At 40.3% G+C, this 495,373-nt stretch overlaps 3 protein-coding genes across 5 annotated transcripts; 1 reads left to right on the top strand and 2 right to left on the bottom strand.

Annotated features, from left to right (window-relative positions):
• The first annotated feature begins 16,287 nt into the window (after window positions 1-16,287).
• LOC124613118 lies at window positions 16,288-128,321 on the top strand. Of its 2 annotated transcripts, XM_047141730.1 has the most exons (6): window positions 16,288-16,477; window positions 47,684-47,833; window positions 72,581-72,742; window positions 111,423-111,559; window positions 124,887-125,008; window positions 126,824-128,321. In XM_047141730.1, exons 1-6 carry the CDS (start codon window positions 16,328-16,330, stop codon window positions 127,045-127,047), a joined length of 945 nt encoding a protein of 314 aa, XP_046997686.1. In that variant the 5' UTR covers window positions 16,288-16,327; the 3' UTR covers window positions 127,048-128,321. The 2 variants fall into 2 exon arrangements, with proteins under 2 accessions (XP_046997686.1, XP_046997687.1); XM_047141731.1 differs by lacking the exon at window positions 72,581-72,742.
• A 21,549-nt stretch (window positions 128,322-149,870) lies between these two features.
• On the bottom strand, window positions 149,871-352,196 carry LOC124613088 (RNA polymerase II-associated protein 1). 2 transcript variants are annotated; one of them, XM_047141675.1, is made up of 25 exons: window positions 352,003-352,196; window positions 338,269-338,367; window positions 314,261-314,376; window positions 286,911-287,031; window positions 259,455-259,976; window positions 256,041-256,216; window positions 241,441-241,608; window positions 235,425-235,612; window positions 228,765-228,934; window positions 228,464-228,632; window positions 224,202-224,303; window positions 223,852-224,122; window positions 215,058-215,129; window positions 214,858-214,964; window positions 211,385-211,583; window positions 209,742-209,882; window positions 209,485-209,609; window positions 206,520-206,615; window positions 194,753-194,914; window positions 188,811-188,953; window positions 174,623-174,749; window positions 172,278-172,443; window positions 172,108-172,192; window positions 150,178-150,308; window positions 149,871-150,095 (listed from the first exon to the last, which is right to left on the bottom strand). In XM_047141675.1, the coding sequence occupies exons 1-25, from the start codon at window positions 352,142-352,144 to the stop codon at window positions 150,060-150,062; spliced, it is 3,834 nt and encodes a 1,277-aa protein (XP_046997631.1). In that variant the 5' UTR covers window positions 352,145-352,196; the 3' UTR covers window positions 149,871-150,059. The 2 variants fall into 2 exon arrangements, with proteins under 2 accessions (XP_046997631.1, XP_046997632.1); XM_047141676.1 differs by having other exon boundaries at window positions 149,871-150,092.
• Window positions 352,197-405,897: 53,701 nt separating this feature from the next.
• Window positions 405,898-467,033, bottom strand: LOC124612852 (transcription termination factor, mitochondrial). The gene is made up of 5 exons (XM_047141280.1): window positions 466,503-467,033; window positions 448,571-448,746; window positions 448,387-448,483; window positions 419,632-419,785; window positions 405,898-406,339 (listed from the first exon to the last, which is right to left on the bottom strand). Exons 1-5 carry the CDS (start codon window positions 466,915-466,917, stop codon window positions 405,976-405,978), a joined length of 1,206 nt encoding a protein of 401 aa, XP_046997236.1. The 5' UTR covers window positions 466,918-467,033; the 3' UTR covers window positions 405,898-405,975.
• Window positions 467,034-495,373: the final 28,340 nt, after the last annotated feature.

Genomic DNA, 495,373 nt, shown 5'->3' with positions numbered 1-495,373 from the left:
TGATAACGGCCCCATCACATACAGCAAAATGGCTCAGGGAAGCGACTGAGGCGTTCAGCTGGGATATACTAGAGCATGTGTCTTATTCTACAGACTTGGCTCCTTCTGGTTATCATCTGTCTGCATCGTTGGGACACACGCTCACTGAACAACACTTCATTTCATATGAAAATGGCCCGCTGACTGGCTCGCCCCAAAAGAAGAACCTTTTTTTTTTTTTTTTTTGTCTTGGTGTTTATAGCCTGCTGGAAAAGTGGAAGAAACGTGTAAATATCAATGGAGATTATTTTGAATAAAATGTTGTTTATCAGTGTCAAACAATAGATGTGTAATTATTGCAACCAAATTCTGGTTTCAAATTTTGTCAGGGTTTCCACGTTGCAATTTCACTTAACTTCCTGATCGCAAAACAAATCGAGCTGAGCTCATGGCATACAAAACTTATGTGCTCTGACTATGTCATTTTGTCATCTATGCAGCAACCCGCAAATCTCGCACTTTTCACATGTTCAAGTCTGTTGTCATTAATTTTTAATTCTAAGAACTTTTATTTCGTCTTGCTATTTTTAAAACAGATAAAACCGGTTTTCTTGTAACTTTATACTAATCTATAATTGCAAAACCATTTACTAAGATAACAAAGAACCATTTCAGCGTTTAGAGCACAGTTTTCTAAATTTGCACCCTTTATCACAATATTGGTACCATCAGCATAAAGGATGGTCTTTTTCTGGATGCCACTGAGAAGATCAGTTACATAAATCAAGCGGAGAAATGGCCGAAGCTCTCTTCCTTGTGGTACACCTTGAATAATTTTCTTTGTACCTGAGCAAAATTTACTTCCATTTTCATCTGATATTGCCACTTTCTGATACCTGTTTGTCAAATAGGATCTCAACAGGTCAAGCACAGTACCTCTGACCCATAGAATTCTAATTTCTCCAGAAGCAAATCATGATTTACTAGGTTTAATACATTAGGTACGTCGCAAAATATCCCTATTGTAGTTTCTTCCTTGTCAAAAGCATCCACAACATAGTCAGTGAGATGTTGTGCAGCAGCAGTGATGGACTTATTTTTCTGGTAAGCATGTTGATTTCTAGATAGTATTTTGTCTGTTGCGAAAAACCTCATCAACCTGTTGTGCAGAATACTTTCAAAGATTTTTGCTATTGTTGGTAAAATATTCACAAGTTTGCAATTGTTGGTTCTCTTACATCAGCCTTTTGAATAAAGGTATTAACCCCCTCTGCCAATGACTCATTAAATACTTTGGCCAGTGGCTTAACTATAAAGATAGAAGACATTTATATGAGCATATTTGATATCCCACAAACATTCTGTGTCTTAGTGTTTTTCAGGTTGTTTATAATTCTACACTACTGGCCATTAAAATTGTTACACCAAGAAGAAATGCAGATGATTAACGGGTATTCATTGGACAAATATATTGTACTAGGACTGACATGTGATTACGTTTTCACCCAATTTGGTTGCTTAGATCCTGAGAAATCAGTACCCATAACAACCACCTCTGGCCGTAATAACGGCATTGATACGCTTGGGCATTCAGTCAAACAGAGCTTGGATGGTGTGTACAGGTACAGCTGCCCATGCAGCTTCAACACGATACCACAGTTCATCAAGGTTAGTGACAGGCGTATGGTGAGGAGCCAGTTGCTCGGCCACCATTGACCAGACGTTTTCAACTAGTGAGAGATCTGGAGAATGTGCTGGCCAGGGCAGCGGTCTAACATTTTCTGAATCCAGAAAGGCCCGTAAGGACCTGCAACATGACGTCGTGCATTATCCTGCTGAAATGTAGGGTTTTGCAGGGATCGAATGAACGGTAGAGCCACGGGTCATAACACATCTGAAATGTAACGTCCACTGTTCAAAGTGCCGTCAATGCGAACAAGAGGTGACCAAGACGTGTAACCAATGGCACCCCATACCATCACGCCGGGTGATGCGGCAGTATAGCGATGACGAATACACGCTTCCACTGTGTGTTAACCGTGATGTCGCCAAACACGGATGTGATCATCATGATGCTGTAAACAGAACCTGGATTCATCAGAAAAAATGACGTTTTGCCATTCGTGCACTCAGGTATGTTGTTGAGTACACCATCGCTGGTGCTCCTGTCTGTGATGCAGCGTCCAGGGGAACCGCAGCCACGGTCTCCGAGCTGATAGTCCATGCTGCTGTAAATGTCGTCGAATGGTTCGTGCAGATGGTTGTTGTCTTTCAAACGTCCCCATCTGTTGACTCAGGGATCGAGACATGGCTGCACGATCCGTTACAGCCATGCGGATAAGATGCCTGTCATCTCGACTGCTAGTGATACGAAGCCGTTGGGATGCAGCACGGCATTCTATTTTACCCTCCTGAACCCACCGATTCCATATTCTGCTAACATTCATTGGATCTCGACCAACGCGACCAGCAATGTCGCGATACAATAAACCGCAATCACGATAGACTGCAATCCGTCCTTTATCGAAACGTGATGATACGCATTTCTCCTCCTTACACGGGGCATCACAACAACGTTTCACCAGGCAACGCCGGTCAACTGCTATTTGTGCATGCGAAATCGGCTGGAAACTTTCCTCATGTCAGCACGTTGTAGGTGTCGCCACTGGCGCCAACCTTGTGTGATGCTCTGAAAAGCTAATCATTTGCATATCACAGCATCTTCTTCCTGTCGGTTAAATTTCGCCTCTGTAACACGTCATCTTCGTGGTGTAGCAATTTTAGGGGCCAGTAGTGTAATTACTTCTCCTTCACTAGTACAAAACAATTAAATCGAATTACTTAATGGTTGTGTCTTGAGGTTTAACCCATTTAAAGCATTAGTTGTTGAGATAGTGATATTGTCTGTCATATGTTTGCAGATATTTATGAAGTGGGTATTATTCCACCTAATTTCTTTGGAACAGTCCCTTTTATTCCTTTTATGACCTGCTTCTTTATTTAAGATTTTCCATGGTGTCGTTGCCTTGTTTTCTGAAACGCTGATAGCCTTCTCAATAGCCTTTTTCTTAGAACATTTTATGACAGTGTGATATATTTTCTTATTTCTAGTATAATACATCTTGATATTTCTGCACTCTGTCCTCCACTTTACTAATCTACGCATCTGACACTCAAACATTCGGTGATGTAGTTGATTCAGATCCTGCAAAATGGCCTGACAAAATAGTTGATTTTGTTAGGACAAAGTTAATCGAAATGTGGCCTCCAGAACAGATAACACAATTTGTAAGTTGCCATAAGTATGATTCTGATCGTCGCTTTATCTCAAAAATTACAGTTACAGTTTTTGCAATAGTGAAATTGTTCAGTGGAAATGATTAGCTTGTTCAAAAAGTCCAAATGCTGTCTTTTGTTTCAGCTGTAAACTTATTTCGAACATTAAAATATGCTGGTTGTAATAACTGACAGCACATTTATGAGACATTAGCCAGTCACAGTAGATCCCAAGTGCACTTAGAATGGCATCAAAAGTGGGTGGAGCTCGACAGATGATTAAAATCTGGCGATACCATCGATGCAGGAAGCCGACAGATATTAAATGCAGAAATATGGAATTGGAAATATGTAATCGAACACATTATAGCAATTATTTAGTTTTAGACTCGATATTGTCTTCCCTTATGGTGAACGTCAGACAAACTGTTCACTCACAACAAAGGGAACTTCTTAGAACTGGTCGAATTATTTGGTAAATTTGATTCAATTCTCAGCAATCATATAAGGAGAACATCGCATGGTGAAAATAAGTCTCGTCTTTATCTGTGTAAAGCCACACAAAATGAAATAATGCACAGTCTCCATCAAAAAATTAAAAACAAAATATTGTATTTATTCAGCCTTGCTAAATATTATAATTTAATTTTGGACTGTACACCAGATATTCCTGGTGTTGAACAAATGACAACGATAGTGCATTTTGCGAATATGACTTCTACTGATCTTGACACTTGTGATGTAAATATTAGTGAACATTTTCTTGGATTTGCACCTGTAAGAGATACGCCTTGTTTGAGGCTTACAGAGGTAGACTTAAAACAGTTAGAAGAAATGAAGATAGCTTTGGAGAACATGACATGTCAGGGTTATGTTAATGGTTCTAACATGAAAGGCAAGAACACAGAAATGTAAAACAGGATTTTAGATCTAAATCCTAAGATATACTATGTTCTGTGCAGTAGTGACTCCTTGAATCTAGTATTAAATGATGCTGCAAAGTCATCAGAATACGCAGTTTCATTCTTTTGTTTGGTGAGAAAAATTTATGATTTATTTTCTGCGTCTACGGGACACGGGGTATTCTAGAATGATCATATATCTGTCCTAAATTGGAAGCCACTAAGTACGACAAGATGGGAAAGTAGGATCGATGCAATTGCTCCTCTCAACTATAACAAAGGGGAGGTCTATGATGCCCTAGTTGAAATAAGCGAAGACGAAAATACAGATAGAATGGCTGCACATGAGGCTTGCAGTTTGGCACACCTTATTCCTGATTTTACGTTTCTTTGTTCAGTGGTAATATGGTATGGTTTATTACTCCATATCAATGTTGTCAGCAAACACCGTCAAAATATTACCACAGATATATCGAAATTGTTGTAGTTTATGCAGATTAACGCAGCTAAATGACAGGTAACAACTATTTAAGGGACAAAATAAACTTATGCTTTATTTGCACAACACATATTAATCCATTTGACTACCGAAATGTATTACGTTGCCCCATCAACAAACACGGAACATGTATATTCCACAGAGTCTAATGCACTCTGCACATCGTATCTTGTGCTCCACTACACACACTGGAAAATGTTTGTTCATATATACCCAACACTCCCCCTTGAACAAATATTTTTAAGATAATCAACACTATACATCCGAGGTTAAACCATAATGTTTCATCAGCTTCTGAAATTTGTCCTTAATGGGTGCCTTGGTTAGGAGATGAGATAACATTTCTTCTGTGCATAGATAACTGAGGATTATATCCCCCTGTTCCACATGATGTATTATAAAGTGACGCCTTATGTCGATATGTTTGGATCTTACACTGGAGACATAATTTTTTGCAAGTTCAACAGCTCTCAAATTGTCACAAAATATCACAGTTGGCTTTAATGTTGGAGGAGATTCTATTCACTCATCAGTGTACAGATCCAAAGAGCTTCTTGGATTGTGTAGGACAAGGCCATATATTCAGCTTCTACAGTACTCGAAGTAACAGTTCTTTGTCTCTTACATGACCATGATATCATCACTTCCAGTGATGGAGTGTCTGCTTTGCAGCTCACATCCCCAGTCCGCATCACTGTATCCTTCCAAGTTTATGTTTCCAGTTTTAGAATATTTTAACTTATAATCAGAAGTTCAATTTAAGTATCTGAATATTCTCTTGGCTGCCAGCCAGTACTTTTCCCTTGGATCACTGCAAAACTTGTTTTACTGCATTTGTAGCAAAATGCAATGTCTGGTCTGGAAGTCTGTGCTAAGTACATTAAAATTCCTACAGCTTCCAAATAGGGTACACTTTCCTTACATTTCTTGTCATCATCACTTATTAGCAGTTTTGCTTTGTTTTCCGTAGGAGGAGAATTAGGTTTACAAATTTCCATATTGAACTTTTCTAACATCTTCCTTGTGTACAGAGATTGATCAATCCATAATTCTTCTCTGTTGGCACTTCTTAGAATCTTCATGCCCAAGTATTGATTAATTTCCCATAAATCATGCATATTAAATTCTGAACGAAACTGTTTTTTAAAGAAGTCCATCTGGCTTTCACTATTGGTTAAAATAAAAAATCATCTACCCATATGGCCATGACTGCAATTACTTCATTGCTCCTTTTATTATGTATACTGGGATCTGCCTTTGACTGTAACATGCCTAGTTTTATGAAGCTTTTATGCAAACATTTATTCCAGCAATGGCCACTTTGCTTTAATCCATATATGCCTTTCTTCAAATGCCAAATTCTCCTTTTTCCTTGATAAGGTCACTTAAATTTATCAAGTGGAATCACATATATTTATTCTTCCAGTCTTCCATTTAGGTAGGCTGTTTTCATATCCATTTGATGAATTAATAAGTCTTCCTTTACTAACAGAGCTAAAAGGTATCTTAATGATGAATACTTCATTACTGGTGAGAAAGTTTCATTGTAATCTATTCCTTCTTTCTGGGAATAGCCTTTAACTACCAATATGGCTTTGAATTTTGGAATTGCACTCTCAGGATTTTTAATACTAAACACTCATCTTGTTCTTAGTGGCTTTTTATTGTCAGGCATGTCAAACCATTCATATGTATCATTATCCACAAAAGATTGCAGCTCCTTTTCAATAGCCTTTTTCCAATCTTGAGTATTTGAACTTGCTAAAGCTTTATCAGCTGTGATTGGTTCATCGTGATTGTTTGGGCAGAATACATTTCACAATCTGGATATTCTTTTGGTTTTGCTATATGTGAAGACCGCCTTAAACTGACTTCCTCTGTTGAGTCTTCTTCCTCAATTTGATTCTCAGTTCCTCTTTATTCTCGTCGTCCTCTGTTTCAGTACTATCACACCTTATGCTTGGTTGCATTACTGTATCATTTTGACTACTTTATTTTAGGTCTATAATCCTCCAAAAATACTACATATCTACTGCTTATTATCTTCTTATTCACAGGATTATAAAATCTGTAGCCTTTTAAATCCTCACAGTAGCCAACAAAAATATATTTTTGAGGTTTTGCATCCCACTTTCCTCTTAATGATTTTGGAATCTGAACCATGGCTTCACATCCAAAGACTTTTAAGTGATTTAGATCCGGTTTCTTCCCAGTCCATACTTCATAAGGTGTCTTGTGTCTGACAGCTTTGGTAGGTGATCTGTTAATTAAATACACTGCTGTTGACACAGCCTCTGCTCAAAAAGACAGGTAGCTCAGCATCGCTTAACATACTGCTTCCCTTTTCTACAATGGTTCTGTTGGATCGTACTGCAACTCCATTCTGAGGACTGTAGTGAATGGTAGTCTAATGCCTAATGCCCATTTCATTCAACTGTTCCTTAAGCCATCTGTTCACATGTTCTGATCTATTGTCTGATCTAATAATTTCAATTTTCTTCCCAATCTGTCATTCGACAATTTTCAATAAACAACAAATACATCATTCACTTCATCCTTGCTACTTATAAAATAATCATGCATGTATCTAGAAAAATCATCTATGAATGTTACGAAATAGAAGCTACCTCCTAAGGATTTATTCTCCATAAATCCACAGACGAGTTGCAAGACTTCGGTAGATCTGCTATCCCACATTGAACATTATTCATTCCATAATTTTTCATCCCAGTTGCCATATTCTTCAGTAAAGTCATACGTTTTCTGTTCAAATGTCCAAGTCTCCTATGCCACAAGAAACCTTCTGCAGCATAAACAGAGTGATTTCCTGTTTTGAACTGTATTCACTTTGTAAATACGTCTTACATTACTTGCAGTAGCTACAATATCACCACAAGAGTCTATCACTTTGGCTGCCTCTATATCGAAGATAACTTTATTACCCTTATTTACTATTTCGCTTACTGACAACAAATTAGTGGCAATATTCTTTACATAATGTACATCATGAGCAGTAACAATTTCCTTTTCCCCCTTCACAAGCCAATTAAGATCCACTTTTCCTGCGAGTTCACACCTTAACTTAGATCTGTCAATTGTGGAAATTCCCATGTCAGCCCTTGACTGAACATCATACAAACCTGACGGAGCTTTGGTAACGTGCACAGACGCTCCTGAATCTAGGAACCATTCTGCATGATCGTCACTCGATTCATCAAAAGAGTAAAAAACAGAAAATGCCTTACCTTTATCGGTAGTCTTCTCTCAGGACTACTAGGATTAACATGATTCTTTTCTTTTATACTTAACTTTTCGTTACACTTTGAAGCAATATGTCCAATTTTCTGGCATCTGAAACATCTTATTGGCTTCTTTTTTTTTTGTACTTAGAGTACAAAGTCGACGCTGTTTCTTTTTCTGAAGCATTAGAATCTCGTTCATTCTTCATGTCCTGTAGAATCTTTACTTTGACACTGTCCGCTGTAATGGGTATGCCCGAAATTTCCAAACCCATCATCATTGGCGAATATTTCTCTAGTAGTCCAGCTGACAATAGAGTTCCAGTACTTTCATCCGCAATTTCAAAACCAATATTTCTCAGACGATTGGAGATTGAAATTATTTTATTCACATATTCATCCACACTTTTACACTTATTCAATCTTTTGGTTATCAGCTCACAAAGTAATCCTACTTTTCTGGTTAAACCACCATCTTCAAACGTGTTTTTCAGTTTGTCCCATACCTCCTTTGCTGACATAGCCCTTTCTATGTGAACATAATTCACTGGATCAGTCAAAAGGATTAGTTTTGATTTCGCCTTCCGATCCTTAGTAGCAGAAGTTGTAGGTGCCAGATACCGTTTACGACGCCTCATAAGTCATCCAAGTGTAAATACGCCTCAACGGCAAATTTCCAGGTCGCGTAATTTTCGCGCCCTAAAAGCCGCTCTATTTGCGGTTTCTGTGTTGTACTCATTTTACAGTAATTTTCTTCTTCGTATAGTGTACACAATCCAACTTTATATGAACTTCCACACACTTTTTGTGCAAATCACATCACCTTAAAGCTTATTATTTCGCTTTAATCCAGTACCTGGGCAACATAACCTGTAGTAGTTTATGCAGATTAACGCAGCTAGATAACAGGTAACAACTATTTAAGGGACAAAATAAACTTATGCTTTATTTGCACAACACATATTAATTCATTTGACTACCAAAATACTTTGACCCATCAACAAGCATGAAACATGTATATTCCACAGAGTCTAATGCACTCTGCACATCATATCTTGTACGCCACTATGCACGCTGGAAAACTTTTGTTCACATATCCCCAACAGAAATCTGTTAAAACTAAACTCCGTCCGAACAGGCCTTGGAAGGCACAACGGTACCGACCGGCCGCCGTGTCATCTTCAGCCCACAGGCTGATGGAGGGGCATTTGATCAGCACACCGCTCTCCCGGGCGTGTCAGACCGGAGCTGCTACTTCTTAATCAAGTAGCTCCTCAGTTTGCCGCACAAGGGCTGAGTACACCCCGCTTGCCAATAGTGCTCGGCAGACGGGATGGTCCCCCATCCAAGTGCTAGCCCAGCCAGACAGCGCTTAACTTCGATGATCTGACGGGAACCGTCGTTACCATTGCGGCAAGGCCGTTGATCTAAAGATGTTGACTTACTCGAAAACATAACAGAACGGTTCAAAAACTGCAGGGAGAACTCCAAATTCCAAGATTATCTGCTTCACTGTAAGAAACTAGCACCCAACTCGATATATAGAAAACCCGGTCGTAGGTGGTACAACGCAGATATGAAACCGAAGGAAGAAGAAACAGTTCCAATATGAGGGAGAAGATGAGAACATTGAAGATCCAGAATTGCAGTACAAATTAGATTTTTCTTTTAAAGTACTAGATGTTAAAATATGCACTCTCTGTGAGAGATTTCAACAGCTGAAAAGTCATAGTGAGCTTTTTGATTTTTTTTGTATGACATTAGTAAAATTAAGGACATGTCGCCTGACGTTCTAAGTGAAAAGTGTTCCAAGCTGTGCGACAGCTTTAGTCACGGACAGGCCAAGAACATCAGTCTTGTCGATTTTAAAGATGAACTTAAAGTAGAGTCAGCGTTGGTGAGGCCTGGTAGAACGCCAATAGAAACGTTGAAACTCATGCAAGAGCATGGCTTTGTGCCCAACGTAAGTGTAGCATTACGAATTTTGCTAACGCAACCAGTGACAGTGGCAAGTGAAGAACGAAGTTTTTCGAAGCTTAAACTGATGAAAATGTATCTGAGATCAACAATGGGCCAGGCACGACTGAGTGGGCTGGCAACGGTGTCATCTACATTTGACGTTAAGACTGCATTCTTGAATGGGGATTTGAAAGACGTTTACATGGAGCAACAAATAGGTTTTGTTATAGAAGGCCCAAATAATGTTTGCAAACTGAAGAACAGTGTATATGGACTCAAACAATCACCACATTGTTGGAATCAAAAATTTATACATTTTCGGACAATGTTTGACTTTGTGCAACTAAATGTAGACAAAGGTGTTTCCCATACATTAACAGATGCCACTGATGTTTACCTGGCACTTTATGTGAATGATGGCTTGCTTATCTGTAAATCTCCAAAAATACTGGAAAATATTTTGACAGCACTGGGATCAATGTTTGGTATTACTGTAGGTAATGGAAAAAACTTCTGTACATAGGAAATTGAACACAGCCCTTCTACAAAAGAAATCTATAGAGGCCAGCAAAGATACATCAGCTGTTTACTTCAGAAGTTCACCATGGACGATTCATAACCGAACTCCACGCCTTTTGATGTTAGAACCATGTTGCACAGTGGGCACTCTCCTGCAAACCAACATGAGGTGAAGGAGATGCAAAGCAAACCTTATCGGCACGCAGTAGGCAGCTTAATATTTGCAGCAACTGTCTCACAGCCAGACATCATGTTCACTGTGGGCATGGTGAGTAGGTTGTTACATAATCTTGGTCTCGATCGTTGGCATGCTTTACAAGGATTATGAAATATCTACATGGGACTAGGGATCTGACCATAAGGTACAAAGCTGACTCTACTGGACTGGTGGTCTACTCAGATGCCGACCTCGTTGGTGACTGTGTCACATGTGGGTCAACAGCAAGCTATGTGAGCTTGTTAGGAGGTGGGCCTGTGACATTGTGTTTACGTCAACAGAAATGTGTAAACAGATCAACAACGGAGGCCGAATACATAGCAGTTTCAGATGCTGCTACTGAAGTTGTTAGGTTGCATGGTTTTCTCAGTGAACTTGATTTTCAGTTAGACAAACCAACAACACTCAATGTTGACAATTAAAAACACAGACCATCACAAACACACGATGCACAATGACATTAAATACCATTATATATGTGAACATGTTGAAAATAATGCGGTTCAAGTCTATTATGTTTATTCGGATAAACAGTTGGCAGACTTATTCACAAAACCTTTAACTAGAGACGTATCAAACAGAAAAGCTCTGTGAATGATCTCAAAACAAACTCAATAAAACAATAGTGGGAGAGTTGACAGCAGTGATCTTCTTGTAATGCTGTTTTTTGTGGTTTAATTTTCAGATTTCGTCGTGTGAGTGCACCAGATATTCACGTTCATTCTGTGTGCGGCCGTGTTCCGTGACATTATAAAATTATATCTTTGTTTTTTTGGATTGTTGTTACGGTTATGGTGTAATTTTTGGTTGCAATAAAGAAAGGAGCAGTTAAGTTATTTTTACCCCAATATACCGTATTTCGCTCTGTGATTTTCTGGCAAACATAATTGAAGACATCATTCATCTTCGTATTTTCAATGTTGGCGGTTCTTTTAACAACTTTTTTTTAATAATATAAAACGCCAGACAAGTATTATCACAATACATACTTATTTATTTCGCACATTATGCGCTTTCCATCGTAAATTTTAATTTTTCTTATAAAGCTATTGCACTCGTAATTTTCATTCGGCGCTATCTTGACCATTCATTAATTTCCTAAAGGAAATTTTTATTTCTATACTTTATATTTTTCTTGTCTTACGCAATCTGCCTTCCTCGTTGCACATTCAAGCTGTAGATAATACGTTATTGCATTTTCCCTGAGACACAAATGTATGTAAATTAAAACAATTTAATCGTCAGCGACCGACCTAGCTGCGGACGAACAATTAAGTTTCTTTACTCGACACATTGTCTCTCGTCATGCCTATTGTTAAACGTTTGTGATTGTACCAAACATTTGTCACCAAGTATCTGTGATGTTTCGAAACAATATCTGTTGTTATTGAACTTGAAATAAAAACGCGGCTACGGCTTGAAAGTGAACATAAATGCTTGTATTAACGCGCACAGAACGAATGTAACACAAGGGTAGTCAAAACACAACCATGTTAGTAGGAACCTCTATAAAAGCGTCCGTAGCAACTGCAGCAAAGATAAATTTGTTGCAGAGGCATCGATTCTAAATTCCAACACCCCCACTAAAAGCGATATCTCTCAGTACTTCATTCTCGGAGTCCAAATTCTTGTGTTAGTTGCTGATGTCTGGTTCTTGGCAGTGGCTTTGTCATCATATCTGCAAGCATTCCATTTGTGGAAATTTCCCTGATGAAATGATGTCTGGTGTCAGTATGTTTAGTGCGACCTTTGTATCCACTTGTCTTTGACAGATCAATTGCACCTTTGTTGTCACAAAACAATCATATCGGGCTCTCTTTTGGGAAAGGGCAGCCGAAATGCTTCCTGGCATGCAGTAGTTAAAGCCATTATATTCTGCTTCTGTCGTCGAGAGAGCTACTGTTGGTTGTTTTTTACTATTCCATGAAATTCTGCACCTTGTGACATAAATAAAAAAACCAGTGGTTGATTTTATATCTCCTATATCCCTAGCCCAGTCAGCATCAGCGTAACCTGTGATGTCATGGTCTTCTTTGGAAAATTGTAGCTGAAGTCTTTAGTTCCCTTTATATACCTTCGCTTTACAGCTTGCCAGTGGGATATTCCAGGGTTATTATTAAACTGACTCACAACTCCAATTGCGTACGCTAGATCTGGTCTAGTATCTAGTTGTGTGTACATTAAGCTACCTATGGCTTCTTTATATGGGACTTTCACGGCATCTCTTTCTCTCTGTTTTTGAGCTCATTTCATGAGTTAATACTTGGTTACTGTCAAGCGGAGTGGATACTGGATTACAGTCTTCCATGTTATACTTTCGTAAAATCTGATTTATATAACTAGTCTGATCCAACCATAAAAGTCCAAGCTTATGATCTCTTGTCACTCGGATCCCTAGACAATTGGATATTTCTCTGAGGTCCTGTAGTTTAAGGTGTTCCTTTAGTTGTCCTTTAAATGCAATTTTCTGTTGCATATTGTTACAAAATATCAGCATGTCATCTACTTAAACAGCTACAATTAATATATCACTTCCTGGGTTTCTGTGATAAACACATGGATCAGTGGTGGGCCTGCTGAAATTTAAACTTAGTCCAGTTTGATATTCCAACAGCGACTTCCCTGTTTAAGTCCATACACTGCTTTCTTGAGTCTTTTAATACCTCCATATTTGACTGTTCTTGTCACATAGTCAACTGTGATAATTTTAACATAAATTTCTTCTTTTAAATCACCTTGCAAAAAAGCTGTCACCACATCACAGTGATCAATGTCCAAGTCGTATTTAGCAGCTAGACTAAGCAAATATCTGAGTGAATTATATCGTATTAGTGGTGAGTAGGTTTCTTCATAGTCTAAACCTTCAACTTGTGAACATCACTTAACTTCAAATCGAGCTTTATGGCGAATTATCTATCCTTGTAAGTCTCTGTTTACCTTAAAGACCCGCCTAGCAGGAATCACAGTTATGGCTTAGGGCAGGATAGCTGATTCCCAAGTTTTATTTTCCGCATGTGACTTCAGATCTTCTTCTATTGCTTGAAACTATTTCTCTGAATCCTTGGATAAGAAAGCTTCTTCCAAAGTTGGTGGCTCTGATTCTTGTGAATATTCTTAAGTACTATAGGTCACATAATCATCCATCTTCTTCAGTATGGGTATTCTGGAAGATCTTCTGAGCACTTGTTGAGGCGGTTCTGATTCTTCTTCTATTTCGACTGAGACTGTTTCTTCTGAAATGCTGTTATCTGATCTGTTGTCCCCTGAGTCATCTTTAATCGTAATGTTCTCCTCCTTATTTGTGAACAGAATAGATACCTGATTTCGTTCCAGCAAATGATCACATGTTCCTGACTTGTTATTATTCTCTTGAATTATTTCTTCTTTAAATATCACATCTCTGGATTTAATTATTCTTTGTTGAACCGGATGGAACAACCAGTATGGCTTGCTGTCTTCAGAGTATCCGACGAGTATGCACTGTACACATTTCTTGTCCCATTTGCGCCTAATGGTTTTTGGTATGTGTACAAATGCCTTACTGCCGAGTAATCTTAGATGTCGGAGGTCAGGTTTCTTTCCTGAGAAACCTTCCTCTGACGTTATGTTGTTCAAAGCTTTATTCAGTGATCTGTTAATGAGATAAACTGCGGTGGACACTGCTTCTCCCCAAAAATTCGTAGGTAATTTTGCTTCAAATAACATATATCTTGCCTTTTCCACGATTGTTCTATTGTACCTTTCTGCAACACCATTTTGTTCTGGGATGTAGGGAACCATGGTTTCATGTTTAACTCCTTCTTCCCTTAAAAATTTCGTCAGTCATTCGTTTATATATTCTTTTCCATTATCAGTTCGCAAGATACAAAGCCTTTCGCCTGTCTGATTCTCTAAAAACTATTTAAAATTGTGTATAATGCCAGGTACTTGATATTTATTGCTGACAGTATACAAAAAAAATCTTTCTAGAGAAATCATCAGAGTTAGAAAATATTTAGCTCCACCAATCGATGTGGTTTGCATTGGACCAACAAATCTGAATGCACTAATACCAAAATCCGTTTAGCTCTAGAAGTGGAATGAGGAAAGGAAAATCTAGTTTGCTTACCTTCTAGGCACGTAACGCATGGAGTGTCAACGGCTCCTTAATATTTGATACCATTACCCAAACCGTTACGTAATTCTTCCATCGCATCTGAGTGTAGGTGGCCTAATCTTCTGTGCCATAGGTTCGTATCAGTAGACAACGTTGCATATTTTGTTTCTGCACTGCAATCACTTGTTTGGTCCAGCCTATACATTCCTTTGATTAACGTAGCTGTAACTATTAATTTCTTCTCTGTATCTCGAATGCGACAGCCTCTGTTGTCAAAAATGTCTGAGTGACTCTGTTGCACTATTTTGCTTACGGAAAGTAAATTTGTACTCAGCTGAGGACCATAAAGTACATCCGTCACCTTAATATTTATTTTCTCTCGGCCTGTCACAGCTTCATTATGTATGCAACCTGTCCCTTTAACGGGCAAATTTTCGTTGTTGGCCACGACCACTTGTGAACTGAGAACTGACGCTACGAAATTTAAATCACATGGATGGTTTGACATGTGAGCTGACGCACCAGAATCCACAAATCAGTCTCTGTGTATATCTTTAGTTGACAGTAGCATCATGAAGAACGTCTTGTAACTGGTTTCTTTAATTACTGATTTTGCGCTTGCCTTGTTTTTACTGCGACAGTTTTTCGCTATGTGTCCATATTTGTTGCAGTTGTAACATCTCGGACCTCTGGGATTGTGGTGTGAGCTGATAAGCCTGTCTTTTTTATTTGCCTGGAGACCCACGTGGTTAACATACCAGTTGCCACACGCTTCATCCTTTACTTCCTGTAGTAATTTGTTTTTAATGGAATCGCCCGTTATCGGCGTGTTGGAGTTCTCTAAACCCATTATTATTGTTCGCGCTTATTAGGGTCCAACCCACTCGTCTTTCACTTCAAAGTCAAGATCATTCAATTTAATTGACGTTGAAATTATTCTCGACACATATTCTTCTTCGATAAAGTCCTGAATCCTCGTAAGTTTGTTTTAATTTATCCTACGCTTCTTTTGCAGATGACGTGCTCTGCAGATGCACATAAATAGCAGGACCAACTGATAAGATTATTTTGGCCCTTGCGGTGCATATCTTAACTTCATCTTTGATCTCGCCCGTTATACACTGCCACAATTGTTCATGCTGTAAATAAGTTTTCATTGCAAATTGCCGTGTATTGTAATTTTCTCTTCCTTTCAGTTTTTCAATTAACGGCAACGAATTAGCACTGACTGAGCTCATGATATCGGTGTTCTGTATCTGCGTCTTGGTGTGACGAAAAAAACGTAGTTTTTATTCACTTCAAATAAACCGCTGGGTGACTGTGCCTGGGCCCATAACCTGTTGTTATTGAACTTGAAATAAACACGTGGTCACGGTTTGAAAGTGAACATAAATGCTTTTATTAACACGCACAGAACGAATGTAACACAAGGGTAGGCAAAACACAACCATATTAATAGGAACGTCTATAAAAGCGTTCGTAGCAACTGCGGCAAAGATAAATATGTAGTAGAGGCATCGATTCTAAATTCCAACAATTTCTACCTGAGACAATTGAGTCACGAGATCAGCGAGAAAAATATTAGGCCTATGTGGTACCGATACTTTTAGTATACCAAAAGTGCGTTTAGAGATTGATAATATGAATGACCCGGCAAATGTACGATGTAACACAATTATGACGTGTCGCCTGTGTCTAAACCGGGATTCTTTCGCTTTAGATATATTTTCAAAGCTTGCAGAGAGTAAAGAAATTCATGATAAGATTCGTATTTGTATCCCAGGATTAAAGGTCCGTGTTCATGTTGCACGTTTTAAATATTTTTTTGTTTTTGTTTTAAGGAAATGATATCTACACAATTATTATTATTTGTATTCAGATATGTTTCATTGTTACATGCATTCTTGTGCGTGAGTGGATACACCACATTTAGTATCTAAAGAAAGAAGGATAAATGGGCGCATGGAGAGGATGTATCCATTGCTATACGTTTAGATTCTATTACGTCATTCGCGATAACAACGATCGTCGGAAAGCTCAGTTATTTTACAAAAACAGACGAACAGGCCGATGCTGCCTGCTACACAGGAAGAGTTTCACTTGGGATATTGCTCTCCAACTTGGAAGTCAGTTGTAATCGGCTGAAACCCTATTTGCAAAAGTTATTGACGATTTGATATGTAAAGCCTACAATAGATTCGGCACAGTAAATATTGATTTGTACACCGGTCACTATATTTTGCACCTACTTACGTGACCTGCGCGAGTAATTTCCGTCCTTTTCACTTTTCATTGGGGGTAAATATTCTCGTAACGCAGTTGATACATCCTGCAAATCTGAATAATAAAAATGTTAAATTTAGTTTTGCATAAGACATTACACAGGATTTTGAATTATTACGTAGTGCGAAAACATTTCTTATGTAATGAAATTGCGATATGACAGTTAATATGTGCGTACCGAAAAAGATGGACCATTCTTGGTTCGCCTCCTCCTTGCATGGTGACTGAAAATATGGAATATGTACCCGCCCCACTACGGCGCCGTGAGAAACCTTAAATAACTGAGAAAACCAGTTCTCTGGAAGGCAAGTGCCCCAGCTAACGAAAGGACAGTTCGAATTAACAGTCGTGTTAAAAGAGAGTTTAACTTAAATTAACTGTGTTACAACAGCCATAGTTGAAGACACAAGAATAATTGGTGTATTGTGTGGAGTTCAGAATGGAATTCTGCATTCTGATCCAAAATTTGTTGTACAACAGGGCTAGAAATTGGGGATCTCTAGGTTCTTAAAGGAAATCACAGCCATCCCTAACCTCTCAACTATGTATCCACTGTATTGGCATTTAGGCATTGAAATTTCCTGTTAGTAGTAAGATAGTTAATATAATGGTGTGTACTCCAACATATAAGAGAGATAATTCGTAGTCACTTTCCATATTTGTCTCACAGTCTGTGACTACAGAATCAGTGCCTTCCAGGGCATCCATTTAATAATTTATCTCCCTGGGACAGCACTCATGACTCTGTATCATTGTGTTGTGTTCTTTTCGGTCTTTCTCGTTCCCTTCTTCCATCAGATTCTCTCCTTTGTCTGTTCCCACTTCTTGCATCCATTGTAATTGCTGCCTGGCTATGGGATGTAAATGGTATCCCACAAATGTGACATACTTTAATGGGTTGTAAAGGGTGTCTTGAGGAACAAATTGGGGACAAAAACCTGTGTCCAGAAACATCATCCGATGATGCTGCCAAGCATCGAAGTTACATGTGGTGGCACTAGGCCAGCCTCTTGGCAGCAAATACGGCTTTGTACTTTTATGGACCATAGGTGGAACATCTCACAACATTGTTGCTATTCAGTGACCTTGACTGATTGCCACAATCGCCAGTGGAGAAATGGAGCTAGCTGCTGTGTAGACACGCATTGCCTCCTATGAATTCAGTGCTCTGTTGCCTTGGTAAATGATGGTTCAGATGTCAATTTCCATCTGCTGTTTATTTTTCTCCTTTATGCCGAAAATTATTGGAGATTTTAGTGGGGTCCAAAACTATTATTCACCAAGGCATTGCATTTATAGGAGACAAGCCTGTCTATATAGCAGCTAGCCCCATCTCCTCCACTGGCGTTCATGGCAATCAGTTGCGATCACTGAATAACAAACAACATTGCACGATGTTCCACCTATGGTCTGTCAAGGTATGAAGTCATGTTTACTGCTGAAGGGGTGGCCTATTGGCAGATGCCAGTGGCTATAACTGTGACATTCTGGAGCATTGTTGGAAGACATTTCTGGAAATTAATTTCTATCCTTGATTTGTGCCTTAAGATTTATGGTACAGCCCTTTGAAGTCTGTCGCAACTTTTCTGGGATATCCTGTATTGTTACGGAAGTCAAGATAAAATGGAGGGGTGAAGTTCTCTATCTCTTGAAGATTATTGCACTTCTCAAATTTTATTTCAATGCCAGCTTCATGTAAAAGCTACAGAAGAAGCACTGATAGGCGACCAATAAAGTGCCTCCTACAATTTGCTTCTATAAACTCAAGACCACAATTAAGTGAGTGGCTGAACTGCATTGTTAGGGGATTGTCTTTGGAAATTTGGACCCACGTAATATTCCTACATTGTATTTTATTTCCTCCATTGTCTGTAGGAATTTGATCTTTTCTATGACATCCTTAGTTTTAATTGAAAGAAAGTCTTCTATTTTCACTTCCACTGTGAAAAACTTTCTTCTGACCAACTTCATTGCTTCCATCCAGTCATGGGGAATAATGTGTAGTTCAAGTGTTTCCTTGCCTTTTCAGTGAGACCAAAATCTTGATCACATTCCATATATATTTGGCTACGTTCAAGGAACTTGTGATCAGTTGTGTTACTGTGTTGATTTTGCTTCAAGATGTACATCTAGTATTTCAAAATATGGCTGTTCTGTCTTGACCATTGCTTCTGTCACTGTATTCAATGATATGGGATGTTTCAGCTGTTAGTTGTTCTAAATATTTGACTAAGCTTGAAAGAATTACCTGTGAATGCCTCCCTGCAGTAGATCCATTTTGGCTTTTCCAGATGTTTAAGAACATGCACACCTAAATTGTTGGTCCACAATACTCTCAGAAATAATATTTTGTTCATAATCAAAAATAGTATCAGCGGAGTTTTTTGTATGTCAGATGCAAACTCTGCAGTAGGGTCAGGACAAGTGTTCTTATCCAATTGTTGTTGTCCATTGCCCTTTGCACCTTTCTTACATGAAGCTCTTTGTGCCTCTTGGCTTCACAAGCAAGGATCTGGTTGAGGAGGTCACATCAATCGTAAATTTGCCACACTTATTGTATGTGTCACTGTATGGATGATGAAAGCTTAGACTGAAGCCTCTGTTAAAAACATCAGAGTAATACTGTTTTTTAACTGGATCGATGTTTATTTCTATGCACTTCGATCAATAGAGTGCATATATCTTGCTTAGATTAAGCTCTGAACACAAATACTGTCTTGTGAAGAATGTCTGCTATGTTGCAATGAGTCCTGTGTTTTGGAAATGTGACAATGTAAAATTGTTACCTCTCCTATCTTCTCTGCTGGTATCTTTAGTGTTGTGACTCCTGATATGGCTCATCCTTTAATGTTGTGACTCTGAAATCCTGATGTGGTATGGCTCTTTCTGGCTTCTTTCTCAATTGTTCACTTCACATTGTATTAACACAAAATCACTACTACGCAAGCATCCATCGAAACATAGTACCATTTTACATATAAATTGTTTTTATGTGCCTTAAATATTACAATAAGCACTCTTAAAAGCATACACTTTAGGCTATCGCTGTATTTCAGAAAAATGCATACCAGTAATATCCTTTCATCCACAATTTTACTTGTACTAGTTGTATTCCAGAGCTTATAAGCTTAGAGCTTATAATGTATCATCGCAAAATGCGGCACTATGCAGGATTTCACATGTACTTCTTGTACTCAGGAGAGATCTGCACCTTAGCGTACCAAATGTGCCCTCAGATCATTTTATTGGGAAATGTAACTTCTCTCACATGTACTCTCAGTTATCAGTGTACTCATATGAATGTCACTAGCAGCAAGAAAGGTACATTAAGTGGGTGATAACTTAGAATGTAGCAGATATTTTTCCTTCCAATTTATCAGACTGTGTGTAAATTGCATCAGGTATTTATTTGTGGTACTTTATTTATTTGGCCCAGGAAATCATTTTGAGTACATTGAAACTTCCTGCCAGATTAAAACTGTGTGCCACACTGAGACTCAAACTCAGGACCTGTCCCTTTCGCGGGCAAGTGTTCTACCAACTAAGCTACCCAAGCATGACTTATGACCCGTTCTCACAGCTTCAGTTCTGCCAGTACCTCGTCTCCTACCTTACAAACCATTATTGGTATTGGTTTAATTGCATAAGTTCATACCTTTTTTTTCCCCATGTCAGTATTCATATTGCTGTGAATTTATTTATCAGTTGTCATTCCTTATTTGTAGTTCACTGTTGCTGTCCGAGTCTACATTTTGTCATTTGGAGATAGTGGGTGTAGTTGTGGATGCTAGAAAATGGAGTGCCAAGTGGAAAAATGAGAACATCTCTGGAATATTCTTCTGTTTGAGTTTAATAGAGGGATGATAGCAGCAAAGGCAGTCAGAAATATTTGAACCACATATGGGGTTAATGCCATTAGATAGAGCATGACAAGTAAATGATTTTCTCATTTTAAGTAGGATTGTTTTGACATTAGTGACACTCCACATTCTAGAAAATCTTTTGGGTTTGATGAAGATCGTTTAAGCGCATTAATCCACAATAATCCACATCAGTGTACCTGAGAACTGACAAATGTGATGAATTATGATCATTCCACAACTATTGCATGACATTTGCATGCAACGGGGAAGATTCAAAAATTGGTTGTATGTGTACTGCATGCTCTAAGCCAAAATCACAAAAATAAGCTGGTGGTCATATGTACATCACTGCCTGCTAGTCATCAGTTGGCTCATGAACATCACTGACCATTCCTGTCCTATAGCATTATTGGTAAGGAGAAATGGAGTCATTACACTAACACAGGGAAAAGAATAGAATGGTTGAGGTCTAAAAAAGCAATAATTCCCCACACCAAGACCTTCATGCATCAGATGATGCAAGAATTTCCTCCCTGAGGTGGAACCATCACTGCTGACATTTATTGCTAACGAGTGAGATGTCATGCAGATGCAATCCAAGAACAATGACCAGGAAGACTGTGTGAAGTGATGCTAGGAATTGTGTGGGGAAGTCAGTGCACATGCACATTATTCATCTGATCTTCCACCTACTGATTTTCATCTTTTCTGCTTCTGCTGAACATCCTTCAAGGAACTTACTTTCTGGATGATTAGAGATTAGATTAGATTAATACTAGTTCCATGGATCATGAATATGATACTTCGTAATGATGTGGAACAAGTCAAATTTTCCAATACATGACATACTTAAGTTAATATAACAACTTTTTCATTTTTTGTGTTTTTTTTATTTTTTTTATTTTTTTTTAAATTTATATCTAAAAATTCCTCTGTGGAGTAGAAGGAGTTGTCATTCAGAAATTCTTTTAATTTCTTCTTAAATACTTGTTGGTTATCTGTCAGACTTTTGATACTATTTGGTAAGTGACCAAAGACTTTAGTGCCAGTATAATTCACTCCTTTCTGTGCCAAAGTTAGATTTAATCTTGAATAGTGAAGATCATCCTTTCTCCTAGTATTGTAGTTATGCACACTGCTATTACTTTTGAATTGGGTTTGGTTGTTAATAACAAATTTCATAAGAGAGTATATATACTGAGAAGCTACTGTGAATATCCCTAGATCCTTAAATAAATGTCTGCAGGATGATCTTGGGTGGACTCGAGCTATTATTCTGATTACACGCTTTTGTACAATAAATACTTTATTCCTCAGTGATGAATTACCCCAAAATATGATTCCATATGAAAGCAACAAGTGAAAATAGGCGTAGTAAGCTAATTTACTAAGATGTTTATCACCAAAATTTGCAATGACCCTTATTGCGTAAGTAGCTGAACTCAAACGTTTCAGCAGATCATCAATGTGTTTCTTCCAATTTAATCTCTCATCAATGGACACACCTAAAAATTTGGAATATTCTACCTTAGCTATATGCTTCTGATTAAGGTCTATATTTATTAATGGCATCATACCATTCACTGTACTGAACTGTATGTACTGTGTCTTATCAAAATTCAGTGAGAGTCCTTTTACAAGGAACCACTTAGTAATTTTCTGAAAGACAGTATTGACCATTTCATCAGTTAATTCTTGTTTGTCAGGTGTGATTACTATGCTTCTATCATCAGCAAAGAGAACTAACTTTGCCTCTTCATGAATATAGAATGGCAAGTCAATAATATATATTAAGAACAACAAAGGACCCATGACTGACCCTTGTGGAACCCCATTCTTGATAGTTCCCCAGTTTGAGGAATGTGCTGATCTTTGCATATTATGAGAACTACTTATTTCAACTTTCTGCACTCTTCCAGTTAGGTACAAATTAAACCATTTGTGCACTGTCCCACTCATGCCACAAGACTTGAGCTTGTCTAGTAGAATTTCATGATTTACACAATCAAAAGCGTTTGAGAGATTACAAAAAATCCCAATGGGTGGTGTTCGGTTATTCAGATCATTCAAAATTTGATTGGTGAAAGCATATATGGCATTTTCTGTTGAAAAACCTTTCTGGAAACCAAACTGACATTTTGTTAATACTTCATTGTTACAGATATGTGAAGCTACTCTTGAATACATTACTTTCTCAAAAATTTTGGATAAAGCTGTTAGAAGGGAGATTGGATGGTAATTGTTGACATCAGATCTATCCCCCTTTTTATGCAAAGGTATAACAATAGCATATTTCAGTCTATCAGGGAAAATGCCCTGTTCCAGAGAGTTATTACACAGGTGGCTGAGAATCTTACTTATCTGTTGAGAACAAGCTTTTAGTATTTTGCTGGAAATGCCGTCAATTCCATGTGAGTTTTTGCTTTTAAGCAAGTTTATTATTTTCCTAATTTCAGAGGGAGAAGTGGGTGAGATTTCAATTGTATCAAATTGCATAGGTATGGCCTCTTCCATTAACAGCCTAGCATCTTCTAATGAACACCTGGATCCTACTATATCCACAACATTTAGAAAATGATTATTAAAAATATTTTCAACTTCTGACTTTTTGTTCATAAAGTTTCATTCAATTTGATGGTAACACTGTCTTCCTGTGCTCTTCGCTGACCTGTTTCTCTTTTAATAATATTCCAAATTGTTTTAATTTTATTATCAGAGTCGCTGATTTCAGACATGATACACATACTTCTGGATTTTTTAATAACTTTTCTTAATATAACACAGTAGTTTTTATAATGTTTGATAGTTTCTGGGTCACTACTCTTTCTTGCTGTAAGAAAATGCGTTCTGAACATAGCTCGACAAGTTATTCCTCTCAAAACTACATGATTTCCACAATTGGAGCATTGAAAAGTTACCCCACCATTGGCAGATTGTTGTTAATAGTGAAGAAGAATACATTACTACCATAGACTAGAAATGTTTTTCAAATTACTGGTTCATAAAAATTCATTTTTTTTAAAAATAATGCTTACACAAGATTTAATACAGTATTGTTTCGTGATTGTATAGAATACAACCTATAAATTAAGAAAAGACAGAAACAGAGAAAGGAAAATAAATTAATTAAGAACATTGGCAAAATTGCCATAAACATGATTTTTTGGTGTTTATTGATGCATTAAAATGTAAATAATTATTGATGGTTATCTGGGCAACCCTTATGTCAGTTAAAAGGTTCTGATGTCAGTAAAGCAGGTGATTCTCCACTATTCTGAATGTTTTTGTTTTTACACCTAAGATTGTGAAAAATTTAATTGAGCACTATTATTTCAAGTTCTAATTAAATTCTGTTCTTTTTTATATCAGTAAATGTAAGTTTAGAAAATAATAGAAATTTGTCTTTCATCTGCAAAAGTCTTAATTGAAAATGTTTTCTGTAGCAAATAAGGAGGGTCTTTTGAACAAATACAATTATAGCAAAAATTCTCAGTACGTTTGCATTATACGAATTGTATCATGTACTTATTTACTTGTACTTGAGCACTGTGTGTGTGCTAATGGTGTTATCATAGTTTTTACAAAGTAAGATTGAACAGTGGAAAAACATGTGGAGTGTCAAATCACGGTATATGATGTGGCGATCTGATGGCAGGGTGTAAGTATGGCGAATGCCTGGTGTACATCATCTACCAGCGTGCGTAGTGCCAACAGTAAAATTTGGAGGCGGTGGTGGTATGGTGTGGTGGTGTTTTTCATGGAGGGGGCTTGCACCCCTTGTTGTTTTGCATGGCACTATCACACAGCACAGGCCTACATTGATGTTTTAAGCACCTTCTGGCTTCACACTGCTGAAGAGCAATTCGGGGATGGCGATTGCATCTTTCAACATGATTGAGCACCTATTCATAATGCACGCTCTGTGGTGGAGTGGTTAAATGACAATAACATCCCTGTAATGGACTGACCTGCACAGAGTCCTGATGTGATTCCATAGAACACCTTTGGAATGTTTCTGAACGCAGACTTCGTACCAGGCCACACCGACTGACAGCGATACCTCTCCTCAGTGCAGCACTCCGTGAAAAATGGGCTGTTATTCCCCAAGAAACCTTCCAGCACCTGATTGAGCATATGCCTGCGAGAGTGGAAGCTGTCATCAAGGCTAAGGGTTGGCCAACACCATATTGAATTCCAGCATTACCAATGGAGGGTGCCACAAACTTGTTAGTCATTTTAAGCCAAGTGTCTGGATACTTTTGATCACATAGTATATCTAGCATGGTAGAAGATGGAGTATGTATACGAAGGAAGGAGCATCTACACCTGCATTACAGTATTGGGAGACAAGTTGGAGGATGTTGTATACACAAATACCACCTCAGAAGATAAAAGAAGGAAAATTAATTTAAAAGGGGACAGTGGTGTATCTGAGAAATGAGGTGAAAGTAGGACAATATAATTTCAATTGCAATGAAATATTTGATTTTTGAGACCCACTCCAATGTTGTGCAGAATAAAACTAGCTTGTAGCTGTAAAGTATGATCTGTACTTTCAAGAGGCAATTCTTATGGTGATTGCATAATCACAGATATTTCCAATAATGGATTTTAAAGTTCAAACAGAAAAAGGAAGGGTCTCACAATGAGAACTTACAAATATGCACAGAGGAAAAGAATGATTTGATACCCAGTAGGGCTGTATGAAAGGAAAAAATAAGATCCAGTATGATGAGATCAAAGAAGGAAAGAAGATAGCCCCAACGACAAAGGGTGGTAATTTGCTAGAGGGCTATAGGATATACAACACCAGCTCCACCCCCACAGCCTCCAAAGATTGGTTTAAGTAACCTGCTTTGTGAATTACACCCCCTCCTCAGTAATCATCTCGTGAAATTCTATCTCCACATTTGTAACATGTTTCTTTCTTTTTCAATACTGTCATCTGTTAGCAAAGCTGCAGTCCCAAGTAAACATGCCTCTGTAAGTTGAAACATAATGTCCAAAGCTACATGCCTCATTAATTTTTTTAGAAATATGTTTTACAGTTTTACACTAAAAGAAAAAGATGACAGAATACACTTGCAGAACATGAAGACAATTTCTTAGCTTGTAACGACTATACAAATGGAGTGGAGTAGGCTACCTTGAAGGTAAAGTACAAGATACTAAAGCAGGTGTAGCCTAAAACTGGTATCTCACTAAAGGCTAAAATCATCATGAACAGCTCCTCTTTGCAACCAAGGCTTTGTGCCAGGTGCTCTACAACAAGCACATGAGTAGATACTAAATAAATACCTTCTGAGATTTCCAAACAGTTGTCTATAGTTGACTATTTGGAACATACACACCAGCAACTGGCAACTACTAAAGATTAGTGGTACAGTCAGACAAAGGCCTGTGTAAGTACAAAGTTCGTTTCTCATCCTACTGATGACTTTGAGACTATAAGAAGCAGTATATTGAACAAACATGGCAATGGGTGCTTCAAGAAATTTAATGACATTACACTCTATTTACTTGCCAGAGGAGGTCACAACATTGAATTCAAGTTTTCCAGTAAACAATTCCTCTTTCATAGTCAGAATCATATTTCAGGGAAAGAATGCATACATTTGTACATTGTGAATAAATGAATCTGCCTAAGTTTGGCCCAGGTTTCATCCAATGTGGGGTGCATACAGGGATCTCAAAACTACTGACCATCAATCCTCTTTATCTAAATAATAATGAGTGAATAAATGAACTATGTTCCTGCTGTTGCTATCTAATAATCAGTGAAATCATTACCAAGAGATAATGGCAATGAAAGAAACTACGGAAGAGTCTACAGAATAATGAAGGGACAGGATCATTGTATGGAAAGTGAAATACAAAGAAATATAATGTCCAACCTGGAACCTTGTCGCTGTCGGCTGCATATTCTTAAAGCATGTGAATTCCCTGATATGATACATTAATCTGTGTGGTGGTATTTTGATTCTCTTAATTAATACATCTTGCAGTACCTTTTGCAATACAATTACAACCCCATAAACAATCCTATTTTTACATTTGTGACCACTCTCTCTTTGAATTCCACATTTAAATCAAATTCGCATAGCTTTTCAACAGAATTTCATTAGTAGCTCTTTCTATTAATGTTGCTATTAAATCACAGATTTTTCTATCAGAATCAAACATTTCCAACAAATCAACATCAAATACTACATGGCAACAAGTCATTTCTGTGATCTTAAACAGTTTATGAAATTCATTTACCTATTTCTCCCACCAGTCAAGCTGTAGTTAATAGAATTTAAATAACTTTCTCCCCTTAATGTTGAAAATTTTGCTTCTGTTTTCTCAGGGCCAGCTGGCAAATGAGGTGTAGTAACGGCCTTTTCCTGAACTTTCCGTTCAATAAAACCATGTTGTGAAAATGGAACCAGAGATAACTACTCTGTCTGAATCTTTACATTGTTCTAAAACATTTAACCTTAGGCTGCTGTATGAAATTTGTTTTTGCACTTCTGTAAATCCCCATCCAGAAGATTCTTTAATTTGTTTTAGGCCTGTATTTACTTCATTAAACTGTTCCTTTAACTCATTCCTAACTAAATCGTGTAACTTAATTAGTTCAGAATGTAATTTGTCTTTTAAATTCAATACCTATACCGTAATTGTCTTTAATTATAATATTTTGTGATTTATTTGATCGTGTTCTTGATATGATTCCACAATGTATTCCTGTAGCTTTTTGTCTTCACTGTCTATTTTAAAATATGTTACATATAATTTAATGTTCATTTATCATAAGCTTTAGCCTATCCATCAAGCTTTGAAGCCTGTTCATGAACTTTTTGAGTCCGTTCATCGATTGTTAAAACATGTTTGGCTATGTTTGCATTAATTTTATGCTTAGGCCAGTATTTAACTGTTCTGCTTTAGGTCAGAAATATGTCCTCAGAGTCTTTCACAGAGGCATATCTGAATAAAATCTTCTCGGTTTTCAACCTGCGTAAGTTTGGATAAAATTCTAAAGCTTCTGATGGCTATCTCCACCAGCATCATCAGGAGTAAAACCACTTATTGTCGGGGCTGGCGTGGTTTTCTGCTTATATAGTGCCAACTGCAGCCTCTGGTACCAATCAGAGAGGGCTGAAATGACAGAAGCAATGAAGGCGAGTTGGACAGCTCATAGCAGCTCCCGCTACGGGACTAAGTGATGTCAGGTGGCACATGGGGCTGGTGCCACATTTGAAACTGCTGCTCCCACTGCTCTACAAGCATCTGCTCCCACTGCTCTACAAGTGTCAAGCATTCATTGTTGCTTCCTTTCAACTTCCAAAGCCTGCCTCCATGCCCTGCTAAGTGCGTACCCCTGGTCTCTGTTAAAATTGTTGCTATTTGTTCTAATCTCAGCTGCCTCTTTTGTAATTGAATCCCAGTATGTCAATGCATGAGCAAAAACTCTCATGTTTTCAGACTGTACTTTGTGTCTGCTTTTCAGGCAATGCTCAGCTGTGGCCAACTTGTGTAGCTCTCTCTGTTTAATATGTCCCTTGTGCTCTGTACAACACTCTGTCTGACCTAAATAGATGCTGCTGCTGCACTCGCAAGGAACACCATATGCACCTGGCACACGAATTGCTATGTTGTTATCAGTTTTCCTTAGTATTCTTTATTTCCTTCACTCTTTGTGGTCTGTAAAATATTTCCTTCCAGAGTTTAAATATTTTATTCACTTCAAGCAATAAACATTTATCGCTTGATCATTGTCCTGCACTGAGGCGACACACCTGCGTGGTGTCAGCTTTCAGTGTGACATTGATCTTCTTTAAATTTGTGTGACCATTGTTATTTGTCAGACTTCGTCTCTGACTTTGTTCTGGTTGCTTTAAAATTCAGAATTGCTTCACCACATTGCTCTGAATAACTTGTGATGCTACTGTTGAGTTAACAATTTGTGTATTCTTTTCACTGTCGCATACACTAACTGTATTATGTGATTGCCTTCATTGTTCCATATTTCAAATAAAAGTAATCCGATAAAAATTCTGTTCTTACATCTCCCAACATGCGTTCATTGTTAATATAACTATACTTGGAAGTCTGTGCACTCCAAGGCAGGTCGTCAATCTAAGGAGCATGTATTTTCTCTAGCAAAATCACTGCAATCACTGGCCCATGCTGAAGACGTGTCATCCCTCAACATATAAAAAATAAAATTAAAATCTTTGCATAATGTCTGCACCTTTATATTTGATTGTTATTTTATAACTTTTAGTTCTGAGTGTCATTTGTCCTTTGGAGCGTTATATATCACCACACTATATTCTATTGCTTTATCCTTTGAACTGTTATGCCAATCTTCTCATCTACTTCAAGAAAGCAGTTATTAAGCATATTGGCTACCTAGCTGCTATCATTCATTTTTGGCTGTTTTCTTTAATAATAAAGTCCTTACGGTCCTTAATTTCCTGATTTATCTTTTAACTATTGCTGATATATATTTAACTTTATTGTCTGCAGTGATGATTTCAAACATTACACACAGATTTCCGTTGATGAATTTTCCTTAGTTCAGTTTCCTTAGTACAGTTAATTGTTCCAAACTGTTTGCATTTCCTTGCACATGATATTTTGGTTCCTGTTATAGTCCAGGGCATTTTTGGGGAAACAGCTGATAAGAATTGATACAAACTCATTTATAAATACATAAAATTTGAACTGATATCTGTCACATTATACAAAACCTTCTAGTCACCTTCCTAGATATTGCCTTGTAATTTTCTGTTGTCTGTTCATTAATTACTCTGTTTTCCATTATATCACTTCATTGTAATCAAATAAGCTGTTTAGTATGGCCAGTTGTGCTTCATAACCAACTTGGATAGTCGGGGCACCCATGTTAAAGCATCCATTTGTGGAAGACAGGGAGGCATGCCCGCCCCAGCTTGAATACGCCTCCTGAATTAATGATGGGGGCCAGTGTACCATCCATCCTGGATGTAGTTTTTAGACAGTTTTCCACATCCTTGGTCCAGCCTCTGTCTCAGATATGCAACACATAAACTCTTTAAAAAATGATGTTGCATTGATCATGAGATGTACACTAGATGCATGCAGAAGTTCCCCACTGGGGAGGAGGGGGTAGTTGGCAATAATGTTGAAATGCCTTTGGGATGCCCCATTGTGTGAATATCCTATGTAAAGGCATGGTTCTGTAGGGCACTGGTAAGGATAGATAAGCGAAGTTGAGTGTTGAGCTTCATTTTCAGAGCAGCTGCTCACTACTGAAAAAACATTTATGTAACTGGTAAAGTGTTCATATACAAAACTGTTACAATATATTTGTGTACTGCTTTCATGTGTAAGGCTGATAGGAAAATTAACAACAGAACACATTGCATTTTTGTCTGGATATTTTAGAAAATCCTTACTTAAATTGCCACAGAAATGGGCTACTATGGTCTGCATCAATTTCCTTATGACATCCTAGATCATGTAAATAGATGTTTTTTTGTTCTTTAGTCCTATAATATTCTGATTCTTAATGATATTATTCAAACAAGTTTCTTTTTTATAGGACAGTGCATCGCAATCCCTTCCTCCCTTCCCCACCCCTCTGCCCTTATATTTTCAGTTGTCAGTTCAGCTAATCTACCTTTCTCCTTTATGTTAATGTGCAGAGGCCATACCTTATGTCTCCCTATCTCCCAATAGCAGCAACTGGCATGACACCAATGTGAGCCCCATCTGAAGTCAGCAGGAACTCTTGTCAGTTCCAAGTTTACTCACCTGAAGGCAAGGCTTTGTTCATCCAGGGTTGGTTGCACCAATGATGCACAACTTCAATAAAGCTCACAGGTGTGTGTGCTGTAGCTCCATCTATCTTCTCTGTGTCACTGCTGGTACTACACTACATTCTCTATTCTTCACCAGGCTGTTGCCTTCTCTCACAACAGTAAATAATTGATCCACTTCACTCAGATCCACTGCTTCAATATTATGTAGCAGATGGCCAAGTATTTGTAAAATGGTGATTTCTACTTAGTGTAGTTTCTTATTGAGGATCTGCTGCAACCTACTCTCTTCTGCACCTGGATTAGGCTCCTCACCTTCAACAGATGACATTCTATATCTGTTCTGTAGCTCAGTGGCAGTAGGAATATCCAGACTATTCCCTTTTCATGCCTTTCCTATAATCTTTTCTCACTTCCCATTTTATTTTTCCCCCTTAACTGCTCTTATTCAGTTTTCAAGGACTCAGTCTCTGCCCGAAGGGCTCAAATCTTCTTCTGTGATCTTCCTGTGTTTTATACAGAACTTACAAATCTATAGGAGAGTCTCACCAGAAATCCCTTCCTCTGTCCCACTGCAAGTTACCTGATGAAAACCGAGCGAGGTGGCGCAGTGGTTAGACACTGGACTCGCATTGGGGAGGACGACGGTTCAATCCCGTGTCCGGCCATCCTGATTTAGGTTTTCCGTGATTTCCCTAAATCAGTCCAGGCAAATGCCGGGATGGTTCCTCTGAAAGGGCACGGCCGACTTCCTTCCTCATCCTTCCCTAATCTGATGAGACCGATGACCATGCAGTCTGGTCTCCTTCCCCAAACCAACCAACCAACCTGATGAAATCACAATTCACACACAACCTCCACACATCAATTCCAAACTATTAACCAACCTGTGACAGAATATACATTTTTTTTCCAGTAATTTTCGGGTCTGCAGCCGGATACCATCAACATTCTGCCACGACATTTAGTGTGTGCTGCCCTCAGTGGTGAAGTAAGAACAAATTAATTGCTGATTATCAACTGAGCATGTCGATTCCATTGTGACCGCATCATTTTAATAATAGGATTCCAATTTTTATCAAGGTGGAAGTTGTCACAGTTCATTAAATTATCAGCAGCACGTATTTCCATAGATTCTTTAATTACAGAGTCCCAGAAGCTGGAAACCAGTGCTAAAATTTTGGAATTATTGTATTCCATTGAATGTCCCATGGAAATGCAATGTTCTGCCACTGCTGATTTTATAGGTTTCTGCAGACGGGTGTGTCTTGCATGTTCTACACAGCTTGATAAAAATTGGAATCCTATTATTAAAATGATGCGGTCACAATGGAAACGACATGCTCAATCAATACTCAGCAGTTAGTTTGTTCTCACTTCACCACTGAGGGCAGCACACACGACTGTGCTGCCTCGCGCATGTCACCTCCTAACGCATGCGCCATAAACCGCCAGTATGATTTGCATGTGTGGAATTCGCTATAAATACCGTGACTGCATCAGGTCTCTTCAGTACTTTGTCTACTCACCTGAGGATGGCCGTACGTCTCTGGGCAGAAATACCGTGGCAGAATGTTGATGGGAGCCAGCTGCGAACCCAAAAATTACTGGAAGAAGAAATATGCTGGGAAAATTTCAGAAGTCACAGCATATACATTTCTTACTCATAATTGTACTATTATAAATAATTGTGATGTATGAGGTTTTAGCTCTCAGTGACTTGCTGTCGTATTTATACTCGCGGATACCTGCAAACAAATTAGGCCTAATGGTCACAACCTCTAACACTGAATAACATTATATAATCTGACCCAGAATCATACCTCCATTAATTCCCATTTACAAACACTAAATACTTTGATACTTAGCCTATTGTATAGAATAGAAATGCAAACAAAACAATCAAGACAAGGTTTATCGTATGTTTATTTTGAACAAATTCATACCTGGGCATTCAGTTTCCATTTTATAGATTCCTTCACTTTTATGGCTGCAAGCGAGAAACTTTATTATTATGAACTAGAGCAGATGCTAATACACATATTTTTCTTGATAATAAGCACCTCTTCATTAGTTATTTGATATACCCATCCTATCTTCAGCATTCTTCTGTAGCACCACATATCAAAAGCTTCAATTCTCTTCTTGTCTGAATTGTTTATAATTCACATTTTTCTCCAGTACAAGGCTGGTGTGGGCATGGAAATTTGGGCAAAGTACAAAGTGGATTTGGACGTTTGTGGCAGAACAACAGGGACACCAGGTGGTGTTGGTACTACGCCATATGGGATGCTGCACTGACACTGCAACCAGCTCCAGTTGTGGCCCTTGGTCAGCAGCGTGCTTTGTCACGGAGTCCACCATCTCCAGCATCACAGTTACTCAGGGCTCTCAGATGATAGCCACCTGGTACTTCCTTCCTGTGAGCTGTGGGATGTACTCATGGTGTCAATTCACCTTCACTGATGGCTAATCACTGACCTCGCCACCTCCATTTCCAGAAATATCTAGGCCTGTGCAAGAAACTCTATACCTAGTGCAAGTGTTGCTGGCAACCCCAGATGTCTCTCCAGAATCTTCCGCCTTGCCATTGCCCATTTCCCAGCCGCTTCTGCCAAGTGATCCTCTACTGCATCGGCTTGGTAGGTACTGGCCCTAAATGCTTGTTCGTGGCTGTGCAGCAGGATAATATAGACTATTGATATGTGTAATGTCTCGCTTGTCCTGTGAAGGCGCCTGGGGTGGGAATAAGACTGATATCGCAGGCCGGTCACCTGAGCATCTGTATGAGGCCAAAAGTAAGGCTATCTGACAGCCACCTCTGCATCAGTTTGACGTTATCCAGTTTTCCTCTTCCTTTGGACTTCGCAATGCGACAACTGTTTACTCTGTGTTTAGTGCTACAAATCATGAACTTATGATTTCCATCCCCAGTTGCCTATACAGGGTGTTACAAAAAGTTACGGCCAAACTTTCAGGAAACATTCCTCACACACAAATAAAGAAAAGATGTTATGTGGACATGTGTCCGGAAACGCTTAATTTCCATGTTAGAGCTCATTTTAGTTTCGTCAGTATGTACTGTACTTCCTCGATTCACCGCCAGTTGGCCCAATTGAAGGAAGATAATGTTGCAATTGTGCAATCACATCATCAACACAGATTTTCTGTGAACGTTTGAGCAGGCATTGTTGGTGATGTCTTGATTGGGCCCCATGTTCTTCCACCTACGCTCAATGGAGCACATTATCATGATTTCATACGGGATACTCTACCCGTGCTGCTGGAACATGTGCCTTTACAAGTCCGACACAACATGTGGTTCATGCACGATGGAGCTCCTGCACATTTCAGTCGAAGTGTTGGTACGCTTCTCAACAACAGATTCGGTGACTGATGGATTGGTAGAGGCGGACCAATTCCATGGCCTCCACGCTCTCCTGACCTCAACCCTCTTGACTTTCATTTATGGGGGCATTTGAAAGCTCTTGTCTACGCAACCCCAGTACCAAATATAGAGACTCTTTGTGCTCGTATTGTGGACGGCTGTGATACAATACGCCATTCTCCAGGGCTGCATCAGCGCATCAGGGATTCCATGCGGCGTAGGGTGGATGCATGTATCCTAGCTAACGGAGGACATTTTGAACATTTCCTGTAACAAAGTGTTTGAAGTCACGCTGGTATGTTCTGTTGCTGTGTGTTTCCATTCCATGATTAATGTGATTTGAAGAGAAATAATAAAATGAGCTCTAACATGGAAAGTAAGCATTTTCGGACACATGTCCACATAACATATTTTCTTTCTTTGTGTGTGAGGAATGTTTCCTGAAAGTTTGGGCGTACCTTTTTGTAACACCCTGTATAGAACTTTGATTATGGAATACACGTATCTGGCTAAGATGTACTTGGATTTTATTTTACTACTCTGGAACTGTCTCATAATAATTTCCATTTTGGCTCAGATGAATATTTCTTGTAGAGCTATTACTGTTTGAACATACAGTGTAGGCTCTCATGGGCAGTACTTGTGATATTGCTGATATTTGATTTATGAGCATAAGGCTGTGGGCCAAGGCATAATTTTCTGCCTAATGTTTTATCTTCCACTGCTGGAGACATCATCAGAGGATGGTGACATCATGAACTGACCATTGTGTGGATACGTATAAACAATTCAGCTTTCTGAGCTTGTTTTGAGTCTGCAGCAACTGTTTGAGTTGTTAAATTCTCTGGTGAATTCTCCAGCAATGGGAGATGAAACATTAGGTGGAGAATTATGTCTCGGACCGTGACCTTATGCCTGTAAATCTAATATCAGCAACATTAGTTTGGTTCACGTACCAGTTGCCAATTTTTGTTGTTGTTTCAGAAGTTATTTTATCTTCATTATATTGTGGCCTGAAGTGAAGACCACAACAGAATCGTTGTCTGATGTAAATGTACCTTCAGGCATGCCCAGGGAAGAGTATTTGGTCTGTACTGTTCATATTATACTTTTATGACCTGGCAGTCTTTTTGTGGATCTTGCTGTCTTCTACAGAGTGTATCTTAATTAATACTGAAAATGGGCACGAGCAAAAAAGTATACTGTAATAGAAGGAAATGCGTTTCAGGAAACATGGGTCCAAAAAGTTGCCATTCACAGGATAATTATGAATGTGTGGTTGTGAGCTGCCACTGAAATGTATTTGAAATGTAAAATTTTTGATTAAGTCTTTATCTGATTGGCCTCAAATTTCACTCCTGGCTTACCTCAACAAAAAACACAATAGGCCACTGCTTCAGTATCTTACATGTCACAAATTACTATACACTTGTGCCTGCTTAAAGGTGGTGGTCCATGTGCCATTCTTGTCCAGATTGTATGATTTGGTGCTCCAGATCTTCAACTGGGCAGCAGGAGTGCTGTACATTTCACTTTTGAGATAAACGCAGATAGAAAAACCCATAGGGTTGAGGTCAGGTAATCTTGCAGTTTGAGGTACAGTTCCTGCTTGATCTCTCTCTCTTGGACCACATTGGCATGTTAGATGTCATTATACATCAATAGCAAAATGTGTATGTGCCATTTCATGCATCTAACACGTTCCAGTTCATTGGTCATGGGTGAAATTTGAATCGAATTAGATGAAGAAATAATCAAAATGTTTATATTTTGAACAATGGGAAATCCAGGATGGAATAACAACAGTATTATGAAAAGGATAGACTGCTACTCACCTTACAGAGGAGGCGTTGAGTCACAGACAGGCGCAATAATAATAATAATGGTTTATTTGTCCATAATAACTTTTACAGTCATGGACATAGTCAGTCAGTACATACATGAACAATAATAATAGTTTAGTAGTAGAAATAAAGTATATACAACATTAAGAATCCTTGATGGAGTACAAACATTTAGCAATTAACAGCTGCTTTAATTTTATGTTAAATATGTTTCCTTTTAACATTTTTATGGTATTTGGCAGTCTGTTGTAAAAAAATCTTCCAGCAGAAAATGGATTATGATCGGTTGCTTTTTTATTTCTGAATTTTATGTGGTAATCCTCTTTTTTCCTTGTATTATAACTATGGATGTCACTATTTATTAAGCTGTACTCCATATTTTCTTTTACAAACAGTATAGTCCTTAGAGCATATAATGAATACACTGTTAGTATATTATACTTAATGAAGTATTCTCTACAGGATTGACGTTTACTAATATTCGCTGTTATCCTAATTGCTCTCTTCTGGGCTCGAAAAGCCCTATCCATGTATACTGTTGGTGCCCCGCCCCAAATCTCAATACCGTATTGTAGGTGGGAGTGTATAACACCAAAATAGATTTGTCTTAAGACTGGTGATGCTATTATGATAGAAAGGCGTTTTAGCAGGTAGGTATTACACGAGATTTTTTTACACATGTAGCCGATGAGCTCCTTCCATGTAAGATGTTCATCAACTATAATACCCAGGAATTTACGTGTATCAATTGTTTCTATTGATAACTCTGGCTCAGTATCCACTTGTCTTGATTTGTAATTTAGCATAAACTCCATTAGAATTGTCTTTTCCTTATTTAATGCCAATTTATTTTTAGCAATGAAAGGACTGTATTTCAGATACATTTGTACTAACTAGGAGAATATTTCATACTTAAGTTTTTGGCAGTTCACCTTCATACATTCAAAATTATCTCACTAATAGCTCATTTTTGCACCCATGTTTACTAGAATGCTTTTGTTTTTATTATAGTATACTTTCACTCACGTCAGTTTTCAATATTAATGATGGTACACTCATTATAATTGTTATGATGATGATGAACTAATCGTTGCCACTGTGAACGACTGGTGGCCAGTGCTAAATAGAAACATGCAAATCTCTTCTTGGTGTATACAGCAGGTTTGTCAGTGAAGTCGATAAGGAGGTGGCTGCATGGTCTGGGTCTGCAATGACTAAAATAATTAGAAGTTGTTGGTAAAACATAATATATTGTACTTAACTGGTAGTACAGGAGTCTTCATAGTCAGGATGAATATAATTACAAACAGAGAGCTATATAGGCATCACAGAGGCCATACTTTAACTAAGCATCCTGTTAGAGGTTGCTGCCTATCAGCTGAAGGCTATACTACTTTCCTACTTGACATCCCGAGCAAGAGTGGGCAAGCACATGCTAGAGACTTCTTGCAAGACGCGGAGCGGTGCTAGTCTCGACTCGCGGGTCCAGCGATACTAGTACGGACTGCGGTTGATAATTGCAGCCCCTAACAAGTGTGTTATTGAACGTTAATACCACAATAATGAAGTACTCTTTGAAAAAAACTGCACAAATATCTGTCATATCTTAACAAGATTTCAACTTTGAACAAATTAGCAACTGCTTCAAATGTTCAGAAATGTGAAAATGTGTAACTCTGAAAATGCAGTAATGTGGCATTGGATAATTACAATATCAGTGAGTCACCATTTGAACCAGGCAACTCATAAAAATATTGGTATGTAAAAAGTTGTAGGGATATCAAATAGAATGATTGTGCCTGCTCAGTCATCGGTAAAGCAGGTGCAGACTTCAGTTTATTCGTAAGAAACTGGGAAAAGCAGTCTGTCTTCAAAAGATACTGCTTAAAATCACTTGAATGTTCCTTCTTAAAACATTGTTCATCTATGCGAGATCCATACCAAATAGGACTAACAGAGATTATTGAATGTTTTCAAAGAATGGTGGCATAGGTGGTCACAGGTTTATTTGACTCAAGGGAGAGCATCAAGGGGATGGAGAAAAACCTGAAATGGCAGACATTTGAAGGTAGACATCAGCTATCCCATGAAAGCACACAAACAAAGTTTCAAGAATGACTGTTAGATGGGGTATCTAGGAGTATATTATAGACTCCAAATGTATTGTCCCATATGAACTTCAAAGGCAATATTAGACTTTTGGAGTGTCCTTAGGTATTCAGTCAGGTGGCAACATTTGGATAACACCACCACCCCACTGAATACCCAAGAACATTTTAAAGTCATTATATGCCTGGAAAGCTCAGAGTCACACATTAAAATTAGACTTATTACCACATGCACAGGGACATTTAAGCAATGGTTTTTTGCAAGCTCCATACTCAGTTGCGATAAGAAGAAATTGTAATATATCATATAATGGGAAGTACCCTCCACTCTGTGTTCGTAGTGGTGTGCAGAGTACAGTTGTAGATGTAGAGGGAACATCCACTCAGTGCATTAAGATTGGGAGATAACTATTTCATTAGTATACCTAGTTGCACAGCTTAATTAGGTGTTGTTCACCCTAACAACTTGGGAACAACAGACAACAACTTCTTCTTCTTTTTGAGATGTATATGGATCTTTGAGGCTGTTGGTGAGTATGGAGGGGTGAGGTGAGGGGTGTGACTGGGGGGGGGGGGGGGGGTGTATAAGCTTTGAAATGTAACTGCCTTGGAAGAAAACTGTTGAAGTAAATGCCACCTTGAGTCAATAATGCGCATGATACACATGTAAGAGATCTGTTCAAAATTTCTGGGACACTTGTAATTTCGCACCAATTGTGTGTTGGATTGAAATGCAGTTGGCATCCCTGCACACATCTGTGTTGTATGTGTAAGTGCCAGAAGTTTCATTGTTGTATGTTTGTTAGTTATTGTTCAGTGCTGTATTGAGTGGAACATTGTGTCACACAATTTACGAATTTCAAGATGGCAGAGTTAGAGAAGCAATGTGTCTGCATGAAACTCAAGAAAACATTTACAGAGACACGCCAAATGATGCAGGAACCCTACAGTGATGAGTGCTTAAGTCATACTTGTTGTTACAAGTGGTTCAATGGTAAAAAAGTGCCTGGACGGAAATTAAAGATGACCCTTGTTCAGGACACCATTCAGTGTCTATCGATGATGCTTATTTTAGGAATATCAATGAAATTGTGCATTCCAGTTGAAGACTGACTGTCCAAGAGACTGCAGAAGAATGTAACATTTCAGTTGGATCATGTCATGAAATCCTGATACAGCATCTTGGAAAGCATTTTGTTGCTGCCAAGTTCGTCCCATGGCTCATGGGTTAAGACCAGAAAGACTTTCACCTCAGAATGTGTGAAGAGCTTTTGGGCTGCGCAAATGAGAATGAGATGTTCCTTAAGAGATTCAAGGTGCTCAAAAAAAAAAAAAAAAAAAAACTCATGGAGCCAGGTCAGATGTCAAAGCCATGCTGATAGTTTTCTTTGGCTTTGAAGGATTAGTTCATTATGAATTTGTGCCACAGGGATAAACTGTTAATCGATGGTGCTGTCGCGACATGTTGCAATGCCTGTGAGAAAATGTGAGAAGGAAATGGCCTAAAATGTGGTGAGACAATTCACAGCTCTTGCATCATGATAACACAGTCACACACTCATCCCTGTTGGTGCATGACTGTTGCATAAAAAACGAAATCACTGTGGTGCCTCATCCTCATTTCTCTCTGGACCTGTCCCCTGTGGACTTTTTTTTTTATTTCCCAAGTTGAAAACCCCATTGAAACGATGAAGATTTGCAAAAAAAATGAGTTAAAATAAAGTTTGTAGATGGCGCTTCACGCAATCCAGCAAGACTGCTTCCGGAAGTGGAAATGACATTGGGAGCAGTTTATCAGTTGTGGAGAAGAGTATTTTGAAGGAGGCCATGTAATAAGTAAAAGATAAGTGTAGAAAAATTTTGTAGGCAAAGCTCCGGAATTTTTTGATGAGACCTTGTATTTTTTGAGGTATGGTTTGTTTTTCCAGGATTTGGTACACATTTGTGTAAATAGTTAACAATTTTTTATGCTAATGAGAGGCTTTTACTTTTGTTTGAAATTATTTTCTGTGTATATACAAGTCATTAATGACAGATAAGAATACACAAGTACGAGCTACTGTATTGTTTGTGTATATAAATTGGCAGTTTTTGTATAAATTGTAACTTATTTATAAGCAATTATTATAGTGTATTTGTACATTCCGTCCATGTTAACACTAGTAAATGGGACCACTACTCATTGAACTGATTGGTGTCCTTGGGATGTTGGCTTTCCTGTCTTGCCTATCTTCTTTGTCTTTTTACCTGAGTTGAGCTGCTCTCTGTCCTTTCCATGTTTATCTTTCATTCTAGCCAGTGCTGAAGTTTTCTGTTCAGCTTCATTGTCAGTTATCAACCCAATCTTCTCTTTCCCTTAATAACTCTTAAATAGTTTATCTCCAGCTTGGAGTAAATATATGTATCATGGTAAAGAAATATTTACAGTATTAATATTTATGAAAGGAATAAAGGTAACAAGTCACATATAGTTCAGACATTGCCTTGTCAATAAGGGCAGAAGCAAGGCTAAAAATGTTTTTTGAGCTGAGTGGTTGTGTCTTGGGCATTGTGCGGAATGAGTGGTGGAGATGGGGGGAGGGGGGGGGGGGGGGACGTAGGTACCTGCCCTGCTAACAGACTGTTATATTATCCAGGAAAATGTGAGCAAATACAAGATCCATAGTTGTCTCTTACTCTTGGGTGACTATTTCCACTGAAAGAGTTATACTTAGTAGTAGCAAGGTAGACTATGCCATGCAGGTAACAACTCTCCAAGGAGCATCTAAATTAGAACAGCCAAGTAGCCAGTAGTAAGCACAGTTCATTGAAAATACTGTAATTATTAGTGTAATCCTGACTAAGTTTTTGCTTATAAAAAAATACCAGCTTCTCTGTATTACACACTAAACCATGAGAAATACAAACATTGATTATAAAAATATATGCCATGCCAACTTACACGTTTAGCTGTCCATTTCCACATGTCATATATATCAACAAGAAGGCTTTAACATTGAAAATTCATTAAAGAATATTGTCAATTGTCTCACCAACCAAATTATCCTTCGTTATATCTCTAAACACATGTGCCTGTTACAACTAGTCATCAGCCACCTTGGCAACATAGGCATTAATCCTAAGTGCACACTGGTTGCTAATAGTTACAGTGCTTGTTGCTTTACAGTAATGAATTGTAAGTTCAGTTCAGTCAGGAATTGGAAATCACTCATAATAAAAAATAAAGTAATTGGAATATGCGGACTGAGGGACGTAGGCATTGGTTAATACTAATGTTCATATTAAATGTCTTTTATGTTGATATAGTGTGCTTGATGCTTGCTGGTTGCTTAAGATTGCTCATGAAGGAAATGATCCAACTGTTGGACACACTTCAAATACTATACTTTTCAGCCTTTGACTGTTGAATCTTATGATCCACCAGGTCAAAAGCTTTTGGTCAGTGGCCCCCAGGGGCTCAGCATTCATTTGCTGAGTACGGGCTTGGCGACCCCGGGGTCCTGAGCTGGGGTCTGGTCAGCGCCGCCAGTCTCCTGTCACCGTAACCCCCGGACATGCTTCAGCGACCACCGCATGGCGCGGCGGTGGAACGTTGTGTGCTGCAGGGAATGGTAATCTTGGCTTGACCGCCTGGATTGCGAGGAAGGTAAACCTCTATAAAAACCCCTCAATCTTACGGTGTGCTGCGCGCCTATAAGATGCATGGCTGTTGGGGTGGAACAGTCGCAAGCGGGCAACCTCTGGGGCACCTGCCGCGCCCCAGTTGCATAAGGCTTACCTAGGCACGCGGGGCTCTGTCTAGGTGGACTTCTAGTTCCCTAGCTGCTCATGGGACCGAGATGGAACCCTCGAACTTTTATTCTTCTCCTGCCAGCGGAAAGGGTGGACCGCTGGTGGGTTCTAACACCCAATCCAACAAGAGGGCTCGTGTAGCCAGTCCTCCTGATTCAGGTAGTAGTAACAGAATGCATGCTGCTTCGCAGAATGTGTTTTTCATAATTAAAAGAAAAGATGGGAGTTTTGAAAAAGTTTCGCCATTTTATATACAGAAGGGCTTAGAAGGTATTGCTGGCACATTAAAATCTGTAAAGCGCTTGCGAAATGGCACCTTGTTGGTTGAAACATCTAGCTTCCAGCAAGTCCAGAACCTTCAGAAGGCACAATTTCTTGGGGAGTTTGCGATAGAGACTGAATTTCACAACACCTTGAACTACAGCAAGGGTGTTGTGACTTGCAGAGATCTCGTTGACATTCCCCAAGACGAACTGAAGGCTGAATGGTCCCGGGAAGGAATTGTCGACATGCAACACATTATGAAACGGGTGGATGGTGCTCTCACAAAGACTGACTCATTTATACTTACATTTAACAGCACCAAATTGCCAGAGCATGTGAAGGCAGGTTTCCTACGTCTCAGTGTACAGCCTTATTACCCCAACCCCATGCGGTGTTTTAAATGCCAACACTTTGGACACACTACTCTCGGCTGTAGAGGGGAAGCCACTTGCGGGAATTGTGGTAAAGCCGCCCATGAGGGAGTTGGTTGCTCCTCTCCTCCCAAGTGTGTCAACTGCTCTGGGGATCACCCTGTGTGGAGTAGGGAATGCAGAGTTTTCCTTGAGGAACGGAAGATCCAGGAACTAAAAACTACAAAACGCATCCCGTATGGTGAGGCGAAGAAAATCTACAAGTCCATGCAGCCGCCCACGTTCGCTGCTTCCTTTTCTTCCGTTCTCAAACAACCAGTCTTGAAAACCGATGCCGCTACACAAACGGAGGTTGCTACTGTCAGCACTAGCACCTGCGCTTGTCAATGTATGTGTGCTGCTGCCGTTCCTGTGAAGCCTGCAGCTCCCCCCCGGCCTTCTGACCAGGCCGTGGTAGCTGACATCATGGAACTTCCTTCCCCTTCCCGGGTCCAGTTTTGTGCACCACCCAGCACTGCTACACCCCCTACTGCTTCTGAGGTTTTGGCTGCAATGCCACCTCAGGCCAGAACATTGAAGCCAAAGACAAAGATGAAGACTCGCCCACTAAAGGAGACTGCAGTTATACAGTCTCCTAATGTGGATGTCATTCCCTCTGACGTCTCTCTCGACTCCTCTTCTGCAGCGATGGAGGTTGATGTCAGACTGGGGCAATCATCTCGCCCCAAAACTGAGCCTCCACCTGTTGTGGGCTCTCCTCCCCAACAGAAAGTGAGAATGAAGGTACTCCCACCCTGATAGATGGCTCCCATTATACAGTGGAACATGAATGGATTCCGGGCACATGTGGAGGAACTGAACCTCCTAGCACGGCAACGCCCCCTGTGCTTGTGTTTACAGGAAACGCATTTAAAACCATCTGATGCTCCTGTACTAAGGGGCTATATGTCATATCGCAAAGATGACCTGACTGGAGAAAGGGCCAAAGGCGGAGTCGCTGTGTTTGTCAATAATGACCACCACTCCTCTGCTCTCCCCCTGGATACTGACCTGCAAGCAGTTGCAGTTGAAATTTCTTCACCTCGGAGGCTTACCGTTTGCTCCCTTTATTTACCCCCTCTGGATGCAATGACCTTAGACGCTCTCACAGATCTTATCGACCAACTCCCCCGCCCATTTCTTCTCCTGGGAGACTTCAATGCCCATCATGTCCTGTGGGGCTCCACTTCTCTTTGCGCTCGAGGTCGAATTTTGGAGAGCCTCCTAACATCTCAAGTGTTGTGCATCCTCAACACAGGTACTCCGACTCATTTCTCTACTGCTACAGGGTCATTCTCAGCCATTGACCTATCTTTCTGCCCTCCAACCCTCACCGACTCTGTTCACTGGGAGGTCATTGACGACCTTCATTCCAGCGATCACTTCCCTATCCGCATTCATCTCCTGGATGGTGTATTGCTGGAGCCGCGGCCACCATCGTGGATGATTGGCAGGGCTAACTGACCACTGTTCACTTGGTTGGCTGTCTTTGACTGCCACAATAACGTACAGGAATGGGTGGATCACATCACGCTTGTGGTCCATCATGCTGCTGACCTGTCCATACCACAGACTTCTGGCACTCCTAAGCGGCGCCTTGTGCCTTGGTGGACAGAAGAGTGCCATTCAGCCATCCGGGACAGGCGTGCGGCTCTTCGCCGATTCAAATGCCGCCCAGCAGCGGTCAATCTTACCGCCTTTCGAATCGCGAGAGCCAGGGCACGGCGTGTCATTAAAGAGAGCAAGAAAAGGTCATGGCAGGAGTTCCTGGACTCCATCAACCGTTCCACTTGTTCCACAAGAGTATGGGAAGCCATCCGGAGGATTTCTGGTAAACATAGCCGTTTACCAATAGCAGCAGTCCTCAACCAGGGATGCCTTCAAACGACACCCAGAGCCATTGCTCAGACACTGGCAGAGCATTTTGCACAAAGTACTGCCACTGCAAATCAGGATCCAGCGTTTCGTCGCTACCGTGCGACTATCGAAAGAGCGACCTTAGACTTTCGGTCGAACAGTTCTGAGGCCTACAATTCCCCTTTCTCCATGTGGGAACTTGAATCGGCACTTACTGAGACTTCTGACACTGCACCAGGTTACGACCGCATCCGGTACTCCATGCTTCGACATCTGCCAGCGGCGTCAAAGGAAATCCTCCTCGAATGTTTTAATCTCATATGGCAGACAGGAGTGTTCCCCACCTCGTGGAGGGAGGCAATTCTCATCCCTCTCCTCAAACCAGGAAAGGACCGCACATGTCCCGGTAGTTATCGTAGTATCGCCTTGACAAGCTGTGTCGGAAAGACCCTGGAACAGATGGTTAACCGGCGTCTGGTCTGGCTGCTAGAGACCAGACAGCTCCTTAGCCGCTTTCAGTGTGGATTCCGAAAATTTCGGTCCACGGTCGACAACCTGACCCTCCTAGAGGCGGCCATTCAGCAGGCTTTTCTCCATCAGCATCACTGTATCGGTATCTTCTTTGATATCAGTAAGGCATATGACACTACTTGGAGACACTGTATTCTTGCACAAATGCATCAATGGGGCTTTCGTGGCCGCCTCCCCATTTTCATTCGGTCTTTCCTGTCTCAGCGGTTTTTTCGGACCCGCGTTGGTAACACACTGTCTGATCGCTTTGAGCAAGAGAACGGTGTCCCCCAGGGCAGTGTTTTAAGCGTTACCCTCTTTGCCATAGCCATCAACAGTATAACGTCTACAGTGAGGAGTCCAGTACAGTGCTCCTTATTTGTGGACGACTTTGCTGTTTTCTGTTCCTCCTCCAGTGTTGCAACCGTGAGCCGTCAGTTGCAGCTAACAGTGCGGCGGTTAGAGGAGTGGGCTGCAAAGACGGGTTTTCAGTTTTCTGCCGAAAAGTGTGTTTGTGTTCATTTTAATCGTTCTTGTCATCTTTTTACTTTGCCTGCCTTGCATATGGGGGATACTGTACTACATTTTAGAGACACAGTGCGGTTTCTGGGCCTAATTTTTGACTCCAGGTTGTCATGGCTGCCACACCTACGTGACTTGAAAGCCAGAACGCTGAAGGCACTGAACATCCTCAAGTGCCTCAGCCACAGGTCTTGGGGCGCGGACAGGGCGCGTCTCCTACAGTTTTATGGAGCTTTTGTGCGTTCACGGCTGGACTATGGGTGCACAGTATATGGGTCAGCGAGGCCATCTTATTTGCGGATCCTTGACGCTGTTCACCATGCTGGGATCCGACTGGCCACAGGTGCTTATCGGACCAGTCCCGTACCCAGCCTCTGTGCTGAGTCTGGCGAACCGCCACTTACCATCCGGCGGTAGCTCCTGCTGGTGCGCCAGGCTTGTAAGTTTCTTGCAGCTCCCAGATCGCCTGCTCACCATCTTGTTGCCTATCCACCTCTGGACCGCCTTTTTTCCCGCCGTCCCCGGGCTACGTTGCCGTTTGGGATCCGTGTGCAACGTGTACTAGAGTCCCTCGGTGTGGAGTCTGTACAACCCCAAATCCAAGGTTTTAACCGCCTGCCACCCTGGTTACTGAAGAGGCCCAGAGTGATTTTAGATTTATTGCAGTACAAGAGAGATTGCACTCCTGCCACCGTTTTTAATGCAGCATTTTCTGCCATTTTATCTGAGCACCTCGACTATGTAGCTGTTTTTACGGATGGGTCTAAACAAGGGGATTCTGTTGGTTGCTCAGTTGTTTTTCCATATCGTGTCCTGAAGGTCCGACTGCCTCAGACTTTTACTGTCTTTGATGCAGAATTGTCTGCGATCTTGCGGGCAATGGAGCACATGAGACATTCTTCCTCTCCTAAATTTCTTGTCTGTTCGGATTCACTCAGTGCCCTTCACTCATTGCAACATTTGTATCCGGCAGACAAAATTGTCCAGACCATCCAGGATGCCCTCCTCCGACTACAGCGACTGGGGAAGGTTGTAGCTTTCTGCTGGGTTCCGGGGCATGTCGGCATTGCTGGGAATGAAAGGGCAGATCTCGCAGCCAAGGAGGCGTGCCTCGCCCCACAAGTATCTCAGTGTGCTATCCCCTTGCACGCACTCACGTCGCTGTTGAGCTCACGGGTCATGCGTCGGTGGGAGGATGAGTGGCTGGAAGTGACTGACAATAAGCTCCGTATAGTCAAGCCCACGACGCGTGTGTGGTGTACTTCCTTTCAGCCCCGTCGACGGGACGAGATTCTCCTCACTCGGCTTCGAATAGGCCACAGCCCTATGACGCATGGCTTCCTGCTCCGGCGAGAGGACCCTCCAATGTGTGGTGCTTGCGGCGTCCAGGTCACTGTGCGCCACGTTTTATTGGACTGCGTTTTATTTTCTGACCAGCGGGTCACGGCTGACTTGCCAGGGGACCTGCCATCTCTTTTAGGCAACACTCGGACGAATGTGGCTAAAGTTTTAAAGTTCTGTGCCCTGTCAAATGTTTTTACAAAGATTTTAGGGAGAAGATTTTAATTTTCTCACTGTGTGACTAGCTCGCCCATATTTTATGTAAGTGGCCAGCCAATAACAATTTCCTGTGACATTCTTGTTGCTATGTTTCCCCTTTCCGTAGGTTTTACTTTCTTAGGTAGCATTTTCCTTCTTTTCCTGATTTCTTTGAGTGAGTGCTTCAGTTTTATTAGGTCTGTCCACATTCGTTCCTTTTAATGTGTGTCAGGGCGCTGATGACCTCGTTGTTGAGTGCCCATAAGCCCCAAAACACCACCACCACCACTTTTGGTCAGTGAATACTCAGGTTGATTAATGTTTCTTGTCTGTCATGCTTATTGTACAACAAATGCACTCATTAATGGAATTTACTGTTCACCTCTTATTTCTGAATGTGTGTTGTTCGTTACACAGGATTTTCTTTTAATATACAAGTTCTCTAAGTTAGTCATACACAATATTTTGTAGCATTTTTTAAATGCAAGAGGAAATTGTAATGGACATGTGGTTATGTTGTTCCCAATACTTTATAATTAAGAGGGCTTGAAAAAGTAAATACGTCCACTGCAGCTAGTGTCATCATCATCCTCATATTATTGTTACAGTAGTTTATAGAGGTTTACAGTCCAACAGTGAGAAATTATATGAGTACATCAAATGTTTATAATAGTAATTGCAAACTGTAAAACTAGTAAATGGTGTTTGGTTATAAAGCAGGCTACTTCTCTCTGTTCTTATTTTCATAGTGTCAAATTTATTTCATAAGTACAAATAACTAGTTTACATTGAAGACATTGGCTTGAAGGTAGTGTGAAATTGCTTTCAGATTTTTGAAGATGACGCGCTGCCAAAACATGTATGTTTTCGATGTTTGTATAAGCTGGAGCAATCAAGTGACTTTATAAAACAATGCATAATGGCAGAAAGTGTGTTGACAAAAAATTCTCATCCACATGAAGGAGAACCACTGACTAAGGTCTTTTTGTATTTTTTTATTGATTATTTTGGTAGTACATGTTTGTGTATGCATGCATCTGTCTCAATGGAGAATGTGGGTGCGAGTTTCATTTTATTGCTTGTACATGATTATTCAGAAGTACGTCCAGTGTTTCAGAAAATGACTGCTCAAAAACTACAAGACATACAATAAATATACATACATCAGAGGACTGAGTATCTCTCCAAGCATTAATTCACATTACAGGTCTTCAATATAGGCACAGATGCGGCAAATGTCAGTACAATAGCCAACTCTCGCCGTATATATCCCAGCATGTTATAGTCAGTACCAGCAGCTGCATTAACTATCCTACCTTGCAATTTATAACTACCTTGAGTTATGTTTTCAGATCTGTCAAAATATACCAAGTTTGAATGTACTAGAATTTGACTTGACTTGCATTAAAAATAAAGGTGAGTGACAACTTATCTGTATCTATGCTGGGGTTGAAGTTTTTGTTATTGAGCTTGTTTCCCAAATGTTGAAATATAATTATAGCACTCTAACTACCAAATAACATACTAGAGACATTTGTTCCCCCCCTGTTGTTGCTGCCATATTGTTTTAAATAGATTTATGACAAAGCATATGTTATTTTACAATACTGGAAACATTAATAGGAAATAATTTAGTAATAAAGGAGACCATTCACTGAATAGCAGAAGCACTGAACCATCAATAGGCACACACTAAAGAAAATAAAAACTTGCTAGCTTTTGGAAGAAATCCATCGATAAGCATGGTGCTGGCTAGACACATTGCCAGGATTACAGTTCAGCAGATGGATTAAGGTGGCATGGGGGTTGTGTTGGATGGGGTGGGGATTGTATCATGTAGGGTGGTTAGAGGGAGAAAGATGGGAAGCAGGAAGAGGGGTTGGGGATGGGTGCCTAGTGGATCGGAGGACGGCAGCAGGTTCATTGGTTAGGAAAGTAGGAAAGAGGGTTGGCAGGTACACGGGCTAGGAATGTAATATAATACAGTTACTGGGGCTGATGAGGTGCAATACACAATGAAGATAATGTGGAGGATGGACTAGGATGGGATGACAGGACAGAGGAAAGGGAAAATATTGGGTAGAGTGTGTGGGGACATTGGGTTAGTGGAGATTGAGGCCAGGAGGATTACATAAGTGAAGGATGTGTTGCAAGGATATCTCCCATGTATGTTGTTCAGAAAAGCTAGTGCTGGAGGGAAGGATCCTGATGGCACTGGTTGTGGAGTGGCCAACAAACTTGAGCATGTTGTGCTCAGCAGCAGTGCTACTATGTGGTCAGCTTCTTTCTTGGTCACAGTTTCGGGGTGCTGTTCAATCTGGTGTACAGCAAGGCTGGTTCTCATACGAAAGTAAAAATCTGTGTTGTGGTTGCAGTATAGTTGTTATATGATATGGCTGTTTTCACAGGTGGCTGGGAGTGGGAGTGGCATTGGGATGGACCAGTATGTTGTATAAATTGGGTGGTTGATATATCTCTTTCGGAGGCGGTGGAAAGGATTTTTAGTAGGATTTCCCTCATTTTTGGGTAGGATGATAGATAATCAAAGCCCTGGCAAAAGGTATGGCACAGCTGCACCACTCCAAAGTGATATTGGGTCACAAGAGGGAGCATTCCTTTCTAAATGTTTCTCCCAGTTGGTGGGAGGATTGGAGTGTGTGATAATGTGGCACATTTATGAAAACATTCATTGATAGATTTACAAATAAAAACTGATGTGTTATGAAACATTATATCATGAGCTTCTGCAAATTTGATGGAATCTTCTGTTATTAATACAGTTTGTAATCTCTTATAACTTTTACGTGAAAATAGTTAATCTAACAATGGAAAATCCAGGATGGAATAATGACAATATGAGGGTCATTCACAAAGTAAGTTTCCTTTCTATTTCTATCCACAGCAGCACTATGATCGCAGTTCCGAGCATGCACGGCAGTTACTCTGACTCAAGGAGAAGACTTGTATGCCATTTTCAGATCGCTGCTGCCGGCTTGTGCTTTGTAGTGCTTCTTTATAATGTCAGCCATAATTGAAAATGCCGCCCGCGTGTGAAATCAGATCTTGATTCGTTTTCTAAATGCAAAGAAAGTTAAACCAAAGGAAATTCATCGGCAAATTGCGAGGTTTATGGACAAAATGCTATGAGTGATTCAGTGGTTAGAAGATGGGTCAGACTGTTCAATGAAGGACGTGATCAAGTGCACAATGAAGAATGAAGTGAACGCCCGTGTGTGGTTACTGATGAACTGATTCACACAACTGAAGAGAAGATTAAGCACAACCGTAAGTTTATACTTAGTGCCCTTGCTATGGAAGTACCGCAAATTCAAGAAATTGTCACTGAAAAACCGAAATTTTGAAAACTTTGCTCACATTGGGTACCCAAAATTCTTACTGAACAACACAAAAAACAACAGATGGGCAGTGCACTTCAGTTTTTGACACGCTACAATGAAGAAGGCGATGGTTTACTTTCTTGGATAGTCACGGGGGACGAAACTTGGGTATCGTATGACACCCCTGAAACAAAACGGCAATCAATGGAATGGAGGCACACTTCATCCCCAACGAAGGTTAAGCCTAAGCAAATCTTGACACCTCAAAAAGTCATGTGCACCATTTTTTGGACAGAAAAGGCATTTTTCTGATTGATTTCTTACCATGAGGCCAAACAATCACTGCACATGGTTACTGCGAGACCATTAAGAAATTGAGCCGCGCAATACAGAACAAGTGCCGAGGGTTACTGTCAGAGGGTGTTGTTTTTTTCCGACCTCACACGGCGTGTGACCAAACAACTCTTACGAGAATTTCACTGGGACGCATTTGATCATCCTCTGTACAGCCCAGACCTCACTCCTAGTGACATTCATCTCTTCTTACACCTAAAATCTGTCCTTGGTGGTCAACACTTCAACGATGATGATGAGCAGAAAGAACATGTTACCACACGGCTGAATACAAAGGCGGTAACCTTCTATGAAGAAGGCATACAAAAACTTGTGCCACGTTATGACAAGTGCCTACAGAATTTCGGATGTAGTTCAACAGTTGTAGATCTTTGTACAATAAATATTTTTTCTGTATATGTACACGTTTATATATATATATATAAAACCAAATGGAACTTACTTTGTGGATGACCCTTGTATTATGAAAAGGAAAGATTGCTACTCAGCATATAGTTAGTGGAGATGTTGAGTCGCAGACAGGCACAACAAGAAGACTTCTAAAAACATAAACTTTCATCCAGAAGGCCTTCTTCCACGATAGACAACACACACACACACACACACACACACACACACACATTCACGCAAATAGAAGTGGAGGTAATGGTTGGTATCTTTTATATAGAATGGGAGGTTACTGGTGATATGCTGAAGGTGTTGGTCTATGAGAGCAGAGATACTCTTACTGGGGGCCCAGTAAATGGTCACCATAACCTCCACTGACTCTCCACAGTCCTGGTCTTTTACCACACCGCTGCTCATCACTATTGATGCCACCTCCCTTTACACTTACATTCCTGATGCCCATGGCCTAGCCACTATTGAACACCACCTTTCCCAACATCCTATGGATTCCAAACCTACAGCCTCCTTCCTGGTCACCATGACCGTCTACATCCTCACCCACAATTACTTCTCCACTACAAACAAATCTGGAGTACGGCTATGGGCACCCACATGGCACCATCTTACGCCAACCTATCATGAGCCATCTACAGGAATCCCTCCTCGCCATCCAGAATCCAAAACTGCTTACCTGGTTCAGATTCACTGATGACATCTTCATAATGAGAACACTTTTATCTACTCCTTCTCCCCCATTTGCTTCACTTGGCCCTCCTCAACCAAACAAGCCACCTTCCTCAATGCTGACCTCCACCTCAAACATGGCTGCATCAGTACCTCTGTCCACATCAAACATACCAACCACCAGCAGTACCTCCACTTCGATATCTGCCACCTATTCCATACTAACAAGCACCATCCATACAGCCTAACCACCCTTTGCCACTGCATCTGTAGTTATGAGCAGTTTGTCTTGAAATATACCAAAAGTCTTATTAAGGCCTTCATATACTGTAATTGCCCCCCTAACCTTGTTTAGAAACAAATCTCCCATGCCTTATGTCTGCAGTTACGATTTACAAAAATCCCACTGTCCAGCCTCAGAGGAACATTTCCTCATGACCCAGAACTGGAGCAACTGAATCACATTCCCCACCAAGGTTTTGACTACCTCTTGTCGTATCCATTATCCTCCTTACTCTTCTCACAGTGGTATTCCACTGTCCACCGTACTTACACAGTATCCTCGTCCATCCCTCATGGTTCATATTCCTGTAGTAGACCTAGATTCAAGATCTGTCCCATATGTCCTCCCACCACCAGCTCTTCCAGCCTGGTCACAGGCATCACCTATGCCATCATTGAGCATGACAACTAACAAGCTGTCTGTCCGCATGAATGTCCACCAACAAACTGTGACCTAGAAACAGCTGGATCACACAATTCCTGAGCATGTTGTCCCTTACAGTTTTCTTCATTTTAATGACTGCTTCACAGACTGTGCCATCTGGATCCTTCCTAACAACACCAGCTTTTCTGAATTTCACAGATGGGAACTCTCCCTGCAACATATCCTATGTTCCCATGTCTCTCCTGGCCTCAACTTTAGTTAATCATTGTCCTTCACCCACCTATTCCCTTTCCTGTTCCCATTCCATAGCCTTATTCCATAAATGCACCCACAGACCTTCACTGCCCTCTTTTTCTGCACACTCCCCTGATCATCTAACCGTCCCCCATCTGAATATATATATATCTGTGTGCGTGTGTGTGAGTGTGTGCATGGGGAAGGTAGACCCAATGGAAAAAATTTAATTACTGCGAGAGAAGTGGCATACCAATTAGCATGTTACATGAGAAAATAATTATCTTAATTAACAATGTAAATAGAGTAGTACTAGTCATAATTACTTGATTTGTTCCACACACATGAAGATGGGATTTATCGAATTTTGTAAAAGGTGAGTTACACATGAAACTAGTGGGTACTCACCCCAGTTTATTCACGAGAAGAGATATATGAGGTGCTCTGAAATTCCCATTACAAAATGCTACGACGTGTAGAGGGGAGTGAGTATATAATATTTTGAGTAGGAACCCACGCCCAGAAATGTACCATTTCTGTTGTATGATAGTTTCAATTCACATGTTCAACTCATCCATTTCTGCTTAAGGAACTGAATTAGTTGTGATGCAATAGAATTATTAGGTAACAATTCGAAAGGAAACAAAGCAAAACATTCATTTATCACCTAAGCTTATTTGTTTGTGCTAACACTTAGACATTATGTGTTTATATTATTCCAAAATGAAAAAAGGAAACCAGCATACTGTACTTACAAATGGATTACAACAGCAGCTCGATGTGATAATCATCAACATTGTTACAGACATTGTATCTATGAAGCACATTCTTGTACACACTCTCTGTTCCACCTGATGTCTCTTCAGTGTCTAGTGCTGTGGCCAGAACTTGTGGCAGCAGGTATTTCTCTGTCTCTACAGAAGTCTTGTAAATTAAACTTTGCATACGACCCCACAAGAAGTAGTCCATAGAAGTTAAATCTGGCTATTGCAGCAGCCACGTGGTTGGACCACTCTCCAAATCACGTGAGAAGAGAGGTGGTGTGCCATCATGCTGAAACCATGTTTCCTGATGGACATTCAGTAGCAATACATATCATCCTGTCTACCCTATTGCATACTGAGACAAGCAACTCTGAAACTTTTCTGTTTCCCTCAGTAGATGTGGACACATTACACATCTGAACTGAAACCTTCATAGGGTGAAAATAGTAAATTTCGAGACATTAGCTCCTATTCAGAATATTATGTGATCACACCCCTTTAAAAGTCCTGGAAGTTTGTAAAAGGAATTTCTGACACCCTGCACAGAGGATTTTTCCTGGAAACATTGTAAGCTATCACAAGTTCATATTCCAAAACAAAGTCCATTTCATGCTGTGTCAAAGTTCTGCCTTTCACAAAAGTGGAAATATAAACACCTTAGCCAAATCAATGGCACACTCACTGCACACTCCACAGATTACACCTCAACTACCTCAGACAGGCTCTGATTATGTATGCAGGAGTGTGGCATGGTCTCGTCATAGTGCACTCCTGCTGACAAGTGCCATCTGGGTAATGGCAGCATGGTGGTCAACAGTAATGTTGCACCACCTACTTCATTTCCATAATGATATTAGGTGGTGCCAGTACGTGGAACACGATGTGTGAAGGAATCAAGATCACACTGCAGATTTAACACCAGAAGTGATTTTCTGTCAAATAAATCATGTTATGAGCTGAAACAACCTGAAGTAGTTTGTTTGCAATATAATTCCTTGCAGTGATTTGTAAAATTAACAGTTTATTCCAGATACTAAGAGTAAAGTTTATGTTTTTGTTGAAACATTGCAGTTTTTATATTTTTTGTGTACTGCTTTGGTGGAAATAAAAACTGTGGTGTATCATAAACCATTGAAATGAAGACAACCTTCTCTGTGAAGGTGTGTACCTATATTGCTTAGCTGCAAAAGATCGCTGGTTGTGAAAATGTGTTAGAGTTTATGGAGTTGTCATAGCAGGTAACTTGCTATGAAATCTCTAGCACACCAGCAGCTGTGCTTCAAAACTGACAGTCTGCTAACACAATGTTGGAGTCCTCCTCGGCCCTGCCCCCCAAAAAAAGTCAGTATACTAGTACTTTTGGGCCTGGTGGTACAGTGGTAAAGTGTGTACCTGGAAAATAAAAGGTCACAAGATTGAATCCTGATCAGACACTGGAATATTTCTTCCTTTAATTTAGCTACCTCTCAGTGATATGAAGATCCACCAGGAATGGCATGTAGTTTGAATTCCATGTTAAACTATAGTTCCCGTTTCCCTGAAGGATTTTTGAGGATGTTATGGATATGCAAGTAACCAATTTCTGATTCATAAATGCAAGAGTGTGACTTTTGTTGTCTCTATTAAATCCTATTTTCTGCATTGTCAAATGAGTTGACATTTTAATGAATAGATGTATGTAGTAGCAAGTGAACATTTGTGCCGGCCCTGAGTGGCTATAGACAGTAGCCATGTGTGCATTGCGTGTGTGTGTGTGTGTGTGTGTGCGTGTGTGTGTGTGTGCGCGCACTTTTTGCTTCTTCAGAAGCAAAAAGTTCAGTCTGTCTACAACTCATCACCTCCTCTACATGACAAGTAGCAATCTATCCTGTTCAGAATGTTTTTGATAAAAAAAATGAAGTATATTTTCTTTAAGAGGTAATAATATACTTGCCAAAAACATGTAAATGTGTAGTTCTATTCACAGAGGCATATGAGACAATTTTTAGGCTATTGTAGCCATGCATAATCAAACAAAAAGCATTTCACAACACTTATTTATATTGACCACAATAGTGCACTGAAGATGTGCAGCAGTCATATTTTACATAATACTTACATTATTTGATATAATTAATAATGTGTCCATTGACTGGTCCTACTAAGAAATTCGCCAATGGAATAGAAAGAGTTGGTCATCAATAAATCCTTTAGGTTCCTGATAGTAACAAAACTTTTTGTGGCTACTGGAAAGTTGTTGAAAATGGTGGTTCCTAGGCTGTGGACAACTTTCTGAACCAAAATAATTGACTTTAAATCTGTTACACACTGTGCTTTTGGCCAAATACTTCTTCAGAAAAGAAAGGAAAGCACACACACATTCGCACAAACAGGCACACCTCACGCACACATGACCACTATCTCCAGCCGGACTGGCCAGACTGTCCTCTGTGCATGATGTGTGGCTGTTTGTGTGAATATTTGTGTGTTTTCTTTTCTGAAGAAGGCTTTGGTTGAAAGTTCAGTGTATTTAATAGTTTTTGCTGGTGCTCGTAGACTGGCTTCAGTTGCCAGAGGCTGTGGTCATGTGTGTGTGAGTTGTATTTGTGTGTGTGTGTGTGTGTGTGTGTGTTTGTTGGCTACTTTTGACAAAGGCCTTGTTGGCGGAAAGCTTATTTTGTGACAGTCCTTTTGTTGTGTGTTTGCTGTATGACGAGTAGCAACTATCTTTTTTATAATGTTGTTACATGCCTTCTTGGATTTTCCATTCACACAAAGGGCATTCAAAAAGTTTTGCACAGTCCTCTCTAATTTTTTTAATTTTTTGCAGGAGGAGAATCAAATTTTTGGTGGACATACTTGGAACATTTCGCTATGCATTGAGCCTACTCATTGTGGCCTCCATCAGCTGTGATGCATCTAGCCCAACATTCTTTCCGTGATGTAAATGCACTTTGGTAAAATTCTGGGGATTGACTTGTACACCATCGCTTGACACAGGAAATAATGTCTTTCTCACTATCAAATGTTTTGCCGTGCAGGTGGGCCTTCAGACAACCAAAGAGGTAACAATCAGCTGGAGCCAAGTCTGGACTGCAGGGAGGATCAGGAACAATTTTCCTGATTTTTTCCTGTCTCATAAGGGCTGTATGGGGTTTGGCATTGTCAGGGTGTAGTCTGATGAGATGACCCTGAAGCTGTGGTCTTTGGGTCTTGATGGCAAGTCGCAGCTTGTCCAATGACAAACTGTAACACATCTGTCATTTTGGATGATTTGATCAACGGTCTCCTTATTCACACCACTCACTGCTGTCAATGGTCTACCACATCATGGATTGTCCAGTAGGGAGAAATCACCTTCTTTAAATCTCTGCAATCACCGCTGGGTACTGCTATGATCCACTGTGTCCTCCCCATAAACAGGGAGCAGCTTTTTGTGGATCGATGTGGCAGAGTCATCGCCAGTCTTGAAGAGGAACTCCATCACTGACCGTTGTTGCAACCTGACATCTACTTCACGGTCCATTATGACTAACGTGTAAATAAAAGAAAATACTTTAGCTAAATGTTCCAAGTATGTCCACAAAAAATTTCATTCTCCTCCTGCAAAAAATAAAAAAATTAGACGACTGTGCTAAACTTTTTGCACGTCCATAGGGTTCCATTTAAAAAAAACCAAAGATGGTATCATATCTCTGTAATAAAAAATAGCACAAACATGAAATGTGATGTATTCAAGTAGCCCCTGTCCCTGCAATTCACTGTCAAAACGGCATCTTTGTATCTAATACGAACGGCATCTTTGTATCTATTATGGTTGGGGTGATACAAGGGGTGTTATGACTTAGCTGCCTCACCCTGTGTGTGTGTGTGTGTGTGTGTACACAAAGATGCCGTTTGTAATAGATTCAAAGATGCCGTTTGGACAGTAAATTGCATGGTCAGGGGCTACTTGAATACATCACATTTCATGTTTGTGCTATTTTTTGTTACAGAGATATGATGCCATCCTTGGTTTTTTTTAAATGGAACCATATGTTAAATTTTAGCTTAACATGATGGGCTTAAAAAGACGGTTTCAAATATGTGTATATCATAATATTTAGGTGAATAGTTTTTGAGACACAGATATGTTCTCGTATTGTGTTCGTCCTTCAAAGCAGCGTTGTCCAGTGCTACCCTTCCTGTTGTGTAGAGTACATGGTAAACATTGAGTGTCCGTCCTTACACAAACATGTCCATTTACCCGACAATAGTAATACATACTGTGATATTTTGCACAAAAATTAACTGATGATGTCATGCAAATATTATTCAGTTATTTGACAACCGTGATACCAAAATAGTAGACAACATACGATATTAAAATACTACAAGATGTTAATAAATTTTAAGTAACAGAAATACAAATGTAAATGAGGAGGCCCTTATTGGTCACAATTATTTCATATGTATTTGTTTTGTATTTGAAAATATTTACTATTGATCACAATACGAAGCAAATATAGACAAAGATGCAAAATACATACTGTACATGATACAAAACTTTACTGAAGCATGTGCTCAAAATGCTTCTCCTCTGCTGCAATGCACATTTGTAGTCCAGTTCGAAAGATTTGTGAATGGCTGTGAAGGTGTCACATGAGATATCAGCGCATGTATCAACGATACATTGCTTCATATTGACTGACGTAGTTGGTATTTGAGCATACACTTTATGTTTGACTGCTCCCTACAGAAAAAATCAAGAGGGGTGATATCACGAGACCGGGCTGGCCACTTCACTTCAGCATGTCGTCCTATCCAACAATCTGGGAACTTTTCATTTAACAGCTCTGTAGTCACACGGGAAGAGTGAGCAGGACAGCCATCATATTGGAACCACATACACTGATGCGTAGTTAGTGGTACCTCTTCCAGCAAAATGGGCAGAACGTTTCGCAGGAACTGTTGCATAGTTATTGCCATTTAGTATACCCGGAATGACGTACAGACCCACAGTGATATTTCCAACAATGCTGCACCACACGTTAACACTCCACGGTTGCTGATGCTTTACCTGTCGAAACCAGTGAGGGCTCTCTATTGACTAGAAACACATGTTATGCAAATTCACATTACCCCGGTTGGTGAAAGTCACTTCATCAGTAAAAGCTCCCATTGAAAAAATGGTAGATCATCCTGTAGGTGCTGCAGAGCAAACCGGCAAAATTCCTGGCACCGTTCGAAATCCACACTGGAGAGTGCTTGATGTAATGAGAGGTGAAATGACTGAAATCTATGCCGGTACAATATACATAGAACACTTCTCTGACTTATACCACATTCCAAGGCAATACATCACGATGGAACAGTAGGCTCATTATGAGCCAACACTAGAATGCTTTCTTTATGCATGTACCTCGCCTGTTGCAGTTTTCTGCACGTGCAAGAAGCTGGCACATAGGATGCTCACAATCAGGATACAGCTCTCCATATTTCTTTATTGCCCTAACAGCATTTCTTCTGCTTTCACCATACGCTAGAAGCATATCTAACTTTTCTTTGTTGGTGCATTTACCTGCTCCAGGAAATTGTGATGGAAATGCGATGTCTCATTACCCCAGCAGCACATTTATACCCTTCTCTCCACCTACCTTGTGTGTCACCTTGCAGCATTATCAAGAAGCAGGAAAACAACGCTTTCCTTGTTAAGTTTCTTAGTGGACAACAGGAAAGGTCGCATTGGACAACGCCACTTTGAAGGACGAAGATGATACGACAATATATCTGTGTCTCAAAGACTATTCGCTTAAATATTATGATATACACATATTTGAAACCGTCTTTTTAAGCCCATCATGTTATGCTAAAATTTAACCTAGAGTTCCATTTTAAAAAACCAAAGATGGCTCCATATCTCTGTCATTAAAAATAGCACAAACATGAAATATGGTGTATTCAAGTAGCCCCTGTCCCTGCAATTCACTGTCCAAATGGCATCTTTGTATCTATTATGGTTGGGGAGATACATGGGGTTTGTGACTCAACTGCCTCACTCTGTGCGTATATATGATAGAGGGAAACTTCCACGTGGGAAAAAAATATATAAAAAACAAAGATGCTGTGACTTACCAAATGAGAAAGTGCTGGTAGATAGACACAATAAAAAACACACAAAGACACACAAATTTCAAGCTTTCGCAACCCAAGGTTACTTCATCAGGAAACGGGGAAGGAGAGGGAAAGACGAAAGGATGTGGGTTTTAAGGGAGATGGTAAGGAGTCATTCCAATCCCAGGAGTGGGAAGACTTACATTAGGGGGGAAAAAGGACAGGTGTACACTTGCACACACACACACACACACACACACACACACACACACACACACACACATCCATCCGCATGCAAAGAGGTTGGGCAGAGGTGTCAGTCGAGGCAGAAGTACAGAGGCAAAGACGTTGTTGAGTGGCAGGTGAGGTATGAGGGGCGGCAACTTGAAATTATTGGAGGTTGAGGCGTGGTGGGTAATGAGGAAGAGAGAATATATTGAAGGGCAAGTTCCCATCTCCGGAGTTCTGATAGGTTTGTGTCAGTGGGAAGTATCCAGATAACCCGGACGGTGTAACACTGTGCCAAGATGTGCTGGCTGTGCACCAAGGCATGTTTAGCCACAGGGTGATCCTCATTACCAACAAACACTGTCTGCCTGTGTCCATTCATGCTAATGGACAGTTTGTTGCTGGTCATTCCCACATAGAAGGCTTCACAGTGTAGGCAAGTCAGTTAGTAAATCACATGTGGCTCTGCCTTTGATTGTGTACACCTTCCGGGTTACAGGACTGGAGTAGGTGGTGGTGAGAGGGTGCATGGGACAGTATTTACACCAGGGGCAGTTACAAGGGTAGGAGCCAGAGGGTAGGGAAGGTGGTTTGGGGATTTCATAGGGATGAACCAAGAGGTTATGAAGGTTAGGTGGACGGCGGAAAGACACTCTTGGTGGAGTGGGGAGGATTTCATGAAGGATGGATCTCATTTCAGGGCAGGATTTGAGGAAGTTGTATCCCTGCTGGAGAGCCACATTCAGAGTCTGATCCAGTCCTGGAAAGTATCCTGTCACAAGTGGGGCACTTTTGGGATTCTTCTGTGAGAGGTTCTGAGTTTGAGGTGATGAGGAAGTGGCTCTAGCTATTTGCTTCTGTACCAGGTCGGCAGGGTAGATGCGGTAAGCGAAAGCTGTTTTCAGGTTATTGGTGTAATAGTTCAGGGATTCAGGACTGGAGCAGATTCGTTTGCCACGAAGACCTAAGCTGTAGGGAAGGGACCCTTTGATATGGATTGGGTGGCAGCTGTCATAATGGAGGTACTGTTGCATGTTAGTGGGTTTGATGTGGACAGATGTGTGAAGCTGGCCATTGGACATTTGGAGGTCAGTGTCAAGGAAAGTTGCATGGGATTTGGAGTAGGGCCAGGTGAATCTGATGGAACCAAAGGAGTTGAGGTTGGAGAGGAAATTCTGGAGTTCTTCTTCACATTGAGTCCAGATCATGAAGATGTCATCAATAAATCTGTACCAAACTTTGGGTTGGCAGGCTTGGGTAGCCAAGAAGGCTTCCTCTAAGCGACCCATAAATAGGTTGGCATACGAGGGGGCCATCCTGGTACCCATGACTGTTCCCTTTAATTGTTGGTATGTCTGGCCTTCAAAAGTGAAGAAAAATGGTTCAAATGGCTCTGAGCACTATGGGACTTAACTTCTGAGGTCATCAGTCCCCTAGAACTTAGAACTACTTAAACCTAACTAACCTAAGGACGTCACTCACATCCACGTCCGAGGCAGGATTCGAACCTGCGATCGTAGCGGTCGCGCAGTTCCAGACTGCAGCGCCTAGAACTGCTCAGCCACTTCGGCCGGCCAAAAGTGAAGAAGTTGTGGGTTAGGATGAAACTGGCTAAGGTAATGAGGAAAGAGGTTTTAGGTAGGGTAGCAGGTGATCGGCGTGAAAGGAAGTGCTCCATCGCAGCGAGGCCCTGGACGTGCGGGATATTTGTGTATAAGGAAGTGGCATCAGTGGTTACAACGATGGTTTCCGGGGGTAACAGATTGGGTAAGGATTCCAGGCATTCGAGAAAGTGGTTGGTGTCTTTGATGAAGGATGGGAGACTGCATATAATGGGTTGAAGGTGTTGATCTACGTAGGCAGAGAGACGTTCTGTGGGGGCTTGGTAACCAGCTACAATGGGGCGACCGAGATGTTTGGGTTTGTGAATTTTAGGAAGTAGGTAGAAGGTAGATTGCGGTGTGTTGGTGGGGTCAGGAGGTTGATGGAGTCAGGTGAAAGGTTTTGTAGGGGGCCTAAGGTTCTGAGAATTCCTTGGAGCTCCACCTGGACATCAGGAATGGGGTTACCTTGGCAAACTTTGTATGTAGTGTTGTCTGAAAGCTGATGCAGTCCCTCAGCCACATACTCCTGACAAAGAAGTACCACGGTTGTGGAACCCTTGTCAGCCGGAAGAATGACGATGGATCGGTCAGCCTTCAGATCACAGATAGCCTGGGCTTCAGCTGTGTGGATGTTGGGAGTAGGATTAAGAGTTTTCAAGAAAGATTGAGAGGCAAGGCTGGAATTGAGAAATTCCAGAAAGGTTTGATGAGGGTGATTTTGAGGAAGAGGAGGTGGGTCCCGCTGTGATGGAGGATGGAACTGTTGCAGGCAGGGTTCAATTTGGATAGTTTCTTGGGGAGTTGGATCATTAGGAGTATGATTAGGATTATTTTTCTTTGTAAATCACGTGGGTGCTTTCACACATGGCTCTGCCTTTGATCGTGTACATCTTCCAGGTTACAGGACTGGAGTAGGTGGTGGTGGGAGAGTGCATGGGACAGGTTTCACACTGGGGGCAGTTACAAGGGTAGGAGCCAGAGGGTAGGGAAGGTGGTTTGGGGATTTCATAGGGATGAACAAGAGGTTACAAAGGTTAGGTGGACGGTGGAAAGACACTCTTGGTGGAGTGGGGAGGATTACATGAAGGACGGATCTCATTTCAGGGCAGGATTTGAGGAAATCATATCCCTGCTGGAGAGCCACATTCAGAGTCTGATCCAGTCCCGGAAAGTATCCCGTCACAAGTGAGGCACTTTTGGGGTTCTTCTGTGAGAGGTTCTGGGTTTGAGGGGATGAGGAAGTGGCCCTAGCTATTTGCTTCTGTACCAGGTCGGGAGGGTATTTGCGGGATGTGAAAGCTATTTTCAGGTTATTGGTGTTATGGTTCAGGGATTCAGGACTGGAACAAATTTGATTCCCACAAAGACCTAAGCTGTTGAGTGTTACACCGTCCGGGTTATCTAGTTACTTCCCACTGACACCAACCTATCAGAACTCCGGAGATGGGATCTTGCCCAACAATATATTCTCTCATCCCATTACCCACCAGGCCTCAACCTGCGCTAATTTCAAGTTGCCGCCCCTCATACCTCACCGGTCATTCAACAACATCTTTGCCTCTATACTTTGGCCCCAACTGACATCTCTGCCCAAACTCTTTGCCTTTACAAATGTCTGCTTGTGTCTGTGTATGTGCGGATGGATATGTGCGTGTGTGCGAGTGTATACCTGTCCTTTTTTCCCCCTAAGGTAAGTCTTTCCGCTCCCGGGATTGGAATGACTCCTTACCCTCTCCCTTAAAACCCACATCCTTTCGTCTTTCCCTCTCCTGCCCTCTTTCCTGATGAAGCAACCGTTGGTTGCGAAAGCTAGAATTTTGTGTGTGTGTTTGTGTTTGTTTGTGTGTCTATCGACCTGCCAGCGCTTTTGTTTGGTAAGTCTCATCATCTTTGTTTTTACATATATTTTTCCCACGTGAAATGTTTCCCTCATATATATATATACACACACAAACACACACACACACACACACAAAAACAAAGATGAGGTGACTTACCGAACAAAAGCGCTGGCAGGTCGATAGACACACAAACAAAAACAAACATACACACAAAATTCAAGCTTTCGCAACAAACTGTTGCCTCATCAGGAAAGAGGGAAGGAGAGGGGAAGACGAAAGGAAGTGGGTTTTAAGGGAGAGGGTAAGGAGTCATTCCAATCCCGGGAGCGGAAAGACTTACCTTAGGGGGAAAAAAGGACAGGTATACACTCGCACACACGCACATATCCATCCACACATACAGACACAAGCAGACATATTTAAAGACAAAGAGTTTGGGCAGAGATGTCAGTCGAGGCAGAAGTGTAGAGGCAAAGAAGTTGTTGAAAGACAGGTGAGGTATGAGTGGCGGCAACTTGAAACTAGCGGAGATTGAGGCCTGGCGGATGACGAGAAGAGAGGATATACTGAAGGGCAAGTTCCCATCTCCGGAGTTCGGATAGGTTGGTGTTGGTGGGAAGTATCCAGATAACCCGGACAGTGTAACACTGTGCCAAGATGTGCTGGCTGTGCACCAAGGCATGTTTAGCCACAGGGTGATCCTCATTACCAACAAACACTGTCTGCCTGTGTCCATTCATGCGAATGGACAGTTTGTTGCTGGTCATTCCCACATAGAATGCATCACAGTGTAGGCAGGTCAGTTGGTAAATCACGTGGGTGCTTTCACACGTGGCTCTGCCTCTGATCGTGTACACCTTCCGGGTTACAGGACTGGAGTAGGTGGTGGTGGGAGGGTGCATGGGACAGGTTTTGCATCGGGGGCGGTTACAAGGATAGGAGCCAGAGGGTAGGGAAGGTGGTCTGGGGATTTCATAGGGATGAACTAACAGGTTACGAAGGTTAGGTGGACGGCGGAAAGACACTCTTGGCGGAGTCGGGAGGATTTCATGAAGGATGGATCTCATTTCATGGCAGGATTTGAGGAAGTCGTATCCCTGCTGGAGAGCCACATTCAGAGTCTGGTCCAGTCCCGGAAAGTATCCTGTCACAAGTGGGGCACTTTTGTGGTTCTTCTGTGGGGGATTCTGGGTTTGAGGGGACGAGGAAGTGGCTCTGGTTATTTGCTTCTGTACCAGGTCGGGAGGGTAGTTGCGGGATGCGAAAGCTGTTTTCAGGTTGTTGGTGTAATGATTCAGGGATTCCGGACTGGAGCAGATTCGTTTGCCACGAATACCTAGGCTGTAGGGAAGGGACCGTTTGATGTGGAATGGGTGGCAGCTGTCATAATGGAGGTACTGTTGCTTGTTGGTGGGTTTGATGTGGGCGGACGTGTGAATTTGGCCATTGGACAGGTGGAGGTCAACGTCAAGGAAAGTGGCATGGGATTTGGAGTAGGACCAGGTGAAACTGATGGAACCAAAGGAGTTGAGGTTGGAGAGGAAATTCTGGAGTTCTTCTTCACTGTGAGCCCAGATCATGAAGATGTCATCAATAAATCTGTACCAAACTTTGGGTTGGCAGACTTGGGTAACCAAGAAGGCTTCCTCTAAGCGACCCATGAATAGGTTGGCGTACGAGGGGGCCATCCTGGTACCCATGGCTGTTCCTTTTAATTGTTGGTATGTCTGGCCCTCAAAAGTGAAGAAGTTGTGGGTCAGGATGAAGCTGGCTAAGGTGATGAGGAAAGAGGTTTTAGGTAGGGTGGCAGGTGAACGGCGTGAAAGGAAATGCTCCATCGCAGCGAGGCCCTGGACGTGCGGAATATTTGTGTATAAGGAAGTGGCATCAATGGTTACAAGGATGGTTTCCGGGGGTAACAGATTGGGTAAGGATTCCAGGCGTTCGAGAAAGTGGTTGGTGTCCTTGATGAAGGATGGGAGACTGCATGTAATGGGTTGAAGGTGTTGATCTACGTAGGCAGAGATACGTTCTGTGGGGGCTTGGTAACCAGCTACAATGGGGCGGCCGGGATGATTGGGTTTGTGGATTTTAGGAAGAAGGTAGAAGGTAGGGGTGCGGGGTGTCGGTGGGGTCAGGAGGTTGATGGAGTCAGGTGAAAGGTTTTGCAGGGGGCCTAAGGTTCTGAGGATTCCTTGAAGCTCCGCCTGGACATCGGGAATGGGGTTACCTTGGCAAACTTTGTATGTGGTGTTGTCTGAAAGCTGACGCAGTCCCTCAGCCACATACTCCCGACGATCAAGTACCACGGTCGTGGAACCCTTGTCCGCCGGAAGAATGACGATGGATCGGTCAGCCTTCAGATCACGGATAGCCTGGGCTTCAGCAGTGGTGATGTTGGGTGTAGGATTAAGGTTTTTTAAGAAGGATTGAGATGCAAGGCTGGAAGTCAGAAATTCCTGGAAGGTTTGGAGAGGGTGATTTTGAGGAAGAGGAGGTGGGTCCCGCTGTGACGGAGGACGGAACTGTTCCAGGCAGGGTTCAATTTGGATGGTGTCTGGAATGAAAAAAGGCGAAAAGGTGTTAACGCCATTATTTCTTCGTCAGACAATTGTTAGCCTCATTTTCATAATCTGCCACCACAATACCACTCCTTTTAATATACTACACGCAGTTTTTTCGAAATTTTCCTGAATTTCTCCGTCCTTTAACGTGTTTTGGCGGCAACACAACCTCCTAACCTTTATGCACATCGTTGTCTACCAACCCAAGTCCAACATAGCCCAGCTGTAACCAACACCTTTTCGCCTTTTTTCATTCCAGATCTCCAGTTTCTTTCCGGTTCACCTTTATCTCTCCCCATATATTTTTATTTTCATTTTCATTTCACCTCATGTTACACTTTCCATCTTCTAATACCTCACAACACCCCCACAATGACCCCATTAAGTTTTATTTACATTCCCTCCGCAAACATGCCTTCGCCCTAGCCAGATTACGCTCGCATATTTTATTTTCTCAGGCTTGTCTGACATTTGGCATTACCCCCAAAGGCCTCACACTCAAAGTTCCCATCTCTGGCTGCAACCCTTCCTTCCATCAGTCCCTATACCAGTTCCAAACTGAACAATCCATTGCCCTCACCCACCTAATCCTTCACCTACACATCAACTCAGCCAATGAACACACCCGCAACTCCTATCCTTAATAAAAGTCCTTAATCTTTCCTCTCCCACATCCACACCGGCTGTTCAGAGCGTCCTCCGACAGGCCAACCGTAAATTAGAACAGCATGCCACCCTCCACCTCAAAAAACTATCCAATCTCCTGGTTTCCCACCTCCGGAAAGGCAACTCACTCACCCTTCACAACTTTTCCAGCAAACCTCAACCTCCTCTCATTGCACACAAACCCAGTCTCTCCCATCTACTCAATCTCCCACTTCCAGCTCCACTCCCTTCAAAACCTCAAAATTCCGATCAACACAATCTGGAACCACAACACCCTAATTCAGTAGTTAACCTTTCCTCCAAACCTCTCTCCCAATCCGAAACCTCTGTCCTATCCAAAGGCCTCACCTTCAGCCCCACTCCCAGATTCAACCAAACAGCCCTCGTCAAAGATTTACTGTCCTACACTCGTACTCTCTGCTGGAAGTATCACTTTGCCACGAAGAAAAATGATCCTAATCCTACTCCTAATGATCCGACTCCTCAAGACACCATCCAAATTGAACCCTGCCTGGAACAGTTCCGTCCTCCGTCACAGCGGGACCCACCTCCTCTTCCTCAAAATCACCCTCTCCAAACCTTCCAGGAATTTCTGACTTCCAGCCTTGCATCTCAATCCTTCTTAAAAAACCTTAATCCTACACCCAACATCACCACTCCTGAAGCCCAGGCTATCCGTGATCTGAAGGCTGACCGATCCATCGTCATTCTTCCGGCGGACAAGGGTTCCACGACCGTGGTACTTGATCGTTGGGAGTATGTGGCTGAGGGACTGCGTCAGCTTTCAGACAACACCACATACAAAGTTTGCCAAGGTAACCCCATTCCCGATGTCCAGGCGGAGCTTCAAGAAATCCTCAGAACCTTAGGCCCCCTGCAAAACCTTTCACCTGACTCCATCAACCTCCTGACCCCACCGACACCCCGCACCCCTACCTTCTACCTTCTTCCTAAAATCCACAAACCCAATCATCCCGGCCGCCCCATTGTAGCTGGTTACCAAGCCCCCACAGAACGTATCTCTGCCTACGTAGATCAACACCTTCAACCCATTACATGCAGTCTCCCATCCTTCATCAAGGACACCAACCGCTTCCTTGAACGCCTGGAATCCTTACCCAATCTGTTACCCCCGGAAACCATCCTTGTAACCATTGATGCCACGTCCTTATACACAAATATTCCGCACGTCCAGGGCCTCGCTGCGATGGAGCATTTCCTTTCACGCCGATCACCTGCCACCCTACCTAAAACCTCTTTCCTCATCACCTTAGCCAGCTTCATCCTGACCCACAACTTCTTCACTTTTGAGGGCCAGACATACCAACAATTAAAGGGAACAGCCATGGGCACCAGGATGGCCCCCTCGTACGCCAACCTATTCATGGGTCGCTTAGAGGAAGCCTTCTTGGTTACCCAAGTCTGCCAACCCAAAGTTTGGTACAGATTTATTGATGACATCTTCATGATCTGGACACACAGTGAAGAAGAACCCCAGAATTTCCTCTCCAACCTCAACTCCTTTGGTTCCATCAGTTTCACCTGGTCCTACTCCAAATCCCATGCCACTTTCCTTGACGTTGACCTCCACCTGTCCAATGGCCAACTTCACACGTCCGCCCACATCAAACCCACCAACAAGCAACAGTACCTCCATTATGACAGCTGCCACCCATTCCACATCAAACGGTCCCTTCCCTACAGCCTAGGTCTTCGTGGCAAACGAATCTGCTCCAGTCCGGAATCCCTGAATCATTACACCAACAACCTGAAAACAGCTTTCGCATCCCGGAACTACCCTCCCGACCTGGTACAGAAGCAAATAACCAGAACCACTTCCTCGTCCCCTCAAACCCAGAATCCCCCACAGAAGAACCACAAAAGTGCCCCACTTGTGACAGGATACTTTCCGGGACTGGACCAGACTCTGAATGTGGCTCTCCAGCAGGGATACGACTTCCTCAAATCCTGCCCTGAAATGAGATCCATCCTTCATGAAATCCTCCCCACTCCGCCAAGAGTGTCTTTCCGCCATCCACCTAACCTTCGTAACCTGTTAGTTCATCCCTATGAAATCCCCAGACCACCTTCCCTACCCTCTGGCTCCTATCCTTGTAACCGCCCCCGATGCAAAACCTGTCCCATGCACCCTCCCACCACCACCTACTCCAGTCCTGTAACCCGGAAGGTGTACACGATCAGAGGCAGAGCCACGTGTGAAAGCACCCACGTGATTTACCAACTGACCTGCCTACACTGTGATGCATTCTATGTGGGAATGACCAGCAACAAACTGTCCATTCGCATGAATGGACACAGGCAGACAGTGTTTGTTGGTAATGAGGATCACCCTGTGGCTAAACATGCCTTGGTGCACAGCCAGCACATCTTGGCACAGTGTTACACCGTCCAGGTTATCTGGATACTTCCCACCAACACCAACCTATCCGAACTCCGGAGATGGGAACTTGCCCTTCAGTATATCCTCTCTTCTCGTCATCCGCCAGGCCTCAATCTCCGCTAGTTTCAAGTTGCCGCCACTCATACCTCACCTGTCTTTCAACAACTTCTTTGCCTCTACACTTCTGCCTCGACTGACATCTCTGCCCAAACTCTTTGTCTTTAAATATGTCTGCTTGTGTCTGTATGTGTGGTTGGATATGTGCAAGTGTGCGAGTGTATACCTGTCCTATTTTTCCCCCTAAGGTAAGTCTTTCCGCTCCCGGGATTGGAATGACTCCTTACCTTCTCCCTTAAAACCCACTTCCTTTCGTCTTCCCCTCTCCTTCCCTCTTTCCTGATGAGGCAACAGTTTGTTGCGAAAGCTTGAATTTTGTTTGTATGTTTGTGTTTGTTTGTGTGTCTATCGACCTGCCAGCGCTTTTGTTCGGTAAAACACCTCATCTTTGTTTTTTTATATATATATATATATATATATATATATATATATATATATATATATATATATATATATATATATATATGTATATGTGTGTGTGTGTGTGTGTGTGTGTGTGACAATTTTCATTAGAAAATGAATATATTGAGAAGCAGTAGTAAATATTTCCAGTTCTTTGACAGGCCTGTGCATGGCATTCTTGAATTCATAGGAGTAATGGTTAATGATTTGTAGTACAAGGTTTTGGACTCTGAAACATTAGTTTGGATGATGATTTACCATGAAAAATATTCCCATATGACATTAAAAAGTAGATGAATAAGCATTTTTGATGTTTATGTTACTTATGTCAGACAATATCATCATTGAAAATAAAAATTTGTTTAGCTGCTGCAGTACTCTTTATTTGACTAATTTTGTTTGTGCACAATTTGTAGTGATGCTACTTCTTTTCAATCATAGAAGTAATTATCTATTTATTTTCTTCAAACGTGTGACAAAACATGCATGAGATCAACTCTTCCACTTGATTTTTTCCACCCTGTACTGTCCACTGCACTCATAATATTTGCACTGAAAATAACCTCTATTACATGTAATGAAATTATGCCAGGTCTAACTATAAACAAAACAATAAAGCAAATAATGCTTGACATCTCATATCTCATCCTTCATTTATGTATATCATCACCTAGGCCGTATATTTCTCCAAGGTTTGGTACTTTTCAAAGCACTGACCCAGATGGAGTCCTGATTTTCTGGAACTTGCTGCTGTAGTAAACAGTTTCCATTCTACTTCCTTTTGCCTTACTGCTACGGGAAACATCACAGTCCTTACTGTTATTCTTTCCATGGGAATAAATGTAGTATTGGCTTTTTTGACAGTCTCTCCTCATCAGCAGAAGTACATGGTCCTCCCCTCTTTCTTCCATTTGTGTACCATACATTTCCAACCAGAGCTTTTAGATATGCCACTCTGTATTTCTTGTGGCTTAACTTGGGTTACTGGTTGTAAGTAGTGTCCAGATTGTACAGAATGAAGCTGTTAACTATTGCTACTTCCAGCAGCCAGAAAAACATATTCCACCACCAGTTTTTAAATTTCCTGGTGAGGCTATAGGATGCGCAATACCAGTTGGATATCCACTCCACCCGTCTTTTTATTGTGGTCGCAAATGACTTTGGGTTTAAGGAATTCGTCCAACAATAGCCGTCTTTTTATTATGATCACAAATTACTTTGGGTTTAAGGAATTCGTCCAACAATAGCTCTTATGCATTCAACAAATGCATTTCCTGATTGTTATATCACTTGCAGACGTATGTCAGAACACTCCAGTACAAGAAATAAAGCAGAGCCCCAATATACAGTTATGGCGAATTGAAGTTAGTGTTGGGTGATGCCCAAAATGCGAGTCTATTGTGATATTTACATAGTCAGGGTTGCTCCACTGGGCAAGTGCTAAGGGTTAAAATTATAACATTGCACATATATTTATTTCATGCAAAAATTAGTATCACAAGGCTTTGGATGTAAAATATACTTACTCTTAAGTTACACAAGGACATTTAATGACGAAAGATCTAGTTTCACCACATTTGAGGTTTAATTTTATACAGCACCATGATTCAGTTCTGAGCCAGGTGGACATTCAGCTGCAAGCCATTTCTTGAGACCGCTCTTAAATTTTTTGTCCTCTAACTTTTTGAGCTTGCTGGGTGTAGAGTTATAGTACATGGTTCCTTTGAACTGGTTCCATTAGTATGAGTCTCCTGAAATCTAAGTGAAATTCATGCGTAGGTACTCCTCATACCATACCCATGAAATTCCACATTTCTGCTAGTAATTTTTCAATTCTGTATTACTTTTTTAATTGCTTGGAACATATACATTGCTTACACTTTCATAATATTAAAATTTATAACTGGCTCCTTACATGAGGTTTTTCCTTTTGATCCTAGCGACTATCCTCAATGCTTTCCTCTGTGGCACAAATCCTCTGTTCATGTGTTTATATGTTCCTCTCCACAGCACAACACCATACAATAGAAAAGAGTACAGATGTAAGTCCCAGCTGGCTGTAAAAGATCACAGACTAGACACATAAAATTATTCTTCTTAAAAGTGACTATTAAATTCCAAGCACTTTTGGTAAGAGGAAACATAATTTTTTAGCCTCTTAGAGCAGAATTTTACCAGATGACACATATTGGGAGGTTCAGATCAGGATTTTGATTTCATTACTTCTAAGTAAAGTCAGGCACTTTGGGTTTGTTTATTTCAGTGGGTCTAAGCTCTCAAATAAAATCAGTTTGAGAAACAAAGACTGCATTTTATTGGCAGAACATTTAGAAGATGCAACAGGTCTTCTAAAGAGACTGCCTACACTGTGCATGTCTGTCCTCTGCAAGAGTATTTTTTGTGTATTATGTGATCCTTACCACATAGCACTGATGGAGGACATGATGGAGGACATCAAAAAGTCCAAAGAGGGCAGTTCGTTTTGTAGTGTCACAAAATAGGGGAGAATGTGTCATATATATGATAAGTGATTTGGAATGGCAATCATTGAAAGAAAGACTTTTTCATTGTGGTGGGATTTTTTCATGAAATGTCAATCATGAACTATCTCCTCTGAATATGAAAATATATTATTGTCCCAAACCTATGTAGTGAGAAGTGATTATTCTAATAAAACAACAGAAATCAGAGCTTGTACAGAAAGATTTAAGTGTTCATTTTTCCCATGTGCTATTAGAGAGTGGAACAGTAGAAAAATAGCATGAAGGTGGTTCGAAGAACCCTCTGCCAGGTACTAAAATGTGAACTGTAGAGTATCATGTGGATGTAGATGTAAATCTGTCTGCAAATTGTGTAAACATTGTTCTGATTATTCTTGTGTTTTAACTGTTTGTGTATCATATTCTCTAAGGTGGAATTTGGGGACCAGTCGAGCATTTGCATAAATGAGTATGAGAAATAACCAAACCACCACACTCATGCACACTGGTGAACCAGTCCATGTCATTAATCCATTATGAGGGTTCAATATAGGTCTGGCTCACCTCATTCTCTAGCAAGTTAGCAAGCTTGCGTTACATTATTTGATTAGGTCAACAGTAGGCTGATTCATTTCTTTAAAAACTGATTAATGTAGAACATTCTTCAATATTTTAACATTGAATCACTGTTTCATCACTGTGATTATATAACACTTAACGATTAAGATTTTTATTCCTTTGTACATGTATATATGCTTTTCATTTCAGTAGCTTTTGTTGTTTAAGTTTTAAATTCTGTTGCTTTTTCTGGGAAGGATTTGAGTATTCACAATTGTAATGTAACAATTGTAATGTAATATTAATTAGAACTGGATGTTATCAATAAGAATGCAATCTCAGTGATTGTTTTAATTATGTGACAGACAAGAAAAACAAATGTATTTAGCAGCCTTAACTGTTCTGAACCAGATGCAAATGGAATTACACAAGCAGAATGTGATAATAGCTTTGACGATTTGGACATACGCTGTATTTCAAATGGCTTCAAAGAATCGCATTTGAATGGTAATAGAATAACCGCACAGGTATGGAAAAGATTTGTCTGATGTGTTTTTTAGTGTTAAGCCATGAGTGTAAGATTCTGTGGTAAGTTAAGCCTGTGTAAAAATTTATGGGAATGACATCATATGACAACTGTTTATGATATTTTGGCTGTTATTAGCCAGTTAGTTGGTTAGCCTATAGATATACAGCTGTACATTAACCATTTTCAGGTGTGACTATGTGTATTCACATTATTGTGGCCAACTATCAAAAATGTGAATATCCACCTTCTGCAGCACAGACCACTGCGAAACACGCAGGAAGAGAGTCAGTGAGGTTCTGAAAAGTACCGACAGCGATATGGAGCCATTCAAACTCCAGTATTGTGGCCAGCTGCACTAGGTTTCTCATTTAAGGATCTGTGGTGTGAACCGCCTGATTGAGATGGCCCCACAGATTCTCAATTGGGTTAATGGGTTAAACTCTGGGGAGTTTGGTGGCCAGGGGAGTATGGTAAATTCATCATGGTGCTCTTAGAACCACACATGTACACTTTGAAGCTACGGTGTCACAAATATAGTCATTTCGGAAATGCTTCCACCCTTAGCCTGAAAGCCAATGATTGTGCCCTTTTGGACATTATAAAAATCACTACATTTAGTCATAATAGAGGGAAACATTCCACGTGGGAAATATATATCTAAAAACAAAGATGATGTGACTTACCAAATGAAAGTGCTGGCAGGTCGACAGACACACAAACAAACACAAACATACACACAAAATTCAAGCTTTCGCAACAAACTGTTGCCTCATCAGGAAAGAGGGAAGGAGAGGGAAAGACGAAAGGAAGTGGGTTTTAAGGGAGAGGGTAAGGAGTCATTCCAATCCCGGGAGCGGAAAGACTTACCTTAGGGGGAAAAAAGGACGGGTATACACTCGCACACACACAAATATCCATCCACACATATACAGACACAAGCAGACATTTAGTCATTATGACAACAACTTAACTGTTTTCCTCATACCTGCAACACGCTTTTTATGCTATCCACTGCTAGTGCTGCCACCTGCTGTCTGTTAGTGGTTATTCTGTGTTGACATTGGACATTGATGGTGGTCACATTAATCTCACTGGACTGTGTATGTGTTACACATAATACACTAATGTTTGAGAAAACTGCGACATTCAGAAGAAATAATTCATTTGAAAGTTTAACGGGATACCAGGAGTTATTAACTAAGATTGTGAACGTATGTTTACCCATGGACCCACAAAGACTTTCTCTGGCCTTAGCGGAAATGTCAGTGTTATGCTAAGGTTAGTGAAGACTAAATAAAGTGAAAACATAAAAGCAAGTGTTAATATGACATGTTAATATCAGAAGGCATACCATCAGCATGTGAGTGAGTTAAAATGGCACAAAATAATCAGCATTTGGGGAAGTAGATTTATCATACCATGAGATACCAGCTCGTATAAGTCATGCTGCTTTGATAGTGATCCATGTGGTGAACCAATCAACAGAAGAGGGCCACACAAAGCAACAACTAAGTGTGGGTGACTCAGTGTTATCATAGTGGGTGTGACTACTGTCTTGTACATCTTAATATTTTCATGGTGCAATGATTTTCCGTAAAATTTCGGGAGTGCAGCAGCAGAAATTTCACTTCTTCTTCTTTTGATATTTTGTCTGTAAACCATCCAGCTATCTTCAGAGGGAGCCAGTTCACTAGATGGCTGGACAATATACTGCCAAAATATCAGAAGGAGAAGAAGAAGTGAAATTTCTGCGGCTGCATGCCATAAATTTTATGGAACAATTGCTATCTTGTCCTCAAGGCTGTGGACCTTACATTATATGTATATGTGTTGATTTGACATTGGAAGAATTGCAGTGGTTGTGAACTTATCACTGTCAATGATATAATGTCGTCTCTTGCATTGTGGAATGGTGATTTCATGCCATTACATATCAGCTTCTTTTCTCCAGAAACAACCCAACTGCTGGCATGCTGAGCTGCAGAACATAATATTTTCTAGGAGTGCTACTTCAGCTTCTACAGTGATGACCAAAGAAGTATTGGATACTAATTTTGTGATGTGGTGATCACAATCTAGTAGCCTGCATTGTGGAGCAGTATGGTAGTATCATGGGCATTCTGAGCAGGAGCTATTATATGAAGACAGTGGTAAACCTTAGGTATTGCCCATGCTTTGGGCAACTGTGTATGCCCCATTTCAGTAGGACGTTGCCTCAGCCCATGTGGTGTAACGTACTACCGTTCTTTGAGGAACAACTAGTATCACCATTTCCCTGGCCAGCCAGCCGTTGCCCTTTTGTTATAGTCCATATCTTTGACAAATCCAATCACAATATTCATAAAAGTTTCTCTCTAGATTTGCCTATACATTGTACAATAATATTTATATTATCTACAAAAAAAATTGTCATCTTTTCAAAATATAATGTAAGGTTATTAACATATAGTACCACTAATGTGAATAAATCCTGAGCTTCGTAAGTTTTGTGGTATTGACTATTATTCGCATATACAAGGCAAAGTGTTGGATCAATGATGAGCACACTTGTTTTAGTGGTTCATTTGGTAATATTTTACATCGTTAGTTCATGACACTAACAACGAATTTTGTTATCAAAATACTGTGACAGTCAGTCATTGCACCAGACTGTTTCCCATACAACTTTTCAAGCAATTGCAGTATAAATAAATAAAGCCATGTCCATACCAGCTGCACCAACCTGTGCCACATTGCGCAAAATCGAGGAAAGAGATTCAGTGCAGTTTGGCATCTCAAATGTGGATGTGAAATCGTGGTGCTGTGTGCATCAAAGAACTAGTTCTGTGCAATGCCAGTATATAAAAGGAAATGGTTTGTTCATGCGTGTTCTGTTTGTATGATATTTGTCATTATCCATTCTTATTGATGCACACACTGGAACATTGCTGCACACCTACGAACACTGTTTCATGCTTGCAGTTGTGTTCTGGTCTGTGTCATTCTGTGCCACGTGTCTGTGTGGTACAGATAGTCCAGTGCGGGCACAGTTTAATGAACAACAGATATTAACTTGTTTCTGTTCTTGGCGATAAATATATAATGTCACTGTCATTATTGAGGCACAGGCTACAGCAACATCAATATTTACTAGTTTTATGTGCAGAAAAATGTAATGAAGACTGCCTTGCAACACAAATGTACAGTGTGTCTCACAGCCTTCTTGTCTATATGTGTCAGCTTTCAGATTAATATTGTCGCAGAAGAAGCCAAGTAGCGGAGTCACCGTAGTGTAGTTGTTATGATACTAGATTGTTGCATTGAGGGTTGTGAGTTCAAAATTCATCTGGACTGAAACATTTTAATTTGTGTCTTTGGTTCGCGTACATTCTAGAAGTATTCACAGATGGCAAGAATCATTGTAGTGGAATGTTCTGTAGCTGTATATATACTGTATGTGTTCTGGCCGGAGGCAGTTCGCTCCATGCTCTTGTATGTGCAAGTGCTGAATAAACTTGTGTTAAGTGAAGTTAGTGTTTGTCATTCATCTAATTACACCTTCTTCTACATGACATTATTCTGGTGGAGGCACTAGGTATTGGAACCTGTGATAGCACAAATAACCAACGACAGTGGCTCCCATCAAGCCACAACAGAGCCACCGTTTACGTGGCAAGAAACCTGAGTTCGAGCCGTATTCAGCGGATTGCAATCTATCAAAGACAGAAGAAGAAGAGGACATCACAATGACAGCAACTGTGTGCCACCACATGAGACAACTTTATGGGTTCTCTGGTGATGGTGGCCAAGATCCAAACAAGTGGCTGAAGGTATATGAGTGTATATCCAAATTTAACAAATGGGATGATACCGTGTGTTTGTCCAACATATTTTTCTACTTGGAGGGCACTGCCAAGCAATGGGATGAGAACAACGAGGAGAAGTTCATGAACTGAGAAGTATTTCAGGTGGAACTGTGCAAGTATTTCAGCGACACACTATGACAGAAGTGCAAGGCTGAAGATAAATTAAAGTGCAGGGCACAGCGTCCAGGAGAAATGACAGCATCCTAAATTCAAGACATCTTGGAGCTGTGTAAATTAGTGGATCCCCCAATGAAGGAGGAAGATAAGGTTGCACATCTAATGAAGGGTGTTGCTGAGGACATTACTCCTGAAGTAGGTTTCAATAGCAGACGACTTCATAAAATGATGCCATTATATTGAGACAATGCATCAAAAAAGAACTACACGCAAGAAGTTTGAACAGCTTCCAAACATCATATCGATGTCTGTGATGCAGGAAAAAACTGATTTCACAAGTGTTCTTCGTCAGATAGTGAGAGAGGAAGTTCAGAAGGCACTTGGATTGCACGGCAAGCAAAAAACCGAGATGCTTCAAGAGGTCATAAGGACACTTCAAGAGGTCATAAGGGAGGGAGTGGAACAGACATTGAACCCAATCTCTCATTCTTCATTTCCCTTTAAAATGGTAAAAAAGCAGAGACCCAGGCAAAGTTCCTACAATGCCGCATGAGGAACCTGTTTGGGCACCAAAGAAGACTGATGTCTGGAGGACTAAGGATAACCAACCAGTATGTTTTCACTGCGGATGACCAGGACATGTGGTGTGCTATTGTTGAGAAAGGTGGTGGATATTTGATGATGCCCGCGCCACAATACAGCAGACCGTTCTTAGGCGATGCCAACTCTGGGACGACAAAGATGAACATGAAGATGTGGGTGCAAGACGACATAGGTCACCACCGCCACAAGCTAGCTGCTGGAGAGGACGCTCCCCAACACGCCGATCAAGGTCTCCATTGCCATTTAGAAGCTCCAGCTGATCACCTAGCCATTGCAACCTAGAAAACTAAAGGGTGCAAACTTCCTTGGAGGTGAGGCCACCAAAGAGAAGAATCCTCCGCTGTCAATCACTACAAAAATGGTAGGAAACTATGTCGATATCCTCATGGATGGCTGACCAGCCCAAGCTCTTGTGGACTCTGGATCATCATATTCAGTCTTTTCGGAGAAGTACCATTGCCAGTTGCAGAAAACCATATTCATCAACAACAAAACATCTCTGCTGAAAGTGCCCAATCAGAAATATGTAAAACCTGCAGGACGATGTGTCATTCGTGTGGGTATAAGTGGCCCTTAGAATTCATCGTCTTACAAGAATGTAGTCATGATGTTGTTCTCGGATGGGACTTTTTGAAAGCTTCTCAAGCAATTATAGATTGTGGTCGCTAAAAGAGTATGCTAGACAAGATAAGATGCTGTGGGCAGGAAGATGCGCATCCGAGTGTGTGGAAACTGTGTGGTGGATGAAGTGATCATTCCTACAGTCAGCATTAGAAAGGTAGCTGTTATGTGTCATGCCATGCATCAACCCATGGAATGTAAGAGAAACGTACCACTGGAGAATAACTTTGTCATCCCAGCCTCTGTTGTGTCATTTATGATTGGATTCGGTGAATTGTGGATAGTTAACTGTCACCGAGAACCGCATATCCTTCCAAGATCAAGTACATAGCAAATGCTGAACCGTTAAGTGCAGAACAGCTGAGCATCATAGAAACCTCCCATGCCGAGTTTGTGGGTGAAATTAGCACTACCACTATGAGACAAGATCTAGCTTGACTATCACCAGATCTCACTGAGGAACAACAGAAGAAGCTACTTGCCATTCTTCAAGAGTTCTTTGAATGGTTCAGTCCACAGGTGAAGAGCAAATTAGACAAATCGACAGTGAAGCACCAGATTAGCACTGGAGACCATCAACCAGTAAGCCAGAGAGCATACCATGTGTCAGCAATGGAACGTCGAATAATTTGTGACGAGGTAGAGAAAATGATGAAGAATGACATCATTCAGTCTTCACAGAGCCCATGGTCGTCACCAGTGGTTCTCGTCAGGAAGAAGGATGGCAGTTGGCACTTTTGTGTTGATTACAGGAAGCTTAGTAAGACAATTAAAAAGGACATTTACCTTCTTCCACGAATTGACAATACACTAGATTGTCTGGAGGGGGCTAAGATTTTCTCAACCATGGAGATGTACTCAGGATACTGGCAAATCGAAGTAGATGAGGTTGATTGTGAGAAAACTGCATTCATCACCCCTGAGGGCCTGTATGAGTTTAAGGTAACACTGTTTGGTTTGTGTAATGCACCAGCAAATTTTGAATGCATGATGGATAATCTTCTAAGTCACCTGAAGTGGACGATGTGTCTTTGTTATTTAGATGACATTATAGTGTTCTCAGAGACATTTGATGAACACACAAGTGTCTGCAACAAGCCAGACTGAAACTTAATATAAGGAAGTGTATCTTTGGAGCAAAAGAAATCAAAAGACTTGGGCACCTTGGTCAAATGAAGGTGTGTGACCAGACCCAGAAAAGGTGAGAGCTATAACAGAATTTCCTATTCCTGAAAGTATTAGAGATGTGATTGTGTTCTTAGTACCGTCGTTTTATCAAAGGCTTGTGTATCAAAGTCAAGCCACTCCAAGAGTTGTTAAAAGCCGATGCTAAATTTATCTGGGGTGGTGCTCAACAACATTCTTTCAATGTTCTGCGAAAAGCTCTGATGACTGACCCTACAGAACTACACACAGATGCCAGTGGGTATGGGATCAGTGCTGTTCTGGTGCAGATTTCAGATGGAAAAGAGAAGGTTATAGCCTATGCTTCTCGGATGCTTACAAAAGCCAAGAGAAACTACTCAACTACAGAAAGAGAATGTCTTGCTGTGATCTGGGCCATGTGGAAATTTTGACAGTATCTCTATGGAAGGTCATTCACAGTTGTTACAGAACATCATTCACTTTGTTGGTTGAAAGGTCTTAAGGATCTGACAGGACGTCTCACCAGGTGGGCACTATGTCTTCAAGAGTATGACATTATCATAGTATACAAAAGTGGAAGAAAGCACCAAGACACTGATTACCTCTCAAGAAACCCTGTGCAAGACCATCAAGGCTTTGATGAAGATAGTGACTGTCTCACTGCACTCCAGGATCTCTCTGCTGAGCAGAAGAAGGACACCAAGATATCTCAAATTATGCTTGCCTTAAATCAGTCAGAGGATGTGAAAGGACAATTTAAGGTAGTTAATGGATTACTCTGCAGGAAAAACTTTGATCAGTTTGGCAAGAGGTGGCTACCAGTGATTCCTAAACGCATGTGCTTAGATGTTCTACAGAAATTCCATGACACACCTGAGGCTGACCATTTAGGATTTATTAAGACATATCATAGGATCCACAAGAGATTTTTCTGGCCAAGTTTATTTAGGATGTCCATCACTATGTGTCTCACTGTTGAGAGTGTCAGAGGAGAAAGGCAGTTCCTCAGAAACCACCTGGGCAACTCATACCAATTCCACCATACAAAACGCCTTTCCACCTTGTTGGGATTGACCTCCTCGGATGATTTCCAACATCTACTAATGGCAATAGATGGATTATTGTTTGCACTAATTATCTGATGTGCTATGCCATTACAAAAGCTGTGAAAACAGCTGAAGGATTTGAGGTAGCCAAATTCATCAGAGAAGACATTGCATTAAAACACAGTGCCCCAAGGTCATTTATTACAGACTGAGGGAAAGTTTTTCAATCAAATCTTGTGACAGAGATAAACCATCGGTGCAACATTACTCATCAAATGATAACTGCCTACCATTCACAAACCAACGGACTTACTGAACACCTTAATAAGATCTTGGCCGACATGCTGTCAATGTTCGTCAATGTTGAGCAGAGCAACTGGGATGAGGTGCTACCTTTCGTGACGTTTGCCTACAACACTGCCAAACAAGACACCACAGGATTTACACCATTTTTCCTGGTGCATGGGCATGAGACGATGATGACGATGGACGCTGTGTTTCCGTTACATCCTGATGACATGGACGACGACTACATCTGCCAGGTGTGAACCAGAGCTGAGGAAGCTCAGCAGTTAGCTCAACTCCGCATGCTGCAGGCTCAAGAAAACGATCGCCCAAGGTATGACGCGAGCCACTGCCCTGTTGTCTACCAGCCTGGTGACCTCGTCTGGATCTTCACTCCTGTTCGGAAGGTTGGTCTCTCTGAGAAGCTCCTCATGCGCTACTTTGGACCTTATAAGGTTGTAAAACAGTTGTCTGATGTTACTTATGAAGTTGAAGATTTCGACCCCGACACAAGACTTCGAAAGATCAGCGATACGGTCCATGTCCTTCAAATGAAGCCCTATAAGGATCCTGCAACCCAGGGTAAATTTGAAGCTCCAGCAACAGGCAACAAGCAGAAAGATAACAAAGAACGCAGCAACAAGGGAAGTTCTAAGAAGATCACCGCCAGGGTGAACATCAGTCATCGGGAGTCGGAGTATGCATGACCAATGACTCGCTTCCGGAGTAGGAGAACATAACACCGAGACACTGTTCTCTTAAGGAGGGAGCAGTGTTGCAGAAGAAGCCAAGTAGTGGAGTCGCTTTAGTGTTGTGGTTATGATACTGCTTGTTGCACGGAGGGTTGTGAGTCCAAAATGCACCTGAACTGAAACGTTTTAATTTCTGTCTGTGGTTCCAGTACATTCTAGAAGTATCCACAAAGGGCTAGAATCATTGTACTAGAATGTTCTGTAGCTGTATATATACTGTATGTGTTCTGGCCAGAGGCAGTTTGCTCCGTGCTCTTGTATGTGCAAGCGCTGAATAAACCTTCGTTAAGTGAAGTTAGTGTTCATCATTCATCTGCTTACACCTTCATCTATGTGACATTATTGTTCTTCCTAGTTGCACTTTGCACCATTGTCCTTCAGTAGTTGTCATGTTTCATATTACAAATGTTCATCACCGTGTGCACCATATTTAGTTGAAATTAAATTGCAGCTGCTACTTAAATAAAATGGGTTGTGAGACTTCAGTCAGTCTAATGCAAATCACTAATTATTCGTCTCTATTTACAGTCATGAGATACAGATAGAAAGAGAGAGAGAGAGAGAGAGAGGATGTGTGTGTGTGTGTGTGTGTGTGTGTGTGTGTGTGTGTGTGTGTGCACGCGCGCTCTTGGGCATGCGCACATGCAGGTACATGTGTGTGCATATGCGTGTGTGTGCGTGCGCGCACGTGTGTGTGTGTGTGTGTGTGTGTGAGAGAGAGAGAGAGAGAGAGAGAGAGCACGCGCATCTGTGTGAGTGCTCACACACTTGCTAGTGTTTACATACATGTAGGTGTAAAAGAGAGCAAGAATAAACTTCTATGAGTGGTATATAAAAGATATTATATTTCAAAAATAAAAATATATTGCTTGGTATCACTGTTAAGTAGATGAGGAAATAAAGAATTGCATGCAGACAATACAGTTAAATTTAAAAGGGCAAGGTGAATCATTTTTAGTTTGGCAAAGTCATTTTGCTTTTATTGTATTGGCACATGTTGTATACTAATGGTAGTTTCAATGTCAGCATCATGTGTGGAACAGTTGGCAAAAAAGATTTCAATCACACAAAAGAAAAAGTTTACTGCAGGAGTGAATGTAGTATAATGGACCATGTACAAGACAGAGTGGTTAGTATGAATTACCATTTCTCCTAGAATTTACAGAGTTTGAGGATGCCTTTGCCCCAGTTTCAACAAAATCTGTACTAATAGCCTTGAGAAACAATAAATCAGTCTGTTAATATCCTGAATAATATATTCATCAGTGCTACTGGTTCTATTAAGCTTCATCAGAATAGTGATAAATTCAAAATTAAAAGATTAGTCAGGCAAGACAATATCTTATCACAAAATCTATTCTCATTAGATCTCCAGACAGGGTAAAAAATGAAGAATGAGTGCTAATGGAAAATACTTGCACCACTGTTATTTACTTGTGACATACTGTTCTCCTCTATTGCAGATAAAACTTATTAACTAATGAAGGAAGGCAAGTTTGGAAGTTGGTCTGAAAGTCAATTACAAATTGACAGATTTATTTTGAGTACTATTGTGGCGTCGATGAGGTCGACACCAGTATCGATCTGAGTATTGTCTTTGAACTAAGCTAAACATTATCTTTGTGTAGTTCTGCCATCCAGTTCTTTGTAAGCCTTACTTGTGTAAAGCGATGAATAAATGAACTCCTGATTATAAGGTGTTGTTTGGTGTAACTGACCCGAGCATCCACCTCCCTGGTGACCCCGAGTTGTAACATCTTCCGTTTTTGCCATTTTACTGTGTCCGCGGCCTCCGCATTGGTTATTTTCACGTGTATTACATCAGCACAACATTCGAACAATGGCTTCGGCCCAACGCCTAACCCCGGATTTTGTGATCGACATGCACCGTGTTGCGGGCGGTGTACACCCGCCAGGACTGCAACACGATGCCTCTCACTTGATGATTTATGCCGATTTTGCTGGATGTTTTCATGCCTGCAACAATAAGTGAGGTTGGGAGTGTGCATGACTCCAGCTTTCAGACGCCTTTGTTCCCACCACATGTGCCCTCCCTCATCGATGGTGCAGTTACCTCTTACGGATCTCCGTGCAGTGCACGATCAATGCCGATTTCTACAAATGCTTTGTTCTATGACCTACCACCACCAGGACAACAGTTTGCCATGCCGTAAACCGTACAGTACCATGCGGATTCCTGCCACATGGCCGGAACTGCTTTGTTCACTGGTCAACCGCCTCAGCATCCGACCACGCCTGTGCCTGCCTTGGTTCAGCATCAGCACATGCCTCCCTGCTTCAATACCTCGGTCTGCAACAGGAACAATAGCTTGTTATCTGTGCCTGACCTCCATCTGTGTCCTACTGCTACGCCTCAGTGTTGTCTGCCACGACATTCACCTTATCCACACACTGTTTAGAGTAAAGTGACTATGAACAGGGAACATTCACACATTCCGCCCGATGTTCGACATCATTTTCCTCACTGTGCTTCTGGACAGCCCGCACCTCTGCAGCCTCCCTGCAACACAGGTGGCTCCGACTCTGATCGTATGTTGAGTTTTCCATGGACTGGCACGCGTTGTCAAACTTTGAACTTTTTCTTACCTGTCGCCCCCGTGCCATCTCCAGTCGAGCTTCCGCTACCGTTCTCAGCGTATCTCGGTGCCTCATCCATGTCGGTCTTCCACGACACATCAATCCGAACACACCCACAACGTGTTGAACTTCCGCAACCGCAATTGACACATTACGGTGTCTCACCTGCATTGGCATTCCGTGTCATGGCGGATCGCGCTCAACCACAACACATCACCTTCACGCCGCCACCCGCCCAGCCGTTGTCACCACATAACCTGGAGACACACTCTCCTGGAATACTGCAACAACAGCAGCTCGTTTCAGGCAGTGCCCCGGCGAATTCAACTCAACATGTTCATCCGAACGTTCTACAACGTTTACCGACGTTGCTGCCATTCAATCCTGACAGGGCAACAACGTGGTTCAACATTGTGGACGAAGTGTTTGACCATTTCAAACTCGACGAATCCGCCAGATTTCTGTGCCTTATCACCCACCTGCACAACCACACGACCAGGAGGACTTGATTGCTGACCTGGTCGACACCCCAGACTCAACTACCCGGTACACTCTAGCCAAAAAGACAGTTCTACGTCGGCTTGTGTGCTCAACTGAGACAGCAATACAGCAAGTGCTCCATGTCGAGCAACTAGGCAACGACAAACCTTCACAACTCTGGAGACGGCTATGGGCCCTGGTCAGCGACAATCTACTCTCTGACACAGCTCTCCTTGCCGTCTGGTCAGATCCACTTTGCTCTGGCTCAGAGGTCTCCCGAACCCGTCAAGCAACGAATGACAATTGCTGACAAACTACATGATGCATCACTGCTCTATTTCACCAGCCACTGCCTACCTGGCAAGGCTCAAGCTCCTCGTCCCATGGCCGGATGCGGCCGGGGCTGCACTGTACCGAGTGTTCTGCTTGCTCCGGGACGCAGTAAACAAACAGCTGGGACGTCAACTGCTCCGCCCTCAGTCAGACCCCCTCCTGCAACCGAACCGGCTGCGGCCACCGAACCTCAACCACCGCCTCTGGCAACGAACTTTCTGCAGGAAATGCAATCGCACTACCCACACACGGTTTGGTGAGGCGGCATGGAACTGCAGACCACCCTGCTGCTTCCCAAATGCCAATCGCAGGTAGGTCCGGGTGCCGCCTCCTGCGCACAACATGACAGGCACCTCCCAGTGCTCCATTCTGTCCAGGGACAATCGGATAATTATGGACTACTTTATATTAAAGACATTTCGGCAGGATACTTTTTCCTAGTGGACACAGGCGCTGATAATTCGCTGCTACCTACGTCCTTAGTGTCGTTGAACATCCGCCCTCATCATACTTCACTGCAAGCTGTGAATTCAACTAAACTACAAAGCTCGGGTTCAACCTCCCACGTCATCTCTCTCTCCGCAAACTGCAAACTCGAATAGACTTTTTTAGTGTGCAAAATTGAGGAACCTATACTAGGCATTGACTTCTTGCGACACCACAAACTTTCACCGGACCTAGTGCGAAACACCGTGTTTCATCATCTGTCCAAAGCTCACTTCCCCTGTGCTCTGTCAAGCAAACCCCCCCGTGACACGTCGGTCCGGGCTCATCTCATCCGTACATGCTTGTCTCTGTCGATGATATTACAAGAAAAAACGCACAAGTGCCGTGTCAAGCTTGAAAACGTCGCTCGCCTATGCAAGGAAAACTTCGAGCTCTCCCTCCGGCTCCACCAAACTCAGCTCCAGCTCTCCAACACAGCAAAGGAATTACAGACACTGCGGCAAGGACAAAGCAAGGTCAGTAAGTGTGCCATATCTGCTTGTGGTCGCAGTAATAAAGCCTCCGTGTGCTTACCTCCCGCTGCACCTTGCAACTGTGCTATCAAGTCTACCATAATGTGTACTGACTGTTCCGCAGCCCCACATCCCCTAACACGGCAGCATTTGAAACTCACGAGTGCGCATACGCGACGAGCGTCACATGTTCCTGAACTGACAGTTCCCACCCCTCCCCTCGCGGACAGCACCTCAAACTAAGCAACTTCGGCTCCTGCGTGCCGCTGTGCGACCGCCACTGACAACACAAACAGTGCACTCGTGCCTAGCGCTTCGCCCGTGACCGTGCTGCCACAGGCTGTGCCCTCCGAAAATGGACTCACTAACGTTTCACGAGCTCTACCGGGCTCACCCGACTACGGTGCCACTGTTTCAGGCCGGTGGCCATCTTGTCAAGTTGACTCCTGGGATACTTCGCTGCCTCAGCTCCCGTCGGATCTGCCGAGTGGCTCTGAACACCACAAACTCGCCTTGCCTGCCCTGCCTGCCACATATTGTAAACAAACCGTCTCCCGTGCCACCGGCAACATTTCTGTCGGCACCAACGGCACGGTTCACAAGCTTCGCCTCATGATCTCCACTAAACCACGTCAACTTTGTCCCAAGCGCCTCTCCAACCTTAAAAAGCAGATTTCTGAACCTCTAAGCTCCAGCGTCATCGAACCCTCTGCCAGCAGCTGGTCTACGCCCATTCATATGACACCCAAGGAAGACGGGTCCTGGCGCATGTGCGGAGACTACTGTTGACTAAATGAACGAACAATTATGGACACCTACCCCAGACCCAACATTGCCGACTTTACCAGTTCCCTCGCAGGTGCGACCACATTCTCTGTCATTGATTGCAAACGGGCCTAGCACCAGGTCCCCATGGCTCCTGAAGACATCGAGAAGACAGCAATCACCACACCAATCGGGTTATTTCAGTTTCGATTCATGCCCTTCGGTCTGAAAAATGCAACCCAGACATGGCAACGCTTCATTAACGAGGTGCTATTCGAACTAAAATTCTGGTTTGCATATCTTGATGACATTCTTGTGTTCAGCTCCTCCGTCAAGGACAACATTTGTCATGTGCTAACTGTTATGAATACTCTCATGGCAGCAGGCATCGAGATCAACCAGGACAAATTGTAGCTACATCAACCTGCAGTCACGTTTCTTGGTTTTCGGGTCTCTGCCGACGGCATTTCACCACCTCCTGAGAAAGTACAAACAATACTAAACCTGAAACTTCCTGGCAGATTAAAACCGTGTGCCCGACCGAGACTCGAACTCGGGACCTTTGCCTTTCGCGGGCAAGTGCTCTACCACTGAGCTACCGAAGCACGACTCACGTCCGGTACCCACAGCTTTACTTCTGCCAGCATCTCGTCTCCTACCTTCCAAACTTTACAGAAGCTCTTCTGCGAACCAAGCAGAACTAGCACTCCTGAAAGAAAGGATATAGCGGAGACATGGCTTAGCCACAGCCTGGGGGATGTTTCCAGAATGAGATTTTCACTCTGCAGCGGAGTGTGCGCTGATATGAAACTTCCTGGCAGATTAAAACCGTGTGCCCGACCGAGACTCGAACTCGGGACCTTTGCCTTTCGCGGGCAAGTGCTCTACCACTGAGCTACCGAAGCACGACTCACGTCCGGTACCCACAGCTTTACTTCTGCCAGCATCTCGTCTCCTACCTTCCAAACTTTACAGAAGCTCTTCTGCGAACCAAGCAGAACTAGCACTCCTGAAAGAAAGGATATAGCGGAGACATGGCTTAGCCACAGCCTGGGGGATGTTTCCAGAATGAGATTTTCACTCTGCAGCGGAGTGTGCGCTGATATGAAACTTCCTGGCAGATTAAAACCGTGTGCCCGACCGAGACTCGAACTCGGGACCTTTGCCTTTCGCGGGCAAGTGCTCTACCACTGAGCTACCGAAGCACGACTCACGTCCGGTACCCACAGCTTTACTTCTGCCAGCATCTCGTCTCCTACCTTCCAAACTTTACAGAAGCTCTTCTGCGAACCAAGCAGAACTAGCACTCCTGAAAGAAAGGATATAGCGGAGACATGGCTTAGCCACAGCCTGGGGGATGTTTCCAGAATGAGATTTTCACTCTGCAGCGGAGTGTGCGCTGATATGAAACTTCCTGGCAGATTAAAACCGTGTGCCCGACCGAGACTCGAACTCGGGACCTTTGCCTTTCGCGGGCAAGTGCTCTACCACTGAGCTACCGAAGCACGACTCACGTCCGGTACCCACAGCTTTACTTCTGCCAGCATCTCGTCTCCTACCTTCCAAACTTTACAGAAGCTCTTCTGCGAACCAAGCAGAACTAGCACTCCTGAAAGAAAGGATATAGCGGAGACATGGCTTAGCCACAGCCTGGGGGATGTTTCCAGAATGAGATTTTCACTCTGCAGCGGAGTGTGCGCTGATATGAAACTTCCTGGCAGATTAAAACCGTGTGCCCGACCGAGACTCGAACTCGGGACCTTTGCCTTTCGCGGGCAAGTGCTCTACCACTGAGCTACCGAAGCACGACTCACGTCCGGTACCCACAGCTTTACTTCTGCCAGCATCTCGTCTCCTACCTTCCAAACTTTACAGAAGCTCTTCTGCGAACCAAGCAGAACTAGCACTCCTGAAAGAAAGGATATAGCGGAGACATGGCTTAGCCACAGCCTGGGGGATGTTTCCAGAATGAGATTTTCACTCTGCAGCGGAGTGTGCGCTGATATGAAACTTCCTGGCAGATTAAAACCGTGTGCCCGACCGAGACTCGAACTCGGGACCTTTGCCTTTCGCGGGCAAGTGCTCTACCACTGAGCTACCGAAGCACGACTCACGTCCGGTACCCACAGCTTTACTTCTGCCAGCATCTCGTCTCCTACCTTCCAAACTTTACAGAAGCTCTTCTGCGAACCAAGCAGAACTAGCACTCCTGAAAGAAAGGATATAGCGGAGACATGGCTTAGCCACAGCCTGGGGGATGTTTCCAGAATGAGATTTTCACTCTGCAGCGGAGTGTGCGCTGATATGAAACTTCCTGGCAGATTAAAACCGTGTGCCCGACCGAGACTCGAACTCGGGACCTTTGCCTTTCGCGGGCAAGTGCTCTACCACTGAGCTACCGAAGCACGACTCACGTCCGGTACCCACAGCTTTACTTCTGCCAGCATCTCGTCTCCTACCTTCCAAACTTTACAGAAGCTCTTCTGCGAACCAAGCAGAACTAGCACTCCTGAAAGAAAGGATATAGCGGAGACATGGCTTAGCCACAGCCTGGGGGATGTTTCCAGAATGAGATTTTCACTCTGCAGCGGAGTGTGCGCTGATATGAAACTTCCTGGCAGATTAAAACCGTGTGCCCGACCGAGACTCGAACTCGGGACCTTTGCCTTTCGCGGGCAAGTGCTCTACCACTGAGCTACCGAAGCACGACTCACGTCCGGTACCCACAGCTTTACTTCTGCCAGCATCTCGTCTCCTACCTTCCAAACTTTACAGAAGCTCTTCTGCGAACCAAGCAGAACTAGCACTCCTGAAAGAAAGGATATAGCGGAGACATGGCTTAGCCACAGCCTGGGGGATGTTTCCAGAATGAGATTTTCACTCTGCAGCGGAGTGTGCGCTGATATGAAACTTCCTGGCAGATTAAAACCGTGTGCCCGACCGAGACTCGAACTCGGGACCTTTGCCTTTCGCGGGCAAGTGCTCTACCACTGAGCTACCGAAGCACGACTCACGTCCGGTACCCACAGCTTTACTTCTGCCAGCATCTCGTCTCCTACCTTCCAAACTTTACAGAAGCTCTTCTGCGAACCAAGCAGAACTAGCACTCCTGAAAGAAAGGATATAGCGGAGACATGGCTTAGCCACAGCCTGGGGGATGTTTCCAGAATGAGATTTTCACTCTGCAGCGGAGTGTGCGCTGATATGAAACTTCCTGGCAGATTAAAACCGTGTGCCCGACCGAGACTCGAACTCGGGACCTTTGCCTTTCGCGGGCAAGTGCTCTACCACTGAGCTACCGAAGCACGACTCACGTCCGGTACCCACAGCTTTACTTCTGCCAGCATCTCGTCTCCTACCTTCCAAACTTTACAGAAGCTCTTCTGCGAACCAAGCAGAACTAGCACTCCTGAAAGAAAGGATATAGCGGAGACATGGCTTAGCCACAGCCTGGGGGATGTTTCCAGAATGAGATTTTCACTCTGCAGCGGAGTGTGCGCTGATATGAAACTTCCTGGCAGATTAAAACCGTGTGCCCGACCGAGACTCGAACTCGGGACCTTTGCCTTTCGCGGGCAAGTGCTCTACCACTGAGCTACCGAAGCACGACTCACGTCCGGTACCCACAGCTTTACTTCTGCCAGCATCTCGTCTCCTACCTTCCAAACTTTACAGAAGCTCTTCTGCGAACCAAGCAGAACTAGCACTCCTGAAAGAAAGGATATAGCGGAGACATGGCTTAGCCACAGCCTGGGGGATGTTTCCAGAATGAGATTTTCACTCTGCAGCGGAGTGTGCGCTGATATGAAACTTCCTGGCAGATTAAAACCGTGTGCCCGACCGAGACTCGAACTCGGGACCTTTGCCTTTCGCGGGCAAGTGCTCTACCACTGAGCTACCGAAGCACGACTCACGTCCGGTACCCACAGCTTTACTTCTGCCAGCATCTCGTCTCCTACCTTCCAAACTTTACAGAAGCTCTTCTGCGAACCAAGCAGAACTAGCACTCCTGAAAGAAAGGATATAGCGGAGACATGGCTTAGCCACAGCCTGGGGGATGTTTCCAGAATGAGATTTTCACTCTGCAGCGGAGTGTGCGCTGATATGAAACTTCCTGGCAGATTAAAACCGTGTGCCCGACCGAGACTCGAACTCGGGACCTTTGCCTTTCGCGGGCAAGTGCTCTACCACTGAGCTACCGAAGCACGACTCACGTCCGGTACCCACAGCTTTACTTCTGCCAGCATCTCGTCTCCTACCTTCCAAACTTTACAGAAGCTCTTCTGCGAACCAAGCAGAACTAGCACTCCTGAAAGAAAGGATATAGCGGAGACATGGCTTAGCCACAGCCTGGGGGATGTTTCCAGAATGAGATTTTCACTCTGCAGCGGAGTGTGCGCTGATATGAAACTTCCTGGCAGATTAAAACCGTGTGCCCGACCGAGACTCGAACTCGGGACCTTTGCCTTTCGCGGGCAAGTGCTCTACCACTGAGCTACCGAAGCACGACTCACGTCCGGTACCCACAGCTTTACTTCTGCCAGCATCTCGTCTCCTACCTTCCAAACTTTACAGAAGCTCTTCTGCGAACCAAGCAGAACTAGCACTCCTGAAAGAAAGGATATAGCGGAGACATGGCTTAGCCACAGCCTGGGGGATGTTTCCAGAATGAGATTTTCACTCTGCAGCGGAGTGTGCGCTGATATGAAACTTCCTGGCAGATTAAAACCGTGAGAGATGCTGGCAGAAGTAAAGCTGTGGGTACCGGACGTGAGTCGTGCTTCGGTAGCTCAGTGGTAGAGCACTTGCCCGCGAAAGGCAAAGGTCCCGAGTTCGAGTCTCGGTCGGGCACACGGTTTTAATCTGCCAGGAAGTTTCATATCAGCGCACACTCCGCTGCAGAGTGAAAATCTCATTCTGGAAACATCCCCCAGGCTGTGGCTAAGCCATGTCTCCGCTATATCCTTTCTTTCAGGAGTGCTAGTTCTGCTTGGTTCGCAGAAGAGCTTCTGTAAAGTTTGGAAGGTAGGAGACGAGATGCTGGCAGAAGTAAAGCTGTGGGTACCGGACGTGAGTCGTGCTTCGGTAGCTCAGTGGTAGAGCACTTGCCCGCGAAAGGCAAAGGTCCCGAGTTCGAGTCTCGGTCGGGCACACGGTTTTAATCTGCCAGGAAGTTTCATATCAGCGCACACTCCGCTGCAGAGTGAAAATCTCATTCTGGAAACATCCCCCAGGCTGTGGCTAAGCCATGTCTCCGCTATATCCTTTCTTTCAGGAGTGCTAGTTCTGCTTGGTTCGCAGAAGAGCTTCTGTAAAGTTTGGAAGGTAGGAGACGAGATGCTGGCAGAAGTAAAGCTGTGGGTACCGGACGTGAGTTGTGCTTCGGTAGCTCAGTGGTAGAGCACTTGCCCGCGAAAGGCAAAGGTCCCGAGTTCGAGTCTCGGTCGGGCACACGGTTTTAATCTGCCAGGAAGTTTCATATCAGCGCACACTCCGCTGCAGAGTGAAAATCTCATTCTGGAAACATCCCCCAGGCTGTGGCTAAGCCATGTCTCCGCTATATCCTTTCTTTCAGGAGTGCTAGTTCTGCTTGGTTCGCAGAAGAGCTTCTGTAAAGTTTGGAAGGTAGGAGACGAGATGCTGGCAGAAGTAAAGCTGTGGGTACCGGACGTGAGTCGTGCTTCGGTAGCTCAGTGGTAGAGCACTTGCCCGCGAAAGGCAAAGGTCCCGAGTTCGAGTCTCGGTCGGGCACACGGTTTTAATCTGCCAGGAAGTTTCATATCAGCGCACACTCCGCTGCAGAGTGAAAATCTCATTCTGGAAACATCCCCCAGGCTGTGGCTAAGCCATGTCTCCGCTATATCCTTTCTTTCAGGAGTGCTAGTTCTGCTTGGTTCGCAGAAGAGCTTCTGTAAAGTTTGGAAGGTAGGAGACGAGATGCTGGCAGAAGTAAAGCTGTGGGTACCGGACGTGAGTCGTGCTTCGGTAGCTCAGTGGTAGAGCACTTGCCCGCGAAAGGCAAAGGTCCCGAGTTCGAGTCTCGGTCGGGCACACGGTTTTAATCTGCCAGGAAGTTTCATATCAGCGCACACTCCGCTGCAGAGTGAAAATCTCATTCTGGAAACATCCCCCAGGCTGTGGCTAAGCCATGTCTCCGCTATATCCTTTCTTTCAGGAGTGCTAGTTCTGCTTGGTTCGCAGAAGAGCTTCTGTAAAGTTTGGAAGGTAGGAGACGAGATGCTGGCAGAAGTAAAGCTGTGGGTACCGGACGTGAGTCGTGCTTCGGTAGCTCAGTGGTAGAGCACTTGCCCGCGAAAGGCAAAGGTCCCGAGTTCGAGTCTCGGTCGGGCACACGGTTTTAATCTGCCAGGAAGTTTCATATCAGCGCACACTCCGCTGCAGAGTGAAAATCTCATTCTGGAAACATCCCCCAGGCTGTGGCTAAGCCATGTCTCCGCTATATCCTTTCTTTCAGGAGTGCTAGTTCTGCTTGGTTCGCAGAAGAGCTTCTGTAAAGTTTGGAAGGTAGGAGATGAGATGCTGGCAGAAGTAAAGCTGTGGGTACCGGACGTGAGTCGTGCTTCGGTAGCTCAGTGGTAGAGCACTTGCCCGCGAAAGGCAAAGGTCCCGAGTTCGAGTCTCGGTCGGGCACACGGTTTTAATCTGCCAGGAAGTTTCATATCAGCGCACACTCCGCTGCAGAGTGAAAATCTCATTCTGGAAACATCCCCCAGGCTGTGGCTAAGCCATGTCTCCGCTATATCCTTTCTTTCAGGAGTGCTAGTTCTGCTTGGTTCGCAGAAGAGCTTCTGTAAAGTTTGGAAGGTAGGAGACGAGATGCTGGCAGAAGTAAAGCTGTGGGTACCGGACGTGAGTCGTGCTTCGGTAGCTCAGTGGTAGAGCACTTGCCCGCGAAAGGCAAAGGTCCCGAGTTCGAGTCTCGGTCGGGCACACGGTTTTAATCTGCCAGGAAGTTTCATATCAGCGCACACTCCGCTGCAGAGTGAAAATCTCATTCTGGAAACATCCCCCAGGCTGTGGCTAAGCCATGTCTCCGCTATATCCTTTCTTTCAGGAGTGCTAGTTCTGCTTGGTTCGCAGAAGAGCTTCTGTAAAGTTTGGAAGGTAGGAGACGAGATGCTGGCAGAAGTAAAGCTGTGGGTACCGGACGTGAGTCGTGCTTCGGTAGCTCAGTGGTAGAGCACTTGCCCGCGAAAGGCAAAGGTCCCGAGTTCGAGTCTCGGTCGGGCACACGGTTTTAATCTGCCAGGAAGTTTCATATCAGCGCACACTCCGCTGCAGAGTGAAAATCTCATTCTGGAAACATCCCCCAGGCTGTGGCTAAGCCATGTCTCCGCTATATCCTTTCTTTCAGGAGTGCTAGTTCTGCTTGGTTCGCAGAAGAGCTTCTGTAAAGTTTGGAAGGTAGGAGACGAGATGCTGGCAGAAGTAAAGCTGTGGGTACCGGACGTGAGTCGTGCTTCGGTAGCTCAGTGGTAGAGCACTTGCCCGCGAAAGGCAAAGGTCCCGAGTTCGAGTCTCGGTCGGGCACACGGTTTTAATCTGCCAGGAAGTTTCATATCAGCGCACACTCCGCTGCAGAGTGAAAATCTCATTCTGGAAACATCCCCCAGGCTGTGGCTAAGCCATGTCTCCGCTATATCCTTTCTTTCAGGAGTGCTAGTTCTGCTTGGTTCGCAGAAGAGCTTCTGTAAAGTTTGGAAGGTAGGAGACGAGATGCTGGCAGAAGTAAAGCTGTGGGTACCGGACGTGAGTCGTGCTTCGGTAGCTCAGTGGTAGAGCACTTGCCCGCGAAAGGCAAAGGTCCCGAGTTCGAGTCTCGGTCGGGCACACGGTTTTAATCTGCCAGGAAGTTTCATATCAGCGCACACTCCGCTGCAGAGTGAAAATCTCATTCTGGAAACATCCCCCAGGCTGTGGCTAAGCCATGTCTCCGCTATATCCTTTCTTTCAGGAGTGCTAGTTCTGCTTGGTTCGCAGAAGAGCTTCTGTAAAGTTTGGAAGGTAGGAGACGAGATGCTGGCAGAAGTAAAGTTGTGGGTACCGGACGTGAGTCGTGCTTCGGTAGCTCAGTGGTAGAGCACTTGCCCGCGAAAGGCAAAGGTCCCGAGTTCGAGTCTCGGTCGGGCACACGGTTTTAATCTGCCAGGAAGTTTCATATCAGCGCACACTCCGCTGCAGAGTGAAAATCTCATTCTGGAAACATCCCCCAGGCTGTGGCTAAGCCATGTCTCCGCTATATCCTTTCTTTCAGGAGTGCTAGTTCTGCTTGGTTCGCAGAAGAGCTTCTGTAAAGTTTGGAAGGTAGGAGACGAGATGCTGGCAGAAGTAAAGCTGTGGGTACCGGACGTGAGTCGTGCTTCGGTAGCTCAGTGGTAGAGCACTTGCCCGCGAAAGGCAAAGGTCCCGAGTTCGAGTCTCGGTCGGGCACACGGTTTTAATCTGCCAGGAAGTTTCATATCAGCGCACACTCCGCTGCAGAGTGAAAATCTCATTCTGGAAACATCCCCCAGGCTGTGGCTAAGCCATGTCTCCGCTATATCCTTTCTTTCAGGAGTGCTAGTTCTGCTTGGTTCGCAGAAGAGCTTCTGTAAAGTTTGGAAGGTAGGAGACGAGATGCTGGCAGAAGTAAAGCTGTGGGTACCGGACGTGAGTCGTGCTTCGGTAGCTCAGTGGTAGAGCACTTGCCCGCGAAAGGCAAAGGTCCCGAGTTCGAGTCTCGGTCGGGCACACGGTTTTAATCTGCCAGGAAGTTTCATATCAGCGCACACTCCGCTGCAGAGTGAAAATCTCATTCTGAATACTAAACCTACCCAGAGCTTCGTCATTCAAAGGGCTCCGGCGCTTTCTGGGGATGGTTAATCATTACCGCCATTATCTACATCGGGTTGTGGAGATTCAGGCTCCACTGATGGACGCCTTGGCAGGCACCAAGACTTCTGGATCTCGCGGCCCGTTCCATGGACCCCTGCTATGACTGCCCTAAAAAATCTTCTTGCCAAGACCTGCACCATCGCGCATCCTCATCCCAATGCGCAGCTTTTCATCAACACAGACACGAACGATACTGCCATCGGCGCTGTCCTTAGCCAGACAGTCGACAGCCAAACCTCGCCTCTGCAGTTCTTCTCGTGCAAGCTCACCAGTGCACAACGGAAATATTCTGCATTTGACAGGGAGTTGCTCGCAGTCTACAAAGCGATCAAGCATTTTAAGACTGACGTTGAGGGGCGCCCTTTCTATGTTTTAACAGACCACAAACCCCTGGCTGCTGCCATTTCAAACCCGCCAGCTGACCGGCCTCCTCGCTGCTTCAGATACATGGACTTCACATCTCAGTTCACCACCGATGTCAGACACATAAAGGATAAAGGGTGCTGACAATATAGTTGCTGATTTCCTTTCACGAGTCGACGCCGTTCATTCACTGTTAGACCTCGCTGAACTGCCTAACCTCCAACTCATTGAAGAGGACACACAAAACCTGATTTCAGACTCTACCTCTTCACTACACTTCGTCCGCACCGCCTTCCCTGGCATTTCTGATGAGATCTGCTGTGATGACAGTACAGGCACGTTATGCCCCCCCATCCCAACCACGCTCCGTCGAGCTGTCTTCAACACACTGCATAATTTAGCCCACCCCAGTGTTTGTGCGTCCGCCCACCTCGTAGTGGAGCGCTTTGTGTAGAGAAATGTCAACAAGGACTGCCAGCAATGGGCATGCTCCTGCGTCACGTGCCAACGCTGCAAAGAACGTAAGCACACTTAACCCCCCCCCCCCCCCCGTCGTCTTTTCAATCCCTCCTGGGCATTTCCAGCATATTCATATTGACATTGTCGGCCCTCTCCCCCCCTCTAATGGCTTTCGTTATGTTCTCTCTATCGACCGAACAACTCGCTTGGCCGAGGCAGTCCCCCTCCCCAATATCACAGCTGAAACTGTTGCTCGAGCTTTGGTTGAGTCATGGGTATCGCGTTTCGGATGTCCAGCTATCATCACAACTGACCAGGGCACACAATTTGAGTCGGCCCTGTTCAACGAGATTTGTAACATTTGCAGCATCCGGTGCATCCATACCACAGTATATCACCCGCAAAGTAATGGGCTAGTTGAGCGCCGGCACCACACTTTCAAGGCGGCTCTTCAGTGCTACGACTCTCTATGGATGGAGCCCCTTCCCCTTGTGCTACTCGGCATTCGCGCGATCTATAAGGAAGACCTCAAAGGCACAATAGCCGAGTTCGTATACGGCCAGAACATTGTTCTCGCTGGTGAACTTGTGAGCCCTTCCGCTTCTCTCCCTCAGACTGACTTACCTTCCTTTGCAGACCGCATCAGACGCCACTTCATCAACCTCCACATCCCTCCACCCGCCAGCCATTCCCGCCCTAAGGTTCATATCCCAAAATCTCTGAATAATTGCGAGTATGTCATGCTCCGAGATGACACTGTCCGTGCTCCCCTACAACCTCCATATACCAGCCCGTACCGAGTTCTCCAGCACTCAGCCAACACCTATGACATCCAGATAAAAGATTCAGCTGTTACAGTCTCTCTCAACAGACTTAAGGTTGCTCATGTCGAGCCCGCTTCTACCCCCCTTCAGGCCACGACCACGCCCCTCACTGTCATGGCTCATGACGCTCCGACCACTCCCTCCACGTCGGACTTACACACTCAGTCGACTGACTTCCAGCTTCAATCATCGAGCTCTTCTCCAACCTCGCCCTCTACTCTTGTCCCACGCACTCCATTGAGTGATCACATGCTCCCCACGTTAAGCTTACCTACGATCACGCCCTCCCCGCCAGGCTCTTCTCCGGTCCCTTCGGCCTCTCCCCCATCGCCTGCCTCGCCCTGTTGAGGTTTGTCACCCCCCCCCCCCCCCCCCATCTTGAACGTGTCCTCGCTCGAGGTGTTTGTGCCTGTCCCCCCAGACATAATCCACGACTTCTCTATACTATGCGATGACACACTGTTCGTCATGTGTTTCCCTGCATCCAGTGCTCATGACACAACCTCTGCCATTCCCTGCCACCTGATGAAATGTGTTCCCCTCACACGCAACGTCTACCTGGACATGCTTCGGGTGTTCGCCACCCACACCGGAGACATCATCATCATCATCGTTGCTCCATTCCTCCCGCAAACTCCCAGCCTACCTGTCGCCGCACGACGCCTGGTGCACTTCAACGACTTCCAGGTTCGGTGGCCGTACCTTCCTTCACGACATCTACCCACACAGCTCCTCGACTACACTGTCGAGCTGACCATGGTCCGGCTCCTGTGGACCACCCCTGCCAACGCCATTGTCACTCCTCCCCCCCCCCCACCTCACCCCCCCTCAGCCTCTCAAGAGTACTCTGTATCGTGGGGGGGACGGGGGGGTGTATTGTCTTTAAACTAAGCTAAACATTACCTTTATGTAGTTCTGCCTTCCAGTTCTTTCTAAGCCTTGCTTGTGTAAAGAGGTGAATAAATGAACTCCTGATTATAAGGTGTTGTTTGGTGTAACTGACCCGAGCATCCACCTCACTATCATAGGCATATGACAATTATTTATTAGTATTCCTGTATTTCCTTTGGAATATTTAGTTTGTCTCGACTCCTGTATATATTACACATCCTTAACATGTGAAAAAAAAGTCCTGTTAACTGAATGTGCTGTTGTTTAACTGATATCTTATTTACATTGTATCTTTTATTGCATTTATGTAAGATATACTTCAACTGTGTACAATTTGACACGTTCCATATCACAAATATAGTACTCATCCTTAACATGTGAAACACAATTTTCTGTTAATTGATTGTGCTGTTGTTTAGTTGATGTTTATTTAATTTTATCGTTTTATTGTATTTATACAAGTTATATTTGAACTATGTAGAATCTGACATGTTCCATATCCTTGCGATTCACTCGCTACCAGGATCTACGGAACATGAAATGAAATAAATAAATAAATAATAAATAACAAAAATGAACTGATGAATTTTTGTGTTTATGGCAACTGAGAATGACTAGCTCAACAACAAAAGCCAGCATCTGGTGTGTCTAAAAAGGAAAACTCACTATCAGTTTGTATTTCCAATTACAGCATATGGCATTGATACATGAACTTTTAATAGAAGGTTTGTTCAAAATTGGACTGTTGCCCAGTGAGCAACGGGGAACTACAGATCAGAAGTTTCAATTAGAAAACAGACTGGACTGGAATATATCATTATTGGTTTAATTAAAATGAAGTGGAGGTGGTTGAGACATACTTTCAAGCAATTAAGTAGTAAATTTCTAAGATTGAAATTGACTTTTTTGGTGCTATTTAGAGGTCAGGATCATAATAGGAGGAGAGCAGATAGGTTATAGATTTGTGATCATACATTGTTTACACATGCAATGTAAGCTATACAGCAGATTGTAAAAGCTGCTTCAGTTTGTTCATGGAATCTGCATTCTTGATAGTTGTTCTTCTTGATGACGTATAAAGAACAAGAATGAAGAAGTTAGGTGTGTGTGTGTGTGTGTGTGTGTGTGTGTGTGTGCGTGCGAGTGAGTGAGTGCACATGCACATGTGTGTATGTGTGGGCAGGTGCGTGCATGTATGCATGTGTGTGTGCCTGCAAGACTACATTCACAAATGGCACAATCCCTGTTATTGAATGTTGTTGGTGATGTAGGGTCATCTCTCTATGTTAATCTGTTCTTTAACAAAGACATTATTGAGACAACATAAAGTACCTAAACTTGCAAAATCAAGAGGGAAAGAAAATATGGTGATCCACTGAATTATTATACAATTGAAAAATGAAGTAATTAATATTCTTGTCCTCTTAAACAAAATAGCAAGTAATAAAGAAAGAAAGAAGGACTCTACTATGCCTTTCTGAATGTCATTTAAAAACAGAAGCATTGAAGAGAAATGTAAAGGATTGTAAATCAACATTTGCTATCACAGAAGTATTGCACAAAGAGGTGAATTTGTGAGAAACAGTCATACATTTAAGATAATAGACCTAAGTAGTTTTGGCTAAAACATCAGTAGAAGCAAATATACCAGAAGTGTAAAGAGCTCTTTTTATACATTTACTGAATAGGAGCTGCGCGGTTAGAGGCGCCATGTCACACGGATTGCGTGGCCGCACCCGACGGAGGTTCGAGTCCTCCCTCGGGCATGGGTGTGTGTGTTGTTCTTAGCGTAAGTTAGAGTAAGTTAGTTTTAGTAGTGTGTAAGTCTAGGGACCGATGACCTCTGCAGTTTGGTCCCATAGCAATTCACACACATTTGAACTGAATAGGAACTTTTCTAGGAAAATTTAAAATACTATCATGCTTCAAATAGGGCTAAAAGAGGATTAGTGTCTGGTGGTATGGTGCACACAGAATAAACATGCTCCCAGGTAGACATAGAAAAATGGCCATAGAAAAATGGCTTTATTGTCACTGAACACTGAACATGACCAACAGATAAAATGAAAATCTATCTACATAGGAAAATGAGAGCCATTGCTTGATGACAAGAAAATAAGAGACATTGCTTGACGGTTCAATGTACATACCAACAACAGGAAGTTCTCACAGAGCTTACATTCGATCACAGGGATAGGAAGTTTCTCACAGTGTCTACAAACGCTTCATGTGACTTGAAGAATGTACAGCAAGCAGTGAGCGGCAACTGCACACAGCAATAGCATAGTGGTTTGTGGAGCATACAGAGAAGTAGAATCCAATGAGGCTGTTGTCAGTGGCAAGCAGTGACAGCGCAAGGTGACAGTGAAGTGACTTGGCACATCACCAGTGTCTGAAAATAGTTCTGTGTGGTGGCGCTGTCTGGGGTAACACTGGCACCTTGAGATTGTGCAGAACTTTCTGTAATTCTCTTTATGTTTACTGTTAGTGAATAGAGTGTCTTCCACTGATCCAGAGTTTATTGTTGGTGGTCAAGTTGTGGAGAGATGATTGCCAGTAGTCTGATTCTATTATGGTATAGCTGAGTTTCCAGGGGTGCCACATATTGATACCACAACCCTCCTCCCTTAAAGCAGAGATGGTGAAGCCATCTTGAGGCCTGAGAGACTAGAGGTGAGAAACATGTCCTGAAGGTGAGGCGTGCAATGTGTCTCTGGCGGGGGGCGGCTGAGGAGCGGGCAGCAGCACCACATGTGTGTGCAGCTGATAGGAGGCGATGCTTGACCAATGACAGCCACGCAGAATGTGACGATGCCAATGGGTCAGTGAGATATGCCAGACAATGCGGGGGGACAGCCGCAGGAAGGGGAAATATGTCTCAGAGGGCAATGGGGGTAACCACATGCAGTGAGAAATCCCACATATCACAAGGTTGATCAGAACTCAGAGGTGGCTGGAGAGGTCATCACCAGATGAAGAAAAGCAGATGGCAGTCTGTGTCATGCTGAGTCCTCATTCTGAAAACATTGCAAGGATATGAGACATGAGATATAAGTGACCAGCCAACACTGCATTCCTTGCAGGAACAAGCTCAAAAGCATGACAAAGAAAAGACTGGGCTGTGGGGAGTGACACTTTGCAGGCTCACTGAGATCCTGGCAGGACCTCGATGATGATGGTGCCAGGAAAACATTAGATGTTGGCGGCTGATGGGAACCAGGCTTTACCAGCAGCTTGTGCTGGTGAGATGATGTGAGGTGGTCCAGGGAGGTGAGGGGCTCAAGCAAGCTTGTAACGTGAGCTCCAGAAGGTGGGCGCAGTGGATATGCCTGGAACTGAGTGAAAGTGCAGTGTGCTGTGAGTGTGTTCAGAAGGTAGCAGGACCAGTACAGGAATGTCCACAATGATTGATTAGAAGGCATGAGTGCCGGATGTATGTGAAACACAGGAGACAGATGGGTAGGCCTTCGACTGGTTGGATGCGAGTGTGCAAAGTGCAATACATGCAGTAATACATACATACATACATTAATCCTTGTTCCATAGATCATGAATATGACATTTTGTAATTATGTGGAACATGTCACTTTAACATAAGTTTTCTTTACACAAAATAATTAATTAATTTATTTTTTTACAGTTACTACTTCACATCTAAAAATTCATCTATTGAGTAGAAGGAGTTGTCATTCAGAAGTGTTGTAGCCATGCACTTTGCTGTTATTTTTTAATTGGGATGGGTTATTAATGACAAATGTCATAAGTGAATATATGTATTGCGAAGGTACTGTGAATATCCTGAGTTCCTTAAATAAATGTCTGCAAGGTGATCTTGGGTGGGCTCCAGCTATTACTCTGATTACACACTTTTGTGCAATGAGTACTTTCTCTCTTAATGACTAATTGCCCCAAAATATGATGCCATATGAAAGCAGTGATTGAAAATAGGCATAGTAGGCTAATTTACTGATATGTTTATCACCAAAATTTGCAATAACCCTAATAGTATAAGTAGCTGAACCTAAATGTTTCAGCAGATAATCGATGTGTTTCTTCCAATTCAATTTCTCATCATTGCAATCACCCAGAAATTTTGAGTATTCCACCTTAGCAACAGACTTCTGTTCATAGTCTCTATTTATCAATGGTTTATGCCATTTACTCTACAGAATTGTATAAACTCTGTTTTCTCAAAATTTAGTGAGAGTGCATATGCAGAGAACCAGTTAATAATTTTCTGAAAGACATTATTTGCAATTTCCTCTGTTAATTCTTGCTTGTTGGGTGTGATTTTGTAGTTGTATCATCAGAAAAAGGCACTAGCTTTGCATCTTCATGAAAATAGAGTGGCAAGTTGTTAACATATATTAAGAACAATAAGGGACTCAAGATTGAATCCTGTGGGACACCATTTGTGATATCTCCCCAGTTAGAGGACTCTGCTGGCTTTTGCAGACTATCTGTACTATTAATTTCAACCCTCTGCTTTCTTCCAGTTAAGTATGAATTAAACCATTTGTGCACAGTTCCACTCATACCACAATATTTAAGTTTATCTAGAAGACTTTCATGATTCACAGAATCAAAAGCCTTTGAGAGATCACAAAATATTCGAATGGGTGATGTTCGGTTATTCAATGCATTTAATATTTGATCAGTGAAAGCATATATAGCATTTTCTGTTGGAAAGCCTTTCTGAAAGACATTTTGTTAGTACTTAATTTTTACAAATATGTGATGCTACTGTGGCGTTGATAGGTCACATCGACCATGTAAAGCATGATTTTTGAACTCTAACTGCTCTGACAAGCCGCCATGTTAATGTTCCAGTCAGCCTTTGTACCTTGTACAGTGTACACGTGTATCCTTCTTTGTGCTGAAATATATGTAAGTATAGACATTTATGGGAACAGTTTATTGTTCATATTCCTGTTTCCCATATTGGTGACCCCGAAGTTTCTACGACTTCCATGCCAGTTGTGTGGAATTGAACAGGTTTTACATTCGACGCCATGGCTGCCTCACCAAACTTTTTATACGAGGATTTGGAGGCTTCGCTACTACTACCAGGCCACTACAATCCCCTGCCAATGGTTGTTTCGCCACCAATGTACAGTGATTTGCGATCTCCAACGAAGTTAATCCTAAACTTTGCATCTCTACAATGGCCGAGTGTGACGCTGTTACCTCAAACAATGGACTCAGGTTTAGTATTGCCGGACTGTGCATGCCAACATGTGAAAGGTGAAGTGGACGATTTCCAGAATAGTGTAACGATCGATCACTCATTTAATGTTCAAAGGGACCCAAATTCACACACGTGCTTTGATACTCTACGCGCCGCAACATCGGATACAGTAGTGCCGTGAGCAACGTCTCCATTCATGCAAAACGCACACGTGGTCAACTGCTATCAAGCTCTGCCAGTTTTGCCTTCCTCACAATTTAATAACGGACATTTTTATACATCAAATTCGCCGGGCTCAAACACCACATCTGTTGCCCAGTTTCTCAACCACATGGGTTCGAGCACACCTGATGGCACTTCGCCATCCAGGAACGTTGTAATATGACAATGTGACCACCAGCAGGTTTCACCAGTGATTTATGGTCCTACCACATGGGGTGCATTTCTGATGTGCACAGAAAACACTCACTGTTGCCACACCAAGTACCAAACCACCCCCCTACAACCCCTCACTTACGGGGGCCCCGATTCTGACCATACAGCTGCTCGCTCCTTCTGCAGTACTGTCTGCGCCTGCCACGCCACCCTTCCAAGGTGGACAATTTAAGTACTGTGCCTTTAACCTCCGGTCCAGTTTACGGGCCTACCTCACGCGCTGCTCATCCATTCATTCCCACAGTACCAACCATGCCTGCCATGTCGTGCTTCCGCGACTCATCAGGAACATTGCAACTGGCCGTTGCTCAGGACTGTTTGCCAGTAACACACCCACACCAGTAGTGCTAGGTTACAGGACAGACTATCCTACCACAGGACAGCAGGACTTCCATGATACGCTGAAGCCAACCCCCCGTGCCATCCTCCCTCTGACCATATGCCAAAGCTACCTCCTTTATATGAGGACAACTCCGTTTCATGGTTCGCGCTTGTGGAGCACCTTTTCGAGTTACATCAGGTGACCGACGACAGTTCTAAATTTCTATGTCTCGTCACGCACCTCCATGACCACTCAGATTTAATTTGTGACCTCCTCCTTTTGCCACCGCCACCGCCAAAATACAAGTTCGCCAAGAAGACAATATTGGACCGACTCACCTGCTTGCCACAGGAATTAATAATCAAGATCCTGTACGAGGAACACCTAGGAGACTGCAATCCGTCACAACTCTGGCACCACCTTCAGCTACTTGTGAGTGATCAAACAATGCCGGACATTACCCTGTGGGCGGTATGGTCTGCCAAGTTACCTACCGATCTGCAGATACTCCTGCTACTACACTGTTTCGAGTCTATCGGTTCTCGCCTTTGCATCGCAGATCAGCTGTATGCACTTATGTGACAAAAACAACCAGCTCACCTCTCACCGCTGGTTGGCACTACGCCGCCTGTTTACCGGCCGTCTGCGGGCAGAGGCAGGGCTCGTTCCACCTCCATGCCATCTACACCACCGGGCAGTACTTGCTCGCTCTCTCCTCTTTCCAAGCACTCAAGAATCGCACAAGCACCATACGTCCTGGTTTACATTCCGGAACAGATCAATGAGGACAAACATCCTCTGCTGTCACAATCACCACCACCGCCACATCCGGCTCATCTGTACTGTTGGTACCACAAGATTTTCGGGGATGAGGTCAAGAAATGCAGATTATCTTGCCAGCATCCAAACGCTGACTGCAGGATCTAAAAGATGCCGAGTCCTGCGGGGAACTTCACAGGCGTCCTCAAATATTGCACTGCGTCCACTCTTCCTCTCGGCCGAGCGGTCATTTATACGTGACCGACATTTTGTCAAGCTTGTTTTCCTAGTTGACACAGGCGCTGACGTGTCCATCATACCTACATCATTGGCTCCTCCCGATTTTTCACCGATGAAGTCACTTCTACGCATTGTCAACCCATCAACATTACAAACTGTCAGCTCTGCTAAAGTTATGGTGCATCTGTCTCCTTCTCTACGTTTCCCATGGACTTTTCTACACAGCCGACATTGCCGCGCCAATTCTCGGTATGGATTTCTTGTCCCATTACAAACCCTCCCTGAACATAGTCCAAGGTTCAGTGCTACACCACCCTTCTGACACTCAGATACCGTGCTCAGGCACTTATGCTCGTCATTCTGTTTCTGTTGTGGCATGTGATTTGGTTCCACCCTCGTGGACAAAATTGTGAGCTGTGTCACTAATCTCCTGTCAGAGTACAATGCAGTGGCACAACTCTGTCGGCAAAACGATGAGTTGAAACAACACATTGCTCACACTTTCGATGAGCTCACCATGGCTCGTACCTCGCTGCTGCAACTGCAATCCACAGTTCCTTCACATTCATCAGCAGACACCAGCATGGACTCTCATCAGGCTAGTTCAAAAACATTCATTGCATGTGACAATTCGCGTTAAGTGATCTCTGCACCTGCCACATGCCCGTTAAATGAAGTGCCATGTGTTTCAAACAGTGCTTCTAATGACAGTCGCACACTCGATGCGAACATGCCCTCCCCACAATCAGCCACCCCATGTGTTGGTAAACATTCCCCCTCTCACGCACCAACCACGTGATTCGGCAGCCATCGCCATTCCCCGCATGATGCCAACGGCTCTCTTGCCCGTGCCGGTTACTCAAAGCAAAGCTAACAACAGACAGTCGCTGTGCGCCCTGATCTGCTCCATGCTGCATGCGCAGCTGACCTCTCCAAACAAGTGCATGCTGCGCTCACGTAGTAGGCATGTAACTTTTGTGCTGCCTTTTCCGACTTGCGCTAATGGCTACGCCTCATCGTGCCCCACTCGTCCCAAAACTTTACGCCAAGACGTTACTCAGCCTCATGTTCAGTTCTCAGTCTCTTCTGTCACTGACGGAACGACACACAAGATAATTACCACTGCCAGTCCTTTTATTAGGCATAAGGTTAGATACCTCAACCCGATTAAGTTGCGCGTGGCCCGGCAGCAAATTAACGAACTTGTGGAGGCAGGCATTTTACAGCCATCGGACTGCAATTGGTCTTCACCAATTCACCTCGTCACCAAACACGATGATTCTTTTTGAATGTGTGGTGATTACAGATGCTTAAACGCTTGTACCGTAATGGACAATTACCCAGTGCGAAACATAAATGATTTCATCCATATTTTCTCAGGCGCCACAATCTTCAGTGTGATTGACTGTAAACATGCCGATCACCAGATTTCCTTTGTGGTGGAAGACATTCCAAAGATTGCTATCATCACATCACTTGGTTTGTTACAATACAGCTTCATGCCATTCGGCTTAAAGAATGCGGCACAAACGTGGCAATGTTTCATTGACTCAGTCTTACGACAGTTTGAGTTCTGCTTTGCATACCTGGATGACATCCTCATTTTCAGTAAGTTGACTGAGGACGACGAAGATCATTTATCCCAGGTCCTCCAGAACTTGAACTCCAATGGTATTGAGGTCAAGAAAGATAAATTCCAATTGCGCCAGTCTTCTGTGACATTTTTGGGTTACACCGTCTCTGCAGACAGAATACAGCTTCCCAAATCCTGCGTGCAGGCTATCACATCATTGCCACCCCCAGCTACGTGCAAAGAACTCCGACATTTCCTGGGTACTACAAATTACTACCGCCGACATCTACCTTCTGCCGCCACCATGCAGGACCCGCTAACGGACTCGCTGTCAGGCAAACAGACATTGGGACTTAAGTCAGTCTGTTGGACTGAGCGTGTGCTAGAGGTCTTCAGGGCTCTAAAGACAGCATTAGCTCATGACGTTGTACTCGCCCACTCCAATCCGTCTGCCGAGTTGTTCGTCACTACAGACACCAGCGACATCGCAGTCAGGGCAGTATTACAGCAACGCAAAGGCGACACAGTTTCACCCATTCATTTCTTCTCTAAAAAACTGTCTACAGCACAGAAGAAATATTCTGCTTTTGATAGAGAACTTCTGGTGGTCTAAGAAGCCATCAAACACGTTCGCCCTGACACTGAGGGCCATTCTTTCTTCATCCTTACTGGCCACAAATCACTGGCGGATGCCTTCTGCAACCCTCCTGAGTACCTACCCTCTCAGCGTGTCCACCGCTTTGAACTGGTCTCTCAATTTACTACGGATGTACGCTACATCAAAGGCATGGAAAACATCCCCACTGATTTCTTTTCATGGATCAATGCTGTCTCATGCATCATCAATTTATCCGACCTCGCCATTCTCCAGGCCTCTGATGAGGAATCTCAAGCTCTCCTCACACATCCTCAGATATTGCTTGTGTTTACCAAAGCCAAGGTCCCCAGCATTTCGGACCAAGTGTAGTGCGACTCTTCTACCGCCACTCTGCGGCTGTTGCTCCCTTTCACATTGCGCCGACAAGCCTTCAACGCCTTGCTTAACCCCGCCCACCCTGGTGTCCGCACCACCACATGCCTCATCACAGAGCGTTTTGTTTGGAAAAATGTTAAGCAGGGCTGTCAAACCTGGGCACGCAGCTGCATTTCCTGCCAACGCAACAAAATTGGACACCACACCTCTCCCCAACTTGGCAAGTTTGACATTCCGCAAGGACATTTTCATCACGTACATATTGACCTTATCGGCCCTCTGCCTCCATCAGAGGGCCACAGATATATCCTCTCCACGATCGACCACGTCTCGTAGGGTGGAAGCTGTTCCTTTACCCAACATCACAGCAGAAACCGTGGCCAAGGGATTCGTCTCATCATGGATCGCCAGGTTCAGTTGCCCGTCCACCATCACCACTGACCAGGGTCGACAGTTCGAGTCTTCACTTTTCACTATTCTATGTAACCTTTGCGGTATCAGAAATATTCATACAACAGCCTACCACTCACAAAGCAACGCTTTAGTGGAATGATGGCACCACACCCTTAAAACAGCACTCAGGAGCCATGACTGCCTCTGGTCTGAGGCGCTTCCTTGGGTGTTACTTGGTCTCCATTTGACCTTTAAACCTGACTTACAGGGAACCATCTACAAATTCATTTTCAGCAAGAACCTGGTTCTACCTGTGAAACTTATCCTGCCTCAAGCACCCGAGCATTTCCCCACCTCTCCAGACTTTATTAGTAGAATGTACACCCACTTTAGACATGCACAGCTACACCCGCCTGTCAGTCATTCCCCGCCGGACACTTACGTGCTAACCACACTCAACACATGCTCCCATGTTATGCTCAGGGACGATTCCGTTAAATAACCCCTGCAACCCTCATACCTCAGCCCCTTTGAAGTATTCCGGAGGGGCGAGACAACGTTCGACATTATGGTTAAAGATTGCCCGCAGACCGTTTTGCTACACAGGCTCCAGCCTGCTTTCATGGACTCCGACGCCCCTCTGCTGTCCCAGTTGGACCATCCGGACGAATTTTCCATTGCGCAGCCTGATAATGGGTTAGCTCATCCCATGGTAGGGTCTTCTCCTTCTGATGATTCATCACCGCAGTTAGCGGGTTTCCCAAGCACGTTGTCATCAACCCCATGCACAGGTTTTGATGATGTTTCATCTACTGAAGAGACTTGCTTCCCGACTTTCAACTTGCACTGCAATGTACCACCTAACCACGTCGACGACGTGTCGATTGTCGCTTTTGATGACCGTGTGCTCATGCTCCTTACAGACACTGCAGACTCAACACTCAATGAGGAACTAGATGTCAAGATAATGCATAGCCTCCCTCCTTCAAGAGTGCGATCTATCAAGAGTTCGTGTGTTCATCTCCTCGGATGGCTCGATCTGTATTAGGAGCAGGCACCCTCGCATGCCGCACCCCTCCCCACACCTCTACTCCCGGGCCAGCCGATGCATCATCTGCCTCCGCTGGCTGTCTGATTACAATGTGGACCTGCAGCCCGTCACAATGCCTTCATTCGCCGCCCTGACTGTGATGTAGCTTCCAGTCGTGTGCCTGCTGCCTTGCACTACTCAGTCCGACACTGACGCCCACATGACCTCCCCTCAGGCCTTACAAGCCGTACTCGCTACTGTGGGAGGGGGGGGGGGGGGGGGCTGTGTGGTGTCGATAGGCCCACATCAACCATGTAAAGCATGATCTTTGAACTCTTTAACTGCTCTGACGAGCCGCCATGTTAATGTTCCAGTCAGCCTTTGTACCTTGTACAGTGTACACATGTATCTTTCTTTGTGCTGAAATATATGTATGTATAGACATTTATGGGATTAGTTTATTGTGCATACAATTATCCGTATTCCCGTTTCCCATACTACTCTTGAATACATTACTTTTTCAGTAATTTTGGATACAGATGCCAGAAGTGAGATTGGGCAGTAGTTGTTAGCATCAGATCTATCACCTTTTTTATGCAGTGGTTTAACAATAACATATTTCAGTCTATCTGGAAAAATGCCCTGTTTCACTGAGCTACTACATATGTGGCTGAGAATCTTACTTATTTGTCGGGAACAAGCTTTTAGTACTCTATTGGAAATGCCATCAATTCCATGTTAGCTTTTACTTTTGAGTGAATTTATTATTTTCCTAATTTAAGTAGGAGAGGTGGGTTGAATTTCAGTTTTATCAAATTGCATAGGTACTGCCTCTTCCATATATTGCCTTGCATTTTCTAATGAGTAACTGGATCCTATTTTCTCTACAACACTTAAAAAAATTATTTTTAAAAATGCTTTCTACTTCTGACATCTTGTTCACAAACTTTTCATTGTGTCTGATAGAAATACAGTGTTGCTGTGCTCTTGGTTGCCCTGTTTCCCTTTTAACAATATTCGAAATTGTTTTAATTTTATTAGCAGATGTGTTAACATAATGCTCACTTGTAGGCGAGGTTCTAACCTAACCTAACCTCATGCTTTTGGACTTTTTAATAACTTTTCTTAATACAATGCAGTAGTTTTTATAATGATTTACTGTTTCGGGATCATTACTCCTCCTAGCTATAAGATACATTTCCCTTTTCTGTTTACAAGATATTTTTATCCCTGTAGTTTCTTACAATTATATTTCACTGTTTTCTTAGGGAAACTGTTTACAAATATATTCACAAAGTTATCATGAAATAGGTTAAATTTTAAATTAGCATCATGTCCCCTGTACGCCTCGTCCCAGTCTAATTGTTGCAAGCTTTTGCTAAAATTTTGAATTCTTAAATCGTTAATTGAATGCACTATTTTGGAGGACTGTTTTGCAGTACTGTATGTAGCTATATTATATACTGTAACTATCTGTGCATCATGATCAGACAGACCATTCTTAATAGGAAAAGTTTTTATTTATTAAATTTATCTTGGTCTATGAAAATATTATCTATCAGTGTGCTGCTTACAAAATATAGTAAGAAGTGCACACTTCCATGTTGTGTGGGAAGAGAGCCAGAGGTGCTCATGTTATGTACCCAGTGGCATTGCATACGATCGCAATATGTACTGGGCCTGTGTGATGATGGCAAATGGAGTCTAACCTTATTCATTCTCCTCAGTCTCCACACATGGATATGTCCATTGTAATGTTGTATGCAGAAATGGGGCTCATCTGAAAAGATTACATAATGCCATTTGTACGTCCACTGCTGTCCTTGGGTGCACTATTGTCACTATGCTTCTACTGCAACGTCAAGAGAAGCTGTAACAATCATTGCCATGCTGACGTCCAGTGTGTTCCAAAGTACCTCCATTATCTGTGTTGATTCTTGTCTTGCTGCAGACAAGTCCATTTTATGACTCTTGGTACATCAAAAAGCTGTATGGTACTGCATAGTTGAGCTAACAATTTGTGTGTCCTTGCTGGCATTAGTTGCCTGTAGCCATTGAGATCCAGCATAAAATTGTGTATGGCCGCTTAAGGCATCAGTCTCATATTTCCAATGACCAATGTGAACAGCAATATTGGGGAATAATAACCTGCAGTCTTAAGAGTTTATGATACTTTTACTGTCGAAGTCTGACACCAGCTGATTATAGTTTCTCTCTGTTGCATAAGATGTAACATTATTTTCTCACAAACATCCAAATTCAAATGTGAGTTATGAATGAGAAACAGACTGAATAATCTTTCCTTATGTACAGAATCTAGATGGAGCTTCTCCTCCCTACTTTGTGCAGTTGCACTGAAATGCCAGTCATTTGTATAGCAAACAATTTGTATACTTCATGCCAATTTGGCTGTTCTTGCATGCCACAGCTTTAATGACTAGCACTGTATAATTAACAAATAAGATATGAGAATACCAAAGTGAATCTCAAAAGCAAATAATCATAACTGAAGTGCAGATTGTTTTGGGTGTATCTGAATTGCTGTAATCTGACATGGGACAAAGAGATACTACTGTTTTTGGAACATGAAATGTATGCCATCTGTGAATGGGAAGGTATTATTAGTGAGATTTTTATTTGTATTTATACAACTTTTCTCATAGTTGATACTGCTTGCTGTAAGATATTCCTCTGAAATTGTAGATCTTGTACTTATGGCTGCTACTGTAAATGGTTGTTACTGTTTTATTAGTTACAACAGCAGCCAAAAACTATTTTAACAGGCACACACTCACAAGACACAGGACAGAAGTACTTCATTTGGCTTTAATGGAACAACAGAACAGTGTGACAGAAGGATTCCAGATCGGAGCAAAAGTAACCAACGCAACTGGAAAGATGAAGGCACTCATTACAAGAGGTATGTCAATAATAATGAATAAGGCAGTAATTTGACTCCCATTGTATATAAATCATCAGTTTTGCTGCACATGTAGACTTCATCCTTTGATTTTCTTAGGGGATATACATGTTGCAACTGATCAAAGAAATTTCTTGTCAGATGAGCATATAGTTGAGTTTTCTTCTTGTTCTTGATTCAGAACAATCATACTTCCCTTTGTAATAATGTTGTTGGGAATCCATCAGTCCATGTGATGTTTAGGAATGTGGTTTTTGACTGGAAGTTATGTTTCTTCTGGACTATTAGATTAAATTGTGCAGGAGGTTGAGGGCCAGGACTTATCAGCTGGCTGTCCAGGTAGATTTTTAAAGAGAACAGAAAAACTTGTCAAATGGGTCTATATTTCAATGTACAGGGTACTTAGAGCTCCACTGGGGAAAGTAGCCAGGGGCAGCCTGGAGGATAATGTTTTGATAATGGAGCGAGGAGAGGGAACATGTTACCACTTGAAGGCCGCAAGCAGAGAGAGACTCATTCTTCATTCCACGACGTGCCCGCAACCTGTGCAATTCACGGCATGTCCTTCCACACCTCTTATTGGTGACTGCTATAGGTAAGCCAAAAGGCTTGCTTTGCCATCATTACAAGTCAGTGTGGACTGCAAGGACAGCTTTTTGCTCGAAAGAAAATGTGTAATAAATTATTCCAATATTTGTGTGAAGGGGTGGCCACCTGTATAACATATAACAAAGTGTGACTCATTAGTGCTAGTCCATCTCATTTATGTTATGATAAAAGGTAAATGCCAAGTGGATGACATAAATAATTACTGTAGTCAGCATTAACATGATGTTGGATTTAATTATAATGTATGCTTTTGTAACTCACTGATGACACATTTATGATATTCCATTCATTACAAATTGAAGCAAATTATTGAGGAAACATATGTGAAACGATACAGAAAGATAACTAGTGTGTCATAATAAGGAAAGATAGATTGCTACTTACCATAAGAATGACACCAATAAATTGTGGCCAGTTCACGTCTGCCCCTGGAAATGTCTTACAATTAAAAGTCTAGTTCCAAAATTTCTGTTGTACCATTACGTAATCAATCTGAAACCTTCAAGTGTCTCCAGGTCTCTTCCACATATAAATTTTCTTTCATGATTCTTAATCCAAATGTTAGCTATAACGAAATTATGCTCCATGCAAAATGCTACCAGGCGACTTCCCCTCTCATTCCTTTCCCCCAGTCCATACTCACCTAGAAGTTTTCCTTCTCTTCCTTTTCCTACTAATGAATTCTAGTTTCCCATCACAATTAAATTTTCATCTGCCATAAATATCTGAATATTTTCTTTTATCTCATCATACATTTCTTCAATCTCTTCATCATTTGCAGAGCTAGCTGGCATATAAATGTGTGCTTTTGTTATGGGTGTGGCTTTGTGTCTATATTGGCTGCAGTGATGCGTTCACTGCTGTATGCTATTCATAGTAGCTTACCTGCATTCCTATGTTTTTCTATCCATTACTAAACCTATGCCGGCATTACCCCTATTTCATAACAATGTGACACATCTTAATGGAAATGAGGTCAAGGAATGGGAAGGGTCACAAAGTAAGTCTGTATGCCTTGGATATTCTTCCAGCATATTGAAGTGGCCAGTAGCAGTCATTAAAAATACTTTTTGTATAACATGCCTGCCACCAAGTTCTGAAATAATTGTTGCTTTTTCTAATGACAGCCAGAAAACATGGAACAAGCTCATCTTGTTTAGGGAATTTCTGCAGTCTCTCATTCTGTAAAATACAGCCTTATAAATGAGCATGCCATTCTAGTTTTGAGACAGGTGGAAGGCTTGTGCCAGACACTGCACATACTCTAGTGATCTAGTTTGTTATTTTTCAAAAGTTTACCATAATATTTAGGGTTAAAGAGTACTCTTGAATGGCACACATGTGCCTTATATACCATAGGTGTGGTTGAATACTATTTCAACAGGTTTACATTCCACAGACTGATATCAAGAATTGAGGCTAAGAAAGCAGCTGTGATCAACCCACAACATAGTAACACTGAGGCAAATGAAACGGTGTTAACTGCCATTATGAACTTATTTTCTCCCTTTCGGTATATAACAATTCTTAGTTTTTACAGTAACAATATATTCTATGTGAACTTAGTTTCTGTATATATTATTTTTGTTTTAAATGTGGTATCAGTAAAGAAAGATTGGCCTGCCCAGTATTTCAATGTAATAGGAACAGACAATGTTGTAGGATGGTCCATTTTCCTTCTGAGAATATGTGCTTTATGTGTGTATCAAGTCTATCCCTCTCTCTGTTGTTTAGGTCACTCATTTAAAAAAAAATTCTTCTTGTATTTTAATGTGTACATCCAATTGTCACATATTCTATCAGTTACAAACAAAAAGTGTATGGATATTCAGTTTCCAGATATTCTGACAAAGAATACTGATAATACAAGATGGGGAAAAGGACGAATGGCAGATGAACAGTCCTGTTTTTCTCAGAAAAAATTTGTTCTCTGATCAAAGTAGGGATCTTATTTACTTGAGAGAATAAAGTTCTTTTGGAGAGAAACATCCAGTTTTGTCAGTAATATTAGAATTCTTATATACTACAGAAAAAGAACTTAATTGACCAGACTGGATTAATAGAAACTCAGCTTTTAATTTTTCAGTTGACACTTTTCCTTTGGTGATTGCCTCTCCCAATTGCTCTGAGGTAAAGCGCTCCCACTTCTGATACTGAGTAACGTAAACAGCATTCTTGCTCTTTTTTTTTAATCTTAACCCAGTCACTAGGAACACACACATATGGTAAATAATTTTTATCTTGTGTATGAGTTGAAAGGCATGGTATAAGTGGTGGATTATTGACGAGGAAAGTGTTCTAGTTTCCGCATGTCTTCTTACATATGAATCATTGGATTATGGATTAAGTCACGGTTGTACACATAGAAGTGGCTGTGTTTGATTTTGCCAATAGTGCTCATGTCACCCTCTATTATTATCGATAGATACTAAAAAATTTCAAATAAGTCAAGGAATTTCTTACAGCTCCATTAAATGCAGTAAATGAAGAAAATTGAAAAAAATGTGAGTTGGTCCAGTGGTTCAATTCAGCTTGATATTCTGATTTTGACAGAAGTGGGAGGCTTGAATCAGAGTCCATGAATTTTCCAGCAAGCCTGGTTTTAACTTTTTATAAATTTTCTACAAGACTGAAAACTGTAGTGTCCTTGTAATAGGCCCTAGAATATACTACGTACCAAGTAACTACAGGGCTGGTTTCAGAACATTTTGCCACACATGTGGCTTACCATTTTGTGCCACCCTTTCCCCCCTTTTCCTTCTTATGCTTTCATCCATGACAGTTTTCAAAAATAGTTCTGATACGCACTGTATACAAATCTTGCACTTGCACGCTCGATGCCCTCGGCAGTCCTCTCAGCTCGATACACCGAGCGGCCGCTACTAATTATGAGACACGGTCCAGTTATATTAAAGTGATCACCACCTATGTAAGATGTCAACATGCATTAATCACTCAAAGACAGCAGGTGATGCCCCTAACAGTGGAGGGTATATAAAACATGCCGGAGGGAGGAAGGGGGGAGCAGCGGGGAGGGGGGACACCAAAAACAGTGCAGTCATTGTTGTAATGTGGAAATGGAGCAATTTATCTGATGTCTAAAAGAGCCTGATCATGGCTTGTGGGCCAAGGGTGGAAGCATCTCCGAAGTAGCAAAGTCTGTAAGCTGTTTGCATGCCACCATGGTTAAAGTATACTGTGCATGGCAAAATGGTGCTGATCAAAACCGGTGGCAAGGCAGCTGTGGTGCACCGTGGGCCATACGTGACAGAGGTGTATGATGGGTGTATAGATGTATATGGGGAATAGACAGGCCACTGTTGAGCAACTGACTGCCCAGAGGAACCAACAGGTTACCAACAGTGTCTCCTCAGTGACTGTTCAGCAAATGTTGCTGCATAAGGGCCTGTGCAGTAGGTGCCTGGTTCACGCACCCAAGCTTACTGTTAGTGATAAGCAATGAAGGGTGGAATTTGCACACGACTACCTCAATTGGATGTCCACCGAGTGGCGACAGGTGGCCTTTTCGGATGAATCACATTTTATGCTACATCCGACATGGCTGTTGGCGTATATGTTGTGAAACATCAGGAATCAAACACCCTCTGACCAAGAGTGATTGTTATAGACCTAGGAATGTTTTTGTGTCATTCCCTGGATGATTTCATCATTTTGAAAGGCACAATGGTTCAAGAAAAGTATGCATCTATCTTTGGGGACCGTGTCCACTTGTACATGCAATTTGTTTTCCCTCAGCCCGATAGTGCTGCCAGTAGGACAGTGCAACATGTCCAGCGTGCAGTGTATGTGTGTGGTTTGAAGTGCAACAGGATGAGTTTACCATACTCCTCTGGCCACCAGACTCCCTGGATTTAAACACAATCAAGACTCTGTGAGGAGACCACCTCGATCGGGCTGTTCGTGTCGTGGATCCTTTAAACTGTGGCTTGTGTCATTGAGTCCTTAGACCAGCCTTGTATAACTGACTGTTCAAAAGTAAATAATTTCTAAACATTAAGCATAATCTGCACAAGGAAAGCTGAAAGAGAGAAGGCAAGCAAACACTTTTATTGACTATCGAGATTTCCTCACCAATCAGAATTCTGCAATATATTTGTATAGAAAAAGAATGATCATTGCTCCAAATAGGGGGATTCAAAAACAGCAGAAAGAAATGTACCAGCCCATAATATCTTTTTGTGGAAATGCCTATTCTAGATATAAAGATAAGAGAAGCTACAGGTAAGCAAAGTAAATTGGTAAAATCTCAAGTACTTTTAACTTTCATTTAGAAGACAAGACCTTTGAACATGGATGTATAGTGACCCCTAGTTTGGAAGAAAATATATTCTATGTTTGCAGATTCATACAACTACATAATTGTGTTGTTTGTCAGGGATGTAATATGTAAGATCATGTTATCTCTCAAGTTCTGTCTTGTTGCCATGAATGTAGTATGTAAGATGATGTGCTTTCTAAAGTTCTTTCTTATCTATTGACTGTGTTTAAATCTGTGACACACTATATTTAAAGTTCATACAACTATAGAATTATGTTTTGTTATAGATTTGTGCTTTAGAATTTGATACATTTATGCTATGAGTCTGAATGAGTAGCTCCTTTTACAATTTTGAGGTGGGACAATGCCATTAAATAACTAGTAATAAATTTTCATATTTTGTACTGTAAGAATTAGGAATAGTATCTTAGTATATCTATGTGTATCACCTTACTAGTTCATTTTTTCGTTACATTTAGCTCTATTTATTGAAGTTTCATATGTGAACACCTTTTAATCCAGTCTGACGAAAACCCTGTATACTTTTCTTTTTGTCAATATACATATATGCAGAGCATATGTCATGTAATGTGAGGGTGGTATTGAACAGCATACTTAGTACACAAAACAGTGTTTCAGGATTTGATGTGAATGTTAGACAGGAAGTAACCTAGCCATTGGAGTGTATGATAACTGTAGGGAGGAAACTGAGAGATGTGGGTGGATCCACTTCAAATTGGTGTGTGGCTGTACCCTTGCTGGTGCAGTTGAGTTACAAGAGGTCATGGGTGTTGGGAAATGTACACAAGCATCTGTCAACTATGTGAATTGTTAGACAAGAAATTATCCTATAATAAGAATTCATGGAACTGTTTGCTTAAAAACTGGCATGGACAGTGATATTCCACACAAATGTATGTTTTCTCAAGTAGGGGGATTAACCTCCAAATACCTTGCATAACTTTAAATCAGTGTGTATTTTTTTATCAATTGTAAATGAATCTTCTAGGCCTCTATGTACGTAGGTTAGTTTGTATGAACAATTAGCAAATAGTGTGGAAGAGTGTATACAGTATAACAAGGTGTATACATTTCTGATTTTACACACTGATTTTGGTCCTGAAGCTACTCCATTGTGTCATCACTCAAAGATAATTTTGACTCTGATGGCCTGTATTTATCCTGAGTAATATTGTATCTCATTGGAACTAGAGTAGTGGGCAAACTCATGCTTAACTTTGTTTTGGGTACCCCTGGTCATGACGACTGTGTGTGTGTACTGAAGGAGAGTGTGCAACTATCGCTCGAGGCTTGATGCTTCCTATAACAACTCTTTACATGTGATTGAACTTAATGATGTGATTGTGAACTTTATTCATTTTGTTATGTCGAAAAATTTTTGCTGGTGTGTACCCGGTTGGTTTGGATTCATGGGCCGGTCCCCACATCATAACTGTTGTGACTTGGCGAGACAGCCAAGTCACTAGGAGAGGAAGCCGAAAGGCACGCGTTTAGCTCACGCAGGCTGGCGTGATGTCTGGAACAGGTCAAGGTCTTATAGTAGCAAAAATAGTACATGATTTCTGGAACACTTAACTTTAATCCATAATTGGTGAACATCGGTCTGACGGTACATGCATCACAGGATAAATAGCAAATGATAATGGCGCCTTGCTAGGTCGTAGCAAATGACGTAGCTGAAGGCTATGCTAACTATCGTCTCGCAAATGAGAGCGTAATTTGTCAGTGAACCATCGCTAGCAAAGTCGGCTGTACAACTGGGGCAAGTGCTAGGAAGTCTCTCGAGACCTGCCGTGTGGCGGCGCTCGGTCTGCAATCACTGACAGTGGCAACACGCGGGTCCGACATATACCAACGGACCGCAGCCAATTTAAAGGCTACCACCTAGCAAGTGTGGTGTCTGGCGGTGACACCACAATAACCTTACGCCTGATTGTTTTTCATTATTTTCTCCTTTTGTGAATCAGCATACCCTTACATACTCTGGTTTAAGTGGCTGATAGATTTTGTATTATATTCCTACTGATGACTGAATACATTCTTCTGGTCTGTACCTGATCTCATGAGTTTTTCGAGTCAGCTCAATCATCATACACTTAGGTGCGGAATTTTTTCTCTTCTCTTTTGAAGAGTTTGAAGGTGTAACTTTATAGATGTAAACTTGCAATTTGTAATTCTAATAATTTACATTGTCACTGTGCTTATTTTTATAGTTTAGTGTTGTACAGTTGTAGTTTTGACTTTGTATCATTTGTCTTGTGACAGAATGTTCCACGGATCTTAAAATCTGAATGCCACGTCCTGCTATATGTATAAATTATGACTTGTATAGTAGATATTTTTCTTACGTTTTCTGTAACATGTATCAGATACTTAATATACATCTGTATTCTATCTTTTGGCATCATTTTGTACACTGTTTGGAAAACTTGATAGTAGGTCACAAAATTGTAAACAAGTTGTTTCCAAATTTTGTGAGGCGGATATTGTAAAGGGACTCCCTCCTGTAGGATTACTTTTACTCAACAGAAGTAGTCGATACCAGAACTAATTTTTGAATTTTGGACAGGTCAATATTGCCTCAGCTATTTTTCTAAAAAATTTCATGATTTTGTACACAATGTGTTATATTACAAGATAAAATCTATTAAAAAAGATTACTTTATTTTCTTTGTTACAATCTGTATAGCAGTATATTGCTCCCTCCTACATATATCTCGCGAAGAGAGCACGAGGATAAAATCAGAGAGATTAGAGCCCACACAGAGGCATACCGACAATCTTTCTTTTCACGAACAATACGAGACTGGAATAGAAGGGAGAGCTGATAGAGGTTCTCAGGGTACCCTCCGCCCCACACCGTCAGGTGGCTTGCGGAGTATAGATGTAGATGTATATGCACTAGCTCTGATTGTTCAGTTAAAATTTTTTTTTTTTTAGTAACATTTGAAATTATGAGATATTTGGCACACTTAACATTTCTGTTATGAATTATGCAATTTGGTGCTATTTATTATGTTTATTTCTAGATTTATTTATAAAATAATAATATAAATTAACAGAAATTCATTTGTCAAGAAACTTTGTAAACTTTTTGGAATATTGTTATTACTGCAGATGAAGTAGTAGTGGGCATGCCTCTGATGCGATCGGACGGGCTTTTGTATTTTAGGAAGAACAATGTAATTTTGGCTTAATTCAAAAGACTCTGATATAGAAAACTGTGAGAGAATAAATTAACAACAAAACAAAAAATTTGCACAGGCATTCTTCAAAGTTAATTACGTCAGTTGGAGCCATGAGAACCTAAAATGTCAAAAATTTCAGTTTCATGACTCAGCCCCTAGACATGAAGAACTGAAGCCACTTACAAGAAAAGAAGATTACTAAAAAGTATATTGTAAATAGTAGTGACATCAACAAATTGAGGGAGGGGTAGATCACAAGTTTCCATTTATCTCAGGTAAAAATTTCAATAATGCCTTGCTCCATGGCAGTAATCAGGCTTATAAGTTGGATGCAAGAAAATTCGCAGTTATTTCCTCACATTTTGGATAAATGTCCATCAGGTGAGATGGAGCGTAGTCCAGGAATAGAAGAGCTTTCTATAGCAGCCACATAGATATGTTACATTTTTTTAACTTTAAAAAATAATAATGAGCTATGGACAATGATGCACTTTGATGACTTTTGTGGTACACAGGAACATTTTTCTGCCACAAATTTTTTCAGATTTCTTGGTCATCTGTATTTACTAATAACTGTAGGTGTTAAGTAGTGAGAGCCTGAAGCATTAGAACATATCATTAAATTTTATAGTGCTAATGTTTGGTGGATAATATTGTAAAATTTAAGTGTAGCTCTTCAGCACTATACCACTGATCAAGAGTATAACCCTCTTTTTCAACAAAATCTTGAAATTTTTTTCACTAAAGAAAAAGTGCTGTGTCATACAGTAACAACATTTCTCTTGGCAGTTTTGACTACCATACTCTGCAGCTTTTTTCCACCTATTTAGCGAGGTTCACTGCCAACATTGTTTTTCATCACTTAACTTTCCAAACAGTATCCCACATTAGCTGTAATTAAGTGATCTGAAATGCACACTCCTTTGCTATACTGAAGATGAAATCAGGCTTCAGTGATCCGATCAGTTCTTGGGAAATTCAGCTGCTTCATAATTTTTTAATCAGCAAGAATGGATATGGATTGTAAATTTATTAATTTTTTAATTCTACTCCTTCTCCAGTAACAAACAGTTTGAACTGATACACAACAGTCATTAACAAGTGAACCCAATTTTTCAGTATAATCAGTACTGAAGAGGATGGCAAGTGTTCTCTTTTGGAGGATGGTGCAACAAACTGAGTCACAGACTACCCAATGAGAGGAGAATCAGAATCCCTTAGTTACTTCTCAATAGTTCGTATTACAAGCTGAAGCCCACATCTGGTGCAGCACTGGAAGGCTGGTCTTGACGCACAGACCCTGGCAATGATGCATTGCCATGAAGATGGTGGCAGCTGCTAAACTCAGCACAGCCCAGGCACAGCATTACCTTGTTAGGTGTACAATCCCAGTTGTTGGGCTAGCTACACCAGAAACTGGTACGGCAGTCCGGTACAGCTGGCCGAGTTTGGGACAGCTAGTCTCCTGTCACAGCTGTGGCAAGTGACCGGGAGAAGACGCTCAGGGAGCAAACCCCTGTTTGGAAAGTAGCTGGTTGCGACTGGAGCTGGCTAGGAGGGCCTCAGTTTGGCCCTCAGCCCTTCCAGTGGTGGCTGGACTGCCCTGGCAGGCAATCCTGTCAGGATGACAGTGGAGCAGTAGCGAATTCGCAGTAGAGGCTGACGGTATGACTTGCTGACTCGCTAGTTCTGTGACATGCCTTGCTGGACAGCCAGTATTTATATGCACCAAAGCAGATTGTGATGTTGCTGCCACAAATACCATGTATGCCACATCCCAATATGTCCCTGGTTTCATAAGTAATGGACAGTGATGGGCAGGTGGGTAACGGTGCCCAACAGGTGCCGCAGCGTAATTCTGTGCCAGAATGTAACTGCAAATGTACTTTTTTTACAGCAACGAGTGCTCTTGCCTAGGGTTGATCTGTTACACTCTTTTGCTCTTTGAAAAATTCAGCCCTCCAAATTCTCTCTGTTACTGTACCTAGAACTATAATTCAGTTAGTCAAAGATTCACATCATTCTTAGAAGTCCTTTTTACAGCTCTTCTGTGGCTAAAACATATTCCCTGATACATATAAAATATGTCCACATTTTATATGATTCCAGTCACTGGCCGCCCTGTGAACAAATACTGGGATACTTTGAAATGTTATCACACTTTGCTTTTTGTCCACTACATACGTGCTTCTGTCCACTTTACACAATTCACTCGCTGCTCTCTGCTGTATTCTCCAAGCTGAGTTTTCTATAACACATTTACAGTCCAAAGACTGTGACTTGTCCATTCAGCAGTGTCAAACTATCTTGTAGGGCTAGCGGTTTTGGGATTCTGTGAAGTGTCCTAGAACAGTACTCTTGCCTGATGTTACCGAAATAGGTATTTGTTCTTTTCCATAAATTATCTCCCTTAAACTCATGCCTAGCTTCATCAATGTATCACTCATATTCATCAAACTAGTTGTCTAACCCCCATATTACACATTACCCTAATAGTCTATTACATCTTATTACTATTTTGAGGAACAAGCATAAAAGTTTGCAACAAGAACTTAACACAAATTATTTATAAAAAAAGGAATCTGTAATAAAGTCACTGTAGTCAGACTTCTGATGGTAGCATCTGGAGAACTATGCTTAAATTCTAAAACTTCACCTCTCATCTCCAAGAGACCATTGAGCGTATCGTGCTTCATTACATTTATGATACCACTAATGTATTTATTTAACCACAGGTGCAATACCAGCTATAAACTATGCCACTTAAATCAACTCCTATAACACAGTAACATTTCTCCTCGTCATGTTTCCATGAACCTTGAAATGCTCTTCTGTTCTTCCTTACACTGATTGTGACAGTTACCTTAGCAGACTCTCAGCTGTCATACTGAATGAACTTCAGTGGACTATGAGTGATATAACAATGATGTCACGGGTAATGACCTATCTTGCATCTGTGGTTTCTCAGAACATTGTTATGCTTTTTGAAGTCAGTGTCACATGATAAAAAGACAAAAATCAAAACCATAAGATACTGTTGTGACATTGCTCCATGTTTTATCTTATTAGCTCAGTTCAATAGCATACAACTACCCTACTACAGAATAGAATCGCAAATGGAGCAGGAGTAGGGCAGTGTAGAAATGGATGGGAAAAAGAAATGTTCTACATGCGACCCAGGCAATCTCTCCACATAAACTACATATCTATAAGCAAAGACAATTGGAGAACTCCTAAACTTGTAACTTACGTGAAACACTCTTTACAATAAACTACACCTTCAGTTGCTTACTTCCTACATTTGCCTAAACTTCCCTGGTACCTGTGGTCCTATGCTTACCTGGTGTAATTCCCTCTTTGTCGCCGTATGGAGTATGTGACTCAATGCATGAAGCTACATGACCTGGTAGGTCACACTGCATACATACCACTGGTTTCAGTGGCTCATCTCTTGGGGCCCTTCCCAGGCACCACCACCAAAACTATTCCTGACATAGTCATAGGACAGTGGAAAAGAACAAATCTGGGAACAATAGACACAAGTATCCTATTAGTGGTTACGGATTGCACATGCTGTCCTCGAAGTAACCGATTTGTAACTGTTCATTATGTCACTGTGGTTCCAACTGCTGCTCAAATTGCTGTTGCAGATGCAGTACAATACACCAGAGCCATAGCCCAAATGTGATGATCTTCCCTCTTGGTAGTGCCATGTGGCTGTCTGGAGCCAGATCTTCTTATGACTGTACGTTCTCATGACCACCCCTACCAGGATCATGTTCAGTGGCTACATTCCTGCCAAGTCTTTCTGCAGTATCGTGGAAGGAACATCCAGCTTCCTGTAGCTCTATTACATGACCTCGTTGAAACTCAGTAAGGTGCTGATAATGGTGTCTTTGTTGCCTTGAAGGCATTCTTGATTAACATCAACCCGCCATGTCCAATCTAAATGCTAACGAACACTCTTACAGTGTGTATTTAAAGCAAACGTAATTTGCATCCTCATAGTGGTACTACTTGTGCCGCTCTTATGTGACTAGCACGAAATTTTATAAACATGGTCTTTCTCGATCTTGATTAAACATGCCTACCAACTTTTGTTTATGTCACACAACTACTCCTTGGTGCTGCAATTCATTTTTCTCTGTCAGTGTATATTTTAGATAATATATTTTAAATACACCAAATTCTTAATACTGATTTCCTTTACACAGTTTTAAACATTCAAGACCTATAATGGAGGCAGTACACAAATTTGATTGATAAATTATAACTTTATGGGTGCTAATGACATAGATCATCGAACACTTTCAGAACAAATCAGCTGTACTGTGAACATTATTGCTTGCCCTTAAAGATAGCATTAAATTCCTATTTCACTTAAGAGCTGGAACATCTCTGCTATACAAAATTCTCTATTGTGTTACATTTCAACTACATAAATCAATATTATCTTACCATAACTAACATCATTTGTCTCCATCGCTTGCAACAATTACTAAGACAGGTCTGTACACTTATCCTCTTGAAACATGTTTTTCAGTCAAATCTTTAAAGCAAGTAACTCCATCAAGTGTAAAATGCCGTGGAACAAAATGTAAGTGTGATTCAACATATACATCTGCCTTGATACTGGAGGTTTTGCTGCTAATTTAATTTCATTTGTTTAATTTTTTTACAGCTAAAAGAAAGATTTTTATTTGTATCATGTTGCAGATATGAAGATATGCTGCAAGCCATAATTGTGTTTCCAACCAGAACATAAAAGATTTCTACAAAGAAAACACAAATATCTTAATTTATGAGAAATTTTTTTCAAGTAAAAATCTTCATTAACATATTTTGCGAATAGAGAAACTTTCATTTGGACTATCACAGTGCTTACTTTTGGCCATGTCACAGTATCTTTTGAATAAATGAACATCATTTTTCTGGCTGCACTGTTCAGCTGATTAATATTTCACTGACTGTTTTGAATTTCTCATTTGTACATGCACATTTCCACTTGTGATGTGAATTGTGGCTTGTCCCTTCTACTGTTGTGCATCTCTTTGTTTGATGTGTTCCTATTTCATTTTTCAGAGTTTATACCTTCAGGTACTTGTTTTGGATTTAATGAGTGAAGCATTCATAAAGTATTTTTAGTAGCTGAAAAGATAGAGTATCTTAAGTAATTATACTACAGTTGTCATGGTCACACAAATGTTTATGATGTTGTTTATATATGCAGGGCACCCTCTGCTACTACATATGGTGAGAGCTGTTCAACATCTCAGTTGCCTCGAGAGTTTCTGCACAGCAGCTATTTTAAAAATGATACATCAAAAAATATCCAGACACACAAACACAAAGGTAACTTTTAATATCCACAAACACATATGCATATTATATATTATTTAAAACAGGCCCCACTAACTGAAGTTCCAGCAACTATTTATTACAAGAATAAGATATAATAAAGTAAACATTTCTTTCTGAGGGTAAGGAAGATTAATAGAGAGGATTGGTCTCTTAATAGTGGTAGAGTGGTGATGAGGCTACCACCATGACACAAGAGTTCATTTCCACTCAGTCAAATGTAAAATTGTTCATGCTGTGTTGTTTGAGCCTTCCTTGATATAACAACTGCTTAAAAGGGTATCAGGCATTGCTTCAGACAGTGTTGTGAAAACTACACAATGTATCAACGAGGCAGCTAATCACCTTCAAATTCAACTGTGGGGAGCTGTAGTGGATCATAAATTTATATGCTGGTCTGCTAGAAAAGCGCAGGCATGAGGAGCCAGAGCTATAACATCATCACTGGGAACACTGACATCCAGAGCCTGATGTGGAGAAATGAGCTACAGAAGCAGCACACATAACACAAGATAGCCCGGCTGCAATACAATGGACCTCAGTGTATGCATTCAGGCACGGTGTTTATATTTTGTCTACTATCCTGGCTCTGAACCCTAGTCAGTGTGATCTCATTGAATTGTTTACCTGTGGTCGATGATGCCTAAGTGGTACAAATTCTGGTTCACGTACTTTGCTAAACTGAAATCATGTTTCTTCTGTTGAGTAAATAATTTGCTATGCTTATTTCTACTGCTTCTTTAATTATGGAAACCTAATAGGTGAAGGCAGATAAGATTTTGGTCTCTACATAGTTAATGCCATGTTCCATATCAAGACGTAGCTCAGCACCAGCAGATATTTTTGGCTTACATAGTATGGTATGTCATCTATGTTTATCATATCTGTCTTTAACAATGCAACATAAAGACCAAAGTGTGATTTCTCACACAGTATTTTCCTGGCGCACTTAGACATAGGTCATCGTTTATGAAACCCCGCATTGTATGCACTCACAGTGGAGGATGGACATTGCATTTCATCCACTGTTTCTTGAAGAGCTTGCTGATACTGAAGGACACATTGCCAATATAAGGCAGGAAAATCGTCCTGCTGGAGTTCTCTGTATCTTCTGGTTGCTCTTGATATTTGATGTGTGTTTGTTGAAATGCACAGTGGATCTGCTTATTGTACTACCCGTTCTGGAAAAAAATAGGGTGGAGATGGCTAAGTTCAGATGACAAACTTTCTGGATCTGAGGTAACTCAATCTCTGTGAGCAATTGTGAGCCATGTTTTTTTTGTTTTTTCTTACAAAGTATGACATTCAGAAAACAGAGGTATCCATTTTTCTCTTCTGCTATGGTGCAACAAATGCTAAGGTGAACAGAGTTTAAATGTTCTAAAACGAAGAAAGTGTTGCAGCCCCATATGTCCATACCACAAAGATGTCATCTACATATCTCCAAAATCATTTGGATTTCAGCATCTTTGATCAAAGCTGCCAGTTTATCTGAAATATTGATTATTGAATAAAAAGTAGGATGATGAAGAGAGGTAAGATGTCATTTTTCAGCTTAGTTTCTATGAGATGCAAACAATCCACTAAAGACCCAAGTGTGAATAAGAGATTGCATCAAAACCTACTGCAGGAAAAAATATAGTGAGACTCCATGTAAAGATGTATTTATTAGATTTTATGTGAATTAATTAATTTTAGTTAAATTTATGTAGGGTATATTTTCTGTGGGTGATTTTTTCATACTGGAAAATTCATAATTTATATATCCTAAATGTGTATGACTTTTGCTATAATCTTTCATTTTTTCAGAGTATCTCAATTTGGGAGAAAACAAACAAAATTTTTTAAAGGATGCTGCACAGAAGTCTTCCCCATTACGAAAACAGAAGATTGCATCTCCAATGAGTTTTATCCATCAATTACCATCAGGTAGCATCAAGCAAGTGGATATTCAGACTGATAATGACAGTGATGAAGAAATAAATCAGCATATAAAAATACTTAACAGTTTGAGAAACAAATGTCCCTTATAGAGCTACTGTGAAATTACTGGTATAGAAAATAACACTAAAACTATTATGTTGTCTAAGGCTTTCCTGGTGTAAAAGCACTCAGAAGTCACAGCTGATGGTTTCTCTTCCAAGCTAAGCAATACTTTGGAAATCACATGCTGCTTACCTTGACGCAATAATGTTGACTATCTGTTTATGTTTTGGTGAACTAATGCCTGACTCCTGGATAAAATTGCTTTGTGTTGAAATGCAATGAAGATGGGTCATAATGTGGGCTGAAAAACCCTAATTTGAAAAGCAGTGGCTCTTGTGTTTATCTTGCTCATTGTCTTCCATGGACAATATGATTCATAGCCTGACACAGATCACATGCCCTGCTGGAATAATATTTTGTGCATCTATTTAATTAAATTATCAGCTATAAATGCAAGGGCAGTTTTTTTATAGCAGTATTACAGAACAATGAAGCACCAGAAAGGATTGTGGTGGTGATGTAATGTATCTTATGTCCTGTATGTACCTAGCACACAGTGGCTCCTGAGTTTTCCAGTTTTCTTACCTGTTGCTGTATCATGAAGAATAAATAAAATTGCTATACATGGTGAGGGCAGTCACAAAAGTTAATAGCTGGTGAACAATAAAAGAGAGCTGGCCACATTGAAATCATGTTGATTATAAAGGACAGTGTCACAAATGGACTAGGTGGTCTAGGACTTTTTAATTCGAGAATTTGACAACCCACTCAATGGCCATTTTTCATATCTTTTTCAATAAAGTACACTGTTATTTAGGTATGGCTGCTGATAATCATTTCTCATTACTTCCATTGTTTCTTGTTTTCTTATACACTACTCCATGACATACAGACGCTGTCCACAAGTTTCCCACCAAAATATTAGTGTCAATGGCCAAAGATGACAGATGAGTACTACATCAAAACACACTATAATTTGAGGGAGGGAGACCATGTGAGGAAAACTTTCACAAACCCACACAATGCCCAATAGGTTCAGTAACCTTAATATATCCACTGTATTTGGTTAGAATGTATATGATGAAGTGTTTTTATTGTTTCAACTACCATAGGATTGTATAAAATGATAAATGTCATGGGATAACTTTTATCTCTGTGTCTTTAGAGATCCAAGTCAAGACAAATAATTTCTTCTTATAAGTTTGTGTCAAACAGGACATATTGCTTTGTGCTAATCATGTTGATTGTTATTTTGATGCAATAATCACAGTGAATGTTTCTTCTACTCTGTATGAGTAGATTAAAAGATATCAGAAGTGAATCCATGTATTACTTAATTTCCTTGTTGCATTTTAAAGGATGATAATGGAAATCAAAGTTAACGAGAAATGAACCAGTCTATATCATCCAACCCACTTCCGTGACTGATCATGCAAATCTGGTATATGACTTTAAATAATTTCGTAGTGCACTTATGCTATATGCAAGTGGCACCAACCTTTTGTTGAATCCCATCACACATAGTAATGAGAATCTTATTTTTCTATTCATATATTTTCAGTCATCTGAAACCCATTCTTTTCAGCTACTACAAAGCAGTTTGTTTGCACTGGTGGAGATTCTTGTAGTGGTTAATAAAAAATAAAATAAAATGAGAAGAAAGGAAAAAGAAAAGGTTAAAAATGTGGGAAGAAATGGTGAATAAAAAAGGGGTTTTATAATCGTAAATGACCGTGAAAAAGGGGAAAAATGAAAAGCAAATCGGACTTCGTATTACAGAAAAGCTATAGTTGGGGTGGTCCTTGTGGCGTCTTTGAGCAAAAGTTAAACCAATTTCCACTACAAAACTTACTGAAAAGAAACAGAGAATAACAAAATGTAACTGACGGGGGGAAGTGGCGTAGCTAAATCATCCTTTACCAGGTTAACTTTTCTTCTTTCGTGCGGCGTCCAGGTCTTCAAAAATCTCCTTCATTTCTGCGTGAAAGGTCGGCTCCGAAATCTTGCAATAAGTTTCATTGTCCAGGAATTTCTAATGTACACAAAACCGTCTTGATATTAAATGCAATTTATTTTACGTTGCTCCTCCTCCAAATTTCATAACAACTTCCTCAATGTGTCTACACATTAAAATCAGATCAAGACTAGCTATTAAGTTTTTTACTTCAGCATCAGATCACGTTTGCCTTAAGCTTCGGCTATCAAGAGAGAATTGAAAACGGATAGAAAACAAAAAAAGTTACAATTTTGGTATTTTCTCTGCCGTCGAGCGCTCATACCGCTGCGACGGGATATTTTTATCTGACGGAACGAGTGTAGCGCGGCGAAATTCAAAGTCCCGCTACATCGCCCCCTCGACTGTCACGCTAAAATATTTAGCGTGGCAGGCTAGCAAACAATAGAATAGATATACCTAAATGTCTATTATACATATTTTCATAGGAAACGCCACGTGCATACTTAGGGGATTATCTTTGTCGATACTTACTTTCTAAATCTATATACTACATACAATTGTTACAGTTTTGATCCTTTTTACACAATTAATATATATTTACATACAGTTTGTTTGAACAAGCTGTTCGCCAGCGCAGTTAATGTTGTGCGCTTCCAGCGTTGGTTTCCCAATGCATCTCTGGCAGCACTTAGTCTTTGCGCATGCGCAATAGCATCACTGAATTTCGCGTGCGGCAGTTTCAAAATTGCTGTGTTATGACAGTCTTGAACAGTATTCACTTTCACATAGTGTTCATTACAAGTTGTTATTCCAGCATAAATGGCGTGTTAAGTCCGGTGACACCATAAGATTGAGCGTGTGCGTGATCTGAAGCAAAGTCCATGTCTTCTGTTACGACACAACACTCCAGGTCCTTGTGCGTTTTCATGACTATTGTTCCCGGGGCATATATGGTCGATGTAGTTTTTAGCCTCCACATCGCCTACGACAGGTGCTGAGTTTATTTTCTCCAAAGCATCTGAAGGCCGGCCAGGAACAACGGCGCCGATGTTCGCAAAGGTAGGTGTATCATCACGTTGTTTACACTCGCCAACAAACGTTCAATTGCAGTGTGAACATCCTCATTATCGTCGAAGTAAATTACAGTTTATATCGATTTACAAACAGTTATTTGGTTTATGCACCATAAGTTTCACAAATAACACAAAATTCGTCGTTTATAACGTTCACAGTTTAACACAGTTTGTAAAATTTTTGTTGCCATATTTACATTTTAACAAAGTTCACGGTGTCCCAGCATGTTTACATAGTTAATTATGAAAGCTTACATTTCGTGGTCACATTTCAAAATATGTTGACAATATGCAAAGTTTTAATACATATACAAATACATATAAATTTACGAGAATCTGCATGTGAAATATTTACACTAAAAAATTATACTATTGGCTTTCTTTTATTGGGGAATTAATTTTTTTTTTTTTAATCAGGTTTGGGCGTGCCCAGGGATATCAGACTTAATACTTAAAGCAGGGGCTTTCCTTCATTAATTATTTCTTTCTTTCTTTCTTTTGGTTCCATATCTTTGGCAAGTGGTTGACCAGGCTTGTAATGCCATCAATATTCATGTCCTTTTATTCATACCTGAAAGTTTAGGTCACACAATATATTCTTACATTCCACAAACAAACAATACCCAGCTGCAGGAGGTGGTAGGATAATGGAGAAAGAAAGAAAGATAGACTGGAAGAAACTATTCATTACCTAAAAACTACCAAATCCTGCAGCTACTACATACAAAGAGAACATAATACATTATAACATTTGCATCACCTTCAAGGGGTGTATGAAAGGAGGTGCTTACCATTTACCAAATCATAGGTAAATGTAAGTGTCCTTACGTCAAGTCTGCGTAGTGTTACATCATGACAGATTCTCTGTTTGTGTTGTGATTGTTCATATGACTTAGTGTATTATACCTTAACAAATCGTTGCATGAGTGAATTGCATATCTGCTCAGTACTTCCTCAACATCTCCACTTCTTGTGGATACCGTCTATACAAATGGAAAATGTATCTCAGAGATTGTCTCTCTCATAATGTGTATTATATGATAACATATCAAATTTCCTCTCAAGAGTTCAACCATGAACTTTCTTCTACTTTAGTGAAGGTTAAACACCATGTATGTGGTGTATATATATCATTTCTTTCTATAAATCATAAATGAAGAACATAGTATTATAATTGACAGTAAAATGTCTCTTTCTCAGTGTCCGTTGCTCGACGTCGGCTGCACAGATGGTCACTGCTCCTTTGCACTTACCTTGCATAGCCTGAAAAGTCAAATGTCTTCAACGTAGATGTAATTTTGTCATCTGTTCGCTTAAGTGGAGGTGTTGTACGAATCACAAAACGGCCTTAATAACTCTCCTATCTTTTGTTTCCTCATGGTTTTCTGTGGTGTGTGTAATAAAGGCTAACATGGCACTAATTTCACTTTCGTAAAAAAAATTTTTATACAAATGTTTTCAGATGAGGGCTGTTTAAAAACAATATTTCAACTTAAGTTCCTTAAAATATCATTCTCCTGTCTGAACACGAAATATAAATGTTTTCTTCCACACAATGGCTTAACAAAACTTAACGAAAGGTTACTAAGTTACACTTCAGAAATAAATTAAGGCTAATGTGTTTCCAAGGTACATTCTTATTACATTTCTGTCAACAGCTGTAATCATCATTATGTTCACTCTGCTTTTCTTGCATTTGTTCATTTTCAAGAGCACTGAAAATAGATTCACATTTAACGTGTTGTACTCACGTGTTCTAGCTCGTCACAAATGTTTTCTTTCAAACTGAAATCCTTATGTAATCAAAAGATGTAGACTATTTACTCACTTCTCTAGGTAGCACAATATTACTAAAACATTCTCACTTATTCTTTACTCATATATTCATCATAATATATATATCCTTATACATTAAACATATTCCTCATCAAACATTAATATATCACATACGTGGGGCACTTCCATTCTCATAAACTTTCAATAATATTTTCCTCAAATAATCTCTCGTCTCCATCAACTACTTCACAGTAACTTACCTTCTTATAATAACCTAAATATTAACTCATTCATACTGACCATTCAGTCTTACGTCCTCATTCATTCTGCTACATACATATGTCATTACTGATCTCAATAGCATTTATTTCCTCTCTTTGTAGTGCCTTGAAATAACTAACTAGTTGTTGATTCACCTTATAATTTACAATTAACAACCAATGTAACCTGCATAGGTCTCATTCCTATATGAATATCTTTTCTCATTCAGTAAGTGTACTCACCTGGGTTTACCTTCTCTTCATAATTATGTGTACAAGTGTAACTGCAGTATATAATTTCCATAAATGAATGTTTGTGTTCTTAGGCTGTATAACTTAATGTTCGTGTATTGCATAAAAAGGGGGATAGATCTGATGTTAACAATTACCGTCCAATCTCCCTTCTAACAGCTTTATCCAAAATTTTTGAGAAAGTAATGTATTCAAGAGTAGCTTCACATATCTGTAAAAATGAAATACTAACAAAATGTCAGTTTGGTTTCCAGAAAGGTTTTTCAACAGAAAATGCCATATATGCTTTCACCAGTCAAATTTTGAATGTTCTGAATCACCGAACACCTGCCATTGGGATTTTTTGTGATCGCTCAAAGGCTTTTGATTGTGTAAATCATGAAATTCTGCTAGACAAGCTCAAGTATTGTGGCATGAGTGGGACAGTGCACAAATGGTTTAATTCGTACCTAACTGGAAGAGTGCAGAAAGTTGAAATAAGTAGTTCTCGTAACATGCAAAGATCAGCACATTCCTCAAACTGGGGAACTATCAAGAATGGGGTTCCACAAGGGTCAGTCATGGGTCCTTTGTTGTACTTATTATATATTAATGACTTGCCATTCTATATTCATGAAGAGGCAAAGTTAGTTCTCTTTGCTGATGATACAAGTATAGTAATCACACCTGAGAAACAAGAATTAACTCATGAAATTGTCAATACTGTCTTTCAGAAAATTACTAAGTGGTTCCTTGTAAACGGACTCTCACTGAATTTTGATAAGACACACTACATACAGTTCCGTACAGTGAATGGTATGACGCCATGAATAAATATAGACCTTAATCAGAAGCATATAGCTAAGGTAGAATATTCCAAATTTTTAGGTATGTCCATTGATGAGAGATTAAATTGGAAGAAACACATTGATGATCTGCTGAAACGTTTGAGTTCAGCTACTTATGCAATAAGGGTCATTGCAAATTTTGGTGATAAACATCTTAGTAAATTAGCTTACTACGCATATTTTCACTCATTGCTTTCATATGGCATCATATTTTGGGGTAATTCATCACTGAGGAATAAAGTATTTATTGCACAGAAGCGTGTAATCAGAATAATAGCTGGAGTCCACCCAAGATCATCCTGCAGACATTTATTTAAGGATCTAGGGATATTCACAGTAGCTTCTCAGTATATATACTCTCTTATGAAATTTGTTATTAACAAGCAAACCCAATTCAAAAGTAATAGCAGTGTGCATAACTACAATACTAGGAGAAAGGACGATCTTCACTATTCAAGATTAAATCTAACTTTGGCACAGAAAGGGGTGAATTATACTGGCACTAAAGTCTTTGGTCACTTACCAAATAGTATCAAAAGTCTGACAGATAACCAACAAGTATTTAAGAAGAAATTAAAAGAATTTCTGAATGACAACTCCTTCTACTCCATAGAGGAATTTTTAGATATAAATTAAGAAAAAAAATATTAAAAAATAAAAAAAATAAAAAAATAAAAATAAAAAAACACAAAAAAAGTAGTTATATTAACTTAAGTATGTGGTTAAATTAACCTAATTATGTCATGTATTGGAAAATTCGACTCGTTCCACATCATTACGAAATATCGTATTCATGATCCATGGAACTAGTATTAGTCTAATCTAATCTAATCAATACAAATATTTATGATCTCGTTTTCACAGCAACTTGCTCATGTTCAACTTAGTTATCATTATATTATGTTGTTTTAGTGCACAAAGGGTTTCAAATGTCTGTGGGGATGCAGCCCCCTCGGCTTGTGAGATAACGGGTATTCTAGGGAGTAACAACCTGGGTGAGGTATGCTTGCTATTCTGAAAGGACCTGAATATAATAGCTGCCATTTTCTGTTCACTTGTTTTAACTTTGTAGACTTGGGATGTGAACGCAAAAGAACAAGGTCATCAACCTGATAGGTTTGTGTATTTGTAACGTGTTTGTCATACTTCTCTTTCCTGATCTTGGCTTTATTGCACAACGTAGTGTATGCCTGTCTTACTTTCTCTTCCAAAGGTGTATGTGTTGTGGATGCGGTTAGCTTTGGAATGGGCATAGCCCACTTGTTCTGTTCAGGTTTGTTTAATAATAATTCCTGTGGTGGGTATCCTGTCGAGGCATGAGGCAAATTGTTTACTATCTGCTCAATGGGTGCTAAAAATTCGATCCACTTTGTGTGTTTGTGAGGTGAATGTATTCTCATGAATTGACCAAGCTCTCTAAAAATCCTTTCTACGGGGTTCCCTTCCGGGTGAAATGCTGATGTAAGAATATGTTTGATGTTATGTGTGGCAACAAAAGATTTCCATTTTCTTCCCGTAAAATAGGGTGCGTTATCCGTGATAATGCTGTGGGGTTTGCCAAACCTTGTAAAGTAACTGTTAGTCAAACGTCTAGCAATAGCAGATGCGTTGACAGTGCGGATAGCAAACAATTTTAAGTATTTTGAGAAGACATCAAATACAGCAACGATGTATTTCACACATCCACGAGCTCTGGGATAAGGTCCGGCGATATCCAACGATACTATCTCCAAAGGTCGGGTTGGTACAATAGGATGTAATTCATTCAAAGATGATCGGTTGGAAAATTTTGCTTTTTGGCAGATGATACATTTACGAACAATTTGCAACACTCTCCGACGCAGATTGGGAAAATAACAGTACTGTACTATTTTATCAGTGCATTTGGTGACTCCGTAGTGTCCCCAAGTTTTGTGTGTGAACAGAATAAAATCGTCAACATGCGCGTCGGGTAGACAAACACACCAATGGTGCGAGTCTGGGGTACGCCTATGAAAAAGTACATGTTTGTGTATTGTGTAATATTTTCGTAAATGTGAAGAAGGATCTGTACGTAATTTCTTTTTGATATTTGACCACCTGGGGTCACTGTCCTGAAGTGAAGCAAAGTTCTTGCACATATTGCGGTAGTATGGGGCGTATGTACCATCATACATAAGTAAGATGTTAAAGTCTGATGTTTGCTCTGAAAGTTCCGAAAAATCCTGTATGCCTTGGGGCAAACGGGACAGGGCATCGGCTACTACGTTTGATTTACCTTTAATGTAAATAATTTCGAAGCTGTATTCTTGCAGTGAAAGGCACCACCGGGTGAGCCGTGAATGAAGCAATTTGCATGATAGCAAGAAAGAAAGGGCTTGGTGGTCTGTGTATATGCGAGTATGTTTACCCCAAAGAAAGTAGCGAAACTTACGGAATGCCCAAATAATGGCAAAAGCCTCCCGTTCCGTCACCGAGTACGACCTCTCGCACTCAGTGAGCGTGCGGCTCGCAAAACTTATCGGTTTGATGACAGATAGTCTTGATTCGGATTGAATTTGAAATAGAAAAGCTCCAAGGCCGTATGATGACGAATCCGTGGCTAGGCAAAAATCTGACGTCATGTCGGGGTGGCAGAGGAGGGGTGCGTTCACCAATGCATCTTTAATAGCCTGAAAATCAGCTTGGCAAAACTCTGTCCATCTCCAAATTGCGTTCTTTTTCAGTAAAGTTAGCAGGTGAGAGCTGTTCAGAAGCTGTTTTGAAACAAACTTCCGAAAGAAAGAAGATAAACCTAAGAATGCTTTCAACTGTTTGCGGTTTTGTGGAGGAGGGAAATTACGAATAGCATCAATCTTCTTAGAATCGGGACGAATACCTTCCGGCGAGACAATATGGCCTAAAAACTTGATTTCACGCCTTCCTACTTTGGACTTCGAAAGATTTACTGTGACTCCAGCTTGTGAAAATTTAAATAAAATTTGCTGTAACAGATCAATATGTTCCTCCCACGTATTTGTTGCCACGACAATATCATCGACGTACGCCGTGACGCGTGACAACAAACACGGACCGAGAACGGCGTCAAGCGCTTCGATGAACACGCCCGCGCTTACGCGCAAACCAAAAGGCAACACACAAAACTGATAACTGCGTCCTTCACAAAGGAAAGCAGTGTATTTACGACTGTCATTGTGAAGGGACACCTGCCAGTATGATAAGCGGAGGTCAATATTCGTTAGGTATTGTACATTATAAAATTTTAGCAACTGTTCATCCAAGTTGACGGGTCTTGTGTTAACTGGTATAATAATTTTGTTGATTTCACGTGCGTCTAGCACCAATCTGACATTGCCATCTTGCTTGCCTACCGCCAGGATAGGACTGCAATAAGGAGAATGTGATTTTTCTATGACACCCCAGGTCAACATACGCTCGATTTCACGTAAAACTGTAGGTTTCTTCGCCCATGGAATATTATAATGTGTCCTACAATAAGTCTTATGTGGCTTAACATCTATTTTGTAGCTATAACCTCTGATTACACCAGGCCTCTCACTGAAAACTTGTGCATAATCACATAATAATTTGTACAATTCTTCTTGCTGTTGTTTCGTTAAATAGTCAGATTCGACACATTTCTGATACAATAAATCCTGCTCAGTCTCTTGATAGTCTGAATCTTCAGGTGTTAAATTACATACACTAACTATGGTAGGATATACCAATTGAAATTGACTTACTTCGTAATGTTTTTGTCGTGGTTCAATCGTCTTGTTAAGTTCAACATTAATTAGTTGTTCTCCTACGGATAACTGACGTATGCCATTACTTAAATATATGATTGCTTTGTGTTCATTCAAAAAATCCATCCCTAGGATGCAGCGTACGATAAGCTTGTCTACAACCAGAAAATTACACTTGAACTGTGTATTGGAAAATGTGAAGTTAACAAGGGCTTGCATGCGTATATTCTTAGATTTAGTACCTGTGGCACTAACCACGTGGCAATTCTGTACAGGTAGTGTAGGTATGTTCATAATTTGTTTCAATTCATTATAGAATGCGGTTGACATCACACTTGCAGCAGCACCAGTGTCGAATAAAATTTGTACATCATAATCGTTAAACTTAACCCATGCCGTAGCTTGTATGAATTCTCTAACACGACTGTCTGATTTAATGTTTATCTCGTCGGTTAATTCCTGTTCTGCTGTCATTTTGTCATCGTACCTGAGGAAACAAACCGTCTCAGCCGTTGCGCTCTTACAACACCTCACGACCGAAGCACGAGCGCTTAGCTCGGTCGTCGACTGTTTTCCGTCGTCTGCTGTGTTTGGCCGGGTTCATTGACCAGCTACACTATGTTTACATTCCGGCCGGTTGGCGCCCACGCGTCAGCTGATGGCGCGCCGCAATTGTTATTGCTACTTCGTGGCGGGGAGTGCATCACTGTACTGGGGAACGGGGGCGGATTCCGTGGAGGGTTATGATTTGTCATGCGTGAATTTTGTGTGTTCCACATATTCTGTCGGTGATTGTTGGGATTGTTATTGTTTTGGTGGTAATTATGTCTGTTATATGTCATGTTCCTGTCAAAGTAGCCCGGGTTGTACCGGTTATTCTCACGTCTCCTATTGTTGTTGTTGTTGTACTGTCTGTAACTTTCATTTTGCTTGTAGTTACCATTTTGATATGGATTCCGTGGAGGGTTATGATTTGTCATGCGTGAATTTTGTGTGTTCCACATATTCTGTCGGTGATTGTTGGGATTGTTATTGTTTTGGTGGTAATTATGTCTGTTATATGTCATGTTCCTGTCAAAGTAGCCCGGGTTGTACCGGTTATTCTCACGTCTCCTATTGTTGTTGTTGTTGTACTGTCTGTAACTTTCATTTTGCTTGTAGTTACCATTTTGATATGGGTGATAATTATTGTTGTTATTATTATTCCACGAATTTCTGCGGTTGTTCCTGCTGTCATACACGTTTCCATTTGAATATGTTTCGCGCGCAGGCATCGTATTGTGTCGCGGCGCGGACGGATGATTCCACCAACCACCGTCACTACGGGTCCTTTGGGGTGGGTGCTGATTTTGGTTACTAATATGAGTAAAATTTGAATGGCGTGAATCGCCTCTGTAAACTACGTCCATTTGATCTAAGAAGTTTAAGAAAGTCTTAACGTTATTCTCCGGTACTCCTATTAATCTGTCTCGGTATGGAAAGGGTAAGTGGCTCTTTAAAGTGTCAATTATCGCTGGCAAGTCGGCTGGTTTGGACCAGTACAGTGTCTTGTCTAGGTACCTCTCAAAGTATTGTCTTAATGTCTCTTTTTTAGGGTCATAGGTCTCGGGGTTGCACACTTCTCTCCTTAGACTCTGTTGCTCATTCTCGGACCAGAATTCGTCCAAGAAGGCTTGTTCGAACTGATCAAACGTAAGGCACCGCCGTTTCATAGCGGCACCCCACTTAGCTGCTCGTCCTCTCATGAGATTGGTGACGTATCTGATTTTATCGACTTCTGACCAACTACGTGGAAAAACACCGTCAAATGATCTAATAAACACAGTAGGGTGGACTTTGTGCTTGTCCTCACTGGAAAATGTCTGGAAATACCCATGTCTTACAAACGTGTCATTGTCCATGCCGGTTGGCATAACTGGATTGATGTGATTTAGGTCACTTGCTACTCTAGGTGTCGTACCGTAATATTGCTCGTTTGGTGGAAAAGAAAGCTCCACATTGTAATTTTGATTGGAAATAGGTGATTCCACAATAGGTGGTGTTCTGTCTGTGTCATTAGCCATGGTTTTAGCTGTTTTGTCGTTTCCTAGCGATGCGTTTGCACAAATCGCCAAACACGGCACAACATTGTCTCGTAATTTTGTCACTTCGTCTTCTATGTGTTTTGTCTCGTCTTTAACATGTGTCTTGGTTTTTGAAAGTATGTCCTGTGTAATTGTTTCAAGTTTTTTGTCCAGATAGTCGTCACACAATCTACATTCATGTACGATTCTTTCGGCCATGTTGGTGTCGTTGTTTAGTGACGCGAGGTCCGCTCGGTCTTCTAATTTTTCTATCTTTTCTTTGAGGTAGGTTTGTTCAAGAACTACCATTGTGAGTTGTTGGGTAATATTCCCCACTTCTTCAGTCAGGTTTTCTTGGGTGGAGCTAGCTGAAGTGTGGGCCTGAGCTAACTCTTCCACACGAGTGTTCACTTCCTGCTGCACATTAACTATTTGAGTTAACTGATTCTCACATCGGGTGATATTGTTTTTTGTTTCGTGTGTGAATGTAACCAAAGTTTCTTCCTGTTTAGTGACTCGATCGGACAATGTCTCAAATCGCTGGCTGAGCTGTTGAGTGGTGTTATTTAATTCTGTCATCTGTTTTGCCGTCCGTTCAAAATTTTCGGTCATAGTATGGTTTAATATGTCAATTTTCTGACTAACGTCTCGTTTCATGTCTGCAAATAACTCTAATAGTCGGTCCAGTTTGTCAGTTTCCTGTGTCCGATTTGTGTCACATTGCTGAATTTGTCTCATATTCGGTTCTGACATTGATGTTAACAATGGCGCTGACGGTCTAGTCTCGCGTCCATTCCACATTTCGTCATTTAAAGTCGCCATCTGTGTATTATCACAAATGTTGCGAGTTTGAGGCAAAATCATTGCATTGATCTGTGAACTCGTCCATGGAGGGAAACGCGGACTTTCTTGTTGGTTGAAAGATGAATCTACTTCACTTAACTCATCTGCCGAAACTATCTCTACCTTACCGCGTTCCATTGTAAAACGATGTATAATCGTAAGTCGAAAAGGGAATAATATAAGTCTGACTAAGAAAGATTTGACTCAAATTTAGGTTGAAATATTTTCTCGTCAATGTAAATGATTGGTCTATTGCAAACAATGGTTGAGAAAGATGCAGCAGGGCGGACAAAATTTTTCGTAACAAATGACTGCTTGGCGGTCAAATTCACGATCTTCATATGCAGCTACAACAATACTACAATTACCACAAACTACAATAGAGATAGATAATTTTGGAAAAATCTAGAAGAAAACTACAGGATGTGTGGGAAGGGAAAAATAGATTCTGCAGTTGGCTATTGAATGCTTGAGTGAAACGTAATTGTGTGACTCACCATTAAATTTTCTGTCCTGCAGCGGCTGGTCAATCACTTCTGCGTAAATCTTATTCGTCAAAATATGGATTTTCTTAATACGTCTCCATCGGATAATCACCAAAAGGTCTCAAAATAACAGTTTTGCATCAATATATGCCCTGAAAAGAAAACAGATTGAATTAGTTACAAAAATTCTTTAAAATATTGTTGTATAATCATTTGCTTGGATACAATAAAGTTAGTGTTTTCGTTACCCTTTAAACTTCAGGATTTTTAGTTAATCTCTGTTGGGAAAAAATACAAATTAAAGTTTCAAATTTACTCAAAAACGACACATCCGAAAATTGCGTCCTGTCACGGGAGCAAGTTGTAGTGTTTAATAAAAAAGAAAAGAGAGAAGAAAAGAAAAAGAAAAAAAAGGTTGAAAAATGTGGGAAGAAATGGTGAATAAAAAAGGGGTTTTATAATCGTAAATGACCGTGAAAAAGGGGAAAAATGAAAAGCATATCGGACTTCGTATTACAGAAAAGCTATAGTTGGGGTGGTCCTTGTGGCGTTTTTGAGCAAAAGTTAAACCAATTTCCACTACAAAACTTACTGAAAAGAAACAGAGAATAACAAAATGTAACTGACAGGGGGAACTGGCGTAGATAAATCATCCTTTACCAGGTTAACTTTTCTTCTTTCGTGCGGCGTCCAGGTCTTCAAAAATCTCCTTCATTTCTGCGTGAAAGGTCGGCTCCGAAATCTTGCAATTAGTTTCATTGTCCAGGAATTTCTAATGTACACAAAACCGTCTTGATATTAAATGCAATTTATTTTACGTTGCTTCCCTCCTCCAAATTTCATAACAACTTCCTCAATGTGTCTACACATTAAAATTAGATCAAGACTAGCTATTAAGTTTTTTACTTCAGCATCAGATCACGTCTGCCTTAAGCTTCGGCTATCAAGAGAGAATTGAAAACGGATAGAAAACAAAAAAAGTTACAATTTTGGTATTTTCTCTGCCGTCGAGCGCTCATACCACTGCGACGGGATATTTTTATCTGAGGGAACGAGTGTAGCGCGGCGAAATTCAAAGTCCCGCTATATTCTCCCAGAGCCACAGCAGTTAATGGCACTTTTATCTAAAACAGTTATCTGTAGTAAGTTTATCCAATGTGATTCCTACATCATATTAGATAATACTGTAACACAAGAATCTAGCCATTTCATGGTAAAAAGGATTTTCAGCATATGAAGAAAATTCTTGAACAAACCAGAAATGTACATTGAAGATTACAACATATGGAAATGGTAATGAAGCCCCATGCTTCTTAAAAGAGTTAAGGGAATGATGTGGGAGACCCGCACCGCCGTACTAGGCAAGGTCCTAATGGAGGTAATTTGCCGTTGCGTTCCTCCGATCGTAATGGGGATGAACGATGATGATGATGAAGACGACACAACACCCAGTCATCCCAGGGCAGGTGAAAATCCCTGACACGCTGGGAATTGAACTCGGGACCCTGTGCTCGGGAAGTGAGAACGCTACCGCGAGACCATGAGCTGCAGACTTACAACATATACCAGAACCAAAAATGGCATTCATTACTTTAAATTAAAATTCACTGGGAAGGAGGAATGTTGCTACTAAATCTTTTATTATATACCTGACAGCAGCAATGCCTTCAGGGTAACTCCCCCTATTCTACATCGTCATTCCGGTCTTCAGTCTAAAGACTGGTGTGATGCAGTTCCCCATGCTAGTCTATTCTGTGCAAGCATCTTCACTCCCGAATAACTACTGCAACCTACAATAAATTTAAATGTGATTACTCTACTCGATTCTTGGTCCCCCTTTACAATTTCTACCCTCACACTTCCTTCCATTCAAAATTTACTGTTCCTATGCTCCAGGATGTGCCCCATCATCTGATAATTTCTTTTAATCTAGTACTGCCCTTCATACACTCCTGGAAATTGAAATAAGAACACCGTGAATTCATTGTCCCAGGAAGGGGAAACTTTATTGACACATTCCTGGGGTCAGATACATCACATGATCACACTGACGGAACCACAGGCACATAGACACAGGCAACAGAGCATGCACAATGTCGGCACTAGTACAGTGTATATCCACCTTTCGCAGCAATGCAGGCTGCTATTCTCCCATGGAGACGATCGTAGAGATGCTGGATGTAGTCCTGTGGAACGGCTTGCCATGCCATTTCCACCTGGCGCCTCAGTTGGACCAGCGTTCGTGCTGGACATGCAGACCGCGTGAGACGACGCTTCATCCAGTCCCAAACATGCTCAATGGGGGACAGATCCGGAGATCTTGCTGGCCAGGGTAGTTGACTTACACCTTCTAGAGCACGTTGGGTGGCACGGGATACATGCGGACGTGCATTGTCCTGTTGGAACAGCAAGTTCCCTTGCCGGTCTAGGAATGGTAGAACGATGGGTTCGATGACGGTTTGGATGTACCGTGCACTATTCAGTGTCCCCTCGACGATCACCAGTGGTGTACGGCCAGTGTAGGAGATCGCTTCCCACACCATGATGCCGGGTGTTGGCCCTGTGTGCCTCGGTCGTATGCAGTCCTGATTGTGGCGCTCACCTGCACGGCGCCAAACACGCATACGATCATCATTGGCAACAAGGCAGAAGCGACTCGCATCGCTGAAGACGACACGTCTCCATTCGTCCCTCCATTCACGCCTGTCGCGACACCACTGGAGGCGGGCTGCACGATGTTGGGGCGTGAGCGGAAGACGGCCTAACGGTGTGCGGGACCGTAGCCCAGCTTCATGGAGACGGTTGCGAATGGTCCTCGCCGATACCCCAGGAGCAACAGTGTCCCTAATTTGCTGGGAAGTGGCGGTGCGGTCCCCTACGGCACTGCGTAGGATCCTACGGTCTTGGCGTGCATCCGTGCGTCGCTGCGGTCCGGTCCCAGGTCGACGGGCACGTGCACCTTCCGCCGACCACTGGCGACAACATCGATGTACTGTGGAGACCTCACGCCCCACGTGTTGAGCAATTCGGCGGTACGTCCACCCGGCCTCCCGCATGCCCACTATACGCCCTCGCTCAAAGTCCGTCAACTGCACATACGGTTCACGTCCACGCTGTCGCGGCATGCTACCATGCGATGGAGCTCCGTATGCCACGGCAAACTGGCTGACACTGACGGCGGCGGTGCACAAATGCTGCGCAGCTAGCGCCATTCGACGGTCAACACCGCGGTTCCTGGTGTGTCCGCTGTGCCGTGCGTGTGATCATTGCTTGTACAGCCCTCTCGCAGTGTCCGGAGCAAGTATGGTGGGTCTGACACACCGGTGTCAATGTGTTCTTTTTTCCATTTCCAGGAGTGTATGTGAATTCAAGAGGACATACTAAAAAGTACATTCTGCCATGTATTGTACAGTGCATTCATGTAGAGGTCTGCACAGTCACAGATATATGCAAAAATAATTAGAAAAATGGAATATGTTATTCACCATGTACACTAATACAGTATAATGTTATGAATGACGTAGTCAGATGCCATAGAATAATCACAGAATATGTCAGTTGACGGTTAAATATCTCATTATTGCACAGGTGAGTAACAACCAGTGAGTGCATTACCTTAACAGAAGTGGGACACATTGCTGACTGACTATATAGAAGATAGCTTGTACTTTCTTCGTCCCATTCCCCCCCCCCCCCCCCCCCCATCCAAATCACAGACAAGGAGGTGAAATGACATAAAAAAATAAATATAGTAGTACTTCTGTCTCCCTGCGTGTGCATGCATTTTTGTGGTCATTAGTGCCCTTGCCGGATATGAATATACACATCTCATGGCTTCAATGATGTTTATCTCACAAGTAAAAATTTCTGTGACAATTCCCTAGGAAAACATATTAATGGTTTTTTCAGACTGTCTCATTATGTCTTTATGTCCATGTCCAGTGCAAAAGCATAAAACATAAACAGAACAATGATTATCATAAGCTGCTCACTGAATGTAAACCATTAGTGAAAACAAGACAGTTCAGAAACTAATTGAGTAATTTGTGAAAACTGCACACTGCATTTTTGTCCATCCCCAGAGTTGCAGTGATATTATAATAATCAAAGAACTTCATGTGGCATGGTACAGTAGTATAATGTGAGCAGCCCCCTTAGGTTGATTGCAGGTGACGCTGTAATTTACCATCTAGTAAAATCATCAGACGATCAATTCCAATTACAAAACGATCTAGAAAGAAGTTCTGTATGGTGCGAAAAGTGGCAATTGGCACTAAACAAAGAAAAGTGAGAGGTCATCAACAAGGGTACTAAAAGAAATGCGATAAATTTTGGGTATACGATAAATGGCACAAATCTAAGGGCGGTCAATTCGACTAAATACCTAGGAATTATAATTCTGAGCAACTAAAATGGGAAAGACTACATAGATAATATTGTGGGGTAGGCGAAACAAATACTGCGCTTTGTTGGCAGAACACTTAGAAGATGCGACAAACCCACTAAAGAGACAGCCTACATTACACTTGTCCGTCCTCTGCTGGAATATTGCTGCGCGGCATGGGATCCTTACCAGGCAGGATTGATGGAGGACATCAAATAAGTGCAAAGAAGGGCAGCTCGTTTCATGTTATCGCGCAATAGGGGTGAGAGTGTCACTGATATGATACGCGAGTTGGGGTGGCAGTCACTGAAACAAAGGCAGTTTTCTTTGCGGTGAGACCTATTTATGAAATTTCAATCACCAACTTTCTCTTCCGAATGCGTAAATATTTTGTTGATACCCACCTGTTAAGGGAGAAATGATCATCATAACAAAGTACGAAAAATCAGAGTCCAAATGGAAAGATTTATTTGTTCCTTTTTCCCACGCGCCATTCGAAAGTGTAATGGTAGAGGAGTAGTATAAAAATGGTTTGATGAACCCTCTGCCAGGCACTTAAGTGTGAATTGCAGAGTAACCATGTAGATGTAGGTGTAGATGTAGGAGAGTGGCTCGCTGGCTGCCCTATCCCTGAGCGAGATGCATGGCCTACAGGTGGCTAGTGAGGTGGCTAGTGGCAAATTTCAGGTTTTCATGTTGGGGATTTTCCACATTTTTTCAGTCACAGGTGACTGTCGTAGCCAGATGCAGTGCCTCTGCATCTCTGTCAATACCTGCTGTAGGTGGAGCACTAAAATCGAGACAAAAATATGTGGTTGATCAGTGATAAAATTAATTTATCAGTTTCTTTGTTATGTATTAAAATCCCTCAGCTGTTTGTAAAAATGTCCTTTAACACTCACTTAAAATAACTGACTTTCTCTTCCCTTGGTGGGTGGTTAATTAGTGGTGAGTTTGGGGTAGCTTGTAGATAGCTGCATTACTAAAACCCATAAAATTTTCTTGAAAATTGGGTAAAGATACTTAAAAAGTTACTTATCTCTCTACAAAATAGAGTATATTGGAAAAATTTCATGCAAGTGTTAGTGTCTCTGTAGTTGAATAAAACTGAACTGATCCTAACTTGGCATCCTATGTAAGGTAAGGAACAAGAATCAGTTGAATAAAAATGCTAAATCTGCCTGTTTTGTATTCCATTGTGTAGGTGACGCATGTTACAAAAAGAGATATATGTCCAGGTAACATAACAATAGAACTTTACAATTAACACAGAGAATACACAATAACTGAATAGCAAGTGACCAGCTTCCAAATGAATGCAACTGAAAGATTGTCTCGGTCTGATGAGAAACTGGACTAATTGAAAACAGTTCTTGAAGATACAGTTTGAGTACATAATCTGTCACAGTAAGGAAACACTGCCATAGGCAAAGATTTATTTGCTTCACTGTCAACATTTTAGTTCCGACTGGCATGAACTGCACTTTGATGAATAAAACTCGTTAATTGTTGATGTCAGACACACACACTCGAAGACTGACTGGCATGCTGCTGGGTGGTGTAGGAGTACTGAGAAGTAGTACTTGTATTGCAGGGCTCCAGTAGGCGAGCTAGTGGCAGAGAGTAATGCCATCAGGTACCAAAGTGGCTGCCACAGGCATAATGAGCTGTGGCTGAGCTGTAGGCATCTCAGCAGGGTGACAAACCACAGCTCTCTGCTGTGCAGTTGGTGGATAAGTTGTAAGTTGCCAACCAGGGATACTGTGGTATGTAGTATGTGAATTGCTGACTAGTTATTAAAATCTAGGGCTGAGCTTTCCACTCAGGCTGACATCCTGCATCCAACACTTTGGGTAGGACGACTTAAAATTCACAAAACATTGAAGTCTGTGTTACACCGTTGTCATTGCCAGCTAGGATGGTGGATGGGTATACAACCAAGCTGCTCTTATGTTAGTTCATGAAAGAAATGTAGATAAAATATGTTTTACTGAAAGTGGTACCCCACAAGCTTCACATATTGGAGGATTGTCCTGCTGAATGAGGAAAGTTATGTGTCAGTGGACAGTACCCTATTCGTAACATTGTAAGCATCAGTTCCTTCCATCGATGTAGCTGGCATGAGGTCTGCCAAGGCTGTGCAGTCAATTTGATAGGGCACAGTTCCTTATTTACCACTTCCAACCACTTGTCTTCCCATAGCTCACAATGCCTTCATTACAATGTTTCCTTGGCTGCTTTGTCGCCTGCATCATTTCCCAATATCCTGACGTGTCCTGCAGCCCAGCAAAATGCTACCTCCTTACTGGTTTTGATACTGCCGTAAGGCACCTTAGGGAGTATGAGTCCTTTTTGTGTGAGATGCATTTGCTGCATACATTGTAATGCACTGAGAGAGTAAATGGATGAGACACTTTCTATTTTAATGGCTTCTTACCTGTTCCATTACCTTCAGGACTCCGCACACCTCAGCATAACAATTTGTTAGTTGTTCCAGGAGTCAAACTTTGTTAGTTGTTCCAGGAGTCAAACTTTGAAGGTACTATGAGAGAAAACAGCTGAACAGCAGAGTTTATTCCGCTTCATAAGCTTATAAACCTGTGAAACAGTCTTAAGATTGAAGAAAATGCTCTTATAAAAATTTAACCCGGATTATAAGATTTCTTGCACTCTGTCGATTCTAATATCACTTTGCATATATGGAGAGATCAAGTTGGCTGTTTGTTCCATTCCAGCCTCCTTATCCACAGGTCTAATAATCCAAACCTATGATCCAGTTTTTAGGAAAGATCTCAAATGGCTTGGTCATTTGCGACCAGTTTCTGTTCAAAATTAGGACTATCCACCACACTAAATGCTAATGACAGAGGCATTGCTAATGTTCTCAGGATGTTTTTCTGGGAGGAGACACCATATTTGGATTGTTAGTTCACACACATACTCAAAACTGGCTGATCTGGATAGGATCCTGTTAAAAAAAAAAAGACTGGTACTCTAGTGGTGGACAAAATCTAGGATCTTGAAATTGGAGTCTCATGTTGATCCATGAATAAACGCTGCTCAGAGTTATACAGATGCTCTGTATACAGTGGGTATTACATGACGATCCACGATGAATGGTACTGGTTTAGTGTGACAGCCATCTAGCGGTAGAACAGGTAAAAATACGAAAATTAGCAGGCACATTATCTGCACGCCAGAATAAACAGCAGTTCTAAACTGCCTTCAATCTGCGCGTGCACACTAGGCAGCAATAACTCGTGCATGTGCAGAAGGGGGTACTGCAGTGCCTTCTGCTTGTTATTTGATTATTGTTAGGTAGCTAGTGGCAAATTTCAGGTTTTCATGTTGGGGATTTTCCACACTTTTTCAGTAAGTATGTTTTCATAAATGCACAAAAAGCTTTCTTTCCCAGTCGGCAATCGTTTCTTTCTGAGTAATATGCATCTAATGTTATATGGTGATTTCCGATATGTATCATAATGCCTTAGCTTATGTTAAGTTCATGTTTGATTTGTTTGCATCTCTTGTTTTATTTCAGCATGGCAGAAAAGAGAAACTTGCAGTGATAGGCAAGAAAGTTCCTGCAGTTTGGCCCAGTGCGATAGATGAGGACTGCAAAACCCTCAGTAGCACATATAATTTTCCCAAACTTTGAAAAATAACACAAGTGCACCTTTAAGTATTGGTCCTTTGAAGTGTTGCAAATTGGAGTGCATACATCCACAACTTCTGAAATGGTGGACTGTGCTATTCTGTGGCTAAAATCCAGACTCATACAAGATTCCCAAGTCACCAGGAATGTTACAACCTGCCTGCATCATAACAGGGCACTTACTGGTATTTTACTCATGATCTAAGATGGTATGACCACAAAACGTATAAACATATGATTTAATTCTTACTTTTGAGAATGTGAGACATCCTCTTCTATGACTGTGTCATACATGCTAATCCCACCTTCTATCATAGACAGCAGCCTCTCGAAATAGGCCATGTCCATCCTCATGAAGCTTCGAAATTCTTGCGGATCTTTGGGCCTCAGTTCTTTCTTAAGCGGTGTATATAATCCGCTGCCTTCATCCCTTCTTTTCAGCCAAGGTCAAACTCAACAACGTTTGGCTTTTTGTTTTCATCGTCGTTCTGCCCTAATCCGAAGATTTACTGCCAGGGCAATAGCTACAAAAAAAAGTGGGTCCCCCATGCGCAAAATGCTGTATAAATGTAAATTTAGATATACCCTTAAGTGCCATAATAGAAAACTAACTGTTGAGTCTGTAATTCAGAACAGTAATAACCTACATAAGAGAATACCAATTAACTAACAAATAATGATAAAAAACAATTTCTTATTAAACTGGACCCTTGAGCTCACATAAATAATTTGAATGGTTGACGTTCCAATATGTCACATGGTCCCCCTTGTGTTTCTCGCAGAAGAACAAATGATTTTACAAGAGACCAGACAGTCCTATTTGCATTTCGTGCATTATTACTGTCTACTGTGCATGTGCGAGGGGTATGTCATGGGTTGATGGTGTAATAGGTCTTTGTGAACCAGTCCGTAGTTACAGACAGGCACACTTGGGGCGCTGGTGCATAGGTGTACAATTTATGCACTGAAGATATGACCTGTCTGGACTCTCACTTCTTTCTGCTGAGGCATTCCAAAATTTTCAATGATTTTATCCTCTTTATTATTGGGTCTTTCAGGGGCAGTTCCCAGGAAGGTTTTGTCAAGTATCGAGCCCAGGAGCAAAACCTTGTCTCCCTTTTTGAGCCCTTAATAGTTAAAACAGCAATTTGAAAGCAAAAATTCACACTAACACTGTTCTCTGATGAGAACCTAAAACAGTTGTACTACCTCATGTTTCCATTCTTCTGGATGATCAGCTGTAATTGCTGCATGGTGGTTTTAAGATCAGATGCAGAATAAAAAATGACAAATAATACACAAACAATGAAATTTTAATGGAGTTCCTGATATCTATTGCAAACTATGCTACACTTGTCATACTCCAGTCTCTCGAATAAAGTTGTCTGACAGGGCATCACCAACATGGTGGTGCTGGTAGCTCTCCACAAGGATGGAGCCAATAAGAACTGGAAGGTGAAGTTGGTGAAGGATGTTTTATGTATATGGTCTTTCTGGTATTGTCATTAAGTATCAGCCAGGATTTCCGGCAAAAAAGGTAACACTTGTTGCAATATACTTCACTTCTTCATTCCAGTTTCATCTGCACTGATTGTATTTAGCAAAAATAAAAATTCAATGACCACTGTCAGTATAAACATTTACAATATATACAGTTATCAATAATTACAAATCAGAGGTTACATAGTTAAAAACAATCTCATAGGAAATTGTGCTCATTAAACCAAATGGCCAAGAAGTAATACCCTCCAGTTTCACTTCATGTTCCATAATTCAGAAGTACTGACTGAAGCTGCTGTAATAAAATGAAGAATATTAAAACAAATTTAAAAAGGGGTACACAAAAATAAACAGCCTCAGATCAATGAAATACTTACTTTGTTTCCAAGTTTCAAAATTTTTTCATTCAATTGATGGGCCAAAATGTTGTCATTCTGTTTTAAATATGTAGAAACATGATGAACAGCCACTCTGTATAGTACAGGACTCCACTTTTCTTGCACAACTCCTGCAGGAAGACAAACTGATTGTGATATGCCACACTCAAGCTCCTGCCATAATGAATTGTTACTCAATTTTCAAGGTGAAAACATAAATACATATACTAAATGTCACACTATTCAGCCTGGTTCAACGTTCCAAAAGTAAAGTTCTCCAACAGTATGAAGTTGCGAGGTTTCATTCTTAACTATCGAGAGAAGTTCTTCAGCACTGATGGCAAATTGTATTTTGTGAATTACGTGAAGTTAAAGTTAGTGCAGAAAAATGCTTCAGTATGCAAAAACATTGTAATACTGTCAAACACAGCTGTTGTTTGAAGAGAAATGCTGAAAACCATGGCAGACAAATGCTGTTATCTGAGCAGGCAGGTCCACCTTGAACTGAGCAATCATTCTTCAAGGACTTGTGAGAAATGATCCCACATCCCACTGGAGAAGCCCATGAATCCAAGCTTCAGACAGTTTTTGGAGAAGTACAACACACATCCAGTTCTAGATGAATTTATATTGATAACTATTTATTTGTTTCCTACAAGGAGGTGCTCAACAAACTACGAATTAGTGTTGCTGACCAAAATGTCTTGAGTGCCCTTAGATGAAACCACTTATGTAGGTTGGCATATGTTGCAAATGCTGTTGTTAATGTTCTAAATGTTGACAATCCTGGAGAAATGTTCTTCCTAATATGTGAAGCTCTCAAGAGAGTAAACAACTCAACAACAGCCACTTCATTTCACAACTCTATGGAGCGAGTGTGGCGTGAGGGTATGGACGGAGACAACGTTTCGTTGTTTGTAACAGATGGCCATGCAGGTGTAATCCAGGAGGGGGTTTTAATAATGAATATGAAAATAGGAATTTGGGTAAGCTACTATGAACAGCATAGTGATAGCTTTGGGAGAGCCAGCCATGACAAAACTCTTCCATCCAGTGTGCAATATGTAGGAGACAGGTGAAATATCTTCATACTTCAAGAAGCATGTAATAATTGCAATTACAGAGAAAGCAGTTGCTGACAGGTGTGAAAATTACGGAACTATCAGTGTAATAAGTAATGGTTGCAAAGTACTACCACAAATTCTTTACAGAAGAATGGAAAAACTGGTAGAAGCTGACCTTGGGGAGATCAGTTTGAATTTCAAAGAAATGTAGAAACACACCAGGCAATACTGACCCTACGACTTATCTTAGAAGATAGGTTAAGAGTTATAGAAAACTTTTGGCAATGTTGATTGGAATAATCTCTTTGAGATTCTGAATGTAGTAGTAGGGGTAAAATAGGGAGCAAAAGACTATTTACAACTTGTACAGAAATGAAGACAGCAGTTATAAGTGTTAAGGAGCATGAAAGAAAAGAAGCAGTAAAGGAAACAAAAGAAAAATTTGGAGCAGGCATTAAAGTTCAGGGAGAAGAAATAAAAATTTTGAGGCTTGACAACGATGCTCTAACTCTGTCGAGAAAGCAAAGGACCTGGAAGAGCAGTTGAATGGAATGGACAGTGTCTTGAAAGGAAGATACAAATGCAAAACAAGGATATTGGAATGTAGAGGGGCACCAAGAAAGGAAAGCAGTAAGCAGATTCAGAAGGATGTAGGTTGGAATAGTTATTCAGAAATGAAGAGGCTAGCATGGGAGAGAGTAGCATGGAAACCAGTCTTCAAACCAGTCTTCAGACTGAAGATCATCACAACAACAACAACAACACCAGATGGTGCTTCACACAAGGCTGAAGTAGACACAGGGCTTCAGACTCTCTACCCCTGAATGGAGCACACCATTTGCCTAGTACATGTATTGCACAAGGTTGCAGAAAAGGTGCGATCAAATTACCCTGATGTGAAAAAATTAATTTCCTTTGGCAGAAAAATCTATGTGAAAGCTCCAATACAGGTGCAGAAATTCAGGACTAAGCTCCTTCACTGCCTCTCCTCCCTCGGCCTGTTCTTACATGTGGGATTCTTGGCTTAGTGTTGCTTAGTACACAGAATTAAAGACAATCTTTTGTGAGACTTATAGCAATGAATCAAGCGCTATCGATACTGTGAAAGAAGTCTTTACAGATACCTTGTCTTGAGACTTGGCATACAACAATGACAATTTTTCAGTGGTAAGCCATCACATGACTGTAAGCTGCTGGTACTGGATATTGTGCAACATGCACAGAGAGAGTTGTGTTGAGCTCATTGTCAATGTGGCTGACAAAGTGAACAACAAATTACAAACTGTTCTGTAGAAGTAGTAGTAGTAGTAGTAGTAGTAGTAGCAGCAGCAGCTTTATTCATCCATAGATCTCTTTTTAAAGGATATAGGACATGTCAAAGTATTTACAAGTTTAGACCAATTTAAAATAAGCTAATTCGATATACACATATTACAGACTTCTAGTTAGACATAATCATTAGATTATTCTACAATGTGCAAAATTAATGACAGTCTTTCTGGGAATGCCACCACATTTGAAGACAATGAACCAAAGCTGGCCTGTAGTAACCTCGCCATCTCCAAATATGCTCCTGTGACACCATGTGATGATGTGTACAGGAGCTTTACCTCGTACAAAACTATCCTTGGCAACAATTTTAGGTCTTTTAAATGGAAACCAGAAAATGCACCATATGATCCAGTGCAACTATGCAGCAACAAAATTGACAGGCTGCATTAACTAATTTGTAACACGTTAGTAGTAGTTGTTCAAAAATACTGCAAAAATTAAATATTATTGTCACAATTTGTTCAGAAGTGAATTCTGTATTATATGGTATATTCAAAAATCAAAAAGAATGTTTTTAAATAAATTTGTATACAGTCATGTTTTATAAAATGTGGGCAATGTGTCAGCTAAAGATTCAAGGACACACAGTAAGTATTGCAAAGGAAACTAAAGAGAACACTTAAATGCTTTCAGATGGTAAAACTGGAATAAACAGAGGCCAAGTCACAGATCCATTAAAAATGTATGAGGAGCATGAAAGCCACAATTTGTCTTGCCCAACTGAAAGATGCATTGAATCTGAAATAAGTATTCAGAAATATAATCCGAACCAAACAATCTAAAGGGGAATTTATAACAGTTCATGTATCTGGTGCTGTCAGTAGTTTTCAGTTAGTGGCAAAAGATCTTCCAATTACTCCAGAACTCCTGGGAACTCTACTGCTTAGTATTTTTAGTAGATGAAATATAGTTTATGACATTGACATCCCCCATTAACCACAGATGGGCAGAAGGAATGTAGAAATAATACATTCAAATGGTATGAGTTGTCGAAGCAACATCCATGAGCATAGAAAGTTTATGAGGAATTGAAAACCAAAATTTTGTGTCTATGAGAGCTTCAGAAAGCCACACACTGGACAGGTCATCAAAAAGAGCAAAAATAATGACTGTGGTCGTCAACTTCAGTAAATATAACTCAGATTTAAAAGTGCACAATACTGTAGCGAACTTTTGAAGCTGTATAATTGTAATAATGTACTTCCAGTTCACCTGCATCACAGGTGAGTAATTACATAAATTTTATGATGCTAGTCACCCTGGTCAAAGGAAAGTGCTATTTGTGCAATGGATGCAAATGTGGTCTCCACTATGGCACAGTATAGTACAAGGAAAAACCCAGATACTACTGCTGGATGTCATAATAGAGTTTAAAATGAGGTGTTCAACACAGGCAGAACCATATTCAAAGGCAGAACCATATTCAAAGGCAGAGCAGGTGCACAGTTGGAGATAGTCATCATAAGAGTAATTAAACATGCAGCTGAATTGATTGAGATTTGGACACTGAAGAGGGGTTTACTACATACGGTCATAACTGATTACTCTGAAAGTTGCAGAATTGTGGGTATAAGAAGATACAAAGGAAAAAATACAGTATTATACAAGAAATACTGGCTGGAACCAATTGAGAAATGATATTTTCTGATAGGGCCTGTAGACATTAGTTACAATATTGACACAAAAGCGAAAGACCGAGTCAGAACACAATACAAGCAATATTGGCAGTCAGGCACACTTAATCGGCAAAATTATTAAGGCTTTCACAACTACTTGTTGACAAATTGCCTGTTGGCTTCTGCCTTGAGTTCTTTGGCCGATGTTTGTTTGATAATTATTCTAATGTTTCACGACCACAAGGGGATGGCATTGTCAAAGCTTCACCCTCCATTACTAGTGATGTAGCTGATGATGGAGCTTTGACAATATCAGCAAAACGTCAGAAAAATTATCAAACAAATCTTGGCCAAGGAACCTGAGACAGAAACCAACAGGCCATTTGTCATACTTGATTGAGCTGGCTAACTTCATGGAACGCAGGTCTCCAGAGATTAACAAAAGAGGTCTGACGAACAAAAAGATTTTATCAAAACAAGCTGCACTATGGAAGAAAAAGCTTACAGTAGGAATGGTACAGGAATCTGAGGCAATAATTTAAAGAGAGTTTGCGGCAAGTAAGAATGGATAACAAGAAGAAGTGTGTAGCACAGAATCTTCACTTTGGTCTGTGGAACATAATATGTATAGAAAGAAAACTTAATCCTGAATGTGACTTAACATCAAGATGGTGGAATAGTGTGTCCATTTGTAGAGGAAGAAAATCAGAAGCAGCACTGAAACTAAAGGCTATGAAATTTCTGTGTCCAGATCGCATTCCTGCAGAAGTTCTACAAGCTGCTCATGTGCAAATTAGTCCATATTTCAGTCAATTTATCAATGCATGTCTCCTGCAGCACAGAACACCAACATTATGGGAGATAGCAAACAAGATTATTTTGAAGAAGAAAGTTGTAAGTCCTACAGGCCAAACTTCTTTTCCTAAAGTTTTGGAGAAATTGTTATGTAGCAGCCAGTAGGAGCAAAGACCACTGTATTGAACCAGTCATCATTTTTTTTCTATTTACCATGTTCCGTAGAGTAAGTAGTATCTCACTCCCATAGTTTTCAAAGAACTTAATGGATCTCGAGACCCACTGAATCTGACCCATCATTTTTTGTTGTCTTTTTTTTCAGCTAGAGATTAATTATTTTACTTTACTGGTTTATTTTCTGTGCTGCTGTTTCATTTCAGAGACAATAAACTGATAAGAATATAAAACATTATAGACAAAATATCTAACACTTTTGTAGTGACTTAATGTAAGAGGAAGCAGCCATTTCCAAGAACAGGCAATTACGATTTTCGAAATTAAGCAAGTCAATTGGATGAGCAAATCTTGTGTGTATTAGCTTTCCCATTTTAGTTCATAAACTCAAACTCTTACTGTTATCACTGAGTAATGAAATATTTCACATTCTGTTGTCAAATAAAAGAGAGTGGTTTGTCTTAGATGAGCTACAGATTTAAAAATTCATGCAGGAATGTGAAATCTGGTAACACATGATTTAAATGACTTGTATACATGCAACTATCAGATTATTTTTTTTTTTTTACTTTTTTAAAATTATAGAAATTTCTTAAAAGTGAACTAATATCTGTGAAGTTTTATCTTACATGTAAACTGCATAGGACTCAGACTAAATTAATAGGACAAAAATATGGAATGTGTTGAGTGGAAAAAACCAGGTTCATGAAAAATGCAACTGGTAAGAGGTATGAAACACATGCAACCTGAACAATTTCTTTAGAACTGTTTATTTAGTAGCAACCAAATGCAAAAAGCGTTCTTGCAAATTTTCTGATTTTATGCTTAGCATGTAAGAACATAGCATTAGTTCATCATTTTCAGCAATTGTGGTTTACGGAATCAGCCACTTTGTTGACATCAAAAACTGATTGCGACATACGGCATTATAGCTTGCTTCTGTGCATTTAATTTAAATTGTGTGTTTCGAGCGTTACATTTTTTTAAAAATAAAGTTTTTAAGAGAAAACAGAATATGATTAATCATTTGTAAAAATCACAGACATTGCTAAAACTCAATTGGTGGTAAAAGTGAACAACAAACTACAGAAACTCAATTCATGCAGACGAAGGGCAATACGATTGAAGCACAAATAGAAATGTTAATTAAGATAACTGTACTAGTACAAGATAAAAACCATCAAAAAGTTCAGAAAAGGTAGGATAGGCAGAAAAAATTTTGGCTATTCCCGGGAAGAGTATAAAGAGCAATGAAGGACCATCTGTGTGGAATTGCTTGTGTGTCACAAGGCTGATCATGAAAATTTTTATCGCTGCAGCAAGATGTTGCCTCTGACGTCGACCAGTAGAGTGGTACCATGCAGACCTACAGGCCCTACCAGTAAAGTGACATGAGATCGTCACATTCAGCAGAGATTATGTTGAAAAATAGGGTTTTATAGCCAAAAGAATGGGGAACAACATGGTGTAGTGGAATCACGAACAAAACTTGCCTGCTTTCAGAAAAAAAATGTATTGCATTATTTACTGAACGTTTCTCATAGATAATTTAGCACAAAATGGAGGATAGGATGTTTCTCTACTGACTTCTACACATACATACCAGGGAAGAAGGATACAGATCCTGTTGTATTTATTCGATCATTTGAGAATACTACTCCAAAGCTGGACAGAGCATCAGTAATTAATTTTTCCAGTGGATACATACAAAAAGAGATTAAGCCCTTGCAGGTTAGAAGTATTAGACCAGAATGAAGATTTCAGAAAGTTTTCCTCAAGTAGTGCTCTTACAAGCACACACAGGAAAACTTAAGGAAGGAGATGTTAAATCCAGAACCATTTAACTTGAGAGTGAGCAATGCGAGGGTGCATTTCAGAAAAATATTTAAACAAAGGTAAATATTAGGAATAAGAAATGATGCAGATAGAAATACTCTGGATTCTAAAAGAAAATCTATGATTAGAGATTAGAGAAAAATTATTATCCATGCTGGACCAGGACTTGCTTGAGGAAGATTGAAGGGCAAACGTGGCACATTATTCACAAATCTTAAGGCATGTAATAGAGTAGTACAGTTCCACAGTGCACATGTATAACGGCATACTGCACATAAAAAATGATCAATCACAGCAATTACCATGCCAACATGAGAGTCATGGCGATGGCTGCAGTAGACTTGGTTGTGGGAACAGATGCTTGAAGTCTCTTCAGGTTTGCTGCACGATCCTAAAATCAACTCGATTTGATATTTCGACAATCCAACTGCTCACCATCTTCAGAAGATGCTGAATTCTCAGTTCTCAGCAGGACTCATCAACAGAAGCAGCATTTTCCTGAAGATGGCAAACAGTTGGATTGCCGAAATATCGAACTGAGTTGATTTTAAGATCTGGCAGCAAAAGCCAGACAGACTTTCAAGACTTATTAAGCCAGGAAAGCCTATGAAGAACGGATGCTACTGGACTACCAGAGAAACTAATTTCCTGATGGTCAAAGAAGAAGACAGTGTGAATACAAACAGCAACATCTGAGATGTGGTTATCTGATGAACAAACCACAAAAAGGATGAGTAAGAAAGATCATGAAAACTAAAATTGACCAGTAACAGTCCCTTTAACTTGGCTGAGAGAACATGAGTAAGCAACGAATACAAAGTACAGCTGTTATGGTAAATTCATGGAGAATTAATGGCAGAAGCATGTTATACAGAGCAGACAGAGTATACACATAAGATAGGCAGGCTGCAATAAATTTATGAGATCATGAAATTATGATAAAAGGTTTCTTCATGAATGCAATACAAAGATAGATTTTATATTAGGAAAATTTGTGCTCTGTGCAGAAGATTGAAAGATAGATTGACATGGTAGAATCTCTTTCAAGGCATGAACAATTTTACGAACATATGCAATCAAAAGTTGTATGTACTGTTACTGGTCCACCACGGAATGTAACTTCAGCATTCTGAATCGATCTGTGTAATGTTTTGGTGCATTTTGCCAATATATTTGAGAAAAAGCTAGAAGACATCACAGATTATGAATGCAAACTGGAAGTCAGATCACATGAACCATTAAAATTACATACTTCTGAAGAGAGCAGTAGGTCAACAAGGACATATGAAACGTGATAAACCAGAAGTCGTAAGAGAAATGAGACTGTTGTATTCTGGAGCATACATTATTATGATAAACCTTCATTACGGAGTGTAGAATGTATGATCAAGAAGTAAAGGGAATGTTTGTTTTCCTGAAAGAGACCTTATTCCTTCATCAACATCAACTTTGTCCCCTTTTGTTAGGGTGTTAAGTTCTTTCAGTGATCTGTTTTTATTATCTCATCAATAAAGGCAATACAATGTCCTTTAAATGTTCCCATCAGCCTCAGGAATAAAAACAAGGGTCAGGGAGACATGTTGAACGAAGATGGTGGCTGAGGCAACATTATGTCTTCTTTTTGCCAAAATATCACAAATAAACACTGAAGCGTGAGCAGGAGCATTATCGTGATGCCATTTTCATGAGTGGTTCTGCCACAATTCTGATCATTTACTTCAGATTGCTCCACACAAATGTTGTATAACTTCTTCCAGGTTGTATTCTTTATTGACCATAAGGCAGGTATTCATAATGCACTATCCCATTGTAATCAAAGGAAATGGTAAGAAGGAGGTTCACATGTGATCGAACTCATCAATTTTTTTTTCAGTCTTGGCTCTTTAGGTGGTTTTCGTTGGGAAGGCAGTCCCCATTGGTACAATTGGGCGTCAGGTTTGACATCATACCCATACGCTGACATTGTGTCACCTGTTATAATCTTCTTTAGACTTTCTGGATCATTGTCAGCTTCATTCAGCAATTCCTGAGCGATATCTACACAACATCATTTTTGGTTGAAATTCAACAGTTTCGTAACAAACTTTTCTGCTACACATTTTGAGCCCGAAACATCTGGGAAAAAAAAGATAAATGCGAATTAGCCAAAGGATATCCTGACATCTTCAGCAACCTCTCTGTCGGTGATTCGGCAATTTTCCAGAACTGTGTTCTTTATTTCTTCCACATTGTCTTCAGTAATTGATGTGCTAGAGTGTTCATGATGGTTGTTGTCTTCAGTGTCTTCTCGACCCTCTTTCAAGCATTTATATCGCTCATAAACTCTTTTGTCTTACTCGTAGTAGATTTGCCAATAGCCACAGTCAACATTTTGTATGTAGTGCTGCATTTTACTCCATTTATCAAGCAAAATTTAATGCAAATTCTTTGATCCATCTTTTTCATTGAGCACTCAAAAACTTGCATAACCTTCTCGACTATCAACAATAAACTAAAAAAATTCAAAAAGCCGAAAATTCAAACATGTATCAAGAATATGTGTGCCAAACAAGATCAGATGTATAAAGCCCACTAAATTAAAAAATTCACATTACTTTTTGATCACATCTCATACCTGTTATGTTTTCTAAACTCTAAGAGCATTACAGGTTTATATTGCTACAAAGACCTCCATCAAAATTTCATGGTTAACTTATACATATGCAGAAAATGACAGTAATACTATGCATCATACTAACAGTAACACATAATCTTTGGGTCATTCATAAAACTGAAATCATAAAGCTTACGAGGGCTATGGCAATGCAAGTGAGTGAAGTACATTCAAATGAGTGGCTTGCATTTATTGCAAAACAGTAGAATGACAGCAATATTTTGGAAAGCATTGTGAATATCAAATGAAAATGACAATCACTGATACATTTAGTGTGTGCACATAATTTGTCTGAGAGATGGTGATTTTATTATAACCATTATCATGTATGAAGGTACAGGAGTTATTATGGTTTTTCATTTGTATATTGTGTCTTCACATTTACTGATGCTAGCATAAAGTTTCTCCATAGTGCAGCATGCCTGCAGGGACTTCAGGTGGTAAACACTGTAACATTGCAACTAAGAAGGTGTATGATTTAATTTATATATTAGTAACTTACCTAAAACCGAATGGACTAGTATGGATAAGTCCTGTTTTGTCATGAGCAGCTGGACTAATTTCAAACAACTATCCTTGTATTTATTTATCTGCCATATAAGTGTTTAGATGTAACTGTTTTGGCAAATAATGTTAAATGACAAAAGTATGGCCTTGTAAGTGAAGTATTACCAAGTTTATTATTATTCATGGCCATGGTTACATATGTGTCCAAATTAACCAAAAAAGACATTGGTGTTTATTGCTTCCATGTACACAAATTTACTGAGGAGATGTGAATGACTGTTCTTAAATGGGTGGTCACTTGCAACTTTACAGAGACGTCATGCAGGATACAAATTCCAAAATGTGCAGTGCTGCAGAATTCTTACCTCGTACAAATGATTATATTCAATGTGCAAGAGGTGATAGGATGTAAATAGAGCTAGGAGAAGCATTGCAAAACAGTTGGCAACAGTAAATGCAGTGGGCACAAGCACTGTAAACACATAGTACAATAGAGATTGTGTGCAACTCAACTAATGAAATGATAGACCTGCTGTTATATGAAATATGCATTGTTGAGTCAGACTGTAGTTGAACAGCATATGTACAATACCAAAAGATGCAATGATTATCACTGTGGTTTCACAGGTAAACAGCAGAGAATGACTCATATCATAATGGTGTAACATGGACCAAATCAATTGAAATTTGTACTCGAATGAATGATGTTCCGCATGTTTCATGCTAGGAAGTGCTACCTAACATACGTCTTAAGAAAGCAAATAATGTCAGAAGATGTAAACAAAAATTTTAAGATGTTGTTCGGAGGCTTAAATTATTTTAAACCACCCTGAGCAGAGGACATGCTGCAGTATTCATGTTTGGCACACTAGTGTAAAAGGCGACACAAAACAGGCTAGGTGCAAAATCCATGCAATTTGCACATTGTTTACTTATATTTATGTACACAACCCACATACTGGTATTTCCTTTGTGTCTAAGTAAAATAATATGTGTCAGATAAAACTGCCTCAAAAACTTAGCTCTAAACAATTGATATAAATTTAAACTTCTGTTACATTTTGATTGTACCAAACCCATATTTGTGTCATGATGTGTTGTATATTTTCATTTATGACAAGCCACAAAAATGTATTTTGAGCTACAGTATCAGATGAGATCAACATTTGTGATTTATACAATTTTAGCAATAGTATCATCATTCAAAGAATCAGTCTCCCTGAATTTCAGCGTACATATGTGGAAATAAACATAGATTTTTGAGAGCTTTTGTATGTTATGAATGTTGTTTTACGAAACTTACAAAAGTACTTTTTCAAGAATCTTTGTAAGTTATGAGTGTTGTGCTAAACCTCTTTTGTAGGAAATTGGCATTTATAATTTACAGTTACTGTAAATAACTAACATATCATGTCATGTTAGTCTTCTCTTTTAACAGTGATGTATACTGAAGAGCCAAAGAAACAGATACACCTGCCAAATATCGTGTAGGACCCCCGTGAGGGAGCAAGCAGAGGTGCCGTAACACAATGTGGCATGGACTCGACTAATGTCTGAAGTGGTTCTGGAGGGAACTGACACCATGAATCCTGCAGGGCTGTCCATAAATCAATAAGAGTATGAGGGGGTGGAGATCTCTTCTAAACAGCACGAGGCAAGGCATCCCAGAATGCTCAATAACGTTCATGTCTGGGAAGTTTGATGGGCAGCAGAAGCGTTTAAACTCAGAAGAGTTCAAATGGCTCTGAGCACTATGCGACTTAACTTCTGAGGTCATTAGTTGCCTAGAACTTAGAACTAATTAAACCTAACTAACCTAAGGACATCACACACATCCATGCCCAAGGCAGGATTCGAACCTGCGACCGTAGCGGTCTCGCGGTTCCAAACTGTAGTGCCTAGAAACACGGCGACTCCGGCCGGCCTCAGAAGAGTGTTCCTGGAGCCACCTTGTAGCAATTCTGGATGTGTGGGGTGTTGCATTGTCATGCTGGAATTGCTCAAGTCCATCGGATTGCATGATGGACATGAATAGATGCAGGTGATCAGGCAAGTTACTTACATACGTGTCACCTGTCAGAGTCATATCTAGATGTATCATGGGTCCCATATAGCGCCAACTGCACATACTCCATACCATTACAAAGCCTCCACCAGCTTGAACTATCCCCTGCTGACATGCAGGGTCCATGGATTCATGAAGTTGTCTCCGTACCTGTACACATCCATCTGCTCGATATAATTTGAAACAAGACTCGTTTGACCAGGCCACGTGTTTCCAGTCATCAACAGTCAAATGTTGGTGTCGATGGGCCCAGGCAAGCCATAAAGCTTTGTGTCGTACAGTCATCAAGAGTACACAAGTGGGCCTTCGGCCCACAAAGCCAATATTAATAATGTTTCGTTGAATGGTTCACAAGCTGACTCTTGTTGATGACCTAGCGTTGAAATCTGCAGCAATTTGCAGAAGGGTTGCACTTCCATCACGTTGAATGATTCTCTTCAGTCATCATTGCTCTCGTTCTTGCAGAATCTTTTTCTGGCTGCAATGATGTCAGAGATTTGATGTTATTCCTGATATTCACGGTCCACTCATGAAATGATCGTATGGGAAAATCCCCACTTCATTGCTACCTTGGAGATGCTATGTCCCATTCATCATGTGCCGACTATACCACCACATTCAAATTCATTTAAATCTTGATAACCTGCCATTGTAGCAGCAATAACTGATCTGACTACTTCCATAGTGAAGTAGCTTTGGCTTGCATAGTCCTTCTTTCACATCCCCTTATCAGTTTTTACATCATTAGCTGCTCTCAGACAAACGATTCTCTCTTAATTCACAACAGAGTGTGAAATATTTTGTCCTCATTGGCAGGCTATAACATATTAGGTTTAATTGTATGAATTAAAATGAAAATGCTCACACACATAAGATTCATTCACCTACCAACCACAGTGCCATATTCTGCCTGTTTACATGTCTCTGTGTTTGAATATGCATGCCTATACCAGTTTCTTTGACACTTCGGTGTAAATTGTCTGCATTCATCATGTGTTTATTATTGAATTTATTAGTGATGATAAGCTGAAAAACGTTTCTGAAACAGTAAATTTTGTACTAAATTTTTTAGTTATTGTAATGCATTTTTACTGATCTGTAAAATACTGCATCAGTCGCCATGCATCCTCACTGTGTATGCTGTTCTCAGGCATGGGATGAGTTAAATGCTGTTCGTATATAACTGGAAATTGTCCTGACTACTGCCAAATGATTGGAAGCTGTGGAGCTGAGTATGTTGAGAGGGCTACTGAGAGTTATGTACTAGAGATACTAATAGTAGTTCAAGTACTGTGCTCTTCTGTGGATACTGTCACTTCTACAGGAAATACATGATCTATCACTATTTGCCCACTTGCCTGTGAGTGGTGTGTCAATGGTAGAACTCAGGGAGAACTCAGGAAGATACACCCATCCCCAAAAACTAACAAGTTCGAAGTGCTGATTTCCACTGAAACTGAGACAGTGAGACTCAATTCACATGTTGGAAAACGTAATGTGTCCCTTTTCAAGGTGAAGCAAATACAGACTGATAATGTCTATTACTCAACAGCAGTTCAAACATCCAGTGAATAATGGTACTCCTTATGGAAACGGCAGAAAGTGATAGGAAGGAACACCATGTGCAGGCAGTGTGTATCCCTGGGACATCATTCTTCATTGTAAACAGGCTATTCTGGCAGAGCTAGTTAGGGAACAGGATGTAGCCAATGGCAGATTGTGGAGCACATGGACAAACGATGCCTGTCATCAGGGCTCTGCTGTCATACTTGAATTATTCCAGTGACTGGCAGAGAAGGTTGAAAATACCAGCTTAACAAAGCTCACAATCTGTAGCTTTGCCACCAGAACAGACCTTGGCGCACTGGTTCTGTGTCAAGTGGAAGACCTGAACAAGAGACCATGTTTTTTGACACCTGGGTGGTGACTTCCCGGACTTGTGCCACAGGGTTGAGAACTGTAAGGATACTCTAAATTGGTCATCTGTGTATCACATATTAGAGACAGTTACCCAGGTAGCTGATTTTGTGTATATGTGAATGTGTGTGTGTGTGTGTGTGTGTGTGTGTGTGTGTGTGTGTGCACAATGATCTTTTAGATTAGGTGACAGTCCGTCCAGTCCAGATAACACAGGTTGTAGGAGACCCATAGTATCCGTATAAGATCCAAGGAAACATCCCCCACAGGCAAGAGTATTAAAATTGTAGTGGCCTACTGTCAAAGCATTTGCAACGAAGTGCCTGAGTTAGAAATGGTCCTAAAAAGCTGTGAAACTCACATTATATTAGACACAGAAAGCTGGTTAAAACCTGAAGCTGACAGAAGTGAGATTTTTGGTGAAAATTTAAATGCATGTCAAAAGAATAGGCTAACAGGGAATGGAGAAAGTGTATTTGTCACAGTACACAAGCAACTCAAATCCACCAAGATAATTTATAATTTTTAAAATTAAATTGATAAGGTAGGTCAATGAATCTTATATGTGTGAGCACTTTCATTCTAACTCATAAAATTAAACCCGATATGTAATAGCCTGCCAATGAGGACAAAATATTTCACATTCTGTTGTGAAATAAGAGAGAATGGTTTGTCTGAGAGCACCTAATGATGTAACAACTGACCAGGAGATGTGAAAGAAGGACTATGCAAGCCAAAGCTACTTCATCATGGAAGGAACCAGTAGGCTTACAGTGTTTACAGAATACTGATTTAAATTTAAAAAAATACATAAACAAGTTGAAACACACACAAAAAGAGAGTACAAGGACAAATAACACATTAGTGAAAAAAGTTCGTAACCATTATGAGGCACTTCTGTACAGAACTTCTGTATGGGAGTGTGCCACAAGGCAACTTTGCAATTTGGATTTGAACACTTGGAATTTATCACTCAGTTTTTTTCAGTTCTGATGGAAGCTTACTGAAATTGAAACCTGCTAAATAGTGCATGCCATTCTATGCATTAGATAAGGATGTATTATTCCTGTGCAAATCATTTTTCCACCTACCATTCACTGAATGAATGTTGCACTATCTTTGGAATAAGTCAATCTTGTCAACAATAAACCTATGGTGGAGGATATGTACAGGAATGGCAGAGTTAGGATGCTATATTATCTGAACCATGGTCTACTTGCTGTCTACCAATGGACACCAACATATGTTTGACTACCCTTTTACGGGCTAATAATATTGGTTTTAGAAAACAGAAGTCAACAGAGGATGCTGTAAGCAAAGCAATAACTTTAGCAAGAAACATAGCTGAGATGTTTGACAGTCTTTGGTGACAAGAGCTTTTTGACTAAATGAAGGAGTTGGATTGACCTGCAGCACTGTTCATCAATCTGAAAAACCACTGACAGAAAAGAGAAGGAATTGGCACATTCCCAGGTCAACATTTTAAAAAAGAGATCTTCACAGGTGGCCTGTGATTCTGTGTTGTGGGATTTGATGTTGGATTTATACCTAAGAAAGCTGTAAGATAATTAGTAAGTCTTAGCTCTAGCAGTATAATTATGCCAATGATGTTATGATCACCTTGAAGGGTAGCTTGAGAAGCAGTCTGGAAACAGGTCATAACATAGTTCTTCAACAATTGCATGTGTTGGTGCCAAAGAATATTCCTATAAATATTCCCCCAAAATTGATATGAGGCACTGAGAACCATAAGGGCCTAATGCGCACTTTCGCTGAGCCCATATTTAAGAAAATATGAGAGAAACCAGTGAGACAGTTTTTGTGAATGTTCATACAGACAAAGTGGGCCAACAGCACAGATAAATCTGACTCACCTGAAGATCAACAGATATCAGAAGCATGAATAGATGCTACAATATCACAATTGATGGTGATGATTCTCAGTGCATCATATATCCACAAAATGAGAATGAAAGGGCAGCACTGCCATGCAAACTGAAAGAAGGTACGGTGCATAACTCTCAAATGCAGCTAAGGGATAAGAAGTGGTGAAGTTGTCAAATCACAACAAGATTTCCATACTTTAATACCAGTACATACAGCTGTGTAGTCAGAATACCTACAGTTTTTAGTGCTGTAACAATTTCATAATTTGATTTCTTTATATCAAAATCCTTCTGCCATAAATGTATTCAACCTTATTAAATCTGATGCTTCTTTGCTTGACATTGATTTTTGGCTCCTAAACTTTCTGCAAGTGTTATGAAAAATTTACTGGAATGTTGTATAACAGTTTTGTCCAGCTATTATCTGCGTCACTTTTAAGTATATTTTAGTGACAGAAATGGAAATACTATGTATATAACTGATTTCAATAACTTACAATTTAATAAGGCTTGAAATGGGATTTTTCTCTTTCTTCTAATTTTGGCCAACTGTGGATCACAGATAGGCCTACATGAATCCCTTGAACTTTTTTCTGTTCTGTTCAGAATTATTTTACTTTTTCATGTTTTACTTTAACCTACTTTACAGATGTTAAGATATTGTCAGTTCTGGCATATTCTGTTGATATATTCAGCTATTTTCACTTATGGTTTGAAATTCCAAGTATTTTGAATCATTCATGTGGCGAGTAACTCTTTTGCGCATTCTGTGTATTGTGACTCGCTGAAGTTTCAAAGTGCCACCGTGCAGTTATGCGCATCATCTACATGCGGCGCTGTCTGCCAGCCATGCAGCAGCAGTGCCACCTAAGCGGCCAGCCAGCCAGCCAGCGGCCGCTAGACTCGGACTCAGTTATGATTTGACTGTTAAAGCGTACACATATCTTACTCTGTTTACTTGATCTGTGACTTTCATGTATTGCGTCTTCCTTGAAATATATTTGTTCAACTTGAAGTTCTAACAATTGGGGATGAGGATGGAATTTTCCTTTTCCATCGTTGACCCACATGTTTCCATGGCTACTTTAGAGCAACTATTGCAAGGTCTCATAGAACAGCAAACGCTTCTCACAAACGCGACTTGTGATTTTGCCGCAGCATCAAATGCGGGGGCGTCTCTCGTCGTTGCCTCTACCTCCTTTTCCTCCTTACGACGAGACGGCGGAAGACTGGTCCGATTACGAAAAATGTCTTCGACAGCACTTCTTGGCATTTCATGTCGCGGACGAACAAACATGTAAGTCTCTGTTCCTTTCATGGATTTCACCTCAAATGTATCAATTGTTGTCGCAATGGGCTCCTTTGAAAGATCCTGCGTCTTTGTTCTTTGCTGAAATGTGCTCACTTCTGTTTGTCTATTTTCAAAAGCAAACGCATGTGGTAGCCTCTCATATTGCCGTTTATCGTTGTCAAAAACAACCGAATCAATCATATCGCGCTTGGGCTGCTGAACTTCACGGCCTCTGTAGAAAGTGTCAATTTGTTACTAACGTTCACAAAGAAACCTACACCGATTCCATGGTACGGGATGCTATTATCTGGTCGGCGCCCGACAAAGAAGTTAGGCAATGTGGCCTTCAGTTGGCAAATCTGACTTTAGATGAAGTCCTATCCATCGCTCAGTCTTTTGAAATTTCTCGAGCCGCTGGAGCGCAAATAGAGGCATGGGGCGACATCAGGGGAATACAACCTCTGTGCAATGTTGACGAAGCGTGTGGCACGTCCCCGCCAGCCGACGTGGCCGCAGTACGCTCCCAAGTGCAGCCTCGGCCTAACCGTAAACAAACCTCTAAGAAACTGCAGCAAAACCCACGGCAACTTCCTTCATGTCCGCGGTGTTTTACGAAACATTCACGAGAAGATTGTCCACAACGTTGGGCCATTTGTCACAAATGCAAAAAAAAAAGGGTTATGTGTCATCCGTTTGCAAATCCGACAGCACACATGATGTTCATGAACATGACACTGATTCTGATTCTGTGTTGTCTGTCAGTTGTGCTTCTTCCCTTTCAGGGAAGTTATTCCTCACTGTCCAAATACTTGGTCGAGATGTTCGCATGCAGGTGGATACTGGTTCTGCTGCCACTATCATTAATTCTCAGACATATCTTCAGTTGGGTTCTCCAATCCTGTCACCTGTCACTAGGCAATTAACGACTTACAATAAACAGAAGATTTCTCTCTTGGGACAATTTGATGCTGAGGTATCTTACAAATCTGTTGTTCGCACTGTTCCCATATTTGTGGTCGACCATAGTAATGCGGAGAATCTTTTTGGTTTTGATGTCTTTTGCGTTTTTGGGTTCTCCATAGATGACTCTGTCAATATTGTCTCTGATGCTATTCCTTATGCTCAATTGGATTCCCTGTCGACAACATTTTCATTCCTTTTTTTCTCCTGGGTTAGGCTGTGCAAACGACTTTGAAGCTCATATCACACTCAAACCCACTGCTCGGCCTAAGTTTTTTCGGGCTCAGCCCATTCCTGTGGCCCTTTGTGATCAGGTCAAACGGGAGCTGGATCATCTTACTGCTTCAGGGGTCTTGCTTCCTGTCACTTCCAGTGAGTGGTCCTCTCCTGTCGTTGTCATTGCTAAGCCAAATGGTGATATTTGTCTTTGTGACTATTTCAAAGCCACTGTAAATGCTCAATGCCTTATCGACACTTACCCTATGCTTCGACCTGAAGAATTGTTCACTAAACTTGCTGGAGGCCAGAATTTTTCTAAACTTGACCAGTCAGAAGCTTATCATCAACTTCCTCTCGACACTGCTTCCCGGCAGTTTCTGGTCCTTAACACATTTCGGCCTCTATCAATACCAACGATTGCCATTCGGTGTTACCAGGACGACATTGTTGTCACTGGCTCTACCACTGACAAATATCTTCAAAATCTCCACACACTTTTTCATGTCTTACAGACTGCCGGTCTTAAGTGTAATCTCCAGAAATCAAAATTTTTTCAGGCATCTATCACATACTTGGGGTTTCAACTCTCTCAGGATGGTATTCATCCGCTTCAGCAAACTGTCGCTGCGATCGATGCCCTTCCTCGCCCTACATTTGTTAAGGAACTGCAGGCCTTCTTGGGGAAAATAGCATACTATCACAAGTTTTTACCGTCTGCTGCTTCGGTGGCTCAGCCGTTGCATCGCCTGTTGCATAAAAACGTGCCCTTTCACTGGTCCGTGTCATGCGATACGGCTTTCCAGAAATTCAAGACTATGCTGGAACAGGCCCCGTGCCTGGCTACTTATCGACCTGGCCAACATCTTGTTCTTGCCACGGACGCCTCACAATACGGGGTCGGTGCAGTCCTTGCACACCATTTTTCTCACGGTTCTGAACAGCCCATTGCTTATGCAACGCTCACGGATGACCAAATTGAAAAAGAAGCTTTGGCCATTATTTATGCTCTTCATAAGTTTGGTATTTTTCTCTATGGATCCAAATTTCATCTTGTTACTGATCACAAATCACTTGTTTCCTTGTTTCATCCATCAACATCACTTCTCGACAAGGCTGCACACCGCCTCCAGTGTTGGGCTCTTTACTTGTCTCGTTTCAATTATGAGATTCATTTCTGGCCGAGGGCTCAACATGCGAATGCTGATGCACTGTCTCGCCTTCCCATGGGTCCTGATCTGACATTCGATATGGACAAACTTTTGTGTTTCCACCTGGATGTTGCCGAGCAGCGGGTTGTGGACGGGTTCCCCATCACCGGGGACAGGTTGGAGGCTGCTACAGTTTCTGACCCTACCCTCTCCCAGGTTTTACACTGTATTCAGTAGGGTTGGCCAGATCGTTCGTCCGCTAAGACTTCTGATCCGTTGCGGAACTACTACGCTTTGCGTTACCGCCTCACGGCTAGGGATGGTGTTATCCTCCTTTCCACCGAAAATGCTTTGCCGCGTGTTGTGGTACCTGTGTCTTTGCGTGCTTCATTCTTGCGCCTCCTTCACCAAGGGCACTGGGGTGTCTCTTGCACAAAATCTCTGGCGCGCCGTCATGTGTACTGGCCCGGCATCGACTCTGAAATCGCACACATGGTCGCATCACAGGCCGTCACCCCGAAGTCAGCTTTGTCACCGCGGCGCTCGCCTGAGAAGCCCTCGGAGCGTATTCATGCTGACTTCACGGGACCTTTTTTAGGTACTTAATGGCTTCTCGTTATTGACGCCTACTCTAACTTTCCTTTCATTGTCCGTTTCACATCGCCTACCACCGCGGCAACCACCAATGCTCTTTGGAAGGCCTTCCCTCTACTCTTGTACTCTGCAATTTGCCTCTTCCGATTTTGCGGATTTTTGTGCCCGTCACGGTGTCATGCATGTCACGGCCCCTCCATTCCATCCACAGTCAAATGGTGAGGCTGAATGACTGGTCCGCACATTTAAGGCTCAGATGAGGAAACTCCTGACTTCTTCTGCTGCTGATGATGCGCTTCTCCAATTTCTGGCTTCTTACCGTTTCACCCCCATGGGCGACCACAGCCCGGCTGAGCTCTTACATGGCCGACAGCCCTGCACGCTACTTCATCTTCTGCAGCCTTCCACCTCACGGCCGTGGGTGCCTTCGCTTGGCCGGTTCACTGCCGACGACCTTGTATGGGTACGGGGATATGGCAGGCGGACAAAACGGAGTCCTGGCCGCATCTTACGACACCGTGGCCAATGCCTGTATGAAATCCAGATGGACACGGGTGTTGCAGTGTGTCATTTGGACCAGCTTCGGCCTCGTGCGCCGGCAACGCCTATTCCGTATGCCGCTACACCACCTTCAGCTCTACCTGACGCTCAGGGTACTGGAATCTCTCATTACTCAAAACGCAGTCCTCTCACCATCATATCGGTGCCAGCACAAGAACTGACACCACCAGGAGACGTGCCCATGCAGGAACCAGATGACCATCATCTGTCGGAGCAACTCTACTCGCCACCTTCTCCTACGGACGTGGACACATCGCCCATGTCTCCTGTTATAACAACCGGACTTGCCACAACGGGCAGATTGGTGCACGAAGCCCAGCAGATTCGACCCCCACGTCTCCTGTCATCTCGACCCGTTATCATCTGGGACACTTCCGTCCGTACGGGAAGCCTCCTCCTCGAGACTTTACGGCCAGTCAAACAACACCTATGGACGTTGGCAATCTACAGGCCACCTCCATCAAGACCTGTGCAAAAACTTCAAAGGGGGGAAAGTGTTGTGACTCGCCAATCTTTCAAAGTGCCGCCGCACAGTTACGCGTGTCCTCTACATGCGGCGCTGTCTGCCAGCCATGCAGCAGCAGCGTCACCTAAGCGGCCAGCAAGCCAGCGGCCACTAGACTCGGACTCAGTTATGATTCGACTGTTGAAGTGTACACACGTCTTACTCTGTTTACTTTATCTGTGAATTTCATGTATTGTGTCTTACTTGAAATATATTTGTTCAACGTGAAGTTATAACACTGTGTAACTCTTTTGCTCATTCACCTATTTCATAGTTACCCTTAATCCCACAATGCCACTTGGTTTGTGCACCTTCACACTACAAATTTATAGAACTCAGACTTATATTTCCAGAGTCTATATTCTTTTAAGTGTCATTATAGAAGTTCTCTTGTTTCCATGTCCTACTTATAGTTTTATATTACCATACTATTTATTGTCCTAATTTATTCTTTGTGTTTAGAATTTTTTGTGCATAGTGCATGCTATTTGCCTTTTTTGTGAAAAAGCTCAGCACCTTAGAATACAGTTAATGATTTAGTTTTCACTTTTAATTACAAATAGACCAGTGCATTATATAAAGAGTACTCTTGTCAGTATAAAATCCTTTGTTCTCACGCTTATTTCTCTCTTTCTTTCTGAATCCTCATCTGACTTTTAATATAAACCCTCAGAAAAAAAGAGAGGGAGAAATTTTATTTGTAACAGAATAATGCACCCTAGATGCTCACACCTGTGTCTGATCGCAGTTATCTGTGCATTCACCAAGTACTTTAAACACTTTTGGATAAGAAAACAAACCTCGTACCTGTGGCTAAACTTTGCAAATAAATATCCAGAAGAGAAGGATCCACTTCACAAGGTTCAAGCAGTTCCTCCAGTGGAATCATTAGCTGAAAAATTAATTTATTGTGAGATCAATACATGGTGGGCTAGTAAATTTTGGTACACTATTTCATCTGTTATGTCATAGCAGACCTGGTCAATTGGAATTCCTAGAACACGCAGAACAGCAACATGTTCACTCCACAGAAGCCTCTTCAAGCTACTTCCATGCCGCTGTTGTAAAGGTATAATAATAAACTGCCCAAAAATCTTATTTCCATAAGATACTGCAGCATATTGTTCCAGAAGATCATTATACCTGGAAGAGTTTTTAACAGTAATCATTACTAAAATCAAACAATGGATTGAGTAAAGACAACCAGTCACCATAAGTTGTAGACACTGACCAGCTGATAGGCACACAACTATGAAGTTAAACATCAAGAGTGATGTAAGGATAGCTCAGAGTACTTGCTAAATAAAAATCCCTCACTGAAACTCTGTACAATTTCTAGCAAAAAGGGTCAGCAATCCATCGTTATTTACATGCCTTACTTAGTGGGGGTAGAGAACCAGCAAATAAAAGTTATCCGAGCTCAACAATTGTTTCCCAAAAGTTTCCAGAAAGTCACTGGTTCCCAAAGATACTGCTAAAATAGGTTGCTTTTTCACAAGTCAAAGTTTACTTTATACAATGAATAAATACACGTAAAAAACAGTTTTACTAAAAGTAACCACAAAGAATATCATTTTTGATAAAGAGGATAAACAAAAATAAAATGCATCTATAACCCTTCTATGTATCCTGTAAATTCCCTCCTAGCGTAATATTAAAGGTGTTCTAATAGTAGCAGTTAAAAAAATATGATACTTTGGTAGAAAAAATCCAGGAAATTGAACATAATGGAACTGGAATAACATGGAAAAATAAAATTTTGTACAAAGATTAATCCATACAATTTTAGTTCTCTTCAGTACATCAATAACTTTCTGACATCTCTGAATATTCTAGTAATAAATTAAGTAACTATGCCACTGATTCAAGAGCTCTGACTGGTGACACAGGCTAATGACAATATTATTATTTGATTCAAAAATAATATATTTCAAAGGAAATTTGATAACACTTCTAAGTTATCAAACAAATGTACAGGAAAAATAAAAAACGAAAATCATAATATTCAAATGTTAAAAAATAAAATTATTTAACTCTGAAGGTGTCGAATTAATTAATTCAGTAGTTCACATGATGTTCTGTAAATACTATCATGAAGGACAGCCTTCACCAATGTACAAAAAGTCAAGTTATAAATCAACACAAAAAAGTATTGCAGGCTACTACTGTACACCAAAAACAAATTAAAAGCTACTGCCAATCTAATCTGATTGTTAATTATGGCACCTACTTTTAGATAATGTTTTAATGCATTACAAAATAATAGGGATAACGTGTATGTTATTAAAATTGTTCAGTGTACAATACATGTCCAAGTGTTTATATCGAATGATGAATAAATACATATATTGGAGAGAAAACGAGAACTGTTGTTCCTACAAAATCAAAAGCAATTTAAAAAAATTTCATTAGCCACTATAAGTATAGACTATCTGATGATCTAGAGTCAAGGTTTATAAACTTCTGTTAGCAGAACTGCAAGAAACAATTTTTATTGTAGAAAAAGGTTACCATTATTACAGCACTTCAATAATTATCATAGTTTTCAAATAAATAGGCTTTGGATAACTGAACGAATGAACAAATAACATCTTCACATTATCGTGAAGAGTAATACGTTGTGTAACTGCTATTTACCCATTTTATATCTGTCTTCTCTATGAGAGAAATATTTAGAGGTCTGGAGAATATTCACATATTTTGCCCTGTAAGTTTGTTCTTGAATTCTATGCAGGTTTTCGCAAGATTAAAGGCACCTATTTTTGAGTATCTCGAAGTTCAGATTCTCCTTCATTTTTGTTAAGCAATGTTACATGCCAAACAAGCATGACGACAAACCAGGTCCCAACTGCATTGTGCTTCTCATATATACAAGTCTGGTGGACTGAAGTAGTCTCCAATAAGTTTGTCTACTATGAGTGTTTTATGTAAACAACTGTGCATGTAGTGTTCGCTGAACTCTGCATTGCTCCTTGGCAGTAGCGATGATGATGACAATGATGATGGTGATGTAATAATAATGACAAAACCGCTTTCTTTACACATTCCAAGAATACCCCATCTCTAACACCACAAGATATCAACTTCTACTCCCATGTAAACAGAAACCCTCTGGTGATAATTGCCCAATGTTGAAACAGCTATTGTTTAAGTGATAATTAAATGATAGATCTATTATGGAGCTTGCAGCTGATTTTCAATTATTTTATTTTATTTTTTATTTTACAACAGTTGTCATCTCTCAACATATCATGCTCTGACTAAATAAATAGAAAGGATAAACTCTTCTTATACCATAAACACAGCAAGCAAGTTTACTTACAGATCATAAAATGATGATACACCTGGTATACAGCTCTTGAAGTCTATTTCAGAATTATGTTGCAACATCTCTCGTAATATGGATTCAAGTAAAATACTAATTCTTGGTTCTAGAAAAAGGTCACTTGCTGAAAGACAAAGAAAAATCTTCAGCTGATGAAGCAATACTCACTGATGAATATTCCAAATATTTGATACTGAAAAACAGCACACTATGCAATAATATTAATGTAAAATATAACTTCAACAATGACAAGCAGAAGATTAAATAACGGAAGGAATAATGGTAACAACTCACTTAACACAATCATTCATCCGAGACTAGCTGCAATGATGGCACAATGTAGTGAGCTGGGACAACAAAGCAATACTTCTGTACATGTGTGTATTTGCTAGTTCTGAAGAAGTATTCATCCAATAGCTAGCAACATTATCAGTCTTGTTTGTGAGCCTTTTGATGATTCTATGCCACAACTGCATGGTGACTTGTTACCTTTACTCCTTTGGAAAATTATATATGAGGGTCATTCCATATATCATGGCGGTTTTATATATTGCAAATGGTGTGCCAATATGGGAATTCCAAAATATGCGTTGAACTGGTAAGGCAGTGTGTATCTGAATGCCAACATAAAATAGGGTTCCAATACAGGAGATCAAGGCAAATATTAAAATGAAACACACATTGGAAAAATGTGTAAATGTATTGTGCGTTAGTACAAATGGTACAAAAATGAATCAAAATCAACTACTGCCCTTCAAAAAAGCCCCCCCCCCCCACCCCACCCCCCGTGCATCCACATAGGTGTAGAATGCCACTGGCATTGCCATTGATGTGAGCCACTTGTTGCTGAAATGCCGTGAGGATATTCATGCTGTCTGTAAAGGTGCCCCCCCCCCACACACACACACGCAATGGCTTCTTCAGTTGTGTAATGAGGCCAAAGTTACATAGACTGAGGTCTGGTGACTAGGGTGGGCGGGAGAGGATTTCCTACCTCCACCACTGTAAACAATTGATGATGGTCCAGCACTGTGGGCTGTAGTGTTATCATGGAGTATGATTGCATTATCCAAAAGTGGCAAACGATTTTGCTGCAGCTACACTGCAGATGGTACAGGTGAAAGTTGTGGTAGAATTGAGCATTGACAGTGCAGCAATCCCTACCAGGGTGACACTCCAGAGTACTGCGGCTGTCATATGCCACAATGAACATGGCATTCAGGCTGATTGTAGTTCTGCATCACACAGTAGCATTTCTGCCAGAGAGAAAGGCAATTTTCATATATGCTTGCTGTTCCACTCTGCTTGTAGCACAGCCAAGCTCATGCTTAATGTTTCAGATGCTGATACTGAGCCATCCTCACATGCAGTCGCAATCTGTTGGTTGATTTTGGTTCTGTTTCCACAGGCTTTTGAATGTATTTACTGTGATTATGGTGATGCCACATTTTTGCACAATATACCATAGTTGCCACAACTTATGGGATGACCCTCATCTAAATTCGCACACACAGATTTGTGTGAGTGTTTCATAGTTACATAATTGGTTTCAACTAACCAGTGACTTCAGTAGAGGACACTGGCAATGTTGTTGTTTTCAGTCCAAAGACTGGTTTGATGCAGCTCTTCATACTAGTCTATCTTGTACAAGCCTCTTTATCACTGAACAACCACTGTAACCTACATACATTTGAACCTGTTTGCTTCATTCATACCTAGGTTTCCTCTACAATTTTTATATTTTTTTATATTTATTCCTCAATCACTGATCATGTACATAATACGGGTTTTGATACGTATACAATAATAAAAATTTGCATTAAAAATTAGACATTGAATTTATATTTTACATTAAATTAAAAGTTAAATGTTTGCTTCGGGGTAAGGCGCTATTATAGAATTCTTGTACTTCATAAACACAGCTGTAAATTAACAGTTTCTGTACATACCTGTCAAAGGAACTGTATGGTAGGTCTCTAACTTCAAGGTATCGTTATTATACAGCTTTATGCCAGTATATTTTGGAGTTACTTAATCTAGTAGGTTCTAAGTCTATATTATTTCTGGTCCTTGTTCCATAATTTTTTTTTTTTTAAGAGGAGAGAGGCTTTAATATAGGGGGTCGGTACAGTTAATATTTTTAATTCTTTGAAATGTGGCTGGCATGGTTGTGTTTGAAATGCCTCAAATTGTTATCACTACTGCCTGTTTTTGTCACATAAACACTATTTTTGGACCAAAATAGTTGCCCCCACAGAATATTCCCATGAGTGGATGAAAGCATAATATGAACACTGAAGCTGTTTCTTATTGGCACCGGTTTTTAATTTGCAGGGTAAATGAATCACACAAGACAGTTTAATGCACAATTGGTTTGTGTGTGCATCACATTTCAGTTGTGGATCCAAATGAATTCCTAGTAGTCTGGCAGATTCACACTCATTTACCTTTACACTTAGTTTGTGGATACAGAAGTATATTAGTTTTCTTTGTTTTTATTTTGCATTAGTTCATTTTTTGTTGCTACTATGTAGAAACATCAACCATTTTCAGTCATCATTATAAGGGTTGTATGATCAGCATATACTATTGTCTTGTAGGACAAAGAACTAGGTAGATCATTCACGCAAATAAAACAATTTTCTGTGTCAGTCACTTATTTATAGATAGCAAAATTAAAATACTCCAGGGAAAGAAAGGCTCGTTAAATATACATTATACAACAGTCATCTAGCACTAGCAAATGAAATATTATGCTTTACCTTGAACTATGTGTTCCACAAAATCAACGACAGTGTTAACAAAGAGTACATCAGTGCCCTAAACAGACGCAAAGAAATGATTTTGAAGCTTAAAATGAGCTGAGGGGTGGCATGTGATACAGAGAGCTAAAAGATGTGGTAATTGTGTATTAATGAAACTGGGGTACAGCTGCATTATAGCATGCTGCTAGCATTATGTGACTAAGGTGGGAAACTAAGTGAGAATGTTCTGGGTATTGTTGTTGTTGTTGTGGTCTTCAGTCCTGAGACTGGTTTGATGCAGCTCTCCATGCTACTCTATCCTGTGCAAGCTTCTTCATCTCCCAGTACCTACTGCAACCTACATCCTTCTGTATCTGCTTAGTGTATTGATCTCTTGGTCTCCCTCTACGATTTTTACCCTCCACGCTGCCCTCCAATGCTAAATTTGTGATCCCTTGATGCCTCAAAACATGTCCTACCAACCGATCCCTTCTTCTAGTCAAGTTGTGCCACAAACTTCTCTTTTCCCCAATCCTATTCAATACCTCCTCATTAGTTACGTGATCTACCCACCTTATCTTCAGCATTCTTCTGTAGCACCACATTTCGAAAGCTTCTATTCTCTTCTTATCTAAGCTATTAAACGTCCACGTTTCACTCCCATACACGGCTACACTCCATACAAACACTTTCAGAAACGATTTCCTGGCATTTAAATCTATACACGATGTTAACAAATTTTTCTTCTTCAGAAACGCTTTCCTTGCCATTGCCAGCCTACATTTTATATCCTCTCTACTTCGACCATCATCAGTTATTTTGCTCCCCAAATAACAAAACTCCTTTACTACTTTAAGTGTCTCATTTCCTAATCTAATTCCCGCAGCATCACCCGACTTAATTCAACTACATTCCATTATCCACGTTTTGCTTTTGTTGATGTTCATCTTATATCCTCCTTTCAAGACACTGTCCATTCCGTTCAACTGCTCTTCCAAGTCCTTTGCTGTCTCTGACAGAATTACAATGTCATTGGCGAACCTCAAAGTTTTTATTTCTTCTCCATGGATTTTAATACCTACTCCGAACTTTTCTTTTGTTTCCTTTATTGCTTGCTCAATATACAGATTGAATAACATCGAGGATAGGCTACAACCCTGTCTCACTCCCTTCCCAACCACTGCTTCCCTTTCGTGTCCCTCGACTCTTATAGCTGCCATCTGCTTCCTGTACAAATTGTAAATAGCCTTTCGCTCTCTGTATTTTACCTCTGCCACCTTCAGAATTTGAAAGAGAGTATTTCAATCACCATTGTCAAAAGCTTTCTCTAAGTCTACAAATGCTAGAAACGTAGGTTTGCCTTTCCTTAATCTTTCTTCTAAGATAAGTTATAGGGTCAGTATTGCCTCACGTGTTCCAACATTTCTACAGAATCCAAACTGATCTTCCCCGAGGTCCGCTTCTACTAGTTTTTCCATTCGTCTGTAAAGAATTCGCGTTAGTATTTTGCAGCTGTGACTTATTAAACTGATAGTTCGGTAATTTTCACATCTGTCAACACCTGCTTTCTTTGGGATTGGAATTATTATATTCTTCTTGAAGTCTGTGGGTATTTTGCCTGTCTCATACATCTTGCTCACCAGATGGTAGAGTTTTGTCATGACTGGCTCTCCCAAGGCCATCATTAGTTCTAATGGAATGTTGTCTACTCCCGGGGCCTTGTTTCGACTCAGGTCTTTCAGTGCTCTGTCAAACTCTTCACGCAGTATCGTATCTCCCATTTCATCTTCATCTACATCCTCTTCCATTTCCATAATATTGTCCTCAAGTACATCGCCCTTGTATAAACCCTCTATATACTCCTTCCACCTTTCTGCCTTCCCTTCTTTGCTTAGAAATGGGTTGCCATCTGAGCTCTTGATATTCATACAAGTGGTTCTCTTCTCTCCAAAGGTCTCTTTAATTTTCCTGTAGGCAGTATCTATCTTACCCCTAGTGAGACAAGCCTCTACATCCTTACATTTGTCCTCTAGCCATCCCTGCTTAGCCATTTTGCACTTCCTGTCGATCTCATTTTTGAGACGTTTGTATTCCTTTTTGCCTGCTTCATTTACTGCATTTTTATATTTTCTCCTTTCATCAATTAAATTCAATATTTCTTCCGTTACCCAAGGATTTCTATTAGCCCTCGTCTTTTTACCTACTTGATCCTCTGCTGCCTTCGCTAATTCATCCCTCAGAGCTACCCATTCTTCTTCTACTGTATTTCTTTCCCCCATTCCTGTCAATTGTTCCCTTATGCTCTCCCTGAAACTCTCTACAACCTCTGGTTCTTTCAGTTTATCCAGGTCCCATCTCCTTAAATTCCCACCTTTTTGCAGTTTCTTCAGTTTTAATCTGCAGTTCATAACCAATATATTGTGGTCAGAATCCACATCTGCCCCTGGAAATGTCTTACAATTTAAAACCTGGTTCCTAAATCTCTGTCTTACCATTATATAATCTATCTGATACCTTTTAGTATCTCCAGGATTCTTCCAGGTATACAACCTTCTTTTATGATTCTTGAACCAAGTGTTAGCTATGATTAAGTCATGCTCTGTGCAAAATTCTACAAGGCGGCTTCCTCTTTCATTTCTTCCCCCCAATCCATATTCACCTACTATGTTTCCTTCTCTCCCTTTTCCTACTGACGAATTCCAGTCACCCATGACTATTAAATTTTCGTCTCCCTTCACTACCTGAATAATTTCTTTTATCTCGTCATACATTTCATCAATTTCTTCATCATCTGCAGAGCTAGTTGGCATATAAACTTGTACTACTGTAGTAGGCATGGGCTTTGTGTCTATCTTGGCCACAATAATGCGTTCACTATGCTGTTTGTAGTAGCTAACCCGCACTCCTATTTTTTTATTCATTATTAAACCTACTCCTGCATTACCCCTATTTGATTTTGTATTTATAACCCTGTAATCACCTGACCAAAAGTCTTGTTCCTCCTGCCACCGAACTTCACTAATTCCCACTATATCTAACTTTAACCTATCCATTTCCCTTTTTAAATTTTCTAACCTACTTGCCCGATTAAGGGATCTGACATTCCACGCTCCGATCCGTAGAATGCCAGTTTTCTTTCTCCTGATAACGAAGTCCTCTTGAGTAGTCCCCGCCCGGAGATCCGAATGGGGGACTATTTTACCTCCGGAATATTTTACCCAAGAGGACACCATCATCATTTAATCATACAGTAAAGCTACATGCCCTCGGGAAAAATTACGGCTGTAGTTTCCCCTTGCTTTCAGCCGTTTGCAGTACCAGCACAGCAAGGCCGTTTTGGTTAATGTTACAAGGCCAGATCAGTCAATCATCCAGACTGTTGCCCCTGCAACTACTGAAAAGGCTGCTGCCCCTCTTCAGGAACCACATGTTTGTCTGGCCTCTCAACAGATACCCCTCCGTTGTGGTTGCACCTACGGTACGGCCATCTGTATCGCTGAGGCACGCAAGCCTCCCCACCAACGGCAAGGTCCATGGTTCATGGGGGGGTTCTGGGTATTAGTTCAAAAAATATGTGAGTAATTGGCAAATTTGGAAAGAATAATGTGAGTACCAACTCGTTATGACCCATACAGTGAGTTCAGTGATGAGTGTGATTGTTAATCAAGTGAGGAGAGCAAAGTATTCTCTCACAACAGATGTCTCCTCAGTTAGTACTGGAATGTAAGAAGGGTATTTTTGGGGACAATTCTGGGTCTTCTAATTTGGAGAGACCTTCAGATTAATGGTTTTGCAACAGCCATCCACTATCAGAGTCATGTTTGTTACTACTCCATCAAGTTCTTAAGCTCTTCAATTTTTTAATTTCTTTATATTCAGCTGTTTGTCTCTATAAGTGGTAGTGGATGGACGTATGATGAGTTCCGCCGAGTTAATATTGTTAAAAAAAATGGGTATTCAAATTGCACATTAAAAGGTTTTATAGAAAGTATTCGAGATAGCAAAGTTTATTTGTACATTCATGACAACCATACTTGTCTGTTCATCATTCCATGATGTGCCGAGAATCCTGTCATTCCATGACGTGTCGAGAATCCTGCATAAAGAGGATCGAAGCAGACAAGAATAATTTGCATGAGTAGAAGAGGGGCGATCCAGAACCAGCATTGTCAGGCCAAGCTCTATGCACAATGGCGGTAACAAGAAAAAGAAGTACATAAATTTAAATGCTGAATATATGTACTGAATATTGAGGGTCTGTTGATATTAATGTCAGTTCAAGTTCACTTCAGATATGTGTACCTTCCAATTTTTTTTGATATGGTTATAATAGAGGGAAACATTCCACGTAGGAAATATATATCTAAAAACAAAGATGATGTGACTTACCAAATGAAAGTGCTGGCAGGTCGACAGACACACAAACAAACACAAACATACACACAAAATTCAAGCTTTCGCAACAAACTGTTGCCTCATCAGGAAAGAGGGAAGGAGAGGGGAAGACGAAAGGAAGTGGGTTTTAAAGGAGAGGGTAAGGAGTCATTCCAATCCCGGGAGCGGAAAGACTTACCTTAGGGGGAAAAAAGGACAGGTATACACTCGCACACACGCACATATCCATCCACACATACAGACACAAGCAGACATATTTAAAGACAAAGAGTTTGGGCAGAGATGTCAGTCGAGGCAGAAGTGTAGAGGCAAAGAAGTTGTTGAAAGACAGGTGAGGTATGAGTGGCGGCAACTTGAAATTAGCGGAGATTGAGGCCTGGCGGATGACGAGAAGAGAGGATATACTGAAGGGCAAGTTCCCATCTCCGGAGTTCGGATAGGTTGGTGTTGGTGGGAAGTATCCAGATAACCCGGACGGTGTAACACTGTGCCAAGATGTGCTGGCCGTGCACCAAGGCATGTTTAGCCACAGGGTGATCCTCATTACCAACAAACACTGTCTGCCTGTGTCCATTCATGCGAATGGACAGTTTGTTGCTGGTCATTCCCACATAGAATGCGTCACAGTGTAGGCAGGTCAGTTGGTAGATCACGTGGGTGCTTTCACACGTGGCTCTGCCTTTGATCGTGTACACCTTCCGGGTTACAGGACTGGAGTAGGTGGTGGTGGGAGGGTGCATGGGACAGGTTTTACACCGGGGGCGGTTACAAGGGTAGGAGCCAGAGGGTAGGGAAGGTGGTTTGGGGATTTCATAGGGATGAACTAAGAGGTTACGAAGGTTAGGTGGACGGCGGAAAGACACTCTTGGTGGAGTGGGGAGGATTTCATGAAGGATGTCCTTCATCAAAGACACCAACCACTTTCTCGAACGCCTGGAATCCTTACCCAATCCGTTACCCCCAGAAACCATCCTTGTAACCATTGATGCCACTTCCTTATACACAAATATCCCGCACGTCCAGGGCCTCGCTGCAATGGAGCACTTCCTTTCACGCCGATCACCTGCCACCCTACCCAAAACCTCTTTCCTCATTACCTTAGCCAGCTTCATCCTGACCCACAACTTCTTCACTTTTGAAGGCCAGACATACCAGCAATTAAAGGGAACAGCCATGGGTACCAGGATGGCCCCTTCGTACGCCAACCTATTCATGGGTCGCTTAGAGGAAGCCTTCTTGGTTACCCAGGCCTGCCAACCCAAAGTTTGGTACAGATTTATTGATGACATCTTCATGATCTGGACTCACAGTGAAGAAGAACTCCAGAATTTCCTCTCCAACCTCAACTCCTTTGGTTCCATCAGATTCACCTGGTCCTACTCCAAATCCCATGCCACTTTCCTTGATGTTGACCTCCACCTGTCCAATGGCCAGCTTCACACGTCCGTCCACATCAAACCCACCAACAAGCAACAGTACCTCCATTACGACAGCTGCCACCCATTCCACATCAAACGGTCCCTTCCCTACAGCCTAGGTCTTCGTGGCAAACGAATCTGCTCCAGTCCGGAATCCCTGAAGCATTACACCAACAACCTGACAACAGCTTTCGCATCCCGCAACTACCCTCCCGACCTGGTACAGAAGCAAATAACCAGAGCAACTTCCTCATCCTCTCAAACCCAGAACCTCCCACAGAAGAACCACAAAAGTGCCCCACTTGTGACAGGATACTTTCCGGGACTGGATCAGATTTTGAATGTGGCTCTCCAGCAGGGATACGACTTCCTAAAATCCTGCCCAGAAATGAGATCCATCCTTCATGAAATCCTCCCCACTCCACCAAGAGTGTCTTTCCGCCGTCCACCTAACCTTCGTAACCTCTTAGTTCATCCCTATGAAATCCCCAAACCACCTTCCCTACCCTCTGGCTCCTACCCTTGTAACCGCCCCCGGTGTAAAACCTGTCCCATGCACCCTCCCACCACCACCTACTCCAGTCCTGTAACCCGGAAGGTGTACACGATCAAAGGCAGAGCCACGTGTGAAAGCACCCACGTGATCTACCAACTGACCTGCCTACACTGTGACGCATTCTATGTGGGAATGACCAGCAACAAACTGTCCATTCGCATGAATGGACACAGGCAGACAGTGTTTGTTGGTAATGAGGATCACCCTGTGGCTAAACATGCCTTGGTGCACGGCCAGCACATCTTGGCACAGTGTTACACCGTCCGGGTTATCTGGATACTTCCCACCAACACCAACCTATCCGAACTCCGGAGATGGGAACTTGCCCTTCAGTATATCCTCTCTTCTCGTCATCCGCCAGGCCTCAATCTCCGCTAATTTCAAGTTGCCGCCACTCATACCTCACCTGTCTTTCAACAACTTCTTTGCCTCTACACTTCTGCCTCGACTGACATCTCTGCCCAAACTCTTTGTCTTTAAATATGTCTGCTTGTGTCTGTATGTGTGGATGGATATGTGCGTGTGTGCGAGTGTATACCTGTCCTTTTTTCCCCCTAAGGTAAGTCTTTCCGCTCCCGGGATTGGAATGACTCCTTACCCTCTCCTTTAAAACCCACTTCCTTTCGTCTTCCCCTCTCCTTCCCTCTTTCCTGATGAGGCAACAGTTTGTTGCGAAAGCTTGAATTTTGTGTGTATGTTTGTGTTTGTTTGTGTGTCTGTCGACCTGCCAGCACTTTCATTTGGTAAGTCACATCATCTTTGTTTTTAGATATATATTTCCAATTTTTTTTCAATTATTCTTTCAAAATTTCTTTTTTTAATTATTTAAGCAGCAATTATTAATCAGTTTCCATTATATATTACATTTTATTCCCACTGCCACAATGCAGGCTCTAACTTTTGGTGTGAAATGATACAAAAAATGATCAAAATGTAAAGCACTACAATTATTATATGTTTTGGGGGTAAGGAATTTCTACTCTTTTCAAGTAGTTAAAAATGTCTGCGCAATTTGAAAGTTGGTGGTAGTAATATATGCTCTACATCCTCAGCGAAGATCGGATTTCGGAATTTAGTGAGCCGCCCTTCCATTTTGCACGTCGTCTATCTGCAAGTGTGTCCCACTTCAAACTTTCTATGAAATTGTAACGCTCTCGCGATGGCTAAATGTACCAGTCATGAATCTTGCCGTTCTTCTTTGGACCTTCTCAATCTCTTGAATCAGACCCAACTGGTAAGGGTCCCATACAGACGAACAATACTCAAAGACTGGACGAACTAACGTATTGTAAGCAATTTCCTTTGTTGAAGGAATGCATCGCTTCAGGATTCTACCAATAAACCGCAACCTAGAGTTCACCTTGCCTGTTACTTGTGTAATCCGATCATTCCGTTTGAGATCATTTCAAATAGTCATACTCAGGTACTTGACGGATGTTACTGCTTCCAAAGACTGGGCATTTATTTTGTACTCATACATTAATGGGGATTTTCACCTTGTTAAACGCACTAGGTTACACTTACTAATATTGAGAGATAACTGCCAGTCATTACACCACACATTTATTGTCTGCAAATCCTCATTGATTTGTTCACAACTTTCGTGTGATACTACTTTTCTGTAAACTACAGCATCATCGGCAAACAGTCTAATGCCACTGTCAATACCATCGACAAGATCGTTTATGTAAATCGCAACAAACCTATTATGCTGCCCTGGGGCACATCTGAAGTTACGCTTGTTTCTGTTGAAGTCACCCCATTCAGGACGACATACAGGGTGTCCACAATGGGACTCCAACATTTTAATATCCTATATCTTTCTCATTTCAGATGGTGGACCTGTGAATCCTGAAGGGGCAGACAGAGCAACTCAACAAGTTTGTAGTGTGCAAATTTGATACACCAAGTGGCCGTAGTGGAGCTGCGATCAATTGTTTTAGCAAAATGGAGGATATGAAGGAGCACGCACAACTGGTCTGGTAGTGTGCAGAGACAAAATCGGCGACCCACGTGCAAAGAAACTTTCGTCGAGTTTACAACAAAGCGCCCCTGTCGTTCAAGACTATAAAGAAGTGGTGTGATCAGTTTTTGGCTACTGGGAGTGTTGCGAAAGGGCATGGTGGTGGTAAGCCTGGGATCAGCGAACATCATGTGGAACAAGTGCGGCGGTCATTCGAACAAAGTCCACAGAAGTCAGTGCGACAGGCAGCACGAGAACTTCATATGAAATGTTCAACAGTGCACAAAGTGCTTCATCAGCGATTACGTTTGTACGCATATAAAGTGCAGGTTGTGCAAGAAATCAAGTCTGATGATCGACCAAAGCAAGCAAAGTGAGAAGAATTTGCATGCGTCATGTTAGATCGCATTGCCACGGACGAGACATTTTTATCACGCGTGATGTTTACTGATGAGACAACCTTTCACGCGTCAGGGGCTGTCAATCATCACAAAGTGCGCATCTGGGGGTCCGAAAATCCACATGCACCTAGGGAACACATGCGCAACATTCCAAATGTTAATGGGTGGTGTGGTTTGATGATAAATTGCATTGTTGGGCCGTTTTTCTTTCAGGAGCCAACTGTGGATGAAGCCCTCTACCTGGACATGTTGGAACAATTTGCCGTGCCACAGATAACAGACCTGCAGCCAAATGTGATGTTTCAACAGGATGGTGCACCACCCCATTGGAGCCTTGTTGTCCAAAAATTTTTAAATGACACATTCCCACAACGATGGATTGGCTGTGGAGGTCCAATTCCTTGGCTGCCACATTCGCCCGACATAACCCCCCTCAATTTTTTCTTGTGGGGTTATGTGAAAGACCTGGTATATGCTACACCAGCAAAGGACCTCCAAGACTTGAAACAGTGCATAAGAATTATCATCAACTCTGTCACAGAACAGATGCTCCACAGCACATGGCACGAAATCGATTATAGACTTTATATTCTTCACGCTACCCGTGGCGCCCATGTTCAAGTGCACTGAACCGTCCACCTGTGTACAAAAACTTGATGAGCTGCTATATGATTTCTCTGTATTTGTTCATCAATAAATTGTGTTTCCTCTCAGATTTTATGAGTTCAAATGTTGGAGTCTCATTGTGGACGCCCTGTATTGCTCTCTGTCTGTTAGAAAACTTTCTATCCAACCGCATATGTCATCGGATAGATTGTAAGCATGCTTTCTGGAGCAAGCGACAGTGCGGAACTGAGTTGAAGCCTTTTGAAAGTCGAGAAATATGGCATCAACCTGGGAGTCAGTATCTAGAGCCTGTTGTATATCATGCATAAAGAGGGCCAATTGTGTCTCGCATGACCACTGTTTCCTAAAACCGTGCAGTTTCTGCAGATGAGCTTCTCAGAGTCTAGAAGGGTCATTATGTCTGAATATGTTCCATGATTGTACAACAAACTGATGTCAGTGAAATTGGCCAGTAATTATGTACATCCAATTTTCTATCCCTTTTATAGATTTCTATGACCTGGGCCTTTTTCTAGTCCTGTGGAACTTATCGCTATTCCAATGTTCTCTATAGAGATCTGTCATGAACAATGACAAGATTACTCAGTTATAGGGGCAACAGACCTAAGGGTACAGAATTATTTTATAATTTTGGAATAGATAAGTGGAATACCTGTACTCCTGTTGTTTTAAATACCTGATTAATTGTGTTCAGTGACAGATAGGATTTGTTAGAATGAATTAGTTACATATTTCATACTATTCTGCATTTAGTTTTTGCATTCTTTTATGTTCGAGGTGCTCCACGGACATTGTTCAGCAATGTAAGACTGCCACCCGATGTCACGAATGGTCACTTGTAAGGTTGACAGTTTGATGTGCATGAGTTTTCCGTTCATAAATTATTTGTTAACTTGTGCATCATTTATTAACAAAACGCAGAAGTAGGCTACATTTACAGTAGTAGCAATATCTACATTTATTACCTGGGGTAAGTAAGAACTTCAACGAATACTAAACACAGTCAGATTTTAAATAAATATATACCTTTGTTTCACAATTCCTTGGGATATTTGGTCTTGCCTACCACACTGTATTGTATTGAACTTGGGGACCTAGAAATGATGGAGAGGCTCTGTCCCCACCATAGCCCTCAGTGGTTCACAACCCCACAACAGGCTACAGCAGTCCACTCACCCCACCACTGCCACACACTGAACCCCCCAGGGTTATTGTGCAGCTCAGCTCCCAGTGAACAAATCCCCCCCTTCGGAACGTCTCACACGAGATGAGTGTAACCCCAAATGTTTGCGTGGTAGAGTAATTATGGTGTACGCGTACATGAAGACAGTGTTTGGACAGCAATCGCCAACATAGTGTAACTGAGGCGGAATAAGTGGAACCAGCACGCATTCACCGAGGCAGGTGGAAAACTGCCGTAAAAAACCATCCACAGACTGGTTGGCACTCTGGACCTCAACATTAATCTGCTGGGCGGACTCGTGCTGGGGACTGGCATGCCTTCCTGCCTGGAAAGCAGTGCATTAGACCGCACGGCTAACTGGATGTGCTTGCCTAAAACACTAGGAGACTTTCTTCCTGTTTCTCACATTTCATTAATATTGTCTCTGTTACTTTTAAAGATGTGACTACTTTTAAGGAAACATAAAGAGGAGGAAAGTGATCCTTGTGTCCCTGAATCTGAAGTTAATTCACTGTAAATATCTGAACACCTGCATACAGTAGAGCAATGCTGACATTCTTCTTCCAGCAGTGGCAGGCTTTTCTTAAAACACTGCTCCTCTCCCCTATTGCGACACCTCGACATTGGTCGATGCCAAACTGATCTGCTGTTATGATAAAATTGTATGTGAAAATATAACACTTGGCAGCAGTGAATGTGTAGTTAGATGGAAATTTGTAAATAAGTAAATGTTTCACTCTCCAACCTATAGACTCACATTGCATAACTTTACTAGGGTGTTTTTATAACTTCAAAAATACATTAGTCAAATAACATAATAATTCAAGCAAGTAAGAAAGAACATAGCTGTTTTTTAAATATTCTTTAAATATATATTTCAGACTCAAATCCACAGTACCTGACATGAATATTTTAGCGAGATGACAATATCTTGTAGTGATGTTTATTGAAGTCAATACAGAGGGACGCAAATATTCAAGAATCAAAATCCATTCCAGGCAAGCTGTGGCTATGTGGACTACACTGTTATTGGCAGGGTTACTGGAATGAGAGGTTTCAAAAATTAACTATTTAATGAAAATTATGATAAAACAAAGACTACATTATAATGCAAAGATAATGACTATCTCACAATCATATCTTCTGTTCACAATTATCTTACATATTTCTTTAAATGTAAAGGAATATAGTTTTCTCTAATCATGTTAATGACACCATTAAGTTAAATCATTATTTATGATCAGGTAATTTGTAGATGAAGAATCAAATTATTTAACTACTAATTACTCATTCTTTGCTTATTGACAAGCATTATCACAGGACATTTTTATAATGAGGTGAATGGTTTCACCTTGTTTTGTAAGTCATGTCATGATACTGTAACTTATAATGAATGAGGTTACATGATGGTTAACACGCTGGATTCATATTTGGGTTTAATCCCCATCTGACCATCCAGATTTCAGTTTTCCACCATGTTCTTAAAAAGCTTAGGAGAAATGCTGGGATGATTCCTTTAAAAATGATACACACCATTCCTTGTCCTGTCAGACATTGTGCTCCATCTCTAATGATCATGTGATTGAAAGGGCCATTAAATTCTAAATTTTTCTGTTATAATTTGTAGTAGCCGCCAAGATGCTGCATGATTAATTTTATTGTTATGAGTGTTGAAGACAGATGATCCAGTGAATTAATGATCAAATAATTATAAAAAAGGCCATGAATAATCAGATAACTATAAAAATGTTATGAATGCAACTTATCCTACAATAGAATGCACAGTCAGTGTAATCTAATAGATAAAGCATTGCCATGTTATCCATACTATTTATCCATTAATCTTGAGGATCACAGGGACATGCATCAAGCATAACTCTCAAATTAGATTCTTACAGAAGGCCATATTGGTGGGAAGGATGCCACCACCCTGTTCATACACAAATCACAGCTTATCAGCTTTTAGCAAAACTGCATACAGTATGATCTCCCTCCACCTCCTGGCTTCACACATAAAATTGCCAGATGGGTTCAAAATCGCTCTAAGCACTATAGGATTATCAGATGGGTTATTTATAATTGTGTCACTTTATTGTTCACTAAGATCACTCACATCAATGATTTTTAGCAGAATTTTTTTTCCCCCCACAGATCCATGTACCATATTTAATTTTCAGCAACTTTTTTCTACATGCTACAGCATGGAGCTGCCAGACAAACCTGAAGGTTTAGAAATTCTTTCACTAATAGAAGATCAGAACTTAGTATTGTTAAATGATCTTTTGCCCAAAATGGAACCTTCACCTTATTAAACAACTGCTGCTTCAATCTCTTCTCCAATCTCTCTCTCTCTGATTCACAACTGTGAAGTATTGAAAGGCCCACAGGGTCATTATCCCATTCTGATCATTTTGATAACAAACTCATCTCTCTCAACTCCTATGCTTAAGATAATTAGATAAGGCAAATAGAATTGTGACAGAGCAGGCTGGGAAGGTTATTCAAAATGTTATAAATAGAAAATTAACAATTTTTGTCCCAACCTTGTTGGAATGGTTCATAGACTCCCAAGAGAGAGCAGCTTCTACAATCCTTTCAAGTAACATTGTTTTTCACACCTGAATAAGCAGCCTACTATCACAGAACCCCAGAATACTCTCAGCCTATTGCTTTAACAGATGCAGCATCATGTGAATTTAGTCATTAGTTTGCACAGGAAAGGTATAGTAACTTTTAAAAAAGAAATATAGGTAGCAGGATCAACGGATTTTTGAAACAAAGATAAAGAGATGCATGGAAGTCATTGTGTGCCTTGTTCATCTATAGTGCTCACTGACAGAGTGTTGATAAGTTTAGGAAAAAAGAAAGGAAGTTTAGGGTTCAATGCCCTATAAAAAATGAGGTCATTAGAGATGGAGCACTTGCTCGAATTGTTTTTAGCGATGGAAAAGAAATCAGACATACCCTTTCAAAAGAACCAACCCAGCATTTGCCTGGGGCAATTTGAAGAAACCTCAGGAAAACCCGAATCTGGATGGCCGGAGATGCATTTGAACCATTGACCTCCTAAATGTGAATCCAGTGAGCTAACCACTGTGCCACCTTGCTGAGTAAGAGGTTTAGAAACAGGAAAATTCAAGTGGTTGGTCTAAGAATGTGCTAAACCACATTTTCGTGAGTATTAGACTACTGATATTATCTGTTGTGTTTTCAAAAATACAATATGCTGGCAAAAAGTAGTTCCACATGTATCCCTCGAATGCACTATGTACTACAGAAATGTGTCCGTCTTACTATATTTATGTTCCACATTACTTGTTATATTTCAAAATATATATTCTATATAATAGAGGGAAACATTCCACGCGGGAAAAATATATTTAAACACAAAGATGATGTGACTTACCATACGAAAGCGCTGGCAGGTCGATAGAAACACAAACAGACACATACATACACACAAAATTCAAGCTTTTGCAACAAACTGTTGCCTCATCAGGAAAGAGGGAAGGAGAGGAAAAGACGAAAGGAAGTGGGTTTTAAGGGAGAGGGTAAGGAGTCATTCCAATCCTGGGAGCGGAAAGACTTACCTTAGGGGGAAAAAAGGACAGGTATACACTCGCACACACACACACATATCCATCCACACATATGCAGACAAAAGCAGACATATTTAAAGACAAAGAGTTTGGGCAGAGATGTCAGTCGAGGTGGAAGTGCAGAGGCAAAGATGATGTTGAATGGCAGATGAGGTATGAGTGGCGGCAACTTGAAATTAGCGGAGATTGAGGCCTGGTGGGTAACGGGAAGAGAGGATATATTGAAGAGCAAGTTCCCATCTCCGGAGTTCGGATAGGCTGGTGTTGGTGGGAAGTATCGAGATAACCCGGACGGTGTAACACTGTGCCAAGATGTGCTGGCCGTGCACCAAGGCATGTTTAGCCACAGGGTGATCCTCATTACCAACAAACACTGTCTGCCTGTGTCCATTCATGCGAATGGACAGTTTGTTGCTGGTCATTCCCACATAGAATGCATCACAGTGTAGGCAGGTCAGTTGGTAAATCATGTGGGTGCTTTCACATGTGGCTCTGCCTTTGATCGTGTACACCTTCCGGGTTACAGGACTGGAGTGGGTGGTGGTGGGAGGGTGCATGGGACAGGTTTTACACCGGGGGTGGTTACAAGGATAGGAGCCAGAGGGTAGGGAAGGAGATTTGGGGATTTCATAGGGATGAACTAACAGGTTACGAAGGTTAGGTGGACGGCGGAGAGACAATCTTGGTGGAGTGGGGAGGATTTCATGAAGGATGGATCTCATTTCAGGGCAGGATTTGAGGAAGTCGTATCCCTGCTGGAGAGCCACATTCAGAGTCTGGTCCAGTCCGGGAAACTATCCTGTCACAAGTGGGGCACTTTTGTGGTTCTTCTGTGGGGGATTCTGGGTTTGAGGGGATGAGGAAATGGCTCTGGTTATTTGCTTCTGTACCAGGTGGGGAGGGTAGTTGCGGGATGCGAAAGCTGTTGTCAGGTTGTTGGTGTAATGGTTCAGGGATTCCGGACTGGAGCAGATTCGTTTGCCACGAAGACCTAGGCTGTAGGGAAGGGACCGTTTGATGTGGAATGGGTGCAGCTGTCATAATGGAGGTACTGTTGCTTGTTGGTGGGTTTGATGTGAACGGACGTGTGAAGCTGGCCATTGGACAGGTGGAGGTCAACGTCAAGGAAAGTGGCATGGGATTTGGAGTAGGACCAGGTGAATCTGATGGAACCAAAGGAGTTGAGGTTGGAGAGGAAATTCTGGAGTTCTTCTTCACTGTGAGTCCAGGTCATGAAGATGTCATCAATAAATCTGTACCACACTTTGGGCTGGCAGGCCTGGGTAACCAAGAAGGCTTCCTCTAAGCAACCCATGAATAGGTTGGCGTACGAGGGGGCCATCCTGGTACCCATGGCTGTTCCCTTTAATTGTTGGTATGTCTGGCCTTCAAAAGTGAAGAAGTGGGTCAGGATGAAGCTGGCTAAGGTGATGAGGAAAGAGGTTTTAGGTAGGCTCGCAGGTGATCCGCGTGAAAGGAAATGCTCCATTGCAGCGAGGCCCTGGACGTGCGGAATATTTGTGTATAAGGAAGTGGCATCAATGGTTACAAGGATGGTTTCCGGGGGTAACACATTGGGTAAGGATTGCATTCTATGTGGGAATGACCAGCAACAAACTGTCCATTCGCATGAATGGACACAGGCAGACAGTGTTTGTTGGTAATGAGGATCACCCTGTGGCTAAACATGCCTTGGTGCATGGCCAGCACATCTTGGCACAGTGTTACACCGTCCGGGTTATCGCGATACTTCCCACCAACACCAGCCTATCCGAACTCCGGAGATGGGAACTTGCTCTTCAATATATCCTCTCTTCCCGTTACCCACCAGGCCTCAATCTCCGCTAATTTCAAGTTGCCGCCACTCATACCTCACCTGTCACTCAACATCATCTTTGCCTCTGCACTTCCGCCTCGACTGACATCTCTGCCCAAACTCTTTGTCTTTAAATATGTCTGCTTGTGTCTGCATATGTGTGGATGGATATGTGTGTGTGTGTGTGTGTGTGTGTGCGCGAGTGTATACTCGTCCTTTTTTCCCCCTAAGGTAAGTCTTTCCGCTCCCGGGATTGGAATGACTCCTTACCCTCTCCCTTAAAACCCACTTCCTTTCGTCTTTCCCTCTCCTTCCCTCTTTCCTGATGAGGCAACAGTTTGTTGCGAAAGCTTGAATTTTGTGTGTATGTATGTGTCTGTTTGTGTTTCTATCGACCTGCCAGCGCTTTCGTATGGTAAGTCACATCATCTTTGTTTTTAAATATAAAATATATATTCTTGTGGGCTAGCACTTTATACCACCAATCCCTTCAACTGTCATGGCATATGAGACAGAGAAGATTTTGTGGACACAATCGAGCAACAAGCAATTTCATCTGATCTCACACTTTAGGTTAACTATCTATGCTCCCCATTACTATGAGGGAACTTCAATTGGCAATCAAGCAAACCTCTGACATCACCACAAGACTGACACACTTGTTACTTAACAATTTAACATTTGCCAGCAATGGTGTTATATCTGTTATGCACCATCAATGAAATGTGGCCTAGAGGGTACCTACAGTGATGTGGCAGCACAAATCACTGTGCCCATACCGAAATAGGGAAAAGAGCCCTGTCACACTCAGGCAAGGAGGTCAATTTCACTACACATCTGCAGCAGTAAAACTCTGGAACAGATCATTGAAATACAACTGGAATCATTACTGGAACACAACAACTTACTGCTTAAACACAACAACTTACTGCTTCTCAGAAAGAGGTCCAACGACAATCAGATAATATTCAATAAGGATATCTTGGCTATGTTCACCAGACACAGTATGCTAAACTCAATATATGTAATTTCATTTCATGAAGATGTATCACTGGCACAAAGCTTCAATAGAACATAAAGGAGAATAGAATGTATCATGTTAATTCAAACTGTTGGCACTGATGGGATAAATCATTTGTAACATGAATCATGTTCATTTCACCTACATTTGGATCAAAATTATATAACATTAAATATAATAAAGACTACTAAACAAGTCTAATTCACAAGTATCTGAAAGAGTAATAGTGATCCAGTCACATTTTACATGAAATACAAAGGGTAAGAAACAAGAGTGATAATGACACGAAAAAGCTATGAGCAAGATAGAAGATAGGCAATTTCACAACAAACAACACTGCACTAAGTTAAACAGTTAATTTCTTTTCTTAAGTACTGCATGTTCAGTATTAGTATCTGACATACCCACTTGATCCTGATTCATTCAGTCTGATTATTGGAGCGTACATCCAGTCATCAGAAAGTGATCGTTCTCCATTTGATGTTAAACTCATAACATTCAGTATGTCCTCAGTTACTGACACAATCCCAAAGGCTTCCTCATAGCAATGGTATATGCTCTCTAGACTGCAATATAGAAACAATATAACAATATTAATATAAAATTTCTATTAGGAAAATACAATTTCACATTACGTAAGTTCAAAATGTTAATAAATGAAAAGCACCAGTTTGCTGGTGTTGTTCTACCAAGAACCGACAGAAGATTCTGTTAACATGTCAAAATGTTAAGTTAATAGAATGATAAACTCATAAAGGATCAGGAAGATTAGATGTGGATACATAAAAATATAATGTTAATAGAAATTTCAGACATAGAAATTTCAGACTGTCATTCAGGCACTTTGATAACTGATTATTTGACATACCCACAACAGAATTTTGCACTGTATTGCAGCATAGTTCCTAAACTACTCAACAATGTGTTTCCATATGTGATTCTGCATGTAATCAGATAGGAAATGTCTGTGACAGTGAAACATAGCTAGTGGAACAGCTCCACTTGTTCTTTTACCACTCACATTATAAATACTATTATGTACCCATTGTAAATATGTAGTATGTATGGCAAACATCAAGATTCTGTTAAAAATCTATATTTTTAAAATCTTTTTACCTGGAATGTAATTTGGACTTGGCTGACAGCAATGGTATAAATATTTTGTGTAGAAATATTTTATTTAAGGAATTATTCAAAATTTAAAATTCCAAGAAACCACATGCATTTGAAAGTCTCACCTTCATAATAATAGTTTGTTTTCAGTTTGACACATCTCTTTTCAAAAGCAAATGTATTTGCTAAGCAAATGACATTTTGTCTTTTTCTGAATATTGTAATTCAGGAAATATTACTACTAGAAATTGTTATCATATAATAATCCACATTTTAAATTGCAAACCCTTTAAAAACCAGTATTGCTATCTTTTATCCAAACATGTAAACAATTTCACAGTTATGTCTAGTTCAAATGTATGAAACATTCATTAAGTTTTCAATGAGTGATGTTCCATGAAGTGAGGCTGATATATTTAAATCGCTGGAATAGTTAACATAAATTTTTATTCATGTATGATGATAATCATTAATGCACTTTTGAAATTAAATAGGCATTGACACAAATCTAAACATCAACAGAGTCATCTTGGTCTGTTCCAAGCACATATTGTTCAACATTACAACAAGACAAAAGAAATATTACGAGGGATCCCAGGTCAGCAATATTACAGCACTTTAGAATATAGTCGATATCTGAGAGTGTGTGGGAGATGTCTTGCTTCTGGGGCATGTGTATACAAATGACACCTGAGTTGTACGATTGGGGTCATGAATGGCATTGAAATTGTCTTATTTATTGGTTAGGTTATGTTGGCAATGGACTACCACTTTGAAGAGGAAGAAGGGGAGAATGGGAGGGAGGGGGGGAGGGGATTACTCACTCACACATCGTGTTCTGTCATCCCATCATGAATGAGTCAAGTTGTACATTAACAAGCTGAAGCAATGACTTGTGGCTGCTTCCGCAAAGTGTACTAACAACAAATTTTTACTGGGACTAACCTACTTAAACTGATAATTGTGCTAATTCCTTGTAAATTATTTTATACACTGCCCTAAAAAAAGTGAAGCTCCCAGAAACAGACAAGGAAATAAAATGAAACTTCACAGGTTGAGAGGGTACGTAATGTTATGTCAGTGATTACAATAATGAATCAGATTTATAAAGAATTTGGCAGTACGAGCCCACTTATCTGGCCTGGGTGCAATCACTGGTTGGGTTGGGAAGGGTGTCATAAAGCTGTTGTATTCTCTCCTGAGGCAAGATGTCCCACAACTGTTGTAACCGGTCCTTGTTATCGTGGATACTGGCACTGAAATGGAGATGACACTAATCTGGTGACACACATGTTCTATTACAGACAATTCTGGGGATCTTGATGGCCACAGGAGTACTTTAACATCATGCTGAAGTTCACGGAATCACAAGCCCATTGTGGACAAGCATTGTCCTGTTGAAACATGGCACCAAGACACTGTCGCATGAGGGTCAACACACAAGAATGCAGGATGTCCATGAAGTACTGTTGTGCCATTAGAGTTCCCTCAATCACTAGCAGCTGAGCCCTGTAGTTGTACCCGATAGCTCCCCACATCATGGCACCAGGGGTAAAATCACTGTTCCTTTTCAAAAATGGGATCACTTCACAGGATGCTGCAATATCCATCACTCGCCAGGATGCCACAATATTCACAGACAGCCGTCATCCACTCCAGCGCAGTACCGCAATTCATTGCTGAGCACTATGTGCCACCATTCATCAGCAGTCCATTCTTTTTGGTCATGGCACTACTCCAAATGTGCCTGTTTATGTCGTATCGTTAACTGTAGTCTATTAACTTGTCCTGCTGCTGCTAGTCTCCCACCAACAGAGCAGGATGACACGGAATGTTGTAGGAAGTACATTCCTTGTTCTCGGATGGCCAATGCAAATGTGAAGGGGTGCTTGACGCACAATATAGTGAATCCTTCCTTGTGGTGATCACAGGTGACAGACCATAACCCCGTTGATGATTATGTCTGTCCTCACACTCCTCATATTGGGCCACTGTCAAATCTTAATGCCCCACAAATCTAGATGCTGCACAATTTGACCAGCTGGCCAAACGGAAACACACAAAGAGGCCCTCTTCAAACTCTAACAGACGGTGATAACACTGCCTCACGTGAATACCCGATATCTCCGTCTCCTTCAAGTGATCACTCATCTGATTCTCTTCATACCCTTGATATGCCTTATCAGCTTGTAAGACCACTAAACATAAACAACAGTAATGCAAATAAATTTAAATTTTGACAGGTTCCGCCATGAGCAAACACCAATTTTCTTATTTTCTCCCCGGATACATTTTGCTGAATTTACATCATCAATGGTGTTATTTTTTTTCTTTTTTTTTCTATTAAATAACCAGAAAAGTTACCTTTTATACATAGACAAATACAGTTTTCAATTAGGGTATTTAAAAATTTGAAAACAGAAAAAAATTTGATACACCTTGTCAACAAATATTGACTCTGTGGTTTTCTGTACTTTGCATTATAGCTGTTTTTCTTTTACAATCTGCAACCACAGAGAACTTAATACAGAAAAATTATTATTTACATTACGAATTTACAAGTGGAAATGTTAGAGAGTTGTGGTTAACATTATTTTTTTCTGTCTGAATGTCTGTCTCTCTCTCTCTCTCTCTCTCTCTCTCTCTCTCTCTCTCTCTCTCTCTCTCACTCACTCACACAAACACACACACACACACACACACACACACACACACACACACACAGAATAAATGTTAACCATAACAGTCTACCGCTCCTCCCAGTCACAGATTTTCACTATAAATAATAATACAGAAAACCACAGAAATCAAAACATGTTAAAAATGCATATGCAATTTTTTTCTGTTTTCAAATTTGTGAATACTTTACTAAAAGACTGATTTCTATATGTACGGATAGTGCCAACAAGCATGGCTGGGGACAGGTTGAGATGGATAGAGGAGGGGATGGACAGAGTGACTGAGAGCAGGAAATAGACAGAGAGAGGGGTGGAGGGGGAGATGCTTGAGGCAGGTGGCATGTGTACAGGGGTAGTGGGCAGTTGGAAAAGGAAGAGGGGGGGATGGGGACACAAAGGGTGCAGGGGGCAGGCATAGATGTGGTCAATATATTGGTTGAATGCATATACAAGGGAAGCCATGAGAAAATGGCTGGTAAGGGGCCAAAAAAAGAAAGAAAAAACGATGATACTGTAACTGGGCAGAAAAGAAGAAAAAATATGTTTTCTCAAGGAGGAACCTATCTTTTTTTTTAATTATTATTATTAAGTGAACTTGGACACAAGAGTGAACTTATCTATGCATAACCCCCCCCCCCCCTTTTTAAACCAACCAACCAACTTATGTATGCAAATGAAGTTACGTGGACATCTAACCATTTCTTGTCGAATATTTACTTTTTTTTTTTTTGTTGGACAGTGTTTACCACATATAAGTTAAGAGAAGAACAGGCTCTGCTCCTTCTATTCAGCTGCTGTTATTATCTAATACTTCAAGAAGTAATTCTACCCAAGTGACACCGAGAGGTAAGGGGAGTATTGATGGTGGTTGATTAGCAGTTGCCACTGTTGCTGTTTTAGTTAGGGCTGCAACAGCATTATCATTAGCACCCATACACAATCACACACAAAAAACTACATATCCAAAAGAAAAATCATAACTAATAAAAATCAGAATTTAACTAGACATAAAAAACTTATTATTAGAGTTTGACTGTTGGAAATTATCTCCAGTTTCTTTCATTCCCTCAAACTTCCAACACTGTATAACATATCAAGCATCATGTTGTTGAAGTCTGTAGTTCAGATTGATGCAGCTCTTCACACTAGTCTATCTTGTGCATGTTTCTTCATCTCTGCTTATCTGCTGCAACCTACCTCAATTTGAATCTACTTACTTTGCTCAGGCCCTAGCCTCTCTCCACACTTTTTGCATCCGTACATTCCTCCATTACTAATTTTACTACTCCTTCATACCCCAGGAAGAGTTCTATCAATCTATTCCTTCTTTTAGTCTTGTTGCGCCATGAAGTTCTTTTCTCCCCAATTCAGTGCACTAGATCTTCATTAGCAGCTCAATCTATCCATTGAATCTTGAGCATTGTTCTGTAGCATCACATTTAAAATCTTCTATTATTATTTTCTCTGCACTGTTTATTATCCATGTTTCACTTCTGTATCAGGCTACTCTCACAGAAATACTTCTTAGTACTAAAATTTATATTCATTGTTAACACATTTACCTTTTTCAAAAATGTGTTTCTTGCTGTTGTAGGCCGGGTTTTTACACCCTCTTAGCTTCAGTTATTTTGCTACTGAAATAGTGAAACTCAACCACTCATTTTAATGTCACATTTCTCATCTTCTCAGCACTTTTCTGTAGCTGACAGAATTTCAAGGTTTTTGGCAAACTTTAACATTTTGCAAATACATTTCCTGAGTTTGCTGTCGGACCGTATTGTGTAAATCACACAATATTTCATCGATGCAACTGCTCGACATCATCAGATGGTGGTAGCTACTGCTGTCACTGCTGCAAGGTGTGACTAATGATAATCGTGTGGTGGTATCGAAATTTATGAGGCTGGAAGCAGGCAATATGCCTGTGTGGGAAGACGCCCGCAGCTGAAAAAAGCAGCGCTCCTGGTGCCCCCTGCTCAGAGCCGCAAAAGAGGCTTTCCGTGCATGTGCTGTGGGCAATGAATGTGCTGTGTTTCTATTTGTTCTCCTTGAACTGTAATTCCTTTTTCGAGTACCTCACTGGTTTCTCTGGCTGGTTGCTATATGTATGTGGAGGACAGACTGAAAACTTTCCCCACACCTCCTAACAACAGGCCTCCCTTTCAAGTCCTTGAACTCTTATAACTGCAGTCTGGTTTCTGTCGAGTTGTAGATAGCCTTTCATTCCGTGCACTTTATATCTGGTAACTTCAGAACTTGAAAATGTATTTCCAGTCAATACTGTCAAAAGCTTTTTTCAAAAATCAGCATGTGTTTCTTGAACCTATCTACGACAATAAATTGCAGGTTCAATATTTCTGAACGTGTTCCTACGGTTCTACATTTTACTATCATATAAAACATCACATAATACTTCTCATTTTTAGTGCTGTCACCAAATAGAATTTACACCCCTTCTACATCATGAGCTGCCTTCTTATGTGCACTCTTTCAGAATGTGGCGTTCAGGTGTTGATACCAGTAAGCCACAAGCACCACATGTGTGTGTTCTCCTGTCAAGATAGAGCTGCAAATGTGTAATCTGAAGAGGGCTGAGAAGCAGTTCAGCTTGATCCAATATCTGTAAGAAGTACACTATGGCAAGGCAGTTAATTTCACTGACTACAGCCTGTTATTACTCAATTCTAGTAAACAATTTTTCCAGTGGACCATGACCCCACACATCAACAAGGGCATTACATATACACGGGAACCAAGTAATGAGCCACAGTGGAGCTGTTTCAAGCCTCCTTGAGCGCTGCAGTTGTTTATTACTTGCCTTTATTCTCTTATGCCCTGGTAGCCTCCAGAATGTTACCTCCTTTCATGAGCTACTACAGGCACAGGAAGGAGTTCTAAATTGACAACATCAGTTTATGAAATAATTTCTATGGCTTTGGCCATGTTTTACTACACACTATTTATTACAGTGACATGTTTCAACAGCATGCTGCCATCTTTAGGTGCACTAAAATTACATGTACAGTATATTACACTAGTCTGAAGTATGGTGAAGTTTATTTGCTGAATTTAATCTTGGATAGAAAGATGCATTTATTTTAGTGTGCACCTGAAGAGAGTTATGTATTTAAAACATTTCATTAGTGTATTTACTTACTTTTTAGCCAAAAATTTATTTGTCTGTCACACAGAGAACAATAATACGCACATCATCATCACTTAACACATTCAGATGTTTATATCATTCCACCGACTATTAACTGCTAAAATAAATGTATTTTGACTGTTAAGAAAGTACAGTCAGCGATGATACAAGCTTTTCTATGCATGCATATTTATGTCATGGCACACATGAAATAGTATTGATACCTTTTTAACTCTTTATATTATTAGCATGACACATTTTGGCAGCATCTGGTCATCATCCGTTGCACTGCACTTATGTACATGGAAATTTTGTAAATTTATAGACTTCAAACAATTATATAAATTTATGTAGGATTACATTATATTCTCTGTTGGGTATTGTAAAATGTCATTTTCACTTTTTATGGTTGTAAGGCTCCCTCGTGTGTTTTGTTTGCTCCAGCCATAGTCAACATTAAAAAAATTATGCACAAAACTTGGGTAATGTTTAGTGTTTAAATAAATATGTCAGTCTTTGGTTATTTTGGGTTACATGAGCTACAATGCATAAAGCTTAGGCAATGTTTACCATTCACATCATACATCATTATTTGGTTATCTTGTGTTGCATAAAGCATAATACTGAGAACAGAGCTGCACATGAGAGAACATATCATGACAGGCTCTGGGGCAGTGAAGATGAGGACTGTGATACTGGGTCAGCCACACAGTTACGCCAATCTGGGAGCTCTAGAGAATCCTAATAATACAACTGGCCACTAAAAGAGTACTGTACATGCATATGCCACAATGTAAAGGAAAAACAAGCACAGTTCCTTTTCTTGTATAATGAAACTATGAGTTGGCTTTTGTCTATTGGCCAGGACAGATGCTCATTCAGAGAGAAGATGCATTTTAATGGTGTTGCGGTAAAGTATAGCCTAGGATCTGAGACATTTCATTTGGAGAAAGAGTTGTGTAGCTTTGAAATGAGAACCAAGTACACAGATCACAGCACCTTCAATACAAAAAGGCATTTTCTTTCTTTTATTATTCCTTTGTATGGAATTATCAAGGCAAAGGGTGTTTGTGGATTAAACGAAAATTTTATTTCAATTTAGGAACTCAGAGCACTATGCCACAAGTTAAAAAAATGGCTCTGAGCACTATGGGACTTAACTTCTGAGGTCATCAGTCCCCTAGAACTTAGAACTACTTAAACCTAACTAACCTAAGGACATCACACACATCCATGCCCGAGGCAGGATTCGAACCTGCGACCGTAGCGGTCACGCGGCTCCTGGCTGAAGCGCCTAGAACCACTCAGCCATAAATACTCAAAATAAATCTTCCACTCTGTAGTAGAGTGTGCATTGTTATGAAACTTCCAGGCAGATTAAAACTGTGCCTCAGATGGCTACTTGAATTTGGAATCTTGTCTTTCATGGGAAGCTTCCAGGTTTGAGTTCTGGTCCAGGACAGTTTTTATCCACCATGAAGTTTCATTTACAAATTTTAGTTGGAGGAAAATCTTGTGTTGCAAATGTACTTACAAATATCAATGGATTAATATTGAGATATAAATATTTTAAAAAAATGAGCTCGAATATCTGAAAAATGTGCTAGGTAAATGTTCAGTTTGTGACTGAAGGTACTATGATTTTTTTAAAAAGTTCACAACCAGCCTAGCTGATAGTACAGCTATCTCCTAGGTTAGAATTTTCTAACTGCAAAATCAGTTTTACTGTGCATAATTGAAAGTTTTTGTAATAGTTTACTTCTGCAAAATTCAGTCAAATACACTATTTTCAGTTTCCAGAAGGTTTACACAAGTAAGTTTATTTTACTGGGAAAGTGAGGGTTAGCATTGCCAGCTTAACATTATGAAACAAAAAAGTAGTGAATAGTAATAGTATTAACAGCTGGCTCAGCGCCAGTAAATAACTGGTTTGAGGTATATCTATTCTGCATTACCTGTTACAACCGCCAAGAAAGCCAGAAGACAGAATAAATAATAGCAGCAGTTAGATTCCTTGAGATTATTCCTGTTAATTCTAAAGGTAATATTGGTACAGCAGTGATGTTTTGTTATAAGTGGCCATCTGTCTATCACCGTAGATCCACACAGCTTAACCATCATGGTGTATTGGGTTGCTAACCATCATGGTGTATTGGGTTGCTATTGCACAAAAAGTAGGTGGAATCCAGCAGTATGTACAGTGTATGACTTGTCATGCTCATAGTGTGTCAGAACAGATGAAGCATTTTATAGTGCAGGTCCAGTACTCTAAAGAAAACATGTAGCTCTGCATCGTAGATGGTGAATTCGTTTGGTTAGTGTCCCCCAAGAGAACAATTGTTAGAAACATCATAGCAACCAAAGTTGTCCCCCTTCTTACAAGGGAAACTCCCCATCGCAACCCCCCCCCCCCCCCCCCCCCCCCCAGATTTAGTGGTCAGTTGGCCTTTTGGATAGGCCATCAAACACTGAACACAAATCGAACATGAAAACAGGAAGAAGGTGTACTGAACTGTGGAAAAAGGAGAAAAATAGAAAAAGTTAATGTTACAAATTGAATACGTGTAGTATTGAGCAACATTAACGAGACTTGGGTCATGGTCAATTGGTCATAGTGTTAACTGCGAAGAGGCAGATCCGGGTTCAAGTCTACCTCATGCCTAACACTTTTTTTTTTTCACAAAATTACAAACTGTCCACCCAGCCATCAGTGTGTCTGTTCGCTGTATTTAAATTTGTGTCCGTGTTGTGACATAAGTCTGTTTGCAACAGCAACATGTAAAGAAGGGACTTCCAGACACGTTATGCCCCTTGCGTTCCGTTTTAGAAGTTTTTACTCTTGAATTCCACTGTTGTAGCATAGTTCACACCTGTTTATTTATTGTTTTCATTTCTGCGAGAGGTCTATGTGGCATCTAACCTGCTCACACTACTCATTACATTTACTCGCAACAGTAGTATATTCTTATCAAGTGACTCATATTCTGTGATGAATGGTGAGAGTAGTCGAGATGCCGCACAGATCTCTCACAGAAATGAAAACAACAGGTAAACAGGTCTGAAATATGTTACAATGGTGGAATTCAAGAGCCAACGCTTCTAAAACAGAATGCAAGAGGCATAACATGTGGTACCTATGTGGAAGAAACAGGAGGTATGTACATCTGGAGGTCCCTTTGTTACATGTTGCTGTTGCAAACGGATATAGTGCCACAACCCATCCATAAATTTGAATACAGCAGACACATCAATGACCGAATGGACAGTTCGTAATTTTGTGAAAAAACTGTTGGGCACAAGGTAGATTTGAACCTGGATCTCCCCCTGTGCAGTGTAACACCGTGACCCAGATCTTGTTAATGTCGCTCAGTATTGCATATGTTAAATTTGTAATATTCACTGTTTCTGTTTTTCTTCTTTTCTCCTTTTCATATTTCATCTGTGTTTAGTTTTTGATGGGCTGTCCAATGGGCCAACTGACCACTAAATCTGAGGGTGGTGCAATGAGGAGTTTCCCTCATTAGACCTATTTTTGGTAGTCACACAGGTTTAATTTGTCACCTCAAAAACATAAACTGATTTAATTAATCTTTTTGTTTGTCAGCAGGTGGATGTCTGCAGTTATGGTACACATTGAAATACCTGTATCACAGCACATTGCCAGAGAAGCCGAAACATTATGGCACAGTCAAGCTCTACTTTGTCAATGGGCTGTCCCATTTTGGTTGCCTTCTCTAGCAGCATGCTGTGCTACTGTGGAGGAGGGATTTTAATATGTAGCATGACTGCAGGCATCCACCTGATAACAAACAAAAAGATTAATTATGTAATTTAATTTTTTTGAGGTGATAATTAAAACTGTATGACTACTTGTATCAATGTGTGAGATTTGGATATAAGCACGGTTGACTGAATATGACCTAAAATAATATTTTAATGATCTGGAGTACACCCTCTTGTACGTTAGTACTCAAAGTGATTTTGGTCTTTACCTTGAACAATGATACAGACTTTCGTGGTCCCTTACTAAGGGCCAAAGTTAGTACGCCCATCATGACAAATAAGCAGCACTGAAACTGGCTCTTTATTTTAATCACTACAGTGTTCGTTTTGATTGCATGTGTCATAACACTCAATTTGCTCCCTTGAAGATCTCACTTTTTCAACTCAATCCTGTCTCTTAGTATGGTCCTGACTCAATATCTGAAGTAGCAAAAAGAGAGGAAGGATTGTATTACAATGGGTAGTATCATCTCCAGAACTCAAAATATATGTGACTTAACAGTTGTCTGGTTTCAAGAACACAGACTTAGGAAGGTATGAAGGTTAAGGTTTAACACCCCCTCATCAATGGAAGTGAAACTCAAGCAGAGATTGCTCAACGACAGGGAAGGAGCAAGGACAGGGAAGGAAACTGGCCATTCTTCTCCTATAAATTCAATCTGACGGGCATTCATTGAATACCAAATCTTGATGACTGGTTGAGCATTTGTGCAGTGTATTGCTGGTGGCTTGATCCACCCACATACTACACAACATAGTCCTGTGAATGCTGCTCTGTCAGATGCAAACAGCACATGACTCCAGCAAACTTCCTAGTATTCATATGCTGAACAGCCTTCACATGACCTGCTCCTGCGGCTCCTGACCACTGCGAAAGGAGCCTCTACTGTAAAGAGTCTCCAAGAATAGCATATCAGACCAAGACAATGATAGTGTAAACCAATCTTGAACCTACTTAGGGCAGTGCTACCAATTGTAACAGACTCAGTGCACTCTTTTGCACCCTCGAGGAACCATAACATATATGTGACATTTCTTGTAATACACCAGAACAATTTACATTCTTTTGGCTGAGAAATTTTTTATATTGTCATGTTCTTGCTTGTCTCTTGTAGAAATAAACTTCTATTATTCATTGCTACCTCGGAACCTTCGTGCTTTCTGCATGCACCATCCCACAGCAGGATACTTTAAGTTGGACCTATGTCTCTTGAATGTTGCAACCACACTGAGATGGTGGTTACCTATTCTCTCCAAGGTCTATCCTAAGTAGATGCCGAGGGAAACACTACAAGAGCCGCCATCGGGGGTACAATTTGCACGTACAACTAAAGCACATATATGATTAAAAAAGAGTAAAATTTTAACTTCACATTTTAAACACTTTTAAAATTTTCATTTCCACTAACTTACTCAATGGAATTTTTTATATGAATGTGTCAATGTACTCACTTGTTAATACACTCTTGCAGTAGCTGAGAAATTGGGGATATGGTTTTGACAGCATCTAGAGTAACATTCTTAATACCATATGACACCAATGCATCTCTGTAAAGAAATCAATGTAATTCATCAAAAAATACCCAAACAGTTAACAAAATGTCACATTTACATAAGTATTAACAAATAAGAAACTCTATCACTCATTTTTCTTTACTGATAGGACTCATACATAATTTCTACCCAGCACTTAGCAAAATAAATCTTTCAAACTCATCATATAAGTAATTAATTTGTTGCAAAGTCATGACCTAAAACATTCAGTTCAGTAAGGAAGTGTACACATATTTCATGGACCTCATTAGAAGCAACTAGTATAGAATTATGAGAACACTGTGGTAACGAGTCATAAGCTGTTTAAATTTAAATGAGTATATTTTCCCCAAATCTCTCGATTACTTGGCAATATATATGCTCAAGAAGTTAAAGGAAATCAAAAGGCTGGCAGTTTTAATGAACACACTCTATCAAGTGGTAAGTAAAGAGGCAAATGGCTCATTGCAATAAATGGTGTTCTGATACTTTATTGTGGGATGTATATTTAAGCTATGTTTGTATTACGCAATAACTGTGCACTAAAATGTCTGTCATTTATACATTAAATAAAAGTTCACAATGAAACTTCAACCACATAAAATAAAATAAATAACAATGTTTAAATATCGGTCTAGAAAGTGGTATAAACTAAAAGCTTGAAATTATATTTGTTTAAATATTTCATTTAGAAGAGTGGGAAAAGGGAGAACAAAAGACTGGAGTCATCGAGTGTGCTTAGCTGATCGTACATGAGACAACTAGGTATGAAAGTCAATTTCATTTTCATATTAAAATGTTGCATGTAGATGAAGGTGCCACATATAGTTAATACCTGTGCAAGATAGATGTCAAATTAAAAATAAACTGAAAATTACTTTTGCCACATTTACAGTAACTTCAGAGAAAGTGCACTCTTTGAAACAGTTGAGACAAACTCTTTTCATATTGTGTGCTTCACATCTCTAGCAGAAAGTTGAATGATTTAGGCTTTACTTTACTACTATTACAGTTTGCTATAATCGAAATCACTCTAATTTTAACTCAAATTTGAGGAACTTAATGCATTTGAAATTCAGAGATCACACTTGTTCGGCTGTACATACTTACTAGGCCAATGTGAAGTCTCAACTTTAACTAACATGCAAGTTTTGGAAATAGTTTTGTCTAATTAATGCTGTTCTAAGGAGTTTTTGGGCTCATCAAAATATTATACTGTAAGTAAGGTCATTTGTGGAAACAGTTTGACGTACGGCAATTTTACTGCAAACATGCAGAAGCTTTCTATGTGGGCATCACAGTGAATGATCCATTGACCTGCATGAATGGTCACTGTTGTGCCGTAAATCTTCACTACCCAGTTGCAGAGCACACTGCTTGCAATGTAATCCAGTTCAAATAGCTGCTAGATAACCCATGCTGTCTGAACCCTCTCCCTGAAACACTAAGTACTCGAAATTGAGCAAGGAGAAACTGTCTTTAACAGACAACCACTAATCCTATAACCTATCCGGCTTCAATCCTTGCAAGGATTTATGCTCCACCTGTCTGACCATTTATAGTTTCCTTGGGACTCCAATGTCTCCCACACTGTGTTTTCAGTGTCTTCCTCTATCCTGTCCTTCCCTCACATGTGTGCAAATAAATCATTAATTCCGCTTGTACTCTTGAAAGCTGTTGTTGCTCACATATTCATACTTTCCTCTACTACTTTCCCATTGAGAGAGAGAAAGAGAGAGAGAGAGAGAGAGAGAGAGAGAGAGAGAGAGAATGTGATGTGCATGTAAAAAAAAAAGGTTAAAATTTCAGAGAAATTGGATGACTTATTCAAGAGAAAGAGATTCGAGATTCACAAAGTTGAAAAAATGAGTAACATGCCAGTCCAACTCTGGCCCTTATGCAAGCAGTTATTGAGATTGGCATTGCTGCCAGATGTTCTCCTGAGCGATACTGTACCAAATATGTCCAAATCGTATGCTAGATCATAAAACATTCTCAACTGCAGAGGAATCTGGCACCTAGCTGGCCAAGGTAGAATTAGGCACACATGATGAAAAGCAGCAGAAACTCTCGCTATGCGTGGATGGGCATTATTTTGCTGAAATTTTGTCCAGGATGGCTTGCCATAAAGGGCAACAAAATGGGGCATAGGATATTGTCGATGTACCACTGTGCTATAAGGGCAGCATGAATGACAGCCAAAGGGGTTCTTCTACGGAAAGAAACTGCAGCCCAGACCATCACTCCTGGATGTCAGGCCATGTGGCTGGTGAGTCAGGTTGCTATCCCACCACTGTCCAGTGCAACTCCAGACACATTTTAGGTGGCCATCAGGACTCAGTTTGAAGGGGACTCGTTACTGAAGACAATTATACTCCAATTAATGAGATTTCAGGCTGAAGATGTGTCTGGAGATGCCCCGCACACAGCGAGAGATTCTACTGCTTGCCTTCTAGTTTATTGTTGTAGTTAACATAAAGGAACTCAATCTAACATAATTTTATTTTATCAAATAATCCACACTTGAGCGGTCTCTCATGTTTCATCAGAATGACCAATTAATGATGTGCTTCCAGATATTCTGTCGAGCTGTTGTTTCCACCTTATGCAAAATATTTTAAAGACTGACCCAGCCATCTTTTTCAGAGGCTGCAAGTTTTGCTGTTATTTGCACTCACTGCCTGGACTCCAACCAGAACTCGCAGCATCTGGAATAGAGGGCTCTTGATAGTTGTCAAAATACTGTGGATAAAATGGAAACAACAACTTGGCAGAACACTTGGAAACACACCATTAGACACTCAAGTAGTTTCAGAAACAAGGAATTGGTTTTTATTATACTTAAATATAGCTCAAAATTTATTCAGTGCTGTCAAAATTTTACCTGAAATAATGTGGATTGAAAACAATCTTTTTCAATAATTGTTTCATCAGCAATTTGTCATTGGTAGGGATTAAGCTCACCACCTTAACTGATAAATTATGCAGTAAAGAAGAAAAATTTGTATCCTGAAAGAAACAAGTGTATCATTTTTAGAGTAAGGCAACAAAAACATATATCACAACTTCATACATCAAAATGCATTCAATGAAAAAATTTACTTGTCCCCTAACATTTGTGAATTCTCAGTTATTACATACCTTGTTGTGAAATAAGAATAACAAATCACATAAGAAGAAGATTTCTATCCTGGTAAACCAGTGATTTACGAAGTTCAGTTTCTGTGTTACCAGATCACTGAGATAGTTTACCATATTTTCATTGATAAATGATGTGCATATCTGAAATAAAGCAATGGAAAAATGTTTATAATATGTTCCTATAACATACACTATTTTTTACATCAGCACTGACTGGTCACCCATGATATAAATTTTCTCTTCCCATATACTTCTGGATTTTTATTTTACTTTATCCTTTTTGCGTCATGAAGTCAGATAAACCATTGTTTTTGGAGCCAAGGCAAATGGATGACTGTAGGGGGCAAGCTGTGCATACCACATGTCAGTGAATGGCATACTCAATGATCTAAAGACATCTGTGAGTGAACAGGTGCATCAATTAGCCAGTTACTCATACAGAAAGAACTGGATCAGGACTCATACAGACAACTTTTAATAAAACAGTAGAATCCTTATTTTGAAATTTTCTACAATTCAGCTTGTAGGATCAAACTGGAAAACAGAAAAAGTAAGGGAAGAACAGTCAGCCCAAATCCTGGACTGAGATGGCAATAAGGTACAGGAATAATTAGAACCCTGAACTAAAAGCCCTGATGCAAATTCCAGAGTATTCCTAGTAATGAACTGTATAAGGCTGACACAAAAAAAACGATTGGTAGATAGTTACATAAACAAAAATTGAAACATGGAATGCCAACTTACCTACATCAGTGCTTTTTCAGAGTGCGTGAAAGTGCGTGCACTCACACACAGAACTGTACACAAAAACTTTGGCCAAATTGTTGGAACAATGCAGGTGTGTGTGTGTGTGTGTGTGTGTGTGTGTGTGTGTGTGTGTGTGTGTGTGTGTGTGTGTTCCAAACAAGAATACACATATAAATGTGTGATCATGTTCCAGTTCTTATTTATGTGCTTATCTGTTGGACAATACCTTCACTATATAGTGAGTGGCCATTTATGCTCATTTCGTAGTTTGTTTCCACTAAATATTATCCAGCACCACATTGACAAGATATTAAAAAAAGGAAAGGAATGGAATAATATGCAAACAATGAGGTGACAAGTAATGGATGCAGGAGGATGAGTAAAAAAACAGGACAGAAGTTAGATGCCAGACACAAAGAAAACACAAAAAAATGGTAATAATAAAACCCCACAGGCCAAAATGAAGTATGCAATTAAAAGTGAGTGGATGACAAAAACTGTAGATTCTGTCTGTCAATGCCCATTGTTTCTATATCCAACGAATGGGGACTGTCTCCAACACATACTGTACGTGTACGCACATACTCTTTTTTTCTTTAAATTTTTCTTTTAATTTTCTGAGTCATGATTTCAATGATACTGTCTTTCGATTCATACAATCATGAACAAATGAAATGACATATGACATAATTTGAACACAATTTATACTTCTAAGTGCAAAGCAAAATGTATCAAAGGGTAAAAACACTATCCAACAGCATGTTGTCACTTGTGACTTACTATGGGAAAGCTGGTAGAATTTTTAGTAATGTCCAACTGACAATGATTTGTTGAATGATTGATTCTGCTACAACCTGCTATGCCAATATCACTGTCTTTTTATTTAATAAACTCACCTTTGCGCATAGTCCTTTATGGATACTAAATGCATCCCTTAACAAACATGTCAAACCTCCGAAGAATGGGAAGAGAGATGAGGCTTGCAGGATAGGAGTAACTTTTTGTCCACCCCACAAAAGACCTCCTAATGAAGGCAAAGCTTCAGGATCACGTCGCGTGCCAGAAAAGCCCTTGTACAGCAAACATGAGGTCCGTCTAGGCAAAACATTAAAAGACAGACATAAAAAATCTCTAACTAAATTAAAATATGATTTAAAATTCTGATGTGTAACAAGAAATCGTACACTGTGGTTACCCTGAGTTTGAAACATGTTTTGCAACAATGTTTGCAGCATTGTTTGCAGCCACTAGAACATGTTGCACACATGGAAATAGCTATATGTGGCAGTGTCAGTGTGGATGATAGGAGACACTGTTTCCAGCCTGCTACCGCTGAATGTGAACTGTATGTCACTAATGCTATGACTTATTTCTGCTAGCTTATAGAAATTGTGTTGTTTCAAAGAGCGTGATAAGTCTAAATATCTGGTGTCATGTGAAGACAATATACATTTGATGTTATCGTACTCTACGACATAGAGCCCTGTGAAATGTGTGAAATGCAGACTATAACAATTCAAAGTTAATACAGAATTCAACAGAGGTAATTGCTGGTGTGCTCAACGTCAGCAGCAGTGATATATAAAATAAAGTGAGATCTCTGTCAAGACAGAGAAGAAAAATTGTATCAGATCCTCTCTGAAACTGCAGGTGGTAAGTGAACATTTCAGTATACATAATTACAATATTATGAAAAGGATAGTTACATAAAATGTAATTGGAGTGTCTCTGAATAGCCCTTGAACCCATGCTTCACAAACTGCAGGAACTATCTGAGATATGGGTGGGTGGCTTTAAATATGGAATAAATGTGCAGAGCTTTGAAATGAATATATTATTGCCGATAACCAAATATTAACAGCAATTGTCTGTTTCAAGGGAATCGCTTTTCTGAAACTTGTATCTTTCTTTGAAACAAATGATTATATCAGATTTGTTAGATTTTAAAATTGGCAGTGACATCCTAGTGAAATTACAAAAAAAAAAACAGCACTTTTTTCCACATTTGTTCAACATATTATTCCCACCACATCCTCTATAGTATATTTTTGTCCAGCACAATGACCACACCTTTGTCTTCATCTGTTTATATTGCTAAGTATTCATAATGCAGTACCACATTAATTAATTTATGCTTTATGCTGGGCATAGTGTAGTACACAACAAATATATACAATGTGAATACACATACAGAACTATTTATTACTAGCATGGGTGGGGACATGAACAAGATATATAGCTGCAGACATTTTTTGGACTTGATCGTAAGTACTGTTGCAAACAGAAACATGTTTTCAAATTTAGGGTAAATGTGGTTTTACATATTTAGTCTTGGTTCTTACAAAAAACTGAAAGAATTGGATCACAATTTTGTCAATTCTGTGTCTTACTCAAACATTCAATCCCACAGAAGTGCTCCACTTCATTCTAAATCTTTGATTAACAATAAACAAAACAAATATATCGCAAGCAAGAGAAACAATCAGCTGCAGATATAAAGCAGAAGATATTTCAAGGAATATGAGCTTGTTTCGATACTTTTCTAAAGTTGGAGTTAGAGAGAGAGAGAGAGAGAGAGAGAGAGAGAGAGAGAGAGAGAGAGAGAGAGAGAGAGACCAATGCAACTGTAGCACTGAGAAAAGCTACTACATCCAGCATTAATTGTACCCTTTTTGCAAGCAATAGTTACTGTAAAATTTATTGGGCAAGGTGTGATTTATCTCCAAAATTCAACCATTTATATTCATGCAGGTAATGCTCTTTGGATACTGCTCATTTTACCTTTTTATTCATTTTTCTTGATTTTCTTGCTCAAGTCTCTCCAGTTCACATGTTATAAGTTTTGGTTCATTACTTTGGTATCAACAACAAATAACAGCTGATTCAAAAAGAAGGATGAATTTCAGTTGTTTATTACAAACTATAAAAGATAGATACATATTATGCATGTCACAGGATAGAGGAAGGTTCAAAGTTTTGACAAATTTGCACTGCTTTTTGTTTGTAGCAACATGGTGACTACACCCCAAGACAATTCATTTACATACAAATTTGTGCAAAGAAAATTCATTTTTCAACTGCAACACGGATACCCCCATCAGTTCAACAAGAAGCTGCCTCTGCACATGCAGACTGGCATGCAACAGTCTAACAAGCTGGTTGCATTTGCAAAGGGAAGAGCACTTATCAGCCATGCACATCCGATGAAAATGTCAAGCATATCTGAGATGTGTTCCCATTGAGTATTCAGAAGTCCCCAAGATGGGTGGGTCAGGGACTTCAATTACCTCAAACAACAGTGTAGCATCTTCTAAAATGCTGCTTGCATATAAAGCCTTACAAGTTGCAGTTAGTGCAGCAATTGCATCCTGGCAAACATAATGAAACACACAAATTTTGCATTTCAATTCTCCAGGTTATGGCAGAGGACATTTTTTTCCATGTGACTCATCTTTTTGGACAAATCGACATTTCATCTATTGGGTAAAGTAAACCACCATAATGTAAGAATTTGAGGGGTCACAAAATCCTGGCTTTGTCATCAAACATAACAGAGAGACACAGAAACTGAATGTGTTTTGTGCTGTTTCTGTTCACTAAGTTTATGGACCTTTCTTTTTTGCGGAGGAAACTGTGACAGGAATGTCACATCTTTACACATGATGGTACCCTGCATCACTTTCAGCTTGAGGTGGCACATTATCTTAACAACACTATCCCACAACAATGGATTGGAAGAGGTGGACAACAAGAGCTTGTTCATTACTTCTGGCCTCCCAGGTCACCAGTCCACACACCTAATGATTTTTTTTTTTTCTGTAGGGGTACTAAAAGAGAGTCTTTGTCCCACCTATAGCAGCTACTCTTCAAGAGCTGAGAAACCAAATTGTTGAAGCTGTTGATTCAATAAACAGGAACATGCTGATTTGTGTGCCAAATGAAATGGACTACCATTTTGATGTTGAGTGTATAGTATAGAGTGTGTGTGAACACAAAACTTTGAACCTTCCTCTGCCCAGTGACATGCACAATATGTTTCTGTCTTTCATAGTTGCTCTGTAATAAATAAATGAAATCTGTTCTCTCTATCTTTATAAATCACTCTGTATGTTCATAATTTTATATAACGCCTACAGTGGTACCATATTTAATATTTCACTTTGTTATTCAGTACTCAGATTATCAACAGGTGACTATTTGCAGCATTTTAACATTTCATACTATGCTGTTTGTAACCTAAATATTTACAAAATCAGTGATTTTTTCATTCATTATTCTGTGTTGTACAGAGAAACTTCATACAAAGTTTCACAGTCTGTGACCTATTTAATTTTATACATAAATTTCAAAAAAATTACAGAGCACTCACTTTATGTCTTTTGTAAGGTTTCCATAGTTGACGCTTTGTAGAAACGATGCAATCTTACTGCCTACAAGTTTTTCAATTTGTTCCAGTTGTGACACCATATCATTTGCCTTTGTGATGAGAATAAAAACATAGTTTAGTAAGAATCACAAATCCATTTGTTTGAAGAAAGTAGTGTTATCATTCTTGGACAGAAACCTTACCATATTTTGACAGCAGGAGTACATGTTTGCTAGGCAGCAGAAGTTAGCTGATAACAATTTAAAACCTGAAAACTATGAAGAAAACTTTTATTGCTTTGTTGTTTATATATTCATTTCATTAGGAAAGCACACATATCATCCATTTCAACAAAAAAAGACACACAGTTGTTTAATGTGTTTTATAAGCAAAAATTTTGTGTAATAAAACTTCCAAAAATAATTGCTACAAACTGAACATAAAGTACAAATTTAACTTGCAACGATTATTAATTTAATAACTACAAGCAGCCTCTCACAAATGATTACTTGTTCCAGCAGTGCTGATTCTCATTCTTCTGAGCATCTCTTTTTTTATTATTATAAGTTACATTGCATTTCACTTGTCCCAAATTCTTGTAAATAATCACAAGCATTTCATTTGTCTTGATTCTTGTTAACTAACTTTACAATGAAAATCAGAATTCCTATTTTTATGATTCTCTAACAACTGGACCTTAACACGTGATTTGGTTCAGTTTCTTTAGAGGAACCAACAAAGATGTATTCGAGTATTTCTTCTTCTGTTTACAACTTCTGAATGTGAAAATGAGCACTGCTCCAAAATAATTTGAGATGACAAATATTTTACTTCCTTCTAGATTATGCTTCTTCCAGGGTCATTTCATGCAAAGTCCTGTAAGATGGAGGAGAGAAACAGCTTTCCACATTGTTCTTCATTTAAACATCATGGGTGAGTAAGTTTAAAAGAGAAACTAGTGAATCTATGAACAATTGTTCTCACAATTAGTTATGTACTCCATTTTTGGAGTATGAAGTATGGTTGTCTGATGTTTCACTTCTGCATAAAATTTTCATGTATAAAACACCTTTCATTCTTGGCAGACAATATGCAAATATTCTGTACAGTCCAAATGTCCAAACAATATGTAGCAAGTTGGTTCTTATTAAAAAAGAATAAAAAATGTTATTTTTTTTTTAAACATCAGTCAATGAAGTCTACACTAGTCCGCAGATATATGAGTGCATTAGTAAAAACTTCAGTCAGTGAGAGAAGTAGGGTTTTAAAGGAAGTTTGGATCGGTTACCTTCCACACATTGCACAGGTATTAAGTTTTTATGTAGAGTATACAAGCATCAGACTGCACAACTGAGATGGTTATCACACTAGACTCGCACTTGGGAGATGGAGGGTCTGTATGGTTCCCCTTTCTTGATTGCAGTTAACAACAGAATGCTTCCTCTAAAAAGGACAAAATCCATGTTTGTGCCAATTTCAATCTAACGGACATTCACCAATTTAATATTTCCCTTTATATACCTCACAAGAATATCAAAATGAGGGTCTGCAGTACCTTCTACTAGAGTACTTAATATTTTAAATACAATTCACTAGCACAATTTGACAAATGTGGAGATGCATCAGGATACATGTACTGTGCTGTAACTTCCAGCATTACCTGCTGCTGTTATTAAGAGAAATAATGCTTTTGTCAATAGTTAATTGTTTTGATTTTACTCTGATTGTTCTTTCCTTAATGAGCAAGTTTATTATATTTATAATACCTTGGGCATTTGGGACTGTGGTACACATTTTTCACAGTGATATTTTCTTTAAGTTAATTATGAACATTGCCAGACAATGATTTACAGCAAATCCTTCCAGTCCTACAATTATTTTTTCCTCATCTAATAAGTGTATTCAAATTATCAAATCCATTGCCATCAGCTTGGACTCAATAACTGCTCCATTCATCTCTTACAATGAAACAGTTATATAAAAATTTTGAAGAGATTAGAACAACAACTTGTTCTTGAGAGTTCACAATTTCTCACACCCTTGTCTCAGCTTATTCCATGACCCTTACATTTGTTTCATTTTCAGAACGCACAGTCACTGATAAATAAATTAATATAATTACTTTCATTATTAATCGATATTGTGATGTCATTCATAAATATTTTCAGACTGACGGTAAGTCATCAGAATGAACAGCCATCTGCATCATTTTCTCTGCACTGAGGTTTTTCAATCACTAGCAGCTTGTTGATACTGGGATGTGACATATCAGCATTTGAATCACAAAGTTTTGATGATTTTATATGTAGACATAGGTTGGATTGAGCAGGATTACCTATTCTTCAACTTGATGGAAAATTTTAAAATTTACTGAATAGTCTCTCAACAGAGTAGTAACAAATATCTATATTTGTAAGATGGCTTCAATAACAACACAGTCAAGTAGCAATATCATTAGTTACAATCAGTTATTTGTCATTGTTTGTTTTATTACCACCATTTTATACCTAATTCATAAAACCAACTACAAGCCAGAAATCAGTTTTTTCCCCTTTTTTGCATAGTTAACTTCTAAAATACTGGCAATTGCTAGCACAGTCAGAAAACACGTGTATGCACTTACTTCTGAATGACATCACTTCTGGATGACATAACCTTCATTCACTGAAGAACAAAAATGCTTAAAATAATTTAGGAGTAGAGAAGACCACTCAAAAAAAGGAGAGAGAGAAGCGTTGAGCCACTGGTAGGCATATGAGAAAGAATGAAAACTTTGCTATCATTGTAAAAAGTCTTTTGACAAGCTAGAGTAAAAGTGTACACACACACACACACACACACACACACACACACACACACACACACCTAACTGTACCATCTGGACACAATGCCAGAACTGCATGTCGGCAGGTGGATTGGGGTGATGGTTGTGTCAGATGGGGTCGGTAGAGGGAAAAAGAGGATGGAAGCTGGATGAAGGTGGATGGTGGCTTGGTTGGAAGCACCAGATCTGCAGGACAAGAATGCAGGAGAAAGTGGTGTCAGCTGCAAGGGCTGGGTGTGCGATGCACAGCCACTGCTGCCATAGAGGTGTGGCACATGATGGAGATGATATGGAGGTGTGGATTGGGAGGGGGTGACAGGACAGAGGAAGTGGGGAACCATTGCATACAAGGTGTAGGGACATTAGCTTAGCAGGATTTAAGCCAGAAGTACTATGGTACACAAGGATGCAATGCAAGGGTAACTCCCATCTACGTAGTTCAGAAAAGCTGGTGTTGCAGGGAAGGATCCACATGGCATGGGTTGTGAAGCAGCCATTGAGTTTGGGCACATTCTGCTCAGCAGTATATTGTTTCACTATGTGATAAATTGTGTTTATGACCACATTTTGGTAGAGGCCATTCAGTCTGGTTGACAGCTAGTTGGTGATTACTCTCACATAAAATGCCGTGCAGAAATTGCAGCAGAGCTGCTATATGACAAAGCAGCTTTCACAGTGTACTGTAATGGCAATTTGGAGCATACTGCTGTCTTTCTCTGCTGAATGACATAAGGGTACATATTTCTATTAAGGAAAATTTTACTTATTATGATGTTTTAAAAATTACTTCATGAGTGTGTCTGGTATATTTTGCATGTTCATACATGGGGGTCAGAGCAACACTGCGACGTGTACTTCACCGGAAGAGGACTAGATCCTAGCTGGTCAGAGAAACACCATTGCTCACTGGCCAAAGATGTGTAGAAGAACCCGCCATTTTATTCAAGTCCCTATGTCAATTTTTTTTTCCTAATTGTAAAAACAAAAATAGCTACATAAGGACGTCATGCATCTTTCTGTCCTATTCCATTCTGTTCATGTTTAGTCATGCTTGCTGATACTTGAATGAGATTAAAGTTTCATTGTGGTGAATACTGTATGCTATTATACGGGATGACAATTATTGAACTATATGAAGAAAAAACATAAATTAGTAACAAACTATGGCACGTACACACTTTATTCAAAATGTAAACATCACTACAGATATTTGGATTTTGGTTATGACATGTTCAATATACCTGCCATCATTGGCAATGATGTACCACAAACGAATAAAGAAATTCTGCATGACCCACTGAAGTGTTGGAACATCAATGCTATCAATGACTTCCTGAATGGCTGTTTTCAGTTCAGCAATGGTTTTGGGATTATTGCTGTATACCTTGTCTTCAATATAGCCTCACAAAAAGGAATCACATGTGTTCAGATCCGGAGAACATGGTGACCATCCAATGCCCATGCCAGTGGCCTCTAGGTACCCCAGAGCCAGAATACGGTCCCCACATTGCTCCTCCAGGACATCAAATACTCTCCTGCTTCAATGGGGTCAAGTTCCATCTTGCATGAACCGCATCTTGTCAAAATCAATGTCACTCAGAATAATGGGCATGAAATCAACTTTCAAAACCTTCACGTATTGTTTGGTAGTCATTGTGCCATCACAGAATATAACACCAATTATTCTGTGACTGCAAAATGCACACTACACAGTCGCCCACTGAGGGTAAAGAGACTTCTTGATCATGAAATGAGGGTTCTCAGTCTCCCAAATGCGTCAATTTTGCTTATTGATGAACCTATCCAAATGGAAGTGGGCTTTGTCTCTAAACCATGCAACATGCACATGCTAATTCCCATCATGCCCCACAGCCAACCACGCAAACCATCCAGAAGTTACGATGTTTTTATTTCATACAGTTCAATAATTGTCAAAACCAACGGGAACTTATTGTGTGGTGATAAGTATTTTAAGTGTTGAATTTCATGAAAGTAAATATCATCCTGCACCTTTTAATTTCAAATAACTATTCTGCATCATAATGGTGATCTCAGGGATTTTACAGAAAGATAAGTGATCAAAATTTTGACTGCTGCAGAAAAGATAAAGATAACAAGATCTTTGGTCACTGCATACTTGAATGAAACAAGTTACAAAGAAAATATGAAATAATTAATATTTATGAAAAGAATTATGCTGTATGTGATACAGTCTGGAGAAGTTTAATACCTACAAATTGTGCTTGTGCAATTCATATATATAAATTTTAACCTACTGGAGAATTATTCGTCTGACTCTGTAAAAACACTAATGGCTGAACATTAGTGCTGAATCTCTGGTCAACACTGCTGTAAAAAAACCAATAATATTTGGAATCAGATAATTTCTATCATCCATGTAATGGACACTTTCTGGATACTTATTAATACATAGTCTCACAGTGGACTTGTTGACAAAGTGGGAGTATTTATATAAGCACATGTCTGACTGTGGATAATATGTAATTTCATTATTTTTTTTAAATTGATTATTTTCATTGATACAATAACTTGGACATACGCAAACAAATTAATATGTTCATGATGCACCAGCATACGGTCGTTTAAAGTACAGCATATCACAGCAACAGGCTAGAACCCAAATAAACCAAACCAAGTTCCAGTCCTATTCAAAAGCCTCACCTTCAGCCCAACAAGTTTAACAATGCCAGGCTCGTTACAGACCAATTCTTCATCTCCCAATCCCTACAGTGGAAACATTGCTTTGTTACCAATCCCTTCAATGAAAGCCAACATAATCCCAACATTGATTCTTGCCTTTCCAGTTCGTACTACCAGTCAACTGTGACCCTCCTTCTCCCCCACCCACCCATCATCTGGTCACCTTCCATGGAATCCTTACCCCCAGTCTGGCCTCACCATACTTCCCTAGGTCCCTTCCCAAGAACATAAAACTCTCAACAGAAGAAAGTGCTGACATTTGCAACCTCAAAAAAGAACCCAAATTAATCTTCCTCCCTGGAAATGAAGGCTCTACCATTATCATGCTGAATCACAGTGACTACCTGACAGAAGGCATCCACCAACTGCCTGATGTCTCCAACTCCAGGCTCTGGCATATAGATCCCACCCCAGAAGTCCAAAGTGCCCTCCAATCCTTAGTGAAATCCTTAGGGTATGTTTAAGCAGCAGCCTCATTGCTGCCACCTCATTCTTGCTTCTGGCGCATCACACCTTGCTCTTCACTGGGTGCCTTGTTACAATTACTCTGCAGCCTTACTGCTAGCCAGGAGTAATTACCATGCAGCTGTTCACAGAACTGGCAGAGAGATAGCAAAGATAACCATGGCACTGCTGAAGTGACTTCAAAGAATGATCATGGTGAAAACACAAACCAGTTTGATAGCATCATCTGGTGCCAATCATAGTGAGCAGCAATAGTAAAGGTTAAACAGGCAGGTAGGACTCAGTGGACTTGTTTCATCATCACCAGTCCACGGTAGTGAGCAGTGAGGTGGAAGCATAAATGCACTCTTAAGCCCACTCCAGAATCTCTCCCTTGAGTCCATTTTCCTCCTCACCTCAATTACTCCCCATACACCCACTTCCTTCTTGCTTTCCAAAATCCACAAACTCAACAATCCTGGATGCCCGATTGTAGCTGGATACTATATGCACAACGAAAGAAGTACCATCCTTGTTGATCAACACCAGCGACTAATTGTGCACAGCCAAGCCTCTCAGATCAAAGATACAAACATCTTCCTTCACCAACTCTTGATCATTTCCATCCCATTACCACCTGGATTCTACTCGTCACTGTTGATGTCACCGTACCTGCGACCTTGCCATTGTCGACCACCCCCTCTTCTAATGTACTTCTGATCCAAACCCACTGTCTCATTCATTACATATCTTGTCAATGATGTCCACACACACAACTACAACAAATCCACAGCATAGCCATGACCATCTTCATGGCACTCTCCCATGCCAACCTCTTTATTGGCCACCTAGGAGAAACCTTCCCAGCCTCCCAAAACCCCAAATCCCTTGTCTGGTGCTTCCTTCACTGACTCTCCACCATCCCTACTTCTTTATCTTCTGGATTCCTACTCACCACTGTTGACACCATTTCCTTATAGACCAACATCCCTCATGCCCATGGTCTTGCCAGTAGTGAACACTACCTCTCCCAACATCTTTCAGACACCAAACCCACTACCTCATTCCTCATACACCTTAATAACTTTATCCTAACATACAACTACTTCTCCTTTGAGGGGAAAGTATACAAATAAATCCAAGGCACAGCCATGGGCACCTGCATGGTACCCTTCTTTGCACACCTGTTTATAGCCGTTGTAAAAGACACCTTCCTAGCCACCCACAACCGCAAACCTCTAGTCTGGTTCATGGTCACTGATGATATCTTCATGATTAAAATACAGAGCCAAGACACCCTATCCGATTCCTCCACAACCTCGACACCTTCTCTCTCATTTCTCTACCAAACATGCCATCTTCCTGGGTGTTGACATCCACCTCTGTGGCTGCCTCATCCATGCCTCTGTCTATATTAAGCCCATTAATCACCAAGAGTACATGCATTTCAACAAATGTAACCCATTCCAATGAAAAATCACACCCATATAGTTTGTGCACCCATGAGCAGCATACCTACAGTGGCAAGAATTCCCATGCCCAATATGCTGGCGGCCTCAAAAAGGGCTCCAGACTTCAAAGATGAAATATGCCCCCCCCCCCCCAAACCTAGTCCACAAACAGATTTCCTTTGCCATATTCTCAGATACCCCTAATGTTGAAACTGTTCCCAAAAATCAGCTGAATAGGGTACCCACTCGCCATCCAGTATCAATCCTGGCTGGAGAAACGAACCATATTATTCACCAAGGCTTGATTATCTATCTTCATGCCCAGAAATGAGGAACAGTATTCCACTGCCCACCCAATCTACTCAATATCCATGTCCATCCTTATGTGAATCGCATTCCCAACCTCTTGTTGCAGGCCTCATATCCCTGCAGCAGAAAACCCTACTGCAAGACTCCCATTTACTCACACAGCACATACCACCCCAATCCAGTCATGGGCTTATCCTACCCCACCTCAAGCAGGGCCACCTGTGAAATCAGCTATATCTCTACTAGCTCTGCTGCAATTTCTGCACAACATTTTATGTGAACATGACCACCACCCAGCTTTCCATTACAATAAATGGCCAACAACATAGTTGACCACCTGCTGCTGACCACAACCACCTGCTGGAATGGGTGTGCTCTAGCTCGTCAAAGGATTTCTTCCAAAAGCTAGCATGCTTATCAATGAAGAGTCAATAGCTGCTTCACAATCCATGCTATCTGGATCCTTCCCTCCAGCATCAGCTTTTCTGAACTATGTAGATTGGAATTATCCTTGCAACACATCCTTTGCTTCTGTACTCTTCAGCTGAATCTCCATTAATCCATTGACCCCACACCATCTACCCAACCATCCCCTTCCTATATCCTGTCACTCCCTCCCAATCCACGCCTCCATGTCATCTTCTTCATGTGTTGCACTCCACTGGCTCCAGTGCCTTAGTGTCACATGCCTAACCCACACACTTGCCACCTTCCTCTCCCACATTAAAGGATTTCTTTATCAAAGTTCTTATTCTTCCTTGCATGTCTGTTGACAACTCAATGCTTTTGCTATTTGGTGATTTGTCTCCTTTACTCCTAAATTATTTTCATTCTGGCAGAACATTCCTTACTATAAAAAAGGTTAAAAATTGGACATAGTTGTAGTACACAACACTACGTCTCTTCAAATAGAACGATATTAATGATCTACACATCACCTTCCAAAATTTGAAATTCATGAAAATTTATTATTACTGTAATCTGAAAAATGGTTAATTTTAACTGCATCCCTGAGGTAATGCATATCCCTATCTTGTTTGTTCTGATCTTTTTAATGAAGGACTTTTAAAATAAATTGTGGAAATTAAAATTTAAATATTTTTTTAAAAGTTCTTTCTACCTCTTTTTCTAGCTCTTCTTTTTTAGCACTTCATTTGTCAAAAATATTATTATTCATTTGTTGCTTTGTTGAAAATATTATTAGTCATTTGTTGCTTCTACTTTGAAAAATATGAACTCAATACTTACAGTAAATTTGTCTGTCTGCATCAGCTGACTCAACCATTTTTCTGCACACATTTCTGCTGGAGTGATATAACTAGAAAAATGCTCAACAGGAAGTGTTATAGAACTCCTTGTTTGATGGACAATTCTTTGGTGCTTTGCAATTATTATAGCTTGGTTAATTAATGAAAATAGTGCTGCACCGTGTTCATGAGCAAAGGTTGATATTTCATCTGAAGCAGAAGTGCAATGCAGATGAAACTGTAACAACCTCATAAGCACTGGATACATGTCCCTGAAAATGTACACCAATTAGTATCAAATAGATTAAATAACACAGAAATACTTGAGTTATACACACATGATGTACTTGCATGAAAGTCTGTGTTGCTAGATTGTAGGCCAAAAGTGTCTGCCACAAGTACAGACTTTGCAGACTCAGTCGCAATGCTTCACTTTGAGGCAAAGCACACTCCCTGCAATATAAATGAAAAGTCTGTATACAGATATCACGTGGAAACAAATTGTTTCAAAAGAGTATGAAGTTTTTGCCTTATAATGATAAAGCCTTAACCAAATGCATCTGCTGTTGAATACAAAGCTTCACATGACGAAGTCATCTGGTGAAGTGCAAGTTATACACTGTGAAACTGTAGTTCAGAAACTGTTACATGGCCAAACGTGTTTTATAAAACTGTAGTGATTAAAGAAAATGTGTAAAGTATGTAATCAGACAGGGAAAAATGAAAATTATAACATTGTTTTTATATTCAATATATGTATTTAGAATCTATTTTAGGAATAATGTCCACTGACTGTCAGAATTTCAATTTTTTTAGGTTCTTACTTTCTATAAATGTTTCAGAGGAAAAATCTTGAACATCAGAGTTTTGAGTGATGACTTAAGGCTTCTTGTCATGACCTGATGAAATGGTCACAGGTTGAGCCTCACCCGAGTCTTTGAATGCCTGACAATGGAGCTTTCACTTTGAAATATTCAGAGTGTTTGACTATGCAGGTAGCAACAAAAATAGTGGATAGAGGACAATGAAACAAGCAATAATACTAATAAATGTAGGATCAAAAACCCATGATTTCATCAATATGGCATATGCATAAGTCAAGTTATACCAATGTTACAACACTGTCAATGTGTAAAGCTACATTTTATTTTGAAATATTGCTAGTGAGCCATAGATTACAAAGTGGTAAACTGCAATTGCTTGATTTTATCATTATTCATAATACCTAAGGACTTGTAGATAGCATTTCGACAATAAGAGTTCCGGTCATGGCTCACCAACACCATGACTCCCATGTCCCCCTGACATGAACCTGCTGTTCTTTTTGTGTGGGGATATTTAAAAGCTTGGTGTATTCCAGCCCTGTTGTTAATGCCAGTGGTCTCTGGTAATGCACTGTGGATGGTTATCAATGCAGTCAGAACACCACTGGGATTTTTGAACATGTACAGGCATCAGTGGGGGGACATGCTGAAGCCTGTTTTCACATGAACATGAAACACTTATTATAATACGTTTGTCCTCAAGAGCATATCTGCAGTTCAGTTCCTCAGGGACTCTGTTAGAAGATGTTCATGAACTTTGTCATAATAAGTCACATTTTGGTTTCCAGACCTATTACTTGCCTGTTTCTCTGTCCTCTACTCGCCTCTTTTGTTTGAACCCGTAATAGTCATATTCTCAGTATGTAGAAAATAAAAATTTTAATAAACAATACAAAATGATTAGAATGCAGACAATAAATTGACTTTTATTTGTAAAATATATTAAAAACAAAAACACATATTACTAATGTATCACACTAATATGTACTATATATTTGGTTGTGAGCCAAAAAGGCGATCATCAGACAACTTAGGTCTGAACAGATAGTTCTCACATCATCACTGAGAGCTTCTAGCTGTATGACCACTGTTATTTCCAAAAATATGTGTCGATTTGAAGATTATGCATCTACATCAAAAACACAAATGAGAGTGCTTCAATGTGATGTGTCTACAAAACAATAAATATTATATAGTCATGTACTGAATATTACACACTCTACAGATATGAGTATAAATCCTTAAATGAACTTACTAACTGATCCACCACATGGTAATTCACAAGTTATCAAGATAGTAGTAAAAGTTCTAAACCATACACAAACTGATAATCTGTTATTAGCATTTTCAAATACACAAAAAAGCAGGTATGTACAAATAAACCTTATACTACCTTGTACTCAAAGATTAAAATCATTTGAATATAAAGGCCAAAACAGAATGCCTACTGGTTACTAGCACTGATTAATCTGTTTGTATATGTCTTAGAGACTTTCTAATACCTGTTTACTTCTGGAATTCAGTACTGTTTAGGTCAATCAATCAGTGGGTTTAGGAACTTACACTCAAATCTTAAAAGACTACAAGAGATTTATTGTTTTGTACCAATGTCAAATTGAAGAATTGCTATTTGTGTTTTTTGTATAAAAGCATAATGTTCAAATCATCTCATATGTTTGGACATAATAGTCTTTCACAACTAGAATCTCTCACTAGTGTTGTGTGGACTGTCTGTTCAGTCTTTATCTGAGATGGCCTAGAAAACCGAAGTTGTTTACAACAAAATATAAAATTATTATTATTGTGGGACATTAATACTAAGTGGTGCACCTTTAATGTGTATATGTTCCTCCAGGTATTGATGGAATATTCCATAATTGTCATAAAATATATATTTTTGACTGTCTCTGTGGACATATGAAACTATTATGGATTCGTTAAAAAATTTTAAAAAATTAATGTAATATTATACTATCTCTGTTGGCTTGAGCTATACACATCTACAAAACATAGGGCTTAGTTGACATTGAAAGTGAGCAAATAGATTAATTTCACTGGGAACAAGAAATATTTGTCATACATTGACCTACCAACTCACTCCCTCCTCTCCTTCTCTGTCTCACTTTTACCCTACCACTCACCCCCTCCCCATCCAAACACAAATGTAATTTTCTGTAAATACAATTATAAACGGGTATATCCCTGGAAATGGAAACTTCAAGACGTAGAGAATCTCAGACATGCAGCTACAACAAACTGAGTCTCTACAGTACAATATCAAAGAACAACCACTATCGCTCGACTGCTTTATGTTTTTAATACGGACAAAAGCTAGTTTACTAGGTATACTGTTTACATTCTTTTATCACCCAATTTACATTGATTCATGTCATTTGACACCTACTCAAGGAAACCATTTATCTACACTGATAAAAACAATGATGGAACAATTCAAAATATCACAATATACCCAACAGAATAAGGGAATATACTGTGTTGGGACAACCTGGAATTACTGAAGTGTCTCAGCAAAACCATTAACTGGATGATGACCTATTGGTATAACACAAGCTGGTTAGGCACAGCACAAGGTATCAACTGGTAATGGAGTGGCATAAAGTGCAAATTCATGACTTTGGGCTCACTTCAAAAATGTAACATATTCAAAGAATCCCACATTTACATTCAGAACAAACATTATGTCTTGTTCACAGATGGGCAGTTTAGGTGGCTCCAGGCACCTCATCTGCAATAATACTTGCAGAATTGCTACCCAAATAGCCCACATCATTTGCCTAAAGGTGATTACTATGAAAATAGGCCCACACTATCAGTCTCATTAACAACACAAAACTTTACTACCCAAAGGTACTGGAAAGAGAAATCCTATCATTGAGGGCATAACAAATGAAACCTTACGTTGTCCTCAAACACAATGCATTTTAACACTGAATGCAACAAGTAAAACTGGCACTGAAGCAAGCACAAATCATGAAACAATCCCATATTTTCAGATGAAACACATTAACATCAAAAAAGTTGACTGGTGGTTTGCAAGAATATCAGTATTGGTTGATGCAAAGCACTCTATACCAGTTAAAACTTCTCTTTGATGTTTCAAACCTGCAGGAGCAAGATTCTCTGACCATTCTGCATTGTGCTTGTTTAATTACAGAATTTCTTCTTGTTGTGAGCAACAATAATCATCACCACTGAATTCCATTGGAGGGGAACTGAAATGCTACTTCCAGCTTTCACAGTGATTGTACCTCTTGGATGTATTGCAGCTCTAAAAAAAAAAACTTGTTCTTGAAGAATTACAAAACAGTTACGCAAAGTTTTGAAGGGAATAATGGACTTTTTTTGCCATTCTGTGGGGTTCAGTCAGATAGTCGCAACTGTTGTATTGTGGAAGAAGTGGCACGAGCACCCTTATTACCCCTTGTCCGAGAAATGCATCTTCTGAACTGAGACCAACAGGTTATTTCTGCAACATCTGGTTGAAAAGCAGCAATTTGATTTTGAAGTGTTAGTTTTAATCATAAAATTAATGAAAAGTGTGACCCAACTAAAAAGATAATGTTGTAAAAGGTGTAGATTTATAATGTGATGTGAAGCCAAGCAACAGAATCAATTTTTGACATTGGTTACAACATCAGTAATAAGTACATGGAGACTTTAAAGTAAACTCCTATTTAATTAAATTTAATTTCCAAATCTTAAATAAAATACTGAATTACCATAAAAGGAATGTTACAGAATACTAATCAAATTATCACTAGAACATACCTAGGATCTATGCTTATGTAGCTGATCAAAACATCATGCATTTGGTATACAGAACATAAATCACTGGCGGCATTACGTGATCCAGATGCTAAAACTCTTACAAATTTGAGAGCTTCTACAAGTGGAACTCCATAAACAGATGTCATATCCTGTGGTTTTGTTCCACCAACTGCAAGAAGAATTTCCTTCAGTGTAAGAACAAAATTTTCCAATTACTTTAAAAGTATACAGAACGGTTAAGATAAACATCTCAAAAACACTGTCAAATATAAAGACAATAAAAAGCCCAATCTGTCAATACCAATTAATCTCCAATCCTTTGGAAGGAAGTTCTTAACAATGATAGATATTAGCCTTGGGCATGACGCTATGGCCAACACCGACTCGTGGGAATGTCTTGCTATTCTTGTCAAAATTTCCAAAGCAGCAATTACAGCTTTTGGACCTGGCTTCAAAGTCTCTAAAATATATCTGAAATATTACAAATAAATATACAATCTTTCTGTTACATGCTATTGAACTCAATGAAACAAACAAGATTTAAATGCTGTTATTGACATGTTTCAGCTACAATACATGTTCATGAAATGATATAACACAATTAATAAGCCAAGGTAGTCTTGAAATAAAAATTAATGAACATTTGAGAAAGAACAGTAGCATCTTATCCGCAAAGGTAAAATGTGACAGCAATGACTCTAAGTATTATCCAGTTTTCTTGCAGGCAGATACATTTATCATGACTTATAAGAGCATCCCTCATTGCATTAACCCATATATCTTCCTTCATTGAATGAAAAAAGTCATAGCAAATAACATAATTCAGAGAAAAGACTTATAAAAATGAAAATAATCAATTTTTGACAATATACTGTAACTGGATAGATAAAAATATCCACTCACCAAGTGGTGGAAGGAGAAAACACATATAAAAAAGGTTTATGTATGCAAGCTTTTGGAGCCTGTGGCTGCTTCTTCTGGCAGAAAGGTTGAAGAGGAAGGAAGATGGGTGAAGGAAAAAGCCTGGAGAGGTTTAAGAAAAGGGATAGAGTTTGGAAAAGTCACCCTGAACCCCAGGTCAGGGGAGATTTATCAGATGGGATGAGAAGGAAATTCCATCTGGTAAGTCTCCCCTGACCTGGGGTTCCGAGTGACTTTTCTGATCTCTACCCAATCTGTTTCCTTCAGTCCTCTCTCCTTCCCCTTCAACTGTTTTGCCAGGAGGCACCACTGGCTCCAAAAGCTTGCATATGTAAAACTTGTTTTATATGTGTGCTCTCCTACCACTGCTTGGTGAGCAGATTTTTTATCTATCCAATTACAGGATGCACTTAAATTGATATGAATTTCAGCAAATTGTGAGGATTTGCTAACAACACTTACACTAATCCTAAATAAAGGAATAATGATCTTTTGTGTTCACCATCTCCCTTAATGGTGAAATTTGCAATGATTATTTTTATTTCTTTATTATTATGTATTGCAGCTCATGTCACATATAAGGTGTCATTCCTGGTTTTGACTTATTACTAAGTCATTATCAGATGATTTCAATACATTACACAGTTACTCATCAACTGAAGAGGCCCAGAGAGGTGCACTCAATGTGAATGTACCTGCATTCTGTTATTAGTAGCCTACATGATGAATATTGTTTCCATGACTTAAAATTACACAATAATTGTACAAGTTTTACTTTATCTACTGTGGACATTTATGCACAAAATATTTTGTTTGACTCCCTACAAAGGATAAAAGTTGCAATGCTACACAGTTTTCCTGTTTTAGTCAAACTGACTTCTCTTTTATTATGGAAATCACTTACTGTATTTTTTACAGAACATAGCAGTAGGATAGCCACAGTGATGTTTTGCAATGCAGTACAGCATGTGTCAAACTTTTCTAGGCCAGGTTGCAATCATCATAAGGAGAGAGGCTCTCCATATGCACTGATAAAGAACACACATTCTGTAGCTGAACAACAACATGTCTATGTACCTATCACAGCTACACACTTCTTTCACACAGCTGATTTCCCTAAACCCAAATCAACAAAGATTTTCTATCATCATATTAAATACTGTAAAGGAATTAACATAAAGATGAACCACAAAACATCACGCACTGAGGCTAACATGCTCTCATCAGAGATATGCACTACCAATGTAGTTTCCACCTACTTCTCCACTTGTCAGCATTAATTTTCTTTGTGGGCCTTTAGCTTGTTGCTTGGTGGTGTAAGAAAGACAAATCATCAAAAGCAGTTAAGCTGCAGAATCAATTCATTTCTAAAGTGACAATATCTGTCAACATGAAATGAAAGTGGAGATGATATGATAGTATAAAAAAATGATAGGGAGAAATCACAAGACGAGCAACAAAAACTGATATAAATTTTATGAAGTAATCTGAGCAATAAACCACCCAAGTCTATAAAGTAATTTAATTTCAGTGACTTGAGCAGGGATAGTGTTATTACCATGTAACATGATGCTGTGCAAAAGACTACAACAAATAATAAAATATGGGCAAAATGACATTCCATTACAAATACACTAAACATTCTTGACATCATAAAAATTAGTTTGTTTGCTTCATATAATTTAGAAAATACAAGTACTGTACCAAAGATATTCAGTCACACTCCAGTTTTTGGTGATGAGGTTATTTTGTTTCTGCATATGTTCCATGAGTACGATGGATTCGGTGTTGGTTCAGTTACAACAACAACAACAACAACAGCAGCAGTCTGAGCAGCAACAATGACAGTCTGAGCAACTACATCACCAGTTAGATTTGTTTCATCAGTTGATTACAAATTCTCACAGGCCATGGCCCCTCCGCCACTACCCTTTGCACATCCAACTGCTCCCCCAGCTTTTCCACAGTTCCAAGAAGAAAAAGAAGATTGGGACTTGTAGATGTGATGTTTGCAGTTACTTTCACAGAATTTCAGTTAGAGGACTTGCCAGCAAAAAATATTTTGGTTATCTTTTTTCCATTGAATTGAGCACGAAACATTTAATCTTCTTCAGAAACTTGTTCCATTGAAGAATCCACTGGCACTGTCATTTTCTGAACTGTATGAGTTGCTCAGCACCTGTTATCTTCAGCAAACCGACATTGTTGCTTCCCGTATGGAGTTTCACCAGCAACAAAATAAAGTGGGCCACTGCCATCAAGCACCGGTGACCAACCTCTGCAGTTAAAGTAAGCAATGTAAATTTACTTGTGCTCTTTGTAATCAGTCCTATGTCAACTCTCTGACACATGATGTCCGTTCTACTCCAGACAGGGTGGTACATTGCGCAGCTTTGCTTTTAGAAGATCCTAGAGTAGAAATGGTTCTGGCTATCGCTCAGGTGTTTAAGTTGTCTCGAGCTACCGTGAAACAGTTTTAGGACATTACAGACATTGCGTCAGTGCTTGCATTTCCACAGAAAAGGCATCATACACCAACACCGTCATCTTACTCAATGGGTTCACATTGTTCGCTGTTGGATGGTGCCCTCTTCCGATGCATGTTCCCTTCGTATCCTGATTGTTTCCGTGTGCACACCCATAGTTGCTGTCCACACTGGCAGGCACAGTGTACAGCTTGTCATAAACACAGCCGGATGGCAGCTGTTTGCCATGGCTTCCTATGGCCAGTACTTGGTTATGGACATGGAGTTTACGTAAGTCCATAGCGTTACACCAGTGCACAACTGGAAGCTCAGCATTCCCAGCAACATCTACATTATGTTTCACATTCATCTACAGCTGTTGAATCTTGAAACCTATCATTGCTTGGGTTGCCCAGCTTTTTCCTCGGAAGATCATTTGGTTGGTTATGATAAGCAGCCCATTCCTGTCTGTGGTCAGTTAAAGACTGATGTTGCGAATCAGCATGTCATGAGGGAACTCACATTTTTGGTGTTTGACAGTGACAAGTCAGAAAAGATTTTCGGTTTTGGAGCATTCAGGGTTTTTTAAGTTCACACTCAGGATTCTGTGTTTCTTGTTTCTGACTGTATTCCATTACAGAAACTGGATGGGCTCTGTTTTCACCTGGATGGGGTGTTCCACAGGACTATGAACCTCACATCACCCTTAAACCAACAGACATTCCCAAGTTTTGTTGTGCTCAGCCTATTACTGTTGCTCTGTTACTGCCACTCCAGGATGAATTAGACAGGTTGCAAGACCTAGGTATCATTAAGCCAGTTCTTTCTATATAGTGGGGTAAACCTATGGTAGTTATTTGTATGCCTATGAGGAAGCTTAGTTTGTGCAGCCATAAGAACTAGCTACACCCTCACTGAGGTGCTGAACCACATCTTCCACAGCTATAGCAGCTAACAGCATGGAGCCCTTCCACAAACGCTGACGGCACAGCTTCTCATTGTCACCACATGCCAGGTCATTACCACACCCGTATAACCATCGTCTGGGACATTTCAGCTGTATGCCCTGCCGGACGCACAGCACCAACACTTCTTCAAGTAATTGTGAACCAATGGAGGTGAACACCAAACAACCACAAGCTGCCATCACACTGCTGCTGCTGTAGCCACTGCCAGAGGTGCCAGCACTGGATGAGTGTTACCTGTGGCACACCACAAGCATGGCCTTGCTCCCTTGTGCTTTAGCTGTGCTAGGTGAAGATTCACTGACTATATTTGAAAGTTACATGTTATTGTAGGATGAACACTGGACTGGTAGTGTATTCTTCAATTAATGTTCTCTTATCTTGTGTATTTCTGGTGCTCAGCTCACCACCATTGTGTATATTTGTGTGCTATTGTTCTTGTTGCTGGTTTTGTTAGATATTACAGTTATTTTACTTTCAAGTCGTTTAATGAGTAAGCTGTTCATACAATTTAAGGATTAAAGGCAATAAATCACCATATAGCTGAGATACTAAGTTGCCGATACACAAAGAAACAAGACAGAGAACTCTGCTGCCTTTTGAACCAATCCTCCTTTGATCTTCATTCCTCCACAGCCTTACCATCTTCTCCCCCATCCACTTTTCCCACTCAACCTCTGCCCAGCATGCACCTTCCTTGATGTTCACCACCATATCTCTGATGGCTCCAGCCAAACATTTATCCGTATAAAGCTCACTAACAATCAACAGTACTTGAATTATGATAAATGCCATCCCTTCCACAGCAAAATGTAACTTCCATATAGTCTGCCTATCCACTGACAGTGCATCTGCAGCTCCCAATTTCTTGGTTAGTATGCTGGAGGCCTTACTAAGGTCTTCACCGAAACACATTGGTTGTCAAAACCTGGCTTGCAGATAGAGTTCTTGTGCCATATTCACACATGCCACTAAACCTCCCGTCACCACCAGGAACCAGTCACAAAGTAACACCCCTCTCTTCACCTAATATCATCCCAGACTAGAATAACTGAAGCATAAACTTCACCAGGGTTTCAACTATTTATCAATGTACCCAGAAATGAGGAATATCCTATCGACAAACCTTCCCACCCCTCCCAAAGTTGTATACCACCACCCACACAATCAAACAAATATCCTACTCCACCCACATGTCACACCCATTTCTAACACTTTGCCACATGGATCTTACCCCTCTCCAAGATCTGTCCAATAGCCTTTACCGAGAAAATCTTTCTGCAGTCCTGTCACAGGCTAATCCTGTACCATCAGTGATAGGACCACCTGTAAAAGCAGTCTTATACACAGGTTCTTCTGTAATTTCTGCACATCATTTTATGTAAGAATGGCCATCAGACAGATGTCCACCTAAATTAATGGGCACTGCCAAACTGCGACCATGAGCAGAGTTGACCACCCAATAGCAGAACACACTGCTGAGCACAAAATGCACAATTTCAGTGGATGTTTCACAATCCATGCCACCTGGAGCCTTACTCTGACACAAGATTCTTTGAATTATGTAAATGGGAGTCGTCCTCGCAACACTTCCTTTGACCCTGGTCTCAAACTCCACTAGCCCATCTCACCACCACCTCCATCTCTGTCCTGTGATCCTACTTCTGCAGTCTCCCTCTGCTTCTGTTCTCTCTCCCCCTCCCATTCCACTCCTCCATAATGTTGTGCACTGTCAAAAACTCTCCCTCCCCCGCCCCTCCTCTCTCTCTCTCTCTCTCTCTCTCTCTCTCTCTATCTATCTATCTATCTCTGAGGCCAGAACAAGCTCAATGGTATCACAGTCCTGTACTCTACAGCTCTGAAGAAGGATTCACCAAAAAATTAGTAACATTCCCAATCTTTTGTATGCACTTTTTCTCTCAATTACCATTATAATATGAGTAAGCTGTATGGGCCTTGTAAAGGAATAGAGTTTTTCATGTTCAGATTTACTGGGTGCCCCACACAATGTCAGACATAATTACAGGCTCTGCAGAAATTTATCTTGCATATTTATTTACGTCAATGATGATAAGAAAAGCAAGAAACTTGGGGAATTAATTCTTAGTAAACTTATCTAATTTTGAGTTAGCATTTGGAGGTGGGAGCTGTTGAAATCACATATTCCAAGCACCAAAAGTAATGGTACAGTTACAGAAGTGAGATTCCAGTATGAGGGAATACTGAGTGGAATCAAGCTGTTACGAAGGGTTACTGTTGAACCTGAAACATAGATAAGGACTTTATGGCTACATAAAGGAAATGAGATTCTTAAGTCAGATGTTGGTGGGTATTGTGTAAACTAAGGAACAAGCAGAGGGCTCAGTCCCTTAAAGGAGAAGGCTCAGAAACTGTATGTGATGATAAGGCCCAAACTCAAGTATGTATTTCTTACGTACCTCACTGATTAGACAAAGAAGGGATACCTGTATACAATTATGGTCTGCAAAAGCAGGTAATCATAGAAAACCAGTAACATTAAAAACAATTAGCAAACTTTTGGAGTAAATGCATACATGAAAGTCATAATGTTGAACAAAATGAATACCTCTTTACAAATCATTCACAAACCTTAATCTCAAAATAATGTCAGTTCTTAATGCACCCTTTATTGTATCAACGCGAGCAATTTCATAATCTTTCAGTTCTTTTTCTTCATCTTTTAATTCCTCCTTTTTCTCAGGCTTTACTTCTATCTTAACTTCAATTGTAGGCTGCTCTATTGCTCTTTTACAACCTAGAATCCGATCAAGGCAAACCTGGAAGTAAATGTAATTTCATGATACAAAAAGAAGTAGGTATATCAGACACTTAACTTATTCTCTTAAAGTGGATCGTAAAACTATGAAGACATAAGGGGATTTATATCAGTTCAACAGAGTAATAGTGCTTCATGTACATGATATCTGTTCATGTCCTGATAATACTCCTTCGAACAGGAAAAGCAAAATAAAATACACACTCTCACTGGCACTATAGTATTATCTTTAATTTATTGACAAAGTCATTTCAGCTGGATTAGTTTAAACTACTACAATTCATTTGATTTTGATCATCGTTGCTGTGACTGTATTGCTGTTGTAAAAATGAAAACAAATCACATTCAGTCACTAGTTGTGCTTTTTATTTCAGTGAAAAATGCATTTAAAGCTCTGGGTGTTAATCATTCAGTGCCTGAGTCCCCAAGGTTTAAAATGCATCACACACTAAAGTAAAATCATCATCAGTGACAAGGTATTCTGTGTTCTTTTAATGAAAGTAATACAATCACAGCAATAACATTGACAACACTGGACAAAATTAAGTTATATTTGCCAAGCCAGGCAATCAAGACAGTGTACTGATTTAAAAATGCTAAACTTAAGCTAATAAAACTGACCTGCAACATCAAATTTAACAAAAATTATCCCTCTTGTGATATACTTAAAAACTGCATTAACATCACAAAAACATGTTATTTACAAGCATCCAAAATAGTTAAGACAAAATTTGAGAAGGCAAGTACAAAAAGAACAGTTGAAATTATTACCAAAAATCTCATTAAACACACTATCTTTGACCTCCTATTCTCTGTGATGCCCCTCCCTTCATCTAAGTAATAGAGCTTTCTATTTTTATGTGTGTCTATCAGCCGTATGTGAAAAATCACAAGAAGGTAGGTACTGGCCAGCCATTGTGTGTTCTTGCAAGTTTACATTTAAAAGCAAGTCACACATAACCTATTGGGTTCCAGCAGGATTGTCAAATGTAAAAAAAAGTCCTGAATAAACCAGAACCATTGTGTCTGGATAGCTACGTTGGCAGTGCATTTTTCCATGAATGGCAAACATTCTGGGTCTGCATGTCAGTCTGGCACACAGCTTCAATCTGCCCAGAAGTTGTAAAAAATATGTTTGAAATTGACCTCTTCGTACCATGATTTATCAGAATAAATCCTCATATCCACTGCCACTCTTTCACATAACTGTCTTAAGGGGATGGAACAGTGCATTATATTATTTTTCCTATTGCAAAATTACATAATATTTTTAAAAAAATGTGAGCTCTGACTGAAACCACAAAAACTGTAGTAAAGATGGTCAACAAAATTAGGTCTCTCTCTTCAGAGACTTTTTAAAGGTTTAGCAGATGAACTGGAACTGCGAAATACGGAAATTTACTTCTCCATATTAAAGTGTGTTGGCTCAATAAGGGAAACGTACTTCAAAGTTTCCACAATCTTTTACTACTATCCAACTGTTTAAGCAAGAACTAGACAAGAATAATCTGTTAGATGAGGATAGTCTCCAATTTAAGAATTTTACTTTCTTAATCAACATAACAGAAAAACTTGTTGTTGTTGTTGTTGTTGTTGTTGTGGTCTTCAGTCCAGAGACTGGTTTGATACAGCTCTCCATGCTACTCTATTCTGTGTAACATCTCCAAATAACTACTGCAACCTACATCCATCTGAACCTGCTTAGCGTCTTCATCTCTAGGTCTCTCTCTACGATTTTTACCCTCCACACTGCCCTCCAATACTAAATTGGTGATGCCTTGATGCCTCAGAATATGTCCTACCAACCAATCCCTTCTTCTAGTCAAGTTGTGCCACAAATTCCTCTTCTTCCTAATTCTGTTCAGTACCTCCTTAATTAGTTAAGTGATCCACCCACCTAATCTTCAGCATTCTTCTGTAGCACCACATTTCAAAATCTTCTATTCTCTTCTTGTCTAAACCATCTATTGTCCAAGTTTCACTTCCATACATGGCTACACTCCATGCAAATACTATCAGAAAAGACTTCCTGACACTTAAATCTATACATGATGTTAACAAATTTCTCTTCTTCAGAAATGCTTTCCTTGCGATTGCCAGTCTACATTTTATAACCTCTCTCCGACCGTCATCAGTTATTTTGCTTCCCAAATAGCAAAACTCGCTTACTACTTTAAGGGTCTCATTTCCTAATCTAATTTCCTCAGCATCACTTGATTCATTTTGGCTACATTCCATTATCCTCATTTGGCTTTTGTTGATGTTCATCTTATATCCTCTTTTCAAGACACTGTCCATTCCATTCAACTGCTCTTCCATGTCCTTTGCTGTCTCCGACAGAATTACAACGTCATTGGCAAACCTCAAAGTTTCTATTTCTTCTCCATGGATTTTAATTCCTACTCCAAATTTTTCTTTTGTTTCCTTTACTGCTTGCTCAATATACAGATTGAATAACATCGGGGATAGGCTACAACCCTATCCTACTCCCTTCCCAACCACTGCTTCCCTTTCATGCCCCTCAACTCTTACTCTTACAACTGCCATCTGGTTTCTGTACAAATTGTAAATAGCCTTTGCCTTCATATATTTTGCCCTGCAACCTTCAGAATTTGAAAGAGAGTATTTGCTGTCAACAATGTCAAAAGCTTTCTCTAAGCCTACAAATGCCAGAAACATAGGTTTGCCTTTCCTTAATCTATGTTCAAAGATAATTCGTAGGGTCAGTATTGCCTCCTGTGTTCCATTATTTCCATGGAATCCAAACTGATCTTCCCCAAGGTCGGTTTCTACCAGTTTTTCCATTCATCTGTAAAGAATTCGTGTTAATATTTTGCAGCCGTGACTTATTAAACTGACAGTTTGGTAATTTTCACACCTGGCAACACTTGTTTTCTTTGGGGTTGGAATTATTATATTCTTCTTGAAGTCTGAGGGTATTTCAGCTGTCTCATACATCTTGCTCACCAGATGGTAGAGTTTTGTCAGGGCTGGCTCTCCCAAGGCTATCAGCAGTTCTAATGGAAAGTTGTCTACTCCCAGTGCCTTGTTTCTTAATAAGCTAAATTTCAAATGTCAATGTAATAACAAAGATATTGCATATACAATAACTGAAGTAAATTCTTTTACTGACAAGCTGTGTTTATGAGAGTGCTGTCTTTACAGAGGTGATTAAGACACTTTCCAACTCTGAAAAGCCAAATAGAACAAAGTTACATACATTATAATGGTGACTGTCACACAGCAATGATGTATAATTTGAAGGATGATTTTAATGACTGGTTTTCAGATTTGAAAAAGATTTCAGTGGTAACCCAGTTTGTATCTCTCCCCTGGGCTAACCTTGATCTACTGAATAATCTTCATCCATTTAAAATGTTTTTGAGACAGATATGGCAGCTGTTGAACTCAAAATAATATATTTAAAAATTTTATGTATCTTGAAAGTGTTGCGAAACACAAAACTGCTGGCCTCTAGTTCCTCAGGAGAAATAACCTGAAGTAGTTAATGTACCACTTATGATAAAGGCCTTCTTTGCTTCTAGTTACTTTGTGAATCATTATTTTCAAATATGAATTTTACTAAAAATGAGCTGTGAATAAAGCTAACTATGAACATCTAGACTCCTGTATTTGACTAAGTGTAACAAGTTAGACCACAAATATTAAAGAAATTGTGAACAGAACATCTACTCAAGTTTCACATTAAATGTAAGATAATCCTTGTGTTATGTCTACAAGAATATATTTGTAAAATATTATGAAATAAAGTTCTTATGTTTTGAACAAATGGTAAAGATGTCAAGCTAAATAGTTGTTTTACAGTATTCAAAAATGAAATATGTAGCAATTATTGTGCTTTTAAAAGAAGCAGATCAGTTTGTTGGAATGGAATAGTAGTTCGAGATGACTATAGTTGCCTACCCGTGGTGAATATAATTGTTTTTAAGCTAAGGTTGACAGTTGCTGGAAAAAAAAAAATCTGTCCCAGCCTGAAGAGATCCGATTTCTATCAATTCTCCTTATTCCCCATGAGAAAAGCCATATAGTATGGGAGTCCAGGCACCCATTTATAATGAGAACCATTTGTAATTGACATTGAAATGTACAACTTATCTCCCACTATCTGAGATAGCACAGGAACATGTTTTTTTCTATGGCAAAAATTGTGGTTTGGCTTCAGTTATGAAGTTAATAATATCATACACAGACCAGTTATGTTCACATCATAAAAGAAAAGTAATTATAATAGAATCAAGGAGAGAAATACAGCCACCACAAAAAATTATAAATAGACAAATTGCATTAATTGTCATTAACTTTTATCAATGATATTTTCTTTGAATAGGTACTGATAAATAAAGATTAGGGATTCACTTCCAGTCAGTGAAGAGGCCATTAGAGATGGACTACTTGTCGCTAATGCCACGATGAAGAAGGCAATTGGTCTGTTCATAGGAACCATCGTGGCTTTTGTCTCAATCAGTTTAGGAATATTAAGAGGCAGACAAAGTGGCTAGTATTATCAGTCTTGTATGTACATGTACACTGGCAACCAAAATACATAGCTGAATACAGGGTGATTCACAACTTTAAACTAGACAGAGAATATCCAGAATGAGATTTTCACTCTGCAGCAGAGTGTGCGCTCATATGAAAGTTCCTGGCAGAGTAAAACTGTGTGTCGGACCGAGACTCGAACTTGGGACCTTTGCCTTTCACGGGCAAGTACTCTACCAACTGAGCTACCCAAAAACGAATTATGCCCTGTCCTCACAACTTTAATTCTGCCAGTACCTCGTCTCCTACCTTCCAAACTTTACAGAAGCTCTCCAGCGAACCTGTGAAAGCTGTGAGGATGTGGCTTAAGTCGTGCTTGGGTAGCTCAGTTGGAAGAGCACTTTCCCGCAAAAGGCAAAGGTCTGAAGTTTGAGTCTCGGTCCGGCACACAGTTTTAATCTGCCAGGAAGTTTCTCAGAGAATATCCTTCTTGTGGAAATCTTAAGAATACAGACACAACCACATCTGTAACTGGGTCATTGCAAAAATATCTTCATTAATGTATTTTTGATATTGCATAGGTGGACATAATACACTGTTACACTTTGTTAACAGGTTCTGCCTACAGCCACTTTTATCAAGATCACAGCTGCTACACTACTGCCGACCAGATAATCAAACTCAACAGTTTTATAACTGTGCAGTCTCACGTTTCATATAAATTCTACTAAGTATAAATGTCAGCTTCATTATATGTGCTATCTCTACTAATGAGAACACTTGACAACTGATAAAATTTGAACTAATTACAGCACACTTGCCAAGTGAGGAATTGGCAATGGAGATTATATCATAGATTAGCTCCAGTTTAGGTGGTTTTCCTTGAATGAATTCCAAATCCTAAAGTTCCAAGCTGATTCGATAGGTGCAACATTCTCCTCTGCCAAGGAAAAAACTTTCCAAGCAGATGGAAGAAAATTTTCTTAATATTACATTTCCCATTAGTGATTCTCGCCTCCTTCCCCATATGAAAATGTTCTTTATATACATTGTTGTACATAAGAAGGCCTATGTCAGTGGAAATGAGACCCTTCATACTGACAAAGGGTGGGTCCCTCTAAACCAGGGATACGAATGACCTGCTAACCTTCCTCAACCGAACTCCTTTTCCTCTCTGAGGAGGGAAAATATGAGTTACAACAACTGGGCTTAGTATTTTCTACTTTTAACTGTTTATACCAGCACTAACAGGAATTTTTCATCCTATTGCGTACATGTGTAATAGAATACCCTATAATACAGATGCCATAATACTTCCTTTTTACTTACCTCATCAGGAAAATTCCACAACAAATTCCTCAGTGCCAGCAATGATGCTGTGACCATAGTTTCCATGTTGTCATCTAAGGAGAAGCGAAGGAGAAGCAGTATATCTGAGTCCAACATCACTTTAAGAAGAGGTTCCTCCATACATTTATCATAATAACCAGATTTTGTCTGAAAATAAATCCAGAGTCTGGCTGTAAACATGGCTGACATGGAGAAAATGAATAGTTACTCCTTATATACCAAAGAGTGCACATTAAATGCCACCTATAATCTAGTGATCGCTCGCATACTGACTCACAGTATTTAAAAGTTTCTTTGGCCATAAATGCTACAGTATGGATTCTAACACTAGAAAACAATCTCAGAGCTTCAATTTTCAGTGTGTTACCTTATGACAATGAAACTTTTTGGAAAACTCTTAGACAGAGTACACATCATTAGATGATAAAACTGCTCAAAATGGGTTGATGTTCACCGATAGGACATAAACTTCAGATATGTGAATCAACATTTATAAGGGAACAGGAAGTCTTGGGTGGAATACAAATAATGGAAGGAGTAAAGATAGCCACTCACCTTACAGTTAAGGTAAAATGTGGTAGACAGACAAAATAAGAAGAGTGAAAAGGTCACTGAGCTCTTGGCCAATGTCCTTTTCCAGAACTAACTAATACAATCCACCACACACACACACACACACACACACACACACACACACACACACAAGGGTACATTGTCCCATTGCTACAACTCGAATGGAGTGAGATGTCAGGAGGATTGGATCAGAGGAGAAAAGAGGCTACTGTAGTTGGCCCCTAAGCAGACAACTAAAACCACCAACATTACACCAGCATCCAGGGGTTGTCTTGTGGCTAGGCCACAGGCACAGACACTATCTTCCCACTACGCTGCATGTGCACCACCGATAGTGGTGCTGTCATTTCGGAACCATTTTCTTCATCTGTGGTCATGTCACTACACATATCTGCACACACACCACCCATAGTGGTGCTGCAATCACAGTCACGTGATTACATGCAATCCTACCTTTATAGGCCATGATGCAGTTGCCAGCAGCCAGATAGTTTTCCTGCTCTGGACAATTAGCTGGCCACCCTGGCGGCCCACCAATCAGAGTTTTATTGTCCTTCTCACCAGCTTGTCAGCATTGGTACATCTCTGGGGGCTGCCATTGAGTGCCAACTGCCAACTCCCATCAGCCCTGACATGGTCACTGACTCATGGTCTCTACAACATAGCACTTCACAGGTTGTAGGCATTGTCATGTCCTGGAAGGCCTTACTGGTCAAAAATCACGTCCCAGCTGAGCTACATCTGATACCTACAAACACCATAGTCACACAACACCACAGTCACACAGAGCAAAATCGCCCTTATAGGCCTGCCAGTATCACTGCGTCTCAGGCAGTCACCACTGGTCAAATGCTACCTCCCAGCAGCTGCTGTCACCAACTCATCAGGTTATTGATGCTGCCAGTCTCACAAGGTGCCAGTCACACCATCACCGAAAGCCAACCGCACTGTACTCCGCCGTGTCAATTGCTTCCCTGCCACTGCACCGTGCTGGGTGCAGGCCAGTACCCGGAAGAGCTTTCCATATTCTAATACTGTATGTTGTGTTGTTGTTAAGGTTGTGCAATAAACCATTGCAGGTGTCACTGGGAACCACTGTTTACTTCCTGTGCCATTGCCACCGTGCAAGAACGCTAAAGAGGCACAGCTGGTATACAACATGACTGCTTTCACAAGTTGTCCTGCTTCTGATAGGGTAGGATATGCCAGTAAGAGGACTACAACAGGACACGCTTTTGGTTCTGCCTATTCCACAGGCATATGGGCCATGAGCAAGGAGTTTGGAGTAGGTATGGAATAAGGATGGACCAAAATGTTTCATAGATTGGGTGGGCCATGGAATACCTGACAGAACATATCTGCAAGTTGTCTGACTCTTTCACCTACAATCCTTGCCCATAGTGATTTCACCCTAGAAGTGAGCAAAACCTCTTCCTACTCAAATTCCTATGCCTCTCCATAACCCTTTCACCAAATCCATCTTCCTCCTCACCCCAACTACCTCCCACACAACCATCTTCTAATGCTATCTCTAAAAGCTATAAATCTCACCACCCTGGATGTCCCTTTGTAGATGATTAAATGCTCCTATAGGAGAATCTCAGTTCTCAATCAACACCTTCAACCTGCCACATGCAGCCTAGCTTCCCCTATTAAGGACACAAACCATTGTTTTGGTACCTTTCAATCACCCCCATACGTCTACCACTTGGATTCATGTTTACAGCTATTAAGTCATCTTCCTACACAGCAAAATCCCCCACACTCATTGGCTTGCTACCATCATACACTACCTCTCTCAATATCTTCGACTCCAGATTTGCCACTTGCTCCTTATACACCTGACCAACTATTTATTCGCCCATACTTACTTCCCCATTGATGGGAAGATATACAACTACATCCATGCAATGGCAACGGGAGCCTACATGGCACCCTCATATTCTAACCTGTTTATGGTCTATTCATCCAAGATTCTAAATACCTTGTCTGGTTCATGTTCACTAAAGATATCTTGAAGATGTGAGTCCAGGGCAAAGACACTGCCCTCATTCCTCCACAGCTTCAACACTTCCTTTCCCATTTGTCACACCTGGTCTTCATTCCAGAGTGCCACCTTCCTGGACAGTGACCTCCATCTCTCCGACTGCCCCTAACTAACCTCTCCCCATATCAATCACCCAGCATCAACAACACATGCGTTTTGATACCTGTCATCTGTTTCATACAACAATGTCTCTTGGTTACAGTAGTCACCCATAAACAACATATCTGCAGTGATGAATATTCCTTCTCCCAGTAATGTGTATGTTTTACTAAGGCCTTCACAGATAGACACTACCTTTCCGACCTAGCATACAAACATATTTCCTGTAATATATCCTCAAGTGTCCCTAATCCTACAACAACTACCAACAAAAAAACATCTGCAAAGATTGATCCCTCTCATTACCCAATACCAGAATAACTCCACTACATTCTTCACTAGGGCTATGAATACCTATCATTATGCCTGTAAATGAGGAACATACTACCCGAAATACTTTCCACCTCTCCCAAAGTGATATTCCACTGCTCACCCACTCTACAAAAGTATCTTGGTATGTCTTTATGTCACACGTAATCCCCTTGCTACCTAGGTCAGATCCTTGTGGAAGAAGTACAATCTGTCCTATGAAACCATCCACCACATTCTAGTCCAGTCCCATTACAGATACACCACAGGACATCAGAGGCAGGGTCACTCGTGAAAGTGGTAAAAACATATAACAATGCAACTGTCATTTTTTGCACAGCTTCTTATGTGATCATGACCAACAACCAAATGTCCCCCTGAATGTATGGCCACTCTAAAACTTTGGCCAAAAACAGAGTTGACTGCTCAGCTACAATGGCTGTTTCACAATCTGTGCCATCTGAATTCTGCCCCCCCCCCACCCCCCCCCCTTACCCTCCCCATACACACAAAAACCACCTCTTATACCATCTTCTCTGAATTCCAGAAATGTGAATTATTCTGATAACTGCATACACAAGACAAAAACAAAAAATATTCTTGTAGAACTTTCTTCACCCCTACTAGTTTCAGTCTTTTCTAACCCCTGCTCCACACCCACCACCACTCTTCCCAAAGCCCCTCTTTATTCCATCAATCAACATTCACACTGTCCTTTCCACAGACTCCCTCTTCCTCCTCCGAATACATTCATCCACTTAAGTGTGTGCCACACAAAACTCAACTTGTCTGTGCCAAACCAAGCTCACTAATGCCACATTCTGGTCATATTATCATGCAGCCTCTCCCACCTGGTCAGGATAATTTGCAGTGACAAGTCTTCCTTGTTACGTGTTTTTTACTTCATTCTATTGTTTCCTTTGTGATTGATTGTGTTTTCAGCTCATGGAACAAGTTGTTTTGAATTCAATGTGGCTGCCTGAATTAAAAGAAATTATTATTTTCCTAGTTGCTGACAATTTTCTGTACATGTCTGACTGTATTCCCACTGTTTCACATTCACTGCTGTTTTCTTTCATTTGTTTGAACACAACTGTAACTCAATGAATTGCGCTCTCTGTCAATTCCTTGTGTCTGTTATGGAAATAGGATTTGGTATGTTAACAGTTTCTTCCTGTTAGATACACTACATCCTTACCTTTGCAGATGTGACCAGACAGTGGCTATTTGAGTTCACTGAATTCAGTCACAGTGTCAGCACATTATTTTCTTCATTGAGAGGTCACAGTTTGGACATAATGTATGATACAGCATACAAAATATCAAGCTAATTGAAAGCAGCATCTGTGCTCAAAGAAGTATCGCAAAAATATGAGACTTTGTGCAAAAGTAAATACAAAGAGTTCCCATGATCAGTTGCCAATACACTATAGTATGACAAACTGTCTGATAAATGTGTGTTTTATTGTTACAGCCCTTGAGTATATTTTAGTTGTCAAATTTGCAAACTATATATTTTATTAATAAATATGAGTTTTCAAACTGAGAGTTTAAGTAAATCCCAAAATCCGCACCAGAATTTCCAATGACAACAGGGACTTAAAAAGGTTTTACAGCATTTCACAATTATTCCTAGTATTTGTGATAATTCAAAAACACTAAATTACTGCTGGCACGAATTTTAGATACATCCTTTCAACACCTATTAGTTTTGTTCATCTATTTGGATCATTCAATCCATAACACACAGTGCTTCTTCCTCTGGGAGCAGATCCAAAATGAAATTTGAAGTCATTCAGGAAATTGTTTGCATTCATTTTCTCCAGCAGATTTAGTCCTTACAGTGTACCAGATAGTTCTTCAGCTGTCAATTCTGACAGCACAATTTACTGTAAATAATTTTCGTAAACACAAACATTAACAAAACTGTGATTAAAAAGTGAAGTTCCTATGTAAAAGTTTACCTGCTAGCTGACTTCTACATTCAATTGAATTCTACTTTTTATTCTCTATGTTATACAACTAAAAAGTATCGTTCGATGGGGTAAGGAAACATCTCTTTTTTGTGTAACAAATTTAAGCTCCAAAACTAAAATAATTTATGCAAAACTATGTAAAAATCACTACTTTTGTATTAATTCCATGTATTGTCTTTCAGTTGTGTTATATTGCAAAACAGTAATTAATTCTTAAATGTGAGAGAACATACAGATGTTAAAATTAGCAAAAGACAGCAACTGTATTTTTTAATTGGCAAATAATGCATCAGATGCAAAGCAAGTGGCTTCAACATTCAAATGTTATGCAATCAGCTAGGAAAACTAAAGACTGCTGACATGTCATTTTCTGGCCACTGCCGAACATCATTGATGTTCAAATTTGTAGCAGCCACTCACGCATCTGTTAAGGCAATCTGTAAATGCAGTTTCAGGGCAGCACTTCTGTGCATAACACTTAATATTAATGATTGGCAAATGGCGAAAAAACAATATGAGAGATCATCCACTCCACGGTATCAAAGCAGGTTAGACAAAATTTTGGATTAATAATTTTCTTTCTCTTAGTGGTAAATTCATATCTGTGCAATGTGATAATTTAAACATCATTTTTAATTGGCTTCTTCTTTTAATTAATGGAACTACAGTTAATTTCCTCTTATCAAATTTTATTTTTCAGTTACCACTAAAGAGTGCCACACAAAGTAGAGAGAAAACTTTCTTTTTCGAAAATAATACAAAAGCAAACTGGTGCTTTTCATTTATTATTATAATGTTGTTCTACCAAGAACCGACGGAAGATTCTGTTAATATAATAATAATTCAGCCTGAATAACCATATTTTGCAACGTGAACAGCTGTGAGATGTCCAGCAAGAGGGTCAACAAGGTTGTGGAAGATACCAAAAGGGGTGTGGAGCGATGCCCACTCCAGTGCTGTGGCCGGCTGCACTAGGTTTCTCAGGTTGTCCCACAGATTCTTAATTAAGTTTAAATCTGGGGAGTTTGTTGGTCAGGAGAGTACAGTAGATTCATCCTGTCCTCTTTGAACCATACACATACACTGCGAGCTGAATGACATGTTTCATTGTCCTACTGGTAGATGCCATTGTGCTGTGGAAAAAACAAATGGCATATAGGGGTGGACATGGTTCACAAGGATAGTTGCAAAGCTTTGTTGATCTTCTGTGCCTTGCAGAATGAGAAGAACACTCAGGGAATGCAATGAAAACATTCCCCAGAACATAATGCACCCTCCTCCATCCTGGAGGGTATTTACTTTCACACATTTCACACTGTACGTGCAAACAGCCATCTTTCCGATGCTGCATAAAATATGCTCACCTGGAAAGGCCACCTGTCATCACCCAGAGGATGTCCAGTTGTGTTATTGGTGTACAAATTACAGCCTTCATCTGCGATGAACAGCAGTCAGCATGGGTGCGTGAACAAAAATGTTTGGTGAACAGTCATTAAGGAGACAGTGTAGGTAGCCCCTTGGTTCATCTGGATTTTCAGTTGCTCAGCAGTTGATGTCTGTTTACATCTCCACAGCCATCACTCAACCCTTTCATCCATGGCCCGTGGTGCACCACAGTTATCTTACTGCCAGTTTCAGATTGTGACATTTTTCCACGCACGGTGTATTTCAACCATAGTGGCACATGGGATAGTTTACAAACTTAGCCATTCCAGAAATGCTTCCACCCTTGGCCTAAACGCCAATGACCATGCTCTTTTGGACATCAGATAATCGCACTATTTTCGCATTATGATGACTACATTGTTTTCCATGTCCCCTCAACATGCTTTATATACCCTCTGCCGTTAGTGCTTCCACCTGCCACCTATGAGGCGTTACGGCACACTGGCACTGAACATAGCTGTAGACCACATTAATTTGACGACTGTGTATGTGTCCAGTTGTTATCATTTAGATGGTATAGCACCTGACGATTATTTTGCAGTATGAACTGTAACCACTTTAGACAAATTATAGGGTTCCACTTTATCTAAATGTTTAAGGACGAATCAATACAACCATATTTTTTTGAACAAATAACTTGGCATTTCAAAGTTTTGGCATAAGTACAGGGCTATTACAAATGATTGAAGTGATTTCATAAATTCACTGTAGCTCCATTCATTGACATATGGTCACGACACACTACAGATACGTAGAAAAACTCATAAAGTTTTGTTCGGCTGAAGCCGCACTTCAGGTTTCTGCCGCCAGAGTGCTCGAGAGCGCAGTGAGACAAAACTTGTTTTCAGTGATGAAGCAACATTTTTTCTTAATGGTGAAGTGAACAGACACAATGTGCGAATCTGGGCGGTAGAGAATCCTCACGCATTCGTGCAGCAAATTCGCAATTCACCAAAAGTTAACGTGTTTTGTGCAATCTCACGGTTTAAAGTTTACGGCCCCTTTTTCTTCTGCGAAAAAAACGTTACAGGACACGTGTATCTGGACATGCTGGAAAATTGGCTCATGCCACAACTGGAGACCAACAGCGCCGACTTCATCTTTCAACAGGATGGTGCTCCACCGGACTTCCATCATGATGTTCGGCATTTCTTAAACAGGAGATTGGAAAACCGATGGATCGGTCGTGGTGGAGATCATGATCAGCAATTCATGTCATGGCCTCCACGCTCTCCCGACCTAACCCCATGCGATTTCTTTCTGTGGGGTTATGTGAAAGATTCAGTGTTTCAACCTCCTCTACCAAGAAACGTGCCAGAACTGCGAGCTTGCATCAACGATGTTTTCGAACTCATTGATGGGGACATGCTGCGCCAAGTGTGGGAGGAACTTGATTATCGGCTTGATGTCTGCCGAATCACTAAAGGGGCACATATCGAACATTTGTGAATGCCTAAAAAAACTTTTTGAGTTTTTGTATGTGTGTGCAAAGCATTGTGAAAATATCTCAAATAATAAAGTTATTGTAGACCTGTGAAATCGCTTCAATCATTTGTAATAACCCTGTACATGATTCTCAGTAGAGAATTAACACTTTTTGTTACTAATTTGATAGTTTTGTTTCATTATGAAGTTAAAATCTGTAGTTGGTGAAACTAATAATGTCTCATAAAAATAAGTAAACTCCAAGTAATTTAGTTTTCGAAAGAATGTAAAATCTTGATTTCTCCTATAAAAATGAGGCAAACAATAAAAAACCAAATTATTTATGATTGTGTTCAATGAATAATTGCTGAATATAAGTTGATGTTTGACAAATCTCAAGATAAGAAAGAAATTTTATTAAAGAAAAGGAATATATATGTCACCCTGTTTGTATTATTGAAGTCAAATTTGTAAAAGAATGTAAAGCTAGCAATTTTAGATGAAAATAATAAATAATTTGTAGCAAGAAATCTCTCATAAAATTGTCTGAGTATGACAGAAGTAATTTTAATGCCATTTTCAACTAAGTAAGAAATTTATTAACTGTTGATATTCTGTGATGGTTAGAAGAAAATAAGGAAGTAGCATTTAAAGTGGTTCCATCATGCTGGAAGACCACGTCTATCCTTGTAGCCAAAACAACCTCTTCAAATAATGCTAGGAGCTCGATTTCAAGGTAGTTTAGATAATGGGGCCAGCAAGGCAATACAGGAACACAACAGGCCCAATCACTGACTGTCTACCACACCACACCACACATCTAACAAGGAGCTTTCTTGAAAGTACGTCTATTGAAAGGCCTGGGGTTTTCATCAGTATTAATGAGATTAGTCAGCAATATACAATTAGCCAATGACAATTCAAACTATCTATCTTCATCTCTTTGTCAAAGGTATTGAATTCACTGTAAATGAGAATGATACAGGTTGTACATATGTAATGTCAACCATATTCTTGTGTATGGAACAGTATGTTTAGAAACTCTGCATGTCTTTGTTGAAGGACTATGCTTCACCAACTGAATAATGTCTTCTACTTCATCCACATTCTCTTTATTTGCACATTCAGATGAGCTATGACTACTGGGCACTGCAACAATTTTACACAGTTTGCTGAATGTATGGGTAAGCACTGTTCTATCTGGTACTCTGCAATTAAGAAATTATGTACTGTATTCTCTACAAGCAGCATCACCATTTTGATTCCAAAACCCATATAGAAATACCATATCAGCATACTTGGCATTTGTAAATATGGGTGGCACGCTCAAACGACAGAATAGAATTGACCAACAAATCACAATCACAATCACAGTTGAAAAATTCAGCTGTGAAAACTCGAGCAATACTTCAAAGCCTGAGCCTCAAAATAAAAATGACAATTTATACAAAAATATTGTCAATCCTGTATTTTCCATTAGGCCTAATGACAATTTATGCAAATTCTAAAACTTTAAAACTGTCACGTTCCTCTGAACGAGCTAATCTCCTACAGTTATAGAAACATTTTCATGGGGTTTTCACGCATAACTTGAACATAGCTTGGGGTAACATACATGCTTTATTTAATCAAAATTGAATGATGGAAAAAAGATACTGTAATTTACAGTTTTATCAAAAGTCATCATGTCTGCCTGTTTGAAGTAACTTGAGCACAGCACAGCAACATATAGGCTTTACTTCATCAAAATTGGATCATGGGAAAAAATAGGTATCATGATCTAAAGTTTTATCTAAAACTATTGTGCCTACCTGAAAAAAGATATCATAATGCAAAAGTGTGCTTGTCTATTATCTTTTCACATCTAAACCAATGAACCGGTTTTGATGAAATTTGGTATGGAGATGGCCTGAATGCTGAGGAAGAACGCAGGCTACTTCATAAACTGTTTAGTACAAGACATTTATTGATTTGAAGAATCATGGAGGTAAAAAAGGAGATGGTGCTATAAACTTTCACTATATGTTATTTTGGAACCATGGTGGGCAGGGCCTGCCACCATGTCAAATGGCCCAAAACATTAGCCAACTACTGTTTACGATTGATTCTTGTTCATTATTTCTGTCATTTGCACACAACAACCGTTTTAAATACTAAAAACTACAATGCTTCTGAAGTGCCAGGAAGGGAATTTCAGATTTTTTTTTTTGTTCTTGAAAGTGTATTGCTCTAATAATGATACACAATTGGAGCCATTAATGTGACTTGTTTTTCATTTAATTATGTTGAAAACCAGGGAGGGAAAGAAGTGATATGAAAAGCGTGCTTTTGTAAACCCATTAATTCCAATTTTACCGTATTTGTATCAATAGCAAATGAAGCTACTCTAAAAACAATGTTTGTTTGCTTACTGGTATTGTTTCTTGTTCATTAATTTTCAGCTTTCAACTTACATGCACAGTATTTTTAATGTTCATGTGTGCAAAAAAAAAACTTTTCTACAAGTTCTTTGCTAACCCATAAATGCATGCAATGAGGCAAGAAGAAAGGCATGCTATCATATTTTATGCATGTCGATAAAGTGAACAATTATTGAAATTTCAAAGAAACAGAACTGCATAGTGGTACATCTCCATGCAGAATAGAGTTCTTATGACAGTCAGTGCATTAGTTTCACTGTAGTTTAGGTATCTTCTTACTCTGAAATTTTAGCTATGATGCATCATTCATTGTTTGGCCTATAATTGCAGTTTACATGTTCCATGTATCATTTGCACAATAGATTGAAATGATGTAGAGTGGGTCATTTATATTAACATCACTTTTTGTTTATATGTTCCTATGCTGATCACTTATTAGTTATTTTTTGTTTTTAGTTAAAGACAGACAGATGTTCATCACTAATTCCTGCCCATCACCATTCACACATTACAATAATAGATAGTCTTACGTGGAATACAAGGAGCTGCCAAAGAGATTCGTTTCTAGTTTAGTTTCAAATTTCATTTTGCTGTCACACACACAAACACACATACAGAGGCACATGTGCACACAAGCCCACAGTGTCTCTGGCTGTTCTAAGCAGAATTTTTTGTTTTAAACAGAGAGGAAATGCGAACAATGAATAATTAATGGCAGGTGGAATTTAGGGTGTGAGATGGTGCACCAACCATCAGTCAGTCACATAGCCATGTGTTATGTGGGGATGAGATGTGGATACAGTGTTGGAGTATTTGCAGTTTGGAAGGCAATGAAAAGCACAGGAAAGAATAAAAGTAAAGAGCACAACCACAATTCATGCATACAAAGTAAAATATTGCTTGAATGGCTCCATTTATGAATAAAATGAGATTCCTTTGAACTTTTAGATTACACTGGCAGTTTTGATGAACCAACAACTTCCTCCACACAATCAAAGAATCAGATGCTACTTGGTATACTATCACAAAAGTTGACAGAGATCCCCAACAGTTGGAAATGGGCATGGGTATGTCAGAGTAATGTCACGGGGCAAGTATCGCCATGGTGAACCATGGAGGTATAAATCCGGTGAACCTAATGTTTTGGACTCAATAAGATGGCAGACGTCAGCTTCAAATTTGGCATGTAATGACAATTCCCTTATTTATTTACTTCTATATCAAGAATATTACATGAGTTAGAAAAACAGTTTTACTCTTTGAAACAGCTATTTATTCTTTGACTTTTGAACTTTATCATATTTATGAAAATACTTTTATTGATTGTTATGCTCTACATAAGATGATTCTACATAATCAACACAATGCTTCTACAATACTCAAAGTGTATAATCCACGTTTTCATGCTGCAACGTAATGTGTGTGGATGGAAGTATGTGCATTACATTTTCACAGCTACACCAACCAGCCAATTTCAATGAATTTTGATATGGAGATAGCCTGAACCCTGAGGAAGAAGACAGGCTATTTAAAAAAAGAAAGAAAGAAAAATAAAAGTCAACATCTGGAAGTCCGAAGTAGGGGATGGAACATCTTTTTTTCCATCGGCGAACATAAATCATGTTAAAAATTATTAAATTTGCTGCGTAATGTACATGCTGTGTAATGTATAGCTACTTCAGTAGTACAATTCGTAGACATGAGCTCCTGCCCACACTCGTCTGCATGCACCACTTGGCAGCAACACTGTGTTTGTGCCATGTCATATGTCATCGTGGGTTGGGGTAGTTGGAGGAAAGGGAAAATGGGGGGGGGGGGGGGGGGGGGCTGGGGTCACACATGAAAAGCTACAATTATCCAAACAGACAGACAATGGCTGGCAGTGTGGTTCTGAAGTCCCTTGTCTAAGTCATATGGTCTCCTTTTGTAATTATTCAATCCACTCCATTAAGTTATGTCATTCAGCTGTCAAAAACAGTACTTTACTCTTTAGTTCATATCCTTTTGCTGCAATTATTTTAAAAAAGTTGTATTTCATTGTCTGTTAATATTGTAATCTTCTTGAAGTGGTATGCCAGCTGTGTTCTAGTACCATCTGAATTCAACATTATTATGAAAAGAATAGATTGCTACTCACCATATAGAGGAGATGCTGAATCTCAGACAGGCACAATGAAAAGACTGCTGTATGTTTTAGTGTTTGGTCAAAAGGCCTTCTTCTGAAATAGAGAACACACACACGCAAAGCACAAATCACACACACATGATCACTGTCTCCGGCTGTCTCTGGCTGCCAGAGACAGTGGTCGTGTGTGTGTGTGTGTGTGTGTGTGTGTGTGTGTGTGTGTGTGTGTGTGTGCTTTTGTTTTGTGCTTGTGTGAATCACGTGTGTTTTTTGCTTCAGAAGAAGGCCTTTCGGCTGAGAGCTAAAATGTATAGCAGTCATTTTGCTGAGACTGTCTGTGGCTTAGCGTCTCCTCTATAAGGTGAGAAGAAATCTATCCTTTTCATAATATTGCCGTTATCCCATCACAGACTTTCTGGTGTCATGTGATTGCATCATGTCCTCTTCACATGTTATCAGAGTTAATTTGTTCACTAACGACACTTACCACATTTTCCTGATTCATGAATGAGTATACTGCACTATAACTGAGTGTCCATATGCTGATTTATTGGGAGATGTGTCTGGACTGACTGACTGTACACCCTCCACCACCCCATCTCATGTTTTCAGCAGTATGTGTGGTGTGACTGCTGGTACTGATGATGGTCAATGTAAAACGGAGTTCCCTAAGCCAAGGCAGTTGGATGTGGCACGGTCTGCCGATAACTGCAGGCTTTTTCAAGGAGAAAAAGTCACATGTACTCTCTTAACAACTGTCAAATTTCCTCATACATTTAATCCCACTGAAGGAATGGTGACAGAACGAGCAGGAAACAGAATGGGGTGCTAAGCAGGCTTGATCTGGCTAACAAATTCAGACATTTCATGCACACTTGTAAAGCTTGTGTGATTAATGCGTAACCTATTGCATAATGGAGGTATACAGACGGCTATTCTTCCTTCACTCTACTTGCAAGTGGAACAGAAAAGCAAATGACTAATAGTGGTACAAGGTACCCTCCATCATGCATCATACAATGGTTTGCAGAGTATGTATGTAGATGTAGATTTACATCTTGCATGTCTTCTTAGAGTTGTTATTATGTTTTCTCTCAATAATAAAACTAGTAATTCCAAAATTCATGATCAACCTTATTCATGCTTTTATCATCCTTGGTCTAGATGTAGCTGACTTGTAGTGGCAAGTAGAAGCTCATGTTTAATCATAAATATCTCAAGTATTTTCAGTTCTCAGAATTACAAGTCTCTATCGCTCAAAAAGCAGCCATCAATGTTTTTTGCTGACATTAACTGAACAGCACAGAACAATACATCTCAATTTTTCTTGTATTTGTATGCTGACTTTAACATTTTTATGACCAAACACATATGGTTTACAATTACAAACAATTTAAGTTGGAGTAATCACAGAGAAAATGTTGTTGGTTACATGAACCAAAAACTGCATTTTACTGGTAAAATGCTTAGAAGAAGCAAAAAATCTACTAAACAGGTTGACTACACTACACCTGCCCATCCTCTTCTGGAGTACTGCACACAGTGTGGGATCTTTCCCAGATAAGACTGATGAAGGACATACAAAAATTTCAGAGAGTGTAGCTCATTTTCTATTACCACGAAATAAGGGGGAGACTGTCACAGATATGATAAAGTGAGTTCGGGCAGCAATCATTAAAGTAAAGGCTTTTTTCACTGTGGTACGATATTTCTACAAAATTAAATCACCAACTTCCTACTCTGGATGCAAAAATATTTTGTTGACTTCCACCTAATTAGGGAGAAATGACCTTCATGATAAAAAAAAAAAGAGAAATCATGATTGCATGGAGAGATATTTCTCACATGCAACTCCCAAATGGAATCATAGAGAAATTGTTGACAGGGATTCTATGAAACCTTTACCAAATACTTAAGTGTGAATTATAGAGTAATTACAGAGTCTGGTCTTAGTGTCCAGAGACAAGAGTGGCCTCGTGTATGTGACTTATGTGCTTTTGCGCGAGTGGGAGGGGGGGGGGGGGGCAGAGAGGGTGGGGCAGCAACACCTCCTCTATGTGTTGAGTTGCACTCTATACATTCCATATGGTAATTATAGAGTAATCATATAAATGTAGATGCTGATGTAGAATGCATGATAAGGCTTATAATTTCCTTACCTTCTCAAGAATATTTGCAATAGTTGTTATAGAGAGTACTCGCTGCTGTAAAACTGAACTTCTTGTCAACTGGAACAGTTCTTGTAAGGTGTAGCCAGGTCTGCCTGGTTCCTCTCCATGATGATGGAGACCTTTATTTACATCTAATGACTCATCAGCATATGGCAGTAACATACCTGTGCAGAATGGAAAAAATATTAAGTTATAAACAGTTTGGAAAGTTTGTGTGCCTAAAAAACTAGAAAATATGCAAAAGATGGATAACAAGGAGTGCCTAAGGAATGGAGGAATAGACGATGAGTAAACATGCTTAAGAACAATAATACCTGATTTGCAATCATCACTATTGGTACACCAAGTTCTGAGAGTGATTTAATTCCTGTTGTAAAAGCTACATCAGCACAGCTTGAGCTAACTACTGTCACTATCTCACATGTATTTCACCACTCAATTGTGAGGAGACAACATTACGCAGTAGATGTGTGATTGCTGTGTGTCAAAGATGTTGTGTTACAAATTGCAATGGAGTAATATCTCTAAATCAAGTGTTCAAGACATTCTCCAGAATGCTTTGAAGATGAGAAAAGTGTATGCAAGTGTACAAAAAAAATGCACAAACACACACACACAAGTTTCAAGCTTTCGCAACCCAAGGTTGCTTCATCAGGAAAGAGGGAAGGAGAGGGAAAGACGAAAGGATGTGGGTTTTAAGGAAGAGGGTAAGGAGTTATTCCAATCCCGGGAGCGGAAAGACTTACCATAGGGGGAAAAAAGGACAGGTATACACTCGCACGCACACACGTATCCATCCGCACATATACAGATATGTAAAGGCAAAGAGGTTGGGCAGAGATGTCAGTCGAGGCGGAAGTACAGAGGCAAAGATGTTGTTGAATGACAAGTGATGTATGAGGGGCGGCAACTTGAAATTGGCGGAGATTGAGGCCTGGTGAGTAACGAGAAGAGAGAATATATTGAAAGGCAACTTCCCATCTCGGGAGATCTGATAGGTTGGTGTCAGTGGGAAGTCATATACAGACACCAGTCTGTATATGTGCGGATGGATATGTGTGTGTGTGTGTGTGTGTGTGTGTGTGTGTGTGTGCGAGTGTATACCTGTCCTTTTTTCCCCTAAGGTAAGTCTTTCCACTCCCGGGATTGGAATGACTCCTTACCCTCTCCCTTAAAACCCACATCCTTTCGTCTTTCCCTCTCCTTCCCTCTTTCTGATGAAGCAATCGTGGGTTGCGAAAGCTTGAATTTTGTGTGTGTGTTTGTGTTTATTTGTGTGTCTATCAACATACCAACGTTTTCGTTTGGTAAGTTACATCATCATCTTGACTCCCAAATAAAAACAATGATGCATGGCTGTCTGCCATAAACAATTCTTTTCTGGCAAAAAGTTATCCTAGGTGATGGGACTTGATTTTATCAACATGAATGTACAACAAAATGAGAAAGTGCATAAATTCACATGGAGAGTCAGCACTTTGATTGAATAATCAACATTCAAAACATCGTGGGGTGTAAGTTTAACGACATATCAAAGAAGACCATTTTTGGCAGTTTCACATGTTGTATGAATGTTGCACATACTCATGTGGATGGGAGGTCTATTTTTGGACTGATAGGATATATTAGCTGTAGCTTGGCACTTCATTAGTCATGAAATATATGAAACACTATATGTAATGTCACTATTACCCAATTAGGCACAATGCAATTGTCAGAGATAGTAATGATGGCTGATGAAGTGGTACCTTTTTTTAAAATTTTGTTAATTATTAGAAGCATGTCAGCATTTGCCTGGAGTGATTTGGGAAAATCATGGAGAACAAAAACTGGGTTGTCTAGATCTGGTAAATTATCCTGTACTCTCTTTACATAAACAGATTTCATGCTTTACCAACTAATCTTAGTGATTTATAAATATTATATTACCCAACAGTGAACGTGATGGCAGTGTAGGAATCCATATTTTCTTGGATATAGGTGGCTGTATGTAGCTTCTGGAGAAGCTTACACAAGAAATTAGCATGTATCATCATCACCCCCCCCCCCCCCGCCCCCCCCCCCCCCCAAAAAGTTCTTTCTGCTCCACTAATAATACCAAACTGTAACATAGTTCTCCTGTCATATGATGGGATCAGCTTACAAAATCGTTACTTAGAATGAGAAGTGATTACATCAAAGATAGAAGATCTCTGTAGAACAATTAGGTCAATCACCTTTTTTGATATTTTATGATGGCAGCCACAATGGCAGTACTACAATTTGAGGTGATCTTCACAAAATAATTAGCTTACTCAGTCTCTTTGACAGTCTACAACAGCAGCAAGTTATACAGAACTCAGACAAATAAATGTTTTGGGAAATGAATCCACTATGCTATTACAATGCAACTGTGTTTGTGTGACAATAATGAGTAGCCTTTTTACTTATAATAATTCTGTTACAAACCGTTTCGAAGCCATTAACTTTGCTTGGTGATCAAGGGAACTAAACTGTACTAGATGCTGAAACTTTTAAATGACTGAAAGGAAAGCTACAACACATAAGAAGTTTTATGCATATACTGAGACAGATGAAGAGGATTACAATGGTGCACTTTCCAAGAACTATCATTGCTTATCAGTGAACAAATCAAGAAGCAAAAACAGAAATTACTTCCCCTTAAACACCCTCCTCTCTCTGTCACACACACACACACACACACACACACACACACACACACACACACACACACACACACACACAAACAGACTGACTGACTGACATCATGAGTGTGAGTGTGTGTGTGTGTGTGTGTGTGTGTGTGTGTTGTCAATTTTTGACAAACGCCTTTTTGGTGTGTGTGTGTGTGTGTGTGTGTGTGTGTGTGTGTGTGTGTGTTGTCAATTTTTGACAAACGCCTTTTTGGCGAAAAGTTTATTGTGTGACACTCTTTATGTTGTGCCTACCTGCGATTCAGTACCTCTGCTGTATGGTGAGTAGCAACTTTTCGTTTCATAATATTGTTACAATGTAAAGAACAGACAGATTGCTACTTACTGTAAAGGGGACACACAAAGTTGCAGACCAGCACAATTACAAGACACTTTCACATTCTGCTCTGAGCTGCTGGAGATGGCAGCAATGTGGGCATGAGATGTGCTTGCTTGTGTGAATAAATGTGTGTTTCTGTTTCTTTTTCTCATGAAGGCTTTTGCCAAAAGATAACACGGAAGTGACTTTTAATTGTGTCTGCCAGCAATTTAATGTGGAGTTTCCATTGTTTGATTTTGTGATCTGGTACTGTTCAGAAAAAAGGACAGCCATTAGCAGATAGTCGAAAAAGGTCAAAGCATTTAAGGAGAGTGTCAAAATAGCTTTTAGGACCTCCATCAGGACAACATAATGAAAGGGAAAAATTACCTTGAAAATCAAACCTAGCAGCATATGCTTTGTCTGAAGGCAAGGGTGGTGGTTCAGGTATTTCTGACATCCACTTAAGCTTTTCTACTTCTACTACATCCATGTGCAGCCATTTATTATTGGACTCTGAGACTAATGGAACTGCATGTAATATATCAGTATCTGCTGTTGTGGTATGAGCTGTGAAGGCTTCCTCTGTCTCCATTTCAGAATTTAACTGAGATGAAGGCTGCATCTCTGTCAACAGTGTATTTATAGTTTCAGTCTCTTCTGTTTCCATTTGGGATTCATCACATTCTTCATGGATTCCTGTCATATTTTCATCCCCTTTTGTGTCCACAGAAGCATTTTTGGAAGGATTCCTTCTTGAGAGGATAAACTGAAGAACTTTTGGGTCTAATGAAGACATCAGCTTCTGCTGTTCTGACATGATTTCTTCATGTGACATTCTGCTCAAACGGATAAGATTTTCTTCATGAACTACATCTGCTTCTGTTCCAGAGACTATGAAGCTCTGATCTCCTGAAAATAAATGAAGAATGTAGTTACAGTCTGCTGATACAAAATAAGTTTTTTAAATATTTTTGTCTTCAAGCTCTATGATAACAGTTTCACAAGATGGTGGTCCTACAAGAAGTCTTTTAATAATGCTAAACTTGCTATAATTATTATAATAAAAAATAATAAATATGCAAAGTGCTGCTGGCAATGGTAAAATTTAGAGGGCTGGATGCAAAGAAACAAGACATTTCAAAATTATACCAAAAACACTTAATTATGGCACACTTTAATGTGCAAACTGAGAATAAAAAATCTATTTCTGAACATTTCATAGAATGCTGCTTCAGAGCATTAACAATACGGAGAGATACACTAACTGATATGGCACCATAGCAGGGCTTACTTACATTTTCTCTACTGGACACTGTGGCAGTCAGTCAAGATCAATAAATAAAATTACAAAACAAACAAAACAAGTTTGGAGGAGTTTGCATTATTATTAAAGGTAAAGCTAAAAGACAAAAAATAATGTTACAGAAAATGTTACATCTGCACTTTCAGCAACAAATATTCCTGACATCTATCAACCAGTCCTAAAACATGGCTAATGTTGTGAGGATAGTTCCATGTGCTATTACATATCCTCTCAACAACAATGCAACTGAGTCCACAAAAATGTAGTATGAACCCAATGTCCTCAGAGAAAAAAGTCCAGCAGATTTGAGTTGGGTGAATTACGTGCGGTACAGTATTCCTCATGTTCTGTATTACCACTGGAAGCGACTTACAGCATCTTTTGTTTGTCTTTCCATGCACATTCTACAATACAGCAACGTTTTTCAGTTTACTTTTGAAGCATTCTTCAGAATTATGAAATTACTAAGGAAAACTCACAGGAAGTGAAAGATTATCTGCAACTTTCACAGAAACCAGACTGCAATTATAAGAGTCAAAGGACTTGAAACAAAGGACGTAAATAAGAAAAAAGTGACACAGAGCTTTAGCCTGTCTCCCATGTTATCCAGCCCTGTAGACTGAGAAAGCAGTAAAGGAAAAATTTGGAAAGGTAATTAAAGTTCAGGAAGAAAAAACAGAAATTTTAAGGTTTGCCAACGACACTGTAACTTCCAGAGATAATAAGGACTTGGATAATCAGTTGAAGGAATGGCTAGGATCTTGAAAAGAGGTTATAAAAAGAATAAACAAAAGTAAATGGAGTCGAATTAAGTCAGATGGTGACGAGGGAATGGTATGAATAGATACAACAGTGGAAAGAAACAAACTGGACTTTACGTATAAAAGTAAAAGCCAACCACTACTTAGATCAAAGAACTAACATCTCCTCCATACAGGAAAAAATATTTATAGGTTGGTAAAGGTTAAAAAGGGAGGGCAAGTCACTCAAACCCCAGTAAGAATGGGACCTGCCTGTAGTGAGGACATTAATAAGAAACACACTAGTCAATAATAAAGATGAAATTCAAAAAGTAATTCCAGACTGATAGAGGTATGAAGGAAGCAAAATACTTAATGAATGTAAAAAATTCTTTACAGAAAATCTGTAGAGGAAAATAAATTTCTAATACTAGAACAAGGAAGTGATTGTTTAACTCCACAAGACTGGGGACAAACAAGACAGAGTAAGCTATCAACTGTCAGCCCTTCCCCCACTCTTTACATCTTCGTGGTTACTCCGCAATTCACACTTAAGACCCTGGCAGAGGGTTTATCGAACAATTTTCGTACTACTTCTCTACCATTCCACTCTCGAATGGCACATGGGAAAAAGGAACACCTAAATCTTTCGGTTTGAGCTCTGATTTCTCTTATTTTAGTATTCTGATCATTTCTCCCTACGTATGTGGGTGTCAACAATATATTTTCGCATTTGGAAGAGAAAGTTAGTAATTGAAATTTCATAAATAGATCTCGTCACAAAGAAAACCGCCTTTGTTTCAGTGACTGCCACCCCAACTCGCGTATCATATCAGTGACACTCTCACCCCTATTGTGCAATAACACGAAACGAGCTGCCATTCTTTGCACTTTTTCGACGCCCTCCGTCAATCCTACCTGGTAAAGATTACACACTGCGCAGCAATATTCCAGCAGAGGATGGACAAGTGTCATGTAGGCTGTCTCGCTAGTAGGTTTGTCACATCTTCCAAGTGTTCTGCCAACAAAGTGCAGTCTTTGTTTCTGTAGTGTTGACAGATTGCCAACACTACGCACATTATTTAAGGGAGGCGGCCATTAAGCAAGCAGGCGGACTTGATGGTCTGAAACAGGATACTGCATAAATGCGATAAAGAAAAGTACGTAGCTGCTGGAATACTTAACTTTAATCCACCATTTGTATACAGCGCTCTTGATGAGACATTTCATACGATGATTATCAATGGCTATGTAAGGCTAATGGCGCCTTGCTAGGTCATAGCCATGGACTTAGCTGAAGGCTATTCTAACTATCTGCTCGGCTAATGAGCGATGCTTCGTCAGTGTAGTCGCTAGCAATGTTGTCCGTACAACTGGGGCGAGTGCTATTCTGTATCTCGAGATCTGCCTTGTGGTGGCGCTCGGTCTGCGATCACACAGTGGCAACACGCGGGTCCGACATGTACTAAATGGACCGCGGCCGATTTAAAGCTACCACCTAGCAAGTGTGGTGTCCGGCGGTGACACCACAGTTTCGCCTTCCCCACAATATTATCTATGTGGTCTTTCCAATTTAAGTTGCTTGTAATTGCAATTCCTAGGTATTTAGTCAAATTGACAGTCCTTAGATTTGTGCAATTTATCATATACCCAAAATTTATCGGATTTCTTTTAGTACCCATGTGGATGACCTCGCACTTTTCTTTGTTAAGTGCCAATTGCCACTTTTTGCATCATACAGAAATTCTCTCTAGATCATTTTGTAATTGGAATTGATCATCTCATGATTTTACTAGATGGTAAATCACAGTGTCATCTGCAAACAATCTAAGGGGGCTGCTCAGGTTATCACCTAGATCATTTATGTAAATCAGGAACAGCAGAGGGCCTATGACACTACCTTGTGGAACGCCAGATATCACTTTTGTTCTACTCGATGATTTACTGTCTATCACTACCAACTGTGACATCTCTGAGAGGAAATCAAAAATCCAGACACACAGCTGAGACGATACTCCATATGCACGCAATTTGATTAATCGTCGTTTGTGAGGAACGGTATCAAAAGCCTTCTGGAATTCTAGGAATATGGAATTGATCTGAGATCCCTTGTCGACAGCACTCATTACTTCATGGGAATAAAGAGCTAGCTGTGTTGCACAAGAACGATATTTTGTGAATCCGAGTTGGTTATGTATCAATAAGTCATTTTCTTCAAGGTGATGCTCCAAAATCCTACTGCAAATTGAGGTCAGTGATATGGGTCTGTAATTCAATGGGTTACTCCTATTTTCTTTCTTGAATATTGGTGTGACCTGTGCTACTTTCCAGTCTTTAGGAACAGACCTTTTGTCAAGTGAGTGGTTGTACATGATTGTTAAGAAAGGCACTATTGTGTCTGTATACTCTGAAAGAAGCCTGATTGGTATACCATCTGGACCGGAAGACTTCCCTTTCTTACGTGATTTGAGTTGTTTCGCAACACCTAAGATATCTACTTTTATGTCACTCATAATAACAGCTGTCATTGTTTCAAATTCTGGAATATTTACTGTTATATCCTAGCCAGTAATGCCACCCGAGCCCACTGCCAAAAAGGTTGGCAGCATCAAAGTCCGGACGCCGTCCGCATAAGCAGCGCCAGCGAGATAGGAAATCGCCACAAGTCTGTGTGCGCCACCGCTGGCTTCTGGCTTCTTAAGCGCTGGAGTCGCGAGCGCTAGGATAGTTCTGTATTCGCCGCTCAGTTGTATACTCGCCACCGAATTGTGTACTTGCTAGTCAGTTGTGTGTTCATCGCAGCAGAGTTGTTGTTTGTCGTCAGCCGACGCTGACCTAGCCGCTCCGACTCGAACTAGACAGAGTTCTGTAGACACGAAGTTCACTACTGTGTTACTGTATCTTCGTTAATAAAGATAAGTACCGACTTTTATTTAATCAGAGTGTTTGGGTTTTCATCTTTCTGTTCACTGTTCCAGCGGACCGGTCGGCCCGCTATTAAAAGTGTGGCGGTGACTTCGTAAGCCGTTTCTACAGGGAATTGCTTGTCGCTACGAACGCTGCCACAAAACTGGCAACGAGGACTTCCGAACTCGTGTGCAGGGCTGGTTCAACTTGTTTCTGGTTATACTAATTATAGCGATAAAATTTTGGGGGCTGGTTTAATTTGTGTTCACTATGTCTGCCGAATTACAACAGTTGATCTTGTTACAGAGTCAGCAAGTACAAAGTCTGGTGGAAGCAATCGCCAAACAAGCGGCTACTCCTCCAACACAAAAGGAACAAGCACAGGCAGCACCACCTTTCCATACTTTTGATGCATCAAGAGAAGAATGGCGAGAATATTTCGCGCAGTTGCAGGCGCACATGACAGTCTACAAAATCACAGGTACTGAGCGGCAGCTTTATTTAATTTCCACTGCAGGCGTGGAAATCTATCGACTACTTTGTAAGTTGTTCCCGGAATCCCAGCCAGAAGCTTTAGACTATGACGTTGTTGTTAACAAGCTTGCTGAGTATTTCGAGTCGCGAGTTCATGTGGCAGCAGCCAGATTCAAGTTCTTCAGATTAAAGAAACTGCCACATCAATCTAATAAACAGTGGTTAACAGATTTACGGGGCCTCACCCGTCAGTGCCGATTTAATTGTGTGTGTGGAGCTTCCTACAGTGATGTCATGTTACGAGACGCTATTACTCAAAACATTGCAGATTCTCGTATTCGTGCTGCTATCTTAAAGTTGCCTGACCCGTCATTAGAGACTGTGATGAACATCATTGAAGCCCAAGATACTTTTGACTATGCTGAGTGTGAGTTAGATCAGCCATGTATTTCTCAAATTGCCTGTGCTAAGCAAGTTATGTCACGCCCGTGGCCCCACCAGCAGAGTCAGACTGTAAACACTAGCCGGCCGCGTCATGTTAAACACATTCGTCAGCCGCGTGTGCAAAATGATAGAGTTAAGTCTTGCCCTAAGTGTGTTCTTGCTCATCCTCGTGAACGTTGCCCGTTGAGAAACGCGGTTTGTCACTTTTGTCAAAGGAAAGGACACATCCAGACTGTTTGTTTGCGTAAACGCAAGAACAATTCTAGTGCTGCCCAGCCCATGGGTATTCATGTTCTTCAAAGCCAGCCCGCCCAGAAGGTCGCGTTTAAAGACTCTTCCACGGTTCGTGTGGGTAATAAACTTGTTCGCAATAAGCCACCCACCCAGCCCTCTGCTATGCGACCCAAGCGTAATTCAAACGCTGTAAAACGTAATGTGAAGACTGCAAGTGAAGCGGGAGTTGTTGTTCCACCCGTCCAACCCACGAGTTGTCGTAAGCAGCGAACACGCGCTAAACGCGCTGATTTTGTGTCTTCCGCCTCCACTGCACCGATCCAGAGACAGTGTAATAAACTATTTGTGAAGCTACGCATCCAGGATAAGACCTTCAATTTTCAATTAGACACTGGTGCGTCTGTGACTCTCATAAATAGTGCTATGTATGCGGCTATCGGCCGCCCTAAACTTTCAGCGGCAAAACATTCTTTGGCTACTTATAGTGGAGAACAAATTCCTGTGTTAGGTGTATGTAGCGTGCCAGCCACATTCCGTGGCAATACAAAAACAGTTTGATTCACAGTGCTCCGCGCTACAGACAGTGTAAACATTTTTGGATTAGACTGTTTTGACTTGTTTGGCCTGTCTACCCAAGACAATGTTTTGCAAATTAATTCTGTTGTTGTTCCTCAAGACAGCATAACCGATTTATGTAAACGATACAGTGACATATTTAAAGACGAACTAGGTTGTGCTGCGAACTTTGCTGCTCATATTACGTTAAAAGATAATGCTCAGCCTCGATTTTTTCGTGCTCGTCCAGTGCCTCACGCCCTCCGGGCACCTGTAGAAGATGAACTTCGTCGTTGGCAAAACAACGGTGTTATTCAACCCGTTTCAGCGAGCCAGTGGGCTTCTCCCTTAGTTATTGTAAAGAAACCGTCTGGCAAGTTACGTTTGTGTGCTGATTTTAAGTCGACAGTTAATCCTCAGACTGTCATTGATTCTTTTCCTTTGCCTAGACCGGACGAGCTGATGGATAAGTTAGGGGAAGCTCGTTTCTTTTCCAAAATTGATCTCCGTGAAGCATATTTGCAATTGCCCCTCGACGAGCAATCACAACAGTATTTTGTCATAAACACGTCGTTGGGGTTGTTCCGTTTTCTGCGTTTGCCTTTTGGTTGTGCGTCAGCTCCAGCTGTTTTTCAGCGTTTTTTGTCACAACTTCTGGCTAATGTGCCATCGTGTTGCAACTATTTAGACGATATTGTTGTGTCCGGTCGGACGCCTGCTGAACATTCCCGTAATTTGGAGTGTTTGTTTAAAGTGTTGTCTCAGGCAGGCCTACATTGCAACATCGATAAATGTTCATTTTTCCTTACGGAGTTGGAGTATCTGGGACATGTTATTAATGCTCAAGGCATCCATCCCTCCCAGTCACATTTAGCAGCTATTCGTGATTTGCCCGCCCCTCGCAATCTGCATGAATTGCAAGCAGTTCTTGGCAAATTGACATATTATATTAGGTTTATACCTAATGCATCACAGATTGCTGCACCGTTGCATCGTCTCCGCCGTAAGAATGTTCCGTTTGTGTGGTCAGCTGATTGCCAATCAGCCTTTCAGCAGCTTAAAGAGGCTTTATTGAATGATCGTTGTCTGGTCCATTACGGCCCTAACAAGTCTCTGGTGTTAGTTTGTGATGCCTCTTCTTTCGGCCTCGGTGCTGTGTTGTCTCACCGAGTCGGTAACACCGAACGTCCTATTGCGTTCGCATCTAAATTGCTCAACAAAGCTCAGTGTAATTATAGCCAATTGGACAAGGAAGCGTTGGCTATTGTGTTCGGTGTCACAAAATTCCATCACTACCTCTATGGTAGACCATTCTATTTAGTAACAGATCACAAGCCCCTGACGTCACTGTTTCATCCGTCTAAACCAGTTCCTCAGCGGACAGCTCAGAGACTACAACGTTGGGCTCTTTTGTTATCACAATACCAGTATGAGATACTGTATCGCCCTACAGCTCAGCATGCAAATGCTGCCGCGCTTTCTAGATTGCCGATTGCTGCGGATGATGTCTTCGATTCCTCTGACGACTCTTGCCATCAGATAGACGCTGATGCGCATCAATCCCTCCGGGATTTTCCGATTGATTATCGTCAGGTGGCACGTGAGACAGCTACGGATCCTCATCTGAGTTTACTATTACGTTTTGTTCAACGTGGTTGGCCGTCCAAGGCAAAGGACATATCGGATCCTGTGGTTCGTCGCTATTATCCGCAACGTCATCTGTTGTCTGTTTCGCACGGAGTTTTGCTGTTACGCACCGAGAATGACCAGCTTCGTGTAGTGGTTCCCCAAGTGCTCCAATCCAAGGTCCTCGACTTGTTGCATCAAGGTCACTGGGGCGTGGTCCGCACCAAGCAGCTTGCCCGCCGTCATTGTACATGGATCGGCATTGATAAGCAGATTACGCAGATGTCTACAGATTGTTCGACATGTGCCGAACACCAAGCTGCTCCGCCTCAACGCTATTTTGAGTGGGCACGCCCTGCCGGTCCCTGGCAGCGAGTACATATTGATTTCGCTGGTCCATATTGGAATTCTCGTTGGCTCATCGTGATAGATGCATTTAGTAATTTTCCGTTTGTTGTGCCCATGCAGTCTACAACGTCTGCACAAACTATACAGGCGTTGACTTCAATTTTTTGTATTGAGGGTCTTCAAGAAGTTTTAGTGTCTGACAATGGTCCACAATTTACCTCTGCTGAATTTGAAAGTTTTTGTTCTGCCAATGGCATTCGCCATGTTCTTACTCCGCCGTTCCACCCTCAATCGAATGGTGCAGCGGAACGTTTTGTACGCACATTCAAGGATCATATGGACCGCCTTCGTGCTACGCACTCTCGTCAGCAGGCCCTCATCACGTTCCTGTCGTCGTACCGGACCACGCCACGCGACGGCCCTTCGCCTGCGGAGCTTCTCCACGGCCGTCGTCATCGCACCCTACTACGGTTGTTGCACCCCCCGGATCGACCCGCCGCTTCTGAGCATCGCACGCGTTTTCAGCGCAACGACGTCGTTTTTTTCAGAGTTTATCACGGTCACCGTCATTGGGAATGTGGTACCGTGATAAGTGTCCAGGGTCGCGGTTTTTATACTGTTCAAGGTGCTGCTGGGGTGCAGAGGAGGCATCAGAACCAGTTGCGCCGTGCTGGCCGCCCGGATTCTGCCGCTCGTTCTTTGTCCACAGATTTGGTCCGCGGCGGGTTCCAGCCGCGCCTTCCGGTCCCGTTGATGCCTCCCGCGCAGCTTCATCCGGGAGCGGCCCAGGTGGTCGCTCCGGCGCCTGCGGTCCCTCTTCAGTCGCCACCGCCTTCGGAGCTGATGGACGTCGACCCCTCAGCTGGGCCGCCTTCCCAAGCGGTGGCTGTGCAGCCTGTCCTGCAGCCGCTTTCCTTGGGCACCCCCAAGGAGTCTGACACCGCAGCGCCTTGTCCGGCGCCCACTCAGCAGCCGTCAGCGCAGCATCAGGAGACGTTGCCTCTCTTCGTGGGTCCCGACGCCCCGTCGCGTCCAGTACCAGAAGCTGCGCCCGTGGTCACAGGCGTGCACCCTGACCTCGGTTTTCGGTCGGTGTTTCCCGAGGCCCCGCGCAGCCAATGCTGGGGTGCGGACCGGGGACTGCCACCGACAACAGTCTCCGCCCCAGTCTCTTCTGCTACGCCTGCGGCCAGACCCCTCCCCCGCCGTCGACGCTCGCCACGTCATTACTCAACGATGGTGCGGCGATTTGGGGGGGAGGAGTGTTATATCCTAGCCAGTAATGCCACCCGAGCCCGCTGCCAAAAAGGTTGGCAGCATCAAAGTCCGGACACCGTCCGCATAAGCAGCGCCAGCGAGACAGGAAATCGCCACAAGTCTGCGCGCGCCACCGCTGGCTTCTGGCTTCTTAAGCGCTGGAGTCGCGAGCGCTAGGACAGTTCTGTATTCGCCGCTCAGTTGTATACTCGCCACCGAATTGTGTACTTGCTAGTCAGTTGTGTGTTCATCGCAGCAGAGTTGTTGTTTGTCGTCAGCCGACGCTGACCTAGCCGCTCCGACTCGAACTAGACAGAGTTCTGTAGACACGAAGTTCACCACTGTGTTACTGTATCTTCGTTAATCAAGATAAGTACCAACTTTTATTTAATCAGAGTGTTTGGGTTTTCATCTTTCTGTTCACTGTTCCAGCGGACCGGTCGGCCCGCTATTAAAAGTGTGGCGGTGACTTCGTAAGCCGTTTCTACAGGGAATTGCTTGTCGCTACGAACGCCGCCACAAAATTTACTTCATCTTCTTTCATGAAGGAATTACGGAAAACTGTATGTAGTAACTCCGCTTTAGTGGCACCATCATTGGTAACATTTCCATCGCTATCGTGCAGTGATGGTATTGACTGTTTTTTGCCACTGGTGTACTTTACATATGACCAGAATCTCTTTGTGTTTTCTACCATATTTTGAGACAATGTTTCATGGAAACTATTAAAAGCATCTCGCACTGACGTCCCCACTAAATTTCAAGCTTCAGTGAAACTTAGCCAGTCTTGGGGATTTTGCGTTCTTCTGAATTTGGCATGTTTTTTTTATTGCTTCTGCAACAGTGTTCTGTTGTGTATCATGGTGGATCAGTCCCGTCTCTTATTAACTTATGCGGTATTAATCTACCGATTGCTGTTGATACTGTATGTTTGAATTTGAGCCATATCTGGTCTACAATTACATAATTAGCTTGGAAGGAATGCAGACTCTCTCTTAGGAAGGCATTGAGTGAATTTTTATCTGCTATTTTAAATAGATATATTTTGCATTTATTTTTGCTGGGTTTTGTTAATATGGTTTTGAGCCTCGCTAAAATGACCTTGTGTTCACTAATCCCTGTATCAGTCATGAAGCTCTCTATTAGATCAGGATTATTTGTGGCTAAGAGATTCATTAACATTATCAACAACTTAAAAGCAAAAATTTAAATTTTAATCAACCAAAGGATCAAGGTAGCTTTGTGGACCATAAGCAAGTCACAAATGTAATTACAGAATGGAGCAATGAGTATGAATTACCACTATGCATGAGATGCTTAGATTGTGAGAAAGTTTTCAACTGTTTTAACAAAGACTGCACCAAAGCCCCACAGAAACATTTATGTAAATTCACAAGATGCAACATATTTGCAAATGGTTTTACAGTGATCCAGAAAAAAAATTTGTTTTCTTATAAATGTTGTAATAGATCATAAGTGTATTGATCATGAAAGTAATTTCAGCCAACAATGACTATCTTCAGACCTAAGATAATAAACATACAAAGGTCACTTGATGCACAATGTCTCCAAATTATATAAAATGCAAGATCAGAAATCATTATTAGCAATCACAGCACTATCTCCGTATCTAAGTGAACCCAGTATACTACGTAATTCGTGACATTGCGCACATAGATGGTACAGCCATATTAATCAGTCGTACAAGCTTTGTCACAAAATAAAAATAGTTTTGAGAACTGTAGACACCATTTTACCAGACAAGTTGATATGTGAACAACAAAACGTATACTGCCACGTAATGACAAATGATGTGCATGCACTCTGGCACACTAGAAGATGTAACAGCTGTATGTCAGTTCACATAACTTCAAAGAAATAATCTTTTAATTTATTGCATTAAATCTTTCCCGCAGAATTTAGTGCAAATAAATCTCAAAATGCATAGGACTATGATTATTTATTATGTAATAAAATGTAACAAGGAAAGAGGTCTCATTAAAATTAATACTAGCGGTATTACAAAATTACATAGCATTACTGCACAATGTAATCAATGATTAAAACTAAATATCAATTTCTATGTTAGCAGGCCATTTTATATTTTACAGCACACCTATGTATTTTGACTGTTGCCTTTGCTTATAACTGATCTGTGATTTATGACTATATACTCAACAGTACAGACAATATACATACTGAAATTTTGACTGATTCTTGTTTAGGTGCAGTTTGTGTCTTATATCAGATATGTTAATCGTCTCAATTTACAGTTATTCAGTTGCATCTGTGGCTCATACTGTTGGACAAATGTAGGGCTTTAGTGCTGACTATGCCCAGTGACATTTATTTTCCACAGCAGTCTGTATTATTGTAAGCCAGTTTTCTATGTTCCTGATTGATGGGGTGAATTCTGTGGGCACACCCTGTCCAAAGAAAAAACTTTGGTCTACTTCAACAGCAAATTGCAGACTTGGTGTTTGCATCAACAATTGTATTGTACTGTTAATTATGTAACATAAATTAGTATTGTATTTAATAAAGTCTCCTTCCTCATTACAATTTATTGGTGTAGTTCACATGAAATAAATGGTAAGTGTAATAAATACACTGATTATATCCAATGACAATTATTTCTACATTTTGCTGCATATAACTGAGCTGGCTTATGTGCTCCCCTCTGTTTTATTGGTGAGCTCCACACATGTTATTTAATGATTTGAATGCATAGTATAATGGTACTGCATATTTTTGTAATATAATGTAATTTTTTTGACCTTTCTTACAATTTGTTTTAATTGTAGTTCATCTGTAAATACGGTAGGAAAACAGTGCTGAGTGACATTCTGTTGGTTTCTTTGCATTTGGTGAGAGCTGGTTTGTTGGGTTACATTTGGTGGATGGATGGTGTTGGTCTGTTTCATTAGTAAGCTGCAGATTTTGGTTTAATGGTCAATTTCATTGTATAATGATGCTCTGTAATTCTGTATCACAGCCAGTATTATTTTTAATAAAGCCTCTTTCCTCATTACATTTTATTACATAACAAATAAGCATAATCATAAGAGTTTCATGGTTTATTTGTGTTAAATTCTGTGGGAAAGATTTTTAAAATCAGTTAAAAAGGGGGCGTCTTTGAAGTTAAGTGAGGTGACATGCAGCAGTGACATTTATCGTGCCAGAGTGCAGGCATGTTATTCATCACCGCATGGCATGGCACGATAACTGTCACTTGCTGCATGTCACCTCACTTAACTTCAAAGACGCCCCGGTTTTAATTGATTTTAAAAATCTTTCCCACAGAATTTAGCACAAATAAACCACAAAACTCATATGATTATGCTTATTTATTATGTAATAAAATGTAATGAGGAAAAAGGCAGTATGCTTTGTGTGTCTTCATTGTCATCATATCTGACATAATGATGTTTATGGCACTAAAAAAATAAAAAATAAAAAAAAATTGATTTTGTGATGATGTTTGTATGGCTGATTACTGTGACTGTACCATCTACAAATGCAAGGAAACAAATTATGGAGTATGCTGGATTTACTTACATACAGAAATGCTGTCATATTTGCTAACAATCAATTCTGATTCTGCATATTATGTAATATGGAGACATGTACAACATGAAGCTAGCTTTGTATGTTTTATTATTTTAGCTCTGAAGATGGTTGAATGAAATTAATTACCTGATCAATAAACTGTGATCTGTGACTGGACTTATAACAAAACAAATACATGCAAATGTTACAACTTTCAATAAATATCATTAAGACCCTGAGAAATTCAGGATAAAAGAAAGGTCAGCCAAGGAGATCCCACATCACCTACTATTCTCAGCAGCCCTTCAAAAAGTCTTCAGATTCTTGCTCAGTAAAAACAAATATGCAATACATGTTAATGGGACGTGTCAGTATCAACTTTATTTTGCTGGTGATGTTCAGAACATGGAGGAGGAGGCCTTTGTTCAGCAGCAGATGACAAATTTCTCCAAACTTACTGCAACAACTTTGTCACTCAGGTACGACCTGCCTCACTGATATTAATAGATATATTATACAAATTAAAGTATTTTTAAATATTTATTACACCAACTAAAATATTTAAATTTTTAAAATATTAATATATTTAACACAAATTAGAATATTTTAAATCAGATGCAAAGTTATTAGACACCAGTAGTTAAGAAAGGAGCTGTTTCACCTGACATGATACACACCTGAATCAGCACAACAAGAGGGAACTTGCCACTAACATAAATAATGCTCTTGAGGAAATTCTCCATGAAAACAAAACCACAAGCAAGTCTGTAATTGTAGTAGGTGCTCCATCACAGGGGAATTATTAAAATATGTCAATACTACTGGATTTGGTCAAAAACCACCACAAATTGCATCCAGAGAACAAACACAAAAAGTTCAGAATTTAAACCAAAAGAAGTGGGAAATACAAAGAAAAATCTCACACTTTACTTAATAAAACTGATGAATTTAAAGTTTAGAACATAATGAACTTAGAGATATGTCAGTCATTTGCATGTCAGAACAGTGGCTTAATTCAGATGTAATTTAATGTGTGTCATCACCAAATTTCAAACAATGTGATCATTATTCTAGAGCTAAACACAAACATAGTGGAGCAGTAATACTGTATTTAGCAAACTTAAAATAGAATTTGTTATTTTAATTAATCACAGTTACTTAAGTGTTGAAACATTTGAGCTAGCTGTCATAAAGGTTATCAAAAAATTCTTATAGTCACAACACTCTATCATCCTCCGATCGATTGTTTTAAAACGTTCATAAATTAACATAAGCTGTTCCTAAATAAAATAACACATACAAAGTGTGATACACTAATCTGTGGGAACTTTATCATTGTATTTCGTCTCCAAAAGTGGGTACAGGTAAGCATTTCGAAATCTCATGAAATATACAATCTCTAAAACAAAGTAACAACCTTCAATTAGATTACCTTCCTAGTCAAGGACAGCCTTGCAACAGGTTATTGTAAATGAGACCATACATTCCACAGCCCCGCATTTATGCAGTGTGGTATACAATGACCACATAATGTTAACTAACTACTACTAATACCCTAAGGAAAGTTGTGGTGGAATGAAAATAATTTAGGAGTAAAGAAGACCACTCACTGAATAGCTGAACCACTGATTCTGCGACAGGCACACACAAAAGAGAATGAAAACTTTGCTAACTTTTGGAGCAAATCCTTGACAAGCTACTGTATACACACACACACACACACACACACACACACACACACACACACACACACACACACACACACACACACACATACACACACCTATGTAGCATCAATGTGCTGGCTGGAAACACAATCTACCAATGATCAACGTAAATACCAATACACCAAATAATGGCTATATACCAAATAACACTGCAACACAAACTGACCGCATTTTTCAGTACGAGAATTTTAACTCTTTCAACTACCTACTAAGTAGAGAGAAAAGTGGACAAATATTTATAAGATATTAAAAAAAAAATTACTGTATTCATAGATACTTTACACCACTGCTTCCAAATTGATTTCCCCTGAAAACTATAAGTACTAAAGGCAACACCAGGCTCAATAACTGGATCATAAAGGCAATATGAAACTCCCATTTGAAAGTAGGCTTGTACACAAAACATACAAACAGACCAATACAATGCCAGAGTTACATGATTACTTCAGAATATACACCAAAATACTTAACAAAGTGATAACACCTGCCAAAAGAATACATAACAGTGATTACAAAAATAATGTATCAAACAAAGTAAAAGCCTTGTGAAAGAATACAAAAAAAGGAAACAATGAAAGTAATTATACAGGTCGTAACATCACATTCACTCACTAGGAAAAAAGGTGTGTAATCCCACAGAAGTGGCAAACATATTCAGTAAGTTCATTGCAATCATTGCAGGAGATATGATAAAATTGCATTTTTAATTGAAAGCTGCACCTATCAAATTCAAAATAGAAACTTGTTTGAGGTCAATGCTTATTAACACTGTCACTAGAGACAAGGTCATGATAAAAAAATTCTTATTCAGAGACAAGGTCATGATAAAAAAATTCTTATTCAGCTTGAATTAATGGTATTCCCATGATGATTCTGAAGAAATATAACCATAATAACCATAACAAACTTATAAACATTAAATTATTTATATAACTCCTCTCTCCTATTAGCCCCTTTTCCAGAGACTTTGGAAATATGCTAGGTCATTCCTGTGTACAAGTAAGGGGGAAAATGACATGCACAACTATATGCTAACTGCCATTTTATCTGGTACAACAAACCATGTAGAGAAAATCATGTACAAAAAACTGATTTCATTTACAAATAAAAGTGATATATTATCTGTATCTCAGCATGGATTCATAAAATCAAAACCAAGACAATGTCTTGATTGAACAATAAATCTAATAGACAGCAAACAATTAATAACTGGGATATTTTTTGATCTATCCAAAGCATTTGACATGCTAAATCATAAAATCTTGCTTACCAAAATAGAATACCATAACATATGGTTGTTTCAAACCCTCCTGGAAATTCATAAACAAATGATCTCACTGAGGTAAGATGATCAAAAGGCAAAGTAGCCGCTGAAGTACTGTCAAATGTGGGTACAATCAAACATGGTGCACCCCAAAGCTCGGTTATCAGGCCCTTTCTCTACCTACTCTATAGTAACAATCTGACAGGGGGAGGCCACAATGTTGGGATCATGGATTTCTTCTAACTTTCTACACCTTTAATAGCCCGTTAAAACAACACAATGTGCAAGTAGTGAGGCGCACTACTCTGGCAATTCCAAAAAAATTGCAAGAGAAGTTTTACGTGTCCATTATGTAACTCGCGTATCTGTGTGACGGTGCTGGTCGTGAGAGGTCAATGTGGTTCAACGGTTAATGTTCGTGCTCTGCAAGAGGATCGTCAACAAGGCGACATTTCAAATGCAGAAAACACTTACTTTTTAATTGATGTCTTTTTCATCACTGTTTACTTTATTTAATTTACATGACATGAAGAAAAAAAAAACATGTGCATTTTCATTTAGTTGTAGTGAGTTTCATATGTTATTTAACTATTTACTATTTGTAATTAAATTTTCAAGGACGAGGGACAGGCTACAGAATATAATATGTCACAATGTGCCAGACCATGAGAGTAATCTACAATTACTTGTCAGATGTGCTCTCGATATCACACATTGCAGGATGAGATTTGTCATAGACATTGAAATATATATTAAAACTTCATGCAAACACATGTGGTTTTTTGCGTTATATTACCTCTCAAATGTCACATAAATTAAATAATATAACCAGTGAAGAAAAAAATAGATCAGTGATTAAGTTGGAGCAGGAGTAGGATCATCTCATGTTCATCTTACGAAGTTCAAATGCTGATCACTTGACCACTAGGAACTCTAATGTCTGGTACCCACTCACAGATACATAAGCAACATAACAGACACGTAAAACTTCTCTTGTGATTTTCTCGGAATTGCAAATGTAGTACACCTTACTACTTGCATGTCACATCGTTTTAATGGCCTACTAAAGGTGTACCAAGTTTGAAGTAAATTTGTGATCTCAACATCATGGCCCCCTTGTGAGTATAACTGTAGATACATACAAAATTGTCTAATCTGATGACAATATGATGCTTCTTCTAAAAAATGAGAACAGCAAGTAACTTTAACAACATGTAAATTGAAACTTCCTGGCAGATTAAAACTGTGTGCCCAACCGAGACTCAAACTTGGGACCTTTGCCTTTTGCGGGCAAGTGCTCTTCCAACTGAGCTACCCAAGCACGACTTACGCCACATCCTCACAGCTTTCACAGGTTCACAGGAGAGCTTCTGTAAAATTTGGAAGGTAGGAGACGAGGTACTGGCAGAAGTAAAGTTGTGAGGCCAGGGCGTAATTCGTTTTTGGGTAGCTCAGTTGGTAGAGCACTTGCCCGCGAAAGGCAAAGGTCCCAAGTTCGAGTCTCGGTCGGGCACACAGTTTTAATCTGCCAGGAAGTTTCATATCAGCGCACACTCCGCTGCAGAGTGAAAATCTCATTCTGGAAACATCCCCCAGGCTGTGGCTAAGCCATGTCTCCGCTATATCCTTTCTTTCAGGAGTGCTAGTTCTGCAAGGTTCGCAGGAGAGCTTCTGTAAAGTTTGGAAGGTAGGAGACGAGATACTGGCAGAAGTAAAGCTGTGAGTACCGGGCGTGAGTCGTGCTTCGGTAGCTCAGTTGGTAGAGCACTTGCCCGCGAAAGGCAAAGGTCCCGAGTTCGAGTCTCGGTCGGGCACACAGTTTTAATCTGCCAGGAAGTTTCATATCAGCGCACACTCCGCTGCAGAGTGAAAATCTCATTCTGGAAACATGTAAATTGTGCCATGAAGCAAATTTGCAGTTGGGGAAACCAGAACAAGTTAATTATCAATAACAATAAAACAGTTCTTATCAAACAAAATAAGAACCCATATAAGCCCTGCATTTTCCTTAAGAATGATGAAGTGCAAAGCAGCTCTGTAATAAATTTCCTTGGTGCTTGGCTGCAAGACAGTCTGAAATGGATTACATACTGTATAATGAGTGTGTTAATGGTAAATTAAGTCAAGGGCGTTATGTCCTGAAAGCTCTGTAGCAAGACACCAACATGGAAACTGTTAAGAGTGCTTACTATGCTTATATCTAGTCGCATCTAAACCATGGAGTGACATTCTGGGGAAACTATGGTACCATTCAGTGCATTTAAAATTCAAAAGAAAGCCATTAGAATGATAGAGAGAAGTAAAATAAAGGCTTCATGCAAAATTGCCTTGAGAGCACTTAACATGCTACTACTGTCATGCATTCATATAAGAGAAACCATTTCTTTTTCATTTTTAAAACAAATGTAATAAATAATGACAACAGTCTGCAGAGGAACTGTGACATTTATGATCATAACAGTAGACTACGCAAATACCTTCAGACAACCCATACAAATACTAGAAAGTGTTGGAAAAGTCCATTCTACATACATTTGAAACTTTTTAATAAACTCTTCACAAAAATACATTCTTTTCAGAACACAGAGTCCTTTAAACAATCCATACAGTTGTATTTACAGTGTCATTGTTTGTACTCAGTGAGTAAACACATGCTATTGTCACCTCTGGGCACCAAGGCATGACTGTGACTGTGTCTGAAATGAGAAGTGATGTTTGCTTGGGTAAGTAGTGGGGGTACAGGAAAGGTGTTGGGCAGGGATCGAGTGGGATGGGGGGAGGGGGGTAGAAGATGTTACAGCTGCCAATGGGCATGTGCAGTGACATGATGGGGACTTGATAGTGGGCTGCTATATACAGTGGCAGGGGGCTGTGCTGGGAGGAGGCACAGGAGGGGCTAAGGGGAGGAAGGGAGGGGCAAAGGTGGCAGGAGAGAAATAGATAAGAGGAAAGAACTATGCAAGTTTGCTGGCAGGATAGAAGACATACATAGGGCTGGAGTAGGAGTGAGGAAGGGGGTAGGCAGGTACAGGACAGGTGCTAGTGAAGATTGAGGTCAGGGAGGTATGGCAATGGAGGACATAGTGCAGAGAGAGTTCCCACTTCCACAATTCAGAAAAGCTGCTGTTGGTGGTGGTAAGAATTCAGATGGCACAGGTTGTGAAGCATTCACTGAAGTCAAGCACGTCACATTGAGCTGCATTCTCAGCAATTGGGTTGTCCAGATTCAGATTCTTCATGATCTGAACTGAGGTTGAAGATACGCTATCAACATTCCTCCAGAACTTCAACATCACTCTCCAGCAGGATCACTGCTCAGCTCAGAAGCAGTCACAGTCACAGTCTGGCCATAGTGCCCAGAGATGACAGTGGCCATGTGTGTGAGTGTTGTTTTGTGTTGTCCATGTCTGAAGGAGGACTCAGTCCAATAGTTACTATCTAGCAGTCTGTTTTCAATGTACCTGTCTGCCACTCAATAATTTCTCTGTGTGGTAATTAGCAATCTATCCTTTTCATATTGGTCTTATTGCATCCCAAGTTTTCCATTCTTATATAACACACATTCAATTTAATGATACGAATATAATAGAGGGAAACATTCCACGTGTGAAAAATATATCTAAAAACAAAGATGATGTGACTTACCAAACGAAAGTGCTGGCAGGTCGATAGACACACAAACAAACACAAACATACACACAAAATTCAAGCTTTCGCAACAAACGGTTGCTTCATCAGGAAAGAGGGAAGGAGAGGGAAAGACGAAAGGACGTGGGTTTTAAGGAAGAGGGTAAGGAGTCATTCCAATCCCGGGAGCGGAAAGACTTACCTTAGGGGGAAAAAAGGACAGGTATACACTCGCGCACACGCACACACATATCCATCCACACATACACAGACACACACACATCGGGATTTGGCCAGCAAAGATACTAACTGGTGTAATCAGACACCAACAGTCCATATCATGGCAGTTAAGCCTAACCAGAGACCAATGCCACTGCGCACCGGGAAACTTGAACCAGTCAAGGTAGGCCCCTGTCCTGTGCCCTTGAGGGAGAATGGGAGCACGAGCTTGATCCACACTTGCTTTATCAGATATGATCAAGGTAGTGATTTGAAAGATCATCTGTATCAAAGTAATAAGGATACACAGAAAAAACTGACAGAGAGCAAGGTACATACTGCTATTTTACAGCCAAAATATTTGACCGTGTTGTACCCATTGTGATTGACACAGGTGCTACAACTAATTTGATGTCACAGAAATTTTTTCAAAAACTAAAGGTAGCAATACTTCATGTAACATGAATTTTCTGTGCTCAATAATGTTGTAAAAGTGGCAAGAAACTTACCTCGTCGACGGATGTCAGATGTACGGTTGGTGTCGACACTGAATAAGTAAGAGCAGCAAGGTGAAATAAATTCCTCGGGCCACTGATATGGAAACCAGTTGTCACTGCATCGAAGATTTCACAAAGGATCGTGCCACTGAACAAGAGCTTCACAATTTTGTGCAGTGAAAGCTACTGTAAATGCACGACATGGACACTCTGACCTTGTACTAAACATGTGAGTGCAAGCTGAGACAATAATGGACGTTGTGCTGTGCGTGCATGCTTCGCAAGCCAAACACTGTGCAGATGCTGGCTGACAACAATAGGACTGTGTGGTTACAGCAAGCACTTTGTTCGGAGGGAAAACTTAGGTATTTAAGTGTTAAAAGAAGCTGACATGCCCATATAAATTGATAACCATACAGGATAACTCCAATGGCCAAAAATAAAGGCTATGTCCATAATGGCCATGGTTATCACCATACTGGCCAAGGTTATCAACTCTCAAAAAGGGAAATAAGCTCAGACACTGTGCATCCCCTTATGATGGCAGTGCACAATGGGAGGCAATTGTAATGGATCATGTTATTTTTTCTTTCTTCGTTCTTTTTCTTTCATACTTGTAAGCTATATATACACAAAGCCAAAGGTAAATTAACTAGTCACTTTGTGGCACAGATGATGTTTTGATACATAAAAAGAGAAGAGATATACTCTTCAACTGATTTATTTCTGTATCTTCAATTGTTTGTTTCTATAAGTGGTAGCAGGTAGATGTATGACGAGATCCGTCACACCAGTATTGTTTAAAAATGTGTATTTCAAGCGTATATTAAAAATGTTAGAAAAGGTTATTACGAAAGAAAAGCTTTATCCATCGACCACTCCTGTCTGTTCATCACATCACCCGCGCCGAGAATCCTGCATCGGGAGTTTCAGAGCAAACAAGAGGAATTTGAGTGAGCAGCGGAGGAGCAATACTGCATCTGCACTGTTATATTCAGGTCTAAACACAATGGAATTAATATGAAGAAGTATGAAACTTAAATGATGAATAGTGATCTTAAATATATTGACATTGAAGGTATGTTGATATTAGTACCATTTAAAGTTCACCCAAGATATGTGTACCTCCCGAGTTCTTTAAATTATTCTTTCCAATTAATTTTTTTAATTATTCAAGCAGCAATTATTAGTCAGTTTCCATTATTTATCTGCCCACCTACATGCCACTATTCACCATTACTTGCTTTGCTCCTTTTGATACACTCACCATTCATCCACAGTGATTAGGTGACTAAAGAAGTAATCTGGATTGGGCTGACATTTTCTTTGGCTGCCTCAGTTTGGTGTGTGTTTTGAATGGGTGTGAAGCGTCATGAATCCAGAGGGCAACAACCTTTATCATGTTCAAAATGCTGTTGAGGGCAATTGAGAGTTTTATAAAAAGTAAATTTAAACAAGATGGAACAGGTCATTCATGGTACAGGACACCGTTGCAGAAGCAATGGAAAAAGTATGCCAGATTTAAAGGAATGCAAGGACTCCATGAATGGTAAAGCATTATAGATGCTTTAAACTTGGTGTGGACATAAATGGGAAATGCTTTTAATGGTTTTCACAATCAAACCCTATCTCAAAATCTGGCAGAAAATTCAAAGAGGCTCTGGTTATATGCACAGAGTAACAATGGCAAGAAACACTCATACCTCCAGATTTCTGCTAACGTGAGTAATTTGGGACTAAATACCTACAATGCATGGAAGAAGCTAACAGGGTGTCCAACAACAGAATCACTGATTTTAACGTACAATGACATGAAGACAATGATTGATAGAAGATTGCAACAAATGGTAGGGTTATTGTCAAAGCTGTAAGAATTTTATATAAAAGTTTCAAAATAGTAGTTACAAAAACTGCTACAAGACAGCACTGTACTCTTTACAGAGCGTATCAGTAACCATTAAATAAACTCATCTTCTGGAAGCAGTCTTTACAATCACATCACAATCTTTTCAAAATATTCACTGCCCACAGTAGAGATACAGCAGCACAAATGAACAATGAACTTTGCCATCATGTCTTGCAGTTTCTCGATGGAAATGGGTTCAGCTGTGATGCAGATCAATGATTCAAGCACGTCCAGCATGTTGGGATAATTCTGGTAGATGCGCCCCACAAAAGATAGTCACAATGAGTCACATGAGATGAACATGAAAATCCAACCATGCCTTTGCCAATAAATTTGGGATAATTCAACACAATGACACTATCCCTGAAATGTCAGTCAAGAAAGCAAAGCACTTTTTTGTTGTGATGTGGTCGGGCCAGTTGTTGCATGAACCACTAGGTCAATCCTTCAATATGGGCTGTGAGATGATAAACTGTTTCAAAATTGCAATGTGACATTCACTAGTTATCAATTCTCACATGAAAAAAAGAGCTGATAATCCCTCCACTACATGCTGCAGTCCGAACAGTAACCTTGAGAGAATGCATTGGCATCACCCTATAGGGAGAATGCAATGGTGTCACCTTACACAAATGGGGATTGTCAGAACGCCAAAATTACCAGTTTTGTTTATTGTCAATACATTCAGGTGGAAGTGTGCTTCATCTGTTTCCTTCATTACAAATCACTGCGAGAATCTTGTTCACAATGTCAGCCCATAGTAGCACAGTGAGTACTGGTGACTGGTTTTCGAATGGAAACATGCAGACTGTTTTTCATTACTGTATGCGTTGTGGGACACTTCAAACAAGTTTCTGCTGCTGTTAGACTGATTCCCTTCAGTGTTTCTGAATAGATCCAAAAACTGCGGCAACATTTTCAGGAGGGACTAGAGTTGCCCTAGGGCCAACATTTCCCACCAGGTCATCAACTTTGCTGGCTGTTCATTGAAATTTGGTGAAGAGCTTGAAAATAGTTCTCACATCTGATCCTTTTGGAACATTAAATTGTGTTTGAAAATTGTGCCTTTTAGCCATAATACCATCTTCTAATCTGTAGTACTCAAATATCAGAAACACAAGTTGTTCAAAGGCATACCCGATTTCAACCTGTTCCCTCGATACTCTAACTCTTTCTACATTCCAACAGCAGAGCTGATCACTCCAGACTTAAGAATACTATTTACAGTCATTATGTATTGTGATTACACTGCCATCAGTTACAGTAAAACTTGCTCAAATTGGCACATGTATAATTCAGAAATCTGGCCAAACTGTACAAGTATTACAGTCCCAATGCATTCAGTTAACTTTTATATGCTGATTTTTTGTATAAAGCAGAATATGCCTAACACAGAAACGGAAAGCAAATCTTAGAACATACTTAAAAATTCATTGTATAATGCGTAAAAGAGCCTATACAGTACTGCTGTATTAAAGTTCATTAGTTATTCACGACTCTACAAGGGCATTGCTTTTAACACCTCTGTTAAGCGGCTCAAAACCAAGAAAAGAGGTCCAGTGCAGTGTGGTGCTGCTGGTGTGAGCCCAAAACTGTGCTGCTCTGTGCAACACTCAATAAGTTATGCTGAGTGTCGGTACAGTACATCAGAGGAAACGGTTCATTCATCAACACTCTGTTTGTCGGCTTTCTTGTTTACCTCATTATTGATGCAAAGCGGCACATACAGGAACATTGTTGCATATCTAACAACACTCTGCTGCAATGTGCACAGTGAAAGAGGTGGATATTGTTATGTTACACAGTGGTTTTACCTGGCAAGGTTATTATTTTCAGATGACTAGTAGCACTTTAAGAGATACAAACAGTATGTATCATTAACACTTACACTTTCTTTCAAAAAGATTAATGTAATCGAGTCAAGTGAGAAGGACAAAACACAAAATTATCAGACTTTAAGAAACAAGGATAAGATTCGGGATGAATGGATGAAAGGGAGCGAGCAGATGAAAAGAAAGGCGAAGAAGACTGGAAATGAAGAAATTAACGAAATGGTGTGGGAATTGTTCATAAGTGCGCGGACAAAAAACTTACTTTTATCTGGACCCATGTTGCAAAGTGAGGCTCTGAAAGTCACTAAAAAACTTGGAGTTACAGAGTTTAAGGCATGCACAGGATGGGTAGTCAGTTTCAAAGCTAGGCACAACATTGTGTGGAATGAAGTGTGTGGGGAAGCTAAGGATGTGCCGGAATGTGTAGCAATAGAATGGAAGACAATACTGTGCAACTTAATTGTGAATTATGACCCAAAAGACGTGTTCAATGCCGATGAAATGGGACTGCTTTATTGTGCGGTGTCTTCAAAATTTCTGGCAATGCGAGGTGAAAAGTGCACCAGAGGAAAAATGTTCAAGGAAAGACTCACTGTACTGCTGTTCAGAAACATGTTAGGTGAAATGGAGAAGCCACTGGTAATTGGAAAGACGTTGAACTATGTTATTTCAAAAACATAGACGTCAGTAAGCTTCCAGTCACATGGCAAAGCAATAAAAGGGTGTGGATGATGAGTGGTCTTATGGAAGAATGACTGGGCTCTTTCAATGCCAAAACGAAAAAAGAAAATCAACACGTTCTCTTTTTCCTAGACAATGCAACCTGCAATCCAAAAGTAACGTTATCAAATGTGAAATTGGCTTGGTTCCCTCCAGGTTCAACCATCCTCGCACAACCCATGGGCTAGGGGTTATTTACACTTTCAAGTGTCATTACAGGCGATTACTGATGCAATCTCTTATTCTTAGTGTTGAAGAAGCCGAAAGTGCGTTTGCTCCTGCATGGTCAGTTTCTGTCCTGGATGCAGTAAATTGGATTGGCTTGGCAGTAAAAAAAATAAAACACGAGACTGTCACGAAGTGCTTCACTAAAGTGGGGTTTGGGGGTCAAGAACAAGATGCTTCTGTGGTCATCGAAGTACAAGAAAATGCAGCAGCAATTGCTGAATTAATGAAAATGCAAAACATTTCATGTAATGCAGATGATTACATTCAAAGATTTAATAGAAATCCGCAACACAGAAGATGATGAAGGAGAAACAAAGGAAGAAGAAGAGGAGCAAAATAGATCCCTAGAAAAATTAATACATTTGAAGAAGCCATTCCATGCATAAATGATGTTATGAAATTTGCAGCACACACAAATTCTCCCTAATTGTTGGAACTATTGTATGGTGCAAAAAAATGCCTGGAAAAAACAATTTTGAACAGGAAATTAAAATAAGTTTCCTTCCTTGATATGTGGCGAAAAAAATGAAAAGTACAGCAAATAAACATGGGAATAATATGTACGTACATACAATAATAAACAAATTTAAAGTCCAAGTAAAAATATAGAAATGCTGTATTATTTATTAATTAGTGTAATAGTCCAGTATTCTATTGTTCAATATACAGTAACTGAACATCTACTGTGCTGGAGTGAAGGTACATAAACACAGTATATGCACAATTAAAATTTTTTATTATACTTTTGTGCATGGTAACTGACAAAATTTACGTAGCCCAGTCAGTTTTGTGTAATTCGGAAACTTGTCCAATTTGGAGAATTATTTTAGTCCCAGGCAATTCTGTTTTGAGCAAGTTTTACTGTAGCAGCTTTTGTAACTACTATCTTGAAACTTCATATAAAATTCTTACAGCTTTCACAATGAATGTACTGTTTGTTGCCTTCTTCAATCACTCTTTAAGTTCATGTTATTTAATGTCACAATCAGTAAGTCCTTTATTAGGCACTGTGAGTCACTTAATAAATGCAAGTCTTCCAGTCTAGGTTTTATACCAATTAGGTTCCTTTAAGAGTATGCTGATGAAATGGTTTCATTTTTAGCAATCATATAAAACTGCTCCCTTGCTAAAAGATCAGAACCTAAAGCCTGGCAAGTTGTAAGAGTCACACCAATGCACAAGAAGGAAAACAAAAGCAACCTGCTGAATTGTAGATCCATATCACCTTTTCCACAGTCCACGGGTCACATCCTATGGAAGATCTGTGCGAAAGAGCAGTCACCTATAATCACTCATTACCTCCTATTCTAGCCTATGAAAGCAACTTACCAACTTTTCTGGAATAATATCACAATGTTCTACGTGGAAACTACTACCTATCCACTCAGATAAATGGCAACTGAAACTGAAGCCAATGATAATTCATGCTGTTCAATATCATACTGATAAATTCAATGGGCACTTCAGACCATGTACCATACAGGATCCTTCCCTCCTGCCATCAGCTTTTCTGAAATGCACAAACAGGAACTCTCCCTGCAACACCCTAACAGTGTGTTGTACTCTGCTTGCTTCCCCCCATTCAGCTGTTCCCACACCATTCTGCAACCCTACAGCCCCCAGACTGCCCACCCCAAGGCAGCTCCATATTCTGTCTGTTACATTTATATTTTGCCCTAGCTCGTGCATTTTACCCATTCCTTATTTCTTTCCAATACCGAGATCCTCCAACTTCCCCTTACACTTTCTTTCCTCAGAATTTTCTTACAGCACCCCACCCCTTCATGAAGGCACCTCCCATCTTTCTTGTATGTACCTAAATGTGCTGAATAAGCTTCAATCATTCTTACACACCTCCCATTCTGTTACTTCTCTTTTCCATTCACACAGCCAGAATCCCAGTTAGGATGAAGCATCAGGAGAAAATAGTGGCTGTGTGTGTGTGTGTGTGTGTGTGTGTGTGTGTGTGTGGGCGCGCGTGCGCGCGCATGTGCGAGAGAGAGAGAGAGAGAGAGAGAGAGAGAGAGAGAGAGAGAGAGAGAGAGAGAGAGAGAGATAGCTCTGGAGAACATTTTGTGAAAGCTATACAATGTATCATTCTTTACTGCACACTTTTCTATGTTCAACATCTCTTCCAATTGACGGTAATGATCAGTTCATACACATATATTATATTTCATTCCATGTTTTCATCAGTGCTCCAAATTTTAAATGTTCATTCATTTCCATCAAAATAGGATGATATTTCCACACTAAGTGGCATATAAATAAAGAATATGAAATTACACTGACTACAAAATTACATTAATGTGAAAGCCACCCTCAAATGAAGGCATAAATAACTGGAGAACTAAAAATAAAATGAAAGTTGACTGTCCCAGCTTACCGAAGATTTGCCTTGAATCAGAAAGTTTGTTAACTTTCTCAGGTTCAGATTTGTCCGTTTTGATGGACCCCTCAAGTTTTGCAACTTGTTGTGAAAATATGCTCTTCCCTCTTGGTTTTAGCTGAAAATTGAGGTACAAAGTTTAACAACTGAAACATCATTATCACTAGTATCTATCTTTTTCATTGTTGTAAAAAGGTTTATGTGAAAGATACCATCATACTAAGAAATGTACTTTCTTTACTGATGAATTTTTTACAAGATGCACAACAGTAGTGTGAGGAAGTAATTTCACCATGATAGATACTTTGTTTCAGACTAATTTGACCTTCACTCCTTAAAAAAAAAAAAAAAAAACTCTGCTAAACTATAATTATGTAATTATGTTGGTGAGCTTTCTTATATCTGTGTAAATGTATGTGGGCTAAATTCAGAACATTCAGTACATGAACACACAGTAGGTCACAGATTTCCAATTGCAGGAGAAACAATAGACACAGAAAATGATTCAGAGGTAGCAGTGCTACACTTTTTTCAAAAATTTACATGTGCCCTAATCAACCACAAAAAATGTAACACAGCTCATGTGTTAAGACCTTTGGTAAATGGAGAGGAAATCATGGAGAGTATTAACTCAAAAATTATACCTAGAAAGGAGAGTTCAATCGTCTTGAGGAAGTTTCATACCAATGAAACTTTTAATCTGGCTGCCTCCGTAAAAATGAATACATACACTTGCTAAGACTGTTTAAACCTCATTGTTTTAAGGCAAAACTAAAACTTCTTATTGATGATGATGAATATACACATTCATGGAGATTTGATGGTCAGAGTAAATGTTCCACTGAAGTCAGTTCACTGCTGGGGCATTTATAGTAAGGTAAATGCATAAATATCAATAGTATACTGCAGATACTACTAGAAACAGAAACACAGTGAAGACTAGGCATGAGTAATGGGAAATGTTTTAGCTCCAAACAAGTGGGAGGAAGGTTATATTTAATGCCTCATTGAAGATTAGGCATTGAGAACACATTTTTAGGTTAGAGGGAAGGAAAGGAGGTTGGGTTTAGTTATTCAACCAATGATGATCTCCTCATTGTGGATCCATGGAAAAAATCTAAGCAAAGAGTTCATTTGAGACAGAGCATAAGGGCAAGGGAAAATTTTTCCGTGATCTTGTTTGAGGAAGCATATCAAATCAGCATTCATCCCAAGTTATTTAAGAGACTCAGTGATAGAAGTCCAGTGTCTCACCTATTGCACCTTTTGCAACCTGGTTTGGCAGTTCCAAATTGCAAACAAAAATAAAAGTTTAACCAATTGCTAATGGAGGAAGACCAAAACCAAAAACATGTTTGTAATTGTTTTAATTTTTCATTTATCTGTTCTCCAGTGAGCTTTATGTGAACATGATGGGAAAAAAATTATATGAAGGGGAATAACTGAAGAGTTTAAAAAACAGTCCTTGTAATTTTTCTGGGGTTTCAGTACAATCTAGTAGCAAAATCTGAAACTCATCATGACAAAAACAATCTGGTCCTGAATTATTGCCACTTAGAGATACGTGGTTCTATAAAAACAACCCTTGCCAAAAATGTTTCTGACAGAAGCAGACTCTGTTATCTCCCATGGACTATTTTTGTGTGAAAATTGGCAATAATGCAATCTCAATAGTTATTAATGTCTTCCTAGTAACTTTTGGGACCTTTGTAACTAGCCTTAGCCAGTTTAAGGTCTGTTGTTTCTTGTTCTGTAATGAATTCTGAAGACAGTGATCCAGCTGGTTACAAATCAGACACGCCAAAAAAGACAGTAAAAAAAACTGTAAATAAGAAAAATCTGATCGGGCGAGTAACACATAAGCTCTGTTGGCAGAAAATGTTCCACAAATGTCTTGAAGGTGATTGGATGTAGTCACTGCTTCCATTCTTTCCTTCTCTCCACCAGCAAAATTTTCCATCTGCTTTACTTGACAGGAACATAAGTATGTGAACTGATTGAGCATTTACTGCAGATGCATAAGATTGTGACGCTTTCAGCCAACAACTGAACAAATGGAACACCTTTTTGTAGAGAATGGAATTAATGAAGTCAAAAACTGTTCAAGCCTCACATTTGGATAGCCTTATTACAGTTGCTAGTGTGAAACCCCATAGGTCATGCAAAATTGTGCATGGAGAAGGAGCAAGTGGTGGTGATTGTGAAAGTTCACTGTCTGGTACCGTTTTGTACATGAGCCCTGTCTTTATCACAAAGTCTGAGTAGCTGCTGACGCTACTACAACAGAGCTACCTGTACACTGAGAGCCATTCATGCCTTCCCATGCAGTCTCTCAATGTTGACTATGCACTATACAGCAGCATTGGATCTCACAAGTTCTCCAAAATATGTGAGAGGGAAACACAATAACAAGCCTTGTGCAGTTCCTTGGGCACTCAAAGATCTTACTGAAGATTTTTAACATATCCTTATTTAAACCAAGGGTTTCTCATTATTCATTTTTCTGAATGTGTATCAAAATACAGTTCTCTTTGAACTGTAACATCCTACACCTTTCATGATCTGCCAGGTACAGCAGTCATTGATACTAAACATGAAAAAAAGCTATTGATCATTACTTCAAACCATCTGTGTAGACAAAGAGTTAACCTGAAAGGATTAAAGATGGATAAAATAGAGGCATCCAAGAGCTACAGTTTTTGTGGTACAATCATACAGGATCTTGGTATATGGCTGCAATTTGAAACACAGTGAAGATTTCACATGAGATGGCTTTCAGTCAACTTTACAACTGTGTAATCAAGCTTAAAAACTCCAAAGCTCATTATATCAAGATCTGGTTTCCTTTCTTGACGAGTTGTTGTTGTTGTATCAGGAGCCTACTTCAGCTACTGCCAGGTCTGTGTTGTTAATACGGATTTATGGCAACGTTAGTCATGGAGGGTGGCCGGATGCCCTTCCAGTCGCCATCCTTTCTTGATAAGCAAGCACCAAAGAAATCATTGGTTGCTTTTGGAGAGGAAGAAGATACATTGAATTTGGTTGTAGCTGAATCTGAGAACAGTAGTAGAAAGGACCACTGAAAGTTTGATTTGCTCAGTTCTATGCATCTTTAATGTAATTTAATCATTTATGCAGTAAAACATTAGCATACCATGGGATTAATAAATTATATCTAAGGCAGCTATCACATCATTCCTTCTTGCACCATCTACCTTTTCTGGCAAAAACAGTGCGTGTCAGATAGGTCTGTACTTCAAAAACAAATTTTTGTACTTATGCTAAAATGCAAATTAGTTCAATGTGATAAGAATGTTTTCATATGCCTGGGAAGTAGGGTAACAAATATAACTGAGAACAAGACAATATACAATGATTTACAATGTTTTGTTATTTTCCTGAAAAGTGCAAATTTTTGACAAAAGCTCTTTTGTAATCAGCTCTTCAATTTCTCTTGCCAAGTGCTGTGTTTGACATATGTACATGAGCTGATAATAATTGTAGAAATTTCAGACAGCTGATACAGGAAGAATGCTCAGCCTTAATTTCTGTGCTTCCAAATAACTAATAAAGGAGGCAGGTGCCACTGGGCTTTGGTACACCAAAGGTTGGTGATCAGAATAACAAAATAAAAAACATCTTTGTCAATAATATGAAAACACTGTATGTACCATTTATTCCGGGCAAGAGTGTGTCACATAGATTGAGTTAAAATTTGGATAAAATAATCTCAGTTTTCAAGCTATGTCAACTGATTTATAATTCTTGAGCTTTTGAAAACTATCACTGTCATTATCTTCAGAAGTTACACATTACTGACTGCCAGGAATGGTGAGGTATCCTACTTATATACACAAAGCAGCAGAAACCTTAGTCTTTCAGACATTCAGTACTCATGCTCACAGACAGCAGGACACATTATGCTTTACCTACTGTACATAGGGTCACTGGTCAGCTGAGTGTCTTGGAAACCTAGTGGCACAGCAGTACTATGCACCAATAAGGAGGACAATGAGGGTATTTGAAACTGAAGGATGAGGTGAAATATTATTTACTGCTCATATTATGAATTAACTAAGGTGATGTAAAATTTCAAGTGGATATCTATGTTGCCGTGCCACTGATTAACTCAGACACTGACTGGCACACTATCTGCATTTAGCACAATATTGAGTGGTCACTCATAACTTCCAAGATTGCTGGCCACGTAACTATTATAAATAAGTGTAATACTTGTAGAAGACAAAGTTTTCTCACAGTATTGGCCCCTCCAACTATTAACATATCTGGTTGAAATGCTTTTACCTTATCCATTTTCAGATTTAAGATTCTGTTAATGTACGTTACGTAAAAACTATAATTTATCACAAGCACAAAAAATGCCATTCCCTTTGCACAAAATGGTTTAAATTGAATAAGATACGCTACATGACTTGGGGATCATTACACCCATTTCCTTCAGCCCGTGGGTAGAACAATGTTAATTGGTAGGGACTTCAAGGCTACCAGCCACTCATGGATTACTGGACAAAATATCCAGAGCTGAAATAGTTTCAAAAATCAGTTTTGCCTATGCACATCCAAAATTTCCAGTTGATGCAGAAATGTGCCATAAAAGGTGTTCATTTTAACTGAAGACACTGAAATGTCTTGAAAGTTACACATAAGATAAAAAAAGTTTATGATTCCAATTTGTTTGTTTTGGAGGGGGACATCCAATGATACCAGCCTCAATCCCCCTACCCCAACCCATGCGTGGGTGGCATCATGAAACTTCCAAATCTTCAATGGGAACCCCGATTTTTTATTCCATATTACAATTCTATGGCAAAATCTACATATGTGTTGTTTGAAGCATTTTCTTCGTTTTGTCAAAGATGGCACTGTAATCGAAGGAATAGAAATGAGCACAAAATCGTAATTTACGACATGCTACCTAATGGCCCTTGAGTATCCAATGGCACATGGGAGCCCACCTATGTGTTGAGAGGGTAGGACGGGATAGTATTTCATAACTCCTAATTGGAAATCCCACTTGCAATGTTTTATTCCTCTGACATAGCAAACAGGGGACTATCTGACCCGCCAATGTGGCTGTAACTCGACGCAATCACTACTCTATTTTTCCAATTAGAGTAAGAGTTCCAATGTAGTACCATCAACTTCAATACACTTAGTGATCTGCTTTTCAAACGACTGTACACAGGACACAGGCATTTGTGATGCAGTCGACCACATCTTCACAGCCTTTTGGCACTTTCTGGTACACCTTATCTTTTAAATATCCCCACAGAATGAAATCCAGTACCGTAGCAGACCAATTAATAAGGCCGTCCCAGGTGATCCACTTGTGACGAAGCAAGATGGGATAATTTTAATTCCCCTCTTGTTTTGCCATCTGCCTCCTTAGATTCGTTTCTTCCCTTTTTACAATTTACCATTAATATACATGAATATAATCTGTATTTTCGTAAAAGAGAAAGGTTGGAACTCAGTTCTAAAGGATTTAACAACAGAGCTGATTTTGTGCTTGGGCTTATGTATGTATTTGATTTTCTAATTTATTTTGGCTATTCCTAGTTAGTAACTTTCATTATATGGCGAAATCAGTAATTGTTTCATAACTTAAATTCTATCATTGACATATAAACAAATATAAATTCTGTACTAATTATAAACATTTGGGAGATGAAACAATAGCAATCTCAAAGTATTTAATCGCCTCTATTCAAAAACATGTTAGTGAAACCAGCCCTTCATTAATTCCAAAGTAATTAACAGTTTTGTCAAAAGTAATGTTTGCATAACTATATTTGTTAATTTCAAGATTTAAACAAACAATTATGCCTAAATCTTGTAGTAGAAGGAACTGTTAAGAGGATGCAATTTTTCGATGTATTCAGTTAATTGAGTGAGTTAAGTTTTAATTGCAATGTCTGTAAATTTAGCTTTCAACAATGTGTAGTTTCAGCACCTATTATTGTGATGATATATAAAGCCCCGATTTTTGGTCACAAGACAGTCAGTCCACGCCCGATTTAAAATTGAAATTTAAAACAGTCTTGATCGCAATCTTGTTAAAATATTTTTTTATTGGAGTGAGTGACCGGTTTCGACTCTAATAAAGAGTCATCTTCAGACTCCAGTTCAGTGGATGGACACTGCTAGATGAGTTCCGTCGACCCTCAATGCTCGTTACACGAGTTATGGAGTCTGAAGATGACTGTTCCATTAAGTCGAAACCGGTCACTCACCCCAATAAAAAAATATTTTAACAAGGTTGCAATCAAGACTCTTTTAGATTTCAATTTTAACTACTTTTAAGATCGCTGACTATGTTTTCAAAAATTTCAAAAATCTCACAGCCGATTTTCTGATGAGTAACCTGCGCTGGTTAGAACAACAATCATGCTTCAAATTAATTGTGGAATAAGTGTTAAACAATTAGGCCATGTGTAAAAACAGTGACAGTGTATGCTCTATACGTATATGATTATTCTTCAAGAAATATGAAATTTGTGGTTAGGTTGTACTGCTTGTAGTTGTTCAACAAGAAATAGTTGTAGCAGTATGTGGAGTTTCACCTGCTAACTATTAATGAGGCTTATCAAAAGTTACACAGTGCACTGGCCATATAACTGTATAATATTGGGGGTTGTGCAAAGGGAAAATTACAGTACTGTGAAACGCAAATGTGCACCCATCGGCTACATGATTTACAGTAGTGTGGGTCAGAATCCACAACCCATTTTTCAGTCAGTGTAGCAATGGAGTGCATCAACACCGAGGACAATCAACAAATGAAGAAATAAAAGTAGGTGGAACCACCACACACTGACCAGTGTAAACGTGGTCTAATACTTACCGTGCTTCAATTGCATAATGTGCCGCGAACAGTCATGCTGAAACCACATACATTGTCAAACGTCCAGGGCAACATACTGCACTGGCAGAAGTAGTTCCTGTTCCAAAAATGTTCATTATTTGCATCCATTCAACATGCCAATGAGAAAATGCCACACCATACGTTAACCCACCATGGACGTTGACGATCAACTTTCTGTAACCAGTGGGGATTGCCTACACTCCAGTAATGCGTGTTATGCTGGTTAACACTACCACGGTTTGTGAACATGGACTCACTGGAAAATAGTACCTCGGCAATGAATGTGAGGATCGTTTACATTTGTTGACATGCCCATTCACAAAACACTACCCAGTTATGGAAATTGGCACCATGAAGTTCTTGACGCAGTGAAATGTATTATGGATGATAATTATGATGATGTAGTATTGTGACAATACTACCTATAGACAAATGGGAATCATGATGTAATTGCTGGGTACTTACCCGTAGGTTGTGGTGCACTGTAACTAGTACAGCTATTTCATTAGCTTCTCTTATAACATGTTGGCTTCATTTCCTTTTGCCGGTCTGTATGCTGCCATCAGACTAAATGCATTGGCAACCTTGTAAAATAATGAATGAGAGTGAGCTTTCTCAGGACAACGCTTGGCATACAAGGCAACGGCAGCTTCAACATTTCTCCTACATTCTCTGCAAATCAGGGTCATTTCAATTTTTTCCTCTCTAGTTGCAACACTCATCATCCACTTGTATGTCTGGTCTTCAAATGATAGATAGGTGTGCAAGCAATAAACATTGTGCAACTATATAATGTTTAGACCTGCTATCTGTTCAATGTCTGCATGAGACATGAGCTCTGGTCACAATGTACTGCCAGTTACAATACATCGTAGTTCGCTACATGGTCACAGTGGCACATCAACTTGTCTTCTGTTCGATATGTCAGAGGAATACAATACTGCTAATGGGGTTTACAATTACAAGTTATGGAGAACTGGCCTGTCCTACCCTTGCATCATGGAGATGAGGTCCCACATGCCATTGGAAATTCAAAAGCTATTGAGTATCAAGTCATAAATTACGATTGTGTACCCACTTCTATTCCTCTGATTACAGTGCCATCTGTGGCGAAATGCAGAAAGTGCTTCAGACAAAACATACGTAGATTTTGCTGTAGAATCATAATCTGCAATAAAAAATGAGGGTACCTATTGAAATTGAAGATTTCTAAGTTGCCCCCCCCCCCCCCCTCACCCACACATGGTATGGGGTGGCAAGTTGAGTGTCGTACCATTGGATGTTCCCCTCTGAGACAACTTTTTTTGATCCAATGTGTAGTTTCTGAGGTAACTTAATGTCTTCAGTTAAAATGAATACCTTGTATATTAGATACAAACATAACAGCTGTTCAGTGTCAACAGCATTGCCGCTATATTTTGCACACAAGGAAAATAACTAATTGAGGACAACATGCAGTGTGCAGAGTACCTGGATGACATTATAATAGATACCATGTAGTATCAACACTGAAGCAACTTAGCAATGTTATTTGACGGAGTCAGACAATCTGTGCTGTAAATTGGACAAATTTATTTCTCTGAACAAAAATGTGCCTTTCTTCGGACACCTACTAAGTAAGCAAGCAAGCCACAAGCTCGCATTAGTTAACAAAACAACCGATAATCAACTGGTAGAGATGACTCTAAAATAAGTGCAACCTGTCCTACATAAAATCTACTACTACAGCAAATGTAGCCATACTGCTGTCCAAATTCCGTACCCTCCAAATTGCTCTGAAAGGAGGCCACCAAATTTGATTGGTCTCCTAAACTCAAAAAGTTGTACAAAATCACATTCTTTTCTGTTTACTTTTACACCAGGTAAGCAATTTACACTTGCGACCTCTCAGTATGGCTTTGATACCAGACTCTCACACAAGACCTCAACAGCATGTAATGACCAATTGCCTTAAGTTCAAAAACTCTAATTTCATTCTTTAAAACTCAATATAAACTTTAAAAAAATGCTGGAATCTACCTATATATGATCATTAGGATAAGTATGACATGAAATGTTGGTCTCAGGTGTCGGGCTGCCACATTTAAAGGCTTATAGAAATTTTGTAACAATCTTATTTCTTTTTTCTGATCATTTTAAAGCTAAGTTTATTATACTGTCATTAATTTCATTAGACCTTTGCTCTGGTTTGACTGTTACCATTCAATACTTGAATTCCAGAATACCTTTCACAAGAAGTGAAACTAGCTTCTTATTAGTATCTGTGTAAAGAAAATATTCACATGTTGATAACATTTTCAAATTAATAATCTTCATGATAGCAATTTTATAAAAAGCACTGTTATCGAAAACATTTCATGAATTTTCATACTGAAAACTAAGAACCAAGTAAAGCTTATTGTCGCAGCATACGAGGAGCAACTTAATATTTAATTTTGTAATGTCAGTCTATACACATCAACAAGTTTTTGACTGTAATCCATAAATTTTCTGTCTGTTATACTGGATTACTTAACCAGTGAATGACTAAACAATATACAAGCAGTGGAGAATCAGCCATCAGGGTCTCAGTTTTAAAGCAATTTTTGTGTGCCAGTTTTTGGGAGCTGGTTCTGTTACAGTTTTGTATCCATTTTGCACAATAAATGTGTATTTCTGAAAATGAAACTTGGTGTCCAATTGTTTACTTAAAATTTCTCTTGGCATAACAAATCATTTACTACACAGTGAACAGCTCCAGAAGTTGCAGCAAATTTGGTGGTGCAATACTCATAATTCTTTTAGAGCCAAAACAGCATCAAAGATCACTGAAAACCAAAGATGAGGATTCTTCTTCTAACTGTTACACTCAAGAAAGCACCATTATATTTCAATTGTGGTGGTGGTTCCTTGGATTACAGCTGCCCTGCTGATGAAGTTTTGCTAACAGAATTTTGAGTTTCAGGTTGATTTATGCAATAATGGATACTGATACAACAGAAAATTTAAAAGAAAACACTGGCTTATAAATCCGAAATGGACTGATGCAAAAGGAGAAGAGATGTTAACCACAAAGAGGGGAGAAAAAAGTGTGTGGTATGGAACTACATCATTGCAGACAATTGAGATAAATACATTTATAGTTTATTCCCTTTATTTGTTTGTAGTTAAATGTCATGTAAAGACTAAAATTTTAGTGTAAAGACTGAAATTGTCATTCCAAGTTTATTTATCAATACGGCGAGTAATAGTAAGCAAAACAGTGTACCAGTAGAAAATCAGGAACAGGTAGTAGTAGACAATGCTGCTAATTTACATGGCAGTATTACCAGTAATGAAAGTGAAGCCAAAGTCAACAGTGAGGTAGTACAGCATGAGATTTATCACAATGAGACCATAGGCAATGTTAATATAAGAGCTTGTTCACCATTCCATAGTTTTGATTAAACTGAAGCTGTAGGCTTGAACAGTGAAATTGTAGAATTACTGTCACGGTTATTAATTGAAAAAGCTAATACTTTAGCTAGTACTTTAGGTGGGAGTATTACCAAAACAGCAAATAGCCTTGGTGGCAGAATTACCAAAACAGCCAACATTTTAACTAGCGGCTTAGGTGGCCAAATTGCTGAACTAAAAAGTACTTCGAAAGACGTTAAAACATAATCGGAAAATAGTAACACAAGAATAATGAAAAACAAAGAGGAAGTAACAAAGCTTAAAAATGAGGTGGAAGCAGACTGGAAACGAGGTGATGCTAGAGTTGGTTCTGTGGAAACGAAAGCTGGAACTCTCAAAACAGAACTCAGTGCGAAAATTGCTCATAGTAAACACAACTTCAAGGTTGTTCGCAAAAATGTAGTAGATAGTTGTTACTTTATTATGAAAAGGATAGTTTGGAAATTTTGAGTCACAGACAAGCACAACAAAAACACTGCTAAACAACTAAGCATTTGGCCAAAATGCATTCTTCTGAATTAGACAACACAAGGGCGCACGCGTACACACACACACACACACACACACACACACACACACACAAATGCAACTCACACGCACACAAGACCAATGTCTCTGGCTGCTGAGGCCAGACTGCGAGTAACTGCACATGATGGGAGAAGCAATGTGGGTGTTGGGGGTAAGGAGGAGGCTGGGAGGCATAGGGATAGCATGATAGGGGTGGGGACAGTAAAGTGCTGCTTGTGGGAGCATACAAGGACAAGGTGGAAAGAAGATAGGGTAGGTAGGTGCAGTCTGGCACTTAGACAAAGGGCAGGTGGGGGGGGGGGGGGGGGGAAGTGGAAAAGGAGACAAGTAAAAAGACTGTGGGTGCACTGGTGGAATAGAACACCTGTATTTCTGGAATGGGAACAGGGAAGGTGATTTATGGGTAAAGGACAATGAATAATGAAGGTTGAGGCCAGGAGGTTAGATATACTGCAGGGAGAGTTCCCACCTGTGCAATTCAGAAAAGCTGGTGTTGGCAGGAAGGATACAGATGACACAGACGAAGAATGTTGTACTGGGCAGCATGTTCAGCAACTGGGTGGTCCATCTGTTTCTTGGCCACAGTTTGTCTGTGGTCATTCATGCAGACAGACACCTTGTTGGTTCTCACGCTCACATAGAATGCAGTACAGTGGTTGCAACTTAGTTCAGCTTAGTTCATAGATCACATGACTGGTTCCACAGGTAGCCTTGCCTTTGATGGGATAGGTGATTGCTTGTGACCAGACTGGAGCAGGTAGAGGTGAGAGGATGTATGGGATGAGTTCCTCTAGGGACCCACCACTGTTCCATTTGATTCTGTAATTTAGCCTTCTAACGGTGCAGTTATTCTCTATCTATTCTTTTACTTTATCCTTGTTACTGCTGTCTGAGCTGTAAATGTCAATTATCTGTGACTTTGTAGGCTTTCCTGGTGTAATAAACCTTGAAAGTCTCTTCAAGTTTGCTGCTAGATCCTAAAATCAACTCGGTTCAGTAAATCGGCAATCCAACTGTTCGCTGTCTTCAGGAGAACACTGCTTCTGCTGGTGAGTCCCGTTGAAAACTGATGCCAGGCTGAAAATTGACATCCTATATATGCCTCTGTACTGTACATGGCGTATGCGCCGCCCATCACAGTTTCTGCCCTCCAAGGCTTTCCCTTAATAGAACACCGGCATCAACAATATGTTGCACTCAGAGACGAGTTTTGAACACTCGGATTGGCCGCACCAAAGAACGTTGATGCGGGATAGTACAGGATTAGATGTTCTGCTAAGAGGAAACCCACTGTCTCTACTAATTAAATTATCTGCCCACCTAATTTCAGTTGCCTCTTTATAGACACTGTTCCAAAAACCAGAAGTGCTGGCAACTACCACAGTTTCGTCAAATTTTGAACCATGTCCCTCATTTAAGCAATGTTATTCTACTGCCAATTTTTCCAATTATTGTACCCACTTATGATGGCAATGTTCCACGCACCTGTCATGAACTGTGTAAATGTAAGCCTTCCCACATTGGTACAGAATTTTGTACATGTTAAGCCCCAAATCATCTTTCAAAGAGCTGAGTAGTCCCCTAATCTTGGAAGGTGGACGGAACAAACTCTTAACATTAAAACTTGTTAAAATTCTTCTGCTCTTAAATGATACACCTGAAGCATAAGGAATAAAGGCTATCGATCTATGCTCCTCTTCATGTACCTCCGGTGATGGTTCAAATTCCATAACCTGACAAATCTGCTTCTCAAACTATCCATTCTCCTTAAAAACTGTCATCAAATGCGCAAGGTCTTGAGTTAAACTGGCTGCGTCGGAAATGGCATATGCTATGCGTACCAGAGACCTAAGAATACCAATGGATGGGTATGGTGGTTGATAACTCTTAGAATGCAGATACCGATCTTTGTGTGCCAGCTTTTGGTGAACACTATGTCCCACAGTACCATCTCGTTTTTTGTAAACCATAATGTCCAAGAATGAAAGCATTGCATCACTTTCAACCTCCATGGCAAATTTAACACTGGGATGAAGACAGTTGAAGTGCTCCAAAAATCTGTTGAGAGCATCACATCCATGTGACCAGACGAAAAAGATATCATCCACATACTTCCAGAAGCATGTTGGTTGCAAAGTTGAAGTCCTGAGTGCCGTATCCTTGAAGTCCTTCATAAATAAACTGGTAACAACAGTTGATAAAGGACTACCCACAGCCGCTCCATCATTCTGTTCAAAAATGTTGCCATTAAAAAAAAAAGAAAAAACATGGGAGGTCAGCACATGAGAACAAAGCTTCATCAGCTCTTCATCCAGTTTTTCACTGATCAAACTAAGGGACTCATCGAGAGGAACTCATGTAAACAGAGATACCACATCAAAACTCGCTAATAAATCTGAAAGACCAAGCCTCAAATATTTCAATCGTCAAATAAAATCCACCAAATCAGAGATATAGTGTTCACACTTGCCAACATATGGACTGAGAACAGACGTTAAGTACTATGCCAGGTTGAAAGTGGATGCACCCAAAATACTAACAATATGGCATTACAACCACGGTATTCCCTTGTCAGCTGGTGAAACTACTGCTTCATCAACATTCCTAAGGGAACAATGACTACTCTCTCTATGGAAGAGATGTTATCTGGCAGTCAATTACCATTTTACTAATGCTGTGGAATTATGCTCATTTTGCATATTTGCAAGAAAAAAGTTTGAGTTGCATAGAATAGTTACACTGTAACAAAAATGAAATGTTAACCTCATAAAGAATCTCAGTTTGCCTGCTGGAACTTGATACGCTTTCTGTATTACTTTCTTCTTATTTGCACTCAGTGAATTTATCAACTACACAATTACATACTGAAAGTTATGTAACAGGTAATATTACAAATGACACACATATTTTGCTCGGCACTAGCAGAGGTTTTTGAACGAGTGGATTGTACATCTCTCTCTCTCTCTCTCTCTCTCTCTCTCTCTCTCTCTCTCTCACACACACACACACACACACACACACACACACACACACACATGCGGAGTTTACAACTAAACTGTGCTGTTTTGAAGTGATACTTAATTTTGTACACAGAAGTTTATACATGAAATCAGTCAGTTGTACCAACAATCTTAAGAAAGAAGCCACACACATGAATGACTATTGATACTGAAATCAAACAATGGAAAATCCAGGATGGATACCAGAGAAGGGAAGTTGCTACTCACCATATAGCAGAGATGCTGAGTTGCTATAGGTACAATAAAAAGATTCACACAATCATAGCTTTCGCCCATTAAGGCCTTTGTCAGCAGTAGACACACACACAAACGCGCGCGCGTGCGCGCCCACACACACGCACGGACACACACACACACACACACACACACACACACACACACACACAACTTGCACACAATGTCTGCAGTCTTAGAGAGCTGAAACTACACTACAGTGTACTGACATGATCAGTCATCATCTCCAAATTGTTGTTGTACTGTACTACAAAATGCTGTAAAATGTGTTCATATCCTTCCACTGTCAGCATTCTTCGAGTGCAATAAGGGAATCGCATACTAGCCATGAAAAATACCCCAATGTCATAACAATACACCCTCCACACTTCACTGTTGGTACTACACATCATGGAAAGGAATGTTCTCCAGACATTCGCCAAACCCTTATGTCATATTGCCATAGGGTATAGTATGAATTCATCACACCAAATCACTTGTTTCTAGTCACCAGTCATCCATGAGCAAGTTGATCATCGTAACCCTGTCTTTTTAACTCCCTATGCACAGTCATTGTGACAGCTGGACTGCTGGCAGCTCTGTGGAGCTGACAAGTGACTCCTCCTCCTGATTTTGTACGATTTTTTTACACTGACCTGCGCAATATTCAACAGTCCCTGTCCATCAGTAAATGAGGTCTACTTGGTCTTGGTTTAGCTATAGTGGTTCCTCCAAATTTCCGCTCCACAGTCACATCACCAACAGACAACTCGGGTAGCTTTAGAAACGCTAAAATGTCCCTCATGGATTTGTTGGGTGACATACAATGAATAGTCCACATTAAAAGTAACTGATCTCTCTTGACCAGCCTATTCAGCTGTTACTGCTTCTCTTCTGACAACACAGTACTCCCAGTGTTCAATTCTATGTTATATAGAGGTGACCAGATATTTTCAATCAGATAATGTATGTGTTTACCAGCAATAGTACACATTTTGATTCCTAAAGGTAAGTATTGGCAAGCAATTCTGTCTCATAATGATGAAGTCTGATACAGTGTAGTGTACAGTCGGCAGTTCAGAGTGGTTGGGCTGAAGCACCTGCCGAAACAGACAGATCCAGTAGTCCATATTTATTTCTCATTGTTCCCTAGTTCACTGAAAGCAACAGGGATTTTTATCGGGTCCTCATTCTGGATCCACTTTCCACCAGAGTTTTTTAGTTGCTTCGTGAATCATATTTGGAGATGACACTAAAGGAAATGTTGCAATGGTGTCACATTTATTGGAAAGGGATCAGGATGTGCAAAGTGTGCACCCAGAACTGCATAGCCCCAGCTCAGCATTTCTCACATTAGTTTTAGCAGGAGCAACCTGGTGAAACATTGCACACTGACTTTCTGGGAAAATTAGAGGAAGCAATGTGGCTGTCGACAATGAACGATTTTGTCGGTTTCTCTTATGTTGTTCACATGTCCACAATCACCACACATGCCACAATTTGGCCACCATTTGTGCTGTTGGGGGAGCAGTATTATCCCCTGAAAGGCCAAAGAGGGTCACCGAAAGCTACACGTTCAGATCATTGAACAACATTTGCCCTCCCCTACATCCACCATTATGACCTCTGGCTTCAGCAAAAAAGTATCTACGCAACAAGCAGCAGCAGACACAGGCCGTAGATAGCAATGTATATACTGTATAGAACTCCTTGGGAATGTGACAGTATTTACAAGAGAAAAACCAGTGGCACCATTGTCAAGTGTGCTGTCAAACACACATGCCACATAAAACAAAAGGTGCTAACTAAAGTCAGCTACGGCCTATCATTGTCTAGAGAAAGACAACAAAACATTATAAAATTGTTAAGGTTTCATGGTGACTTGTTGACAAATTGCCTGTTGGCTTTTTCTCTGGTTCTCTGGCCTACATTTCTTTGGCGATTTTTCTGACATTTCACCAGTCCACCACCAGCACAGGAAGGTGAAGCTTTCACAAGGCCAGGCACTCAAGCTAGTGAAATGACACAAAAGTCACCAAACAAATGTTGGCCAAAGAAGCCACAGAAAGAACAGAAGCCAACAGACAATTTGTCAGCAGGTGACCACAAAAGCCTTAACAGTTTTGTACCACACTTCTGCGGGGAGGAGACCAACATCTTGAGCAAAGATGGAAGAAGAAAGCGTGACTGCCACCCTTTCTCACCTTTCTGTCACAGTGCCATGATGAAGGGAACATACCAAAGTTCCTGAAATGTAAGTGCCGAATCATCAACACCCAAGCACATCATATCTATGAGCTTTCCTTTGTGAGCAAATTCATGCAACATGGAGAGCCTTGGCAAGAATGGCATGAGGAACTTTTGGACATTTTTTTATTAACAAAGAGGTAGTGTGCTTCGAGACAACTGGGATACGATCAACAGCATCAGTCATGGGAGCACACAGAACTGCACCTAGCAAAACCATTAGCTTGTAATGTGAAGAAAGAAGAGTTACAGGCTACAAAGAGCCTTAACAATGACAAGAGCATATTGGTGGTGGTGGTTGTTGTTGTTGTTGTTGTTGTTGTGGTCTTCAGTCCTGAGACTGGTTTGATGCAGCTCTCCATGCTACTCTATCCTGTGCACGCATCTTCATCTCCTAGTACTTACTGCAACCTACATCCTTCTGAATCTGCTTAGTGTATTCATCCCTTGGTCTCCCTCTACAATTTCTACCCTCCACGCCGAAGTGGCGTCAAATTGAAAGACCTGCACCAGGCGCACGGTCTACCCGACGGGAGGCCCTAGCCACACGACATTTCCATTTATCCCTTGGTCTCCCTCTACGATTTTTACCCTCCACGCTCCCCTCCAATGCTAAATTTGTGATCTCTTGATGCCTCAGAACATGTCCTACCAACCGGTCCCTTCTTCTTGTCAAGTTGTGCCACAAACTCCTCTTCTCCCCAATTCTATTCAATACCTCCTCATTACGTATGTGATCTACCCATCTAATCTTCAGCATTCTTCTGTAGCACCACATTTCAAAAGCTTCTATTCTCTTCTTGTCTAAACTATTAATCGTCCACATTTCACTTCCATACATGGCTACACTCCATACATATACTTTCAGAAACGACTTCCTGATACTTAAATCTATACTCGATGTTACCAAATTTCTCTTCTTCAGAAACGCTTTCCTTGCCATTGCCAGTCTACATTTTATATCCTCTCTACTTCGACCATCATCAGTTATTTCGCTCCCTAAATAGCAGAACTCCTTTACTACTTTAAGTATCTCATTACCTAATCTAATTCCCTCAGCATCACCCGACTTAATTCGACTACATTCCATTATCCTTGTTTTGCTTTTGTTGATGTTCATCTTATATCCTCCTTTCAAGGCTCTAACCATTCCGTTCAACTGCTCTTCCAAGTCCTTTGCTGTCTCTGACAGAATTACAATGTCATCGGCAAACCTCAAAGTTTTTATTTCTCCTCCCTGGATTTTAATTCCAACTCCGAATTTATCTTTTGTTTCCTTTACTGCTTGCTCAATATACAGATCGAATAACATCGGGGAGAGGCTACAACCCTGTCTCACTCCCTTCCCAACCACTGCTTCCCTTTCATGCCCCTCGACTCTTATAACTGCCATCTGCTTTCTGTACAAATTGTAAATAGCCTTTTGCTCCCTGTATTTTACCCCTGCCACCTTTAGAATTTGAAAGAGAGTATTCCAGTCAACATTGTCAAAAGCTTTCTCTAAGTCTACAAATGCTAGAAATGTGGGTTTGCCTTTCCTTAATCTTTCTTCTATGATAAGTCGTAAGGTCAGTATTGCCTCACGTCTTCCAACATTTCTACGGAATCCAAACTGATCTTCCCCAAGGTCGGCTTCTACCAGTTTTTCCATTCATCTGTAAAGAATTCGCATTAGCATTTTGTAGCTGTGACTTATTAAACTGATCGTTTGGTAATTTTCACATCTGTCAACACCTGCTTTCTTTGGGATTGGAATTATTATATTCTTCTTGAAGTCTGAGGGTATTTCGCCTGTCTCATACATCGTGCTCACCAGATGGTAGAGTTTTGTCAGGACTGGCTCTCCCTAGGCCGTCAGTAGTTCTAATGGAATGTTGTCTACTCCCGGGGCCTTGTTTTGACTTAGGTCTTTCAGTGCTCTATCAAACTCTTCATGCAGTATCGTATCTCCCATTTCATCTTCATCTACATCCTCTTCCATTTCCATAATATTGTCCTCAAATACATCACCCTTGTATAGACCCTCTATATACTCCTTCCACCTTTCTGCTTTCCCTTCTTTGCTTAGAACTGGGTTTCCATCTGAGCTCCTGATATTCATACAAGTGACTCTCTTTTCTCCAAAGGTCTCTTTAATTTTCCTGTAGGCAGTATCTATCTTACTCCTTGTGAGATAAGCCTCTACATCCTTACATTTGTCCTCTAGCCATCCCTGCTTAGCCATTTTGCACTTCCTGTCGATCTCATTTTTGAGACTTTGTATTCCTTTTTGCCTGCTTCATTTACTGCATTTTTATATTTTCTCCTTTCATCAATTAAATTCAATATTTCTTCTGTTACCCAAGGATTTCTACTAGCCCTTATCTTTTTACCTACTTCATCCTCTGCTGCCTTCACTACTTCATCCCTCAGAGCTACTCATTCTTCTTCTACTGTATTTCTTTCCCCCATTCCTGTCAATTGTTCCCTTATGCTCTCCCTGAAACTCTGTACAACCTCTGGTTTAGTCAGCTTATCCAGATCCCATCTCCTTAAATTCCCACCTTTTTGCAGTTTCTTCAGTTTTAATCTACAGTTCATAGCCAATAGATTGTGGTCGGAGTTCACATCTGCCCCTGGAAATGTCTTACAATTTAAAACCTGGTTCCTAAATCTCTGTCTTACCATTATATAATCTATCTGATACCTTCTAGTATCTCCAGGATGCTTCCATATTGGTACTGCCTGTCAACAAGGGAAATGTGACTACTGTAATGAAGACCATTATGTGAGCAGAAGATTTGGGACCTATTAGATCCGACAACGTACCAACCACAGACCTGATGCAGTGGATCACATGGAATAAAAATCAGTTAATCAAGGTAACACAAACATCATGTTCAACTAAGATCAATTCTCTACTTAATCTATCCTCTACTTAACCTATCTTTGGCACAGAAAGGAGTAAAATATGCTGCTGTAAAATTTTTCGATAAATTACCAGATGAAATAAAATGTCTGACAGGCAGCAGCAATAGTTTCAAAAAAAAAAAAAAAAAAAAAAAAAAAAAGAAGAAGAAGAAGAAGAAGAAAGAAATCATATCTCCTTGACAGCTCCTTCTATGCCACAGATGAATTCATGAACACAATAAATATATCCTCCCCATGAACTGTGGACCTTGCCTCAGCTATACAGATAGCCGTACCAGCAATACAGATAGCTGTACCGTAGGTGCAACCACAACGGAGGGATATCTGTTGAGACACCAGACCAGACAAATGAATGGTTCCTGAAGAGGGGCAGCAGCCTTTTCAGTAGTTGCAGGGGCGACAGTCTGGATGATTGATTGATCTGGCCTTGTAACATCAACCAAAACTGCCTTGCTGTTCTGTTACTGTGAACAGCTGAAAGGAAGGGAAAACTACAACCCTGATTTTTCCTGAGGGCATGCAGCTCTATTGTATGGTTAAATGATGAGGGTATGATCTTGGGAAAAATAAAAATATTTCGGAGGTAAAATAGTCCCCCATTCGGATCTCCGGGCAGGGACTACACAGGACAAAGACGTTATCAGGAGAAACAAAAATGGCATCCTACGGATAAGAGTGTGGAATGTCAAATCCCTTAATCGAGCATACAGGTTAGAAAATTTAAGAAGAGAAACGTATAGGTTAAATTTAGATATAGTGGGAATTAGCGAAGTTCAGTGGCAGCAGGAACAGGACTTATGGTGAGGTGAATATAGGATTATAAATACAAAATCAAATAGGGGTAATGCCGGAGTAGGTTTAATAATGAGTAAGAAAATAGGAATGCAGATAAGCTACTATGAATAGCATAGTAAGCGCATCATTGTAGTCAAGATAGACACAAAGCCCACACCCATCACAGTGGTACAAGTTTATACGCCAAATATCTTCACAGATGAGGAGAAAATTAAGGAAAAGTATGATGAAATAAAAGACATTATTCAGATAGCTAAGGGAGCCAAAAATTTAGTAGTCCTGGGGAACTGGAATTCGGTAGTAGGGAAAGGAAGAGATAGAAAAATAGTAGGTTAATATGGACTGGGGAAGGAATGAAAGAGAAAGCTGCCTTGTAGAATTTTGCACAGAGCATAACTTAGACACAGCTAACACTTGGTTTAAGAATCATGAGAGAAGGTTGTACATGTGGAAGAGAGCTGGAGACACCGGAAGGTTTCAGATTGCTTATCTAACGGTTAGACAGATGGTGCAGATGTGGACTCTGACCATAATTTATTGGCTATGAACTGTATAAATATCAAGAACTCAGTTGGAAAACCAGTCCTAAGCAAAGAAGGAAAAGCAGAAAGGTTGGTTGGTTTGTTGTTTGGGGAAGGAGACCAGACAGTGTGGTCATCGGTCTCATCGAATTAGGGAAGGATGGGGAAGGAAGTCGGCCGTGCCCTTTCAGAGGAACCATCCTGGCATTTGCCTGGAGTAATTTAGGGAAATCACGGAAAACCTAAATCAGGATGGCCGGACACGGGATTGAACCGTCGTCCTCCCGAATGCGAGTCCAGTGAAGCAGAAAGGTGGAAGGAGTATAGAGAGGGTGTATACAAGGACGATGTACTTGAGAGCAATATTGTGGAAATGGAAGAGGATGTAGAGGAAGGTGAAAAGGGAAATATGATAATGCATGAAGAATTTGACAAAGCACTGAAAGACTTAAGTTGAAACAAGGCCCTGGGAGTAGACAACATTCCGTTAGAGCTACTGGTAGCCTTGGGAGAGCCAGTCATGACAAAACTCATCCATCTGGTGAGCAAAATGTATGAGAGAGGCGAAATACTAGCAGACTTCAAGAAGAATATAATAATCCAGATTCCAATGAAAGCAGATGCTGACAGGTGTGAAAATTACCGAACTGCCAGCTTAATAAGTCACGGCTGCAAAATACTAACAGTAATCCTTTACAGAAGACTGGAAAAACTGTTAGAAGCCGACCTTGGGGAAAATCAGTTTGGATTCAGGAGAAATATAGGAACACGCATGGCAATACCGACCCATGACCTCTCATAAAAAATAGGTTAAGGAAAGGCAAACCTACATTTCTAGCATTTGTAGACTTGGAGAAAGCTTTTGACAATGTTGATGTCTTTCAAATTCTAATGGCAGCAGGGAGTGAAAGGCTATTTACAATTTGTACAGGAACCAGACGACAGTTGTAAGTGTCAAGGGGCACAAAAGGGAAGCAGTGGTTGAGAACGGAGTGAGGCAGGATGATAGCCTATCCCCTATGTTATTCAATATGAATACTAAATAAGCAGTAAAGGAAACAAAAGAAAAATTTGGAATTAAAGTCCAGGGAGAAGAAATGAAAACTTTGAGGTTTGCCGATGACATTGTAATTCTATCAGAGACAGCAAAGGACTTGGAGGAGCAGTTGAACGGAATGGAAAGTGTCTTGAAAGGACAATATAAGATGAACACCAAAAAAGCAAAATGAAGATAATGGAATTTAGTTGAATTAAATCAGGTGATGCTGAGGGAATTAGATTAGGAAATGAGACACTTAAAGTAGTAAATGAGTTTTGCTATTTGGGAAGCAAAATAACAGATGATGGTTGAAGTAGGGAGGATATAAAATGAAGACTGGCAATGACAAGAAAAGCGTTTCTGAAGAAGAGAAATTTCTTAACATCAAGTATAGATTTCAGTGTCAGGAAGACCTTTCTGAAAGTATTTGTATGGAGTATAGCCATGTAAAACATGAATGGTAAACAGTTTAGACAAGAAGAGAATAGCTTTTGAAATGTGGTGTTACAGAAGAATTCTGAAGATTAGATGGGCAGATCATATAACTAATGAAGAGGTACTGAATAGAACTGGGGAGAAGAGAAATTTGTGGTACAACCTGACTAGGAAGGGATTGGTTGGTAGGACACATTCTGAGGCATTGAGGGATCACCAATTTAGTACTGGAGGGAAGCTTGAGGGGTAAAAATCGTAGAGGGAGACCAAGAGATGAAGACAGTAAGCAGATTCAGAAGGATGTAGCTTACAGTAGTTACTCAGAGATGAAGATATTTGCACAGGATAGAGTAGCATGGAGAGCTGCATCAAACCAGTCTTTGGACTCAAGATCACAACAACACAACACAGGTATAATATATGTGCTTTGTGCCATTTAAGACTCTTGATTAGTGTGTGAATTTCTTATGCTCTTGGCATGTTCCACATCATAATGGTTACCGTGAGAGTGATCAATGGAACACATAACTAACTAACTAATCATAAGCGCTCCTGGTCAGCTCTGATGTTGTTGTTCTTTTACCAAAGTGCCACTTGATAATTCTGCAGAGTATATTAGTTCCATTTTCCCACAAGACACCACTAATCTCTTTCATGCATGTCTTGCCACAAGCTATTTCATGTGGAATGGCAGCTTCTACGAACAGCTTGAAAGCGTCTCCATGGGTAGCCCACTTATCCAGTGGTGGCCAACTTCTTCATGGAACATTCTGAAACACAGGTGCTGGATTTGACACCTTGTAAACCAAAGGTGTTGTACAGGTACATCAGTGACACCTTTGTTGTGCGGAACTGTAATGAGGAACAATTTGGTGACTTCCTAAGGTATCTGAACAGTCTCCATGCCAACATAAAATTTACTACGGACCAACTTCTGCTCTTTCCAGATATGCTGGCTACAAGGGACAGTGAGAACCTGGGACACAGCGTGCATCTAAAATCAAAACACAAGCCAACACATCCACAAACTTTCACATAATCACTTGAGTCAGAAGACAGAGATGATTAATATACTTGTAATGAAAAGGAAAGTTGCTACTCACCATATAGCAGAGATGCTGAGTCACAGATAGGTGACTCAGCATCTCCCCTATATGGTGACTAGCAACTTTCCTTTTGGTTATATTGTTATATTCCATCCTGGATTTTCCACTGTTTGATTTAATATGCTTGTAACACACACAAGACAAATATCTGTGCTGCAGCAACTAGCTTGTGAAATGCAGCACCTGGAAAGCAATTTGAGGAGCCATTCTGCCATAAAGGATATTTACAAATCAACAAAAATGATCAATGAGTGCTGCAGACTGGCAAAGGAAAAAGGAGCCAATTTGCAATGTTGGGAATATACCATATGTGCTGTGCATGTGGAAAAGTCTATGTTGGAATGACTGGATAATCAGTCAGCACCAAGATCACTGAACAGAAGCAGTATTGCAAGATGGGGCACGTGGAGAAATCAGCTGTGGCAGAGCATTTGCTATAATAAAATTCGCTGACATCGAAGTTCTCACTGTGGAGAAGAGGTACCATGCCCACTTGTTCAGAGATGCCATAGAACTCCAAAAACATGCCAATAGCTTTAACAAGAAACAAGAAAGTCTCAAGGTGAACAGATCCTGGATTTCAGTGCTGCAGCCAATGACCACTGCATGTAGCAAGAGGAGAACCATGGTGGTAATGACCACAGAAAAGCCCTCAAAGCTTTGAGAATGCCATTCACCTACAATGGTGAAACATGAGAAAAATCGTCGAACAAATGCCAGTTGAAGAACCCGAGACAAAAGCCAACAGGCAATTTGCCAATAAAATATTGTTGGAAAAAGATAAGAATATTATCACTTATGACAACTTATTGAGAATCAATTACAAAAAATGGTATTCATAATTTGTTTATTGCAAATGAATTTCATTGGTACATACAGAACAGGGCATCGAGGCAGATGACATGAAATTATTAGCTGTTGAACGTGTTCCTTCTGTCAGAAGAGAGAAAGTAGTTGGAGGAACAAAGTAGTATACTACAAGTATACTACTTTGTATATCATCCATGAATCTAAGTCAAGTAAGAAATTTGGAATACCATTCTTGCAAATGGGGGTCTATTGTGCTATCACTTGTCTCACTTCATTTAGATCTTCAGCAGCTCACCATCTGCCTGAGAATATGTGATAATCAGTGTAATGACATTACATGTATTAACAGTCAAATAAAAAAAATCTTAATTTTAACTTCATACTTTTTAACACATAAAAGACCCACTTTTAACTGCATTTTTGAGAAATTTCAGAAACAGTGTCTAGCTCTTCATAAGAAATTTCTGCAAATGCTATCAGAGGAAACTGAAAACACCAAAACAGTTGAAAACTTCTAGTATGAGAAAAGAAAAAAATTACATCACTTATGTGCATTATATCACCTATAATTGAGTGTGACCTGTTTAAGTAGGAAAGGAAGCACGTTATTCCTGATGTGTATGTTAATTTGTATGAGGACTGGTATTTGTTTGTTACTACTTTTATTTCAGAGTCTTGTAGACTGTGGAAGATGGCAATGCACAACTGGAAGCAAGTTCCAATCACATCAAAATGTATATAGGAGTGCACTAAAATAGCATGCAGAGCAGTCTTTGGGCTGGAAGTTATGCCACAGCTGTCATACAATTGTAATTATGTGACTTTCACTTGTTCACAAAGATATAGGAATACTTGAGTTTAAAAACTCTTGCAGCTAACGGCAGTTCTCTGGGACAGGGCTAAAAATGTTGAGATAGCAGTTCGAAGATTTATACAGTATCATAATAGAAACCTCATAGCAACATACACTAAATGAAATGATATCTGTAGTGTTCAAACAAAAAATAACTACAAGTGAATGATAAATACGCATAAATTTAATGCAAAGATTTATTGAATTAGAAATAATTTCTATATTTCTTTTTATAATCCTCATATGTTTGGCAAAAAAAGCAGAAACTTCATATTCTGTAATATACAGGGTGTTACAAAAAGGTACAGCCAAACTTTCAGGAAACATTCCTCACACACAAACAAATAAAATATGTTATGTGGACATGTGTCCGGAAACGCTTAATTTCCATGTTAGAGATCATTTCAGTTTCGTCAGTATGTACTGTACTTCCTCGATTCACTGTCAGTTGGCCCAATTGGAGGAAGGTTATGTTGACTTCGGTGCTTGTGTTGACATGCGACTCATTGCTCTACAGTACTAGCATCAAGCACATCAGTACGTAGCATCAACAGGTTAGTGTTCATCACGAATGTGGTTTTGCAGTCAGTGCAATGTTTACAAATGCGGAGTTGGCAGATGCCCATTTGATGTATGGATTAGCACGGGGCGATAGCCATGGCGCGGTACGTTTGTATTGAGACAGATTTCCAGAACGAAGGTGTCCCGACAGGAAGACCTTCGAAGCAATTGATCGGAACATTCCAGCCTATGACTCGTGACTGGGGAAGACCTCGAACGACGAGGACACCTGCAATGGATGAGGCAATTCTTCGTGCAGTTAACGATAGCCCTAATGTCAGCGTAAGAGAAGTTGCTGCTGTACAAGGTAACGTTGACCACGTCACTGTATGGAGAGTGCTACGGGAGAACCAGTTGTTTCCGTACCATGTACAGCGTGTGTAGGCACTATCAGCAGCTGACTGGCCTCCACGGGTACACTTCTGCGAATGGTTCATCCAACAAAGTGTCAATCCTCATTTCAGTGCAAATGTTCTCTTTACAGATGAGGCTTCATTCCAATGTGATCAAATTGTAAATTTTCACAATCAACATGTGTGGGCTGACGAGAATCTGCACGCAATTGTGCAATCACGTCATTAACACAGATTTTCCGTGAACGTTTGGGCAGGCATTGTTGGTAATGTCTTGATTGGGCCCCATGTTCTTCCACCTACGCTCAAGGGAGCACATTATCATGATTTCATATGGGATACTCTACCTGTGCTGCTAGAACATGTGCCATTACAAGTACGACACAACATGTGGTTCATGCACGTGGAGCTCCTGCACATTTCAGTCGAAGTGTTCGTATGCTTCTCAACAACAGATTCGGTGACCGATGGATTGGTAGAGGCAGACCAATTCCATGGCCTCCACGCTCTCCTGATCTCAACTCTCTTGACTTTCATTTATGGGGTCATTTGAAAGCTCTTGTCTACGCAACCCCGGTACCAAATGTAGAGACTCTTCGTGCTCGTATTGTGGACGGCTGTGATACAATACGCCATTCTCCAGGGCTGCATCAGTGCATCAGGGATTCTATGTGATGGAGGGTGGATGCATGTATCCTCACTAACGGAGGACATTTTGACATTTCCTGTAACAAAGTGTTTGAAGTCACGCTGGGACGTTCTGTTGCTGTGTGTCTCCATTCCATGATTAATGTAATTTGAAGAGAAGTAATAAAATGAGCTCTAACATGGAAAGTAAGCGTTTCCGGACACATGTCCACATAACATATTTTCTTTCTTTGTGTGTGAGGAATGTTTCCTGAAAGTTTGGCCGTGCCTTTTTGTAACACCCTGTATAAGTTCAATATTTTTCTTTTTTTGTGGGTAGGAAGTTTGCAGTTCAACTGAGCAGCTATTGCAGTTATTTATTTTTTACATTAATTGTTTTTATAATGCATCACCATAAATTCAAAACAAATGAGTTTGTTCAAGTTGTGGGAAAGTGTTAACAAAGATGAAAAGAAAAGCATTGTTGACACAATGAACTGAACATTTTTCTCAAAACAATAGCCATAACCAAATGATATAATTTGTATGTTATTACATACCATATGAAGATGGAAATCAAGCACTTACTTTTAGAAAACACAAATTACAGTGTTTAAGAGCACAAGAAGAAACAATGGCAGACTCTCAGATGTTGTAAATACAGATTTATAATGCTAGACTTTAAAGACAAGCAGAGGACCCAGGTGACATTCTGGATGACTGCTAAAAGTAAGATCAAAGCAAATATGTCAATTTGCCAGCCTGAACATAATGAGCCTAACAAATGACTAGTCAAGAATGATACATCACATACAGTGCTTCACATAGTTTGCTATGTCAGTCTTACTTCTGTTATCTCCTCAAAGATTTCCTTTTCAATATTCTGCTCAACATCCACTCTCCTACGATTCCAGATTTTCTGTGAATAGTGTCTGCTACTTTCATCAGCTGTCTGTACATTTTTAATTTTAGCATCCATTCTTACCTAATATCAAATTGCAGACTTACTGTTTTATCCCTGTAGAAAACTTGTGGAAAGCCACTCTGTGATGTTGCTGTAGGTTGGACAATAGGAAAGTGTCCAACATTTTTTTCCTTTATTTCACCAAGCACAGATAGACTACCTGTAAGTAATAATCAAAGAATGACATAAGGAAGTACCATATCAATCAATTATTTTATGAACAACCTGTGCAAGCCATCCAAAAGATATTCAAACAATTTCAGTATACTATCTATGATTCATTGTAAATATTAACAGTTTGCATTTACCACACATCTGAAGACAGGTGACACCTGTGACATTCCTTTTCTCAATGAAGACATAAATTGATTAACAATTTTAGTTCAAAAATTTGTAACATTCTCACTGTATTACTGAGGTTTCTCAACCAATAAAAGGTTTTGGAGCAGGAAGCAATATATTAATGCTCAAATACATATAATGATGAATTGGAGGTGATGATAATTGTTGTTTATATTAATACATCTTTCTTGTTCACTGTAGAAGAACTGTGGTTAGCTTTGGATTATTCTATATTATTATGTGATTGTAAGCATCTTACTTTACAAATAATCTTCTGAAAACTAATTTCCACAACATTCTTCATTTATCGGTATTTTTTCACTTTCACAAATCAACATGACTCTAACTTCAGCAACTGTCTAATAACAACCAACTCACTTTTAACAACTGAACTCTATGACATAATCTCAGCTCTTATATAGTTTTCTGACAATGCATGGAATTTTCAGTATTATTACAATTATTACTTCAAGTCAATTACAGGGAAAGAAGATTTTTGTAAATAATTTAACATATAACATCATGTTCAGCATAAAATAAGTGTTTAGTGAATTGCATGATTTTCTACACTAAATTTCATAAAATAAATCTGTTTAATAATTAATATTTAAAAATTTCAATTTTCATTAAAAATAAATTAATATTCTAAGTCCCTACAATAGTGGTAATTCCACAGCTAAAGCTTTATCATTTTACAAAAAAACAATGTTTCCACACATACCGGATATCAGTACCGTGAAAACCATTTATATCTTGATCATATAGTTCCATCATCTTATAACAGCTATTAAATTATTTTCTTGTGTATGTTAATTATTGTTCAAATGTTGTTATACAATGATTAGTCTAAGTTGAGACTTGAACATATATATGTATGTGTTTATGTATCAAAACTTCAGTGGATCAAGACATTTACCGAGGGGTTGTATTGTATATTACTAAATATCTATTACATTGCACATCACATTTCTTGATTGTAATAGTGCTAGGTAGGAGAAACCACTGAACTAAATAATGAAGCGTTTACAGTATCATATCACCAAATTTTGTCAGTCTGAAACAGAAGCAATATCAAAGATGGCTGCTTAGCTGTGGGCATGCAATGATTTTGAATAAGTTTTTATACAAGTCAAAAAAACACGGTAACTGAAATTCATGTCATGTTGAACTTGTGTTACTGACATATTTCTACAATACCCAATTCTTATATGTTTCATACAAAATAAGGATCAAGCAGGAATTGTGCCAACTATTTTCTCTTACATACAAATTATATAATCACAGTGTGATCCTGCATTCTAAAGAATATGCCATCTGGAGCACATAACAATATATCAATAATAGTAGAACAAGATATGGCTACTGAGATGGGACATCTCTGGTAAGTTAGTAACCATACATTCTTCTTCTCTTCTCCTTTAGCACCACAGCCCTTAATGTGCCTTGTCCTCCTCAACAACCTGCCTCAATACATTTGTGTTCTCTGCTTTTTTCTCCTCCATTCTCAGATCTCCTTCTTAGCAAGAGCTTCCAATACAATGTCCATCCATCTCATTCTTAGCTGGCCCTTCCTTCTGGTGGAATAAAATCTTTGTTTGATAATTTTTTTGGAGTGTCCAGTCCTCTGCCATTAGTTCCCTGTGTCATACCCAGCATATTCTCTATAATTTGACAAACTTAACTTTATCTTAACTTGTGTAAGTTACTGCAGTTCATTGTCATATTGCACTCTCCAATACTCTGTCTGTCTCATAGATTTTTCATTCAAATGGTTTTTGGTTGTTCATGTCCACCTTTGCCATCATCCGCATTTCTGATCCATACGTAACAACTGATCATACAAGGATAAATCATACTTTTAACTTTGTTGTTTTTGTCTTCAAAGTCCATAAGTTGGCAAAACAGGCTTTATATACTAGTTCTATACTTTCTCTGACATAGTGCCTCAAATCATTTTCGGTGGTTAAAAGGACACCAAGATAACTGAAGCGGCTCCCATTTTTAAAATGTTTGTTGGAGACCTTCAGGTCATGTAATGTTTTCCTGGCCCTACAGTGGGACACTATTAGATATTCTGCCTTGTTTTCACCTACAGTGAATCTATTTTTTGCTCCTTCTTCTCCCATTGCTTCATACATTTCTTTAAGGATGTTTACGTCTCTTGCCATGATTGAATATCAGCTACATATAATCATATCCGACTGGATTACATTATTATTGTCTCTCTCTTGCCTATTTTTACTATCACACTACACAGCATGAAGTTAAACAAAACTGAATAGAGATCATCACACTGCTTCACTTCACCTGTGAAATTTAACCTGTTACCTATAAACAGAATGTTTCACCGACAACAAATGTAATATTGGTATTGTATCACCTATTTGCAATACTTATCCCATATTTCAAGAGGAGTGACTGATCAAAAGCTAGTGCACTTTCCTTTCCTGATCTATTAAATGCATTCATTCATCACATACTGTAGAACCTCCTAGGATGTGGCTCAAGCCAAGATATACATTTATAAAACCTAAGGATACCACAGAAACTTAACCAGTACACTGTATTAATTACAAACTGCCATGTACGTGCTTATTACTATTTGTGCTAACAAGTCTACATCCACAATCAGCAAATCACTGTTAAGTGTGTGGCAGAAGATACCTCTCCTTGCACAGTTATTAGGGCTTCCTAGTGTTTCATGTATGACACATGGGAATAATGATTGATTGAATGCCTCTGTGCACACTGTAATTAATCTTATCACATCCCCATGATCCCTATGGAAGCTATACAAAAGGATCGTAACATACTTCAAAATTTATCTTTTAAAGTTGATTCTCGAAACTCTGTAAGTAGGCTATCTTGAGATAGATTGTGTCTATTTTCAGGTGTCTATCAGTTCAGTTTCTTCAGCATCTCTGTGACACTCTTCTATGGATCAAATAAACCAGTGACCATTTGGGCTGCCCTCTTCTGCATATATTCAATATCCCCTATTAGTGACCATTTGGGCTGCCCTCTTCTGCATATATTCAATATCCCCTATTAGTCCTACTTGATATGGGTCCCATATACTTGAGCAACATTCTAAGATGGTTTGCACAAGCATTTTGTAAGCAATATCCTTTGTAAATTGATTGCACTTACCTAGCATTCTGCTAATAAACCGAAGTCTGCCACCTGCTTTATCTAAAAATGAATCTACTGGGATGTTCCCTGGTGTACTGGATGAGTAGTATTCAAAGGGGGATTCCATGTATTAATTCTAATGCTGATGTGTACTAGTCTGCAATTACTATCTTGCTGATCTGGACTATATCTCCACTCTCCTTATCTTCTTGTTCGTTCTAGGAACTTCATTTCCTGTGCAGTTTGGTCTGTGCTGGAAATGGAATTGTACTTATCTGTTCCCAATAAGCTACCAAATAAAAGAAGTCACTCTTTGAAGGCATATATATATTCTTCCAGCTCATACAATGTTGAAACATCCCATAAAATAACTGTGTGCCATTGTATATGGTAATTACATCAATTAATACAAACTGATAGACATTTCAATGCCAACTATCTATCAGACTGACTCTCTTCTCTTTCTTTCATGATGCAGTCCATTCTAAAGGTGTGCAGTATTCTACTGAGTGCAGCATGTCTTCAAGGCAGGTCGTAGCTACACCGAGTAATTGCCAAACCAGCAGGTGCCACAAAAACGCGTGACTACACTGCCAGTATTTCCCCATCTTGCAGAAATGCTCCTTCCTTCTACACTCAGTTACATGCACAAATAATACAAAATCTCCACACAACACATGTCTTAAACTTACTGAACCAACTAACAAAAATAACTGCTTGCTTGGCAATCATTATTCATTGATACTATAAACAATGTACACTACACCACTTTGCTAAAGTGGTATGTCACACGAATGATGGCACCTTGAACAGGTAACATTTACAACAGAATAACAATACTATAGCCAAAAACTCTATGCAGAATTACAAGTTAAACATTAATCCCTTATTCCTACTAGACATTCATTTCTTTACAGCTCAACAAATAACACTTTAAATCATGAACATAATCCATTTGTACTAACAAGGGAACCTCCCCATCGCACCCCCCTCAGATTTGTTTATAAGTTGGTACAGTGGATAGGCCTTGAAAAACTGAACACAGATCAATCGAGAAAACAGGAAAAAGTTGTGTGGAACTATGAAAAAAATAAGCAAAATATACAAACTGAGTTGTCATGCGAAACATATGCAACATCAAGGAGCGTGTGAGTTCAGGAGCGCCGTGGTCCCGTGGTTAGCGTGAGCAGCTGTGGAACGAGAGGTCCTAGGTTCAAGTCTTTTCCTCAACTGAAAAGTTTACTTACTTTACTTTCGCAAAGTTATGATCTGTCCGTTTGTTCATTGATGTATCTGTTCACTGCTGTGACCGCACCGCAAAATCGTGTGATTAGTAGACGAAAGGACGTGCCTGTCCAATGGGAACCGAAAACATTTGATGGCACGGTCATACGTCAACCGATTCCTCCACAGGAAAACATGTCTGATACATTCTACACGACACTGGTGACGGCATGTGCGTCACATGACAGGAATATGTTGTCGACCCACCTAACTTGTACACTTGGTGAATAGGTAAAAAGATTCTTCTACCTTGTCCGATTTAGGTTTTCTTGTGGATATGGTAATCACTCCCAAAAAAGTGATGAAAACATAAGAGTTTGTGACATAAACTGCAACAAATGAATGCAACAGTTTCACAGTCACACAGTTTTCCCTGTGCTCTGTCAAAACATATGTTTTTAACGTTTTCAAATTTTTCCGTGTGTAGACCGTCAAATCCTGCATATGTCCAAACAAATCTGAACATGTCCTGGAATTTTGGACAGCGAAGTTGATTATGCGTGGGTGCCCGAACTTTGATAATTATCTGAAAATAAAAAATTAAACTTTTCACTCGAGGGAAGACTTGAACCAAGGACCTCTCATTCCGCAGCTGCTCACACTAACCACAGGACCACGGCACTCATGCACTCACAGTGTCCTTGATGTTGCATATATTTCACATGAACCACTCAGTTTGTATATTTTGCTTATTTTTTTCATAGTTCCACACAACTTCTTCCTGTTTTGTCGATTGATCTGTGTTCAGTTTTTCAAGGCCTATCCACTGTGCCAACTTATAACTAAATCTGAGGGGGGTGCGATGGAGAGGTTCCCTTGTAAGTACCAATTCAGATAAATTCATTTCAGATCTTTTCCTTGTACAGGGTGTTTATAAATGAATATCGGGGTTTTAATGCTTTATAATATTTATTATATTAAACTTACAGTTATAAATGATATGTCATATGAAAGAGCAACTCAAACATTTTTACCAAGAACCTTATAAATGTTCAATGTGAGTGTGAAGTGCGCGATTGGTTGAACTTCACTGTACCCAAGCGATAGATAGGCCGCAAGGGGCCCATTGACAGGGCTTGCTTTGCATGGCCTCCATGTGTACCTGACCCAACACCATGCGATTTCTTCCTTTGGGGTTTCATCAAAGATCATGTGTACATGCCTCCACTACCAGCAGACCTCCCTGAATTAAGAAACCAGATTGAAGCAGCTGTTGCTACAATCACTGAAGACACACTTATCAACATTTGGGAAGAACTCGGCTATAGACTTGATGTGTGCCGTGTGACAAATGGTGCTCACATTGAACATTTATAAGGTTCTTGGTAAAAATGTTTGAGTTACTCTTTTATTTGACATATCATTTATAATTGTAAGTTTAATATAATAAATATTATAAAGTGTTAAAACCCCGATATTCATTTATAAACACCCTGTATTTCGAATTATGAATGCCAACGCTCCAAGTTATCTGATTCTAATTATACAGTTTATATCCCACACTCATAAAAGCTTGCTATACCACTGTCACTGGGCTCTTTGGTTACAATCAATATCAGTACTTTTATCAAATGTTCATATTTTTAAAATCACTACAATTTGTTACTTAAATTAAATTGTTGCAATGACTTCAACTTGCATCAATTGCATACAGTTTATATATTTTGATATGTGGTGAAACAAAGTATAGCAAGAATGGGCAAACCAGTTGCTTTTCTAACTGCATAGAGTTGTCATTAACTTTCATGTTAAGTCAACCTCCTTCGGTAATCACAGGAGCAGGTGCTACACCTCTGGCAATACTACGAACACAGGGTTTGGTGTAGGGATTAGAAGAGGGTTTGCTGTGATGGAAATTACTGATTATACAAAAGTGAGAGGATTGGCTTGGTGCTCCAAGTGGAGAAGAAAGAAGGAAAACGAAGTCTAGGGATATTAAAACATGAGAAAGAAAGAAGACAGGCCCCAAAGACAGATACCCACCCCACCCAAAGGATCACACCAAGGGAAGATCTACACCAGCGGGTCAGAGAATGAAAATGACTGCCAATTCTACAGAGTGAACTCCATCGGCTTCTCCCCACCAGGCCTCAAAAAGCAGTTTCTAGCACTGTAGTGTCGACACTTAGTGGAAAGGGTAGTGTCATGATACAGTAATCACCATTTGATCATTAAACTAAACTGTAGTATATCGGCAATAGGCAGCATACGTCTGCTGCCAGCCCAATGTTTTTACCAAGCAGAGATGCCTGCTCGCCGCCCATAAGTAAGTGTCTCTCCTTCGAAGACTGTGTATTCGTAGAAGACAGGCACCACATGCTGTGACACTGTGCTGTGTACTAACAGTATGTTTATCCACTGCTTGTTCCAGGTTTCACAAGGGGCACTAGCTATGCTTTGAGGTAGCATGTATGCCAGGAAAATGGTGGCACTGCTACCAAAGAACAAACACCAACCACACTTCACATGGGTGGAAACATACTTCTGCCTGCTGGGTACAGCACCCCCTGCAGGCCAATTCAAGTTCAGGTTCCAGTTCGAGTGCAGTCTGAGTTCCAATAGTGCAGTGCAATTGCCAAGACAAGCCAGAACACTCCATTCTGCTTTGCTGCATTGTCACGCCTACACTACTCCACGGTGAGCAGACCCTCATTGAACACTGCCCTACAGTAATACGGGATGACGCTTCTCACAGATCTGTTATCACGCAAATAAACCTTGAGTTTGTTTTTTCATGGGTTCATGAATGAACTTTCAGTTGCAGTTTTCGAGACAAGTCATTGTGAATCTGTACAGTTAACAAAATGTCCTGTATTACAACTTGAGAATGATCTTTTAACACAGCTAGTTGTTAGTTTGTTTGCTGAAGAAGCATTCTGTTTTTCTCACTGGTTGAGAGGTTTTCAAACAAATGGATTTTCCCTTATGTGTCACTTTGTTTTGGTGGAGCAGAGCATTCCTGTTTTTGGTGCTGTCACAGTCTTTATTCAGTGGTGTTAATCACATTCTGTGAATCTTCCAATGGTATCTGTGTGTCACACTGGCTGTCTTCCATCCATATTTTGTTACCAAAGATATTTTAAAGTTGATGTTGTCGCTCTGTATTGTTTTCAGTGGTTATTTAGTGCCTTTTTCGTACTTCTGTGACAGTTCAAGTCCTAAGACTAGCAATGTATTTTGCCTTCAGTTTTGAGTGTCCTTTTACATTATCAAGTCTGTCCCATTGCCAGAGATGTCTTTATCTCACATCGTTTAGTTACAGGAGCAACAAATTCAGAAACTGCATTTTGTCTAATACATCTGTGTCTCAGTGTGCGGCGCCCACATCTGTGCTGAATTTTTTATGTGTTTGATGGTCAGAAAGAAGACTGTTACCTGTATCGTCAACCGTTGGAGTTGCATTTTACAGCCTATGGCATCAAAGGTCCACAACAAACTGCTAATTTTCTCGCCAGTGCTGGTGCACCAATTTTTTTCACCTATGTTGCAAATTTTGCCATGACTCGCACCCAGTGGAAACTGACTATGAACTGCTAGTGGAATGGTTCAACGTGCATTTTCATTTTGTCAGTCGCCTTCGGCCAAGCAATACACATACTATGTCCTTGGCTAATGTCAGTCTTTCTCACAGTATTTGAGTGAGATTGTCTCTGAACAGAGTACAGACAGAGCATCCAGGTTTTGTGGGTGTGTGGCAAGTTGGACCCCCTTCAGTCAGTTTGTTTATATTGTTGTTGTCACGCCATGCGACACTCCGTGTCTTATTCTCAGAGGCCTATGGCAGTACCGCCACTCTCCGTGCAGCCCTTGCCTGTGACGCCACTGGACACCGACTCTCTTGGCAGTGGTTGCGACAGTCCAGTTGACACTGACCCCGTCATGGCCGGCCCTCACAGTGTCACTCCTGTCAATGGCAGCCCTGTTACAGCCAGACTTCCTGTCAGCGTCAGGCATATCTGTGATGACACCAGCCCTGTCGTCAGTCTGCATTTCTTCAGTCCTGTCACGGCTGGCCCTAATGTCCTCGTCAAGCCTGTCAGCAATGGCAACAACCTTGTTGTCAGTTCATCTGTTGGTGGCCCTGTCCTCTGGCTGGTCCTCATGTTGTTGACCATTCTGTCAACACTGCTGCCAGCCACCTCGTCCATCCTGTTGCCGATGGCCAACCCCAGCTGGCTTTGCTGTCATCACCAAGTCTGTCTACGATGACGTCAGTCCTGTTGTTCATCTGCCACCATCTCTGTCCCGACCAACTCTCATGCCATTGCCAGCCCGGTTCCTGCTGGCCCCCTGCAGTTGTCTGCCCTGTTGGGGCTGACACCAACTGTTTTGTCAGCTTGTTCATTGTCAGTCTTGCTGTGGGGTCCTCTCACAGCCACTGCTGCTGCTGCCACCACCACCACCACCACCACCACCACCACCACCACCACTGCTGCCATCCTTGCGGCCTGCCCAGTCATTCCCGAGTATCACCATGGCCACTCCTGTTGTTATTGTTATTGTTGCTGCTGGTGCTGCTGCCACCCCTGCCACCAGTTTCATGACTTTCACTGGTGTCGCTGATCCTGTGATGCATTCTGCCAGGCCCTGGGTTATGCCTTCTTGGAAGTTTCACCGCAAGAGCCACTGACGTCCAGCCCTTCCCTGTCATGGCCTGTGAAGGACACCCGTTCCCCTACACGTAAATGACATGCTTGTTTATAGGATCATTTTTCTGATTTTAATTGATGGTTCAGTTCTGTATTTTATGCAAATAGTGTTGTGCTATTTGATGTTGTTCTGCAATGTTTATGCACTTGTTACATTCTTGTGTACCAGATGTCACAGTCCTACACCCCTTGCTCACTAGTCTTCTTCATTGTGTCTTGTACTCTGTCAAGTTAAGAATTATAGTTTTGTATATTGCTTTTGGTTCTGTTCAATGCTTTGGACTTGGTTACCAGTTGTTTATCATTTATTTGTAGTGTTTCTGGAGATTGCTGCTGGTGGCGAAACAAGGTCTTGGGAGATGGTTCGTCACTAATGTCAGGCTGTGTGGCGGAACAATGTCAAGGGAGATAGCTGCTGATAGCTGCTGTCACATGCTCACATGACTTGCCTAATCCTGCACCTATTTGTCAGGTTCCATTGCCTCATCTGGCTCCTGTGCCTTCAATGGATCTTGCGCCATCTCCCGTTTGAGTCCACTCACTGCAACTCAAAGTGCCTTCACAACACAGTCATCCTGCCCAGCCATTCATGCCCCCTCTCATACGCTGCACCCTATGCAGCTGCATCACAACATAGTAGCTTCACCATCTCTTTCACAAGAGGGAAAGGTTGTTTTACATTAGCAGTAGGCTGCATATGTCAGTAGCCAGCCTGTCATTTCTAATGTGCAGAATTGCTTACTCATCAGTTACAAGTGTCTCTCTCCCGACAACTGTGTATACATACAAGACGGGCACCATATCTCATGACACTGCACTGTATAGAAACAGTATGCTTATAGGGCATTTCTTCCAGTCTCAACCCGAGAGCACCAGCTACGCTTCGGAGGAGCACGCACACCAGGAAACCAGTACCAGGAACACAGTCCGCACATCATGTGGATGGAAATATACTTCGCCTGCTGGGTACATAAGACCAGACACTGCCCCCACCAGTCCAGTATGAGTTGGGATTCCAGTTCAAATACAGTCCAACTTCCAGTGCAGTGCATTGCAATCACCGAAACAATCCAGTACGTTCCCTGTGCTTCACTTTGTCACTGTGCCTACGCTAATCCATGCTGCACGGTCCCTCGTAGGATGCTGCCTTGTAGTCATACGATATCATGCCAGTAAACTTTGTGTTTTTTATTTCAAGAAATCATGAATGATCTTTCAATTGCAGTTTTCAGGATAATTCATTGTGAATTTGTGCAGTTAATAAACTGTTATGTATTGCAACTCGAGGATCATTTATTAACATAGCAAGCAATCAATTATAAAGTGAAGGAGAGAAAATAAATAGTTAAATGAAACAATTACATGATCTAATTTAACCGAACCTCCCCTAAAAATGCTTATAAGCCCAATCATGTAATTCCACATATCCATAAAAGATACAAATGTCATCTGTATCAAACATTTGACCCAACAAAACTGTGAAAGAAACTTTCCACAGCTATGATCAAAAACCTGGTTACCCTTTTGTTGTTGAACCCAACTTTTTCAGGAAAGTTCCAGGATACAGAACAGCATGCAATGGTAATTTTGCTGTATGGCTCAGCCATTTAATTACAGGAGTCACATGTTCAGAACAACTTGCAACTCTTTTGTTCCTGTAAACCTTTCAATTATTTACTTAATGTTCTTTGCACATTGTTATTTACAACTCTCAGACACTTGTTCTTGTTATTCAAAATCATGAAAATTATCTGGAAATTGGGCTACACATTCAGGCAAGTTTTTCTACCTTACAACTTTGGAGTAAGCCTCAATTTCAAGAGCATCCTTCCACTAAAAAAACTGTCCAATATACCTCACACCACAGAAAGGTAACTCCCCAATAATAATTTACTCTGAATATCCCTATTTATTTTAGCACCAGATATAGGCTGGACGTTAGCTGGTCTCTTATATCTATATAAGAGCCTCTACCCATCTCTTCCCCCATCAAACATACAAGGGTAACATTTAGCAGCATTAAAAATTCTCTTATGCTGGTTTTCAGCTTGTATGCTTAGCAATGCTTGTTCTAAAGTCTCCGATTGTAATGCTTTTTGAAAGTGTAGGAAGGTTGCAGAACAATTGTGAAAAAGTAGCTTCAGCTGGTGAGAAATTTGTTCTTGGCCAGCTGTTTTGTTTTAATAATTTGTACCAGTTGGTCTCCGAGACAGTATAGACTCATATGTACATTGAAGTATCTCAACATTACAATTGTGTTATTCTCTAGGTGGGTTGCAGTTGGCATTTTATTTGTATATTTAGTCCATGCAAATCAGCTGTGACAAAGCATTCGCATTGGTAACACATCTGTTTCAACAGTGCCCCCCCCCCCTCCTCTCTCTCTCTCTCTCTCTCTCTCTCTCTTTCTCTTTCTCTTTTTCTCTCTCTCTTTTTTTGTTGGGTACTTCAACTGACTGTACTAATATAGTTATATTATTTCTTCCTTTATCAAAATTAAAATCTATATTATTTGTACACTTGGCACATATTACCTTATATGCTTGTACCTACCTTTGTTGTAATCCCCGCACGATGAGTAATAGCTTTATAGCCTCTGCTTGTGTTAATAAAAAGAAATTCTCTTGATGTTTCAATCATTCATTTAAGACTTTTAAGTGGTCTTTGCAAATTAATTTTCTCTATGATAGTAAAAGGTATGCATAACTTAAGAGAAACTGTCTTATCTACAATGTATTTTGCCAAACACTTATTTGTATGGCTAATAATGAGAGCAGACATTTCTGTTATCATATCTGTTCTACAGTGCCTTTTCTTTTCCATCAGACAGGTCTACCAGAAAGACTGCTTTGGGGTGCTGGTGTACCAACTACTTTACACAGCCCTCACATCGATGAAAGAATTTACTAGTCTTCCTCTTTCTATCTGAACTTGGTTGGTATGCTTGTACTAACACCGTAGGTTAAAATTCAGTGCTATAACTTTTTCATCAAGTTCTTGCATGCTGTGTCAGGTTCGCTTTCTCAACTACTCGTCGCCACACTGCTTTATGTTGTCCTTGTCTAGTCTTTTTCCTTCCTCCCAAGTGAAAAACTTTAATGAACATTTTATTTTATACTTCCATTGGTGACAACGCCATGGACAAGGGTGTTAATTCATTTAAAACAATTTTAAATTCTGCTACTAACAGAGCCCAGGTGGTATAATAATATGTTCAGCATGACCTGCCAATCTCTTTCATCATCCTTTCCAAGCAGGTTGGACTGAGGGTGGTATTTTGAAATAGTGACATGTCTTATATCCTCCCACACTAAACATTCTTCAAAGTCATAACTTACAAATTGAATATCCTCCTAAGAAATGGATATGGTGAGAGTGTGATGGTGAGTGTGTTGGATGACTTTATTGGACATAGCTCCACACATTTTGACTATCATTCTAATAAAACCAGTCTACATCCAACTCCACACCTATCCTTTGGCAAAGGCCCAAGAAAATCTGCAGCCACTAAATCATGTAATGTTTTAGATATAACTGGGTACAACTTATATGCTACATGATTACTGTCTTCACCTTTCTGGTTTAAGTTACACATCTGCAAGAACCTCTTAGCGACGTGGCCTAAGTTTTTACAATAATAAAATTATTTAATCATATGTATAAGGCACTTCCGTACACCGATGTGGTCATATCCCTTATGTACAAAACAAATTAGATCTTTCACAGCAGTCCACAGAATAAATAATTCCAATACTCTAAATCATCCCTCAATCTCCAAAACACATCTTGATATCACATAGTTGTACTTAAACTTTTGCTAGTTGAGCCAGTGTAGACAAAAAACTATTTAACTTATTGGTACCCAACTTTATACGAATGATGTTCCAACTGTACGCTGCAGGATTTGCGTCGTTAGTAGTTTTGGCATCATGACTTTCGATTAGGTGCAGGTAATAATAATATGGTGATGTAAAGTTGAAACACAAGTATCAGTGTAGATTACAGTTGCACACAGTCAACATGGGTCTCACAAGGTGAGCAGGGATTTTACTAGCAAATCTATTTTATCAACAACAATAGTGCTGCTGCTCTTCATGAGTATCAACCAGTAAATAACTGGCACTTTGGAAAAGTAAATCACAGATTGGTCATCCACTGCTATTGCCTTCACTAATAAATGAATATGAGATAGCTGCTGTAATTCAGGTTTAAAAGAGAGTGCACAATTCTTAAATTACAGTTTATAAGATTTAATGTGTTCCCACAATACTGTTTTCATATTAAAATCCAAAGAAGCTTTACAGTTCAATAACCAATACAATCCAGGAATATGTCTAATTCTAAATTAGACATCACTAATAAAGTTTGATTTAGTGTACAACTGTTAATTATTATTGGCAATCATTTTTCCCTCTCTCATACTCCCTGTGATACCTGCTACTTACACGTCCTTTACAGGAAGTCTAGGACACATATCCTTACATTGTGGTATCAATATTAACTCGTGTGATTACTTTCCAAATCTAAATGAATTTCTACTTCTGTTTCAAAAACTCCCCCAAGAACTATAGATTTAACTAGTTCCTTCTGCTCTAATAGTCCTCCTCCAACAACCATTCTCACATAAAAACTGGGTACATTACTGCTACCAGCTTCTCAGTGTGTGGGCATCTGCTTGCACTGTCATGTCCTGAAGCTTGGCTCCTGCTCCAGAATGATCGTTGTTTACCATTGGCTGTACTGGAACTGGTCTAGCCTTTTGCTTGCTTCTGCATATCCTGATTGTTTACATTAGATGGAAGAAACACTTGTGACTGATTCTTTCTCTGGTCATTTATGCTATTAGTATTTTGCTTTCTTACCTTACCGAGTTTACTTTCAATCATCCACTGAAGTCAGGAAGGTCCCTTCCTGACTATCAGATGAATGATTTTTCCCTTGTCAGTAATCCATAATTTCTTTTTCAGAATAAAATTCAGTTGTAAGTTGAAAATATATTTTTATTATGGTTGAAATCTGATACATCAGTACCAAGTAAGTCTGTGTATTATACTTCTTATACTTCACATAAATGTATAGCAAATTTTGTAGGCTTTGAAGATGACAAACTAATTTGTCAAAACCGGTAAAGTGCAAATAAAAGTGTATATATTTGCAACTGCCAATTGAATTTTATTCTGAAAAATATATACTACAGTTGCTGAAAATTACAGCTATGAATAAAATAATATATCATTTCTTTGTTAAGCATATCCAGTCCCTCAACAAATGTTAAACCGTATCCCATTTCTCATCTGGTACAGTAACCTTCTTACTAACACCATGACTAGTTATTCTACTTTAGGGTATTGCTGAAATAATTTAATCTTGTCAAATGCCACTCAATATATTTTTTGTAGCTGCCCAACCTGTTGTTATAATATTTTGGGTCTAATAGTCTGAGTGTTAATTTCTCCTGAGTACTGGATGAGAAGTATTTCTTCTTGATTTTAACCTGAAAATCATTCTGGGAAGAAAATTTCTCTGAATGAGCTACCCCTATTCAGTGGCACCACTTTCCAAATAGCTTACAACAAAATCAATTCTCTTAGAGTCACCCAAGTGCTTCGGTAATGATTTTTAAAACAAACCATCAGGCTTAAATTTAGGAAACTGCCTCAATGCATTGTTCCAACTTCTAGATGCAATTCTTCAGCAGAACCTGCTGGTAACACATCATTCTCATAAGATCTCTTCTTATTAAATTCCTGTTTCATTTTGGTAAGTTCCCCCAAAGTTTCTGAAATTCTCCTTCGGTTCGACTTATCTGTGCTGTGGATTGAAATGTACTGATAGATGACTTGATTATGTCCTGTACTTTCTATTATATTAAGTCACAAAACTTTCTTCCAAAGTTGCAAGACTGGATATTGTAATATCAGTCATGTCAGACTCCTTAATATGCTCTAAAACATCTACAATGACTTGAGTATTTCAGATTTTCTAATGTATGTCAGCCAATTTTTGTTCAGCTAAGTCTATAACTTGTTTCTAATAGTCATTTGCTTCACCAAATTGTCTGCAAACCAAATCACACAGATTGGATTAACTACTCTCTTGGAGCAGATAGTGTTGCTTCAAACTGTGACACTTTGTTGTTAACTTCTAGTTTTTGCTGCTCATGATTAGAGTTTAATTCAGTTACTCCGATACATAGCACAGTATTTAAATCAGTTTTAGCTGCCTTTAACTCAGTCTATACAGCTTTATTTGCACTTAGTTTACTGTTTTAATTTTCACTGAAAAGTGTAATCCCTGAGGGTATATAGGTGTCCACGCTTCTCATGACAATTGTCATCAGATGATAAAGAACATTACTTATAACTACCGTAGTCTAGATCAACTATTACTATTACAGTACCAAACATCACTCAGGAACCTTAATAAATAGATTGTCAAATTTCCTGTAATGCCCACACAGTACACAACATAATTTCCACACAAAGAATGACTACAATTACTATAGGCACAGCTCGCTGAAATGCTTATGTAGGTCTCAGTGTTTCAATGGCAACATGTACCAATGACAATGTGCTAGGCGAACTTGTTACTGAAAGTTGGTACGTGGATGCAATGTCCAATGCTGGACAGGATGAGCCAGAAATGGAACAACAGTTGGCCCTCCAATGTATCTGTAAAGTAGTGCTGATGATTTCGCAACTCTCGGTGGCCACTAGCAACTGTCTTCCGACTCTTGGAATTTTAAAAATTCTTCTTCATTGCAAATGGGGTTGATCAGTTTAGTAAAGGCTCCCCAACCTATTAACTCTTCTTATTTTCTTCAACGGCACTACTAATATTACCTTAAACACTGCCAGAAAGATGGTTGTTGATTTGGTTGACCAGGACAACCACCCTCTATTTCACAAAATTTTTTTCAATGAAAATTTTAATTTCTTTTTATTATTTCTTGGCATTTCTCTCCCCAACACAGAAATGTCTCGTTTCCTTTCAATAGGCCACCAAAATGGGATGTTACTTGACACATTGGATGGGTGGTCAGAGGAGGGATTTTGTGAATTTATTCTGATACTGATGTGTGCTGATCTGTAATTACTGATTTGCTTATCTGGAGTATATCTCCCCTCTAGATATCTTCTTCTTTCTAGGTACTTCATCTCCTGTGAAGTTTGGCCTGTGCTGGAAAAGGAATTGTGCTTATCTATTTCCAATCCGCTACTAAATGGCAGGAGTCACGCTCCGAAGACGTACATATATTGTTTCAGCTCATACAATCTCATAACATTCCATACAATAATGGTCGTATCATAAAAGAAAGAGAAGAGAGTCAGTCTGTTCTGAAGTATGATAGAGAGTTTACTCTGAACTGTACATCAGTTTGTATTAATTGATGTAATCACCAAATTGTAGTAGCATAAAATAACTGTTTGTCACTATGATTTGGTTATTACATTGATTAATACAAACTGACAGACAGTAAACTCTCTGTCATACTTCATAGCAAACTGAATCCCTTCTCTTTCTTTCAAGACATAGACTATTGTCATGGTGTGCGCTATTCCATGGAGCACAGCATATCTCCAAGATAGGAGAGCAGCTGCAGGGGTAACTGGCAAACCAGCAGGTGCCACAGAGTGTAAGCAAACTGCCAGCATCACCCCGTCTTGCAAGAATGTTGCGTCCGTCTACACTTGGTTATATGCACAGATAATATGAAATCTCCACACAACTTGTGTGTCAAAACTTACTAAACCAACTAACAAAAATTAATGGCATGTTTGGTGATGATTAGTTGTCAGTACTGTATAGATTGTATGACACATCACTTCATAGAAGTGATATGATACACTTCACAATGTGATCACTCTATTTCATATCACTACAAACTGTTATACCCAGGTATTTATATGAGTTGACTGATTGCAAGTGTGACTCACTGATATTGGAGTCACAGGATACTGCAGTTTTTTTTTTTTTTGTTTTTTTTTGAAATGCTCAATTTTATATTTTTAGCATTTAAAGCAAGTTGCCAATCTCTGCACAACTTTAAAATTTTGTCAAGATCCAGCTGAATATCTGTGCAGGTTTTTTCACACAGTACTTCATTGTACATGTAGGTAAAAGCATTAGCTCTGAAATGTCAAGGTTACATTATCTTCAAAGTCTTTAATAAAAAGCATGAAGAGCAAGGGTTTTAGAATGTCATGTGGAAAAACTGCAAGCTAAGTTTCACACGTTCAGTGTTGTCAAAATCTATGCTGATTGGCACAGAGGAGGTAATTTTGTTCAAGATACCTCACTATGTTCAGCTCAGAATATGTTCTAAGATCCAAGAGCAAATGGAATATGACTTTCTGCTTTCTATTATAAGTAAAATACTTCATCCATGTAAGAGGGATATCATTAAAGCAATAACAATTTCATACGTGAAGTAAAATTTTGTGATTAATTTTACTAATATCCAATATATAGATAAGACAATGACATATACATGTCCTTTTTTTTTAACATGTGCTGATGCACAAAATTTTCCCTGTTCTCTCCTTGAAAATGGTCAGATGGCAAAAACTACAACAGTTGATTTCATGAATAAATCGTTTCGACAAAGTAGCGATGATTTCTTTCACAAATATAAATCTGTGGATCACGTAATCAACAGCTTTGGCTAGGTTAAAAAATGCACAGAATATCAAGTAGATTTGTTCATACCTCACAAGTACATTCTGGCAACTATAATGTGTGGAAATGAGAGTAAACATGATAGGCCACAATATTTATCAGACAATGTATACAAGTCTCTAAAATAGATGTAAGTTCATACTCCTCAGAATGAAATAGTATAAGGTTGATAGACCAAAATATTGTAATTGTTAGCTTGTGTAGATCTCCTAATAGTGATGTTAACTTATTTTTTGAGAAATTTGAACAGATGATGAGAAAAATCTTAAAACCCAAAACAAATGTAGCAATATGTGGTGATATCAACATTGACTTGCTAGACACAGAGAAACTCAACACAAAAACATTCTTGAACCTACTCAGATAACTAAATCTATATTATACTAACAATAGCCCGACATGTGGAAATGCCTGTTTGGACAAAATTATAGTTAATTTTTCAAGAGAACTATATAGTGTAAGCATTGCAGATGAATGTTTTGCAGATCATGATGATCTACTCATAACATGCCAGTATACACAGTCAGATAAGAATTATAAGGTTGCAAATAAGAAACCAAGCATGACATGGGTTACAGGTCAGAAAGAGGAGTACGTTAAGTAACAACATTGTGAGAAGGAAAGTTGCTACTCACCATATAGCAAAGATGCTGAGTCGCAGATGGACACAACAAAAAGATTTTAACACTTCAAGCTTTCGGCCAATGGCCTTTGTCAATATTAGACACACATACACACTCACGCACTCACTCAAATGCAACACACACACACACACAACTGCAGTCTCAGGCAACTGGGTGTGGTTTCAGTTGCCTGAGACTGCAGTCGTGTGTGTGAATTGCGTTTGCATGAGTGTGCGAGTGTGTATGTGTGTCTACTGTTGACAAAGCCCACTGGCCGAAAGCTTTAAGTGTGAAAATCTTTTTGTTGTGCCCATCTGCGACTCAGCATCTCCGCTATATGGTGAGTAGCAACTTTCCTTCTCATAATATTGTTACATTCCATCCTGGATTTTCCACTGGAATATGTAAAGTTACTCACAGACTCCCTCAGACAGGTAAACTGGGACTTTATTTATGAATAAGACACAGATCAATCAACTGTTGAAACTCTGTTTAATAATTTCCTTAAGACATATACTGACTTATGGTACTCTTGTCACCAATGAAAAGAAACAGTACTAAACCAAAAAGAAAGGTAAAAAGCTTAAATGGTACACTGATGACCTTGCCAGTACCTGGGAAACGATGCTTTTGCTGTACAAAACATATAAAAACAATGGCAAACATGGGACAGAACAAAATGATACTTATTACAAAGACAACCTGAAATGTAAAAAACATTACAAAGCCAACCTTAAACTTGCCAAACAAGCTGCCTATATAAATGAGCTACCACTTGCTGTTGATGTTCATTCAGTCTTATTTCCTGATGATGCATCAGTTCTAATTGAAAATGAGGTATCTGAAAATATTCCAGAAAAAGCATAAAATATTTAAGAAAAATTTGAATCTTGGTTCCATCTAAACGAACAAAAACTAAATTTAACTAAAACCAAAATGATGCAATTTGAAGCTAAATCAATAGAAAGGACTAAAATAAGGATAACTTGCAATGATCAGGATATTACAGAAGCAAACCACGTGAAGTTTTTAGGCCTAAATCTAAAATTTAAATTGGAAGGTACACACAGATTACTTAGCAAATAAACTGAACAGCTTGGCATTTGCAATGTGTATTTTGTCAGGTGCCACAAACATGGACAACAGAAAGATAGTTTATCAGTGCTACTTTGAGTCAGTCATTCATTATGGCATAATCTTCTGGGGAAATTCAGCAAATGTCACTAGGCTCCTAGTATTACAAAATAAAGTAATTAGAAACATGTGTGTTGGAAAAAAAAGAAAAAAAAACCGGAATGCTGTTGACCACTGTTAAAAAATTTAAAAATACTATATATCCCCTCACTTTACATATATGAGGTGGTGTTGTTCTTATATAAAAATCAGCATACACTAGACACTTTCCATTTTGACCTCAACTACAGCATTCACACAGAAATAATTTCAAACTTCCAACACATTGTTTAAAACTTTATGCCCAAATGCCAGAGTATATGGGGTTACAAATTATCAATAAAGTAGAAGGCAGTAATACATTTAAGATGGAGCTTGGTTCACTGAAAAGATTGCCCTTTACTCTTCTGGTGGAAAAGTATTATTATTCTGTCGAAGAATTCATTGAGGACAGCTTCACAGTCTGAACACAGGGATTATATTACGTGTATTATTTTATGTACTTGTGCAGCTGTAACTTAGAAATGTAAAATATAATGTAAACTTTTGTATTTCTCTTAAAAAAGAGAAAAGAGTTTCTTTTGTAAACCTTGAAATGTCTCCTGTACATCAAATCCAATGATTTGAAAATTGTACCTAGGCTGTAGGGAAGGGACCGTTTGATGTGGAATGGGTGGCAGCTGTCATAATGGAGGTACTGTTGCTTGTTGGTGGGTTTGATGTGGACGGACGTGTGAAGCCTAGGTCTTCGTGGCAAACGAATCTGCTCCAGTCCGGAATCCCTGAATCATTACACCAACAACCTGACAACAGCTTTCGCATCCCGCAACTACCCTCCCGACCTGGTACAGAAGCAAATAACCAGAGCCATTTCCTCATCCCCTCAAACCCAGAATCCCCCACAGAAGAACCACAAAAGTGCCCCACTTGTGACAGGATACTTTCCCGGACTGGACCAGACTCTGAATGTGGCTCTCCAGCAGGGATACGACTTCCTCAAATCCTGCCCTGAAATGAGATCCATCCTTCATGAAATCCTACCCACTCCGCCAAGAGTGTCTTTCCGCCGCCCACCTAACCTTCGTAACCTGTTAGTTCATCCCTATGAAATCCCCAAACCACCTTCCCTACCCTCTGGCTCCTATCCTTGTAACCGCCCCCGATGCAAAACCTGTCCCATGCACCCTCCCACCACCACCTACTCCAGTCCTGTAACCCGGAAGGTGTACACGATCAAAGGCAGAGCCACGTGTGAAAGCACCCACGTGATTTACCAACTGACCTGCCTACACTGTGATGCATTCTATGTGGGAATGACCAGCAACAAACTGTCCATTCGCATGAATGGACACAGGCAGACAGTGTTTGTTGGTAATGAGGATCACCCTGTGGCTAAACATGCCTTGGTGCACAGCCAGCACATCTTGGCACAGTGTTACACCGTCCGGGTTATCTGGATACTTCCCACCAACACCAACCTATCCGAACTCTGGAGATGGGAACTTGCCCTTCAGTATATCCTCTCTTCTCGTTATCCGCCAGAGCTCAATCTCCGCTAATTTCAAGTTGCCGCCGCTCATACCTCACTTGTCTTTCAAAAACTTCTTTGCCTCTATACTTCTGCCTCGACTGACATCTCTGCCCAAACTCTTTGCCTTTACAAATGTCTGGTTGTGTCTGTGTATGTGCGGATGGATGTGTGTGTGTGTGTGTGTGTGTGTGTGTGTGTGTGTGTGTGTGTGTGTGTGTGTGTGTGTGTGTGCGCGAGTGTATACCTGTCCCTTTTTCGCCCTAAGGTAAGTCTTTCCGCTCCCGGGATTGGAATGACTCCTTACCCTCTCCCTTAAAACCCACATCCTTTCGTCTTTCCCTCTCCTTCCCTCTTTCCTGATGAGGCAACAGTTTGTTGCGAAAGCTTGAATTTCGTGTGTATGTTTGTGTTTGTTTGTGTGTCTATCGACCTGCCAGCGCTTTCGTTCGGTAAGTCACCTCATCTTTGTTTTTATGTAAATATACTAATATTTTTATAAGCTAAAAACTAAAACATAGCCTACATTGGATTATGTCACTGCAACATAATTGATCATTGTAACACATATTATTGACTAGATACTGGTATGCTAATCTTTCCACAGTCATAAATGCACTAAACCTTCATAACTACAAAACTGTAAATAGCAGTTTCTAAACTATTAACTTAGCTAATATGGACAGTATGGCAATGACATGGTGTACATTCCAGTAGAACAACCATCACATTTAACTGCCATCAATCATTCATCTGCAAGTGTGCAGCTTTCTTTCATTTTATTTTTGGTCTTAGAATTTCCATGTATTATATCAGAGTACATTACAAGTTTATCTTTGGATAATGTGTGTGATCACATCGATTCCGAAGTGTTTTGATTAATGTATGAGGTCTGTTCATAAACTATTGCACTTTCTTCTTCCCCAAGTAAACCAACAAAGCTCAGGAGACTTTCCTCACTGGAGATGTAGTGGGGGATATTCACATGCACTCATGAATTTCTTCCTACAAGCAGAAAGCATCAGTCGCATCCAGTTGGCCTATGAGTGAGGACGAGTAGTGGGCATTCACTGGATTTCAGCAAGTTGTACAATAGCACAAAAAGTTTATCAGTGATGCTGAATCAAATTTTGCCAAAAGCTTGGTGATACCAAAGTGGAAACCATTTGCAACATCAATGGGCTATCTGAGTCAATGCCATGAGCAACTCACAGATAAAGGAGCAGTATGATGTCTTCAAAGATGGTCGCAGATGAGTAGATAGGAAAATGCGCACAGGCGGACCCTCAACAACCCAAAATGACAATGACATCAAGCAAGTACAAACTTTGGTCATGGAAGACTGTCATATCACAGTGTGAGAACTTCCAAATAACACTGAGGTAAGCACTTTATCAATACATTCAAATTTGAAAAACAATTTGTGTATGAGCAGTGTTTCCGAATTAATGATAATGCACCCCTGTTTGGCACATCAGATCCAGATTTTCCTCACCAAATGCAACATTCCCATTGTTAGTAAGGCTCTATGTGACTTTTGGCTATTTCCCAAGTTGAAAATTCCCTGGAAAGGAACACAGTTTTAGTCAAGAGAAGGCACCTTGAGGAATGAAATAGCCTGTCTGATCACCATTCCAAAAGGCACAGTCTAGAAAGGTTTCCAACATTGGTGGGATTAGTACGGATGTGTGTGCACTACCAAGGAGATTACTTTGAAGGGGTTATGGTTTTGAGCCTCCAAATCAATGAACGTATTTGTGGCAACCAATGGTGCAATACTGTGTATATATAAAAGAACAGGCACAAGGGTGGAGTGAGATTTGTGTGGAGAGGCCAAGAACAAGGTAAGGAACAGTAACAAGTGTGAATATAAATTACTTCATGAGAAACAGGGGGGGGGGGGATGAGGGGGGAAAGAGGAAGGGAAGGAGAGGGAGAGGGAGAAGGAGAATGGCATAACGTAGTGTTGCCTCGGTTAATGAGGTACACTCAGCTGACTCAGAAGGTAGTATATGTTGAAAAAAGCAGGAACTCACCTGCACAAAGTTTTTACCTGCCATGAATGCACATTATAGTGCACAGTTCTCATCTAAAAGAATTTATTCTGGATTTAAGCCTTTCTCAGTAATAATTTTTTCCTACTGGATTCTTTCAGTAGTGTTACTTAAGAAGATTAGCAAGAGAATCTCTGGAAAACTGTAATGTGACAGAGAGGCAATGTAGGCTTTAAGCTTTTTGATTGTAAAGGAGGGTAATATTTCTGATTAAAAAATCAGTTCAAGTAACAAAACTTAATAGGAAAGCAATTCTTTCACACATTAAAGAATTTAATTCACTGGTGTGTTATATACATTATAATGACTACCAGGAAAGAACCAACATTTCATAACATAGACACTTGCACAACAATTAAGCAGGACCCTATTTTTTCTGATGTATTAATGAAAGCACAGCTCAAATCACTCACACTATGACAAGTTATATGCGATCAACCATTCTTACATCATTGACTCAAAGTAACCCAAAAAAGGAACAACTGGAGTGAAATTTGCGTGGAGAGGCCAGGAACAAGGTAATGAACAGTAAAAGCGTAAAGATCAGTTACTTCACTAGAAACAAGTACACATGCAGTGAAAACATACCAGAGCTCACAGTGGAACCTGTGGTATTTACAGTCTTTCTTGACAATGCATATTTTGATCGATTTTTCTTAAATGAGTCACTCTGGCTGCCACTTCCATCTGAAAAAGAACAGTATGATGATATAAAAAAAAAGAAAGCAATTATTGTGAGCCAAATCAAGGGCTTAATGCTGTCATTTTTACTATTCGAATGATATCTGAAATGAGTGATCTTTTGACACAAAAATTAGTCTACTTTCCTTATTTTCATTCACTTATGTCATATGGTATTATATTCTGGGGTAGCTCTTCCCATTCTAAAAGGATATTTTTGGCTCAGAAATGGGCAGTTCAGGCAATAAGTTGTTCGGACAAATCATTTATATAAATATGGAACAGGAGTGGCCCCAACACCGATCCCTGGGTCACCCCCCACTTGACTGTACCCCACTCACAGCCATTCCCAACACTGTGAATAGCTGTTTGTTGCTAAAGTAAGAGGTGAACCAATTGCGAGGAACTCCCCGTACTCTGTAATGGTCTAACTTCTGGAACAATATTTTGTGATCAACAAAATCAAACGTCTTAGTTAAAGCAAAAAATATGCCTATCATTCAAAATCTTTTGTTTAACCAATTCAGTAACTCACAGAGAAAAGAGAATATAGCATTTTCAGTTGTTAAATGACTTCTAAAGTGGAACTGTACATTTGATAGCAAATCATGTGATTTAAAATGAACAACTATCCTTACATACACAGCCTTTTCAATAACTTTAGCAAACACTGATGGCATAGAAACAGGTGTAAAATTGTCTACATTATCCTTTTCTCCGTTTTTATAAAGCAGCTTTACTACTGAGTACTTTAATCGTTCAGGAAACTGATCATTCCTAAAGGAAAAATTACAAATATGGCTAAATACAGGTCTAACATGTGCAGCACAGTACTTTTATATTCTGCTAGGCACTCCATGATATCCATGAGAGTACTTAGCTTCAGTGGTTTAATTATTGACCCAATCTCCCCCCTTGTCTGTATCACAGAGGAGTATTTCAGACATCAATCTTGGAAAGCCATTTGCCAAGAAAGTCATATGATTCCCTGAAGAAACTAAATTTTTATGTAATTCACCAGCATTGCTCCGAAAATGATTGTTAAATACTGTACATACATCTGATTTATCAGTAACAGAAATATTCTTCTTACAAACTGACTTTATATCACTGAACTTGGGCTGCTGACCAGATACTTCCTTCACAACTGACCATACGGTTTAATTTTATCCTGTGAATTAGTTACTCTATTTGCATACCACATACTCTTTGCCCTCCTAATAACATTTTTAAGCACCTTACAACACTGTTTGTAATGGGTTACTGTAGCTTGATTGTGACTCCTCCTAACATTTTGATATAATTTCCGCTTTTTTATACATGATATCCTCATCCCACCAGTCAGCCACCCAGTCTGCCTATTACAGCTAGTACTCTGTTTAGAACATTCTAATGGAAAGCAACTCTCAAAGAGCATGAGAAATGTGTTAAGGAAAGCATTATATTCATCTTCTATGTTATTGGAACTATGAACATCCTGCCACTCTTGTTGCTTCACAAGGTTTAAAAAATTCTCTATTGCTGTGGGTTAACTTTCCTACATAGTTTGTAGTTTCCTACATATGTGACATTTGTTTGAGTACAAAAGCCTTTTAGTGTTAAAATTTGTGCATCTTGGTCTGAAAGTCCATTCAGCCTTTTATTAAAAGGATGCCCATCTAGTAATGAAGAATGAATAAAAATAGTGTCTATGGCTGTGCTACTGTTCCCCTGCATCCTAGTTGGAAAAAACACAGTCTGCATCAGATCATATGGATTTAGGAGATCTACCAAATCCTTTTTCTTGTACCATCATATACAAAACTGATATTGAAGTCACCACATATCACTAATTTCTGGTACTTCCTACAAAGTGAATCAAGAACCCTCTCTAGCTTGAGCAGAAATGCTCTGAAGTCAGAGTTAGGGGTCGTATAAATAACAACAATTAGAAGTTTAATTTCACTAAATTCAACTGCCCCTGCACAACATTCAAATATCTGTTCAGTGCAGTGCCGTGATGCATCTACGGGCTCAAATGGAATACTGTTTTTTACGTACATAGCCACTCCCCCACCCCACAAGGAACTCCTTGAAAAACAGCCAGCTACTCTGTATCCTGGTAAAGGAAGCCTCTGAATTGTCAAATTATTTAAGTGGTGCTCTGATATACCAATAGTACCTCTTATATTTTGATGAAATATGCTAATTCCTTCCCTACTTGGAAACATGACAGCCTCTGAAGGTGCGTCCTTAGTTAGAGAGATTTCCTTTAAGCAGGTATATCTATCAGCTGACTTCAATCTAAAAAAAGGTGCAGCTCTAACACCAACTACTACAAGAATTTCTCTATGAGTGATCCCACCACCACCCACTACACTGTCACCTATAAGCTTTGCCAGCCTCTCTTTCCCATATCTATTGAGGTGCAAGCCATGCCTAGTGAAACCCAATCTACTGATAGACCCAACTGGCACCACTGAAATGTGACCCACGCCCTCTGCCATCAACGCCCTCTCCAGCCCAAGTTAACGCATCTAATAGGCGCATTAAGATGAGGCCGATCATGATGCTGAAACAGTTGCACAAAATGCACATTAGTGCCACCAGTCTGAGTAGCTGTCTTTACCAGGTCACCACCTACATCACATTCCCCGTCCCTATCAAGACTGTTCCCTTCTCCACCCACTATCATGACCTGATCCTCCTTTATAAAATTCCTACATAACTCCCCTATGCTGTCAGTCACTCGAGCCAACCCTGCACTAGGCTTCACAAGGCTGATGACCTGATACTCACTCACCAACACTTCCTGTAACTGCTGGCCCACACCTTGACCGTGCAAACTACCTAGCAGCAAACCTTCTTCTTTCTGTTGGACTTTACAACTGACCAAGGCCTCCTAACTGCTGAGTACTGCTCCATGTTCCCTACATCTACAGCTACAAGAGGTCCTCTCCACTGAACTCTGACAGTTGGTCAAATCTATTGCATATACACAAAGTATAACTGTCTGAATACTTCCTCCTCCTAGCTGCCTTCTTGCCAGTTAATACTTGGCAGAAATCAAACCTGCATTTGGATCAGGCTTCCTTAGCTCTTGTGCAGAAAGGTGTGCAGTATATCGCTGCATCCATTTTCAATAAGCTACTGCTCGAATTATAAAATCTCAGTAGTAATCCATGTGCTTTCAAATCGAAACTGAAGAGTTTCCTCATGAGTTACTCCTTCTATTCTGTCGAGGAGTTCCTTGAAAAATTAAGCTGATTCTTGTTGTATTGTTGATTGCGTTTACTTAAACTAATGGATTGAATTTTTTGGATTCATACACATTTTATTTTTATCTGTTATTACTTGCATGTTGTAATTTCCTGTACCAACATGTTCCATGACCTTGGAGATTTGCTCCTCAACTTGGTCCTACAGAACTTGATGTATAAAAAAATAAATAAATTACAGTTTAATGTTCCTTCAACAATAATATCATTAGAAATGGAGTACAGACTGTATAACAACCAAAGTAGGAAATTAGTCACGGCCCTTTTAAGTGATTCTGACCTGGTTTTTGGGTGTTCTTCATAAATGTTACTCACTGTTCTATAAATTAATATACGACAGAGATGAAGCACAGACCGTACAGCAATGAAAATAGGACATTACTCAAGACCTCTTCCAGGTGATCTGGACAAACCACAGAAAACCTTCTGATCTGATTTTTGGGTATCCTTCATAAATATTAGTATTGTTCCATAAACTACCATATGAGGCATCACCACCATAATATCCATCAATGCTGATTTTATTAAAGGTGGAATGCTAGCTTAGCTAGCTAAAATTTGGGGTAAGGGTAGTGGCTGTTGGATTTTAAAATCTCACTTAAGGATCTGTCTGAAGTTGTTCAGGGGTATCACTGGACGCCTGTATCATGAAGACTACATGAGAATTTGAAATGCACCCCTCTGGAATAACAGTCCACAGTTATTATTAGTGAGCCACCTAACTTGGTTCCATTAATTGTGACCCCTACATGTATCTTCATTTTTGTGTATAATCTGTGATCTTTCTGTTCAGAAGCAAAATTAGTTTCTCAGTCTTTCTACTTTCTTCTAAATATCTCATTTCTGCCTACAGCTGTGTAAGAAGAACCTGTGTTCTTTGGTCAATTTTTGTTAGTGTCACAATAATGGTCATTCATTCTGAGTACTAGCAGTAAAACAAGTCAATCATAAAAAGCAAGTAGTTAAACAATAATAAGAAGGTGCTACACATGGTAAACATGCATTTAACAAAGCTTTTCAGAGATGATATTGGTGCTTGCATTTACAATCAGACTGATCACATGAAACTCTACACAACTCTACATAAAAAACTGGAGCTACATGTCCATATGAGCTATCTCTGTAATTAGTGACGTTATTTTTGCTACAGAAACCACAATACTGACATAAAAATTACATTTGGCACACTGTAAACATTCACAGTTTAATTAATTAATTTTATCCAATGTATTCTAAGGCGTAATATAAGCACACACAACAAAAAATTAGTCATCCCCAGGAGACGTCATGCTAAAACTGTGTAGCACTGCCTTTAGCCCAGGCAATGTCGACAATTTGGCAAGAAAGATAGTTCAGGTATGCCATATTCAGCTGGTGGCACAAACTGATTACTAGATCCCACACAGCTACCAAATAGTGCAGATGTTGACTGTTATGTATCATTCGCTGTTCCAAACAGTCCAAGAACTTTCCAATTAATAATTTAATCTGCAAAGCCTGGTGGGTGTAATTCAGGACAGAGGAGGTTCCGTAATGTTTCAGGTGTGCTTTTCATGCTATGACTTGGGCCCACCCATTCAGATTACCATGAACTTGAACCAGGATGCTCATTTCAACATTCTCCGTGACCAAGTGTTCCCCTTTCTTCTACATCTTCTTGGTGGGTATGCTGTAAATGGTCCCCTCTTCCAGGATAACAACAGCCTTATTCACAGTGAGCAATTTGTTAAAATAGTTCAACCCCCCCCCCCCCCCCCACCTACTCCCTGCTTCACACCTGGTGAATCATAGGAAGTTTTACTTATTTTAAGCACATTAACTGAAGACAAGGATTCCAATGTTATGTTGTGATTGGCTAATTATTTTGTGTTTATTGATGTTATTTCTGTTTGGGGGTACCACTCCTTGGAATTTGTGTTAGCTATGCTCCAAGTGCCCTGTTAGTTACAAAACTATTCAATTTAACTGTAAACCAAGAAAACATGGTTAATCATGACTCATTGGTACACACTGCACCTTCTAGTCAGTTACTCTCCAGTTTTTGTGTTAAAGACATGCACCTTTATTTGCTGCTACAAGCAGCTTCCAAAAGAAAGCGAAAGAATATCGGATAGTTGCTACTCACCAAATAGCGGGAATGCTCAGTCATAGATAAGCAAAACAAAAAGACTGTCACAAAATAAGGTTTTGACCAATGAGGCCTTTGTCAAAAATAGACAAAAAACACACACACACCCATCCACCCCCCCCCCCCCCCACACACACACACACACAAGCACAACTCACTCACACATGAAGCACCATAATTGCAGCTTAGCTTGTAGATCACATGACTGGTTTCACAGGTAGCCCTGCCTTTGATGGGATGGGTGATGTCTGTGACTGGACTGGAGTAGGTGATGGTGGGAAAATGTATGGGACAGATCTTGCATCTAGGTCTATTACAGGGATATGAGTCATGAAGCAAGGGGTTCGGGGGCAAGGGTTGGGTAGGACTGGACGAGGATATTGTGCAGGTTCGGTGGACCGCAGAATACCACTATGTGGAGGGGGGGGGGGGGCGGTGGAAAGGATACTGGGCAGGACATTTTTCATTTCAGGGCACAATGAGAGGTAGTTGAAACTCTGGCAGAGAATGTAATTCAGTTGCTCCAGTGGTACTGAGTTATGAAGGGAATGCTCTTCTATGGCCAGACGGTGGGACCTTGGGAGCTGATGGGTGATGAAAGGTAAGCCATGGGGCACTTGTTTTTATACAAGCTTGGGAGGCTAATTACGTTCTGTAAAAGCCACCGTGAGACCCTCGGTATATTTTGAGAGGGACTGCTCATCATTGTAGATGTGACAGGCTGTATGGAAGGGACTTCTTGGTATGGAACAGGTGGCAGCTGCTGGTGATTGGTATGTTTGATATGGGCACAGGTAATGATGTAGCCACCTCTGAGGTACAGGTCAACATCTAGGAAGGCGGCTTGCTGGGTTGAGTAGGACGAGGTGAAGCAAATGGGGAAGAAGGTGTTGAGGTTCAGGAGGAATGTGGATAGGGTGTCCTCACCTTCAATCCAGATCATGAATATGCTATCAATGAATCTGAACCAGGTGAGGGGTTTGGGATTCTGGATGTTTAGGAAGGATTTCTCTAAATCGTCATGAATGTGGTGAAATTGGATGGTGACATGCATGTGCTCATAGCCATACCCTGGATTGTTTGTAACTAATGCCTTCAAAGGAGAAGTAACTGTGGGTGAGGATATAGTTGGTCACAGCGACTGGGAAGGAGGTTGTTGATTTGGCATCCATTGGACATTGGGAAAGGTGGGCCATGGGCATTACGGATGTTAGTGTAAAGGGAGGTGGTATCAAAAGTGATGAGCAGGGCACCATGTGATAAAGGCACGGGAATTATGGAGAGTCAGTGCAGGAAATACTTGATATCTTTTATATTGGAGGGTAGGTTGCAGGTAATAGGCCGGAGCTGTTGGTCTATGAGAGCTGAGATTCTTTCTGGGGGGAGGGGGGCGCACATAAACGGCCACAATGGGGTGTCCTAGGTGGTTAGTTTTATGGACTTAAGGAAGCGTGTGGAAGGTAGAAGTGTGGGGAGTGGTAGGGGTGAGGTGAGAGAAAGACTCTGGGGAGAGGTTCTGGGTTGGGCCTAAGGATTTGAGGTGAGATTGGAGATCATTCTGGATTTCAGGAATGGGTCACTGTGGAAGGGTTTGTAGGTGTACATATCTGACAGCTGGCAGAGTCCTTCTGCCAAGTACTTGTTGCAGTTCAAAACAACAATTGTGAAGCCTTTGTCAGCAGGTAGGATTATAAGGCTGTTATCAGTTTTTAGATGGTGGACTGCGGTGCTTTCTGTGGATGTAACAGTAGTTTGCATGTTGAATGATTTGGAGAATGATGGTGAGGCAAGGTTTGTGGTTAAGAAATTCTAGAAAGTTAACAGAGGTAATTTTGGGGCGGTGGGATGGATCACGGTTGGATGGTAGAGTGAACTGAGTTAGGCAGGGTTCAGCATTGGTCTTTGGTTGAGTCTGATTGATTGGGTTAGTGAGTTAAAGTGTTTCCACTGTAGGGACTGGTAGAAGGAGAGAAGGTCTTTAAGAAGTCCAGCATGACTGAATTTGGCAGTGGGGCAAAAGGTGAGGCCGTTGGAAAGGGCTGATATTTTTGCGGACCTTAGGCTTTTGGAGGAAAGGTCCACAACCATGTTTTGGGGCTGTTTAGGTTCTAGATTATGTGAGGTGGTGGGAGGGAGTTTTGGAGGGTGTGGTAAATGTAGTAGGTCTGCGAGACAAGGTTCGTCAGCTGTGAGGGGATGTGGGGAAGGTTTGGAGGTTGTTGTAGAGGCAGTGGACAGTGGTACTCCAAGGCGGGAGTAGGAAGTCAGCAGGGTGGAGAATTTTTGGTGGTAGCATTGTGAATGTTGCTCTAGTTCCTGGAGGGCAAGAATTCAATGTGTGTTGTGGGTTCTAGGAATTTGGGATTGTATAGAAGGATGGAGAGAAGGTACTGCAAGGAGGTTTGGGCTCGATTGTCACGGTTTTGCACGGCATGTTCGTGAGGGCTAAGGACTGGCAGAATCTGAAAAGGTGGAGGCCATTGTGGAAGGGAGATTGACAGCTGGAGACAGGTAATTTGACGGTAAGGCCATTTTGGGTGGATTTCAAGAGCTAAGCAACAATGCAGGAATAGTATGTGGGACTGGGTTCTGGCTAGGGATAAGAAAATTTTTCTGAATTGACGCAGATGGTAGAAGCAAGCCGTTTTCCTTTGTTCCTATTTTCTAAAGCATTACTATAATCAATGTCCATCTTCCTGTGTTCGTCTTGTGGCCTTACAAACCGCACTGCACTCTCTACTTACGAGCCCCTCTGTATCAACTGTACAACAGACGACTACAAGACCCTGCTAATTGTTGGTGCATCATCTTATGTCCCACACTATTCTTGTCAATATCATTAATCCTACACCTTCAAATGAATCACTCTCCCGTATTTTCATGTGTTATTTCCAGCACCTTCCTCTTCCATACAATATTGTATCTCGTCCTACCACCCCCTACCCTCTCTCCAACCTTTCTCTGTTCTATCCCAGTTCGAACCTACTAATTTCACCTCATCCAATCACATCTGCCATACCCCTTCTCCACACTTACCCACTCTCAGACCTGCAACCCACAGAAAAATATATATTTTTTAATTTTTTCTTTATCTCACTGTGACTACACACCAATTTCAGTTGGTTTTCATCTTCCACTATCTACGTACTCCCTCAGATTTCATCTTGTTTCCTCTTATTTCATCATTTTTGTGATTTTTCCCACATATTTGGGTGTACTTTTGCAAAAATTTTGGATGTAATTCTACATTATCTACATATTTTTTCGCATTTTTTCCGCCACCATGGATCCTTGCTCCTTCCATCTGTGTCAATACAGAAAATTTTCCTTATCCCTAGCCAGAACCCAGTCCCACATACTGTTCCTACATTGTTGCTTGGTTCATGAAATCCCCCCAAATGGTCTTACCATCAAATTACCTGTATCCGGCTCTCACCCTCCCTTCCACAATGACCAGCATCTGTTCAGAGTCTGCCAATCGTTAGCCCTCACCAACATGCCATGCAAAACCATATCAATCAAGCCCAAGCCTCCTTGAAATACCAGCTCTCCATCCTGTTATGCAATCCCAAATTCTTGGAACCCACAACACATACTTAAACCCTTGCCCTCCAGGAAATAGAGCAACATTCACAATACCATCTCCAAAAATTCTCCACCCTGCTCACTTCCTACTCCCCCGTCAGAGTACCACTGTCCACCGCCTTTATGAAAACCTCCATACCTTCCCCACATCCCCTTACAGCTGACAAACCCTGTCTCACAGATCCACAAAAACTCCTTCCCCCCACCACACATAATCCAGAACCTAAACAGACCTGAAACACAGTCGTGAACCTTTCCTCCAAAAACCTAAGTCCCGCAGAAACATCATCCCTTTCCAAGGGCCTCACTTTTTGTCCCATTCCAAAATTCAGTCATGCAGGACTTTGTAAAGACCTTCTCTCGTTTTCCTGGTCGCTACAGTGGTACACTTTTTCTCCACCAACCCTATCAATCAGACTCAACCAAAGACCAATTCCGAAACCTGCCTGACTCATTTCACCCCTCCATCCAACCGCGATCCACCCCCACTGCCCCCAAATCACCCACTGTTAACTTTCCAGAATATCTTAACCTCAAACCTTGCCAACCATCATTCTCCGAATTACTCAACATGCAGACTAACGTTACACCTACAGAAGGACTCGTTGTCCAACTCCTAAAAACTGATCCCAATCTTATAAACCTACCGCCTGACAAAAGCTCCACCAATGCTGTTTTGAACCCCAAGAAGTACTTGGCAGAAGGACTCTGCCAGCTGTCAGATCATACACCTACATACCCTGCCACAATGACCCCATTTCAGAAATCCAGCTGGATCTCCAGGCTCTCCTAAAATCCTTAGGCCCATCCCAGAACCTCCCCCAGAGTCAACCTTCCTCCTTATTCCTACCACTTCCCACACTCCTATCTCCTTCATGCTTCCTCAAGTCTATAAACCCAACTACCCAGGACACCCCATTGTGGCCGGTTACTGTGCCCCCCACAGAGGAGAATCTCTGCTCTCAAAGACCATCAGCTTAAACGTATTACCCACTACCTACCCTACTGTATAAAAGATACCAACCACTTCCTCCACTGACTCATCACAGTCCCTGTTCCTTCACCACACGGTGCCCTGCTCTTCACTTTTGTTGCCACCTCCCTTTACACTAACATCCTAATGCCTATGGCCTTTCTCCTATTGAACACTGCCTTCCCCAACGACCATCAGATTCCAAACCAACAACCTTGACGACGAGCAGTCCCTCTCAAAATATACCAAAAGTCTCACTGAGACCTCTACAGACCATAATTACCCTCCCAACCTTGTATAAAAACAAATGTTCCATGGCTTATCTTTCCAGTCACCACCACCTTCCAAGGTCCCAGCGTCCAGCCACAGAGGAGCATTCCCTTCGTAACTCAGTACCACCCAGGACTGGGGCAGCTGAATTACATTCTCCACCAGGGTTTCTACTACCTTTCATCGTGCCCTGAAATGAAAAATGTCCTGCCAACTATCCATCCCAGCCCTCCTACAGTGGTATTCCGCCGTCCACTGAACCTACACAATATACTTGTCCATCCTTACACAACCCCTGTTCTCAATCTTTTACCTCATGGCTCATACCCTTGTAATAGACGCAGATGTAAGACCTGTCCCATACATCCTCCCACCCCTCTCCCCCCCTCCACACACTGCTATTCCACTGTCCACCAAACCTACACAATCACTGCCCCCAAGTCTTTGCCTCATGGCTCATATCCCTGTAATAGACCTAGATACAAGACCTGTCCTATACATCCTCCCACCACCACCAACTCCAGTCTGGTCACAAACATCACCTATCCCATTAAAGGCAGGGCTACCTGTGAAACCAGTCATGTGATCTACGAGATAAGTTGCAATTACGGAGAGGCATTCCACACAGACATGACAACCAACAAGCTTCCAGAATGAAATTTTCACTCTGCAGTGAACCGTGCGATGAGCCAAGGTACAGTCAGAAATATAATTGTGAGAATGAGTTGCGAGTTGTGTTTGGGTAGCTCAGTTGGTAGAGCACTTGCCCATAAAAGGCATATGTCCGAAGTTCGAGTCTTGGTCCCGTACACAGTTTTCATCTGCCAGGAGGTTTCAACCAACTAGTTGTCTGTCTGTATGAATGGCCACCGACAAACTCTGGCCAAGAAACGAATGGACCACCCTGTTGCTGAGCCGCCCAACACAATGTTCTTCATTTAAATGACTGCTTCACTGCCTGTGCCATGTGGATCCTTCCCACCAACACCAGCTTTTCTGAACTGCGCAGGTGGGAACTCTCCCTGCAATATATCCTACATTCCCTTACCCCTTCATTAGTCATTGTCCTCACCCATCTAACTCTTTCCCTGTTCCCAGTCTAGCGCTACACAGCCCTCTATTCCACCAATGCACCTAGCAACTCTACCCTCTTTCCACCTCATTCCTGTATGCTCTCCAGCAGCACTTTACCTTCCCCCACCCCTGCATGCGAACATCAGTATTTTTTACATCCTCCTTCCACAGAACCCATGTTGTCCAGGCTGTCCTTGATGATAATGCTCCACGTTATCATCACATGTAATGATAGCAGTTGGGAAATTAGACTGTATTGTGCAGGGATTACATTTTTTGTTGTTTCTGATTGCCCTGCCACTTAGGTTAGACCACAGTATTGCATACTTGCAACTATACTGATGAGTCAAATTGTGCACCATGTATTATGGGAACAAATAAAGTTTAAATCAATGTCACTGGACACCACTCATATTAAACACATTTTGGATTTGCCTGCATATATACTGCTGATAGTGTTCTGGGTGAAGTTACATACATGGACAGTTTCAAGCATTGGATAAAAAGAGCATCTGAGTAGTAGAAAGAGTAGCACATTTTGCATTATTGAGAAATTAAGGAGAGAGTGTCACGGACATGACGCAGGATTTGAGGTGGGCATCATTAAAACAAAGGCGTTTCTCATTGCAGTGGGATCTCCTCACAAAATTTCAGTCATCAAGTTTCTCCCCCAAATATGAAAATATTTTGTTGACAATGACCTACATAGGGAGAAATGATTACCATTATAAAATAAGGGAATTCAGAGTTCGCACGGAAAGACATGTGTGTTCATCTTTTCTAATGCACTTTTTAAGAATGGAATAATAGATAATTAAAACTGCAGCACCAGAAAGAACAGGAAATAATGAAACTTCTCTCGTTGCCTCTTTACATTTTTTAGTAATTTAGGGAGTATACAGAGTGCAAAATTTAGTACACACAGCTGCCACACCTGACAATAGGAATAGATGTAACCCATCTTGCATCACGTAAAACTGAGCTTGGATTACCAACATGGGTACATCATTCCATATGGCTTCAGTTCTACTCCAGAGTTCACCAAATATAGATATTGGTGCATGGGGGCAACCAGTCTCTCTGAAAACTGTGATCAGATGAGTGAAAGATCTGGTGAACCCACTGGCAACAATTCTCCTTGGAGCCTCCACACTTAGACACGTCCATTGTGCGGCTGTATGCAGGAACAGGACTTATCTGGAAAGATATCTTGGTGATACCTCAAAGCCCAGAATTGTCATTCTGCTGTCATGTCAAGGTAAGCCACAGGAATGGTTGGCTTAATAATAGACTTCATGAGACAATGAAATTAATATGATTCAAAGAAATGTCATACTAGTTTCCTGGAGCAATTTAGAGAAAAGGAAAGAAAACTTAAATTACTGCACTCTGTCACTCAATCCAGGGATAGTATCGACAGACAAGACCCATACCGCATGGTATGATCATGTAAAAGCTAGCCTTTACTGCTTTCTGTTACAGTGTTTGCATGTCTTTCCAATGAGATGTTGGCGAGGTATTTGTCACCAGAACACAACCAGTAGTTGACTTGTTTTACTGTGCTTTCTGGACAGTGTGGATGATATAATATTGCTTACAATAAGCTAAATGTATTTATCTTCAGTGGTCTATTGCTGACACATTATTTAAGCTACAGTAATACAACCATATTGACTAAAAACAGACCTGGACAGAACAGATATTTTCTCATAAATGGGAAAAACAACACAAAAAAAAGGTAGAAATGCTCTGGCCAACATAACATATTTGTAAAGCATCAAACACAAAGCAATACATAAGGCAAGCTAATCTAAAATTAACTCAGGAAGTATTCAAAAGCAACAGGATTAGAAATTTCTTACCATATACATGAGTGGTAAAAAATAAAACACTTTACTGACCATACAAAAAAATTTCCTTACTACGGATGTTTGTAAACAAATTGTTCCCCAGCTGCAGAACCAAACTGTCCACAATTCCAACTCTTACGAAAGATTCGGAATAGACATCCATAACATTGATTTCGTTGTCTGACATTTCCTCACTTAGCCAATAAGTCACACTTGTATTACACATAAAAAAAGGGTTCGGAAATTCTGCTTACACAAACTTCTCATAAGTGAAAGTACGTCGTGTCTCGTACTAAAACTGTGTACTACGATACTACTATCAATCTGCATAAACCACTCAACATTCTCACAAAACTTTAGTGAAATCGTTTCTTTCAATTGCTGGAAGTATGTTTAATTTGATTGATTGGTGTTAACAATCTCAGACGGTAAAAAGCGAATTAATACAAGCTGCATGTCTTACCCACAAACCAAAATGTCAGTCTACTGGTACTTCAGACTTACCTTCACTACCGTCATTGTCAACCCCTTTCCGCTTGTTAACAAGTTTGGCAGATGAAGAAACATTTTTGTTTCTTAAAAATTCTTCTTCTTGCCGTAATAGATCAGCTTCACACTCCCCTAACTTTGGCCGGGACAACTTCATTCTTTTCTCTTTCTTCACATGTCATCAACACTGTATGTTTACAAACACTAACTTCATGCTTCGCAGGAAAGATATACTAGAATAGAGCAAGGAGTTTACAATTGGTATATAGCTCAGTGTGTTTTATCTACGTGACCGTGCTTTGTTAGCGGTCGATCAACAAGCTAGTGATACCATCTAGAGATACTATCTAGAGAAAGCGATATTTGTGAAAATATTGAAGAGTTAAGTATATCAAATTTGTCTCTGTATCGACATAGAAGTCAAGACACTCCGTTTCTTCTTTGTCATCCATTGCGATAGCAGAAGGCGAAGTGGCCAAAAAGGTACACTTGTGAATATGTTCATATCTTTTATTGCCGTTGACCTTATACAGCAGAATAGGCTTCTCCAGTAGTAGCAAGTTACAGTTCCAATCAAAGCATTATAATTAATATGCATATTACTTGTACAAATCAAGTATCTCATGTGAGCTATAATCTTAAATATTAATATCAGCTTTATCCATATCGTAAACTCTTCTATAATGTTGTTGGAATTGTGTGAACAATATATTTCGTGTGAAACAACGGCTAAGTGCATTATGTGGAATATAATAGACCTCTCTAGTGCTATTGTTCGCTCTGAGTTTTACGTATGTAATAAAATGTTCCTTGGTTGTTGCGTTCAATGTATTTTACCTGGAAGTGCAAATTAACAAAATCAGCTACTACTATTCAGGATATGAAAATGTGAAATATGGTGTCCCTCGAGGATCAGTATTAGGACCCATTCTCTTTCTCCTCTATGTCAATGATCTTATGTACAACAAATATTGCCAAACCACCCTCCCATTTGCAGACGATACAAGCTTCCTTATTAGTGGTAAAACAGAAGAAAAACTAAAAGACTCCGCTATCCAAACAATGAACAGTGTAGAACAGTGGTTCAGCTACAACAAGATAATTATAAACAAAGAAAAGACAGTAGCACTGAATTTCTATAATGTAAAAGGAAGACACCACCCAAACATGGAAATAGAACTTAGGGACAGAGATCTTGAAAGTGTTGACAGCACTAAATTTCTGGGACTCTGGCTTCAGAACAACACAAAATTGGAGGTACATATTCAATATCTGCAAAGAAAACTAAGCAAAACCTGTTACATGATATGGATCTTAAAAACTTGTTGCAGCGAAGCCAGCCTGTTAAATGTATACTACTCCTATGTGCATTCTGTAATTAAATATGGCATAATCTTCTGGGGCAATACAACAACAAATATTAAACTTTTCGGGATGCAAAAGAGAAAACTAAGAATTATTGAAGGGGTAAACAATACGAAATCGTGCAGACCCATATTCAAAAAACTGTCAGTTCTTCCTCTTCCTTGCACTTTTATCTATGAAACACCAGTTTTCATCAAACAATATATCGATAGACACCCAGATATCTTATTAAAAATGAAGATATACATGCACACAATACAAGGCAAAAATCTGACCTTCATGTGAAACAGGTGAGAACATCATTGTGCCAAAAAGGCTCACTACATACTGTGATAAAGATTTTCAATAATCTACCTAAACATATTAAATCAATAGGTAAAGTCTGTAGTTTTAAGGCTGAAGTAAAGGCATATTTAATTGATCATTGCTTTTACAGTCTGACAGAATATATAAAAGCCAAACAACAAAAATAAAGATGCATTATTAATATTCTACTTTGTATGTTGCCTGTAATGTTTGTTGTATTTATGAATCTGTGCTAAATTACTTCAATATCTAGTCCTTAGGATTGCAATACAAACTGTATTTTATCTTGTAAATACCTAACCATGTCCAATATCCTCACATATATTCTATACATATGGGATTTGAAGGACTAAATAAATAAATAAATAGTTACTGGCACTAAATGTGTTTCACTTACTATTACTTATTCACCTGTGTCGACTCCAACAGGTTATGGGCCCAGCATTGCATTTGGAATAAGTATATACATATGATAATAGTAGGTATTGGAAAAGTTCCAAACAGTGCACTTGCGTGAAGTACAAGTTATCATTACAAGACGAACGCAAATCTTTTATATTATTCTTCGGTATTATTCTTTTCGTCAAGGAAGATCAAAGTTACCATTAAAATGAGCGTGGCATAAATTCTACAGATTGAAAGACTTACGGGTCGCGAAAAACTATGCAACACGGAAATTTGCAGTAGAAGTGTATTTACATTTAGACGAAGTATGGGATGTGGTGGATGGGACAATGAAATCCAGAGAGCAGAATTGTTCAAGTAAATATATAAAAGCGAGATCAAAGTTGATATTACTAGATGACCCAGTGAATTATGTCCACATTGAACAGGCTGCAACGGCGAAAGTAGTCTGGGACACATTATGAAGTGCATTTGAGGATGAAGGTCTTACAAGGAAAGTGGAATTATTACGTTAGTTAATTACCACTCAGCTGGACAAATGCAAGAGTGTAGACGAATACGTCAACAAAATAACAGCCACGTCGAACCGAATGAGAAACATTGGGTTTGAGATCGCTGACGAATGGATAGGGACACTACTGTTGGCAGCACTGCCCAAAAGGTGTGCGCCTACGATCTTGGGGATCATGGGGCTGGAAAGCTCAGATATACCGATCATGGATGACAATGTTAAAGTGAAAATCCTACAGGATGTAAAGAGTACTTCAAGCTGTCATGTATTGGAGAAAGAAGCTGCATCCGCTCTTTATTCAAAAAAAAGAAGAAGAAGAAGAAATCAGTGAGGTGCTATAGACGTCAGAAGAAGGGGCATATTGCATCTCAGTGTAGAGAAACAATAAACCCAAGTTCAGACTCGCAGCAAAAGAGGTATGTTGCTGATGGTCCAGAGAGAGGGACAAATAATAAAGGTAAGGCACTCTCATGTTTTTATTCTTTTGGAGATGTGGGTAATCGTCAACTGGAATGGATTTTCGACTCAGGTGCATCTGTGCATATTGTTAAAGACAAATCTCTACTTAATGATGTTAAAGATAAGACTCATATGGCAATATCTACTGTTGACAGCAGCAAGTTTCAATGTCATTTGGCTGGGAAACTCGACCTACATGTAAGTGTGAATGGTGAACCCGATATGGTTATAGCACATGATGTTTATTATGTAAAAAATGTTGGACCTTACCTACTGTCTTTAGGGGAAATTGTCAAGAAGGGAAATACAGTCATTTTTGACATCCATGGAGCAAGAGTAATCAACGAAAATGGTGAAGTTATAACTACAGCAAGTAACGAAAGGGGTATTTTTAAATTGGATTCTGTTGGCAGTAATTATAGAAATGTTAGTCATTCAGTATACTCAACGGAAGGTTTTCTATGGCACTGCAGACTTGGACACCTAAATAGAAACAGTATGTCTTTAATGAGGGATATGATGAAGGAAATACAGAGTTATAGTTTAACCAAGGACCCTTGTGAGATATGCATAAAAAGAAAACAAGCGAGAATACCTTTTAAGACTAGTAAATGTAAATCTACAGATGTCTTACAGTTAATCCATGCAGATGTATGTGGCCCAATGGATTGCAAAGCCATACGTGGGAGCCCTTATTTTCTTTTGTTTATTGATGATTATTCATGATATGCTTATGTTAATTTTCTTAGTTCCAAGGACCAACTTAGTGATATTTTTGAGGAATATTGTAATACGGTCGAAAGGTGGATGGGAAAGAAGATTAAGATCATCAGGTCTGATAATGGGAGAGAATATATTAACCAAAAATTGAAGACATTTCTGGCAAAAATGGGAATCGGGCTTTAAACTACCATAAGGAACACCCCATCTCAAAATGGGATTGCTGAGAGGGCTAATAGGACCATTGTCGAAAAAGCACGGAACATGATAGCTGATGCTGGATTATTAAAACATTTTTGGGCAGAGGCTGTATTAGTGGCCGTATACTTGAACAATAGATCACCTACAAAAGCATTAAGAAATAAAACTCCCTATGAGATATAGGTAGGAAGGAAACCTGACCTAAGCAATATAAAGGTTTTTAGGTGTGATGAAACGGCGCACATTCCAAAACAATCAAGAGGAAAATGAGACCTGAAAACTGTAAAGTATATTTTTGTGGGCTATTGTGAGAATTCAGAGGGCTACCGACTAATGGATCCATTGAATAAAAGGATTGTTACAAGAATAGATGTAGTATTCTTTGAAAATGTAAAGGACTCTGAAGAGGACAAGACTACTAAGTTAACTGCACCTAGTTCCAAGAGTGAAACCTTAAGTGAAGAAAGAAAAAGTGAAGAACAGGAAGAGGACAGTCAAATGTAAATGGAGACTATTTATGATGACAATGAGTCTCAGGACGAACAAAATGAAGAGAACATTGTAAGGCGTTCTTCTCGCGTGCCAAAACTGAAAGAATAACTGGATTTTGAAATGTGTGCAGCCCAGTCCTTTAATGATGAGCCAGCAACAGCAGAAAAAGCAATGAGCGGCCTGAACTCTCAGAACGAAACCTTTTAATGGGTAAACATGCCAGCAGATAAGAAGCCATTGCAGGCAAGGCGGCTATTCAGTTTGAAGAGCTCCGAAAATTCATCACCAATATATAAAGCACGACTTGTAATAAAAGGATATTCGCAAAAACATGGGGTAGATTACAAAGAAACTTTTTCATCCGTAGTGAAGTATGCCTCATTGAGACATGTTTTAGGCTTGCAGCAAAACAAAATTTAACTATTCATCACATGGATGTAAAAACGGCATATTTCAATGGGAAATTGGAGGAGGAGATATATGTCATTCCACCAAGAGAAGCTATGAAAACCAGATCCGAAAGGGAAAAGATCTGACGTTTGCAAAAAGGTATTTATGGACTTACATAGAATGGACCTTACTGGAATCGGTGTCTACATAAAACTCTAATAAACTTGAATATGAAGCAATCTAAACAGATCCCAGTATTTACTATAAGTGAAAGAGAAGGGGTAATAATAATGACAATATTGGTGGACGACTTCTTTATCCTGGCTGAAAACGAAAGTCAAATGAGAATTTTTAAGAAACAGCTGCAAACCAAGTTTAAGACGCATGATTTGGGAGAAATTAAACGTTACTTAGTTATGCAGATTACTAAGGACGAAGAGAGACACGTATTGCGAATAAATCAATCATCATATACAGAAAACATCTAAAAGAAATTTGGCATGAGTGATTGTAATCCCATAACTACTTCAATGGAAGTAGGAGTGAAGTTAAATATAAATGAGACAGATGTGGAATGTGATACGAATGTTCCATATTTAGAAACAGTAGGGAGTCTTTTATATTTGTCTCGAATGTCATGACCTGACATTGCTTTTGCCACTAATGCAGTGAGCAGATATTGCAGAGACCCAAAGGAAAAGCACTGGAAAGCTGTGAAAAGGATACTCTGACACCTAAGAGGAACTTAAAACAACGAATTAAGATACCATAGAGAAGGTAATGCAAAACTAAAAGGCTACAGTGATGCAGACTCTGGGAGTGAATTGGGAGATAGGCACCCCACTACTGGCTACTGCTTTAAATTAATAGGAAGCCTCATTTCATGGTCCTGTCAAAAGCAAAAAACTGTTGCATTGAGTAGTGTAGAGGCAGAGTACATGGCGCTGTCTTACACTACACAAGAAGCATTGTGGCTAAGAACATTAATATGTGAAATGGAACCCAATTTAATAGTGGAACACATAACTATGTTCTGTGACAATAAAAGAGCCATTAACCTAGCTAAAAATGATGTCACTACTGCTAGAATAAAATATATTGATATAAGGCACCATTTCAATTGGGAACACGTAGAGCGACAGAACATCGCCGTGGAATACCTGCGCACAGAAGACATGTTGGCTGACCTTCTGACAAAGTCCATGGACAAAGAGAAGTTTGAAAAGATTGTGAGACTATTTGGTTTACGTTTGAAGGCAAGACGCGAAATATATTTTCAAAGGGGGGAGGGGGCTGTTGGAATTATGTGAACAATAAATTTCGTGTGAAACTGCGGCAAAGTATATCATGTGGAATATAATAGACCTTTCGGGTGCTATTGTACACTCTGAGTTTTATGTATGTAATAAAATGTTCCTTGGTTGTTGTGTTCAATATATTTTACCTGGAAGTGCAAATATAATTACTGGCACTAATGTGTTTCGCTCACTATTACTTATTCATCTGTGTCATCATCATCATCATCATTTAAGACTGATTATGCCTTTCAGCGTTCAGTCTGGAGCATAGTCCCCCTTATAAAATTCCTCCATGATGCCCTATTCAGTGCTAACATTGATGCCTCTTCTGATGTTAAGCCTATTACTTCAAAATCATTCTTAACCGAATCCAGGTACCTTCTTCTTGGTCTGCCCCGACTCCTCCTACCCTCTACTGCTGAACCCATGAGTCTCTTGGGTAACCTTGCTTCTCCCATGCATGTAACATGCCCCCACCATCTATGCCTGTTTGCCCTGACTGCTATATCGATAGAGTTTATTCCCAGTTTTTCTTTGATTTCCTCATTGTGGACACCCTCCTGCCATTGTTCCCATCTACTAGTACCTGCAATCATCCTAGCTACTTTCATATCCGTAACCTCAACCTTATTGATAAGGTAACCTGAATCCACCCAGCTTTCGCTCCCATACAACAAAGTTGGTCGAAAGATTGAATGGTGCACAGATAACTTAGTCTTGGTACTGACTTCCTTCTTGCAGAAGAGAGTAGATCGTAGCTGAGGGCTCACTGCATTAGCTTTGCTACAACTCACTTCCAGTTCTTTCACTATGTTGCCATCCTGTGAGAATATGCATCCTAAGTACTTGAAACTGTCCACCTGTTCTAACTTCGTTCCTCCTATTTGGCACTCAAACCGTTTATTTCTCTTTCCCACTGCCATTACTTTCGTTTTGGAGATGTTAATCTTCATACCATAGTCCTTACATTTCTGATCTAGCTCTGAAATATTACTTTGTAAACTTTCAATACAATCTGCCATCACAACTAAGTCATCTGCATATGCGAGACTGCTTATTTTGTGTTCACATATCTTAATCCCACCCAGCCAGTTTATTGTTTTCAACATATGATCCATAAATAATATGAACAACAGTGGAGAAAGGCTGCAGCCTTGTCTTACCCCTGAAACTACTCTGAACCATGAACTCAATTTACCGTCAACTCTAACTGCTGCCTGACTATCTATGTAAAGACCTTTAATTGCTTGCAAAAGTTTGCCTCCTATTCGCTAATCTCGTAGAACAGACAATAACTTCCTTCTAGGAACCCAGTCATATGCCTTTTCTAGATCTATAAAGCATAGATACAATTCCCTGTTCCACTCATAACACTTCTCCATTATTTACCGTAAGCTAAAGATCTGGTCCTGACAACCTCTAAGAGGCCTAAACACACACTGATTTTCATCCAATTTGTCCTCAGCTAATACTCGCACTTTCCTTTCAACAATACCTGAGAAGATTTTACCCACAATGCTGATTAAAGAGATACCTCTGTAGTTGTTACAATCTTTTCTGTTTCCATGTTTAAAGATTGGTGTGATTACTGCTTTCGTCCAGTCTGATGGAACCTGTCCCGACTCCCACGCCATTTGAATTATCCTGTGTAGCCATTTAAGACCTGACATTCCACTGTGTTTGATGAGTTCCGACTTAATTTCATCCACCCCAGCCGCTTTATTGCACTGCAACATATTGACCATTTTCTCCACTTCCTCAAATATGATCCCATTTCCATCATCATTCCTATCCCATTGTACATCGACATCTGAAACATTACTGATCGTATTTTCACCTACATTGAGCAACTCTTCAAAATATTCCCTCCATCTGCCCAAGGCATCAACAGGATTCACCAGCAGTTTTCCTGACCTGTCCATAATACTTGTCATTTCCTTCTTACCTCCCTTTCGAAGACTCATAATTACACTCCAGAATGGTTTTCCAGAAGTCTCCAACCTGTTTCCAAAGTCTTCCCAAGATTTCTTCTTGGCTGCTGCAATTATCTGTTTGGTTTTTTTTCTTTCTTCAACATAACTTTCTCTGTCTACCTGAGTTCTAGTATGTAGCCATTTTTGATACGCCATCTTTTTCCTTTTACAGGCTGCCTTGACTGTGTCATTCCACCAAGCTGTTTGCTTCATCCTACCTTTACACACTACTGTTCCAAGACATTCTTTAGCCATTTCTAGTACTGTGTCCCTGTACCTTGTCCATTCCTTTTCAAATGACTGTAATTGACTATCATCAACTAACTGGTACCTTTCTAAGATCACAGTTATGTACTTGTGCCTGATTTCCTTATCCTGAAGTTTCTCCACTCTTATCCTCCTACATATGGACCTGATCTGCTGCACTTTCGGCCTCACAATACCGATTTCACTGCAGATTAAATAGTGATCAGTGTCATCAAAGAATCCCCTGAATACACGTGTATCCCTCACAGCCTTTCTGAATTCCTGATCTGTTATTATGTAATAAATGACAGATCTGGTTCCCCTGCCTTCCCAAGTACACCGGTGAATGTTCTTATGTTTAAAAAAGGTGTTTGTGATTACTAAGCCCATACTGGCACAGAAATCCAAGAGTTGTTTCCCGTTCCTGTTAGTCTCCATATCCTCTCCAAATTTACCCATAGCCATTTCATACACTTCTGTTCGATTTCCAATCCTGGCAGTAAAATCACCCATGAGCAGAACACTGTCCTTGTCCTTTACTCCAACAACTATATCACTGGGTGCGTCGTAAAAACTATCTATCTTATCTTGATCTGTCCTTTCACAATGCGAATATACTGACACAATCCTAATTTTCTTCTTAGACACTGTCAAATCTATCCACATCAGTCGTTCGTTTATGTACCTTATTGCAACTACGCTTGATTCCATTTCTTTCCTGATGTAAAGCCCTACACCCCATTGTGCTATTCCTGCTTTGACTCCTGACAGGTAAACCTTGTATTCTCCCACTTCCTCTTCTTTCTCACCCCTTACCCGAATGTCACTAACAGCTAAAACGACCAACCCCATCTTACTTGCAGTCTCTGCCAACTCTACCTTCTTCCCAGAGTAGCCCTCATTGATATTAATAGCTCCCCATCTCGTTACCATTCGTTTGCCGAGTCGTATCTTAGGAGTCCCTGGTTTGTCAATTAGAGGTGGGACTCCGTCACCTCCAAAAGTCCGAGGCATTTTGCTCTTATTGTTGCCAACATCATATTTAAAGTACCAGGGAAGCAGGTTGCTAGCCTTACTTGCCCCGGGTCCCATTGGGTTTTACCCCTAACGGTTGAGGGACTAACCGGTGGATTTGGTAGTCTTTGCCGTCTGAGCACAAATGAGACCACAACTCAGAATATGTCCGAGATGCCCAGCCTTATTCCAAAGTAACTGGTATAATGACTGTCAGGACCACTTACTTGGCCACTCATACGTTGCCCATGGGTCATGAACTAGGACATAACAACAGGAACCCACAACACCATGAACCACGTGTCGACTCTAACAATAGTAAATCGATTTTTTGCCAGCCAGTCATATAGCTTATAGCTTAAATGTGAATAGAATGTCCCCAAATGAATAGGCCATATGATACACGTGACTGAAAGAATGAGAAATATGGCTGTTGTAAATTATTAATTCCGAATAATAAAGTTTTACATATGAACGGTATATTTTTTCAGGATATAGCTTCACTTACTTACTAAAAATCGTAGCGGTCGTTGCACAACATTTCCCATGAACATGACGTCATTTAGGTATGTCCACATGATGCCTCTTTCGTTGTGCACAGTCGCAGATACACGGGGATAAAAAAAAGGGCATGCACAAAAATTTGTGGAAAGAACGCATGTACGCATTGGCGTTCTCATGTTGCCTCATTGCGCAAGCAGTTTGCTATGTATCCCCTGAATTTCTTGGAAGTTTGCGTTGCGTTTGTTTTGATGAAAATGCGACAGAAAAAGGAAACGTAAATGTGGCTGTAGGTAAAGAAGTATATAAGGAACAGAAGTACGAGGGATACGAAGTGATGAGAACATTTTGTCCGAAAATTTCAGTAGGAGGCCACAACGAGATTTTAGATTTTCTGTTTGGTAAACTGCTGCGATAAGGCTGTCAATAAAATTTTGTTAGCTAGTAAACGGCGACTTATATACTCGTTTGAATTATTTATTCCTCATTTCAAAAATTATATTTAAATCCCATCAAATACGCAACTAGCAGTGTGGAATAATTGGAAATTATTATTTTATTGCTTCATACCTTCATTGCAGTGAAGGAAACAAAAGAAAAATTCGGAGTATGTATTAAAATCCATGGAGAAGAAATAAAAACCTTGAGGTTCGCCGATGACATTGTAATTCTGTCAGACACAGCAAAGGACTTGGAAGAGCCGTTGGAATGAATGGATAGTGTCTTGAAAGGAGGATATAAGATGAACATCAACAAAAGCAAAACGAGGATAATGGAATGTAGTCGAATTAAGTCGGGTGATGCTGAGGGAATTAGATCAGGAAATGAGACACTTAAAGTAGTAAAGGAGTTTTGCTATTTGGGGAGCAAAATAACTGATGATGGTCGAAGTAGAGAGGATATAAAATGTAGACTGGCAATGGCAAGGAAAGCATTTCTGAAAAAGAGTAATTTGTTAACATCGAGTATAGGTTTAAGTGTCAGGAAGTCGTTTCTGAAAGTATTTGTATAGAGTGTAGCCATGTATGGAAGTGAAACATGGACGATAAATAGTTTGGACAAGAAGAGAATAGAAGCTTTCGAAATGTGGTGCTACAGAAGAATGCTGAAGATTAGATGGGTAGATCACATAACTAATGAGGAAGTATTGAATAGGATTGGGGAGAAGAGAAGTTTATGGCACAACTTGACTAGAAGATGTGATCGGTTGGTAGGACATGTTCTGAGGCATCAAGAGATCACCAGCTTAGTATTAGAGGGCAGCATGGAGGGTAAAAATCGTAGAGGGAGACCAAGAGATGAATACACTAAGCAGATTCAGAAGGATGTAGGTTGCAGTAGGTACCGGGAGATGAAGAAGCTTGCACAGGATAGAGTAGCATGGAGAGCTGCATCAAACCGGTCTCAGGACTGAAGACCACAACAACAACAACCTCTTTTCGCTGTAGGAAATTGCTGAGCTTGTAATTACTAGCTTATTTTGTACCTTGTGATATTATTGGATTTCAGACATTTTGCATATGAGAAAAGGACAGCCATCGAGCTGTAGTTTGTAATGATACTAAGCATGATAACGGGAGAGTAAAGAAACGAAATTTGTTTATAACGTGCGCCTATACCAAGACGCGCGGCCAGCGCTTAAAAGGTACTTTTAAACACTATGACTCGCTGGGCGCAGATATTTAAAATCATTGCCGCAGCGCTTGATAGCAAGAAGCTGCGAAACAGAAGAAAGAACAATTTATCATTTGTTAGGAAAATTCTAGAGTCTTTATAGTTAGTTGTACTTCTGGTCGCCGACATGTTAACATGTACTTCATTACTTTTGATGTTTGGTCGCCGACTTGTTAAGGCGTGTTGTGTAGCACCGCTACAAGTTATATTTATTTTAGTGTGAAAAACCACGTTATCACCAAGAAAAAGAAAAACGCTTTTGTAAACTTTGTGACGATAAAAAATACTTACGCGCACGCCAGGACATTTAATTTTTACAAAATATCACACATACAAAAGCAGCGATTGTTGGACTGCTCCATGTATGAGAAAAACATAAAAATGTAAGTTTTGTATACATTGTAAATTTGTTAATGTTTATAGTTTAACGCCTTTGTTCTTTAAGAATATGTTGATGCTTCACTGTACAGAAAATCTATACTTATTTTTTTCTTTAAATTAACCACAAATAATGTTTATGTTTAAGTGAACTTTGTTACAGGTTCGCTCTTTATCGCGGTGTCTCGATTGTATTTGGGAGACCGTTAATGTGTTCAGTTTCCGATCTGACAACTTTTTTTTTACAAAATTTCACTGTTTTGCATTTCTTTTATTATTCAAATAGGTCCCTTAGGTAATTTCATTGAAGAGTCTGATTGCGTGAAAGCAATCCGGGTTAAGAGGTCATTTGAGAAACTATTTTCACGCAATCAATCTGTACGTCTCCCGAACACAATCGAGAACCGACGCATCGTCGATCATTCATTAATTTTTCTCTCTTTCCAAGTCGTACAAAAAAAAAAAAAAAAAAAAAAAAAACGGCCAAGGAGAACTGCCGTGAGTACGCAATCTAGTGTTAAAAGGTTGCATTCTTTATCTTGTCGGCAAACATTGCCATAAATTATCATCATCAATGTTATATTTGGTTAAATACGAAAAGCAAAAACCTTTTAACGCTAGAACCTATACAGTATTACAATTTGTGTCTATTAGCATCCATAGGTACTGTTGCATATCCATGTAATTCTCTTCTATACTGAATCAAAAGAACATGAACAAGTAAATAGAAATGAAAGTGATTATTCCTGAAATGAGAAATGCTTAAGGATGGTTATTAGTATTTATGTGAAGGTTAATCTATTTTCAACGCATCATTTGTCTTTAATCATGAGATACAATACGTAGATTAACATCCTCAGATTAAAAAAATTTGGAGATTTCATAGATACCAGAATCCACTAGAATGGAGGTTGTGTTTTTCAGTTATGTGTTTTTTGCAACATCATTGTGTTTCATGTCTATTTTTAGTAGTTTGTGGAAGAGCTACATAAACCCATCACTTCCTTTGCTCAGATGTCAGGCTCCTCAGTTGTGCCTTTATGTAGGCACAGCATGAACATTCATCCACAGATTTCATTACGCTTTTGATAAATTTTTGGCTTATTCTTCTAAATTTTCCTACTTCGAAACTTACGCTATCTTACTCTTTACAGAAAGATGATGGGAGACATTCATCTAATACGTAACGTCCAGCGCAACACATCTTGTACTTTTATTTAAAAATCTCTAGAATAGGCATTCCACACAACGTTTTTGTCTGTAATCATCTATAAACTTAAGCATGCTTCCTTTGGAGTCACGTAAATCGCTTTACAGCATAACGTCAACACTCTACATAAACGCATATGAGCAGCAGCTACCTGTCGTCTGCTAAGAAGTCCCATCGCAGGCGGGTAGCGAAGCGCTGTACGCACTGCCTCCATTTCTAGGCTATTATGCATGCACAAACGCGTATGCGTAATTGCGCTGTTGGAAATTAATGCGCACGTGCAATGTTGAACGCAATAGGTTCGTTTAAACAGCTACTTTCATGCGCTAAAAAACAGGCTTTAGTGTAAATGCGCAGTTTCGACGACGTAGAAATCCGTGTTTGATCTTTGCACTGCTTAGACGTTTCTCGTCCCATTTATGGTTAGATTACTGCGCATAGTGATGGATTAACATCTGATTTGCTTACTTTACTATTAACAATGAAGTGTAAACGTGGAATAGGTGAACGCGGGACCTGCAGTAGCTTCGAAACGACTGGAAAACGCGCCATAATCAAAAAAGGAGTCTTGTGAAGTGTACCCCCACTTTCAGTCAGACAGCTATGCGCATGCGCGAATCTGGCAGTTTGGTAGCATCAGAAAAATTTCCCGGGTAGATTATGGCTGCTCTCACTGCTTATACATCAGACATCCACACTCCAAGTAGCCAGAGGCGGGAAGAGGCGCTCCTTATACGCAATTTCAGCTCTGGGCTTGCGCGTCAAGCTGTCCGGCAGCCGCTTAAACGAACCTAACACATTTTGGGTATTAATAACAGCTTCAGCCGTATTCGGTCCTTTATTACGGTATCACTGCCGGTTTCGTGGGGCGAAAAGCCACCTGAAGATGTGACTTTTAGCGCCACGAAACCGGTAGTGATACAGTAATAAAGGACCAAATACAGCTGAATTCGGTCCTTTATTACGGTATCACTGCCGGTTTCGTGGCGCTAAAAGCCACCTGAAGATGTGACTTTTAGCGCCACGAAACCGGTAGTGATACAGTAATAAAGGACCAAATACAGCTGAATCGGATATTAATAGTCATAGCTGTGGTTGCCCCCCCCCCCCCCCCCCCCCCTACAAGGTTTGCAGAAACTAATAAAGGCATCGTGTGGACACACCCATGGGCACACCTTTCTGACGTCATACAGAACCGCACGATCGACTTTCGTTAGCATTCGATATGAGACTCTCACAAGATTTCATGTCCGATAACCGGAGATAAGAACACGTCCTTCTTGGAATGATCTATTATAATTATTTGCTATAATCGGTATATATAATATTATCAGTGGTTGATGGCTTCATACAAGAGTGCCCACTTAGGAGTGAGTTATTATCGTCAATAATTTACAAATTAAGAATGAAACAAACTTGTTTTATAATTTGCAGTATGCCGTTTCAGTGCCGTAATTTACGCAGACACATAACGATTATCATTAAGTGTCACTTAATAATGCACCAACGATACAAGTCTTCAAGATAGAATATTATAACCAAGACCGAAGTTAAACATCACATGGTTAAATGCAGTGTAATGAATAATGTCGTGATTTCTGGAGTTGAAAATTGTTGGTTTGCATTCCGTTGCATGCAATTTTTATTCATGTTAGCGTTGTTAACGTGTTCTGTTACTTTCTTATGAATGTAATACAAGTATGTTCTTCAGTATTGTATGTTATTTGCATTTAGTCTGATCTGAGAAGGAAGTATGAAATAAATATTTAGCGCTATCCGAATATGTGGTTAGTCTGGAGCCTAAGAGAACAGCTTAAACTTCTGCGACTGAAACGAGCAAAATAAAATTCATATTCTTCTTCTCACAAATATTTGTCTCTTTATTTCCGGATACGTGCCGCCTTTCTCGTGTGTGGTTAGGCAGCAATCTAATAGGACAGTTTATATTGTTGCGAGTGAAACGAGAAGCATTAACATTCATATTCGTTCTAGTCACAAATATTTCGCTGTTTATTTGCGAATGTGTGGCGTTTTCCGAGGGTGTGGTTAGGCAGTAACCTACAAGTACAGCTTTAAATCCTGCGACTGAAACGAGCAGCAATAAAATTCATATTCTGCCTTTTGAGTAACATTTGGATCTTTATTTCCGAATGCGTAGCGATTTCCGAGTGTGTGGTGAGGCTGAAACCTGAGACTACAGTTTTGAATGCTAAAACAAAAACGAGCTACAGTAAAATTTGTATCTTTTCTTCTCAAAAATATTTGTCTCTTTACTTCCTAATATTTAAATACTTCTGAACGTGTGTTTAGGCAGGAACCTAAGAGGACAGCTTAAATCGCTGCGAGAAAAACTAGGATCAATAATATTCGCTTTCTTCCTTATAAAAAAGTCGATAGCCGATCACGTCACGTTTGCGCTCTATTGGATACAGATCTTTCCTCATAGACTAAGTTGATAGAATCAAGTACTGACAAAAAATATTCAGTGTCATAACTAATTTTTCTCTAATATGCGATGGTAAAGGACTTTTCAAAACTTTTAAGACGTCTACCTGTGATATTGGGTTCGTCCAGTAGGGTGTCTTGTTCAAGTTTTTTTCAAAGTATCCACGTAGACTACCGTATTTGCCATTGAATGGTGCAGGGTTGAAAACCTCGCGTCTGAGTCTTTCTTCCACTGCCTCACACCAGTATTTGTCGAGGAAAGCTCGTTAAAATGGGATATAAGTGCTGCAACGTTCGGCTACTTCGGTTGCCCATAAAAGCACCTCACCTTGGGTATATCACACGACAAATCTGATTTTCTGCGCTTCCGTCCAGTTGCGTGGAAATACATGACGAAAAGCACTACTAAATACTAGGGGATTCATTCTTTTACCTTCGGTAGTAAATGAAGGAGATTGTCGATGTCTCAGCAAACCTGTCGATGTCTCAGCAAACCTTCGTCTGCAAAAATAGTTGATAGACTCGTGGCATTTTCGATCGTATTTATGTTGTTATTGTATTTACCTGTAATTCCGGCTGGTAATTTTTCAGGTGTTAGAGTTGTGAGTATGTTTACATTTTGCAATCTACAACTGTCACTAGTACCTACTGTGGGATTCGTTAACAATTTGTGACTAGATACCAACAGGTTGTGGTTTGTTTACTGTAGCCTGCGTATAATTTGCAAAGTAAGCTCTTCTACAGCTAGGGGTGCACATTCAGAGTCTTTATTTCGTTTGTTAACGGCAATGGTTACCTTTTTTACTGTCGAAACCAACGGCTTTTGTGTAGCATCAATGTTTGTGATGGGTCTGTGATTTTCTTTATCTGTTGCTCTACTCGATCATGATGGTCATTAAAAGAATCTACCTTCTGCTTTACCTCCGTAATGTTACTGTTAACTTCAGAAAGTTAACATCCCTTACTTTTGTTTTCATATCATTCAATTTTTCGTCGATTTCAGTGCGGAAATTTTTGGTTAAGTCATCGAATTTCTGTGAGACTGTGTCTTGCAAATCCTTGAATACTTGTTTTTCTTCTTGCTTCATTGCATTTAGGTCTTGTGTAACAGCGTTTTGTTGGTGTTTTACCACATTCATATCTTGTGTCAAATTACTGAAACTGGTGTTTATATTGTGTTTCACATCACCAAATTTCGTATTTATGTGAGATATAACTGCCATAGCAGTGCTTCAATTGTACAACTGTGGTTGCTGTCAGCTGTACTTCCCAAGTGAATGTTTGTGTTGTGACCAAGTGGTGTTTGTAACGCATTGCCAAACTTCATGTTTGGATCGATCTCCAATGTTTCCTTCAAGAGCGGTATGTCGCTCTGGGAGATGTGGACATTGTCTCATCAACTGTGAAGATTGTGTCGTCAAGGTTGTTCTTCTGTGGGGTCTTGCTATCATTTGTCACTCCTGCAACACTTATCTCTGATCTACTTAAACTTTCTGCTGTAGGTATGCATGGCATCTGAACTTCAATTTTTCGATCACGCAATTCTAAGCCATCTTGGCTGACTGCGTTTAAGCTATTGTTATCAACAATGGAGATATATTTTTCTGCCATGTTATATGAATGAGCAAAAACTAGAAATTTCACAAAAATGTTAAAAAATTCATAAACTAATTATTATACTTGATAAATTTAATCCATGTGACGTCAAAGACTGTTTTACATCTATTATAATGTGCAAACTATTGTGTTTTACTGTTAATGTGTATCACACTGAAAAATTTCTGTAAACCTGTCGGCTGTAGGAAAATATCTAGTGCTGCGAGGAGTATATACAGTGCTGTCTGTCTTCGCGGTATATGTATGAGTATCTGGTGGTCGATAGCTATACGAATTATGTAAAAGAGGCGATTTTTGTATGGTGTAGGATACGAATTGTATGTTTACTACATTGATACGGTATGTGTTGATATATTTCTGGGTTGGAGATCGGTTTCACGCTCTAATATTCAATGTCCTGTCCTCAGTGGCAGAGCAGTGTAATTGAGTAAGAGTCTTTCTATATTTGACGATCTGTAGGCCATTTTGCAAGGCTTAATTGTCGGTGCAATATGGTGATCTGTGCAAAATAGTTTTTTGCCTCTGAAAGTCTCGTCTGCAGAAGGAAAAAAAGAAAGGTGGATGGTGCTTCCACACCAGTGGCATAAATAAGTGGGCAGGTAAATTCAATAACAACCAATCATAATGCTCCATTCATTTCACAAGACATCCTTTATGTCGGGATCTAGGAGCCTCTACATAGCGGTGAGAACGTTTGCGTTTCGGAAATATTTGTTGAAAGCAGGACTTAACGATTTCCGGAAAGGGTAACACGTGATGGGCGGGGTGTCACGTTAGGACGATCAGGAGACATCATAAAAGATCCTACAAAAGCGGCCGTTAACTATTTCTGAGACACTATATAATTTCCGAGAGGTTGACTTGGCTCTTTTTTTACATCATTATAACACTGAGAACCTTTTAGATGGTGGTCGTTTCACGACGGTGTGTCAGCCACGCGTGTATGACTAGATGTGTCTTGCATCTCCTGTTAGGATCGTGACAGAGAGAAAGCGGTCGAATAGATTTTGTATACCACGAGCTGTGATGTCAGAATGCACAGGTTTAGCATCAGCAACGGTAAACACATGCGTGCGGCCCAGAGGATGACTTGGCCGTTATTTAGATAAACATGTGATGGCAGTATAACATTTGAAGAACTCTAACTGTAGACATGACGTTCACCTGCTTGCTGTAGGTAGCAGTGGTGTGAGAGTGATGGCTCGTGCTGGCTTGTATCCGGTGGTGGCTCATAGTGATGTCCATGTACGCGCACCTCCGCAGCCTCTGATACGTTGATGATAGTTTGAAAGCATTTTTACGTGGAATCAGTGTTTGTGCACTACATTACTTCCGGCTGTTTAAGCATTGTGAGAGTGTTGGCATAGCGTTACATAGCATTATTTCAGTAATTTACGAGTAGTTTGCAGGTCTGCACATCAGTGTACCGCATTATCTCAGTGATTTACGAGTAGTTTGCAGGTCTGTATGCTGTGTACTGCATTATTTTGACATTTTATGAGATGATTTTGTGTCTGCGCATCAGTGTAGTGCTTTATTTACGAGTAGTTAGCATTTCTGTGTGCTGTATAGTGCATTATTTCGGTAATGTGGGAGTTGTTTGTATGTCTGTAGAGCATTTAAGATGTGTTATTTCTGTAATTTAAGAGTAGTTTGCAAGTCTGTAGGCTGTGTGGCGTGACCCCAAGAATGTAAGAGCACATGTTTTGTATCAGTGTAATAAATAAATTGCTGGAAAATAAATAAACGACACTCCTTCCTCTCTCCAGCAGCCCAGCACAGACTGAGTCATTTTCCCGCCATTTTCCCCACCCCCAGACCGCCATCTAGGATTACATCATGAGAGGGACGACAGCGCCCTCTTGTGGCAGAACTGTGTACTAGGTCAGTTGGACTACAGACATCATGGTGGACACACTGGATTGAGGTACTGCCTCAAATTGTTTAAATAAAGACTGCCTGCAAAATAAAGACTTACATCCATCCTATCCAGCACGGGCTGAGTCCTTTTCTGGCCATTTTCCCCCACCCCGAACCACCATCTCGGATTATGTCACAGGAGGGATAACAGTGCCTTCTGGTGGCAGTACTGTGTACTAGGTCAGTTGGACCCCGGAACCCTTGATGAACATACTTTATGGTGGTACAGTCTCTAATTTTTTAAATAAAGACTGCATGCAAAATAGACTTACATCCAGCACTGGCTGAGTGCTTTTCCCCTCCAGTTCCTAGGAGGAGGTGGCGCTCGGATGACTTAGGTTAGTGGAGGTACAACAAGTGCCCTTTCTTTCCCACCATTTTCTTAATTTAGTGGAGGTTGCCATGTTGCATTGTCCTGATGTAATTTGAACTTCCCGCCATTTTCTGGGGGAGGGGTGGGGGTTAGGTTAGTGGGAGTAACCCAATTGGCCCATCTTTCCGCTAAAATTCAAACTTCCTGCCAAAAGCCGCCTTCTTGGATGAAGGTTCTTGCTTCAACAACTGATGTCACAGTCACCATCTTGGATGATGTCACGCACTGTTGCTAAAGTCTACAGGCCGCCCTCTTGGATACATCTGGCAACAATGGAGAGTGGGGTGGCACGAAGGTTGTCCCACTTTTGGTTACCTGCATTATACTAACAGCTGTTGCAGCACAACACAGCTAGGAGGTGCTGTAAGCAGACCACAGAGCATATACATGCAACAGGACAAACGCCAATTGCAGCCAGAAAAGGTGAGTAAAGCAGATGCAGACACAGTTAATGCTCCACATACGAATCCTAGCAGAATCCACTTTATCAAAATCCGATGTGTTCTATTCTTTCAGGGTTCAGTATGCTGTAAAGTGTCTTCTCTATTGAAAATGATTTTTTCAGTTAATGGACTAGAGTGGTTGCATGAATACGCAGTTACAAAGTCAATTTGTCAAATAGTGTTCAATTTCGAAAGGAAACTAGTTGAAGGAATTTAGTCCATAACTTAAAGATAAAAACAAAATAAAACTAAATTATTTAACATTGTTGTTGTTGTTGTGGTCTTCAGTCCTGAGACTGGTTTGATGCAGCTCTCCATGCTACTCTATCCTGTGCAAGCTTCTTCATCTCCCAGTACCTACTGCAACCTACATCCTTCTGAATCTGCTTAGTGTATTCATCTCTTGGTCTCCCCCTATGATTTTTACCCTCCACGCTGCCCTCCAATACTAAATTGGTGATCCCTTGATGCCTCAGAACATGTCCTACCAACCGATCCCTTCTACTGGTCAAGTTGTGCCACAAACTCCTCTTCTCCCCAATCCTATTCAATACTTCCTCATTAGTTATGTGATCTACCCATCTAATCTTCAGCATTCTTCTGTAGCACCACATTTCAAAAGCTTCTATTCTCTTCTTGTCCAAACTATTTACCGTCCATGTTTCACTTCCATACATGGCTACACTCCATACAAATACTTTCAGAAATAACTTCCTGTCACTTAAATCTATACTCGATGTTAACAAATTTCTCTTCTTCAGAAACGCTTTCCTTGCCATTGCCAGTCTACATTTTATATCCTCTCTACTTCGTCCATCATCAGTTATTTTGCTCCCCAAATAGCAAAACTCCTTTACTACTTTAAGTGTCTCATTTCCTAATCTAATACCCTCAGCATCACCCGACTTAACTCGACTACATTCCATTATCCTCGTTTTGCTTTTGTTGATGTTCATCTTATATCCTCCCTTCAAGACACCATCCATTCCGTTCAACTGCTCTTCCAAGTCCTTTGCTGTCTCTGCCAGAATTACAATGTCATCGGCGAACCTCAAAGTTTTCATTTCTTCTCCATGGATTTTAATACCTACTCCAAATTTTTCTTTTGTTTCCTTTACTGCTTGCTCAATATAGAGACTGAATAACATCGGGGAGAGGCTACAACCCTGTCTTACTCCCTTCCCAACCACTGCTTCCCTTTCATGTCCCTCAACTCTTATAACTGCCATCTGGTTTCTGTACAAGTTGTAAATAGCCTTTCGCTCCCTGTATTTTACCCCTGCCATCTTTAGAATTTGAAAGAGAGTATTCCAGTCAACATTGTCAAAAGCTTTCTCTAAGTCTACAAATGCTAGAAACGTAGGTTTGCCTTTCCTTAATCTTTCTTCTAAGATAAGTCGTAAGGTCATTATTGCCTCACGTGTTCCAGTATTTCTACGGAATCCAAACTGATCTTCCCCGAGGTCGGCTTCTACTAGTTTTTCCATTCGTCTGTAAAGAATTCGTGTTAGTACTTTGCAGCTGTGGCTTATTAAACTGATTGTTCGGTAATTTTCACATCTGTCAACACCTGCTTTCTTTGGGATTGGAATTATTATGTTCTTCTTGAAGTCTGAGGGTATTTCGCCTGTTTCATACATCTTGCTCACCAGATGGTAGAGTTTTGTCAGGACTGGCTCTCCCAAGGCCGTCAGTAGTTCCAATGGAATGTTGTCTACTCCGGGGGCCTTGTTTCGACTCAGGTCTTTCAGTGCTCTGTCAAACTCTTCACGCAGTATCGTATCTCCCATTTCATCTTCATCTACATCCTCTTCCATTTCCATAATATTGTCCTCAAGTGCATCGCCCTTGTATAGACCCTCTATATACTCCTTCCACCTTTCTGCTTTCCCTTCTTTGCTTAGAACTGGGTTTCAATAACTGCCATATCCTCAGTTCTTGTCTACAGCACAGATGCTGTCCACGCAACGAGATAGCTCTGCCATGTCCTCCGTAGGGTTCAAATGGTTCAAATGTCTCTGAGCACTATGGGACTTAACACCTGTGGTCATCAGTCCCCTAGAACTTAGAACTACTTAAACCTAACTAACCTAAGGACATCACACACATCAATGCCCGAGGCAGGATTCGAACCTGCGACCGTAGCAGTCCCGCGGTTCCGGACTGAGCGCCTGAACCGCTAGACCACCGTGGCCGGCCCTCCGTAGGGAAGAGGACTGTTGCGTGTAGCTGGCACCTTAAAATCTACACATACACCACACAAAAGAGTGCCACAGGTTGCTACCCTGTGAAGGTGCCTGCAATTCGGTCGCAGGCCATTCTGCCTGCGACAGCTGCTGCACTGTTTGGGAGACTGCAGTGCTAGCTTGCCTCTACGAGCTGCACGATACTAGCATATTTTGCCAGTATTCCTCCTCTGGTCAGCCTTACAGGACAACACCTAGCACGGCACCAGCCAGTGCGAATTCCAGTCTCATCCTTGACATCTCGACTCCCAATGAAAGTGCAACCAGTCTACTCAAAACCAGTAGTACCTAGGACATCGCCAGTGCTGCACATCCAGACTTCGCCTAGAGCAGTGTTTCTTGATAGTGATCAACAGTGTACCTCTGCTGAAACCTCAAGAGCTGTAACCGTGTTAGTGACAGACCTTCATCACATCAGGACAATCTTTACATTGCCTTTACTTAGTAGTGGTTTTCTGTTATTATCCAGAACCAATCATTATTGTGTACATTCTGTGTCCATGATTACGTTCAACTGTTCTTGGCTACCTGAGCACATTTCTCACCCACAATGGGATGCTACATGGCAATGAGAGTAAACTTTTCATACCTCTTTTGTCTCCAGATCATTTTTCTCACCGCCTTGTACTCAACCAGGTAGACTTTGCCTCTGCATGTGCCCTCTGTTTGGTGTTTTCGTGGTTCTGATCCACTATCAACTGATGTTTTTGTAGTTTCTGTTGGCTTGATTCCATTGTCTGCACAGACTTTTCCACATTCACTTTCCCTGTCTCTCTGCCTTCTCCTTCCTTTTTCTCCCCTTGTTTCTGTCCCACGCTAATGCATCTTTATTCCTTGCGCTGTTTCTCTTTTTCTGTCTGCTTCACTTCTTCCTGTCAATGATGGACCCTCTTCTTTTTGTCATTGGTCTCACCTGCCCATCTGCCATCATTACTTCCATGCTGGAACTATTGTTTCTACAATTTCCCATTATGGAGTCACCATTTGCTTCATTTGATAGTGAATATCACTTGCTTGACCCACCACCATTTGGTGGCAAAGCCCCTACACGCAATAGTTTGGGCAGTGCAGGTTCCACATAGGTGCCCTCGCTTCCCTCAGATTTCGACAACATTTTGGAGTCAGGGCCTGCACTGAACCACCTCAATCACATTACCACTCTTCCTGTTGTTTCTCTGCTGACCAACTCCAGCCCCCAGCCTCTCTGCCTCTTGTATGCTCATCTCTAGTGCTGCCACCACCTCCTCTGGTGCCTTCTGCTCTGGCACATCCTGCTCTGGCTCAATCTGACCTGCTCTGCCCTATCTGGCACCTCTCAGTCCAACTCCTCGCGATTCAGCACTTTCCAGCAAGACACTCCCTGGATCGATGCCTCCTGATTTAGTGCTTCTTGGCCCACCACACCACAGTCTTTTGCCTCCCACTGCAGCCCCTCCAGCTGCAACACCTGCTCTGCTGCACCACCAGCTCTGATAGGGTCTAATCCTGTGTCGCTGGTGCACACTCCGGCACCCCATGCACCTCCTCTGGCTCCAGTAAAGCTGGCTCTAGCGGCGCCTGCTCCAGCACTGCTGGCTACAGTGCAGCAGCTCTGCAGCCGGCCCCTCAGCTCACTCTTTGTCGTCAGCCAACAGACCACCAGTTTACACACCATCACCCTACAGGTCTCCGGCATACATGTATCCAGTTCATGAATTACCAGCCTGTATGCAGAAAGCCTCCTTGCTATAATGTGCCATTGGTCCCTCCTTGGTATTTCCTGTGCAATTAGCTCCAGCCTCATTTGTGCCATCACCTGCTTGGTCTGATGGTGGGATGACTCCACCCTGTGCTGGCCTGATGACCACTCTTTGTTCTTTCCAGGTGCACAGCTCTTTATTCTGTCATCCTTCCTGCCAGCCGTCAGCATTTTGCCCATGCCCTCAGGGTCCTGCTTCCTACACCAGATTTCTTCTCTGCTGAGTGTGCATCTCAGATATCTAAGATGTCTAATAGACTGGGATTCCTCTCCAAGAGGCACCTTTGTGGCACATGAAATGTATTAGATTCATGACCTATCTTCCTTGCTGCACTGAACTATCTACACATTTCCACTCTTCCCAAAGTTTCTCTCCTGGTGGCCTCCAGCCCTAGGCCTCCACCCGCTCCACTTCTCATGCACTTGCCACCAGTAGTGCCACCTCTGACACTAATCCAGTTTACTTGATCTGTTGCCATCTGCTCCCATGTCTCCTGGTCCAGCACCTCCTGCTCTGGTGCCTCCTGCTATAGCACCTCTTGCTTTGGCGACTCCTGCACTAGTGCCTCCTGATCTAGCGTTCCTTGCTCTGGCAGCTCCTGCTCTGGCTCTGTGCGATCCTGCTCCTCCATCCAATCTAGTTTCTTCCAATTTGGAGCCTCGAAATCCAGCACCTTCTGATCCAGCATCTGGATCATTGACTCCAACATGGCGTCTTCCATCCTGGCAAATCCTGGTCTGGTACCTCCCACAGCAGCGCCTCTTGCTGTAATGCCTCTCGCTGCTGCAACACTGGCTCCAGCAGTGTCTACCCCTGCTCCAATGCAGCCAGCCCCTCTGCAACCAGCAACACTGTAGCCAGCCACGCTGCAGCTGGCCCCTCTGCAACTCACCTGGTTGATGCACCTCTCCATCAGACCCTCTCCTGTACTTCTTGTACCCATGGTATCAAACCACTCCACAACCTTTCCTTTCTGCATCCGATGGTGGTGTCGCTTGTATCTTTTCCATTTCCACTGACCTGGCGATACCATCTCCTGATGAATCTATATCATTCCACCCTCCTTTCCGACTTTCGCCTGTACTTTACACCCACCTCCACTTTCTTCTTTGTCAGGGCCCTCTATGGTATACAGTCCACTTTCTGATCGACCCTGTCAGGCACCATCCACCCTCGTCACTGCCCCTGGACATCTGTCTTCATGGTTGCCTCATGGGACCCTAAAGACTTCCTTGCACCTCCAGTTGTCTGGTCTTGGAATTTTCACCATAAGATCTGACCACACCCTATCTTGATGCTTTCAGTGGTCTGGTCATCCTGCATGTCTCTTGTGTTTCCACTGTTCACCTCTTCTGCCTCTCTCTCTGCCCAGCAGCTGCACTCCACCAGACATGACGGATGCTGTTCATGCATTCTGCAGGATCCTGTATCCATGACTGACCTTCCTCCTGAGGGTGGCTCAACACCATGGGCTGCTCCGGCCCTGGTGACTTCTCACCTTGTGAGTCTCACATACCTCATGCACAGGGTTTCTTATCCAACAGTCACCTTCGTGACACTCAACACACCTCGTTCTGGATCCTGCTCTGCACCTTTCTGCCCTGGCTGCGGGTCCCAGGCATCTCTAATAATGGTCATCTCGTCCAGTCTCCAGGGTCTTCTGCTCTCCATGGAGAGCCAGCCTCTTCTCTTTGGGGCACCCTTTCCAAGCCTTCGGTTGGCCTTCATTGTACTTGTTTTCTGATCCTCGATGTTTCACCACAAGCCTGGCCTTGCCTTCTGCAGCTTGGTCACTTTCTCCAATGATGGCACTGCTGATTTCTGTTTTTTCTCAGGTCCACTTCTCCCTGAAGGCTCCAACATCTCCACTTTTGGGACAAGGTGTGCCACATCTTCAGCTGTCATCTCTGTTGCAGATACCGCCTACACAGTCAGATGCTGCCACCATCTCCTCCATAGGGAAGATGTATGCCATATCATCGGCTGTCATGTGCAGCCACCATCTCCTCCATATGGAAGAGGGCTGGGACATCTGCCTGGCACCTTATTATCCACATACATGCCAAGTAACAGAGAGTTACAGGTTGCTGCCCTATCAATATACCTGCTACTCAATCGCGGCCCATTCTGCTGCGGCAGCTGCTCCAGTATTTGGGGGCACCACTGTGCTGCCACTAGCTCGCCTCCATAAGTCACTTGATACTAATATAGTTTCTCAGCATACCTCCACCAGACAGCCTTATAGGATGGTGCCCAACAGCTCGCCAGCCAGTGTGAATTCCAATCTCGCCTATAATGTCTCACCTTACTACTGGAACTGTAGCGAGTCTACGCATCAGCAGTGGTACCTAAGACTTCGCGAATGCTTCATATCCAGACTTTGTCTACAACAGTGTTTCTTGATAGCGACCGACAGTGTACCCAGCCTGAACCTCCAGAACTGCAATCATGTTAGTGACAGACCAGGACGATCATTACAGTGCCTTTACAGGGAACTGGTTTTCTGTTGTTATTCAGAAACAATCAATATTGTGTACATTCAGTGTCCATAACAAAGTTCTATTGTTCTTGGCTACCTGGGCACATTTCTCTTCTTGTGGGTGCACCCAAAATAGAATACCACAGTAACTTCTTAAAATATACACCACTGGAAAAAAATGCAAGACCCTCAAGGACTGTATTTAGTTACTATGTTCCACGGCACAAGGGGATAGTACACTGATGGCAAAAAAAATCGCCGTGGCCAGAAGGAGTTATGCGACATGAACGAAAGTTGGTAGGCGTGTTTCTACAACTGAAAGATGATGTGTATTTCACGCCACTCACATAAGAGCAGCGCTAGTAGCTCCACTATGAGAAAACATATCAGGTTTGCTTTAAATACATGCTGTAACGGTCATGAGCGTTATTTACCTTTAAGATTGGACGTGGTGAGTTTATAGTAGCCAAGAATGTCTTTCAGGCCACAAGGAGGCCATTATCAACACCTCGTTGAGTTTCAAAGAGTTCACGTAATAGGGCTACAGGAAGCTGGATGTTTCTTGTGCAATATTGCAGAAAGATTTGACAGGAATGTAGCCACTGTACATGATTGCTGGCAGCAGTGCTTTGTATGGTATCTGCAATTGAGCAGCAGTGCCCACCAAAATGAGACAACTATCTGTTACAAAGTGGTTACTTCAAGGACATCTAAGAGACAAATGCCTGGTAGCGTGCGTTTCACTAACCCCAAACCACCGCCATTTGGGACTTCAGTGGTGTCAAGCAAGAACCCATTGTAGGGCAGGTTGGAGGTCTCTTTCCCGGTTAAAGCTGATTCTGCCTTGGTGCCACTGAAGGCCTTGTGATGCTTAGGAGGAGCCCAGTTGAGGACTTGCAACCAACGTGTCTACCTACTAGACACACTGTATCTACACCTAAAAATTATGGTCTGGGGTGCCATTTCGTATGGCAGCAGAAACACATTCGTGGTTGCTCCACGTACCTTGACCGTAAAATTGTACGTCAGTCTGGTGATAAGACCTGTTGTGCTGTCATTCTTGAAAAGCTTTCCAGGTCGTGTTTTACAACCTGTTGTATCTCAACATGCACTACAGAGTGTCAACATGTTACCTTAGCCTGCTGGATTGCCAGATCACACTCCAATCAATCAAATATAGGACGTAATCAGATGATGACTCTAGCATCATCCACAAACTGCATTATTGTATTGACTGACCAAGTGCAACAGGCATGGAACTCCATCTCACATACTGACATCTGGCACCTGTACAATACTTTGCATGTTTATTTTTATTTATTTATTTCATTCGTGTTCTGTAGACCCATTAACGATAAATCGCTTGGGTGTAGAACGTGTCATTTACATAGATTTGAGACATTTGTTTATATTAATAGGTTGTACAATGAATAATATATTACATAGAAAAAATGTTTGCAAGAATTGTTTTTTGTAAAAAGTTACAAATTACATTGAACAGACTTACAATAGATCAAAATCAATTCACATATTCTCATACATAAATCCGTCCAGTGAGTAAATGGTTTTAATTAGAAGACACTGTTTAAGTTGATCTTTAAAAGTAGGTGGATCAGTAACTGACATTTTTATTGCCTGAGGGAGAGCATCAAATATTTTTATGCAAGAGTCGTGTACTCCTTTTTGCACCATACTTAGATTCTTTTGCTCAAGATGTAGATCATTTTTTACCCTAGTGTCATGGTTACGATACATGCTGTTCATTTCAAAAAGGGAATGATTTTTACACAAGAAACACATGAGAGAGAAAATGTACTGAGATACTGTTGTGAGTATTCTCAGTTCTCGGAAGAGTTTCCTGCAGGGATGTCTGTCATTGACACCACACAGAATCCTAATGACTCTTTTCTGGGCTATGAGGATTTTGTTTGCTTTTGGTTGGTTTCCCAAGAATATAATTCCGTAGGCCATCAGGACATAAAAACAACCAAAATAGGCAGCTTTCAAAGTATTTAAGCCACTGAAGGAAGCAATCGCATGAATAGCGTATATTGCTGAGCTTAGTTTTTTATATAGGTAAGGAATGTGTATGGACCAGTTTAGATTGCCATTAACAAGTAGACCCAGGAACTTTGTTGACTCCACTCTTGCTAAATTCCCATCATTGTATTTAACATTAATCTCACCTTCAATATTTTGGCTTGTATGGAATTGAATCAATTGAGTTTTTTCAAAATTTAGTGATAATCCATTAGAGGTAAACCAGTTAAAGGTCTCCTGAAAAATTGCATTTACAGTGATTTCAAGATTAGTATTTGTTGAATTGTATACCAGAATCATTGTGTCATCGGCAAAGAAAGTAAATTTTATCTTAGCCCTTGTACACATTGGAAGGTCATTTATGAAAATAAGGAAAAGTAGAGGATCCAGAATAGAGCCCTGTGGGACTCCACAGTTTATTGTGCCCCAAGAAGAGGACACAAGTTCCCCATTAGTGTCATTTACCATTACTTTCTGTTTCCAGTTAACCCTTAAAATTCTGCCTTTCTCAGAAAAATCTCATGGTTCACGCAATCCAACATCTCAGAAAGGTCACAAAAATTCTGTGTTTTCATTCTACATTCTGGCGGTTACACCCATTATTAATGTACTAGCATTTCACATTTGCAATGGTGTATCTCCCGCTTATATTAACCTGTTATCCTGCAACATTAATCACTTAAATACACTCCTGGAAATTGAAATAAGAACACCGTGAATTCATTGTCCCAGGAAGGGCAAACTTTATTGACACATTCCTGGGGTCAGATACATCACATGATCACACTGACAGAACCACAGGCACATAGACACAGGCAACAGAGCATGCACAATGTCGGCACTAGTACAGTGTATATCCACCTTTCGCAGCAATGCAGGCTGCTATTCTCCCATGGAGACGATCGTAGAGATGCTGGATGTAGTCCTGTGGAACGGCTTGCCATGCCATTTCCACCTGGCGCCTCAGTTGGACCAGCGTTCGTGCTGGACGTGCAGACCGCGTGAGACGACGCTTCATCCAGTCCCAAACATGCTCAATGGGGGACAGATCCGGAGATCTTGCTGGCCAGGGTAGTTGACTTACACCTTCTAGAGCACGTTGGGTGGCACGGGATACATGCGGACGTGCATTGTCCTGTTGGAACAGCAAGTTCCCTTGCCGGTCTAGGAATGGTAGAACGATGGGTTCGATGACGGTTTGGATGTACCGTGCACTATTCAGTGTCCCCTCGACGATCACCAGTGGTGTACGGCCAGTGTAGGAGATCGCTCCCCACACCATGATGCCGGGTGTTGGCCCTGTGTGCCTCGGTCGTATGCAGTCCTGATTGTGGCGCTCACCTGCACGGCGCCAAACACGCATACGACCATCATTGGCACCAAGGCAGAAGCGACTCTCATCGCTGAAGACGACACGTCTCCATTCGTCCCTCCATTCACGCCTGTCGCGACACCACTGGAGGCGGGCTGCACGATGTTGGGGCGTGAGCGGAAGACGGCCTAACGGTGTGCGGGACCGTAGCCCAGCTTCATGGAGACGGTTGCGAATGGTCCTCGCCGATACCCCAGGAGCAACAGTGTCCCTAATTTGCTGGGAAGTGGCGGTGCGGTCCCCTACGGCACTGCGTAGGATCCTGCGGTCTTGGCGTGCATCCGTGCGTCGCTGCGGTCCGGTTCCAGGTCGACGGGCACGTGCACCTTCCGCCGACCACTGGCGACAACATCGATGTACTGTGGAGACCTCACGCCCCACGTGTTGAGCAATTCGGCGGTACGTCCACCCGGCCTCCCGCATGCTCACTATACGCCCTCGCTCAAAGTCCGTCAACTGCACATACGGTTAACGTCCACGCTGTCGCGGCATGCTACCAGTGTTAAAGACTGCGATGGAGCTCCGTATGCCACAGCAAACTGGCTGACACTGACGGCGGCGGTGCACAAATGCTGCGCAGCTAGCGCCATTCGACGGCCAACACCGCGGTTCCTGGTGTGTCCGCTGTGCCATGCGTGTGATCATTGCTTGTACAGCCCTCTCGCAGTGCCCGGAGCAAGTATGGTGGGTCTGACACACCGGTGTCAATGTGTTCTTTTTTCCATTTCCAGGAGTGTATATTACTTAGGTAAATGTATTCCCGAAATTTAATTATTGTACCTTTTTTTGGTGTTGTGATTTTTTCCATCTGAGTATGTGCATACTGTGGGGTTGTAGTGTTAATTTTAGGATGTAGTGTTTTTCAAGGTTACCAACAATCAGATGGCAATCAGAGGGCCTGTCTATGGGCCCTCTGTTTTGACTCTGTAGGCAGTAACCGTGCTGAGTGAAGAGATAAGCAGTGTTTGCAATATTCATCCTAGTGTACAAACAACCAAAGACAAGAATGAACAGCTTGAGCTATTTGAACAGGGTAGCATTATTGGCCTGTGAGAAGCTGGAAGTACATATAGGTGAATTGCAGAACTTGTTGGGCATAGTGTATGGGTGGTGTGCGGCTGTTTTCTGCGGGACATTCCCACACCTGTAGACCAGGTCCTGGATGTCTGCATAATAAAGGTGCAGTCGAGATTGATGCATTGTGTGAACAGCAGAGCCCAACCAACCACAATCCAAGGATGAAATTATGAAATTTGGGTTCATGTTGCAGCAGGGCCATTGGGAACCACCTGTTTGCACCAGGATTAAGAGTAAGTGTGCCTCTGACCAGGCTTCCACTGACGCTACCTGAAAAAGCATGGCTAATCTGGTGTCGCAAAAGATTTGACTGGAGTGTGGAAAGGCACTTTGTGTTTTACAGCAATAAGAGTAGCACCTGTCTGTTTGCAAGAGATGGATGTACAGGTTTATGGTGTAGACCTTCTGCGCTGCCTATTCCAGATTGCATTTGGCCATGACACACAGGTCCCTTCACAGGCTTCATGGTATGGGGCACGTCAGTTACAACTCAGTCACATTGGGTTTGCTGCAGGGTAAAGTAATCAGTGCCTGCTACTTTGCACAGCTTGTTATCCCTGTGTTAGTGCCATCTCTTCAACAGGAAGGTGCTGTGCGTTTTCAGCAGAACAGTACACATCTACTTATAGCTGTTGTGACGCAACATGCTCTTCGTGGTGTACACCAACTGGCCTGACCAGCAAGATCACCAGATCCTTCATCAATTGAACACTTGCACACTTTTGGCCAACACCAATACGTCTTTACTACTTTCCTACCAGTGGGTAATTGGCCAAGGAAGTCTGCAGCTGTTAAATCATGCAAACCTTTTGGAAGTATTGGATATAGTTTATAGCTCACATGACTATTATCCTCTTTAACAAGTTGGCAGATCATACATAATCTCAACACAGTAACCATCGTCTGACTCATATTCCTGAAATAATTAATTTGCACATGTATTTAACATGATTCCTTATTCTAAAATGATGGTATCCTTTCTGTGGAAACCAGGTTTGTTTCTACTCTACATGGAATACATAGTCTCCAACTTCACTGATCTGATGGTGCTTCCCAAAATAACACATCTTTTACTATCATACATTCAGAATTTTCCCACTGTGGTAATGATAGTTCTTTACAGCTCTTACATCCATCAATCTATCACTAAGGTAAGGATCCTCTTTCAAGTCTTGTTTTATCCTTAAGGCAGGAGTCCTTGCGTCATTGTTCTTGTAGCTTAGTCCCAAAAAATTGATGGAAAAAATCACTCCTGGTCCTTCAGTTCATTTAATATTACTCAAACCTAATGATAATTGTGATAATACCTCGGGAACTATACTCTGTGATCTTTTTATATAGTTAATTTTTAGTCGATATTCTTCCAGAAACACAGCCTAATGCATCAGACTTTGATGAAATAACCTGCTTTCCATAAAAAATGACAATGCTTGATGGACCGTTAGACAATAATCTGTGATCCCCATATTAGGGTTTGGAATTTTTTAGTATTCTACACTATTGACAACAGTTCTTTCTCTTTTGCTGTATAATTCATTTCATTATTTGTTAAACTTCTGCTAGCAAAGGCTATCGTTCTCTGTTCCCCTACTTAGGCATTCCATTCCCCTTGGAACAATACCATCGCTATTCCGTACACTGATGCATCTGTGACCAGCTTAAATGGCTCATTTGTTACAGGATTACTGAGTATAGGTGTATCTACCAGCACCTGTTTACTATTTGTAAATGCTTCTGTTGCACCCTCATCCCATGACCAAACAGATTAAAATGGTTCAAATGGCTCTGAGCACTATGGGACTCAACTGCTGAGGTCATTAGTCCCCTAGAACTTAGAACTAGGTAAACCTAACTAACCTAAGGACATCACAAACATCCATGCCCGAGGCAGGATTCGAACCTGCGACCGTAGCGGTCCTGCGGTTCCAGACTGCAGCGCCTTTAACCGCACGGCCACTTCGGCCGGCGACCAAACAGACTGTTGCTTTAAAAGATGTAATAACTGTGGATCATTCAGTACTTGTACCTGAACATATCGACGTCTAAATCCCGCTAATCCTAAAAAAAGAACGCAACTGTTTTAGATTTTGAGGTTCTGGACTCTCCTGTATATCTCTTATTCTGTCTGCGTCTTGTGTTATGTCCTTAACCTTAACTAAATATCAATTCCTCCATTGAAAAATGTGTTTTTTGACAATTTTTATCATACTCCCCTTTTCATTGAACCTTTGCAAAGTTTTCAGGAGTAAATGACAATGATCTTCTCAACTTTTTGATACTAGCAAAATCTACATAAATAATGAATTCTTGTAACAGATCTTCACCTAATGCTTCATTGAACACTCATATGAAAATCGATGCTGACATATCTAACACAAATGGTAATACTCTACACTGGTAAGATTTTTTATCAAATGACTTTTTTAGAATCATTGTGTGGCTTGATCTGTCAATAACCACTTGTGACTCCATGGAGGTGAAATATTTGGCCTGTTCGAATTTTTGTTGATAATTCCTCTATGATAATAGACTCATCCCTTTAGGTTTCCATATGCTTATTTAATCTAAGAGCATCCAGCACCAAATGAACACCTCCGGTAGCCTTTTCACCACAAGTATTGGATTATGATATACGTTAAAACTTTATTTGATGATTTTGTTATTTAACATTTTGTTGATTTCCTCTTGAACTGCAGCTCTTATACTAATAGGTACTGGGTATGGTTAACAAAAGAAGGGATTTGAATCCTTCACCTTAAATTTACACATATAATTTCTTATAATGCCTAGTTTCTCAGAAAAAACATTACCATATTTAGTCATATATCTAAAAACACAGATGATGTGACTTACCGAACGAAAGTGCTGGCAGGTCGATAGACACACAAACAAACACAAACATACACACGAAATTCAAGCTTTCGCAACAAACTGTTGCCTCATCAGGAAAGAGGGAAGGAGAGGGAAAGACGAAAGGATGTGGGTTTTAAGGGAGAGTGTAAGGAGTCATTCCAATCCCGGGAGCGGGAAGACTTACCTTAGGGCGAAAAAGGGACAGGTATACACTCGCACACACACACACACACATATCCATCCGCACATACACAGACACAACCAGACATTTGTAAAGGCAAAGAGTTTGGGCAGAGATGTCAGTCGGGTGGAAGTAAAGAGGCAAAGATGTTGTTGAAAGACAGGTGAGGTATGAGCGGCGGCAAATTGAAATTAGCGGAGATTGAGGCCTGGCGGATAACGAGAAGAGAGGATATACTGAAGGGCAAGTTCCCATCTCCGGAGTTCTGACAGGTTGGTGTTAGTGGGAAGTATCCAGATAATCCGGACGGTGTAACACTGTGCCAAGATGTGCTGGCCGTGCACCAAGGTATGTTTAGCCACAGGGTGATCCTCATTACCAACAAACACTGTCTGCCTGTGTCCATTCATGCGAATGGACAGTTTGTTGCTGGTCATTCCCACATAGAAAGCTTCACAGTGTAGGCAGGTCAGTTGATAAATCACGTGGGTGCTTTCACACGTGCCTCTGCCTTTTATCGTGTACACCTTCCGGGTTACAGGACTGGAGTAGGTGGTGGTGGGAGAGTGCATGGGACAGGTTTTACATCGGGGGCGGTTACAAGGGTAGGAGCCAGAGGGTAGGGAAGGTGGTTTGGGGATTTCATAGGGATGAACTAAGAGGCTACGCAGGTTAGGTGGACGGCGGAAAGACACTCTTGGTGGAGTGGGGAGGATTTCATGAAGGATGGATCTCATTTCAGGGCAGGATTTGAGGAAGTCGTATCCCCACTGGAGAGCCACATTCAAAGTCTGATCCAGTCCCGGAAAGTATCCTGTCACAAGTGGGGTACTTTTGTGGTTCTTCTGTGGGAGTTTCTGGGTTTGAGAGGATGAGGAAGTGGCTCTGGTTATTTGCTTCTGTACCAGGATGGGAGGGTAGTTGCTGGATGTGGAAGCTGTTTTCAGGTTGTTGGTGTAATGGTTCAGGGATTCCGGACTGGAGCAGATTCGTTTGCCACGAAGACCTAGGCTGTAGGGAAGGGACCGTTTGATGTGGAATGGGTGGCAGCTGTCATAATGGAGGTACTATTGCTTGTTGGTGGGTTTGATGTGGACGGACGTGTGAAGCTGGCCATTGGACAGGTGGAGGTCACCGTCAAGGAAAGTGGCATGGGATTTTGAGTAGGACCAGGTGAATCTGATGGAACCAAAGGAGTTGAGGTTGAAGAGGAAATTCTGGAGTTCTTCTTCACTGTGAGTCCAGATCATGAAGATGTCATCAATAAATCTGTACCAAACTTTGGGTTGGCAGGCCTGGGTAACCAAGAAGGCTTCCTCTAAGCGACCCATGAATAGGTTGGCGTACCAGGGGGCCATCCTGGTGCCCATGGCTGTTCCCTTTAATTGTTGGTATGTCTGGCCTTCGAAAGTGAAGAAGTTGTGGGTCAGGATGAAGCTGGCTAAGGTAATGAGGAAAGAGGGTTTTGGTAGGGTGACAGGTGATCGCCGTGAAAGGAAGTGCTCCATCACAGCAAGGCCCTGGACGTGCGGAATATTTGTGTATAAGGAAGTGGCATCAATGGTTACAAGGATGGTTTCCAGGGGTAACAGACTGGGTAGGGATTCCAGGAGTTCGAGAAAGTGGTTGGTGTCTTTGATGAAGGATGGGAGACTGCATGTGATGGGTTGAAGGTGTTGATCTACGTAGGCAGAGATACGTCCTGTGGGGGCTTGGTAGCCAGCTACAATGGGACGGCCGGGATGATTGGGTTTGTGAATTTTAGGAAGAAGGTAGGGGCGCGGGATGTGGGTGGGGTCAGGAGGTTGATGGAGTCAGGTGAAAGGTTTTGTAGGGGGCCTAAGGTTCTGAGGATTCCTTGAAGCTCCGCCAGGACATCAGGAATGGGATTACCTTGGCAAACTTTGTATGTAGTGTTATCTGAAAGCTGACGCAGTCCCTACCCAGTCTGTTACCCCCGGAAACCATCCTTGTAACCATTGATGCCACTTCCTTATACACAAATATTCCGCACGTCCAGGGCCTTGCTGCAATGGAGCACTTCCTTTCACGGCGATCACCTGTCACCCTACCAAAAACCTCTTTCCTCATTACCTTAGCCAGCTTCATCCTGACCCACAACTTCTTCACTTTCGAAGGCCAGACATACCAACAATTAAAGGGAACAGCCATGGGCACCAGGATGGCCCCCTGGTACGCCAACCTATTCATGGGTCGCTTAGAGGAAGCCTTCTTGGTTACCCAGGCCTGCCAACCCAAAGTTTGGTACAGATTTATTGATGACATCTTCATGATCTGGACTCACAGTGAAGAAGAACTCCAGAATTTCCTCTTCAACCTCAACTCCTTTGGTTCCATCAGATTCACCTGGTCCTACTCAAAATCCCATGCCACTTTCCTTGACGTTGACCTCCACCTGTCCAATGGCCAGCTTCACACGTCCGTCCACATCAAACCCACCAACAAGCAACAGTACCTCCATTATGACAGCTGCCACCCATTCCACATCAAACGGTCCCTTCCCTACAGCCTAGGTCTTCATGGCAAACGAATCTGCTCCAGTCCAGAATCCCTGAACCATTACACCAACAACCTGAAAACAGCTTTCGCATCCCGCAACTACCCTCCCGATCTGGTACAGAAGCAAATAACCAGAGCCACTTCCTCATCTCCCCAAACCAAGAATCTCGGACAGAAGAGCCCCAAAAGTGCCCCACTTGTGACAGGATACTTTCCGGTACTGGATCAGACTCTGAATGTGGCTCTCCAGCGGGGATACGACTTTCTCAAATCCTGCCCTGAAATGAGATCCATCCTTCATGAAATCCAACCCATTCCACCAAGAGTGTCTTTCCGCCGTCCACCTAACCTGCGTAGCCTCTGAGTTCATCCCTATGAAATCCCCAAACCACCTTCCCTACCCTCTGGCTCCTACCCTTGTAACCGCCCCCGATGTAAAACCTGTCCCATGCACCCTCCCACCACCACCTACTCCAGTCCTGTAACCCGGAAGGTGTACACGATAAAAGGCAGAGCCACGTGTGAAAGCACCCACGTGATTTACCAACTGATCTGCCTACACTGTGAAGCTTTCTATGTGGGAATGACCAGCAACAAACTGTCCATTCGCATGAATGGACACAGGCAGACAGTGTTTGTTGGTAATGAGGATCACCCTGTGGCTTAACATACCTTGGTGCACGGCCAGCACATCTTGGCACAGTGTTACATCGTCCGGATTATCTGGATACTTCCCACTAACACCAACCTGTCAGAACTCCGGAGATGGGAACTTGCCCTTCAGTATATCCTCTCTTCTCGTTATCCGCCAGGCCTCAATCTCCGCTAATATCAATTTGCCGCCGCTCATACCTCACCTGTCTTTCAACAACATCTTTGCCGCTTTACTTCCGCCCGACTGACATCTCTGCCCAAACTCTTTGCCTTTACAAATGACTGCTTGTGTCTGTGTATGTGCGGATGGATATGCGTGTGTGTGCGAGTGTATACCTGTCCTTTTTTCCCCCCTAAGGTAAGTCTTTCCACTCCCGGGATTGGAATGACTCCTTACCCTCTCCCTTAAAACCCACTTCCTTTCGTCTTTCCCTCTCCTTCCCTCTTTCCTGATGAGGCAACAGTTTGTTGCGAAAGCTTGAATTTCGTGTGTATGTTTGTGTTTGTTTGCGTGTCTATCGACCTGCCAGCACTTTCGTTCGGTAAGTCACAACATCTGTGTTTTTAGATATATTTTTCCCACGTGGAATGTTTCCCTCTATTATATTCAACTATATTTAGTCAGAATTTTATATAACTCTTGCTTTTGCTGTGTAGTTAAATATTGTAATTCATAAGCTTTGTTAAAAAAAAGTCTTTCATTAGTTAGTATGTCATTTGCCATTTCAACTTGCAAAACTAACTGAGCAGTTGCAGTCAAACATATTTTCGTGTTTAAGATAAGGGTTGGATTTATCTCAGCATCTAACTTAAATGGTATTTCACTACTGCTTCCATTGAAATTACAAAATAAGCTATTGGTTCCAAAATTTACAACTAGGCCTACTTTGTAATTTAACGACCAATACATACCAAGTAACAGGTAAACTTATATTCACCACTATTAATAAAGTTTGCCAAAATTCATATTATCCAATGGTGATAGGTATTCTCGTTTCATGCTTCACAGGCATGTGAAGCATGAATATAATAGTTCTTATGTATATCGTAGTTCTTTTGAAACCAAAGAAATTTCACATTCTTGAATCGACATAAATATCTATGGATCTTCCATAAATTGTCCAAATTACCATGGGTTTTGGTTGAATATCCCCGTTTTCTCTTTCTTCTTCTTTTAATAACCATTCTCCTGCAAGTATCCTATGGGTAAAGGAAACTAAATTTTCTATTTATGGGTCTAATAATTGTTCATCACTTTGTGGGTTGTTGCCCTTGTTCCAGGACGTTCTCCATTTTCCAAGATAGGGTAAAGTGTCGCAATCACTGTATTCTCTGTTCCTCTTTGATTTCCCTGTGTTCTGTTGTCCTCACTACTAGTTACCACTTTAGAGCACAAATACTTATGAAGATCTATTGCTGTTTTGATACAGTTTATTGTGTTGGGAGTAGGAAATGTTTTGCCCATTTGTAGGTGTATTCCCATTTTTGTTTTCTCTTTGCTCTTGGCAAAGATTATTATTTTCTTTCTTAAGGAACTTGTTTGGGAATCATTTATTATTCATGCTATTACTTCACCTGCTATCATCTGGCATATGTTCTACATCTACATCCATACTCCGCAAGCCACCTGACGGTGTGTGGCGGAGGGTACTTTGAGTACCTCTATCGGTTCTCCCTTCTATTCCAGTCTAGTATTTTTCAGTGTTCTTTATGTGCTGAGCAGGTGCCCAGCAGGACCCAAGGGAGGGCCTTTCCCTTCTACATCTACATCTACATCTACATCTACATGACTACGCTGCAATTCACATTTAAGTGCCTGGCAGAGGGTTCATCGAACCGCAATCATACTATCTCTCTACCATTCCACTCCCGAACAGCGCGCGGGAAAAACGAACACCTAAACCTTTCTGTTCAAGCTCTGATTTCTCTTATTTTATTTTGATGATCATTCCTACCTATGTAGGTTGGGCTCAACAAAATATTTTCACATTCTGAAGAGAAAGTTGGTGACTGAAATTTCGTAAATAGACCTCGCCGCAATGAAAAACGTCTTTGCTTTAATGACTTCTATCCCAACTCGCGTATCATATCTGCCACACTCTCTCCCATATTACGTGATAATACAAAACGAGCTGCCCTTTTTTGTACCCTTTTGATGTCCTCCGTCAATCCCACCTGGTAAGGATCCCACACCGCACAGCAATATTCTAACAGAGGACGAACGAGTGTAATCTAAGCTGTGTCTTTAGTGGACTTGTTGCATCTTCCAAGTGTCCTGCCAATGAAACGCAACCTATGGCTCGCCTTCCCCACAATATTATCTATGTGGTCTTTCCAACAGAAGTTGCTCGTAGTTTTAACACCCAGGTACTTAGTTTTGAATCGACAGCCTTGAGAATTGTACTATTTATCGAGTAATCGAATTCCAACGGATTTCTTTTGGAACCCATGTGGATCACCTCACACTTTTCGTTATTTAGCGTCAACTGCCATCTGCCACACCATACAGCAATCTTTTCTAAATCGCTTTGCAACTGATACTGGTCTTCGGTTGACCTTACTAGACGGTAAATTACAGCATCATCTGTGAACAACCTAAGAGAACTGCTCAGATTGTCACCCAGGTCATTTATATAGATCAGGAACAGCAGAGGTCCCAGGACGCTTCCCTGGGGAACACCTGATATCACTTCAGTTTTACTCGATGATTTGCCATCTATTACTACGCACTGCGACCTTCCTGACAGGAAATCACGAATCCAGTCGCACAACTGAGACGATACCCCATAGGCCCACAGCTCGATTAGAAGTCGCTTGCGAGGAACCGTGTCAAAAGTCCTCCGGAAATCCAGAAATACGGAATCAACCTGAGATCCCCTGTCGATAGTGGCCATTACTTCGTGCGAATAAAGAGCTAGCTGCGTTGCACAAGAACGATGTTTTCTGAAACCATGCTGATTACGTATCACTAGATCGTTCCCTTCGAGGTGATTCATAATGTTTGAATACAGTATATGCTCCAAAACCCTACTTGTTCAGTGTATCTAATCCCTCAACAAAAGTTAATAAGTCATTAACTGTTGTCCAGTCTCTGTGGCACACTTCCTTTCATACATAATATGGTAACATTCGTACCAATATTTTGATTAAATGGGACTCCTCTACAGGCTTATCTAAATATTTAGAACGAGTCATATGCCATTTTTATACTACTTAATGGCCCCAAGAGTTATTATAGTATTTCGCGTCTAATAACTCTACTGTCACTTTCTCTTGTATGCTAGTAGACCAAGATTTTCTCCTAATTTCTCCTTAAAATCCTCCCAAGATAAAAAAAATCCTCAGAATGAGTAGTACCCCATTCTGGTGCATCACCTATCAAATAACTCAAGGGAATATCTATCTTTGTGCTCTCCTATCAGGTTTTTGGTAAAGATCTAGAAAATACGGTACTCTAAAACAAAATAGGTGAGGTGAACTTGTCCACCAGGTCTGAATTTCAGAAATTGGTTTGATAAATTTGTGATTATCATGTAATGGTGATTGGTAACAACATACTTTAAATATTGTAAATGAATTTATTAGACATGAAGCAAGAAGAACAAAACATGGCAGCACACAAGTTGGGCACAGAGAGAGACGTAGAACAAAGCAGATCAAAGAGATCAGAGTCATAGATAGGGTGCTCTGCACCAGAGACGCCACAGACCCCCCCCCCCCCCCCCCCCCAGTAGAGCACGGTGGAGGTAAGCTTCATCACTTGAAATCATAGTTGTCATGCCAACGCAGCAGTTGTAGATGGCAGCTGGCATGAGAAGTAGGTGCATCGAAGACTGCGCAGCAAGAGTCCCGTGCCACTAAATGCTGTGTAGGCAGAGAGACGACGGTCGAAGGCAGGTCGGCGGCATCGGGAGGCGGAGCGGCAACGATGGAAGGCAGATCGGAAGCGTCAGAAGGCAGATCAGAGAGTGACCACGCTGGTTTCAGGCGATTAAGAGACACAGTCTGTGGTCATCAATGTAGATGATTTATGAATGTGCTCACACCTCGACGTAACACTTGGTGAGGGCCCAAATAAGGTGGTTGCAAGGCCACTCGCACGGAGTCATTGTGCAGCATCACAAATTCACAAGATGCAAAGTCCTTGTGGACGAACACTGGCAGGGTGGAATGAGGACGCGGCAGGAGGGTGGGGAGGTGTGTGACATGCACACAAACTCGCTCTCCCAGAGCCGGAAGGTCCATAGTATCGGCCGATGGCGAGTCCTCCACGAATTCTGCTGGAAGGTGGAGGGGCTCACCGTACAGAATCTCAGCGAGCGATGTGTTTCAGTCTTCTTTATGTGCTGAGCACCTGCCCATCAGGACCCAAGGGAGGGCCTTGGGCCATAATCCGCTGTGGCACATAAGTGTGGCCGTGAGAGTCTGGCGCCACCGTTTGTCCAAGCCTTTCATTTTTGGGTGGTAGGCTGTGGTGTGAAATTTAGCAACACTGCAGACAATGCACAGCCATGATAAGAGGATGGACTCGAACTGTTGTCCCTTGTCAGTTGTGAGGGAAAGGAATAACTGAATCGTGTGACCCATGCAGATACGAAAGAGCAAGCGATGGTCTTGGCTGTGATGTCGACAAGAGGGACTGCCTCGGCCCAGCGGGTTATGCGGTCAATGATTGATAAGATGTAACTGTACCCCTTGTAAGAGGGGAGGCGGCTAACAATGTCGATATGGACGTGCCGAAGGCAACCTCTTGGAACGTCAAACTTTCCTAAAGGAGGCTGAGCGTGCCTGCCGACCTCGATATGCTGACAAGGTACACACGTGCACGTCCAAGTGTGGCACTCATGCTTTACGCCAGGCCAGACGAAGCACTCAGTAACCAGCCTCGTCATGGCCTGTGTTCAAGCTGTGCAAAGCAGTATGCCGAAGAGCAGTAGGGACCAGGGGGCAGGGAGTGGCTGTAGAGATGTCACAAAGGACCGGGGTCGTCGACCACTGTAGGATACGGGGTTGGACAGATAACGATGACTCATTGTCCAAAATTAATCGCTGAACATCGTCGTCTTCAGCCTCAAGTTGGGCGAGCTCTTCCAGGTTCAACAGTGCAGTTAGCACGCATATGCAGCATAGGTAGTCTGCCACAACATTCCCCGTGCCGCGGATATAGGATGGGCCAGAAGAGTCCTGACAGATGTAGGCCATATGACGGAAACGCCTCAGCAGAAGGTCCTTAACCAGATTACGAACAGTGTCCACGAGAGGCTTGTGATCTGAGTAGATCGTGAAAGGTCACCCCTTGAGGTCATTACGGGAGTGTTTAATCGCCTCGTACACAGTGAGAAGCTCATGATCGAATGCCGACCACTTACACTAGCTCTTAAGTCAGTTTCTTGGAAAAGAAGCGGAGCAGTGGGTTGAGTCGGCAGTGTGCTGTTGTAAAACAGCGCCCACAGTTGAGTCACTGGCATCAGTCTTGATCAAAGCATGGGGCTCAGGATCTGGGTGGGCGAGTGTAACGGTTTTGGCGAGGGCAGTTTTAAGGTTACTAAAAGCATATAAATTATAGGGTGCAGCAATCAGTCGTCCATTTTTAGATTTTATAACGCAAATCCAGATTTCGGCTAGCAGCTAGCCATTCTCAACGCACTAGTTTCTGTTCTCTATGCATGTAAGTCCCTGTTGTTCAGGCGTCAGTCACAGTTCTTTGAATACTAGTACTGTGCCAGAGACGCCACAAATTCATACGATTCCCAGTTGTAATTGCCCTAATGCACTAATCAATGACCCGCGTTATTTACACCTGCCTTCCTACGGATTTCCTGCTTAGAGTTCTCAATAGGCTCCCATCGTATCGTTAACTCTTTTAACTGTTCTTCAGCATCTGCCTTACAAAGAGTATTAGTATTAAGCGATTCTACTTTCTCTTCTACAGTAAAATGTAGAAAATCGTGTAATCGTTTCCACCGAATTAGATGGTGTTTCAGGTGTGTTAACTATTTCTCTGAATTCTTTGCAGTGTTCTAAAACAGTTACACCTACTTTCGCCTCTGAGATTTGCTCTTTAACCTTCTTGAGCTCTCCAATGGTAAACTGGCCTACTTTGTTAACTTTACCATCTAATTCCATGAACTGCTCTTTTACTTCCTAGCGACTTAAATCACATTGGCTATTGATCTCATTCAACTACTGAGGCAGTTTCCTGTTTGACGTGTTCTGTTACCTCTAATTTTGGTTCTTCTTTCGTATTTTCTACCTTGAGAGACAGTTTATTACTTTTATACTCGACTTCGTCAGATAGTTCCTTGATATTAGAATCTACTTTGCCACATAATTCCTTCCTAGTGTCAGACAGTTTCTTATTTATTGAATCTACTTCGTCAGATAATTTCTTAAAATTATAATTCATTTCCTCAGACATTCGTTATAATAAACCTTCAAACCACTCTGGAGCTTCTGCGGCCGTTTTTCTAGTAATTACGGGCATACAACGCAAATATCATCTGTCATGTACCCTCCATTATGCTAATAAATGGTTACTGCATAGTTTTCTTGAACGCGATAACACTACAGCACTGTGTTACTACTTAGACAAAAAAAAGTTTTCAAAGTGGTTTTCCGTATTTTCTAAACAGCCTACCCCTTCCGTCGAACCACAGTCTAACATGTCGAATTGCACTCTTTCGTCGTATAGCCGATGCAAACACATGTATGTGGCAGTAGAAATGGAAATAAGCGTTTGGCGTCATTGGCAGGGAGGCCCTTTGCGGAGCAGGTCCGGCCGCCTTGGTGCAGGTCTTATTACATTCAACGCCACCTTGGGTGACCTGCGCGACAACATCCGTTCAGGTTCGTTGTTGATCCTTTCGCTCAGTTTTTTTTATTACAGACGCCAACCAGCTCTCTGACCGAACACGCTGAGCTACCGTGCCGGCACTATCGGGGCGGACGTGTATGTGATGATGTACCATGATGATTTGCACCGCCCGGCGCAGCCGATGTCTCGAACACAGCGATAGGTAGACTGCACTGTGTCGTTCAGCTGGACCGAGAACAGAAATGACACAGGCCACAGGGCTTTGCACTGTCAGCTGCTGCGTGCGTCCCCGCCGATGTCAGGATTCGAAATCTTCGCCGAACCCGCCGAAAAATTCTTCTCTTCCAAACTCTCCGAGAAATTAGTCCGTCATAGTTAAAACATTATATTATTCGCATATCGGCGTTGTTTGATCGACACATAAATTTAAGTTGCCGGAGTACTTATGCCACAATTGTGTAAGTACGGTTTGTCTTCAGATTTCGTGAATTGTTCGAATAGTCCTTTCCGCATTCTTCTGAACGAATCGTTAACAATTTTAGACAATATAATTACATCTGTTCACTTATAGTTTCTCCTTTTGTTTAGTCCGTGTTGTTTTCAAAAAAGCCGTTATTTATCACGTTGAATTTCAAGTTTTTGTAAATTTATAGTTTTTATTTTCTTCCTTTTGCACCAATGCACCACGTCCTGTACGCTGGGACTCAAATGAAGTGCTTTTCTTGATAGTTTAGGGTTTTATGTAGCCGCTGGCTCGCTCCTTGTAGTTGAAGCTGAGTCGGAAAACTTAATGAGATCTGTTACCCGACGTAATATCTGAATTATTCGCCCTTTTTATTATTATTTTAAAAAATCTGGTCGCTGTAGTTGATTCTCTTGAAGTAGAGGGCCTGCTAATCAGTGCTCCTGAAATCCCGCGTATAGCTGAAGAAGGGCTTGATGTCTTCACGTTCTGCAGCTGTTATGAGAGCAAAAGAAGATAACTTACACCATGAAAAAGCACGTCCACTACTTTCCTTTTATAAGTATATATTTCGTTCAGTGAGTGTACAGATCATCAGAATGTCTTGTGAATTAGTGTTACTAAGCATATATCACAAATAATTTAATAGTCAGTGACAAAACAGATACTAGAAAGAAACAAAAAAAGGAAATGCAGCCATGTTCCTCTTCAATCTAGGTCTGTGGAACAACTCCAGTGGAAATCAACTGCGTTGCATCAACTCTTAAGAAAATATCATCAGGGATTGATGGTATTCCTGATTGCATCATAAAACAAAGTATTAGAAACATTTCACTGCCTCTTGCAGATAAGGTCAGTTCATCTTTCTACAGGCACATTTCTAGACTGTTTAAAAATTGCTAAAGTGGTCCCAATTCATAAGAAAGGAGGCAAATGAAATAAAGAAAACTATAGACCAGATGCCTTATGATCAGGCTTTAGTAAAATCATAGAAAAAGTAATATATAAGAGGCTAATGAAATTTTTAGAGAAACACAAAATTCTCACTGATACTCAGCATAGATTTAGGAAAAATAAATTAGCAACTATTGCCATCTACACCGAAGCACTACAGAAAGTAGTATAGGCAAGCGTATTCAAATACAGGGATATGTAAACAGGCAGAATAAGGCACTGCAGTCAGCAAAGCCTATATAAGACAAGTGTCTGGTTCAGTTGTTAAATCGGTTACTGTTGCTACAATGGCAGGTTATCAAGATTTAAGTGAGTCTGAATGCAGTGTTACAGTTGGTGCATGAGCAATGAGACACAGCATTTCCGAGGTAGCAATGAAGTGGGGATTTTCCTATACAACCATTTCATGAACGTACCGTGAATATCAGGAATCCAATAAAACATCCAATCTCTGACATCACTGGTTGGGAAAAGATCCTGGAAGAAAGGGACCAACAATGACTGAAGAGAATCGTTCTATGTGAGAGAAATGCAACCCTTCCGCAAATTACTGCAGATTTCAATGCTGGGCCATCAACAAATGTCAGCGTGTGGACCATTCAAAAAAACATCATCGAAATGGGCTTTCGGAACCGAAGGCCCACTCAGGTACCATTGATGAGTGCACGACATGAAGCCATACAACTTTCCTTGGCCCGTCAACACTGATATTGGACTGTTGATGACTGGAAATATATTGCCTGGTCAGATAAGTCACATTTCATACGGGATAGACACACTCTCGTGAATCCATGGACCCTGCACGTCAGCAGGGGATTGTTCAAGCTGGTGAAAGCTCTGTAATGGTGTGGGGCATGTGTAGTTGGAGTGATATGCGACCACTGATACGTCAACTCTGACATGTGACACATACATAATCGTCCTGACCGATTACCTGCATCCATTCATTTCCATTGTGCATTCTGACAGACTTGTGCAATTCCAGCAGGACAATGCGACACCCCAAATGTCCAGAATTGTTACAGAGTGGCTCCAGGAACACTCTTCTGAGTTTAAACACTTCTGCTGGCCAAAAAACTCCCCGGACGTGAACATTATTGAGGATTTCTGGGATGCCTTGCATGGCGCTGTTCAGAAGAGATCCCCACCCCCTTGTACTCTTACAGATTTATGGACAGCCATGCAGGATTCATGACATCAATTTCCTCGAGCACTACTTCAGACATTCGTTGAGTCCATTCCACATCATGTTGCGGCACTTCTGCGTGCTCGCGGGGGCCCTACACAATATTATGTGGATGTACCAGTTTCTTTGGCTCTTCAGTGTGTGATTTTATACACAATGCCCTGCAAACAATGGACAAAAAAAACAAAGTTCCACTGGCATCTTTTTAGACTTAAGTAAAGCCTTTGACATACTGGAGCACAACATACTGTTGGACAAACTCCAAGTATTTTGCACTAGAGGCGTTGCACTAAAATGGTTCATATTGTACTTGACAAACAGGAAACAGAAAATCCATATAAAACTTGAACTAAAGGAAAGTCGTAGGATATGTTTCTCAGAAGCAGAAATTTAAAAAAAAGGTGTCCTTCAGGAATCCTTTCTTGGGCCAGTCCTCTTTCTCTTCTATACAAATGATTTAGACCTACACATTAGCAGATGACACAAGCATCCCTATTACAGGAAACACCTCAAGCTGGCTACAAGCAGCTGTAAATAAAACTACAGCACAACTAAACAGATGGTTTGAAGAGAATAAACTACTGATAAACACAAAAAAGCAACATCCCTACATTTCTGCTTAAATGATGATGCATACACCAGTGTGACAATAAATTAGAACAAAATTTAATCTTCTCTGGAAACAAATTTTTTAGGCATATGGCTTCAGAATAACTTACAATTGCATGCATGCACATGTACACAAAGTAATTGGAACACTAAATAAAGTATGTTATAATCTATGGTTACTCTCTGTTAAAGCAAGTTTTAGCACTATCCGAATTGCCTACTTTGCTCAATTTCATAGCATTCTGCTGTACGGAATTATATTCTGGAGTAGTAAAATACCTAGTTCACTCATTTTCCTAACCCAGAAAAGAACTAAGAGCAATGGAACATGCTCGACAAACCGATTCTTGCAAACCCATCTTTCAAAAGTTGTCATTCCTCCCACTTCCCTACATACTAAAATAGTTTAGACAAGAAGAGAATAGAAGCTTTCGAAATGTGGTGCTCCAGAAGTATGCTGAAGATAAAATGGGTAGATCACATAACTAATGAGGAGGTATTGAACAGAACTGGGGAGAAGAGGAATTTGTGGCACAACTTGACTAGAAGAAGGGATTGGTTGGTAGAACATATTCTGAGGCATCAAGGGATCACCAATTTAGTATTGGAGGGCAATATGGAGGGTCAAAATTGTGGAGGGAGACCAAGAGATGAATACACTAAACAGATTCAGAAGGATGTAGGTTGCAGTAGGTACTGGGAGATGAAGCAGCTTTCACAGGATAGAGTAGCATGGAGAGCTACATCAAACCAGTCTCTGGATGAAGACCACAACAACAACAACAAATGAATGTATAAATAAATTATTCTGCATTAGAACACAACTTTCATACAACACATACGCCCCCAAGGCTTAACATGACATCCAAGATTACAATATGTTAGCTTTGTTACAAAACCATCTTGTCTTTTGTTTTCATTCTTGGAGAGAGTGGTCGCTCCTTGACAGTTTAGCCACCACCAAGCCGCAATGCCAAAATGTAAAAGATGTTGCCCACAGCAGGTGAAGCCATTTACTTATCGTCACACCTTGCTGTTTTCTTGTATTTCACACCTCCTGTTTAATGTCTGCACATACAAACACAGTTTATGTTCCATGACTTATTCCCAATTTAATATTATTCTGTCATGATCGTCTTTCCTTGTACTACACAAGGAGTGTGAAATGTTGATTGCCTAAACAGACATAACACTTCAAGCCCACTTTCTTTCCTTGCTGCAGGGAAATGCCAGTTTATTGGTAATTACCATGGTCTTTGTACACTGTGCAGATACACAATACTTTCCCAGCTATAGATAAATACTGCTTTTCTGATTGGGATTTACCCAGATTACAGAGTCCTGCAGATATGGTAATGCTAATAGTAGCTGAACTACTGGAGAAAACAGAACATTCTATAAGAGTGTTACACTATGACAGACATGCTATAATTAATGCCAGTTTTTGTGTTTACCCAAGAAAATTTTGGATGAATATTTAATGTGATATGGTGTGCTATATTTTGTAATGGGTTTTGTAGTTTTCACTTATTAAGTGATCAAATCTGGTGAGGGCTTACATGATTTTCTACTGGGTGGTAATAACAATTTTTGGTTTTGTACAAGGGAGCTTGTATTGTTTTGAATTTACTGAATGCTCTTGTTATTTAGATATTTCTTGTAAATGGAGGTTAGCTTAACTTATTATAGTAGTCAAGACAATTACTAGCCCTGAATTGTCAAAAGAGAGGTTCAACTGGATAATCAGCTCCCTTTGTGGTTAGTCCGTATACTGCACAGGAAGCATGAGCAATTTCTGGACAAAGGATACTAGCATCTGAGCACAAAAAAGGAATTTATGTTTGTGTGAAATTACTTAAAAGCAATGATATACACAAGACGGATTCTGCCAATATATTGTATTGTATTGTATTTTTATTGATCCAGGCAATCATAGTATTGTACAGCTGTACATATGATATTGGATAGGTCAAGAGAGCTATTTACAGTAATTTTTACAAATTGATGTTTACATTATTTTGTAGCAAGGAAATTATCTTTCTTCAACAAATACTATGGACAAAGACCAATAGAATCTGCCATTATAATAAATAAAAGATTGTAATAGATCAGATAAATATTATTACATTAACTGAACTGGTTAAATCAACAGAGCAGTTTTATTGAGGACCACGCTCAAGTTTAACCATGTTGTACTTGTAAAAGACCAACTTTCCTTAGCCCGATCCCTACACTGGAAACACTTCTTTGCCACCAATCCCTCCAAGCACTGCCATTCAAACCCCACACTGGATGTTGCCTCTCCCAGTTCATACCACAATCCAATCATGACCTTCCACCTAATCACACCATGTCCCCTGGTCAGTTTCCAAGAATTCGTTACCTCCAACTTGGCCTCACCATCTTTCCCTGGGTCCTTTAAGAACACAAGCCTCTCAGCAGAAGAGAGGAGGACAGCCATTCTCAATCTGTAAACTCATCCTGATTTAACAGTCTTATCTTCAAACAAAGGCTCCACCATTCACCATTGTCATGGTGAGTCACATCGGCTGCCTGACAGAAGACTTTCACCTACTGTCTGACTCCTCCAACTACACGCGCTGGCATAGTTATCCCATCTCAGAATTCCAAAATAACCTCCAGTCCCTACTGAAATTCTTAGGCCCATCCCACAAGCTCTCCCCTGAGGCCATCTCCCTTCTTACTCAATGACACCATGCACGAGCAACTTCTATAAGTTCCTGGAAATTCACAAACCCAACAATTCTGGACATCTTATTGTAGCTGGTATTTGGACTCTTACTGAAAGAATTTCCACCTTTGTTGAGTAACACCTCCAACAAGTTGCCCAAAGGCTAGCCTCTCACATCAAAAATACTGACCACTTCCTCTGCCAACTCTCCAACCCCCCCTCCCCCCTTCTTTCTCACCTGGATCCCTACTTGTCACTGCTGATACCACCTTCCTATACACCAACATCCCCCATGACCATGGCCTTGCCACAATAGAACACTACCTCTCCCAGTGTCCAAATTCACAACCTCATTCCTCACACACCTTACCAACTTTATACTCTCACGCAAGTACTTCAACTTTAAGGAGAGTATATAAACAAGTCTGTAGCTCAGCAGTAGGCACCCGCATGGTGCCTGCCTATCCCAACCGTTTTATGGTCATCTGGAAACCTTCCTTGCTTCCCAAAACCACAAACCCCTTTCTGATGATATCTTCATGATATGTACTCAAGGCCAAGACACACATCCTCCTTTCTCCACAACCTTAACACCTCACTTATCTGCTTCACCTGGTCATCCTCAACCAGCATGCTGCCTTCCTGATGGTTGACATCCACCTCTCTCATGACTCCATCCACACCTTTGTCCACAAAGACCACCAACCAACAACAGTACCTGCATTTCAAAAGCCGTCACCCCTTCCACACCAAAAACTTGTTTCTGTTCAGCCTGACCACTTGTGGACAGTGTACACACAGTGACAAGAATTCCCTGGACCAGTATGCTGAAAGTCTCACAAGGGCCTTCACATACAGGCAATGTCCTCTAAACTTAGTTTGTAAACAGGTTCCCCATGTGATATCTTCACACACTCCTAATCCTCCCACCACCCCTGCACTGGAAGAACTGGGCTTTTATTATTTATCATGAGGTCTGGAAATGAGGGTCATCCTACCCATCCTAAAGAGGTGTTCCATTACCCACTCAATCTACACATCCTGGTCCATTCCTATGCCACTTCCATTCCCAACCTCTTGCCCCAGAGACCTAAGTGCGTGACCAGTCCACTCCCCCTACCCTGCATTTCCTACTCCAGCCTTGTAAAATGTGTATCCGCCCATTACAAGTTAACTTGTAGAAAACGAGTTTCTGTATAAAGTCAGATATGAAAACATTCGTAGCAAATATGCATGATTTACAGGTCTCGAGTGTCAGGGACAGGTACAGTAAATTATCTGGATGTGCTAGAACAGAATTTTTATTTTCACACTTGGAATAAACTAACAGAAAAGTGCATTCAAATATTTTAACTTTAGATGTAAAATGTATACTTTGTGTTGCTAATGGTAATGAAAACACAGTTTTATTTTATTTTAATTGACAATATGTTCTGATGCATTTTTCCATGCAAAGAACTGGTTTTTCTTCAGAAGTGGGACAAAAATACTATAATTCATGGCATTCCTTTTTTTACAGGCATACTCTGCATGGCTATGTTGGCCACACTTTTTTCTCAGTGGAAGATATTGCTTCCAAATAATGAAAGCTGCCATCTGTCATGATTTTCTTCTGGGTGTCTGTCATCTTATCCTCAATCTGAATAATTTTTTCTCTAAAACCTATAGACTTGATTCTCCTTCCTGCTGTTTGATTATAAATCTGGTGGACATTGTGCAGATAAATTTTTATTACGTATAGAGCAAGCTTTTTCTGCCATCTAACAGTTTTTTACAATCCTGAATAATATGAGAGTATTTGATCCAACTGATCAATGCCTGCCATGTCATTGTTGTAGTTTGTAAACAGGTTCCCTATGGTTTCAAGGCAACTTTGCCATTTTCATCAAGAACTTTTTCCGTATTAGAAATGATCAGGACATCCCATTTGTCCTTCCATTTGCAAACAACGACACTGTCATTTCTTTTGCACACCATCTGATCATTCTTCACTTTAATAGTAACAATTCTGGGTTCTCCTTTCTGTTGTTATGCAATGTTCCACACACATAATTTTTGTAAGTTGACAACAGTTTTAAAGGTGAGAATCATAAAAATTGTCCATTTGAAGCATATATCCTTCATTCAAGAAAGCTTCCATTGGGTGTAAAACAACTTCGGATGCATGACGCATCTCAGCCTTCTCCTATGACTTGCCACAGTAGATTTTTATATTGAGAACCACACCATTTGATTCACAGATTTCATGAAGTTTTACACCATACTCTTGTTTCTTGTTCTTGATATACTGCCTCTGAGAAACAGACAGCCGTGTCACAAAACCATTGATTTGTCAGTGCAGAGACTCTTGTCCAGGACATAATTATTGTTTATAATGCTATTGAAATGGTAAAAAACTGGTCTAATTTTGCAGAGCCAGTCACTGGATTGCAATGAGTTGTCTGAGAAATGTAACATCTCAATAAAACCTGAAATCTGTTTCTACTCATGATAGATATCCTGAATATGACACTGTGAAAAGGACTTGTACTATCAATGGAATACAACAAGGTCCCATGTGCAGCAACAGCCCCAGAAATACTTTCATTTCCACAACATCTGTATCTCCCACCTCGAGACCCTGGTCGGTCTTCTCCTCCTACACTTTTCTCCTTCATGGCTTGCATATAGGTTAATTTGTTCACATAATGGCATTAGAAACTCTTCAGAAAAAAAGTCAACAAGTGCATTGATGCCAAAATTTTGTAGGTCTAATTTCAATACCACATTCTCACTGAACACAAATACTGATGAGTCTTGAGGAATGTCACTCCACTCATCACTGTTATTTGTAGTGCCTGCTGTTGGACCAACCTGTTCATCTTCTTCATTGAATTCACTGTTGTCAGCATCTAAACCCTCACTTGAATGCTCAGGTGAAGATGGTTCATAGAGACTTCCACCATTCAAGAAAATGTCAATAAACTCATCCCATCCCAATTCTTTAACAGAAGCTGGCTGTTCAAGTTCTACCTGACTATTTCCTCTTATTACTAGCCATTTTACAAGGAAAATTGAACACCAGTAATGATACATATCATTATCATGTCTGAACAACTACTAATGCAGTTACAACAAAGATGTGAATCATATTATTGAACATGCTTTGAAATATGCAAGATAATTGTTGATGAGTTATCTTGTAGTTGGCATCTGAGCTGAACTTCCTTCTCTGTTCACCAACTGTAAAATAACTTGTAGACTCCATTTTCCCGCCAAGCAACATTTTTTTAAAGTTTCGATGATACAGATGGACTATAGATGAAATAATGAATCAAACTCTATGTACTGCTTCATATGGCTTCTGGGAGCGGTTTACTCATTTAGGCTATGGCAGTCAGCCTGTTAAGAATGTTAGACAAATGACAGGAAACCTAAATCTAGACGCTTAAGTGAGGATATGAGGTTTGCTTCTCCTGAATGGAAGTTTAGTGTGCCACCTTGCTTGTGTGTAGGACTGCTGAACAGTATTAGTCTCTGAACATAAATCGGTAGAAGTGTGCAAAGTTGGTTCTCATTGTTTGGTCACCAAAATCAGCAATAATATGCAGCACAAAAGATAAAATGTACATTATGCTTCGTAGTCTCTTTTGTGATAGTGTTCTTGTTTCTGGAATTAGCAATTCTCTTTCACGCCCTCTTGTCTCTATTGGTAACTTTAGTTTTTTCCCACTAGTCTTTTAAATATACTAAGTGTTCCCATGAACACAGTGCAGCAGCTATGCATAGCCCTAGAGGATCCGTGGATGTTGTCTGGTATCCATCTACTAAGCAAACACTGATAATTTGTGCTTCTTGGAAAAGAGAGTCACCTTTCATGACAGCAGATCAACACATCACAAGGATCACAGATGTACTGACAGATAAAACCAATGTCTTAACTTCATGTTATGTCATGATTTCTACAACTGTAAGAGCAAACGATTAAGAAATAGGAATTCTAACTAGTTATTTATATAGAGAGCCATGGCCTTATCAGATCCTGAACTAGCAAAATCCCAATGTTTTAGGTAAAAACAAACAAACAAACAAACAAAACAAAACAAAAAAATTTCAGGAAAATTTGTGTATTTCATAAAAAAAAATCTCACAACTGATATGCAATATCATTATACAAATATAAATTATGTCAGCACTTCTGCAACAATTTATTTACAAAACTGTTATATATTCGTTTACTTTTGCAAAGAACAGTAAGAGATGATGGATTGTATCCCAACATTCTTAACTCCTTCAAGCGGATTTTTACAGTCTCAGGACTATGACACAAAACTCGTGGAATCTGACGTATCTGTTCTGCTGAGAATCCTTCCGCATAAAGGAAATCTATCATTTTCTTCAATTTTGAAATATGCGTTCGCTGCAATGCTGGAGCTCTCTTCATTATGTAAGAAGCATGTTCAGGAGTACACTCCAGGCGCTCACTAAGGTAGTCGATAACTGTAGAGTGAGGTGCTAGGAGGATGCGATGCTGTACATGACGCCTCAGTGTCCTGTAAGGAGAAGAAAGATTTATCGTTACTATCTCAGCACATAAATACACATTCCTGCTAAAATACTGTGTCATACCATTGCAGTGATCAGTTTCATATTGTGAATCTGTACCCCTGTGACTGTTCATAGTTTTCAGATGGAAATGCCGTGTGGCGCTAGGGCCTCCCGTCGGGTAGACCGTTCACCTGGTGCAAGTTTTTTGAGTTGATGCCACTTCAGAGAGACTTGTGTGTTGATGGGGATGAAATAATGATGATAAGGACAACACAACACCAAATCCCTGAGCGGAGAAAATCTCCGACCCAACCGGGAATCGAACCTGGGCCGTTAGGCATGACATTCTGTCGTGCTGACCATTCAGCTACCATGGGCGGACAGTTTTCAGATGAATGTTTATAACGACAATAAAATTACAAAATATTAACGTGTCAGTAACAATAACAACAGGTCTATCAAGTCCATATCTCTCAACTTATTACAGAAAACATATATGTTTAACACGCGGTAACAAGTGTCTTGTCTTCCATCCCTGTTTCTCAAACACTTTAGTAATGGACTGTTTGCATGAGGAAACTTCACTCATGAATAGTCTGAATGATATACCATTTGTCAAAAAATTGAAGATTAAACTAGATTTAGTGACAACTACAAAATCTTGACTGTTGCACCACCAAATATAACCATTACTATAACAAGAGATTGTTACTGTAGTAGCTTACTACCAATTGAAGAACATCTTTCTGTATTTTATCTGTTCTAAGTAATATAATAATAATGGCACTTGGGGAAATAACAATATCGCACCATCAAGAACAATGTTCCATTCCATATACTGGATGACCTGCATATAGTCTCAAAGATGATCCATTATTACATAAGCTTGTATTTTGTTAACTTAATGACAGTACAAAACTTTACTGAATACTTTTTCAAATAGACAAGAACATGGCATCAATATGGCCACAAATAGATGGAGCCAAGTTTTACAAAATCACTGTTTGCAGAATCCATGTTGATTCCTATAGACGAGATTTTTGTTCTCCAAAATGGGTATAATTTTCCAGAATAAAAGGTGTTCCAAAATGCTCCAAGAAACTGATTTCAGTACATAATATGCACCTTTTAGTGACCCTTGTGCTGGCATAAGCTGCCGCCAGCACACCGGTCGGCAAAGAGGTTGCAAGAAGATCGATAATAGGCACTGAATCAAGTGCACCTATCAGGAGAGAGCTGAAAGATAGACTCACATGCAACGCGCCACCAATGCCCTCTTAACTGCCAGTATTTAGATCACCACAGCAGACCGGAGGGCCAGTCAGTCAGTCAGAGACAGTCACTCAGTAAGTCGCAGTCGGAGATGCAGTCGCAGTCAGTCAGTCAGTCTCAGTCTCTAGCTCACAGTCAGTCAGTACCTAGCGACCAGAGTAGTGTGCATAGTGGGACTTGTACTTCACCAGTGGTGAGGCTAACCTGGACTAAAGTGCACGTCATTTATGACGGCGGCCGAGTTTAGGTTCGTTCTGCGCATCTGACGTCACAAAACACAGTCAGCCAACGAACAGAGAACGACGTTGCCAGAGCTCGATTGCAGTGCAGAGCACGGACGAGTGTCTTCAGTTTTAGAAACGTTCAATCATAAATAATGTAATTGAACAAAAGCAATGTCTTGATAGCAGACTTTCTTTTATAGACAGTTTGGGAAAAGCATTCTTTATACCAATTGCTCCATATTCTATTAATTAATTAAACCAAACAAGCAATAAGCCCCCTAATTTAGGCGATAGCAAGGAAAGGTGTTTGTATCATTCTCACTAACTGCTTTTTCGCAATAAAGATCAACGGTAATTGTTTATTTCCTATTGTAATTCGACGAAACGTGAATAATTCATAATCATACCAACAGTGTTTGTCGGTATTTTGCGTGATGTTTTAAAGTCCTCTGAGAGATTCATTGAATGACGAGCTGCGTTAGCGTAATGGTTAAAGTGTATGGCTACTAAGTGGTAGGTTCTGAGTTCAAACCTTGATCAGTGCTTAATATTTTCTTTATTTTAAAAACAATATCGAAGTATCTTACTTCATGAATTTTATTCGTTCAAATGTAATTTTTTGAAATTTCTAGTGGCAACTAACATCGACCATACGGAAAGTATACGCTATGGACTTTTACCTCTGTAAACTCTTCAAAATTTCGTGCAATGGTTTACTACATCTAATGCTGCACAATAACTGCGTTGAACATCGAAACAAAATTAAGTCATTTATGGGGGGAAGGTATCAGTCAAGATGGTGTGTAAAAAAAAAATTTTGGGCCAAATAGTTTTTGTGAAATCAAATGATAAAGTGTGTCAAAGCAGTCAAAACACCATGTGTCTGCACAGGCGAACAGTGCAATGATGACAAAATCGCGCACATCGCGGAATGCGTGGAGCACGTCTCTGTAGCAGCGAAAGAGTTAATGCGGACGTGGTGGCTTTACTTCATAAACTGCGCGCTCCCCTCTAAACGTGAGTTTGCGAACTATACTATGGCGCTGCTCCTCTTGGCGCGTACAACTGGCAACGCAGCAATCTCCCGCGTCTGGGCGGGCATGCGCGAACCGCCAAGATAAAAGAATTGAACTATAGTACAGAAGAGTTTGTACCACAACACATGGATTAGATTAAAGATAAGTAGCTTTCTGTTCTGGTAAAGGCAGACTGCTGTTAATACATGTGTGCAGTTCGTGTTGTACAAAGAGAACATCAGCCACCAAACAGCATCCTCTCCCTTGCTTTCCATGGTACAAGATACCACAGTGTCAATGACGACACAAAAATGACTTTGAAAACTTAGTTATTGTCCTGTGCTAATTGATTTGCTAATTGTCAATCACAAAGGTATTTTAATCGAGCTACAATTGCACTTTCAAATAGTGATGTTAACATTGGCACTGTTTGCAGTTCCCTGTGTGTTTTTGATCTTGTAAACTGTGCACAATTTTTTTAAATTGGTAGTCTAAATTGCTTACTCCTCTGTAATTGCTTGGTTTGGTTTTAACACATTTTTACAGTAATGGGTGGGTTATTCCTGTGGTCCAGCACACTGGAATTTTCTCTATGATCCACATTTTGACTAGATGATGGTGAAGATTTATGCATGCCAGTTTTCCTGCACTTTACACATTTCTGCACAAATTAGGTCTTTGTCATGTGCCTTGTAATTTTTTAATTCTCTAATTGAGCCCTGTCTCATTAATGGTTGAAGAATCTATTAGATCAACGGGGATTTGTTGGAGTAGGATAAGCGGTCACATTATATACATTAATATTTACTGAGAGGAAAACTACATCCTCCATGAAAGCATAGCAACTTTTCACTTGTTTAACTCTTAAGATGGTTAAAATGAATGTGCACATATCTACTGGCAACATTTCCAGTGAGTCATTCCAATTTAAAGGTTCATTAAATAATTCTGTGAAGATCTCTGATTTTCTTGCTTACTGTATGCTACCTCGCCTGCCTGGTTGAGTGGGAAGCAGCGCCTGGTCCCCAGCACGAATCTGCCAGGCAGACTTGTGTCGAGGTCCGGTGGATGGTTTTTAGGCGGTTTTCCATCTATCTTGGAGAATGTGGGCTGGTTCCCCTTATTCCGCCTCAGCTGCACTATGCCGGTGATTGCTGCACAAACAAGTTCTCCACATACGCGTACACCACCAAAACTCTACCACGCAAACATCGGGGTTACACTTGTCTGGTGTGAGATGTTCCCTGTGGGGGTCCACCAGGGGCCAAACCGCATAATAACCCTGAAAGAGTGGTTCAGTGGGGGGCAGCAGAGGGGTGAAGTGAATTGTGGTAGTCGTCCTGGGGTTGTGGACCACTGTGGCTGCGGCGGGGACGGAGCTTCTCCGTCGTTTCTAGGCCCCCCAGTTAACAAATAATACAACGTGCTACCTTCCTGATCAATCAGCATTAATGCTGAGGGTTCATATTTTTGAGATATCTCTGAAAGTTGGGTCCACCGAGAGCCAAACCGTGCAATAACCCTGAAAGAGTGGTTCGGTGTGGGGCAGCAGAAGGGTGAAGTGGACTGCGGTAGTCATCATGGGATTGTGGACAACTACGTCTGCAGTGGGGATGGAGCCTCTCTGTTGTTTCTATGCCCCCGGTTAACATACAATACAATGTGCTACCTTCCTGATTAATCAGCATTAATGCTAAGGGCTCATATTTTTAAGATAGCTCTGAAAATTTTGTAATGAGCTTGCAACTTTATTTTCTTGCACCTCACAGTTGTATGGGCAGAAGTAGAATACTGTAGTTAAAAAGGTGTGTGTGTGTGTGTGTGTGTGTGTGTGTGTGTGTGTGTGTGTGCGGGGGGGGGGGGGGGGGAGGTGTTAACATATATGAACTATAGCAATTGTCTAAGTTCTGTGACTAATTTTAGATGGTGGTTTCATATAAACTAAAGTATGCAGTTGGCAATCTTGTCGTTTTCAGTACTTGGTGAATTACTGTAAAAGACATTGGTACAACAAAGCAGAATATGCAAGCTCATTGTACATATTTAACATTACAGTTCTAGATCAACTATAAAAGTATAAGTGTAAGAGATGTCACTAGTAACATTGTTAGTTTCATCTGCACAACCCTTTGCACTAGGGGATATGAAATGCATGTTGTGTGACATCCCTGCCTGCATTTGAGAAACTAATCTGTGGTCTGAAAAATTTAGAGGCTACTTTGTCGTGCAGTGTTTCAGTATTCTAAATATAAGGAGACAGGAAGTTCAGTTTACATTTGTGCCAATAAACTACCCCTCCATTCTAACTACCTTAAAGTTTCATCCCCTGTTTTATGTCCTATTCTTTTCTTTCTCTTGGTATTTTTTGTAGCCCCTCTCCATCCACTGACACGTCCCAACTTACGCTTTGAAGTATTTCTTCTGAAAAGTGCTGGTCTGTTTGGCTGTTCAATAAAGACTGAGACTATTTTCTAAAAGTATTGTATTGTATTGTATGTTAACCGGGGGCCTATAAACGACGGAGAGGCTCCGTCCCTGCCACAGCCACAGTGGTCCGCAACCCCACGACGACTACCACAGTCCACGTCACCCCTCCGCCGCCCCGCACCGAACCCAGGGTTATTAAGCAGTTCGGCCTCCGGTTGACCCCCCCCCCCCCCCCCCCCGCAGACGAGTGGAGTGTAACCCCTATGTTTGCGTGGTAGAGTAATGGTGGTGTACGCGTACATGGAAAACTTGTTTGTGCAGCAATTGCCGACATAGTGTAGCTGAGACAGAATAAGGGTAACCAGCCTGCATTCGCTGTGGCAGATGGAAAACTGCCTAAAAACCATCCACAGACTGGCCGGCTCACCGGACCTTGACACAAGTCCGCCAGGCGGATTCGTGCCGGGCCCCTTCAGAAGGCGCCCCTTCCCGCCCGGAAAGCCGTGCGTTAGACCGCATGGCCAACTGGGTGGGCTTTTACAAAAGTACTCAATAATATTACCAGTCTGACATCATATGAGGTGTACAAGAAAAGTAATGAGACTGATTTTTTTATCTACCAAAGTTTTTATTTTTTTTTCAAATAATGATATTATTCCATTAAAAGTAGTTCCTTTTGGTGGCTATACAACAGCAGACTCATTGTTCCCAGTCTTGGTAACAGTGCTGAAAGACTTCAGCTGGTAGGGCCTTTAACATGTTCGTCACATTCTTTCAAATGTTCCCCATAACCCCAAAATGACGTTCTTTTATGACATTTTTCAATTTTGGGAAAAGAAAAAACTACAAAGTTTCAGATCAGGTGAGCATGGGGCTGTGACACAACAGGACTGCCTTTTGAGGTCAAAAAATCCGTGATGGATGTGGCTATGTGACATGGGGCACTGTCACGATGCAGCACCCACTTCTATGCAATGTCCGGTCTCACTTGAGTTATCATTTTCTGGAGCTTTTCAAAGACATCTTTGTAAAACGCTTGGTTGACACTTTGCCCTGGAGGAATGGTCTAACAAGAGCACACACATTCGACATTTTTGTCACCTTCTGAAGGTGAAGATTTTCTTGAGCAAGGTTCATCTTCAACATGTTTTACGCCTCCCAAAACTGATCTGTGCCAGCGAAAAACTTGTGCTCTTGATAAGGAATGTTTCCCATTGGCCTGTTTCAGTGGTCACACTCATGGAGTCCCATTGTTTAACGCAAAACATGGTGACATAAAGTTGCTCTAAATTATGCTGTGCTGTTCCATTTTCATAACACAACTTCACTGATGACACTCTCAAAAATCACATGATGGCTGCATGGAACCGAAACTCTGCTGTGCATCTGGAAGGGATGAACATAGCTGTCTGCACAAGCAGAGCAACATAGTATTGCCAGATTGCTTGCATTGTGGTCAATCTCATTACTTTCTCACACACCTCGTATATCAGATACTTTATAAAGCACTCGCAATTGCTATCAGTCAGCAGATCTGTCAACATTGTCTGGAATAATGTTATACCTCAACATACTTCTATAGTTTAAGATTACAGAAACAGAGTCACTTTATGTGATCAAGTTTTGTATTCTACTAAACTGATTTAGAATAATTTCTAAACAAAGAGCACATAGAAAATCTTCAATGGCTAATTCTGTAGCTGCCAATGGCATTGACTCTTAAAAGGTAAGAGGACAGAACTGACCTATGATGAGTGAATGCAGGATTCACTACTATTCCTATCAAGATCACTGCCATACTACAGCTGCAATCATGCAACAATTCCTAAATATTGATACAGAAGTTACAAAAATTGCTACATAGCACAAGTGCACAGTGTGTGTGTGTGTGTGTGTGTGTGTGTGTGTGTGTGTGTGCACACTGAAACTTGGCTTGTCCTGTCACTAATCAGTACGTCTGGATTTGCTCAGTCCTTCTTGGAAGTATTTGTTACACTAAAACATTTCAAAAATACTTCCAAGGTCAGAGATAAGAGAACCACTTGTATGAATATCAAGAGCTCAGATGGAAACCCAGTTCTAAGCAAAGAAGGGAAAGCAGAAAGGTGGAAGGAGTATATAGAGGGTCTATACAAGGGCGATGTACTTGAGGACAATATTATGGAAATGGAAGAGGATGTAGATGAAGATGAAATGGGAGATACGATACTGCGTGAAGAGTTTGACAGAGCACTGAAAGACCTGAGTCGAAACAAGGCCCCGGGAGTAGACAACATTCCATTGGAACTACTGATGGCCTTGGGAGAGCCAGTCCTGACAAAACTCCACCATCTGGTGAGCAAGATGTATGAAACAGGTGAAATACCCTCAGACTTCAAGAAGAATATAATAATTCCAATCCCAAAGAAAGCAGGTGTTGACAGATGTGAAAATTACCGAACAATCAGTTTAATAAGCCACAGCTGCAAAATACTAACACAAATTCTTTACAGACGAATGGAAAAACTGGTAGAAGCCGACCTCGGGGAAGATCAGTTTGGATTCCGTAGAAACACTGGAACACGTGAGGCAATACTGACCTTACGACTTATCTTAGAAGAAAGGTTAAGGAAAGGCAAACCTACGTTTCTAGCATTTGTAGACTTAGAGAAAGCGTTTGACAATGTTGACTGGAATACTCTCTTTCAAATTCTAAAGGTGGCAGGGGTAAAATACAGGGAGCGAAAGGCTATTTACAATTTGTACAGAAACCAGATGGCAGTTATAAGAGTCGAGGGACATGAAAGGGAAGCAGTGGTTGGGAAGGGAGTAAGTCAGGGTTGTAGCCTCTCCCTGATGTTGTTCAATCTGTATATTGAGCAAGCAGTAAAGGAAACAAAAGAAAAATTCGGAGTAGGTATTAAAATCCATGGAGAAGAAATAAAAACTTTGAGGTTCGCCGATGACATTGTAATTCTGTCAGAGACAGCAAAGGACTTGGAAGAGCAGTTGAATGGAATGGACAGTGTCTTGAAAGGAGGATATAAGATGAACATCAACAAAAGCAAAACGAGGATAATGGAATGCAGTCGAATTAAGTCGGGTGATGCTGAGGGAATTAGATTAGGAAATGAGACACTTAAAGTAGTAAAGGAGTTTTGCTATTTGGGGAGCAAAATAACTGATGATGTCGAAGTAGAGAGGATATAAAATGTAGACTGGCAATGGCAAGGAAAGCGTTTCTCAAGAAGAGAAATTTGTTAACATCGAGTATAGAGTTAAGTGTCAGGAAGTCATTTATGAAAGTGTTTGTATGGAGTGTAGCCATGTATGGAAGTGAAACATGGACGATAAATAGTTTGGACAAGAAGAGAATAGAAGCTTTCAAAATGTGGTGCTACAGAAGAATGCTGAAGATTAGATGGGTAGATCACATAACTAATGAGGAAGTATTGAATAGGATTGGGGAGAAGAGAAGTTTGTGGCACAACTTAACCAGAAGAAGGGATCGGCTGGTAGGACATGTTCTGAGGCATCAAGGGATCACCAATTTAGTATTGGAGGGCAGCGTGGAGGGTAAAAATCGTAGAGGGAGACCAAGAGATGAATACACTAAGCAGGTTCAGAAGGATGTAGGTTGCAGTAGGTACTGGGAGATGAAGAGGCTTGCACAGGATAGAGTAGCATGGAGAGCTGCATCAAACCAGTCTCAGGACTGAAGACCACAACAACAACAACAAGACATTTCATTCAGCAATGTGATGTGACCCTGTTTCTCCTGGCACTTCGTGCAGCATATGTTAGTCGGGATGACATTCCTTAGTTTGGCACAATCATGGTGTCAGCACTGTTCTTCCTTCACTATTTGCTCATAGTATAAAGAAACTTTACAGGCTCAATGATTCTTTGCACAAAAAGAGGCAATCTACTGATCTCTCATCACAAGCTTTTAAAAATGAATTGGAATCACAGAAGAGAACGAAGAGAATTCTCAATATCTCTTTAGGTAGTGGGGAGTGGGCATGGTAATTACGACGATAAATAATCACTTACTCTCCCATCACTTACTATGAATACTTTTATTCTCACAGTGTATACACAATGCGTGTAGCATAGATTGCATACTACAGATAACTGACCAGGCAAAGATAGATACACAGTTGTTCAGTTGTTCTTGCTGCGATAGTGCAGCGATATTATTGGGGGGGGGGGGGGGGTGTAGAGCCAGTGGTTCTTTGTCCCCCACATCTATTATGCAATCACATAACTGATGCGTACCACAAACAGCATTACAACACCTTGCAGAAAGAGTTTAAAGAGTTAGTTCATGAGGAAAGCTCAAAAAAAATTTTCCGTGATTGACAGATGATTTGTATGGGATTAATTGTTTTGTACATCAATAAGCACTTTTGTGCCCTATTTATAGGGGGGGAGCACCTGATTGGTGGTAAGAACAGTAAAGTTTCTGAAGTTGCACATACTATTATATCACCATCTGTAACAGTTATTGATGGAACTGAATGAAGAACATTGAGTCGTTATACACTACTGTGAAGTACATTAGCTATGTCAAAGGGGTATGCCAGGAATAACCTACTACTGTTGAATTTCTCAAGGAAAAATGAAGCATGAAAAAAGCATGAAAATTAGAAGATCCAGAATAGATTGCAGACATCATATTTTAAATAGAGTTGAGTGCAGACTGTTCTCAGTAAGACACTGCAAGGTGAGAAGCAACTAATTTACGATTTGGTGGGGAAAATGGATGCATTTTAAAAAAAATTGCATTGTGGGAGAAACAACTTCTGACAAGGAATACCGTCCATTTACCTAAACTGACTGGTGTTAAAGAAAACTTGAATTCTGAAGAATTCATTGTGTCGTTGAAAGACTTACAGGAACAGTTTCCTAAAGATTTTTTGGACATTGCCAGTCTTACATCTGTTTTTGAGCTGCTTTTGGGACCATTTATCATTTCACTTGAAAATTCCCCTGTGCATGTCCGTAAGGAACTGATCAATCTGCAATGTAGTTCCCATTTAAAAGACAAATTCTTTTATGTTAAAACTGAATAAGAGTTCTACTTGGGTATTCTTGTTTCAGTCTAATTTCAGTAGGCAATTTTCCAACTTGTGTGCATCAAGAAGTAGGCTCCTGACTGATAACATAGTTATAGACTGTACTCAAGCTGAAACAATTAACATATACTTAATTGTTAACAGACTCTCTGATCATGATGCACAATTAATGGAAATAAACAATATAGCACCTTACAACACTGAGGCAGGTTCATACAAAGCAGTTAGGCTTAATAAGGGGAACAACATACAGCGTTTCATGAGTAACTTAAAAGAGATGCTGTGGGATGAGGTATATATACAAAGAGACAATAATTTCCAAGTCAGTTTATTCCATGGTGAGTTTGTGTCAATATATGAAAGTAGCTTTCCTAAAAAGCTATCCAGAACCCCCATTAAAAAAAAAGCAAGTAAGCCTGGATAACTGAAGGAATTAAAATATCAAGTAAGAAGGGGAGAGAAATTTATATAAAGGCCAGAATAAGTCAAGAACCGAAATTAATTGCAAATTACAAAAAGTGTAATATTTTAATGATAGTCATTAAAATGTCAAAGAAGTGAACATGTTCTGTCAGAAGTAAATCATGCAGATAATACGATTAAAACTATAATGGATACTGTCAAATGGGAGACATAATAGCCAGTCAGTGTACAAAATACCCAAACAATTAAGCTAAATTAGTATGTTGTGACCGATCATTCACTAGTTATGAGTACTTTTACCAATCACTTTCTAAATATAGCAGCAAGAATAAGATTAAATGGTGTGAGTCCACAAAATTTTAGGGGACTAGAAGTAGCACAAACTCATTTCAGTAAAATTAATAGAATTCTAAAAAATAAAAGCTCATTTGGTGTTTGTGGAATTTTAAACAGAATTCTGAAAAATTAGCAATTGGCAATGTTCTCAGTGATACATGTAGTCCATCACTGGCACAGGGAAATTATCCAAATGGATTAAAGTGCATAATTGTTAAGTCTCTTTATAAGAATGGTGACAAAAAGACTTAAACAATTGTTGTCCAGTTTACCTGATGCTATATTTTTCCAAAATATCCGAAAAAGTAATGTACACAAGAGTAATCTCACATTTCAAAAGGAAAAATTCACTTAGCAAATCACAGTTTGGAGCCCAGAAGGGCTCAAGTTAGAGCACTATTTATACATTCATCTACCAAATATTACAGGCCTTAAATAACAAAATACTGCCAGTAGGTATGTGTTGTGATCTTTCCAAGGTGTTTGTGCAGATCATGTTTCACTCTTGAAAAAAATTAAGTTTTTATAGAATTGATGGATTTGCCCATAACTGGTTTAAATCATACTTAACAAACAGAATGCAAAAAGTTGTGCTAAATAATTCAAACCATATTGAACAGGAAGAAAATTTTGATGACTAGAGATATATCATAAACAGAAACCCACAGGATTCAATTACGACTATATGTGATTGACCTTCCACTTAACATCCAACAAGTAGAATTGATACTTTTTGCACGCAATACTAGCATTATAACAAATCCCATAAGACAGAAAGCAACAGACGAGATTGTTAGCGATGTTTATCAAAGAATTATTAAGTGGCTCTCTGAAAATGGGCTCTCCCTTGAATTTAAGAAGATACACTTTATTCAGTTCTGTACAACAAGTAGAATTATACCAACAATCAATGTAGAACATGAATAGGAGTCAGTAAACAGGGTGCAATGCTCTAGATTACAATTAAGTTCAGTTACTTTTGTTCTTCATGTAATTACTAGTCTTGGAAACAAATGAATCAGCCTCCTGCTAGATTTTGTACATTTCCACTCAATAATGTCTTATGGAGTAATTTTCTAGGGTAACTCATCACTAAGAAAGGAAGTACTGATTGCACAAAAGTGAGCAATAAGAATAATAATATATGGTGGTCATCCCCAGTCATCATGTAGCCACATCTTCAGTGAGTTAGCTGTACCACCACACGACACGTAGTCACTAATGAAATTTGTCATAAATAATCCATTACAATTCAAGAAGAATAATGATTCCAAACTTATAACACTAGAGCAAAAAATGACCTTTATTAGCCATTATTACAGCTGTCGGTAGTGCAGAAAAAGAGTTCAGTATGGAGCAATAAAAATTTTTGATCATTTGCCCAATAGCATAAAATACCTGACAGGCAAAGCAAGTTTTAAATCTAACCTAAAATCATTTCTCATGAGTAACTCAACAGCATAGTTGCATGAGTAGGACTAGAAATTAATGTATTCATTAATTTTAACACTAAAATGTATATACATCCTGTAAACTGACCCGTTAAACATCATTTCGATAAAAGAATTATTCAAATGATCTATGGAACATGTAACTAACTAACTAACTAAATAACTAACCAACATTGTTTTTACCAGGAAAAGTTATCATGTTTTCATAACGAGGTTGCAAACTTGATATTAACATTTCGATCAATGTACACACCTGAAAGGCTTTCTTTTAATTATTATTATTATTATTATTATTATTATTATTATTATTAATATGTAACAGTCTCAGTGAAAAAAAATCTGCAAAACTGTCTGCATCTGTCTGTGTGCTGACAGTTTGTGCCAGATATAAAGTTTATTATGTCTCCAACTAGACAAAATTTATTGAATAGTAGTGAAAAATTGGTCTGTTTGTGATCTACGTTGTTGAGAAATATGAAATATCAAACCAAGCCCCGTGCAAACTGTTCAATTTTGCACTACCATCTAATGCGACACTTTCACAGTCTTCCCATCTTCCCACTCCAACAGCATGGCATACTGGTGGGGAAAGTGCACAGTCATGTGAGAGAAATCCGCACACGTTCAAATTTTTGCAGATCTCTTACTGGTGACCATACTGAAGGAGAAGACAATAATTTTACACGATAAAAAAGTTTTTACAGTCTTGGTCATTATCAGGTAACAAATTACATTAAGCACATTATTAAATATCCTAAATTTTGAATCCTGTTTGCTACATTCCAAATTTACTTCATATATCTGCAATGTGTACAGCTTGTCTGTTGATTTAGAACTACAGCTCTCCAAAATCGCACTTTCCTAGAGCTTCTCTGTTTCACTAAAGCTTTGCTTTAGCTCAAGAAAACTTTTTGTGATATAAATGAGTTGTCATCAGTAAATATTTTACATTGTTTTTGTCTTCTGTCTGACATTTTAATTTTGGCAGTTATTGAGTAATAGTGCTTTATACATATAACACAGTTTACAATAATAAAGAAGATTGTTGCTATAGCTAATGGCCAGAATCTATAAAAATTAAAAATAGTTACACTTGAAATGTCTGGGGCACACAACGTGCCATCCATGGTTTGATTTTTGGAACTTCTGCTGTTTTTGCTTGGCTCAGTCGATTTTTTATTGCAGTTATACTGTGTCGAAAAATCCACAGATCTTTCAAAATATCTTCAGGCTGGATCCCTGCATCTGTAAGGTAAAGAAGACAATAAAGAGAAACACATTATTTTCCATAAACAATTTTATGCAGTGATTTCAACAGCTGACAACATAACATTACTGTGGCCTTGGCAGCTGGAAATAATAATTTAATAAACCAATGGAAAATCCAGGATGGAATTTAACAATATTATGAAAAGGAAAATTGCTACTCACCATATAGTGGAGATGCTGATTTGCAGATAGGCACAACAAGAAGACTGTCACAATATAAGCTTCCGGCCATGAAGGCCTTTGTTGAAAATAGACGAAAGACACACACACACACACACACACACACACACACACACACACACACACACACACATGCAAATGCAACTCACACACACATGACTGCAGCCTCTGATAGCTGAAGCCACACTCTGAGCAACAGCAGCAGTTCATGATGGGAGTGGCAACTGAGTGGGGGTAAGGAGGAGACTGGGGCAGGGAGGGAGAGGGAGTGCGTGGTAGGGGTGGGGGATGGTGAAGTGCTGCTTCCTGGGGAGCGCATGTCGTGGGCATGACAACCAACCAACAAGCTGTCTGTCCACATGAATGGCCACCGGCAAACTGTGGCCAAGAAACAAGTGGACCACCCTGTAGCTGAGCACGCTGCCTAACACGACGTCCTTCATTTCAATGACTGCTTCACAGCCTGTACCATATGGATCCTTCCCACCGACACCAGCTTTTCTGAACAGTGCAAGAGAGAATTCTCCCTCCAATATATCCTATGTTCCCATAACCCTCCTGGCATCAATCTTCATTAGTCATTTCTCTCAACCATCCAGTCCCTTCCCTGTTCCCATTCCAGCACTACACAACCCTCATTCCACTAATGGAGCCAGTCTTTTTACTTCTCTCCTTTTCCGCAATCCCCCCCCCCCCCCCCCCCCCCCCCCCAGCTTTCCCCCACCACCCTTCTAACCTCCCAACTGTACCTAGCTGCCCTACCCTCTTTCCACCTTGTTTTTGTGCACTCCCAAGCAGCACTTCCCTGGTCCCGTCCCTACCCTTCTATTCCTCCCCCTCCCCACCCCAGCCTCCTCCTTAACCCCACCCAATTGCCACTCTCATCATGCACTGCTGCTGTTGCTCGCAGTGTGGCTTCAGCTGCCAGAGGCTGCAATCACATGGATGAGTTGCGTTTGTGTGTGTGTGTGTGTGTGTGTGTGTGTGTGTGTGTGTGTGTGTCTGTCTGTTTTCTATTTTTGACAAAGGCCTTGATGGCTGAAAGCTTATACTGTGACACAACAATTGTGCCTATCTGCGATTCAACATCTATGCTATATGATGTGTAGCAACTTTCCTTTTCACAATATTGTTACAATTTAAGAAAAGGACAGAAAAATTTACATTTAATGCCCTATTGATGATGAGTTTGTTAGAGGCAGAACACAAGTTCAGATCGATCAAGGATGGTAAAGGAGATTAGCTGTGTATTTTCTAAAGAAATAGCCAGGACATTCAACGTATGGAATCTAGGAAATAGAATGTGTTATGCACTTTGCTGACACATATAGTGCAGCCTGACTTTTAAACAGCTCTTCCAGGTTACAGTACATTATACATCAATTCAGGGCAGGTCTTGGTTCTGACAACAATCACAGAGGTATGTCAGTAAATTCCATCAGACAAAACCTGCAGCATCATTGCTATTGCATCTTGTGGTGGCAAGTGAAATCAATTCACATCCTGAATTGAAAAAGGTTGATGTTGTTAAGAACAATAGGAATAAAGTGACTGTGATGAGAGACAGTGAAGCATAGTGAGCAAGTAAAATAGAAACGAAGATTTGTGTGGTGAAATACTTTCGCTACAAGCTGATGCTGCCAGCAGACATCAATCACATGACAGCAGAAGTGCACACCAGAACACAGCAGGCGCAGCAGATTTATCAGCTGAGCAGCTAGCTAATTGAAGGGAGACTGGAGGACAGCTTCTGCAGCAAACAGTGGCCTGCATCCTGATACTGCTCAGTACCCCCTACAGGCATGCACTTCAACATGACCGATCTGCCACAAACAATGAAAGATACGTTCAGTTTATTTTGTTTGGTGCTTGCCGGTGTTAAAAAATTGTCAGTAATTCAGCGATGGTAAAGGGTCAATGATGTGGTACATTAAAGTAGCAGTTCAGAACTATGACATGGTGTACGTACAGGAAGTAATGGTGTTTCAGTTGCAAATGTTAATCAATGATTTCCAGTTGAGGGATTGAAGTTGGAATAGAAACTCATTAGTAGGTGAAATTATGGGGCACAGTTTTACTCTTGACAAACCAGTGATCTAATGATTTTAATTGTTTTAATTTAGCATCCATAAATTAGAGTGAAGTAAATAACAAAGAAACAATGGAGGCTAATGTTTAGTTGCCACTGTTCCCTGAAAAAGAAAAACAAAACAGGAAGTGGTACATGAGGAAAATGACCCAGAAAGCATTAAGGAAATGTCTGCAAAACTAATTATCACAATGAGACAACAGTATGACAACATAAGTAATTTGGCTAACAATCTCATCAATAAAATTGATCAATGATCTAGTAACATCAATCAGGAAACTGACCAACAATCTGATGACATAAGTTGTTGGGCTAATGAACGCTAAAGCTTCGAACATGAAGTTAGCAAAAAGTTAGAACATGAAGCTTCTGATTTAAAGGAAATTTGGGAAAAAGGTTTGCAGCTGTTTGGCAATCAAACTGAGGAAACAGTTTCTCAAGTTGATACAAAGTAAAATGTCCTCAGAAGATGTAAAAAGTGAATTAAAAGAAGGTATTAAATAGGTAGCTCATTAAAGGAAACTGAAAGGAGTGATATTAAGTGGTGATGTACATGAAGTGGAGCAGAAAGTTACTGCTGCTGAGTTACTATGTAAAAATAAGCATGATATTCTTCATTGTAAAATAGCTGCTGAAAGAAACAAATGTGAATATTTTGAAAAAAAAAATGGTTGGTTCATGAGGATGTTGTTGAAACTAATGCAGCTGACTTGTCAAGTGAATACTGTACACAGCAGTTTGCATGTACATGATAGCAAGCTATCTAATGCAAAGAAGAATATTGGAATAGGTACTAACGATATTGAATGTAAATTTGTAACTGAGTCATCTGAAGTGGCTTATATTAATAAACAGACTATTTTTGACATTTGGCCACGCTGGTAATGTTCATACAAATGAGTTTTTGGAATGATTTTGAAAACCTTTTGCCTAGATTATGGACTTACTGACAAAAGGTGGGTTTTAGTACTTTATAATTTTTGGGACCAAGAACTTGAAGAATTACTGTTATTGAACAGTGTGAAACTTTGGAAGAGTTTAAGGGTGCATTTTTCAATGAATTTACTGGGGTAATGAAAAGTAAATGGAGTTGCAGAACAGTTTCTGTGTTGGAGCCCAATTGAATCCTCAGAGGGAAAAATGTAAAGAAATTTGCTTTGAAGTAGGTAACAAATCTGTCTTATTTAATTATTAAATTGGAGTCAGGGCAAATTGTAAGAGGTTTAGACAGGAAATTACCATTTAATTTGAGACAGAAAATTATTGCAGCTTCCAGAGATGATGTGAGAAAGTTTATTAATTATTTACAAGGAGCACAAAAACTGGTACAGGAAGAGTAATGGGCAAATTGTCATTCTAGTAGGTGCAGAACTGTAGGAAACAGGCAAAACATCAATGGCAACAGGATGAGAGTATATTGAATTAATAACAATGGAAAAAGGGGGGGGGGGGGGGGGATGGCAAGAAGTTAGTGCAATGTTTCACCACCTGGGCAAAATGGCAGATGTCAAGGAACTATAGCTGTGAATTGCTCTCACCATTATGTGACAATGTGGATCTACATTCTATGCACCATGAGACGATTAGAGTTGAAAACAGTACAGGCTCACAGAATACAGGTAAATAAGTACCCTTTGTAGGTTGCTAGCATCTTCAGAATGGGAGGAGAAGTTTGTATCTGCTTTCTGAATGTAGGAACAATGAAGAAATGAAATCTAAAAACAAAGGAGGGAATGATATAAATAAGGAAAAACATATACATGAAATGGAAAGGTGACACGGGGTGGGGCAATTCTAATATGAGAGAATTAAATATACATCTTAATACACTACCATCAGTAGAAGGGGTCAATGAACAAAGTAATGAGGAAGATAGTATACGCACAATGAAACAGAGGAGGAATCTGATTACGAAGGCAGGAAAAGCAGACGAAGTGGAGGATTGCAGAACTTAGAGAAAAAGAATTTAGAAGTCGTATTGAAGGAGGTAGAAGGCGGGTTATTTATACATAAACATTATGTGAAAGAGGATAAAGGTGCTGAGGGTCAGTTGCTATATGGAGATAGTGAAGACGATGGTGTAAAATGAAAAGTGAGGAAGAAGTTCTGGAGATTCAGAATGAAAGAGAGATGTCAGATTTATTTTGATTTGTCCTTGTAGGACATAATGACTAAGTTTTGTACAAAACAGAATGGAAACAATCTTACAAATATGTGTGTTAAATCCACGGATGGAGAACAATTTGATAGATGGAAAATTCTGTTTGAGTGAAAGGTGAAGATGAAAAGGTAGGACAAACTATAATAAATATTAGGGCTGTTCAACAAGTGTCTGACCTTATTTTTATTAATGAAACTAACAATGGTATCGGGGCATACACATTCTCTATGTTTACATCCCTAATTTTTTACATGATTGCAGAAACCAGTCGCTGGCTAACTGTTGACAAGTGAACACTTGTAAATAGTAGCCACTGGATTTTGTGCTGTGGACAAAATTACAGAAAAAGTGGAATGATGTTATTGCATCAAATTTTGTTTTAAGCTGATTGATTCTCAAGTTGAAACAATCCTCAACATCCAACACCTGTTTGGGGATGAAGCAAGGGGTACCACCAGATAAAGGAGTGGTACAACCACCTCAAAGATGGCTGCTCATCAGTGAAGAGTGAAGCACATTCAGACAGGTCCTCAGCATCCACTAATGAGGTTTTTATAGATCACATAAGGACCCTAGTGATGCAAGATAGATGAATCAAGATCAGAGAGCTTGCAGATGAGGATAAAATTAGTATTGGATCCATTCATTCCATGTTCATGGGACATTTGGACCTCTGTAGGTTCTCATCAAAACCTGTGCCAAAGCTGCTAACAATGGAGGCGAAGCAATTTCATTCAGAGGTTATACAGGACGTGCCAGATACTGTGAAAAGTAATCCCAACTTTCTCAACACAGTCATCACTGGTGATGAGTCCTGGAATTATGGGTATGACCCAGAAACAAAGTTCCAGTCATTGCAATGGAAGCATCCATCATCCCCAAGTCCCAAAAACGCGAGTCAGATCCACAGCAATGTTAAAGTAATGTCCATCTTTTTTTACTGCAATGACATGGTCCATCAAGAGCATGCTGCAGAATGTACTAATATCAATAAGTACTGCCAAACGTTCTGTGTTGCCTTCATGAAGCAGTGAGACACAAATGGTTGCACTTATGGGCAGCAGGCACTTAGCACCTTCACATCGATAATGCACCCACTCACTGCTCTCTATTAATTCAGAGTTTTTTGACCAAACACAACACAGCTGTGGTTTTACAGCCTTCCTATCCCACTGAACTAGCACCAAATGATTTATGGCTTTTCCCTCGACTGTAAAAAACTGTGAAAGGAACCAGACTTCAGAATAGATGAAGACATTATGCAGAATTCACTACAGCAGCTGCACACCATACCAAAAGAAGCTTTCCAGATATGCTTCCAGCAGTAGCAGCAGTGTTGGGAGAGGTGTGTAGAAATTGAAGGGGAATACTTTGAAGGTGATTAGTGTCAAACAACTGTATCTAAATAAAGATAGGTTTTATACATAAATGTCAGATACTTTATGAATAGTGTGTTAGTGCAAAGTGAGGAAACACTTTCCTTACTGTATAATAGCAGTGATCGGAGTGTGGTAACACAAAAATACGTAAATGCTTTCCCCGAAAAGAAATCTATGGTCATTATGCCTGTATCTGGAGTGCAAATAATGGTCGCCTGATGGAAAGTGAAAAAAAAAGGACCGTGAATTATTAAGTAATTTTACCAATCAAAATAAATGTCAGCTGTACCACAATTTTCTGATAATTCAAAGTTTAACTCTTAACATGCAAGTACGTGTAAATTTCTTTAATAAATATAAAGGAATATTGGATTTCAACACAATTTTGTAATTTTGAAGATAGATGGAAAGAAAGTGACTATACCATTTTTGGGTGGAAAGAAACTAACACAGGAGGAAAGGCATGGCATACTAGTAAGATATTGCAGGAAAAAGCAAATATTTGTGGATGCTGAATAAACTAGACGGAAGAAGTATATGCACCAGGAATAGAAGCTGGGGTAAGGGTCTCAGGAGACATGCATCCTTTACAATGTCAGGTGACTGACACTCTCCAGATGCTCAAGTTATTATAAATACTACACTTTCTGTTCATGTTGTCAGTCTTCTTCTTCTATCATTCTGAACTGCACCTGTCATCTTTAATATCCTTCACTGTTGGGGGATATGTTGATGGGAAATGAGCAACAGAGCATAATTTATAACCAGATGTGGATTTTGTCAAAAGAGTAACGGATATGTTTCGAGAGAAAAGTTATCAGGGCGGAAATAAATATGCAAAAGAAACCTGGCAAAGAGATTTGTAATGGTTTATAGGTAATATGTAGTGGTTCTTGACACCTAAACAAATGAGTAAAGAGTATGCAGAAAACAGAATGTGGTATTTTGAGACATATACTGTGATGTTTTTGAGAATATATGTTGAAGAATCTGTTAAAAGAGTAACCAGTGTTGTTGTAAAGCGCATAGTGGTGCAGGAAGAATGTGACAATGGGAGAATATTACATGCTGATTATAAGATGTTGACTTAAGGAATTCTGGGAGAAAGTAAGATAGATAACGTAAGTTTTTACTTTATTAACATGATCTGCATGAGTGAAAATGAAGAAGAGATAGAACATAGTGAGAAATTTTGTAAATAATGTTTATGTTTTTTATGTATAATACAGTTCTCTCCTAGCTGGAAACTTATAAATGGGAAGATGTTTGAGGGGCAATATTGCTTGTCCACCATGTATGTGAATGTACATAAAGATACTGAAATGAACAGGTAGCCTTTGCTAATAATGTTGTGTTTCATTTAAGTAAATCTATGATTTTCTGCGATTTAATTTTTGTGTAAAATTGCATAAAAAAGTGTAAAGTGGACTTCATAAGCTATTTAAGTAAGACTAAAAAATGGTTGCACTAGCAACCTAATTTTTGCAGAAGTTATTTGTATTCTCACTTTGAGAGTAATAATTCCGATTTAACATGCCATTTGGGAGCACTAGCACATTAAATTCTCCATTCATTCAAATCTCTTTAGAGAGAGGAAAAAAGTAGTTGTAATTTGTAAATTTCAGAAACTACAACAGAAGTTTCAGAAAAAGAATATACAGTAACTTTTACTTTGCAGGTTAGATAGTAATAAATTGTAGACTTAGAAGGTATTGTCTTTGCAAGACAAATATATACAAAAACAAGTGCTTTGATTGTCAACGAAACACAAGATAACATGTTATGGGTGCCTTACAAACTAAATGTGCCACAAAAAATATAATCAAGATAGAAACTGGCTACAGTGTAAAAGCCAAGGAATATTTTAGATGCCAAACAGTAAATAATGTGTTTAGAGTTCAAAAAGACATGATAGAAGTGTCTCTTAACAAGTAGGACTTAAAGTCATAAAGTAAACAGTGTTTGGACACCCATTATATCTACATCTATAATCTTTAAACAACTGTGGAGTGCATGGCAGAGGGCTCAAGTGATTGTACCAGTTATTAAGTTTCTTCCCATTCTATTCACACATGGAACACGCGAAGAAGAAGAAGAAGAAGAAGAAGAAGAAGAAGGAGAAGGAGGAGGAGGAGGAGGAGGAGGAGGATGAGAATGAGAATGCATCAGGGCATGCTGTAATTAATCTAATCTTGTATTCATGATTCCTACATGAGCAATATGTACAGATTTGTAGTATATTATTACAGTCATCATTTAAAGATGGTTCTTGAAACTTTGTGGGTAGGCTTTCTCAGGATACTTTACATCTATCTTCAAGAGTTTGCCAGTTCAGTTTCTTCAGCATCTCTATGACACTCTCCCACAGGTCAGACAAACCTGTGATCACTAAGGTTGCCCTCCACTGTACACATTCAATATCCCATATCAGTCCCATATGGTATGGACCCCACACACTTGAGCAGTATCCTAGAATGGGTCCCACAATTGATCTGTAAGCAATCTTCTTTGTAGACTGATTGCCTTTCCCCAGTATTTCCACCATTTGCATTACAGATGCATGTGTGATCATTCCATTTCATAATCTTACAGGGTGTTACATCCAGCTATTTGTATGAGTTGGCCTATTCCAGTTGTGGCACACTGATATTGTTGTTATAGGATACTATGTTTTTCTGTTTTGTGAAGTGCACAATTTTATATTTCTGAATATTTACAGCAAGTTGCCAGTTTTTGCACCACTTTGAAATCTTATCAATATCTAACTGAATACTTATGCACCTTCTTCCAGACAGGACCTCATTACAGATAACAGTATCATCTGTAAAAAGTCTGAAGTTACTATTAACATTGTCCACAAGGACGTTCATATGAACAGCAAGGGTCCCAACACATCTCCCTGGGGCACACCTGTAGTCACTTCTACATCTGATGATGATACTCCATCCAAGTTACGATGCTGTGTCCTCCATATCATAAAGTCCTCAACACATTCACAAATTGCACCTGATACCCCATAGGATTGTACTTTAGACAATAAGCACAAATGTGACACTGAGTCAAATGCTTTTCATAAATCAAGAAATACTGCATGTACCTAACTGCTTTGGTCCAGAGCTTTTAGTAGTATGTCATGTGAGAAAAGTGAATGCTGGGTTTCAGATCATTGATGTTTTCAGAATCCATAATATTTGGCATAGAGGAGGTCATTCTGTTTCAGATATATTATTATGTTTGAGCTCAGAATATGTTATAACAGTATAGAACAAATCAATGTCAAGCATGCTGCATGCTAGTTTTGTGGATCAATTCTACCACTCTTCTTTAGATGAGGGTGACCTGTGCTTCCTTCCAACTACTGGGCAGCGTTTTCTGTTTGAGTGATCTACATCAGATTATCGTTAGAAGAGGGGCTAGCTCAGCCACAAACTCAATATAGAATCTGGTAGGAATTCCGTCGGGTCCTGAAACTTTGTTCAGTTTCAACGATTTCAGCTTTTTCTCAAGACTACTGACACTAACACTTGCTTCACACATCTTTTCAGTGGGACGAGGATTAAATTGTATTAATTCTCCTGATTTCCTTTTGTAAAGGAACATTTGAAAATGGAGTTAAACATTTCAGTTTTTGCTTTGCCACCCTCAATTTCAGTTCCTGTCTCATTCGCTAGGGACTGGACACTAGCTTTGGTGCCACTATCAGCCTTTACATATGACCAGAATTTCTTAGGGTTCTGTGGAAGATCACCTAAAAATATTCTGCTATGGTAGTCTTTGAAAGCATCTCGCATTGCTCTCTTGACAACCAAATGTGTTTCATTCAGCATCTCTCTATCTATAGCCCTATGCATTGTTTTGTACCCATTATGCAGTAATCTCTGTTTCTTTAGAAGTTTCTTTGCAGTGACTGTATACCATGGAGGTTCCGCCCCATTATGAACTGTTCTGCTGGTTACATATCTATCCAGTGCATGGTAAACTACTCTTTTAAACTTGAGCCATAGTACCCTACATGCTCTTGCCCTGTGCTGAAAGTTTTCAAGTTCCTCTTTAAGATATAACACTACTGATCTTCTATCTAGTTTACTGAACATATATATTTTTGCTAGGTTTTGTTGTACTTTGTACTTTGGCAATCATTGTTGCCACAACAGTGCCACAGTCACTAATACCAGTTTCAATATGGATGTCCTCAAAGAGGTCAGGTCTGTTTTTTGCCATTAGATCCAATATATTTTGATCATTAGTGGGGCTCCTAACGATCTGTGTAGTTTTCAGAGAAGGCATTAAGTAATGTTTCACAGGATGTCTTATCAGGCCCACCACAAACAAAAATGTACTTCTCCCAATTAATTGTTGGGTGATTAAAGTCTCCACCAATGATTACAATAAGATTAGGGAACTTACATACAAGTGAACTGAGGTTTTATCTAAAGTTTTTGGTTACATGACGAGACGAGTCTGTTGGGCAACATAACGATCCAATTATCATCTTATGCCCACCTCTGATTCTGAGTCTTGCCCAGACAATCTCACATGCAGCTTTAATTTCTACCTTGGTGGATTTGAGTTTCTTGTCAACTGCGACCTCCATTTCCCATTTGCCTATTCTTTCGATATATTACTTAAATTTTCCCCAAAAATCTCAATACTGTCAATTTTAGGTTTCAACCAGCTTTCTCTATCTAGTGTTATGTGAGCTTCACTGATTTTCTGGAGTGCTTTAAACTCTGGCACTCTGATGCGAATGCTTCGGCAGTTAACTACTATGATTTTAATACTCTTGCCTGTAGGGGGAATTCTTTAGGACCTTACACTTACACTTCTTGGTCTCCTACAGCTGTCATTATCTGGACTGGAGATCAGAGACTAGGGGTATCAGTACTTGAGTTAATAAGGAACAAAACTTCATTGAAACCTGATGAGGGAAAATCAATTTAAACTTAATACTTTGAACTCAGCAGTGTATTAATGTGCTGATGGGAAATTAAATTGTATTTAAATAACAATGATTTTTGTAAAAAAATGTAACTAGTTCAAAAATAACTGTCAATTTTTGAAAGGCTCTAAGAAAAATCTATAGCATATGACATGTTTGGGTTATACAGCTATCAAGCCCAGATGTATAGATTCTGGGTTGAAACAATATTTATTTTTATGTATGATTTTTGTGGTTTGAAAGCTTCAATGTTCTGCTTCATTTATGTAATTATTAAAATTTGCTATTCAAATTTAAGATTCACAGCTGGTGTGTGGCACAGCAAGATGCAGTCAGATTCATCTCAATGGCTATGATGTATTGCTACAGGTGTTCTCAGGTGGGAGAGAGTGCCATTTCTCATATCTGTACTCACTTGCTGACTGCAGGTCTAGTTAAGTATATATGCTTCACAGGTCATCTAAGAGCTCTGAGAGCAAGGAGCGTGCATTCTGTTGTTGGTGGTGTGGTGTAACATATCACTTTGGTGAAGTGCTTTGTTACCCAATGCCTACATAACCGACAGATGATAATCACAACAGTGAAAGTATTTTCATTAGTTAATGAGTTTAGCATTGCAAACTGTTTGGAATTTTTGGTACTGTTCAGACAGGTGAACTGGTATGGATGGGCTCCATGCCTCTTCAAGGTGGGGCAGCTTTGCTACGCATTGTGGTATCTGCTGGCTTGGCAGTTATTCAGTGCTGCAGTGGCCAAGCCTGTAAAAGAGGGATGTCATCGAATAAAAGTGCAAGCTGTGACAAAGGTGCTGAGGTCATGGGAAACATATTATGCATAGTTACCAATTAATTGGTACAGAACTGTCATTACTCACTGTGAGATAGAGTTCATGTGAGGTTATATTTAATGTATGACCACTAATCATATATGTACAGTTGCTTTCTATTATTAAAAAAATTATCAAAGGTTCCAGTTTCCAGCACACAGCTGCTATGGAGAAGAAGTCCACATTAATATGATCTACACACTTTATGGTTCAAAATGGCTCTGAGCACTATGGGACTTAATCTACGCACTTTATCTGAAGATTTATTCCAGATGCAGCAGTTCAAAAATTGAGAGCAGCAACACTCCCAACCTGAACACACACACATTTCTCAAACTGGATGAATCATTTCAGTAACCCTTGCACACAGTCAAAGTCTATGAGTTCAATAAATGAGTTCTGTCCAAGTCACACTTATATTCAACCTGTCACAAATATTCAAATATTTAACAGTTATTACTTTAAAAACTGTACTGGAACATCAGAAGCCATGGCAGATTTCATGAGGATAAACTGCCAGAATAACCATGTGTTGTCACCGAGCAGCAGCTGAAGAAGAAGAAGAAGAAGAAGAAATAGAAGAAGAAGCAGAAGCAGTCCACACCAGGAAGTAGGAAACCTAGCAAGCTGCAGCACTGTCCACATGGCACCAGCAATTGTCACAGCAGCACACTGGCTCTATACATCTCGTGGGGAACAGGATGACTCCGAAAGATAGGTATGAATGGCACAAAATTAAGTGTCCTGTGCAGCACTGTGGTTTTAGGACTTGCACTGGTTACAAGACTTCAGACAGTATCTGTGTTAACAAATAAACTAGAGGTATCTTGAACAGAATGACCCAACCGTTGTGGATTTCAAAAACATCGACCATGTGAAACCCAACTCACACTATTCTCACACAACAAACTGAAAACTTTGAGTCAAGGCAACCAGATAGAAGCAGTATTCATAGATTTCCGAAAAGCATTTGACTCAGTGCCACATCTGCGCTTATTGTCAAAAGTACAATTATATGAGGTATCAAGTGAAATTTGTGACTGGATTTAGGAATTTTTGGTAGGGAGAACACAGCATGTTATCTTGGATGGAACGTCATCACCCTTGCTGTTCATATTGTATATTAATGACCTTGCAGACAATATTAATAGTAAAATAAGGCTCTCTGCAGATGATGCAGTTATCTGTAACGAAGTACTATCAGAAAGAAGCTGCATAAATATTCAGTTGGATCTTGATAAGAATTCAATGTGGAGCAGAGACTGGCAACTTGCTCCAAACGTTTAGAAATGTAAAATTGTGCACTTCACAAAATGAAAAAATGTAGTATCCCATGACTATAATATCAGTGAGTCACTGTTGAAATCCGCCAGCTCGTACAAATATCTGGGTGTAACACTCAATAGGAATGTGAAATGGAATGATCACAAAAGTTCAGTTGTGGGTAAAGCAGGTTGTAGACATTGGTTTATTGGTAGAATACTGGGAAAGTGCAATCAGTCTACAAAAGAGATAGCTTACAAATCACTCATGTGACTGGTTCTAGAATATTGCTCAAGTGTTTGGGACCCATACCAGGTTGGACTAAAAGGGGATATTGAATGTATACAGATAAGGGTAGCATGAACCGTCACAGTTTTGTTTAATCTGTGAGGGAGTGTTAGAGATACTGAAGGAACTCAACCAGTATACTTATTTTACTATTACTTTAAATATGTCTGCTTGTGTCTGTATATGTGTGGATGGATATGTGTGTGTGTGCGAGTGTATACCCGTCCTTTTTTCCCCCTAAGGTAAGTCTTTCCGCTCCCGGGATTGGAATGACTCCTTACCCTCTCCCTTAAAACCCACTTCCTTTCGTCTTTCCCTCTCCTTCCCTCTTTCCTGATGAGGCAACAGTTTGTTGCGAAAGCTTGAATTTTGTGTGTATGTATGTGTCTGTTTGTGTTTCTATCGACCTGCCAGCGCTTTCGTATGGTAAGTCACATCATCTTTGTTTTTAAGGATACTTACAAAGATAGACGTAAATTATCCCGAGAAAGTCTGCTGAAAATGTTTCAAGAACCAGATTTAAATGATATCTCTAGGAATGTACTACAGCCCCCTATGTATCGCTCGCATAGGGTTTGTGAGGATAAGATTAGCATAATTACTGTATGCATGGAGGCATCGAAACAGTCATTCGTCCTGCACTCCATAGGTGAGTGGAACAGCTAGAAACACTAATAAGTGGTACAATGGGATGTACCCTCTGCCATGCACCTCATGGTGGGTTTCAGAGTATAGATGTAGATGTAGAGAAGGCAAGTCTTCAGACAATGAGATTAGAGTAAGCCCACTTGGTAAGAGCAAAATGAAAGTGGATTCTCTAATGATAGTATTGCAAGTTCTGGTGAAAATGAACAGCCAACTAAGTGAAATTAAGAAATACAGAAAGGATCATGGGGCTGAAATTAATGGTAGCTTCCAGTCACTGCAAAATATATTGAGTAAGGGAGACATGGATGTTGTTGGAGATAGACTGTAACTCAAGAGAATGTATTAAGTTCAGTGATAAGGTTAGGAATGAAATTTACAGAATAGATTCCAAGTTAGAAACTGAACACTCTACACTGGAAGAAAGTAAAGTGTGCAGATGTTTGCAGCAGCCAGATAATGTGACTAAATGTAGGTTATATAGTTTCACTGTTCGAGGGTTCTCTCCTTCTTGAAGTGATCTTCTTACTCATTACGCAGACACTCTGCCTTCCACTAGACTTCTGTGAAATGGCTACTACTACATAGTGAAATGTGCTGGTAAGTTCACAGTGTTTACTATCCCAGTTACAAATTGGTTTAACTTCTGCTTGACAATAACTTCATATAACCAACTAATAGTGAGAACAGACCCTCCTTATGGTTCTGAGTCAAATTCGGTTCTGTGTTTACACATAGATTTCCTTATTCACCGAGTCCCACGATCACGGAACTTTGCCGTACATGGAGCTCCATGGCACGGAGCCCTGCTCTGCAGACTCTGAGCCCATGCCTGCACCGACATCATGTGCAGCCGTCCATCGCCCCCAGTATATATCCAACACAAATCACTACACCACTCTGGATAAAACCTAATTTCCTTTTACTTATAACTATTATTACTTAAACCTAGTCTTCTGCAGTCCAATTCTCAGCCTTATCTATATTTGTATAAACACAAACAAATACAATCTCCCAATCTCAGTTGAGCAGTATGGGTGCATATCACCAATTTGCATTTACCACCATGCGCATCTGCACCCTTACAACCAGCAAAATATGTTTCTTATGACAATGCTGCAAATTTTTGTGTTGGTGTGGCTGATGAGTTTCTTTCTGTTAATTATGAGGTGAATGTTAATGAAGCCATTACCAATGGAGTTTGTAGTGATGCACATGGTGATGTAATTATTAATGGTGTAGCTGATTTTTTTGATAATGTAGAAAATGCTGATGAGTGAGAAGTCTTTATTTTGATGAAATCAGATGTGACACAGGGAAAAGAATCTGAAACTGAGAAACCAAAGAGGGTAGGATCAGACATAACTGCATTAACGAAAGCTGTTACAGAACATCAAGTAGGTAATGCTACTGACGCTGATGAAATGATGAAAATTCGTGATTTATTTGAAGTTATTATGATACTGCAAGATGCTCATGACACAATGGAAATGGGTGAGATATATATGCACACTTACATTTGCAGAGACTGCAATCAGAAGGGCTGGTATGAATTTTTCTATCTGTGTCAGCAGATATATGTGAATTATTTGAATGACAATAAATTCAAGTTTTTCCATGATGTTATTCTACTGTGTAAGAATAGGTCACAGAAGGAGATTTATAAGAAATTATTTGATTGTGGTTTGAAAATAGAGCCACTGGGAAACTGAAGTTATCTTGCAGCTCACTGATTATAAAAATAATTTTTTTTTATAAATTTCATATGATTTCTTAATGAAAAGGAAAAGACAGTAAAAAATACACAACAAGAAAGTAAATCAGATCACATTCTGCTACAATGAGACAAAGTTTTATCTAGAATTAAAGAAAGTCATATAACTACAGGTTTACGAAAGTGATGCAATTTGCTGAGTTATGATGAAGTGTCTGAGTGTGACCAGAATATGACTGAATTATGATTAACATTGTTTTAATATCTATATGTGTTTGCCAGTTGTCAATATTATTAAAAGGATAGTGCTACTCACCATACAGCAGATATATTGAGTCACAGATAGACACAACAAAAAGACTGTCAAACAAAGCTTTCAGCCAAAAAGGCCTTCATCAGAATTAGACAACATACACATAAACATTCACGCAAATGCAACTCACACACATGACCACAGTCTCTGGCTGCCACAGCCAGATTCTGACAGTCTTTTTGTTATGCCTATTTGCAACTCAACATCTACACTACATGGTAACAACTATTCTTTTCATAACATTGTCAGAATTCCATCCAGGATTTCCCATTGTTTGTTTGCCAGATGTATTAATTTTATTAAGTGATACTATTTTCTTGTATCTGTGAATGTGTACTGTAGAAGTGTGTGTGTGTGTGTGGGGGGGGGGGGGGGATGGAGGGGTGCTGTTAGCAAAAACTGTTTTTCTTCTTAATTTTAATGCTGATGATTATTTGTTTATTCTGTAGTTTTGTAAAAGAGGTGTTGATTTGGGATGCGAGACTAAAATGTGTTTCTGTGTGATGGATCATGTGAAATGCAATAAGTAGTTACAAATGTTGTCATCAGATATGTGTAGTGAATAAACCCTCTGTAGCTGATGGATGTGACATCAGGAAGCAGGTGCAGGTAGGGGATCCGATAGCAAGGAGCAAGCATTCTATCTTTAATTACCACGAAAGCAACATGTCTTGTATATGACAGTAACCTGATTTCAATATATGTGTTCTGTACTAGTCAAACTTTTAGTCAACCTATCATGACACATATATTCCAATCTTTAAAGATATTATTGTAAATTTTTTAAAGTTACTATTTAAAAAAAAACTGTATTAGAACTTCATACTGATGAGTATGCTGCCATTGGTCAACAACCCCTGATGTTACTGGGGAGACAGCAAGACTTCAGTCCCCATTGTGCTACACAGTAATAGTTATGATGTTTCTGGCTATTTCTCACACCAATTAGTCATACTTTTTAGCTCTAATATGTATTAAAACAACTAAAGTAATCAGTCACATTAAAAGAATTATGTACAGCATGGTTAAAAACAGAATGAGACTTCTCAAATTTAGTACAACATTCCAGGGACATCCCTCATAGTTGGAGACGTTTACAAATTTAAAGTATCAGATTAACATAAATAGCATTTTCACCACAGTAATTCTACACATCAGATACTAAACAAAAAAAGAAAATAAATAAATAAAATAAAATCTTTAAATAATATTAACACAAGATGTTTACTCTGCAAATGCCAAATGCAGTGCAGTCCACAGTTTGTTTGTTTCTTCATTATAGCAACGCATTTAAACTTCCTGTTCAGATGTCTAGACTAAATCGAAGTCCTTGTCCCCGCATACGATTCTTTTACTAATTTTGTTAAACTGAGTCTGTATCAGAATTTCCATTACTTTTTTGCACTTTGAAATCCTTTCTCCCAGGAAAGTAGCAAAAATATACTCAAACTCTGTCAACAAAGTCAGCCATTCAGGTGATGGCTATGTGACAGGTACTTTACAAATAACAGTAATCCAATGCTGATTCATAATTTCTTTTGCAGCAGGCTGACAATGAACTGTTTCACCTCCCAGCGAACTGCCAATGTTCTTGCATTTGAAGCCAAGACAAGGTTCTGTCACATCTTCAATGAGAAATACTGTACTGTTGAGGATAATGTTTAGAAACACGTTCTCTTCACTTCTGTTTTTGCAACTGATATTAATTAAAATAGTGCCTATATTGATGAAAGAAAATTTTTGTAATCTGTACTGGATGGTTGGTTGGTTGATTTGGGGGAGGGGACTAAACAATGAGGTCATTGGTCCCATCAGATTAGGGAAGGATGGGGAAGGAAGCCGGCCATGCCCTTTCAAAGGAACCATCTTGGCATTTGCATGAAGTGATTTAGGAAAATCACAGGCAACCTAAATCAGGATGGCCGGATGTGTGTTTGAACCATCACCCTCCAGGATGTGGGTCCAGTGAGCTAACCATTGTGCATTTGTACTGGACTGAAATTATTTACATTAACAGCAGTTTCTCCCAAAGCATACAATTATTTGAGAAGACAAAAATATCCTTTGTCCTGCTATCCAATAAAGGACAAAAAAAGTGAGTGTAGTACAAGAGACTAAGCAATGTGAGTGTATCAAAAGAGATAACAATTTTAATTAGAACTGGATCAGACGAGTTTAAAACCTTCGATGAGGTACCTGTTCATACATTTGATAAAATTAGTGCTACCGCAAGTTTGAAGTACGGAAAGGTTTTGATCACACAGTTCTTTATTAAGCATTACACATTTCATAATTTCATCATCAGATTGAAGGTGTTGGATAGTGTGTACAAAGGAATTAACATTAACAAATATATACATACCAACATAAGTAAGCATATTAGTGATCCATACACAGAATTTTCAATTAATATCATACTTACCATAAAGACAACATGTTAAGTTCCAGACGGGCACATGAAAGCTAATATGTAAGCCTCTTTTAGTTGCGTCCATCTGCAACTTAATCTGCCACCTTTATGATAGGTAGCAATCTATCTTTTCCTTACATTGATAATATTCCAACCCGAAGTTTCCAATGTTTAATTATTATAATAATTACATTTAAATCAAACTTTAGAAAAAGGCTTGCAAAAGTGAGCACATAGGCTGAATATAATACAGATATCATCTCATATAATCACTTCTGACAATGCCATTGCCTGTTCAAAGGGAACCAATGCTAAACTGGCTGAGGCAATTATGCTAACTAAACAGTAAATGAAGGCCAGTGAACATAAAAATGAAATCTATAGTAAGTAAGTAATAAACAAAATCAATCCAAGTAACACAAATATGGCTTTAGTAATAAACATTTGAATAATAATGGAAATAAGACTCCCATGACTCAACACATAACAAGACAAAAGAATCATACAGAAGGTGCAACATAAGCGATACACAGAACAAATGCTGTGACCAGTACAAACTAAAAGAACATAGTGAGAGTTAGTCAGTGCTACTCTGCGTGTACATGGGTGCAAGTCGCTGGTAAATGGCACGGCGGAGACCCTGCCGTGTACACGCTTCATTCAGGCAGCCTCTAGAGGCTGGCCCATGCTGATACAGTTGGAGCTGATTGAAGTACACATGTGTGGTGACACAACATTTGGCGCATTCACACTCAAAGTGTTAGCAATAGGATACAGCATATAACTCGGGCGAAGAGGGCCCCCAGGCGATGGAGGAGATGCCTGACAAGAGGTACACCCATCAGCGGGTGCCAATGGCAGGGGCAGGGTGATGTGCCAGCTGGGCACTGGAGCATATGGTTGGAATGTGCAGAGTTGCGAGCATATCCAAGGACGGTCAGCCCATGCTTTGCCTGGCGACAGCTCTGGGTACAAGGGTGTCATCAGCATCTTTACATTATCATCAGCAAGCAGATCCCACTGCAGAGGAGGAGGGGGCTGAGGTGATGATGGTGAAGGAGCCTGACTGGAACAGCAGGCTACGGTGACAGACCCGAGGCCAGAGACGGACTGGCGGCCAGTGCTGGGAAGCTTAAACCCTAGGGTACTGCACATAGAGGAGGCAGCCAATGAGACAGTGGTGCCTCCACAACTGGCAATGATGGGCTCAAGGTGGAAGGCAGTGGCCAGTTGCAGCAACAGCGGCTGGACACACAAACCAGTAGCCTCAAGCGGCGAGCAGGGGCACAACTGATCAAAGCGGTGCACCATCAGCCCATTGGCCATACAGACAACAATAAGAAGCTGTCCACAGCGGTGGACAACAGTGGTTAGTATCCACTTGGGCTGATGATCAAACGCCCACCCCGACACCGGCGATTCTGGTGCAAGGCAGCCAGACAAACCCAACCACAGCAGGTGCGGCACAGGGCCACAGAAGGTGGAGGAGCATGTGGGGCTGCTGGCCGTGAAGCAACTGAGCCGGACTGCGCTCCCCCATAGTCATGAAGAGATGTTGTTGTTGTTGTTGTTGTTGTTGTTGTGGTCTTCAGTCCTGAGACTGGTTTGATGCAGCTCTCCATGCTACTCTATCCTGTGCAAGCTTTTTCATCTCCCAGTACCTACTGCAACCTACATCCTTCCGAATCTGCTTAGTGTATTCATCTCTTGGTCTCCCTCTATGATTTTTACCCTCCACGCTGCCCTCCAATACTAACTTGGTGATCCCTTGATGCCTCAGAACATGTCCTACCAATCGATCCCTTCTTCTGGTCAAGTTGTGCCACAAACTTCTCTTCTCCCCAATCCTATTCAATACTTCCTCATTAGTTATGTGATCTACCCATCTAATCTTCAGCACCTCATGAAGAGATAGGTGCTCAGAAAATGTAGAAGGGCATCATCCAGCAAAAAATCCACAACAAAATGTACACACTATCATTCCACCTCACCATCTGACTGAGGGTGGAATGGCGGAGGCATAACATAATGAATGCCATGAGAGGAACAAAACAATTGAAAGGTGCCCAATATCGGAAACTCAGGTACAAGGCAACTCTTCAATAGAAAAAACCCTCAAAAGCGTACAAATTGTGACCTCAGCTGATACTGACACACAACGGAGAATGTGCATCCACAACCAAGAGCCAATAGGAAGTCAAGAATGGATCTGCAAAGCATACCTGAATGCATTCCACAGCTGACATGGTGCGGGCCAGGGGATAGAGATGCCATGGGAGTTGCCTGACGTTGGGCACATTGCTCACAAACTGTGACAAAACAGACAATTTTGCCATTGACCCCTGGCCAAAAAAACCGTCTCCTAACTAACAGTTTAGTGTGGGGAACTACCCAATGCTCCTGGTGGAGAAGGTGTAGAGCCTCGCACTGTAATGTGGTGGGAAAGACTACTCTGGGAGAGAGACCTTCCATAGAAAACAGCAAAACACCGTCAAAGGCAGGCAGTCAATACTGTACAGAAAAATAGTTGCGGAGGGTGTCCAAAGCCTGACTCAGTGTTTATCTCATCAGCCCTTTTGAACAAACCGAACTACTTCACAGAGGTCTGGGTCTGTGGCAACAGCAGCTGCTATGCGTGAGCTCGTAATTGGGAAACCCATGTTTGCAGCCATTGTGTCAATATGAAAGTGTGAAAGCAAAGCATTTCTTCATTATCAAAACCAGGATCAGGACCCACAGGAAGATGGGACAAGGTGTCTGCACTGGCATGTTTATACAAACATTGTAGTGAGACAAGAAGAGCACCCAGCATTGTAGGCAGTGTACTGCCTTGTTAGGCAAGGAAGTATGAGGGTTAAACAAGGAAACCCAGTGTTCATGGTCAGTAATAAGTTGAAACTTGGAGTCACACAAAACAAGAAATTTCTGGAGAGCATAGACAATGGCAAGAGCCTCTTATTCCACCTGAGAGTAATGCTGCTGGACCGGAGTGAGAGATTTAGAGGCAAAAGTAACAGGCTGTTCACAATCATCGATATATCAGTGCATTAGGACCACACCAAGGCCATACTGTAAGGTGTCAGTTGATAAAACTATGTGCTGCTCCAGAGAGAATGTAGCTAAACAAAGGGCCAAGAATAGTTTGGATTTCAACATATGAAAAGCAATTCAGGCTCCAGTAAAAAGGTACATCCTTGCATAGCAAGGCATGCAATGGAAGGGCTAATATGACCGCCCCTGACAGGGATTTATGGTAGTAGGCTACCTTCCCTAGGAAGGCCTGAAGCTCCTTCATAGACAAGGGATGAGGCACAGCTGTAACAGCAGAGATGTGGTCTGGCAGAGGGTGAACCTCATCCCACAGGACCTCGAGCCGCAAATAAACAATAAAACGTTGGGAAAAAAACTGAGATTTCACAATGCTCCACCGTAGACCTGGGGACTGTAGAGCAGAAAAGAAAGTGCACAAATTTTTCAAGTGATTGGCCTTGGAGGAGCCTGCAACAACAATATTACTCAGATAACTAATGCAACCCGCGACTGGTATAGTCAATTGCTCAAAAAATCATTGGAAAATAGCAGGGGCACCAGCCACACCAAAAGGAAGGTGTAAATATTGAAAGAGACCAAAATGAGTATTCAAAACTAGAACTCACTGAGACTCTTTGTCCACAGGAATCTGCAGATACACTTCAGACAAATCAATTTTAGAAAAGTACTGGCCACCCAACATTCCACCAACATTTCCTCCTCATGTGGGAGAGGATACGTATCCATGATCGACTGCACATTGACAGTTTTACTGAAATTGCCACTGAGACACAGTTTCCTCGACAGCTTCTGAACTGCAGCCAGCTGAGACAACCACTCACTAGCCACAACAGGTTGCACCACCCCTAAAGAGTGAAGTCTGTTCAATTCTGCTTTCGCATGATCTTTCAGGGTGACAGGAATAGGATATTCACAGCAAAAATGAGGCCACGCCGTAGATTTCAAAGAAATATGAGCAGAAAAATTTGTAGAACACCCCATACCTTCTAAAAACAACTCTACAAAGTCCTCACATAGTGTTTACAATTGAGAGTACAGTAACTGATTGGAGAAAACATACACTGCATCGGGTGATAGAAAATCCAAATGCCTGAAATGCATCCATACCAAACAAGTTCTCAACACTGGCATCAGCAGCCACCAAAAGTGTAATGGAACAAACTACCGACTTGTAAGACACAGATACTATAAATTGACTCAACAGTGGACTGTTCTGTCTCTTATGACCGACCAGCTTCCATGTGACCAGTGTCAACGGTAGTGAGCCTGAACTCTTGTAGGTTTGAGAATTCAATAACACCACGGCAGCATCTGTGTCGACCCATAGCCAGAGCACTTGGTGAAAAACACTTAACTGATAAACAACCTGGGAGAACTCAAAAGCTTGGAGTCACACAGTTTACATCCATGTCCATTACAAGTAGCCCATTGCTTAGAGCATGCCAAACGTTCACACTGGACAATACAGGAAAGAAACAGAGAATGCAGTCCCTGGTGCTGTGGTGGTCACAGCTGCTTGGACTGGCCTTGGTCTGCTCAGCTCTGGGCCATCATGTTCACAGATGCCACCGCTGCTTCCTCGTGGAAGCTATCTGTTGTTCTAGTGGACACATCTTGTGACACTATTGCCACATGATCCCACACTTCAATTTCATCATGCACTGCCTGGGAAACTTCAGATGATTGTGCTATTTGCAAAACTTCTGCTAAGGGGGTGTTTTGCTTCCTGGTGCACTTCCTTGTCCAGAACTAAACAGATAACTGTGTCACACACCGTACAGTCTGTGTAAGAGTCATTACAGTCATCAGTAATGAATTGACACCTACGGCTAAGGCCATGAAGTTTGGCTGCCCAGCCTCGTATGACCGTTTTGATTTCTTGCAGCATTGGTAGAATTCAACTCGTGCTGCTATGACATGCATTCATTTGTGATAGTAGTTGAGCAATAAACTGCATATGTGATCAAATTGATACACTTTAGGTGGAACCCACAAGAGGAATAAGGCTTTCCACAAATCTGAGTCTGTCACACCGAAAACCAAAACATGTTGTCCGAGTTCTTTTTCATAAGTTTGACTATTTTCGGCTGAATCATCATAAGGAGGAAAAGATGGTGTATAGACCGGTGGAATGGTGCCCTATCTGTTAATGGAAGCAGACAAAGTGGTCACTACCGAAATAAGCTGTTTACTCAGGGCCTGTAGCATGACATCAATAATGACTAAACCTGATGGAACTGCTCTTAAAGACTGCATACATAGAAACCATTCCAAACTCATTGCCAATCATGTAATAAAAAGTAGTACACAAAACCAATCCAAGTAACACAAATATGGCTTTATTCATGGTTGTGAAAGAATGAGTTTACAACCATCACAAGCTAAAATGTTACATGGGTATGACCAAACGTAGTCATATTACGAGGGTTGCCCAGTAAATAATGCCCCATATTTTTTTTCTCCAGAAGTATTTATTCCACAACAATCAAATTTACATATGTGAAAGACTGATGTTTTGTCTACTTGCTTTATTTTTCCACATAATCTCCTTCAAGTTCGACGGCCTTTTTCCAGCGAGACACAAGAGCGTGTATTCCCTGCCGGTAAAAATCTGTACTCTGCCTACGGAGCCAGGTTGTCACTTCGTGAATCACTTCTTCGTCATCGGCAAAACGTCTTCCACGAATGAAATTCTTCATTGGCCCAAACAAGTGAAAGTCTGAAGGAGCCAAATCGGGGCTGTAGGGTGGATGGGGTAACACTATCCAACCCACATTCGCGATGTGTTCACAAGTCCTCAAACTTGTGTGAGGACGAGCGTTATCATGCTGAATCAAAACATCCTGTGGGTTAACATGACGCCCAAGGCGCCGGAAGCGCTGCTTAAGTTTGTCTAATGTTTTGACATAAGCCTCTGTCGAGTCGTAATGCGTCAATCCCATCGAATGAGAACATCAGCCCGCTGCAACATGTCAGGCGTGACAGCCGTGGGAGGCCTTCCCGACCGCGGCAAATCTCGGAGCTCCGCAGCACCGCCCTCTGATGCTTTCACCCTCTGTGCCCAGCGACCAACAGTACTCCTATCGACTGCAGATGTTCCGTAGACTTTGCACAAGCGTTTATGAATATTGTCCACGGTTTCTTCCTCTGCTACGAGAAATTCAATCACTGCACGTTGTTTATGACGGATGTCACCTGCAGACGCCATTTTAGAACATTCCTACACCACCGCTCTCTGTCGGAGGAAATTGAAACTTTGCGTACACACGCGGGAAACTTCAAATAACTCGCACCTAAAGTGTCACATTTCTAATATTTTTTATTTCGGAGAAAAAAAATATGGGGCATTATTTACTGGGCAACCCTCGTACAATAGTCAACCACATAATAAATGACATACAACAGAACCATTTAGGTGCCTAGATAAGTGGCACCAACTTGAAATAAAATAGCTGCTAGTATTACAATTAAAAGGATTTTTTTTAACTAAAAAGCCTAATGGTATAATATCAGACCATATAACAGTAAAGCTTGAAGTAGATGTGCAAGGGCAACAAACATCCATGCATATCATGACTAAGGATGCAGAATTAGGATTATGCTTCTTAATAATAAAAAAAAATTTTAAATCCTTCGGCTTTTGTTTAATTTTTAGATAGCTTAATCACAACTGTCAGTTCGGCACCAGTTCTCTAGGAATAGACAATAACATTGTCAAATATGCCTATTTAAGATGATATCTGTATTACACTCAGCTTATGTGCTGACTTTCTTGAGCCTTTTACTAATGTTTGATTTAAATAAAAGTATGATAATAATTGAACTTTGGAAACTTCAGGACGGGATATCAATAACGTACGAAAAAGATAGATTGCTATATGATAGTAATTGAAAATTCTGTATATGGATCATTAATATGCATACTTACGTTAGTATTTTGTTACCTTTGTACTTTATCCCACATATTCTCTCTCATTATGAAATTTTGAAGTGCACAACACTTAACAAAGAATTGCGAGATCAAGAAACTAAAACCAAACTCCATCCAAACAGGCCTTGAAAGGCCCAATGGTATTGATTGACCACTGTGTCTACCTCAGCAGACAGGCTTCAGTGGATGCAGATATGAAGGGGCATGTGGTTAGCACACCACTCTCCTGGCTGTTGTCAGTTTTTGTGACCAGAGGCATTACTTCTAAATTAAGCAGCTCCCCAATTGGTCTCTGAGTACACCCCACTTGCCAACACCACTTGGCTGACCTGGACAGCCCTAAATCTGACGCCTGACAGCATTTAGCTTCGATGACCTGACAGCAAAGGGTGTTACCACTGCTGCAAGGCCATTGGCTGTGAGATCAAGACCTTTCCATATTTCAGAGTTGTGCCAAATCTGAATGGTCACCTGCCTCTACCATGGATGTAATTCTCCATCAAATAATAAAGTTAATGCTGATAGTATAGTAATTACATTTTCCGACATGATATTTTCTGTGATAATGGGCCTTAGCTTATTTGGGCAGGGAGGCAGCTAATATATTATGACGTCAACATCACAATGACCAGTGATCTCTTAAGAACAATAACAAAATAATGGGAAGTAGCTGGATGTATCACAGCTTTTGATTGTGATATGAGAGCAAAAAATTTGAAAGTTTAGAAGCAGTTTCAGCTATTCACAAATAAAATGTATTTCTTAAATCCACATATTATGACAGGATAGTACAGGTATTATGTAATGTACACATTGTTGAATTCTTTCATAATATTGTTAATAAACCATTTACTAGATGTAGGATGCATTTTGCAAAGAAGTCAATACAATCTATGATGGATCAACATAATGATGATCTTTCAGTTGCATTTCATATTTCAGAGAGATTCCTGAATATTACTGGAAGTTTACACCAAAGTGTGAGAACAGCAGCACAGTTACTCTTATGCCACACTGAGCAAGCTATGAGATATGTGCTAAAGAGAACGAAGTTATTTTTACTGAACTATTAAACAACATGTGTTCAACATAAATGATCCCAAAAATGACATGACTCCCTGAGAAATGCATGTGATCTCAATTTAAAAACTGGGAGAATGTTTTGAGAAGATTTTTGGAAGTTTGTTTGGCTACAATTATATCAAAAAGAGCAGCTCTTCTAGCATTTTAGAAAGGTAATTTGATGTATGATTGGAATGTTGGATACATGCCGTTTGAAATTTGTGGATTTTCTTGAAAACGAGAAATGCTCAAAACTGCAACTGCAATAAAAAAATTTAGGCAATGAGAAGTGGTAATTGCTATATACGATAAGCGGTACTATATACGATAAGCAGTAATTGCTATATTTAATGATATAAAGTTGTTTCAGCCTTTTTGCACATAGATTTCATATCCTTGTGATGCTCTGTTCCTGTGATGTCCTACACGTAAAGGCAAATTTTAAGGACATACTTATGGATTCTCAATAACATACTATCATTAACATGTGCAAAAATGACATATTTAATGCTCAAGAATCACATATACATAATGACAAAAACAGAGAGATTTAACTCACAAAAGTGTTCGTTAATGCCATTTAACAAAAGGAAGAAATTAGTTTATCATCTCTCTCTGATACTGATACAATCTCTTACAGCTTTCTGAGTGTCACCTCCAAAATTGTGTACTTTCTGTGAAAGGACAGCATTCAAGTTCTGTGTCTTTTTAGAGACAGACCTAGCACCTCATTTTTTCTAATCCCACATGCAGTCCTCTAGAAGGAAATGCTTCAAGCATATCTTTGCATTGTGAACATTTATTTTGACCATTCATTTGCAGCAAGATACCCACTTGCGCAAACTAATACAATTTTTGTGAGATGATGGTACATAACATCTCGAGTTTAATAGGCAGTGTTGTTACAATGAGCAACGGCATAATTATGCCTGCTCTTATTTATTCCATCAGCCATTCAGTACTGAGTAGAAAGGTAGTAATTGTGACACAAAGCACAGCGCTTCCTGAACACAAAATCAACATTTTTTTGATAGTTCCACTAAAAAGTCACAGATGATTTTCTATTCCATCCTTGTCCAATTCAATCAAAATTTTGTACACATTCCTTTTTTTCCAGGTGTAAATAATTCTGTAATTTGGTTATAATAGAGGGAAACATTCTACGTAGGAAATAAATATCTAAAAACAAAGATGATTTGACTTACCAAATGGAAGTGCTGGCAGGTCGACAGACACACAAACAACCACAAACATACACACAAAATTCAAGCTTTCGCAACAAACTGTTGCCTCATCGGGAAAGAGGGAAGGAGAGGGAAAGACGAAAGGAAGTGGGTTTTAAGGGAGAGGGTAAGGAGTCATTCGAATCCCGGGAGCGGAAAGACTTACCTTAGGGGGAAAAAAGGACGGGTATACACTCGCACACACACACACACACATATCCATCCACACATCTTAAATGATAAAACAATAAATTAATATGTACACAAATAAATCACTTCTCCAGAGATTATGTTGAAAGGTAAAATTTATCAACACTTTTGTTGAAGGTTTAACCAAACAAAAGAATCATTCTTTTCCACATAAAAAAGATACTCTTCACATTACATTTTTATTTTTTATTTTTATGAATCTTGTGATCTTCAGTGAAAAATTACTCTCATTTCTTATGGAAGCATTATTTACAATGTTCGTTGATACTCTAAGCCAACTACATGCAAAATGAGATGAGAGTAGTTTATTTTCCCCAAACAGTTCAGCGTAAACATAGGGAAATCCAGTACAGAATAATGACAATATTACAAAAAGAATAGATTGCTGCTCAACATATAGTGGAGATCTTGAGTCACAGATAGGCACAAAAGAAGAAGAAGACAGTCAAACAAGTAACCCTTTGGCCAGAAAGGCCTTCTTTGGAATTAGACACACACACACACACACACACACACACACACACACACACACACACACACACACACACACACACCTGCAAAGACAACTCTCACACACACATGACCAGAGTCTGGCCTCGATAACCAGAGACTGTGGTTATGTGTGTGTGTGTGTGTGTGTGTGTGTGTGTGTGTGTGTGTGTGTGTGAGAGAGAGAGAGAGAGAGAGAGAGAGAGAGTTTTGTCTAATTCTGATGAAGGCCTTTCTGGTTGAAAGCTTACTTGTTTGACAGCCATTATTATTATTATTATTATTATTATTATTGTGCCTGTCTGCAACTCAACATTTCTGCTACATGGTGAGTAGCAATCTATCTTTTTCACAATATTGACAGCATAAAAACAGATTAGACAGATAATTTTTTCAGAGCTTACCAAGCATGAGGTCCATTACAGTCTGGAGTTTAACAAATGGCATGGACAGTAAAACATCATGTTTCACTAAGGCCTCACTAATAACAGACGGTGGGCACTGAAAAGCAAAACATGTACAGGAAATGAATGGTTACGAAAGAAAAACAGGAATTCAGTTCAACTCAAATTATTATGTCAAATTTACCTGCAGTTTTTCACTCAGATATTTGATGCGGCTTCCTTCAGATAAATGCAAGTCATCCTTCTGAGCATATTCTTTTATTATTCTTAGCTTGTGGAAAGGTATTTTCAAGAGTGGCACAACTTTATTTATGTCTTCATGATATCTCTTCACTATTTGTATGCTGTACTTTAGTTTTCCTGTAGAGAGATTGAAAATCCAGAGGGTTGATTCACAACACAAAATGATTGCAGTAAGGGGGTAGATTAGTCTCCACATCAGTTATTGGAAACTTATAAAGTAACAGAATGTTTAATGTAAATGAATGAAGAACAGATGTGGGTTATTGTTCTCAAATATTTTTCTGTTCAACCTTATTTAGCAGTAAATTGTTGCAAAAATCCAGTAGAAATAGAAAAATTACTAGGCAAAACACAATGTGACATTCATAAAAAAACAAAAATTGTATTTTAGCTGGAATCCAGGGAAAATAAAGAGGCAGTGGTCAAGGGCGTACCAAGGATCTGAACTGGGGGAGGGGGGCAGGTCATACTAGTCTCAGGAAACAAGGACTCGAGACAACATACAGCATTTCTTATTAAATAAAACAGTAAACCAGTGAGAAGCTACTTTTAATAAATATTTTAAATACAAGAATGCACTTGTACAATCCGAGAAAACATGCAGCATTTCTTATTAAATAAAACAGTAAACTAGTGAAAAACTGCGAATTTCTTCTAGGGAGGGGGGGGGGGGGATAAAAATTAAGCACTAATTAATAAACTGACTGCTATGCAGCCCCCTGGCAATGCCTCATGCAGGACTCATTTTACCCACTGGCAGCCAGGAGCTCTCACAAGAACCGTAGACCTCACCAAGGTACATCAGCTTGCATACCTCCATGAAACTGATAGCCATACCACAGGTGCAACCACATTAGAGAAGTACCTATGGAGAGGCTAGACTAACATGTGGTTCCCAAAGAGAGGCAGTGGTGTTTATAGTAGTAGCAGGGGCACGATTCTGAATAACTGACTGATCTAGTCTTAGAATACTAACCACATAGCCTTGCTATGTTGGTGCTGTAAATTACTGAAAGTAAGGGAATCTACAATCATTAAATTCTCTAGCTCTATTCTATGGCTTGAGTGATGATGGCATCCTCTTGGTGAAATATTCTGTAGGTAAAATAGTCCCCTCATTCAGATCTCCAAGTGGAGACCTTTCAGGAGGTTGTTGTCATCAGCAGAAATCACACTTGCACAATATGGTGGTGGTGGTGGTGGTTAGTGTTTAACGTCCCGTCGACAACGAGGTCATTAGAGACGGAGTGCAAGCTCGGGTAAGGGAAGGAGTAGGAAGGAAATCGGCCGTGCCCTTTCAAAGGAACCATCCCGGCATTTGCCTGAAACGATTTAGGGAAATCACGGAAAACCTAAATCAGGATGGCCGGAGACGGGATTGAACCGTCGTCCTCCCGAATGCACAATATGGTTTGGAGTATGGAATGTTAGACCACATCACTGAGTAGGTAGGTTAGAGAATTTAAAAGTGCGGTTGCTGTGCAGGAAGAATAGGATTTGAATCAGGTGAAGACAGAGTTATACATACAAAACCAAATAGGTGTAATGCAGAAATAGGGCTAATACTGAATAATAAAATAAACATACAAGTAAACTACTAAAAAAAGGCACAGAGAATGTGTAATTGTAACCCAGACAGATATGAAGCAAACACCCACAACAATAGCACAATTTTATATGAAAGTTACCTTAGCAGATGATGAAGAGATTAAAGGGATGTACAATGATATAAAAGAAATTAATCATATAGTTAAGGGAGATGAAAATTTAATTGTGATGGGGGACTGGAATTTTATATTAGAAAAGGATAGAAAGGAAAAATAGGAGAATACGGACTGAGGGAGAGGAATGAAATGGGAATCCACATGGCAGAATTTTGCACGGACCACAATCTAAGCATTGCTAACCTTGGTTTAAGAATCACAAAAGAGGAGGACAATTTAAGCATTGCCAACACTGGTTTAAGAATCATGAAATATGGTGTATACATGGCACAGACCTGGAGACACCAAAAGTTTTCAAATACATTCCATACTGGTAGGACACAGATTTTGAAAGTAAATCTTAAACTGTAAAATATGTCTAGGGGCAGATGTGAACTCTTACCATAAAGTATTGATTGTGAATTGTAGATTAAAACTGAAGAAATTGCAGAAATGTATGAAATTAAGGAGATGGAGCCTGGATACACTGAAAGAACCATAAAATTAGGCAAAAATTAAATGAAAGACGGGAAAGATATGCAATAGAAGATGGAAGGATGGCTTTGAGAGAAGAAATAGTGAAGGCAGTAGAGGATCATACTGGTGAAAGGAGAAAACATAAAACTGCAAATTGGAATACTGGCACCTTAAAAATTACAGGAAGTGCAAAATGACAAAGCAAGAATGGCTGCATGCGAAATAAAAGGGAGTAGAGGCATGACTATGGGAAAATTAGAGAGACTTTGTACAAAAGAAAAACAACTGTTTGAAAATTAAAAGCTCAGATGACAAGCCTGTACTAGGCAAAGAAGGGAAGATTGAAAGGATGAAGGAGTATATAGAAGGACCATACAAGGGAAATTAACTTGAAGGTGGTATTATAGAAAGGGAAGAGGGTGAAGATGAAGATGAGATGGTAGAGATGATAGTCTGGGAAGAATCTGGCCAAGCACTGAAAGTCAAACAATGCCAACGACTATCTCTCAGAATTACTGAGCCCCCTGGAGCTGTTACTGAACTATTCCATCTGGTATGAAAGATATATGAGACAGTGGAACACCTTCAGACTTCAAGAAGAATGCAATAATTCCTATTCCAAAAAAGGAAGGTGCTGTCAGGTGTGAGTATTACCACAACCACAAGTTTAATAACTCATGGTTCCATAATACCGACATAAATTATTTATACATATATAAGGTACAAGATCAGTTCAGGTTTCATAGAAATGCAGGAATACACAAGAGAATATTGACCCAGTGAGTTATCTTAGAAGATAAACTAAGTAATGGCAAACCTATATTTACTGCTTTAATAAATTTAGAGAGCACTTTTGACAATGCTGACTTGAATACTCTCTGACATTCTGAAAGTAGCAGGGATAAAACACAGAGAGCAAAAAGTTATCTATACTTGCACAGAATCAATGGACAACAAAATAACTGTTATTGGCAGAAGTATAGAGGATATATAATTTACACTATGTGACGAAGCAAGCTGGGATATTTTTACTTCCCCCCTTGTTTTGCCATATGCCTCCTTAAAATTCATTTTTTCACTTTTAACTAATTACCATGAACATATGTGTGTATAATCTGCATTTTCATAAAAGAGAAAAGTTGGCCTTCAGTTTTAAAGAACATAAAACCAGATCTAATTTTGTGCTTAGTTTTATGGATGTAATTGATTTTCTAATTTATTTCAACTATTTTCCTAGTTAATACTATTGTTATAGGGTGAAATCAGTAAATGCTTCATAACTTAAATTCTATTGTTGATGTATAAACAAATATAAATCTGTACTAATTATAAACAACTAATAGTATTCTTAAAGGATCTATATGGCTCTATTCAAAAACTTGTTGGCAAAGCTAGCCCTTAATTAATTCCAAAGTAATTCACAGTTTTGTCAAAAGTATTGTTTGCATAACTATATATGTTAATTTCATGATTTAAACAAATAATTCGGCTTAACCCTTGTAGCAGAAGAAACTGTTAAAAAGAACCAATTTTTTATGTATTCAGTTAATTTAATGAGTTACGTTTTATTGTAATTTCTGTAAATTTAACTTCAAACAATGTGTAGTTTCAGTACCTATTATTGTGAGGATATATAAGGACTCGATTTTTGGTCCCGAGACAGTCAGTCCACGGCCAAGTTTCAGGGAAGAAACCCGTGTTGGTTAGAACAACAACAATGCTTCAACTTAACTGTGAAATAAGTGTTACACAATTATGCCGTGTGTTAAAACAATGACAGTGTCTGCTTCACACATACCGTCCTTTTCTTCAAGAACTGTGAACTTTGTGGTTAGGTTTTTACTGCTCATAGATGTACAATAGTAAACTACTGTAGCAGTATGTGGAGGTTTGCCTGCAAACTATTAATGAGGCTTATGGGAAGTTTAAATAATAGTGCACTGGCCATATATAACTGTGTAATATTGGGGGGTTATGAACAATGAAAGTAAACTACTGTGAAACACAACTGTGCAGCTGTCAGCTACATTATTTGAAGTAGTGTTGTACCTCCACACCCCATTTTTCAGCCAGTACCACAACACAGTACCTCAACACCGAGGACAACAAATGGGGAAATAAAAAAAGGAAACCATCACAACTGGAACACCATGAAAAATTTTCTAGGTAAAAAGAAATTTAAATGTTAGAAGCTCTTTTCTGAAATCATTTATGTGGAGTGAAGCCTTTTACAGAAATGAAACGAGAGCAATACACAGTTTAAATAAGAAAAGAATAGAAGATTTTGATATATGGTGCTACTGAAGAATGCTGAAGATTAGATGGGTACATCAAATAACTAACGAAAAGGTATGTAAAATAAAGGAAAGGTAACCACTCACTTATAGATGACTTATGTGTGGCACGTATAAACACACAACATAAAACTATTCATACTTGCTTTTGAGCTCTGGCTGTTTCTCTTGTAGAAACACACACCGTCACGCAGCAACCACACAGACACCAGAACACACACACACTCATGGCCACAGTAAGACATACTATCAACTGTTGATAGCAGTTGCCTGGGCAGATGGAGGTGGGGATGGCATAGGGAAGGACACATGAGATGAGGAGGTGGTAGTTGATTAACTATGTTTTCAGTCACTCCTTTTATCTCCCAACCATCCAACCATGGATCCTTGCTCATTCTACCTCCACCAAAATATTCTCGTTTGCCCCAGCAAAATTCCTATCACACATCCAGTTTCTGAAATCTTGTCTGGCATATGGTATCCCACCTAATGGGCCTAGAATTAAAACTGGCATCTCAGGCTGTTGCACATTCTACTCCAAGACCCTTCACCATTTCCAGTTTCATCAGTCCCTCACCCTCACCACTCTGGTCCTTCAGAATCATACAATCCAAGGTCAAACCATAGTTCACAGACTTTGCTCCTTTTGCAAAACACATTTAGTCTGTGACCTCAACTTTCTGAATGCTATTGTTGAGCTACTCCTGTCTTATGCCCACACTGAATTGTCTATAGCCAAGAAAAAGCTTACTGCACTTATCTAACCTCCCCCCCCCCCCCCCCCCCCCACCACCACCCTCACCCCACAGCCAACCCTTCATAGCTCCTCAACCATGCCTTATTGACATACTTTGGCTTCCACATTCCCAAAAACTTGCTCCACCCTCCATGAAACACACTGCTCCTGAACACCCATCCCATAACACTGTTGTCAACCTTCTTGCCAAAACTCTGACCCCTGAAAAAGACTCAGTACTTTATTAATGCCTCACTTTTAGCCCTAAACCTAAGTTCATCCATGCCAGACTTGTAAAGGACCTTCTTCTCTCCATTCATTCTCTATAGCAAATACATTTCTTCATTGCACACCTTACTGATAACAGTCACCACCCCACACTGGACCTTGTTTAAAACAGTTCCTATCTCCCTCCAACTTTGATCCACCTTCCCTTCCACATAGTTGTCACCTGGTAATCTTTCAGAAATTCCTCACTTCCAACCTGGCCTCACCTTCCTTTCCTAAATCCCTCCCACTCCTATGGAACACACTGCTATCCACAACCTGAAAATCAATCCAGGTCTTATCATCCTTCCCTTAGACAAAGGCTTCACCACAGTAATCATAACTCATAGTGATTATGAGGCTGAGGGTCTCCTTCAACTTTCTGAAACACAAACCATACAACCATGACAGCATCTCAGGAGACCAACATGACCTCCAGAGCTCCTCCAAGACCTTAGGTCCATCCCAAACTTGACACCTGAATCCATCTCCCTCCTCATACCATCAACCCTATGCACTCCTAACTTCTGCCTACTCCCCAAACTCTACAAACCCAACAGTTACTACTAGACTCCTTTTTGGTCACTGTGGATGTGATGTTCCCAAAGAAGACTACCTTTCGCAATATCCTCCTGACATCACCCCAACAACTCTTTCCAAACCCTTCTAGCCAACTACATCATGACCCACAAGTACTTCACTTTCAAAACCCAAATCTATAAACAAACATTTGGTAGAGTCATGGATAGTTGCATGGTCCCATCCTATGCCAACTTATTTATGGATGACCTGGTGAAAACATACATCTCTAGTCAACACCTAAAACTCCTAGTCTGGTTTAGAATCACTGATGACATATCTGTGATCTGGACTCATGGCAAGGACAACCTTTGCTCTTTCCTCCATAACATGAACACCTATTCCCACATTCAGTTCACCTGGTCCTTCTCAACTGAACTAGTCACCTTCCTAGATGTCAATGTCTATCTCTCAGATGACTCCATAAATAAGTCTTTTCATATCAGGCATACCAGTAATCAACAGTACCACCACTCTGACAGCTTTAATCCATTCCATATCAAAAAGTCTCTTCCATATAGCCCCAGCACTGATGGACACCACATCTGCAGTGGAAAGCAGGAGTTGTCGAAATGTTCCGATAACCTTACCAGAGCCTTTATTGACAGACAATTTCACATCCGGCTCACACACAAACAGATTTATTGTGCCATCTACTCCTCCGACACCAGTAAACCTGTTAAGCTGGCTCCACACACCACTCCTGTGATCCCTCAGTATCACCCTGTACTTGAAAAGCTCAACCACAACCTCCACCAAGGGTTCAACTACCTCTTTGTGCACTGAAATTAGGGGTGCCCTACTCAAAATCTTACCCACACTTGTATTCCACTGTCTACGCACCAACAGAATATCCTTGTTCATCCCTATTCCAATCCTCCACCCAACAGATCAATCCCTTGTGGTTGACCCTGGTGAGAGATATGACCTGAATACCCATCACCACCTCCTAGTGTAGTCCAATTACAGGCATTTCCTGCCTGAAAATGCAGTACCACATGTGAAAGCAGCAATGTTATATATCAGCTATGCTGCAATTACTGTGCAGCATTCTAGTGTCTACCAACTGTCTACTCACATTATTTTCCACTGCCAAAGAATGGCAAACTGCAAACTTGACCACCCATTGCCAAACACGCTGCACACCACAACAGAAATGAGTTCAATAGCTGATTTACTATGCGGGTCATTTGGATACTCTCTTCCAGTAATAAGTTTCTGTGAACTATGCAGGTGCGAATTGTCTCTCCAGCATATCTTGCACTCTCACAATTCTCCTGGCCTAAACCTCTGTAATTTTTTCTTCTGTCCACAATAATGCTTCCCCATGCAGATCATGTACTGATTTCTCCTACCACCCTTCCTACCCCTCCAAGCAAGCATATATTTTCTTCCCCCCCCCCCCTCCTCCCCCTTTTCCACCCTTCTACTTTTATGACTTACCTCCCTGCCTGCCTCCTCATCTCCACCTTCCTCTCCTTTCCTCCCTCTTCCTAAATCTTATATGCTCTAGTCTCTGAACTCCTCCCATCTTGTTGCGCAACCACTGTCATTGTGTCACCTAAGAAAAGACCTGTCTCGCACTATCCCACTACACCCTGCTCACTTCATGCATTCTTGCCTAGCCCCTCCCCACCTCCATCTGTCCAAGTAATTGCGGTCTATAACCAACCATCAGTCTTGTTGTGGCCACAGGCATGTGAGTTTCGGAGTCCATGTAGTTGTGTGCGTGAATGTGTGTGCTTCTACTAGAGAAAGAGCAAGAGCTCAAAAGCTATTACAAACAGGCCCTGTTGTGTATTTCTATATGCCACACATCAGTCAGCTACAGGTGAGTGGGTGCCTTTCCTTTATTTTACATGTTGTTCCATCCAGGAATTTACATTGTTGTTACATAATGAACAGGAAGGTATCAAATTTGAGAAAAATGAAATTTGTGGCACAATTTGACTATGTGATAGGACACATCACAAGGCAGCAAAGAATCATCAGTTTCCTAATGGGAAAAAGAAGTGTGCACCTGTGTGGAGGCTGGGTAGGGGGGAGGAGAGGGAGGGGTGCATTGTAAAGGGAGACCATGGCTTGAATATAGTAAGTAGATTCAAACAGCTGTAGGTTGCAGCAATTAGTCAAAGATGAAGATGCTCACACAGGATGGACAAGCAGTCTTCAGAGTGAAGATCACAAGAAATAAAAGCTTTGGATAGCATGTTTGCAACACAGTCACAATGTTGAATACAATCTGGATGTCATGTGGCTTGTAGGTGCAATCATGGATTGGTGACGTATTATCAGCTGACCCGTGGTTTCTGAGTTCTACTTGTTACATATTTCTTACTCTCCTGCACATTAATTTGTATATCTTGATTGAATTAATACAAGTACACAAGAATTCAGATACAACACCTTATTTAAGATTTTTAATTTTGCAAAATGTAATTTGAACCATGTTACTGTTTCCAATAATTCAAAATAAAGTGTCCTCTATATGCACCACAATATTGACTGCTAATTTATGTTTTGTTATGGAAAGTGAGATCTATGTTATGTGACATAAATGGTTTTAATATGGACGAATCCCACACTACAAGTATCTAACGAAAATATAATAGCCATAAACAACTGATTTTGCTGATGGAGAATTACAGAGCGTGTTGGAATAATCATATTTTTATTTCGATAAAGAGTGGCAACAATGACAACACTGTACTGGTATTAGTGATGGTAAGAGGCCTAGTGGTTTCAGTGCAGATGTTAATCAATCTAGAGTCACTGTGGAACTGCTTGATGTCAGCAACATTCGTCTGAAAGATGTTGTGTTTACAGGTAATGGAAAAAATACATATGATTCCTTGTGTCCTACAGATTTTCAATATTATCCTTTTACTGTAACTGAAAGCAACAGATATGGTGTACTGTTTTTAGGTAGCAACTATGTAATTTAAAGTGTGTACATAAATTGCTGTAAATAAACAAATCTTGAAGAAATTCATAGATTTTTCGATATTATTATATACATGGAACTGTAGATTTATCCAACAATACACGATTATTGGTGCACAAATTTTCTGTTCAAACATAACTTTTTTTCTGACAATTACCAGCAGACATCACTTTCAGTTACTCCTATGTATTATACATTTTGCAGATGATAATTTGTCTAACAGAAATGATAAACTCATAAGTTCTGAAAATAACAAATATATCCTGAATAAAATTTAGTGCAGAATACAGGGAGTCCCAGGAAGAATGGTCAATATTCAAGGATATGACAGCAATGATCATTCAAAGTAAAAAAGTCTAGTAAACATGGACTCTAAAATGCACACGTTACGAGCTATGAGCACTTCTTTATCTTTGATACTGTTAAACAAATCTCTTCTACTGCAAGCTCTTTGCTTTCCATATTTTGGGAGGGAGTAATATGAACCTACACAAAAAAAGTCCAGTAAACATGGGCTTTAAAGCGCATACCTTAAGAGTTATGACCACTTGTTCACCTTCACTACTGTAAGCAGATCTCTTGTACTGAACAAGGTCTCACAGCTCTTAAAGTACGCATTTTTTGAGTCCATGTTTACTCAAAAAGTTTTTTCTTGTTTTGGTCCTTAACCCTCCACAATTCAATATGGAAAGCAAAGAACTATAGCAGTAGAGGAGACTTGTTTCATAGTATTGGAGACAAAGAAGTGCTCAAAGCTCTTAAGGCATGATTTTAAAGCCCATGTTTACTAGATTTCTTTGCTCTGAATGATCATTCCTATCATATCCCTGAATACTGACCACTCCTTCTGAGACATCCATTATACAACAGGAATGTGATGAAACTGTACATGATTACGCAATGAAACGTTTGATATAGATAAAATCCTGGCAACAGAAGACAAGTTTCATTTTTACATTCGTACATTCCAAGCAGAAGCCATAAATACAGTATTAAGATTTTCAAATCACTCGATGTTGTTGGATATACTTTATGCATGGTGACTTATCTGTGCAGCACCTGGCAGAGAGTGTAATTCTGGAGCTTATGAATAATTAATTTAAAGAAGGTCAAACAGTTGTTAGAAGTAGGATATAGCTATTGCTCATCAGTAACCCCCCTCCCGGTGAAATAGCTCCTTGAAGAAAGAGATGACAAATTGGCAGCAGACAATGAAAAATAACAGAAAGGCATCTTCAACCAATTAAAAAAAACACCTGCGCAGTAAATGTATCAATATTTTGTAGGAAACTAACCATCCATGGATAAAATTGGGATGGTGGTATTTATAAAGAGATCAAGTGAATGAGGTAAGTGCAGTATCGGCTTTGTAATAGCGGAATTGTGACACAGCACTGAGATATGATTTTCACACTATTTTATTAGTAAGGATATATACATAACATGTGTAAGCATTATGAGTGAACAGAGCATACTAACTCCCACCATCTCAGAGGGCAGCAATTCTCGTTCACGGAGTCAGAGAAGCTACGCCGCCACAGAGGTCTCCCCTCCCCCCAACAGTGCAGAGGAAAAAGGATGTAACGGGGCATCATCTTTCTGAAGTGATGTAGGCAGCTTTATGATGGTGGGTGTGAGGGAAGACTTGTCATAGTCAGCAAGGTGCACCAGGAGGGGGGTGGGGGTTGGGGAGGCAGGGTGCAGGCCAAAGTGCGATATTGGTTATGCAACTAATGGGTTGCCACTGCTGGTGTAAGCAGATAAGGAAGTAGTCTCGGTGGCAGCATTTGAAGAGGGAGGCATGTTGACAGCATTGCCCTGTAATGCTGCATCCACAGGAGGCATCGTGGAGCTGGCGGCGTTGTAAGCCATGGGTGGTGATGGTGAGTGTACCGTCTGATGAAAAATGGGAGGTGAGTCCTGCCATGCTAACTTCTGGTGGGGCAGGAGTGGTGTGCAAAAAACTGTGTGTGACAGTGACCTATCCATGTAGGCAGTGGTAATCATGAGGTTGGTATTGTGTAACGTGATGTGATATGCCGTCAGGCAGAAAATTGTGCAGATTCATAGACAATTGGAAATTGACTAACAGATGGATAGGAGGCAGTGGGGTGGGGAGTGTCTGTTGTGACAGGTCCACTTAAGTCCATGCCGATTTAAGCTGGTTCACCGGCACTATTGTTTGTTTTACAGAAATTATGATATCAAAAGTGTTTGTATCATGTTTCAACAATCGGTATGGTCCTGCAAATGGTTGGATTTCACTGCATCTGTATGCAACATCACATGAGAACACTTGGCCAGGTCTTTATGAATAAAAATTCGTAGTGGCATGTGATGGGAGGGGATGGCACATGGATGTTTTGTATATGTGTCCACACAAGTGCCACTACATGTGGTAAGTCTTGCTCTATGGGGACCATTTCATGTGCTACGAATTCAGTGGATACACTGAGAGGCTCACCATATAGTACTTCAGTGAGTGATGCATCAAGGTCATCTTTATGTCTCATGTGAGTGCCCAACAGAATCCATGGTAAGGCCTCCATCCATGCTTCTGAGTGGCACATGAGAGTAGCTTTCATTCCCCAATGCCATTGTTTCATGAGGCCACTGGATTGCAAGTGGTAGACGGTTGTGTGAAAGCAGGGCCATCCGTATAGGTGGTATAAGTCACTGAAGAGTTAGCATTCAAACTGCTGACTCTGTTTGAGGTTAAGGAGGCCAGGCAGCCAAATCTGGGACTCCAACTGTTGATGACAGTTTTTGCCACTGTCTCTGCTGATATGTCAAAAATGGGCATGGCCTCCACCCATTGTGCACGTGATCTATCAATAACAGAATGCAATGGTACCCATACGATTTGGGGAGTGACTGTACAATGACAATGTGGATGCGCTGGAACTGCCCCTTTGGAATCAGGAATTTACCAAAGCGGTGCTGTGTGTGGTGGCTGGTTTTTGCCTGCTGGCATGGAATGCAAATCCTGGTCCACATGGCACAATCCTTTTCAATGTTTGGCCAGACAAACCATTAACTGATTAGGCACACAGTAGGGTGCACACCCGGATGTGGAAGGTTATGGAGGTCAAAAATTGTCATGTGATACGTCCATTCAAAATATCACATCAGACTTGGTTGGTCACACTGGGTAGCGTGTGTTGCTGCAATTGGAGTCTGGTGTCTGGTTTGTTAAACAAGCTGTGGAGATCAGCATCTGTGTTTTTGGGCAGAGGTAGCTGCGATACGAGAAAGGTAGTCCGCCACAATATTACCAGCACCTTTAACGTACGGCACGTCAGTAGTGAACTGTGCTAAGACATCTCTCCTGGATGCAGAATCCGCTGACGGGTTGAGGAATGTGTCTGCCAATGGGTGATGGTCTGTATATATGGTAAGGGGTCTCCCATCAATATCATCAACAAAATGATGAACTGCTTCATGTATGGCTAGTAGTTCACGTTCAAATGTGAACAATTTTTTTTCTGGGTGTCGGTAAGTTTGTGGGAGAAAAGCCTGAGCAGCTGAGTGATTCCACCAATATCTTGCTGTAAAGCAGCCCCGATCATGTGACCTCTAGCATCAGACGTGATAATTAGATATTCGTTGGGAGATGGGAGGGTGAGGGCCATGGCATGTAAGAGGTGTTCTTTCATTTTGTCGAAGGTTGCCTGCATTTGCGGTGTCCAATCAAGGCATCGTTTACCAGATGTATTTCTGCTGTGGAATGCTTGGGTGAGTGGTACCAAAGTCTCAGTGGTGTGTAGCAGTTGGTTCCTGTACAAATTTATGACTCCCAAAAACCTAGGCAGCTCTTGTTAGTTGTTAAGAGGTGGGAGGAGGCATATTTGGTTAATTTTCTAAGGAGCAGAATGCACCTCAGATGCATCGATGTGGTGTCCAACAAAGGTCACACAGGACTGCCGAAGTTGGCACTTGTCATCATTTATCAGGGCCCCTTGGGAGGCCAGCTTATCGAGGGTGATACACTCATAGTTGACATGGTCTTGCTCATTTTGTGGAAAAATTATGTCATCTCGACAGGCATAACATAAAGGCAAATTGAACAGTACACTACCAATAAATCTTTGCCACGTCTGTGCCATATTTTTTATTCCGTATAGCATGTACGGGAACTCAGAGAGACCAAATGGCATGATTATCACTGTTTTTAGTATGCCTTCATCTGCCATCAGAATTTGCAGGAAGGCTGTTGTACAATCTACGATGCTGAAAATTTTTGCCCCAGACAAGACATGGGAAAAATCGCGCAATTTCAGAACGGAGTAGTTGTCAATGTTTGTATAGGCGTTGACGTAGTGGTAGCTGCCACATAGGTGCCAAGTACCATTCTTTTAGGAACTAGCTTAATTGGGGAAGCCCAAGTACTGTCTGATGGCCCTACTATGGCAGCTTGCAAAAGTTTGTACACTGCGGCATTAGGCACCTTAAGTTTGTGGGGAGCTAGATGGTAGGGGTGGCAACAGACAGTGTGCCGGTATGGTTGTAATGGGGTGGACAGTACCGTCCTGTACGGCACATACTGCGTGGGGTCTAATGGGGAAGCGTGGAGCAAGTCCAGGAAGCAGGAGATGACATGATTCACCATTGTTGTTAATGTCACACGACACTGCCTTAGGAAAGCACTTCAGTGGGGGTTGGGATGCTTTATCAGCCTAATAAGTGTCCATAGCAGCAGCACAAGTTGCTAATAAGGCCCGCACTTGCTCTGAGGAGGTTAAGAAGAGTGGCAAACTTCTCGCCGTCACCCATGATGCCACTGGCCGACATGAAACAGTTGCTGAGGGCAAACCGCATCATGGAAGAATCCATGTGGAACAATGGTCGTTTCAGACAGTGTTGGGCAGAATGATGGCTGTCAGTGGTTTGATTGTAAGGCACCATAGTGAGGTGGGCGTGGCACAGCATGGGAGACACAGGAGCATCAGTGCACAAGACAGGCAGGAAATACGGCTCGATGTAGGACGGCACGTGATGAGGTGGGTCCTGTCGCAGCTTGGGTGGTGTCGGTGTCATGTGGCAATGTATGTAGAACTTGTGTGGTTGTTTGAAGAATGGCCGCATGTGTGAGTGAAGTTCCAGAGCTGATGCTGTAGATATGACTTTCCCAATGTCAGATGTCTGAGATGGCAGACAATGCACGTGAGTGTGTGCATGAGGTTCTGGCACCATAAAGAAGGAAGGCATGGTCCATATATTTTCCAGTGGCACTGTCTATATCTCATGGAAATCATGCAGACATGCAGTCATTTGCAGTGTGGCTGACACAGGAGTGGCATCACTGGAACTGGAAGGTAGTGGTACCTGACTTTGCCGAGGCAAGGTCGAGAAAAATGTGTCCTCAGAGTCCATAGTTGGTTTTGGTGCTGGGTGTGGGAGTGCTGGACCAGAAGCAAGACAGTTGTGATGCCCGGCGTGGGATATGACTGATGTCATAGTTCATTTCAAGGAATTCATGTTTAGTCACAACAGTTGGCACAGGATTTGGAAAATCAGAATGAACAGGTACTGAAAGGTGATTTACACATTGATACCGCAGTCTTTTGGCAGGTGGATGACAAAACGGAACGATGGAGCGGTATGGCATGGACAAGTGTTGTTCAACCGTAACGGCACTGTGGGAAGTTTCCATATGGTTCAGGTCGTTTCTGTGAGTGTCATAATATTCATGCACAACATTTTGTCCCTTGTGAAAGTCAAAGGCACTAAGATCAATGTTTGTTGCAGAGGCAAGCAGCTATTTTTTACTGTGATTCTCTGGTGCACTTTTGTCTGAAATACCAGGAATAGATTCACTTGGAGTCAAACCTGGAATGTTTATCATGAAGTCATTCAGTAAATTCAACACTTGTTACGGCATGGTTCACTCCTCGGTATTGGTGGCAATGCGAGATAGGTTTGAAGAAGTGGAGAACAATGAAGGCATTGTTGCTATGTCACCTGGGACTGTAGTGTCATCCAAGCCTCGGCAGATATTTAGCAATTTTGCGCACAGGCTGTTTGTGGAATTCACAAGCACTTCTTGAGAGATGATGCTGACATTGCTGAAGAAACAGAGGGGTTGTACCATTTGTAACAGCAGCATTCTCAGTGGCGTAACCAGCATGGAAAACTTTCAAATTAACAGCAAAATCACAGCATGGTGTGGAAATTGTGGGTCACCACTGTGGGAAATGGGGTATGGGCACTGTGATGGTAGAATAGTGACACAGCATTGAGATATGACTTCCACACTATTTATTAGTAAGCACATACACATAACACATGCAAGCATTACTAGTGTAAAGAGATACTAAATCCCACTGCCTCATAGGGCAGCGATCTTCATTTACTGAGTCAGAGATATTACACTGCAGCGTGTAAATGCAAATTTATATCTCACTATACTACATAAGCCGGTCAAGTAAAACATGAAAATAAAAAATTGTGGATAAAGCTTATGAGATATGTTTTCTTTTCTGAACACATACTGCATATTTTTCAAAGAAAGTATTAGACATCAGAATCCTTTTGAGTGGCTCATTAATTGATGTACATAGAAAATGACAAGAGTGGCTAAAATCCTGACTCTCAGGAAGTAAAGTACAGTAAACATACTTTGAGTATGACAAATATTGCTAAATACACAACAGAGGAGGTCAAGAAAAATGCAAATTTAAATCCACTGGCATTTTCAGATGTTTTGCCAACCCATGTGTTATGCAGTCCTATATTCAGAAGTAGTAAATGATATCCTTAGAACATCTAAATGTTCTGCATAACAACGTACAACTCGGCATGATAGTGGAACACAGTTCAAAGATTCTATGATTTGGTTTTGTATGCCAAGAAGATAGTCTGAGGTTCAAAATTATGTTGGACAAGTGAGCCTAAAATTTGTAAAAGGTTACTTTTTAAGTAATTACAATTGAAAAAATAAATATATTAACACAAAGAATAAACATGTGAATAACTGTGTGTATGCCACAAACCCCATGTTGTCACCTTCAAGCATAATTACAATATTTTTAATAACAAATACGGGAATTCACCACACCTCAAACAGCCATCACTACACAGGCTGTGGTTGTGCAGTTTGTAAACTAATCTATTCATGGCATTCAACATCTTGGTTATCAGTACCCTTGGTATAATAATGTCGTGTGACCACGGCCTCCCATCGGGTAGACCGTTTGCCTGGTGCAAGTCTTTCAAGTTGACGCCACTTCGGCGACTTGCTTGTCGATGGGGACGAAATGATGATGATTAGGACAACACAACACCCAGTCCCTGAGCGGAGAAAATCTCCAACCCAGCCAGGAATCGAACCCGGGCCCTTAGGATTGACAATCTGTCGCACTGACCACTCAGCTACCAGGGGCGGACAGTACCCTTGGTGAAAATGAATGTAAGCATTTTGTGAACTGAGCAAATAAGTCTTTCTTAATCAATAAGGTTCCTGTGGCTGTAAACCATTGAAATTTATTGGTAATTTTACGCACAGTGTTATAACATCAATGTTTGAGAAAATGTGATGAGCCTTTTGTATGCATGACCTGCAGGGACAACAAATCCTCAAAGACTCTACTAATGGCAACACTGACCAATTAAGGTAGTCTGAGGTTCAAAATTAAGTTGGACAAGTGAGCCTAAAATATCTAAAAGGTTATTTCTTAAGTCATTACAATTGAAAAAATAAATATATTAACACAAAGAATAAACATGTGAATGACTGTGTGTACGCCACAAACCACATGTTGTCACCTTCAAGCATAATTACAATATTCTTAATAACAAATATTAATCTACTTTGAGAAATTACGATTAGCTGTATAAAAGCTCAAAATCTTTCTCATACGCAAGTGGTTGGTTGACCGATAATATAAACAACAGGAAGGAGCCAATCACTGAATCATTGAAGTCTGCTCCATGACAACATAGGGAGGATTTGTCACAAAATTTTAAACCCAAGCTTCTCTCATCCTAGCACCACTTAAAATAGATGGCATATTTGAAGTCAAACTAATACTCTCTCATCAACATACAGACATCATTCAGTTAAAATATAGTGCACTGTTTTTGAGACATTAGATGCATTTAATTCTGCAGCAGGAAGGCACGGGTTGTAGGAAAATGCTCTATACAAAGGCAAGCTGACATGAAATCATGTCATCTGCATGACTAGATGGAAGTGTACTATAATTGGGCGATTAAAGTTTATCTTCTTTCATTTCCTGACTCTCTCTCTCTTACATATGGCTTTCCAACTCACCAGTGACACAAACGACCACATGGTGAGATCACATGATGTCAATGATATCTTGCTTGTCCGCAACATCATTATAAAAGATTCCAAAGAGTCTCAGTATTCAAAAGAATAACACTGTTCCATCCTGCTTCTGTACAGCCAGTAGCAACGCTATGTAAACATGTAATGAGTGCAGCTAACAGTGATTTAAGATGCGAAAGACCAATGCGGTAGAAATGCAGTAACGAAACTGTGCACTGAACTGCAATTCAACGACAGTTAAGCACTTATGCATTGTAAACAATGCTATTAACTCAAAATTGTTCCACAGCGAAATTTTTATTGTACAGTTGAGTTTATACAATAGCCTAATCAATGGCTCTGAAGTGATCACACTTTGATAATAAGAAAAGAAACAAGCCGACTGAACCCGTGTTTAGGATCACCTAGCAAACCATGATAATTATTTGATAAGAGCGTAAGTCCACGTACATTTTCAAACCGTCACGACCTTTGAAAGATACAGATGTTGAACTGAGAAGTATGCCATCTTCCTGTACCGTACATACATGATTGATTACTACACAAGGTAGAAGAAAATGAGGAAAAAATTACATAACTTTACCTTCCTCAAATGTCAATAGCCAAGGGTTGTTTTGCAAAACAGATTTCTGTAATCCTTGCGCCTGCGCTTTTTCTGCATTATTCTGTATTGCTGCAGGGCTTAGTTTATGTAAATATGGATGGGATTCGTAAATCTTTTCTGCCTCATCCGTGGATATTTCAAATATGTCTTTCAGTTTATTAACACAGAAGATTTTGCGTGATTCATAATTCTTATCCACAACAGAAATGTAATCACTGTTAAATTCCTCATCTGTATCAACATTAAAACTAACATGACATCTTATGTTTCCGACTGATCTTGTCACATCGCCCTTCTTGGAAACGAAAGACCCTAAAAGCCTTTCACTACGAAGACACTGAAAGTCAGCTGTTCTGCTAAGACGTAATAATCTAAACAAGGTATTGCATATCATAGTTTTTCTTGCAAAAATACAGAATCATCTGGCATACTAACACTAACGAGTAACTGCACAATTATATACAAAACAGATGTTAAATGAAAACAATAACAAATCAGAGATGTGTTTCGTGTCCCTTTGACCATAGAGTTTAGACGTCTTCCTTGTACATCGATAAAATATCGATTGATCGTTAGTGTTGGTCTCTCGACGTCGTCAATGCAAAATTAATATTCACAACGCCTTCAATTCCATGTATTATTGTTACAAATGCAAATCCTTATGTCACTTCCCATGTTTTGCTACTCGAAACAGATAATGTAAAACAACAAAATCAAAGTGGGGAACTACTAGGTTCGGTGTATCCCATGGCTCGACACTTGGACCACTTTATCACTTCATTCATTACTAGATCTGCGTAGTTTGTCAGTCATGACTGGACGGACTGTGTCAAAATTACACAGAAACAAATAAGTTTTTACAGTTTTTCACATAATATATGAAGAAAATTGTTCACAGCAATAACATACATAACAGATGAAAATAATATTATTTTGTCTAATAACTTTGGTCACTGTTGAAGAATTCTGTTACAAAATATAAAGGATGCTGTTTCAAATCCTGTGCAGTTTTCCTTTCGAGTGGTATTGGTGGCAAACATTGCAATTCTCGAGGCAGCGTGTTAGTTATTTTTAGAGCAATCATTAGAAAACTATCTTGTGTCCGAGACATAGAGTAGAAATATATCTGGAGTGAACATTGCCTTTTGCCACTACACACGCACCAATTTATCGGCCGACCGACGGACCGACCAATTTCGCAGCAGCCTACATACATCCCGACCGACTGCACTCAGCGACTACAGAGCCGACCTATTGTTGTGATTTGTTTACTGTAAGTTATTTGAGTCCATGTTTTACTTGTTTCCCTTTGATTTTACACAGAAACAAAAACTAGGATGTGCCTTGGCTGTTTTAGTGACAAAAAGCCCAAAAGGAGCCGTGCGAAACGGGTGGGCAAAGTAGTTGCTAATGCAAAAAAAAGAAATTCACACATGATCTGTTTCGTAAGCAAGTGGGAGCTGATGACATCCGTAATTATCTAAAAATTGATGAAATATGCATTTCGAAGGTGCTGAAAACCATCAACCCATTCTTAACATAAATGGATATAGTCATAAAAGATGCTGTATGCAGTGAGGAGAGGCTGTTAGTACATTACGGTTAATATCCAGTGGCAAAAGATGAGGGGACGTCAAATTCAGGGAAATACGGAAGCGTCCGATCTAACCCGTCGGCTTTGACCCATGACGTCACAAATATAGCGGAAACGACAATTCCAATATGGCGGATATAGAAACGTTGCATACGTATCACAAAGACGAAAACACATAGAAAAACAGCACACACAAAGGTTTCACAAGAACAATCTGCTAACATTGATAGCAAACAAAGATAATAATAAACAAGTGGTACTCATGGCCAGGCAGGGGGGGGGGGGGGGGGGGGGGTGCGCCCCCCCCTGACCCCCCCCCCCCCCCCCGCCAAAAAAAACTCCCAACCTAACCTCGTATTCAGGGCTACGCTACAGATCAATGTGTAGGTCAATCAAAAGATAAAAAAAAGAAACAAATAAAAAAAAAGAAAAAACAATATTGATTCATTAGACACAACGAGTAGCGACAAAACTCTGCGCCGTAATGACGTCACACACCACAACACCCTTACGTCACGGGTCAAAGCCGATGCGTGAGATCGGATGTTTCTGTTGACCCAAATTCAGTTCTGCTGTATCCCCATTATTATTATCTAAAATAATTCCTGAAACCTGCAATGTATTTTATAGTTGCCTGAGGAAGTACATCCTCAGTAAAGCAAAATAAATAAAAAACATGTTGTTGTTGTTGTTGTGGTCTTCAGTCCTGAGACTGGTTTTATGCAGCTCTCCATGCTACTCTATCCTATGCAAGCTTCTTCATCTCCCAGTACCTACTGCAACCTACATCCTTCTGAATCTGCTTGGTGTATTCATCTCTTGATCTCCCTCTACGATTTTTACCCTCCACGCTGCCCTCCAATACTAAATTGGTGATCCCTTGATGCCTCAGAACATGTCCTACCAACCGAGCTCTTCTTCTAGTCAAGTTGTGGCACAAACACCTCTTCTCCCCAATCCTATTCAACACCTCCTCATTACTTATGTGATCTACCCATCTAATCTTGAGTATTCTTCTGTAGCACCACATTTCGAAAGCTTCTATTCTCTTCTTGTCTAAACTATTTATCGTCCATGTTTCACTTCCATACATGGCTACATTCCATACAAATACTTTCATAAAAGACTTCCTGACACTTAAATCTATACTCGGTGTTAACAAATTTCTCTTCTTCAGAAACGCTTTCCTTGCCATTGACAGTCTACATTTTGTATCCTCTCTGCTTTGACCATCATCAGTTATTTTGCTCCCCAAATAGAAAAACTCCTTTACTACGTTGAGTGTCTCATTTCCTAATCTAATACCCTCAGCATCACCCGACTTATTTCGACTACACTCCATTATCCTCATTTTGCTTTTGTTGATGTTCATCTTATATCCTCCTTTCAAGACACTATCCATTCCATTCAACGGCTCTTCCAAGTCCTTTGCTGTCTCTGACAGAATTACAATGTCATCGGCGAACCAGATATTCGTTCAAATTTTATATATTTATTTACGTGTGAGGTATGGGAGATGCAGTTGGTAGTTTAAGGCACTATTTCACATGAGATAAAGAAAGACTGCAAATGGTGATGGCTCACATCATCTAATAAACACGACAGATATATAAGAAATGAAGCGTTTAGCAACTGCTAGAAAAAAACACACACACTTTGTTCTTCGCAGCAGAGCACTTGGAAATAGGCTGCACTTTTAGGGACTTATAAAAATGAAGCAAATATCTCTTATGACTAAACGTCCATAAACTGCCTACATTTCAGGTTTTATGCTTTACTTTGAATGTGTATTGGAAACGCAATCTCAGACTTAATCTGTCTGTATTCTGGTTTATAGATTTAATTTCCGATAAGGATCGGAAATAAAACCGAAAACCAGAAATACAAATGGTCGACGAACTTTTATTCATAAAAAATATACCTTTTACTCTATGTGTCACATAAACCATCATGCAACATTTTTTGCATCTCTGCTGCTATGGTCCTCGAACAACATGTCCCACAAACATCTCTGTTCTTTACATTTCTGCAGAAGCTCTGTCATGAAAGTTTCATACTCCCCATACTCTGTAGAACAACATTTAATCCCATGCACAGTGACAAAAGACGAAATTAGGGTCGGGCGCTCGGCGCAACAGTACTACACATGGCACAATTTGTTGTATGAAGATGTGAAGGGGGAGTAGCTGTCGTGTGGTCGTACCCACCCAACATCCCGACAACGGACGTTCGTCGTTCAGTAGATCAAACGGATTAGACAAGTCCAATTTGTCAGTCAGTTGGTCAGTCAGTCGCTTGGTGCATTTCATGTGATCTCAGGACGACACTGTTTGCATAAGGCCAAATCACATTGGCCATCAGATCACATCATGTCATGCCATGTCAATACATATCACAGCGCATTTCAAAAGAAAGGTTTCACACAGATCGTCAATGGACCGTCACGTCACCTCAGAGGATGTCAAGGTTTCTTGGGAACAAAGTTTCGTTGGTATTGTCTTACGCTAACTTGATAACTTAACCTATTTTCACAGCACTCGCGCATGTTATTATAGTGTTTTTGTATTTTACTAATTTTTATTTTATTATTGTGCTTTGTTTCTATAGCCATCTGCAAATGTTCCATTATGGCTTGGATTTTTGTTCCATCGAGTGTCCTTAACCAAGTGAAGTCAGATATTTGAATGCGAAAAATTATACCCACAATGTATATAAATAATAACATAAGTTTATGATACAATTTCCATTGCAAGGCAGTTTAAGCGAAAACGCCAGCTTTCATGAAGGAAAGAAGTACATTTGCTTATGATGTTATTATTTAGGGAAGAAAAAACATACAGTAATGAATTAGGTAAACAGGGCACATATATTCCTTTATGACCATTGTTTGGGGTGTTTGAATGTGCACATTTTTTGCTGGCAAGTAAATGTCCATAGTTTGAAATGATTCACCTCTCTGACCGTGATGTGCAGTTGTTGAACATGCATGATGGAAGCCCCACTAACAAGAGCCATTTTACCAATAGAGCTTTTAAACAAATCAATACAGTGAATCTGGAAACCTTCAGCTGACATTTGCAGCAGTTAGAATTGGCCGAGGTATATCAGGTTAAAAATGTCAGTGATAAATTTAACATATTCCTGAATGAATTCATTACCAATTTTAAGCTGTATTTCCAATAGAATTTCAAAAAATACTAATCGGAGTAATTACAGGATACAATAATCAGAACACCCTGTAAAATGAAGAGATTGCTTTAGGTCTCACTCAGAAATTCGAACAATCCTCAGGATAGGGATCACTACAAATTATACTGTAGCTTCCTAAAGAGTGTCACTAAAAAACGAAGATAATTTTTATTAAATCTAAAATTAAGAATTCAAATTATAAAACAAAATCTATCTGGAATGTGGTCAAAAGGGAGACAGTAAAAATTACAGAAGAAATAGACAGTACCAAAGTGTAACGTAATGGAAGTACAGCAGATGAAGGTGATATAATTGCCAGTACCTTCAATAACCATTTTTTAACAGTAGCACATCAAATTGGTTGTAAAGGATCTTGAGTTGAAGCCATGAGTCTTCTACAAAAAGCAGTGCAGAAACAAATGAGCCAGATGCATGTACCCTAAACTACAATCGAAAATATTGAGAAGATAATAAGACAAATGGAAAATAAAAATTCCACTACTGTGGATATCAAATCTATCAAAGTACTGAAGCACTGCTGCAAATTTATTCTTGAAGTACTCTGTCGTGTTTTAAAGAGTCCATAAATCGAGGTACTGACCCTAATAGACTCAAATGTGTAATTGTAAAACCATGGTTCAAAAAAGTTGATAAAGCTCATGCTTCCAACTACTGGCCACTTCAGTTGTTAACAAGTCCCTCTAAAATCCCAGAGAAACTAATATTCAAGAGAATCATGGATCACCTTAATAAAAATAAAACCATTCATAACAATCAGTTTGGATTCCAAAAGAGTAGCCCAACTGGACACACTATTTTCTCATTTGCCAACCAACTCCTTGAATCCACAAACAATAAAATGTCACCAATTTGAATCATCCGTGATCTGTCTAAAGCATTCAACTGTGAATATCACAAAACTCTACTTATGAAAGCCAAACACTATGGATTAAATGGGGAAGTAATCAATATCTAGATGACAGAAGCAGAAGGTAATGGTGCAATGGCACCTATCTGCTCTGACTAGGATTTAGTAAAATGTGGACCGCCACAGGGCTCAGTACTTGGTTCCTTACTTTTCCTTACCTTTATCAATGATCTGCAGTGCTATAGGACACAAAAAGCACACTTCACCCTTTTTGCTGATGACACGACCACTATGACTGACAAAACACCCAATTGCAGTCTAGAGAACACTGTGACTGCTGTGTTCAAAGTAGCTCTAAATTTCTTCACGTTAAATGGTCTGTCATTCAATGTGAACAGGACTCAGTACATTCAGCTTCAAAAAGCAAGAAAACAGGAAAATATTCAAATAAAATGTGGTGATGAAGAAATGTTGAGAGTTCAGTCTTCCAAATTCCTGGGATTACACACAAACAACAACATAAACTGGTCAGCTCACATCAATGGCCTATTCTAAAGATCTAATTTAGCAGCATTTACCATTCGCTCAATTTCATCTGTTTGTGACTTGGAAAGAATTAAAGCTGTATACCTAGGATATTTCCATTCACTTATGAGATCTGGCATCATATTTTGGGGTGACCAGTCACGAGCAAACAAAGTGTTTATTCAACAGAAAAGAGTCATCAGAATTATGGGCAGAGGGCACTCTAGATGCTCAAGCAGAAACTTTTTCAAACAGCTTGGGTCCCTCACCGTGCCATCTCCGTACATTTTTTCAATAATGTACGTTGTGAAGAATAATCATGTAATTTACAAAACAAACAGTGAATCTCATAATCATTATACAAGAAGGAAACATGAGCTTTATAAAGATATAATAAATCTCAGCAAAGTACAGAAAGGAGGACCATATTGAAGCATAAAAGTATACAATAAACTTCCATTTAATATTTAATCACTCATTGGGCATATGACTAAATTAAAAAACAGCTGAAATTTTTTCTTTTGAATAGTTCCTTCTATTCTTGAAAGGAATTTTTTGACAGTGCGTAACAGTTAGTATAATGAGTATAATTTTAAGCATTCCTATAAGAATTGAGTATGTAGCACTGGCACATCAATTGATGGCAGAATGCTTTCTATATGTATTAGAATGTAAGGCTTACAATTTGTTTATGTAATCATTGTAATTACTACAATCTGTGTTGTTTAGCCACTTGAATTTCGTGTATCTGTTAATATATGATTTAGTTTTTAATCCTATGACCATTTAGATATCGTTATTACTGCTATAATCAGACTTGGTCTACATCCTAGCTATTCACTCCCAATAAGTACACTACTGGTCATTAAAATTGCTACACCACGAAGATAAGGTGCTATAGATGCGAAATTTGATGGACAGAAAGAAGATGCTGTGATATGCAAATGATTAGCTTTTCAGAGCATTCACACAAGGTTGGCGTCGGAGGCGACACCTACAACGTGCTGACATGAGGAAAGTTTCCAACCGATTTCTCATACACAAACAGCAGTTGACCAGCGTTGCCTGGTGAAAATTTGTTCTGATGCCTCATGTAAGGAGAAGAAATGCGTACAATCACGTTTCCGACTTTGATAAAGGTCGGATCGTAGCCTATCGCGATTGTGGTTTATCATATCGCAATTTTGCTGCTCGCGTTCGTCGAGATCCAATGGCTATTAGCAGAATATGGAATCGGTGGGTTCTGGAGGGTAATACGGAACGGCGTGCTGGATCCCAACGGCCTCGTATCACTAGCAGTCGACATGACAGGCATCTTATCCACATGGCTGTAACGGATCGTGCAGCCACGTCTCGAAACCATGAGTCAACAGATGGGGACGTTTGCAAGACAACAACCATCTGCATGAACAGTTCGACGACGTTTGCAGCAGCATGGACTGCCAGTTCAGAGACCATGGCAGCAGTTACCCTTGACGCTGCATTGCAGACAGTAGCGCCTGCGATGGTGTACTCAACGACGAACCTGAGTGCACGAATGGCAAAACGTCATTTTTTCGGATGAATCCAGGTTCTGTTTACAGCATCATGATGGTCGCATCCGTGTTTGGCGACATCGCGGTGAACGCACATTGGAAGCGTGTATTCGTCATCGCCATACTGGCGTACCACCCAGCGTGATGGTATGGGGTGCCATTGGTTACATGTCTCGATCACCTATTGTTCGCATTGACGGCATTTTGAAAAGTGGATATTACATTTCAAATGTGTTACGATCCGTGGCTCTACCCTTCATTTGATCCCTGCGAATCCCTACATTTCAGCAGGATAATGCACGACCGCATGTTGCAGGTCCTGTACGGGCCTTTCTGGATACAGAAAATGTTCGACTGCTGCCCTGGGCAGCACATTCTCCATAACTCTCACCAACTGAAAAGTTCTGGTCAATGGTGGCTGATTAACTGGGGACTCATGAAACATGAAACACGGCACTATAGACCCGCCGGCGAAACATTGCACTTGACAGTTCACTTTTTGTCTAGTTAGGGTGGCTATACTGTAATAGCGATGTTGCAACAGCAGCCTCTATACACACAGCAGACGATACAGTTTTCCGTCCCGTCTCGTAAATGCAAGCAATTGAGCAATTACAGTGTATATAAAAACTCGTTTTTAGTTGTATTACAATGACAGGAAGTAAAAAACCGTATAATAATGCATGTAAAAGCATAACAATGCGCACCCTTTCGATAACGGAGCAAAGAAATACAAAAAACAAGCATCTGACGACTGGTACTTTAAAATCAATAATGTACGTAGTTTACAAAATAAATAATAACCGAGATTGCAATAAATAACCAATATTAGTAATTTTTCACTCATCAGTTTACAGCGATAATGGCGCAATTCCATCCAGCTCGCCATCGTCACTGTTGTCCGATTCATCGCCAAAACCGTCTTCATCGTCGTCATCAGCAAGACAAATCATTAATTGTTCATGGCCACTGATTATGCCTTCTGTTGTCTGTGCTGCTCGTTTAAGCTTCTCAACGTGCTCTACTTTTTTTCTCCATGAGGCTGCATCCACAGACAAGAGCTTCACGCAACAGCTTTTCCACCTCTGTTATTGTAAAGGACTTGTTGTCGTTCCTTACATACATTTTTACATCACTCCATATTAACTCAGTAGGGTTGAAATGGCAGTGATATGGTGGCAGCCTTATTACAGTATGACCCTGCTCCTTGGCAAGTTCGTCTACTACATATGTAGGTGTCGTAGGCTTATTTTATTTAACAAGAGAATATAACAGAACCTTTGTCATACTCATATCCGCTGCAATATTTCGAGCCTGTAACCACTGCACCATAACTTCTTTCCGATCATTTGCGGTTGGGGCTTTGTTCTGTATCACCGAATGATATGGAGCATTGTCCATTACAATTGTTGTAGGGACAGGAAATTGTTTTAAAAGGTTCCTGAACCACTCAACAAATCGTGTGTGATCCATATCTTCATGGTAATCACCAGTCTTTTTTGATCTAAAAACTAAAAGTGCGTCAGGGACAAAACCACTGGAGGAGCCTGCATGGACCACACTTAATCTAGCTCCTCATCCCGCTACTGCTTGGTGTGTTATCTGTCCAACATTTACTGACAGCTTCCCCGGCATTAACCCACGTTTTGTCTAGCCAAATTATGGATTGAATGTCTCTGCCCACAATTTTGTGCAAGAAAATGCTACGAGCGGTAACTTTATGTGCCCTCTTTAACAGTACTTTGCGTCCGCCTAGCGTTTTATAACGGAAACCCATATTTTTTAGCACAATTTTTAGTGATGTTTTACCACCCCTGAAGAGTTCACTTTTAAAGAGATTAATAACTTAGCTACAGTCGGATACTCTTTTCTGCTGTAGTAAGCATAAACATGCCTACGAATTGCATCAGTCTGGAAAGAATCTGAATCTGTGATAGGACTAGACCGCTTTTTCTTCTGTCCCGGGGTTGATAAAAATGTATTATTTGATCCAGACAGCTCTGAATCATTACGGCTCACTTCAGTATCTTCCAAGTTTTGTAGTAATACTCCCTTACTTACTACGGTTCTTGCACTAATACCAAGAGTTATCGACGTATGTTCCACCACTTTGTCGGCAGGAATTGATGGCTGTCCATGAATGCTTAGGTAGTAACTCCAGTGCCTGGCTGTTTAGCGGCACCCCTCGACGCAAAGGATTGTCACTAGGTGAACGAAGTCTTTTCGGTGGCATTTTCCAAGTATGTACACTCACAACGTAACATAAGTCACAACAATATAGCACACAGTACAACGAAAACACGCGGTAAACAACATACAATTCACGTTGTATACACATTCACTAAACAAAGCCGGCAACGCGGGAACGTTGACGTCACAGCACGTGAGTAACAGCAGTGCTCATTGCGCTGTGATTGGCTGGCGCCCCACGCTGAACGCCTGGCGCCTATCGTTCTTCACTTGTTACTCTGTTCGCTGCCAACTTCATATGCAAACGTCAAGTGCAATGTTTCAGCGGCCGGGGTATAGTGCCGTTTCGTTTCGAGTCACCAAGGTCATCGGGTCCCCCAGGGTCCAAAGGTCTGGTAGGTGCTGGCGCTGTGTCGCTGAGACAATTAGCTCTGTTAGAACTATTATCTGGGCAAGCACCCAAGCCAGCAAAAGGTTGGCACATATAAAATTTTTCATTTTATGGCGCCATGCCTATATAAACACAGATACTAGCAAATGTAATTTAGTCAGCACAATGTCGTGGTTAAATGAGTATTTAAGCACAGGACAACATAGTTCAATACAGTATGACGGAGGAACATGATATCTAGGACTAGTGGATGATATTGAAATGGCGGAAAAAGGGAATAATTTTAATGTTAATAGGAGCAACAGTATAAGGACAATTGGTAGGCAACATGCTACTAATGAAATTAGATTAGGCCACAGTCCAGCATATGACGATTTAGACGAAGAAGTAGATGAATTTGAATTAGAGCCAAGGCCAACAAAAGAAGTCAATATCGGACTGCGCCAGCGCCATCCATATCAGTGTGCCGAGGAAGGTCATACAGCAATAGACATAAATCCGACAGAAAGTACACTGCTTTTATCTGGAGCGGCTGAAACAGCAGTGGACAGCGCGGCCTTAAGCACCTCTTTATCTTCAGGTCAGATAGCTGGCACTGCTGGTGCAACAGCTATAGCAGGTGCTGGAATAGCATACGGCGCAACGAAATTAGTTGAAAGGGTGAAAAATAAAGGATTAACGTTGCCAGGTAGCGATTATGTTGGGCCTGGAAACCCTATAAATATAGACGCACCACGAAGTGGAGTAGATGCCATTGCTAAAGAACACGACGTTGGGTACGATCGCTTAGTAAAGGTAGCTCAAGAACGCTTTTTTACTGAGGAAGAATTTAAGCAACGAGTACAACAGTTGGATGCTAAAGCCATAATTGACTTTGCTATTGATTGGAGTCATTCACGAAATTGGCATTCCTTTGCAGGAAAGTACGGATTGAAATTGAAAACGTTTGTGGAACAGAAACTTAACAAAGTGTTATATCCGAAACAACCAGATGCCAAACAACAAGGTATGTAAATTTATATATTTATATTGTTTTATACATTATTTGTCTATTATATTACGATAATAATAATAATAATAATAATGTTTCTTGCCTTCAGAATTATGATTGGCCACCTGGGGAACGCCCAAATTGGAATCGAATACATGAAGGACAGAAACGTTATGCATATGAACAGTAGCTAATGTCACGTGTATTTCGTGGTTTGCCTATAGATCATGAACACCCATCAACATGTGTCAGGACGTCACTAGCATCAACGGAAGAAGCTGGGACTGGACACGACGACGACGAGATCGAATATTCCGAAAACGAATAAGAGGATCACAATCCAGTTGCACTATTAGTTCCATATTCAGGTTCTGTCAAACATAGTAGTGAAATTGAATCACTATCAGGGAAATGTGCAGGTCAATTGCAAAAGGATGTTGGTGCAAAAAAATCAAAAAGAGCACTTCCAGGAACTGCAGCTCCATCAGCTAATGGAATGGGCGATTCTGCTAATACACGTGATGTACTGTTACCATTCCCATCAATATTAGATACAGGAAGTATTACAAGATACAGAAAATTTCATCGCTTTTTCACATATGGTTTAGCATATAAAGGAATTACTCATGAAGATGCTGTTTTTATGATTCCTCCTTTGGCCAAAATTCCTGTTGATATACCATTTTTGTATATGACTCCTTCCGAATTTGATTTATTGCCAGATGGTAGTAGAATTGTTCGTTGTGATGTAAAAATAATTGCTCGTAATCCCAGAATTGCATTTCCAACAAATTCAAGTGATACTGAACTTGCCACTTTAAACCAAAATAAAAATATGATAACCAGTATAAGTATAAATTTGAAAAATTCCTGGTGTTAATGTAAAGCCAACTGCACTTGCCACCTTTGCACCTATGGAGACAACTAGTATAGATCATGAACGTAATTTTTCTTCAATATGGAAATCATGGTATGAATATTGAAATGATGAAAACGCTTTTCTAACTACAGTTCCCGCACATCAATTCGGACAATCCACTAATTTGAAATACTACAATGCATGTGTATCTAGCTCAAAAGATAAGGTTTACATAATTGGGGTTGGAAGTGTGTACAATCGTGTGTTTCTGAAGTTGATGCAGATTCGCGTACTGGAAGTGTTGTTGTAAATTATGAATATAATCCTACTTTAGGTTTTCTTAAAATTCCAAAAGTTGCTAATGTTGATATATTTTCCATTTATGTAACTCAACAAGGTGTGACTCAACGATATACACTTAATGGTGATAAGCATTCCAATCCATTTATGACATGCGATAATTTTTCGAAAACATCTTTAGAACCAGCACAAATCAAAAACAGCTAGTATCAGCCATTAGTCCAGTAACAAATAAGGATTCATCAGGATATAATGATTTGATTGAAAAAGCTGATATTGCATCTAGTGGATATAATATTAGACTGTATGATACTAATGTGCATCCAAGTCTTCATATAGGGATAAATCCTACTTATTCTTTAAGTACCAGTAGTTTGAACAGTGATGTTTCAAAATATGCAGATACTCAAATGTTATTTGAAGTGATTGCTGAATGTTCTGTTTATTCAGATGGAATAGAGACTCATTATCACCGAGAAAATGTATCAAATGTTCAAATATCGGATATGATTTACATGGCAATGGTGACAAGGAATGAGGAATCATCTGTGTATAAATGTCAATATGAAATGAAACATGCATAATTCTTTTGATTGAATGTATTGTAAAACCATTTGTAATGCACAATAATGACAATAAAAGCAGTATATATACAATTTTGGATTGACTATTTTTCACCTCAATATGACACATTATACATTTGTAACAAATTGAAGAAGGCTAATGGATATGATTTCTTATTTGCATATTTTAATTCATCAAACTTTCTCCATCTAACAGTTTTCACACGTATATCTTTAAAATCAGGATAACTACAAACAACTGGTTGAGAATTAGAAATCAAAAGTAGAGGAGTTCAACGTAAAATGGAATCACCTTTATATTTAACTCGTATGTTACAGCCTATTCCTTCACAAACTTTCTTAAAATTTCGTTCTCTACTATTAATCTTCTGTTTACAGCATCTTGAAGAGCAAACTGATTTGTTTTATTGTTACAACGACCAATATGGTCTACATTTAAAGCTAACGATATTAAACAGTCGAAAAACCAATTTTTACCACTATTTCGAGGGCCTATTACACACAGTGTATATAACCTTTTGGAAGGTAGATAATTATCATTTTGCCAAACATATAAGACATTTTTATTTAACCATGAAACTAAATTTGTGAGGAATTCTGTAGCTTTGTTAGTATCATCATTACATTGATACAATAACAATTTGTTTAAGCAACTTAATGAATCTTGAAAACTGTAATAATATTCCCATACATTGTCACTACAAGCATAAAACACATTGTCCTCAGAACCAGATCCTAATAGGTTTTCTAATCCTCTTAAATCTAGATCATTCACAGTCATTTTATATAGTTCCAGTCCCATATCATAAAATCTATTGAATTTCGTATCAATTAAATTCATAAAATATGGATGTGCCGCCGGAATTACATTAATTACATTCTCAGGCAGAATATAGTTGTATGACATTACTAAGATCGTTGCAGGGTTGCACCCTTTTCCCATAGTAATAGGTTGGCACTTTGTATGAGGCCATTTACGGCCTCCACTGCAGGTGAATTCCGCTCTGCACTGATCATTGGGTCCAATGTCTTCCCCTTCCAGTACATCGACAGATCTTGTGATGAAATCTTGCCATTGTATGATTTCAAGCTGACCAGGTAGTCTTTTATAGGAGCCTCTAATCCAAACTTGTCCCCTACCTGGCCGTTTTTGCATGAAGAGATATAACAGAATATTGATCCAGTCAACGTCTGACATTGCTGGAATGGCCCTGGTTCCTCTGATTCTCTTTTTAATTCTGGAAGCAATAAATGCATCAGTGCGGATTCTGCTGTTTCTGTTCTGTTCCGTTCTGTTCTGAGGACAATGATGTCAGTGAAGTACCATCGCTCACTGAGTTCGCAGAGTCTAATAAATTCGTTAAACCAAACGTAGATGTTTGCAAAGAAGTTTCTAATTGTATCAATCAGTTCAAAATTACACTGGTGTATTTCTTTAAGACTCCATCGCCTTCTTCCCACATGTAGTGTAATCGGGTCACCAAGCACAGCATCATCTTGAGCATTGTGACATTACAGCCTTTATCACTGCGATTTTTAACATGTAAAAGTTTTTTTTCTGTATTCGCGTCAGTATGTGCGAACTTTTAACATATACCAATGAATGTTGTAACCAGATATCTTTGCCGCGATCCTGAAAAGCGCAGAATATCACGATAGCTATAAACTGTTATATGCTGCTATCGATCAGTAAAAAAAAAAAAAAAAAAACGATGCACCTATGTTTCAAAATAACAATTGCCAATTTCTTACATCTGCAGGGAGCCGCGCCACTCTCTAGCTGTTCTTCTGTGAATGTGTTGCGAGTCGGACGCAAAAGTATTGTGCTCCATACTGATATAATCATTTTATTGTAAATTTAAGAGTTTAAGTGATTAAAAATATATGTAGCCACAAACAAGCGAGAATGTATATCGTGAAAATTCGCTCCACCGCCACAATGTGTGGCCATGTTAATGTAAGTTTCCGTTTCATAATATAATACTTGAAGCCTTGAAGTTTATTTAATTTCAAAGAAAATCTCTCAACCTTATTTTCATTAATTATACTTGTGATAATCTTTTCTGTTTAAAAGATTTATGCAGCTTATGATCCAGCGTGTGTTCTGTCGGAACAGGAGGCTGTCGTGACGACATCGTTATAGTATTTATTCCAAGTTCTTTCAGTTCCGTTTATATGTTCGTACAAATCCAATTAGTTGGTCCCTTAGGTTTCTTTCATGTAACTTCTGTCTGTTTTCTCCGCGCGATCTTCCTCCGAAAAAAAAAAAATTCTGTTCATTTTTTAGTAATTTTCGATATTGCGAATGAGAAAAGACAGCCGCCTCCTGCTCCGAACGGAACACCACGACTTTTCTAACGTCGGAGAGTACCGCACGAATTTTCCGCTAAAAGGTAATAGAATTTCTTAAAGCTGGATCAATTACACATGTTGCTGCTGTTCTCCGACAAATCTGGTGTGATTAATAGTAATTTATTCTGTCACGACAAAAAGAACCAATTTTATTTTTACCAAAGCAACAAAACTTTCAATTAAATTACTAAAAAATCATACCAGATCTGGCGCCCGCCTGAAAATGTACCATTGTCCCAAGCATATTGCAACAAACGGTGTATTTCTATCGCTGCTCGTTTAGTTTTTATTGCCGTTTCAAATATACCGGTCATTTTTGAAACACCCTGTACTTACGTCTATATCTACACCCACATCTACATCCATACTCCTCAAGCCACCTGACCTTGTGTGGCGGAGGGTACCTTGAGTACCTCTATCGGTTCTCCCTTCTATTCCAGTCTCGTATTGTTCATGGAAAGAAGGATTGTCAGTATGCTTCTGTGTGGGCTCTAATCTCTCAGATTTTATCCACATGGTCTCTTCGCGAGATATACGTAGGAGGGAGCAATATACTGCTTGACTCTTCGGTGAAGGTATGTTCTCGAAACTTCAACAAAAGCCCGTACTGAGCTACTGAGTGTCTCTCCTGCAGAGTCTTCTACTGGAGTTCATCTATCATCTCCGTAACGCTTTCGCGATTACTAAATGATCCTGTAACAAAGTGCACTGCTCTCTATCTCTTCTATCAACCCTATCTGGTGTGGATCCCATACTGCCGAGCAGTATTCAAGCAGTGGGCGAACAACCCTACTGTAACCTACTTCCTTTGTTTTCGGATTGCATTTCCTTAGAATTCTTTCAATGAATCTCAGTCTGGCATCTGCTTTACCAACGATCAACTTTATATGCTCATTCCATTTTAAATCACTCCTAATGCATACTCCCAGATAATTTATGGAATTAACTGCTTCCAGTTGCTGACCTGCTATTTTGTAGCTAAATGATAAGGGATCTATCTTTCTATGTATTCGCAGCACATTACATTTGTCTACATTGAGATTCAATTGCTATTCCCTGCACCGTGCGTCAATTCGCTGCATGTCCTCCTGCATTTCAGTACAATTTTCCATTGTTACGACCTATCGATATACCACAGCATCATCCGCAAAAAGCCTCAATGAACTTCCGATGTCATCCACAAGGTCATTTATGTATACTGTGAATAGCAACGGTCCGACGACACTCTCCTGCGGCACACCTGAAATCACTCTTACTTTGGAAGACTTCTCTCCATTGAGAATGACATGCTGCGTTCTGTTATCTAGGAGCTCTTAATCACAATTTACAGAATGACTACAGAAATACAAATACAGCTGATTACGGTTGCGGTAAAAACTTTGTAAAGGTGCCTTTCAGAGATTATACACATGTAACAACACTTCTAGTTATCTCTATATCTAATACTAGAAATACATTTTGGCTGTGCTGCGTCTCAGTCCTTATTTCATCAGAACAAGATGAGATACAGTTCATTCCAAAAACACATCCAGTTTCAGGAACTGCATAATCTTTTTACTGTAGTAGGAGCATGGGTCAGCTCCTATGAACAATATAGTGAACGCATTATTGTAGTCAAGATAGACATGAAGCCCATACCTACCACAGTAGTACAAGTTTATATGCCAACTAGCTCCACAGATTATGAAGAGACTGATGAAATGTATGATGAGATAAAAGAAATTATTCAGACAGTGAAGGGAAAGAAAATTTAATAGTCATAGGGGACTGGAATTCGATAGTAGGAAAAGGAAGAGAAGGAAATGTAGTTGGTGAATACGGAATGGGAATAAGGAATGAAAGAGAAAGCCGCCTTGTAGAATTTTGCACAGAGCATAACTTGATCATAGTTAACACTTGGTTTAAGAAGCATAAAAGAAGATTGTATACGTGGAAGAGGCCTGGAGACACTGGAAGGTTTCAGATAGATTATATAATGGTAAGTCAGAGATTTAGGAACCAGGTTTTTAACTGTAAGACATTTCCAGTGGTAGATGTGGACTCTAACCACAATCTATTGGGTATGAACAGTAGAGTAAAACTGAAGAAACTGCAAAGAGGTGTGAATTTTCAGAAAATGGGACCTGGATAAACTGAAAGAACCAGAGGTTGTAGAGAGTTTCAGAGAGAGCATTAGGATACGGTTGACAGGAACAGGGGAAAGAAATACGGTAGAAGAAGAATGGGTAACTCTGAGAGATGAAATAGTGAAGGCAGCAGAGGATCACGTAGGTAAAAAGCCGAGGGTTAGTAGCAATCCTTGGGTAACGGAAGAGATATTGAATTTAATTGATGAAAGGAGAAAATACAAAAATGCATTAAATGAAGCAGGCAAAAAGGAATACAAACGTCTCAAAAATGAGATCGACAGGAAGTGCAAAATGGCTAAGCAGGGATGGCTAGAGGACAAATGTAAGGATGTAGAGGCTTCTCCCACTAGGGGTGAGATAGATATTGCCTACAGGAAAATTAAAGAGACCTTTGGAGAAAAGAGAACCACTTGCATGAATATCAAGAGCTCAGATGGAAACCCAGTTCTAAGCAAAGAAGGGAAAACAGAAAGGTGGAAGGAGTGTATAGAGGGTTTATACAGGGGCGGTGTTCTTGAGGATAATATTATGGAAATTGAAGAGGATGTAGATGAAGATGAAATAGGAGATACGATACTGCGTGAAGATTTCGACAGAGCACTGAAAGACCTAAGTCGAAACAAAGCCCCGGGATTAGACAACATTCCATTAGAACTACTGACGGCCTTTGGAGAACCAGTCCTGACAAAACTCTACCATCTGGTGAGCAAGGTGTATGAGACAGGTGAAATTCCCTGAGACTTCAAGAAGAATATAATAATTCCAATCCCAAAGAAAGCAGGTGTTGACATATATGAAAATTACCGAACTATCAGATTAATAAGTCACTGCTGCAAAATACTAACACGAATTTTTTACAGACGAATGGAAAGACTGGTAGAAGTCGACCTCGGGGAAGATCAGTTTGGATTCCATAGAAATGTTGGAACACGTGAGGCGATACTGACCTTACGACTTATGTTAGAAGATAGGTTAAGGAAAGGCAAACCTACGTTTCTAGCATTTGTAGACTTAGAGAAAGCTTTTGACAAGGTTGACTGGAATAGTCTCTTTGAAATTCTGTAGGTGGCATGGGTAAAATACAGGGAACGAGAGGCTATTTACAATTTGTACAAGAACCAGATGGTAGTTGTAAGGATCGAGGGGCATGAAAGGGAAGCGGCGGTTGTGAAGGGAGTGAGACAGGGTTGTAGCCTCTCCCTGATGTTATTCAATACGTATATTGAGCAAGCAGCGAAGGAAACAAAAGAAAAATTTGGAGTAGGAATTAAAATCCATGGAGAAGAAATAAAAACTTTGAGGTTCCCTGATGACATTGTAGTTCTGTCAGAGACAGCAAAGGACTTGGAAGAGCAGTTGAACGGAATGTACAGAGTCTTGAAAGGCGGATATAAGATGAACATCAAAAAAGCAAAACGAGGAAAATGGAATGTAGTCTAATAAAATCGTGTGATGCTAAGGGTATTAGATTAGGAACTGAGACACTTAAAGTAGATGTGTTCTGCTTTTTTGGGGAGCAAAATAACTGATGATTGTCGAAGTAGAGAGGATATAAGATGTAGAGTAGCAATGGCAAGAAAAGCGTTTCTGAAGAAGAGAAATTTGTTAACATCGAGTATAGATTAAAGTATTTGTGTCTATTCTATTTGTATGGAGTGTAGCCATGTATGGATGTGAAACATGGGCGAAAAGTAGTTTAGACAAGAAGAGAATAGAAGTTTTCGAAATGTGCTACAGAAGAATGCTGAAGATTAGATGGGTAGGCCACGTAACTAATGAGGAGGTACTGAATGGGATTGGGGAGAAGAGGAATTTGTGGCACAACTTGACTAGAAGAAGGGATCGGTCAGTACGACAGGTTCGGCGACATCAAGAGATCTTCAGTTTAGTGATGGAGGGAAGCGTGGACGGTAAAAATCATAGAGGGAGACCAAGAGATGAATACACTAAGCAGATTCAGAAGGACGTAGGTTGCAGTAGTTACTTGGAGATGATAAAGTTTGCACGGGATAGAGTAGCATGGAGAGCTACATCAAACCAATCTCTGGACTGAAGACCACAACAACAACAGTGTTTCATTCCACTATTAGTATGCATTCACACCTTGGGTAACAAATTAAGAGAAGGAGTTAAGCTGAAATAGATATACTAGCAGCTCACAGTATCACTGAGTTGACATTCTGGAAACAAAAATCTGCACAATGCACACATGGTATCACCCACTCCAAGCAAAATTGGTCCCAGATTTTCGGAACTCTTTTTTGCTAAAACACAGTTCAGTTCAGGTCTATGATATACGAGTTCTCCTAACAGAACAGTCAGAGCACTGCATAAGCATCCTGACAACATTCAGGCAACATGAATTGTAGCCACCAATTACTTAACGGCCACCACACGGTAACATGTATGAAAAGCATACCATGGTGATACTCATATGGGCCTGACACAATTAAAGGCAATGAAGCATGTCTGTAGGGCGTATGTTCAACACATTCAAGTAGCTTGCCCCCCCTCCCTCCTACCTCCTCACAACTGTAACATCATTGGGATTACTTCCATACCAATTTCGCCAAACTATTTTTACACTTCACCTACGTCTACACAAAGACTTGTGAACCTCTGTCAAGTGATTGGCAGAGAATATTTTGGCACAGAACTATGTGTTAGGGGTTTCTCCATTTCAAGTAGTGTATGGAACACAGGAACGATGGACGTTTTAAATGATTCACAACCAATTCTTTCCCATTAACATTTATAAATGGTTCCTAGACAATTCACTAAAGTCTGAAAAACACGCTACATGCAATTTACAACTTGTATGAGGTTTTCCACCAGTGTATGCCTAAAATATCATGAGAGACAGATGGAAGAATTTGACAGTGTTAAACTTTTGGGATTATAGCTTAACAATAAACTCAACTGGGAGAAGCATACCAGAGAATTGCTGACATTTCTAAACACTTTGCCATTTGCTGTGTGAATGGTGTCAGACATAGGTGATATAAAAATCGAAAACTGGCATATTATCCTTACTTTAATTCCATATCATACAGGCTTATTTTTTGGGGTGACATATCAAGCAGAGCTAAAGCTTCCAATTTTTAGAAACATCTAATAAGACTTGTTTGTGATATGAAGAGGAGAAAATCCCACAGAGGCCAGTTTAGCGAATTAGTGATATAAACTACTGCTTATCAGTATATTTAATCCATAATAAAATTGATCATTAAATATAGCTCCGTTCATGGTATTACATAAGAACGATTTCCACAAAGATTTCAAGTCACTTACTTTGTTCCAAAAAGGTGTCCATTATTCTGGAACACACATTTTCAATAAATTGCCAGCAGCCATAAAAAGTTTAACTACCAATGAAGTTCAATTTAAGAGGAACCTTAAAAATTTATTGGTGACTAATTATTTTTACTCCACTGGCGGATTCCTTTATAGAACCAACTGATATCAGTATATTAATAATGTCACATAATGTGAGTGTTAATACAATCTGACTTTTGTACAAATTCAATGCAGTAATGTGATGATTGTAAATAAGTGTTGTAAAAAGATTATTCTAAATGATGATTTATTGCTCCAATAGCCTAAGAATTTTCATATAAACATTGAACATTTGTATATTTTGTGACACCTAAATTGTTACCTTCCAAATAAACCATTTTTTATTTCTTCTTCGTCAATGAGGACGATTTGACTTGTGATCTGTGTAAAGTACATTACCACATTCGTTTTTCATTGTAAATATTTATTACATACTCTTGTTTTTTTTTTTTTACTTGTTGTAAATCCTGCAGGAGATGCTCACTATGGATTAGCTAGAATGAAATGTACATCTAATCTAATTTAATGCAATCTCTGTGTGTACTGTAAATAGTCAAATTTTGTCTTTACAATCCCTCCTGGAGCAATACCTAATGGGCTGAAGAATATTTTTAGATTTTTCACTTAATACTGACTTTTTAAATTTTATAAACAGGCTGTCGTAGGAATCTGGCAATTCACGCTTTTCAACATTTCTATGACACTACCCCATGAGCTGAACAAATATGCCACCTTCTTCAAGTATGTTCAATATCCTCTGTCAGTGCAGTTTGGTACGTTCCCCGCACACTTGACCCATGTTCTTAAATGAGACACATCAATAACTTGCAAGCAGACTCATTTGTAGACTTACTGCATTTTCTCAGTATCCTGCCAATGAAATGAAGTCTGCCACCTGTCTACCTAGGACTGAGCCTGTGCACTCGTCCTGTTTCATACCCCTACATAATGCTACATCCAGAGATTTGCGTGAGTTGGCTGATTCTAATAATGAATTATGATATTGCTTTCATAGCATAGTACGATTTTTCGATCTGTGAATTGCATATTTTTTCTTTTCTGTACATATAAATCAAGTTGAGAACCTTAGCACGACTTTGGAATTTTATGAAAACCGTTATTTTCGGCATCCAAGCTGACTGATAAAGAGAAATTCTTTCTGTTTGAGATACCTTATTGAGTTAGAATATATTCTGGGAATGTAAAGCAGATGGGCATCAATGATATTTGACAGTAGTTTCGCAGATCGCTCGCAGGCAGGTGTGAACAGTGTTTTTTTCTCAAACGCTTTACACAGTTTTTTGTGCACTGTATCTGCAGTGTGTTAGGGTTAAAATGGGAGCTAATTCAGCTGCAAATTCTGTATAGCACCTGACAGGGTTCCAAATGGACCCTTCATAAATGTTTAGTTTTAACTGTTGCTCAACGCCACTGATGTCAATATTTGCATTAGTCATCTCTGCAGTGGTGTGAGATGTAAACTGTGGTGTACATCTGTATCTTCCTTAGGATAGGAACATATAAAAGCCTCATGTCAGTTGTTGTTGTTGTGGTCTTCAGTCCTGAGACTGGTTTGATGCAGCTCTCCATGCTACTCTATCCTGTGCAAGCTTCTTCATCTCCCAGTACCTACTGCAACCTACATCCTTCTGAATCTGCTTAGTGTATTCATCTCTTGGTCTCCCTCTACGATTTTTACCCTCCACGCTGCCTTCCAATGCTAAATTTGTGATCCCTTGATGCCTCAAAACATGTCCTACCAACCGGTCCCTTCTTCTAGTCAAGTTGTGCCACAAACTTCTCTTCTCCCCAATCCTATTCAATACCTCCTCATTAGTTACGTGATCTACCCACCTTATCTTCAGCATTCTTCTGCAGCACCGCATTTCAAAAGCTTCTATTCTCTTCCTGTCCAAACTGGTTATCGTCCATGTTTCACTTCCATACATGGCTACACTCCATACAAATACTTTCAGAAACGACGTCCTGACACTTAAATCTATACTCGATGTTAATAAATTTCTCTTCTTCAGAAACGCTTTCCTTGCCATTGCCAGTCTACATTTTATATCCTCTCTACTTCGACCATCATCAGTCATTTTACTCCCTAAAAAGCAAAACTCCTTTACTACTTTAAGTGTCTCATTTCCTAATCTAATCGCCTCAGCATCACCCGATTTAATTTGACTACATTCCATTATCCTCGTTTTGCTTTTGTTGATGTTCATCTTATATCCCCCATTCAAGACACTGTCCATTCCGTTCAACTGCTCTTCCAAGTCCTTTGCTGTCTCTGACAGAATTACAATGTCATCGGCGAACCTCAAAGTTTTTATTTCTTCTCCATGGATTTTAACACCTACTCCGAATTTTTCTTTTGTTTCCTTTACTGCTTGCTCAATATACAGATTGAATGACATCGGGGAGAGGCTACAACCCTGTCTCACTCCTTTCCCAACCACTGCTTCCCTTTCATGCCCCTCGACTCTTATAACTGCCATCTGGTTTCTGTACAAATTGTAAATAGCCTTTCGCTCCCTGTATTTTACCCCTGCCACCTTCGGATTTTGAAAGAGAGTATTCCAGTTAACGTTGTCAAAAGCTTTCTCTAAGTCTACAAATGCTAGAAACGTAGGTTTGCCTTTTCTTAATCTTTCTTCTAAGATAAGTCGTAAGGTTAGTATTGCCTCACGTGTTCCAGCATTTCTACGGAATCCAAACTGATCTTCCCCGAGGTATCAAAATTTCCGTACGTATGTTAAGAAATGGTATGTGACATGCCAAAGTGAGATCACAAACATCTACACAGGCAATGTTGAGTTATTTCCTAAGCACTTCCAAGTCAGTGCCAGTAGATGACTAAGGCATAGCAAAGCATCTACTCAAGTGCCCATAGTGGACTGTTCTTCAACTGCTAAAGCCAAGACATCCTGACAAGAGGCAGCAAAATCAGCCTGCTTTCGAGGAGGCTCCTGAGCTTGGACAAGGACATTTGGTTGTCAATTGCCTTGGCTCCCAATGCAGATGTCACAGCTCTTGGGTGCAGGCTGTATACTGTAAAGTTGAAACTTCCAAATGCAGCAAGTGACAGCTGTTCTGCAGGAAATGGGTCATCCAAAGTCGCCATCAACAGGAGATCAGTGATAGCTACTAGTCACAGTTGACATCAGGCAGTACTGATGGCCCCCATCAATGGGGCAACAGCAATACTGGGTGCGATCCCAGCTGCTGCCAGCAGAACTACAGCAGGAACCCAATCTGCAGCACTCCAACTACAGTGATCCCAAGCATAGGAGCTCCCGCCTCGAAATACTGAAGCCACCCCCACATACATGACATGTGCTTGTAGGTTCAGGAGACCCAGATCCTGGGTGACCAACTCTGCCATATATCCTGGGATCTCCCATATTACAGAATTTTTTTTAGTCTTTCCAGCTACATTATTGGCCACCTGTTTCTCCCACATATTTTATCAGCAATTACTTTAATAAATATTAATCTGGTGAAATAGTACAGATATTTTGGTAAGGGGAGCAGGAAAGCTAGCAATAGCTTTTTGTACTGTCAAATACAATATCAGCTACGGAAGTTGGATTGAGGACGTAAATTATCGAAGGATGTTGTCCATAACTCTTATTTGGAAATGTAAACAAGTAGGCCTTCTTGTAGGCTACACATAATAAATATATGAAGTTTTGTTAAATCTTATTGCTATTATATTTGTGTATTATACACCATAAAAACTAAATTGTAATGTTCAGATTAGATTAAATTCATAAACCCAAAAATGTGTTGATCCTCACATGTGTGGAACATGTCAGAAAACAATACAACAAACATATTTACAATACTTTAGTGTAACACTCATTTCTGAATGTACACAACAAATTACTGATATTACACGCTTTTACACTCTAAAAACTTTTTTTCAGCTTGTGGAATTATCCTAAAACACGATACTGTATTATATAATAGAGCAAAAGTGTGCAAAGTATGCCATTTAACTCTCCATTGTCACCCATTCCAAGAAAATGCGATTTAGTTTTGCAATTGAAATTTATTGGAACCAAATTTCCCTTAAACCTCCCTTACAATCATGGCTGATCATTTTTTTTAACATCACGATCAAATGTTGGTATCACTACCCAGAGACTCCATATCTACCAATACGCTTAACGACAGCACCACTACCTAGCAGCATCAGTATCCACAGCATTTTTGGCCACTGCCAGGACCACCAGCACCACTACTTGCGGACACTATTATTGTCACCAACTGCGCCACAACCTTCCTACATGGGTTGGAAGAACGTAGCATAAACCTGCATGCAGTTAGCAGGAATGGGATCAAATGTACCACAGCAACAGTCATAGATCACAGTATACACACCGCCCCCCCCCCCCTCCCACCATACACTGCAGGCATGGAAGTAGACCTTCATGAGAAAATAGAGGGGCTTGATTTCCCATTAATTTCTTTGGAAAAGCCAGCACAAATTAGGAAACTACTGCCATTATACACTTATCTTTTGGGGGAGATACGGAATTTCTAGATATTACAATAGCGATGTGGAGGGGGCAAGCATGAGAACACTGCTATCTCCAAGTATAGTGCTCACAATTGCATTGTGCACAAGAGCCATGATCAGTACTGACAGTGTCGTCTGCATGAGACTTGTATCAGGTATCAGTTCTGGCACTGGAGATCACTGTCCAGTTCATTGCTCTGAAATCATTAAACCGATGTCTGTTCACATTTTACATTCCTTTGCCTGTGAGTGCAGATTAATGTACGTGTGATGGCTGTCTACTAGAATTTGGTAAGTGTTTCACTGGTGACAACTCGTTATCTGGACGTAAAAAATCATGGAACATTCTCTGGTCTTTGCATTTTGGGAGTTCATGACGAACTTTGCTTAATTTTTGTGTATTTGTCAGTCCATTTAAATGAAAATGCAATTGCTCGTCCATGTCACTGCGTGTTCACAGCTCCATACACCTCTCCGTTCTTAGAAGTATGCGATAGAACTAGTGTGTGCTATAAGTTGCTCGTATTATATGACACTGAAGATCGTATGAAAATGGCAATCGGGTTGCGAAGGCATCTAGAGATAACTCTGTTAGAAACGATGTGCTGCAGGGTTTATTATATGTCGCTGGACATCCATCAAATAATATATCATTAAAAAATCAGTGGAACTAATTCTCCATCTACATTGGTCCAAGTGTTCATCTGTACAAAAATAAGTACTGTGACATGTTTATTGATACCCATATAAATTGACTCTGATGTTCGAAAAACTGCAGTGACTTATTGGTTTCGTATGTGATGAAAAATGTTATTTAAAGGCAAGAATACATTTTATTAGCTTTGTAATTACACCCTGGAAACGAAAAAAACCACAGTTACTGAAAGAAAAAGCAGAAGTTACACACAAGCCAAGAATAAAGATATTGATACCAGAGTCATGGAGCAACACATAAACATAGACCTCAAGGAATTTTTTTTCTTTTCTTTTAACACTTCCTCCAAAAGAAAAAAAAATCATGAAATTATTGCTTTACTTTCTGCAACTGACTTGTCCATGACACTGCACCACCTGAGTACTTTGCAAGAATTCCAGTTGTTGAACGCCTGCGAAATCTACATCAGCGTAAATCTTTAATTCTTCGTCGATTTTGCAATACTTTGGCATTCTTCGGACGGTCAACCAGCACCCAGGTATTGTTTTTCTTTAGAGATTGAGGTTCTTCACTGATAGCTTGCATCCATTCTTCCTTCTCGTTTGACTGCAATATTTCTGAAAAACATTTTGGATCTTTGTATTCAAGTGCATCAACATACAAAATTCACCACTTTCCATCCAGGTTTGTTTTCTTCGTTGTCTTTTATTCTTCTGTTTCTCTTCATTAGAAGATTCAGCAGCTTCTGCTTTTAGAAATTCTGTTAATTCTTTATTTTCATCAAATTCACTCGTCTCTTGACTTTCTCTAGAATCGAGAATGCCAATTTTTTCTTCAGTTTGACTTCCTCCAGAAGTGTACAGCCTAGGAGATTTACATTGGTCGTCTTTAGATGAATTCAGATTATTAAATTCTTCCTGAGGGACTTCAAATTCAACATGATCACTATATTCAACATGATCACTATGTAAATCACAAACAGTTTCTGGCTTAAATTTCACATCGTGACTTAACACCACTTTTCTTTTAGATGGAATACAAACTCTAAACCCATCTTTGTCATTAACATATCCAACAAGTCGTCCAAAAACTGCCTTATCATCAAACTTGGAACGGAATTGTTTGTTAATGTGAACATAGCAGCCTGTGCCAAAAATACTGAGATGATCAAGTCGTCCTACTGGTCGATTAAACCATAGTTCATAAGGGGTTTTATTTTCAACTGAAGATTTTCCAGTACGATTTATTAGGTAGACTGCTGTGTTACATGCCTCTGCCCACAACCCATTAGGTAATTTACTCGGATTTAGCATTGACCGGGCAGCTTCAACAATGGTCCTATTTTCCTGTTCAGCCACACCATTTTGTTCAGGAGTGTAAGGAGGAATCAGTAGCTCTATTCCCCTGTCTGCAAGCAGTTCACTGACATTCTTATTGTTAAATTCTTTGCCACCATCACATCTAAATTGTTTGACAACATGTCCATTAGTTCGTGCTTCATTTAAAAACTGCTTAAGCACAGTACACACTTCACTTTTGTGTTTTAAAAAGAAAATTCGACGAAATTTACTAAAATCGTCTTTGAAACATACATAATAATGCTTACCTCCAAAAGATTTCGTGCTCATTGGTCCATTGACATCCACGTGGATTAATTCCCCAGTACTGGTAGCGCGTATTGTTCGTGTTTTGAATGGCAGCCTATGCATCTTTCCAACCGCACAGCCGTCACAAAATTCACTCTTGGCATCTTCCACATTATTGTTCATTCCTTTTAAAATATTCTTCACATGTTGTTTATTTTGATGACCAAACCTTTCATGGTACACTTGCAATGTTTCGGATGAAGTCATCAAGCTCACACGATTCTTTTTTGCATTTCTAACAACACGCATGTTCAACACATAAAGTCCATTTTTCACATAACCTGTCATAACAATATTGCCACTGACCTGTTTTCGAACACAGACATTATTATAACTAAAATTAGTACTGTAGCCTCTGCAGGCAATGGCTCTCACAGAGAACAGATTAGCACTTGCATCAGGGACGTAGAAAACATTGTCCATTCTAGCATTGTACCATTTATTGTTTCGTCGAATTTGGATGTAAACTGTTCCTTGACCGTACGCACACATTTTGACATCTTGTTTTCCCAATGAAATGACTTGAGGAACATCAAATTCACTATAAGAAACAAAATACTGTTTGTTGGGAGTGATATGATTTGTTGCGCCACAGTCGCAATACCATTTATTTGGGTCACTGTGATTACTGGTACACACACCCATAGCGTATGAAGTAAATGCAGTGTGTTCACTTTCTCGCTTCTTCTCTTTTCTTTTATTGCTGTCACGAGTGCTCTGTGGTCACTCTGCTGCCCAGTGACCTAATTGTTTGCATACATTACACGGAAACTTCTATTTTAATTGTGACTTCGTCATCTTTACTTGCTGATGACTTGTTTGCCGTTTTCTTGTTTTAGAAACGACAAAAGCTGCTCTTCAATTAATGTCTTGTTCACGCAGTTCAATAGTACAGAGTTTTTCAATCAATAAATTCAAGCTTTGCTATTCTGTCGGTATCGTATTCCAGAGATCCATAAAATTGTCGTAGTCTTTTCGCAGTGTAGACAAAATTCGACCATTTAAGATTCTTTCAGATAGCGTATTTTCTTCATGTTTTGCTAATTCGTCCTTCAGGTCCACAAACAACGTTTGCAGTTTGGCCGCATGTGCACTAATATCTTCCGTTTCATCATGTTTAACACGGAAAAATATTTCAATCAACATATTCAAACGCTGAGTACTGCTACGTTCAAATC

Source organism: Schistocerca americana, chromosome 4 (genome assembly GCF_021461395.2).
Source record: "Schistocerca americana isolate TAMUIC-IGC-003095 chromosome 4, iqSchAmer2.1, whole genome shotgun sequence".
In the NCBI taxonomy this organism is placed as follows: domain Eukaryota; kingdom Metazoa; phylum Arthropoda; class Insecta; order Orthoptera; family Acrididae; genus Schistocerca; species Schistocerca americana.
This window is presented reverse-complemented; position numbering and strand designations above follow the sequence as displayed.

What these genes read in the sequence shown, in the direction of transcription:
- LOC124613118 (XM_047141730.1), top strand. Translation starts at nt 16,328, where the DNA reads ATGAATGACCCGGCAAATGTACGATGTAACACAATTATGACGTGTCGC. An exon ending in AAGGAGAACCACTGACTAAG is followed by an intron (nt 47,834 to 72,580) that starts GTCTTTTTGTAT and finishes ATTATGTGACAG; the next exon opens with ACAAGAAAAACAAATGTATT. An exon ending in CCAGACACACAAACACAAAG is followed by an intron (nt 125,009 to 126,823) that starts GTAACTTTTAAT and finishes TCATTTTTTCAG; the next exon opens with AGTATCTCAATTTGGGAGAA.
- LOC124613088 (XM_047141675.1), bottom strand. Translation starts at nt 352,144, where the DNA reads ATGAAGTTGTCCCGGCCAAAGTTAGGGGAGTGTGAAGCTGATCTATTA. An exon ending in AACCTTACAAAAGACATAAA is followed by an intron (nt 211,584 to 214,857) that starts GTGAGTGCTCTG and finishes TGTTTTGCCTAG; the next exon opens with ACGGACCTCATGTTTGCTGT. An exon ending in TTTGCAAAGTTTAGCCACAG is followed by an intron (nt 150,309 to 172,107) that starts GTACGAGGTTTG and finishes GTCTTCCTGCAG; the next exon opens with GAGTTGTGCAAGAAAAGTGG.
- LOC124612852 (XM_047141280.1), bottom strand. Translation starts at nt 466,917, where the DNA reads ATGATATGCAATACCTTGTTTAGATTATTACGTCTTAGCAGAACAGCT. An exon ending in ATCTGAGTGAAAAACTGCAG is followed by an intron (nt 448,484 to 448,570) that starts GTAAATTTGACA and finishes TTTGCTTTTCAG; the next exon opens with TGCCCACCGTCTGTTATTAG. An exon ending in TGTAATGGACCTCATGCTTG is followed by an intron (nt 419,786 to 448,386) that starts GTAAGCTCTGAA and finishes TTTACCTTACAG; the next exon opens with ATGCAGGGATCCAGCCTGAA.